This window comes from Corythoichthys intestinalis, chromosome 10 (genome assembly GCF_030265065.1).
Source record: "Corythoichthys intestinalis isolate RoL2023-P3 chromosome 10, ASM3026506v1, whole genome shotgun sequence".
Lineage (NCBI taxonomy): Eukaryota > Metazoa > Chordata > Actinopteri > Syngnathiformes > Syngnathidae > Corythoichthys > Corythoichthys intestinalis.
In genome coordinates this window covers 47,131,894-47,562,500 of record NC_080404.1, presented here as the reverse complement: position 1 = coordinate 47,562,500, position 430,607 = coordinate 47,131,894, and the positions used below count along the sequence as shown (strand labels likewise).

At 38.9% G+C, this 430,607-nt stretch overlaps 4 protein-coding genes and 1 long non-coding RNA gene across 11 annotated transcripts in view; 1 reads left to right on the top strand and 4 right to left on the bottom strand.

Moving 5' to 3' along the window:
- The window catches only part of abcc2 (ATP-binding cassette, sub-family C (CFTR/MRP), member 2), a 36,902-nt gene extending 29,417 nt beyond the window's left edge, over positions 1 to 7,485 (bottom strand). The window contains exons 1-6 of the mRNA XM_057848179.1: positions 7,042 to 7,485; positions 5,787 to 5,960; positions 1,202 to 1,348; positions 978 to 1,115; positions 741 to 863; positions 609 to 664 (exon numbers count right to left, since the gene is read on the bottom strand). Coding sequence (XP_057704162.1) covers positions 609 to 664; positions 741 to 863; positions 978 to 1,115; positions 1,202 to 1,348; positions 5,787 to 5,960; positions 7,042 to 7,086 — 683 coding nt within the window. The 5' untranslated portion in view covers positions 7,087 to 7,485. The remainder of the gene's footprint in view (positions 1 to 608; positions 665 to 740; positions 864 to 977; positions 1,116 to 1,201; positions 1,349 to 5,786; positions 5,961 to 7,041) is intronic.
- Positions 7,486 to 11,719: 4,234 nt separating this feature from the next.
- Positions 11,720 to 27,330, bottom strand: cutc (cutC copper transporter homolog (E. coli)). Of its 2 annotated transcripts, none has more exons than XM_057848236.1 (9): positions 27,131 to 27,330; positions 26,821 to 26,909; positions 22,383 to 22,442; positions 22,103 to 22,312; positions 20,049 to 20,084; positions 19,793 to 19,926; positions 16,548 to 16,575; positions 16,349 to 16,454; positions 11,720 to 12,291 (listed from the first exon to the last, which is right to left on the bottom strand). In XM_057848236.1, the coding sequence occupies exons 2-9, from the start codon at positions 26,888 to 26,890 to the stop codon at positions 12,180 to 12,182; spliced, it is 756 nt and encodes a 251-aa protein (XP_057704219.1). In that variant the 5' UTR covers positions 26,891 to 26,909; positions 27,131 to 27,330; the 3' UTR covers positions 11,720 to 12,179. The 2 variants fall into 2 exon arrangements, with proteins under 2 accessions (XP_057704219.1, XP_057704218.1); XM_057848235.1 differs by having other exon boundaries at positions 11,721 to 12,291; positions 27,007 to 27,155.
- Positions 27,331 to 27,367: 37 nt separating this feature from the next.
- LOC130922945 (cytochrome c oxidase assembly protein COX15 homolog) lies at positions 27,368 to 37,832 on the top strand. Its single transcript, XM_057848233.1, has 9 exons — positions 27,368 to 27,555; positions 27,777 to 27,958; positions 28,026 to 28,148; positions 30,400 to 30,586; positions 30,742 to 30,909; positions 30,979 to 31,060; positions 32,253 to 32,407; positions 32,476 to 32,589; positions 36,004 to 37,832. The coding sequence occupies exons 1-9, from the start codon at positions 27,481 to 27,483 to the stop codon at positions 36,133 to 36,135; spliced, it is 1,218 nt and encodes a 405-aa protein (XP_057704216.1). The 5' UTR covers positions 27,368 to 27,480; the 3' UTR covers positions 36,136 to 37,832.
- A 4,362-nt stretch (positions 37,833 to 42,194) lies between these two features.
- On the bottom strand, positions 42,195 to 354,101 carry LOC130922947 (Kv channel-interacting protein 2). 6 transcript variants are annotated; one of them, XM_057848242.1, is made up of 9 exons: positions 353,846 to 354,101; positions 158,671 to 158,809; positions 50,730 to 50,854; positions 50,564 to 50,633; positions 50,395 to 50,465; positions 49,495 to 49,602; positions 43,740 to 43,844; positions 43,579 to 43,641; positions 42,197 to 43,465 (listed from the first exon to the last, which is right to left on the bottom strand). In XM_057848242.1, the coding sequence occupies exons 3-9, from the start codon at positions 50,799 to 50,801 to the stop codon at positions 43,418 to 43,420; spliced, it is 537 nt and encodes a 178-aa protein (XP_057704225.1). In that variant the 5' UTR covers positions 50,802 to 50,854; positions 158,671 to 158,809; positions 353,846 to 354,101; the 3' UTR covers positions 42,197 to 43,417. The 6 variants fall into 6 exon arrangements, with proteins under 6 accessions (XP_057704221.1, XP_057704222.1, XP_057704225.1 ...); XM_057848237.1 differs by lacking the exon at positions 158,671 to 158,809 and adding an exon at positions 60,586 to 60,688 and having other exon boundaries at positions 50,730 to 50,850; XM_057848238.1 differs by lacking the exons at positions 158,671 to 158,809; positions 353,846 to 354,101 and adding an exon at positions 78,207 to 81,558 and having other exon boundaries at positions 42,195 to 43,465.
- On the bottom strand, positions 335,854 to 337,580 carry LOC130922948 (uncharacterized). The gene is made up of 2 exons (XR_009064618.1): positions 336,399 to 337,580; positions 335,854 to 336,005 (listed from the first exon to the last, which is right to left on the bottom strand). It is a non-coding gene; the product is annotated as an uncharacterized LOC130922948 (long non-coding RNA).
- Positions 354,102 to 430,607: the final 76,506 nt, after the last annotated feature.

The window sequence follows — 430,607 nt, the reverse complement described above, 5'->3', positions numbered from 1 at the left end:
TAATTAATTACCCCCCAAAATCTAAAGATAACCGTCCAAAAACATGTACTGTACATTATATTAAAAAGATACTGTGAGGTACGTTGTGTTAAATGCGTTCTATTGAATGACTATTCGGGCTTTAAAAAAAAAAAAAAAAACTATTCGGGCTTCACTCGCAAGTGAGTCTTAACTCGAGCCCGCCGTCTGCACTCATAAAAACATATCGGGACTCGCAAGAGGAGTTGGCGCCGGGGTAGCAGCAGCAGCTACAGCAGCATGAAAACAAGGAAGTGGGACCTGACGCCGTCAGGAACTGCAGGACGACGGAGACACTGCTGGGGGACGAGGTACTGTTTACAGGATCAAAAAAAAACTGACTGGAGAAAGAATGGCGGACGAGACTCCGGCGCCGTAAAGTCGAAATCACAGGAGTGGGGTTTGTCATAACCCGGGGACTAGCTGTATATACTTTGTACTATACAAGTATGCAAACCATGCATTTTGGGGAATGGTTTGAGGTACATGTTGCACCATACTAAATAAGTAAACTGAATGTGAGTAATAAATTCAGCATTTACATGTTTGTGTTTTGCTTCTTCCCATATTTTACTGTTACAATTGATTACCTGTTAAACCAGTTGAATGTGATTCTGTTCAAAAATGGAGCACCTGCCTCTGGATTCTGTTGAGGAAAGTTAAAGGTTAAGTGAAAGGCGGAAAAAAAGGTGGGAATTGCAAATACCTTAGCTATAACGTACCTTTTTCACAACCTCTTTGACTTCTGGAGAGATGTCCGCCAAAGCAGAGAGGATGAGTGCGATTACTTCCAGACCAAAGGAGATGCAGAAAAGGCAGAATCGAGGGAGGTCAGCAATCTCTCCCTATCGATCAATATGGAGTTTAATAACAGGGTGTGACCAACAATGAAAGCCAGGGCTGATTGATATAATGTTGAATTCTACCAGTTGGTTTTACTGCTTGCTCTCACTTCTTACCTGCCTAAGCGCCTCTCGTATGATTGTCTGCAGGTGAAATACATCACACAGAACTGCAAAGAACCAGAAGAGGAAGAGTGTGGCGGAATCTATTGATCTTCTCCGTCTTAAGCCTTCTTGACACAGCAACATTATCACCTAACACACAAAAAAGAGAGGGTGATACAATATAAGATCATGTCGTCCCTCCACAACAAAACCTAGAGTAACATTTCCATACATACCCATGATGCAACATAAATAATGGGGTTGGTATAGTGCACAGTGGGGTTCTTTGCAGGTTTAGGTGTGTCTTGGCTCTGACCATAATCTTCTCCTAAAGTGATGGACAGGCCTGCTATGGCAGTCAGGAACAGCAGGGATGCAACAAGCTGGGTGCAGAAATCAAATAAAAATCTTAATTCCATGAACAATAATCATATTGCCATGAAAAGTCATTTTTTAGCCTAAGCACATATGTTAGATAGGATTATCCAATTATTTATAACAATAATTATTTAATATAATTTCTAAAGTAGTGGTTCACCAAGTTGTTACCTATGGATCCGCCTAGTTGTAACTTACTTTTATATGTGTTATTATTCACACATTTTTAAAAGAAATTATCCATCCATCCATCTTCAATTATTTAGCCTCACACTCTCCCTCCTGCTACTTTTCTTGGTCAGCAGTGGCCTGGAGTTAGCTACAGTGCCTTGCAAAAGTATTCGGCCCCCTTGAATCTTGGAACCTTTCGCCACATTTCAGGCTTCAAACATAAAGATATGAAATTTAATTTTTTTGTCAAGAATCAACAACAAGTGGGACACAATCGTGAAGTGGAACAACATTTATTGGATAATTTAAACTTTTTTAACAAATAAAAAACTGAAAAGTGGGGCATGCAATATTATTCGGCCCCTTTACTTTCAGTGCAGCAAACTCACTCCAGAAGTTCAGTGAGGATCTCTGAATCATCCAATGTTGTCCTAAATGACCGATGATGATAAATAGAATCCGCCTGTGTGTAATCAAGTCTCCGTATAAATGCACCTGTTCTGTGATAGTCTCAGGGTTCTGTTTAAAGTGCAGAGAGCATTATGAAAACCAAGGAACACACCAGGCAGGTCCGAGATACTGTTGTGGAGAAGTTTAAAGCCGGATTTGGATACAAAAATATTTCCCAAGCTTTAAACATCTCAAGGAGCACTGTGCAAGCCATCATATTGAAATGGAAGGAGCATCAGACCACACCAAATCTACCAAGACCCGGCCGTCCTTCCAAACTTTCTTCTCCAACAAGGAGAAAACTGATCAGAGATGCAGCCAAGAGGCCCATGATCACTCTGGATGAACTGCAGAGATCTACAGCTGAGGTCGGAGAGTCTGTCCATAGGACAACAATCAGTCGTACACTGCACAAATCTGGCCTTTATGGAAGAGTGGCAAGAAGAAAGCCATTTCTCAAAGATATCCATAAAAAGTCTCATTTAAAGTTTGCCACAAGCCACCTGGGAGACACACCAAACATGTGGAAGAAGGTGCTCTGGTCAGATGAAACCAAAATTGAACTTTTTGGCCACAATGCAAAACGATATGTTTGGCGTAAAAGCAACACAGCTCATCACCCTGAACACACCATCCCCACTGTCAAACATGGTGGTGGCAGCATCATGGTTTGGGCCTGCTTTTCTTCAGCAGGGACAGGGAAGATGGTTAAAATTGACGGGAAGATGGATGCAGCCAAATACAAGAACATACTGGAAGAAAACCTGTTGGTATCTGCACAAGACCTGAGACTGGGACGGAGATTTATCTTCCAATAGGACAATGATCCAAAACATAAAGCCAAATCTACAATGGAATGGTTCAAAAATAAACATATCCAGGTGTTAGAATGGCCAAGTCAAAGTCCAGACCTGAATCCAATCGAGAATCTGTGGAAAGAGCTGAAGACTGCTGTTCACAAACACTCTCCATCTAACCTCACTGAGCTCGAGCTGTTTTGCAAGGAAGAATGGGCACTTGCAGCTGTAATTGGAGCAAAAGGTGGCGCTACAAAGTATTAACGCAAGGGGGCCGAATAATATTGCACGCCCCACTTTTCAGTTTTTTATTTGTTAAAAAAGTTTAAATTATCCAATAAATTTTGTTCCACTTCACGATTGTGTCCCACTTGTTGCTGATTCTTGACAAAAAATTAAAATTTTATATCTTTATGTTTGAAGCCTGAAATGTGGCGAAAGGTTGCAAGGTTCAAGGGGGCCGAATACTTTTGCAAGGCACTGTATTTAAAGTTAGCGATGATTGAAAGGGGTGCTGCTTTGATCTTGCCAGAGAAGCTTGGTCGCTCTACCCCTCAAAGGTGCACATCTGTCCATCATTGTTTAGCTTATTAAATGGTGTTGGTGTTATACTTATATAGCGCTTTTAGTGATAGTGTGCTGTGGCAACTCATTGTGTGACAGGCTGTTCTCAGCAGCGTGAGTGGACTCACTCAATGAAGCATTTTATAAAGACAAGCATTTTTCTACGTTATTCTTGTTTTAAAATAATTCCCATTATGAAGGCGGCACAAAGGGACAGTAACATGTTTAAAGAAAAATGTTCCTGTTTATAAACAACTTTTTTTTCGGACAACACTTTCGTATCGGACAGGGACTCGGTGGCAGATTTTCATAATCAGGTGCAAAAATATGCGACATCCCTTACTATATGAACACACACACACACACACACACATATATATATATATATATATATATACATACATACATACACACACTAGTATATATGTATATGGTGGAAAACAGACAAGGCTGAAAAAGCAGTTTCTGCTCTTATGCCACTCTTTAAAATAAACTGCTGTATTTTAAGCCAAAAGAACTGTTGTGTTAAATAGAACAGTATGTCTATATACTGCCATAGTAGTTGTATGCCACATTAAGCCCCCAAACTATTTTTATATATAAAATCCCCAAATAGTCCAGCTGTGGCCATTCACAGCTGTGTCTTGACACTCGGTGAGACATGCTACAAAGAGTTTTTGGATCGAAACAAGCTATGTAAGCAATAATATCTTGTTAAAATCATGGTGTCTTTAATTATGCTCTCATACTCTCAGCTCGAGTTAGGGTTGAGGGGTTTAAAAAAAGTTCTGTCACCCCCCAAAAAATACCATCCTGTTCAAAATATTTCTTCCCCCAGCAAATTGAAATTTTAAGCTTTGCAATGATCTACCACACATGCATATAGAACTGTTTTGAAATTTGGCCAAATTGGGGGTCTCAGAGCAGAACCTCAAGTCACCTGTTTTCCGCCATAGATATCTTTGTTAACATCAACCATTTTTAACAATGTTGTACTATATGTTACTGCTTTTCAGATTATTGAGAAAATGAGGTGCAAGTTTTTACTTAAAATACAGCATGTGTGTTATGAGTCATTTCAAAATTGTTGTACAATTACATCCCACAAATCAAATGTTAAATATTCCAAATCCAAGAAAAAATGAACATGAAGTTCCTCTGGGAATTTTTATGGTCAATTTGTACTGAGACCAAAAACATTTGTCATATTTAACTTACTGTAGATACCTTTGATTTAATTTCAAACCACCCCAAGTAACCCTGATAGCAAACACGGCGCTCCGCATACGCATAACACGCACTGCGCGTAGGGCACCAACTGCCCAAAGGGGCACCAAAAAAAGAATCAAGTTTGTAAAAAATCCTAAAAAATAGTAATTGTAATAATAACAACAATATATAGTATTTAAAATAAAACTTTGTAAAGCCTGATAAATGCAAGTAATACAAATATAAGTAACATAGGCTCATTATTAACACAAAAAAAGAATCTCCTGTGCGGCCCTCTCGTCAGTCTACCTTTGGTGCCCTCCCCCCCCAAATTCCCTAGTGGTTTGCTCCATTATGCGTCAGTCGCAAATATGGCAGAAGTATATTCTTGAAAGGAAATGTTACCGAAAAGACAACAAGAGTCAGGGGCAGAAGAAAGGAAGAGGAAAAAGCAGCGAGATGATGCCCGCCAAGAGCGTTTAAGTGGTCTGGCTGTCATCAGCATCAATGGGGAAATTGCACAGAAACTGTCATATGATGACCTGATAGCTGATTTTGCAGCGCGGAAATGCAGACGTGTGCCTCTGTAGGGCCACTAACAACTGATTCTTGCACTTTAATGTTTGTATTTAAAGTTCATTATTTATGTTCATTTACAGATGTTTATTTGTAAATAGTTGTGGAATTTATTTTTTTTATTTTAAATTATTTAGTTTTATTTATTTGAGTATTTGGTGCCATTGGTAGTTTTTTAAAAAAAATTTATAAAGACTTAATTATTATTATTTATCTATTATTTTTGTTTTTTGTTTCATTTTGTTTTTGTTTGGTTTGACAGTTTGTGAAACATTTGTGAATGTGAATGTTTGTGAAATGTTACTGTTGACAACTAAGTTATTTCGTAAAATAAAGCAGTACTGACAAATGTTCAGATATTGTTCATTTCTATCATTGGGGGGGTGGATGGGGGGGTTGCCACAAAGCATTTATGCCTAGAGCACCAAAATAGCTAGCGCCGGCCCTGCCTGATAGCATATGATCTAAATGAGACATGTGTTTCTTTACTGATTTACATATTAAAATGTGTTAATCATGTTATGAAAATTTAACCACTTATCTGTAAACAGAGCTAATTAAGATTTTGATCGTTTATTCTCTATTATGAATAAATATGTATCTCAAAATCTGAAAAGTGAAGGTTTATTTTTCAATCATTTTTAAGCTAAAGTATACAATTAAGCCCTTGCACTACCTGTTTGCAAAGATAGAGTTTGGAGATGTATCTTGAGTCCTTCGTCCTCCTGCAGAAAGCCAGCAGGTGCCATGGGGCACAGAGCCATAGGAAGCCCAATGGGATCCACACCAGCACCGTCTGCTCCACACATACTGGCAGGTCCGGATCCTCTCTTTCCAAATATGAAGAGTTCTGTAGCATAATATGAAGAAAAATACTACTACGGATACAGCTACTATCTCAACTGAAGACTTGCATTTTAATTCAACAAAGGTTGACAATATTATTTTTGTTTATTGTGAAATTTGAATAATACATTGTGTTACTAAAATTGTTCTTCAGATTTGCCTCAAGTCAGTGAATATGCTGAGTCATTTGTTATATAAAAGAATTTACTGTCTTGTCACATGTTTACTGGGGTATAACTCAAATGACGAAGGTGTACATAAAAAACGTCATTTATTGATCAATTCTGTTTTATGTGCATATAATTTCATTTTAATTTGATTAGGAAATGTCTGATTTTAGGTATGTTGGACACAATGTGACGCTTCACAAATAAAACCTGTAAAATAAATGTAAATGAGACTCGTTTAAATACAGTAAAGGTTTCAGAAGTATGTGTACCAGTGATTATTGAAATGAATTGAAACCACCAAAATTGAACATAATCTGTAACTTAAGTTATTTTGATAACAGGAAAAACAATGCATAACATAAATTGTGAGCTAAATCCTCCAGTGTCATAAAGCCATGTTTTAACAACTATTTGAGACGTGAACAACTGCATAAAAAATTAAACTATTCACCCTAAAAAAAAATAGGGTTTGCGAGTACAAATGCATTGATTTTAGGATTGATTATTAATTCAGATATTGTGCATGTAACTGGTAGGTCATTAAAAGTTTGGATATTTGTCTAACTTAGATTTGTTGAAATTTACATTTAACAAATGAAAAACAAACTTAAAAATCTTAATTTACCATCTTTACATTTTCTTAACTATCACAAAAAGCTTAAAACATCATCGTGAAATTTTTCAAATTCTTTACACGACCACTGAGCTGATCACAAATGACATCATGTGTAATAATTACGATTGGCAACTATCATAAATAATATCACAATTTATAAAGTGTTATAATCTTATTTTCCCAGATGGTAACACTTTAAAGGGGTTCAACTTTGAAGGTTCCTTCATGACAGTTACCAAACTGCAAGTTTCGTAAATACAAGGATGTGCTTGCAGTCACATTTAACCAGTCACACTCACCCAGAAGACAGATCCACAGTACTCTTCCAGGACGGCGGCACACATGGTCCTTGCTTACAAATGCCCTGGAGTGACACCTAACCTCCTCAGGCTCTGCTCAAGAGCTCCTCACACACTCCCCTGTCTGCCCACGGGATGACAATGGCAGGATATGACGCCTGGAGGACTTTGAGCCATAAGTCTTTTAAAACTGAAGGCAAAACTTGAGCACATAAAAGTGATGAGAACAGATTCACAAAAAGAATAATGCAGTCAGACGATTATCCTCTAGGTTGTCTTCAAGTATAAACACATGCAACCCTCATGTTAAAGCAAATGACAAATCTGCAGTCACTGAAAATCCAGTTTGCGCTAGTCTTTCCAGCGGCACAATTCCTCTCACAGATGTGTCTAAAGTTCAACTGTTCGTGGAGACAACTGCATCAAGAGAGAGGAAGCCAGAAAAAAAGAGGGAGAGCACGAGAGAGTGAAAAAAACGAAATGGACTTGCCCCTGCGTGCAAGAGCGCAAAGTTTTCTGACCAAAATGGAATGCGTTTCAGGGGAAGGGTGGGGAATGAGTTCATTAACAGACCCCTTTTCCTGTTGCGTCGCAAGCTCTCTGCATAATAAAAACATTTAAGGACCGGTCTTCATATCAGATTAAACACCAAAAGCCGTGCAATCAAACCTGCCAAATCTTTAAAGGATGCAAAAAGATAATAAATATGAAAAGAAACACGAAAAAAACGAGTATTGGAGTGTTTTTTTTGTTTTTGTTTTTTTGACGAGTTGGCTAAACAGTTTTTTCCCTTCAACAATGATGACGATTGAACTCAAGAAAAAAAAATGGCCAAAACACAAAAAAAGCTGTGGTAGTACACACATTATTTTCTTTTGTAACCATGTTATTCCATTTGCTTGTAATGGAAAACATGTGTTCCTGTTTTTGTGTCAGTTTAGGAGAGGAATATAAGCAGATAGAATAGTGGCAAAAGAAGTGAAGTTGTAAAATGAAAATTTTCCTTGTAAAATGACAAATTATAACTTGTAGAGCAATTTATCACTTTTTTTCCATGTTCATTTCACAATGCAAAATTTGTAAATACTAGCTGGGGGTTTTTTGTTTTACAAGTTAAAATTTGTCATTTTACAGGGAAATTTTTCATTTTACAACTAGGTTAGAAGTAACTTTTTGACTCCAAAAACTCAACAATGTGACAAATCTTGTAATTGGTAATTTTTTAACTTAAACCGTAGCAAAGAAAAAACACCTGTTGAACAAAAAAAAACAACAACTTGCAAACGGACACTTACAAACATTTTACAGTGCAAAATTTGGGAATACTAGCTGGGGGTTTTTTTGTTTTACAAGTTAAAATTTGTCATTTTACAGGGAAATTCTTCATTTTACAACTAGGTTACAAGTAACTTTTTGACTCTAGAAACTCTACAATGTGACAAATCTTGTAATTGGTAATTTTTTAACCGTAGCAAAGAAAAAAAACACCTGTTAAACAACAACAAAAACATCTTGCAAATGGACACTTACAAACATTTTACAGTGCAAAATTTTGGACTACAAGTTGTTTCTTTTATTTTACAAGTTAAATTTTGTGATTAAAGGGAAATTTTTCATTTTAAAACTTAACTTCTTTTGGCACTATTCTATCGCCATAGGAATATGTCACATAAATCTTTACCATAATGTACACGTGAATGTTATGATTCATATGAACACTGCAATAGAGTTAGGGTACAGCAATGAACCTGCCTGGGATGGACCCGAGGTTAATGATTATAAATTAGATAACACCACATGGCACCACAACACGGCTGACTCATGATGCGCAAGCAGCTTCAATGGACACGTGAAGTCAGTGCATATACCAAAGTCCACAATGATAATAGAATAACATAAATAATAGCTGCTTAAAGTTCATTGAGAGCTACAAATGATGGCAATTAGGTTATGTTTGGTGTTGGCTGTTGTAGATTACATAATTTATGGTGTAACGATAAAAGATACGCCTCCAAACAATGAAAGAAATCATTTTTCATCCAGTGGGAGGTGGAGGCAGCTGGCAAAGAAAGTGGAACGCAACATAATATTGTACAATGAATGATAAATACAACAATTAATTTATTCCCTATGTTAAATAACTCTGGGGAAAATGGAAAACTGTAGTTTGTCAATAGGTGCAAACATTAAAAGAATTCAAAGTAAGTAGGTACTTAATCTATTGAGATGGTAATATACTAAATAGTTTTTCCATGTGGTTTGGACTCATAGTAATAATTACTTGAAATGTCACAAAGTCCCAGCTAATACATTTTTTTAATCGGTGCAAAAAAGATCGTTGGTTCCATTTATTTGTGTGTGTGTGTAACTGTTAAACAAGCTCTATAAGTAGACCAAATCACACTGTAGGTGTAGATGAGGGAGAAGGTAGGATTAATAGTAATTTATTTGTTGTTGTTTATCATGGATTAAACTAATATTTTCAAGCAAGGGAAAATTTTTCCATTAAATCCTGAAAGCAATTTCATGCCTCAGTGGATTCAACTGTAACGCTTTGAGTTGTATTTCTTCTGCTATGGTCTCAATTCACATGAATCAACCAGTAACTTCACTGTGAAAAACAGGTCCATAAAGGCTCACAAATGCCTTTCATTGGACCATAATGCTCTGAATGATCCTAAAAGTTGATTGGTTTATGCTTCAAGGATCTGTCGTGTTTTTCTGCTACCTTAAGAGGAGACATGCAGCTTGTGCCCCTTCAGTGTAACATCTCTTCTTGTATGCATGTGGGTGGTCTGCTTCTCAGTGTTGTGCAATGGAAAGTTAAAGTAAATAAATAAAAGTACAACACACACACACACACACACACAAATGAAAATTAAATAGGGATGCATATGTACAGTGGGGAGATGGGTACAAGGGGTTTTCCCATTGGCAGTGTATCAAATACTTGTTGTCCCCACTGCATATACATACATATTTATATTATACTATAATTCTCTGAAGCTATACACACAGATGTGCCATCAAAAGCCAGACATTCAGTACCCTCCATAATTATTGGCACCCCTGAAAAAGATGTTTTTTAGCTTCTAATAATTTTTTTAAATTCAAATAATATGGGACCTTAATGGAAAAAAAAGAGAAAAATCCAACCTTCAATACAAGTCCATTCATTCAGTGGGGAAAAAAATCCCACATAAAGAAAAAATTATTTGACATCAAATAATGTGTGTCACAATTATTAGCACCCCTGGTGTTAATACTTTGTACAACCCCCTTTTGCCAACAAAACAAGGTCTGGGGACTGAAATGGCCATGGGAGGAGCTTGATTTTGTGTCTGGTGAACCATCTCTGTGTAGATTTGGCCATATGTTTAGGGTCATTGTCTTGCTGAAAGACCCAGTGACGACCCATCTTCAGCTTTCGGGCAGAGGGTAACAGATTTTGATTTAAAATGTCCTGGTATTTCAAAGCATTCATGATGCCATGTACCCTAACAAGATTCCCAGGGCCTTTGGAAGCGAAACAGCCCCACAGCATCACTGACCCACCCCCATACTTCACAGTGGGTATGAGGTGCTTTTCAGCATGCGCATCTTTCGTGGCACGCCAGACCCACCTAGAGTGTTTGTTGCCAAAAAGCTAAATCTTGGTCTTATCTGACCAAAGCACACGGTCCCAGTTGAAGCCTGTGACCGTGTGCTTTGTTTCCCTCGCTGACCAAACCACACGGTCCCAGTTGAAGGGTCGTCACTGGGTCTTTCAGCAAGACAATGACCCTAAACATATGGCCAAATCTACACAGAAATGGTTCACCGGACACAAAATCAAGCTCCTCCCATGGCAATCTCAGTCCCCAGACCTTGTTTTGTTGGCAAAAGGGGGTTGTACAAAGTATTAACACCAGGGGTGCTAATAATTGTGACACACATTATTTGATGTCAAATAATTTTTTCTTTATGTGGGATTTTTCCCCACTGAATGAATACACTTGTATTGAAGGTTGGATTTATCTCTTTTTTCCATTAAGGTCCCATAATATTTGAATTAAAAAAATCTTTTTCAGGGGTGCCAATAATTATGGAGCGCACTGTAACTTACAGGAATGATGTCAGCCATTTGTGTTCAACTGTTTTTAATACTGTATTGTAGTGTTTATACTTTCTTACAAAAATGTCATTTTTCTCATGGCTCAGTGGTAGCGTAGTTGTCCCCCAATCCAGAGGTCGTGGGTTCGATTCTCCGCCCTGATGAACTCGCCTAAGTATCCTTGAGCAAGATACTGAACCCCACACTCCTGGTGCTGCATCACCAGTAGGTGGATGGCGATGTAGTGTAAAGCGCTTGAGACCTTGAAAGGTGGAAAAGCGCTGGTTCAAAGCTGGTTTTACCGCGGATTGGAACATATTCTCGGCTCTCCCGTTCACCAGCTGTATTGTTGTAGAGACGACTTTCGGCGCGCAAGAGTGACGTAACTCGTTAAGAACACGTCACGCGAATAAACGAATCTGATTGGACGGTTGATTTTGTACTTGTTCGAGAGGCCGTTAATGGGCTGGGTCCCAGACTATTTCTCACAGTATTTGAAAAATACAGGGAGAATAGTCTGGCGGTGCCAGGCAAGAAAAGCGCTATACAAGTATAACACCATTTACCATCAATAAAGTAATACATGCACAACACATGGCTGAAACATATAAACTTTTAATTGAAATCTTCAATTATTTCAAGTACTATGAATTTTGTTATAATCAGAACTAAAATTAGTAAGATCACAGTTTTGGCTGATTTCCCAACAAATACAAAGTTCTGTAAACAAGTTTTGTTTTTTGTTTTTTTCTTGCACAAAACACAACAAACGCCTCCCCATTCTGCTATACACATCTCTCAATTGCTTTACACTTTTCTGTGACAATCCCAGCCAGAATATCTCAACAAATGGGGTCCACTATCCATGTTAGGCCAGTGTATGACTCATTTTGAGATTAACTATACAGGCTTTTTTTTTCATGAACATCTGAATGAACATAGACAAATATTTCTTATCATTTGACCAATATCTTGAATTGTAAAATGAATAAATAACTCTGGCGCTGTTGATTTAGTAATTACTTATGAATTATTCAGTGTCATTTCACAAGGTATTTCGGGCTATTGCGTTAAAAGTGCGTACTTTGTTCACATCTGCGACCTTCAGGCTGTACTCTGGTGCCGTGAGAGAAGCTCCCATTGCCACGCTTCTGTTCCTGCAAGGCAATGGAAACAACATTTTACACTAAATCTGACAACAGTACAAAATAATATGTGGAAAAAAAGTCTCTATGTTCAAATTTTAAGAAACTAAGGCAGCAGAGGAAGAATAACCAGTCAGAGACAGACAGCATTACAGATTGTTGTGCCCTTCCAGACACACATGCGCAGCCACGAACTACTCTATTAGATAAGGCTCCGGAAGCTTTGCTCAACTGTTTGAATACCCACCTTTGGAAATTAAAATCCTTTATTTACTAACAGCTGACCCTATGTCTATTGCAAACAGAAGCACCACAAAGTGACCTCATGCAGACTTAACCAATTAATCACCATTTCTGCTAGACTGCTATGGTTTTCACCTCTGTTTGACTTTCAGTTAATGAATGTTGTGCATTCCCCCTGAATATATTGCTATTTACTAGGGGTGTAACGGGACACAAAAATCTCGGTTCGGTACGTACCTCGGTTTTGAGGTCACAGTTCGGTTCATTTTCGGTACAGTAAGAAAACAAAATGCAAAATATAAATGCTAGTTCATTACACACTTTTGGGCTTTCAACAATAGGAACAGTAGCCTATACAAAGCTAGAATTCTGCTCAAAAAGTAGCGGGTATTTAAAGTAGGGGTGTCAAAAGATTAACATTTTTAATCGAGTTAATTACAGCTCAAAAATTAATCGTAAGTAATCGCAATTAATCGCAATTCAAACCATCTATAAAATATGCCATATTTTTCTGTCAATTATTGTTGGAATGGAAAGATAAGACCGAGATGGATATATACAGTGCCTTGCAAAAGTATTCGGCCCCCTTGATTCTTGCAACCTTTCGCCACATTTCAGGCTTCAAACATAAAGATATGAAATTTAATTTTTTTGTCAAGAATCAACAACAAGTGGGACACAATCGTGAAGTGGAACAACATTTATTGGATAATTTAAACTTTTTTAACAAATAAAAAACTGAAAAATGGGGTGTGCAATATTATTCGGCCCCTTTACTTTCAGTGCAGCAAACTCACTCCAGAAGTTCAGTGAGGATCTCTGAATGATCCAATGTTGTCCTAAATGACCGATGATGATAAATAGAATCCACCTGTATGTTATCAAGTCTCCGTATAAATGCACCTGCTCTGTGATAGTCTCAGGGTTCTGTTTAAAGTGCAGAGAGCATTATGAAAACCAAGGAACACACCAGGCAGGTCCGAGATACTGTTGTGGAGAAGTTTAAAGCCGGATTTGGATACAAAAAGATTTCCCAAGCTTTAAACATCTCAAGGAGCACTGTGCAAGCCATCATATTGAAATGGAAGGAGCATCAGACCACTGCAAATCTACCAAGACCCGGCCGTCCTTCCAAACTTTCTTCTCAAACAAGGAGAAAACTGATCAGAGATGCAGCCAAGAGGCCCATGATCACTCTGGATGAACTACAGAGATCTACAGCTGAGGTGGGAGTCTGTCCATAGGACAACAATCAGTTGTACACTGCACAAATCTGGCCTTTATGGAAGAGTGGCAAGAAGAAAGCCATTTCTCAAAGATATCCATAAAAAGTCTTGTTTAAAGTTTGCCACAAGCCACCTGGGAGACACGCCAAACATGTGGAAGAAGGTGCTCTGGTCAGATGAAACCAAAATTGAACTTTTTGGCCACAATGCAAAACGATATGTTTGGCGTAAAAGCAACACAGCTCATCACCCTGAACACACCATCCCCACTGTCAAACATGGTGGTGGCAGCATCATGGTTTGGGCCTGCTTTTCTTCAGCAGGGACAGGGAAGATGGTTAAAATTGACGGGAAGATGGATGCAGCCAAATACAGGGACATTCTGGAAGAAAACCTGTTGGTATCTGCACAAGACCTGAGACTGGGACGGAGATTTATCTTCCAATAGGACAATGATCCAAAACATAAAGCCAAATCTACAATGGAATGGTTCAAAAATAAACGTATCCAGGTGTTAGAATGGCCAAGTCAAAGTCCAAACCTGAATCCAATCGAGAATCTGTGGAAAGAGCTGAAGACTGCTGTTCACAAACACTCTCCATCCCCATCCAACCTCACTGAGCTCGAGCTGTTTTGCAAGGAAGAATGGGCAAGAATGTCAGTCTCTCGATGTGCAAAACTGATAGAAACATACCCCAAGCGACTTGCAGCTGTAATTGGAGCAAAAGGTGGCGCTACAAAGTATTAACGCAAGGGGGACGAATAATATTGCACGCCCCACTTTTCAGTTTTTTATTTGTTAAAAAAGTTTAAATTATCCAATAAATGTTGTTCCACTTCACGATTGTGTCCCACTCTTTGTTGATTCTTGACAAAAAATTAAAATTTTATATCTTTATGTTTGAAGCCTGAAATGTGGCGAAAGGTTGCAAGGTTCAAGGGGGCCGAATACTTTTGCAAGGCACTGTACATTCAACATACGGTACATAAGTACTGTATTTCTTTATTATAACAATAAATCAACAAGATGGCATTACCATTATTAACATTCTGTTAAAGCGATCCATGGATAGAAAGACTTGTAGGCCTTAAAAGATAAATAAAAATAATAAACAAAATATATAAATAAATAAAATATATAAATATTTATAAAAATTTATAGAAAATAAATAAAAGATAATAACTAGTACAAGTTATAGAAATGTTTCTTCATGTTTTCGTTTTAATAAAATTTGTAAAATTTTCAATCAAAAAATAAACTAGTAGCCCGCCATTGTTGATGTCAATAATTATTTACACAATGCTCATGGATGCTGAAGCCTATAAAATCAGTCGCACCCAAGCGCCAGCAGAGGGCGGCAAAACTCTGAAAAACACAACAAGTACACCTTTCACTTTGCTGTCCTTTTAATATGTTTGAGCGGGGCATTTGTGCGTGAATTGCGTCAAATATTTTAACAGGATTAATTTAAAAAATTAATTACCGCTCGTTAACGTGTTAATTTTGACAGTCCTAATTTAAAGATAATAATCCAACAACAATTTGCCTTTCAGACCCCGCGTATTGGTCAGCTTTCTTTCTGAAAGAAAGAAGAAAAAAGAAATCCTGTGCTAAAGAGAAAAGCAATCCCAATGATGAAGATTTTAACATGAATTTTACAAATGAAATGCCTCAATGATTTTTTTTTTCTCTTATGAACGGTTTTCAAAAGCTTTATTGGTGGATTTTCTGAAGTTAAAGCGCCACACAGAAATTCATAAATTTAATTGTGTAAGCAGGATCTGTGTAATATTCATATTGTTTAATTATAGGTCTTTTAGCTCATTTCAATTTATTTTATTTAAATGGGATATTATTTATTTTATTATGTGTTTGTACTTTACAAATGGTATTTCAAATGCTATGTAGTATTCATTTATATTGTATAACTTTAGTTCCTATGTGAATATTAGTTCCTACTTGTTTTGTTGTGGTAGGATGGCTTTGTATTGAACATGGGGTCGTGTTGGTTATTATTATAGCAGAGAAGACAACTGTAAATCAACAAAGACAAGTCAAATGTCCCCCGATCTACCACTCAAGAGATCTGATGGACTCAAAAAGTGGGTTACGATTGCATATTAGTTTGAAAATCGACCGGATCCACCATGTTTTTACAAGTGTGACTTACGGTCTGCTAGCTTGTAGTATTGACGCAGGAGGGCCGCGTCTCGCGTCAAATAATATCGCCTTGAGCCGCTTCTTGTACGCGTCTAACACGCGGCCGCACTGCGACTGGTGTGCATTGGCTGATTGACTTTAACAGCCGCGTTTCACTGCGTTCTCGCGGCGGCCACGTTGTCGCACCGTTGACGTTTCTGGGTTATACTGTCCTATCGTGTTGGTCCTCATTATAGTAGAGAAGACGGAGTAAATATTATCTACACAAAGAAACTGTTACCCGATCGACTCACAGCCAAGAAAAGTAAGGGTTACATTACGTCAGAAACTCGTTCGGTACGCGTCCGTTCCGAACTGAGCACCAAGTACTGAAACGGTTCAATACGAAATCATGTACCGTTACACCCTTACTATTTACTAAAGATACAAATAAACAAACCTAAATTTCATGGCAGAATCTCTACTGGAACGAGCAGAGCAGTGAAACTCTTGAGCACCAGATCCCTCGAGGATTCTTTGCAGATTTCGTTCTGTGATGCCACCACCTGCATAAATGAGATTAAATTGCAACCCTGACTAAAAATATATATTTAAAAGTCATACAAACTACCTTAAAAAAGAAAAAAAAAAACGCTAACCTGGCATGATGATAATTCTACCCTTAGCCTGGAAGGGAAGAAAATCACAAGTTAGCATGCAGGTACAGTATGATACCGTTGAGGACATACAATTGCTCAGTAGAAGATCAATGCGAGGTGCACTTAAAATGAAATACAAGCAGACTTCATTAGCAGATTAAAATTTTAAGTTGCGGAGGATGGTCTGTGCTGCGAAATGGGCATTTGGAGACCAGTTTCCACCTAGGACACTGTTGTCTGTGTGCTCAATGCGTAGGTTGAGGTTTTATGAAAAGACGATGTGCATCTTTGATGGTTATTGTTGGCAATTCATATCCTGTTCTTTTTGAGAACAGGAAAATGAAACTTGTTGCATTTGGACAACATGGAGGTTTTTGTGCCAAAGCTTGACACTTGCCCAGTGCTGTCTGCAAGCACAGACCCTCGCTGTGCTGGTACTTGGTGCCCATAAATTAATCAAAAAAAAAAAAAAGTATGCTGTGTGTTGCGCAGCACGATAAGAAACTCATGTTGCATACAGTGGGGCAAATAAGTATTTAATCAACCACTAATTGTGCAAGGCCTGTAATTGGCAACATGGGTAAACCTCAACTATGAGAGACAGAATGTGGGAAAAAACCCAGAAATCACATTGTTTGATTTTTAAAGAATTTATTTGCAAATCATGGTGGAAAATAAGTATTTGGTCAATACCAAAAGTTCATCTCAATACTTTGTTATGTTCCCTTTGTTGGCAATAAAGGAGGCCAAACGTTTTCTGTAACTCTTCACAAGCTTTTCACACACTGTTGCTGGAATTTTGGCCCATTCCTCCATGCAGATCTCCTCTAGAGCAGTGATGTCTTGGGGCTGTCGTTGGGCAACACGGACTTTCAACTCGCTCCACAGATTTTCTATGGGGTTGAGATCTGGAGATGCCCTTGCTGATGGAAGGCGATTTTATCTCAAAATTTCTTGATACATGGCCCCATTCATTCTTTCCTTTACACAGATCAGTCGTCCTGGTCCCTTTGCAGAAAAACAGCCCCAAAGCATGATGTTTCCACCCCCATGCTTCACAGTGGGTATGGTGTTCTTCGGATGCAATTCAGTATTCTTTCTTCTCCAAACACGAGAACCTGTGTTTCTACCAAAAAGTTCTATTTTGCTTTCATCTGACCATAACACATTCTCCCAGTCCTCTTCTGGATCATTCAAATGCTCTCTAGCAACGTGTAATGGCTTCAGCAGGGGGACACGTCTGGCAGTGCAGGATTTGAGTCCCTGGCGGCGCATTGTGTTACTGATAGTAGCCTTTGTTACTGTGGTCCCAGCTCTCTGCAAGTCATTCACTAGGTCCTCCCGTGTGGTTGTGGGATTTTTGCTCACCGTTCTTGTTATCATTTTGACACCACGGGGTGAGCTCTTGCATGGAGTCCCAGAACGAGGGAGATTATCAGTGGTCTTTTATGTCTTCCGTTTTCTAATAATTGCTCCCACAGTTGATTTCTTTCCACCAAGTGTTTTACCTATTGCAGATTAAGTCTTCACAGCCTGGTGCAGGTCTTCAATTTTGTTTCTGGTGTCCTTCGACAGCTCTTTGGGCTTGGCCGTAGTGGAGTTTGGAGTGTGACTGACTGAGCTTGTGGACAGATGTCTTTTATACCGATAATGAGTTAAAACAGGTGCCATTAATACAGGTAACGAGTGGAGCCTCGTTAGAAAAAGTTAGCCCTCTTTGACAGCCAGAAATCTTGCTTGTTTGTAGGTGACCAAATACTTATTTTCCACTCTAATTTGGAAATAAATTCTTTAAAAATCAAACAATGTGATTTTCTGCTTTTTTTTTTCCACATTCTGTCTCTCATGGTTGAGGCTTACCCATATTGACAATTACAGGCCTCTCTAATCTTTTCAAGTAGAAGAACTTGCACAATTGGTGGTTGACTAAATACTTATTTGCCCCACTGTATATTGCTACAGAGATCATGAGCACAGTCCACGAAAATAGGGCCCTTGATGTTAAACTTTTTCTCTATATCAATTGTCAAAATTTAGGGAAAAACGACAAGGTACATGAGCTTTCTGGCATTACCACTGTATATGCTCTATAGCAGTGTTTTTCAACCTTTTCGGAGTCACGGCACGTTTTTACATTGGAAAAAATCTTGTGGCACACAACAAACAAAAAATGTTCCAAAATGACTTTCCGTACAGTCTATTATTTAATCATAATATAATTTCTCAATATTTATACTTTACTCAGTATATTTGATGGAATGTGAAACATAATGGAGTAGGTTTCGTGTCATCCCTGGTAAAATAAATCCGAATGAAACCTAGCTTTCATTGTATTGCCTTGCCTTTGAGCTCTCCGTCTTTGCTTTTTCTTCTTATTTTTTTTTTTTAAACACAACTCATAATAGACCTTCATCTGGGTCAGAATCTTGTCCATGGCTCAGTTTGGATTTCAAAGTTGCCCTTTTCAAAAATCATCCATCACTGCCACCACAACTTCTGTGTGCATCACAAGGAAGGTTGTTGGTCGTGTGCAGGCAAGCGTGGTAATTGCTCCACTTCCATTCAAGAACTGCTTGGAATTATAGCCATTAGCCACCTTGCTGTCCGCGACAATGTGGACCCCAGCAAATCTACTTACTTCATTCGATTAGACTCGTCAAGTGTCGATATGCACGAAAGTATCCTTTCCATTTTAACCATATGTGACAGCCGTCAATCCTCCCCATGCGTTTTATTCCAACACATTGTCCAGGACAGATAGGTGACTGATGGCTAGAAATCCAGGCAGTTTTTGAACGTGACACGAGCAATAACTCGCTCGCCTGCACACGACCAGGTAAAAAAAAAAACGATATTGGATAAATTCTCGTGGCACACCTGACGATGTCTCATGTCACACTAGTGTGCCGCGGCTACATAACTGAGAGACTTGAGCCTGTAACTACCCAATGTAATTGCAAGCTAGTTAATTCATAAGACATTTCCAATTTTCTGTATCGCGACTTTAATAATGGGATTATTACTGCAAAAGTTATCCTTTGATTGACTGTTGACCAATCCTGGTTGTTTCCCTCGCTCTCAAGGTATGCTGGGATAGACATCAACTCACCTATGCCTCTAATGAGTGGATCGATGGCTAATCACAGTTTAACAATTCAACGGGTTGATTCTACTCCTATTATTTTCCTTACAAAGGTCAAGTATGGTAGTATTTCAGGTTCAACTGCACTCCAATTTGTTCTTACTTGCTCTACCAGGCGCTTAATTAGTGGTAGTCCCTCCAATGCAGAGCTATCACAGCCGCTGGTCAGCACACGCTGAAAACCCAATGACACAAGTGTCTCCAGGGCAACAGCTACATCACAGACCATGTCAAAAGCTGGAGGATATAAAACAGTGAAGCAATATTTGATTTTCATGAGCACTATAGTCTTTATGGCTGTAATTTTAAAATGTGGTCTAAATATTGGCTTTTGAGAAATACACAATTGAGTGCAGTACCTCGGTGGAAGGTGACGGGTAAAGGACGAGCAGCAGCTGAAGAGAAATGGAGAAACTTTCATTATTAAAAAGTCCTGTTTTAATAAATGATTTATTTATATATATTTTTTAAACTACAGGTCTAGTATTACTTCTATTTAGCTCAGGGATGTAAAAACTATTGTGTATGATAGATACAAGTCAAAAACATCCATTAAGCTATACAATTCTTAAACAAAGAGACTTTTTATCACAGAAATGCACAAGCATTCCCTTCTGGATTCAGGATGTTATCCCCATAAATTTGTGAGTTTCTCAAGATGCTGTGCCTGCCTGGTAGGTTAACTTAAGCCTCTAAATTGTCCAGAATATGAATAAGGATGATTGTAGGTAGATCCCAGAGGTTGCGCTAGACTTTTTCGTTGTCTGTCATTTTGACTGACAGGGTCATAAAAATCCGGTCATAATCTATTTTTACCTGTCACTTAAATTTTTAAAATGTTAATAATGACATATTCAATAGTATTTAGTTTTCATTCATCTTTAATTAATGTTCTGTCCAAACAAGCTTAACAGAGAATCCACACCGCGCCATCACACATCAAGCAGCTGTGCGTTATTAGCGCCTAGCTTGCCTTGAACACGGCTTTTTAGGAAGGGTCGGACTTGACAAGTCATAAAAAAAAATAAAAATAAGGGTTTGAGGATAAGCCTGAGAATGATCGGTTTTCTCTCTGCTCCATATAAGCAATATTTCAACATTGCTTACACGGCCGAGAGCCAGGGCAAACTGCTCGTATGTGTGTGTGACATGAACGAACAGTGCGTGCATGCTATCGATCCAGATACTTTGAATATAAACCTGTACAGGGATAATTTATGCCTGTTATTTGTGTCCTCTTTTTAATAAGCAAAATATGATATCCCTGGAATGACGGATGACAGCCAGCATGTGTGATTGTATGGTCATTTGTTTTGATGCTTCTGCGCATGCGGGTCGTCTTGCTCAGCGCATGTCGGACTGCGAATTAGTGCGCAGATATGACAAAAAATCGGATTCGTGCTTTAAGACCTGTAGTATGAACGTAGCCATAGGCTTGTTGCTGTTAAAAAGAGGACACAAATAACAGGCATATATAATCCCCGTTTAGGCTTATATTCAAAGTATATGGATCGATAGCATGCACGCACTGTTCGTGCATGTCACACACACATACGAGCAGTTTGCCCCGACTCTCAGCCGTGTAAGCAATGTTGAAATATTGCTTATATGGAGCAGAGAGAAAACCGATCATTCTCAGGCTTATCCTCAAACCTATTTTTATTTTTTTATGACTGTTGTCAAGTCCGACCTTCCTAAAAAGCCGTGTTCAAGACAAGCTAGGCGCTAATAACGCACTGCTGCAGCGCTACCGTAGCTACCGTACCGTCTCTCGCTTTTTGATGACGTAATTGCTGCATTAAATCCGATTTGCGGGACTGGACAGTACAGACCGCCGCGACAGTCTGGAAAAATGTGGCCCAAAACGGATTTAGACCACATGCGAAAGTGACCCAGATCGGATTTGAAATGGTCCCGTTCTATGCGACTTGTCACGTTCAGACCGTCAAGTTAATGCCTCACTCGAGTCGGAAAAACACGAAAAAATCGGATTCGTGCATTAAGACCTGTAGTATGAACGTAGCCTTAGTTCGGACGCTCAGTTGCCTTGACATTTTTCTGAGTAAGGCCAACGATGTCATGCATCAAGAGAGACAATAGCTAATTAATATGCTCACTCGCCACCCAGTGGTCTGGGGTGTGAATTGCAACCTGTCAAAATGACGGATGGACTTCAGTTTTTTCCGTCACCGTTTTAAAAAACCGGTCAACGACGGAAAATATTCGGTTAACGCGACCCCTGGTAGGTCCTATGATTTACTGATGATCACTCTGTTGTGATAGTCCTCATTTGCTGTCATAGCAAGCCTGAGGACAGGTGCTATAAAAAATGGATGTGTGAATGCTTGTAATACAATGTATAATAAATGTCTAACAAATTATATCAATTATAAATTATACAGGCACACAATACCCAGAAATTCCATACAGAGCTCCTTATCCACCTGTCCATCTTCTGTCAAGAATCCCAGCACAAATCCATCAGCCCCGTGGTCCTTCATCACCTCCACATCTTTCATCATGACTTCCACTTCCCGGTCTGAGTAAAGGAAGTCACCACCACGAGGACGAATCATCACATAGACTGGGATTTTTACACATCTTTTTACAATCTGCAGCAGGCCTGCAAATAGATGAATTATATATTTGCCACTCAACTTAGAATCATACATTTCTCAATAGAATCGGCTCACCAAGACTGGGAGTGAGGCCTCCCTCCATAAGACTACAACACAGCTCAAGTCGACCAGCACCTGTCAGAAGACAAATTTTAAGCTGTATCAATAAAGAGGTTAGAACAGCAAGCAATCACTGTGGGGAAAATTCACTGTCTACGTGAATGCATTAAGAGTTCAGTTCACAAGCTTTATAATGAAGTAGTTTAGTTCATAATTGTACAAAGAAAAAAGTTTCTCATAGTTATTTTTTTCGGCCTAATGTGTTGCTGTCAACTATGCTACTTTGCAATTCTTTGTAAATGCATAATTTTCTATCTTGTCTGCCCCCCCCCTCAAATTTAAAATTTAAAAAACTATCAGAACTACAATCATACTGGTGAAGTATGAGTAAGTCCAAAAGTGTGCTTGCCCAAGGCAAGCACAATTCTTGATTCTAGGGATACCTTATTAATTGCCAAAACATTTGGCGAGTGGTTGTTAATAAAAGTTTGTTCAAATACACATTGGTTAAATTGGTAGTTGATAAATAATACGTTAATGGATAATGAAAAGGGGATGAAAAATACAGTATATCCAACAATTTAAGCAACATTTGGTAACTTTTCAGCTTTGGTCGATTTTAGCGACGCCAGTGGGCATAAGTGGTAGCGTTTTGCCTTATGGAAGACTGCGTTTCCCATGAGGACCAGCGCTGCATTTCCCAAGAGGACCAGCACACACCCGCATGGTGTCGTAAAATTATGATGGTCGCCTGCAGATAGATTAAACAGCGTTTTTGTTTCCGGCAGCTGTGTGAAGGATGAAAAGTAATAAGGTAATAAATCCAGTTGTGGCTAAAGAATAGCATATGACGATTAGCATAGCAGCCGTGTGGTTAACTCCCCCACCCCACTCGAACTCGTCAGCGTTGACGAGTTCGGTTAGGGGGAGGAGGGCGTTACACCAGCGAGCAAAAGCCGGGCCAATGTTTATTCTTGAGTATCCTTTTATCTTGGTAGCCTCTCTTTGTTTTTTTTTTTCGTTCTAGGACAAAACTTTTGGTCTCTGTTGCTCTGCCATCTCTGCAGAATTCACGCGAAAGCGTTGGCATCGATTTCTGTCTTTATAATGAATGGGGAAAGGGGGGAAGTGACGTATGCCGTAAAGAAGTCAGCACATTTGTATTTTTTGTGTGTGCGGCAGGGTTCCTGCCACCCTCCTCGAAGTTAATTAGTTCCGGTGAAAGTGATACAGACCCATCAAGAAATAAAAGAGGTGTCATTCAACTAGTTGACAGGTGACAATTCGATAAGATAATTATTAATGGTTTTTAAATATCTGCTTTTACCAATGAAAGCTCATAAAAAAGTATTGATTGCTATAATAGGATGTTCCATGATTGATTGCAGTAAGAGACATTTGTGATTTGTTATTGATAACTATAGACATGTTTAGCTCTTGATAGAACTGCCTTGTCATTCTGTCAATCTGGGGCATTTCAGAAACCATATTGAAGCATTTTATTACTTGCCAAATGCTATTGCTTCATGAAATGTAATTGATGAGATAATTATTAAGATGTTTAATATATAATTGCTCTAATCAATAGCTGCTCGCAATGAAGAAATGCTTATTTCTGCTCGCAATGAAGAAATGCTTTTGCTCATTGTTGATTACCAAGAAGGAATGTTTTTCTTAAAGAACCCTTGAAGACTTTTGCCTTCTCCAGGGCAGAGACAACAACAGAGAAAGTTTTGCTTTGCTGGAATGTGCTGACACACATGTATTAATCCCACCTACTTGCATACACATACAGTATATAGCCCAAAAATTCATAGAGGTGTTGCCCGCTTGGCTCTCCATCCTTTTAAGGTTGACACTCTCTCTTGTTGCTAGGGCCATCCCAAATAAAAGAGAGGTAGAACAATTGCGGAAGCTGTACAGTTTCCCCTCCTTCTCCTTGCAAGCTTTTCAACTCAATTGAGTGCCTTCTCTCCTTATTTTGGGTAATACCATAAATGTCTACCTCAGGATTCATATTAGAACTTGACAAATCTATGAAAATATTGTATAAAGGTTGAAAAGTTACATAGTGTTGCTTTAACATTGTTAATTATAATGTTTACATTTGTAATGTTGTGAATGGTGTATAACATCTCCAGTAATAGTAATAAGAGTGCCACAAATAATTCTTATTCTGAAATATCCTTGAGAGCTGCTTAAAAAAAATCCACCAAATGCTGTTTTGTGTACCAGCAAGACCAGTCCCAAAACACAGCAAATCCATCGCTAGATTTAAAAAAAAAAAAATAATTTTTTTTTTGTACTGGTCTTGCAGGTACTGAAACCATCATATGCTGGATTTCTGAAAAAGAAACAAATCCGTTGCTGCATTTGTGTTTTTTGGTGCTGGTCTTGCTGGTACAGAAACCAGCATGTGCTGGACTTCACAACAATTTAGTCACTTTTATTGTGAAGATAAAAAGGATGGTAACTGGTAAGTAGCGTAAAAAATGTCTTGTTCACATCTTTCGTAAACTAATACAGAGTTCAAGTTGTCAAAATGATCAATTAAACACACTGCCGTTCCCTTAAGTACAATGAAGCTCTATGTAGTTATGAAGAGTTATTCATAACACACAGGGGCGGACTGGGACTAAAAAGCAGCCCTGGACTTTGACTCAGCCCAGCCCATAAGAATCGCTATACGAAGGGAAACACAGACCCCATAGGGGGGTCCGGGAACATGCCCCTCCCGGGAGAATTTTTTTTTTTTTTTTTTTTTTACATTTTATTGTAAAATGCACCAATTTCGTGCACTTTGAGAGAAAAATGAAGAAAATGTGTCTAGACTGTGACTGTCTGACTACGGGCGCTCAAAGTACTGCAAGGCTGAACTGGAGTTGGATTCATTTTCTGTACTAGCTCTATGATCAACCTGAATAAACAAATGAAAGAATTTATTTTTCAAAGCAAGTTTTATGTATCCAATTGATTATAATATATCTCTATAGATCTCTGTCTATAAAATGACTTCATTGTTTATGCCATAATTCAGTGGTCTCCAAACTATTCCACATAGGGCTGCGGCGGGCGCAGGATTTCATTCCAACAAAACAAGACAAAACCTCTGCACCAATCTGGTGTCTTACAAGTGTAATCAGTTGATTGCAGTCAGGTGCTGCTTGTTTTAGCAGAAACTTCATTGGTTAAACTGTCGGTACTCGATCGGTTAAAACAAAAACCAGGCCCCACAGCGGCCCTTGAGGACCGGTTTGGAGACCCCTGCCATAATTAATCTTGCCATACAAATAATAAATTTCAATGAAAATACAATACACATTTCAAGACAAATCCTGTATACATAAACTTCATTGGAAAGTATTAACCAGAAAACAAAACGATATATAAATGATTAATAATGTATATAACATCAATTTAACTACCTAAACTTTAAAGTAAAACCATTCATTTTATTAATATTTTGTTATATTTCTTCTGAATTAATATTGCTATGCTGCGTGTGCATACATTGTTTTACGGCTAAAATATTTTTTCTTAGGAGAGGGATAGTAGGACTAGCATACTGTAACTTGACACGATTGCAAACGGGTACATCGACTAGCTGGCACTAAACCTTTAATTGTCATTTATTTGATTTAAAATGTAGCTACCTGATGGATAACAATTGCCAGTTTACAGAGCAAGTAACCCTCTTCATCCCAATTTACTTGCCCTGCGCTTGTCTGGGGAACTTCCAACAGTTTATCGTTGCCCCCTCCCTCTTCTTTTCTCTCTCCCAGCACCGTCTGCACGTCAGAGCGGCTGCAGCTCCCTCTCACCATCGCCGGGAGCTGAGCTGTTGTTACCCGACGTGGCCGTTGCAGCCAGACTGCTGCTTGCGAAAATATTTGTCGATTTATGACATTTTAATGCTTCACTCTCCAGTTTCTTTAATTTTTTCTCTCTAACCTTCTCCGCGCCACCCTGCTCTTTTCAGTTTTTTGCCACCACCATTCATATTGTGCATTAACACTCGTCGCTATTTTGCTTCCACAAGGAAGGAACCAATGAAGGCTTATGGGGGGCCTATGGGGAAAGGCTACTCTGTGCTTTCGTCGTTCCTAGTCTATCAGATTGGCGGTGAAAAACCAGGCGCATTGCTGCCACCTGTCGGATTGGATGCGAACTGTCGATAATCAGAGGATAGGGGGGATAAAAACAGTGATGCATAATGAATGGCGGCCGCCGGCCGTCCAGGGCACCGGCCGTTCTGTGATCCTCCAGAACCCACAGATTACCAGTCCGCCCCTGATAACACAGCTAAAAAAAAAAATTAAAAAAAAACTAAAAAAAAAACACCTTCGCTCTAGTTCCACTTGCCCCGATACCCAGGAGTTGGGTTGGACTCCATGTCTATAAATGAAGGGAATACGAAATCTTTAGCGTTACTTTAGATAAATTTACTACCAACCTCCTTGCTCCGCGTTGACGGCAGACTCTACGGAGTCCACACACACCTCCATGAGAAAGGATTCTGCCATAATGTTGTTGTTGTAGTTTCTGGATATGAAAACAAACAGACAGGGACACACACAACAAGAGGCCCTCGTTAATTTCTTATCTGTAATACAGAATTTCATGTGTTGCGTACAGCTACCTGTAAAGCGGACACAATAACATTGAAGTTAATAATGGTGTGTGCGTGTGTGTATGTAGCTAAATTAAGCTAACAACCATTACTGAGGGCTAGCCTATTATTGTGTGTTAACTTTATTACATACGGTAGCGTCGGTAGGGCGAATCGTCAGTCAATGGTTCAAGTCTGCCGAAGCCCGAAAGAGTGAAACCGCCTTTGCGGTGTACGCTAAAATTTAAAACGGTTTATAACCGCAACCTAGAGTGAGGGCTGGGGAAAAAAAAAACAAGTAGCTTTGTTTATTATTAATTATAAAAAATGTGTTGGAGAAATATCTGCGCTTTTTCTGCGATTAATTTTAACAATTTAAAAAGTCATCTCACAGGAAGTGACGTCAGGGGTTCAGAGTTGACAACCATGGTTGAATAAATGCTTTCATAACAACATTGATAGCGGTGCGCTTGGTCTGTCTTTGTAGATATTAGGAGGGAAATCATGTTTATTATTTCGGTAAGGACAGCGTTGTTAAATGGATGCAGACGAGCCGGAGGAGGAACTCAGTACAGTAATGTAAGTTGAGACCGATAGCTGCTGCTAGCCTATCAGGGAGTTGTGGAAAAAGGTCGAACTTACGACTTAATGGGGAGTAGGTAACAGTAGTATTTTCATGCTATCGATGCTTTAAAATATTTTTTGTGTGAGGTGGAAGGTCTATTTTATGCACGAAATCCATAGATAGCCGTAATTTAAATCATGCCTGTGTGTGTTTTATTCATGGACATGGTGCACAGTTACGACAGTGTCTGGCGAGAAGGGGTCGTAGTACCATCGCTGCCGAAGCAGGCACTTCATCCATCCCATCAGCAGCCGCAGCCAGTGTCCCCAATGCAGCGACAAACAGGATAGTAGGTCGCTGGTTACTTGGATGCAGTGGGCTTGTTGTTGGTGCTGTTGTTCTTGGTGGCGTCACAAGGTAAAAAAAAATGAAATAATAATGTTATTGTTATTGATTTGATTCATGTATTTGCTGAATTAATCAGACTAACAGAATCAGGCCTCTCCATGGTTGACTGGCATCTGGTGCGAGAGATGAAGCCCCCTCAATCGCAGGCAGAGTGGGAGGCTGAGTTTTCAAAGTACCAGCAGTTTCCAGAATTCAAAATGTAAGATTGGATTTTTCTGTTCTTTTTAAACACACTTGTAAATGTAAACCGAAATCACACTATGCTGTTTCAAGTGAGAGTCTAATTTAGCCATTCCACAACAATCCATGTTTAATATATTTACCGTAATTTTTGGACTATAAACCACCACCCACCAAATTTACCACGAAAACGGCATTTGTTCATAGATAAGCCAAACCAGACTAAAAACCGCAACTGTCCTCTCTGTATTACGGGATATTTACACCAAAAGATATTAACCGGTAACACTTGGACAGCAGCGTCATAAGACTGTCATAAGACCGTTATAATTATGACATGACAGTGCCATGCGCATTAATGGATGCTTATGACAGATGTCATATAGTGTTATCTGGCAAATTATCTCACTTTTGAATAAATGTAAAAGATTTTAGCTGGACCTTAATGGAGTTAGTGTCATCTGGCAAATTTTGTAACTTAATGACACGGTCATGTCATAATTATGATGGTCTTATGACAGTCTTAAGACACCGCTGTCAAATACAGTATTACCTATTAACCCAAATAAACAAAAAAGCTATGGTCTATGAACTGTAGGATTCAGAATTAGGAAAAAAAGTGGCAGCTTATAGTAAAAAAATTAGGGACTTTAACTGAATTTCCTCTCTCTCTAGGATAAGCGGTACAGAAAAGTCACGAATGAATGAATGAATGACATATACTACCTGCATGTACAGCACTGTGCTAACGGAGCTGTTATTAGCATTATCTTAGTCAAACCTGAAAACAGTGAATTTTGATCAAATTGATGGTAATTTTTCAGATTATTTTCATAATTTTACACAGAAAACAGTCTATTGTCATTTTACCCGTCTATGAACATTATTGCCATAACTAGACCTGTTCATACAATGCACATTTTGGTCAGCAGAAGGCAGCCAAAATGTGCTGACTTTTTACATTGATTCCATTTGCTAAAGTAGTACCACCAATCAGCTTCAAGATGTCCATATGGCTTCACCAGCCAACCGTATGCGTGTTATGTATGTAAAACAATAGAAATTAGCTAGGCATACAATACACACAGACTACACAATTACCCTAATTTAATATACAGCAGTTTTAAAAGCCACGCCCCTCACAATTACTATTACCGGTAGATATTTAGTAGTCTTTTAATACGTATTTAAGCTACCTGCTTTTTACTTGATTTTATTAGGGCTTTCAAAGGTGTGGGGCTGTGTTTCTTTGCTTAGGGAAACAAAACACGAGGTGGGGCTTTTCCCCCCGTGTTGTTGATTTATTCTTTTTAATGAAGCTGACCTGTCTCTAAATTATCATTCTGATTGTCGTATATTTGTGTAATAGATTATTACCTGCAGGATATTGTCAAATCTGTTAGCTTGTCTGTATTTTCAGCTAGGGCTGCAGCTATTGATTATTGTAGCAGTCGATTAATCTATCAACTATTTAGTTCGAATAATCGAGTAGTCGGATTAGGAGCATATAATGCGTTGCAGAATAAATTTAAGGAGATGTCAAACAAAAGCTTCCTAAGATTGCACTTTCAAAAGAGCTTTAAATGCGAATACAAAATAAATTCCAGAGTATTTCTTCGAACTATGCACCTATGCATTTAAAAAGCAATTAAAATACCTGAAGCTCTTAGCACAACAAGAGAACAATTGGCTAACTTGCATAGCAAAAATCCGCTAGCTGATATTCTATAAAATGCTGACTTTATTTATTTATTTTTACAATGCTCTTAACAAATCATTCAAACACGTAATGCCACAAAAACGGCTAAATATAGCTATAAACTACACTACGAATGCATATTTTTTTTTTTTTTTTTTTTAAACTTATGTTGGTCTTAACAGGGAGCAGCTGGATTTTGCCATGTTAAATGAGTTATGTCATATTCACTGTTACCACTAGAGGGCAGTGTATCCACCCTAATCATTAAAACTAAATGCAAACATTTTCAAAAGAAATGATTACAACACCTTTCTAATTAAACGAATGCCGTACTCGAGGAGCAAAATTGATTTGAAGCTTTTTTTCTACTCGAATTACTCAATTGATTAATCATTGCAGCACTATTTAAAGATGTAAGTTATTTATGAGAGTCGCTGAATGGGAATATTGTTTTATGCAATTGATAGATTTATAGGTAGATTTTCTTCAAATATTTTGCAGAATGTTGGACTTTTGGAACGTTTGACTTGGGAAGTTCAACTTTAAACATGACATCTTTTTGTCCTCTCAGAATGAACCACAGCATGACTCTGCCTGAGTTTAAGTTCATCTTCTACATGGAGTGGGGTCATCGTATGTGGGGCAGGCTGGTGGGACTGGCTTACATTCTCCCTACCGTGTACTTCTGGAAGAAAGGCTACTTCACGCGCTCCATGAAGGGAAAAGTGTTGGGGCTTTGCGGATTTGTGTTCTTTCAGGTGACTTGCGCGTTATGCAATCAATTACGTTAGCTCAGTCACTGCCATTGACAGCAATAGAAGTCCTATCAATTGTGACTCCAATGTAGCTGTCTGTAAATGGCAGTCAATGAGATAAAGATGTTCACCCCAGATAATTGTTTGTGTACTATTAGGGCCTATTGGGTTGGTACATGGTCAAAAGTGGTCTGGAGGAGAAGCCAGAGTCGCATGACATTCCTCGCGTCAGCCAGTATCGACTAAGTGCTCACCTTGGTTCTGCCTTGCTCCTTTACTGTGCAAGCCTGTGGACTGGCCTTACATTACTGCTGCCCACTTACAAGGTTCAGCCTTATTTATACACGTCTATTGTATTGTTTCATTTACTAATAATTAACTCTGTTCTTCGCAAGTTGGTGGAAACTAAACGCCTCATGCAGCTTCGGAGGTTCGCCAAGGGAACAGGTGGACTCGTCTTCCTCACAGCTCTTTCAGGTCAGTTTAGGAGAAGCCTGTTAGTGTGTTGGCCTCCTACCACCTCAAATTTAGCTCATTTAAAAAAGAGAACAAACATCGCCCAGGACCGCACAGCACACAAGTACTTACCTATATAATTAGAAAAAGGCACACATTGTGAATATGTAACGGAAACGCATTTCTATCTGGTTGTCATCATGTTTTAGCCAAGAAATGTTTTTAGCTTGTTACCTCGTCATCGTCATGAAAAAATATTCGACTAAATATTTTAGTTATCGTTAGAGGTGTGCGAAATTTCCGATTCTTAGAGTATTTGCGATTCGGCCGTGGAAGATTCGAGAACGATTCACAAACATCCAAATTCTGATTATTGAATTATACCAGGTAAAGCGGAACTAAAACACAGTCAGCGCGGTCTTCGGGACGCAATGAGGAACGGACTGAGAGTAAATATCGTGTTCAACTCATGCCGCTCGATAAAAAAACAATAATACCTGACTGCGACCGACAGCCGCTACAAACTCACGGCCGCAATAATGCTACGGTAGATATCACATATATGTAGAACTAGATGCGAAATGACGAACAACGGCGGCTTTAGAACATGTATAGAGAACTAGATGCAAAATGACAGACTTGCCGGCGTTAGTAAACAGCCGCCATCTTAAAGCAGTAGACTTCTCTGGAAGGCTCTGTTTTAGCGAACCTAATTAACTTTTTCATCTAAAATGTTCCTAAATCGGCAAAATCTTGACTTGAATCTATCTTTAAATGATGAAACAGTTTTAAAACTGTCACTTCGAAAGTTAACAGAAGGGAAATTATGGAATAACGGGAGCAATTTAAACAACTTAACGGTTGATTCACAACATTATTTTTAATTTATTAATTAATTAACATTAATTGAATGTTGTTTAAAGCTGCTGATACAAAATGGGGACTTGTTTTATTTACTGTTTTTAACTGTTAACTTGATACTGAAATAGTAGTTTGGTTTATCCTGAGAGGATTTTTGAACAATTTTGGAACTCATGTACGAAACATTAAAAGCAGGTGGAGGGGGGAGTGCATCAATAATCGAATCGTAGCCTCTGAATCGTAATCAAAATCTAATCGAATCATTAGGTGCCCAAAGATTCCCACCTTTAGTTATCGTCACTGTCGACGAAAATAACAATACTTGAATAAAATACAAATATTTTGTTTGCAGGTGCTTTTGTGGCCGGTTTGGATGCTGGTCTAGTTTATAACTCCTTCCCTAAGATGGGAGAACGCTGGATCCCTGATGACCTGCTGGCCTTTTCTCCCACCCTCAAGAACTTCTTTGAGAATCCAACGACGGTGCAGTTTGACCACAGGATCTTAGTAAGTCACACTACTCGGGAATTATTAACAAAACTGCCTGCCTGATATTTATTTCTTTTTTATTTTAGGCAGTCTCCTCTTTGACAGCCATCACTGGGCTGTATCTGTTCTCCAGAAGGATGGTACTACCAAGAAGAGCTAAGATAGCCATCAGCCTACTCACCGCAATGGCATACGGACAGGTAGGCTCGCGCTGCACATGTCAAGTCACTTATCAAAGTTAGCACTTAAACTTTCTAGTCAACCTATTTCACTTGCAAATGCAAGTTATTGCCGAAAAAATTTTAAGTATACAGAACTTCTGGGAAGCAAGCAGAACTTAAAATTGTATGTAAATTACACTTAAGTATATATTTTGTGTGATTATATGCAGACGTGTTACATTTACTAGAGTAACTTTTTGAGACAAATATACTTCTAACAGTAATTTTACCACGTCATACTTTTTACTTGAGTAAATTTGTGAAGAAGAAGCGGTACTCTTACTCCGCCACATTGGGCTGCAACTAGGGCTGCAGCTATCGAATATTTTATAAGTCGATTAATCGACGGACTAGTTAGTTCTAATAATCGAGTAATCGGATAAGGAACTTGAAAAATTACCTGAGCTGAGCCTCAAACGATATATATTTTTTTAAATTGAGGATTTTTGTACAACAAAAGAACAATTGGCTAATTTACATAGAAAAAGTCTGCTAGCTTAAATGCTACGAAATGCTAAAGTTTTTTTTACAATGCTCTTAACAAATGGTCCAGACACATATTCCTACAAAAAACGGCTAAATATACCTATAAACCAAATTATGAATGCATTAAAAAAACATTAGCTCAAACAAAAACTAAGCTTACGTTGGTCTTAACAGGGAGGGGTTGGATTCAGCCATGTGAAAAGAGGCAGACCAGAAGGCAGTGTATCCTCCCTAATCAATAAACCTAAATGCAAACACTTTCAAAATAAACCATTACAACGCCACTATAATTAAACGAATACTCGAAGCAACAAAATTTAATTCAAATATTTTTTTAATCGATTAATTGCTGAAGCACTAGCTGCAACTAATGATTATTTTCATAATCAATTAATCGGACGATTAATTACTCGTCATTTCTTTCAATTACCTTCACAATTTACCTTAAAGTTGTTTTGACATCTTGTAAATGGCAAAGAAGGCAAATTGCATCACTATTTACTTCAACTGTATCGATTATCAAATTCGTTGGCAACTAATTTATTAATCGATTAGTTGTTGCAGCCTTATTGAGAAGGTAGTTTAGACAGTAATATGTCTGAAAATTGGCAAAAATGTGAATTGTTTTCCAAAGTAAAAGCAGATTTTTGTTCATATTCTACTTCGACTTAAAATATAACAAAGAAATCTGATATTTAAAACTGAGAAGTTATATATGTATGTATGTATAATGATTTCAAGGATTTAGAAAAGTTTAAGGTGAAGAATGACCTAAACGTGTAATCGGTTATCAAAATAGTTGTCGATTAATCGATTAATTGTTGCACATCTACTTTTTACCTCTCTTGACTTCATTTTTGCCAGCACAGTGGCTCATCCAGTCTCAAAAAACAGACGCAGCAACAATAATCACATGACTCCATTATTCCAAGTAGACGTAACAATACATTTACATCACCACCACACACAAGCTTGCAGTCGAATCTTATGATCACGTCTAACATCACAACAAGTGGCTTCTTTAAAGCACCGTAAAAAGTATTTCAGATCAAGTGCTGACGTCAAAATAAAAGTGCAGATTTCAAACGCTCTCCTAGTTTTTATTTGGCACCAATGGACCACGGAAAAGCATAGAAACGATTTAGTTTCATGGTGGAAAATGTGTTTAACCACTAGAGGACAGTCATGCTCTTGGGACGGGTGATTTTCATTTCTATTTTTTTCAGTCTCATCCAATAGGTTATAGTATAATAATAACAGTTCATATAGATTAGCTTGTGCTTAGAAAAAACTTGCTATTGTTTTAAAAATAAATAAGACGTTATAAGGAATTTCTCAGTACTTGTAGTTTTTTCATCGAATACTTTGTACTTGTACTTGAGTAATATTTTGAAGTAACGCTACTCTTACAATTTTTGGCTACTCTCCCTCTGATTATACACACATATATATATATATATATATATATATATATTTATGTAAACGGTTGCCAGCGCACTCTTGAGGGTATCACTAGTAGGGCTGCAGCTATCGAATATTTTAGTAATCGAGTAATCGACTGAAAATTCTATCGAGTAATCGGATAAAACATTTTTTTTTTTTTTTTAAGGTAAAGAGCAATTATAAATATACATGAGAAAAAAAGACATTTAATCCAATATTGAACCATTTTCAGTCAATGTCTTACTTTCCGATGTACATTGTTTAAAACAGCTAACAATTGCATCTCAGATGTGACTAGAAAAAAAAAAATCACTGCTTTCACTCAAAAAACTTAAAATCTTATTAAAAAAAAAAAAAAATCTTACCTAAAAATGTAATTACGCTTGATAACAAACATCACTTGAAAGCTATGTGTTTTTCCCTTGTGTTTCAATTGAATTTCCATTTGTGTCAAGGTATTTTTAAGTTCTAGTTAGTTAGTTTTAAGTTAGTCTAAACTCCAAGTCCTGATAGGATTTTGAGTTTTTGCAGTGTTCAAAATAAATGTATAATACCTGCTGTATTGGAGCACATTAGGGGACCAGTGCTACTTGGTGTTTTATTCAGCAATGACTACTGAGCTAAAACTGACAGTTAGCTTTATTATGTTTTAATTTTACACTCTCATCACTCTTCAGCGCTTTTTTTACTGATTAAATAAAGCCTGTATGTAAGACACATTAGCAACGCATCGACAGTCATCATAATCAATAGAAACCTAGCCCTCCGAAGGGCTAACGTTACTTGAGCGAGTGACAGTAACGTTATATTTGTTAGCGCTGAGAAGTCTACTGCTTAAAGATGGCGGCTCTTTACTAACGCTGACCAGACGCGGCCGAGTCTGTCATTTTGCATCTAGTTCTAAATGCATGCGATATCTATGAGACGCATCGGACATCACCTGCTACCACACTAGCATCATGCGGGCGTAGTTTTTAGCAACGTAGGCGTAGTTTATAGCGGCTGTAGGCTACAGTAAGTTTTTTTTAATTTTTTTTTATTGCTTCTTCCTCTACGCATGTGACATCAGCGCGTTGTCCCGCATTAAAAGTAGTCCGGGCAAAACGTGATGCTTAGAACTGGCAAAATTAAACGATTCCTCGAGGTGAATAAAATTACTCAGATCAGTTTTTAAACTCGAGTTATCCGAGTTGCTCGAGTATTGGTTTCAGCTTTAATCACGAGTAAGGCAAGGTAATTTTAAATTATCACAATTTAACATCTTAAGTTCAGTTTTGTCAGGAATGTAAGTTCTATCTCAAAGCTTGTTAATTTATGTTAGCACAACTCATTAACTGTTAACTTGATGAGTTATAAAAACTCAAAAATATTTTAGAGGAAAATACTTTTTTTTTTTTTTTTTTTTTTTTTTTTTTAAACACAGTATAAGAACTGAAATGTTTTATCCTTTTTTTCATTCTTAAGGTTGCCCTGGGAATCAGCACTCTCTTATTGTATGTGCCCACACCACTGGCAGCAACTCACCAATCTGGATCTGTGGCGCTGCTCTCATTGGCCATTTGGGTTCTGGCCGAGCTTCGTAAGATGCCCAAATAGTGATGGGTACGTCATCCTGGATAAGACACTTATATAACCTGAGAAAGTCATCGGTTTATTTGAAAATAAAGCCATCAAGTAAACAGTCACCTGGAACGTCGATGCACACAATCTTCACTATTTCTTCCAACAGTGGACTTTGCTAAAATATATAAAAAAAAACATTTCTGTTTATGAACCCGACACCGACATGCAATTAAATGTAGAGTAGTAGTTGGGAACTATTGTATAAAATGTATATTTAAATCATGAACCACTTTGTGCTGACAATATGGTGAAAAAGTTATGGATATTTGTATCTTTCTTCTTGTGTGCTTTCAATAAATTGTACAGTCTAAAATAACGAGTCCAGGTTGCATAGTAACTGAATTTTATTTTCTGTACAAAATATACATATTTAGAATAACTATTTAGAGGCTCGCTAACGAAAGTGGGTACAACAGGTTAGTAGATTTCATTATTCTAGACAACATACAGTACATGCGGAAGATGGGCAAGTTTGACTTGTGAGCGGTGATTAATGGTAAAGGACCAATCAGTCAAACCACTGATGGTGGGGGAAAAAAGTGCTAAAATGAATGTTAACATTTTTGAAGTGCAAAAACGGAACTCACCATCCCTCACAGAAAAGTTATTATTGCTGTCTCTGTTGTCTTCCATGCACTTGGATGTATTGTACTTTGGATTTGTGAATAAGCAGGTTGTAAAATAATGTAAAAGTTACCAGGTAGAATATTTTTCCTCTTACGAGGTCTCTTATTGGCCTTCAGGTTACATGAGGTCTTTATTCCTACACGGATGTCATGGATTTTTTCCCTTGGTGTTCCAAATAATAATAGCAAGATGGAGAGGGGTTGTTTTTGGTGTTAAAAATAAAAATAAGTTGAGGTGTTTCTCTTGTGCACTAGACAGACATGTTTTTTTTTTCTCCCCCAAATTTACAATGTGGCCTAATTTGGGGGGAGTTTTCAAAGTGTGGGGCAGTGAATTTCATCTAATTTGCCTCAAGCCAAAGCAGGATTGCGATATACAGTGGAACCTCCATTGAAAAAGTCACTTTATTCACCCTGTGAATGAAATTTAGTACTGTGTTTGTTGCAATATGAAACTACCATCATAACTGGAGGCAAAATTTTTACTCACATTTTAACATTCTTAACTGTCATCCACATCTGAACCGGAACAAAAAGTACTCCCTGTCTGTAGATGCCTTACAGATATACAGAGAGGAAAATGGAGGCAGTGATACCGTTACAGGTAGTCCCCGGGTTACGATGGAGCCGACATATGCGATTTTGACTTTACGACGCCTGAGTCTCGTCGGTTTTCTTTTTAATGTTTACTTTTGTTTTGTGATGCATGCTTTTATTTTGGCGCAAGAAGCACGCGCATGTACAGACCACCCGTGCACGCACACACGCGCAATGAGCAGCCGAGTGACAGAGGTGACAGCCTGCGCGCACATTTTTTGCTTGTTAAGCATCCAGAGGCAACTGCTGTATATAACCCGTTTTGTACTGTTTATTGTGCGCTTTCATTTGTGGTCGAATTCTTGGGGCGAGTTTATGGGATTGTTTTTGGAATGAGCGGACGCTAACTGATACATGCTAATAGTTTTTATTGCTGTATCAGCAGCTACTTGTGAACGCAAATTTCAATTGCTGTTATTCAGGATGAGACTGATTTAATTACATTTTATTTTAGTTTCATTCTGCAAGTTTCAATGTCATGAGCAGCTTGAATAAAGTCAGCAAACCACACAGACGTCTGATATCATCATTCCGGAGCTTAGCTGACTGTCTAGCTAGGACTTAGCTCCAGCCTCTTGGCGAGGGCAGTACAATGACGTATAATACACTGCTGGCCAAAAGTATTGGCATCCCTGCAATTCTGTCAGATAATGCTCAATTTCTCCCAGAAAATGATTGCAATTAGAAATGCTTTGGTAGTAATATCTTCATTTATTTTGCTTGCAATGAAAAAATACAGGAAAAAAAAAAAAAAAAAGCATTATTATTTTACACAAAATTCCAAAAATGCGCCGGACAAAAGTAGTGGCACCCTCAGCCCAACACTTGGTAGCACAACCTATAGACGAAATAACTTCGAACAAACGCTTCTGGTATCAATCAATGAGTTTCTTACAATGATCTGCTGGAATTTTAGACCATTCTTCTTTAGCCAACCGCTCCAGGTATCTGAAATTTGAAGGGTGCCTTCCCCAAAATGACATTTTCAGATCTCTACACAGCCGTTCTAAGGGGGGGTCTCTAGTGCTTTCTCTCAATCCATTTTAACGATCTCTGAGGGAAACCCAGCTTTTTCACACTGGGCCCTACATTATGCTGCAAAATTTGTTGGTAGTCTTCAGACTTCATAATGCTATGCACACAGTCAAGCAGTCCAGTGCCAGAGGCAGAAAAGCAACCCCAAAACATCAGGGAACCCCTGCTATGTTTGCCTGTGGGGACCGTGTTTTATTCTTTGAAGGTCTCATTTTTTTCACTATAAACTCTTATGTTGATGCCTTTTCCCAAAAAGCTCTACTTTGGCCTCATCTGACCAGAGAACATTCTTCCAAAACATTTTTGGATTCCTCAGATAAGTTTTGGCAAACTCCAGCCTGGCTTTTTTATGTCTCTGGGTCAGAAATGGGGTCTTCCTGGGTATCCTACCATAGAGTCCCTTTTTCATTCAGACGCCGACGTATAGTGCTGGTTGAAACTGTTGTACCCTTGGACTGCAGGACAGCTTGAATTTGTTTGGATGTTAGTCGAGGTTCTTTATCCACCATCTGCATGGCCTGGCACGGCCAGACTGTTCTCCCTGTGTTTTTCAAACACTGAGAGTGTAGTCTGGGACCCAGCCCATTAACGGCCTCTCGAGCCAGTACAAAATCAATCGACAAATCAGATTCGTTTATTTGCGTGACGTGTTCTTAACGAGCAACGTCACTCTTCCGCGTCGGGAGTCGTCTCCACAACAACACAAATGGCGAACAGGAGAGCCGAGAATATATTCCAAGTTTTAAATGACCAAAAACACATCGACACAAGTCATTGACAACAGTCTGTCTCATGCTAGCCATGTTGAATAAACTCCGCTCTCCTCGTATGTTTACTTCCGCGCGCAAGTCCCCCGTCCCGCCCGTCGCTGATTGGTCCACTCCGCTATCTGTTTGCTGTGGCTTGCTCCGCCCTGGAAATTTTATCCGCTTAATGGTGGCCAGACTCAATAGCTGGAACAGCGGTGAGTCTGGAGTACCAGGCTACCATCTGCACATCTTTCGTTGAAATCTCTCGTAATTTTTCTTTTCCGTCCACATCTAGGGAGGTTAGCCACAGTGCCATGGGCTTTACACTTATTGATGACACTGTGCACTGTAGACACAGGAACATTTAGGTCTTTGGAGATGGACTTCTAGCCTTGACATTGCCCATGCTTCCTCACAATTTTGCTTCTCAAGTTCTCAGACAGTTCTTTGGTCTTCTTTCTTTTCTCCATGCTCAATGTGGTACACAAGGATACAGGACAGATGTTGAGTCAACTTTAATCCATTTTAACTGGCTGCAAGTGTGATTTAGTTATTGCCACCACCTGTTATGTGCAGTGTTGGGAATAACGCCGTTATAAATATAACGCCGGTACATAAAAGCGTTATTTTTTTCTAAACGGGGTAATCTAACTAATTATTGTTTCCGCCGTTACAACGCCGTTACCATTACTGACGGTCAAAAGCGGTGCGTTACTTACTTTGAATAAATTGAAGAAACTACCTACCAACCGTAGCGAGTCTACTCTGCTCTGTTTATTTGTCATTCAAGACTTTGGGTGCGTTCAGGTTCATGGCGATGAAAATAGTAAACACACATAGCCTACCTTTGCGAGAACGATGCAGTTGCCGTTTGATACGGTCATAATGTGCAGGTCCTGCACCCATCCGCAGCAAAACTGTTTGTAGCTATTTGTAATTTCGGAATCGCTGATGAGTTTAATAACATACACCAAGCAATAAATACAGCAGAATGTCCATTTCGCGTAATTGTGGAAGCCCGCCAACATCTTTACTCCATTTGTCATCGGCTTGCTCGTAAGGGTCAACATTGTTCACATCCTTAAGTTTGATCACATATCTGTTCTTCGCCTTAGTAACAAGTTTGTCTCTTTATCGAACTGGCAAGTTTAATGTCCCGCGAGCCAGACCTGCTTCCAATATGGCTGCGTCGTTGTCAAATCTCACGTGATCCCCCATTCTGTGACGTAAATGCTCGAGCCCAATAGCGCACGTACTTCTGAGCCGGTGTTTTCACACACAAACCGGAACAGCGCGTGCGGCAAACACACACACGCAAAACAGATGCAGAGGGATATGATGGCAGAGCATTCAGAGGAAAATTTGTCCTTTACGAGGTGGCGATATAAACGCTATTTCAAGTTGGTCGAAATTAAAGGAAAGAACGTGCATGTAAAGTGTAATTTATGTCCCGGGGCAAAGCTTTTGTCGACATCTGTGGTAAGCAATTCAAATCTGTTTATTTTTGTTGCACTTCAAATGTAAGATAAATCTGTTGCTGGTGAGGTGCAATAAATATTACAAGGTTCTATAACACAACTACCTGTCTGTCTGTAACTGACTCGAATACTGTTCAGAAAATTTCAAATTGACATACAACAACTTCTTTTTAAAGTAACAGAAATAGTTACTTTCCCTGGTAACCAGTGTTGGGAGTAACGCCGTTACATAACGGCGTTATTATTTCAGTAACGGGGTAATCTAACTAATTTTTCCGCCGTTACAACGCCGTTGCCGTTACTGACGGTCAAAAGCGGTGCGTTACTTACTCTGAATAAATTGAAGAAACTACCAGCCGTGTCGAGTCGACTGTCTGCTCTGTTGATTTGTCATCCAAGACTTGGGGTGCGTTCAGGTTCGAGAATAGCGCACGTACTTCTGACTCCAAGCTGTCTGTCCCTGCTCATTCAATTAGACAATGCTTTCCAAAGTTTGGTAACGTTTCTGTGTTTGCTACACCTGATGCTAGCCTCGTTCCCATCTCCCACTGTCAGCCAGCGATAATTCTGCTTCCATCTTGAGGACACCTGGCGCTTTGAAGGTGACGTGAATTGCCGGGAAACGAGCCTACCTAAATGCATCCCCTCGAGAGATGCGATGGAAGTGATTGTGATTGGCTGAGGTTTAGAGTCATGTGTCGTGGTAAGCCAATTAGAGCCGGTGATATCACAAGCAAACTGGAACAGCGCGTGCGGCAAACACACATACGCAAAACAGATGCACAGGGTCGGGATGACAGAGCATTCAGAAGAAAAATTGTCCTTTAAGAGGTGGAGATATAGACACTATTTCAAGTTTGTCGAAATTAAAGGAAAGAACCTGCATGTAATGTGTAATTTATGTCCCGGGGCAAAGCTTTAGTCGACATCTGTGGTAAGCAATTCAAATCTGCTGAAGCACCTAAGTTAACTACCTGTCTGTTCTTCTCTATTCCACTGACTCGAATACTGCTCAGAAAATTTCAAATTCTTTGACATACAACAAGTTCTTTTTAAAGTAACGGATATAGTTACTTTCCCTGGTAACTAGTTACTTTTACTATAGAGTAATTCAGTTACTAACTCAGTTACTTTTTGGAAGAAGTAGTGAGTAATATAACTAATTACTTTTTTAAAGTAACGTGCCCAACACTGCAGGTAACTAGTTACTTTTACTAAAGAGTAATTCAGTTACTAACTCAGTTACTTTTTGGAAGAAGTAGTGAGTAGGTATAACTAATTACTTTTTTAAAGTAACGTGCCCAACACTGGCCACAGGTAAGTAACAGGTGCTGTTAATTACACAAATTAGATAAGCATCACATGATTTTTCAAAGGGTGCCAATACTTTGGTCTGGCCCATTTTTGCAGTTTTGTGTAGGATGATGATGTAATTTTTTTTCATTTTCTTCTGTGCTTTTTCATTGCAAGAAAAATAAATGAAGATACTACAACCAAAGCATTTGTAATTGCAATCATTTTCTGGGAGAAATTGAGCATTATCTGACAGAATTGCCGGGGTTCCAATACTTTTGTTTTTGGATAGGTTTTTTTGGGGGGAAGGTGTTTTGAGGTATTTAAAGGGTTAATTCCAGTTTACACGGAAATCCACGTTACATCGCCAGTGCAGGAACGGAACTTGTTCGTAAACCGGGGACTACCTGTATTTAGTAGTGGCATTTGAAATACACATTATTGCAATGTACTGTATGTAAGTACTGGTATATAAACTAAATGTTAAATAAAAATCAAAACACTATTAGCTGAAATGCCCTATGGTTTTGTTGACTTTTGAGCCATTGCTATTCACCCTATTATAATTCACTTGAATTTCAAACTGCCTTTTACGGCATTTGACCTTGTAGGTTCCACTGTATATTCTCCTCTGATGTCCCCCAGTCTGCCTCACACACTGAAAACCTGCCAATTTATTATTATTTTTAAAAAGACCCTGCTATAATCACGTGACTCATCTGATCACAAGTTCACAAACACAGCCTGCAGTCTATTACACTCCCCACAAATGTCTCATTAAAGGCTAAAACCACTGGGGCGGGTAAGCAGACACCTAGAGTTGAGAGAGAAAAGGTCTGGAAGGCCAGTACTCATTCGAGCAGAATTCCACTCTTGAAGAAGGGTGTTGTTCCCAGTCGAATCCTCTTGATAGGCAAGATGGAGAGGACACTGTCAGTCATGTTGCACATGCACTTTGCAGGGGTGAGGCACCTGTGGATGACCAGGGAACAGCGGACGGACAAGCAGACTTTGGGAATAATGTCATCGCCAGATATAAGTGACATCATCATGCGATTTTAAAATCAGTTCTGTTAGAGGTCGGGCCTTTCAATCTTTGAGAAGGTCTTTGTGCGTCAGATTTGGTTATTTCACAGTGGCTCTACATGCAAAAAGTCAGGATCAGCATCGAAGTGATGAGGTTTTGGGAGGAAAGCGCCTTGGATCGCCACTATTCCACCAAGACGAGAAGTGGGAATAGAGAAGGTTGACGGGGAGACGGGCATTGAGTTTTTAGTTGTGTCTGTGAGCTGCTGCTTGCCTTCTCTTCCTTGTGTTCCTCCACACTGCTCGATGGGGAAAGGACTTCCACGATTGCTTCACTGTGGACTGTTGCTTCCCATTCAGAGGAGCTCCACACACATACACACACAGGCACGCCATCTCTTAACCCTGATTCATTTCCCCTCAACCCTGGGACCAGCACCCTTCCTGGTCCTTAGATGACATTGTCAAAGAGCTGCATGGACTGCATGATATTCTCATCCTGAGGAAAAAAAAAATTTTTAGGATGAAGATGCGAATCTACTGATTTATTCATCTACATATCTCATTACATCAGTGATTTTCAACAAGTCTATTTCACTATCTGTGCTTTACCTTTTTACATGACTCGATGAATTCCTCTATAGTAACCACTCCATCTTTATTTCTATCCATTTTCTGAAAGAAAAAAAAAAAAACAGCAGCCACTAGAGTTTTAATCACCTCATAACTACTGGTGTACATTCGCAATATTTCTCATTTGTTTGTTTGTTGACCTGGAAAAAGCTCTCTACATGGTCTCTGGGAGCATCGTCCTGCATAGTGGGATACGTGTACTTCCCCATCATGTCGTAGATGGACCTCATGATGTCCAGCATCTCCTGCAAAGAGTACAGTATCATGAATGAGCCCAGATTTAAAACTAAATTAGAGTGCTTAAGAAGCTATGTAACTTAACTATAACTATTAACTATTAACTATATTCTCCCACAGGTATAATGCACTACTTGACTCTCTATATTATTCATTCTTTGCCTAACAAATTAAAATAAAAAATACGGACAAAAAAAAAAATAATAATAAAGCTTTGGTGCACATCAAAGCATTCATCAACAGATGGCAGTAAATTCCCACATGTTTTTAAATAACTTTTACACACGCTATAAAATGTTTATTACCATACAATGCATATATATATAATATATATATATATATATATATATATATATATTACTGGTGTCAACAATAATCGATGTGGCGATGCATCCCGATGCGGGCCATGGACGATGCGATTCGATGCGGGCAACAAGCCGAATCGATTCAGCACATATTAAAATATATAAGTCCGTTCAAAAATCTTCCAGTGATGCAATGGATTTGGTTTCCACATTTGTATTATTATTCTCATGTTTACCTGTAGAGGGAGCTATTGTACAAGCAATGCAGGGGGGACGAGGAACTCAAATCTGTTTCCTCACGGGAGTAACGTCACAGACATGCGCAATTGCGCAGTGGCACTCAAGAAAGCAGAGATAAGACATACTAACAATGGCTGAAGCGGTGAAAGAGGAAGCGCGAAAGATTACTGACGCACCAAAGACATTGAAAGCAGGCATATGGAGACATTTTGGCTTCTATGAGGTTGGTGGGAAACTTGACCAAACTTATGCGGTGTGTAAAAAATGAAAGACTGCTAGTGTGTGTAGAAAAAAAAAAAAGAAAGCCCTGGTCTCATTCAAAGCACTAATTAAATGCTGTGATGTTTTTTTTATTATTTTTATATATATTACTATTTTCATTTAACTACAACCAGGAATGACACAAGAGCCTATAAAAAGGTGTTTAATGTCTGACCGCTTGTGTTGCCTCATGATTCACGAAAAATATGCTTTGCTTTAGCATTTTAATGCATCCCAGGCTTTAATGCATCGTGATGCATTGCCGAATCGAACCGAATCGAATCGTGGCCCTCTTAATCGAATCGAATCGAATCGAATCGTGGCCCTCCGAATCGTAATCGAATCGAATCGTGAGGTCAGTGCCGATGCACACCTCTAATATATATATATATATATATATATATATATATATATATATATATATACTATTTTATTTTATTATTTTATTTTTTATCTCAAATGAATACCAGTCTGTGTCTGCTGTAAAATCTTATGCAAACTAATAAAAAATGGTCTCTTCTGAAGTAAATAAATGGCATGTTTCATCAGTTTAGTACATCTGTAATGATTGTTGGAAATACTTCAAGTAGTTCATGCTCTCAATTTTATTTTAAATATATATACACTGAAATTTTCGGACTAAGAGGCGCACCTGACTATAAGCCGCCCCCACCAAATTTGACACGAAAACGACATTTGTCCATTGATAAGATGCGCCAGAATATAAACCGTACCTGTCCTCACTGTTTTATGGCATATTTACACCAAAAGATATTACCGGTAACACTTTATTTGACAGTGGCGTCTTAAGACTGTCATAAGGCCGTCATAATTATGACATGACACTGTCATGAGCATTAATAAATGTTTATGACAGATGTCATTAAGTGTCCGGACTAGACATAAATACAGTTAGAGACAAAATTCTTTTTATTATCATTCTTATGACGCTGCTGTCAAATAATGTGTTACCTGTTAAATGAAATAAATCAGGAAATAATCTGCACTGGACTATAATCCACAGGATTCAAAACGAGGGGAAAAAGTAGCGGCTTATTGTCTGAAAATTACGGTAAATTGATTGCACTGGACTTACAGACAGCACAGAGGCTCTAATCATGGTTGCAGTGCTGCACAAGAACAGGCCCTAAGTAAAAGGGTCGTAGAGGCCAAGATCTATCAGAGCAGATCAGACCCGAGGTGCAGGCTATGCAAAGACGCTCCAGAGATAGCACATCGTAGGGTGTAAGATGCTAGCTGGATCAGCGCACATGGAGAGGCACAACTAAGTTGCTGGTATGGTATACAGGAACATTTGTTCCAAGTAGGGATGTGCCAGTTACCGGTTTTAACATTTGCCGTGGTATGAAAACGTCAAGGTTTGAAAACCACTATCATTTTCCATCATACCGTTGAACGGTATTGGCTAATTTTTCTGTCCCAAAAATGCAGCGAGAAATGGCTTGGAGCAGCAGCGCTCACCCCTCCCCCGGTTTTTGCTCTGTCGGTGACAGTGTGTCGCTGTAGAAACTACACCTGAGCTTTTTCAAAACCCCCTCAAAAAAGTCAAGTCTTGTATAGGAGTATTTCAGCTACCGAAAAGAAACAGATGGCTGCGGCTAAGAGGAGAAAGGACAGCTGACGTGCAGGCAACACCTCCAACATGATTCCTCATTTATGTGACCATCATCCGTCACTTTACACAAAATTTAAGGTAGGTAAAAACTTTAGGTTCCTGACTGACAAACAGGCTAACCGACCAGACACCATGGTGGTTGACAAAGACTAGAAGCCATTGGAAGTGATGGGTGTGGCAATACCAGCTGATGCCAACATAAAGAAGAAACTCGAGAAGGTGGAGAAGTACCAAGGGCTGAAAGACCAGTTGAAGTGTGTGTGGAAGTTGAAGGCTAATGTGCTTCACGTGCAGGGCTGTTAATAACGGCGTTAGAATTAGGGCTGCAGCTATCGAATATTTTAGTAATCGAGTAATCGACTGAAAATTCTATCGATTAATCGAGTAATCGGATAAAACAAATATATTTTTAGGTGAAGAGCAATTATAAATATACGTGAGAAAACAAGACATTTCATCTAATTTTGAACCATTTTCAGTCAATCAATGTCTTTATTTTCGATGTATATTGTTGAAAACAGCCAACAATTGCATCTCAGATGTAACTAGAAAAAAAAAAAAAAAAAAGACTAATTCACTGCTTTCACTCAAAAAACTTTAGATCTTATTACAAAAAAATATATATATATCTTACCTAAAAATGCCGTTACGCTTGATAACACACATCACTTAAAAGTTTGGATTTTTTCCCACGTCTTTCAATTGAATTTCTCTTTGTGTCAAGCCATTTTTAAGTTCTAGTTAAGTTTTAAGTTAGTCTAAACTGCAAGTCCTGATAGGATTTTGAGTTTTTGCAGTGTTCAAAATAAATGTATGATACAGGCTGTATTGGAGCACATTAGCACCAGTGCTACTTGGTGTTTTATCCAGCAATGACTACTGAGCTAAAATTGATAGTTAGCATGATTAAGTTTTTATTTTACACCCTCATCACTCCACAATGCTATGTTATGTTAAAGCCTGTATGTAAGACACGTTAGCCAAGCATCGACAGTGGTCATAATTAATAGAAACCTAGCCCTCCGCAGGGCTAACGTTACTTCAGAACAGTAACTTATTTATTAGCGCTTAGCGCTCTTTATTAGCGCTTAGCGCTGTACTGCTTTAAGATGGCGGCTGTTTACTAAAGCTGCCCAGACGCGGCCGAGTCTGCCATATAGCATCTAGTTCAACATACATGTGATCTCTATGAGACGCATGAGACGCTACCTGTACCAACGTAGCATCGTGCGGCCTAGTATTTAGCAACGTCGGCGTCGTTTGTGGCGGCTGTCGGCTGCAGTAAGTTTTTTTTTTCCCCCTTCTTCCTCTCCGCACGTGACAGCGCGTTGTCCCGCATTAAAAGTAGTCCGAGCAAAACGTGATGCTTAGAGCTGTCAAAATAAACGATTACTCGAGGTGAATAAAATTACTCGGATCATTTTTGAAACTCGAGTTACTCGAGTTGCTCGAGTACTCGTTTCAGCTCTAGTTAGAATATAACAGCGTTACAAACGGCGTTATTTTTTTCAGTAGTGATTTAATCTAATTAATTACTTTTCTCATCTTGACAACGTTGTTACCGTTACTGAAGTGGAAAGGCGTGCGTTACTATGCGTTACTATGTTGGTTGAATGATGCGAGAAAAGTCTGAGAGAGACAGTCTCACGGAGACGAGAGAGCAGAACAGGAGTGGGGAGGAGGCAAGGGAGTTGGGACGCCGTTGCAAACGCGATGCTAGGTGGCTCCAATAATACCTGACTGTAGCCGATAGCCTACAAACTACGCCCACATGATGCTACGGTAGATATCACATAATATAGAACTAGATGAAAATAACAGACACGGCAGCATTAGCAACATGTATAAAGAGCTAAATGCGTTAGTAAACAGCCGCCATCTTAAAGCAGTAGACCTTTCAGAAAGGCTCTGTTGTAGAGAAACTTCCGAGCGAACCTAAGTGTTTTTATCTAAAATGCTCCTAAATCAGCAAAATCATGACTTAAATCTATCTTTAAATGATGAAACAGTTTTAAAACTTACACATGTCGAAAGTAGACAGAAGGGAACTAATGCAATAACGGGAGCAATTTTAACAACTTTAACGGTTGATTCAAAACATTAAATGACTTCCACACATAGCAAAGGTTAGTATCTAGTTATCGCAATATCCGCAATACTCTGTGTCTAGTTTAGGGTAAAGAATTGGGCTTGGGCCAATTGTCCCAAAAACGCTTTAAACTTCACATTGTGTGACCTGTTCTTTTTTTTTTTTTTTTTTTTTTTTTTTTTTTTTGAGAAGTAACTAATTACTCTTATATTCAGATAACTGAGTTACTAACGGAATTATTTTTTGGGAGAAGTAATTTGTAACTGTAATTAATTAATTTTTTAAAGTAAGATTAACAACACTGTTCACGTGGCAGTGGGAGTACTCGGGGGCAGTAACCTCCAAACTGGGAGAAATCCTAGGGGCAACATCTGAAGCCTCAGTCTTAGGAACAGCTAAAATACTGTGCAGAACCCTTAATCTCCCAGGTCTCTGGTAGAGGACCCGAGCTTGAGGATGACACAGATACCACCCCACGAGGGGTAAGAGGCATAGGTTTTTTTAATATACTGTGTATGTTTTTCCTCTCCCCATATTATATGTCTATTATGATGATAAACATATAATGACATAATCAGTCATGTAGCACTCATGATAAAATAACTACATCATAGTTACAGTACATTAGTAATTAAGTACCTATATAAAAAATCACTATCAGCATCGCAGAATTATGAAAAATGGGCCAACATGAATTTAAGAGAACAAAATAAAACGTGTATATTTTCACTCTTATAAATCAATGAAAATAATGGACAAATGGATGGATATGGATGGATAAATCAATGATGTATCATGCAAGTAGTTCTGCAAACAATATTATACGTTGGCTGAACAAAAAAATTAATGACATGATTAAACAACCTAGGAACTATGAAAATGCAATAAAGGGGCCAACAGAGATAGCAAACATTTCTGCCAAATCTGTTTTTTTAAGCTTGTTAATAAAAAATATATATGAATGAATAATGAATACAAATTCCACAATAAATCATTTGACAATCAGCTCTGCCAAATGGAAATATTAGTAAAGTATTGTAGCAGACTACTTTGCATAACATAAAACTCATGTTAATGACAATCAGTGGAATTAAATAATTTTAAAAAGAGGGGAGGGTCAAACTGACATCCTTGGTGATGCAGCCATCCTTGTTCAGGTCGTACAGGTTAAATGCCCAGTTTAAGCGGTCGTTAATGGTCCCTCTCAAGATGATGGACAGGCCATACACAAAGTCCTGACACAGGAGGAAATATCTTAGTGTGGATAATACACCAATAACAACATGCTTAGAGTGCAGTGATCCCTCGTTTTTTGTGGTTAATGGGGACTAGAACCCGCCGCGATAAGTGAAAAACCGCAAAATAGCGCCTCCATTTTTTTTTTTTTTTTTGTATTCAATGTATTCATTAAGATTTAGCATTGGAAAGATATATATGTATATAAGATATGTTTTATTCACTTTTTTTCCCCAAAATATAATTACATTTTTTTTAATGTAAATATATTTTTTAATAAATGTTTTTTAAGCACTTCAAATGTAATAATTATGATAAGTTATAAGCATGTTACTGTCCCACCCAATTTTTTTTTTAAACAGAAATAAAGCAGAAAAATGTTTGGCTTTATTCAATGCTTAATTGAGTGAGTCCACTCAAATCCAAAGCTGCTCAGTTACACACAATGAGTTGTCACAGCAACTGTTTAACAAGTTAAACAATGATTGACGCATGCAGCGCTTTGAAGCTCAGTTCTCTGGCAAATTCAAACATCAAAGTTTGTCAATCATTGTTAAGTTTAACACGCAACTGTAGTACACTCACTGCCTGACCAACAACGAGCAGGGAGAGGAAGGGATGGAGGGAGAGGGAGACTACGCGATCGGCTCAGGACAGCTCATCTTTTTTTTTTTTTTCAAATTGAAAAAGAAATCCGCTATGGACTGAGAGCACGAAGTTTGAAGCCTGAAGTAGCGAGGGATCACTGTATATGCTAAAGGGCTCCTGATAGAAAAGAATACGGAGATCACCTCAAAACTAACGGAGCCGTTCTTGTCAGTGTCGAAGGCTTCAAAGAGGAAGTGTGCATACGTACTTGAATCTGCAAAAACACAGCACACAAGTTCTTCAAGTGCAACACCCTCCAACATCAAGAATGTTGGTGGATCACTAGATCATTTACAGTGTGCCTCGCCTCACCTCCCTGAGGAAAAAACTGGGAGTAGATGTTCTTAAAGTTCTCCTCATTCACTACACCGCTTGGACATTCCTAGCAAACAAAAAGAGCCGATGAATCAAGATAGAAAAATGAATAATTGCATCAATCCTATTTATTATTGGACTTTTTTTCTCTTTGCACTCTTACATTCTTGAAGCCCCTGTAGAGAACCTGAAGTTCCTTCTTGGAGAACTTTGTCTGCTCCTGCAGCTTGTCCATGCTTTCCGGTCGATGGCACACGGTGGAGAGCTCAAAGTCATCTTCTACACTGTCTGCATGAGGGACACACATACACACTCGCCTTAGCATCATCGCACGCGTGAGCGCATCTCATGTTGAGGTGAAGTCTTGTTACAGTACGATGACCACCTAAGGTTCCAGATTAATTAAACACTTTGAAACAGAGCTCAAACCAAGTTTTAGAGCAAGTTGAGGGGGAGGAAATAATGGTCCAATAATGATGGGAGTAGACTGTGATAAACACATTTGAAGGCAGATATCCATATAGCAAGGGCGTAGGTTTGCATAGGGACAGTGGGACATAACACTACCAACTTTTCAGGATGCTCAAATTGTCCCCACCAACTTTCACGCAACCTTATTTGTAGCCATTTACCATTATATAATGACTTCAATTATATACAGTAGGTAATTAAGATTGTCTTCCCACGTTGTAAGGATACAATTAACTCTACCATTATTAAGTGAATTACAGTACTTTCAATATGTTCAGACTTACATTGACCCCTTTTCACTTGCTGAATGTATTAGTCCACCTCTCCCCCCAAACTTAAGTTTGATTGGCTGATGACATGACCCCCTCCCTCCCTCCACACACAGATTTTCACAGCCAGACACTTATTCTGGAAGTTTTCAAAATGTTTCTTTAGTAGCTTTTGAAAACAAAGCTTTAAATCAAACCGTGTACCACCTAGACCAGGGGTCATGAATTAAAAATCCTCTGGGTCCGAAATTACAAAATTACAACAATCTCGGGTCCGGAAATATTTTTAATGCTTCTTTTTTCCCCAAAAATACAAACGTATCTTTACGGGGCCATGCTGATAATTACAACATTCAAAAATGTAAATATAAAAAATAAATTTATAGTAAGTAATGAAAAATAATAATTAATTAATTTGTAATAAATAATAAAGCGATCATATTGAACCCTTAATTCCGCTATTTTTTGAGAACGGGTGTCAGAGTTCATAGAGAAACTTTGCAAAAAAGCTGCGTGCTTCGTCTCATAGTGCCTTTTCAAATTGCTGCTTTTTACAAGCACTACCGTTGTTCGGCCATTCCTTACTACACGGCGAAACGTCTACACAACGCTCAGCGCTTGCGCAAGCATGCGAACGCATGCGCACATCAGTCAGAAGCGGCGAGTACTCACTATTTTTGTTTTTATTTAGTTTTTTAGAACCTTTTTCATTGCCTCAAAAATACTTTTTGCATGTATTACCCTCTCAAACTTTTAACCATTGTAGTTTTTTGTGCTAGCTTTGAAGCAGTTGACCACATTAGCTATTTAAACCGTCCTTATTAGGTATAACAGCATTTAAGTATTTTTTAAAGGTATTTTTAGGATGTTCTGCCTGTATGCATCCAAACAAAACAAGTTTAGCGCACATGGTAGTACTTTGGGTGTCAAATTCGACTAATGTAGGACGTTTTGCCGATGTAGCAGATTTTGGCAGAACACCGTCTCTGAACACATGAGGCATAGCGGTCTTGTGCTGCCGCCAGGTAACATGAACAAAAATGTGTTGGTCTACTCCTCCTTAAACACTCCGTTTTCTGCATCAATCTTGCGTAGTTTCGAGCATGCCATTTGCCGTGCCTTTTCGCATCTTCCTCCAACTTCATTCGGCTCAGTTTTTGGCTGTCACTCCGCGGAGTCTGGAAAACGAGTGTGAGACATGCTGTTCTAAAAATAACTTTTAAATGCTTCACTCCCATTGGCTGGCTCACACGCGTCACCGCTAAGGTTTCTGTTTGTTGCCCACCTCCACTCTGCAAACCCGCAGAAAAAGATGACTTTTGTTGTTGCAACGTGTATTAGTCCGGACAACTTGAGATCCGGTCCAGACGGCTTGGGGGTCCGGAACCGGACCGAGGTCCGCGGTTCCGTGACCTCTGACCTAAACCAATACATATGCACTGCAAAACCTCACCTCCTTAAAACTGGGGGGGGGGGGGGGACTTTGTTTTCAGTGTAAATCTACTAGAAATAAGTGAAATTATCTGCCAGTGCTTCAAGAAAATTTTACTCACTTAGATTTCTTGAAATAACAAAAATACCTCACTGAAAATAAGCCTAACACCTATTTTAAGCAAAACGTTTGTATATTTAATATTTAATAGAACATATACTGTAGTAATATTTACTTAAAATAAGTGGAAGAATCTGACACATTAATCTGTTAACTAGCCTTTAAAACTCAAAACAAGATGGAGAAAATTATTCGACTAAATTTAAGAAAAAATATAAGATAAAGACATTATAAATTTGCAGTTTGAAAGTTAGTATAAGTCAATACATATTTATTTTGCATCAAACATTTAGCCTATCAATTAATTAGGTTCATATTAATGAGTAACATTGTGAGCAACTGCTTAGATTTTTGTTAGATTTTTTTATTTTATTTTATGGCATTAGTTATCTCTATAAACTGTTATAATGGTAGAGTACAATAACCCATTACATAACCACATTCAGCCAAAGACACACCAAAAAAAAAAAAAAAAAAAAAAAATCATTGAATGTCCACAAGAAAAAAAAAATTCATCAATGAAGCATTATTCGTCCAAAGAGCATGAGTGCCCTCTGGTGGAGAACATAGTTCCTAGTTTGAATAGTGAATACTGTAGTTCCTTCATAATTAATATTATGAAATTAAAAGCATCATATCTCCATGTTTTCCGTGGTCAATCAGTGCCAAATAAAAACTGGGAGAGAGTTTAAAATCCATGCTTTCAAGTCATGTTGAGGGCAGAACTCTATGTCAAATACTTAATTTTTTAATGGTTAAAGACAACACATGATTGAACAGGCCGTGTGAACATGGAACAGCAAGCTTGCATCTGATTGGTATAATGGAGTCGTGTGATTATTGTTGCGACATCTCATTGGTGAAACTGGTTGAGCTACTCTTGGCATCGCTGGCAAAAGAAGTAAATCTAATACGTAGAATAAAGCGCAAAAATGTAACGACTTTTGTTTAGCCCAAAGCAGAGAAGTAAGAGTAGCTTTTTTTTCTTCACAAATCTACTCAAGTAAAAAGTATAGCTTTGTAAAACTACTTAGAAGTACATTTTTCTCAAAAAGTTGCTCAAGTAAATGTAACATCAAATACATGTATGTAAATGTACATGTAACGTGTTACGACCCACCTCTGGTATAGTGTCACTACTATTATCCAAAAAAAACCATAGAAGTTGGTCATGTTACCACAGTTTTGGAGGGAAATTAACTTCACTCATCTTTCAAAGAAGGGAAACAAATGGCTTGAGAGTAAGCCCATTTAATTTCTCTTCCGAAGTAAAAAAAAAAAAATAAATACAATTTTTTGAGCTTTAAAACAGTTTACATGCGTTTTAATGCTTTAGTAAGCTAAACTATTGGTCTATACCAGTGGTTCTTGACCTGGGTTCGGTCGAACCCCAGGGGTTCAGTGAGTAAGTCTAAGGGGTTCGGTGAAGGTAAAGAAACGCAGAGCCCTGTTTTCGTACGCTGATTATATCTAGGCAAAGTGGCTTTTTAGACCAGGTTTCGGACTGGTTTGCTCCCGATTTACAGGCTGGATCCATTTCGTTTAACTGTTAGGCCTCTATCTAATGGGAGAAGTGAAGAGAATGCCACCGGCCGCTAGGGGGCATCGCCGTTCCATAGTAATGTTATTCATCTCAACAGTGGGAGAGTTGTTAGTTGTATGAGACGTTTATGCTATTGCTATGTGCTATTTGTGCTCCACACATATTTCTGTAAGTCTACTCTCTGTTAATGTCAATCATGTGCCTCTTGTTGTATTTTGGCTTATAAATGTACAGAGAAAGATATGTTATCTATTGTGTTGGTACTTGTTCTGTTTTCTTCTATTCAGTTAAGTTAGTATGCTGTGGCTAATTAGCTATTTTCTTGTTCTTCAGGGTTCCTTCATCTTTGTCAATAAATGAGAATTATAACGACATTGAGGGGTATTTCTTCAAGACGGAACTGGTTTGCTCAGTGGAAGGTTGACTCGCACTTGGTATAAGGGAATACAACAGACCAATGGGCAGCGTGGTCTCAAATTTTGACCTGTTTTCAAATGAGAATGAGAAGAATTTTGAACGGGAATTATCCACATTATTAGCTTGCTAGCTTAGATATATCAGTTTTGAATTTGAAAAAAAAAAAAAAAAAAAAAAACTTTATTATCTAATTCCAAAGGGTTTGGCGAATCCACATCTGAAACTTGTGGAGTTCGGTACCTTTAGCAAGGTTAAGAACCACTGGTCTATACAGTGAATATGATGCTATCTCTCAACAGCGTAAAAATGCATTTTTACCAAAATGATGGGTGTGGAGTAAATTGTGGCTCAGGGACAATGGTAACCGCACCAAGAGCCAGTTGTAGCACAAGACCAATCTTTTCCCGAACGCTGTTGATTTACGATCCAATGAGATTGTTCCTAAGGATTTACCACATTCTAAACTAATTGTACGTACAGTATTTCAGTTGCAGGCTTAACCTTCGTCTTGCTTTAAAGGCACATTAAGTAAAAACCGGCACGACGGCATGAAAAAGATAATAAGCACATAAACAGCATTTTTCTCAACTAGTGTCCTCTACTTTCATGTGCCATTCCCCAAAGGGCTGCCAGGTGACAGACATGAACGCCACCCTCAGAAAGACACTCACACTCTCATTGTTATTATCCCAATTCATGAGAAAGCTTGCCCACACACGATCAATAGTTACAAGCCCATTTGGACTCTTTTGCAGAACAAAACAGCAGCATCTGAAGCACATGTTGAATTTAAGTGTTGAGATCTCCGCCTTGCAAAGTTACCCATTCTGTTTCAAGATGTATCTTTGTTACATGGAGACAGTATTGTGCGTGTCCATATTTCATTTCTAGGAAATCTACCAGGGCTATTTGACTGCCACGTACTATACAGTTCTTTCCTAGCATTTCTCTCTAAGAGTGATTTCTATTTTGTTTTCAACTCCAGTTTGACTAATACACTAATTTTCTTCTACATAAGCCTCCCTCCTCTTATGTTGAGTCAATGAACTGCCCCCAGACATTTTTGTGGGTATATAGTCATCTTTTAAACAGAACTAATTATACATGCATTTCAGAGCATACTATTCAGAAATTGAGAACTGAAGTAACATTAAATATTAAAATACAAAATAAATGAGGCATCAAAACAAGATGTTTCCCTTCGATCCCTGCATTGACTACAAACTGAGAAGAAACAAGAGCTCGGGAGAAGCATGTATAAAGAGGGATGCACATAAAATTCTTGGATTTATTCTGAAATGAACACCAGGATTTGTTGCTTAGTATTGTTTCCTGGTGGTCATTATTTTTTATTTGATTTGAATAATTTTATTGTCATCATCATCGGTATCATTTACAATCATTGACAATTACAAAATGTGATATGATTTGCCCGAAGGAACCGAAGAAGAAGACCAAGGCGGACGGGAAGAAGCATATGCTTATCAGTCCCCATCCGCCATACAACTGAAAACGCAAATTCAGACATGGTACATACATCAGATGGCCACAAAACTGTACAATAAACAATCTGGGTTTAGTAACTCAGCGTCCAGTCAGGCAGCTTGATTAATTTCAGGGCGTACAAAGTTATGGCTTTGTCATGTCCCTGACATTTTTGCATCTGTTTGCTGTGGGAACATTTTGTTGTGGCTATGTGTGTGGCAAGATTATGTGTTATCACAGCTGGTGTGAGTAGGGTTAGAAAGATCACTTTTTTATCAGACATGACGTCTCCATGCTTATTATTGGTTTTATACAGTATCTTTTCCATATACTCAGTAAACTAGACATTTGAATCAGGAGCTCGGTAGATACAGCAGATAATTATGTTTTTACGTGTCATGTTATATTCGTGCAAATTAAAGTCAGAGCCTTTGTTATCTTTACTAGATAATCCTTAATGAGTTCAAGATTCTTGTAGAGACTCCTGCCGTTGATAAGTTTCAGTTTACTGTCCACATCCACAAATTGTTATACTGGTCCGCTGTGTAGTATTTACAGTTATCCAGAAGTTGTGGTCCAGAAGTATGGTTTCAGATGTCATCATTAATTTTCGTCAGCTGGTCAAGACTCGTAATTGCTTTAATCTTCATATCTTGCATCTTGACAAGGATCCTGCAATCCGAGACCCAGGTGTTGGCTATTTTCCCAGCTTTCTTGAGTTGACGTGCTTTTCTTGCAATTTCGGCATTTCGGCGAGTCAAGTTGTCATTCAAAAAAATCTTCGACCCTTTCAGGTGGCGGCGCTGGTTAAGCAGGGCAGTCTTGGTCTTGTGGTCTGCCAGCTTCATGAGCACCGTCGCCGGTCCTGATGGGAGCAGAAAGCAGCGACGGACGTCCAGCGGTTCCATGTTTATTCCATACTCTTTCAGCTTAGCAATTGCCAGTTGCGCCATTGTGTCACCTGGGCTAGGCGTCAGTTGTAATCCAGAAATGATGAGCTCATTTGCGCGTCGGCACTGGTCGAGATCGTCAGCCAAAACTTCGAGCCTCTTGATGCGAACATCTCTCTCCTCAACCGCCTGCTTGACTTTCTCGTTTTCAGCGCGAATTAACTGGAGCTCTCTGACGATTTCTTGATTCCGGTTTTGAATCAAGCCAGTCAAGGAGACCTCCAACTTCTGTATGGAGGATTTTATTTCATCGAAGTCTCCAGGTTTCAAATTCTTTGGAGCCATAGTGGGAGTCTAGGTTGCTGGCCCTGAGCGCTTATCGGTTAAGATAAGAGAGTGCTTCAGGAGCTCAGAGAGTGCGTCTGTACAAGGTGAAGTTCAGCCACGGAATTTTCCTTTGGTCCAGGAAAAGTCCGAACAGTGGGCCACATTTGCCCTGTCTATAGTCTTTCTTCCTCAAAGACTTTATGAAATATAAATTGACGTACTGTATGTCCTACTTTTATTTCAATGTAAAAGTGTGTCAACAGTGCAAGAGTACACAGCTGCATTTATAATGTCCCAGAAGCTACAAACAAAATGTATAAATAAAAAGTGTATAAACCAGTGTTGGTTTTGTCAACGATGACGATAACGAAACTATTTCGTCAATGAACAATTTTTTGACGATGATGTGAGTAGTTGAAAACGTGTCTTGGGAGACTAAAACCACAGACTTCACTATCAGTTGAAGAGACAGCTCCAACAGATATTGTGCCATGGCTTCCCGTAGGGGGGCGGGCCAGGCTGAGCTTCGCATCGCTTTCACTGCGATAAACACACGCTGCGTTCTAACACCGGATTTAAGTGGAAACAGGACGAAAGTTTTAGTGCATATAAGCAGGCAGGCGTGATTTGGTCGTGGATTCAAGGTAATTATATAAAATAGCACCATGCATGCACTTTGAAACGTTGTGGAAAAAAATGAAATGAATGGAAAAAATTAGCTTAACTTTAGCTTGAAATATTTACTTAAAATGAACAATAAATGCCCGTTTTTTTTTTTCTTCCTTTTAACCAAGAATCAAGACGGTTTTAAGTTTATTTCTATAGAAAGTCCGGGATTTACGTATTTATTTAAAACAATTTTCAACTTAAAAGCTCTTTGTTTTGTGATGGCCGCCATGTTGGATTTTGTATCCATACACAATAGCGTAACTTTATATTCAAATAATCAGGTAATTTTCGGCCAACTGCCCGTTTTTGTTGTTGTTGTTTTTTGGGGTGGGGGGGCAAAAACTAGTAATTTAGACATTTCTGGCTCCATACAAAAAGATCGTCTTTTACATGTTTTATGTTTACGTGGTTTATGTATGTTTACTTGTCTTGGGAGACTAAAACCACAGACTTCACCATCAGCTGACAAGACAGCTCCTACAGACAATGCACCACGGCTTTCAGTAGGGGGCCAGGCCAGGCAGAACTTCTTGGAAGCGTTTACTCCGATAAACTGAAACACGCTGCGTTCTAACACTGGATTTAAGTGGAAACAGGACAAAAGTTTTAGTGCATACAAGCAAGGCAGGAGTGATTTGGTCGAGGATTCAAGGTAATTATTATATAAAATAGCACCATGCATGCACTTTGAAACGTTGTGGAAAAAAATGAAATGAATGGAAAAAAGATCTTAACTTTAGCTTGAAATATTTACGTAAAATGAACCATAACTGCCCGTTTTTTTTTTCTTCCCCTTTAAACCAAGAATCAAGACGGTTTTACGTTTATTTCTATAGAAAGTCCGGGATTTACGTATTTATTTAAAAGAATTTTCAACTTAAAAAGCTCTTTGTTTTGTGATGGCCGCCATGTTGGATTTTGTATCTATACACAATAGCGTAACTTTACAATCAAATAGTCCGGTAATTTTCGGCCAACTGCCCGTTTTTTTTTTTTTTGGTTTTTTTGGGGGGGGGTGCAAAAAACTAGTAATTTAGACATTTCTGGGTCCATACAAAAAAAGATCGGCTTTTATGTGTTTTATTTTATGTAACATTTCAATCTAAAAATGACGAGGGCCAGATAGCCGACAAGACGTGCGGAGGAAATAGTGACATCAGAATTCAACCTAAACAAGCTTTGATTGTATATAGAAAAATGCCAATTTTGCTTTTGTTGAGTAAAATTAAAATATTTCTGCATGCTTTCCTCAAGTATTAAGTTTCTGATATGAAAATTGAATGATTTATTAGCTGTTGAAAACTTGTGTCAAAATTGCACTAAATTGAAAAAAATTCAGTCGCCATTTCGGGCAAAAACTTATATGATATGTGAAATATTGCTATTCATCCAGAAAATATAAATGATTCTCTCTACATTTGGTTATATTTGTGCATCTAGCATAATATCTGTGAAATTTTTAGCCATTTTATTTTGTTATACCTATATAAAAAATAATTAATCTGGATTTTATGAGGAAACGACTGAACTTTCTGATGCCGCAGCTCATGGAGACTCATATATGCCTAAGGGAGGTGCCTGTTTTGGTTTTAGGTTGCTAGCGGCTTTGATTTTGAAAATATCCGAATTTTAAGTTTTTGAAAATGGGCCTCCATGGAGCGGCCCTGCACACCGTTTCCGGTCAACTGATAGTGAAGTCTATGCTAAAACATAACGAGACGGTTTAAGCGTGTGCCCATTCCAGGCTCCTTTTGCGAAATACGTCAGGTGCTGCTTGGTAAGTTTATTTTTCTTATATTGGCTAGATATGTCATTTTGCGTTAGCCTTTAAAGGTCTGTGCTGAATGATCATCACACACTAAATGTAACTTGTAGCATTAGCATAGCATTCGCGTTGTCGTTTGTTTTCCTGCTGAGTGTGTATTGTCATCACGAAGATGGGGATGTCCTTGTAGACTCTACAATTATGTCTTTGCGTCTGTAAATGTTCATTTGAAATAGTTGGAAACCTTTTTATTTATTCATTTAATTATTCGTGGACTAAAATCTTTGAAGTTTATAGATGAAAACATTGAGTAATTGTCAACTAAAACTACCGTAAATGAAATTTGGATAAGTTTCCGTGGATTAAAACTAGACGAAGACAAACACACATTTTCCATATGAGTAAAATATGACTAATAAGTATTTTCGTCCAAAAGACTAAGACGAAGACAAAAACTAAAAGGGCTACCCAAAAAAACACTGGTATAAACTGTATTCTCTGCGCTACATCTCAAGCAACGGTTTTGTTTGAGCTACTGCAGCCAGAACGTGCCAGCCAATGTGGTGTTAATCCTCCAAAGAGGCAGGACACACGAGATAAAGTAAAAGACGTGTACAGAGTGAAGGAGGACTTGCTTTGACTGATTGAGGGGGCGGCCGAGGGCGTGCAGCACGGCAGCAGCTTGAGGAAACGCTGCTTTATGCTTTTTTTGCTTTGGCTGTTGGAAGGATTTCCTGTAATCACCAACCATAGCACAAATGTTAGAAACACTGGTTATATACAGCACATGCACAAAAACACACATACTTCGGAGTATACATCATGCTAGAGACAAGTCAAAACACACCGACATGCTCCATGATTGCCTGCTGACCCGACCAAGCAATGAGAATCCATGGTAAACCTTAGAAAGCAATCTCACACTGGTTAATATGAATATTATTTATCTCCAGAGTGACATTTAATTTGCCATTCTCGCCAACTCCAAGTCAACACGATTATTTTAGTTCATCCCTGTACAAATTCAAAGAGGAAACAGGCTGTATATGTCAATGGTGATAATTGATCATAAAACATTTATGCTTGCATATTAGCTTCCGCAGTCACAGGCATGCTGCCACAGTGGTCTAAAAAATAGACCCTAAATCAGGGGTGGTGTCCAAGTCCGAGGGCCTCTATCCAGCTTGTTTTCCATGTCTCCCTCCTCCGACACACCTGAATCAAATAATCAGGATCGTTATCAGGCGCCTGCAGAGCTTGCTGATGAGCTGATCATTTGATTCAGGTGTGTGAAATGGAGACATGGAAAACAAGCAGGATAGGGGCTTTCGAGGACCGGACTATGGCACCCCTGCCCTAAATAATCTCTGCAAGGGGTGTCTCATCAGACCTACTGTATGATTGCACTCAGAGGGACACAGTTATAACAGCGCAACCACAGCAATGTCACCTCATCCAATTTTTTTTTTCATAATTGCCGTTACATGATGAGGAATACGATTTTTAACTGTGTTAACCGTGGTATGAAAACGTCAAGGTTTCAAAACCGCAAAAAAATTCCATCATACCATCCCTAAGTTATTAGCTATTTTTTTATGTCCCAAAATTACATGGAGAAATCCCTCGCTTGTAGCTGCAAGGCTCAAAGCTCAACCCCACCGGTTGTTGCTCAGTGTCAGTGAGTCAGCTGTGCTACACTATGGCTGGAGAAGGGGAAGCTCCTGAACTTTTTCCCCCTATCGAAGAAAATGAAATCGCTTGTATGGGAATACTTCGGTTACAGAAAAGTTACAGACGGGGGTGGCTTAGAGGAGGAGAGCCAACAGACATGTAACACATGTTTGCGGAGGGTGGCTGTTGAGGAGGCAATACCTATACAACCAATATGATTTTGCATATATACAAGATTAAAGGTTAGTAAACACTGTCATGAACGTTTCCCACCAGCTATAGTTAACTCCAGTGTGTTTAGTGTGTCTAGCGGTGGCAAAACGTGGGGTTTTTTCTCTCTCTGGCAACTGTCTGTGTTGATAAAGACAGAGTGTATAATGCAAACATGATATGAGTCATACACACGTGCTTTTTATGGAAAATACCGTATTGGCCCGAATATAAGACGGCCCTGATTATAAGACGGCCCCCTCTTTTTCAACACTCAAGTTTGAAAAAAGACTTTTTGAACACCAAATACATTTTTATATAGAAAATAATTACAGTACATTTGAAACAAATGATTATAACAATATATTTGAGAGAAAAAGCATGTTATTTTTGCCTCATTCAAATCTTTTTTTTTTTTTTTTTTCATTCAAATCTTAATATCTGAACATTTAAATATGTAAACTAAAGTGCAATCACATTCATAAATGAATGGCTTCTGGTTTTTGAAATGCAAATAAACCAATCTATTGTGATAAAATAACAAAATTGCAATAATTGCATTAACCACCAAAGTGAAGTCTAACTGTAAGTGTAGTCTTGAAACAAATCTGAATAAGGAAAAAACATTGCAATAAAATAATGCAAACTGGTTAAACTTGAGAGTAGCTGAGATCTGTCATGACAGAACATCGCGTCAATGATATCTGGCGCCATCTAGCGTCGTGAATGGGTATAACGTCTAGACCGCGAATATAAGACGACCCCCACTTTTTCAATCTTATTTCAATGCAAAAAACACCGTCTTATATTTGGGCCAATACGGTAATTCTTTTTTTTTTTTTGTTCTGATGGAGGGTTCTGACGTTTAGAGCTGTAATTGCAATACCGTGATACTGTGAAATTTTGGCTAAAGGTTATCATACAGTCAGAAATTGATTCCAGCACATGCCTAGTTAAGTCATACAGTATATTGTCAAAACAAAAAAGAGACCTCTTCTTGTACACGTTTCACGAAAATTTAAAAATTAGCGAGGTAACAATTCCTCATTACTAACACTTCCACCCAAGTGAATGCTTTTCTTACAGACCTTAGTTATTGTTAGCTGCCTCCAAATAAACAATGAATGTGAAGCACCCCCTATATCACAGGTGTCAAACCGATTCCAGAAAGTGTGTGCAGGTTTGCTTTCCAACCAATGAAGAGGACCCCTTTTCACCAATCAGATCTTTTACATGTGTAATCAGTTAAACTTTTTCAGGTGCTGCTTGTTTCAGTAGGAAGTTCATTGGTTCAACTCTCTGCACGGTATCGGTTGAAACAAAATCCAGCACCCACCTCGCCCTTTCTGGAATTGGTTTGACACCTGTGCCCTATGTGCTTTTTTTGTTTTAAACCACTGAATGAAACACAAATGAGGCCATTTCTACCCATGAACATTTGATGTCGAATGTTGAGTGGCCCCTATGCAAGGGATTTTTAGTGCATGCCATAAACTTCTTTCTCAACATCAATATGATTTAGAAATACTCAATTAAACATCTGCAAATTTGCCGATCACATATGTGCAATAAGATGAAAAATTTACTTGCGCTCTCTAAACCTCTGACACACAGTCCATTTGTATAAGTAAAGGCTTCTCTTCAAATACAGACTGATGACGAAGAGTGTGACAATATCTCGATACAGCGATATATCGCGATATTTTGCAACCCGATCGGTTATCGATATGCTTCCGCCAAGTATCGATACTTTTATTTGACATATTGGCCATTGGATGCTGTAAACTGCTCAGTGTTTGTGGAGCAATTCCTTGGCGGTCCACTAGGGGTGCTCAAGAGTGGCAGTGAAGGTAAAGTGCGCACAAATTGTCTAGAGAAGAAGAGGGGAAGCTCCAAGTGGGTTGAAAAAAATAGAAAAAGCTTTGTGGGAACGGTGGAGGAAAAAGTGACAAAAATATTGCTACAAATCACACATGTGGACAAACTTTAGATTTTACACCAACAAGAAAGGAAGTAAGGTGAACAAGGACTTTGCTGTAAGCAAGAATTGTCTAACAAAAATAAAGTTCACTCCCAGCTGGTGACGAAGTGGACACGGATTTCTTCACTGCTTCACTTGAGGTAAGAAAGTTTTGCAATGTAATTGATTTTTTATTTTACATGTATTATTTTGATGACATTTGGTGTTGAGTGATATAAAATAAACCAGGACCCTAAACTGGATGAAAATGAATATCGAACAAGCCTACATGAACTTACTGATTTATTTGATATTATTTGAGAACCACTTTCCATCTGGTTTACTACAAATACTGTTATTACTGCCATTTTGATGCAATAAGCTATAAAAATGGTTTGACTAGCTTCCAAGATATACAAGGTGATGTGCACGATAATTAATGTAGCCTACATATTAAAAATAGGTAATTATTGCATTTTTAATTTCTATACATTCAATTCAAATTTTTTAATTCACTCAATACTTCCAACGCAAAAAAAATCAGGATTTCAACTCAAAAGCTATTAAGTAACTAATATTTTTTGTTTTATTTTGTTGTTGTTAAGGTGAGGAAAATTGTGACTGAGTCTGACATCTCAAATGCTGAAGCAGATGGTGGAAGTGCTCAAACCAATGCTTTTGGCAACAAAGGTCATATACGAAGAAAAGACCCACCAATTTTATCATTGCCCCACTCCAAGCTCAACTGTTGACCGACACCTACAGCACTGTTAATTTTTTTTTTTTTTTTTTTTAAAGATTTAAAACTTTAAAGAAATTGAGGGTGCCATTCATCATGATCTCTCCAAGCGATATCAGTGGTTGTAGTTTGTTTCCTACATACTGTATGTGCAGGTACACAATTTGCAGTAGATTCATATTTTACAGCAATGTTGCACAGAAAAGGTGTCACTGTTTAATAAATGACTTAACACTAGAAGTCCCAGCGAATTCTGGATCATGAGGATTTGCCATTGGGAAAGGCCAAATTGACCTCCGCTGGGCACTTTCATACAAGGCGAAAGTCCAGCAAGACCCAACGCTGCCACCAGAGGGCAGTGTATCCTCCATCATTAAACATAATACAATACTTTTGGACTTATTGGAAAGTTATTTTTTGGGGTTAATTCCGACTTGCGCGGAAATTCGGGTTATGTCGCCAGCGTAGGAACGGAACTCGATCGTAATCTGGGGACTACCTGTAGTGGAAATAACAGTCACAGAAGAAAACGCCAATGCCTAAAGAGTATACAAACTGTAGCAAGTTTTAACATTTCCAGTATGATTAGAATTTATGAGAATAAACTGGTAATCTGCAAACTTCCTATTAAGCATATGGCTGGAAAACAACTTGCAGCATAATAGTCAAAACATATGTTTATGCAAATTTAAGTACTCAGATACCTGTTCTACCCTTGGAATGTGCATCCCTCAGTGCCATATGCACACTACTACCTGCAGGGCTACAACCGCAACCAAAGCATGCAATGTGCATTCCTCCATCAGGATCTTGGGTGATTCCTGACAGCTTGCCCCTATACCAAGGGCACTGAGGCCATATGGCTGGCAACACCTAGTAAATTAAGTTTTCATGCTACTACTAGGGTACATGAATTTGAGCTATAATTGGCAATAAAGCAACTGAGATAAAATCTGTGACAGCAAAAATCAAGAAAGACTTTGAGGAAACAAGGAGGATGCTGATGAAGTCCAGGGGGATCCATTAATACGTCAAAGAACTGAGGGGGCGGACTTGAGTTTTTCCACAAGACTATTAATTCTATACCTAACTGTATCCCTAGGCTACAGCGAAGACAACCAACATGTTTGATTACACATTGAATTCCAGCTAGATCAGTGTTTTTCAACCTTTTCTGAGTCACGGCACATTTTTACAATGGAAAAAAATCTCACGGCACACCACAAACCAAAACTGTTCCAAAATTACATTCCGTACAGTAAAAAATTCTCTCAATATTTAAACTTACTCAGTGTGAAACTTGAGCCTATTTAGATGAACACAAAGCCAAGATCCTGGCAGGAATTGAAGAAAGACACTCACAAAGCTCTTCTTCAACAGCTCTCAATCTCTCTGTTTTTATAATTTATAGCAGTTAGGCTTGAAAAGCTCTGAATAGTCTTTAACCCTTGAGAGTCGAAGGACGCGCCGGCGCGTCCTCAGCGCACGTCGTCTTTGAAGCGCCCTCACGTTTTAATTACGTCACCCACATGCCGTTGGTTGGTCTCGTTTTAAAGTGCGGAAGTTGCGGTTTACTCTCGTTATTACATGAAGTCAATCGACCAACTAAAACGTGAGATATTGTCATTTAAGTTTTATAGTTTTATTGTCCTCTCAAAAAACATTAAAACGCTGCATGGATCATTTGTTTATGTCTATATTTCCATCATTTCTTGTCCTTTTTCAAAACGGAAGCTCCGTGAAAAAAACACAAATCAAACGAACCCTTTCGAAGTCACAGTGGAAGCACAAAATGCATTTTTTAAAATAAATATAACTGCCGTGCGAGGTTCCACCGAACGAGAGGGAGGAGTGTTCTGAAGCAGCGAGGTGGCGAGCGACGGCCGTTTGGATCGAGCAGCGACTTTGTGTGACTTTGAGAATGAACGGAAAACTAAATTTAGCGCAAGCAATTGTGCTTTTTGATCAACTTGAGGAAGAAGATGGTCCAAATTCGTCATCATCGTCTTCTTCTTTTTTTTTTTTTTTATGCTGAAAAAGTTTCTTTTGATATTGCAAGACAAAGTTAATTTTGATGCAATATAAGTGTGTGTTTGTGTATATAATAATAAAATGTGCATATCAGATCAAAGTCGTACGTGCACTGTGTGTATCCAAGGCAGGAATTTATAATTGTGGTGATCTTCTTTCTATATGAAGATTAGGGAGGTAGCACATATTCAGCTATGGTATTCTTTCTATTGTCATACATATAGATTTCCATTATTATTTATTGCTGTATATATTTTTATTTTATACTTTATTATTTTCATAAATACTGACTTTTTTTCATGTACATTTATAGTGACAATGAAAGTAAAGGGAAATGAAAATGGAAGGTTGGAAAGAGGACTGACACTCCACGGAAGTGTGGGCTGTGTGATGTCGCCCTGTGTCGAATTCCAGGACGAAACTGCTTTTCGGAGTGGCATGCCTGAAAAAAATTTAACTTGTTTATTGTAAATATTTTTGAAAATACTTTTTTTTCTCCAATTTTATATATATATATTTTTCCCCACAATCAGTCTTCTCAATTTGTGTATATAAATGTGTGTTCAAGAAGCTTGATTGTGTGTACATAGTTTTCATCAGGTGATGGGCCGCAATACCTAAACTCATAAAGAGATGGCCTCTAAACACTTTTTGTGTTAGATGGTATATATTTTTTCACTGTTCGGTCTGCTGTATATAACCTGTTTTGACTAGAGCATGTATAAAGGCAAAAAACGCCAATGGCTATACCTGTTGTTTATGTTGAATTGTCAAATATAAGACTATTTATTCTAAATTTTTTTGGTTGAATGTTCATCCTAACATGTTGAATAAATATTACAAAGTTTCAAAATGGTTCGTTACGCATGTTTGGTTGTCAACTGGACATCAATATTAAAAATTTTGACAAAACGATTTTGGAATTTTTGGTCTTTTTGAGCCCAAAATGATGATTTATAATTGGTCAGTGAAGGAAACAACAGTTTGGACATGAAGTTCAAGGTGTCACAAAAAAAGGGACCAAACCAGGCGGTCGTAAACAATTCTTTCTTTGAAATATAAAGGCAACTTCAAAGTCATGCAAAATCAGACAAAATAGGCCCAGACCTTAAAGGGTTAACTTAATCAGGGCCGAGCATCTTGCTGACAATGGCTTTGCAGGCAGGTTGTATTAAGGTCTCTCTTACAATGTGGGACTTTTTGGATGCAACAAGTTCAGCAACAAGGTAACTTGCTTTAAGGGCTTTTTCTCATTTACCATATTTTTCGGATTATAAATCGCAGTTTTTTTTCATAGTTTGGCTGGGGGTGCGACTTATACGCTGGAGCGACTTATGTGTGAATTTATTAACACATTATTATATCATTTCACATGATATTTTGGTGTTTTGGAGTGACACTGATGGTTTGGTAAACTTGTTAGCATGTTCGTTATGCTATAGTTATCTGAGTAACTCTTAATAGCTATGTTACGTTAACATACCGGCCACGTTCGCATTTTGTTGTTCATGCATCAAGTAACATTATCATACTGTACACTTATTCAGCATGTTGTTCTCTATCGTATTTTTATTTTAAATTGCCTTTCAAGAAGACATATCTGTTGTATGTGTGGATTTTATCAAGTAAATGTCCCCCAAAAATGCGACTTATACTCCGGTGCGACTAATATATGTTTTTTTCCTCTTCGTTGGGCATTTTATGGCTGGTGCGACTTATACTTAGGTGCGACTTATAGTCCGAAAAATACGGTACCTTTGTAGTTTTTTTTTTTTTTTTTTTTTTTTTTTTAAAGTTGCCTGTTTCTCTGTGTTTTCACGAAGGCGAACAAAATAGTCCATCGACTTGTTTTGAAGCGACGGGTGTTTCGTTTGGAGGTGACGTTTAAGCTTGCTTGGCACCATGGCGCTGTTGGATAGCTGCTCGTGTCGCGTTCAAGCACCGCTCGGATTTCTAGCCAGCAGCTGCCTTACTGTCCTCGACAATTTGTTGGGATAAAACATATAGGGAGGACTGACGGTCGTCACATTTGGATCAAATGGAATGGACACTTTCGTGTGTATCGATACTTGACGAGGATCATCATCAAACATCAAATGATGTACAGTAGACGTGCTGGGGTCCACAGTTGCGGACAGCAAGGTGGCTGATGTCTAGAAATCTGAGCAGTTCTTGAATGCAACACGAGCAAAACTTCGCTCATCTGCATACGACCGAAACTACTACTACACTACTGCAACTCCGCCCGATGACGTAAAAAAAATGCGATATTGGATAATTTCTTGCGGCACACCCGATGATCTCTCATGGCACAAGTGTTGTTTTCGTCAACGAGGACGGCAATTAAAATATTTTGTCATCGAACAATTTTTTTCATGATGATGACGTCACGATGACGCGCTGAAAACATGTCTTGGGAGACTTAAACATAACGAGATGGATGCCAGTTTTGGTCTGACGACACCAGAACAAGATGAAAATTTGCCAGAGTTTCCTTCATAAATTCACGATGTGTGATATTTTCTTGCTGTATGTGTAGTTAGCACGCATTTAGCAGTGTTTGGTCGTGCCACTCATGTGACATGCTGCGCCTCCCCCCCCGACTGCCCCGCCTTACACTCACGCTTACTCACCAGCCAGGGAGTAAGCCTGTGCCCATTACAGGATCCTTTTGTGAAACATATGTTTCAGGTGCTGCTTGGTAAGTTTAGCTTTCTTATCTTGGCTAGATATGCCATGTCGCTTTAGCCTTTATAGGTCTGTGCTGAGTGATCATCACACCCTAAACTAACTTGTAGCGTGAGCATAGTGTTTGTGTTAGCATTAGCCTTTAGCACGGCGACTCGGGGTCTTCTTAAACTCTTGGAAAACATTATACATACAGTTCGTGGCGTCCAGGTGAGTGAATTAATTTGCTGTGTTCCTATTGAATGTGTATTATCATCATGAAAATGGTGATATCCTTGTAGACTCAACAGTTATGTGCTCGTCTCTCATGTTCATTCGAAATTGTTGGAAACCTTTTATTTATTTATTTCTTCATAGACTAAAACGTTTGAAGTTTATAGACGAAAACATTTTGAGAATTGTCGACTTAAACTAGACGAAGACGAACACATTTTGAAATGACTAAAATATGACTAAGTATTTTCGTCCAAAAGACTAAGACCAAGACAAAAAATTAAAATGGCTGCCAAAAACAACACTGCGCGGCACACTAGGTTGAAAAACACTGAGCTAGATCATTCCATGGTCTGAAGAAAAATAAACAATAAAAGTACAGTATGTGTGCTATGTATGTATTGGCATGGGCAATGCAGTGTATTCTTGGTCAGCACATCTGCCTCACAGTTGTACTGTAAGATCGGTTGGATCGGTGTAGATTTTAATCAAACCATGACTGTGCCCGTCAAAACATACTTTCGAGCCCCCTTTGATTAAAATGGCCTATAAGGAACTAAGTGTACTTTTGAACCAGTAGAACGTGCTAATATTGACCTTTGTTTTATGAGTTCGTATGTAGAGCAGATTTAATAAGTTAAATTGAAATGGAATGAAAATATAGGATATGTAAATAATATATTGCAATTTAAATAGATGTCTGTTCTCAACTAATTATGTTTTTGTATATAACGGTACTAAATTCTCGTGAGAACATGCTCCATCTGTTCAACAAAAACAAAAACAAACTCTCACTGAGCCATCTAGATTCAAAATGATGAATTCCACAGAGCATGATGGGTGCCTACATTACACCCAGTAGCAGCACACTGCATTCATTATAGTTTTCCATACAATTATGTTTCACATGCCATTGAGTCGGATCATATGAATCATTACGCCTTTCTATTTGCACACAACTTGAGGAGTGAAGCAAATATTGTTTGAAATTGGCAATTTGCCTTTAGGCACACTTGTTAGGACAATCAAATGTAATTAAAGCATGATCACTTGCTGAAAAACTGTCCTCCTCGTGTCTTTGGTTTTCCCACCTCCAGGAATCATGGAATACGCTGCATGTTGTAATGTATTCTGGCACATATCAGTGTTTCTAGGAAAGAGAGGTCTCTCTGTGGGATTAACCTGATTTTAATAATCACGCATACACATGATTCCTTTAGGACGTGTATATATATCTCTCAGTGTGTGTGTACATATTTAAGAAAGCAAGTCGATTTTGTCATTTCACTTGTACAGATGTTTAAGCCATTTAGGCAAGTCAGCCTCAGTGATAAATAATACTGGAAGTTCTTAATATGTTCCATTCATGTGTTTTTACGGGTACAACTCGATACATAGATAAGCTTTCAGGTTCTGTCACGGTAGTTATTTTCACCAAGCCTGCTATTTTGAATGGAATTTAAACAAATAGTGGCGTATTTGAGGGAACAGAAGGCATTTACATTACAGGTGCTTTTTTTTCCCCCTATAGACAAGTTTCCGAGGTACTTCCGCATTTCTGCTCGCGACTTCCGTTTTACAGTTTCTCTAACCAAAACAACAGTGGGGCTGGAATAACATTACTCATCAAAATCCCTTAAAAAAGACGATATAGAAATACCGCATCCATCTGCCATCATCACGACAGGGGAGGACAACATGTTCATGAAGGCAGATGTGGAACCAAGCTCGTGCCACCACAAAGACCGGGTGTTTTCTGTAGTCATACAGTGTATCACAAAAGTGAGTACACCCCTCGGATTTCTGCAGATATTTAAGTATATCTTTTCATGGTACAACACTGACAAAATGACACTTTGACACAATGAAAAGTAGTCTGTGAGCAGCTTATATAATAGAGTGAATTTATTTTCCCCTCAAAATAATTTAAAATATAGCCATTAATATCTAAACCCCTGGCAACAAAAGTGAGTACACCAAATTGAAACTACGTACATCCCTAAATGTCCAAATTGAGTACTGCTTGTCATTTTCCTCCCAAAATGTCATGTGACTCATTACAGGAGTGCTGTCAGCATTGCTGCAGAGATTGAAGAGGTGGGGGGTCAGCCTGTTCGTGCTCAGACCATAAGCCGCATTCTACATCAAATTGGTGTGCACGGCTGTCACCCCAGGAGGAAGGTTCGAAGGAAGACGGTACACAAGAAAGTCCGCCCGTCTCATCAGACCATAGGACATGGTTCCAGTAATCCATGTGCTTTGTTGACATGTCTTCAGCAAACTGTTTGCGGGCTTTCTTGTGACCCGGGTAATGCCAATGCTCAACTCACGGCTTTAGCTCAACTTATGCCGCTGGATAAAAAACACAAGAATACCTGACTGCTGCTGACAGCCGCTACAAACTACGTCAACATCGTTTTACTGTAGATAATAGATATCATATGTATATAGAACTAGATGCAAGATGACAGACTCGACGGCGTTAGCAACATTGAAGTATTGAAAACTAGTTGCGTTAGTAAACAGCCGCCATCTTAAAGCAGGAGACTTCCCTAGTAGGCTGTTGTGAACCTTCCAAGCAAACTTAATTAACTTTTTATCTAAAATACTCCTAAATCGCCAAAATCATGACTTGAATCTATCTTCAAAACAGTTTTAAAACTTTCACATGTCGAAAGTAGACAGAGGAGAAATTATGGAATAACGGGAGCAATTTTAACAACTTTAACAGTTGATTCGCAAAATTAAATGAATTGAATGTAGTTTAAAGCTGCTGATACAGAATGGGGACTTGAGTATTTTATTTACTGTTTTAAAATGTTAACTTGATACTGAAATAGTCGTTTATTTAAACCTGAGAGGCTTTTTATACAATTTTTGTAACTAATGCACGAAACATTAAAAGCATCTAATAGCTTGGGGGGTTTGTGGGATTTTCCACTGAGGTTGTTTGTGTGTTTTGATTTTTTAAGACAGTTTACAATATTATTTGCACGTTTTACTGACTGACTATGTCATTTCTGTTTGTTATATATAATGTTTTGTGTTTGTCACTGAATAAACAGGTCAATTTCTTGTTACCAACCGTTGTGTGTTATTCAAACTCACCTAATTCAGCTGGCTAGTTGTTATCAAGAGTACTAAAACCTTTTTCAACATGAGTCTGACAACTAAGTAAGGAGGCTAAATAACTTTAAACTTTAACACATGCTCAGATAGGCCGGTATCGGTATCGGCCAGTATCGGTATCGGATCGGAAGTGCAAAACAATATCGGTATCGAATCGGAAGTGCAAAAACCTGGATCGGGACATCCCTAGTATGTTCATTAAATAGTTTGGAAGAACATTGGCTGCTGTGACTATCTTTGACCACCTGAGGAAGTAGCTGCAATAAATCAGCTATTACATTCATTCATGTTTGCAATAATAGACATCAGTTCTGCTTTGTACATTAAATGACATCTTGCGTTTTTTTTTTTTTTTCTTCTTTTTTAAATGTGTGAAGTAAATCGAAAGCTTTGGACATTGTCTGTAACACAAAAAAAAAGTTGGCCTAACTACATTTCCTTGAATGAAAATGTTGTTTAAATTCAGCAGCAGCATGACACTACTTCTGCCCTATGATAATTGTGCATTTAGGCTAATAGTCTAGAAACGCTCACAGTCCATCACAACTTCACTCCATGAAATAAAACCATCAGTTCTATTTATATCTCCTGGGCAAACACATTTCTTCAATATTCATTTTGAAGGAGCCTCTTGATTCATAAAGCCCAGAGATCTGAGGAGTTTCTCAAGGCAAAGAGAATGGTTGGAGCATGTTGATACAGCACACTGCCGAAGATTAAGACTGGATGAGCGGGACCAAACATTGTCTGTATCGTTTCTGAAACCAGCCTCAAACTTGGTAATGTAAGCAGCATAATTAAGTGTTACTGCATTCTCGATAAAACCAAATATATTCATATATTTTCTATTTTACTTATATTCACGGAAGGGGTGCACGATATCCATTTTTTGAAACCGATACCGATATCGATAACTTCCTGCTCCTCAAATCCGATACCAATATCGATAACCCATATTAAATATATAATTTTTTAAATGTATAACCTGAGTTTTTGAACACCTGGAGGTTTAAAAAAATAGTGGTGGATTCAACATAGATTTGCCTTTGATCTCATCAGATTTTTCATAATGACATGAACAAAACAGTGCGTTTCACTTCTGCACTGCCCAACAGCCAGCTAAGAATGGATGCACTTCCATAAACCACAAGGCTTAGTCTTTTCTTGCTTTTATGGGAAGACACTCGTCTTAATATTGTGAAAGTACAACAGAAAAATACACATATTCAATACTCAATATACAACAAACTGCACAATACACTTATATACACAACTATTATATGTACAGCATAGCAGACTAGCTTGTGCTACTAAAGCATTGGCTGGCTTCTATAACAACTTATGAAGTTCTGCACATATGACCCTTCACCACAGAAGTAAACATATATTGCACATCCATATGTAATAGTAAACATAAAATACTTACATATATTTCCGAGGTGGAAACGTAACAGAAAGCATTTACGACTGTCAATGCAATATGTAAGTGATTGAACCAAACTACTGTAACAAAAAATAGATGCAGTGAATTATTTTAACCAGCAGGTGGGAGCAATGCCCTGCAAATGGTCAACTGATTTCCCATACTAGTGTGTAAACTGTAAAGCCAGAACAGTACATATTATCGGTCCAATTATAAATGTTATTGGATTTATCGGGATGACGTCATAATTCCTATTATCGCACCAGTAATTCACGGTCATGTGAAGCCTGTCCTATATGACAAGTTGAACAAGAATGGTTGCCAGTAAGTCACAGAGCAGATTTGGAGAGGTACAACCATTCACATTATTGAAGCAGAGCCAAACCAACTATCAATTACTATAGGTTGCTATTAATTAAAGGCCCCCTACACACAAACGCTAGGTTGATACCACAGGTTTTAATGCATAAATCCGAATTTTCCGACTCGAGTGAGGCATTAACTTGACGGTTTGAATGTGACAAGTCGCATAGAAGTGGACCATTTCAAATCCAATCTACAGTGTATCACAAAAGTGAGTACACACCTCGCATTTCTGCAGATATTTAAATATATCTTTTCATGGGACTACACTGACAAAATGACACTTTGACACACTGAAAAGTAGTCTGTGTGCAGCTTATAGAGTTAATTTATTTCCCCCTCAAAATAATTCAAAATATAGCCATTAATATCTAAACCCCTGGCAACAAAAATGAGTCCACCCCTTAGAAACTACGTACATCCCTGAATGTCCAAATTGAGTACTGCTTGTCACTTTCCCTCCAAAATGTCATGTGACTCGTTACAGAAGTGCTGTCAGTATTGCTGCAGAGATTGAAGAGGTGGGGGGGGGGGGGGGGGGCAGCCTGTTAGTGCTCAGACTATACAACGCACTCTACATCAAATTGGTGTGCATGGCTGTCACCCCAGGAGGAAGCCTCTTCTGAAGACGAAGACTTTTGTGATACACAGTAGGTCACTTTCGTATGATGTTTTAAATCCAATTTTGGCCACTTTTTTCAAAATTCTCAACTCTCCTAAATCGGAATTCGTGCATCAATTACGTCAGCCAAAAGTGAGAGAGCCAGGGAAGATGGCAGCGATGAAGCTGTGCATTACCGTTAGCACCTAGCTTGAACTCGGCTTTCAGGCAGGAGCTCAGCAGGTTTGATCGCAGTCATTAAAAAAATAAATTTAAAAACAAAAGGATACGCCTGCAAATGCTCGGTTTTCTTTCTGTGCGCCAAATGAGCAATATTTCAATATCATCTGATAACGGAGGGGCGGCACGGTGGCTGAGTGGTTAGCACGTCTGCCTCACAGTTCTAAGATCAAGGGTTCAATCCCGGGCTTCGGCCTTCCTGTGTGGAGTTTGCATGTTCTCCCCGTGCCTGCGTGGGTTTCCTCCGGGAACTCCGGTTTCCTCCCACATCCCAAAAACATGCATGGTAGGCTGATTGAACACTCTAAATTGTCCGTAGGTATGAGTGGGTGCGTGAATGGTTGTATGTCTCCTTGTGCCCTGCAATTGGCTGGCAACCAGTTCAGGGTGTCCCCTGCCTACTGCCCCGAGTTAGCTGGGATAGGCTCCAGCACCTCCGCGACCCTCGTGAGGAAAAGCGGCATGGAAAATGAATGAATGAATGATAACGGAGGAACCCGTGAGTGAGAAGTTGACACCCAGCAACCACGTGGCGCTGAGGCTGGCAAAATCCTCAACTTTCGTTGCCTGACAACAGTAACGCCGAAGAGACAATAACCCTAAAAAACACCCAAACACACCCATCTTGCGGACCACAGCCTGCCTCAACAGAGCCTTTAAAAGACGTTGTTTAATGTTTAACTAAATGTTTAACTAATCCAGTACTTCTGAAATTCCCCAAGGGGGTGCAGAGCGATGACAGGGGTGGCGCACGAGACCTCGGGGAACATACTTTTTTGCTGTACTAGAATAAAGTGTACTTGCACATCCACCCAGTGGGTGGCAGTTGCGCTCTCATTTTCAGAGTGTGCGCAGTATTTTTGAAACAAACAAGAGCACATACAGCTAAGAGATATGAAGAGTTGAACGTTGTTTTCAGGCTGGGGTCACGCAGCAATCCACTGTCCTCTCTGGTTCTCACGTGTCCGCCTGAGAAGCGGCTTGGGAGTGTCACGACGACTGCCCGCACATCTGGTTCTTCCCCGGCTGCCGAGAATGCGCCATTTTTGGGCCGTTTGGCTTTGACTTTTTATACAATGGGAGACAAGGAAGAACCACTCCGTTTACAGTCTCTAAAAATGTTTGTAGCAGACAGCGGGAAGCCAAATCAATTTAAATGTCACTTGAAGACATCAGACCCCAATCTCATTGACAAGTCGCTTGATCGTTTTTCAATAAAAACGTGCCGAATATTGCCAACAATCGTCCCGCTTTGTCAAGGTTACATCAGTCAACCAGTGAGCACTCTTTAGCATGCTCAGTGCAAAATAACCCCACACCATTGCAAAGGAGCTGATACTGCCTGCAGCAAAAATAAAAACTGTCCCTCTGGCCAATGACACTGTTGTTTTTGTTCTATTCATTTTAGTTTTTTCGGTCAAATTGTTTGCCATATTGTCCCTAATTAGTGAATAAGTTAATGTTGCTAATCAATTTGAATGTATTATTTCTTGATTGTATTAAATTTTATTTTTCAGTATCAAATGGTAAAAAAAAGGTACCTCGAGTTTTTTTTTTTTTTTTTACAGTTTAGATGTGACTTTTTTTTTTTTTTTAATTCTGGCAAATTGATGCGTGTTAAGTCTTTTCTGTTACAAACAAATCAATGTTAATAAAGTTGTATTTTATTGTAAATTTAGCTATGTTACTTTTTTTTTTAAAGAAAAAAAGGACACAATATTAGGCAGAGGTGACTTGTAATAATAATTTTAAAGACAAATTATACTATTTACAGTGGTGGCAGAGGGTTGGGGGGTGCGAAAGATTTACGTCTTCTGGGGGGGGGGTGTAACAGAAAATAATTGAGAAGCACTGAATTAATCATTGTCATTTTTTTCGGGAATCTTTTGTTGACCTGTGATATGGTGACCCAGCCTTCCTCTTCGTCTGGGTCCGTTTGCTGTTTTTGCCTTGCTGTCGACTTGGCATAAATTGCCAACTTGTGTTTCAAAGCCTTCTTCCAGCTTTTAAAATGGAGTCAGTACGAGGCGTTAAAATTAAGGTGAATGTGCAAAGTTTGGCCTTTTGGGCGGGTTGTTGGAGTTGCGCCGGCACGGGTCGTTGGAGTTGCGCAGGCATGGGTCATTCGAAGTGCGCTAGGGCGGTTCCGGTGGTTTGGCTGATATGATTCAGGCAATCTGGTTGAAAGGCCAAATTCCAACACTATGCATAGGTTAAGGTACCATGAGAGTAAAGGAACGAGCTCTACAGAAATTGGATGGATAGGTGAAGGGATGATTTTTTTTCCCCCTAGCCTCCCTATAAATTTGGCTAAATGTCCTTCCACATCTTTTAGTACTTCTGTCCTTCGAAACTCTTAACTTCCCTTTTATGGGATACTAAAAGTATTTAAGCACATAGATAAATCAATAAGGAGCTGCCATATAACCTTTACTTCCCCTTTATTCTTAATCATTTTTCACTTTGGGGGATTTTATGTTTCCAACTTGGTGAGAACAGTATGGAGAACGGACTTATTCTGTTCCCCAGGCCACAAAGCATGGTAGCTCTCTCCATATACTAAACGGGGTATACGTTAAAAAATGTTAAATCAATATCATATCCAGTTGCACCACGGCCTGTTTGTGTGCGCTTTGTATACTTCCAAAGCAATGACGCAGCGAGTGGACCGTTATGTTTGAGAGGTTTTGGGCAAACGCCAACAAAATCTATCCACTAATAGCAAAACAGTATATAAAGCTATTTGGTAGATACTTTACTCCACTATTTAATTATTTTAATTGTGAGCGATATGTTTATTATTGGGCTTTATAGTGGCAACTGAGAGGTGGTTTGAGTTGAGTATCAAATGCAAAACAGCATCCAATGAAGTGCCCTAGAGGTATGAAAAGTGCATTTTTACTTGTTTTCTGTCAAACTTGGTTAAAAGCATTATTTGTCACTATTGTAGCTCGTGGGCGTGCACCCGTCCCTCCCTCGCTTACCATTCATCTTACCTGCCGTGGTAAGGTCGATAAGCCCCAAAAAGTGCATCAGTTTGAGAGAGCTGCAAACGACCAGAAGGATTCCCACCGTCTGTAGCCCCTCCACCTCCCACTTGTCTCGGAAGAACAGATGCATCATCCTCCTTCCGCCTCTGTTTCTGACAGGCAAAAATCTTGCACGTCCACCACCCTCCCTTCCTCAGTGCCGTCTTCAACTCTTGGCTTCAGTCCCCCTCGATATGCCGGTATTCCACCATCCTGAGCCCGTTGCTTCCTCTTCACAGAAGCTGGATTGTTATTCCCCGCGTTGCCTCATCGGGAATGGTAAGCGAGACGGAGCAGGGGCTGTCTGCTTGCCGTTCCGCCCCCGCCGTCGCTACTTCAGAAGCTGTCAAAGGTTGCTTAAGTTCCAGGTGAAGTTTGGACAATTCATTGTGTGTGTCCTGGCAGGATGATGGTGGCAGTTATTTGTTCTTCCCAGATGCTGGTTCTCAAACTGTCTCCACTCTTTTGTCTGTCTTCCACTCCCTTCCTTGCCTGGCTCTCCTCCTGCCGCGTCCCTCCCCACGCTTAATTGGGCCAGTGATGGCATTGAGTGAGGAAAGGATGGAGGTGGGCGACGCTTTGAGGAGGGGTAGTACACACTACTTTGGGAGGGGGAATCGAAAAGGACGGGAATAATGAATTGAGAAGAGACGGAAAGGGCAGGGGCTCGAGGAGAAAATAACAGCAACAAGGAGGACAGGGGGCCAAATCGGAAAAACAAATGATAAATCTAAGCGAGTCTGGGGAGGTAGGGCGGACAAAATTAGGAGGAGCAGCGGAGAGGCTTCAGTCGGCAAAGTCAGCTAGAGCAGACAAAGTCACAGATGTGGCTGTTGCCTGTCCCCGAGTGTAAAATCAACACACATGCGAAGGCAAACACACAGCCTCGGGACGCAATATGGCTAAGGTTATGTTTATTTTGAATTATGTACAGTGGGAACGCTACTGTGGCATCTGTCACACTGACACATTCTAATAGCAGTGCTTTAAAAGCTAATTTAGAAACTAGCATAAGAGATGATGGATTACTGACTTGTTTACGGTGTATCACAAAAGTGAGTACACCCCTCGCATTTCTGTAGATGTTTGAGTATACCTTTTGATGGGACAACACTGACAAAATGACACTTTTAAAAAGTAGTTTGTGTGCAGCCAGCTTATAGACCCTACTCACATGACGTCACAACCACGCATCCGCGCCATATTGTCCGTCTACTCGTCATGTTGACGCATTACCGCTACGTAAATTCCTCCTATTATTGCGTGTTTTTCTGCTCGTTAACATTATTAATCAAAATGGTGAAGGCGGTTGGTTGCAATAACAGAGAAGATAGACGGAGAGACTTGAAGTTCTACCGTATTCCGAAAGACCCGGAGAGGAGAGCGAGATGGACTGCTGCAATTCGACGAGAAAACTGGGCTTCAAACGATTACCACAGATTATGTAGTAGTCATTTTATATCTGGTAAGATGCATTTAATATTAAATTTAGAGGGTTTTGGGCTGACAACCACAATTAAGATCATTGCGAGGCTAATCGCCGACAACATAGTTTCAAATTCAAGATGCTTATTTCTTCCACCATCATTACATTTTGAATAATATTTAGCTGGTACCAAGTGAAAGAAGCTGGCCTCGTCTACGGAGCATCAGTTAAACAGGTGTGTTTAACCTTTTGCAAAGGGGGACAGCAAGGCCGGCCCAGCCTATATGCATACTATGCAGCTGCTTAGGGCCCTTGACCACTAGGGGGCCCCAATCTGGCAAGCTCATTTTATACGTTGTTAATAGAGCATGGTGAATAATGTGGCGTGCATTGACATTTATACATGCAAACATCCATTTTCTTGTTTTTGCCTGACTGGGTTAGCAATCATCAGTATCAACCACATGGTAGGAAAACAGATTAGCTACAAGGATATCATAAATCACTTTGCAGCTCAGAAAGCAAGGAGGGCAAAATTTTGAATGTATAATCTTATTTATTCAATGGCCATGGTTTGAAATATTGCAGTATTATATCGTATTTTTTTTTTTTTTTTGTATTTGTTTTTATTGTTAACTTTTTCTGGTTACATTTGTTGCACTTTGTACTTGAAGGAAGCTGTGCAGACTGTAAAAATGTTTAATTTATATTCTATTTTGTAGACTACTGATTGCTTTATTTATGTGAGTTTTGATACTTCATTACAAGCTTAAAAAAGTTCTTTATTTAAGTTTCCTCTTTACATTTTTTGCACTTCACACTTGAAAGAAGCCTTTAGTTGTTAGTCATGGCTTCTGTTTGTGCAATTCATTTGTTTCAATATATATACAGTATCTTACTGTATATATTTTATTTGCTGTTTGCTGTTGTGATATTTGACTTTCACCTTATACAACAGTTGTGTACTATTGTACTGGTTGGGACTGTACAGTACATTGTGATACCGTGAAATTGTTTAATTTATATTCTACTTTGTTTGCTACAGTTTGCTTTATTTGACTTTTGTGAGTTTTGATACTTGATTACAAGCTTAAAAAATAAAAGTTCTTCCTTAACTTCCTTCTTTTCCTCTTTTAGCAAAAGGTTTGGTGCCATCTACTGTAAGTACTGACAATCATTTGGGGTGAGAAGTTTGAAGTATGCAGTGCAACAAAATCTGATTAATATACAAAATATGGACTCGTGGATTGGATTGCATGTATGGGTTTCACAGTACACTGTGACAAAATGGTGGGCCAAAAATATGGGCCCCATGGCATTATTTTGCTTAGGACCCCCAAATGGCCTGGGCCAGATTTGGTGTGGTAAAAATGCGGGGGGCTACCTTGGCTGATTCTCGTCTTTGTGGCGTTCTCTTTCGACACTCGGGCTCTTGCGAAATACTGCTGCTGTGAAATTAAACTAGCTTCAAGTTGCTATAATTTCTCGCTGCGTATCTTCCCTGTAATGTAGTCTTACATGTCAGCGTGTCTTGTTCGGTAATATCATTATCGCGTCACATCGATCTCTTTGAAAACAGCGACTGTCTCTTTGCAAATGAGGCAGACACAGTTGTTGCGTGTTTTATTGAAGAAATAGTCCAATATCCACCTATCCTTAAAGCGTCGGCTATCGCAGTCAACTTATTTTTTTATTGATTGTCGCCATTTTAGAAAATTGGAAGGGTCACACGGGGTAATGTTGCTTCGAGTGCTGCTCTTAAAGTTTTTCAAACTTTCGTGAGAATAGGCTGATTTTATGTGGGCAAGATAGTTGTAAATATCAGGGTAGCAGATGTCAGGCAGAGAGGGCGAAGACAGCAGGTCGAAAAATATCGATTTAGGCATCAAATATGGATCTGGCGACTGGATCGACCGAAGCTTTTCCACATAACGCCTTTTATGCAACGCATCCAATGAGTTTACAGCGTCAGATAACACCGGGCCTTCCATGAATTGCTCTATAAATTGCACGACTAATTGAAACCATTGAGAATAGGGCTAAAAAATGATGGACAATATGGCGGCCGGATACAGCGACACGTCATTTTGTGACGTAGGTGAGTAGGGTCTATAGACCCCAATCACCAACATCACACAATCACGTGATCGCTGTATTGTGCCGCCATATTGTCCGTCATTGTCCTTGATCGTAGTTTCTAAAGGTGGATTCACTTGCAAATTATGGAAATCCCGGTGCTTTCAGACGCTGTAAACTCATTGGATGAGTTGCATAAATACCGTTATTTGGAAAAGCTTCGGTCGATCCAGTCGCCAGATCCATATTTGATGCCCAAACCGATGTTTCCTCCCGTCCGGTCCCGTCCCGTGCGTCAGAGCTCGTCCTGAGACCACAAAATTTTCAATCATACTCCAGTTTATGTCATGATGAGGTCTCGAGTCGGGTACCCAAAATCCGCACCGGCCCGAATATAAACAGACATTTGGTCAGCTGAGCGTCACCGTTGTCACGACAGTAAAATGAAACTTGATCGACAATGGGCCGGTGTGTGCCGAAAAATAGCTGCCCCGCGTGAAATGTCCCCACTGACGGGAGCGCTTGTTTATAACGCTTTATTGACGTGAAAACATCAAAGGTTTTCATGGGCGCATTACAGTAATGGATTTACGACTGTAAGATCGGTTTAAAATAATTACACAAAATATTAGTACTGTATTTTAGTAACAAATCGTGGACTGGGCCACATAACCATCTTTGAACAGAATTGTATTAGTCTACAGGATTTCACGACCATATCCCAATGACAATCACACAGGTATGACATTTATTAGTTCAAGCAGAGTAAAATAATACATGTTCACGGTACAAGAAAGTCGTTTCCGTGTGGGCGCTCCCGTCAGGGGGGACATTTCACGCAGGGCGGCTATTTTTCGGCACAACACCTGTTGTTGCGCTCACCTTCTTGCTGTGCGACCGTGGCGACGAGCTTCGTAGTCTCGGTCTGATGATGTCTGCGATCGTGTTGGCATCATATTGATGTTTTCGCCGCTGTCTGACGGCTGCCGACACAAACGCATCATGGACCGAGATAAACAAACCGTGCTGCTTTCGAGATTTGCCCTTTTAACGATGGGCACACAGCAACTACTAAAATGACCGTTTATCTTCTCTGTTACTGCAACCAGCCGCAACACATGCCTTCACCATTTTGATTAATCAATGTTAATGATTGTCAGGAAGGTTTTTGGGTTCGTTTACTAGGCGGTGATTCCTTAGACAAGCAGAAAAACACACAGTAATAGGAGGAATGTACGTAGCGGTAATATGTAGACACGATGAGCTGACGGACAATATGGCGGCACCAGTCAGGGGGGCGGAGTTGTGACGTCACGTGATTGGGGTTTATATAAGAGAGTTAATTTATTTTCCCCTCAAAATAACTCAAAATATAGCCATTAATAGCCAAAACCCTGGCAACAAAAGTGAGTACACCCCTTGAAAAAACGTTCATCCCTAAATGTCCAAATTGAGTACTGCTTGTCATTTTCCCTCCAAAATGTCATGTGACCCGTTACAGCAGTGCTGTCAGCATTGCTGCAGAGATTGAAGAGGTGGGGGGTCAGCCTGTTCGTGCTCAGACCATACGCTGCACCCTACATCAAATTGGTGTGCATGGCTGTCACCCCAGGAGGAAGCCTCTTCTGAAGACGGTACACAAGAAAGCCTGCCCGTCTCATCAGACCATAGGACATGGTTCCAGTAATCCACGTGCTTTGTTGACATGTCTTCAGCAAACTGTTTGCGGGCTTTCTTGTTATATGATATATATGGCGGAAAACACAGACAAGACTGAAAAAGCATTTTCTGTTCTTGCACACCTCTTTAAAAGAAACTGCAGTATTTTAAGCCAAAAGAACTGTTGTGTTTGATAGAACAACGTGTCTATATGCTGCCATAGCAGATTCATGGCGCATTAAGCCCCTGAACTATTTTTAATTTGTCCGTTTTACCCTGAAAACCCCCGTTTACAGACGTCACGCAACCGCTTTTGTTTCAACCTTGCCATAGAAAAGTAATTATATTTATTATTCCAAATGTCTGTCATTTTTAGATTAGAATCATTAATTGATGTCTAATATTTAGTTAAAAAAAAAACGACTTTAAAAAAATTATTCACTCGCATATTTTAAAACTTTTAAACAAATTACGTCACAATGAAAAATTTGCCGTCTGTAAAAAAGTCAAGGATATCTACCTCATAACTATCACTTGTATTTTTTTTTGTTACTGTCGCATTTCCCCCGATATGTTAGATGATAATCGATCCAAACAAAGAAAAATTGAAAAATAACTTTTAAAAGGGTAACTATATGATAAAGAAAATCTCAACCACTCCTTGTTGTCTGTTATTTCTGCATCGCAACCCTTGTTATATCACCATGTTTCACCCATAAAATAAAAAAAATTAAAAATCTGGCTGTGGCCATTCACAGCTGTGTCTTGACACTCAGTGATACAGGCTACATGGAGTTTTTGGATCGAAACAAGGTAGGTACGCGATAATATCTCGTTAAAATCGTGGCGTCTTTAATTCTGCTCTCGCATGCTCCAGTTAGGGTTTTGCTGTTATAAAAAAATGTATATATTTCTTAAATGCCTTCCTGTTCAAAATTTTTCTTCCCCCACAAAATTGAGATTTTAAGCTTTCCAATGATGTTTCACACACGCATATCGGACAATTTTGAAATTTGGCCAAATTGGGGGTCTCAGGGCGGAACTTCAAGTCACCTGAGTGTTTTCCGCCATATAAATATACTGTACATGTATTCATAATTTTGGCAATTATTGGCAGCCCTCCTCATACCAAGTCAGGTGCTGACATCTCAAACAGTTAGTTTAACACAGGGGTGTCCAAACTTTTTGCAAAGGGGGCCAGATTTGGTGTGGTAAAAATGTGAGGGGCCGACCTTGGCTGACGTCCTTTACGTAGAACAATATATTTAAGCAAATTTTAGCAACCCATTCTGTGTGTCACATTTACTTTATTATTTTTTTTTTTTTATTCAAAATTTCAACAATCTCGCAACTAGCCTTTGTAGCGTTCTCTTTCGACTCTCGGGCTCTTGTAAAATACTGTTGCTGTGAAATTGAACTAGCTTCAAGTTGCTTCAATTTCTCGCTGCGTAAATTCCCTGTTATCTGGTCGTACATGTCAGCGTGTCTCATTTGGTTTAAAAACAGCGACTGTCTCTTTGCAAATGAGGCAGACACAGTTGTTGCGTATTTTAGTGAAGAAATAGTCCAATTTCTACCTATCCTTGAAGCGTCGGCTGTCGCAGTCAACTTTTTTGTTGATTGTCGCTATTTTAGAAAATTGGAGGTAAAGGGTCACACGGCGTAATGTTGCATAGAATGCTGCTGCCTTTTAGTGGGTAAATGAGGAGCAGCATTTAGTGTGTAAGCTACTTCATATGCTGGTAGCTGTACTGCTGACCAAATTATTAAGTGTGTGCGGGCCAGACGTTATTGATTTTTGATAAGAGGCTGGGGGCCGGATGAAATTTGACCACGGGCCGCATTTGGCCCCCGGGCCGGACTTTGGACACGTCTGGTCTAACACGTTCAAAGGAAACTCATTGTTTTGACTTGAATGTTTGACCTTGTTTTTTCAGTCACTGCACAGGATTCATAACCACAGTAAGGGTGAAACTGGAGATTGGCCAGAAAATTGGCCTTTGGCTCAACATCACACAGCAAAGCATCCGATGTGAATGTAATTTGGAAATACTTAAACTTCACCACCTGAGGCAAGCCTTTGCTCCTAACTTGGAAGAACAAGTACTGGCCTTTGCAGCTCACGAAGCAGACAAAGCGAATGCTAGGGGCATCAGCCAATCAGAAGGTGGCAACTTGTAAACGCAAGTAGATCGTTTTAAAGGTACATTTTTCTCCGTTACAGGTAGTCCCTGGTTTACGGACGAGTTCCGCTCCTATGCTGGCGACGCAAACTTAATTTCCGCGTAAGTTGGAATGAACCCTTTAAGTACTACAAAATAACTATCCAAAAAGTCCAAAAATATTGTATTTTGTTTAATGATGTTGGGTACACTGTTGGGTCTGGCTGGACTGTTGCCTTATGACTGAGAAGCAGACTCTCGTCTGACATAGATAACCATACCTGTCAAGTTGTACGGTTTCAGCGTAATTTGTACAAGTGAGCACTGATTTTTAAATGTGTGCCCAGTACGTTCAAAATCTGTACGTTTTTTTGTGCATTACATTTTTCGTCTCCGTTCTGATTTTGTCACCATTTTGGCAACGAGACAATGCATCGAATAATAAATAGTCTATCGCCGTTTGCGTGCGAGAATCGCGCGTTGAGCATAGCGTCTGCTTCTTCCGATCACATGACTGCACTTGCACTTCCGCCACCATTTCGTGACTCGCAGTCGACAAAACGTGATAAAAATATGTATTAACCAGCTCGTAAGAAAAAAAAAGGTTGTCCACGGATGCCATCTACCAGAATGGGAGACAAACTGTTGAATACTGAAGGGAAAAAGTATCGTTCTCGCACACACCATATAACTGTTTGCATTAGTATAACACATTAATTTAACTATAGTTTAGGCAGACTTCACTCAGTGGCCTTGAACACAGTAAAGCGAATCACCTGATCGGCGCTCATGAGGGGGAAAAGGAAAAATGGTACCGTTTCTCGTAGGCATCGTCTAACTGTTTGCATTACTCGAACACACGTCATATAATCAATCAGGGAATAGTATTATTTCTCATATTCACTGTAGGACTGCACTACTCTAACACACCTAATGTAAAATAAGGGTTTAAAGAAACAGAATAGATACACAACGCCATCTTATCACAGAAGCCCAACGTGGGCGCCACGAGCAAGATTGATGCACCAACTCTGGCAATCAGTCCTCCCAACAAACGAACAAGGACAAAGACCAGCGCGCTTTGTCCTAAAACAAGTAGAGCCAGCCCGGATAAACAAAGTTGATAGCAGGCGCTTGTGATGTCAAGACCAGTGTCGTTCGCTGGGGCAACCACATCCCATCCACGCACGAACCTAAACAGCCCGAAACCGGCCAGAGAGGGATGATCCCAAAGCAACGCCTGGACACACCTTCGGCCGGCCCACAGACTTAAAAAACACTGGACACTGAGATAAGGCAGATTTGCTGCTCGGAAACATTTTGCTATGTAGCCTTGCTTTGGATTCAGCATTGTTCCCTCCGTCGTCTGTTTTTGCCTTGTTTTTGACCATTGTTGACGAATAAATTGTCAACCTGTTTTCGGTGAGTCTTCTTTAAACTTTTGAAACATGGAGTCAGTACAAAGGGTTAAAATAAGAAGAGAACGCGCGAAGTTCCGCCTTCCCGGTTGGCGCACGCAAGGCAGCATCGACTGAGCAGCACTTGTTTTGGCTGTCGCTGTTTCCGTGCGGCTTGACTGGGGAGGCGAATTTCAACAATACGCAGGATGGATAAAAGAGTCCTCGAAAGGACCACAGTATTCATTTTGTGTGCCGTATGGATTGAACATTAAAGTTTCGGCATCAGGATTCTACGATTTCAGAAAGCACTTCGAGACAACAAGTCATAAAGATGCATTCTGGAGAATGAAAAGCTACAAGCCTATCAATAAACAATTTTTACCACAAAACAAAACCACGCACTCATCGGATGCTGTGACGAAAGCGGAGATTTTATTCTGCCCATTTGTTGCCGAAGACAATTTGCCTGCAACCATTGCTGATCACTTCTCAGAATTAGCAAAAGAAATGTTCCCTGACTCAAGGATTGCATCGCTAAGTTAATTTTTTTATTTTATTATTTATTTTTTAAATTTTTGTTTCATATTGCACGCTATATAAAACGTTGTAAGATTAGTCACCATTTTGTAAGGGCATGCATCACTATTTGTAAGACTGCCAACGGCCTCGGGTTGACAGGTATGGATAACGGACAGCTCCGCTTGGTTTGGCCCAGATGAGGCTGTAAGTTGTTTCAGCTAATATATGTTTGTGCATTTGTAATTAAGTTTACAGCTACAGTTTGTGGAGTTACGCGCGAGCGATTTGCTACGAGAATTGTAAACACATTAGCATTCGTAGCATTTAAGCTAGCGGAGTTTTGTTAGGCAAAATAGGCTAATTTAATCTACTGAATTTACATATTGATCAGACTAGAAGGACATTTGAACACCAATTGTTTTATGTCAAGTGTTTTATTGTTAAAATGCATGTCATTTTGAACCTATCCCTTTACAAATCGTCAAAAGTGAAGGAAGTAACAAACGTCAAAAAGCACAATTGCCTTGCTTGATGTCTGTAAAGCTGAAAAACTTCACGTTTCTTGCGGACAGAACATGTCATATTAATAAAGTACAGCAAAAAATATATATACTGTGAGGTACAATAAGGTACCGTTTATGCAACTACCAAAAAAAAAAAAAACCTCCAGACAAAATGGTGGACGAGACTTCGGCGTTGTGAAGTCCAAATCGCGTAAGTCGAGTACGTCGTAAACCGGACTACGTCAGGAAAAAGTTGTTTTACTTATTTTTTAAAATGTTTATTCATTAAACAAGATTCTTTCCGCTTAGATGAAGATAAAGTTTTAACATTCCCTCTAAATGTGCTATGAAATTCTACAATAAGTGACTTTAAAATGATAGTAGACCAGTATTTTTTGTTGCTCCAAGATCTACTTTTCAAGGAGACAACCTCCTGCAATCGACCTTAACCTTTGTTGCATAATCACATATGTTGCTCACACAACATAATTAACTATGTACAGGGTGACACATAAAACACAGTCATCACCTAAACTTGAATAACGTTTGAAATAAATAATTAATTGTTTTTATTTTGTGGATTTACCAAGAAGAATTCGACCTTCGAGATGCTGTGGACTACTGAGGAAATGACATTTATAGTTAAGGCATATTTTCAGCTGAAGTATATCCGCGCAGCTCAATTACAGTTCAAAGAACGGTTCGGATGTCGTGAATTTCCTGACCACTCAATAATCTACAGATGTGTCAACAAGTTCAGATCTCATGGGATTGTGCATAACCACAATGGTAAAGACACTAACAGACGATCACACTCTGGATGACCGCGGGAGGGTCATTCAGAACGCTGGATCCAAACCTGCCTGCAGCGCCGGGGAGCTTATTTGGAGCACATTTTTTGAGGGCCAGTGGACCAGAGTTTTTGTAGTACAGACTTGAAACTTTGGAGGTGTCTGCTACACAGGCATGACCTAATGTAGCTGAAGTTTTTTGTAAATCTATATACAATTTTGGAAGTTATTTTTTGGTGATGACCATTTTTTTACGTCACCATGTACATTTAAAGCAACACTCCGTAACTTTTCAACCTTTGTAAAATATTTTCATAACATTTGTCACGACACGTCGACTGACAACTAGTTGAATTACACCTTTTATATCTTGAGAGGGTCTGTATCGCTGTCACCGGCACTAATCAATTTAGATGACAGTGCAAAAAAACTACAAATGTGCTGACTGCTTCACGGTATACGTCACTTCCCACTTACTCCATTCATTATAAAGACAGAAGAAGATGCAAACGCACAGACATCATCACCATTGACGTGTCACTTCGTCATTCGTTGCGCGACACCTTATCAGAGGGGGTCGAGTTTCGTTTAGTAATAGCCGAAGATGGCACACACTCATGTCGGATTTAAGCTTGGATTTACTTACGATTGGATTTAACTACGAAAGTTGTACCGCATTCAAACAGGAAGGATCGTCTCAGGAGTGATTTGTTCGAGGAATTAAGGTAAATATTATATTTTTCGTACCATGCATGTGTGATTTAAGCGTTTATCGCAGGACTTTTCTTCTTTGTTTACACACGGAGGCCGCTAATTTTCGTAACTGACTAGCCTCATGGTTTACTTTTAACTACTGTAGGAACCGAGACTGTTTTACGTCCATATCTATAAAGAATTCAGGGATTTAAGCATTCATCCACAAGAATTTCCGCCACAAAAGCTCTGTTTACTCCAGGCGGCCGCTAGCCTCATTCGCTAACAAAGTAGCATTGTACTTCGTCAATATACGTAAAATAAATGCTAACTGCATGGTTTCTTTGCTTTTAACCAAGAATCAAGACTGTTTTATGTCAATATCTATGAAGAATTCAGGATTTAAGCATTTATTCACAATAATTTTCGCCACAAAAGCTCTGTTTACGCCAGGCAGCCGCTAGCCTGATTCGCCAACATAGTAACATTGTACTTCATCAATATATGTAAAATAAACGCTAACTGCACGGTTTCTTTGCTTTTAACCAAGAATCGAGACTGTTTTACGTCCATATCGAGGAAGAATTTGGGGATTTAAGCATTTATTCACAAGAATTTTCGGCACAAAAGCTCCTGTTACACCAGGCGGCCGCTAGCCTCATTTGTTAACAGTATACAGTATAGTGTATAATGATAATTATATCATTGTACTATATAAAACTTATTAAATAATCTATTTACATATTATTTATAATTGATTTTGCATATTTTCCTCAAGTACTAAGTTTCCGATGTTAAATTGAGTTATTTATTAGCTGTTGAAAACTTGCAGTAAAAAAAAAAAAAATTTGCTATTTTGGTCAAAAACATATGTTAAATATTGCTATCCATCCTGAAAATGTGGGTGAGTATCTCTGCATTTGATGATTTTTTTGCATCTAGTGTAAAATCTGAGACTTTTATAGTCATTTTAAGTTGTGTTATACTTATATAAAAAATAATTAATCGGGATTTTATAAGGGAACGACTTTGAATTTTTTGATGCCGCTGCTCATGGAGACTCATATATGGCTAAGGTAGGTGCCTATTTTAGTTTAAGGTCAGTAGCAGCTTTGATTTTGTAAATATTTGAATTTGAAGTTTTTGAAAATAGGCCCCCTACGAATCGGTCCCGTTTCATGGTCATGTCAATAGGTTATGAAGTCTATGGCAAATGCTTTCAGCAAAATTCTGCAAAGATGGCAGAGCAACAAAAGATACATCACGTTTTGTATGAGGTGGAAAAAAAAAGAAAGAGAGGTTACAAGGATAAAAAGATACTCAAGAATAAACATTGGCCTGGCTTTCACTCAATGGCGTGACCCCGCCCCCAACCAAACCTGGGGGGTTGGCCACACTAAGCCACACGGTTGCTAACCGTCATATGCTATTAATTAGCCACAACTGGATTCATTACCTTAAGACTATTCATCCGTCACACAATCACTGGAAACATAAATGTCACTTAATCCATCTGCATGCGACCGAGAGATTATGATTTTATGACACTGTGCGGGTGTGCGCTGGTCCTCGTGGGGAACACAGACTTCCTTATGGAGAAACACTACCGCTTTTATCCACCAGCTTCGCTAAAATCGAACAAAGCTGAAAAGTTATCTAGTGCTGCTTTAAATAAAATTACAAACTTTTTTTGTTTTGTTTTTGATGCCACGACGTACCCACACTAACGTATGGATTGCGATCGACGTAATGAGCACCCCTGTAGTAGACCATATTTTGTAAACATATCCATCCTTAAAAGTGACAGGAACGTCAATTAGATCCTAATTAGTCTTCCTTTCTCAGCTGCCTTGGCCCCGCCCACTAAAAATCTTTACACAAGAGAATGTCACATCCAGAATGAGCTGCAGATATTTTAAGGTTGCTAGCATGCTATCCATAAGTTTTCTTTTCTTGTTGCCATGTGACAGTTCTGACATCCTGTTAATATGTACTAGCTAGTAATCTAGCAAACACAGCACTAGAAAGTTAGACATGATCATCTATTCTGGTTGTGATGTCACGACCAGAATTGCTGGAAAAAGTGGGTGTTCCCTGATGCATTGTTTTGGGTGGAAAACTATAACCCTTAAATACCTGCAACATAAAGCAATTATCAGAGAATCCCAAAATTTGAAAAATAAGGTCCTAATGAAACCTTTTTTTTCAAATTTGTAAAAAGAAAAGTCAAGATGAATATATGTAATAAGCGCTCTGTTATCTATAACCCTTGCTAAATCCTGTTTTTATTTCTCATGGAACCTGCAAACGCATGTGTTGACTTGCATCCATCATTTTTTTTTTCCCAAAAAGAAATGTCAAAACTCTGAATTCGTCTCAAAATCATGAAATTTTAGGTGCATCAAATGTGATACATTTGGCAATAAAGGGATAAAATGGTTTATAAATGTATAAATAAATAAAATGAATGCATAATATATAAAATAAATAAATAAATTAGGGCTGTCAAAATTATCGCGTTAACGGGCGGTAATTAATTTTTTAAATTAATCACGTTAAAATATTTGACACAATTAACGCACATGGCCCGCTCAGATTTAAATGACAGTAAAGTGAAATGCCCGCATGTTAATTGTGTTTTATAGAGTTTTGCTGCCCTCTGCTGGTGCTTGGGTGCGACTGATTTTATAGGCTTCAGCACCCATGAGCATTGTGTAGGTAATTATTGACATCACCAATGGCGGGCTACTAGTTTATTTTTTGATTGAAATTTTTACAAATTTTATTAAAACAAAAACATAAAGAGGGTTTTTAATATAAAATTTCTATAACTTGTACTAACATTTATCTTTTAAGAACTACAAGTCTTTCTATCCATGGATCGCTTGAACAGAATGTTGATAATGTTAATGCCATCTTGTTGATTTATTGTTATAATAAACAAATACAGTCTTTATGTACCGTATGTTGAATGTTTATATCCATCTTGTGTCTTATCTTTCCATTCCAACAATAATTTACAGAAAAATATGGCATATTTTATAGATGGTTTGAATTGCGATTAATTGCGATTAATTCATTTTTAAGCTGTAATTAACTCAATTAAACATTTTAATCGTTTGACAAGCCTAAAATAAATATGAATATAAAATTGGTAACAAGCAATGTGGTGACTGCCAACGAGTTGTCAGCACAGAATTTTAGGAGTCACTTGTTAGCGTTTTTGATTAGTTTAGGGATCACAAGTGGCAATAGAATGTTTATTATTGAATGCCAACCCTGAGTGAGTAAGTCTTGCCTTATTATTTGCCTTGTCTTCGACACGTATGGCAGATAATTGCGTCTTAATGACTTGTCAAAAGTTAATGGATGGATGTTCACTCACAAAGTTCCGTGCAACTGTTTTCATTTTAGCCTGACTTGTACTGCAGCTTGGGCAGCTCGGGCCTTTATTTGTAAGCATTGTTTCCTCCCACAGTTCGAAAACAAATATGTAAGGATAAGCGAAGATTCTAAATTGCCAATTGGGGTGAATGTGAGTGCGACTGGTTGTCTGTTTCCATGCAACCTGTGGTTGACAGGTAATCAGTTCAGCACTTACCCTGGCTCTTGCTCAGTGAGCTGGAATAGACTGCATATTTCTTGTGACCCTGAACAGAATAAGCTTTGGGTGAAGTGTGAGATTCATGTTTCTCAACAAGAAATGAGCATTAAAAAATGATGGCAAATGAATTCTCAGGGTGGCTTCATTTTTGTTTTGATAAGGCAATAGACCAGGCAGTTGTTGCCTCAAATACATTAAAAAAATGTCATTTTGTCATGGAAACCATGCTTATGACAGCAGTTTGCTGATTCAAAGTGTCAAAAAAGAAGGCAAGAATAATGGCGGAAATGAAGACATTGGTAAAGAGGCAAGGGCATGGGTTTGCATAGGGACGGTAGGGACATACCACTACCAACATTTCTGGATGCTCAAACTGTCTCCACCAACTTTTAAGCAACCTTAATTGCATTATAAAATGGCTTCAGTTATATAGGGCATTCAGGTTGTCTTCCCATGTGTTAAAAGGATAGAACTGACCCGACCGTTTTAAAGTGAATTAAAGTACTGTACTTTCATTATGTTCAGACTTACATTGACTCCTTATCACTTGCTGAATGTGCCAGTCCATTATTTTCCTCACAAACACCCGCTTGATTGGCTGATGACTTGCCCCCCCCCCCCCCCCCCCCACATACACACATATGCATTCACAGTCCAACAGAAATACAACATGCCGCCTTCTCCGCCCCCTTTGAAGACAAGGGATATTAGAAGTCTTTTTTTCTGCCAGCAGCAGCCACTGTAAGTCATGTGAAAAGACGTCAATGTTGTGGAGGTGGGGAACACACCACAAATTTTGCTACTGAAAGTCTGACCTGCATCAGAGTTAGGATAACATTAATCTTTGTGAATTTCTTGAACTCGAGGAGGAAGCTGCGTTGAGAGAAATATCCTCTTGTAAGTTCTCTACTGAACAGTCCCTGACAAAAGTTCGGTTCCTTCCTTCGGCCAAATCATATCACATTTGTAATTGTCGATGATTTTCAATGACACCAATGATGATGACAATAAATATTTCATTCATTCATTCAATAAGTATTTGGTCAATACCAAGAGTTCATCTCAATACTTTGTTATATACCCTTTGTTGGCAATAACGGAGGCCAAACGTTTTCTGTAATTCTTCACATTTTCACACACGGTTGCTGGTATTTTGGCCCATTCCTCCATGCAGATCTCCTCTGAGCAGTGATGTTTTGGGGCTGTCGTTGGGCAACACGGACTTTCAATCCCTTCACAGATTTTCTATGGGGTTGAGATCTGGAGACTGGCTAGGCCACTCCAGGACCTTGAAATGCTTCTTACGAAGCCACTCCTTTGTTGCCCTGGCTGTGTGTTTGGGATCATTGTCATGCTGAAAGACCCAGCCACGTCTCATCTTCAATGCTCTTGCTGATGGAAGGAGATTTTCACTCAAAATCTCTCGATACATGGCCCCATTCATTCTTTCCTTTACACAGATCAGTCCTCCTGGTGCCTTTGCAGAAAATCAGCCCCAAAGCATGATGTTTCCACCCACATGCTTCACATTGGGTATGGTGTTCTTCGGATGCAATTCAGTATTCTTTCTCCTCCAAACACGAGAAACTGTGTTTCTACCAAAAAGTTCTATTTTAGTTTCATCTGACCATAACAAATTTTCCCAGTCCTCTTCTGGATCATCCAAATGCTCTCTAGCGAACCGCAGATGGGCCTGGACGTGTACTTTCTTCAGCAGGGGGACACGTCTGGCAGTGCAGGATTTAAGTCCCTGGCGGCGCATTGTTACTGCCTTTGTTTCTGTGGTCCCAGCTCTCTGTAGGTCATTCACTAGGTCCCCTCGTGTGGTTCTGGGATTTTTGCTTACCGTTCTTGTTATCATTTTGACGCCACGGGGTGAGATCTTGCATGGAGCCCCAGATCGAGGGAGATTATCAGTGGTCTTGTACGTCTTCCATTTTCTAATAATTGCTCCCAAAGTTGATTTCTTTACACCTATTGCGGATTCAGTCTTCCAAACCTGGTGCAGGTCTACAATTTTGTCTCTGGTGTCCTTCGTCCTTGGCCATAGTGGAGTTTGGAGTGTGACTGACTGAGATTGTGGACAGGGGTCTTTTATACCGATAATGAGTTAAAACAGGTGCCATTAATACAGGTAAGGAGTAGAGCCTCGTCAGATCTCGTTAGGCCTCGTTAGAAGAAGTTAGATCTCTTTGACAGCCAGAAATCTTGCTTGTTTGTAGGTGACCAAAAACTTATTTTCCACTCTAATTTGGAAATAGATTCTTTGAAAATCAAACAATGTGATTTTGAGTTTTTTTTCCCACATTCTGTCTCTCATGGTTGAGGTTTACCCATGTGTTCAATTACAGGCCTCTCTAATCTTTTCAAGTAGGAGAACTTGCACAATTGGTGGTTGGCTAAATACTTATTTGCTCCACTGTATATTCTGGAAGTTTTCAAAATGCTTCTTTAGTTGTTTTTGAACACAAAGGTTTGAATCGATCAGTGAATCAGTGATCACCTGAACCAATACACATGAAAGTTAGGATAAGTCAATACAGATTTATTTTACATTGCATTTTGCATTGTCCCTACCAATGTTGAGACCAAACCTACACCCTTGTAAAGAGGCGCCGGAGGATTTAAAAAAAAAAAAATGTGTAAAGCAGGGTTTGACGTGCAAGTGGTTAGATTTACACGTGTCTGGGTTGAAATGCCACCTGAAGCTGCTGAGCCACCCACTGAAAAAGCAACCCTGTGAGAATTATCAAACTGCAAGTCATAACTTGCAAGCAGACTGCATTGGTACCCGAACTAATTCAGAGGTATGATTTTTCCACTGAAGACATAAAATAGAGCCACGTATGGCGATCCACAGTTGTCTGTCACTGTCTTTTTAAAACTGTACAATAAGCCTATTAGGATTTGTAATATGCAACATGATTAAACAGGGATTTGATTGTGTGAACTGTCATGAGTAAAGGGCAGTTGATTGATGAAACTGCATCACTCTACATATATTTTGCATACACAAAGGATCGTATTTAATTAAAAAGGCTGCATATCTTTCTGGAATTCAATGACATATTTAGGTCAGACACCTTTTGTAGTCGTGAAGTTCAGTCATCAATGAAAGAGGAGAGACATTAAGGCTTTTGTGTTCCTGCCACTATCTCTCACATGACGCCAGATCATTTTTGTCATCTTCGGAGACAGAAACGGAAGATCAATATACTGTATTGCAAAAACAAGCTTCTTTAAAATAATTTTTTCTTCATTAAATTTGCCTGGATGGACAAATTTGAGCATCCAAGAATATTGTATGTTACTAACAGTGTTGTTTATAACGGCGTTAGAGTATAATAGCGTTTCTAACAGCATTATTTTTTTCAATGGCGTACAGCACGCAGGCTATTTTTAGACCGTGACGTCGCATCGTAAAGCGGAAGTAAAGCCGAAGTGGGACATTATAGACCTGCCCTCGCATAGACGCAACGTAAATTTGTGCTACTTTTCTCCGGTAATCTTTCAAAAATGAACATGCTGATCACGCATAGCTTTTTTGGAACTTGTAGAAACAACTCTAGACATTACGAGACGTGAAGGATGTTTTCTTCATACGTTTCCAGAAACCAAAAACTCGGGAGGAAAAACTGTGCAGACCAAATCGACTTGCGCGGACTTTAACACCAGCTCGGTGAATCCATTCACATTTCATATGCAGTAAACATTATGTTGGGTTAGCATGGTCTTTCAGAGGACAAAGAGGTAAGCCATTTTTATATTTTTAACTTATTTTTTTTGCGTAACGTTGTGCCGTACTGCTTCTGTCTGAAGTGTAAATAAATTATAGGATTAAGATGTGTTATCAATGAAAAAATTAAAAGCGTTCGTTGGCTGTCATTGAGTAGCATTTGCAATCGCTACACAAAGCTAACTAAATTACCCCCAAGAACGGTAAGAGACGTCGGACAACCAGAGGATATATAAGAAAGACAGGGCTGATGGTAAAGGATAGCTTGTTGTAACAGAAGAATGTCATTGTCAGTCGTGTCGATAAAAAAGCTAAAGCTATGCTTAGGTCGGCTCGTTTTTTTTTATGTTCTTCCACATCTTTGCCAGTCAATTTGGCACCAGGCACATCATTTTCGGAGAGAATTGGTAGGTTTAGCTCTGTAAACATCTCCTTTGTACACGATTTTTATTCATTTCCTATTAGGGACAAACGGTGGCTTGTCCCTACTTAGCAACAGTAGATAATGTCATTAATATTAATGAGCGGAAGTGACGTGTTGCTTGCGGTACGCCATTGTGAGTAATTACTTTTTTTTTTTTTTTTCATCTTTGCAACGTCGTTACCGTTACTGAGGAAGATGCGCGTTATGCGTTACGACAATTCGACTGAATGACGTGCAAGTTGTCCGATTTTGTCGCACATCTGCCTGCCAGAGCCTGCCCTTTAGAGTGCAGAGTGGGTAGAAGTTAACGGGGGGTGACAACGTGCAAAATCGATGATGATGGGCTAGGTGGCTCGGAGTGTTAGCATAACATTCACATTCTCGTTAGCTTTAGCATTTAGTGTGGTTAGCGTCATCTTAAAAAGTGCGTACGACAGAAGAAAAAAAAGTCTTATATAGGATTATTATGTGAATTAGAATCAAATTTTGAGACGATTCGACTATATACAACAATTTAGCGAAGCGCAGAAAACGAGAAATTAGTCTTTTAATCTGCCAGTTAGCCACGCCTACCATTATAGGGCTCTAGCGTCCCCAACAGTATGACATCAGCGGAGTCACTATTTCATCTGATTTAATATGCAGCCCATTGAAGGGGAATTATTTAGAATAAGGAAAACGTGACGAAGAGAGACGCACATTGTCATTGTTTCAGTTTCTCTACTCCAATATTTTTACAGGATATTCTTTTTATCCAAGTATTTTTCCCCAATAGCTAAATAAATGGCATGGTCATGACAAATAACAGTCTTGTGCTAAATGGAATATGAAACAATAAAAATGAATTTATTCAAGACGACATGGCAAAATTACCCCATAATGGTCAAAACTGTCAACTTCACCTTTACTTTCGCACCTCCCGAACGATATTTTATGCCACCTAAATCGGGCTTATGTAATTTCCCTTCCCCGGCTTCGGAGAATGTAAACAAACCAAGAGGCGTGACAGCTAGCCGACGTGCTAACCCGAACCGCGTGATGTTTCAAAGTCTTCGAGGCGGAAAATCACACATAACTAGCCCAGATCATTTCACATGACGACTGGGTTTTCAATTGTCTTTGCCGATCGGCAAACCGCCCGGCGGAGAACAATTTACAGCTCGTTCCCTTGCTACTATGGACAAGAGAGCTCGCCGGGAAGCAGCTGGACAATGACCGCCGAACAAACCGGCTGACGTCGGAGGAGCGTGTAGCTGTCAAATGGTCAACACGAATATGGCAAAATAATGCTTTACTACACGGCGAAGTTGTAAACAGCGAGAGACTCATTGGAGGACGGCGGCTGCAGTTGATGTGCAGCTAACATGTGGAGCTAATGTGTATGAGGAGAGCTTTTTACATGTTCATCCATGATCAAACATAAGTAGTCCTTTATTTGAAGAAAGTTTGTAGTGTTTACTTTGTAATCACTGTATTCGCAGCTATTTTTAACTCAAAGTTGCAATTTCTGATCGGTCGGAAAATTTGACAGAACACCGGGCACGTGAAGAGGGGAATAAGCTGAGTATAGTGCTCTCCCCGCGAGGGGATGCGCGACCTCGATCTTTAAGACAAGTAATTCTTAAAAGAATGTTAGTATGAGTTATAATTAGAGATGTCGATGTCGATGCTGATCACGTCATTTTCAAAGTATCGGAATCGGCAAAAAAATATCGGCCATGCCTTTTTTTAATATATATACAGTATATTTTAATTAAATCGTTTTCTAATTGTATTTAACGTTACAGACATAAAATGTTACACTCATCCAGAGTCTTTAATTTAGGCTTAGGGTAGGGTTATCAAAAATATCGCGATAACGGCGGCAATTATATTATTAAAAAATGTAAAAAAATGTAACTTTTAATAAAATGTGTCATTTAAAAATATTTAACACAATTAATATATGCGCTGCACGACAATCTCACTCATTGTCGTGCTCAATCTGTAATGACGCCGTTTTACCTATATAGAGAGATAAAAGGCAACGCAAAATGAGTATAGTGAATTTTGGCAGCCTTTGGAGCCATTCTTCAATTGGCTAAAACCTTGCATACCCTCTCCCTATGATTAGAAATATCATGGGAAGCAATGTGGGGAAGCAAGGTGGCAATTGATCTTTGTCTTGACACCTTGAGCTATTTTCCAAAGCAGAGAAGATATATCCATTGGTAGCACGACGCACAGTCATGTTTTTACTTCCCATCATGGTTCCACTTCCCATCATGCATTGGGGCATGGCCACAGTATCATTTACTGAGAGCTCAACAAATACACTAGATGGCAATATTTAGTCACAATATACAGTCACAAGCCTTTCTATCCGTGGATCCCTCTCACAGAAAGAATGTTAATAATGTAAATGCCATCTTGAGGATTTATTGTCATAATAAACAAATACAGTACTTATGTACTGTATGTTGAATGTATATATTCGTCCGAGTTTTATTCATTTTTTTCTTAATGCATTGCCAAAATGTATATGATCGGGAAAAATTATCGGGAATGATTGGAATTGAATCGGGAGCAAAAAAACATGATCGGAACAACCCTAGTTATAATAATTTGATATTATTATTAATGTTTTGGTTTTGACAAAGTTTGTAAAATTATTTTAAGTGATAGATCATCATTCTTGTTACGTCGCAGTGCGTGACGCCACTTGGCCCGTTGCCGAACTTTCAGCGTTTCACTCTTAGCTACCCCAACATGTCGTCGGTTCTGCCCTTCCAATTTGAACCAGATCGGAAAAATGAAGAGCAGGACAGCACTGTCGGTCGTTCACATGAGGAGCATCAAAGGCTAAATGAGAGCAGGAAATACAGTACCTGATAAGACGAGTTGGGAAAAACTGGTGATGTACTGTGATGTGCAAGTGCGTCTCAATGACAATGGAGCTAGAGAGTGTATGCTGTTGAGAACACCGGTTTATGTTCCTCAAGGTAAGCTATTGCGTTTTCAAACTTATCCCAGTGTAATTATGTAGATTTTTAGCATCCAGAGCCGTCCTGTGCTAACTGTCCTCATTAAATTTGTCATCTGACGGGAACAAATCCTGGAATCGAGTGTAATCCATGTCTTGTACATTGTAATGCGTGGTAGGTAGGATATGTGAATAAAAGTACCAAAAGGGGAGAAGCTTCCATTTATGCACATTTATTCACAAAAAATAATATTTCCACCTTGACCACTCGTCAATCGGGAGCTCAGCGGTACGCACACACGCGTTCCCAGACGAACTCCAACATAAAAGTAATGTCCATGTCAGAGTCACTGTGGTCACTGTAGCGTGCCGTAGTGCTTTAATTATTTGGTATGATTTGGGGAAAACTCCCAAGAAGAATAGTCAACATAAAAGATAACAACAGTAATCCAAATCCGTGTTTTTTTCACTCACTCGAAGATCCAGGAATTAGACCAATCCCATGATAACGTTTTAGCCGCCATGCTTGTTTGTAGGGGACCAAATACTTATTTTCCACTCTAATTTGGTAATAAATTCTTTAAAAATCAAACAATTGATTTTCTGTTGTTGTTTTTTTCCACATTCTATCTCTCATGGTTGAGGTTTACCCATGTTGACAATTACAGACCTATCTAATCTTTTCAAGTAGGAGAACTTGCACAATTGGTGGTTGACTAAATACTTCTTTGCCCCACTGTATGTTTGAAAATCTCATAGTACATCACGAGTAAATCTAATTTGTAAATAGTTGTTTTAATTAACCTTGAAAAAATTAAGTATGAAATAGTAACATTCATTTTGTGTTGTTGATACAGTTGTTGTATGGATGAATAAAGGAATTTTGAAGTTATTGTGGTCAAACTCGCTTTAAAAACAAATCTATCATTTAGCAAAGAAATTGAATTGGATGCTGGAGGGTAGCGTACAAAAGCACCTCCACGGTTGTTTCATTACAATTGAACTTCACTTGGACCTCGCAGCACTTTGTGAAAGTATGTGAAGTTCTTACTGCAGGATCTTACTTTAGACTGACCTGTTTTAAAATGTACTGCAACACATCTGCAAGCCACCCCAAGAGACATTCTGATCTGTTGTCATCTCAAACACACATACACGCACGCGCGCATACACTGCTACAATGTTGGGTTAATACGTCGGGTTTGATTAGTCTCTTTGAGGGATAATTTGGCCTGAAGCCAGACACAGCACATAATTGAAACACCTCCATATTTAGACATCTACCTGAGCAATTATTCCCCTTTAAAACTGATTAAAACGTCCTACAGAGAAAAGCGTGTGTGTGTGTGTGTGTCCACGTGTGAGCACACTGAGGAGGTCATTGACAAATGATGCTCAAAATTGGCTGGTGTTTCTAATTAGTTAAGGACCATTTGCTAAGATCATTAGCTTTTGTGGATATTTTAATACAGTAGCGTGATCTGGGACGAAAATATTTCGCCTACTAAGCTCTCATGACATTGGGTGATTGTTTTTGTTTTTTAGGAAATAATTATAGAGAAATCAGTAGAGTCCAGATAGATGTGATGGTTTAAGTAGTAGTATAAAAACTCGGGATGTTCTAATTAGGGCTGCAGCTATCGAATATTTTAGTAATCGAGTAATGGACTGAAAATTCTATCGATTAATCGAGTAATCGGATAAAACATTTTTTTTAGGTAAAGAGCAATTATAAATATACATGAGAAGAATGAAAAGACATTTAATCCAACATCTTTCAGTCAATCAGTGTCTTTATTTTTGATGTACATTGTTTAAAACAGCCAACAATTGCATCTCAGATGTCACTAGAAAAAAAATTCACTGCTTTCACTCAAAAAACTTCTAGATCTTATGAAAAACAAAACATATTTCTTACCTAAAAATGTAATTACGCTTGATAACACACATCACTTGAAAGCTACAGTGCCAATGGGTTTTCCCATTGGCAGTGTATCAAATACTTGTTCTCCCCACTGTATGTGTTTTTCTCACGTGTTTCAATTGAATTTCCATTTGTGTCAAGCTATTTTTAAGTTCTAGTTAAGTTTTAAGTTAGTCTACACTGTAAATCCTGATAGGATTTTGAGTTTTTACAGTGTTCAAAATAAGTGTATGATACCTGCTGTATTGGAGCACATTAGGGACCAGTGCTACTTGTTGTTTTATTCAGCAATGACTACTCAGCTAAAACTGACAGTTAGCTTTATTATTAGGGCTGTCAAAATTAAATTAAAATTTTTAATTGAGTTAATTACAGCTTAAAAATTAATCGTAATTAATCGCAATTCAAACCATCTATAAAATATGCCCTATTTTTCTGTAAATTATTGTTGGAATGGAAAGATAAGACACAAGATGGATACATACATTCAACATACGGTACATAAGTACTGTATTTGTTTATTATAACAATAAATCAACAAGATGGCATTAACATTATTACCATTCTGTTAAAGCGATCCATGGATAGAAAGACTTGTAGTTCTTAAAAGATAAATGTTAGTACAAGTTTTAGAAATTTTATATTAAAACCCCTCTCAATGTTTTCGTTTTAATAAAATTTGTAAAAATTTCAATCCAAAAATAAACTAGTAGCCCACCATTCTTGATGTCAATAATTACACAATGCTCATGGGTGCTTAAGCCCATAAAATCAGTCGCACCCAAGCGCCAGCAGAGGGCAGCAAAACTAAAAAAAAAAAAAAACACAAGTAACAAGTTGGCATTGCACTGTGTTGTCATTTTATTCTGTTTGAGGGGGGCATGTGCGTTAATTGCGTCAAATATTTTAACTTGATTAATTTAAAAAATTAATTACCGCCCGTTAACGCGATAATTTTGACAGTCCTATTTATTATGTTTTAATTTTACACCCTCATCACTCTACAGCGCTGTGTTTTTACAGATTAAATAAAGCCTGTATGTAAGACACGTCAGCCACGCATCGACAGTGGTCATAATCAACAGAAACCTAGCCCTCCGAAGGGCTAACGTTATGTCAGCGAGTGACAGTAACGTTATATTTATCAGCGCTGAGAAGTCTACTGCTTAAAGATGGCGGCTGTTTACTAACGCTGCCCAGACGCGGCCGAGCTTGTCATTTCGCATCTAGTTCTAAATGTATGCTATATCTATGAGACGCCTTGGACATTACCTGCTACCACACTAGCATCATGCGGGCGTAGTTTTTAGCAACGGCGGCGTAGTTTGTAGCGGCTGTCGGCTGCAGTAAGTTTATTTTTATTCTTTTATTGCTTCTTCCTCTACGCACGTGACGTCAGCGCGTTGTCCCGCGTTAAAAGTAGACCGGGCAAAACGTGATGCTAAGAGCTGGCAAAATTAAACAACTCCTCGAGGTGAATAAAATTACTTGGATCAGTTTTTAAACTCGAGTTACTCGAGTTGCTCGAGTATTCGTTTAAGCTCTAGTCCTAATCGCATATTTTTGCACCCGAGTTCGAGTCACGATCCGACACCAAAAAAAATAATTTTTGTTTTGTTTTTGCTTTTTTTAACAAAATTTTTAAACATGTTACTGTCCCACAGTGCCACCTTCATAATTTGAATTATTTTTAAACGAGAACAACATAGAAAAATACTTGTTTTGATTAAATGCTTCATTGAAGGACTCCACTCAAATCCGCTCTCGCTGCTGAGACCAGCCTCTCATTTAAACAATGACTAGCCGCAGCACACTACTGCTAGTGTGTAACAAGCTAAATGACGATTGACATATCTGCGCCTTTGATTGCAAAGCTACCAAGCTTCTCTGGCAAGATCAAAGCGACAAACCTCTCAGTCATCTACCTAGCAAACTCTAGTGCACTGCTGACCAAGAAAAGCAGCAGAAGGGAGAGTGAGAGGCTGTACGCACATGAAGCAGAAATAAATAAATTAGTGCTGTCAAATGATTAAAAATTTTAATCTAGTTCATCATATGTCAACTGTGAGATTAATCATGATTAATCACATTTCCCTCGGGATGAATAAAGTTGCTCTTCAGGAAAAAAAATCTAGGAAAATACTATAACTTAAAATTTGTTTTCAGATAAAATGTATGATGTCTGAATAAATTAGTACTTAAATAACATTTTAAAACTATTTGGTTAACAACTCAGCTCGTATAAAATAAAATAAATTGTCAGTATTATACAGAAAAGAGCTTAACAGATTAAAATGCCTTAGACTAACAATGTGGCTCAAGTACCATTTGGCATATTTCCCAAAATTAACTGCCAATTTAAAGAGCAGACAAGCACAATACAGTAACAATAGCTATTGTTTCAAAAAATGTGTAAACAACTTGTCTGTTAATTTAAACATTTCACACAAATAAATGCAGCATTTGCTGTTCTACACTAAATGGCCTGAAAGCTGTGTTAGATTTGAAAAAAATAATAATTTGCCAATTTTCACACACTTAACTGAAAAACATTACACTGTGTGTGTAAAGGTGTTTAGAAACACTGCTTAAGTTAGTCAGTCATAACCTTTTTTTTTGTCCAGTGGTCTCCTGTCAGTGCAACAAACGTAACTCTGGGTACTTGCTCCACCTTCGTTGCCTTTTCATTTTCAAAAAGTTCATGAATTTTTGTGGCAATAGTTGCCCGTGAAGGTGTTCTGTATGTTGGGTCGCCCGATGCTATCTGGATGAGATTTTCAAGGCTCTTGTCTTCGACTAAGTTAATGGGTCTACAGTGGACATGTCCATGATTACAGGGTAAATACGTAGCGATAAATTGAAGCAACTTGAAGCTAGTTTAATTTCACAGCAGCAGTATTTCGCAAGAGCCCGAGATTCAAAAGAGTATGCAACAAAGGCTAGTTGCGAGATTGTTGAAATTATTAATTAAAAAAAATAATAAAGCAAATGTGACACACAGAATGGCTTGCTAAAATTTGCTTAAAGGGGATGTTTCGGCAAAGGGGGTGTGAGACATCAATAGAACCGTTATGCGCCAAGATAACAAATATTGATAAAGTTAACAAAAAACTCAATCACATTAATGAGCAATTATCGAAAATAGATCGAAAATGACGAACACTACCGAAAGTGTTCCGGAAACAGCCGAATGGGGCGGCGACGTCACGACAAGTGATTGAAAGTCGAGGCGGAGCTAGGTGCCATTGTTTTTTAACGACGAGAGAGTAGCGTTGGGGTTTGTTTGACCAAAACATCACAACAATGGTTCAAAACTGCTGTGCTATGTGGTGTACAAATAGTTGTTTATCGGAATATAGTATCCATGAGTTCCTGAACGCGAAAAAAAAAGCTGGACTACACAGAAAATGGGTAAAGTTCGTCCGTGCAAAGAGGGCTAATTTTCTAGACACAGCCTCCGGCACGCTTTTCTGTGGTGCGCATTTTCCAACTGAAAGCTTCTCGAACTATGGACAAGAGAAATCGGGTTTTGCTAAAAGATTGCTGCTCAAAGGAGATGCGGTGCCGACCATAGATGCACAGCCACCTAAATGTCCCAAGATATCAAGAGAGAGACGATGACTGCTAAAGGAGGCTAAAGCTACGCAAAGGAGGGAGCAGCCAAGCTTGAAATGGCCAGAGTGAGTACTCTTTTATAATTAATAAAAAAAAATGTCACGCCTTTGGATACAGGACTCGACACATGTATAAATGATCGTTCGTAAAATATATAGAACAAATCCTCTGATCCCGTTCATATTTGTGTCTGTTGGCAGAGCGAAAAGCTATGATAGCGCAATAAATTATAATTATTCTATGCATTCCTTTATTTTGCAGTCACGGTGTATCAGCTTCACAAAAAGAAATGCTAAACAAATCATTGGTGTTTCCCACACGATCTGCTGCCGATGTTTCATCAGTGTCATTGCTCCCCTCAATGACCGTTTCATTACGCTGCATTGGCGTTCGTTTGGGCTCAAATTGGTCACCTATAACACCGATTAAAGCTTTGCAACTCTCCTCGTCACCATTAGATGAACATTCGTTACGTCCTTCTACGTCGGATTCGTCGCTGAAACTAGAAACGAAATTGTCTGCCATCATCGCCGCCATTCAGTATTAAAGCACTGAGCCTTTTTCTTGTTGAAGAAACAGCCCTCACTGCCAACTCTGAATTCTCTTTTATTGACAACGAGCGGTGTTTCTTCATGAGGGAACCTGGAATATGTGCAGGACGAACACAATGCATCAGCATAAACAGCTCAAAACACCCCTAATTCTCCCCACACTAGAAGGAATTATATTGATGCAGACAGGCGCTGCCCCCCTAGTGGCCGGTGGCACTCTCTTCACTTGACGTGACGTCACGCACACAATCTGCCAGATCTCGGGCGCCGGTCGTTTTAGCTTGACAATCGAGCCAAATTTCTCTCATTTTCTTGTGTGTAATTACACGAAGTGGCATGATATGAATACAAAAGGCATGCGTTTATGGATAAATGATGGAATATCAAAATTTTCCCAGGGCGCTACATCCCCTTTAAATATATTGTTCTACGTAAAGGACGTCAGCCAAGGTCGGCCCCCCACATTTTTAGCACACCAAATCTAGCCCCCTTTGCAAAAAGTTTGGACACCCCTGGTCTACAATCTCTGGCTACCCATCTAGCGATAGCAGTAGTCAACCTACTTGTTGTCCTTTTGTTGACAAGTCCGAGTCCGCACTCTGCCAGTGCAGCTTGATGACTGCGGCATGTTTTTGCGGTGTTAGTGTCATTGCTAACACTAGCGAAGATATGCTTTGCCCCAGGCCATTTGGTGGCCCTAAGCAAAATAATGCCAAGGGGCCCATATTTTTGGCCCACCATTTCGTCACAGTGTACTGTGAAACCCATACATGCAATCCAACCCATACGTCCACATTTTGTATATTAATCATATTTTGTTGCACTGCATACTTCAAACTTCTCACCCCAAATGACATGTAATGACAAGAAACTTGATGTTTGCATGGATAAACGGCAATATGCGCCACATTATTCGCGATGCTCTATTAACAACGTATAAAATGAGGTTGCCAGATTGGGGGCCCCCTAGTGGTCAGGGGCCCTAAACAGCTGCACAGTCTGTGTATAGGCTGGGCCGGCCTTGCTTTGCCCGAAGGTGGTACTTTAGGCTGGTTGTGCTTCGATGGAAGGACAGTTCATCACAGCAATATGTGCACACAACTTTTGTTTTATCCAGATTTCCATTAGGCAGCTTTTTAAAACAATTTGCCATGAAGAAGAGCTGGGTCATCATCCTCACTCATCGTGGCTGGCTGCATTTTGTCCTGCATTGCCGCGCGGAGAATGTAAACATCAGCGTGTGGGACTACGGGAGGCAGTTGTGGCCAAACTTAGTGTGAGCGGTAAATTGCGTCATTTTTTTAAAAGCGTTAATACGTATTTCCAGATTAATCATGGTCGTTAACGCGTTATTGTTGACAGGCCTAAAATAAATATATTTTGAATGAATGAATTTATTGTCATTGTCTTCATCATCATCATCATCATCAAATCATTGACAGTTTCAGAGTGTGGAATTTTACCCGAAGGAAAGCCGAAGACAGACAAAGGAAAGGCGGGAAAAGCAGATGCTTATCGATACCCGTCCCCCATCAGCCAGGGACGCACAGACAGCATATTTGTGTTACAGTCCAGTCATAATCTTCACATTTCGTTCAAAAGTCATTGATTGCCATGGATTTTCACATATTGTCAATTCGAGTGGGTTCATTGTATCAGTTGATGTCCAAGTAAGTGTAGGAAGGGAAGGCCGGGGGTGCATAATGGCCTCCATTTTCCCCATTTAATGTAAAAACCTGATCCTTTCCACCCGATTCTGATCCTCTGAAAAATGGTGCGATCAGCCTGATTTCCCATTACGTGATCGGATCGGGACATCCTTCATGAACAACGTACGCGGAAATTCGGGATACATTGCCAGCGTAGGAACAGAACTCATTCGTAACCCGGGAACTACCTGTATTCTGCATCCTTCTAAGATTCTAAATGATCTTTCTCTCTATTTAGTCTGACCCTAATTCTCCTTCATACCAAAAGATTTGGGAAAAATAGTCCGATAAATAAAGTTGAGGAGATTTTATGGTTTATTTACCCATTCAAATTATATACAATTTATCTTACAAGGGTCGTGGAGGTGCTGGAGCCCATCCCAGTTGACAAGGGGAGGAGGCAGGGAATACCCTGTACTGGTGGGATGCTCTGAACTGGTTGCAGGATTGCAAAACACACAGAAAACGTCACAACCTTTCACACCTAGGGTCAATTTTGAGTGTTCATCTCACTTTTATAATCCATATTTCAGGCTTACAACTCACACAGGCACAGGGAGAACATAAAACTCCACAAAGGAATTCTGGAACGCCCTTTTGAACTCTTGAGCTCATAACTGTGAGGCAGATGTGCTACTCAGTAATGCACTGTGCCACCTTTCCTGTTTTTACCTAGAATAAATATTTGCAATTAAGTTACAGTATTTCACGAAATATCAATGTAAATTGATCATAAAGCCTAGCTTAAAACGACAAATTTAATAATATGCATCGTGCTTGTTAATCGTGCTCCGTTTTTAACTTACTTTGCCATATTGTTTAGGTTTATATCATCTGCTTTTATTTCCTTTTGTCTTCTGAAAGCTGCTTTTAAATAAAATACACGATGATGATGATGCCCCATGCGTGTTTTCATTCCCTTCTGACCCATATGGGAGCAATGTAATCACACTCCTGGAGAGGGCAGTGTAATGTAAGCCATTTAATGAGCTACACTGTCCTCACCCCATGCAATTTTCTCTCTACGTGATCACCTTGATTTATATTCAAGTCAGGAGATGAGAGCAACAGTGGGGTGTGTGGGATGAGAGGGTAATGAAAGATATCAAGCCATTAATGGTTTCCAAGATAGACACTTACACACAATACACACTCAATAACATTATTTTCAATAGAACAGAGAAAACAAAACAGTATTTAAGCCTTTATACTTTGACCAATAATACTTAGACGCCAAGTTTTAATTAAATTTAAATTCTAGAATAGTTGGTCACCGCACAGCCAGAGACATAATACATTTCAATCATTTAAAAAAGTACCAACTTCCCCACCTGTTTCAAGGAGATAAACATCGGGTCTATATTACAGGCCATTTATTGAAATTACATAGCGTTCACAAGCCACTAACTTACTTTTAGCTTTTGAAACATTTAAATTCTGAAACAAAAAGCACAAAAACCAAGGTGAAGGTTTGAGTCAACCAACTACAATTTGCTGCAAATGTATTAGGAAGCAAGAAAAAAAAAAAAAAAAACATTCAATAAGGTTCAGCTACGGGCGACGATTATAGCGACGGAAAAATCGATGGCCTAAAGACAACAACCTTTAACTTTCCATTGTTGCTGCTGTAAAACACTGTGAAGAATAGCCACAGCCAGAACATGAATGTTTTATGCAGGTAAATCCCGCAGCAAGGCTTGTCAGCACTGTACTGAGTGAGCGGAAAATTGAGCGTCATAGACAGAAAATGAGGAGGAAAAAAAAAAGAATTCTTGAGGGGATAAGTACCGTATTGGCTCGAATATAAGACGGCCCTGATTATAAGACGACCCCTCAAGAATCAAGTTTGAAAAATGACTTTTTGAACACCAAATTTTAATTACAGTACATCTGAAACAAATGATTATAACAATATATTTGAGAGAAAAAGCATGTTATTTTGCTTCATTCAAATCTTAATATCTGAACATTTAAACTAGGGCTGTCAAAATTATTGCGTTAACGGTAATTATTTTTTAAAATTAATCACGTTAAAATATTTGACGCAATTAACGCGCATACATACCATAATTTCCCGAATATAAGGCGCACCCGTGTATAATGCGCACCCCAAATTTACTTGTAAAATCTGGGGGAAATTATTGTACCCGTTTATAACGCGCACCCTAATTTTAGCACCAATAAATAGAAGAATACAAGAAAACAGAGCTCGTGTACAGATACAGAGATGTCATTTTACTGACTGGTGAAACACAGCACAAGCATAGCACATTGGTAGTTCAAAACATTACCGTAAACTGACAATATTTACGCTAATAATATGATTTGACAACTTCTCCAACTTACCAGAATCTAGGAGAAAACAAAACAGATGTGACTTTTCTTTTAAAGGCTGCTGTACAACTTGCTCGTTTCCTCATGATGAATAAATGTTTCTTCCATGGATTGATACGGTAAAATGAAAGTGAGAACGTAAGTCGGAAATCCGTGAGAGGTCATCGCTGTCAACACGACAGTAACAAAAGGAACTATTGTTATTTGGGTTTGAGTTTCCCGAGGGACCGATATTGTTGACGGACACAGGAAGTGTGTGTCCTTACATTTGTTATGGTCCGAATTGTGGAGTTGCAATAAACGTCGACTCAAATGAGTTCAAGAAACTAAATTCTGTGCTTTATGAAGAGTGAAAAAAGCAGAATTTAACACAGACGAAATCATTCGGCCGATTAGAGTGAAGTATTACCGAAACAAAATGGTGACGTCACGTACCGTAATGGTCGGCAACGGGTCGCCGCACACGTTTCTTCAACACAACGTGGCCGTGTCAATGAAAAAAAATCGGTTTATATATATATATATATACATATATATATATATGTAATACATATATATTTCTGTCTCCATCCATGTACCAGTTTATAATGCGCACCATGAGTTTACAAGTTGATTTTGGGGGGAAAAAGTGCGCGTTATATTCGGGAAATTACGGTACATGCTACATGGAGTTTTTGGATCGAAACAAGGTAAGTACGCGATATCTCGTTAAAATCATGGCGTCCTTAATTCTGCTCTCACGTGTTCTCATCTCCAGTTAGGGTTTTGCTGTTAATTTTTTTTTAAATGCCCTCCTGTTAATGTTTTCTTCCCTCAGAAAATTGAGATTTTAAGCTTTCCAATGATGTATCACACATTCATATCAGACAATTTTGAAATTTGGCCAAATTGGGGGTCTCGGAGTGGAACTTCAAGTCACCTGAGTGTTTTCCGCCATATACATATAGTAGTATACTAAAATATTAATGCTACATATTTTAAATATGTACTTTTATTTATTTATATATTTATTTTAAGAATTGTTTTGAATCATCTTGGAAAGGGTAAGTCACAGTCTTCTGAATTTGAATTATTTTGCACTAGTTAATGCTTTCAGCATTTGACCTCATTATCTTATTAGTGATTTATTATTGTTATTTAGGTGTTTATTTGTACTTTAAATAAAGTGTTCCAAAATGTTTTTGTGAATTAATAAGCGTCACCAAAAATTTAATTGCTAGATTGGTACGGGGAAAAAAAAAGGGAAAAAAATTATGAGAATAGTCGACTAATCGTTCAAAAAGTCTGCTGAAAAATACTCATTTTGGACAGCCCAACTGAGAACAGCCTCTCACTTGCACAATGAGTTGCGACAGCACACTTACGCAAGTTTAACGATGATTGACACATTTGTGCCTTTGATAGTAGAGCTACCAAGCTTCTCTGGCAAGATAAAAACTACAAACCTGTTAATCATCATTAATTTTAGGTACCACACGCAAGCTGGACAGTTTGGCCGCCCTGCTTTACAACAGGGAGGATGAGAGGCTGTGGAGCTGTATGAACATGAAGCAGAAAAACATAAATACATTTTTTAAATTGAAAACACGATCCTTTTCACCCGATTCTGATCCTCAGAAAAAATAGGGTTAAATGTCGGTTTCCGATCACTTAATCGGATCAGGACACGCCGACAACAATAATAGCATAACCAAACCTTATAGAATCCCATTTTGGTCAATTAATTCATTAGAATAAAACTTCTTCAATATTTAATTGATAAATCATACCTGGCTTTCGGTCGAATACATTCAATCTACTTACAAATCTGAGGGTTTCTTTGATTCACTATAGGAAAGTACCCTATACGTTATTGGTAATAATAACTGCCACTTAAATTGTAATTTCTGATGACGAAGCAGCTACTACCTTAGTGAATTTTGCATGAAGGTCAGCTTTGTGCACTGTAAGCGGATGGTTTCAAGACGACCACTCAATCTATTAAATCTTCCGGAAGACGGCTACTTTTGACTGCATTGTCCTTTTAGCGTCTAACAAAATGCTCTCAGAAAGTGCCTTAGCTGTAGTACAGATCTTTTACAATTGTTTGGATGTACATTCATTAATGTATTCACAATATCATCATTTTCATGCAGACATATGACAGAGACAAGCGGAAAAGCCTCATTCTTTTATGTCCTTGCAATACAAATAGCTTCCCCAGTGAAACCAGCACCAACATTAAAAATTTTCATCATTGAGCCCATTGGCTTATAATTTTTTCTTTGATATCTTAGTTTCAATCCACAATCATTAATTACTTAAAGCAACACTTGGTCACTTTTCAGTTTTGGTCGATTTTAGTGACGCTGGTGGAAAAAAGCGGGAGTGTTTTGCTTTAAGGAAGACTGCATTTCCCATTAGTACCAGCACTGCGTTTCCCATGAAGACCAGAGCACACCCGCACGGTGTTGTAAAATCATCAATCAATTAAGCCTGTCGCAATATGCAATAATTCCATTTATTGCGCGATATATAAAAATGAAGGCAAGGCAAGGCAAGGCAAATTTATTTATATAGCACAATTCAACACAAGGCAATTCAAAGTGCTTTACATCACATGAAAACCATAAAAATCACATTTAAATCAACACAACGTAAAAACCAAGACAAAAGATCGCATTTAATCACAGAATAAAAATAAATAAATAAAAATAAAACAAAAATAGAAATAAAGCAAAAACTACTACTAATAATAATCATTGAAATCAGCAATGGAGATAAGCACAAGAGGAATAGAAGGCAGGTAGATTGGAATATATAGACAGTTATGGATATGCAGTGCTAAACAAAAGCGTTTTTAGCCCTGATTTAAATGAGCTAACGGTTTGAGCATACTTCAGACCTTCGGGTAACTTGTTCCAGAGGTGAGGAGCATAATAACTAAATGCTGCCTCACCCTGCTTGGTTCTTGTTCTTGGAACATGCAGAAGACCCGTTCCAGACGACCTTAAGGGTCTAGATGTCTCATAGGAATCTAACAAGTCAAGCATGTATTTTGGTCCAAGGCCATTAAGTGTTTTGTAGACGAGCAGTAGTATTTTATAGTCTATCCTTTGACTCACTGGAAGCCAGTGTAGCGATTTCAAAACCGGTGTAATGTGGTCCAGCTTCCTTGTATTTGTGAGGACTCTGGCTGCAGCATTCTGTACTAGCTGCAGCTTCCTGACTGATTTTTTATCAAGACCTGTAAATATACCGTTGCAGTAGTCCAATCTGCTGAAAACGAATGCATGCATAAGTTTTTCCATGTCTTGATGAGTCAGAAGCCCCTTAATTCTGGTTATATTTTTTAGGTGGTAATAAGCGGATTTAGTGACGGACTTTAGATGGCTATCAAATTTTAGGTCTGAGTCAATAATTACGCCAAGGTTTCTGACTTGATTTGTAGCTGTAAGTGACATTGTGCTAAGTTGGCTGCTTATCTTTGACCTTTCCTTTTTTGGCCCAAAAATGATCACCTCTGTTTTCTCCACATTTAACTGGAGAAAATTCTGGCACATCCATTCATTGATTTGATGAATGCATTTACTCAGGGAGACTAAGGGACTATAATCATGTGGGGACACAGAAATGTACAGTTGTGTGTCATCTGCATAGGCGTGATAGGAGATGTCATACTGTTCCATTATCTGAGCTAACGGAAGCATATAGATGTTAAATAAGAGTGGTCCAAGAATTGACCCTTGAGGGACTCCACACGTGAATTTGGTTCGTTCTGACTGATAATTTCCGATTGACACAAAGAAATCCCTATCATGTAAATAGGATGTGAACCACTGAAGAATAGTGTCAGTAAGCCCTACCCACTGTTCCAATCTGCTGAGTAGTATGTTGTGATCAACCGTGTCAAATGCGGCGCTGAGATCCAATAGTAGCAGAACAGATGATTTGCCTGCATCGGTATTCCGACGAATATCATTTAGGACTTTGATAAGCACGGTCTCGGTGCTGTGTTGTGGCCGAAATCCAGACTGAAATGAGTCAAAAAGATTGTTTTGGATCATAAAAGTCTGGATCTGTTCAAACACAACCCTTTCGATAATTTTCCCCAGGAATGTCAGATTTGATATTGGCCTGTAATTACTAATGGTTGAGGCATCCAGATTAGGTTTTTTTTAGGAGAGGTTTTATTACTGCAGTTTTTAAAGTCTGAGGAAACTCTCCTGTTTGGAGGGAAGTATTTATAAAAAAAAATAAAAAAAATAAAAATGAAGGCGGTAACTTTTCCGCTGCGATTTATCGCCTCGCGTGCACGTGTGTGTGCGCGTGCGGCAGACGTGCTGTTAAAAGTTCGTTACCAACTGCGCAAAATGCATCTTCGTTCCAGGTCCGCCAAAAACTAGCGCCGGAGCCAATTGTTCCCATTATATCCTATTGTTCAACGTATACCGGCCGCGTCAGTGCTCCGGAGTGACTGTGGACCATCTATGGCGCGCCGGTGTTGTTGACGTGTGGGCGCTCCCGTCAGGAGTGACATTTCACGCGGGGCGGCTATTTTTCGGCACAACGCTGGATATTTACAACGAAGTCCGCCAAAACATTGTTACCGACTTGGCTGCTACGAATAACCTCACTTTGACAACGAACAGCTGAATGAAATTAAGAGCGCTGTGCTTCAAACTCGTCCTGTATATGAAAGCCCTCATATGCTGGTGTTGTGTAGTAATGAGCAGACGTGACTTCAGCGGCGCTTGCTAACTTTTTTAATGCGCGGTTGCGCGCACACACTAGATATCATGAAATGGCAAACTAGATGTGCTACTTCCCATGCCATTGGCTACGTGAGCCCAGAGTGATTATGGGACATGTAGTCCATATACTACATCGATGAATTCTAAACTGTCATTTGTCACATGAGGTTAAGAAGGCCAAATCAATCCATACCTGTGACTATAGATAATGTTGCAAATATTGTTAATTCAGTACGTGACACAAATGGATTCGGACCATAAATAGGATGTCTTGCTCATGTAGTAAACCTAGCTACTAAGAAAGCTGTAGCAATCAACGGTGTGCCCTGCCTCACTTTACAAACAGTAAAGATTGTTCTCAGCACTTTTATACAATTTTTTTTCATATCAGTAAGAAGTAAGCACATAAATATTATGCACTAAAATGCATGTTTACATGATGGCAATTTAATTTTTGCTCGTTAGCAAAAAAAAAAAAAAAAATACAATTGTTATATTTTTTTTTACAGAGCATTAAATGTATTGAATCGGATCGGAAATCGTGTCCCTCGTATCAAAATTTGTACCGAACCATGACTTAACTGTATCATTGCATCCCTATGGAACACCATTGCAGAAGCTATGACGGGAAAAGTTTTCATTTTTCTAAATGCTGAAGTTGTTGAGTGCAATTTTTTTTTTTTTTAAACACATTTTATTTATTCTGTGTTTCTGTGCGGTATCAATATTGTTGTTTTTTACTTAAGAGGTATGGTCTATTGTTTTTAGTTGTGATTTCTTAAAAGTATATTTGAATTTAAGAGTAAATATCGCGTTTAAATGGGTGTACTTCATCTATTAATATATACTGTATTCGCACTGTGTTATTGTAAATTGGTTTAAAAAATTGGGGGGGGGGGTGCAATAATATCAAATATCGCAATAATTGATGAGAATAATTATCGCACACTAAAATTTGTTATCGCGACAGGCCTACAATCAATCAATGAAAAATCTATCTCCCAGTCGCCTGCAAATGGATTAAACAACATTTCTGTTTCCAGTGGCTGTGTGAAAGATGAAAAGTAATAAGTAGGGTTGTTCCGATCATGTTTTTTTGCTCCCGATCCGATCGTTTTAGTTAGAGTATCTGCCGATCCCGATATTTCCCGATCCGATTGCTTTTTTTTTGCTCCCGATTCAATTCCAATCATTCCCGATAATTTTTCCCGATCATATACATTTTGGCAATGCATTAAGAAAAAAATTAATAAAACTCGGACGAATATATACATTCAACATACAGTACATAAGTACTGTATTCGTTTATTATGACAATAAATCCTCAAGATGGCATTTACATTATTAACATTCTTTCTGTGAGAGGGATCCACGGATAGAAGGACTTGTGACTTTGTATATTGTGACTAAATATTGCCATCTAGTGTATTTGTTGAGCTTTCAGTAAATGATACTGTAACCATGCCCTAATGCATGACGGGAAGTGGAACCATGACTGTGCGTAGTGCTTCCAATAGATATATCTTCTCTGCGTTGGGAAATAACATAAGGTGTTACGAAAAAGATCAGTTGCTACCTAGCTTCCCCACATTGCTTCCCATGATATTTCTAATCATAGGGTGAGGGATTGTAAGGCTTTAGCCAATTAAAAAAAGGCTCCAAAGGCTGCCAAAATTCATTCTACTCATTTTACGCTGCCTTTTATCTCCCTATATAGGTAACACGGCGCCATTACAGATTGAGCGCGACAATGCGTGAGTGGGTCGTGCAACGCATGCATTAATTGCGTTAGATATTTTAACGTGATACATTTTTAAAAAAATTACTTACCCCCGTTATTGGGATAAATTTAATAACCCTACCTTAAACCTAAACTAAAGACTCTGGATGAGTGTAACATATTATGTCTGTAACGTTAAATACAATTAGAAAACGATTCAATTAAAAAATATATATATATGTAATAAAAAAAAGGCATGGCCGATATTTTTTTGCCGATTCCGATACTTTGAAAATGACGTAATCTCTAATCTTTACAGAATTCGTACGAAAGCTAGTTTTTAGTCGACATATTATCAAAAATGTTATGATTTTTTTTTTTTTAAGTTTCAAAAGTTAAGTAGTGGTGCTTTAACCCTTCTATTGTATTTGTACAACAGGCCACAAATTGCAATTTGGATTCAAACAATGTGCCAGAGTAAACTGAATACACTACTGTCCTTTCTAACAAGTGGTACACACTGACATTAGCATGCAAACTACAATAATATACATACTGTCAGGCATTGCTTTTCCATAAATTACATTCTACAACTAGAAAGTTAAATATAGCACCATGTATATATATCTTTTGACATCCTTATACGATATGAGAGGAGTTGAAGATTTATTCTTTACCAATTATGTTACACTAAAAAAGAAAGTCAGGTCCAATACATCTATTTGACAGGTTTCTACTGCTCTTTTAGCAGATACAGGCAGCAGATGATAAATGTTTCAGAAGCTATTGTGTTGAATGTCCTCTGTCAGAGCCTCCTGTGAATTACACCAACTTCTGACTGGCAAGCTGTCAGACGGCCCAAGCCTGAACAAGGACACCCAACACAACCTCATTCACACATGTGTACTAGTTTTATTGACAAGGTTATCCGCAAGATCCCTGGATAAAGTTTATCAGTCAGATTTTACTTATGGTTGTCCCATCAAACCGCTACTTCCCCCCCTGCACATCCACTCTTTTTTGTAAGTTTGCTTTTGAAGGGCAATTACAAGCTAAGTCAATAGACGCGTGAGTATTTGTGTATTTGCCCTGCGAAGCAATTTACCTGCACTCATACAGTGTATCACAAAAGTGAGTGCACTCCTCGCATTTCTGCTGATATTTAAGTATATCTTTTCATGGGACGACACTGACAAAATGACACTTTGACACAATGAAAAGTACTGTATTCTTTGTGCAGCTTATACAGTATAAAAGAGTTACCGGTAATTCATTTCCCCCTCAAAATAACTCAAAATATAGCCATTCATATCTAAACCCCTGGCAACAAAAGTGATTACACCGCATAGAAACTACTAGAGGCGTGCAAAATTTCCGATTCTTAGATTATTCGCGATTCGGCCGTGGAAGATTTGAGAACGATTCACAAATATCCAAATTCCGATTATTGAATTATACCAGGTAAAGCGGAAGTAAAACACAGTCAGCGCGGTCTTTGGGACGCAATGAGGAACGGACCGAGAGTAAATATCATGTTCAACTCATGCCACTAGATAAAAAAACAATCATACCTGACTGCGGCTGACAGCCGCTACAAACAACACCCAGTTGCTATAGTTGCTACAAACATACGGCTACAGTAGATATCATATATATGTAGAACTAGATGCAAAATGGCAGACGACATGAGTGTTAGAACATGTATTATTGAACAGAGATGTGTAATGACAGACTTTCCGTCGTAAGTAAACAGGCGCCATCTTAAAGCAGTAGACCTCTCTAGAAGGCTCTGTTGTAGCGAACCTAATTCACTTTTTATCTAAAATACTCCTAAATCGGCAGAATTTTGTCTTGAATCTATCTTTAAATGGTGAAATAGTTTTAAAACTCTGACATAAGTAGACGAAAGGGAAATTATGGAATAACGGGAGCATTTTTAACAACTGTAACAGGTGATTCACAACATTAAATTTGAGTTTTTTTTATTTACTGTTATTTTATTTGTTTACTGTTATATGTTAACTTGATACTGAAATAGTAGTTTGGTTTAGCCTGAGAGGATTTTTGAACAATTTTGGAACTAATGTACAAAACATTAAAAAAAAAAAAAAAAAAAAAAGTGGTGCATCAACAATCGTTTTATAATCGAATCGGAGCCTCTGAATCGTAATCGTAATCGAATCGTTAGGTGCCCAAAGATTCCCAGCTCTAGGAACTACGTACATCCCTAACAAACAATGAAAAGTAGTCTGTGTGCAGCTTATATAATAAAGTTGATTTATCTTCCCCTCAAAATAACTCAAAATATAGCCATGAATATATAAACCCCCGGCAACAAAAGTGAGTACACCGCATAGAAACTACGTACATCCATAAATGTCGAAATTGAGTACTGCTTGTCATTTTCCCTTCAAAATGTCATGTGACTCGTTACAGGAGTGCTGTCAGCATTGCTGCAGAGATTGAAGAGGTGGGGGGTCAGCCTGTTAGTGCTCAGACCATACACCGCACTCTACATCAAATTGGTGTGCATGGCTGTCACCCCAGGAGGAAGCCTATTCTGAAGACGGTACACAAGAAAGCCCACAAACAATTTGCTGAAGACATGTCAACAAAGCACATGGATTACTGGAACCATGTCCTATGGCCTGATGAGACGGGCAGGCTGTTGACCACATTAGTCACGTAGCAGATTTAAACCACCTCTATTTGATATTACTACGTTTAAGTATTTTCTTAAGGCATCTATAGTATGTTCTGTCTGTATGCATCTAAATAAAACAAGCTGAAAGCGCACAGTGGTACTTCGGTTGTCAAATTCGCCACCATTTTGGCAGAACACCGTTCTTTACTACTCTCGTCTCGTCTCATCCCGTCTTTCCTGTTCATTTAGCTTTTGCTGCTTGTTTTGTGAAATATCGACAGTGCTGTCATGCTCATTAATGTTCCTGTCGGGTTCAAATTGAAATGGTTGAAAAGATTGTATATTTATTTATTATTATTATTATTATTATTTTTTTTTTTAATTTTAGATATTATTTTATATTTTATTTATTAGATATTTATGTCGCTCGAGTCATACTTTGGAAGCCCGGAAGCGTAACCATGTGACGTCACCGCCCTGCAACATCAACAATAATGGCGACCTTCTAGTTAATTACATTAACATACAAATTTTACAAATTGTATAAAAACACACAACACATCAAGAGGGGTTTCAATTTCAAATTATTTTAACTCAAACGTTTATCTTTTAAGAACTGCAAGCGTTTCAATCCACAATCGCTTTAAAAAAAAATCTTTAAAGTGCAGAAATAAATTTTCCAAAATATTGACCTTACTATTGAATAAACCAAGTACAAAAATCTCGCTTTAAGCATGTTGTCTTACAAGTTACATTTGCAGCTCATAAAATCGAACATTCTAGCCATTAGCATTTTCATTTCCACACAGTACACAGGACTGTACATTAACATCTGGACTAGAGAGCACCTTATACACAATAATATTGCTTACCTTCTGCTCACAATCGATCTTTTGCTTTCACCTTGCAGCCTTGGGGCAAAACGAGTTTAGGACTAGGCAATATGGAAATGCCAATTTGGCTTACAGTGGTATGAACAATTATCTGAACCTTTTGGAATTTCTCACATTTCTGCATAAAATCACTATCAAATATGATCTGATCTTTGTCAAAATCACACAGATGAAAAAACAGTGCCTGCTTTACCTAAAACCAACCAAATAATTATAGACTTTCATATTTTAATGAGGATAGTATGCAGACAATGACAGATGAGGGAAAAATAAGTGAACCATCACATTTAATATTTTGTGCAACCCCCCTTTGGCAGCAATAACTTTAACCAGACGCTTCCTGTAGCTGCAGATCAGTCTGGCACATCGATCAGGACTAATCTTGGCCCATTCTTCTCTACAAAACTGCTGTAGTTCAGTCAGATTCCTGGAATGTCTGGCATGAATCGTTGTCTTTAGGGTCATGCCACAGCATCTCAATGGGTTCTGGACTTTGACTTGGCCACTCCAGAATGTGTATTTTGTTCTTCTGAAACCTCTTCTGAAACTTCCGAAGTTGATTTACTTTTGTGTCTTGTTGCAGCATCCATCCTCTTTTTAGCTTCAACTGTCTGACAGAGGGCCTCAGGTTTTCCTGCAAAACATCCTGATAAACCTTTGAATTCATTCATCCATTAATGATTGCAAGTTGCCCAGGCCCTGAGGCAGCAAAACAGCCCCACTCTCTGAGAATTCTGTAGTAAACTCCTGGCGTCTTTGGTGGACGGCCACTCCTTGGGAGAGAAGCTACAGTGCCAAACTCTCTCCATTTGTAGACAACTTCTCTGACTGTCAACTGATGAACATCCAGACTTTTAGAGATGGTTTTGTATCCTTTCCCAGCTTTATACAAATCAACAATCATTGATAGCAGATCTTCAGACAGCTCTTCTGACGGAGCCATGATGCACATCAGACAATGCTTCTCATCAAGACAATTCTTACCAGGTGTGTGTTTTATAGTGGGCAGGGCAGCTTTAAACCTCTCATCAGTGATTGGACACTACAGGTGTTCCCAAAAATCGATTATTACATGCATCGTAATTCGACAGATGACGATTCGATTACGGTTCATAAAGGTTCAAAAACGATGATTTTCCCTCATAACTTTATGGCAGCCGCTCGTAGCAGAACGAAATTCAAGACAAAGACTGGAAAATAAATTTGTGTATAAGACAGGCAGGCACAGAAGCACGACCCAGTGGTCGCGCTTTTGTGCGCAAGTTATTTTTCAGAGCAAGAGGGGAAGAGAGATAGTTTGTTGCTCCTTGTCTTTCAGATGTCCAGCAGTAGTTTTTAGGCATTTCAATTGAAAAATGTCCTGAGTGTGTTGCTAAGACCCGTGTGCATCTATAAGAGGTGAGTACATGAACCCTCTTGTACTGTTTAGCCTTTACTGTTGTTGTTTTTGAGATGTTAACAGTTAGCGCCGAGCGCTAAGCTAATTGGCTAATTTGCTAACGTGTATTTCATATGCAGAACGTGTAAAACCATGATTAAGCACAGCGGTAACACTACAAACATGCAAAATAGTACAGAAATCTGTGAAAACAAAGTATATTGGTTAAAGGAAGTCTTATTTCTAAAGACACTTTGTTTCCAGAAAATGTGGAATTCATTCCACCTGTGTAAATTTTATTGTATTGGTGAGAGAAATAAGTACTCCCTTTAAAAAAGTTAATGTTTTTGCACTTTTTTGTAAAAAAAAATAAATGAATTGATTTAAAAAAGCAGCTTAAGAGCAGCTTTTTGTTTTACGGGCATGTTTCCATCGTTCGTGTTGAATCATTAGGATATTTTAATAAATATTGGATAAAAATTTGTTTGGCTACTGTATTAACTAGTAATGTACGATGCATCGATAATCGTGATAATCGCGATACCCGCGATCATCGTCAATACCGTGATCATCGTTCAATAATCGAATCGTAGCACCCTGAATCGTAATCGAATCAAGTCGTGGGGTGTCTAAGATGGCACACCCCTACCTGACTTACTGTAAAATGTTTGGTAAAAATTAGTTTTAATTGCTCTTTAAGTCTCCTTAGGCATAGGGTTCACTCACTCATTTATTTTCAGCCATCCGTCACTGTTTGCATGCTGTCCTCATTCAAATATGAAAACTTATAAATGTTTGGGTGGTTTCAGTTAAAGCAAACACTGTATTTTATTTACCCTAATTTTCGGACTATAAGCCGCTACTTTTTTCCCTCATTTTGAATCCTGCGGCTTATAGTCCAGTGGGGCTTATTTGATAATTTATTTGGGTTAATAGGTAACACTTTGTTTTACAGTGGCATCATAAGACTGTCATAAGAACGTCACAATTATGACATGACTCGACACTATCATGGGCATTACTGAAATATTATGACAGATGTCAAAATGTGTCATGTTGCATATTATGTCACTAACTCTATTTATGTCCAGCTCAGATCTTTTACGTCCATTCAAAAGTGAGATAATTTGCGGGATGACACTAACCGACATCTATTATAAGCATTCAATAATGCCTATGACAGTTTCATGTAATAATTATGACAGTATTATGGTACCACTATCCAAGGAAATGTTACCAAATACCATAACTAGCAATTAATGAAACAACTGGAAGAGTAACTGAAGAAATAATTAGGACAGAACATGAATTTTGATTGTTTTTACATCTGTAGCGCCGCAATGCATGCTAGGAGGAATGTTGGATGACAACAGTGTTGACAGCAGGTAGCAGCAGAGGTTGACTGTCTCCCCAAGGGAGCAGTGATGGCCAAATGAAGATTTTTAAAACAATAAGGCTTTGCACCAAATTGGTTCAAAGCTTAATGGTAGTTCATTTGGTTTCATGACAGTCCTATGATGCCATTGTCAAATGAAGTGTTACCAGTTACTATCTTTTGGTGTAAATATCCCATAACATAATATATCCCATACAATATAAATATTATATAAATATCCCATACAACTGTGGCTTATATGCCAGTGCGGCTTATCTATGAACAAATGCTGTTTTCATGTCATATTTGGTGGCTGGCGGCTTATAGTCAGGTGCGCCTTATAGTCCAGAAATTACGGTATATGAATTTGACAAAGATTAGATCACATTTGATGGTGATTTTATGCAGAAATGTGTGAAATTCCAAAAGGTTTAGATACTTTTTATACCACTCTAGTGTGTAGCCACATATGGCCAAAGGAGCCAGAACGATTATAAGGGGCATTAGACTCATAGGGCATTAAGCCCCAACATCTGATAAACTAAGTTCGAGGTCACTTTCTATTTTTTGGCCAGGAATCTCATGGTATGAAGGGCTAAACACTCAGCAGCAAAAAAAATAGAGCATTTTATTGTAGTTCATCAATGTCAACTTTATTTCCCATGGAGCCTGATGCCCTTTTTTACTTATACTGTGCAGTGCTGTCGTCTAAGGCAAGGCAAGGCAAATTTATTTGTATAGCACAATTCAATTCAAGGTAATTCTCAAAGTGATTAACATCAAATAAAACTCTGTGAATCTAAAGTCGAACTATAACTGAATCATGTAAAAGTAACCTCACTTAAACTGCCATTTTAATATTAAAATTGCTACCTTTCGAAAAGTCTGCTAAGTCGACAAATGTGGGTGTCTATGCTGACTGAAATCAAGTCAGCTCATGTCAGGAATAATATAAAGGATGGCTATAGAACAACATATAACCCCTTCACTATATTCCAAAAAATGCCACACAGAATTAAATAACATTTCTAATTGAGGTAGCTAAGGCGTATTCATGTGCTGAATGCATAACACGACTATTCGCAACAGAAAATAGAATTTAATTAAAATGTGTTTTCACAAGAGCACAGCATTTTGAATGTAGTCTGTGAGGGTGAGCTCACAATTAAACTCAGTCTAATCAAGTCATCTCTTCCATTCAAGAAAAAAAACCATTAGTTTGAGTATTCACTGCGGACTTAATGCATATGAAGCCATTTTTCTTGATGAATGGTCAAAATATGCAGCAAAGAATGCTCATTGTGTTATAGGGTGTGAGTGCTGTTACGAAAAATGGAACAAGGACAGTTGGCACACCTTGACAATTGTCCTCATTTAGCATCTGGTAGAATGAAAAACTAACTCTACTTATTCTAACTTTACTCTTGAATCCAAAAATGTTGCACCTGCTGATAAGATGATTATGAAGATGTTTATTATATATTTGCTTTGATTAATTGCCGCTTGCAATAAAGAGATGCTTTGCTTATTATTGCTCGGAATGAAGAAATGTTCTGTCTTGTTTTGACACACATGTATTAAATACACCTACATACACACACATAGCCAAACAAGTCCACTGGATGTTAACCAGGGGTGAAAGTGGCCAGCATTTCTTGCCGGAACTCCCCGACGTGAAGGTCGCCACAGAGCCAGAAATTTTATTTATTTATTTATTTATTTATTTTTCAACCCTCTTAAACTACTCAAATGCAAAGAAAACTGTTTTAGCACATTTATTTCTATAACACATACAAAAACTGATTTTCATTCAAAATTGTATTTTTTCAATGATTTGCAAAATAAAAGTTAACAAAAACAGCAATAACCCCAACCTCCATCTCCTAATTTTTATTTTCCCCTCATTTCCTCACATACTAAATGCCAAATCTCAATTTTAACTACTTAACATAGGATGTACATTAAAGTTGAAGTTAATGCAAACGTTTACTTTTATTTATTTATTTTTTAATAATTAAGATATAAGTACCATACATTCAGAAAAATAAGTACAAATGACAGAGTTAAATATCTGTAAGGAAATTAGCAGCCGCCATATGTAAACAAAGAGCTTTTTCTGTTAAAAATTCTTCTGAATAAACGCTTGAATTGAATTCTTCATAGATATGAACGTAAAAGAGTCTTGATTCTTGGTTAAAAGCAGAAAAAACAAAACAAAAAAAAAACCTAAATATGTCGAAGAATGATGCTAGTCCGTAGCAGTTAATTTTTCCCCATTGATTTTTTTCACGTTTCAAAATGCTCGCATGGTACAAAAAATATAATAATTGCTTTGAATCCTCTAACAAATCCCTCCCAAGACAATCCTTCCTGTTTGCATGCGGTACAGCTTTCGTACTTTTTCAACCTAAATCTGGCGTCGGATCGCTGAATGTGTTGACTATCTGCAACCGACTGCGAATAACTAAAGCGAACTGTAGGACTCCCCCTACTTGAAGGCGCTGCGCAGTGGCTGACAAATGTACGGTGGCCGAGAGGTGTCAGGCGAAATGCAAAGTCCAAACACTTGGCAAATAGAAAAAAGCACGAACCCAAATTGCAAACGCTTTGCAAAAGAAAAAAGCACGAATGCAAACGGCCACAACACGATCCCCAATTCCTAAAGTGCGATTGCAAATTGGCAAAAGCACGAATCCCACCTGTCACAACACGACAGCAAATAGCTCGTAGCACAACAGCATACGGCTGACAACACAGCAGCAAAATCACGCAACACAACGGCAAGAGGATGACCCGGAAGTTTAAAAAAAAAAAAAAAAAAAAAAAGAACGAGACTTTATACACTTTATATGTGCTTTGTGACCATTATATAAAAATGATGTCAATCGTTTGTGCTGCAACGGTTTTGTTGATACAGTATTATGCTTTTATAGAGATATTATATTATATCGAGTGGTGATGTCACTCGTAGCTTTTCCTCAGTTTAGCTCCCGCGGCTAATGGAGCGTACCAACTCTCTCAATTACAGGGGGGTTTCCTAAAAACTAGCTAGCACAAACGAATGGCACCACTTCAGAACCATTTTGCTGTAAATGAGGGGCTTAGAGGGATGTCAGCACTAGAAATTAATATCTCAAGCCCCCAATTTACTGCAAAATGGACCCCAATTTGTGTTATGATCATGCTAGTTATTATGACACCCTCTGTTATTGAGAGAGTTGGTACGCTCCATTAGCCGCGGGAGCTAAGCTGAGGAAAAGCTACAAGTGACGCACAAACGATTAACATCATTTTTATATAAATTTGCGGGGTGGGGGCAACTTCATGGAGGTCCGTATAGATGGTCACAAAGCACATTTAAAGTGTATAAAGTGTCGTCCTATTTTTTTAAATTTTTTTTTTAAACTTCCGGGTCATCCTCTTGCCGTTGTGTTGCGTGATTTTGCTGCTGTGCTTTGAGCCGTTTGCAGTTGTGCTACAAGCTATTTGCTGTTGTGTTGTGGCAGTTGGGATTCGTGCTTTTGCCAATTTGCAATCGCGGTTTAGAAAATGGGGATCGTGTTGTGACAGTTTGCATCCGTGCTGCGAGCCATTTGCTGTCGTGTTGTGGCAATTGGGGTTCGTGCTTTTGCCAATTTGTAATCGCGCTTTAGGAATTGGGGATCGTGTTGTGGCAGTTTGCATTCGTGCTTTTTTCTTTTGCAAAGCGTTTGCAATTTGGGTTCGTGCTTTTTTCTATTTGCAAAGTGTTTGGACTTTGCATTTCGCCTGACACCTCTCGGCCACCGTACAGATGTGACCCGTCAATACAATTATGAAGTCTATTGATCTGCATTTTCCATTTATTTGACTATGTTAGAGGTATTAATATATTTTTTTATCGGCTTGCTAGGATGGCACCATCGACTCGTGCTAGCTTAGCTGCTCCAGAGCCCTGAAATTACCGTGTTGGCCCGGATATAAGACTGTGTTTTTTGCAATGAAATAAGACTGAAAAAGTGGGGGTCGTCTTATATTCACGGTCTAGACATTATACCCATTTACGACGCTAGATGGCGGCAGATATCATTGAAGTGATGTTCTGTCATGACAGCTCTCAGCTACTCTCAAGTTTAACCAGTTTGCATTATTTTATTGCAATGTTTTTCCTTCTTCAGATTTGTTTCAAGACAACAGTTACAGTTAGACTTCACTTTGATGGTTAATGCAGTTATTGCAATTTTGTTGTTTTATCACAATAGATTGGTTTATTTACATTTCAAAAACTAGAAGCCATTCATTTACGAATGTGATTGCACTTTAGTTTACATGTTTAAATTAGGGCTGTCAAACGGTTAAAATTTTTAATCGAGTTAATTAGAGCTTAAAAATTAATTAATCGTAATTAATCGCAATTCAAACCATCTATAAAATATGCCCTATTTTTCTGTAAATTACTGTTGGAATGGAAAGATAAGACACAAGATGGATATATACATTCAACATACGGTACATAAGTGCAGTATTTGTTTATTATAACAATAAATCAACAAGATGGCATTAACATTATTAACATTCTGTTAAAGCAAACCATGGATAGAAAGACTTGTAGTTCTTAAAAGATAAATGTTAGTACAAGTTATAGAAATGTTATACTAAAAACCCTCTTAATGTTTTCGTTTTAATAAAAATTTGTAAAATTTTCAATCAAAAAATAAACTAGTAGCCCGCCATTGTTGATGTCAATAATTACTTACACAATGCTCATGGGTGCTGAAGCCCATAAAATCAGTCGCACTCAAGCGCCAGCAGAGGGCGACAAAACTCTGAAAAACACAAGTAAAAAGTGTACATTGCACTGTGCTGTCATTTTAATCTGTTTGAGCGGGGAATGTGCGTTAATTGCTTCAAATATTTTAACGTGATTAATTAGAAAAAAACTAGAAGCCATTCATTTACAAATGTGATTGCACTTTAGTTTACATATTTAAATGTTCAGATATTAAGATTTGAATGAGGCAAAATAACATGCTTTTTCTCCCAAATATATTGTTATAATCATTTGTTTCAGATGTAATTATTTTCTGTATAAAACTTAATTTGGTGTTCAAAAAGTCTTTTTTCAAACTTGAGTCTTGAAAAAGAGGGAGTCGTCTTATAATCAGGGCCGTCTTTATATTCGGGCCAATACGGTAATAAATATCTAACATACTGCACAGAATTTGTTGAAATCAACTCCACTGACTAATTAAACCCCTGCTAGCCTTTCTTTTTTTTTTAGAACAAGTGTGGAATCTGCATTGTGTAGTCTTAGTGTCGCATTGTAGAGCTTCCCTCCACTCTCCTTGCAAGTTGTTCAGTAAAATTGAGTGCCTTCTCTCCTTAATTTCCGTTAAATTTATAAATGTCCTATTTGAACCTGACACCTGCATTGGGCAGCATGCTAGCATGACTGGTCCAGAGTGAGATACCGGTACCCAACTGGTGTCAACTATAGTAAACAAAAAAATTGTAGGATGAACTAAAAACTTTGGTGATCTCCAATGTCATGAATGTTCTTCTGGATGAATGGAAATCTGCCGACAATTTTAAAGAAAGTCAATAACAACTTAGGGGCAGTTTACATGGCGACTCTGCGACACAAAGACGCAATGACTGAGTTGCGGACTCGCCTCGCATGCATATGGTGTCGGCAAAGACGGAAGGCGAATACGAAAAATTCTGAATCCTACCTCCAAAGTGGAAGAATCCGATTGCGGGGGGTTGAGGGGAGCTTCCTCGGCATGCATATCAAAGGCTCCTGCAGCGCGAGACCGCGTCGTTAACGTCAGCACTCGTACACGTCACATTGGGCGTGCGCAGCGGTGCTACTAAACATTAAAAACGGCAAATATGGCGGAATGTCGGCTTTAATTTACTGTTTTAATAATATTTTTAAATTAAATATGTTGAACGTTTCAAATTTTGTGCCTTTTTGAACAAAAAAAAAATGACAATACTTCGAGAGGGCGGGCATATTTTTTTTCCGGGCTGAGGGAGCTTGGTGGGGTCAAAGTGCATCATTCTCTCGCCCAGTAAATCTGCACTGCCCCCTAGGGCCTGGCATGAATACTACATCGTTTTCATGCGGAATCGCGACATTGTTCAAATCGAGACGCAAATGCAAATGCAAATTTGACAATTGTCGTATTCTCGGAGAGTCACCATGTAAACGGCTCATTAGAAAGTATTTCAATGGGAAATGTGTTTGACTTCCTGTAACAAATGGGTTTCCCAATGCATCTGCCCATTCGCTACATTGTAGCTCTTTTTGTTAGCTCACTTGAGCTATTCTTTCTCCGGCATTGGTCCCACTAAAAGAGAATGGGCTGACAAGAGCGCCTTCAAACAGCACTCAGGCCCACTCTGTTCATAGTGGTATCGATTAAAGGGTAAGAGCACGCACCCCGGTGCCAGAGGGAGGCCTCGCATGAGGCTCACGTTACAGGGGAGATAGGTGGGGATGGAGAAAAAGGATGGCGCACGTCCTGCGGTTTCACCGGTAACCCAAACCTTCAGATGAGAACAGCAGGGGCCACAGAAACAAGATGGGGGACATGAGACTTCAAAGCCCATGTGCACATCAACCTCAAAACTGGCACATAATATAGAAAAGGTCAAAAGATTATACCTTCTCCACCGACAGGCTCAAACATCCCGAACTGCTCCAAAACTTTGATGAAGAGACCCATGACCACCAGCACAGCGATCACCTCCAAGCCATCCAGTGTTAACATCTTGGTGGAGCGCCGACGCTCATCGCACAATGCTCCACAGACGCACCGGGCCAACTTTGGCCAGAAACGTAACACCTGCCCGAAAACACCCGCAAGAAGACGGTCCTCTTCAAGCTTAACTTTTCCACCTTTAGCTCCTTTCGAACAACTTACGATTCTTGTTTTAGCATGGACACCGTGTCCAAATGACAAGTAGACACACCAAATCGAAGCAAGCGACAAGTTCCTCTTAGTCCTGCCGGCTGATGGTGGGATGTAGGAATGAGCTGCTCTGATAGTTCTTTGGCAGCTCTCATCAGGAAGCAAGTGATGTGCGGGGGGGTCGAGGGGTTGAGCGAGAGGCGGTGGATAAGGACAAGAGGAGAGGATGAGGAGGAGATGAATAGAAAATGAGTAGATAGCTAAACACAAACATACCTGTTGTAGTTTGGGATGAAGAGTTGAGATTTACTCTCCATTTATGCTTTGATTAACAATAAGTAGCTAGAAATTGAAAGAAAGTGAATAAGAATAACCCCAAAAGTAATAGGAAGTGACCTGAAATCATAAGGATGTGACAAAAAATGTCACATGTTCACATCAAGATAAGAAATGTATTTGTTGTACTCATAGTCAAATGTAGTTAATAGGGGTGTAACGGTACACAAAAATCTCGGTTCGGTACGTACCTCGGTTTTGAGGTCACGGTTCGGTTCATTTTTAGTACAGTAAAAAAACAAAATGCAAAATATAAATGTGCTAGTTGTTTATTACACACTTTTGTGCTTTCAACAATAGGAACATTAGCCTATACAAAGCTAGAATTCTGCTCAAAAAGTTAAAGATAATCCGACAACAATTTGCCTTTCAGACCCCGCGTATTGGTCAGCTTTCTTTCTGAAAGAAAGAAGAAAAAAGTCCTGTGCTAGAGAGAAAAGCAATCCCAATGACAGATTTTAACATGTATTTTACAAATGAAATGCCTCAATTAAACTTTTTTTTTTTTTTTATTAACGGTTTTCAAAAAGCTTTATTAGTGGATTTTCTCAAAGCGCCACACAGATATTAATAAATTTAATTGTGGAAGCAGGATGTGTGTATTATTCTTATTATTAATTACAGGTGTTTTAGCTCATTTGAATTTGTTTCATTTAAATAGGCTATTATTTATTTTATTATGTGTTTATATTTTACAAATATGATGTAGTATTCATTTATATTGTATATTATAACTTTAGTACCTATGTGAATATTAGTTCCTACTTGTTTTGTTGTGGTAGGATTGCTTTGTATTGAACACGGGGCCGTGTTGGTTATTATTATAGCAGAGAAGACAGCAGTAAATCAACAAAGACAAGTCAACTGTGCCCCGATCTACCACTCAAGAGATCTGATGGACTCAAAAAGTGGGTTACGATTGCATATTAGTTTGAAAATCGACCGGATCCACCGTATTTTTTACACGAGTGACTTCCGTTCTGCCCCATTCTAGCTACCGGTAGTAGTATTGACGCAGGAGGGTCGCGTCTCGCGTCAAATAATAAACCCTGCCGTTCTTTTCGCGTGCGTCGCGTTGAGCCGCTTCTGCGACGCATCGAACACACGGCCGCACTGCAACTGGTGTGCATTGGCTGATTGACTCTAACGCCCGCGTTTCACTGCGTTCTCGCGGCGGCCACGTTGTCGCGTCGTTAAAGTTTCTGGACTGTCCTACCGTGTTGGTCCTCATTATAGAAGACACAGTAAATATAATCTACACAAAGAAACTGTAACCCGATCGACTCACAGCCTCGAAAAGTAAGGGTTATATTACGTCAGAAACTCGTTCGGTACGCGTCCGTTCTGAGCCGACTACCACGTACCGAAACGGTTCAATACTATTACATGTACTGTTACACCTTTAGTAGTTACCAAACTTAATTACTGCGCACAGGAAAAATCTATTACAGTACGTATTATCTTATGTGTGATGAATAATTTCTCGTAATATGAAGCGAAAAAAGCTTTGAAAAACTTTTCATAAAATGACATTTTCGTTTACAGAAGCTTTCGCATCTCCATGTACCACTGTATGTAGAAAAGAGCCTGAGATGGGACAAATACTTTTCTGCCATTTAACACTGGAAGTCCCGGGGGGTGGGAGGGTTTGGCTGTAAAGAAAGACCAGAAGGGCATCAGATACCAAACTGACGACTTGACTTTGTCAAACAATAAACCACTCAAACAAGGAATCAAGCAGACAACCCCCCTGCACACTCCTGTTAAGTCGCTGCCTAGGTGAGAAAGGGGGGTTTCACTCTGGATAGCTGCAATTAGCATCTTGACTATTTGCAAATCCAGCGCTCTCTTGGCTTTGTCAAACACATACGAACACGGAGATGGTCAGTCGCCGTGTTCTATAATATGATTGACATGGCAGCACTGAATGCATATGTGTTGTATAAGGCATGCACCGGAAGGCAGAAGAGACTGATGGACTTCTTGGTGGGTCTTGCAAAGGAATTAGATCACTCTCATGTGAGCGCAAAGAAGGCACAGAAAGAAAAATTTCTTTGGCAACAACCTCCAACACCCATCCCTGGGAAAAGGGCGAAGTGTCATATGTCACCACATAAAATATATATTTTTTTGTTTTGTTTTTTATTACACCATCCCTTGTATATGGTTTCTTTTGTTGTCTTATGCCACAATTCTCCAATTGTGAATTCTTCTGAAGACGGTACACAAGAAAGCCCTCCCGTCTCATCAGACCATTGGACATGATTCCAGTAATTCATGTGCTTTGTTGACATGTCTCCAGCAAACTGTTTGCGGGCTTCCTTGTATACCGTCTTCAGAAGAGGCTTCCTCCTGGGGTGACAGCCATGCACACCAATTTGATGTAGAGTGCGGCGTATGGTCTGAGCACTAACAGGCTGACCCCTCCACCTCTTCAATCTCTGCAGCAATGCTGACAGCACTCCTTTAACAAGCCACATGACATTTTAGAGGGAAAATGACAAGCAGTACTCAATTTGGACATTTAGGGATGGACGTAGTTTCTATGCGGTGTACTCACTTTTTTGCCAGGGGTTTAGATATAAATGGCTATATTTTGAGTTATTTTGAGGGGAAAATAAATTGACTCCATTAAAAAAGCTGCACACAGACTACTTTTCATTGTGTCAAAGTGTCATTTTGTCAGTGTTGTCCCATGAAAAGATATACTTAAATATCTGCAGAAATGCAAGGGGTGTACTCACTTTTGTGATACTCTGTATATCTAAAATAATATCTTAAACCGGATGGGTATATCTGTGTATCACGTCATTGCCGTTTAGTGATACCAGAGGCATTGCTGGAAAAATATGAGAATAAAATCATATTCTGATTCCCACCTCCAAGTGGTAAACATCTTTGACCGCAAGTATACTATGAAGACAACAAAAATAGAATGCAAGACTCCCTCTTTCTTTTTCTGAAAAGTTGTGTTTTAAAAGTGACTTGCTATCCTTGACCCTGATAGCATCTTGTGGGTTTTTGCACACTTAATGAAACACTTGTTGAAAAAGGTGGGAAACAAAATGAATAGAGGTTGAATTTTTTCAGCAACGGCAGCTGGAATAAGGTGAAAACTCCAGCGGGATTGAAGAGATGCCGGTAGCTAATAAGAACGCCCCACCACCACCTGTTACTTTTATGCCCCATTTGTGTCGTTCTTCTCATTATTCTGTCCTTCAACAAGCTTGCTCCTCCTGACCCTCCACAACCCACTCCTAAATGTCAACTCTTCAAAATTGAGTAGGCAAAGATTTTTCTTCTTCCAAGTCCAGCTCAGGTTCCGTATTGTTTCTCCCTCCAAGTCTATTGTGAGTGACCGGTTCAATATGTCGCTGTTTACATCAGCGGCGCGTGCAACCGGAGCTCAGCTTCTATACAGCCAGGATGCATTAGAGCCATGAGAGTGAAGAAAAATAGCTCGCGTATTCTAGGGTTTGTTGTCTTCAATCCACGTGCAAGAGAAGCAACGTCACTTAGGATTAGCTTTCCTGTCACCTTGTGTGTGGGTGTAAGTGTGTGGGTGACATTTGGGTCCACCCGCATTGTCCTCAGTGAAGATGTGGCTGACAGACTTATCTGTAATGAGGCTTGCTTGCAATAGTCTATTCGAAATGGAAGAAAACTGTCAAAAAAGTCGGTAGAAGGCAGCATTGACACAAGTACATTTATTGTTACTTTTTATGATGATGTGAAAATGTTTAATGTACATTTAGGGTACTGGCAACAGTTATGATAAATTTAAATGAACTTGAGGGGAAATTTGTCAATATTCAATCAGAAAATTCCATCGAACAATTTTAACTGTTCCCAGGTGGCTTAACACACATACTGCCAACCCCATATTGGAGGCATTTTAGATCATTTTCATTTTTAAAGATGAGCGGTTCTAGGATTTTTTTTAAAAACGGACCAAGAAGGGGCCACATATTACCCTAAGGGACCAAGTGTCGCTCCATCTTTGTTCAGTGTTTGTTTTGGGCACCAAGTCACCGCATATTATCCTGCATGTGGCGGTAAAAAAAAAAGACTGTCAAGCTAAGATGAACCAGTGCAGTTTACCTCTGTGAACTCTCTGCCGAAGGAGACACAGGATATTCTTTTTATCCAAGTGTTTTTCCCCAATACCTAAATAAATGGCATGGTCATGACAAATAACAGTCTTATGCTAAATGAAATATGAAATAATAAAAATGCATTTATTCAGGATGACATGGCAAAATTACTCCATAATTGTCTAAACTGTCGCCTTCACCTTTACTGTTGCACCTCCCGAACGATATTTTATGCCACCTAAGTCGGGCTTATGTCATTTCCCTTCCCCGGCTTCCGAGAATGTAAACAAGCCAAGAAGCATGACAGCTAGCCGATATGCTAACCCGAACCGAGTGATGTTTCAAAGTCTTCGAAGCGTAAAATCACACATAACTAGCCCGGATCATTTCACATGACGACTGGGTTGTCAATTGTCTTCGCCAATCGGCAACCCGCCCGGCGGCGAACAAGTTAGAGCTCGTCTTCCCCCTGCTGAGGGCAGAGGGCTCGTTTGCGGGGAAGCAGCTGGACAATGACCGCTGGACAAACCGGCCAACGTCGGAGGAGCGCGTAGCTGCCAAATGGTTTACACGAATATGGCAAAATAACGCTTTACTACACGCCGAAGTCGGAAACAGCGAGAGACTCATAGGAGGGCGGCTGCGGTTGTTTTGCAGCTAACATGACAATATGTGTATGAGGAGAGCTTTTTACATGCCCATCCATGATCAAACGTAAGTAGCCCTTTATTTAAAGAAAGTTTGTAGTGTTTACTTTGTAATCGCTGTATTCGTGGCTATTTTTAACACAAAGTTGCAATTTCTGATCGGTTGGAAAATTTGACAGAACACCGGGCACATGAAGAGGGCAATAAGCCAAGTATAGTGCTCTCCCGGTGGGGGGGATGTACGACAAGCCGCCGGTTGTCGGCCGAGGGGACAAGGAGCATGTCAGCCACAAAATGCAAGCCACCTACATATTAAAATGAGCCCAGTATTTGACATAATACAAAACGTGACGTTTACTCACTTCCTCGTAAGTCCCATGATCCCACAGTAGTAGGGCTTATTTTGGCCAATATCCACCGGTGAATGGGAACCTTTTGAAAGGTTCACAAAGCCTCTCCCTCATACAGCAAGATTTTTCTGCAGCCGTTTGGCTGGCGTCATGCGAAAAATAAACAAATTAATCCGCATAATCAGCTGAATACCTAGTCCTTCTCATATAACAGTATGGCTGTATAGTGAAGAGGACTCCTTCCTTAGTACACGCCACAGCGTCCTCTTCCTCAATGCAAGACCGAAGCCGGAAGTCTGTCATTTTCGTAGCGCGGAATTTAAAAAATGTAATAAATATATCAATCGCTTCTTCGCACATCCAAGTAGTCCATTTCATTCAGGAGCATAAAATACTGCGTGTATTATGAAGTAAACATGCTTTTTCGTGTCACAGGCACTTTAAAGAGCAATTGAAACCGATGTTTACCTAACATTTTAAATCAGGTGTGTGCCCAATCACTGATGAGTGGTTTAAAGCTGCCCTGCCCACTATAAAGCACACACCTGGTAAAAAAACGTCTTGATGAGAAGCATTGTCTGGTGAGCATCATAGCTTGGTCAAAGAAGTTGTATGAAGACCTGCGATCAATGATTTTGGATATGTATCAAGCTGGGAAAGGACACAAAACCATCTCTAAAAGTCTGGATGTTCATCAACCAACAGTCAGAGAAGTTGTCTACAAATGGAGAGAGTTTGGCACTGTTGCTTCTTTCCCAAGGAGTGGCCTTCCACCAAAGATGGCGCCAAAGATTCAGCACAGAATACTCAGAGAGGTAAAAAAGAACCCTATAGTGTCTGCTAAAGACTTACAGAAATCACTGGCACAGTAAAACTAAAACTAAAGCCAAGAATTGTGTTCATGGAAGGACTCCACGGAGGAAGCCACTGCTGTCTGAAAAAAAAAAAAACATTGTGGCTCGTTTAATGTTCGCAAAAAGGCACTTGGACACGCCACAGAAGTTTTGGCAAAATATTTTGTGGACTGATGAAACCAAAGTTGACTTGTTTGGGAGTAACACACAACGTCATGTGTGGAGGAAAAATGGAATAGCTCATCAACATCACCACCTCATCCCCACCATGAAGTATGGTGGAGGGAGCATCATGATTTGGGGCTGCCTCAGGGCCTGGACAACTTGCAATCATTAATGGAAGAATGAATTCAAAAGTTTTGCAGGAAACCTGAGGCCGTCTGTCAGACAGTTGAAGCTAAAAAAAAAAAAAAAAAAAGGATGGATGGATGGATGGATGCTGCAACAAGACAATGATCCAAAACACAGAAGTAAATCAACTTCAGAATGGTTTCAGAAGAACAAAATACATGTTCTGGAGTGGCCAAGTCAAAGTCCAGACTTGAACCCCATTGAGATGCTGTGGCATGACCTAAAGACAGCGATTCATGCCAGACATCCCAGGAATCTGACTGAACTACAGCAGTTTTGAAGCCAGGAGACGCCAAAGACGCCAGGAATTCAGCGCAGAATCCTCAGAGAGTAGGGCTGTTTTGCTACCTCTGGGCCTGGGCAACTTGCAATCATTAATGGAAGAATGAATTCAAAGGTTTATCAGGATGTTTTGCAGGAAAACCTGAGGCCGTCTGTCAGACAGTTGAAGCTAAAAAGAGGATGGATGCTGCAACAAGACCATGATCCAAAACACAAAAGTAAATCCGCTTCAGAAGTTTCAGAAGAGATTTCAGAAGAACAAAATACACATTCTGGAGTGGCCAAGTCAAAGTCCAGACTTGAACCCCATTGAGATGCTGTGGCATGAAGTAAAGACATCGATTAATGCAAGACATCCCAGGAATCTGACTGAACTACAGCAGTTTTGTAGAGAAGAATGGGCCAAGATTAGTCCTGATCGATGTGCCAGACTGATCTACAGCTACAGGAAGCGTCTGGTTGAAGATATTGCTGCCAAAGGGGGTACCACAAAGCATTAAATGTGATGGTTTACTTACTTATTTTCCCCCATTGTCATTGTTTGCATACTATCCTCATTAAAATATGAAAACCAATAAATGTTTGGGTGGTTTTCGTTAAAGCAGACACTTTTATTTCATCTGTGTGATTTTGACAAAGATCAGATTACATTTGATGGTGATTTCATGCAGAAATGTGAGAAATTCCAAAAGGTTCAGACACCTTTTCATACCACTGTATTTGTTCTAGCAAAGCATCTTCTATAGAGATACACAACAATACACAATTCAAGCTTGTGCACTGATTATCGGATTTTTGTTGTTGTTGTATGAGCTAATGAAATGACATAATTAGTGGGATGTATTTGCGCCAAAACGAGAAGAACAACACTGAAGGCTTAGTCACCAAGCCTAATGTCTTCTGATACTAGTGAGTCATCTGGGGCTCGCATGAACGTACAGAATTTCTTTCAAATCAATGAGCCAGATGTCTGTCTAAACACGTACTATGCCACCTCCTCCTCTTCAGAGTTGCTGTTGTCACGCTGAGAGCCCAGCCACACGGACGATCAATACAAATGTATAATGGAACACTTTAGAGAAGATACGGGGAAAAAAATACAGTCACTTATAAAAAGATATATCAAATAGATTGAGCAATACTACAGATATCTGGTGGGTAAAATCAGAAAATAGTTTTTCACCGTCTCGTTGGGAGAAAACAATCCATACAGCATTATCAATATGTCACACTTGGTATTGGATACCTGTGTAATAAATCTGTCTTCATTAAAACATAAAAAAAAAAACCAAAAAAGTCATTTTTGAACCATTATTAATTGAGAAATAAATTTGTAGTTTTACCTATGTAGTGGTGTCCAACATACAGTTAGGCCCGATAATATTTGGACAGTTACACAAGTTTTGTTATTTTAGCTGTTCACAAAAACACATTATGAAATACAATAATATAATCAATATGGGTTTAAAGTCCACAATCTCAGCTGCAATTTAAGACTTTCCAAATCGGAATAGGGGTTTAGGAATTATAGCCCTTTACACTCTTTATACCCCTTTTTCAAGGGACCAAAAGTAATTGGACAATTGACTCTGAGGGCTATAATTGACTCAGAAGGCTTCTCCCTCGGTAACCTGTCATCAGTTAAGTATTGAAAAGGTCTGGAGTTGATTCCAGGTGTGTCGTTTTGCATTTGGAAGCTGTTGTTGTGACCACACATTATGCGTTCAAAGGAGCTCACAATGGAGGTGAAGCAGAAGATCCTGAGACTGAAAAAACACACGAAATCCATAAGAGAGATAGCTGAAACGCTTGGAGTAGCCAATCAACAGTTTGGTACATTCTAAGAAAAAAGGAATTCACTGGTGAGGTTGACAATTCCAAAAGGCCTGGACGTCCACTGAAGACAACAGTGATGGATGATCGCCGAATACTCTCCATGGTAAAGAAAAATCCATTTACAACATCTACAGAATTGAAGAATACTCTCCAGGAAGAGGGTGTATCTGTCTCTAAGTCTACAATAAAGAGAAGACTGAATGAAAGTAAATACAGAGGCTTCCCAACAAGATGCAAGCCATTCATCAGTCCCAAGAATAGACAGGCCAGACTTGACTTTGCCAAAAAACATCTCAACAAGCCAGCCCACTTCTGGCAAAGTGTTCTATGGACAGATGAAACAAAGATAAACCTGTACCTGAATGATACGAAGAAGGTTTGGAGAAAAAAGGGAACGGCACATGAGCCAAAGCACACCACATCATCTGTGAAACACGGGGGAGGTAATGTAATGGCATGGGCATGCATGGCTTCCAAGGGCACTGGGTCACTTGTGTTTGTTATCAGTGTTGTTAATTTTACTTTATAAAAGTAATTAATTACAGTTACAAATTACTTCTCCCAAAAAGTAATTGCGTTAGTAACTCAGTTACCTGAATTTAAGAGTAATTAGTTACTTGGCAAAGTAACTAGTGATAATTTTCATGTTTTTTTGTTTTTTCTAAAAAAAAAAAAAAAGTCACACAATGTGAAGTTTAAAGGGTTTTTGGGACAATTGGCCCTAGCCCAATTCTTTACCCTCCACTTAAATAGACACAAGGGTATTGCGATAACTAGATAGTAACCTTTGCTATGTGTGGAAGTCATTTCAAGTTGTGAATCAACCGTTAAAGTTGTTAAAATTGCTCCCGCTATTGCATTAGTTCCCTCCTGTCTACTTTAAACATGTGTAAGTTTTAAAACTGTTTCATCATTTAAAGATAGATTTAAGTCAAGATTTTGCCGATTTAGGACCACTTTAGATTAAAAAAACAATAATAATAAAAGTAGGTTCGCTAGGAAGGATCTCTAAAACAGAGCCTTTCTGAGAGGTCTACTGCTTTGAGATGGCGGCTGTTTACTAACGCAAGTAGTCCTTAAAACATGTTGCCAATGCAGCCGTGTCTATCATTTGCATCTAGTTCTATCATATGTGATATCTACCATATCATGTGGGCATAGTTTGTAGGCTAGAGTCAGGTATTATTGGAGCCACCTAGCATCGCGTTTGCAACGGTGTCTTCCCCACTCCTGCTCTGCTTTCTCTGTCTCTCTTGACTTTTTTTATTCAATCAACTTAGTAACGCATGCCTTTCCCGCCTCAGTAACGGTAACGGCGTTGCCAAGCTGAGAAAAGTAATTAATTAGATTACTCACTACTGAAAAAAATAACGCCGTTAGTAACGCCGTTATATTGCAACGCCGTTATTAACGACACTGTTGTTGATGACATTACAACAGAAAAAAGTCGACGGATGAATTCTCAAGTATACAGGGATATACTTTCTGCTCAGATTCAGCCAAATGCTGCAGTGTTAATTGGACGGCGCTTCACAGCGCAGATGGACAATGACCCAAAGCAGACAGCAAAAGCAACCCAGGAGTTTATTAGAGCAAAGAAATGGAAAATTCTGCAATGGCTAAGTCAATCTCCAGACCTCGACCCAATTGAGCATGCATTTCACCTGCTCAAGACTAGGCTTAAGGCGGAAAGACCCACAAACAACAACAACTCAAGGCTGCTGCTGTAAAGGTCTAGCAAAGCATCAAGGAGGAGGAAACCCAGCGTTTGGTGATGTGTACGGGTTCCAGACTTCAACCAGTGATTGCCTCCAAAGGATTTGCAACAAAATATTGACTACAAAATTTTTTGTTTAGACTATCCGTTATTGTCCAATTACTTTTGAGTCCCTGAAATGTGATCTTTTTCGAAGAAAATGTATATAATTCCTTAATTTTCAGTCAAATGTTGTTGTTTGACCACTTAAATTAAACATTACAGTCTGCACTTCAATTCCGGTCTAGATATTTTATTTCAAGTCCAATGTGTTTGAATGTAGAGCCCAACTTATGAAAATTATGTGTCTGTCTAAATATTATCAGGCCTAACTGTATATACTGTGCACATATTTTTTGAGGCAAATCCAAGTGCAAGTAGCATTTGATTATTGAGCTCAACCTTTAATTTTAGAGCTTTTAAACATTGTGCCATTTCGGGTGCACATTTGGCCGATTTAGTTGACTGAGTTACAGTTACATGAATAATGAAATTATGAAGAATACTAGACTCATGTACTCTATGTGGTTTCAGAGAAAAAATGGTGCAGTGCTCCTGTTTGTTCTTATGAAACACAAACTTAAATTTACAGGGTTTTTGGAGGTCGATATCTTGGAAATGAGAGAGTTAAAGGCAGAGATTTGATATCAAGGGTAAATGTGGCACAGGCTTTTAAATTACTGGCCTCTTAAACGTGTATTTTATCTGGGCGGAAATAAAAATGTCTGTTTTCAAGGCCCCCTTGTGAGGAAAGTAGCACTTACACATAATTTGTAGTCAATTGTGCTAGATTCTTGCTATCTGATGGCAGGTTGATGATGATTAAGATGAGAAATTGGCAGGTCCCCAATGTGGCCAATTACCTAGGGTCATAAAAGTTTTTCTACAGTACTTAATTGTACATATAACTCTTCTTTATTTGGTCAAAATTTCCATCTCCTTCATTGGTGATGAAATTGATAAATTGGTTAATATATGCGATTTTTAAAATCTCCATCATTATGGCTTGGATCCAGCCAGTTGGTTTTGACTTTATCATCACACAAACAACAATCTTTTCTGTACCATGAACTAAATACTATAACAGTCATGTCCAAAGTCTGGCCCGGGGGCCAAATGCGGCACGTGGTCAAATTTCATCCGGCCCCCAGCCTCAGTCATAAAAATCATTAACGTCTGGCCTGCACACAGACTTAAAAAATTGGTCAGCAGGACTGCTACCAGCATGTGAAGTAGCTTACACACTAAATGCTGCTCCTCATTTACCAACTAAACTGCAGCAACACTCTGAGCAACATTACCCTGTGTGACCCTTTACTCCCAATTTTCTAAAATGGCGACAATCAACAAAAAAAGAAAGTTGACTGCTGTGGCCGACGCTTCATGGATAGGTGGAAATTGGACTATTTCTTCTCTAAAATACACAATAACTGTGTCTGCCTCATTTGCAAAGAGACAGTCGCTGTTTTTAAAGGGTTCAATGTGAGGCGATATTACCAAACAAGACATGCTGACATTTACGAAAAGATTACAGGGAAGATACGTAGCGAGAAATTGAAGCAGCTTGAAGCTAGTTTAATTTTACAGCAGCTGTATTTCGTAAGAGCCCGAGAGTCGAAAGAGAACATTACAAAGGCTAGTTGCGAGATTGTTGAAATTATTAATTTAAAAAAATTAGGGCTGCAGCTATCGATTGTTTTAGTAGTTTATTAATCGATGAACTAATTAGTTCGAATAATCGAGTAATCGGATAAGGAACATGAAAAATTAAAATACCTGAGCTGAGCCTTGAACTTACATAGCAAAAGTCTGCTAGCTTAAATGCTATAAAACGCTGACGCTTTTTTTTTTTTTTTTTTTTTTTTACAATGCTCTTAACAAATGGTTCAGACACATATTCCCACAAAAACAACAACAAAAAAACAGCTAAATATACCAATAAACTAAATTATGAATGCATTTAAAAAACTAACTCAAACAAAAACTTGGCTTATGTTGGTCTTAACAGGGAGCAACTGGATTCAGCCATGTGAAATGAGGCAGGCTAGAGGGCACTGTATCACTTTAATTAAACGAATACTTGAAGCAGCAAAATTTAATTCGGATCTTTTTTCTTTAATCGAATACTCGAGTTAGTCGATTAATCGTTTCAGAACTAAAAGAAATATAAAGCAAATGTGACACACAGAATGGCTTGCTAAAATTTGCTTAAATATATTGTTCTACGTAAAGGACGTCAGCCAAGGTCAGCCACCCACATTTTTACCACACCAAATCTGGCCCCCTTTGCAAAAAGTTTGGACACCCCTGTACTATAAGGTCCACCTGACTATAAGCCGTCACCCACTAAATTTGACACGAAAACGGCATTTGTTCATACATAAGCCGAACTGGACAATAAACCACAGCTGTCCTCACTGTATTATGGGATATTTTCACCAAAATACCGGTTAACCGGTAACACTTTATTTGACAGCGGTATCATAAGACCAAATGAACCACCATGAAGTTTTGAACCAATTGCCAGCAAAACATCATTACTTCAAGAAGCTTCATTTTGCCTCTGCTGCCAACTGCTGTCAACACTGTTGTCGTCCAACATGCCTCCTAGCATGCATTGCTACAAATGTAAATAACAATCAAAATTCATTTTCTGTACTAATTATTTCTTCAGTTACTTTTCCAGTTGTTTCATTAATTGCTAGTTATGGAATTTGGTAACACTTTACTTGACAGTGGCGCCATAAGACTGTCATAAGACCAACATACTTATGACATGACACTGCTCCCTTTGGGAAGACAGTCAATCTCTGCTGCCACCTGCTCTCAACACTGTCGTCGTCCAACATGCCTCCTAGCATGCATTGCAGCATTACAGTCAATAACTGATGTCATTTTGTGTCATTCGGTAAGTTATATCACTTTTGAATGGATGTAAAAGATCCGAGCAGGACATAAATGGAGTTAGTGACATCATTCGCTGGATGACACTTAATGACATCTTTAATAAGCATTCACTAACCCCATGGTAGTGTCATGTCATAATTATGACAGTCTAATGGCCGTCTTATGACGCCACTGTCAAATAAAGTGTTCCCTATTAACCATATGCAGAGATTAACGGGGGCCCGGGGGGCTCCCCCAGTGGCCAAAAGTGTCATTGTCATTAAAATTAAGACTTTGCCGGTAAAAGGATGTCTATGAAATTTGTAAAGCAATAAAACAAACAACAAAAATGAATGAAATGAACAGATTTCACAATGGGTCAAAATTATTTTTCGAACGGATCATGTGACTAGCACCTTAGACGGTCATTTGCTTTGCTTAGCCAAAACCACGTGAGAACAGAAGGCGCAAGATGGATATACGTAATTTTTTCAAACCCAACCATTCAAAAGCGACAACAACTACTGAGCAAGAACCAAGGATTGAAGATGTGGACCATGAAACGCCGGAGAGCACCGCCAAAATAGTGAGCGGAGTTTCAATTTGACCCACTAAAGATGTTAATTGTACAACAGAGCCACCGCCGGGCGTAGCATATTCTTCTTGTCCACTAGGTAAGAAAGAAAACCGCGTGCGCTCACACACGCACACAGCTGGGATGCCTGTATTTACGAGCATGGGCTAAGCTACTAACCGAGCATTTATCGTGTATGTTAATTTTATTGCTGACACATAGACTTCATAATGAATTGACATGACACATTTTCCATTCACTGCATCACGCCTTCCCGAAGGGGGCCGTCACACACTCTGCTTCATTTATTAGCAGTCGGTCACATGCAGCGATCTAACACCGGATTTAAGTTGAAAAAGTACAAAAGCTGTACTGCATACAAACAGGAAGGATTGTCTCAGGAATGATTTGTTCGAGGATTCAAGGCCATTAGCCGCTACAGCATTGGCATTATACTTCACAATATTTACATAAAATAACTGCTAACTGCCCGTTTTTTTTTTGTTTGTTTTTTTGCTTTTCACTAAAATAGAGACTTTTACGTCTATATCTATAAAGAATTCAGGGATTTAAGCATTTATTCACAAGAATTTAATGGAAAAAGCTCTTTGTTTATATATGGCGGCCACTATTTTGCTTACAGACTAGCATCATAGTTCGCAATATTTACATAAAATAAATGCTAACTGCCCGTTTTTTTGCTTCTAACCAAGAATTGAGACTGTTTTACGTTCATATCTATAAAGACTTCAGGGATTTAAGCATTTATTCACAAGAATTTTCAACGGAAAAAGCTCTTTGTGATATGGCGGCTGCTAATTTGCTTACTGACTAGCAGCATAGTTTGCAATATTTACGTAAAATAAATGCTAACTGCACAATTTTTTTTGCTTTTAACCAAGAATCGAGACTGTTTTAAGGCCATATCTATAAAGAATTCAGAGATTTAAGCATTTATTCACAAGAATTTAACGGAAAAAGCTCTATGTCTGTGATATGGCGGCTGCTAATTTGCTTACTAGCAGCATAGTTCGCAATATTTACGTATAGTAAATGCTAACTGCACGTTTTATTTTTTTTTTTGCTTTTAACCAAGAATCGAGACTGTTTAACCTCCATATCTATAAAGAATTCAGGGATTTAAGCATTTATTCCCAAGAATTTAACTGTAAAAGCTCTTTGTTTACATACGGCGGCCGCTAATTTGCCTACCGACTAGCATCATTGTTCGCAATATTTGCGTAAAATAAATGCTAACTGCACGTTTTTTTATTTTGACCAAGAATCAAAACTGTTTTACCGCCATATCTATAAAGAATTCAGGGATTTAAGCATTTTTTCACAAGAATTTAACGGTAAAAGCTCTTTGTTTACATATAGCGGCCGCTAATTTGCCTACCGACTAGCATCATTGTTCGCAATATTTGCGTAAAATAAATGCTAACTGCACGTTTTTTTATTTTGACCAAGAATCGAGAGTGTTTTACATCCATATCTATAAAGAATTCAGGGATTTAAGCATTTATTCACAAGAATTTTTAACGGAAAAAGCTCTTCCTCTGTGATATGGCGGCTGCTAATTAGCTTACTGACTAGCAGTATAGTTCGCAATACTTATGTGAAATAAATGCTAACTGCACGGTTTATTTGCTTTTAATCAACAATCGAGACTGTTTTAAGTCCATATCCATAAAGAATTCAGAGATTTAAGCATTTATTCACAAGAATTTTCAACGTAAAAAGCTCTGTGTTTCCACTCGGTCACCTTTGATGGAGATAGGCCCCCGATGAATCGGCCCCGCGCCCTGTGTCCCGTCCACACATTATGAAGGCTATGACTGACACTACGTTTTGGGGTCATCAACATGTTTTGACCCCCCACCCCCACCCCTGCCACAAACTCCACCTATGCTATTAACCCAAATAAATAAACAAACAAGCCGCACTAGACTATAAGCCGCAAATTTTGAAGATGAGGGGAAAGAAGTAGCAGTTTATATTCCGAAATTACAGTATTATGAGCATCCTTACAATGAAATATCTACCCAACTGTTTCAAAGAGAGTGCACATCATTAAGCGTAATAACAGAGTCCAACAACCTTATACACTCCATGTGGAAGGAAACATACTGACTGTGGATAAGACAGAAACCCCCAGACAAATAAGACAGCTGGAGACAGTGTCGTACGTATGATTTGAAATAAACAATGTATTATTCATACCCTGAACCAGACAGGGAAAATATTTTTTTTTCACTCTGGAGTGTGAGCCAGCCAGCAGGTGCTGCATTAGAGGGAGAGAAAAAAGAGAATGGTAAATGAAGCCGAAGAGAAGAAAGACAGGGCCAGCGTAATGTAGAAAGGAAAGAGAATTACAAAATAACACAGGAGGGAGGGCTGCACACTGGGGAGAGAGAATACAGTGCAGAAAGCAAGATCTCTTTCTGTTCTGGTCGCTGGCTATTCCTCAATTTATGTGTAAGATCAACCAGGATCCACTAGAGGTCAGCATATATGCGCAGGTGGTTCAAAGTGTCACAACTTTTATTGCTGTGATGTGAATACACAAAGTTTCATCATGTGACATTGAAAAGTTCTTGATAAGTCCACTAAAGGGATGAAGGTTTGCATCAGATTTTTGACTTGATGCCAACTGTGTGGCACCATCCTCTCTTGGGCACGTTCTTATCAGTGAGAATAATGGAAAGTAGGTCCTGGCACACCGCCTAGTGTCCTCACACTTAAGACACCAGGGAATTACTACACAGCGAAACTTTACTTACCACAGCCACAACTAACTGTGTAGCACCAAAATCTGGCCCTTGTACACTTCAATTGTCAGTCAGCTGAAACGATTACTTGAATAATTTGGGTCACCTGATTTTAAAAACTGATGGAGGAATTTTCTCCACCTGGAGGAATAGTTTAATATTGCCAGCTCTAAGCATGACGTTTTGCCCGAACTACTTTTAATGCTGCGTACAGAAAGAAGACAGAGGCGGCGGATATATTTGATTTTAACCTACGTGAATATAGAGGTAACGACGAAGACATCGACGAACGCGAAGAGAAAGGCACCAAGAAAAAGCAGAAAATGTCAAAAGTGTGGGAGCATTTCAAGTTGGACACCAAGTCAACTGTTTCATGTATTCAACACTGTTTCATGTATTGACTGTAAGACAGCGCTTGCATACCACTACAGCACGTCTGCAGCTCCACCATATGCACGCGGTTTACTCCGAGAGCGGAGGACCGATACACCAGACAAGGTAAAATTTAGTTAAAGTGCGTATGACACCAAAAAGCATGATTATTTAATATTTCACGTGGCGTTTCATGCTCCTGAATAGGCATGTGCCGGTATGAGATTTTGACGGTACGATAGCCGTGAGCAAAAATACCACAGTACTGCAATTATAGCTCCAAAATGTGTTATTTTGAGATGTATGGGTTAAAAAAATAACTTTTTTTCCATTGAACAGGATTTTTTTTTTCAGAACATAGTTGCAAATTGGAACATGAATATATTGTTAAAATAAATAAATTATCAATTTGAAAAATATATACAGTATATATTATAAATAAAATTAAAATATAACTTATAGACTATACCCACTGCCACAGCTCAAGTTGCTCAAGATTAGAGCAAGAACAAAATAATTTTCATAATAAAATTTTTAAAAATTTATACTCCATGACTTTTTTTGGGGGGTGGAAAAGCTGAAGTGAAGTTTCACCATTTTCAGCCACTGTGTCAACTCTCGTCTACATGATGTCATGCCTTTGTGTTAAAAAGAACATAAAGAATTCATAAGTTAATAAGTTAGTTAAAAATGTAAAAGTTAGTTAAAATGTAAATATTGTTGTGGAAAGGTTTGATCTTAAAAAAAAAAAAAAAAAAAAAAACATGGGGAGTGAGACCTCTCCTTGATCCAGCGAACGTGGATTTCTGCTTAGGGCAGATCATCTTTCGCAATTAACGATCTTTGACGCTATCCCTTTTCCCCTTCATTCAAGCGAATGAAGCTTGTTTTCTCACCCTGCGGCTGTAACACTCGACGAAGTTGCTCTCCTAGCTAAGTCTAGGCTAACATTCGTCTTTGTAAGCTTTTAGTTTGTATATCGAATCTGAAAGGAAAATGTGTGTGTTGTTTTTGGCTAACTTTTTTTATGGTGCTAATCTGTTGAAGCTACTCACACATGGAAAAACACAATTGTACAACGTTTTAAATGTATTCATTTTGTATATTCCACTTACCACGATTTGAGAGCTCAATAAATTGAAGAAAAGAACGCATTATGTTTGGAGTATTTGTTTTTAGGTTCGCTGGCTGTCTAGCAGATAAGTGTCACTTTCACACACAGCAACAAACGGGAGGGGGTGGGCGCTGCCGCGCCACGCCACTTCTGGCTGCATTTTTGACATATGAAAAATAGCGAATACCGTACTACGGTCTGATGGAAAATTTTAGTGGTTTTGAAACCGCGACGTTTTAACACCAAAGTAAACCGAGAAACTGGTAACCGGCACATGCCTACTTCTGAATAAAATGGACCGCTTAGATGTGTATGGAAGCAATCGTTTTATGTATTCAATTTTTGAATCCCACGCCATGAAAATGAGTGACTTCCGGCTTCAGTCTCGGGTTTAGGACGAATGCGAATATGACGTCACCCGGGTCAGCATCTCACAATACAGCATTGCTTTATAGCAGGGGTCAGCAACCCTGGTCCTCGAGTGCCACTATCCAGCTTGTTTTCCATGTCTCCCTCCTTTAACACACCTGAGTCAAATAATCATGATCGTTATCAGGCTCCTGCAGAGCTTGCTGATGAGCTGATCATTTGATTCAGGTGTGTCAAAGGAGGGAGAAATGGAAAACAAGCTGGATAGTGGCACTCGAGGACCAGGGTTCCTGACCCCTGCTTTATAGCATGCAGATGGACTGCGGATTCAGCTGATTTTACGGATTAATTCGTTTGTTTTTCGCATCACGCCAGCCAAACGGCTGCAGAAAATTGTTGCTGCACCAGGGAGAGGCGTATGAGCCTTTTTAGGTTTCAAAAGGTTCCCGTTCATCGCAGATAATGGTCAAAACAAGCCCTACTATTGTGGGACCATTGGACTTAGAAGGAAGTGAGTAAACATCGTATTTTGTAATATGTCAAATACTGGGATCATGGCACACGTTTTAATACGGAGGTGGCTTGCATTTTGTGGCTGATTGTCCACTGAAAATGCCACTCGGCCGGCGGATTGTCTCACACTCACCCACCCGCCCCGCCAGGAGAGCGCTATACTCGGCTTATTGTCCTCTTCGTGTGCCTGGGGTTCTGTCAAATTCTCAACCCCGTCAGAAATTTCAACTTTGCGTTAAAAACGCCCGCTACAAACTTTCTTTAAATAAAGGACTATTTGCTTACGTTTGATCATGGACAGACATGTAGAAAAGTTCTCCTCAGACTATGGCTGTCAAAATTATCGCGTTAGCGGGCGGTAATTAATTTATTTAATTAATCACGTTAAAATATTTGACGTAATTAACGAACATGCCCGCTCAGACAGATTTAAATCACATTACAGTGAAATGCCCACTTGTTAATTGTGTTTTATGGAGTTTTGCCGCCCTCTGCTGGCGCTTGGGTGTGACTGATTTTATAGGCTTCAGCACCCATGAGCATTGTGTAAGTAATTGTTGACATCAACAATGGCGGGCTACTAGTTTGTTGTTTGATTGAAAATTTTACAAATTTTATTAAAACAAAAACATTAAGAGGGGTTTTAATATAACATTTCTATAACTTGTACTAACATTTATCTTTCTATCCATGGATCGCTTTAACAGAATGTTAATAATGTTAATGCCATCTCGTTGATTTGTTATAATAAACAAATACAGTCCTTATGTACCGTATGTTGAATGTATATATCCATCTTGTGTCTTATCTTTTCATCCCCACAATAATTTACAGAAAAATATGGCATATTTTATAGATGGTTTGAATTGTGATTAATTGCGATTAATTACTATTAATTTTTAAGCTGTGATTAACTCGATAATTTTAATCGTTAGACAGCCCTACCTCAGACACATCCTGCCATGTTCGCTGCACAACAACTGCACGCCGCTCTCTGTTTATGTTTTCGCCGTGTAGTAAAGCATTATTTTACGCCATCGTGTTGACTATGTGGCAGCTACACGCTCCTAGGACGTCGGCCGGTTTGTCCGGCGGTACTCTCCAGCTGCTTTGCCGGCGAACTCTCCTGTCCATAGCAGCGAAACGAGCTGTAACTTGCTCGCCGCCGGGCGGGTTGCCGATCGGCCAACACCATCGACAACCTCGCGCTGTGTGACATGATCCCGGGTAGTTATAAGTGATTTTTCACTTCGAAAGCCAAGCATAGACTGTGAAACATCACACGGTTCGGGTTAGCATGTCAACTAGCTGTCAGCTAGCCTCTTGGTTTGTTTACATTCTCCGAAGCCGGGGTAAGGAAATGACAAAAGCCCGATTATTTTTCGGCCTATTCTGTTTCGGCCAAGAGTTTTGCTTTCAGATCAGGCTTACTCACTAGATTTAGTGTGTGCTAATGTGAAGATGAAAAATAAATTTAAAGCACAAACGTTGTTTACAGTTTTCATCAGAGATGAACACTCAATAAGGCGTGTATCTGCGTTAGTGATGACAATACAGTGCTGTCCTCAGATGCGACTGACTTGATTTATGGGTTTTGCAAAACAGTTCTTTGACGTGTGAGTGCAGAATTGAGATTTGAGCATTGTATGATGGCAGTGAATTAGTTAAGCTAGATGGTTGTTGTTCCACGTTGCAGCAATATTGAAAAATCACTCAACCTAACCAGACATATTCTTGATGTCATTTTTATAATGCTAACCAAAAACTATAGTATTTGCTGTATGAACTAGAAATGGGGTGGACAAAGAGAACCTGTCATCATGGGCACAAATGATCACATACACGCACAGACACCCCCACCCGCCACACACAAATACACACATTGGTTTAATTGACAGGGACATGGTTTTTCAACGTATCTCTTCTATTGTGCTGGCAAATGTATTGATCCAGCAAACACGTGACACACGCTTTCTTGTGCGTCACACAGGATAGTGTTTGTTCCGTGTGTGCTTCACTACACACATACACACACAGGGACACATAACATGCCGTTTGTCTGATTTAGTGGACTTGTGAACATGACAGACCTCATTACAGTGGAGGTGCAGGCCATGTGGCTTCCCATTATTATTCAAGAATGTGCACACGAACTCTAATGTTGTTTATTTGTGGGCAGTTTTATCGTGTTAGAATGCAACATTATCAATCACTGCCTACTTAAAATGAGTAGCATCAAACAATGTCGCAGTGCTCTAGAAGAAATCTATTTTATATGTGTACATTTAATGTTCAAGATCATAAGAAACAGCTACATAAGAAGCCACAGATATCATATTCTTTCTTTGAAAAAAAAACTCAGTATATTTATTACTGAGGTTGTAGTATTAGCAATAGCATTTTGATACAGTATGCAGATTATTTTCCGTTGGGCAAGAAGCACAACGAAATTGAAATAAAACAGCAGCTCTCACTGACATTAAAACTAGTACTGCAGCTATCGATTATTTAAGTAATCGATTAATCTATCAATTAGTTCAAATCCTTGAGTAATCAGATTAGGAACATTTAATGCGTTCCAGAATCAATTTTGGGAAATGGGGTTGAGATTGCACTTTCAAAAGAGCATTAAATGCGAATACCAAATGAAATTCCTGAGTTTTTTTCAAATTATGCAAAATTGCACTTTCATTTCACAACATCAATAAATACATTTAACATTAAATTAAAATACCTGAGCTTAAAACAAAAATAATAAATGGGGATCGAAGTACAAAAAAAGAACATTTGACTAACTTGCATAGCAAAAGTCTGCTAGCTTAAATGCTATAAAATGCTAAATGCTATTTTTTCACAATGCTCTTAGCAAATCAGCCCAACACATATTCCTACAGAAAACTGATAAAACTACCTTTAAGCTAAATTATGAATGCATAAACAATCATATCAGCTCAAACAATAACTTACAACCCAATAGACCCTACCCACCGACGTCACAAAATCACGTGCTCGCTGTATGGTTCCGCCCACTTGTCCGTCATTTTGTGTCTGTATTATCAATGGTCTCAATTGATCGAGCAATTTATAATGCATTTCATGGAAGACCCGGTGCTTTCGGATGCCGTAAACTCACTTGATGCGTTGCATAAAAGGCGTTATGTGGAAAAGCTTCAGTTTATCCATTCGCCAGATCCATATTTGATGCCTAAATCGATGTTTTTCGACCCGCTGTCTCCGCCGTATTTGCCTGACATCTGCTAGCTACCCTGAACTGTACAACTATCTTGTCCACACAAAATCAGCCTATTCTCACGAAAGTTTGAAAAACTTTAAGAGCTTGGAGGCTTATAAATACTTCGTTGCTGGTTGGGTGAAACAGGTCCTCGTCCACGAAAATTCGGCAGGAATCTATCTTGTGCTTGGAAAGGTGAGTTACGAAATTTTCAATTCAAAATCTTTTGTTATTTCTAACATCCACTGTCAAGTCTAATGTATTTCATGTCGTTTGTCAATGGAGTTAGGGCTTTTAATGTTTATATGGTTTAGCGATAGCATTCTCACTACATACATACGTGTATGTTGTCGGCGATTAGCCTAGCAATGATCTTAATTGTGGTTGTCAGCCCAAAACCCTCTAAATATATATTAAATGCATCTTACCAGATATAAAATGACTACTACATAATCTGTGGTAATCGTTTGGAGCCCAGTTTTCTCGTCGAATTGCAGCAGCCCATCTCGCTCTCTTCTCTCCGGGTCTCTCGGAATCCGGTAGAACTTCAAGTCTCTCCGTCTATCTTCTCTGTTATTGCAACCGACCGCCACACACGCCTTCATCATTTTGATTATTAATGTTAACGAGCAGAAAAACACGTCGTAAATAGGAGGAATGTACGTAGCCGTAACAGGGAAACATGATGTGTTGACGGACAATTGGGCGGCACCAGTCAGGAGGAAGGAGTTGTGACGTCACGTGGGTAGGGTCTATATTGGTCTGAATAGGGAGCAGCTGGATCCAGCCATGTTAGATGAGTTATGTCATATTCATTGTTGCCACTAAAGGGCAGAGTATCCCTCTAATTCAATAACACTAAATGCAAACACCATAAAAACAAACCATAACAACGCCACTCTAATTAAACGAATCCTCAAAGCAGCTACATTTGATTCAAAGTTTTTTTCTAATCGAATTACTCAAGTTAATTATTTGTTGCAGCACTAATTAAAACAGAACTATACATGTCAATAAATAAATACAGTAAGTAAGCAAATACAGTAGGTAAAAGTCTGACTAAATAGGCAATAGGGCGAGAATTGTTTGTTAAGTGAAGGAACAGAGGACAACAAAAGGATGCGATGCAGTAACAAGAGATTTCAAAATTTCGTAACAGCTCAAAACGCACTAGTCGGTAATAATAAAAAGTATATTAATGGTTATTTTTATTATACTCTTTTATATTATCTGTTTATGTGCCATGATTAGAGCTGGATTCCAAAGTTCTAAGCCACCTACAAAGAACTATAGTAGTACTTATTATGAAAATGTACCTCTGCTAGCATAAAGGCCACTGTGTGAGCAAACACTCCTCCCACATACAGTATATAACATATTTGCTTGTGGTTCTATTTTTTCATTTATCTATCTGCCAAATAAATTTCTATAGTGCAAGTGTTGAAAGTTGCAACTTTATAATGAAGTTGTCCAAAAATTACTTTTTAACCAATAACCAATATTCTCATGTTGTCCAACTCCAAAATCTGATACAGATATCAAATAGATACTGATATATGACTTCCATGGGCATATTATTGCTAGTTGTATGTGATGCCATACTGGATGTGTTAATAATGATAAATATAACAATTTAAAGGTTTTCCAAATAATATAAACATTGTGTGAAAAATAAGCGAACAACTTCAAATGAAGTAATAGAAAAAGTTCCAAAATAATGTACCATATGAATCAAATACATTTAAATGAGCCAAAATGTTCGTAGCTCAATAAATGGAATAACACCAGGGGTGAAAGTGGGCCAGAACGGTCAGGAACGCAATTCCGGTATAAGATTCAGGGCCGGAATGCTGTTCTGGTTTAAGATTCAGAGCTGGACTTGTACTTATTTTTCTGAATGTATGTTGCTTATATCTTTATTATTAAGAATAAAAGTAAACGTTTACATTAATTTTAATATATATCCTATGTTCTTAAGTAGTTAAAATTGAGATTTGGCATTTAGTATGTGAGGAAATGAGGGAAAATAATAATTAGGAGATGGAGGTTGGGTTTATTGCTGTTTTTGTGAACTTTTATTTTGCAAATCATTGAAAAAATACAATTTTGAATGAAAATCAGTTTTTGTATGTGTTCTAGAAATAACTGTGCTAAAATAGTTTTCTTTACATTTCAGTACTTTAAGAGGTTTGACCCCCCCCCCCCCCCCCCCCCCCCCCCCCCAAAAAAAAGGAAGAAAATGATAAATAAAATTTCTGGCTCCGTGGCGACCTTCACATCGAGGAGTTCCAGCAAAAAATTCTAGCCACTTTCACCCCTGAATAACACAAATAAATCATGTTTATACTCTCGTTACTAGAGATGTCCCGATCGACCAGGATGCTGATCGATCGGGTCCGATCACGTCATTTTCAAAGTATCGGAATCGGCAAAAAAATATCGGACATGCCTTTTTTAAATATATATATATTTTAAATAAATCGTTTTCTAATTGTATTTAACGTTATAGACATAATATATTACACTCATTCAGAGTCTTTAGTTTAGGCTTAAGGTAGGGTTATCAATTTTATTCCGTTAACGGCGCTAATTAATTTTTTAAAAAATTTATCACGTTAAAATATTTAACGCAATTAATGCATGCGCTGCACGGCCCACTCACACATTGTCGCGTTTAATCTGTAATGGCGCCGTTTTACCTATTAATAGCGCTAAAAGTCAGCGTAAAATGAGAAGAGTGAATTTTGGCAGCCTTTAGAGCCTTTTTTTAATTGGCTAAAGCCTTACAATCCCTCTCCCTACGATTAGAACCCTCGTGGGAAGCAGTGTGAAGAAGAAAGGTAATTGATCTTTTTCTTAACTCCCTATGTTATTTCCCAACGCAGAGAAGATATATCAATTGGTACCACTACGCACAGTCATGGGTGCACTTCCCATCATGCATTTGGGCAGAACAGATGGCTACAGTATCATTTACTGAAAGCTCAACAAATACACTAGATGGCAATATTTAGTCACAATATACAAAGTCACATTTATCCTTTAAGAATTACAAGTCTTTCTATCCGTGGATCCCTCTCACAGAAGAATGTTAAAAATATATATGCCAAATTGAGGATTTATTGTCATAATAAACAAATACAGTACTTATGTACTGTATGTTGAATGTAAATATTCGTCCGAATTTTATTCATTTTTTTCTTAATGCATTGCCAAAATGTATATGATCGGGAAAAATTATCAGGAATGATTGGATTTGAATCGGGAGCAAAAAAAAAAAAAAAAGCAATCGGATCGGGAAATATCGGGATCAGCAGATACTCAAACTAAAACGATCAAAGCAAAGCAAAAAAACATCAATCAATCAAATCAATCAAATTTATTTATATAGCCCTTTACAAAACCCGAAAGGCCCCCAAAGTGCTTTACAACAAAACATGGCTCAAGATAAATAAAAGGCAGGAAAATATTATACAATGACATTTTACAAAATAAAATAAAACAAAGAGCGCATCGCAATAAAATTCCAGCAAGTAAAACAATAAAACCGATAAAATCGAAAAGAAACGTTAAAAAAGCCCTTAAGCTAATAAAACCAGGCTATCCTAATCTTTGTAAAAAGGCGAGTCTAAAAAGGTGTGTTTTTAGCCGAGACTTAAAAAGACCTACATCCGTGGTGGTGCGGATTTCGGGGGGAAGGCTGTTCCACAGCCTGGGGGCAGCAACCGCAAAGGATCGGTCTCCCCACTGTTTAAGTTTTGACCTTGGAACATCTAAAAGAAGCTGGCCGGTCGAGCGAAGAGTCCTGCCAGAGTTACGAAAAGTTAAAATTTCCGATAGATAAGATGGAGCCTGGCCATTAATAGAATTAAAAACAAACAGTAAAAGTTTGAAATCAATTCTAAAATGGACTGGAAGCCAGTGGAGTGATGATAGCACGGGGGTAACATGCTCACGTCTAGGTGTACCTGTTAAAAATCGAACATGATCGGAACAACCCTACTTGTGACCTCAAAGAGCAACTAGAATTTTAACAAACCATTACAAATACAGGCAGACAATCATAGGACATGCCAATGCAATGACAATTCCTATTGCTTTTGCACAGATTTTTAATTATGTGTTTTATTACTTTTCTTAGTGACTATTTCTTTCTGGGGACAAAGTAGTTACTGTATACGCAATGAATTCATAGTTCATTATTTTTTCTTTCCCTCACTCAACAAATCCAAAGCATCTTAGTTTGGAGACATCTAGAGGTCACACGGAGCACAAATGCTTTGGTAACCTGTGACTAGCCCACGCACAAAGTCGGCAGGCTTGTAATTTAACAAACTTTACAACTAAAAAATGTTTTAAAACCTTGTTTTGCAAAACCAAGTAAGAACTCTTGTCTGCAACATTATATATCCCAATAATAACATCTGTACCGTAGCTTTAGCCCAGGCTGATTCTACAGCAAAGAGCTGCTTTGAAATGCTGCAGTGATGAGTGGTTGTTTAGCAGCATTTAGCAGTCAATGACACACCGAGGTGATGTCGCCTCAAATATATGTCCATTCAAAATGTATTCCCACTACATACACATACAGTTTTCTCGCAAGACTCCACAATAGCATTATACCGTAATGTTTTTGACTACCAGTCTACTTCCGTCATAATTCCGCATTATTAAAACAGGTTTTTTGATCTGCTATTCACTTTTACTAGCCATTATTACCTGTATTTGATTGGCGACCACAAAGTGTGGTTTAAGGGAACTTCGGATTAAAGACTTGTAGGCTCTAATAAGACACAATTGTTCTCTTTTATTGATCTGTTGACCACATTAGTTACGTAGCATATTTAAACCACCCTTATTTGATATTACTACGTTTAAGTATTTTCTTAAGGAATTTTTAGTATGTTCTGTCTGTATACATCTAAACAAAACAAGCTGAAAGCGCTCGGGAGTACTTTGGGTGTATAATTCACCTCTTGTATGACATTTCACCTTGGGACATTTTGGCAGAACACCGGTTTTGTCATACTCTCGTCTCGTGTCATCCCGTCTTTTCTGTTTATTTTGCTTTTGCTGCTCATTTTGTGAAATAGCGACAGTGCTGTCATGCTCATTAATGTTCCTCTCTGGTTTAAATTGAAAGGGTTGAACAGTTGTTTTTGTCGCTAGAGTCATACTCTGGAAGCCCGGCAGCGTAACCCAGTGATGTCACCGCCCTGCGAGGTCAACAACAATCTACTAGTTAAACCAATTGTATAAAAACGAAAACATCAAGAAGGGTTTTAATATCAAATTATTTTAAATCATAATAACGTTTATCTTTTAAGAGATACAAGTCCGTTGATCCTGAAGTCAGTATACATCTCGCCTCATGCAATCTTTTGACATGCTTGCAAGCATGACCAGTTGTTTTTCACTGAAAATGCTGATAGTTAGTTTTGCCTCATATAATCATTGGCTTTTACTGCCAACAATAACCATGGACTTTTAAATGCCAACCAGCAAGGCTCATGATCTATTTTGTAAGATGAGTTAATCACCAAACAGACACACCTCCTTTAAAGTACAATATAAGCAACACCGAGCTCTCTGTGCATTCCTCTACACAGCTTTGTTCTGTCATTGGATGCACCCAGAAATTTCTTAAATTAAAACTGTGCAGTATTGACCTCTTGCTTCTAGTCTTTTACTTTGCAATCCAGTCTAGCCGTCTCACCTGAATTGAAAACCAACACGCGGAGGACCTGAAAGACTGCTTCCAACAATCCCTTTAAACATGTGGCCGTGACGTAAACCCTAACAACTTCTCTAACCCTATCATCCAATCAAAGTACCACTCACGTCCTGAACCATGGAGAGTAATCTGTACCGTAACCACACTAGTTATGTGACTACAGAGCCATAAACTAAACTAACGGCAACGTACCAACAAAAGTGTTGGTCCTGGCTAGAATAGCATGTACAGCACATATTCAATGGGTTTCAGTAACAACAACTAAATGGTACCACATGCAGGGAGAACACTTTTTTTTTTTTTTTTTAATAGAATTTTTCTTAGTGATTTTGAAGTTCCTATTAATTTAAAAAACTCAAATGAGAAACTGTTTCAATTCCTGGAACTGATGTATGGTCGGAAAGAAAAATCTACTGTTGATAAAAGTGCTTCTAAGTAGTGCGTGAAGCTCTCAAAGGGAGGCAGGAGCAGAGGCCATGACGTGTTACACAGTGTGGAGTGGGTATCCACAGCTATAAATAGCCCTGAGAGGAATCAGATTTGGAAAACCGGAGGGGGGAACTGATGAGATCGCACAGAGGAGCCATATGTTTGTGTGTGGGTGTGTGTGCATACACTCACTGACAAGATGCTGGGATGCATAGAAATAGAGATGGAGCAAGAGTGACACCCTGCAGACAGATGAGCAGACAGAATTAGTGGGTAGACAGCTGAGCAGCAAGTCTGGAACAGGGGCACCGAGACCAAAGTTGTGACGTGACTGATGTGGAGGTCGACGACCAAAACATGGAAGTAGAGCACATATATACAAAAATAAATAAATAAAACACGCTGGATGTTGATGATGAACACTTCAAGGACATTGGCTTTGTTGATAGCACAAATGGATGATAATTGTTTTCTCAGTCTTACATATTGTTTTGAATGTACTATATTACAATAGGTACAGTAATCTGTGGTGAAATGAGCTTGAAAAAATGTTTGGGTGTTTTGGGATTATAGTATTTAGTATTTTACCATTTAAATGACTTAATCGCGCTCTATTTTGTCTAAATCGATATTTTGTCGGAGTGTCTTTTTTGCTGCAGCTATACAGATGATACTTAAAATGTTGTTAGGGGCACGTACAGTGGGGCAAATAAGTATTTAGTCAAGCACCAATTGTGCAAGTTCTCCTACTTGAAAAGATTAGAGAGGCCTGTAATTGTCAACATGGGCAAACCTCAACCATGAGAGACAGAATGTGGAAAAAAAAACTGAAAATCAAATTGTTTGAGTTTTAAAGAATTTATTTCCAAATTAGAGTGGAAAATAAGTATTTGGTCACCTACAAACAAGCAAGATTTCTGGCTCTCAAAGAGGTCTAACTTCTTCTAACGAGGTCTAACTCGTTACCTGTATTAATGGCACCTGTTTTAACTCATTATGGGTATAAAAGACACCTGTCCACAACCTCAGTCAGTCACACTCCAAACTCCACTATGGCCAAGACCAAAGAGCTGTCGAAGGACACCAGGGACAAAATTGTAGACCTGCACCAGGCTAGGAAGACTGAATCTGCAATAGGTAAAATGCTTGGTGTAAAGAAATCAACTGTGGGAGCAATTATTAGAAAATGGAAGACATACAAGACCACTGATAAACTCCCTCGATCTGGGGCGCCATGCAAGATCTCACCCCGTAGCGTCAAAATGATAACAAGAACAGTGAGCAAAAATCCCAGAACCACACGGGGAGACCTAGTGAATGACCTACAGAGAGCTGGGACCACAGTAACAAAGGCTACTGTCAGTAACACAATGCGCCGGTAGGAACTCAAATCCTGCACTGCCAGACGTGTCCCCCTGCTGAAGAAAGTACACGTCCAGGCCCGTCTGCGGTTCACTAGAAAGCATTTAGATGATCCATAAGAGCACTGGGAGAATGTGTTATGGTCAGATGAAACTAAAATAGAACTTTTTTGGAAGAAACACAGGTTCTCGTGTTTGGAGGAGAAAGAATACTGAATTGCATCCGAAGAACACCATACCCACTGTGAAGCATGGGGGTGGAAACATCATGCTTTGGGGCTGTTTTTCTGCAAAGGGACCAGGACGACTGATCTGTGTAAAGGAAAGAATGAATGGGGCCATGTATCGAGAGATTTTGAGTGAAAATCTTCCATCAGTAAGGGCATTGAGGATGAGACGTGGCTGAGTCTTTCAGCATGACAGTGATCCCAAACACACAGCCAGGGCAACAAAGGAGTGGCTTCGTAAGAAGCATTTCAAGGTCCTGGGTGGCCTAGCCAGTCTCCAGATCTCAACCCCATAGAAAATCTGTGAGGGAGTTGAAAGTCCGTGTTGCCCATCGACAGCCCCAAAACATCACTGCTCTAGAGGAGATCTGCATGGAGGAATGGGCCAAAATACCAGCAACAGTGTGTGAAAAGCTTCTGAAGAGTTACAGAAAACATTTGACCTCCGCTATTGTCAACAGAGGATACATAACAAAGTATTGAGATGAACTTTTGGTATTGACCAAATACTTATTTTTCACCATGATTTGCAAATAAATTCTTTAAAAATCAAACAATGTGACTTTGTTTTTTGTTTTTTTCCACATTCTGTCTCTCATGGTTGAGGTTTACCCATGTTGACAATTACAGACCTCTCTAATATTTTCAAGTGGAATAACTTGCACAATTAGTGGCTGACTAAATGCTTATTTGCCCCACTGTAAGTGAATAAATAAATACTTAAAAAAAAAATAAAACAAATTGAGGCAAAAGCCCCGAGTTGAGAAAAAAGAATGATGAAAAATTGGTAAATAGTTACATCTCATGTTGGATTAAATTATTCATGTTCCAAGTCATTGGTTTGTGAAAAACAAACTATTTGTTCGCTTTGATCCAATGTTTGTTGTTCAATTGCTCTAACAACAGATAACCTCTTGAATCCACTTCTTTGAAGTTGAAATAAAAATTTGCAACACTTAAGCATTCAGCCTTTTGAAAAACTCTTGTCAAACTTTAAAGATGGGGAAAAATGTTCCAAAGGTGAACAGGCCTGTAATGTTTTTTAAAAAATGTAACAAGGATAACCTTAAATGTCTTCTGGTCTGCACTTAATGAAAAAGTTAGCGGATGTCCCATTTAGCCTGCTTTGTACAATGAACTGTGTTCCACTTCCACACAAAACACACAATCACAAACACAAGTGCACATCAGCATGACTGACAGGTGTCAAATTGAAGCCAAGCATAGAGAAGACAGGCCATTGCAACTTGAGAAAATGACAAGCTTACTGTAATGGAGAAAAGAGTGACTGTGAGCAACCTTGTCAATCAACACTAGTGATGACGTCTCTATGTTGATTTCAGTATCTGTTTGGCTATTTTTGTTTTAGCTTGTTCATATATATGTGTACCTACGACACATGGATACGTGTTTTGCCCAAACACACACACAACAATACTTATTTAAAAAATATTTTATGAAGTACCATAAGTATTTTAATCAAGGCAACACTTACAAACTTTTCAACCTTCATTAAACCCAGCCCGCCTCCACATTTGGTCCGGCCCCCTGAACAATACCAGAGAGTATTTTGATTGATTTATTTTTTTTCCCCAATAGTGTTATTTATTTCCTGGACTTTTCTGTGAAGAACTCAGAGAGGGTTATTTGGTTATTATCTATTTAATTAATAGTGGTTTTATTATTATTGTATTATATTATATTTAGGGCTGTCAAAATTATCGCGTTAACGCCTACGTTGTAATGTATGATCCTTGGACAAGATTTGTCCGTAAGTATGGTTGTTGTAAAGAATGTACATATTGTGTTAGTAAGCGAAATTTTATATTTTTTGCATGAGACGCTTTTTGTTTATGTTTAGTGAACCTGTATAGCGTGCTAAGCTAACGTTGTTGCTAATGCAATGCTTGTGTACTTTTTTGTAGTTTTACGACAGTCTAAAGAGGACAATGGTTTGAGGCCATTTTATTAATAAATCAGATGAAAAAGGAAGAAGTCTGATTATTAAGGTGTCGTTCACTAGCTGTCTAGCTTTGGAAAAAGTAGATGCTTCGGAGTGAGGACAGCATAGACAGATTTAAATGACTGTAGAGTGAAATGCCCACTACAGTCCTTATGTACCGTATGTTGAATGTATATATCCATCTTGTGTCTTATCTTTCCATTCCAACAATTTATTTTACAGAATATATATAAAATTTACAGAAAAATATGGCATATTTTATAGATGGTTTGAATTGCGATTAATTACGATTGATTAATTTTAAAGTTGTAATTAACTCCATTAAAAATTTTAATCGTTTGACAGCCCTAATTATATTATATTTAAAGATGTCCCAATTGATCGGCATGATAGCCATCCACAAGCTTCTGGCAAGCTTCTGGTTGAATCTTTGACCACTCCTCTTGACAGAATTGGTGCAGTTCAGTTAAATTTGATGGCTTTCTGACATGTACTTGTTTCTTCAGCATTGTTCACAAGTTCTCAATGGGGTTTAAGTCAGGACTTTGGGGACCTTAATTCTAGCCTGATTTAGCCATTCCATTACCACTTTTGATGTGTGTTTGGGGTCATTGTCCTGTTGGAACACCCAACTGCGCCCAATACCCAATCTTCGGGCTGATGACGTTAGGTTATCTTGAAGAATTTGAAGGTAATCCTCCTTCTTCATTATCCCATTTACTCTCTGTAAAGCACCAGTTCCATTGGCAGCGAAACAGCCCCACAGCATAATACTATCACCACCATGCTTGACGGTAGGCATGGTGTACTTGGGGTTAAAGGCCTCACCTTTTCTCCTCCAAACATATTGCTGGGCATTGTGGCCAAACAGCTCAATTTTTGTTTCGTCTGACCACAGAACTTTCCTCCAGAAGGTCTTATTTTTGTCCATGTGATCAGCAGCAAACTTCAGTCGAGCCTTAAGGTGCCGCTTTTGGAGCAAGGGCTTCCTTTTGCACGGCAGCCTCTCAGTCCATGGAGATGCAAAACACGCTTGACTGTGGACACTGACACCTGTGTTCCAGCAGCTTCTAATTCTTGGCAGATCTGCTTCTTGGTGATTCTCGGTTGAATCTTCACCCTCCTGACCAATTTTCTCTCAGCAGCAGGCGATAGCTTGCGTTTTCTTCCTGATCGTGGCAGTGACAAAACAGTGCCATGCACTTTACACTTACAAACAATTGTTTGCACTGTTGCTCTTGGGACCTGCAGCTGCTTTGAAATGGCTCCAAGTGACTTTCCTGACTTGTTCAAGTCAATGATTGTTCAAGTCAATAATCACTCACAAGAAATTGCTAATTCGTGTTGCTGTATGTATATTTTTGACACAGCAGATTTGATCACTTTTTCTGTTAACCCATAATAGAGTCATAAAAGAACCAAACTTCATGAATGTTTTTTGTGACAAAGAAGTATCTGTTCCAATCATTCTATCGGAGAAAAATCAGAGTTGTAGAAATAACTGGAAACTCAAGAGAGCCATGACATTATGTTCTTCACAAGTGTATGTAAACTTTTGACCACAACTGTATATATTTTTTAATTAAATCGTTTTCTATTTGTATTTAACGTTACAGACAAAATGTCTTACACACATCCAGAGTCTTTAGTTTTGGCTTTAAGTAGGGCTATCAAATTTATTGCGTTAACGGCGGTAATCAATTTTTTTTTTAAATTAATCACGTTAACGCAATTAACGCATGCGCTGCACGACCTACTTACGCATTGTCGCCTTCAACCTATAATGGCGCCTTTTTACCTATTTATAGAGCTAAAAGGCAGCGTAAAATGAGTAGAGTAATTTTGGCAGTCTTTGAAGCCTTTTTTTAATTGGCTAAAGCCTTACAATCCCTCTCTCAACAATTAGAAATATCGTGGGAAGCAATGTGGGGAAGCAAGGTAATATATGATCTTTTTCTTAACACCCTATGTTATTCCCCAACGCAGAGAAGATTCAATTGGTGCCACTACGCACAGTCATGGTTGCACTTCCCATCATGCATTTGGGCAGAACAGTTAAATGGCTACAGTATCACTTACTGAAGCTCAACAAATACACTAGATGGCAATATTTAGTCACAATATACAAAGTCACATTTATTCTTTAAGAATTACAAGTCTTTCCATCCGTGGATTCCTCTCACAGAAAGAATGTTGATAACGTAAATGCCATCTTGAGGATTTATTGTCATAATAAACAAATACAGTACTTATGTACTGTATGTTGAATGTATATATTCGTCCGAGTTTTATTCATTTTTTTCTTAATGCATTGCCAAAATGTATATGATCAGGAAAAATTATCGGGAATGATTGGAATTGAATCGGGAGCAAAAAAAAACGCAATCGGATCGGGAAATATCGGGATCGGCAGATACTCAAACTAAAACGATCGAGATCGGATCGAGAGCAAAAAAACATGATCGGAACAACCCTAATTATATTATATTATTTACTTTTGTTCCGTGAAGAATCCAGAAAGGGTTATTTGATTGTGGCTTTCTGAAAAACAATACATTTTTACATTTAGGCACTCCTGCAATCGTCACACTTTTTGTGTTACAAACTGACCCCGGCCCCTCATCAGAGAAGGGAAAAGTAATGTGGCCCTCACAGGAAAAGGTTTGGGGACCCCCTGCCCTAGGGTGTCTGTAACCCTAACTACTAAGTATCTTCGAGGAGGGTGGGAGGAACCCTGCCACACAAAAAAACTACAAATGTGTTGTCTGCTTTACGGCATAAATTACTTCCCCTATGGCTGTCAACCCAGGAGGAAGCCTCTTCCAAAGACGGTACACAAGAAAGCCTGCAAACAGTTTGCTGAAGACATGTCAACAAAGCACATGGATTACTGGAACCATGTCCTATGGTCTGATGAGACAGGCGGGCTTTCTTGTGTATCGTTTCAGAAGAGGCTTCCTCCTGGGGTGACAGCCATGCACGCCAATTTGATGTACAGTGTGGTGTATGGCCTGAGCACTAACAGGCTGGCCCCCCCACCTCTTCAATCTCTGCAGCAATGCTGACAGCACTCCTGTAACGAGTCACATAACATTTTAGAGGGAAAATGACAAGCAGTACTCAATTTGGACATTTAGGGATGTACGTAGTTTCTAATGGGTGTACTCACTTTTGTTGCCAGGGGTTTAGATATTAATGGCTTTATTTTGAATAATTTTGAGGGGAAAATAAATTCACTCTATTATATAAGCTGCACACAGACTACTTTTCATTGTGTCAAAGTATCAGTTTGTCAGTGTTGTCCCATGAAAAAATATACTTAAATATCTGCAGAAATGCGAGGGGTGTACTCACTTTTGTGATACACTGTACAGTCAAAACAAATCTTGAAGAACTAAGCATTTCCTTTTTTATCTGTAGACTGGGAATGCTCATTCTGAAAAGAGTGTTGACTACAAATTTTCACTTTGAGTGCAATGGACTAAGAGTATAAATTATACAACTTGATGCTAAGAACCATTATTAAAAGAAAATATGCACACAATTTGCAGGCATGTGCCACAATAATACACAGACTACATATCAAAACTATACAATTTGTCAATTTTTAATGTTGCTTAAGATTGCAAGGCACTGCATTAACCTGGCTGGTGAGTGTCAGATTACTTATAAAAAAATTCTAATGTCATCATCTGAATTTTAAAGAGGTCTATTATAATTATTGCTATGCCAAAGTAAAGTTTGTCATGTGCCATCTCCATTTATCTTTTCCTTGTTCCTGCGTATACTTCATCATCATTTCCAGGTTACAACAGGACTTTTTCAAGGTCGTCACAATGCCAATTGTTTCCTTCTCACACTTGGATGGCTAAGCAGAGTTGACAAGCTGCCTCCCGGTTGGAGAGAAAAGGACTTTTAGTGGCTCGCTGTATCAAGCTCCCTGGTGCATTGACATGATGTGCATCCTCACCCCCTTTGTTGGTCATTCACTTCTGTCAATAACATACTGTGTGTGTGTGATAGAACATATCTTAAATGTTCAATCATAAAGGATACACTACTGCTGTAATCATATAATAATATGCTATTACGAAACCAACACAACTAAGTTCATTGTTACTCCCAGTTTAAGATTACTATAACGCTGAAACACAACTCAAGTTATTTAAACCAGTGTTTTTCAACCGGTGTCAGGTGTACCCTGAGAAATTATCCAATATTGCTTTTTTTTTTTTTTTTTTTTTTAAAACGTCGTCGGACAGAGTTGCAGTAGGAAGGAAGACGTAGGTAGACGGTTTTTGTTGTGTGCAGATGAGCGAGATATTGCTTGTGTCGCGTTCATCAACTGCTCAGACTTCAACCCATCAGGCACCTTGCTGTCCGTGACAATGTGGACCCCAGCACGAATATTGTTCATCATTTGATTAGACTCGTCAAGTGTCAATATACATGGAAGTGTCCTTTCCATTTTATCCACGTGACGACCGTCAATCCTCCCCCTGTGTTTAATTCATTGTCAAGGACAGCAAGGTGGATGATACCTACAGTAGAAATCAGAGCAGTTCTTGAACGCGACACGAGCAGCTATCCAGCATCGCCATGGCGCCAAGCAAGCTTAAACATCATCTCCAAATGAAACACTCATCGCTTCAAAACAAGTCGATGGACTATTTTGTTCGCCTTCGTTAAAAAAAAACAACAACTGAGAAACAGGCAGCTTTTTTGGAGAAAAACAACAAGGGTAAATGGGGAAGTCCTCAAATCAAGTTACCTTGTTGCTGAACTTGTTGCTAAATCCCAAAAAAGTCCCACACTGTGGTAGAGACAATATTATTACTGCCTGCAAAGCCATTGTCAGCGAGATGCCGACAAGAGTATGATTGCACTACTAATTTATTTTGGGCTATTATTAACAACAACAAAAATCACAAACAGACCACAAGATTTGTGGAAAAACGGAAAGAATAACACCTCATATGTCATATTCAACCAGATCATAGAAATTTCAGGACTACCGTTGATTCAAAAAAAACAAAAGGCTCAAGCACGATATAAAGGTATCTGAAGCATAAGAGGGAAATTAACAGGATTACAAAAGATTGGAAAACATATTGCCTAGTGGGGAACCAGCATACAGTGGAACCTCTACATACGAAGTTAATTTGTTCCAGGACCTTGATTGTAAGTCCAAATGGTTGTATGTCGAGCAGGATTTTCCCATAAGAATACATTATAATTCCATTAATTCGTTCCACAGCCCGAAAACCAACATTAAATCCTTAATAAATACTGCTGGTACTTTTACAAATGGCAATTACACATAGCAAAACAAATATATTATTAATAAAAAAATCAGAATATTAGTATAATAATTGTAACGAGGCCTGCAAGCAGGACTGAATGGGCCCTCGCAGTTTGACACAACTCGGACGGCACGCAGGTCAGGGTTGTGGCAGATTGTCCCCCTCTCGTAGTCTCATGAGAACCTAACTTGCTCGAAACTCGCCTCAATTCAAGGGGGCGCCACTGAGCCATTTTGTTAGGGTATTTCGTAATGCCGCAAGATTATCGAAATTCACGTATGTACGTGCAAAATTTGGTCAGTTTTCGTATGAACCATAAATCGATAAAAAATTCACATTCGATCCAAAATACCCGATTTCCTGTTAGATTTGGAATATGGGTGCAAGAGACTTTTTGGAGCAGTTTTGCATAAGGTATCGACTTACCAAATTTCATTGCTCTACGTTGAAAAAAACCTAATAGGAGAGGCCTTTTTTAAAACTCCTTTCTGTCGCCACTAGTTGGCGCTGTAGGGTTGATGCAAATGTCTCCAACAGGACCCTTTAGGGTATGACTCTCAACAAGCACGGACGTTTGGCGCAGATATGTTGTATATCTGCCAAGTTATGACTGTTCAAAAATTTTTACAAGACAAAATCCTGACTGTCATTTTCACTTTCCTGTTGGACCCTTCTGCTTCAACCAAACCTCAATATTTTTCATCAGGCACCTGAACACATTTCTTAAGGCTCCCCTAATGAAGGTTTGAGGTCAATAGATTTTTTTCCCTTGGAGGAGGAGCCTGTCTCGTAAAAAAAGGCACTTCCTGTTCCCACTAGGGGGCGCTAGGCCTAACGGGTAGTATTTCAATGCAGTCGTGTTCAGGCCTCATACACATGCCAGATATGAAAACGATTGAACCTTGTATCAAGGAGTTATTAGTCATTTACTGAATTTGTCATTTTGCCCAAAAAAATGGCCGACTTTGGCACCCCGCCCAGGTCAGACCCATGGATGAAAACGCACCATTTTGAAATCTTCAGATCTCATATGTCTCCTGAACAGTCTCACCAATTTTGAAGACGATCCAACGAATTCCCTCGGTGAAAAGGTCTCAATGTGCACCCTGTAAATCGATAAAAATTTCACATTCGATCCAAAATAACCGATTTCCTGTTGGGTTTGGAATATGGGTGGGTGCCAATGCCTTTTTGGGGCAGTTTTGGACAAGGTATAGACTCCCCAAATTTCATCGCTCTAAGCTGGCAAACCCTAATGTTATAGGCCAATTTTAAAATTTCAAGGGGCGCCACTGAGCCATTTTGTTGCATTTTTTTTTTTTGCAACGTTGTAAAATTATCGAAATTTAAATTTTGCCGCACGTATGACCAAATTTTGCTGAGTTTTAAGCATGCTCAAGCCTCCAAATTGGCAGTTTTCATTTGCCGAGAAAAAATAAATAAATAAACAAATAATAATTATCCTTTGCAGAACAATAGGGCTTTCGCACGCTTAGTGCTCGGGCCCTAATAACATTAATAATAATAACAATTCCTGTAATAATGTAACAAATCGGACAATTCCTGAAATAATGTAACGAATCGGGTTGTAATGTGGCGGACGTTTTTTTCTGTACCTGAACACACCGCACGGCTGACGTGACAGAGAGAGGGAGCGGTTGAGACTTACTTTCAATTTCAATGTTTTCCTGAGAACACAGTCAACTGCGGCGGAGAGTTGGCGTTTTGTGTTCGATAAGTTCTGAAACAAATGATAAAAACCTGACGAAGCTGGTAATTTCTTTGGCGAGGTTACCACAATAATAATTGACACCTTAACTTATAAAGACTGGCGAACGATGGTCTGGGTAGGACCATGGAGATGTATTGTTGAGCCAGTTCACAGATGCGCACCCCACGCTCATATTTTTCTCTAATTTGCATCATCATTTCAATGGTAAGCATCACCTTTTTCCTTGTTTCACCACCTGTACCAACCCTTTTTGAAACCTGTGTTGATTTCTCTCACAAGAAAATCCGCCGTGCGTTCGTCTGCAGTGCCGTTATGTCACATTTCAAGCATGTCGTCGGATGTAGAAACAAATGGCGAGTCAAATTTTACGTCGGATGTCGAAAAGATCCTGTGTCTAAGCGATTGTATGTCGAGGTACCACTGTATAGAAAAATAAGGATCTGATTTTGCTCCAAATTTGGATGATTAAATGTTTGCATATGCTAAAATCACTCTTAACGTAAAAAAAAAAGGGTGAATCATTACATAATCAAGGTAAATAATCACATGTGAACCTTGTGGATAGGAAGCCGTAGGCTTTTTGGTTGCTAAAGTTAGCTGCAATTTATCCACTGGTGCCTGCTCGCTATAGTTAGGAGGAAATTTATCTAGCAGCCATGGCGACTTGTCAATGCAGGACAGGAAATACACTCCCTTAGTTAGCCTTTAACGATGCCAACGGTGGATCCCTGATTAGAAAATGAATTATTTATACAAATACCTCTCAAACATTCACCCTGAAAACCAAAGAATTGAGAACGGCTCATGAAAAGGTACAAGTGAAATGGTCACTAAACCACAATAATAGGACAAGAGGTCTGTAGCTGCCCCCTTCGTGGAGTGTGTAGGTTGGTCTTTGTGTCATCAAACTTAATGGGCAGATCAATAAGTTATCAAAGAGTCATCATGCTGCCAGTTTGATAACGACTAGTAAAGGGAAGAGACTATTCACAGAACTCCAATGATTGAACTCTTTTGCGTTATCTACTAATGCCATGTCTACATGCAGCAGGGTATCTCACAAAGAAGAATTTTTCCTATGGTTTGGCCTAACATCTGCATGCAGATTGCACATTTTGCCCATTAAAACAAGGATTTTTAAAAACCCTGACCAAAATGAAGATTTGCAAATTCTGCGTTTGATGCGTCATCATGTGTACATTAATAACTGGAGGTTTGCGTTTTTTTTTTTTAACAGCCGAAACGTGTGACAAAAATATGTTCAAACAGTGACTGCGCTTACCCTCACGGAGGATTTGGAATCTTACAACATCACATAGACATCGCAAATGTATTAAAGACATATATAATGCAGATATAAGGGTTGGACAAAATAATGGAAACACCAAACATTTTGGCACCATTATCATTGAAGATAATTGTTAAAGAATGGCATAAGAAACATTCTAATGAAGTTGAGCGTCTCGTACGGCTGGCACAATCCCCAGACCTTAACACTATTGAGCATTTATGGTCAGTTTTAGAGATTCAATTAAGATGTCGATTTCCACCGCCATCATCTCTAAAAGAGCTATAGCGTACTCTAACTGAAGAATGGCTTAAAATTTCCTTGGAAACAATTACGTGTTGTATGAATCAATACCTCGGAGAATTGAGGCTGTAAAGGAGAACCTACACCATATCAAACTAGTTTTTTTCCAGAAGTATAATAAAAAAATTTAAAAAAAAACTTTGATGTAAATATGTATATTTTAATAAATGGTTTTTAAGCACTTAAAATGTAATAACTATGATAAGTTTTAAACATGTTACTGTCCCGCCAAATTATTTTTAAACAACTATAAAAATGCTTGTCTTTATTAAATGCGTCATTGAGTGAGTCCACTCAAATCCGCTCAAGCCGCTCACTTACACACAATGAGTTGCCACAACTATTTAACAAGTTAAACGATGATTGACGCATGCAGCGCTTTGAAGCTTCAACTTCCAAGATCTGCATCAATGTCGAACTTCAATCATCGATAACTTTAATAAGCACTTCCAGTGCACTGCCTGACCAACAAAGAGCAGCAGGATGGAGAATGAGGCTACGTGATCAACTCGGGACGGCTCATCTGTATTTATTTATTTATTTTTTTAATTGGGAAAAAAAAAAATCCGCAATGGAGTGAGTGCGTGAAGTTTGAAGCGCGAAGTAGCGAGGGATCACTGCATTTGGTTTATGAACAGTATATGGAGAAAATGTATTTCTTCTTAAATATTAATTCAAACTAAGTATTCAATTATTCTAGAGATGTCCCGATCCATTATTTGGATCGGATCGGACGCCTATATGGGCAAAAAAATGCGCATCGGTATCGGATCGGCCAACACGGAAAAATTCCGATCCAGACTTCCGATCCAGTTTTTTTTTTTTTTTTTAAAGTCCGGTTTGGGTTTTCCAGCACACCGATTTATATAATCCATTCCAGTTTTGCTTCGGTTTCCCTAAAATCCGATCCGCATTTTACGGCACACCTTCAACACACCACATTTACACTACCATCTCCCAATTTACCAAGAGACCATCTGTAAGAATGTCAGCTGTGTGGGATCATTTCACCTTAAAGGACAACAAAGACGAAGAGGCAGAGTGCAACATATGCCACAAAGTCAAGCGTGGTGGTAAAGCTGTAAGAAGTTTTAATACAACCAACCTAATCAAGCATTTAGCGAAATACCACCACAAAAAAATAAAAGAAGTACGTTAAGAAAACCGAAGACAAAAAGAAAGGTCCTACGCAACTAACACTGGCAGAAACTTTTGCTATGCGTGACAAACTGGCACTCGACAGTCCCAAAGCCCAGGGAATAACAAGAGTCATTGCCGAAGAATTCATTCTGGATGACGAGCCATTATCTCTCGTGAGTAAAGACGCACCATCCAACACTTAGAACCACGGTACAACATGCCCAGCCGTCATTACATCCTTGAGCGATTCGGCCGTGGAAGATTCGAGAACGATTCACAAACATCCAAATTCCAATTATTGAAATATGTCAAGTAAAGCGGAACTAATACACAGCGCGGTCTTTGGGATGCAATGCGGTCCGTTTCTCATTGCGTCCCGAAGACCGCGCTGTGTATTAGTTCCGTAAACATCATGCTTGTCATAGACCCGGGTAATGCCAATGCTCAACTCACGGCTCACCTGACTGCTGCTGACAGCCGCTACAAACTACATCAACATCGTTTTACTGTAGATAATAGATATCATTTGTATATAGAACTAGATGCAAAATGACAGACTCCACGGCGTTAGCAACACTGACGTATTGAAAACTAGTTGCGTTAGTAAACAGCCGCCATCTTAAAGCAGGAGACTTCCCTAGTAGGCGGTTGTGAACCTTCCAAGCGAACCTAATTAACTTTTTATCTAAAATACTTCTAAATCGGCAAAGTCATGACTTGAATCTGTCTTCAAAACAATTTTAAAACTTTCACATGTCGAAAGTAGACAGAAGGGAAATGATGGAATAACGGGAGCAATTTAACAACTTTAACAGTCTATTCGCAAAATTAAATGAATTGAATGTAGTTTAAAGCTAAGCTAGCTTGGGGGGTTTGTGGGATTTTCCACTGAGGTTGTTTGTGTGTTTTGCTTTTTAAAGACATTTTACAATATTATTTGCACGTTTTACTGACTGACTATGCCATTTCTGTTTGTTATTAATAATGTTTTGTGTTTGTCACTGAATAAACCGGTCAGTTTCTTGTTACCAACCATTGTGTTATTCAAACTCACCTAATTCAGCTGGCTAGTTGTTGTCAAGAGTACTAAAACCTTTTTCAACATGAGTCTGACAACTAAGTAAGGAGGCTAAATAACTTTAAACTTTAACACTTGCTCAGATAGGCCAGTATCGGTATCGGCCAGTATCTGTATCGGATCAGAAGTGCAAAACAATATTGGTATCGGATCGGAAGTGCAAAAACCTGGATCGGGACATTCCTAAATTATTCAATTAATTTCCATAATGATCAGTTGCAAAAATATTTGATTGTGACAGCCCAGTCAACTAACGTCTTCATTTATTAGTCAGCACAAACCAATTCCAGCTACTGATCATTCATTCATTAATTCTCCCTGCCACTTATTTTCATGAAACTACCAATCTGGCTGGTCAGTAAACCTATTATGCTGTTTTTGGGACACGGAAAGAGCCTGGAGCACCCGGAGAACATGCAAAATCCACACAGGAAGACAAGATCCCTGGATTGAACCTTTGATCTCAGAACTCTCAGGTGTCAGCCGCTATCGCTGTTGCTGGTCATGAAACTACGTTTATGAACTCCGAAACGAAACTTTACTATTTCTCCAGTCAGGCTGATTTTTGAATGTTTAAAAAAAATGATTTTACAGAAAACAGTAAGTACTACTGCTAAAACCAGTATCGGTACTTGATAAGACCAAGAGTTGTGCTTCGAGGGTGTTTTGTGCACTAAAAGCAGACATCTGTAATACAGACAGCATTACTGCTTTTTTCCCCATCTAATGGCCTAACATTATAGCTCAGTCATCACAATGTCAACAACCTCTTAAAAATTTGTGCGTGTGTGTGTTTTGCTGACGGCGGCCAGGATGACAGAGAGAATGAATGCGGTTGTCGTCGTCGTCGCAGTGATTGTTTTGTTGCTGCGTCAGTAGTTGGAAGACTGCAGTGGAATAGCTCACTCGGTGCGTTACTATGAGCTCCTCATCCTTTTATCACGGAGTTGAATCCTAATTGGATAGAAGACTTCTTTCTGCTCTTGGAGACTCAAAATCGTATTACAGGTCTCTCTCTCACCGACTCACAGTACTCGGCCGTGGAGAAGAAAAAAGATCCGTTTCTCCTTTCAATTATACTTCAAACTCAAATTCACCTTTTTGTTCTCATATGTATTTTCAAAGTGAATGTTCTTCTACCCATGGTGCTGAAACCAAGTTATAGTAATATGCTTTTTGCTCTTATTTGACCTTCAAGACATCTATCTCATTCAAAATACCTAGCCATTAAATTTTAATACAGCTTATCCTTTTCAGGGTCAGGTAAAGCTGGAGCCGTCCCGCTGGTCCCAGCTGACTTTGCAAAAGGTAGACTGGTTGCCAAGTCAATCACAGAGCAGAGAGATATGCAAGCTACTCACTAAACTGAACTACCGCTGCTTGCACTGAAGCGAAAAGACTAAGCTACCAAAATTACAGTGACACCTTATCTGAAATTTTCAGTATTTTTAGCCATTTCGAGTTGCTATAGTTATTTTGAGATGTGATTTTTTTCCCCCCAACAATTTTAAAACTGTCTTCTGAGATCTGTAGTGCAACTATATGGGTATAGAAACCGCCACGTTGAATGCAAACTAGCATTCCGTTAATACCCACGTCAGTTGACAATAATGAAGGGAGTCGGCAATACTCTCTCACTCGCTTTTTTTGAACATGCGACAATCCAATAAACATAAAAATGTTATTACAGTGGGGCAAATAAGTATTTAGTCAAATACCATTTGTGCAAGTTGTCCTACTTGAAACGATTACAGAAGCCTGTAATTGTCAACATGGGTAAACCTCAACCATGAGAGACAGAATGTCGAAGAAGAAAAAAAAACAGACAATCACATTGTTTGATTTTTAAAGAATGTATTTCCAAATTAGAGTGGAAATAAGTATTTGGTCACCTACAAACAAGCGATATTTCTAGCTGTCAAAGAGGTGTAACTTCTTCTAACGAGGTCTAACGAGGCTCCACTCGTTACCTGTATTAATGGCACCTGTTTTAACTTATTATCGGTATAAAAGACACCCGTCCACAATCTCAGTCAGTCACACTCCAAACTCCACGATGGCCAAGACCAAAGAGCTGTCGAAGGACACCAGAGACAAAATTGTAGACCTGCACCAGGCTGGGAAAACCGAATCTGCAATGGGTAAAACGCTTGCCTGGCACTTCTTAACGAGTAACGTCACTCTTGTGCGCCGAAAGTCGTGTCTACAACAACACAGATGGCGCACGGGAGAGTCGAGAATATGTTCCAATCCGCGGTAAAACCAGTTTTAAATTACGAAAAACACATCGAAACAAGTCATTGACAACAGTCAACATGGCTCACGCGAGCCAGGTTGAATAAACTTCTCCATTCTCCGCTCACGCTAATTACTTGTTGCTTTAACAACGTCACGTCTGCCCGTCGCTGATTGGTCCACTCCGTTGTCTGTTTGCTGTGGCTTGCTCCGCCCTCGGAATTTGATCCGCCGGACGGTCGCCAGACTCAATCGCTGGAACAGCGGTGAGTCTGGTATACCAGGCTAGTAAAACGCTTGGTGTGAAGAAATCAACTGTGGGAGCAATTATAAGAAAATGGAAGGCATACAAGACCACTGATAATCTCCCTCGATCTGGGGCTCCATGCAAGATCTCACCCCGTGGCGTCAAAATGATAACAAGAACGGTGAGCAAAAATCCTAGAACCACACAGGGGGACCTAGTGAATGACCTACAGAGAGCTGGGACCAAAGTAACAAAGGCTACTATCAGTAACACAATGCGCCGCCAGGGACTCAAATCCTGGAATGCCAGACGTGTCCCGCTGATGAAGAAAGTACATGTCCAGGCCCGTCTTCGGTTCGCTAGAGAGCTTTTGGATGATCCAGAAGAGGACTGGGGGAATGTGTTGCGGTCAGATGAAACCAAAATAGAACTTTTTGGTAGAAACACAGGTTCTCGTGTTTGGAGGAGAAAGAATACTGAATTGCATCCGAAGAACACCATACCCACTGTGAAGCATGGGGGTGGAAACATCATGCTTTGGGGCTGTTTTTCTGCAAAGGGACCTGGACAACTGATCTGTGTACAGGAAAGAATGAATGGGGCCATGTATCGAGAGATTTTGAGTAAAAATCTCCTTCCATCAGCAAGGGCATTGAAGATGAGACGTGGCTGGGTCTTTCAGCATGACAATGATCCCAAACACACAGCCAGGACAACAAAGGAGTGGCTTTGTAAGAAGCATTTCAAGGTCCTGGAGTGGCCTAGCCAGTCTCCAGATCTCAACCCCATAGAAAATCTGTGGAGGGAGTTGAAAGTCCGTGTTGCCCAACGACAGCCCCAAAACATCATTGCTCTAGAGGAGATCTGCATGGAGGAATGGGCCAAAATACCAGCAACAGTGTGTGAAAAGCTTGTGAAGAGTTATAGAAAACGTTTGGCCTCCGTTATTGCCAACAAAGGGTACATAGCAAAGTATTGAGATGAAGTTTTGGTATTGACCAAATAGTTATTTTCCACCATGATTTGCAAATAAATTCTTTAACAATCAAACAATGTGATTTTCTGTTTTTTCCCCCACATTATGTCTCTCATGGTTGAGGTTTACCCATGTTGACAATTACATGCCTCTCGAATATTTTCAAGTGGGAGAACTTGCACAATTACTGGTTGACTAAATACTTATTTGCCCCACCGTGTGTATGCCAAGAGTTCAATAATCCTTCCAGTTGGCCAAGCGGATTTTTATTTCATGCATTTTTTTGACCGTCTTGTGACGGGACAAAGCAATCACATCTCAACACATGCTTTCCCAACATGCTTACAGTGCCTTGCAAAAGTATTCGGCCCCCTTGAACCTTGCAACCTTTCGCCACATTTCAGGCTTCAAACATAAAGATATAAAATTTTAATTTTTAGTCAAGAATCAACAACAAGTGGGACACAATCGTGAAGTGGAGCAAAATTAATTGGATAATTTAAACTTTTTTAACAAATAAAAAACTGAAAAGTGGGGCGTGCAATATTATTCGGCCCCCTTGCGTTAATACTTTGTAGCGCCACCTTTTGCTCCAATTACAGCTGCAAGTCGCTTGGGGTATGTTTCTATCAGTTTTGCACATCGAGAGACTGACATTCTTGCCCATTCTTTCTTGCAAAACAGCTCGAGCTCAGTGAGGTTGGATGGAGAGTGTTTGTGAACAGCAGTCTTCAGCTCTTTCCACAGATTCTCGATTGGATTCAGGTCTGGACTTTGACTTGGCCATTCTAACACCTGGATACGTTTATTTTTTAACCATTCCATTGTAGATTTGGCTTTATGTTTTGGATCATTGTCCTGTTGGAAGATAAATCTCCGTCCCAGTCTCAGGTCTTGTGCAGATACCAACAGGTTTTCTTCCAGAATGTTCCTGTATTTGGCTGCATCCATCTTCCCGTCAATTTTAACCATCTTCCCTGTCCCTGCTGAAGAAAAGCAGGCCCAAACCATGATGCTGCCACCACCATGTTTGACAGTGGGGATGGTGTGTTCAGGGTGATGAGCTGTGTTGCTTTTACGCCAAACATATCGTTTTGCATTGTGGCCCAAAAGTTCAATTTTGGTTTCATCTGACCAGAGCACCTTCTTCCACATGTTTGGTGTGTCTCCCAGGTGGCTTGTGGCAAACTTTAAACGAGCCTTTTTATGGATATCTTTGTGAAATGGCTTTCTTCTTGCCACTCTTCCATAAAGGCCAGATTTGTGCAGTGTACGACTGATTGTTGTCCTATGGACAGACTCTCCCACCTCAGCTGTAGATCTCTGCAGTTCATCCAGAGTGATCATGGGCCTCTTGGCTGCATCTCTGATCAGTTTTCTCCTTGTTTGAGAAGAAAGTTTGGAAGGATGGCCGGGTCTTGGTAGATTTGCAGTGGTCTGATGCTCCTTCCATTTCAATATGATGGCTTGCACAGTGCTCCTTGAGATGTTTAAAGCTTGGGAAATCTTTTTGTATCCAAATCCGGCTTTAAACCTCTCCACAACAGTATCTCGGACCTGCCTGGTGTGTTCCTTGGTTTTCATAATGCTCTCTGCACTTTAAGCAGAACCCTGAGACTATCACAGAGCAGGTGCATTTATACGGAGACTTGATTACACACAGGTGGATTCTATTTATCATCATCGGTCATTTAGGACAACATTGGATCATTCAGAGATCCTCACTGAACTTCTGGAGTGAGTTTGCTGCACTGAAAGTAAAGGGGCCGAATAATATTGCACGCCCCACTTTTCAGTTTTTTATTTGTTAAAAAAGTTTAAATTATCCAATAAATGTTCCACTTCACGATTATGTCCCACTTGTTGTTGATTCTTGACAAAAAAATTAAATTTCATATCTTTATGTTTGAAGCCTGAAATGTGGCGAAAGGTTGCATGATTCAAGGGGGCCGAATACTTTTGCAAGGCACTGTATCCCTTTTTCCACACTTTTATTTCCTCCTCACATCCTTCTCTCTTTTCTCCTCCATTCACAGCACTCCATCCCCAAATACAAGCTGCTACTAATAGCAGGTTATTTTTAGTCACTTTTGAGGTGTGTGTGTTGGGGGAGGGGGGCTTTTATGTGGGTGTGTATACAAGATGATGGATGGAGGGTGAGGTTTTCACACCTTTCTGGTGCAGGGGGGACGGATGAGGAAAGGTTGGGTGGCAGGTGAGAAGAAGGACATGCACACAAGGAGAGGTTGTGGTAAGGGCGGGAAATAATGTGCCCTCAAATTCCCCTTTGGTGCGATTAACTGAAAAAGCAAAAGCAGCAGTAGATCAACAGGGAGCAACAGGCAGCCTTTGATTGAATCCCTTTTTAAGGTTAAAACAAAGTCTACAGTATTTAGACGGTGGCAGCGTTTTCTTATATTTTCTGCTCACATTCAGACACATGCGGTTTACCACTGATCAGATTTTTGTTCACAATGCAGATGAAAACGCAAAACAAAAGACTTCTGTAATTTTCGGACTATAAGCCGCTACTTTTTGTCTTCATTTTGAATCCTGCGGCTCATAGTCCAGTGCAGCTTATTTGTTGATTTATTTGCGATAATTAGGTAACACTTTATTTGAAAGTGGCGTCATAAGACTGTCATAAGACAGTTTTGATTATGACATGATACTGTCATGAGCATTAATGAATGGTTATGACAGATGTCATTAAGTGTCATCTGGCAAATGTCCAGCTCGGATCTTCTGCATCCGTTCAAAAGTGAGATAATTTGCCGGATGACACGAAATGACATCTGTTATAAGCCTTCATTAACGCCAATGACAACGTCATGTCATAATTAAGACTGTCTTATGGCAGTCTTATGACGCTGCGGTTAAATAAAGTGTTACCGGTTAATATCTTTTGGTGTAAATATCCCATAATACAGTGAGAACAGTTGCGGCCTAGAGTCCGGTGCGGCTTATGTATGACAAATGCCGTTCTCGTGTCAAATTTGGTGAGTGGCTACGGTAAATATTATAGCATATTGCAAAGAAATATAGAGCATATATAGGAAGTCCCTGGGTTACGAACGAGTTCCGTTCCTACACTGGCGACGTAAACCGAATTTCCGCTTAAGTCAGAATCAAACCTTTATAACAATAACTATGCAAAAAGTCCAAAAGTATTGTATTTTGTTTAATGATGGAAGACACACTGCCCTCTGGTGGCAGTGTTGGGTGTGGCTGGACTGTCGCCTTGGCTTCTAAGACTGAGTAGGAGACTCGTCTGACATGGATATAGGACAGCTGCCCTCTTGGTTAGCCCACGTAAGGCTGTAAGTTTTTTCAGCTAAAATATGTTTGTGTATTTATCTATTTATTAGGGACAATGCACATTAATGAGCATCTAAGAGATGTAAATATGCCAGATTGTAGCAAAAATAATGTTAATTTACATCCGCAATCCCAGGCAGGTAAGCATTTGTAATTAAGTTTAGAACTACAGTTCTACAGTGTGAGCGATTTGCTATAAAAATTGTAAATATGTTAGCATTCATAGCATTTAAGCTAGTGGACTTTTGCATGGCAAATTAGGCTAATTTAATCTACTAAATTTACCATTTTGATCAGACGAGATGGACATTTGAACACCAATTTTGTTGTGTCAGGTCCTTTATTGTTAAAATGTGTGTCATTTTGGAACAAAAGTGTACATATCTGTCCTACAACTTTACAAATTGTCAAAAATGAAGTAAAAAGCTTCAAAAACCACAAATGCCTTTTTTGCTGTCAAGCTGAACAACTTCACGTTTTAGTGAGGACAGAGCATGTTAAGTTAATAAAGTTAAAAATAACATACTGTGTGGTACAATAACGTACTGTTTACGCAGCCTAAAAAAAAAACCACTGGAGACAATGGCGAACAAGACTCCGGCGCCGTCAAGTCGAAATCTTGTAAGTCGAGTCAGTCATAACCCAGGGACTACCTGTATCCACATATTTTGAGAATGAGGACGGATTTCATGTCAAAACATCCTTTTGGACGAAAAAAATAAAATGTGGGCCTCCTCTTGAATCAGTTATCATATCAAGTTAGACACATTATGTACTGTTTTGCTATTTTTTTCTATCTTTTCCGACTTCTCTAGCGGTTGTCCCCCCCCAAAACGTAACAAGTAATTTGATTTTCCACTAACATTCAGGCAGCATGAGCAGAAGCTGTTTCTCAAACTGTTTCTCTTGGTCACCAGTGCAGCTGGCGTTTGGTACTTAAGTTAACGATGATTTACAGGTTTGTTGCTTTGATCTGGCATGGTGACTTGGACTCGGTTGCAAAAATATGCAATCAGGACATCCCTAGTATTCATATTAATACTGTTTCATCCAGGCTAAGGGGGTTTATCTGTGAATGATGAAGATTGATGTATATAAAAGGGATTCAGGAAGCTATTGCCGCACAAATGCTGCTTTTATGAAGAAAAACAAAAGTTTATATTAAAAATACAAAACAAAACAATCGCACATCCTGCGACGGGAGTATTGTGCATGCGCACATAGTGATGGCGAAGTTCAAACGATATATTGTGCAGGCCTCGTTGATGAAAAATTGATTAATTTTAGGGCTGTCAAACGATTAAAATTTTTAATCAGGTTAATCACAGCTTAAAAATTAATTAATCACAATTAATCGTAATTAATCGCAATTCATCTCTAAAATATGCCATATTTTTTTCTGTAAATTATTGTTGGAATGGAAAGATAAGACCGATATATATATTCAACATACTGTACATAAGTACTGTATTTGTTTATTATAACAATAAATCCACAAGACAGCATTGACATTAACATTCTTTCAGTGAAAGGGATCCACGGATAGAAAGAAATTCTTAAAAGATAAATGTGAGTACAAGTTATAGTAATTTTGATAGTTTGTATATTGTGACTAAATATTGCCATCTAGTGTATTTGTTGAGCTAAACTTAATGTTTGAATAGAGTATTATTTTGCATAGCTATTTTGATTGGGAATGCCAGATCTCTTTGCATTGAGCGCTTTTCTTTTTGTGAACATAATTTTATTTTTGAGAGATAGGAATATTATTTTTGTTGTGCTTTCACTAAATGATACTGTAGCGACTTAAATATTCTTAACTGCCCAAATGCATGATGGAAATTTGAGCAACATTGAGTCACAGTGGTTGTTGCAAATGGTATATCTTCTCTCCGTAGAGTACAATACATGGTGTCAAGAAAAAGATCATCTCCAGTTATTCTTCCCCATGTCGCTTGCCACAATAGTTATAACAGTTGCCGAAGAGATGCCACCGCTTATTCCATTAAATAGCGCAGCTCCAATAAATGCCTGCGTTACCAATAGCCCTTCTTGGTAATTGGCGGTGCTGTGGACCGGCGATTCATGTTGGCTCGTCGTCGTCGGTTGGCTCGGCTCGTCCGATTTCCTCCTGAGGAAGTCGGCAGCGTACATATAAACACCGAGAGGCGTTGGATGGCATTTTGTGGATACTTTTATTAACAAAACAAAAGCATGTGGGGGATGCAGCACTTGAGCCTGCGCTAACTGCACACTTTCTCTACTCTCTCGCTCCCTCTCTCGCTCGACCACTTTCTTCCTCACTGCTGAATCTGACAATGCCGGTCACATTGAAAATAACAGCGGCCCCCTTGGCGGGTTCCGGTAACACTTGCGTCCACTCCATTTGCTTGTCTCTGCCCTTAGCTCTCAATATACTTCAAACGGCGCCATTGTAGTCTGTTTGCGGCAATGCTTGAGTGGGTCGTTCCGCGCATGCGTTAATTGCGTTAAATTTTTAACGTGATTAATTTTAAAAAATTCATTACCGCCCGTTAACGCGTTAATTTTGACAGCCCTAATTAATTTTAATTATTTATTCATAAATTAATTCTTTAATGATGCTGCCTGTACACTGCATGTAGACAGTAGGCAGATTGCATTTTCTGTTAAATATGAGTGTACACCTTTAAAACAGAAGACGAGAGCAACAGAACAGAGCTGGTGTCCAATAGATACTGAAGGAAAAGAGTCGATTTATCCTTGTTACAGGTTGTTTTATTCTTATAACGACAAGTAGATGATGACACAGAATTCGGGAATAAAAAACACACTTACACTTTAAGACAGACAAACAAAAAAGACAAGACATTACTGGTACCAGGAGACAAAGCAAAGTCTCCGTGCATAGCCTTTTTCCTCCCTTCTCACTGGGGAGGGTCTCTTGCTTGGAATGTACAAACCCCCCACCCTGATCAAATTACATACACTGGTAAGAAGACAAAAGAGGCCTGTGTGAATATGTTAGAAAAGTGGCATTTTTCACGTGTGATAATTTTGAATAAATGGAAACATATTTCTACAATACCCAGTACAGTATCTCTGTGGTAGCTGACAGCGACTTAAAATTGTAAAGTTTTTGTGTCCGTTGGATTGTTGTACGCTCAATGACGCGAACAGTTTTGTTATCTGGTGAGAGCATTAAGGGAATGATGGATTGTATGCAATGTGGGTGTTTCCATACACCGCCGATTTCATTCAATGTCTCACGTTGATCTCGCGCAAAATATCGTTAATACCTCAAGCACTTCTCAGCGGCTCGCCACAGTAGATCACATTCGGTGGCGATGTATTGACGCATCATCGACGCATGATGCACGGCCAACGCAAGCATAGGTATAATTCAAGAGTAAGAAAAAGTGTGCAGGAGAGATAAAAATGCAGCTTATGGAGACAATAGGATGAGATCAAGATAAAAATACACAGGAGTAATATTTACAATGGAGCAAATCACTGATTATTATTTAATTGGCAGCCCATGCAAAACAAAAGCATACTGTACTACCTTAAATATAGCTCGTCACTTTAGAAGTTTACAGCACAGGGTTTGACATTGAACTCCAGCAGAGTTTATTTATAGCCCTCTTGATTTTTTTTATGGCTCGTGTGAACATGCAAGTCAGGAGGTGCTAACAAGAAACACAAGTTAGTAATGAGCGCTGCTGAAATGACTTCGAATCTTCACATGACTTGTGTCAAAATGAAAACATCCCTAAAAATTAAGTGATGTCGCATTTGACCTTGTGGCTTTTTTCTTCTTCTTTTTTTAAAAAATAAATGTTGCTTGTCTTTTTTACTGTCACTCTTTTTAGATGCATGCAGTTATATGTTAAACGTTGGCAATACAGTTTGACAATTCAGTTCCCCCAGGAATCAGTGGCAGAAAAAGTGTTGATTCCACAGAGAACAATCCTGAATTCTGTGGATTCATTGCATTTCCCCTTTCTGATGACAAAAAAAACAACAACAAATATTACCAGTTTCAAGCAAATTAATGCAAATTCATTACTGTCACTCTTTTTAGATGCATGCAGTTATATGTTAAATGTTGGCAATACAGTTTGGCAATTTAATTGCCCCAAGAATCGGTGGCAAAAAAGTGTTGATTCCACAGCGAACAATCCTGAATTCTGTGGATTCATTGCATTTCCCCTTTCTGACGAAAAAAAACAACAACAAAAAACCCCTAAAATTACCAGCTTCAAGAAAATTAATGCAATAATTATGTAAGAATTATTCTATTAAATTATTTGCAATACCTAAACACTGCAAGAAATTATCGTTATGAATTATTAATCGGTATTGTCCCTGTCAAACAGATTTCCATGACTTACAAAAAAGCAAAACAATGGTTTTGAGGCAGAAGTCATAAAAAAAAAAAATTAAAAAATGAAAACAACTGATTGAAACGATTATGACATTCAATTCTGCTCACAAAAAATTCGACTAGTTTTTTACATTAAGGTTAAAAACAAATCAGAGTTTTGTGACAAACATACTGGTACTTGAGAAACGCAAATGATCGCAGGTAACTAAGATCTCATCTTTGCCAATTGGTATATTCGCTTTCGAGCATGTGACGCCCATCGTGAGCACGTAAATGGGAAATACTGAGTGAACAGAGCGGGTTTTTACACTATGTGCACAGAATTTGGTGGACATGTGGTTTCGTTACGTCTCGAAGGCACAGCTGGGGTTAATCTTAAACTTGTTGTGATGTGCAGTATCGATTCTGACGTCACAGCTTTGCGAAGTTGAGAAGAACAAGTGATCCAACAAAATACATTAAAATGAAAGAAAATTAGGAAACAAGATTTGCCTTTAATTTTGTTTAAAACCAGTCAACCCCCCCGACCCCCCCAATCTCTCAAATCATTTTATGCTGCACAGTTTTGGAAAGCTCATCAAAAGCGCAATCAGGACAGCTGAAAAGCTCACTTTTCAATTTTTGGATCAATTACAGTGGTATTAAAAAGGATCTGAACCTTTTGGAATTTCTTACATTTCTGCATAAAACCACCATCAAATGTGATCTGATCTTTGTCAAAATCACACAGATGAAAAAAACTGACATTTGATGGCAATTTTATGCAGAAATATGGGAAATTCAAAAAGGTTCGAAAACTTTTTCATACCAATGTTCATTCATTCATTCATTTTCCATGCCGCTTTTCCTCACGAGGGTCGCAGAGGTGCTGGAGCCTATCCCAGGTAACTACGGGCAGAGGGCAGGGTACACCCTGAACTGGTTGCCTGCCAGTTGCAGGGCACAATGAGACATACAACCATTCAAGCAAACCTACGGACAATTTAGAGTGTTCAATCAGCCTACCATGCGAGTTTTTGGATGTGGGAGGAGAACATGCAAACTCCACACAATAAGGCCGGAGCCCGGGATTGAACCCTTGATCTCAGAACTGTGATGTGAATGTGCTAACCACTCATCCACTGTGCCGCTTCATAACAATGTAAGTGTCTAGTTTCAGTCAAATGTAAAGTTGCACCGATACCGATACCAGTATCGGCAGGGGGCGCCGATCCGGCCCGAATTGGTGGTATCGGTATTGACGAGTACCAACATTTAGGGCGCCGATATCATCTACTGGCATCACTTGAACGCAAATGTACTGACCTCCCCACATGAGCTAACTTCCCAAATCCCGATGCATGACATCTATATGTCTTTGTCTCGAAAATACCAAACAAAATATACACCTTCGTCTTCAATATTAAGGATGTTCACTACAACGCATTTCAGCGATGTTACACTCCTCATCTAACATGGCATTTACAAATGATTAGCATGCGTGAGCTAGCGCCTGCTGTTGTAGCGACGATGGGATCAGAACGGTTAAGACCGTGGGAGACAAGGCAAACTCATGTTTCATGATGAACAATGAGTGGCAAATTAAGAGCGCCTTACTTCAAACTCTTCCTGTTTAAGAAAGTCGATTGCCATATGCTGTTGTTGTGCAGTAATGAGCAGAAGTGACTTCTGTGGCCAGAAAACACTCAAGCGCGCACACTAGATGTCATCAAATAGCAAACTAGATGTCCTTTGTTAGAACCCATGCCAACTCTCGCGCGCACACACTAGATATCATCAAATAGCAACCTAGATGTGCTACATTAGATCCCATGCCATTAGCTGCGTGAGCACAAAGCGACGCGTATTCCATATACTACATTGATGAATTAGAAACTGCCATGACTGAATGGAAGTTAAGCAGGCCAAATCAATCCATACCAGTGACTATAGATAATGATGCAAATACTGTTAATTCAGTACATGTTACAGATGGACTCGGACCACAAATAGGATGTTTTGCTTATATGGTATATATAGCTGCTAAGAGAGCTGCAGCAATCAACAGTGTGCCCACTTTACAAACAGTAAAGATTGTTCTCAGCACTTTTATACAAAATTTCTTCAGATCAGTAAGAAGAAAGCACATAAATATTATGCACTAAAATGCTTGTTTATATGATGGCACTGTTATTTTTGCTTGTGAGCAAAAAAAAAAAAAATAATAATAATAATAACAGCTATATTTTCTGTTTCAGAGCATTAAATGTATTGAATTTAGGGCTGTCAAACGATTAAAATTTTTAATCGAGTTAATTACAGCTTAAAAATTAATTAATCGTAATTAATTGCAATTCAAACCATCTATAAAATATGCCATATTTTTCTGTAAATTATATATATATTCTGTAAAATAAATTGTTGGAATGGAAAGATAAAACACAAGATGGATATATACATTCAACATACGGTACATAAGGACTGTAGTGGGCATTTCACTCTACTGTCATTTAAATCTATCTATGCTGTCCTCACTCTGAAGCGTCTACTTTTTCCAAAGCTAGACAGCTAGTGAACGACGCCTTAATAATTAGACTTTTTTTTTTTCATCTGATTTATTAATAAAATGGCCTCAAACCATTGTCCTCTTTAGACCGTCGTAAAACTACAAAATAAAAGTACACAAGCATTGCATTAGCAACAACGTTAGCTTAGCACGCTATACAGGTTCACTAAACATAAACAAAAAGTGTCTCATACAAAAAATATAACATTTCGCTTACTAACATAATATGTACATTCTTTACAACAACCATACTTACGGACAAATCTTGTCCAAGGATCATATAAGCACAACATTATCAGCCCGAGACGTCGTGCAGCCATAATGAACTGGCAAGAAAACAATAAACCATGTCGCAAAGCGACCACAAGAGTTCGCTGTTGGACAGCACAAAAAGCCTTGCTGTAAAACTTACCAAAAGGCAGAAGACTTTCTGAGCGGGACATGTGCGTTAATTGCGTCAAATATTTTACCGTGATTAGTTAAAAAAATTAATTACCGCGCGTTAACGCGAGAATTTTGACAGAAAATCGTACCGAACCGTGACTTAAATGTATCGTTGCCTTCCCTTATACGTACACACACACATATATGTATGTAAAATACATATATATATATATATATATATATATATATATATATATATATATATATATGTATTTGTTTTTTGTTTTTTGTTTTTGCAAAAAGTGTGGTATCGGTATCACACTGCACAGCCAGGTATCTGTATCGGGCCCAAAAAATGGTATCGGTGCAACACTAGTCAAATGACACATACAATGAATACAATATAATTTCATTTCACGTTATTTCACTTTTTGTTCTATATTACTTTTCCAAAGCTTGAGCAACCTTTGGCATTGCAGCGACAAGATAACTTTTTATCTTGTCATACAAATGATGTCAAATGGCAAAACACAGCTTAGCATTAAAATGAAAATCGCAAATGATGTGGAACGGCATCATCTTGAGGCTTTTGACTTGCTTTCTACTTGTTGCGTATTCGGCAAAATATGACACAAAAACCCAACATTTTCCAGCAAAGCGTTACCTTGACAGGCACGAGAAATAACACCAGTGGCAGACTAAGCCACCTTAAATTTAATAAACATTTCCTTTTTGCTGTCAGAGCACCATTAACACACATTGCGAGATGACTTCTCGCCCTTGCACACTGAAAACACACTGTCGGCGCTAGTCTGTATCCGCCGATGTTTTATTAATCAACATTAAAATTCGTGCTCAACATGCACTTGTCAACGCGAGCGGGAAGTGACAGACAGGTGTGTGATAATATCTGTCAGGTAGAGAAAGAAAGAGGGATGGAAGCCGTTGATGCTCAATGCACATGTATAAACAGCACAGAGTGCTTAAAAAACTGAACAAGAGAAATGGATCCAGTTGAACTCAATGCCAACCAGTAATTGAACCACATTTCCAAGATTTTGCATTAAACTCCAGGGTGCTAAGGACTGAGGTAGGGCTGCAGCTATCGATTATTTTAGTATTCTATTAATCAATGAACAAGGTAGTTCGAATAATCGAGTAATCAGATAAGGAACATAAAAAAAATAAAATACCTCACCTGAGCCTCGAACACTAAAAAATAATATAAAAAAAAATAAATGGGGATCTAAGTACAATAAAAGAACAACTGGCTAACTTACATAGCAAAAGTCCGCTAGCTTAAATGCTATAACATGCTAACGTTTTTTTTTTTTTTTTTTTAAACACAATACTCTTAACAAACGGTTCAAACTCACATTCCCACAAAATAAATATCGCGTTAACGGGTGGTAATTAATTTTTTAAAATTAATCACATTAAAATATTTGACGCAATTAACGTACATGCCCCGCTCAAACAGATTAAAATGACAGCACAGTGTCATGTCCACTTATTACTTGTGTTGTTTGGTGTTTTGTCGCCCTCTGCTGGTGCTTGGGTGCGACTGATTTTATGGGTTTCAGCACCATGAGCCTTGTGTAATTATTGACATCAGCAATGGCGAGCTACTAGTTTATTTTTTGATTGAAAATTTTACAAATTATATTCAAACGAAAACATTGAGGGGTTTTCATATAAAATTTCTATAACTTGTACTAACATTTATCTTTTAAGAACTACAAGTCTTTCTATCCATGGATCGCTTTCAAAGAATGTTAATGTTAATGCCATATTGTTGATTTATTGCTATAATAAACAAATACAGTACTTATATACAGTATGTTGAATGTATGTATCCGTCTTGTGTCTTATCTTTCCATTCCAACAATAATTTACAGAAAAATATGGCATATTTTATAGATGGTTTGAATTGCGATTAATTACGATCAATTAATTTTTAAGCTGTGATTAACTCAATTAAAAATTGTAATCGTTTGACAGCCCTACGATAAATTAAATCAGAAATGCGTTAAAAAAACATTAGCGCAAACAAAAACTTCGCTTATGTTGGTCTTAACAGGGAGCAGCTGGATTCAGCAATGTGAAATGAGTTATGTCATATTCACTGTTGCAACTAGAGGGCCGTGTATCCACCCAAATTAATAAAACTAAATGCATACACTTTCAAAACAAAACATTACAACACCCTTCAATTAACTGAATACTAGAAGCAGCATAATTTAATTTGAATCTTTTTTCTAATCAAATTACTTGAGTTAATCGATTAATCGTTGCAGCAATAGACTGACATGTTTTAATTAATTCAGATATAAACATTTTTGTGGTGCACCGTTTAAAAACATGATAGAGTGTATTTAATCTAGTTGGTACTCCACACTTAAAAGGGTTATTCAATTGAGTATAAATTGTAGATAACACTGGAGAGAAAATTAGAAGCTTGTTTCATTATGGAAAACGCCACACCGCCTAACACACAATAAGCTCTAGGACGGATGAGTTTCTTAGCATTCATACACCATTCTGTAAAAAGCGAAAATTGAATGAACAGAAAAAAGATGCGGGGAAAAAGTGAAAGGTGCAGTTTATAGCTCTCTGGAAGCTATTGAATGCCAGATTAAATTACATGTTCTTTGCTTCCCCATCCCACAAAGTAATTACTTTGCGGTAATGAGCCGCATGCGATGGTGATCATTACGCGGCTGCCCACCACCTACATTCATCACCGAACATGAAATATTGATTTAAAGCTATTTATTAGCTGCTCAAACAATGTGCGTGAAAAGTCACTGGGGAGTTAACTCGGTGTTGCAGAATATCGTGGAATAACATCCGGTGTACTGTGGAATCATTGTTTTGTAATAAACACTGAATTGTGTTATTTACTCCGTCAGTTCTCAAAAGAGCTTAATTTTCCACTTATTTACTTGGAACTGATGGAAGAGTTGCATGACAAAATTCCTATTGATCCATGCAATTGTGACCTTTTCCAATAAATGTCTAGGGAGAAAAAATGCTGCCTTACAGTAAAAGCATGTCAAAGGAGGACATAGTGTATAATGAAATGGAAATGAGGCAAATGATTCAGGGAAGCTTCAGGCTGGGAAGATCATTAACCAATGAAAAGTTTCCAGACTATTAAAGGTAATGAAGCATAATGTATTTCCATTCTGTATTATACTTTAAAAATTCTTCCTGGTCCCCAGACGTTTGCAGAAGATGTACAGGTAGTCCCTGGGTTATGAAGGACTCGGCTTGCGCGATTTAAACTTTACGACGCCGGAATCTCTTCCATTATTTTTTTCAGGTCGCACAAACAGTACCTAATTGTACCGCACAGTTATATCCTCTGGTGGTCGAAAAGTGTCATTGCATGTAATTGACATTTCATTTTATGATTTTAAAATTAAGAGTTTTCCGGTAAAATATTGTCTATAAAAGTTGTAAAGCAATAAAACAACAAAAATGAAATGAACACAAAAAGATATTTTCAAAATGGGTCAAATTTTTTTTCGAACAGATCATGTGACTACCACCTTAGACTGTCATTTGCTTTGCTTAGCCAACCCCCAAACCCCCCCCCCCCCCCCCCCCCCCCCCCCCCCCCGAGGACCAAAGAGGCGAGATGGATATACGTAATTTTTTCAAACCTCACCTTTCAAAAACGACAACAACTACTGAGCAAGAATCATGGATTGAAAATTTGGACCATGAAATGACAGCGAGCACTGCCAAAATGGTGAGGGGAGTTTCAATTTTCCCACTAAAGATGCTAATTGTACAACAGAGCCACCACCAGTGTCTTGCCAATGGAGTTACCACCGTCAAATATTGGATCCCCTAGCCGCGGGAGGACACACACACACACATTACTTATGAGTTATGTTGACTTAAGCAATTAATTGAAGCCAGAGAAGAACCAGCTATATATTTGGACTTCGGCGTTTATTAAACTGGAGAAACTCCATACAGTACTTCAATTACAGTAATAACAGTTATAGGTCATCCTACGAGTAAAACAGTAAATTATTGTCTTTTTTTAAGTGCAGTACGTATGTTATGTTATACGACAGAATTTTTTTTTTTTAATGGATGGGCCATGTTTTAAAACCTCATAGATAACTACATAACCAAAACATGGAAATCAAGCAAATTAGTGCAGCGCAGTGGCTCCGCCCATGGGACACAATTTTTGACGGGGGTAACTACATTTGCATGACACTGGCGGGCGTACTATATTGAATGGCGAAAAGTATAGCTGTCCTTAGCAGCCTGATTTACAATTCCCCTCAAGAATGATGGGAAACAAAAAAAAAAAAACGCTCATTTTTAAGTCATGATTATTAATATTCTTGTAAGTTAATTTTATTGCTGCCACTGCGTTTCGAGGTCATCAATATGTTGTGCCCCCCTGCCCCAAAAGTCAAACTCCTCCTATGCTCACAGTATCTTACTTTTTACTTTACTTTATTAACATAACTTGTTCTGTCCTCACTAAACATAAAGTTGTTCAGCCTGACAGACCGCAAACAATGCAACTGTGGTTTTTGAAGCTTTTTACTTCACTTATGTTAAAAAAAGACACACATTTTAACAATAAAACACTCGATACAAAACGATTGGTGTTTAAACGCCCATCAAATCTGATCAATATGTAAATTCAGTAGATTAAATTAGCCTAATTTGCTTACCAAAAATCCGCTAGTTTAAATGCTACGAATGCTAACATATTTACAATTCTCATAGCAAAACGCTCACACGTAACTCCACAAAATGTAGCTCTAAACGGAATTACAAATGCATACACAAACATATATTAGCTAACGCAACTTACAGCCTTATGTGGTCCAAATCAGAGCGCAGCTATCCTTTATCTTATAGACGTCTGAGTGCTCCTGTATGGAAGCATTATTGAACGACAGTCCAGGCAGACCCAACGCTACCACCAGAGGGCAATGTATACTCCACCACAAAACAAAACATAATACTTTTGGACTTTTCGATAGCTCTTTTGAATTTTTAAAGGATTTATTCCATCTTACATGGAAATTTGGGTTACGTCGCCATTGTAGGAACGGAACTCGTTTGTAACCCTGGGACTACCTGTATATCTATTCTTTTGTGTTAAATGTAAATTTAAAAACATAGATTAATAGAATAGTTGAAAAGAAAATCAACTGTTAATCGATTATGAAAGAAATAAGTGGTAATTGCAGCTCTACACTCGCGGCAAAAGTTTTGAGACACTTCACTATTAAGTAGGATGAGAAAGTGTGTAAAACTTTTCACCACGAGTGTATAGTTTTGATAAGATTTTATTGAATCAGTGGTGTTTTCGTCAACGGTGACAATGACCAACAAATTTTTCATGACGAGCTAAAAACGTGTTTTGGGAGACTAAAACATAACAAGATAAATGCCAGTTTTCATCTGACGAGAAGAAAACGAGATGAAAATTCACCAGTTTCCGTCACAAGTTCACAATGTGTGACATTGTCAAATTGTATGTGTAGTTAGCACGCATCCTAGTAGTGTTTGGTCGTGTCACTCATGTGACGTGCTGCCCCCCCCATCCTGCCCTACACACGTTTACTAACCGGTGTCCTTAGTCTCCAGACTTTACTTTTGTGAAACACGTCAGGTGCTGCTTGGTAAGTTTTGTTTTCTTATATTGGCGAGATATTCCATTTTGCTTGAGGCTTTAAAAGTCTGTGCCGATTGATCATGACACTAAATCTAACTTGTAGCGTTAGCATAGCGTTCGCATTTGTATTAAGCGTCGTGTCGCCTTAAACTCTTGGGAAACTTTTTACATATATTTTGTGGCGTCCAGGTGAGTTTAATTAATTGAAAATAATGTGCTGTTTTCCTGCTGAGTATGTATTATCATCACAAAGATATCCTTGTAGACTCTACAATTCTGTGCTCTTCTGTCAATGTTCATTCGAAATTGTTGGAAACATTTATTAATTTATCCATGGCCCAAAACCTTTAAATTTCACAGATGAAATCATTTTGAGTATTGTCGACTAAAACTAGACGAAGACGAACTAATTTTAAAATGACTATAATATGACTAAGACTAATAAGTATTTTGTCCAAAAGACTAAGACTTAGACAAAGTTTAAAAAGGCTGCCAAAAACAACACTGTATTGAATGTATGTTTAACTATTCCATTTCAGGTCCTCCTTCAGAAAACATCAATCTAACATAAATATGAACTCATGGTCATTCACTGCTCACCGTCACCACTGATACCATCCCAACTTGTACAGTAGAAGAGCCAAAGCAGTGACACATAGAAGAGGTAGGACAGCTGGTGGAAGCTTTGGGAGATAGAAGCAACAGACTTAAGCTTGACTGCTCATGTCAGATAAGAAAGCAGCTAAAAGGACAAATCAGCATGACTCGGACACATCTTATATAACATCTAAGTCAGTCTTCCAGAGGGATACGATGGGTACATAATGCCCTAGGCGTCACGTATAAAAGCAAGCTGCATGAGCTTCAGTTAATGCATTATAATTGCACCAAAACAAAAAATATATAGTTTGTCTCTCTATTTGGTAGACAAGTTAGAACTGACCTACAACTGCTCAGCTCCCTCTACTCGAAATCTACAGGGAACAATATGCCCCCAGTTAAAATTAAAAATAACAAAATGGCAAAAAAAAAAAAAAGAAAAGGGGCACTGAGGATCGATGTGAATATTAAAATACAATATACCTATCAAAGGTACAGCTCGATCGATATGGGTTTTTCCGGACGACCGATACCGATTATTTGTAGTTAGAAGGGCCGATAACCAATTTTTGTGTGTCAAAATGTCAAAATTGGCGTAAACAAATTGAATAATGCAAACAATGAACTTCAATGAAATGCTGAAAGCATGTTTTTTGAATCACACAAATAGAAAATGATAGCTCCAGAAGTGCCTGAATTTCCTAGACTCAGAAAATATCTCTTCTAAAGTTCAATATAAGGTGAAATAAATAGCTCTTTGAAAATTTTTCACAGAAAAGAAAACCCTGAGCGCCTCGTCTAAGTATCCTTCGGAATGATACTTATAAACCCCACGATTAGGATATAGTATGAAGTAGGGGTGTGACAAAATATCGAAATGGTGATATATCGTGATACTTTGTATCCCAAAAGGTTATCGATATGCTCCTGCCAAGAATCGAGATATCGTTTTAATAAGGTGTCAATGTTTAATAAAAGCAACCAACAAGTTGCTACCAAAATCTTCCACCATGATGATGTCTCCGGTAACTGTAAGGCTGCCATTGACGGTCCTTGACGCCCAATCCATTTAGACTGGGAACGTTCGTTCATTCGAAATCAGAGCATTCGCAGTCATTCTGTCTTATTTTCGGAGCATTTACAGGTCACTTGCTGTTCATTTACAGGCCATTTTTTGTTGAGTTTGAGTCACTGCTTAATCATTTCATAATCATTCATAATTTCATAATCATCACTTCCTGTTCTGTAACACAAAATAAACAGGACGTGACCCATAATATACCCAAAAATCAACAGTAAGTAACTCAAAATCAACAGGTAAATGACCTTAAATGGCCCAAAATTACCTCATTGCCTGGCATTGGCTACCAATGACGGCCATAGACGTTCAATCCGTTTGAATTGGGAGGGATGGCAGCGAATAAACGAATGTTCATTCGCTGCCACCCCTCCCAGTTCAAATGGATTGGACGTCTACTAGTGATAAACTCATTGCAATTCGCAGCAGAAGCTTGTTTTTCTGTTTATTAGTTGTTTGTAGAATATCCTAGAATGATTTCCTGACCAATGTATCGATAATCGTTGTATCGCCACATCGTCAGATCATTGTTATCGTGAGCTTTGTATCGCAAATCGTATCGTATCGTGAGGTAACAAGAGGTTCCCACTCCTAGTATGAAGCGCTTTGAGGGGCTTAAAAAGGTGGAAAGGCGCATTACAAGTAGAGCTGGGAATCTTTGGGCACCTAACAATTCGATTAAAATTACGATTCAGAGGCTCCGATTCGATTATAAAACGATTATTGATGCACCCCCCTCCTTTTTTTTTCTTTTTTTTTTTTTTTATGTTTTGTACATTAGTTCCAAAATTGTTCAAAAATACTCTCAGGCTAAACCACACTACTATTTCAGTATCAAGTTAACATATAGCAGTAAACAAATATTAAAAAAATAACATTAAATAAAAAACTCCAGTCCCCATTCTGTATCAGCAGCTTTAAACTACATTCAATTAATTTAATGTTGTGAATCAACCGTTAAATTTGTTAAAATTGCTCCCGCTATTCCATAATTTCCCTTTTGTCTACTTTCGACATGTGAAAGTTTTAAAACTATTTTAAAGATAGATACAAGTCAATATTTTACAGATTTAGGAGTATTTTAGATAAAAAGTTAATTTGGTTTGCTTGGAAGGTTCGCTACAACAGCCTTGCAGGGAAGTGTACTGCTTTAAGATGGCGGCCGTTTATAACGCCCGCATCTAGCTTTTTGTAGATGTGCTGCTAACACTACCAAATCTATATTGCATCTAGTCCTATATAAATGATATCCACCATAACATGTTTATATGGATGTACTTTGTAGCAGCTTTTCGGCAGCAGTCAGGTATGTTGTTGTGTTTTTTTATCTCGCTGCATGAGTTGAGCTAGAGCCGTGAGTTAAGCATTGGCATTACCCGAGGGGCCGGGTAATGGGAAGCATGATGTTTAGCTACTCTCGCTCTGTTCCTCCCGAAGACCGCGCGGCGCGCTGAGTTTTGTGTACTTCCGCTTTACTTGGCATATTTCAACAATCGGAATTTGGATGTTTGTGAATCGTTCTCGAATCTTCCATGGCCGAATCGCGAATAATCTAAGAATCGGAAATTTTGCACACCTCTAATTACAAGTGTAACTCCTTGACCATTACCATTTAACCAATCACAGGACGGGGTGAATATTAGCACTGCAACGGTTTGCGGTTCAAAGCCGAACCGTACGGTTCGCCCTGTACGGTACAATACGCCTTAATGAACCACGCCTTTTCGGTTTTGCAATTCATTTATTCCGAACGCTTGTGGAATGAATTGGTCGAGCTGTGTGTGACGTGAAACACAGTTGTGGAGAAATTCTTGCCCCGCAAGTAAGCCGAGTAACGCCCTCTCTCGCTTATGAGCGAAGTGAAAGTGAAACAAGAAAGAAAATAAAAAGCTATGGCGAGCGGAGGAGTGGAGAGACCGAATTTTGAGGAAGCACCGGCTTCTTTCAAATCTGCGGTGTGGCAACATTTCGGTTTCCCTGTGGACTACAATGCGGAGATTGAGAAAATATTGAAAAATAAAAAACTTACAACAATTTGCAAGCATTGCTCAGCGCTTGTTCCCTATGCTAATGGCAACACTTATAACATGACTCCGGCCCCCCTAAGCCGGCATCACCCACAGATATCACTTTCTCAGAGCAGGACAACCCCCGAAGATGACACCAGTGAAAACACACGGCGGGCTTCGTTAATTTATTTGCAACGCTTGACCCGCGTTACATTGTTCCCTCGCGGACATATTTCTCCAACAACGTAATCCCCGACATTTATTGAATGGCACGCAAAGCATTCGGAGATTATTTCGCTAAAGCACATAGTTTCGCCCTGACCCCTGATAGTTTGACGTCCCATGCTACAGAGTGCTACTACCTAACTGTGATGGTCCACTATAACGTTTCAGCAACGAGACAACGCGCGTTAGAGAAAAGTCAGAGACACGGAGAGGGAAGAGTGTTTGTTGTGACGCTGTAGCAAACGCGATGCTAGGCTAGGCGGCTCCAATATTTCCTGACTGTAGCTGACAGCCTACAATCTACGCCTAGATATCTCACGCATATAGAACTACATGCGAAATGACAGACTCGGTAGCGTTAGTAAACAGCTGCCATTTTAGAGCAGTAAACTTCTCAGAAAGGTCTCTTGTAGTGAACTTTCCTCGCGAACCTAAGTAACTTTTTATCTAAAATACTCCTAAATCGGCAAAATCTTGACTTGAGTCTATCTTTAAAGGATGAAACAGTTTTAAAATTTTCACATGTCGAAAGGAGACAGAAGGGAACTAATGCTAAAACGGGAGCAATTTTATCAACTTTAACGGTTGATTCACAACATTAAATGACCTCCAAACATAGCAAAGGTTACTATGTTTTTTTTGTTTTTGTTTTTTTTTTAAAAGGAAAAAAAAAAAAAACATGAACGGTAACACCAGTTACTTTGCCATGTAACTTTTACTACTGTGTGTGTATTTCAGTAATCAGTCACTACACTAGCCAAAGAGCTAAGAGGCCTTTTAACAGTCGAAAATGTTTACATTTTAAGTGTTCATTTCATTTTCTTAAAAGCAAAGTAAAGACAGTTTTAAAAAAAAGAAAGAAAAAAAATAATAAATAAATTTAAAAAAATTTTAAAAAGCAAAACGCAAACCGAAACCGAACCGAAACCGTGATCCCAAAACCGAGGTTCAAACCGAACCATGGGCTAACCGAACCGTTGCACCCCTAGTGAATACTAGTACAGGAGACAGCAGGCAGGAGAGAAAGGCGCAGCAGCATCTGAGCTGAAATAACCCAGTTTTAAATTCATTTTTTCATATTGGCCGGTCGGTCCCCCCTTTTTAAAAAGGGGGACCGGAGGGTGTGTTCCAATTATAGAGGGATCACACTCCTCAGCCTCCCCGGTAAAGTCTATTCAGAGGTGCTGGAGAGGAGGGTCTGTCGGGAAGTCGAATCTCGGATTCAGGAGGAGCAGTGTGGTTTTCGTCCCGGCCGTGGAACAGTGGACCAGCTCTACACCCTCGGCACGGTCCTCGAGGGTGCATGGGAGTTCGCCCAACCAGTCCACATGTGTTTTGTGGATTTAGAGAAGGCGTTCGACCGTGTGCCTAGGAGAGTCCTGTGGAGGGTGCTCCGGGAGTACGCGGTACCGAGCCCCTTGGTAAGGGCTGTTCGGTCCCTGTACGACCGGTGTCAGAGTGTGGTCCGCATTGCCGGCAGTAAGTCGAATTCGTTCCCAGTGAGGATTGGACTCCGCCAAGGCTGCCCTTTGTCACCGATTCTGTTCATAATTTTTATGGACAGAATTTCTAGGCGCAGCCGAAGCGTTGAGGGTGTCCAGTTTGGTGGCCTCAGCATTGCATCTCTGCTTTTTGCAGATGATGTGGTGCTGTTGGCTTCATCAAGCCGTGACCTCCAACTCTCACTGGGGCGGTTCGCGGCCGAGTGTGAAGCGGTTGGGATGAAGATCAGCACCTCCAAATTCGAGACCATGGTCCTTAGCCGGAAAAGGGTGGAGTGCCCTCTCCGGGTCGGGGATGAGATCCTGCCCCAAGTGGAGGAGTTCAAGTATCTTGGGGTCTTGTTCACGAGTGAGGGTAGAAGATTGACAGGCGGATCGGTGCAGCGTCTGCAGTGATGCGGACTCTGCACCAGTCCGTTGTGGTGAAGAAGGAGCTGAGCCAAAAGGCGAAGCTCTCGATTTACCGGTCGATCTACGTTCCTACCCTCACCTATGGTCACGAGCTGTGGGTCGTGACCGAAAGAACAAGATCCCGGATACAAGCGGCCGAAATGAGTTTCCTCCGCAGGGTGTCCGGGCTCTCCCTTAGAGATAGGGTGAGAAGCTCGGTCATCCGGGAGGGGCTTGGTGTCGAGCCGCTACTCCTCCGTGTTGAGAGGAGCCAGTTGAGGTGGCTCGGGCATCTGGTTCGGATGCCTCCTAGACGCCTCCCTGGAGAGGTGTTCCGGGCATGTCCCACCGGCAGGAGGCCCCGGGGTCGACCCAGGACACGCTGGAGAGACTATGTCGCTCGGCTGGCCTGGGAACGCCTTGGAATCCCGCCGGAGGAGCTGGCTGAAGTGGCTGGGGAGAGGGAAGTCTGGGCTTCCCTGCTAAAGCTGCTGTCCCCGCGACCCGACCCCAGACTAAGCGGAAGATAATGGATGGATGGATGGATGGATGGATGGACGGTCGGATTAAAAAAAAAAAAAAAAAAAGAAAAAAAAAAAAGGCCGATACCGATATCGCTCAAATATCCAAATATCGCCACCGATTATCGGTCTATCTCTAATCAAAGGTCATTGTTATCCATCCACAATAACGGAGCGGTACGAATTTTCAGTCCACAATTAATGAATGTAATTAATCAGCACAAAAACTTAAAAAAATAAATAAATAAAACTAGGCTCCAACGATCTAAGTGTATACATCCCTAAAACGTACATACCAAATTTTATTGTGTTCCATCCATGAATAACGAGAATAAGAGTAGCAATTTTATTTCGTTTATCAATGCAAATAATCAGACCTAGTTGAAAAAAAAAAATCCAGATTGAAGGATCATCTGCCCATGAATAACAAAGGAATAGCAATTTTAGTTAGTGTCCTCCCCAAGTACAACAAAAAACACAGGAACAACAAAGGAAGTGAGATTTGGAGACCTCCCTTTGCATAATAAAAAATAAATATTTACAGTAGTGGTCAAATTCATGGCAATAAGAATAAAACTACAAATGACAAACATGCGTAACATAAGCAAACACATACACAGGCTTCTGTTTAAAGTTCATGTTTTGAAGCGTACCAAGAGAAGGTAATCATAGTTGTAATAGATGCACATTAATTAATTATAGACACAAGGCTTCAGAAGTTGCACTGATAACATCAGAGAGAAAGGGACTTTAGTTTAAGAGCGACATATTTAACATTAGTAGTTTGCATGAGTTTATGATGCTCATTCGCAGCAAATTAAAATCGGCGTGAGCGGAATGGCACCTCCCTTAGCACTTTGGCATGGCCCAAAAAAGGCCACTATAGCGCGACTGGGAAGTGTGAATGGCCTTGATGAAATCCCTAAGCAGCACGACCATTATACAGTGCAGCCTTCATTGGCTGCCACGGTGCGGGCTCGCTTTTTCGCTCAACAGACATGCGGGAGCTGGTCGTCATGGTAACATCTGGCCTTGGTAAACTTATGGATTTGCGTGCATGTTGTTTTAAAATAAATACTTCATGGATGGCAGGCAGTTAAAAGAGGAGTTTTTGCTTCGGGATTGTTTGCTTGAAGAAATAATGTTGATTTATGCTGCCAATGTCAAGGCTGACATTTAAGTTAGGAGCACAGAAATGTGGCGCATTAAAAATTAACCATCAGGGCCTGTCATCCTTTTTTTTGTGTATAAGAATTTGGCGACTTTAAGCTTATTTTAAATGAGAACATTAGAAATTGTTTTTATTTTATTTTATGTGGGGATTAGATAATCAGCATTAACCACGCCTTTTAGTAGGAAAATGGAGGTGATGCAGCTAGGACCGTGAATTCAACTCAGATGTGTGTCAATGACAGTTCCATGATGATTTTTCTCAATTTGGTGTCCATCAGGCAAAATACTTATGACATGTTGAATATGAATAAAACAAGTGAAAATGGCTTCATGGGCTGAATTTGCGAACAAATTTGGGGTGTTTTTGAGTACAACTATTACCAACTAACCTTGATGTGGTTCATACTGTAGTCACAAAAAGAGACATTCATATACTAGGGTTGTTCCGATCATGTTTTTTTGCTCCCGATCCGATCCCGATCGTTTTAGTTTGAGTATTTGCCGATCCCGATATTTCCCGATCCGATTGCTTTTTTTTTTTTTTTTTTGCTCCCGATTCAATTCCAATCATTCCCGATAATTTTTCCCGATCATATACATTTTGGCAATGCATTAAGAAAAAAATGAATAAAACTCGGACGAATATATACATTCAACCTACAGTACATAAGTACTGTATTTGTTTAGTATGACAATAAATCCTCAAGATGGAATTTACATTATTAACATTCTTTCTGTGAGAGGGATCCACGGACAGAAAGACTTGTGACTTTGTATATTGTGACTAAATATTGCCATCTAGTGTATTTGTTGAGCTTTCAGTAAATGATACTGTAGCCATTTAACTGTTCTGCCCAAATGCATGGTGGGAAGTGCAACCATGACTGTGCAAAGTGGCACCAACTGATATATCTTCTCTGCGTTGGGAAATAACATAGGGTGTTAAAAAAAGATCAATTACTACCTTTTTTCCCCACATTGCCTCCCACGATATTTCTAATTGTTGAGAGAGGGGTTGTAAAGCTTTAGCCAATTAAAAAAAAGGCTCTAAAGGCTGCCAAAATTCACTCTACTCATTTTACGCTGCCTTTTAGCTCTATATATAGGTAAAACGTCACCATTGTAGATTGAACGCGACATTGCGTGAGTGGGTCGTGCAGCGCATGTGTTGATTGCGTAAAATACTTTAACGTGATTAATTTTACAAAAATTAATTACCGCCGTTAACGCGATAAATTTGATAACCCTACTTTAGCCAAAAACTAAAGACTCTGGATGAGTGTAAGACATTTTTCCTGTAACGTTAATACAATTAGAAAACGATTTAATTAAAAAATATATATATTTAAAAAAGGCATGTCCGATATCTTTTTGCCGATTCCGATATTTTGAAAATGACGTGATCGGACCCGATCGATTGGGACGCCGATCAATCGGGACATCTTTATTATATACAGTGGTACCTGGCCTTACGAAATTAATTAGTTCTCAAAGTAGTTTCGTAAAGTGAAAATTCCGTATGTGGAGACGGGTTTTCCATGTAATCCGTTCCAAGCCCCCCAAAATTCAGACATCTTTTATAAAGCATAAAAATTCATCAAAACATGTAACAGATACATATTGCATTTAGATTACAGTGATCCCTCGCTACTTCGCGCTTCAAACTTCGCACCCTCAGTCCATCGCGGATTTTTTATTTATTTATTTCTTCAAATAAATAAATAAATAAATATATCTTTTTTTTTTTTTTTTTTTTTTTTTTTTTTTTTTTTTTAAATAAAAATAAATAAATAAATACAGATGAGCTGCCCCGAGCCGATCATGTAGTCTCACTCTCACAATCCCTCCTTCTTTGTTCGTCAGGCAGTGCACCGGAGTTGCTTATTAAAGTTACCGATGTTTGACAGATGTTTAATGTTTGATCTTGCCACAGATGCCTGCAACCCGAAGCTTCAAAGCACTACATGCGTCAGTCGTCATTTAACTTGTGAAACAGTTGCTGTGGCAACTCATTGTGTGTAAGTGAGCAGCTTGAAATGAATAGACTCACTTAATAAAGCATTTAATAAAGATAAGCGTTTTTATAATTTATTCTTGTTTAAAAATAATTCAGTGGGACAGTAACACGTTTAAAACCTATAATTATTAGGGCTGTCAAACGGTTAAAATTTTTAATCGAGTTAATCACAGCTTAAAAATTAATTAATCGTAATTAATCGCAATTCAAACCATCTGTAAAATATGCCATATTTCTCTGTAAATTATTGTCGGAATAGAACGATAAGACACAAGATGGATATATACATTCAACATACTGTACATACAGTAAGTACTGTATTTGTAAATTATAACAATAAATCAACAAGATGGCATTAACATTAACATTCTGTTAAAGCGATCCATGGATAGAAAGACTTGTATTTCTTAAAAGATAAATGTTAGTACAAGTTATAGAAATTTTATATTAAAACCTCTCTTAATGTTTTCGTTTTAATAAAATCTGTAAAATTTTCAATCAAAAAATAAACTAGTAGCTCGCCATTGTTGATGTCAATACGTCATCGATGACGTTGACAACGTCGACTAGCCGGGACAGCTCTATTACAGTACAGTACTTTATTGTTTACAGTACTTCCTCTTCTTGTTTTTCCGGGTGTGTTGTGGAGGATAAAACGTATATATATTTTTTTGTTTCTTTTGGCAATGTCATTGTATTTTGGATTATTTTGCCACTTTTTGCTCTTAAAAAAAAAAAAAAAAAAATGTAATTTGAGTTCGTGAAATAGTAACAAAGAAACATGCAACACAACCTCACAATACACGTCGGTGTATAAATACCATGTAGACACCACACTTCACTTGAGCTACAAGCAATAGGTTTAGGTTGGCTTCCATACAGCAGGACTCATTAAAACGTTCATTTAGCTTTTCCTTATAAACACACATATACAGCATATGAACAGGTTGCAAAATACTTACAGAGATATGGCACAGACAGGCTGTGTACTGTAAAAGTGAATGAGCATATGGCGGAAAAAACAGACAAGACTGAAAAAGCAGTTTCTGCTATTGGACTCCTCTTTAAAATAAACTGCTGTATTTTAGGCCAAAACAACTGTTGTGTTTGATAGAACAATATGTCTATATGCTGCCATAGCAGATTAATGGCACACTAAGCTTCCGAACTATTTTTAATTTGTCCGTTTTACCCTGAATACCCCCGTTTACAGACGTCGCGCAACCGCTTTTGTTTCAACCTAGCCATAAAAAGAAGGTAAGTAATTATATTTATTATTCAAAATGTCTTTCATTTTTAGCTTTGAATCATTAAATGATGTCTCAGATTTAGTTTTTAAAAAAAGAACCACTTCGAAAAATTATTCATTTGCATATTTTAAACTTTTAAACAAATTACATCACAATGAAAAATTTGGCGTCTGTAAAAAAGTCACAGATATCTACCTCACAACAATCGCTTAATTGTTTTTTTTTTTTTTTTTTTTTTTTGTTACTGTCGCATTTCCCCAATATGTTAGATGATGAATAAATCAATCCAAATAAAAAAAAAAGAAAAATATTGTTTAAAAGGGTAACTATATGAAAAAGAAAATCTCAACCACTCCTTGTTGTCTGCGATTTCTGCATCGCGACCCTTGTTATATCACTATGTTTCACCCATAAAATAAAATAAAAATCCAGCTGTGGCCATTCACAGGTGTGTCTAGACACTCGGTGATACATGCTACATCGAGTTTTTGGATCGAAACATGGTATGTACGTGATAATGTCTCGTTAAAATCATGGCGTCTTTAATTCTGCTCTTGCGTGCTCTCGTCTCCAGTTAGGGTTTTGCTGTTTAAAAATGTTTTTTTTTTTTTTTTTAAAAATGACCTACTCTCCAAATTTTTTCCCCCAGAAAATTGAGATTTTAAGCTTTCCAATGATGTATCACAAGTGCATATCGGACAATTTTGAAATTTGTCCAAATTGGGGGTCTCAGAGCGGAACTTCAAGTCACCTGAGTTTTTTTTTGGCATATGTTCCAAACTGCGTCACACAGAAGATGTAGTGAATTATTATGAACACAGGTGGCAGTAAAATATTGTAAAATGTTAACCGGCTCTAAACATGGCAACTCTAGCCAGCACATTAGTTTTTTTTGTTTTTTTTTTTAATTAATTATTTAATTATACATAGCATAAATTAAAAACCCCAAACTTTTCACCCAATTCCGATCCTCTAAAAATTTCTGATCATGTGATCAGATCAGGACATACCCAATTTACATACAGTACATATTTTTTATGGGTTTGATGAATTATAAATGTGTCTTTAGCACTTCACTGGAGCAGAATAATGCAGTTACACTCCAACAAAATAGGTTCGAGGTCATTAACAACCACTGCATTATAACACGCACTATCTATTTTGGGGAAATATATTAAGGATTTTAAATATTCCTTATAGGTCAAAAAGAAGCAGCAGTCGATTTCAAATTAAAAGACTTCTCTAAAGAGAGATGGTGGTTTTCTCCCTCCATCTCTAGAGATTGCAACATTCAACACAAAGAGGAGCAAACAACATCAGCCCGCTTGCCTTGATTTGACTTTTGCATTTTTTCCTTGACAACTGACACTGAAGAAAGATTTGGAAGTCACTCACAGCAGGGGGTGCAGAGGATCGAATTTTGTTTTTCCAATCCAAAAACAGCCGTTTCGGTCCAAATTTGTCATACATGACAATAAGTAATAAGTCTTTAAATAATACATTGTGTTAAATTGATTATTATTGGATGGTCCTGTGTAATTGCAGTGCTTTATGAATGTATTTTATTTTTTTACCTCGCCCGTTAAAGTTAGTAGCTGGATCCAAACACCTGATTGCGCCAGGTACAGTAGGCTGCTAAAGTTAGGCTCCATTATGGTTATGTCACGCTGGTTTCACAATCAACAGCTATTTGACACATTTAATGTAACATCCCACTTCTTTGTAGATGCTCTTCTGAAATATTTTCCTTGCACCTCTGTACATCCCGGGCCATCTTTTACAGCCACCTTATCCACATCAGCACTAAGTCCAAGCCCGCCAAGTCCAGTACCTTTCCACACACAAACTGCTAGTGGAAAAAGAAGTACAGTGTGAGTGTTTAAATATTTGTAGTGAAAATAGGTATCGTCACATGGGGAGGGGGACACCAGAAAATATATTGCCTAGGGTACCTAATTGGTCAGGAACGACCCTGGAATCAGAAGCACTTCTGATGGGGTCTGTCTATCTCCATATTTACTGCGCTCTTCACAAGCTCACTCAAGACATACTGATCAAAACAAATATTTTTAGTTAATACCTAGGCCTGTCGCAATAACAATTTTTAGTAGGCAATATATTGCCTCATAAATTATTACCGATATGAGATGTTACTGCCAGTTTTTTTTCCAACCACAAATACAGCACCAATACATCCTAATAAATTACCTATTCTAATGCAATAAATTGTTATCCTTAAATCAAACACAAACTATCGTATTGGCCCAAATATAAGACGGCCCTGATAAAAGACGACCCCCTCTTTTTCAAGACTCATGTTTGAAAAAAAGACTTTTTGAACACCAAATTAATTTTTTATACAGAAAATAATTACAGTACATCTGAAACAAATGATGATAACAATATATTTGAGAGAAAAAGCATGTTATTTTGCCTCATTCAAATCTTAATATCTGAACATTTAAATATGTAAACTAAAGTGCAATCACATTCGGCTTCTGGTTTTTGAAATATAAATAAACCAATCTATTGTGATAAAACAACAAAATTGCAATAACTGCATTAACCATCAAAGTGAAGTCTAAATGTAAATAGTCTTGAAACAAATCTGAATACAGAAAACATTGCAATAAAATAATGCAAACTGGTTAAACTAAAAAGAGTAGCTGAGATCTGTCATGACAGAACATCGCTTCAATGATATCTGGCGCCATCTAGTGTCGTGAATGGGTATAATGTCTAGACCGCGAATATAAGACGACCCCCACTTTTTCAGTCTTATTTCAATGCAAAAAACACTGTCTTATATTCGGGCCAATACGGCACATTAAAAATTATGAGTATAAAAAAAAACCACAACGCATAAAAAAGTATTTTAAAACTAGTTCAGTGCAGGATATGAAATAGGTGAGAGAGCCAAAGTCAATTTTGTTGTCTGCCAATTAAGAGCCCATTAAAAGTGTTGGTTTGATCCAAAATCACTGTCGTCTTGTCTGCCAAAGTGCACATATTAACAAATTTGAAGCCAAATTAATAACTATTATCATTGCCGATCAGATTTTTCAGAACGGGTGTCATTTTAAATATACTCTCAGTGTAAAATCTGAAGGATGTGCCTTCAGAAATCTGAACAGCCCGTGCTTTTATTTTGAAATGTTCACCGGAAGTATGCTTGCTAAGCAACTAACTGTACGCTTTACACTTAGTAAAAAAAACAAAAAACAAAAAGAGCACTTCGCTATTCATCATGCATGTGGCGTCAGTAATTGTTTCTTTTGTTTGTTTGTTTGTTTGGTTTTTTTTGTTCGCATCGTAATCCAGGGATTTTTCATGTTTGAAGTGTCACCTTTTAACCACAATTCTGCGTTGTGAAGAAGACTGCCAATATTTTATAGCAGGCTAAATTACCAGTGTTTTTGATAACGGCGTTAGAATATAACGGCGTTACTAACGGCGTTATTTTTTTCAGTAATGAGTAATCTAATTAATTACTTTTCTAATCTTGGCAAACGCCGTTGCCATTACTGAGGAAGGCGTGCGTTACTATGCGTTGCTATATTGGTTGAATGACGCGATAAAAGTCTAAGGGAGACGGACTCACCGAGACGACAGAGCAGAGCAGGAGAGGGGAGGAGGCAAAAAAGTTGTGACGCCGAGCAAACGCGATGCTAGGTGGCTCCAATAATACCTGACTGTAGCTGATAGCCTACAAACTACGCCCACATGATATGGTAGACATGGTAGATATCACATATATACAGAACTAGATGTAAAATGAGAGACACGGGGGCGTTAGCAACATGTACAGTATAGGAACTAGATGCGGTAGTAAACAGCCGCCATCTTAAAGCAGTAGACTTCTTAGGAAGGCTCTGTTGTAGAGAACCTTCCTAGCGAACCTAAGTAACTTTTTATCTATAATACTCCTAAATCGGCAAAATCTTGACTTGAATCTATCTTCAAATGATGAAACAGTTTTAAAACTTACACATGTCAAAAATAGATGGAAGGGAACTAATGCAACAATGGGACCAATTTTAACAACTTTTAACAGTTGATTCAGGATAAAGGGTAAATTAGGGTAAAGAATTGGGCTAGGGACAATTGTCCCAAAAACCTTGTACACTTCACTTAGTGTGACCTAAGTTTTTTTTTTTTTTTTTTTTTTGAGGAAAAAAAAAAAAAAAACATGAAAATTATCACCAGTTATTTTGCCAAGTAACTAATTACTCTTACATTCAGGTAACTGAGTTACTCACGCAATTACTTTTTAGGAGTAAGTAATTTGTAACTGTAATTAATTACTTTTTTAAAGTAAGATTAACAACACTGGTTATTACATTGTTTTTTTTCCCATTAGCTTCAATGTGACAATGCTAACGTTTTACACTGTTTAATATTGAAGTGTTTTCTTATTTTGTATGTCTGAACTTTAATTCTACGGCGTGTCGATGGCCAATAAACATCTGTGAAAGCTACTGGAGTCTCGTATACAATCAACACGCACGTGTGCCGAGTGCACGCAGCACAAGGATCAAAAGTACGCACAAATGTATGCACGCATGCACGCGGCGATAAATCGCAGCCAGGAAAATTACCGACCTCATTTTTATTTACCGTGCGATAATTTGACTTATTGTACATCGCGACAGGCTTATTAATAGCTAAGCTCAATACGGACTTCATGCCTAATGCATATTGTAGCTGTTAATACGTTAGACACCACTCGTATGTTCAATGAACGACATAATCAAGGAATAAAAAGCAGTTTCCCAGTTAGAAAGCTTGTGTTTAAATAATGGGTAACTTGAAATGTTTGTTTTCATTCAGCAAAATGCAGCTATTGTTGATACGCAATTTTGAGACAGGGAAAAATGTACAAAAAAATGTATCAACACACACAGAAAAAAAACACACAAGGACTGTAAAATAAATTTGCCTTTCCCGTCCAACGTCTATTACAGTACATACACAGGTAAATGTATGGCTTGCCACATATGCACAAATCTACTGTATACAGACGTCAAAAGTTACTACAAGTAGATAAGGAGATGTGTGGCAGGCAAGTCCAATTAGTATTCACAGCGGCTTCTACTGACAAGGTCGTGCAAACATTGGTTTTCTTTTCCACCTTGCACGATCACTTGCAGGAGTTCAACTCTTGAGTTGAGTCTCCCAAGAGGCCAAGTGAGCTTCTGCTTGACGTCGCTGGGAAGAAGCAGGCGGTGGTCTCTTGTGAATGCGGACAGCGTGTGAATGAAATGGTCTACAAAATGAAGAAACTTTACACAACTAATCCCGCAGCTCAGATTATCATTACGAGTAAAGTGCATAAATACGGCTAAGCCATTCTTAATAACATTAGGTGTAATTATGTCTGCTCGCTTTCCCACTGAGTTGTGTGGATTGATGCATGCGTCTACACTGTAGTTGATTTGACTGCAAACGAAAGGCATCTTAAGGGGTCGGGGAAAAATTTTAGAATTTGAGGTATAAGTAGAAAAGAGGTGCACCTGTATTTGACTTTTTTTCCCTAATCAAATGAAATCACAGTAATTAAAATGACGTGAGTTTAAATTCATAATTGATTTTCTACTACTATAGAACGTAGTTTTTAATATGAATAACAATACACAAATAAAATAGTTTCAGATCGAATTACAAATAGAAAGCCTCACAACTGAAATACAACATACCGTATTTTTTGGACTATAAGTCGCACCTGAGTATAAGTCGCACCAGCCATAAAATGCCCATTGAAGAGGAAAAAAAAACATATATACAGTGCCCTCCATAACTATTGGCACCCCTGAAAAAGATGTGTTTTTTAGCTTCTAATATTTTTTTTTTATTCAAATAATATGGGACCTTAATGGAAAATAAGAGAAAAATCCAACCTTCAATACAAGTGCATTCATTTAGTGGGGAAAAAATCCCACATAAAGAAAAAATTATTTGACATCAAATAATGTGTGTCACAATTATTAGCACCCCTGGTGTTAATACTTTGTACAACCCCCTTTTGCCAACAAAACAAGGTCTGGGGACTGAGATGGCCATGGGAAGAGCTTGATTTTGTGTCTGGTGAACCATTTCTATGTAGATTTGGCCACATGTTTAGGGTCATTGTCTTGCTGAAAGACCCAGTGACGACCCATCTTCAGCTTTCGGGCAGAGGGCAACAGATTTTGATTTAAAATGTCCTGGTATTTCAAAGCATTCATGATGCCATGCACCCTAACAAGGTTTCCAGGGCCTTTGGAAGCGAAACAGCCCCACAGCATCACTGACCCACCCCCATACTTCACAGTGGGTATGAGGTGCTTTTCAGCATGCGCATCTTTCGTGGCACGCCAGGCCCACTTAGAGTGTTTGTTACCAAAAAGCTCAATCTTGGTCTCACACAAAAATACACACAGTCCCAGGCTTCAACTGGGGCCGTGTGCTTTGGTCAGATGAGACCAAGATTTCAATATCTCTCTTTTTTTCCATTAACGTCCCATATTATTTGAATTTTAAAAAATCATTAGAAGCTAAGAAACACATCTTTTTCAGGGGTGCCAATAATTATGGAGGGCACTGTAAGTCCCACCGGAGTATAAGCATTTTGGGGGGGGAAATTTACTTGCTAAAATCCAACAAATAGAGCAAATATGTCATCTTGAAAGGCAATTTAAAACAAAAATACAATAGAGAACATCATGCTGATTAAGTGTACAGAATGATAATGATACATGATGCATGAACAACGAAATACGAACGTGGCCGGTATGTTAACGTAACATAGCTATTCAGTGTTATTCAGATAACTATAGCATAAAGAACATGCTAACAAGTTTACCAAGCCATCAGTGTCACTGCAAAACACCAAAATAACATGTGAAATGATATGATAATATGTTAATAACTTCACACATAAGTCGCACCCCAACCAAACTATGAATAAAACCAATTTATACTCCGAAAAATACGGTATAATGACGAAATTCAACTCGACTATTACACTGAACGTGGACCTAAATAAAGTCATCAGTTTTAGGAAAAATACAAAGAGATAGGAGTTTATACAAATTATGCAACTAAAGTTTAATGCAGTTAAATGAGACAGACAAGCTATATATAAGTGTAGATTAAGTTACAAAACGGACTGTAAAATAAAAATAATATATAATCAAATTAGATTCATTTATTCAAAAAAGCAATGAAACCAAGTAAACTCGTTAGAATTCAAAGTAAACAGTACTATATGCTCTCTCTCACACACACACAAACACTGTGGTTGTTTGGGTATCTAAAAGTAGAAGCTCTAAACTGCTCCTGTGTACCAATAGTGCCTCATAATGCACACAAACAGAGTCAGGACACTAAAAAGACTCCGACAGTTCCACGCAGCCACGAAGCTGTCCGGGTGTGAATATGCACGGGCTGCCTTACCTTGAGTAAGCGTTCCCATGAGGAAGCGGTAAAGGTATCGAGCCACCTTGGTGAGCTGCCTCTTGCAGCGTTTCCTACACTGGCTCATCTTGATGCAGCTTTTCTGGAGCTGATGTTAGCTGCACTCGGGCTGACTCGTGAGCCTAGGAGAGCAGGAGCCCAAGGTAGCAGGGGAGTAACTCACTCTGTGTGTGGATGTGTATGTGTGTAGGTAAGAGTAGTGTGTATGTTTCTATGAAAGTCTCACTGCCTGCGCCTTTCTTCTCTCCGTCCTCCTCTCTCTCTCCCCATCCTTCCCTCCACCTGTAGGGTGCTGGCTGTCAATCACGAGCAGGGTCCGTCTCTCCTCCCCCTCCCCTGCCAGCAGCCGAGTTCTCTTATTGGTTGAGAAGGGCGGAAAATTGCGGCCCTACACACATTGCCGAGCTTCTGCACGCATGTGTGTGCGTACTACGAGCAGCAAGCTGGCTTGAGTGGCAGCTGGTGGTTTTTCCTTTACTTCTTGATGTTTTTTTATTCCTCCCTCTCCACTCACTGCTCATAAAAACGTCAGCAGCCGGCTAGAGCTCTTGTGCGTCTATGTATGTGTGTGTTCAAGCCAGCTGGAGGTTGTGAGAAGTGTCACAGGAAACCAAACAGAGCCATTCATTAGCGTCACTTTCTCGCCTTATGTCTCTGTCTGTCTCATCAGCAAAGCCGGGAAAATGAGGAGGAGGACATGAAAAGGGGAGGTGAAGGCACACATTAGATCTGGAGAGGAGTAGGAATTGATCATCAAGAGGACAATGCCAGGCAAATGAAAGGCTTTCGATGAGCAGTTGTCACCGGAGGATGAGTTACAGTGAGCTGTTCAGCCATAAGGGATTGGGCAGGAAAGGTAAGTATTTAAAGCTCCCATTCGCATCCTGATCATCCTGTCACTTTTTTCCCTCATTCAATTGGAAACCTGCAGAGTCAATCAACTTGGTCCCCCCAGACATAGATGACGCACATTTTTTTCAGCTACAAACTGCATTAGCCCTCAGAAACTGTCACTTCACCTTTATACTCCACAGTTCGCAGCGCTGTATTAAAAAGTGATACTGTTCCCACGGCAACCTCCCGACTCAATGGAGTGTGCGTTTGTGTGAGAGACACAAATGATGACACGCCTTACACTGCAATTCAGAGAAGAAATCACTCAAAAGTAGAGGCGTGCGAAATTTCCGATTCTTAGATTACCGTAATTTCCCGAATATAACGCACACTTTTTCCCCCCCCAAATTCAACTTGTAAAATCATGGTGCGCATGACAAACGGGTACATGGATGGAGACAGAAATATATATACGGCGGAAAACACAGATAAGACTGAAAAAGCAGTTTCTGCTCTTGCACACCTCTTTAAAAGAAACTGCTGTATTTGAAGCCAAAACAACTGTTGTGTTTGATAGTACAACATGTCTATATGCTGCCATAGCAGATTCATGGCGTATGAAGCCCCCGAACTGTTTTTCATTTGTCCGTTTTACCCTGAAAACCCCCGTTTACAGACGTCGCGCAACCGCTATTGTTTCAACCCAGCCGTAAAACAAAGGTAATTAATTATATTTATTATTCAAAATGTGTGTTGTTTATGTCTTATAATCATTAATTAATGTCTCATATTTCGTTAAAAAAAAAAAAAAAACGACTTTAAAAAATAATCACTTGCATATTTTAAACTTCTAAACAAATTATGTCACACTGAAAAAAATTTGCGTCTGTAAAAAAGTCACGGATATGTACTTCATAACTATCGCTTAATTATATTTTTTTTTGTTACTGTCGCATTTTGTCCGATATTTTAGATCATAAATAAGCGACCCAAACAAAAACAAAAAAAATTGGAAAAAAAAAGTTTAAAAGGGTAAATATATGAAAAAGAAACTCTCCACCACTCCTTGATGTCTGCGATTTCTGCATCGCGACCCCTGTTAAATTACCATGTTTCACCCATAAAATCCCCCATAAATCCAGCTGTGGCCATTCACAGCTGTGTCTTGACACTCAGTGATACATGCTACATGAAGTTTTTGGATCAAAACAAAGTAAGCACTCGATAATATCTCGTTAAAGTCATGGCGTCTGTAATTCTGCTCTCACGTGCTCTCGTCTCCAGATGTTTTGCTGTTTAAAAAACATTTAAAAAAAAAAAAAGCCCTCCTGTTTAAAATGTTTATTCCCCTAGAAAATTGAGATTTTAAGCTTTCCAATGATGTATCACACATGCATATCGGACAATTTTGAAAGTTGGCTAAATTGGGGGCCTCAGAGCAGAACTTCAAGTCACCTGAGTGTTTTTCGCCATATATTACATATATATATATATATAAACTGGGGCTGTCAAAATTATCGCGTTAACGGGCGTTAATTAATTTTTAAAACTAATCACGTTAAAATATTTGACGCAATTAACGCAGATGTCCCGCTCAGACAGATTTAAATGACAGTACAGTGAAACGCTCACTTGTGTTTTATGGAGTTTTGCCGCCCTCTGCTGGCGCTTGGGTGCGACTGATTTTATAGGCTTCAGCACCCATTACATTGTGTAAGTAATTATTGACATCAACAATGGCGGGCTACTAGTTTATTTTTTGACTGAAAATTTTACAAATTTTATTAAAACGAAAACATTAAGAGGGGTTTTAATACAAAATTTCTATAACTTGTACTAACATTTTTCTTTTAAGAACTACAAGTCCCTCTATCCATGGATCGCTTTAACAGAATGTTAATAATGTTAATGCCATCTTGTTGATTTATTGTTATAAAAAACAAATACAGTCCTTATGTACCGTGTGTTGAATGTATATATCCATCTTGTGTCTTATCTTTCCAATCCAACAATAATTAACAGAAAAATATGACATATTTTAAAGATGGTTTGAACTGTGATTAATTGTGATTAATTACGATTAATTAATCTTTAAGCTGTAATTAACTCGATTAAAAATTTTAATCGTTTGACAGCCCTAATATAAACCGATTTTTTTTTTTTTTTTATTGACACGGCCACGTTGTGTTGAAGAAACGTATGCGGCGAACCGTTGTCGACCATTACGGTACTTGACGTCACCATTTTGTTTCGGTAATACTTGACTCTAATCGGCCGAAGATTTCGTCTGTGTTAAATTCTGCTTTTTTCACTCTTCATATAGCGCAGAATTTAGTTTCCTGAACTCATTTGAGTCAACGTTTATTGCAGCTCCGCAACTCGGACCATAACAAACGTAAGCACACAGACTTCCTGTGTCCATCGACTATATCTGTCCCTCAGGAAATTCAAACACAAATAACAATAGGTCCTATTGCTACTGTCGTGTTGAAAGCAATGAGCTCTCACGGATTTCCGACTCACGTTCTCACTTTAATTTTACCGTATCAATCCATGGAAGAAACATTTATTCATCATGATGAAACGAGCAAGTTATACAGCAACCTTTAAAAGAAAAGTCACATCTGTTTTGTTTTCACCCTGATTCTGTTAAGTTGGAGAAGTTGTCAAATCATATAATTACCGTAAATATTGTCAGTTTATAGTAATATTTTGAACTACATTATGCTATGCTTGTGCTGTGTTTCACCAGTCAGTAAAATGACATTTCTGTATCTGTACACGAGCTCTGTTTTCTTGTATTCTTCTATTCATTGCTGCTAAAATTAGGGTGCACGTTATAAACGGGTACCATAATTTCCCCTAGATTTTACAAGTAAATTTGGGGTGCGCATTATACACGGGTGCACCTTATATTTGGGAAATTACGGTATTCGCGATTTGGCTGTGGAAGATTCGAGAACGAGTCACAAACATCCAAATTCCGATTATTGAATTATACCTGGTAACGCGGAACTAAAACACAGTCGGCGCGGTCTTCGGGGTGCAATGAGGAACGGACCGAGAGTAAATATCATGTTCAACTCATGCCGCTAGATAAAAAAAAAACAAAAAAAAACATCATACCTGACTGCGGCAGACAGCCGCTACAAACAACGCCCAGTTGCTAGTTGCTACAAACATAAGGCCACATACGGCTACAGTAGATATATATGTGGAACTAGATGCAAAATGACAGACGACGGCGGTTTTAGAACATGTATTAGAGAAGTAGATGCGAAATGACAGACTCGGCCGGTGTTAGTAAACAGCCGCCATCTTAAAGCAGTAGACCTCTCTGGAAGGCTCTGCTATAGCGAACCTAATTAACTTTTTATCCAAAATACTCCTAAATCGGCAAAATATTGACTTGAATCTATCTTTAAATGATGAAACAGTTTTAAAACTTTGACATGTCAAAAGTAGACTGAAGTGAAATTATGGAATAACGGGAGCAATTTTAACAACTTTTAACGGTTGATTCACAACATTAAATTGAATGAAGTTTAAAGCTGCTGATATAGAATGGGGACTTGAGTATTTTATTTGCTATTTTGAACTGTTAACTTGATACTGAACTAGTAGTTTGGTTTAGTCTGAGAGGATTTTTGAACAATTTTTCCTTTGCTGGGCTGTGGGAGGAGGGATTGGCTGCGCTGCGCGTGCTTGGTGGGGCTCGCGTGCGACTGGATGTGATAGGGCGCGCTCCGGTGGGGGGGTCCCGGTGCCGGGATAGGCGATGGGGTGGCGTAGGGTCGGTTGCCAACGGGCTTACACTCACAAGGGATTCACAAGATTACTGGGTTCTAGATCACAGAGCTAATTTGTGTACACTCTACCCCTTTTAATCACTTAGTTTATACTTCCACACCCCCGTCCCCCTCTCTCCCCGGTCAACAGGCCCCCCACAAGGTGTCAACTGGAAATACATCTAGCTGACGATAGCACCAACATATTAGTAGTTAATGTAGACGTTCAATGTATTTCTTGTTGTTGTTTGTGTTTCTTTTCTTTCTTCTCGTGTTTCTTTTCTTCTGTCCCCCCCATAACCCCTTACTGTTCGCTGCTTTGTCATAATAAACGAGGTATGTTGAATGATCACAATGGGAGTATGTCATACTCTCAATGTGAAACATTAAAACTGTTCAGACCAATCGGCACTAGGGATGGGAATCGAAATCCGATTCCAATTCGGAACCGGTTCCGAGTGTTTCGAGGCCTCGACATCACAATGAAAAAGCCTTAACGATCCCTTTAACGAGTCCTGAGGACGCATATTGCGTCGTGACTGTCTTGTTGTCCAAATGCATCAAACTAGCATGGCGCCAAGAACCACTCGCTCCAAAGTTTGACTACACTTCACCAGGAAAGAGTGTAAAAAAGGAAAGGTTACGACGGGTAAGCACGAGCATTGCAGCCATAAACATAACAATGACAGCACGTAGGTTCAAACGCTTGAAAGTGTGTCTTCACAGTACAAAGTCCCGGCTATACAGTTAGCTAAACTCCCAAATGACGATGCAGAAGACGTTGGTATAATTTGCTGACTTTATTCAACCATCACTTGAAGAGTGAAACTAAGAATAGAAATGAAACAAATCAATTTCGTCCCCAATAACAAACAGGTTTGCATCAAAGTAAATCAGCGATGATTAGCTGCTAATAACAGTATGGTTAGCATTCGTTCGCTAGCATTAGCACATCGTTCAAACCACTACACAACTGGACTTAAGTGTCCGATCGCGAGTGGAAACACAACAACAACAACACAAAAGATGATACATACAGGCGTTGCCTCTGTAGATATTAACATTAACAAAGAACGTAGGCTCGTAGAAGTGTTTCCCTCTCTCACTCACTTGGATGCGCCATTTCTTCTTTGGGTGTATGCGCGCTCCAGTGGTCCTCAAACTGCGGCCCGCGGCCCAAATATGGCCCGCCTCCACATTTGGTCCGGCCATTTTGAATTTTTTTTTTTTTTTTCTCAATCGTGTTATTTATTTTCTGGCCTTTTCCTTGAAGAATTCAGAGAGGGTTATTTGGTTATTATCTATTTGATTAATAGTGTTTTTATTATTAATTATTATTATTATTATTATAAAGAATCCAGAAAGGGTTATTTGATTGTGGCTTTCTGAAAAACAATAATTTTTTACATTTATGCACTTCTGCAATCGTCACACTTTTTCTGTAACAAACTGACCCCGGCCCCTCATCAGAGAAGGGAAAAGTTATGTGGCCCTCACAGGAAAAAGTTTGGGGACCCCTGCTTTAACACATATTGCCAAAGGCAGAACAAAAACCTGCCTATATATATATACCAATATTTTTTATTTCTATTAGATAAATGTTTCAGTAAAATGTTACACATTCTTGTGTATTTGCCACTTATTGCCACAGTTAACATTGAGGCTTTGGGCCTCTTTTGATCTCGTTGTGAGTTTGTAAGGTTGTGACTTCTGATTAAACAAACTCGATGCCAATCAAAACGTTTGTTCTTCTTTTTTCCCAAATTAGAATCGATAAGAGAATTGATAAAGAATTGAATCGTTAAGCAATATCGATAATGGAATCGGAATCGTAAAAATCCTATCAATTCCCATCCCTAATCGGCACTTAGACTTCCATTCTCCGTGTCAAACAGCTGAACAGTGGCCTATACTACGAAGCCGGTTTTCTGGCTTAGCAGGGTAACTTCGAGAGTAACTTTATCACGTGCGACGTAAGTTCGCGGCTATGCGAGACTACGAAAGGTGGAAATGTTGGAACCGAGAAGTGTTGCCATGGCAACACACGCCACACGCCAAACCTGGTCGTGTCAGAGTTAGATCTTGCTTAACATCAGGATTCCAATTAACCACGCTCTATTTAAACAGCACTCCTCCGCGGACGTGTCCTCCTGACAATGACAGCGTACTTGGACGACCCATACGACATTGGCGCGCGGATTGTGAGGGGCTCTCTCCGGAGGGCACGGGTATTTCGGGACCGCCAGAATCCGCTAGCGTACCCGGAAGATGTTCTCCATGAAAGATATAGATTTTCAGCTGAGGGAATTCTTTACCTGTGCCAACTGATCTAGGCAGACGTCACTAATGTAACCCGCCGAGTCAGGCCCTCACAACCGCGCAGATTGTGTGTGCCTGTCCGTGCGCTCTTTCGCCAGGGACATTATGCCGTGCGATTCGGAGTGGGGTATGGAAACGCTTCAAATTGATGCATTTATAATAATCATAGAAATACGTAGACTATTTAAACATTGAGAAAACTTGCGTTTTTTTCTGCCAACTGAAGGAGATTAAATTAAATGTCAAATCCACTGATAGGACAGACGCACATATATAAAAGTTATAAATGTTTAATGAATATGCATCTTACAGTCTTGTTTAACTGTGAAAAATCGTTACAAAAGACGGGCTTTTATTTACGCAACAACGCATGGCATCCCCGCATTTCCTTCTTCTCCTGAGTCCTCACAAATATAACATTTTTTTTTTTTTTTTTTTTTTTTGTCGGGCTCGGGCCTGCAAATCAAGTTTATTGATCGGACTCGGGTCGGGTCGGGCTGGATTTTTTAGGCCCAAACTAAAAAAAAGAACATACGTATTCGTACAGTCAAGGGGACTAAACATACAATCATCCTGTTTCGTGTGGTGATGCGTGACAATTATTTCTTACTGTTAATGTACCAAATCTTATTTTATTGTCCTGACAGCAGGCTTTATTTCTTTTCATGGACATAAGTAAACTGGCATATTGACGCATTCACAAATCACACAATCTGTAAATTCGCTGTCAACAGACCCGTTGCGCTCTACTCGCCAAAGCGGTGTTGGATTTCGCGGTGAGGGTGGATTTTAATTCCTCATAATTCCGCATGATCATCGCGCATTCCTCCTCCGTGAAGTAAGGTGCCCGTGCCATCGTCACAAGTAGTGTTTGACTCTGGTCACCGCCCCCTTTTATGTGAACGCGCAGTAACTCTGACTGGGTTGACACAGGTTCGACTAATCAACCTCATAATCAGCGTCGTAGTACCGATTGACCACAAACTAGACAACCAGGTTTTGTCAACTCCGGTTACCCGATGGTAAACTGGATTACTTCTGGGGAGGTTGAATTCAGTTCGTAGTATAGGCCACAGGACAGGTTTAAAAAATAAAATTAAATTAAAAAACAATGCAAAAAGGGTGACCTTTGTTTTTTCTGAATGAGAAAGTTCAATCCAATTATTTACTATAAACATATTTGATGTGAAAGACGTTATAGACTGGATCACGTAATTACGTGTAGAACATGAAAAGTAACGTCAGTTACTTTGCCGAGTAACTCTTACGTTGAGGTAATGGAGTTACTGACTCAATTACTTTTTGGGAATTTGTAACTGGAGTTAATTATTTTTTTAAAGTAAAATTAACAACACTGTTTAACAGTAATACTATGATTTTAAGGTTTTTTGCACAAATACGAGATTTTTGTAAACAAAAGGCAGCAACAAGTTTTCAATATGAGTAAAACTAGATACGAATACTAACTTAAATAACAATGAAAGCAAATTGAAAACGGACATTGGACTTTAAAACCAGAAAACGGAGAGCTAAAAGCAGACAGGAGCAATAGAAGTAATTGACCACAATCTTATTCTAATTACATATAAAATAGTTTACTACATTATTACAAGTTTGTATGGATGATGAAAAGAAACACAAACACATTTTTAATCCTATTGTTTTGTTTTTCCCCAGAAACGAAAGCTGAATTACTTCCAAACAGAATGCATAGCAACCTGTTTGCCGCACACCAAATAACTATAAATCCGAAGAATCCCTCGCCCTGTGGGATATAATTAATTACCACCCAACACCTCCGTTTTGTGTTTAGTGCTGTTAGCCGGGAATTAAATTAAATGTCAAACGGGCTACCGTGAAGGGAGTAAAAATAGTCTCTGTCTAATTGTCTGTTGGGAGCCATAAAAGCAGTGGAAATGGGCTAAGGATCGTCCTACTGTTGACATTATGGTATGGTTGAGACATGTGGGCAGTAACTGAAGTGGACTCAGCAGTCATTAGGACTGAGACCTCGGAGACCTAAGACATCAAGTCAACGTGAACACATCACATCTTATACTCTGTGTGTCAACAGAAGAGATAAATGAGTTTCACATTTCCTGCTCCCTGCCTGCCTTTCTGTGCTTGAATTTGGAACAGTATATACTAGGGGTGTGACAAAATATCAAAATGGTGATATATTGTGATACTTTGTATCCCAAAAGTTTATCTATATATTCCTGCCAAGAATCGAGATATCGTTTTAAAAAGATGTCAATATTACGGAGCCCCCCGGGTGCCAGGATAGAAAAAATAAAAAATCATAGCTAATCTGTACACACACAAAATGCCCACAGATTACTAAACTATACCCACAGATTAGTAAAATTTACCCACAGATTAGTAAACTGCACCCACAGTTTAGCAATCTGTACCCACAGATTACTAAACTGTACCCACAATTTACTAATCTGTACCCACAGTTTACTAATCTGTACCCAGAGATTACTAAACTGTACCCAGAGATGACTGAACTGTGCCCACAGTTTACTAATCTGTACCCACAGTTTAGCAATGACCCGGAAACAGTAGTCACCAATGTTTAGCGGGGACTCCGAGTCCAAACGCCGAGGGACCGACCGAGCAACCATCTGCACCATTTGCCCTCGGCGAACAAAGGGGTTTTAAAAGGTAACTATTGCACGTTTTCTTTGGTAGGCGTCTTTCTGGTGTCATCAATCAATATGGCATGTTGTGTTTGCACATTTTCTGTGCTGCTGTCGTGTCCGTGCGTGCTTAATTCAAGTAGTGTTCATTTGTCAGTTAGCTATTTTTAGTAGCCGCATTAGCGGCTACTAACACACAACATGCCATATTGATTGATGACACCTGAAAATGTAGACGGCTACCAAAGAAAATGTGCAATAGTTACCTTTTAAAACCCCATTTTAGTAATCTGTGGGTACAGTTTAGTAAACCGTGGGTACAGTTTAGTAATCTGTGGGAACAGATTAGTAAACTGGGGGTACAGATTGCTAAACTGTGGGTACAGTTTAGTAATCTGTGGGTACAGATTAGTAAACTGTGGGTACAGATTAGCTATGATTTAATTTTTTTTTTTTTACCCTGGCACCCGGGAGGCTCCGAACAATATCTAAAAAAATAAATAAATAAAAATGAACCAACAAGTTGCTACCTAAATCTTCCACCATATTAGTGTCTCATTTAAAGCAGTAATGTGAAGTAAGGTTGGCCAACCATGTTTTTGAATAATATCAATGGCTAAACAGTTATAAGCATATTTTTGTTATCTTTTTTAACGCAACCCTTCCAGATTCTTTGTTTAACCCATAGCAACGCCCTTGACAACAAAAATGCTTTTCTTCGGCAATCTTAGGAAATCTTCGGAAATTACGTCACACCGGGAAGTGCGAGGGAAGTCCGCCATAGAACAGTATTGTTTGTTGCATTGCTTCTCGGTAAGATGCCACGGCGGTGTGTGGCGATGTTTTGTTCTCACTCAAACGAAAAGTTGTATGAGTGGCCAAAGGATAGCAGGGCACATAAATGGACATCTTTCGTTTGCACGAAGCGAATGAATTTCACGGCATCATCGAGTAGTGTTCTCTGCTGCAATCACTTCGAAGATGCCTGCTTCCTTAACCGGTCTGCTTATGATCAAGGATTTGGCAAAAAGTAATTGTGATTTTTGGATAGATGACTGATGACTTTGTCAAAGCAGAGCTGCCAACTGTTGTGGAATGAACAGCATAAACTAGCGACGTTAGCCGAAAGTTAACTCGTGGCAATCCCCGATCATAGTTGTTGTTGCGTTCGCTAGGTTAAGCGTGTTTAAATTGTGCGTCATCTATGATCTTGTCCGAAAGGGTTAATCCACTGTCAATCCGGAAAGGGGTTTGGATGTGCATATAAGCGGGTCGGCGTCGCGGTAATTCACGGTCACGTTGCAGTAAGAGACACACACCGCCGGTGAGTTGGTGCACATTTATTTGTATTTTTATTATGTATTTCCACCTTCATGCTTCATCAAGCATTGCATTGCATTTGTACGGTTCGGCATTTCTTTCACGGTGATCGCTTGATAGCCTTCTAATTTGTGTTTTACGTACGAGAGCCGCTGACAGGTGACGAAAACATGCGTGATGCTTTTAATGTCTGGTAGCGAATCAGCGAGCGCGCAGGTCATGCAGTGAATCGTGGGAAATGTAGTCTCGGGACAACAGTGAAGTGGTGCTTTGTAATCTGTTTGCTTGTGTGAAAAAACTACATTTCCTCACGCCATTAGACGCCACTTCCTCCCGAGAGCCCCGAGCCATGTTGTACTGTTAGCTCCATGTGTTAATAAATAAAGAAAGTTGTCAGCACGTCGTGTGTTTGATACATTTGTAAACAAAAAGCTCATAACAAGACACTATGCACGATCCGTTTAAGAGACGCTAGAGTAGTAGGAGGCGAGGAGGAGATCAGCGAGAAGCAAAACTTCGCGGTCGAATGTGGCGGCAGTCCGCTATTATTTTGTTTTCTTATTCTTGCCACAATAAAGTGGAGAAAGCCATCAACGACTCATCTCCTTCTTTCCCCCCAACGTTTTTATATTATTATTTTATATGCACGAGAGCTGCCGGATCTGCCAAAATGAACATCAAGTCTGATTATTATTTTTTTTAACAATGTCATCAGATAGACAAAAACATAAAATTATGTGCAAATGCCTGCATCTTCAAATCATGAAAATAATAACAGCCTATATGTTACCAATGTTGTAATCTCGATGGGTCTTGTATCCATTCCATGTCAGGTAGTCTAGGCACATTGTTTGCATCCTGATTAGCGTCTGGCTAATACATGTTAGGTCCAACATAAAATTCCAACCTCCTCTTCCTCCTCCAACTCTTCAAAAACTTGGATCTCCTCCCTTGCGCTCGATCTATCGCTTATATCGCTGTTTGAATCATTGTTTGAAGGGCTTTGTATGGCGGCCGTATGTATGGAGCTGCCATCGCTGTTCCCGGTGTGACGTATCACTTCCGGGTTCGTCCCCTTTCAGGCTCGAACTTCGGAAACGCGATTATTTTGTCAGATATACAACATATAAATTATTTTTTCATGCTTTATTTGTTGGACAATGTTTAATTACTTTAAGTGTGACCCTATTTGGCATGTTATGAAATTACTTCACATTACTGCTTTAACTCTAAGGCTACATTGACGGTGCTCGACGCCCAATCCATTTAGACTGGGAACGTTCGTTCATTCGAAACCAGAGCATTCACAGTAATTCTGTCCGATTTTCAGGGCATTTACAGGTCACTTGCTGTTCATTTTAGGGCATTTACAGGTCATTTTCTATTGAGTTTGAGTCACTGCCTATTCATTTGGGTGATTCCCAGGTCATTTCCTGTTCTGTAACTCAAAACAAATAGGAAGAGACCCATAAAATACTCAAAAATTCACAGGAAGTAAGTGAAAATGAAGAGGTAAATGACCTTAAATGGCCCAAAATTACCTCATTGCCTGGCATTGGCTGCAACTACCGGTCATAGACGTTCAATGTTTAGTAAAAAAAAATAGTAAAAAAAAAAAAAAAAAGCTCCTATTCTGAAAATGAGATGTGATAATGCCGGTGCGTAGTGCTGGGGTCGATTTATTCTAGTGGGGTACAGTTGTTAATCGTATGATGGCTTTTGTATTTAAATATACAGGATATAAAACATTTGTGTTTAAGGATTTTAGTTCCATAGATTCACTTTTGTGACATGATCTGCCATACACGGAGTTTAGGAAGGGTGAGGGGGCCAGGCCCCCCCCCGGTGGCTGAAAAGTGTCATTGCATGTAACTGACTTTCCTATATATTATTTTAAGTATCCCCAAGTCCTGGGGATACCCAGGACTTGAATTATATCTATTCATCTTTGTTGCTTCATTTCTAATTGTGTATCATATTGCCTCTGTAAAGCCCTTTGAGACTTCTTTTGTGATTGAGGGCTATACAAATAAAATTGAATTGAATTGAATTGAAAGTTTTCCGGTAGTATATTGTCTATAAAAGTTTTAAAGCGATTAAACAAAAAAACAAAAAATGAATGAAATGAATTATTGAATGAATGAATGAATTATGAATTATTTTTCATTGAAACTTTGGACCATGAAGCGCCAGAGAGCACCGCCAAAATGGTAACACTAACTGTACAACAGAGCCGCCACCAGTGTCTTGCCAATGTAGTTACCCCCGTTGAAAGTTGTATCCCCCTGGCCACGGGAGCGCGCACACACACACACACATTAGTTATGAGTTATGTCGACTTAATTGACGCCAGAAAAGAACCACAGTTATATATTTTGGACATCAATGTTTAATAAACTGGAGAAACTCCATACAGGTCTTGAATTACAGTAATAACAGTTAGAGGTCATCCTACGAGTACAACAGTAAAACATTGCCTTTTTTTACATTCAGTACTTATGTTAAGATATATGACAGAAAAAAAAGTTGTTTTTTGTCTTGATGGTTGCACCATGTTTTAAAACCTAGTAGATAACTACATCAACGAAACACGGAAATCAAGCAAATCAGTGCAGCGCAGTGGCTCCGCCCAGGGTTAACAATTTTTGACAGGGGTAACTCCATTGGCACGACACCGGTGGGCATACCATATTCAATGGATGATGATCTTGGCAAAACGTATAGCTGTCCTAAGCAGCCTGTTAGAATTCCCCTCAAGAATGATGGTAAACAAAAAAATTAGGGCTGTCAAATTTAGCGCGTTAACGGGCGGTAATTCATTTTTTAAATTAATCACGTTAAAATATTTAACACATTTAAAACATGCGCGGAACGACCCACTCGTGCTTTGCCACAAACAGACTACAATGGTGCCGTTTTATGTATATTGAGAGCTAAGAGGCAGAGACAAGCGAGTTGAGTGGACATAGGCATTCATTGGGGCCGCGCTATTTATTGGCATAAGCTTTGACATCTCTTCCAAAACATTTATAACTATTGTGGCAAGCGATGTGGGGAAGAATGACAGGAAATGATCTTAATCTTAACACCCTGTATTGTACACAACGCAGAGAAGATATACCATTTGCATCCACCACTGACAGTCATGGTTGACCAACTTCCCATCATGCATTTGGGTGGAACAGTTAAGTCGCTACAGTATAATTTACTGAAAGCACAACAAAAATAATATTCCTATCGCTCAAAAAAAATAATGTTCACAAAACGAAAAGCGCTCAATGCAAAGAGAACTGGCATTCCCAATCAAAATAGCTAAGCAAAATAATAATCAGACTTTGGTCAAACTCTATAAAAACATTTCGTTCAGCTCAACAAACACACTAGATGGCAATATTTAGTCACAATATACAAACTATCAGAGGTCTCTTACGTTGTGAAGTCAACACTCAAATGAACGTAAGGTACAATGAACCCGGAAACTACGGCGTCAGTCGAGGGGCAAAACGCACAAGAAAAACTTGGCTAGATCTTTAATTAATTTAAAACTCGCCCTTGACACCTTGTGGTGTATTTCAATCACTCCCTTCCACAATGGCAAGCTATTAGTTTATTTTTTTATTGAAAATTTTACAAATTTTATTAAAACGAAAACATACAGAGGGGTTTTAGTATAAAATTACTATAACTTGTACTTACATTTATCTTTTAAGAATTACAAGTCTTTCTATCCATGGATCCCTCTCACAGAAAGAATGTTAATCTTGTGGATTTATTTTTATAATAAACAAATACAGTACTTATGTACAGTATGTTGAATGTACATATCTGTCTTATCTTTCCATTCCAACAATAATTTACAGAAAAATATGGCATATTTTAGAGATGGTTTGAATTGCGATTAATTACGATTAATTTTTAAGCTGTGATTAACTCGATTAAAGATTTTAATCGTTTGACAGCCCTAAAAAACCCCCGCTAATTTTCAACTTATTATATACAGTGTATACAGTATATATATATATATATATATATTAAATAAATATTTCTAATATTAAGTTAATTTTATTGCTGACACAGCGTTTCAGGGTCATCAACACGTTGTGCCCCCACCCCCCCTGCCCTAAAAGTCAAACTCCGCCTATGGATCCTGCTGTGAAAAAGCACACACATTTTGACCTTAACAGCGTTCTATGTAAAAACTTAAGGCTGTTAAATGCCAGATGTTCCCGTACAGCTCAGATGTGACTCTTTTAGCTGTGTGTCTCTTTTTAGAAAGAGGCTAATGAGGGCCTGGCATGTTTGGTGGGCAGCTGTGACACTAAAAGACACACAAAGTGTGGGGCATATACACACAGACACAAATACAAATATGTTTTTTTTTTAATCTAAGCAGCAGCTGCTGAGACCCACTCAGCAGTCTATTTAGCGGGAGCCTGCAACTGAGGAGAGGAGGTGGAAAGCAACAGTGAGTGTGAGTGAGGATGGAGTGAAAAGTAAAGACGCAGGTGGGAACACTTTTCTCGTCCAGGGATGTGCAATGTGATCATACTCGCACTATACAAGCCTCCTTAATGCAATTTGAATCGGACAGTCTTAAAGTGGCACTTAAGTTTTATTTTTCTAACATCTTTTATAAACTTGGATTGCATTTCACCAGGTGTGCACAACAATTTGCGTTGAAAGTGGCCAAGAAGTCATTTTACAAGCTACTTTCTCTTTGGGGTTCTTCTGCAGACGATCCGTTTCTCATTAAAGGGTATGTAACGGCAAAGGGGGTGTGAGACATCAATAGAACCGTTATGTGCCAAGATAACAAATATTGATAAAGTTAACAAAAAAATCAATCACATTAATGAGCAATTATCGAAAATAGATCGAAAATGACGAACATTTCCGATAGTGTTCCGGAAACAGCCGAATGGGGCGGCGACGTCACACCAAGTGATTGACAGTTGAGGCGGAGCCAGGTGCCATTGTTTTTTATCGACGAGAGAGTAGTGTTCGGGTTTGTTTGACCAAAACATCACTAAAATGGTTCAAAACTGCTGTGCTATGTGGTGTACAAATAGCTATTTATCGGAATATAGTATCCATGAGTTCCCGAACGCGAAAAAAAAAAGCTGGACTACGCAGACAATGGGTAAAGTTCGTCCGTGCAAAGAGGGCTAATTTTCTAGACCCAGCCTCCGGCACGGTTTTCTGTTATTTTCCACCTGAAAGCTTCTCGAACTATGGACAAGTGAAATCGGGTTTTGCTGCAAGATTGCTGCTCAAAGCAGATGCGGTGCCCACCATACACCAGCCACCTAAATGTCCCGAGATATCAAGAAAGAGGACGATGACTGGCAAAGGAGGCTAAGGCTAAGCAAAGGAGGGGAGCAGCCAAGCTCGAAATGGCCAGAGTACTCTTTTATAATAAAAAAATATCACGCATTGGATACAGGACTGGACACATGTATAAATTATCGCTCGTAAAATATATAGAACAAATCCTCTGATCCCATTCATATTTGTGTCTGTTGGCAGAGCGAAAAACTATGATAGCGCAATAAATGATAATTATTCTATACATAACTTTATTTTGCGGTCACGGTGTATCAGCTTCACAAAAAGAAATGCAAAAAATATCATTCGTTGTTTCCCACACGATCTGCTGCCGATGTTTCATGTTTCTGAAAGGTGGCAACCCTACTTTGGAAACAGTTCCCAAATTACTGCAGCATTTCTTTAAGTAAAAGACAAAGTAAAGTTGACGTAGTGAACTGACCAGAGATTGTTGCACCAGTCCAGCGACCTTCCTCTGCTCTTGCAGGCTCAAACTCGTTGTGTTCGTTCACGTTTTGTCTTCAAATGTTTTATCAGGTTCGAGGTATTGAAACTGGCCGATTTAACTCCACATCTCGAAACTTTCAGGCCGCAAATCTTGCATGCAGCCATTGATTTGAATCGACGGGATTTCTATTTTGAAATATTTCCCGACAGCCGCCATTTTTCTCCTGGTTTATTTTTCCTTCATATGAAAAAGCGGCCTTGTGATTGGTCAGAAGTGGCTATTGTCCCGTTCTCATTGGTCTGGAGCAGGCCAATAGCGATAGCTGCTTGGTGTTCACGTGTCATCACACAACACAGAGACAGAGTGTAGTGAGCGCCAGTAGAAAAAAAAAGGCTGCGGTCAAATGTTATAATAATGGACTGGTAAATGGTATCGGCGCCGTCTTTGTTGGTACTCGCCGATACCGATACCACCATTTCGGGCCGGATCGGCGCCCCCTGCCGATACTAGTATCGGTATCGGTGCATCTTTAATAATAATACTTTTTTTTTTTCTAGAGCGCTTTTCAAACCACACAGAGACGCTTCACAAGAGACATGGAATCACAGTACAGTCTATAATTATTAGGCCTACAATTATAGAAAATACAATTTTCAGTCACCTCACACTTCCACTTCAGCGGATTCTGTGCGCAGAGAGGTGTATTTCAGTCAGGTGGCAAGATTTCACTGCATTTTGTGCTTCCAAAATGCTTTAGATAGTCCTTTAATATTTGTACTTGATTACACACTATGCCAACACACTCACATTGTGCATCAAGGCTGGAGGTCATTGTTGTCTTTCGGGGGTGACAACAACCAAAAAAGTCTATCCAGGACTAGGCAAGGAGGGCAACATTTGCCAGGGAAGAAAAGTGACAAAATGGCTGCAGCTATCGATTATTTTAGTCGATTAATCGATGAACTAGTTAGTTTGAAAAATCGAGTAATCAGGTTAGGAACATAAAAAATTTAAATACCTGAGCTTGGCTTCAAAGTGTAGAAAAAATAAATAAATAAATGAGGATCTAAGTACAACAAAAGAACAATTAGCTAGCTTAAATGCTATAAAATGCTAAGTTTTTTTTTTTTTTTTTTTTTTTACAACGCTCTTAACAAATGGTTTAAACACATATTCCCACAAAAAAATGGCTAAATGTACCTATAAACTAAATGATGAATGCATTAAAAAGCAGCTGGATTAAAAACTTAGCTTTTGTTGGTCTTAACAGGGAGCAGCTGGATTCAGCCATGTAAAATGAGTTATATCATATTAACTGTTGCCACTAGGGGGAAGTGTATTTAGCCAAATCAGTAAAACTAAATGCAAACACGCTCAAAACAAACCATTCAACGCCACTTAACTCATTTGCTCCCAAAAACGTATAAATACGTTCTATTTTTAACTGTTTCAGTGTCCCAAACAATACCTCTTTTACGTTTTTTTTTTTTCACAAGAGACATCTCTGGGTTGTGATTCAACTTCGCTCCAAAGCACAACGGCGAAAATCCATTTTAAAGCAATAAAACTGGCCACTGGAGGGAAGTAGCGCATTTGGTAAGACCCGCATCCCCGATTCAAAGGAACGAACAGCCGGGCCGCACGGCTGAGCGCCAGCAGAAGACGACCGAATGGACGTTCAGGATGCCAGGCGGCGGACAACCGAGCAGAACAACAGGGAGGACGCCGGGTATGCCAGGCGCTGGACGACCGAGCAGAACGACCGGGACCACCAGTGCAGCGTATGATGCCACTGAGTCCATGCTGCTCGCCGAGCAAAGAAAGACGGTGATGAGGGAAAAGTTTACCAGGGCTGTCGCTGCCACAACAGCGTCATCTCTCCGTTAGTTATGTGTAAATAAATTGTTACTTTGCTATCAAAAGCTGTATTTGTCTTGTTGTTTATGTTATTTTGTAAAAGGAAAACATTGGCAGTGTATCAAATACTTGTTCTCCCCACTGTGTATATATATATATATATATATATATATATATATATATATATATATATATACCGTACTGTGCAAAAGTTTTAGGCAGGACACCTGCCTAAAACTTTTGCACAGTACTGTATATTTTTATCATATTATGTATATACAGGATATACTGTATGTATATATTTTCCCCAAGTGGAAGCTTCCATGATCCTAATAAATTTAATAATTAAAAATATATATATACAGTGCTGTGCAAAAGTTTTATGCAGGTATCCTGCCTAAAACTTTTGCACAGTACTGTATAAATATATATATATATATATATATATATATATATATATATATATTTTTTTTTTCCCCCCCTCACTATTTTGCACTGTTGGTCTACTGTACATAACCTGTTTTGACCATAGTATGTTAAAGACCAAAAACGCCTATGACCATACCTGCTGTTTGTGTTGAATTGTCAAATATAAAACTATTCAGTCTTATTTTTTCTGTTGAATGTTTATCCAAACAAGTTGAATAAATATTATTAAGCTTCAAAACGGTTCGTCCAGCATGTTTGGTTGTCAATGGGACATGAGAATGTTAATTGTGAAGAAAACAATAGTTTGCACATGATGGTTATGGTGCCCTGTAAAAAGGGACCCAACCAGGGCATTGTAAACTATTTTTTCTTAGAAATATAAAGGCAACATCAAAGGCATGCAAATTCGGACAAAATAGGCTCAGGTGTGTTAAAGAGTTAAAACAGTTAAGCCTTTTCGTACACTACTATTAAATAGTATGTTTTAGTGTATTAATAGCTATAAAATTTCACTATTTACATATGCAGGGAGGAAGTGTTTTCACTCCTTTTGCCAAATTGAAAGATGTTTGAAACAACCACTGGTAGCACGTCCACCTCACAAGAACAGAGGTTTAATCCAAGGGCTATGGGCTTCCATTGTGGAGTTTGCATGTTCTCCCAGTGCCATTTTCCCCAGGTACTCCAGTTTCTTCCCAGGTCAGGTGAATATTCTAAAATTGTTCCAGAGTGTGAATGTGAGTATGAAAGTTTGTTTGCCTATATTTGTGATTCACTGCCAAATGGGTCGAAGGGGTATTCTGCCTCCAACCCACAGTTGGCTGGGATAGGCCCCAGCACCTCCATGATGATAAGCCTTACAGAAAATGAGTGAAAGGATTAAAACATCTCAATGAGCATTGTCCATTTCTTTTATGTTGCTCCTATGTGGCGTTAGTTCTGTCATAACTGTAAATGTAAGTTATTATTTTTTTAAAGGGTGGACATGACTCTTGGCCAGTGTTGTTGCTGATGTTGAGCCTACAAAGCAATTCAATTGTTAACTGTGGCCACTTGTAAATGCAATTGTAAGCAAAGGATATGTAGGTGGTTACAGTCACAGTCTTGATGACTCTACAAGAGAAACCACTATGATGTGGCATGCGACAAATATAAATTTGACATCCCTGTTCTACAGGGCTATAAGAATTGTGCCACCTACTCCGTCTAAATTCCTGCCGTTTTCAAGTTGGTTTCTTTAATGTTATCTTTAGTTTCGCAGGCAACATAATTTAATCTGATGAAAAAAACGTTTTTCTACAAATGAAATCCACACAAATGCACCACCCAGCCGTTTGTAATATGAGGCTATTACATGTCTGTATGATCTGATAAGAGGGTAGATTTGGATAGGGACGGTAGGGACATAACACTAGCAACTTTTCAGGATGCTCAAATTTTCCCCACCAACTTTAAAGCAAACTTATTTGAATTGTACCTATAGGTCGTTCATATGTTGTAAGGATATAATTGACCCTACCATTATGAAGCGAATTATTTTCATGATGTTCAGACTTAGATTTACCTCTTTTCACTTGCTGAATGTGCTGGTCCATTTTTCCCCCTCAAATGCACGTGTGACTGGCTTTTGTATTCATTTATTTTCTGCATTATTTTATTTCAAAATATTTTTATTTGCAGCTTAAAGACATTTTTCAGAGAATCATACATTAATCATAATCAAAATTAAAACGTTTTCATTTTTTGTGGAGTTTGGCTGTGCTTGTGGACAAAAAAGTAGTGTTACACCTGAAGGAAGGCTCCATTTTTATTTATTTTGTTATACCCTGACTAAGACGTATTTTCAGTTCTATTTAATTTGTTTATTTTGACAAATGTTGAGTGGCATCACAACAATTTTTTATTTTTTGCATTCCTGGATGGTTACGAGATTATTAACAAGAGTTTATATAAATATAATTTATGTTCAAATATTGCAATTTAAATTTGCTAATAAAATCTAGACATTTATTCTGAAAGTTTTCAAAATGTTTATTCAGCAGTTTTTCGTAACAAAGGTTCGAATCAAATGTTGTATCACCTGAACCAATACATATGTAAGTTAGTACGAGTCAATACAGATTTATTTTGCATTGATCATTTAGCCTATACATGAATTAAGTTCATATTTGTGAGAAATGTAGTCTTGACCCCCGTTCACCCAATCTGTTTGGTCCTATTAATATCCCGCCCGCAGCAAAAAGTGTACATTGCAGGTTATACTGTCCCTACCAATTTTGAGACCAACTCTACGCCCTTGGTATTACTATAATCAATGGGCCAAAAGTTTGGACACACCTCATTCAATGCAATACAAATTAAGTTCCCAAACCTATTGATTAAGCAATAAATTCCACTAATTAAACCTGAAAAGGCATACCTGAGAAGTCAAAAGCCATTTTAGGTGACTTCCTCTTGAAACTCATCAAGAGAATGGCAACAGTGTGCAAAAAAGTCATCAGAGCAAAGGGTGGCTACTTTGAAGATACGAGAGTGTTATAACTGTTTTTAGTTTTTCACCATTTTTTGCTGAGTACATGAGTCCACACGTGTTCATTCATAGTTTTACTACATTCAGTGAGATTTTACAATGCAAATAGTCATGAAAATATAGAAAACGCATGAATGAGAAGGTTTGTCCAAACCTTTTGCCTGTACTGTATGTAGAAACATAATGTATGTTACTAAACAATAAAAATGCCCAAATGTCCAACTGATGTTGTGGACATAAGTGGATTCTTGTATACAATTCTATACAGTCACCCGCAGTTATACATGACAATAGCGGCATCTGTTGACACAGACCAAAATAGCGTCAAGGCATCCATCTCGACGTGAGGGCAAATACTGTGCGGTCTATGAATTCAGATCACTGAAGACATTTTAAACAATGAAGAGCATTGACGAGGACAAAAAAAGTTGTCGCGGAACATACTCTATACTTATTTGCACTACAGTATTAAAGTGATTTGTCTCAGTGATAAGAAATACAAGTATTTATTGTTGTCTTGATATAAACTATGACGGTGGTACAGTTCAGGTTGTGTTTTTTTTTTCAGTCTTCACCTCGGTTTTTGAGTCTGGGCTTGCTATACTTTTCTGACATGATTTTTGGATGAAGAATAAAAATCTTAAAATTCCTAAAATTGTCCCTCTGTTGTTTGTGAACAAAAAAAAAAAAAAAAAACATTCAAATGAAGTGTAGTCCATCGCAGATTTTTTTTCCCCAATTAAGAAATAAATAAATACGGATGAGTTGTCCCGATCCAATCACGTAGTCTCACTCGCCCTCCTGCTGCTTTTCTTGGTCAGGAAGTGCACTGGAGTTGCTTATTAAGTTAACGATGATTTACAGACATTAAGGTTTGATCTTGCCAGAGATGCTTGGAAGTCGAAATTTCAAAGCGCAGCATGCGTCAATCATCGTTTAGCTTGTTAAACACTTACTGTGGCAACTCATTTTGTGTAAATTGGCAGCTTGAGTGGATGTGAGTGGACCCATTCTAGCATTTAATAAAGAAAAGCATTTTTCTACGTTACTCTTGGTTAAAAATAATTTGGTGGGAGAGTAACATGTTTAAAACTTTAAAACCATGTATTAATTTATGTATGCATATATAGATATGTAACCAGTGTGTCAGCCCCACCCCGCTCTCAGGTAGGGACACTAACCACTGCACCATTAAAGCTCAAGCCAACGGCACAGCCGTCAGCGTCCCCACATGAAGGAATCTGCAGTGAGGTTTCCACGCTTACACTCACCCCCCGAAACCTTCGCTGCTGATCCGGGTAACGGCACCAATGCAACCGATGTGTCAGCGCCGCCCCGCGTTCCGCTCCCACCTCTGACCAGGCCGGGACGCGACCCGCACGCCACGACGCTTCCACTCGGCAGGTAGGGACGCTAACCACTGCATGTACCCGTTACATACGTGTATATATACTGGTAGTTTTTTTTTTTTTTTTTTTTTAATACCTTGGGGAAAAAGTGGCAAAACATGTCTTGTATGTATCTCTTTCCAATGCTAAATCTGAATAAGTACACTGAACACAAAATCAATGTATACAATTTGAACTTTGTCGTTATTTACACACAAATCTGATGTTCTTGGCAGCCATTTTAGCAGTAATTCTAGTTTTTATTGTTTTTTATTTAAAACAACTTTTTCCTTTTAACCACATTTCAGGAATTTCTAAACGTAACAGTCTCATTTAATTAAAGAAAGAAAACTCAAATTTCGTTTTATTTTTGTTTGTTTGTTTGTTTTTTGAAAACTACATATCAGATTTGGATTCAGCACCCCCAAATAACATCAATGCTACATTTCCCTCGCCCCAAAAGTGGCAAAAAAAAAAAAAATAAATAAAAAAAATAATAATAATTTTAGGAACCAAACTTCAAACTTCGACATTTCAGTTGCATTTGCATTAAGTAGTCCTAAGAAACTCTTTCTTTCTGTTTACATTAATCCATGCATTGTTATTATTGCTATTTAAATGTTAATACGAAATGAATTTTTGGAGAGTCTTTATTCATGCCACTCCATAGCTACCCATGCATTATAGCCCCGTGTCAAGTCTTACTATTGGTCATGATGGTGTGTTTATTTTTTAATTTCTAGATGTTAAAAGTTTTGTAACCAGTGATCTCTAACTGTGCATAAAAAACAGTGGCATCAACGCAAAGCAACCAGCAGAGGGAGGCAAAATAACATAAATGCAGTTTGTCTACAACACTACAATCACATCTTTAGCTGTCCTCCACATACCGAAGTGTTAATTGAAGATAATTTAAACGTCAATCACGAAATCAATCACAATTAAGCGTTTTATTATTCATTACATCTTTCCTGTCATTTCAGGGAGCCTTAAAATATTAATCTTAGAGAGTAATGCATGCGTTAGAAAGCAAAAACATGTTGAAAAAGTATTTCACTAATGGACCAAATGGGATCCATGCGCCTGAATATATTAAGAGAAAATGCATACTAATAGGATGTTACAATATTGATGGAGAATTTGGATCAGATCAGCTCGATGAGAACTCTAAATTGGATTGATTGTTTATTGCAGAGTATGAGAAGACAATTTTATTGTAAAAGAAAATGACACCAAGAAAAAAATATCTCAATTGTTTCAAATTCTTGGATTTTATATTATATGGGTGTGTCAGAGAATATTTAAGCAGCAGCACTGGATCAGAATTGTTGAATCAAAATGGAAGGTGACAGATTTGAGTTTAGAGGGATCATTGAGGATAGTAAATAAGGCTTCAAGCTCCATATTTTGCCTGTAATGTTATCAAAGTTAGTCAAGCTTAGTTCACCCAACCTAGAGTTGCAAAGGGACTTGACGTTACACCCACCTCGAGTGGTACTAGTTGCAAAACCATCACCTGCCTGCACACCAATTCATGTCTAGCAACTATGAATTCGATCAAAGCGTTGCTTGTTTGATGAAGCCGTTTTGAATGCCAGAAGGTCGGTTTTTAGGCTGCTGCAAGCAAGACAATGCATTTGGCTATGAATCATTCTAACTGCAGAAAACAACAAAAGCTCTTAATTTATTTATTTTTTTAAATTTTTTTTATAAAAGCCATTAATAGGACAATATCGTGCTTTCCTGTAAAATGTACATACTGTAAATTGACAATGTATTTGTACTTTTGTTACTACCTGCCACAACACACAAACTCTCTAACCTGTTCTTCCTCATTTAGAGGTAGACAGCAGGTGTTTTACGACTGAAAGATCAGAGTGCCTAAGAGACGGAGCCCCTCTGAGCCAGGCAGCTTGTGTAGGAGGAAGAGAAGGAGGTGGAGGAGGAAAATGAGAACTTCTATTTTCAGAGTGTGTCTACTTTACAGTAGCAGCCACAGTTAACCTGTATCTAATGCTTGTCTCCTCTCATCAACACAAATGAGAAATGATTGTGGGGAAATGTCTGTGTGGGTAAGGGTAAAGAATGGCTAATGATGTAAATGTTAAAAGACAAACATTGTGGGTGGCCTGCATGTTTCACTCTTTGTTTCTCAACACGATCATCCTTTAGAAGACATCTTGAGTGCTTTCTTTGTTGCCTGTGTGCTGATGAAAAGAACTTTTTGTGGGGGTGAGAAGGGGGGAAAAAAATCGCAAATTTTTGCAAAGCCTAAATTAAAAGTGGTTGCTGAATATTTCATCTGCAATTTAAAAAGGGAAAAAAAACATTAGGGCTGTCAAACAATAAAAATTTTCATCGAGTTACTCACAGCTTAAAAATTAATTAATCGTAATTAATCGCAATTCAAACCATCTATAAAATATGCCATATTTTTCTGTAAATTATTGTTGGAATGGAAAGATAAGACACAAGACGGATATATACATTCAACATACTGTACATAAATAAGTACTGTATTTGTTTATTATGACGATAAATCAACAAGATGGCATTAACATTAACATTCTGTTAAAGCGATCCATGGATAGAAAGACTTGTAGTTCTTAAAAGATAAATGTTAGTACATGGTATAGAAATTTTATATTAAAACCCATCTTAATGTTTTCGTTTTAATAAAATCTGTAAAATTTTCAATCAAAAAATAAACTAGTAGCTCGCCATTGTTGATGTCAATAATTACACAATGCTCATGGTGCTTAAACCCATAAAATCAGTCGCACCCAAGCGGCAGCAGAGAGCGACAAAACACCAAAAAACACAAGCAACAAGTGGACTTGACACTGTGCTGTCATTTTAATCTGTTTGAGCGGGGCATGTGCGTTAATTGCGTCAAATATTTTAAAGTGATTAATTACAAAAATTAATTACCGCCCGTTAACGCGATAATTTTGACAGCCCTAATATATATATATATATATATATATATATATATATATATATATATATATATGTATATATCAGTTTCTGCTCTTGCACCCATTTTAAAAATAAACTGCTGTATTTTAAGCTAAAAGAACTGTTGTGTTTGATGGAACAATATGTCTATATGCCAACATAGGAGTTTCATGGCGCATTATGCCACTGAACTATTTTTAATTTTTCCGTTTTACAGAAGAAGAGGACAGAAGAGGACAGGGAGAATGTGTTATGGTCCGATGAAATCAAAATAGAACTTTTTGGTAGAAACACAGGTTCTCTTGTTTGGAGGGGAAAGAATACTGAATTGCACCATACCCACTGTGAAGCATGGGGGTGGATACATCATGCTTTTGGGCTGTTTTTCTGCAGAGGGACCAGGACGACTGATCTGTGTAAAGGAAAGAATGAATGGGGCCATATATCGAGAGATTTTGAGTGAAAATCTCCTTCCATCAGCGAGGGCATTGAAGATGAGACGTGGCTGGGTCTTTCAGCATGACAATGATCCCAAACACACAGCCAGGGCAACAAAGGAGTGGCTTCGTAAGAAGCATTTCAAGGTCCTGGAGTGGCCTAGCCAGTCTCCAGATCTCAACCCCATAGAAAATCTGTGGAGGGAGTTGACAGTCCGTGTTGCCCAACGACAGCCCCCAAACATCACTGCTCTAGAGGAGATCTGCATGGAGGAATGGGTCAAAATACCAGCAACAGTGTGTGAAACGCTTGTGAAGAGTTACAGAAAACGTTTGGGCTCCGTTATTGCCAACAAATGTGTACATAACAAAGTATTGAAATGAACTTTTGGTATTGACCAAATACTAATTTTCCACCATGATTTAGAAATAAATTCTTTAAAAAATCAAACAATGTGATTTTCTGTTCTGTTTTTTCTCCACATTCTGTCTCTCATGGTTGAGGTTTACCCATGTTGACAATTACAGGCCTCTCTAATATTTTCAAGTGGGAGAACTTGCACAATTAGTGGTTGACTAAATACATATTGGCCCCACTGTAAATGTGCTAATTATCAGTTGTAAAGAGTTCATTTTGCCTATACTTATATATTCGTCAAACCCTTTCTTTTATCCCAGGCAATAGTAGGTAGTTTTATTTACCTGACATGTTTCGGCGAGCACTTCCGCCTTCGTCGGAGGGTCACTGATAATGGTGTGACGCGTCTTTATCAGCTTATGGATGAAGGCGTGACTCACCTGCCAGAATGACAGGCGAGTCACGCCCTCTGCAGCCCATTCACTCTTCCAAGATGCTGTTCCAGGTCGTAGAGAGCATGTATGTCCCCTCGTCCCTGTTGATGGTCCTTGGGCCCCGCTTGCGGATCTCAATGGCCTCCCTGATCCAGCGCTGATGTTTGTTTTCTTCGGTGCGGATGACTTTGGCCTTTTCCCAGTCCATGATGTGGTTTTCCCTTTTGCAGTGATCGGTGATGGCTGATTTGTGATGTTCTTGTTGTGATTGTTCTTTTATTGCCCTTGTTTGTCTCATTGTTGTCTCCTTTTCACATTCCTTCTTGTGTTCTGTTTTTCTTGTAATGAAGCTCCTCCCTGTCTCCCTGATGTATGATTTATTGCATGATTTGCATGGAATTTCTATTATTATTTCTATAAATATTGAGTTGCATTTGTTTTCTGGATGGACCATCAACAAGGACGATGGGGCATACATGCTCTCTACGACCTGGAACAACATCTTGGAAGAGTGAATGGGCAGCAGAGGGCGTGACTCACCTGTCATTCTGGCAGGTGAGTCACGCCTTCATCCATCAGCTGATAAAGACGTGTCACACCAACGTCAGTGACCCTCCGACGAAGGCGGAAGTGCCCGCCGAAACATGTCAGGTAAATAAAACTACCTACTATTGCCTGTGATAAAAGAAAGGGTTTGACGAAATGTGCTAATTATCATGATAATTATAGATATCAACTGATCATACATTTTTTCATCCCAACTTTAATTTCCATAGTGCTTCTTGTTCAGATTCACAGGCAGCTGACGCCTATTCTGACCAATTCCTGGCTAAAGGTAGACTACATGCTGTTTTGGTTGCCATGTAGGGGCAGTTTACACGGGGACTCTCCGAGAAGACGAAAAATTTCACATTAGCATCTATATGGTTCCATGTTTCCGTTTCCATTCGAACGATGTCGCAATTCCGCGTGAAAACGATGTAGTATTAATGCCGGGCCCTAGTGGGCAGTGTAGTTTTACAAGGGGGCAGCCAATGATGCACTTCCTTGACAACAACCTCCACAGACCGGAAACACGCGTTTTTGGTTTGGATGGATGAGGAAGTACAACTTTTACCACGTTGGATTATAAAGCTGCCTCAAAAGGTACAACAACGCAAACATTTGACACACTACACAAAGGACAAGCCGAAGTTCCGCCATGTTTGTTGTTGTGAATGTTTAGTAGCTGAGACTGCGCATGCCCAACGTGACGTACAGGTGCGGGTGCGAGTGCCTACGTCATCGAAGCGAAGGCGGTTTTCATTCATTTGAACGCGCTGCGACCCTCGAAATCGGATTCTTCCACTTTGGAAGCAGGATTCAGAATTTTTCGTCTTCGCCGACACCATATGCACGCGAGGCGAGTCCGCAACTCAGTCATTGCGTCTTTGTGTCGCAGAGTCGCCATGTAAACTGCCCCTTAGTCATTGGGCACTTACAGACAACTACTCCCACTCACATTTACAGCGTCAAATAGATACTCCATTATGAGCAAGCCCAATATGAAAATATGCATTTAATCAACATTGCTATTACTCTTGGGTATATTTCATTTAATAGCTTGTTTGAAAATACTGCTATCGTAAACCCTAAAAATTTCAGCCCGATCATGCAATTACCTGGTAGTGTTTTGCTGGAAGAAAAGTGGTCACTATTTGTTAAAGATAACAAAAGGTATGCACACTAATGGTAATCATGTTCAATAAGTAGCCTAAGTTTTTTTTTTTTTTGCAGGTATTAGACAACATATAGACGACAAGCCTCATCTGATGCCTTGATGGTTTCTCGTGAGTCATTAACCAAAAGGCTCGGTATGGTGCGTCTGATGAAGACAGCTGCTGGGTTAAATGGACCATCTGTATCTAAATGATATAATCATTCCTAATAGAACAGGGAGGCATCGGTCCCATAGCTGTCAGCTGGCCCAGAACAACAGGTCACCTTCATTGCAATTAACTGCCATCCACCTGATTGTCATTCTGCACTATTTGCCTGTGCCTTGTCAGTCTGTGTTCTTTTACAATGTTTGCCTTAACTCCTCTGAAATCCAACACATTGTGTTCCTGGATAAAAACCGACCAGATATGTGTTTCAATCAAGAGAATCAAGAATCAAGAGACACTAGTATTTAGAGGTGGGAGTCTTGGGGCACCTAACGATTCGATTACAATTCAGAGGCTACAATTCGATTATAAATCGATTATTGATGACAACCCCCCACTTATAATGTTTCGTACAAAGGTTTCAAAATTGTTAAAAAATCGTCTCAGGCTAAACCAAACTACAATTTCAGTATCAAGGTAACAGTTAAAAACAGTAAATAAAATACTCGTCCCCATTCTGTATCAGCAACTTTAAACTAAATTCAATTAATTTAATGATGTGAATGAACCGTTGAAATTGTTAAAATTGCTCCCATTATTCCATAATTTCCCTTCTGTCTACTTTCGACATGTTTTAAATCGGTTTCATCATTTAAAGATAGATTCAAGTCATGATTTTGCCAATTTAGGAGTATTTTAGATAAAAAGTTAAATTAGATTCGCTACAAATGAGCCTTCCAGAGAAGTCTACTGCTTTAAGATGGCGCCTGTTTACTAACGCTGTCCGTCGTGTCATTTTGCATCTAGTTTTATATATATATATATATATATATATTAGGGCTGTCAAACGATAGCTGAACATTATTACCATCAGAACAAAAATGTGTATGACTCGTATCATGTTTACATTACACACACACTCTCTTTCTCAACACAGACAGTTGCAAGAGAGAAAAAAAGCACCATGTTTTACCACTGCTAGACACACTAAACACGCCGGAGTTAACTCTTGTCGCTGGTGGGAAACGTTCACGTCGTACCGAACCGAGATTTTTGTGTACCGTTACTAACCTTTAATTTTGTATAAATGAGAAATCATATTGGAGGTATCGCCTCCTCGGCAGCCACCCTCCGCAAACATGTGTTACATTTCGGTTGGCCCTCCTTTCGTAAGCCGCGGCCGTCTGTAACTTTTCCATAGCCGAGGTATTCCCATACCACCGCTTTCGTTTTCTTCGATGGGGGAAAAAGTTCAGTAGTTTCACCTCCTCCAGCCATCGTGTAGCACAGCTGACACACCGACATTGAGCAACAACCGGTGATATAGACCCCAATCACATGACGTGACAACTCCGCCCCCCTGACTTGATCCGCCATATTGTCCGTCAGCTCGTCGTGTTTACACATTACCGCTAGGTACATTCCTCTTATTACGGCGTGTTTTTCTGCTCGTTAACATTAATAATCAAAATGCTGAAGGCATGTGTGGCGGTTGGTTGCAGTAACAGCGAAGATAGACGGAGAGACTTGAAGTTCTACCGTATTCCAAGAGACCCGAAGAGGAGAGCGAGATGGACTGCTGCAATTCGACGAGAATACTGGGCACCAAACGATCACCACAGACTATGTAGTAGTCATTTTATATCTGGTAAGATGCATTTAATATATATTTCGAGGGTTTTGGGCTGACAACCACAATGAAGATCATTGCGAGGCTAATCGCCGACAACATACAGTTTCAAATTCAAGATGTTTATTTCTTCCACCATCATTATTTTTTCAATAATATTTAGCTGGTACCAAGTGAAAGAAGCTGGCCTCGTCTACAGATCATCAGTTAAACAGGGGTGTCCAAATTTTTTGCAAAGGGGGCCAGATTTGGTGTGGTAAAAATGTGTGGGGCTACCTTGGCTAATTTACGTAGAACAATATATTTAAACAAATTTTAGCAAGCCCTTCTGTGTGTCACATTTGCTTTATTATTTTTTTAATTCATAATTTCAACAGTCTCGTCTTTGTGGCGTTCTCTTTCGACACTCGGGCTCTTGCGAAATACTGCTGCGGTGACATTAAACTCGCTTCAAGTTGCTATAATTTCTCGCTGCATATCTTCCCTGTAATGTTGTCGTACATGTCAGCGCGTCTTGTTATTATCGCGTCACATCGAACTCTTTGAAAACAGTGACTGTCTCTTTGCAAATGAGGCAGATACAGTTGTTGCGTGTTTTATTGAAGAAATAGTCCAATATCCACCTATCCTTGAAGCGACGGCCATCGCAGTCAACTTTTTAAAATTTTTTTTATTGATTGTCGCCATTTTAGAAAATTGGAAGTAAAGGGTCACACGGGGTAATGTTGCTTAGAGTGCTGCTCTTAAAGTTTTTCAAACTTTCGTGAGAATAGGCTGATTTTGTGTGGACAAGATAGTTGTAGATATCAGGGTAGCAGATGTCAGGCAGAGAGGGCGGAGACAGCGGGACGAAAAATATCGATTTAGGCATCAAATATGGATCTGGCGAATGGATAGACTGACGCTTTTCCACATAACGCCTTTTATGCAACGCATCCAATGAGTTTACAGCGTCTGAAAGCACCGGGGCTTCCATGAATTGAACTATAAATTGCACGACAAATTGAAACCATTGAGAATACGGATAAACAACGACGGACAATATGGCGGCCGGATACAGCGACACGTCATTCTGTGACGTTGGTGAGTAGGGTCTATAGGCAGACGCGTATTTTAGTGAAGAAATAGTCCAATTTCCGCCTATCCTTGAAGCGCCAGCCGTCGCAGTCAACTTTCATTTTTTGTTGATTGTCGTTATTTTAGAAAATTGGACGCAAAGGGTCACACGGGGTAATGTTGCTTAGAGTGCCTTTTAGTGGGTAAATAAGGAGCAGAATTTAGTGTGTAAGCTACTTCATATGCTGGTAGCAGTACTGCTGACCAATTTATTAAGTCTGTGTGCAGGCCTGACGTTATTGATTTTATGACAGAGGCTGGAGGCCGGATGAAATTTGACCACGGGCCACATTTGGCCCCCGGGCCGAACTTTGGACATGTCTGATATGGAGTATTAGTTCCGCCAACTATGATGCAGTATCCTCACTGGAAAAAAACTGGTGAAACAAAAGTGGCACCAATTCATTTCAATATAAAAAGTCATTCTCTTCATAATATCCCACAAGATATCTTCTGTAAAGCAGGAACTACCTGACAAACAATATCAGTATAACCATACACCACAGAGTAATATAACACTCTCAGAAAAAGTCTAATTCATACCCTCACTCCGAATGTTTCTAATTTATAATGTCCATGATGGTACTTGCTACTCTGCTTTCTTACAATAAATAACAACAACTTAAATGTTTATACAGTTTGCCTGGTCTTTTAGATTATTTTACCTTTTCATCCATTTTGTATCATTTTTCTTCTCAGAACTACGATATAAACCTTGTGCTCTTGCCTCCTGCAGTGTGTCTCTCCTTTATACTGCATGGGTGACAGAGAGAGAAAGTGAAAGCAGCCTGGGGTCCAGGAGACGAGCAGTGAAGGAAAAGAACCTCTCAAAGCTCACACAACTTTCTTTTATCTATAATATATCGTGCGGCTCATTTAAATGCGGTCTTACTGGCCCATGCTCCCTTTTTGCCAAGTCTCATGGAAGCACTCGTCTGCACAAACATTCTGAAGGTCCTTTTCCGGGGACAGAAACAGGCTTTTGGCATTTCCCCGCACATGTTCATTTTTCATTCCCATTCCGAGACCTTATCTCTGCCAAGCAATTTCACCACCACCCAGTTATACACCCACAACTCAATCTATTTGCCCACATTCATTTCAATGCTCAACTGTTGACACACATTTCCTTAATGGAATGGTCTAAAACAAGATAGAGGTACGGAACGTTAAAAACAAGTAGAGAGGTATTGCAGTTTGAGTAAAAAATAAATAAATTAGGGCTGTCAAACGTTTAAAATTTTTAATCGAGTTAATCACAGCTTAAAAATTAATCCTAATTAATCGCAATTCAAACCATCCATAAAATATGCCATATTTTTCTGTAAATTATTGTTGGAATGGAAAGATAAGACACAAGACGGATAAATACATTCAACATACTGTACATAAGTACTGTATTTGTTTATAACAATAAATCAACAAGTTGGCATTAACATTATTAACATTCGGTTAAAGCAATCCATGGATAGAAAGACTTGTAGTTCTTAAAAGATAAATGTTAGTACAAGTTATAGAAATTTTATATTAAAACCCCTCTTAATGTTTTCATTTTAATAAAATTTGTAAAATTTTCAATCAAAAAATAAACTAGTAGCTCGCCATTGTTGATGTCAATAATTACACAATGCTCATGGTGCTTAAACCCATAAAATCAGTCGCACCCAAGCGCCAGCAGAGGGCGATAAAACACCAAAAACACAAGTGGACATGACACTGTGCTGTCATTTTAATCTGTTTGAGCGGGGCATGTGCGTTAAATGGGTCAAATAGGGCTGTCAAATGATTAAAATTTTTTAATGAAGTTAATTACAACTTAAAAATTAATCGTAATTAATCGCAATTCAAACCATCTATGAAATATGCCATATTTTTCTGTAAATTCTTGTTGGAATGGAAAGATAAGACACAAGACGGATATATACATTCAACATACGGTACATAAGTACTGTATTTGTTTATTATAACAATAAATCAACAAGATAGCATTAACATTATTAACATTCTCTTAAAGCGATCCATGGATAGAAAGACTTGTAGTTCTTATACGATAAATGTTAGTACAAGTTATGGAAATTTTATATTAAAACCCCTATTAATGTTTTCATTTTATTAAAATTTGTAAAATTTCAATCAAAAAATAAACTAGCAGCTCGCCATTGTTGATGTCAATAATTACACCATGCTCACACATGGTACTACTACTAACCCATAAAATCAGTAAAAAAAAAAAAAAAAAAAAAGATATGAACTAACGTTTTTCTCCTGCTGAAAGAAGAGAGTCTAATCTTTCTTTCTTCTTCCATGTTTATATAGCAATAGAACAGAATTTTCTGTGGGCCTTGCAAAATCAGTCAAAATCCAGGAAAACAGCCCAGAGCGAAGGGGGTTGCTCCGGTGAAAATGGCTGGGAGTGAACGAGTTAATTACAAACGCATATACAAACATCTTAGCTGAAACAACTTACAGCCTCATGTGGGTCGGACCAGAGCACAGCTATCCTTTATCCATAGACATCTAAATCTGCTTCTCAGTCATACAAGGCGGCAGTCCAGTCAAACCCAACGCTGCCACTAGAGGGCAGTGTATCCTCCATCATTAAACAAAATACAATACTTCTGGACTTTTTGGATCGTTATTTTGTAGGGGTATTTACACAGAAATTCGGGTTACATCGCCATCATAGGAACAAAACTTTTTCATAACCCGGGGACGAACTGTATGCACTTGTGCACAACATCATTGGCTATTGAGCACCAGTCTTCTGGGAATTGTCCAACTAGCCAGAGTGCTTGATTTCTGGTCAATACGACATCTAATGCACACAAAACGTGTCTTCTGTATTGTATGAGTATTTGGTAAATAATTATTTGAGGACTGTCAATGCCATTGTGCTGCTTTTGATTGCCAACATCGCTGGCATTAGGGAACAAAGTGCTTACCTCCGCAAAGACGTGGTGGCTTTTTCCATGGTCTTACGTCATCACTAGATCATTTTGTGTTGTTCATTTGAAAAGTAGCTCACGATGCAAAAATGTTTGGGCACCCCTGATCTACACAGACAAGTGGCCTATCATCAACATAGTTCACTTGTATTTCATTCTCTTCCCATCATTTTTATGGGCAAAGTTAATTAAGTCTGAACAAATTAGAGGTCAAACAGCTTGGAACAAGTTCTATACTGCACTTTGAATAATGTCAGCATGAATAAGATGCAGTATGTCAAGATCAGAAATTAAGATTTATTTAGATTTTAGTGCCAGCATAATTACTAGTGCGAACCTTTGCAACTTTCAAAGATCATATAAACAAACATACGTTAAACGATTGGTTAAGTGGAGGACGATATTTATATGCAGAATTAGAACTCGGCACAATTGTCCAAAATACATTTTGAGCATCATCTTCAATCTCATGAAAGTGGGAGCATTAAACATAACTCTAAAAAATGGTGCAATTAACGTTTAGAGCAAAATTAATTGCGACTTAGACGATCCTCTGAAAGGATCTTTTACAGCAAGCTTAAATGTCAACATTAGTAACAACCGACAGAAAAATAACTACTTGGGCTCATAATCATAATGCTGCAGAGATTATGAAGAGGTGACTTCTGTGGTTCAACACAAAAAAAGGTTTTTCTCTAGACAAGATTGAACATAACATTGCTCGCAGAAATCTAATTTCGATATCTAGGTTCACAATTAACTAGTTTTGCATCCTCCAAGATACAGTACCGCTTTACATATATATATATAATATATCTATATTATATATGTATAATATATAATGTATATATACGGCTGACTAATTTCCTCCCGATTAGTCAGCCGACTATTTTTACGATTAGTCGACTAATCAAATTTATTTATTTATTTACTTATTTTTTACTACTTTAATAATTAAATTTTTGTTGAAGCTTATTCACAAAAAACATTTTGGAACGCCTAAATTCTTTATTAACGTATAAATAAATAACATATATATCAATAATAAATCACAAACAATGAGGTCAAATGCTGCTGGCATTAACTAGTGCAAAAAAAAATGAAAACGGAAACACTAAGACTTCACCTCTTTAACAGGAGTCAAAACTCTTTTTGTGGTATGTCACTGTCTATATTGTTCTAAATGTTAAAATGAATTGCAATGTCCCGGACAACCATTTTCAGAATACTTTGTGTGAGTTCAGATGCTTTTTCTGGTGTGCATTCCGCATTTTTGGGGGAGGGGAAAATAGATAAAGTAGAGGGCACACTGAAATATTACAACAATTATTTTGAATGAGAGGCACATACTCACAGTAACAAAAATTAAACATATAGTATTAATTTATTTAAATATAGTATACTACTATATGTATAAACACAATGATACTTTATAATATAAAGTAACTAACATTAGTGCAGTCATAGATTACAGTAAGCAGGCCAGTGCTGTTTCCATATATTTTTTTATTATATTATGTGTATATACAGGATATATGTATATATTTTCCCCAAGTGGGAGCTTCCATGATCCTAATAAATGTAATAATAATTAAAATATATATATAATTATATAATATATATATTAATTATTTTATTAAATAAATTTGCATGTTGATACGATGCACATAAAGGTAACTTCCATTTTTTAAAAATCGTTAGAAAGTTGTATGGACTTACAATCCACTAGCTTGTTGTTTAGAAAATTATACTTTGGTGACGGCGCTTCAAGTGTTCGTTTATAGCCGACGTGCTACTGTGGTATGAGAGCTCAGCTTAGCAAAAAGTACACACAGTTGCACCCTCCATATTTTCCTTGAAATAATTCCGGCTTTGGCTTTATGCCACTTTCACATGTCACCACTTCTGCCCTGTTTGGTAATTGGTGGTGTTTTCAACTCCTCGCCATAGTGAAGAGTGAACCGGCGATTCACTTGGTGCGTTGTCGTCGGTTCGTCCGATTTCCTCCTCAGGAAGGCGGCGGCATGCGTAAAAACACCGAGAGGCGTCCGATGGCTCTTTTTGAATACTTTTATTGACCAAAACAAAAACGTGGGGAATGCAGCCACTGAACTCCGCGGTATCCGCGCACTTTCCCAACTCACCGATCTCGCTCCCTCTCTCTCGCTCGTCACTTTCTTCGTCTTTGCTCAATCTGACAATGCCCGTCACATTGAAATAACAGCGGCCCCCTTGAGGACCCAGTAACAACCGCTTGCATTGCGAGCGCCTGCCATTCTAAACTTTATCCGCATGTAATTTTTTTTTTAACCCGTCATTACCCGTCGACGGTATGTTTTGCCCGTCGACGCATTTACGTCATCGATGACGTTGACAACATCGACTAGTCGGGACAGCTCTAATATATATTATTTTTTCTTATGGCCTAAAAGTATTTTCCTACAAATATGTAATTATGACTGAATAATTATGACACCTGCATTCATGTAGTTTGGGAATTGACAGTCATTGCAATTTATCACAAATTCAGTTCACTGCATGACAGCAACAAGCGTAGTAACAATAAACGTATAACAAAACGTGGAAAACAATGGAGAAAGTGTTCCTCCATGCAAATAAGAAATAAACAAGGAAAACATCCGGTTGATTATCATTAGATCAATAAATACAATGAGGTCGGTTGAAATCATGATAAGCTAATCAAACACCTACAGTAGGGCTGCAACTAACGACTATTTCTATAATCAATTAATCTGATAAATGTCACTTTTTTCAATTACCTTCACAATTTAACTTTAAGTTGTTTTAGGCATAGTGTAATTACCAATGAATACAAAATGAATAACTATTTCCTTCAAGAATAATATTTTATTACAGCTTCCTGACTTAACTGTAGTCTACAACTGTACTGTTAAGTACATAAAACTTGTTTTAGTTTTAATAAAGGTTAAAACAAAAAGAATTTCTCAATACACAAATAAGAATAAAGTCCTATTCATTCAAATAAAAATAAGAAAATAGAATTTTTTTTTTTTTTTTTATATGGGTGAAGCTTTGATATAAATTGTATCAATTTCTCATTTATTTCCTTTAAACGAACTAAACAACAAAATCCAACAAGGAGGAGGCAGACTGAAATGAATCAGTTTTCTTTATCAAACAGTTGTTCATAAATACAATCCAAATCCAATTTCAAAGCACACTCTCTTGTATGACAATTTACAGTTTGAATGGGAGTCTGTGTTGAAAGCAGACTCGAAGCTGTCAAAAGAATCAGTTTATGTGGTTGGTTTCTTTATAAAAAGAAATGAGAAAACTTACCACTACTTATTATTTAATAGAGCTGAAACAAATACTCGAGCAACTCGAGTAACTCGAGTTTAAAAAGTGATCCGAGTAATTTTATTCACCTCGAGGAATCATTTAATTTTGCCAGCTCTAAGCATCACGCTTTGCCCAGACTACTTTTAATGCGGGACAACGCACTGACGTCTCGTGCGTAGAGGAAGAAGCAATAAACAAACAAAAAAAACCTTACTGCAGCCGACAGTCGCTACAAACTACGCCGACGTTGCAAAAACTACGCCTGCATTTAGGACTAGATGCGAAATGACAGACTCGGCCGCGTCTGGGCAGCGTTAGCAAACAGCTGCCATCTTTAAGCAGTAGACTTCTCAGCGCTAATAAATATAACGTTACTGTCACTCGCTCACGTAACGTTAGCCCTTCGGAGGGCTAGGTTTCTATTGATTATGACCACTGTCGATGCGAGGCTAACGTGTCTTACATACAGGCTTTATTTAATCTGTAAAAACACAGCGCTGTAGAGTGATGAGGGTGTAAAATTAAAACATAATAAAGCTAACTGTCAGTTTTAGCTCAGTAGTCATTGCTGAATAAAACACCAAGTAGCACTGGTCCCTATTGTGCTCCAATACAGCAGGTATCATACATTTATTTTGAACACCGCAAAAACTCAAATCCTATCAGTACTTACAGTTTAGACTAACTTAAAACTTAACTAGAACTTAAAAATCAGGCATGAAAATGGGTCAGGGGTTAAAAAGGTGAGAAAGGTGTGGAGGAAATATGTTCCGGCGTTCTGCCAAAATGTCCGCCGTCGGCAAAACGTCCTACATGTGGCGAATTTGACCATTTTAATTTTTCACATAAGGCTTAATATTCGAGTTAACGGGGGTTTAATTAGTTGAAGGAGTTGATTTCAACCACCATTGACTCGCGCTAGCTTAGCCACTCCGGAGCCCTGAAACTAACAAATAACTGTCAAACTGCACAGAATTTGTTCAAATCAACTCCAACGACTAATTAAACCCCCGGCTAACTCAAAGATTAAGCCTAATGTAAAAAATTCTGAACTTCCCCTTTAAAATAAAGACCATTGAATATGGCCATTAAAATGTTGTCTATAAAAGTTTTAGAGCAATAAAACAAACAACAAAAATGAATAAAATGAACAGGAATCCTTCAAAGTATTTTTTAATGGGTCCAAATTATTTTTCGAACAGATCATGTGACTATAGAACCTTAGAGACAGCCGTTTGCATTGCTTAGCCAAAACTACAGCTGAGGAGGCAAGATGGATATTTAGAATTTCTTTAAACCTAAGCTTTCAAAACCTTCAACAACAACTGAGCTTGAACCGAGGATTGAGCACAAGCAATATCAAAAAGTCCTGGCTGTCGTGTTACCTGTTGTGCTGTTATTCCAAGTGGTGCTTGAATTGGATGCTTATAGCGGTCGACAGTCTTTTTGAGCCAGCGCAAAGTTCACAGCGCACGAAGATATTTTTGTTATCTTTACTGGACAAAAATGTGAAGTAATGGCTGTGTTTCCAGTGTGCAAATGCAGCCGTTTGTAGTATATCTCCTGCCTATTTCATTGCATCCTGGCGAGGTAGCATGGCTATGTTGTTTTGGCCAAACTCCCAGCGCTCACGCATCATGGTAATACACTCAGCGGCTGTGATTAACCTCAATGAAGTTGCTGTCCTAGCTAATCCTTGCCTATCATTCGTCTTTGTAAGTTTTTAGTAACTTTGTGTATTGAATTTGAAAGGAAAATGTGTGTTTTGTTTTTGGCGAACTTTTTCATGCAGCTCAACTGTTGAAGCTACTCACATGTGGAAAAATACGAGTGTACAACGTTTTAAATGTATTCATTTGGTATATTTCAGTTACCACGATTTGAGAGATCAATAAATTGAAGAATTTACGGCTTGCGTTTGGAGTGCTTGTTTTTGGGTTTGCTGGAATAGCGTCACTGACACACGCAGCATCAAACAGGAGAAGGGGTAAGCGCTGCCACGCCAAGCCACTTCAGGCTGCATTTTCGACACATGAAAAATAACGAATACGTACTACTGTATGACGGGAAATTTTAGTGGTTTTGTAACCGCGATGTTTTCATAGCATGGTAATCTGTGAAGGTAACTGGCACATGCCTACACCCGATGCCCCCCCCCCCCCAAAAAAAATCTCCTCGGATCTACACGATTCACGTAGGTCATCCTTTTTTACTTCAAAACGGCGAATTTCGCCGAAAGGTGAGAGATTTTCATTCCTGAAAAATAGCTTGACACAAATGGAAATTCAATTGAAAAACGTGGGAAAAACATGTAGCTTTCAAGTGAGGTGTGTTATGAAGCGTAATTACATTTTTAGGTAAGAAATATGTTTTTTCTAGAAGATCTAGAAGTTTTTTGAGTGAAAGCAGTGATTTTTTTTCCTAATCACATCTGAGATGCAATTGTTGGCTGTTTTCAACAATGTAAATCGAAAATAAATACATTAATTGACTGAAAATGGTTCAATATTGGATTAAATGTCTTTCATTCTCATGTATATTTATAATTGCGCTTTACCTGGGAAAAAAAAAGTTTTATCCGATTACTCGATTACTAAAATATTCGATAGCTGCAGCCCTACTATTTAACAATAACTCAAGTGCTAATATGCTTCTCAAAGCACAATACAAACAGACACTTAAGACACTGATTAGCATTATCGCTAACTAGCTTAGCTCTCCGTGCTAAGTAGTAACGTCTCTTCAACAAAATATACAAACAATACAACTAGCTTCATTTACTCACCTCTGACGGAGGCAGACTAGATCAAACAACACAAAAGACAAAAAAAAAACTCGGCACTTTGCAATATAATTGATTCACCAACTCAACCTCAACCTAGCAGTGAACTCTCTCTCTCTTGCTGTAATCACTGGCGCGCCCGCAGCCTCACATTACACACAAACAATGACCCAAACGCTCATAACTGCTGGCAAAAATCAATTATCAAATTTGTTGGCAACTAATTTATTGATCGATTTTAATCGATGAATTTTTGCAGCCTTAAAGAGCATAAGACAGGAGAAAAAAAGTCTTAAATAGGATTATTATGTAAATTAGAATCATATTTTGAGACGATTCGACTACATACAACAATTTAGCAAAGCGCAGATGACGAGAAATTAGTCTTTTAATCTGCCGGTTAGCCACGCCTACCATTATAGGGCTCTAGCGTCCCCAAAAGGTGGATGACGTCAGTGGGAGACTGGGCTCATCGGTTTTACTATTCAGCCCATTGAGGGGTAATTATTCAGAACGAGGAAAACGCGACGAAGAGAGCCGCAAAATGTCATTGTTTCAGTCTCTGTACTCCAATATTTTTACAGGATATTCTTTGTATCCAAGTATTTTCCCCAATGACTAAATAAATGGCTTGAGAAGGACTAGTCAGCCCGTCGAGGGGGAACTATTCACAACGAGGGAAACGCGACGAAGAGAGCTGCAAAATGTCATTGTTTCTGTCTCTTTACTTCAATATTTTTACAGGATATTCTTTTTATCCAAGTATTTTCCCAAATTGCTAAATAAATGGCATGGTCATGACAAATAACAGTCTTGTGCTAAATGGAGTATGAAATAATAAAAATGCACTTATTCAGGACGACATGGCAAAATTACTCCATTATGGTCAAAACTGTCGACTTCACCTTTACTGTGGCACCTCCCAAACGATATTTTATGACACCTAAATCGGACATATGTCGTTTCCCTTCCCCGGCTTCGGAGAATCTAAACAAACCAAGAGGCGTGACAGCTAGCCGACATGCTAACCCGAACCGAGTGATGTTTCAAAGTCTTCGAAGTGGAAAATTACACATAACTAGCCCGGATTATTTGACATGACGACTGGGTTGTCGATTGTCTTCGCGGATCGGCAAACCGCCTGGCGGAGAGCAATTTACAGTTCGTTCCCCGGAGGAGGGCGGCTGCAGTTGTTGTGCAGCTAACGTGCAGCTAATGTGCATGAGGAGAGCTTTTTATCAATGATCAAACGTAAGTAGTCCTTTGTAGTGTTTACTTTGTAATCGCTGTATTCGTATTTGACATAATACAAAACAAGATGTTAACTCATTTCCTCATAAATCCAATGGTCCCACAGTAGTAGGGCTTGTTTTGGCCAATATCCACGGTGAATGGGAACCTTTTGAAACTCCAAAAAGGCGCACACGCCTCTCCCTCATAAAGCAAGATTTTTCTGCAGCCGTTTGGCTGGCGTGATGCGAAAAATAAACGTATTAATCCGCAAAATCAGCTGAATCCTTAGTCCTCATACACAACAGTACGGCTGTTTATTGACGAGGACGCCTTCACCCGTACACATCACAGCGCCCTCCTCCTCAATGCAAGACCGAAGCCAGAAGTCGCTTATTTTTAAGGCGTGGGATTCAAAAATCTAAATAAATATAGTGATCGCTTCCACACACATCCAAGCGGTCCATATCATTCAGGAGCATTAAAATACCGCGTGTATTATGAAATAAACATGCTTTTTCGTGTCACATGCAGCCTTAACTTACACCGAGCAGGCTGGAACGGATGTGCCTGTGCTGAGAGTCATGTGTTGGCATACCTCTCATAAATGCAATATGAAGTACTATATTGTAGACTGAAATTACTTCTAAACAGACATACACCCAAGGCAAAAGATTGGAATCCTAGACAAACCCATACACACACATATTACTGTGAGCAAACACATATGAGCCAAGAAGTGAAAATGAGTGGGCGAACATGGCGAAATAACAGCGCAGAGACGCTCTGGGAACGAGCAGAGAGGTCTAGTACATAGGGAATAAGTGTCACGGCGCTGACAGCAATAATGGCTGTAAAATAACCTACTCGTCTCGCAAAGGGTTCCAAATTACACACACTCGCAAACACACACACGAACGCACCAGATCAATTTGTGGACCTTCTCCACAAACCTAAATGAAATGAATCACCTTACAATAAGTACAGGGCCAAGATGTAGAAGATGCATGAGGGTTTTTGTAGTTTGTTTTTAATGTAGGTGTTGTAAAGAAGTCAAAGAAAGATAGAACACGCAAGCAGTGGCCATGAAATGCAAAGCTTGATGGAGTTGCTGGAAATCTGAGTAGGTGTGAAAGAAGTACTCAAAGGCATATTCGGAATTTAAAGGAAGAGAGTCGAGGGTAAAATGATTATACGCATAGAAAAAAATGTGAGATGCATGGTCAAGCTCCGACCTTGTGTGGCTGACTTGCAAATTTAATTGCCACAAATCCTTTATGTGCTATGGGCTTACAACCAATGAAAAAAAAAATTAGGGCTGTCAAACGATTAAAATGTTTAATCTAGTTAATTACAGCTTAAAAATTAATTAATCGTAATTAATCGCAATTCAAACCATCCTTAAAATATGCCATATTTTTCTGTAAATTATTGTTGGAATGGAAAGATAAGACACAAGACGGGTATATACATTCAACATACGGTACATAAGTACTGTATTTGTTTATTATAACAATAAATCAACAAGAAGGCATTAACATTATTAATATTCGTTCTGTAGAAGGGATCCACGGATAGAAAGACTTGTAGTTCTTAAAAGATAAATGTTAGTACAAGTTATAGAAATTTTATATTAAAACCCCTCTTAATGTTTTCGTTTTATTAAAATTTGTAAAATTTTCTAACAAAAAATAAACTAGTAGCTCGCCATTGTTGATGTCAATAATTACACCATGCTCACTCATGGTTGCCTGGCACAGCCAGATTATTCTCCCTGTATTAACACTGTGAGAAATAGTCTGGGACCCAGCCCATTAACGGAATATGCGTTAATTGCGTCAAATATTTTAATGTGATTAATTAAAAAAATTAATTACCACCAGTTAACGCGATCATTTTGACAGCCCTAAAAAAAATCCATTACCATACCTGTCAAGTTGTACGGTTTCTGCGTAATCTGTACAAGTGAGCACTGATTTTTAAATGTGTAAGCCGTACGTTCAAAATCTGTACGTTTTTCGTGGATTACGTTTTTTTTCTCCGTTCAGATTTTGTCACCGTTTCGGCAATGAGACAATGTGCATTACTATGCGTTACTACATTTGTTGAATGACGCGAGAAAAGTCAGAAATACGGAGAGAGTGTTTGTTGTGGCGCTGTAACAAACGCGATGCTAGGCTAGGTGGCGCCAATATTTCCTGACTGTAGCCGACAGCCTACAATCTACGCCTAGATATCATACATATAGAACTACAAACGAAATGACAGACTCGGCGGCGTTGGTAAACAGCCGCCATTTTAAAGCAGTAGACTTCTCAGAAAGGCTCTGTTGTAGTGAACCTTCCTAGCGAACCTAAGTAACTTTTTATCTAAAATAGTCCTAAATCGGCAAAATTTTGACTTGATCCTATCTTTAAATGATGAAACTTTTAAAACTTTCACATGTCGAAAGTAGACAGAAGGGAACTAAATGCAAAAAAAGGAGCTATTTTAACAACTTTAACAGTTGATTCACAACATTAAATGACTTCCAAACATAGCAATGGTTACTGTGTTTTTTGTAAAAATGAGAAAAGAAAAAAAACATGCAAGGTAACACCAGTTACTTTGCCAAGTACCGTATTGGCCCGAATATAAGACGGCCCTGATTATAAGACGACCCCCTCTTTTTCAAGACTCAAGTTTGAAAAACGACTTTTTGAACACCAAATTAATTTTTCATACAGAAAATAATTACAGTACATGCGAAACAAATGATTATAACAATATATTTGAGAGAAAAAACATGTTATTTTTGCCTCATTCAAATCTTAATATCTAAACATTTAAATATGTAAACTAAAGTGCAATCACATCCGTAAATGAATGGCTTCTGGTTTTTGAAATGTAAATAAACCAATCTATTGTGATAACACAACAAAATTGCAATAACTGTATTAACCATCAAAGTGAAGTCTAACTGTAACTATAGTCTTGAAACAAATCTGAATAAGGAAAAACATTGCAATAAAATAATGCAAACTGGTTAAACTTGATAGTAGCTGAGAGCTGTCATGACAGAACATCACTTCAATTATATCTGGCGCCATCTAGCGTCGTGAATAGGGAGAGTAGCTGAGATCTGTCATGACAGAACATCGCTTCAATGATATCTGGCGCCATCTAGCGTTGTGAATGGGTGTAACGTCTAGACCGTATATATAAGACGACCCCCTCTTTTTCAGTCTTATTTCAATGCAAAAAAACACCGTGTTATATTCAGGCCAATACGGTAACTAATTACTTTTTACATTCAGGTAACTGAGTTACTAAATTAGTTTTTGGGAGAAGTAATTTGTAACTGTAATTAATTACTTTTTAAAAGTAAGATTAACAACACTGGTCATAAAAGCGTGGCGAAGGCATGGTTTTTTTTTTTGTGTTCAATAAATGCTTTTACGCACTCCCTTTGTTATTGTAGTCTGCTTGCTGTCCGAAGTGAGCCGGGTTTTTTAAATCTGTGGTCAAGCCGGCTGCGCTTTCTTTTCAGTTGCGTTTCCTTTTCAGGTTTTCTCAACTCATGTGGGAGTTGGATTGCTTTATAAGGAAAATCATGACTCGAACGTCAAGCGGAAGTATAGTCCTGGGGTTTAGCGCTTGTCTGTTGCACTGGAAAAACGGGTTCGAATCCCGTTGGAGACTTTTTCATTTAGTTTGTTTAGGTGCTCGATATGTGAAATATCAACAGTGCTGTCCTGCGCATCTGCTCGGGTTCAAATTGGAAGGGCAGAACCGACGACATGTTTATGTAGCTGACAAGTGACAATGTGGAAGTACAGAGGCGCTGCCCAGTGACGTCACCGCCCAAAGTGCATTGCATCTTCAACAATAATGGCGACCTAATTTTTCCAGTTTTTTTTTTTTTAAATCGAGAACATTAAGATGGGTTTGAATATCAAATTATTGTAACTCATACTAACTAGGGCAGTCAAATGTACTGCGTTAACGGGCGATAATTAATTTTTCTAATTAATCACGTTAAAATATTTAAAGCATGCGCGGAATGACCCACTCATGTATCGCCACAAACACACTACAATGGTGCCGTTTATTGTACATTGAGAGCTAAGAGGCAGAGAAAAGCGAGTGGACACAGACATTCATTGGGGCCGCGCCATTTATTGGCTTAAACTTTGGCAACTCTTTCAAAACAATCATAAATATTGTGGCAAACGACGTGGCGAAAAATGACAAGCGACAATCTTTTTCTGAACGCGCTTAAATGAACACAAGGCAGAATATATACCATTTGCAGCCACCACTGACAGTCATGGTTGCCCAACTTCCCTTCATGCATTTGGGTGGAACAGTTAAGTCGCTACAGTATCATTTACTGAAAGCAAAACAAAAATAATATTCCTATCTCTCTCTTAAAAAAAAAAAATGTTCATAAAAAGCTGGCATTCCTAATCAAAATAGCTATGCAAAATACACATAAAACCTACACAGACTTTGGTTAAACTCTATTCAAACATTTAGTTTAGCTCAACAAATACACTAGATGGCAATATTTAGTCAGAATATACAAAGTATCAGAGGTCTCGTACGTTGTGAAGTCAACACTCAAATGAACGTAAGGTACAATGAACCCGGAAACTACGGCGTCAGTCAAGGGGCAAAAGAAAAACTTGGCTAGACCTCTAATTAATTTCAAACTCGCCCTTGAAACCTTGTGGTGTATTTCAATCACTACCTTACGTAGTTAAAGACACTGTGGAAGAACGGCAGTTTAGTTATTTTTTTGGTGAAAATGTTACTAATTTTATTGAAACAAAAACATACAGTGGGGTTTTAATATAAAATTACTATAACTAGTACTCACATTTATCTTTTAAGAACTACAATATCTGTGGATCACTTTAACATGAAGAATGTTAATAATGTTAATGCCATTTTGTGGATTTATTGTTATAATAAACAAATACAGTACTTATGTACAGTATGTTGAATGTATATATCCGTCTTATCTTTCCATTACAACATTTACAGAAAAATATGGCATATTTTAGAGATGGTTTGAATTGCGATTAATTAATTTTTAAGCTGTGATTAACTCGATTAAAAATTTTAATCGTTTGACAGCCCTAATACTAACATTTATCTTTTATGAACTACAAGTCTTTCTGTCTGCGGTTCCCTTTAAGTGACTGAAGTTAGCTACAATCCTACCAAGCTCATTATCACATACAACAGGAAACAAAGCAATTTCAAGTCGAAAAGCCAGTGTACTGCCCACTACTGCTGTTTCGTACACTTTGATGATGATCAGCTCCTGGTGGAAAAGTTCCCAGCAATCAGTCTGGCACACATGCACGCACCCACACACACACAGCTGCAGACCGGAGGAGGAAACAGATGAACAACGTGGAAATGTGTCATTTGGCAAAACACACCAGCTCATTCATCCTGATTAACACCCATGTGCATTATCCACACAAATAAAGATAGCAGTCATAGCTGAAAAATTAGCGGGGAATCAATTGTTTTTTAAATGCCTTTTTAAAGATAATAGCCAAAAAGGACTGCTGAAAACTAGTGTTGCACCGATACCATTTTTTGGCCCCGATACCGATACCTGGCTGTGCAGTATCGGCCGATACCGATACCATACAGATACCACCCCGATTTATATATATATAATTCCCCCCACCCACCCACCCACCCAAAGAGCTACATAATTGGATGTGAAATCATTGCTATCAAGGCTTTGTCAGGCTGTTGCTTACCTTTGCAAAATAGGAAAAAGACTAGTACAAAGTATAATACTAGCCCAACAGTAAGAAAGTAAAAATAAGTTCATAATAATAAACTCTGAATGAACTGAGTAAACTTTTTTTAAAACTCTCAAAGGCCAAACAGTGCTACTTTCATGAAATTATTGTCACATTCTGCTGCTGGTTAGATTGTGTTTTGTTGCTGGGCTGTTAGTGGGGGCGTTCCTGACGTTGCACCTGAATCCAATGCGGGCTCATCAACGCAGCATTTAAGCACGGGTGAGCTCAGAGAAGGCTGCCGAGATATTTCCTTTGCTGATCGCCATTTGACATCTCGCACTATAGTCTCGCTACATTTGCTTGTTACGCCCCTGCATTGGGTTTTTTTCTGTTAGTGCGCTGCACTCGTTTGTAACCTCTACCCTGTGCAGGTATTTGAGTGTTTTTATTCTGGCTTTTTGGCTCGCTGCCAATCGTCTTAGTTTTAGTATTGAGCTCCGTCGACCTGCTGTCACGGACTCCTTTTGTTATTTCTACTATCCCGCAATCGCGTGTTATTTTTTGTTTGCAATCATTAAACCCTTGTACTTATCCCCCGCTTGTTGTCCGCTTCGAAGTCCAACCTTGTTTCCGCATTTGCAGACGCTCACAATTATAAGTAATAATAATTGACCAAAGCATCCCGTCTCTCTATTAGCCTCGTTTTTTCGGGAGGGGGTGGGTCCCTTATTTCTATTTCTGAAAGGTGGCAACCCTACTTTGGAAACAGTTCCCAAATTACTGCAGCATTTCTTTCAGTAAAAGACAATAAAAGTAAAGTAGACGTAGTGAACTGACCAGAGATTGTTGCACCTGTCCAGCGCCCTTCCTCTGGATAGCAGTCCTGCTCTTGCAGGCTCAAACTCGTGTTCGTTCACGTTTCGTCTTCACATGTTTTATCAGGTTCGAGGTATTGAAACTGGACGATTTAACTCCACATCTCGAAACTTTCAGGCCGCAAATCTTGCACGCAGCCATTGATTTTAATTGACGGGATTTCTATTTTGAAATATTTCCGGACTGCCGCCATGTCGGCCATGTCATTGGTCAGAAGTGGCTATTGGCCCGTTCTCATTGGTCTGGAGCAGGCCAATAGCGATAGCTGTTTGGTGTTCACGTGTCATCACACAACACAGAGACAAAGTGTAGTGAGCGCCAGGAGAAAAAAAAAAAGGCTGCGTCAAATGTTATAATAATGGACCGGTGAATGGTATCGGCGCCGTCTTTGTTGGTACTCGTCGATACCGATACCACCATTTTGGGCCGGATCGGCGCCCCCTGCCGATACTAGTATCGGTATCGGTGCATCTTTACTGAAAACTAAGGAGCACTTGCTTAAACTGAATTTGCTTTTCATTTCAATTTCCCAGTTTTTTTTTTCGTCTGCAGATTTGAGTCAGTTTGCATAAGATGCTATGGCAAATGAGGAGAACTTGGAGGAGAACAGTATGTTTATTAATTAGTTTTACCATACCCAAAGCATTTCACATAGGCTCACATTCTAACATCAACATGCCGATTCCATGCGAGGCACTGCCAACCCACTGGGAGCAATTAAGGTTCGGTTTTCACTGTGACTTTGACAAGGCTGGTCATAGCCAGTAGGGCTGCAACTCACGATTTATTTCATAATTGATTAATCGGATGATTATTTAAACGATTAATGGGATAAAAGTCACTTTTTCAATTACCTTCACAATTTACCTTGAAGTTGTTTTAGGCATGTTGTAAGTAACAATGAAGACAAAATGAATGACTTTTTCCTTCAAAAATAATATTTAATTACAGCTGTCGACTTAACTGTAGTCTCCAACTGCATCAATTATCAAATTTGTTGGCAACTAATTTGTTAATCCGCATGTGCCGATTACCGGTTTCAAGGTATACCGTGGTATGAAAATGTCAAGGTTTCAAAACCGCAAAGATGTTCCAGTAATTGCGTCTTTGTGTCGCAGAGTTGCCATGAAAAACTGCCCCTAATAAGGGATGTTGGAAGCCCAAACCCAAAATGCTGGAGGCTAACGCTTGTGAGAATCAGATATCTTAAATTATAGCTTCGCAAACACAGACTAGTAAACAGATTGTTGTTTGGATTTCTCTTGGACGTGTTTCGGAAGGTTAATTGTTAGAGTGACCCTCAAACACCTTAAGATATTAAAAGCCAAACTGAACACTCACTGTGGAGAAAACCAGATGCCACTATCATCTAAGAGTGAGGCAGGAAGCCATGAATCAGGTTTAAATTTGGACATATACGGACAACTCAGAACACAACAGGGATTATGGGGAAGGATTGGAAAATTAAATGTCTATTAAGTAGGGCTGTCAAGCGATTAAAATTTTTAATCGAGTTAATCACAGCTTAAAAATTGATTAATCGTAATTATTGCAATTCAAACCATCTATAAAATATGCCATATTTTTCTGTAAATTATTGTTAGAAATGGAAGATAAGACGCAAGACTGATATATACATTCAACCAATGTTCCCTCTAAGCTGCGCGCGTGCGCAATCGCGCACTGCTGGCACCTACTCTGCGCACAAGAAATTCTATGCTGCGCACAAAAAAAAAAAATCAAGAGAAACGTATTAATTGCGTTGTAACTCGGTGAGTGACAGGTGTCCAGCAAATGATACGATAAGGTTCACTTCCGCTACGCAGCCAATCATAGCATTGACATTGCTTGTGTATTGCCCAGCCTACACGCGCGGTGTAGGTTAGCAAGCTATCAACAGTGCGTGAGTGCGGCGGAGTTGAGAGACGCAAATGCCAACCCCTTATCATGGCGAAACAAATGGGCAGCGACACATCCACTCACCAAGCCAAAGTAAAAAAGAAATGCGGTTCATATAAGATGGCGTGGCTGTCGGAGCATGTGCAAATAGATGAACAAGCGGTGAAACTGTGATATTTGCCACGAAGCCAAAGTACCAAGTGAGTTTTCAGAGTGAAAAATGCAGATTGAATGGAAGTCGGACTACCTCAAGTGTCATATTCAGCAGAAAAGTCATTTAAAAGTTGTTGAAAATTACAAAGACTCAAGATGGGACAGGCGATTGGTACATTATTGCGGGAGAATGCAAAAAGACCGACAGAAGAGAAACGAGCTGTCCCACAAAACAAAATCTGACCCAGAGGAAGTTGAAGTTCTCATTGACGATATTTTACTTGCCCTTGAAATGAATGCGTCAATGGTGTCAGTTCAACGAATCCGCAATCACATGGCAAAGTATGTAAGTATACCAGAAAGCTGGCGAAGTAAAAACTATGCCTTTGAATTTGTAAACTCAATAAATGAGATAGTGGAGAACGAGATAATGTGCAATGTTAAAAATGCACCCTGGCATACACCGATAGTAGATGAGAGCACTGACATATCAGTACACCAAATGCTAGTCCTATATATTAAGATGTGAAAAAATAAGGTATAATTTAAGTCAGATTGGTGTGTATTCTAGTGACATTTATAAAGATATTTTAATTATGGATATTAATCATTAAATGCTCTTAATACTAGATAATTTACGGGCAGTAGAAATGCTAATAGGCGTGAAAAGGCGTGATACTGGTGTGGGGCCGCCATGTACCGTATTTTACAGACTATAAATCGCCGTTTTTTTCATAGTTTGGCAGAGGGTGCATCTTATACTCTGGAGCGACTTATACTGTATGTGAACTTATTCACACATTATTATATCATTGTTGCTAGTTAGCGTGTTCTTTATGCTATAGTTATCTGAATAACTCTAAATAGCTATGTTACATTAACATACCAGGCATGTTTTCAGTTCGTTGTTTATGATTCATGTAATGTTAGCATACCGTACACTTATTCAGCCTGTTGTTCTCTATTGTATTTTTATTCTAAATTTCCTTTCACAATAACATGTCTGTTCTTGGTGGTGGATTCTATCCAAATGAATTTCCCCCAAAAATGCGACTTATACGCCGGTGCGACATATATGTTTTTACCTTTTAATTGCGCATTTTTTGGCTGGTGCGACTTATATTCCAAAAAATACGGTACACATCTGATGTTGCTCACCGTGGGCCGCAGTGTGCTCAGGGAGCAGGTGTGTTTGCTCAGACACATAAAAAATTAGAGGGAACATTGCATTCAACATACTGTACATAAGTGCTGTATTTCTTTATTATAACAATAAATCAACAAGATGGCATTAACATTATTAACATTCTGTTAAAGTGATCCATGGATAGAAAGACTTGTAGTTCTTAAAAGATAAATGTTAGTACAAGTTATAGAAATTTTATATTAAAACCCTCTTAATGTTTTCGTTTTAATTTGTAAAATGTTCAACCAAAAAATAAACTTGTAGCTCGCCATTGTTGATGTCAATAATTTCACAACGCTCATGGTGATGAAACCCATAAAACCAGTCGCACCCAAGCGCCAGCAGACGGTGACAAAACACCAAAAAACACAAGTAACAAATGGAATTGACACTGTGCTGTCATTTTAATCTGTTTGAGCGGGGCATGTGCATTAAATGCGTCAAATATTTTAACGTGATTAATTTAAAAAATTTATTACCGCCCGTTAACGCGACAATTTTGACAACCCTACTATTAAGCAGAATATACCTGCCCCAACAATTGGTCATTGTGGATGTAGTTTTTCATATTTTCTTTCACAATGCATGACATGTGGTTAGTGAACATGTAATTACTCAGTCCGCATCATAGCTGTGTTTGGGTCGTGTCACTCATGTGACATGTGCTGTGCCTCTACCTCATTTTCCTCAATGCCATTTATGATGTCTTTCAAGCCAGGCTGCGCTCCAGACATGCTTGTTCTGAAACATGCGGTAAGATTTGTTTTAAAACGGGCTAAAAATGCTTTTGTTTAGCACTGCATATCCATAACGGTCCATATACTTCAATCTATTTGCTTTCTATTCCTCTTGTGCTTATCTCCATTTCTGATTTCAATTATTAGTAGTAGTATTTTTTTTCTATCATCATTTTTTTACTCTATTCGTGATTAAATGCAATTTTTATGCATAATTTTATTTCCTATTTCGATTTGTCTTTTTTTTTTACGTTCGATTGATTTTAATGAGATTTTTATGATCTTCATGTGATGTAAAGCACTTTGAATCACCTTGTGTTGAATTGTGCTATATAAATAAATTTGCCTTGCCTTGCCTTTTCTGATCTAGGCAAGAGAGAGTATACAACAGAATATAAATGTATTAATTGTATTGTATATAAAATAGGGCTGCAGCTATCAAATATTTTAGTAGTCGATTAATCGATGGACTAGTTAGTTCAAATAATCGAGTCATCGGATAAGGAAGATGAAAAATTAAAATACCTGAGCTGAGCCTCAAACGGTATATATATATATATATATATATATTTTTTTTTTAATGAGTATCTACGTACAACAAAAGAACAATTGGCTAACTTACATAGAAAAAGTCAGCTAGCTAAATGCTATAAAATGCTAAAGGTTCAGACACATATTCCCACAAAAAGACGGCTTAATATACCTATAAACTAAATTGTGAATGCATTGAAAAACATTAGCTCAAACAAAAACTTAGCTTACGTTGGTCTTAACGGGGAGCAGTTGGATTCAGCCATGTGAAAAGAGGCAGACCAGAGGGCAGTGTATCCACACTAATCAATAAAACTAAATGCAAACACTTTCAAAATAAACCATTGCAAAGCCACTTTATTTAAACGAATACTCGAAGCAACAAAATTTAATTAGAATATTTTTTCCTATTCCATATTCAAGTTAATCGATTAATCGTTGCAGCACTACTATAAAATGTATTCATTTATTTAATGTTGGGCTAAAATCTTTGAATTTTTTCAGACGAAAACATTGTGTATTAGTCGACTAAAACTAGACGAAGACTAAAGACAGATTTTGAAATGACTAAAATATGACTACGAATAATAAGTATTTTTGACCAAAAGACTCAGACAAAAATTTAAAAGGCTGCAAAAAAACCACACTGTTGCAACAACCAAGCGGTAGGACCACACAGCACGACAACGTCCCTCACTGTCAATGCAGACATTGCAAACATTCTTTTTAATCAAACAGACTGTCTGCTGGGCTGCAGGTTCCTCAGGTGCGGAGACAAATTGAAAGTTATGTTGTCCGCAACACACACAAAGGCATTGTCGGCAGGATGAACGCCAATATGTGTTGGCGCTGCAGTTCTAATAAGACCAGAGTGAAAATGTTTTGGGGAAACTGTCAGTGTTGCAGCATCTTAATTAGGTGAGTGTGTAAAGAAAATATTGCTGTATCAAGATACTTGTTTCTTTTGTGTGATATATTTCTCTACACAGCAGACAGACAGATCTTCAGACCGAAAGATAGGATATTAGATGGAAGCTGGCCTAGCATTAGAGCTAGACGCTCACTGTTTTAGCAGTCGCTGAGACTCCTCACTCGGCTGCTCCGACACCAACCCGCACTAAACTTTGGCTTTCACATGTGAACATTTTATCTGAAAAGCGGTTAAAAGAAGCTGTGGAAAGAAGGAGCGATCAGGGCAAGGAGAAGGAGGGGGAACTCTGGCAAAATAAGGGCGTGTTAGTCCATGCCACGGGCACGGGTAAGCAAGCATTGAGCGCAGCGGTGGTTGAGGACCGAGCATGCAAGCGGAGCCGTCAGCTTCAGTAGTGTGTCCAAATTGTTTTGAATTTGCGCAAGTAACAGTTGCCACGTTTACATGGAGCCAAATATTCCAATTACAATCGGAATATTTGTTCAAACCGAATAAATGTGCTCCATATAAACACCTCATTCGGAATGAACAGGCCCAAACCGAATGGAATTTCATTCCGATTCACAGGGGTGGAATATTCCTTTTCCCAAACCGATTAGAAGCAAAATTATATCATGTAAACAGGGAAGTGGAATGGTGTCTGGTTGCGCTCTTTCTGCACATGCTCCGTACTGACGTGGTGACGTCACTTTGTGACGTAAGTAACGTCACTTGCAACATGGCTTCCAAACACAGCGCACCTAATTGGAGTCCGGCGGAAAGATTGTATTTAATTCAAACTTTAAAAGAATTGAATATAATTGCTCGCTTAGACGGCCGTAAAACGAGGAACAGTGAACTATTTAAAAAAGTTCACGAGAGGTTACACGAAGCCGGAATAGACCGGAGTGTTGACCAGATTAGAAACCGGTGGAAAACCGGCTACTACAAGGCAAAAGAGCAAAACAGCAGAAGCGGATACGACCCCACAAACACAACAAGTGGGTTAAAGTTAAAACAGCAGCACTCCGACGATCGATCTCCATGTTTTGCAACGTGACGCTTTGTTTTGATTAATCTGCGCATGTCAGACGGCAGTTGTCAAACGTCCTTTCGGAATAAAGGCAGTCACATGTAAACGCTGGATCGGAATAGATGAAGTAACATGTAAACAGCTGATCTGAAATTTCCATTCAGAATGATTTGAATCGGTATGAATAAAAGTCAGCATGTAAACGTGGCTAGTGATTAGTGCTGCAACGATTAATCGATTAACTCGAGTATTCGATTAGAAAAAAGGATTCGAATTCAATTTTGCTGCTTCGAGTATTCGTCTAATTAAAGTGGCGTTGTAATTTTTGAAAGTGTTTGCATTTAGTTGTATTGATTTGGGTGGATACACAGCCCTCTAGTATTCCTCATTTCACATGGCTGAATCCAGCTGCTCCATGTTAAGACCAACATAAGCCAAGTTTTTGTTTGAGCTAATGTTTTTTTTTAATGCATTCGTCATTTAGCTTATAGGTATATTTAGCCATTTTTTGTGGGAATACGTGTCTGAAACATTTGTTAAAAGCGTTGTTAAAAAAAAAAAAAAAAAGACGTTAGCGTTTTATAGCATTTAAGCTAGCAGACTTTTGCTGTGTAAGTTAGCCAGTTCTTTTGTTGTACATAGATCCTTATTTATTTTTTATTTATTTTTGTATACCGTTTGAGGCTCAGCTCAGGTATTTTAATTTTTCATGTTCCTTATCCAATTACTCGATTATTTGAACTAACTAGTTAATCGATTAATCGACTACTAAAATAATTGATAGCTGCAGCCCTATGTTTCCACCCTTAGGACCTGACAAAAAAAAAAATTCTGAAAGCGCCGAAATGTGAGTCCCGGCCCGGCTCTCTCTTGATTTTAATGCTCATACACTGAGGATGTGGGGCGGCTGGGACCGTTTGGGGGAGGACGTGACAGTTGCCGCCCTCCTCACCTTACCTCACCTCTTTTAACGCACCATATACGTTATACTCCGGGGGCGGGGAGGCTTCGGCGAGAGGCGGTAGGATGTGCGGTTGGGAAGAACTTCCATGTGGCGGTCCCACTGCCTTCAGCCTGGTTGTCCTATTTTAATGCACACACTGCACTACCCTCCCCACACAACCATCACAGTGCTGGGTAATGGCTGCCAGTCAGGGAGCTGGCAGCCACAGCAATAGGGCGGTACAAGGGTCTTACACTTTTTTGCTATGGCGTGGCCTCCTCTTCGCCTGGCTGCCGGTTGCAGGGTTGGGTGGGGGTTGGGGCTCCGGTCCCGCGGCGGCTTCTCGGCGGTCTCCTGCTTCCGCCTTTCCCTCTCTTTTTTGCCCGGGTATCCTCCTTGGGCCGCGCCGCAAGTCGCTGGCTGGGTTGCGGTGGAGCGTCGCCTTTTCGTGTAGGGCCCCAGTCCTGCCCCGGCAGACCCAGAGGGCCGTGGGGGTCCCGCAATGTGCAGTGTTGGTTGGGGGGTTGCAGCAGTGGCTGGTGGGCTGGGTGGGCGGTTGATTGGACATCCCCTCATCCCTTCCCTGAAGGCCAGATAATGTGGGCGCGGATGGTCCGGGAGACCACCCTGTGTCCCCGTGGGATGGCTGCGGCCCCCTTGCTGGAGCTGCGGGAAGAGGGATGGGCTGCGCTGGCTCACCCCCTTGATTGCTGGGGATGGACGGTGGCCCTGGGGCGGCCCCCGCGCAGCATTTTCACGTGTCTGCAGGACTGTCACACGTCTGATGGGATTCACACATGACTGGGTGCAATTAGACACACTCAAGTAGAGAGAATGTCAGTGCCAGGATTAGCGATCAGGCACCATAGAATAGGATCTCAACATATCCACACGTACATGTGATTTACATATTACTGGGTTCTACACCTCACATTGCTAATTTGTGTATGCTCCACCCCGCCTAATAAAACCCCTTTTTGACTCACCCACCTTCCTCTTTCCCATAGGCCCCCAACATGGTGTCCAGGGGAAATGCAATTAGCTAAGGACAGCAACGCTATATTCATAGGTAGTGTAAGAGTTCAATGTATATCTTGTTTTTTTTCTCCTTTCTCTTCTAGTTTCCTTTCTTTTCCCCCCATAACCCTTTTCCTGCTCGTTGCTTTCTCCTATATAGCATATAGTATATCATACTCCCATGTAAAACTGTTCAGACTGTAAGGACACTCAGATTCCCAATCTCTGTGTCAAAGCAGCTGAACAGGACAGATTCCAAAAATAAAATAAGTAAAAATGATAAGAGAAATATACTGTGAATTACTAATTGTGTTATTCGATTTGTTTGCATCGTAGCTTTATGGTGCGTTCACATCAAGTCTGGAAAATAAAGGTTGTAAACCATCAGTTTGAGGGACCATTTCGATCAGGGATGCTTCAGGAAATGAGAATTCACAGTTGAACAATAATAAAAAATTAGCTCCGCTGGTGAACAACGACAGGATAAAACACCATTCTTTTCCTGAAACGTCGCCAACGATGAAAATCCCAAATAATCCATCTCTATCAGATTAAACAGATTAGCCGAAGCCTGTGGGAAATTGAAAGATTGCAGATGTGCTTTGTACTCAACAAAAATGGTGTAACTTTATCCATGTAACTGTAGGACCTCAATATGTTGCAAGAAGGTAAAAAATGTGCCCATAAATCTCAATTAATTGCCAAGAGTATAAAAATGGCATAGTGGTCATTGGGGGTGTGCCATTTTAGGCACCCCACGATTCGATTCGATTACGATTCAGAGTGCTACGATTGGATTTTTGAACAATTATCAAGGTATTGACGATTATCACGGTTATCACGATTATCGATGCATCGTACATTACTGATTAATTAAGTAGCCAAACAAATTTATGTCCATTATTTATTTAAAATATCCTTATGATTCAACAGGAACGATGGAAACGTGCCCATACAACAAAAAGCTGCCCTTAAGATGCTTTTTTATTCATTTATTTTTTTTTACAAGAATATAACAAAAAACTAACCATTTTAAAGGGAGTACTTATTTCTCTCAACAATCCAAGAAAATTTACACTAGTGGAATTAATTCCACATTTTCTGGACACAAAGAAAGTGTCTTTAGAAATAAGACTTCTTTTAACCAATGTACTTTGCTTTCACAGTGTTACCTCCCTTGTGTAACTCTTGGAATGACAGGTGGAAATCACAACTGCTCTTGATCACTTTTAACTTGTGGCGTTTATTGCCGAGCACATAAAAAAGTCCGGCAGCCTCCAACATAGCCACACACACACACTCATTACAGCACGCGCACTTTCTTTCCTCCCTGTCCGCCCACGCGCATACACACTGTCGGCTCCCAGGCAGCACTTGTAACAACAGATTTCTGTACATGTTTGTAGTGTTACCGCTGTACTTAATCATGGTTTTACATGTTCTGCATATGAAATACATGTTAGCGAATTAGATTAGCGCTCGGCGTTAACTATTAACATCTCAAAAACAACAACAATAAAGGCTAAACAGCACAAGAGCGTTTGTGTACTCACTTCTTATAGACGCACACAGGTATTAGCAACACACTTTTTAAACTGAAATGCCTTAAAACTACTGCTGGACATCTGAAAGACAACGCGCAACGAACTATCACTCTTCCCCTCTTGCTCTAAAAAATAACTTGTGCACAAAAGCGTGACCGCCGGGTCTTTCTGCCTGTCTCATACACAAATTTATTTTCCAGTCTTTTAAAAAGGAGTACATCTCTCTCCCAATAACCGGAAGCATCCATCATAATGTTGTGCGTACGTCCGTTAACGGTGTCCGGGCGGCAGACGTGTCTTGAATTTCGTTCCACTATGAGTGGCTTTCATAAAGTTATGAGGGAAAATCATCGTTTTTGAACCTTTATGAATCATCACTGAATCGTCACGTGTTGAATCGCGATGCATGTAATAATCGATTTTTTTGGAACTCCTCTAGTGGTCATTGTCTGCATTACTCACCGACGCAGAGATAAGGGGTGACATTCCACTGTCTTTTAAATTCAAACTCAACACTCTGAGACATTGTTTTGAATCCATGTATACTTAAATCACAACACACTCTCTGCTTTTCAATAGTATTCAAACTTTGAAGGCAGAGAAACAGAACCATCAACTTATGGGATGCAAATGTCAAGGATACAGCATACAGTGCCATTTTACTGCCTGCACTAGTGAAAACAGACCACAATGCCATCGTGTTTAAGACTAAGTACAAATCAATGGTGAGGAAAGTTGCCCCCCAACCTCTTTGGTTGGTTCTGGGAAACATTTGGGAAGAAAGCTAGATCACAGGTTTAGGCCTGCAGCTATCGAATATTTTAGTAATCGAGTAATCGACTGAAAATTCTATCGATTAATCGACTAATCGAAAAATAAATAAATAAATAAATAAGGAAAGAGCCATTATAAATATTCTATATTCTAGGGCTGTCAAAATTATCGCGTTAACGGGTGGTAATTAATTTTTTAAATTAATCACGTTACAATATTTGACGCAGTTAACGCACATCCCCCGCTCAAACAGATTAAAATGACAACACCGTGCAATGCCAACTTGTTACTTGTGTTTTTTGGAGTTTTGTCGCCCTCTGCTGGTGCTTGAGTGCGACTGATTTTATCGGCTTAAGCGCCCATGAGCATTGTGTAATTATTGATATCAACAATGGCAGGCTACTAGTTTATTTTTTGATTGAAAATTTTACAAATTTTATTAAAACGAAAAAATTAGGAGGGTTTTAATACATTTATAAATTTAATAAAAATAAATGTAATAAAACTTGTACTAACATTTATCTTTTAAGAACTACAAGTCTTTCTATCCATGGATCGCTTTAACAGAATGTTAATAATGTTAATGCCATCTTGTCGATTTATTGTTATAATAAACAAACACAGTACTTATGTACCGTATGTTGAATGTATATATATCCATCTTGTGTCTTAACTTTCCATTCCAACAATAATTTACAGAATATGGCATATTTTATAGATGGTTTGAATTGCTATTAATTACGATGAATTGATTTTTAAGCTGTAATTAACTCAATTAAAAATTTTAATCGTTTGACAGCCCTAAAATATACATGAGGGAAAAAAAGACATTTAATCCAATATTGAACCATTTTCAGTCAATCAATGTCTTTATTTTCTATGTACATTGTTGAAAACAGCCAACAATTGCATCTCAGATGTGACTAGAATTTTTTTTTACTGCTTTCACTCAAAAACTTCTAGATCTTATTTAAAAAAAAAAAAAAAAAAACATTTCTTACCTAAAAATGTAATTACGCTTGATAACACACATCACTTGAAAGCTATGTGTTTTTCCCACGTGTTTCAATTGGATTTCCATTTGTGTCAAGCTATTTTAACCCTTTAACACCTAAGCCTATTTTGGCCGAATTTGCATGGTTTTGATGTTGCCTTTATATTTCAAAGAAAAAAATGTTCACAATGGCCAGGTTGGGTCTCTTTTTTCAGGACACCATAACTTCCATGTCCAATCTGTTGTTTTCTTCACTGACCAGTAATAATCAATATTTTGGACCCAAAAAGACAAAAAAATCCCAAAATCTTTTTTCAAAATTTGTCATGTTGATGTCCCATTGACAACCAAACATGCTCGACCAACCGTTTTGAAGCTTGATAATATTTATTCAACTTGTTAGCATAAACATTCAATAGAAAAAGATAAAACTGAATAGTTTTATGTTTGACAATTCAACACAAACAGCAGGTATGGTCATAGGCGTTTTTGGCCTTTACACATACTATAGTCAAAACAGGTTATATACAGTGCAAAATAGTGAGATTTTTTTTTTTATTAATATAAATATATATACATCATCTAACACAAAAAGGGTTTAGAGGATATCGCTTTGTGAGGTTAGGTATTCTACCCATCACCTTATCAAAGTATATAAATGCAATCAAGCTTCTCGAACACACAAATCTATATACAATCTGAAAAGATTGATATTAAAGGAAAAATCAAATATAACCTTGAAAAAAAGTATTTTAAAAAATAATGACAAGTAGTTCAGTTCAATTTTTTCAGGCAAGCGACTCAATAAAGTATTATTATTTTTTTTTTTTTTTTTTGCGACTCAATAAAGTTTCCTCTTGAACAGGACACAGGGCTACGTCACACACGTCGCATAGCCCACTCTTCCGCCGCTTGCGCGCTGTCACTTCTACTCGCCGAAACGCCGACTCATCCGAGGTAAACAACGATAAAAACGTCTCATCCTCTTCCTTGAGTAAATGAAATAATGCATTAGCTTGCGCTAAATTTAGTTTTCGATACATTCTGCACGTTTAAAAGTCGCTCGTTCAATCCAACCAGCCGGTGCTCGCTTCGCATGCCTCACTTTCCTTAGGTGGTGCCTCGCTCGGCAATTTATTAAAAATGTTCACATTAGATTCATCCTTCTTGACCTCACAACAGCTCTAGGGAGATGTAAGCTTTCTTACTGCTTTCGGTTTTGAAAAAGGACAAGAAATGATGGAAAAATGGCGATAAATACATGGTCCATGCAGCGTTTTAATGCTTATTCATGAGTGCAATAAAACTATAAAACTCAAATGACATTATCTCCCATTTTACTTGATTGATTGACTTCAAAGAAAAACTGGTGTGGACATCAACTTCCGCACTTTCAAATGAGAGCAACCAGCCGCACGTGGGTGACGTAGTTACAGTGTGACGAGGCTTCAAAGATGATTTGCGCAAACACGTCGCCACCGACACGTTCGGTGTTAAAGGGTTAAAGTTCTAGTTAAGTTTTAAGTTAGTCTAAACCGTAAGTTATGATAGGATTTTGAGTTTTTGCAGTGTTCAAAATAAATGTATGATACCTGCTGTATTGGATCACATTAGGGACCAGTGCTACTTAGTGTTTTATTCAGCAATGACTACTGAGCTAAAACTGACAGTTAGCTTTATTATGTTTTAATTTTACACCCTCATCACTCTACTGCGCTGTGTTTTTACAGATTAAATAAAGCCTGTATATAAGACGTTAGCCAGGCATCGACAGTGGTCATAAATAATAGATACCTAACCCTACGAAGGGCTAACGTTCCATGAGCGAGTGACAGTAACGCTATATTTATTAGCGCCGAGAAGTCTACTGCTTAAAGATGGCGGCTGTTTACTACCGCTGCCCAGACGTGGTCGACTATGTCATTTCGCATCTAGTTCTAAATGCATGCGATATCTATGAGACGCATCGGACACTACCTGCTACCACACTAGCATCATGCGGGCATAGTTTTTAGCAACGTCGGCGTAGTTTGTAGCGGCTGTCGGCTGCAGTAAGTTTTTTTTTTTAATTGCTTCTTCCTCTACGCACGTGACGTTAGCGCGTTGTCCCGCATTAAAAGTAGTCCGGGCAAAACGTAATGCTTACAGCTGGCAAAATTAAACGATTCCTCGAGGTGAATAAAATTACTCGGATCAGTTTTTAAACTCGAGTTACTCGAGTTGCTCGAGTAATCGTTTCCGCTCTACACAGGTTAAGAACCGATATGGAAGAAAGCTAGAGGAACACCAGTTATCCTCTTATTGCGCAGGTTCTTCCAGATAAGCTAAAACAAGAATTTTAAAAACTTTGTTGTGTGTCATAGCCTTCTACAATCGGTGATCATTTTCCAGTTATTACAATGATTGGCTTGTACATATGCACTCTCACAAAAACATGTTGGCACTTACGGTCAAAGTGGCTGCCAGATTCCTATAAAGATTGAAGTAGAGTCCTGATAGTTGGCCCACGGACACATAGGGGACAAACCTTGCATCAACTAAAAAACACTCACAAGCCTCGTGGTTCCTTAAGGTGCTTGATTAAGTGGACGGGCCAGCAGATACTGGCAGTTGTCAGCAGTAATAGCCACAAAAAAGAGCAAAAAACCCAAATACTTACTTTGATTCAATGTTATTATGTAGCAAAATGCTGCAGCCATGAAATGGATATGTTCTGTTGCTCACGCATGCAAACTGGAATAGTTATGAGTGTGTGCTAAGTGGGCCATATCACTGTCCCCCTCAATTTTACGACAGGAAAGGCTGAATAGAGAGAACTAACACCAACCCCAATCCGAACCTCGTGGCAGCTGGCAGCGGGTGATAAGACAAATGAGTGGCTATTGGGAATAGGATGAGGAAAAGAGGAAGGTATTTTACCTAATAAATATCACAGTATGTAAAATGATACTCTTGTTGTGTGGGCATGTGTGTGTGTGATGCTTCTATACGGACACATTTTTGGAACACACTTTAAAATTGTTGAAGACATGCATAGGTATGGTAATAAATTGGTTCAAGCCTACATTGATGCATCCCTGTGTCAACACAGTCATGGAAAGAAGAGTTGCCAACATTAGTTCCCAACAGTACACAATGAAAACTAATCAATTAAGGGAATTTACCTAAGCAAGTCAACCTTAGAAATGCTAGATTGGCAGTCAATGGACTGTATTCATGCTGACATGTAGAATACTTACCCATCTGTTGCTACTTTGTACATAAGAGTATCTATACCTTCCAACTACAGTATATGGATCCATTCATTTTTTTACAGCAATGTCCTCATGAGGGGACTGGAGCCTTGCCTTGCTGATCGAGGTGTGGTATACCCCAGTACAGGCATTAGACGATCGGAAAAGCAATTTAAAAATCATTATTTACACCTACAGAATTAGTCTTTTAAAAACCTACCATAAATCAGTGGGAATGTGGGTGTGAGTCCAATGCTGCAATGCAAAACACTTTCAATGCCTGCCATTTTCAAAATAGACAACTTTGAGAGTGGCAGCGGTTTTATTTTGGCATAGTTTTCAGGTCAACAGTATATTCTTTTGTGATATGTCCCAATCGCATATTTTTGCACCCGAGTCTGAGTCACATGATTTTGAGAATCTGTCGATACAGAGTCCCAATCCGATGCTGGGGGAAAAAATTGTTTAAAAAAAACACACGAATAACGTCGAAAAATACTTGTCTTGATTAAATGTTTCATTGCATGAGTCCACTCAAGTCCGCTCACCCTGCTGAGAACTTACGCACACACGATGAGTTGCCACAGCACACTTGTGCTAGGGTTTAACAAGCTAAACGATGATTGACACATTCAGCGCCTTTCAAGGTAGCACTCCCAAGCTTCTCTGGCAAGATCAAAGTTTCAACGCCTGTCAATCATTAGAGCTGGGAATCTTACGATTACGATTCAGAGGCTCCGATTCGATTATAAAACGATTATTGATGCACCCTCCTCCTTTTTTTTTTTTTTTAATGTTTTGTACATTAGTTCCAAAAATGTTCAAAAATCCTCTCAGGCTAAACCAAACTACTATTTCAGTATCAAGTTAACATATAACAGTAAACTAATATACAAAAATAACAATAAATAAACTCCAGTCCCCATTCTGTATCAGCAGCTTTAAACTACATTCAATTAATTTAATGTTGTGAATCAACTGTTACAGTTGTTAAAATTGCTCCCGTTATTCCATGATTTCCCTTCTGTCTACTTTTGTCAAAGTTTTAAAACTATTTCATCATTTAAAGATAGATTCAAGACAAGATTCTGCCGATTTAGGTGTATTTTAGATAAAAAGTTAATTAAGTTCGCTACAACAGAGCCTTCTAGAGAAGTCACTGCTTTAGTACTGCTTTAAGATGGCGGCTGTTTACTAACGCCGGAAAGTCTGCCATTTCGCATCTCTGTTCAATAATACATGTTGCAACACCGACATCGTCTGTCATTTTGCATCTAGTTCTACATATATATGATATCTACTGTAGCCGTATGTTTGTAGCAACTAGCAACTGGGCGTTGTTTGTAGCGGCTGTCAGCCGTAGTCAGGTATGATTGTTTTTTATCTAGCGGCATGAGTTGAACATGATATTTACTCTCGGTCCATTCTTCATTGCGCCCCAAAGACCACGCTGACTGTGTTTAACTTCCGCTTTACCTGGTATAATTCAATAATCGGAATTTGGATGTTTGTGAATCGTTCTCGATTCTTCCACGGCCGAATCGCGAATAATCTAAGAATCGGAAATTTCACACGCCTCTATCAATCATCGTTAGCTTTAACCAGCAGACGCCAGGAGGGAGAGTAATAGGCTGTATGTGCATGAAGCAGAAAAACAAATATATTTTTTAATTAAAAACCCAAACCTTTTCACACGATTCTGATCTTCTGAAAAATGGCACGATCGGCACGATTTCTGATCACATGATCGGATCATCTCCGATTGCGTAAAAATGACATTGTGTTAAAAAACATTTTTAAAAAGAAGACGAATACAATTGAGTAGAATAGTGACATTAGCCACGTTTACATGCTGACTTTTTCATACCGATTCAAATCATTCCGAATGGAAATTTCAGATCAGCTGTTTACATGTCACTTCATCTATTCCGATCCATCGTTTACATGTGTCTGCCTTTATTCCGAAAGGACGTTTGACAACTGCCGTCTGACATGCGCAGATTAATCAAAACAAAGCGTCACGTTGCAAAACATGGAGATCGATCGCCAGAGTGCTGCTGTTTTAACTTTAACCCACTTGTTGTGTTTGTGGGGTCGTATCCGCTTCTGCTGTTTTGCTCTTTTGCCTTGTCGTAGCCGGTTGTCAGCGTTTTCCACCGATTTCTAATCTGGTCAACGCTCCGGTCTATTCCGGCTTCGTGTCACCTCTCGTGAACTTTTTAAAAATAGTTCACTGTTCCTTGTTTTACGCCCATCTAAGCAAGCAATTATATTAAATTCTTTTAAAGTTTGAATTAAATACAATCTTTCCGCCGGACTCCAATTAGGTGCGCTGTGCTTGGAAGCCATGCTGCAAGTGACGTTACTTACGTCACCAAGTGACGTCACCACGTCAGTACGGAGCATGTGCAGAAAGAACGCAACCAGACACCATTCCGCTTCCCTGTTTACATGATATAATTTTACTTCTAATCGGTTTGGGAAAAGGAATATTCCACCCCTGTGAATCGGAATGAAATTCCATTCGGTTTGGGCCTGTTCATTCCGAATGAGGTGTTTATATGGAACACATTTATTCGGTTTGAACAAATATTCCGATTGTAATTGGAATATTTGGCTCCATGTAAACGTGGCAATTGATACTAATATTTTGGTTCAATGACAACTCAAAACTCTGAACAACACTTTCCTTCTATAAATTGCCCAAAAAACAATGGAAAAGTGCATTTAATGGAAAAATAATTTAAAACATTTTGGTGAGGATTCCTTTTCAAAGGCATAAGGTGAAAAATCTTTACAAAATAGCCCCGAAAACTTACTTCTTACCTAGTAAAGGTTGTTTTTTTTTCCCCAAGTGCCCTCTTTTGGGAGTTTTTGGTTCCATTTATAGCAGATTTGACATTCACACCGATAAACTGGGGATCCCCAACCACCGCGCCGGGGACCGATACAGGTCTGTGGCACATTTGCTACCGGCCTATAGAGAAATAATACATAATTTGTCAACAACCGCAATCTGGACTGTGACTTTTGACACAACAATATGACTGTTTTGACAAATTCGAGGCGGCACACCTCAGCAATGGCGGACGGGGTAATTCCGGTTATTTTGCTCAGATTAGACTTGTCCTTGATAATGACGAAGGCGCATCAGATTTGTTCCCAGATATAAGAAGCCCAAATGTTAGCGAAGACGACTGAAAAGACGACTTTGCACAGGTTTTTTACGGGGAAAAGGCCAACGGCTGAGACAGAAGAGGAGCTTACAACCAAGTCCTTTCATCATTATATGTGGCTAAAAGCTAGCAATCGAGGCATCAAAAGCGAATGCACTGAGAGCATCTTACCTCGTGGCTAACCGTATTGCTAAAGCCAAGAAACTTTTCACGATTGGAGAAGAACTCATTCTGTTTGCAATCAAGAATATTTGCTGTCAAGTTTTAAGAGAGTCAAGTTTTTAGCCCCATTGTGTTTACTTACTGTAATTTTCTGCTACACATTTCTGCTACCTTGGATTAAGTGGCAGATGATGGATGGATGGATGGATGGATGAATGGATGGATGGATGGATGGATGGACGGACGGACGGACGGACGGACGGACGGACGGACGGACGGACGGACGGACGGACGGACGGAATGACGGACGGACGGACGGACGGACGGACGGATTGATTGCCGGTCCGTGAAAAAAAGGCCAACTTCACACCGGTCCGTGGTGCAAAAAAGGTAGGGGACCACTGCTATAAACGAAAAAGGCCAGGGTATCACCTTCATTTTAATTTGCAACAACATCTGTAAATATCTTAAAAACATGTCAAGATGCTGGTAAAAGTTGCAAATATATTTTAATGATTCTAACTGTCTTTATATTGAATTTGCAAACACCTTAAAAATGCTAATTTGGATACTGGTTGTTAAATAAGAACAGCTTCCACAAGCTGCACTTTACATCCGTTTCAGTTATTCATCTAAGTGTATTAAAAAAATCACATCATAATAATTGGTTGTGTCAAGCCTAACATCATATACCTGTATACACTACCAATGCAAATTCGGTTTCTCATTCAGTCACCCTAACCCTGAGTGTTGATGTATATGAAATGTAGATAAAACTGTCTTGCAAGTGATAAATTTAATCCTTGGTGGGTGCACTTCTAAACCTTAACAGTTCCAACCTGACTCATGCTGAAATGTCGGTCATTACAGTACAGTTTAATTAAGGGGGGAGGAAGTGATGCATAAAGTTCATCTAAAGTTGAGCCTAAAGCACCACTGGTGTAGTCTGTTTCCCGTTACTTTGCTCCTTCCAGTATGTGTGTATCACTGTCATCCAAGAGCTGCATTGAAGGTCTCCATAAGTGTGTAGGGGATGCAACTCAACTTCCTTTAGGGTCGATTATGCTGACAATGGATTTCCCGACTTTTTTATTTTTAGACACACCGAGCCATAGAGATATGTGTCTACTGTAGCAGCATAGCATCACCTTGAAATGTGAACAGAGTTAGAGTTAAGGCTGCAACAACTAATCGAACAAACCGATTAAAATGGATTAATAAATTAGGTTTTAGATCCAGTGTGCCTCCGTCAGAGGTGAGTAAATGAAGCCAATTGCATTGTTTGTATTCTTTGATGATGAGACGTTATTACTTAGCATGGAGCGCTAAGCTAGTTAGCGATTATGCTAATCAGTGTCTTAGGTGTCTGTTTGTGTTGTGTTTTGGGGAAGCCTATTAGCTTTTGAGTTATTGTTTGATCGTTAAGTTGTCTCATTTCTTTTTATAAAGAAAACACACACACATAAACCCATTTATATGACAGCTTAGAGTCTACTTTCAACACAAGCTCCCATTCAAACTGTAAATTGTCATACAGGAGAGAGTGCTTTGAAATTAGATTTCGATTGTATTTATGAACAACTGTTTGATAAAGAAAATTGATTCATTCCAGTCTGCCTCCTCCTTATTCGATTTTGTTGTTTAGTTTGTTGAAAGAAAATAAATGAGTCATTGACATAATTTATACCAGTGCTTTGCAGGGGCGTTACCGGAGGTGGGGGGGCAGTGCCCACCCACGGACACGCTCTGCCCACCCAAAGAAATCTGGATGTAGTACTAACGGCAGTCTGGGCACCGCGTATGGTATCCCGTTCATATAGTACTGATGTGTTCTAAGTTTTAACCTTTGCGTTATTACCTCTTTCACCTTAAAAAAAAAAAAAATGAAATGTTGGTTTTGTTCCTAGGGGGCGCTACACACATTTATGCATATTTTTGATAAAATTTTTTTTTTTTTTTTTTAAACATTTTATCCAAGTTTTCACCAGTGTTCACCTGGCTGTTGAGTTTAGTGAGTTTTGAAGCATTCTGAGGGGGTCAAAGTAGGGCTCAAAGCGTCGGCGGGACATGGAATGACTGCTAGAGGGCGCTACATAGTGTATTTGGAATTTGTCTTTACACGGTATCAAAAATTGCACCTGTCTTGACCTTCCTGTCGATTTTGGTGCATTTTGAAGCATTGTAAGGGGGTTAAATAGAGCTCAAAAGAGCTGCGGAACAAAGAAAGACTGAATAATAATAAAACCGAGGAACCACAATAGGTTACCTAAAAAAAATATTGTCACCTGAATGTCCATACTGTTCAGTTATGGATGTGTTTCAAGTCAAATAAAATCAAATCAACTTTTATTTGTTCAGACCAAATCACAACAACAGTTATCTCAAGGAGAAAACAAAACATGTTTTAAGGTGCAGTAGCCCTACGCTGGATTTCGACCTACTTCAGTATTGTAGCTTTTTTTTTTTTTTTGCCCCCCTCTTTTTGCCCCCCTCCAGGTAAGACTAATGCCCACCCACAACTGGCATCCTGGTAACACCACTGGTGCTTTGCCTACAGGATAAAAAATGTCAATCAGCATCACTTTTTTTTATTTGAATGAACAGGACTTTTTTCTTATTTGTGGACTGAGAAATTTATTTTGTTTTATACTTAGAACCTTTATTAAAAACCTGACCAAGTTTAATGTATTAAAAAAAGTACAGTTGTAGACTACTGTTAAGTCAGGAAGCTGTAATGAAATACTAAGTTTTGAAGGAAAGTCATCCATTTTGTCTACATTGTTACTTACATGTCTGAAAGAAGTTAAATTGTGAAGGTAATTGAAAAATTGACATTTATATCCGATTAATCATTTAATTTATCATCTGATTAATCGATTATAAAAATAATTGTTAGTTGCAGCCCTAGTTAGAGTTCGTAATAAGGAATATGAACCATAATTATACATTTGTCGAAGAGCATAACTCAAAAGGTAAAACATTTATCAGAAGCCGTCGTGAAATAGGTGGAAAGAAGTAAAGTTCACTCACACCACAGTTAAATTTCTTCTAAGAAGGAAAGTATTTAGTGATGGGACAGTTTGGAGTTTGGAATTAGCATTGATTCATAAACCTGTCGCGATATGCAATAAGTCAAATTCTCGCACGTTAAATAAAAATGAGGGCGGTAATTTTCCGGCTCAATTTATCGCCGCGTGCGTCCGTACAAACATTTGTGCGTTCGTAAGCTGCATGCACTCGGCACACATGCATGTTGATTGCATATGAGACTCCAGTAGCTTTCACAGATGTTTATTGGCCAATAAACACGCCGTTGAATTAAAGTTCAGACATACAAAATAAGGAAACACTTCTATCTTAAACATTGTAAAACATTAGCATTGCTACATTGACGCTAATGGAAAAACGACAATGTACAAACCACTTTAGCCTGCTATAAAACATTGGCAGTCTTCTCCACGATGCAAAATTGCGGTTAAAAGGTGACACTTCAAACATGAAAACTTCGCTGGATTAAAGAATTTGCAAGCGATGCGAACAAAAGGAAAAAAAATCTATTACTGACACTAGTGTTGCACCGATACCATTTTTTGGGCCCGATACAGATACCTGGCTGTGCAGTATCGGCCGATACCGATACCATTCCGATACCACTCTGTTTGCAAAAAAAAAAAAAAGTGTAAATATATATATATATATATATATATATATATATACACATACGTATAAGGGATGCAACGATACAGTTAAGTCACGGTTCGGTCCGATTTTCGATACAATTCAATACATTTAATGCTCTGAAACAGAAAAAACAACTGTTATTATTATTATTATTAGAGCTGGGAATCTTCGGGCACCTAACGATTCAATTACGATTACGATTCAGAGGCTCCGATTCGATTATAAAACGATTATTGATGCACCCCCCTCCTTTTTTTTTTTTTTTTTTTTAATATTTTGTACATTAGTTCCAAAATTGTTCAAAAATACTCTCAGGCTAAACCAAACTACTATTTCAGTATCAAGTTAACATATAGCAGTAAACAAATATACAAAAATAACAGTAAATAAAAAAACTCCGGTCCCCATTCTGTATCAGCAGCTTTAAACTACATTCAATTAATTCAATGTTGTGAATCAACCGTTAAAGTTGTTAAAATTGCTCCCGTTATTCCATAATTTCCCTTTTGTCTACTTTCGACATGTGAAAGTTTTAAAACTATTTTAAAGATAGATTCAAGTCAATATTTTACCGATTTAGGAGTATTTTAGATAAAAAGTTAATTAGGTTTGCTTGGAAGGTTTGTTACAACAGCCTTGCTGGGAAGTGTACTGCTTTAAGATGGCGGCCGTTTACTAACGCCCGCATCTATCTTTTTGTAGATGTGCTGTTAACGCTACCGAATCTATTATGCATCTAGTCCTATATAAATGATATCTACCGTAACATTATGTGGATGTACTTTGTAGCAGCTTTTCGGCAGCAGTCAGGTATGTTGTTGTTTTTTTATCTCGTGGCATGAGCTGAGCTAGAGCCGTGAGTTGAGCATTGGCATTACCCGAGGGGCCGGGTAATGAGAAGCATGATGTTTAGCTACTCTCACTCCGTCCCTAATTGCGTCCCGAAGACCGCGCAGCGCGCTGAGTGTGTTGTACTTCCGCTTTACTTGGAATATTTCAATAATCGGAATTTTGATGTTTGTGAATCGTTCTCGAATCTTCCACGGCCGAATCGCAAATAATCTAAGAATCGGAAATTTTGCACACCTCTAATTATTATTATTATTTTATTTGCTAACAAGCAAAAATAACAGTGCCATCATATAAACAAGCATTTTAGTGCATAATATTTATGTGCTTACTTATTACTGATCTGAAGAAATTTTGTATATAAGTGCTGAGAACAATCTTTACTGTTTGTAAAGTGGGGCACACTGCTGATTGCCGCAGCTCTCTTAGCAGCTATATTTACCATATAAGCATACATCCTATTTGTGGTTCGAGTCCATCTGTAACATGTGCTGAATTAACAGTATTTGAAGCATTATCTATAGTCACTGGTATGGATTGATTTGGCCTGCTTAACTTCCATTCAGTCATGGCGGTTTCTAATTCATCAATGTAGTATATGGACAACGCGTCGCTCGGGGCTCACGCTGCTAATGGCATGGGATCTATCGTAGCACATCTAGGTTGCTATTTGTTGATATCTAGTGTGTGCGCGCGAGAGTTGGCATAGGATCTAACATAGGACATCTAGGTTGCTATCTAATGATATCTAGTGTGCGCGCTGCACCGCTTGAGTGTTTTCTGGCCACAGAAGTCACTTCTGCTCATTACTGCACAACACCAGCATATGAAAATCGACTTTCATAAACAGGACGAGTTTGAAGAATTTACCACTCATTGTTCATCATGAAACCATGAGTTTGCTTAGTCTCTCACGGTCTTAACCTTTCTGATCCCATCGGCGCTACATCAGCAGGCGTTAGCTTACGCATGCTAATCGTTTGTGAATGACATGTTAGAAAAGCAGCGTAACATCGTGGATATGCGTTGTAGTGAACATCCTTAATATTGAAGACGAAAGTTTTATTGTCGTTTGGTAATTTCGAGACAAACAGATGTCATGCATCGGGATTTGGGAAGTTAGTTCACGTGCGGAGGACAGGTAGGTCATTTGCCCTTAAGTGATGCCAGTAGATGGTATCGGCGCCCTAAATGTTGGTACTCGTCGATACCGATACCACCAATTCAGGCTGGATCGGCGCCACCTGCCGATACTGGTATCGGGATCGGTGCAACTTTAACTGATACCACATGCATGACGAAAGTGAAGTGAACTTTGTTTCTTTTTACTAAGTGTAAAGGTAAAGGTTAGTGGCTTAGCAAATGTACGTCGGTGGACATTTCGAAATAAACGTCATGTTCAGATTTCTGGCGACAATCGCATATACCATATTGGCCCGAATATAAGACGGCCCTGATTGTAAGACGACCCCCTCTTTTTCAAGACTCAAGTTTGAAAAAAGACTTTTTGAATACCAAATTAATTTTTTATGCAGAAAATAATTACAGTACATGTGAAACAAAAGATTATAACAATATATTTGAGAGAAAAAGCATGTTATTTTGCCTCATTCAAACCTTAATATCTGAACATTTAAATATGTAAATTAAAGTGCAATCACATTCGTAAATGAATGGCTTCTGGGTTTTGAAATGTAAATAAACCAATTTATTGTGATAAAACGACAAAATTGCAATAACTGCATTAACCATCAAAGTGAAGTGTAACTGTAAATTGTAGTCTTGAAACAAATCTGAAAAAGGAAAAACCTTGCAATAAAATAATGCAAACTGGTTAAACAAAAAAAGAGTAGCTGAGATCTGTCATGACAGAACATCACTTCAATGATATCTGGCGCCATCTAGCGTCGTGAATGGGGAGAGTAGCTGAGATCTGTCATGAGAGAACATCGCTTCAATGATATCTGGCGCAATCTAGCGTCGTGAATGGGTATAATGTCTAGACCGCGAATACAAGACGACCCCCTCTTTTTCAGTGTTATTTCAATCCAAAAAACACCGTCTTATATTCGGGCCAATACGGTACTTCAGATTCTACACTAAGAATTAATTTAAAATGACACCCATTATGAAACATCTGACTGGCAATGATAATATGATATAATAAATGATAATAATTTGGCTTGAAATTTGTTGCATGCAGACTTTGCAGGACAAGATGACAGTCATTTTGGATAAAATTAACACTTTTAATGGGCTCTAATTGGTAGACAACAAAAATGACATTGGGTTTCTCACCTATTTCAGATTTTGCACCGAACTACTATAGCTTTAAAATGACTCATTATGCATTGTGTGTTTTTTTAATGTTTATAAATTTTAATATAGTTTGTGTTTTATTTAAGAATAACAATTTATTGCATTTTAATCTGTGATTTATTAGGATGTATTGTCCTATATTCGTGTTGAATAGGTTGGACAAAAAACAGGCAATAATATCGCATATCGGCAATAATTATTAGACAATAAATCGCCAACTAAAATTTGTTATCGCGACAGGCCTATTGATTCATTTCAAATTGATCTCGATTCTAGATGCTTACAAAGCTCAACCAAACAAGTGTGGTAGCACTTTATCCTGAATAGCACTACAACCTGTGACTTCATCTTGAACGCAACAATGAAAAGAGCGACAGCCTCAGCGAGTGGAGTGGAAAGTGACACCCCCTACACAACACATGTCCTCCTCTGATATAAAACAGTTGTTTAGGCTGAGGGCTGATAGAGGAGGAGAAGAGAGGATTATTGTCAAAGCTTCTCTGTTGCCGCTGCCACAACGCAGACTGCACTATCAGCAGAGAAAAAAGCGATACGGCGAGAGCTAGGCGGATTCTGAGGGGAGACGGTTGGGATGTTGACATCAGCGAGCGCCAGACATTCTTAAAATGTTGAACTTACAGTCGTTGTCACGCTGAAATTGCACTTTTTTATTGTTCTCGCTCTTCCCAAGCTCTTCTCTCTCAAAAAAAAAAAAAGTTATCGGTATTTAGAAATTAACCTCGAAATGTGGTTCAACAAAGACAGAAATACCACACAAACTGGTAGCGTAAAACATGCTGCAAAGTGGCCTTTTAAAATGTCACTTTCTTTTTTAGAGTATCCACTGGCCCGGTGGGGCCAGTAAAACTAATGCGTTGATTTAAGAAAAGAAATCTTATTTTACATGAATTCCCAGTGGTTCTGTGTTTTGATGACGTTGGGCTATCCCGATTAAAGAAACCCTTACAGTCTATGCAGCCAGCCGTTGCTCTCCATGGGGCGTAAACACACCTCGTTCGCTCGCTTGCTCCCGCATTACTGCTGCTGATTGATTGTCCATATCTCAGTACCCACATAACCTTGTACCACAAGACGAAATGTTTCTGAAACCCCCAGCACCTGGCCAAGCACTGGGGAAAGAAGACCATAAAGAAAGAGAAAGTCACTGGAGTTGAGGAAAGGCGAAATCCCAATATGAAAAGAAAAGGGAGAGAAAGTTTCAGCCCAAGTGGCGAGACCGCTGGAATTGGCTCGGCTACGAGACAAAAAAATTAGGTTTACTGTGAGGTTTGCAGATCAATGCCCATATAGGCAGACAAGTAACTTAGAGAAAAGTTAACAATTATGAAACTGAAGGAATTCGCCCCCCCGGCCCAGCCGCACGGAAACAGTGACAGCCGAACGGAAATGGTGCTCCGCTGCTTACTGCTTCCGCGAGCCAACCAGGAGGGCCGATATTCTGCACGTTCACCGCTTGTGTTAACCCTTTGTACTGACTCCATGTTCCAAAAGTTTGAAGAAGACAGGTTGACAATTTATTCGTTGAAATTGGTCAAAAAACAAGGCAAAAACAGACGACGGAGAAACAATGCTGGATCCAAAACAAGGCTACATAGAAAAGTTTCCGAGCAGCGAATCGTTTATCTCAGTGTCCAGTGTTTTTGAAGGCTGCGGTGGAGTGGGCCGGGCTGAAGGTGTGGCTGGGTGTTGTTTCGGGATCATACCTCTGTTGCCAGTTTTGGGCGGTTAGGTTCGTGCGTGGATGGGACGTGGTTGCTACACTGCCGCATGCCGACGCTGGTCTTGACGTCCCAAGCGCCCGCTATTAACTTTGTTATCCTGGCTGGGCGAGACGCTACTTGTTGTAGGACAGAGCGCCCTGCTCTTTGTCCTTGGAGTGGCCGAGAGAACTGATTGCAACAGTTGGTGCGGCAATCTTGCTCCTGAGGCACACGTTGGGCTTCTGTGATAAGATGGCATTGTGTATGTACTCTGCTTCTTTTCATTAAACTATTGTTTACGATTTAGTTTGTATTAGGTGTGTTAGAGTTGTACAGTCCTACAGTAAATATGAGAAATGATACTATTCCCTGATTAATTATATTACGTGTGTTAGAGTAATGCAAACAGTTATATGGTGTGTGCGAGAAACTATTCCCTTCAAAACCTATGGTATAAACATGTGGTAATTCATCCGCGTGACTACGGAGAAAATCATATCGTCATAATGACTGTCTAGCTTGAAAATCGTGAGACATAATTGCCTTAGTCATCTCTTTGACTTCTAAATTGTTGCCACGACAACCGAGCCAGGGAAAACTTCCAGAGGGCGGTAAAGGGCAGGCTCTCCCGCGGGTCCGCCTCTCCCTTGAGCTCCCAAGAAAAAATGTTTTTTTCATGTTTGTTTGTGTAGTCGATTTGAGTTTATTCATGGATACTTGAGTGATTATGGATGTGATTATGGAATTGGAATAGGATTATTTGCACCAGATTCATGTTTTTCCAGTTTTGCTGCACTTTTCATTCCTTTAAAAAAAAAAATCTTATTAATGTTATTGAAGCAAATTGTTCTTTTCGTGATAATTGGGATCAATAACTAACGCCTTAGCCATTGATCCAGAGAGGCAGTGGCTAATTTCCCTTATTGTCTACCCGTGGTGGCGTCCCATGTATTAGAACATCGTTACATTCAGAGATGACCTGTTAAGACACGGTATGGTCCATTTTAGGCATAAAAGGCAAATCTTGGGGAGCAACACAGCTTTTAACGTGTTATATGATGTTTGTCAAAACACTGCAGAGTATAAGTACAGAGGTATGAAAAAGTATCTGAACCTTTTAGAATTTCTCACATCTCTGCATAAAATCACCATCAAATGTGATCTGATCTTTGTCAGAGTCACACAGATGAAAAAATTAACTAAAACCACCATAACATTTATAGGTTTTCATATTTTAAAGATGATAGTATGCAATCAATGACGGAAGGGGGAAAACATAAGTAAGGGAAACATCACATTTAATATTTTGTGGCCCCTCCTTTGGCAGCAATAAGTTCAACTAGACGCTTCCTATAGCTGCAGATCAGTCTGGCATAACGATTAGGACTAATCTTGGCCTATTCCTGTCTACAAAACTGCTTTAGTTCAGTCAGATTCCTGGGATGTCTGGCATGAATCACTGTCTTTAGGTCATGCCACAGCATCTCAACGGGGTTCATGTCTGGACTTTTACTTGGCCACTCAAGAACATGTATTTTGTTCTTCTGAAACCATTCTGAAGTTGATTTTGGATCATTGTCTTGTTGCAGCATCCATCCTCTTTATACCTTCAACTGTCTGACAGAAGACCTCAGGTTTTCCTGCAAAACATCCTGATAAACTTTTAATTAATTCTTCCATTATTGATTGCAAGTTATCCAGGCCCTGAACAGCCCAAAATCATGATGCTCCCTCCACCATGCTTCACGGTGGGGATGAGGTGTTGATGTTGGTGAGCTGTTCCATTTTTCCTCCACAAATGATGTTGTGTGTTACTCCCAAACAATCCAACTTTGGTTTCATCAGTTCACAAAATATTTTGCCAAAACTTCTGTGGAGTGTCCAAGTGCCTTTTTGTGAACATTAAATGTATTATTTTTTTTTTTTTTAGACAGCACTGGCTTCCTTCGTGGAGTCCTCCCGTGAACACCATTTTTGGCCATAGTTTTTCATATAGTTGACATGTGCACAGAGATATTAGACTGGTCCAGTGATTTCTGTAAGTCTTTTGCAGCCACATTAGGGTTCTTTTTTACCTCTCTGACGATTCTGCGCTGAACTCTCGGCGTCATCTTTGGTGGACGGCCACTCCTTGGGAGAGAAGTAACAGTGCCAAACTCTCTCCATTTTTTAGACAACTTCTCTGACTGTCATTTGATGAACATTCAGACTTTAAGAGATGGTTTTGTTTCCTTTCCCAGCTTTATACAAATGAACAGTCCTTGATCGCAGGTCTTCAGACAACTCTTTTGACCGAGCCATGATACACATCAGACATTGACATTTCTTACCAGGTGTGTGCTTTATAGTGGGCAGGGCAGCTTTAAACCACTCATCAGCATTGGGCAAACACCTAACTTAAAATGTTTGGTAAAATCAATTGCTCCTTAGGGAGAGGGTTCACTTCTTTTTCCCCCTTCTGTCATTGTTTGCATGCTATCCTCATTAAAATATGAAAACCGATAAATGTTTGGGTGGTTTTAGTCAAATCAGACACTGCTTTTTCATCTGTGTGATTTTGACAAAGATCAGATCACATTTGATGGTGATTTTATGCAGAAATGTGAGAAATTCCAAAAGGTTCAGACTACTGCAACCATCTTTCAGTTTAAGTCATTCCTGGTTATCAAGTGTTGTGTTGGGATTAAATATTGCAATCCACGTATGGGTCCACAAAGGAGCATCACGAACAGGATCTTCTTGACGTCAAAAAAGACAGGCAAGTGTGAAGAAAATTTATTGCTCCTGTTGCCATATATATGATGGAGTAAGAGTAGATTACTGCAAAATTTATGCAGGACAATGTAATGTTGACCGACTGTAAATTCTGGTGATAGTTACAATTGGCTTGAGAAATCCAAAAGGGGGGGATACTGGTTACAAAAAAAAAAAAAAAAAAAAAAAAAAAAAAGGAGCTGTCAACTATGGACGAACATATGCAGTGAATTTTAATACGCAAATTCAAGAGTCACAGATCGGTGTAAATCTTTACAATTGCTTTTTGAATACCTTTTCAAAACATTTAATTTTAGCTTGTAGTTACTGTTACAGTAAATAAAGAAAAAAATGATGGGAGAGGGAAGTGAAAGGGGTGGTGGCAGAGATTATACTCAGCTTTCATAACCAGTTTTAGTTTCGTGAAAGAAACATTGCCACTGTGTTGTATTTTCCCTCATTTGTTTGTTTTTAATTGTGCGAGAGAAACAAATTCACTCAAGGATGTAATCAAGAATAAAATTTTGATCAACACCATCGTCACGAAGCCATCAATCCATTAATCAATTTTTCACATTGGCAGTTTAGACTCGAGTGGTCGCTACTCCATCAAACATTTCCATTTACATTCAAACTGAGTGGAAAAAATTAACTCAGGTCAGGCATTGCTCGTGACAGATTTAGTTTTTTTCCTCTTAGCAATCACACTTCCAAAGTACTAAGGGTGTAACGGTACATGTATTTGTATTGAACCATTTCGGTACGTGGTGCTTGGTTCGGAACGGAGGCGTATTGAACGAGTTTCTGACGTAATGTAACCCTTACTTTTCGAGGCTGTGAGTCGATCGGGTTACAGTTTCTTTGTGTAGATTATATTTACTCCGTCTTCTCTACTATAATGAGGACCAACACGGTAGGACAGTATAACCCAGAAACGTCAACGGCGCGACAACGTGGCCGCCGCGAGAACACAGTGAAACGCGGTCGTTAAAGTCAATCAGCCAACGCACACCAGTCGCAGTGCGGCCGGGTGTTAGACGCGTCCCAGAAGCTGCTCAACACAACGCACGCGAAAAGAACGGCAGAGCTTATTATTTGACGCGAGACGCGACCCTCCTGCCTTAATACTACTACCGGTAGCTAGGATCGGGCAGACCGGAAGTCACTTGTGTAAAAATACTGTGGATCCGGTCGATTTTCAAACTAATATGCAATCGTAACCCACTTTTTGAGTCCATCAGATCTCTTGAGTGGTAGATCAGGGAACAGTTGACTTGTCTTTGTTTATTTACTGCTGTCTTCTCTGCTATAATAATAACCAACACGGCCCCGTGTTCAATACAAAACCCTCCTATCACAACAAAACAAGTAGGGACTAATATTCACATAGGAACTAAAGTTATACAACTTAAAATATACAATATAAATGAATGCTACATCACATTTGTAAAATATAAACACATACTAAAATAAATAATAGCCCATTTAAATAAAATGAAATGAGCTAAAACACCTGTAATTAAATAATAAGAATAATACAAAGATCCTGCTTACACAATTAAATCTATTAATTTCAGTTTGGGGCTTTAACTTGAGAAAATCCACCAATAAAGCTTTTGAAAATCGTTCATAAGGGAAAAAAATGATTCATTGAGGCATTTCATTTGTAAAATACATGTTAAAAGGACTTTTTTCTTCTTTCAGAAAGAAAGCTGACCAATACGCGGGGTCTGAAAGGCAAGTTGTTGTTGGATTATCTTTAAATACCCGCTACTTTTTGAGCAGAATTCTAGCTTTGTATAGGCTAATATTCCTATTTTTGAAAGCACAAAGGTGTGTAATAAACAACTAGCACATTTATATTTTACATTTTGTTTTCTTACTGTACCGAAAATGAACCGAACCGTGACCTCAAAACCGAGGTACGTACCCAACCGAGATTTTTGTGTACCGTTACACCCCTACAAAGTACTTTTTAATAGTAAGAAAAACAATGATTTAATAATACGGGAATTGGCTCAAACCACTTCCAGTGGATCCTCATATGTTTAAAACTGATAAATTTATTTTGTTAAATCTTGAAATAAAGTACCGTAATTTCCCGAATATAAGGCGCACGCGTGTATAATGCGCACCCCAAATTCACATGTAAAATCTAGGGGAAATCATTGTACCCGTTTATAACGCGCACCCTAATTTTAGCACCAATAAATGGAAGAATATAAGAAAACAGAGCTCGTGTACAGATACAGAAATGTCATTTTACTGAATGGTGAACACAGCAGAAGCATAGCATATTGGTAGTTCAAAACATGACCATAAACTGACAATATTTATGGTAATAATATGATTTGACAACTTCTAGGAGAAAACAAGAGATGTGACTTTTCTTTCAAAGGCTGCTGTATAACTTGCTCCTTTCATCATGATGAATAAATGTTTCTTCCATGGATTGATACAGTAAAATGAAAGTGAGAATGTAAGTCGGAAACCCGAGAGAGCTCATCGCTGTCGACACGACAGTAACAATAGGAACTACTGTTATTTGGGTTTGAGTTTCCCGAGGGACAGATATAGTTGACGTACACAGGAAGTCTGTGTTGTTACGTTTGTTATGGTCTGAGTTGCGGGGCTGCAATAAACGTTGACTCAAATGAGTTCAACAAACTAAATTCTGTGCTTTATGAAGACTTGAAGAGTGAAAAAAGCAGAATTTAACACGGATGAAATCATTCAGCCGATCAGAGTGAAGTATTACCGAAACAAAATGGTGACGTCACGTACCGTAATGGGCGGCAACGGATCGCCGCATATGTTTCTTCAACACAACATGGCCGTGTCAATTAAAAAAAATAAAAAATAAAATTGTTTTTTTATATAAATAAAATATATATATATCTGTCTCCATCCATGTACCCGTTTATAATACGCACCAGGATTTTACAAGTTGATTTTGGGGAAAAAAAAGTGTGCGTATATTCGGGAAATTACGGTAATCTTTTCAGGTGAAATAATGAAGATATGTGCTCATTAACAGCAAGTTAATTTTTCTTTTACAAGAAGACAATTTAAGTGCCCCCACCAGTTTAAAAACAGTATTCTAATTTAATATTGAACTCGTGGAATAAGAATTAAAAACATTCTTTCCTTAATTTACATCCATTTTAGCAATTCAGATCAGAATACAGTGTTTTTTTTTCTAGTTGGGGCAGATATGTACTCTTAAAGAAAAAAAAAATGGTGTTTGTTCTCGTCATTGTCATCCAGTTGAAAAATCTGTTCTCATAGGTATCAAACTTACGGACAAAAGCTTGCTCCAATTTTTCCTTGACTTAAAAAATATAATCATCAAATGCATATGAAAGTATATACAATTATGAAAATATATCTGAATTGCTATTACAGTACATGCTGTGATGCACACTTCCTTTTCTTCCTGCAGTGAAATGACATTTCAGAGGCAACTGCCTTATATTGACAAGTCAGTATGACGCAATCAATTTAATGCTTATTTAAAGCAGAGAAAAAGTAGTCATATATATATACACTTCAGATTAAATTTCTTCGTGCATAATCAATAACCAGGAGCAGAGCTTCCCATCTACCCCCCACCTCCGAGCCATTAAAAGAAACACAAATGACCGATCATTGCATGTTAAGACTGGAGCGTGCGGTCTTCAATGTTCCATTCTATCTTTAGAGCTACCGTCAAACTAAAAGCAAAGCAAGGAGGGGAGCCGGGGAGAAACAGACATGGAGGAACCAATTTATCTCATCTAGAGCAACGAAGCAGACGTTGGGAAAAAGATTTGCGCGCACATTCTTGTACTTGCCTGTCTGTTCTCTCTCTGCTGCCGCAAAAAAAAAGATGCCACACACACAAATTTACACATTCGAGCTATCCGTCTCCAGCTCTTCTTAGTAATTGTTTATCTTAAAAGGAAAGAGTAGGTGTTGAATATGCACGCACATACAGTCATTTCCAACCAAGTTGGAACACAGAATCTAATTGAATAGTAAAATCTCTATATTCTTCATCATTCAGTACAAGTAACAATATCACATGTTCAAATAAAGTTACAACGCACCGACTATCAGGGTTTTAATAATCAATCAAGACCTGTGAAGACGTCATTTTCAGAAATACAAGAGGACAATGCTGATGAGCCTGTTCTTACATATAATTTATTCATGTTTTGCACTCATCACTGTAAACGAATACGCATTTATGGTCAATTTGCTAAATGTACTTCATCAACAATGGGTAACATTAAGGTGTTTTACAAAACACTTCTCACTCAATGTTCTGAGCTTTTTTCCATGCCATCGCTCGATGTGCTGTGGACAGAAAAAGTTTAGACTTTGCCTGTTATTATGCCAGGTTTTGTAATATAAACTAGGCCTGCAGCTATCGATTATTTTAGTAGTCGATTAATCGATGACCTGTTTAGTTCAAATAATCGAGTAATCGGATAAGGAACATAAAAAATTAAAATACCTGACCTGAGCCTCAAACGGTATAAAAAAAATAAAATAAAATAAATGAAGATATATGTGCAACAAAAGAACAATTGGCTAACAAAAGTCGCTAATTTAAATGCTATAAAATGCCAACGTTTTTTTACAAGGCTCTTATCAAATAGTTCAAATACATATTCCCACAAAAAACGGCTAAATATACCTTTAAACTAAATGACGAATGCATTAAAAAAACATTAGCTCAAATAAAAACTTATGTTGGTCTTAACAGGAAGCAGCTGGATTCAGCCATGTTACTAGAGGGCAGTGTATCCACTCAAATCAATAAAACTAAATGCAAAAAACAAACCATTACAACGCCACTTTAATTAAACGAATACTCGAGGCAGCAAATTTAATTCGAATCCTTTTTTCTAATCGAATACTCGAGTTAATCGATTAATCATTTCAGCACTAATATAAACTAATGACAAAGGTACATACATTTCAAAAACAATTTATGTGACTAATAACAACTCAAGTGTACAGCTAAATTTATTTGATTTTTTTCAGTCCATGCAAGAAGTTAAAATAAACTAGTGCTGCAACGATTAATCAATTAACTCGAGTAATTCGATTAGAAAAAAGATTCGAAATACATTTTGCTGCTTTGGGTATTCGTTTAAGTAAAGTGGCGTTGTAATGATTTGTTTTGAAAGTGTTTGCATTTAGTTTTACTGATTTGGGTTGATACACTGCCCTCTAGTGGCAGCCGTTAATATGATGCAACTCATTTTACATGGCTGAATCCAGCTGCTCCCTGTTAAGACCGAAATAAGATGAGTTTTTGTTTGAGCTCATGTTTTTCTAATGCAGTGTTTTTCAACCTTTTTTGACTCACGGCACGTTTTTACATTGGAAAAAAATCTCGCGGAACACAAGCCAAGAATGTTCCAAAATTATTTTCTGTACAGTATATTCAATTATAAAATGTTTTCTCAGTATGTATACTTACTCAGTGTGAACTTGACTGTGTTTAGATGAACACAACGTCGATATCCTTATTCTTCAACAGCTCTTAGTCTTTGTTTTTATTTATTTATTTATCGCGGTTAGGCCTGAAAAAGCTCAGAATTATCAGACAGGGGGACTTGAGCAACGTCTTTAACCACATCAGGGCTGAGCATCTCAGGCAGGTAGTATTAATGTCTCTGTCACGGTGTGGGACTTTTTGGATTTAGCAACAAGGTAACTGGCTTTGAGGGCTTTCTCATTTTCCTTCGTAGTTTTTATATTACAAAAAAAAAGTTGCCTGTTTCTCTGTGTTTTCACGAAGGCAAACAAAATACTCCATTGACTTGTTTTGAAACGACGGGTGTTTTGTTTGGAGATGACGTTTAAACTTGCTTGGCACCACGGCGCTGTGCTGCTCGTGTCGCGTTCAAGAACTGCTCGGATTTTTAGCCATTAGCCACCTTGCTGTTCTCAACAATGTGTTGGAATATAACACAGGGGGAGGATTGACTGTCGTCACATATGGATAAAAGAGAAAGGACACTTTCGAGTATATCGACACATGACGAGTCTAACCAAATGATGTGCAGTAGACGTGTTGGGGTGCACATTGTCGCGGACAGCAAGGTCGTTGATGGCTAGAAATCTGAGCAGTTTTTGAATGCGACACGAGAAAACTTCGCTCATCTACACACGACCGAGAACTTTCTACCTACTCCTTCCTTCCTTCCTTCTGCAACTCCGCCCGACGACGTAAAAAAAATATTGTAATAGCCCCGAATGGGGAAATAGAAAGGAGAGGAGTCGGTGATGACTTTCCCACTTTATTGTGGCAACAATGGAAAATAATAAACAAAATAACAGCGGCATCCGCAACATGCAACCGCTAACCTGCTCTCACGCCGTTCTCCCTCCCTCCTTGCTTGCCTCCTGCTACGTCACCACTCGGCAGTCTGATGGCCCCTTCAAGGGCCCGCACAGTTATGGACTTTACAATATATATATAAATGCGACATTAGATAATTTCTCGCGGCACACCTAACGATCTCTCACGGCACACCGGTTGAAAAACACTGTTCTAATGCATTCGTAATTTAGTTTTTAGGTATATTTAGCTGTTTTTTGTGGGAATATGTGTTTGAACCATTTGTTAAGAGCATTAGGGAAAAAAATAGCATTTTATAGCATTTGAGCTGGCTGACATTTGCTATTGTAAGTCTTTTGTTGTACTTACGTCCTCTTTTTTTATTTTTTTTTATACCGTTTGAGGCTCATATCAGGTATTTTAATTTGTTTTGTTCCTTATCCAATTACTCGATTATTCGAACTAATTCATGGATTAATCGACTACTAAAATAATTGATAGCTGCAGCCCTAGCAATGTACCGGTAAGTAACAAATGGATGTGACACCTATGAAAAAAAAAGCTGAACGCATGAGTCATCTTTTTATTCATAATTTTTTTTTTCATCAAAACATGGGCTGCATGATGTGCTTGGTACTTTCAAAATTGCTTTTAACCGCGAGAAGAAGTAGACCGGTAAATCAGTAGACCAGGCAGAATTAAATCGTCACTTTGTAAATCTGACCATTTTGTTGCATAGGGTGACATCAGACATCCAGACATCAGCAGTCTGTCTGAGGAACAAATGATTAAAAAGAGGTGGTGGTGGGGGGGTTCTCTGTTCCTGGGAGCATTACAGAGCATGCATGTGTCTGGCTGACCAAGAACAGGTGCAGCAGTCTTGTTTTCAAAGCTATGGGCCATAACATTAGGTACACTCAGAGTCTAACGAGACCTATATCTAACCTTCACCCACATCCGTGTCCTGTTACTGGCAATGGTAGATCATAATCAGAAAATAACATTTCAATTTAAACAAAACACTTCCAGTGCCTGTGACACGAAAAAGCATGTTTATTTCATAATACACGCGGTATTTTATGCTCCTGAATGACATGGACCACTTGGATGTGTGTGGAAGCGATCGCTATATTTATTTCGTTTTTTGAATCCCGCGCCATGAAAATGAGTGACTTCCGGCAACAGTCTCGAGTTGAGAAGGAGGGCGCTGTAACGTGTACGGTAGATGGAGTCCTCTTCACTATACAGCCGTACTGTTGTATGAGAAGAACTAAGGATTCAGCTGATTTTACGGATTAATACGCATCACGCCAGCCAAACGGCTGCAGAAATATCTTGCTGTATGAGGGAGAGGCGTGTGCGCCTTTTTGGAGTTTCAAAAGGTTCCCATTGACCATGGATATTGGCCAAAACAAGCCCTACTACTGTGGGACCATGGGACTTACGAGGAAGTGAGTAAACATCTTGTTTTGTATACAGCGATTACAAAGTAAACACTACAAACTTTCTTTAAATAAAGGACTACTTACGTTTGTTACCGTAACTTCCGGATTGCAAGCCGCTACTTTTTCCCCCTCATTTTGAATCCTGCGGCGTATGCAATTATACGGCCAATTTATCAATTTTTCTAGGGAAATGACTTAAGCCCGATTTAGGTGTCATAAAATATCGTTCGAGAGGTGCGACAGTAAAGTCGACAGTTTTGACCATTATGGAGTAATTTTGCCATGTCGTCCTGAATAAGTGCATTTTTATTATTTCATATTCTATTTAGCACAAGACTGTTATTTGTCACGACCATGCCATTTATTTAGCAATTGGGGAAAATACTTGGAGAAAAAGAATATCCTGTAAAAATATTGACGTAGAGAGACAGAAACAATGACATTTTGCAGCTCTCTTTGTCGCGTTTTCCTCGTTGTGAATAATTTCCCCTCAACGGGCTGACTGGTCCTTCTCAAGCCATTTATTTTGCTATTGGGGAAAAATACTTGTATAAAAAGAATATCCTGTAAAAATATTGGGAGTAGAGACACTGAAACAATGACATTTTGCGGCTCTCTTCCTCGTGGTTTCCTCGTTCTGAATAATTCCCCCTTAATGGGCTGAATAGTAAAACCGATGAGCCCATTCTCCTGCTGACGTCATCCACCTGTTGGGGACGCTAGAGCCCTATAATGGTAGGCGTGGCTAACCGGCAGATTAAAGACTAATTTCTCGTCATCTGCGCATTGCTAAATTGTTGTATAATAATAATAATACATTTTATTTATAACGCACTTTACATTTGAAAAACAAATCTCAAATATATAGTCGAATCGTCTCAAAATATGATTATAATTCACATAATAATGCTATTTAAGACTTTTTTTTCTCCTGTCGTATGCTCTTTAAACACAAGAAGTGTAAGGTGCTTCACTTCCTTTCCATATTTTTGATGACAGACGACCCGTCTGTGAATCCGTAAAGAATTCAGATATTTAGGAGTACAGTATTTATTAGAGGAAAATCACTCACTACACATCCATTACAATAGGGCTCACCATAGAAATCCCCCCAAAACGAGATGACAGTATTGTTTGTATTGTTAGATCAGTATTGCAGAGCAAATGTAAATGAAACAGGTTTATGATTAGATGACTATTATTTTCACAATATGAAATGTTGTTTGCTTGAGAAATGTAAGATGTGGCATAGGATGTGAAAATGGCCTGAAATGCTTGAGTTGACAACCCTGTAACAATCTCTACTGGATGGAAACTACAGGTAAAAGAAAATATTGTGCACCTTGCCTTCAGAGGATTTTTTTTATTTCCGCAGAAGGTGTTGAAATCCTTGGTTAAAAAAGAAAAAAAAAAAACTCACCAAAATTTGCACATACGTGCGGCAAAATTTATATTTCGATAATTTTGCAACGTAGCAAAAAAATGCAACAAAATGGCTCAGTGGTGCCCCCTTGAAATTTTAAAATTGGCCTATAGCATTAGGGTTTGTCAGAGTAGAGCAGACATGTCCAAAGTCCGGCCCGGGGGCCAAATGCGGCCCACGGTCAAACTTCATCCGGCCCCCAGCCTCTGTCATAAAATCAACTACATCTGGCCCGCACACAGACTTAATACCGTATTGGCCCGAATATAAGACGGTATTTTTTGCATTGAAATAAGACTGAAAAAGTGGGGGTCATCTTATATTCGCGGTCTAGACATTATACCCATTTAAAACACTAGATGGCGCCAGATATCATTGAAGTGATGTTCTGTCATAAAAGAGCTCAGCTACTCTCAAGTTTAACCAGTTTGCATTATTTTATTGCAATGTTTTTCCTTATTCAGATTTGATTCAAGACTACAGTTAGTTAGACTTCACTTTGATGGTTAATTTATTGCAATTTTGTTGTATTATCACATTAAATTGGTTTATTTACATTTCAAAAACCAGAAGCCATTCATTTCCAAATGTGATTGCACTTTAGTTTACATATTTAAATGTTCAGATATTAAGATTTGAATGAGGCAAAATAACATGCTTTTTCTCTCAAATATATTGTTATAATCATTTGTTTCAGATGTACTGTAATTATTTTCTGTATAAAAATTAATTTGGTGTTCAAAAAATCTTTTTTCAAACTTGAGTCTTGAAAAAGAGGGGATCGTCTTATAATCAGGGCCGTCTTATATTCTGGCCAATACGGTAAATTGGTCAGCAGTGCTGCTACCAGCATATGAAGTTGCTTAGACACTAAATGCTGCTCCTCATTTACCCACTAAAAAGCAGCAGCACTCTAAGCAAAATTACACAGTGTGACCTTTTACTCCCATATTTCTAAAATGGCGACAATCAACAACAACAACAAAAAAGTTGACTGCGACAGCCGACGCTTCAAGGATAGGTGGAAATTGGACTATTTCTTTACTAAAATACGCAACAACTTGGTCTGCCTCATTTGCAAAGAGACAGTAGCTGTTTTTAAAAAGTTCGATGTGAGGCGATAATACCAAACAAGACATGCTGACATGTACGACAAGATTATAGGGAAGATATGCAACGAGAAATTGAAGCAACTTGAATCTAGTTTAATTTCACAGCAGCGGTATTTTGCAAGAGCCCGAGAGTCAAAAGAGAACGCCACAAAGGCTAGTTGATAGATTGTTGAAATTATTAATTAAAAAAAAATAATAAAGCAAATGTGACACACAGAATGGCTTGCTAAAATTTACTTAAATATATTGTTCTACGTAAAGGACGTCAGCCAAGGTCGCCCCCCCCCCACATTTTTACCACACCGAATCTGGCCCCCTTTGCAAAAAGTTTGGACACCCCTGGAGTAGAGTGATGAAATTTGGAGAGTCTATACCTTGTCCAAAACTGTTCCAAAAAAGCATTGGCACCTAAGCCTGTCGCAATATGTAATAATTCCATTTATCGCACGATAAATAAAAATGAAGGCGGTAATTTTACTACTACCAATATGCTATGCTTATGCTGTGTTTCACCAGTCAGTAAAATGACATTTCTGTATCTGTACACGAGCTCTGTTTTCTTGTATTCTTCTATTTATTGGTGCTAAAATTAGGGTGCGCATTATAAACGGGTGCAATAATTTCCCCAAGATTTTACAAGTAAATTTGGGGTGCGCATTATACACGGGTGCGCCTTAAATTCGGGAAATTACGGTGTTCGCATTTCGTTGTTCATGCACTGTACACTGTACACTTATTCAGCATGTTGTTCACTATTGTATTTTTATAATAAATTGCCTTTCAAGATGACATATCTGTTCTATGTGTTGGTTTTCATCAAGTAAATTTCCCCAAAAAATGTGACTTATACTCCGGTGCGACTTATGTTTTTTTCCTCTTCGTTGGGCATTTTATGGCTGGTGCAACTTATACTCAGGTGCGACTTGCAGTCCGAAAAATGCGGTACTTAATTGTGCAACAAATTGCCATATAGGAATTCCAAATTCCAATGGTCTGAGTTTGAACATTTTCGTGCTGCATATTTATAGTTGAGAAAAGTTTGCATCTATGCTGGATGACCTTATACAGTATTTCTGTGTAAAAGGGTAAAACAAAACCTCTTGAGAAAGGTCAAAACCTCATATAACTACATCATCGTTTGGGGATAAACAACGTGCACACAACAACACATAATTTCCTGTTAGAGCGCCCTGTGCCTGGCTTCCACAATTTGTGGGTACCCAAGCATTGAGAGCTGAAGGTGAAACCATTATGTTTGCATCCACTTACATTAAATATCCTTTCTCCAACTCAGGTCAGGTGAGGTTGGAGGTGAAAATGATACTACTTCAGGTGAAGCTGAGATGGTGGAGGGGGGTCTGTGGAAAATCTTCAATGCACAATTACTATCCACCTAATGTCAACACCTATTCAAACTAGATAAATGACCTTTAAACAACTTTGTAAAGAGGTAAAACGATGTACTGGAACATGAGAAGTGAGCAATTATTGAGATGGTGACTTACTGTCCATAAAACAGTAATGTTTCTTTCCTATAAAACAAAGCCTCGCTCACTCATCAGCATGCAGGAGGGAAACAAGAAGCTCATATTTCAATGAAGAAATGTTATACATGCCTCATTAATAATCATTAACTTCTTAATGACTGTTAATGCGCGAGTGCATGCTCAGGTAATTCACCTTCAGATATTACAAATAGGTTAAAAAAATCCCTTCATCCTTAATACATTACATTTTTATACTTTGTTGACGTAATAATCACATTATTTTTTTGATGAGCATTCATCTACAATTCAATAAAATTCTATTTTAAAAAACATGGAAAAAGCATTTCTTTTAGAGCTGTCCCAACTAGTTGACGTATTCGATGTCATCGATGACGTAAATATGTCGACGAGCACAACATCCCGTCGACGGTTAATGAAGGGTTAAAAAAATATATGCGTGGAAAGTTGAGAATGGCGGACGCTCGGTATGCAAGCGTGGAAAGCGGCACAAAGCCAAAAAAGGGCACCAGAGTGGCCAAGACATTGACTTATTTGAATGAAACAAATGAGGGTACACTGTTGTGTCCTAACCCTTCAATGCCAAGCTTGCATACCAGGCTGCACGCGGGCTGTGAATGAACACCTAAAGCGCCGTCACCCAGTTGTAATTTCGGAAGACGACAGGGGACAACAAGTTGACAGATCGTAAGTCTATCTAACTAACTAACGACATGTTTTATTAAAGTTGCTAAGCCTCTCGCGATATGCAATGAGTCCATTTATTGCACGGTAAATAAAAATGAGGGCAGTAATTTTCACGACTGCGTTTTATTAACGCGCGCGTGAGTGCGTGCAGACATTTGTGCGTGCGTGTTGATGGCATATGAGACTCCAGTTCCTTTCAAAGATGTTTAATGGTCATCAACACGCCGTAGAATTAAAGTTCAGACATACAAAATAAGGAAACACATCTATATTAAACACTGTAAATGTTAGCATTGCTACATTGAGGCTAATGGGGAAAAAAGACAACCTACTTTAGCCTGCTATAAAACATTGGCAGTCTTTTCCAAAACGCAAATTTGCGGTTAAAATGTGACACTTCAAACATGAAAAATCGCTGGTTCACGGCATTTGCAAACGAAATAAAGGAAAAAAAGTAAACCTATTACCGACACTACATGCAATGACGAAAAGTGCTTTTTTTGCAGAGTGCGAGTGGTTTTGCGAACGTACTTCCGTTGAACATTTCAAAATAAAAGCACGTCATGCTGGTCATATAAATAATGATTTCTGGAGTTAATCTCACATACTTCAGACTTCAGATTCTACACTAACAATAGCTTTAAAATGACACCCTTTATGAAGAATTTGATTGGCAATGAATAATTATTATAATTATTAAAATTAGGGCTGTCAAACGATTAAAATTTTTCATCGAGTTAATCACAGCTTAAAAATTAATGAATCGTAATTAATCGCAATTCAAACCATCTATAAAATATGCCATATTTTTCTGTGAATTATTGTTGGAATGGAAAGATAAGACACAAGACTGATATATACATTCAACATACTGTACATAAGTACTGTATTTGTTTATTATAACAATAAATCAACAAGATGGCATTAACATTAACATTGTTAAGGCGATCCATGGATAGAAAGACTTTTAGTTCTTAAAAGATAAATGTTAGTCCAAGTTATAGAAATTTTATATTAAAACGCCTCTTAATGTTTTCGTTTTAATAAAATTTGTAACATTTTCAATCAAAAAATAAACTAGTAGCTCGCCATTGTTGATCTCAATAATTACACAATTCTCATGGTGCTTAAACCCATAAAATCAGTCGCACCATAGCGCCAGCAGAGGGAGACAAAAAAAAAACACAAGTAACAAATGGCCATGACTCTGTGCTGTCATTTTAATCTGTTTGAGCGGGGCTTGTGCGTTAATTGCGTCAAGTATTTTAACGTGATTAATTTAAAAGCATTTGACCTCATTGTTTAGTTGTGATTTATTTTTGTTATTTACAGGTTTATTTCCTTTTTTTATTTACGTTATGTTTCAAAATGTTTTTGTTAATTACTTAGCATCAACAAAAATGTCATCGCTAAATTAGTAAAAAAAAAATCTATATATGATAAACTATATATATTAATATATGAAATTAGTCGACTAATTGTAAAAAGAGTCGGCTGACTAATCGGGACAAACAGTCGTTTCGGACAGCCCTAATTTGTTTTCAAAATCAGAATTAAGGTTGTGAATTTTTGGGATGAGGACGATTCAATGTGTATGTACTATATAGATACATGGGTTGCGTTTAACGACCATATTATGAGAAGCCATAACGGTTTGTTTATAATTCAGTTTGGAAGCGGTATTTGACACCATACTGAAGGAAACCGATACAGTTTGACATGACATGGCATATAGCGATTAGACATATTTTAAGAAATAAGATACATACTCGGAGTTAAACTTAATGTTGTCCATATTTATGGTATAAAAATGCAGCATTTAGCTTTGTTCCTTGACTCGAGGTAGGGAAAAAAGTCAAGATTGGTTGTTGAACCAGGGTAGGCTACTTAGAAAAAGTTTAGTAGCTTTAGTAGTTTAGTTCGGCTTTTGTTTTGAAGTTGCTCCTAGATTGCTGTTATGCTGATACTCTATTGCTTGCACGGGGTCCGCCAATGCCATGAAGTATTAGTTGTGTCCCAAGTCAGGGTCTGCACCCTTCTCAGCCGCGTCCTCCTCCATTCTAAGGTCATTTGCTGACACAGTACACGTTATAAAAGATGTTGGGTATTATTGATTACTAGTATGAGGAGCAATCCCAGTGAATGCCCAACAAGTTTCAAATCTTAATGAGCAAAACAAGTTGAAAATGCAGATGTTCTGGGAGTGGAGTGGATTGGATTAGATTAGGTGACTTCCAGGAAAATGCTGTCTAATCCTGAACATCCTCATGACACATCTCCAGAATAAACATAAATAGCATAATTAGCCTGCCAACTTGGCATAAGAATATTTCTCTTGCTTAGGAAGCTTGGATGTTCTTTTCAACACCAATCATCCTTGTCTGCAAAGCATTAAAGCACATGAGTTTAAAAGGAACTTGAATAAAAAGGATTCAGAAGACATAAAGATCACTTCAACAGAAATTTTCATTTTTGGGGCAATGACTTAGGACCATTCATAGTAAGATGTGGTGCATACAAGAGAGTGCTTTGAAATTGGATTTGGATTGGATTTATGAACTGCTTGATAAAGAAAACTGATTAATGACAGTCTGCCTCCTCCTTTTTTAATTCTGTTGTCTGGCTTGTTTAAAGACAATAAATGTCATTGACACAATTTATATCAGCGCTTCGCCCACAAAAAAAAAAAAAAACTCAATCAGCAGCACTTTTTTATTTGAATGAAAGGACTTTTGTCTTATTTTTGTAATGAGAAAGTTTTTTTTGTTTTATGTTCAGAACCTTAATAAAAAACTTCAGTTCAAAGTTTCATGTACTTAAAACAGTGCACTTGTAGATTAAAGTGTATCAGGAAGCTGTGAGAAAATATTTTCAAAGGAAATAGTTACTTACAACATGCCTAAAACAACTTTTAAGTTAAATTGTGAAGGCCATTGAAAAGGTGACATTTATCCGATCAATCGTTTCATTTTTCTTCCGATTAATCGATTGTAAAAATAATTGTTAGTTGCAGCCCTACTCTGTTGGAGCACAAATACCGTATTGAAGGGAATATAAGACGGTGTTTTTTTGCATTGAAATAAGACTGAAAAAGGGGGGGGGGGGGGGCGTCTTATACTCGCGGTGTAGACATTATACCATTTCACGACGCTAGATGGCGCCAGATATCATTGGAGCGATGTTCTGTCATGACCAGTGTTGGGCACGTTACTTTAAAAAAGTCATTAGTTACATTACTCATTACTTCTTCCAAAAAGTAACTGAGTTAGTAACTGAATTACTCTATAGTAAAAGTAACTAGTTACCAGGGAAAGTAACTATTTCCGTTACTTTAAAAAGAACTTGTTGTATGTCAAAGAATTTTGAAATTTTCTGAGCAGTATTCGAGTCAGTAGAATAGAGAAGAACAGACAGGTAGTTAACTTGTTAGGTGCTGCAGCATATTTGAATTGCTTACCACAGATGTCGACAAAAGGTTTGACCCGGGGCATAAATTACACATTACATGCAGGTTCTTTCCTTTAATTTCGACAAACTTGAAATAGTGTCTATATCTCCACCTCTTAAAGGACAATTTTTCTTCTGAACGCTCTGCCATCCCGACCCTGTGCATCTGTTTTGCGTGTGTGTGTTTGCCGCACGCGCGGTTCCGGTTTGCTTGTGAAATCACCGGCTCTGATTGGCTTACCACGACACATGACTCTAACCATCAGCCAATCAAAATGACTTCCATCGCATCTCTCGAGGGGTTGCATTCAGGTAGGCTCGTTTCCCGACAATTCACATCACCTTCAAAGCGTCTGCCGTCCTCAAGATGGAAGCAGAATTACCGCTGGCTGACAGTGAGAGATGGGAACGAGGCTAGCATCAGGTGTAGCAAACACAGAAACGTTACCAAACTTTGGAAAGCATTGTCTAATTGAATGAGCAGGGACAAACAGCTTGGAGTCAGAAGTACGTGCGCTATTCTCAAACCTGAATGCACCCCAAGTCTTGGATGACAAATCAACAGAGCAGAGAGTCGACTCGACACGGCTGGTAGCTTCTTCAATTTATTCAGAGTAAGTAACGCACCGCTTTTGACCGTCACTAACGGTAACGGCGTTGTAACGGCGGAAAAAGTAATTAGTTAGATTACCCCGTTACTGAAAAAATAACGCCGTTACGTAACGGCGTTATTTATAACGGCGTTACTTACTCCCAACACTGGTCATGACTAGGGCTGCAGCTATCGGATATTTTAGTAATCGAGTAATCGACTGAAAATTCTATCGAGTAATCGGATAAAACAAATTTTTTTTAGGTAAAGAGCAATTATAAATATACATGAGAAAACAAGACATTTCATTTAATATTGAACCATTTTCAGTCAATCAATGCCTTTATTTTCGATGTGCATTGTTGAAAACAGCCAACAATTGCATCTCAGGTGTGACTAGAATGAAAAAAAAGACATTCGCTGCTTTCATTCAAATTTTTTTTTAGATCTTATAAAAAATATATTCTTACCAAAAAATGCCATTACGCTTAATAACACACATCACTAAAAAGTGTTTTTCCCCTGTGTTTCAATTAAATTTCCATTTGTGTCAAGCTAATTTTAAGTTCTAGTTAAGTTTTAAGTTAGTCTAAACTGTAAGTCCTGATTGGATTTTGAGTTTTTGCAGTGTTTAAAATAGATGTATTGTAACATATCAAGTTATGATATGGCGGGGATATTCGCATGCGTTCCTGAACGCACCGCGTGACGTGCGAGGTTGAGGGAGATGCGGGAGAGCGGGCGGTGTGCCTTCCTGTTGTTGTGGTTCTAGCGGGTGCATGTGTGTCGGCTTTGGCGGACAGTTGTCTGTTGGTTGTTCCACAAGTTCCCAAAAAATAATAATAATTGCAACCTAACGAAGCAGGTGACTCTTTGTCAACGTTACAGTATGATACCTGCTGCATTGGAGCACATTAGGGACCAGGATACTTGGCGTTTTATCCAGCAATGTCTATTGAGCTAAAATTGACAGTTAGCATTATCAAGTTTTTATTTTACACCCTCATCACTCTACAGCGCTACGTTTTCACAAATTAAATTAAGCCTGTATGTAAGACACGTTAGCAACGCATCGACAGAGGTCATAATGTATAGAAACCTAGACCTACGCAGGGCTAATGTTACTGCTTTAAGATGGCGGCTGTTTATTATCGCCGCTGACTCTCTCATTTCGTATCTAGTTCAACATACATGTGATATCTACGAGACGCATTAGACGCTACCTGCTGCTACCACAGCAGCATCATGCGGGCTAGTTTTTAGCAACGTCGACGTAGTTTGTAGCAGCTGTTGGCTGCAGTAAGGTTTTTTTTTTAAAATTTATTGCTTCTTCCTCTACGCACGTGACATCAGCGCGTTGTCCCGCATTAAAAGTAGAAATTGTCAAATTGTCAAAAATTGTAGCGTAAGTCAGCGTCACATTGCCCCCTCCCTTGTTTTTGTACAGCCTGTTGAAAAGAAAACCATGTTCGCTATGAGCTATTTAGATATTATAACTACAACTATGTTCTTGCAACTGGTCAGTGCGAAAGAGGCTATTGTAATAAAGCTGGAGCACTTCATTTAAGCATAGGTCCCTCAGTGCATAACATGTGAGCATAGCTTTTGAATTGTATAAGGCAATAACGTCAGCGATGGCTTTGGCTCTGTTTGCGCTTAGATATAGAGACTAATAAACAGGAGACATATTTGTTTTTCTTTCTCTGCCTAATTTGCATTAATAACATGCATTTGCATGATTAAAGCGTTTCCAGAGTCATACTATACAGCTATGTATGGAACAATGCCGACACGCTGTCCTTGTCTTATCCACCATCCACATTAAAATGAAAATTTTCCCATCCATCTCAAGAAAGTTTTCCTTTTCCTCGCTGTCACTAATCTATGAGTGTACCTGAAACTGGACTGTTGGGGATTGCTGAATATGTGGATTTTTGTTGCTAATGCCATGGGAAGCAAAAATTCAAGCATCACTTGAATATGTTCTAGTCGCTTCAGTCTTAAAAACCAAAAACCTCAAAGGTTGGCTCTGAAATGCAGTCGACTGCCTCTCTTTTAAACTATGTCTTTTTGTAGACTACTGATATTTGGCTGACCTTAGAGTCTTTATGGGGAGAGATAGAATAGACCAGGCTTTCTCCAAATGTTCGCCGACAAGCTTGTGTGGGCTTAATGGAGGAGCGGTGATAGAAAAGATTGCAAGCTAAGTCAATAGAAGCAATTCTGGCCAGGTGTGGGTAGGGCAAAAGAGGCTGGATAATGTCATCTTGAAACATTGTATTATAAGTAGAGGTGGGAATCTTTGGGCACCTAACGATTCGATGACGATTACGATTCAGAGGCTACGATTCGATTATAAATCGATTATTGATAACGATTATTCCACATTTTCTAATCAATAAACATCGTCTATTGAGCAAAAGTGTTTGCCTGTTGCTGACTCACCGCGAACCTAGAAATTTCGGAAAACACAGTTAAAAACAATAAATAATATACTCAGATCCCCATTCTGTATCAGCAGCTTTAAACTACATTCAATTAATTTAATGTTGTGAATCAACCGTTAAAGTTTTAAAATTGCTCCTGTTATTCCATAATTTCCCTTTTGTCTACTTTCGACATGTGAAAGTTTTAAAACTATTTTAAAGATAGATTCAAGTCAATATTTTACCAATTTAGGAGTATTTTAGATAAAAAGTTAATGAGGTTCGCTTGGAAGGTTCAATACAACAGCCTACAAGGGAAGTCTACTGCTTTAAGATGGCGGCCGTTTACTAACGCCCGCATCTAGCTTTTTGTACATGTGCTGCTAACGCCACCGAGTCCATATTGCATCTAGTCCTATATAAATATGATATCTACCGTTCCATTATATGGACGTACTTTGTAGTAGCTGTCGGCAGCAGTCAGGTATGTTGTTGTGTTTTTTATCTCGCGGCATGAGTTGAGCTAAAGCCGTGAGTTGAGCATTGGCATTACCCGAGGGGCCGGGTAATGACAAGCATGATGTTTAGCTACTCTCGCTCCGTTTCTCATTGCGTCCCGAAGACCGCGCGGTGTGCAGAGTGTGTTTTACTTCAGCTTTACTTGGCATATTTCAATAATCGGAATTTGGATGTTTGTGAATCGTTCTCGAATCTTCCACAGCCGAATCGCGAATAATCTAAGAATCGGAAATTTCGCACACCTCTAATTATAAGTGAGAGCCGAGATTCACATTTTTCATCTATGTTTGATCTACTGGCCTGCATCAAACATCTTTGGGGGGTGGTGGGCATGGGAGGTGGTGGCGCGTCCCCTCGTCTCACCCCGGAAGGCCGGATGAGGGCGCGGATGGCCTGGGGGACTAACCTGGATCCCAGGGGGATGACGGCGGCCCCCTTGCTGGGCTGCGGGAGAGGAGATGGGCTGCGCTGGCTCACCCCCCCCACCCCCATTGGCTGGGAAAGAGCCGCGGCCCTGGGAAGGCTTCCGCCGGCATTTCCACTCGTCGGCAGGACTATTACGTCTGATGGGATTCACGCATGACTAGGTGTAATTGGACACACTCAAGTAGCAAAACTCAGTGTCAGGATTAGCGATCAGATAGCATAGAATAGGATGCCAGCATACTCAGACTCACAAGGGATTCACACAAATACTGGGTTGTACTCCTCACATGGCTGATTTGTGTACAATCCACCTCTCCCAATCACTTATCCTTCTGACTCCTCCCCCTTTCTTTTTTCCTTGGTCATCAGGTCCCCCACATGGTGTCAACTGGAAATACAACTGGCTAATGATAGCACCAATAAATTCATAGTTAGTGTATATGTTAAATGTACTTCATGTTGTTGTTTGTACCTCTTCTGTACCCACTCTAACTCCTCCCTGTTCACTGCTTTCTACAAATTAACGAGGCATTTTGAATGATCACAATGGGAGTATGTCATACTCCCATGCGATATATTAAAACTGTTTAGACCAATCGGACACTCAAATTTCCATTCTCCGTGTCAAGCAGCTGAACAGGAAAGGTTTGAAAGAAAAGAAGAAACATTTTTGGTGATTATAACATACAGTACACAGTAGATATGGGCATTTGGGCACCGTAATACGACTCCAACAGCACAATATCAGCATACCACTACCAGCTGAACTAAACACCCAGAACAAGAGGCATTTCTAATATTGACTTTGATGTTGCTCTAAAAGCCGCCCCTGAATTGGATGTCATTCATTCTGTTGCGCGCATGTACTAATGTGGTGGCCAATGAGTCTTTACAGTACATTCTATGATAGAAAAAGAAGCTCGTTCAGTGTTCTGGACACACTGTGCTCTTGCCAGATTGAGGGTTACAATTAATCAATCTTTTTGCGAAAATTGTAGACACGAAAAGATGTTGAAATGGCTAACTGCTGAGTTTCGTTTCCCAAGGCTTTGTTGGTCTAAGGGGGTGAAATGCTTGACCAACAGTGATTTGTCCTTAAAGCCACCCCAAATTCTATAATGTGATGATGAACGTTCCTTACTGTTAAATTTTTACAATCCATCTTCATATTAAATGAAAGTGATTTAATTGGGTTATATCAACAAGGATGATAGATTTTTGTGCTTGTTTGACAGACCTTTATGTTTCTGTCCATCTCAATATTTTCTTTTCTACGTGAAGCAGATAAGCTAATTAAAGAGAAAACCGACAGTTCAGTGCAATGTGTTGGAAGCTCACTATCACTATATTGTGCAAGTTTATCTATTGTCTATACTGCTCATTTTGTTCAGTCATGGGAAGATGAAAAGGCAGGCTCCATCCGGGCTAATCACCAATCAATCACAGAGCACATACAGCATATACGCATGACTATTCACACTCACATTTACACTGTTAATAATTTGGAACTGACTACACCATCAGTTACACTGCATACCATATTCTTCACTGCCTATCAGAAAAATGTTAACACAAAATCTCTGTCTCGATGCTCTATAATCCATATGGAAAATAAAATTGACTATTTTGTTTTTATATCATCATATCATCAGCGAAGTATACACTACGGATGTCCTAATGCAGTTTTTTTTTTTTTTTAACTTGCGATCTGATTTTTTTCCAACATATGTTTTGCAGATACCGATCCAATAACTATCATTATAGACCAGTAACATAATGCTGAAATAATGTAACCAGTAAACAACAAATCATATTTTTTGTATTAAAGTGTGACCTGAAGAAATTCTCCGTTTCAAAATATTACACGACACTCCGTTACTATCATTAGTTTCTAAAGAGCAGTTGTCTCACTCAGGGTACATATTTGCCTCGTGATTTGATTTACAGCAGTCAAAAAGCATGATGGTACTGAAAACATGAGACGACTGGATCGGATCCAATCTTGTTTATTTTTCAAAAGCTCACGGAAAAAACATTTACACATATTCTTTTGCCTATGTTTTAGAGTGTCTTATGGTGCAGGCATTTATTGTGTTGCATCGTTTGTTTGAGGTGGTATTTCTACAAGTTAGTTAAGGGCTGACATCTTGCAGATGTCAGGCGGGGAGTGTACTGTCCCTCGATCTTAAACTGCATCTTAAATAGCATTATTATGTGAATTAGAATCATTATCATATTTTGAGACGATTCGACTATGTATAACAATTTGGCAAAGCGCAGATGACGAGAAACGAGTCTTTTAATCAGCGGTTTGGACCTGCCTGTCATGTTCAAGCCGAGGAAAGCGCATTCTCGGCGGGCACGCAAATATGACCGAGCAGGCTGGATCGGCTAGCCAAAACGGCTGACGTCGGAGCGGGGTGCTGCTCGTGGCCAAGCCGAGGAAAGCGCATTCTCGGCGGGCACGCCTTCATCGGCCGGCAACCACGGGGTGGGCCTAGCCGCCGGTCGTCAGCTGTGTGGCCTTCTCGGTGGACAGGGAGTATTTTCAGTTCACCCACAAAATGCAAGCCACCTCCTTATTAAAACATGTGCCATGATCCCAGTATTTGACATAATATAAAACATGTAGCTTACTCACCTCACAATGGTCCCACAGTTGTTGGACTTGTTTTGGCAGATATCCATGGTGACGGGAACTTTTTGAAACTCAAAAAGGCTCACACACTCCTCCCTGGTGCAGCAACAAAAGCCTGCAGCACACTGGGCTGGTGTGATGCGAAAAATAAACAAAATAATCTGCAAAATCAGCTGAATCCGCAGTCGTTCTGCATAATGTAGTATTGGCTGTATACTGAAGATGTTTATCCCGATGACGTCACATTTGCATTCTTCGTAAAGCCAGGAAGTCACTCATTTTCATGGCACAGGATTCAAAAAATTGAATAAATATATCGATCGCTTTCACACACATCCAAGCGGTCCATTTCATTCAGGAGCATAAAACACCGCGTGATATATGAAATAAACATGCTTTTTGCCGTCATAGGCACTTTGAGTTGACTACTTTTTAAGTTTTATTTCTTTCTAAACTGATATATTGTTCATCCGTCCACAAGATGTCCCTATTGTAAATCCGGACTCTACGGCTTTTCTTTGGTTTTGCTATGTGCGCTTGGCTTCCCCTAGTGGTGAATTACTGGAAGCAGCAGGCAAAAAAAACTTTTTACTTTAGTTGGAAATTAACCTTTGAGGTGTACAGACGCTACACACCTCCTCAGCACTACACATCGTCTGGAAGCCTTGATGAAACAAAATCTGTAAGTTTGCAAGTTTAAACAGGTCTGATATCATTTCGGTGTGTTTATTCTGTTACGATGTTGTGATTTATGTAAAGTGAACCAAAACGTGTTTGTGCTAAGCTAAATTAGCCACTTCCTATGATGTGCTCATAAAGGAGCAAGTCTTCACGTAGCTTCTTCTTTGTGGTGTTCAGAAGGGGTGCAACGGTTTGCGGTTCAAAACCGAACCGTACGGTTTGCCCTGTACGGTTCAATACGCCTTTATGAACCGCGCCTTTTCGGTTTTGAAATTAATTTATTCCGAACGCTTGTGGAATTAATTGGTCGAGCTCTGTGTGACTGTGTCTGACGTGAAGCACTGCTGTGGAGAAATTCCCGCTCCGCAAGTAAATGTCCGATCGCTGTCAAGCACCTGTGTAATAGAAGCCGAGTAACGCCCTCTCTCGCTTACGAGCGAAGTGAAAGTGAAACAAGAAAGAAAACAAAGAGCTATGGCGAGCGGAGGAGTGGAGAGACCGAATTTTGAGGAAGCACGGGCTTCTTTCAAATCTGCGGTGTGGCAACATTTCGGTTTCCCCGTGGACTACAATGCGGTGGGAGAGAAAATAGGAGGGAGAGAAAATATTGGGGAAAAAAAACAACAATTTGCAAGCATTGCTCAGCGCTTGTTCCCCATGCTAATGGCAACACTTTTATAACATGACTCCGGCACCTCAGCCGGCATCACCCACAGATATCACTTTCTCAGAGCAAGACAACCCCGAAGATGACACCAGTGAAAACACACGGCGGGCTTCGTTAATTTATTTGCAACGCTTGACCCTCGTTAAATTGTTCCCTTGCGGACATATTTCTCCAACAACGTAATCCCCGACATTTTTTAAATGGCACGCAAAGTCATCGAAGATGATTTCGCTAAAGCACATAGTTTCGCCCTGACCACTGATAGTTGGACATCCCGTGCTTCAGAGTGCTACTACCTAACCGTGACAGTCCACTATAACGTTTCGGCAACGAGACAATGTGCGTTTGAGAAAAGTCAGAGACACTGAGAGGGAAGGTTTGTTGTGACGCTGTAGCAAACGCGATGCTAGGCTAGGTGGCTCCAATATTTACTGACTGTAGCCGACAGCCTACAATCTACACCTAGATATCTCATGCATATAGAACTACATGCAAAATGACAGACTCGGTAGCGTTAGTAAACAGCCGCCATTTTAGAGCAGTAAACTTCTCAGAAAGGCTCTTTTGTAGTGAACCTTCCTAGCGAACCTAAGAAACTTTTTATCTAAAATACTCCTAAATCGGCAAAATCTTGACTTGAGTCTATCTTTAAAGGATGAAACAGTTTTAAAATGTTCACATGTCGAAAGTAGACATAAGGGAACTAATGCAAATACGGGAGCAATTTTATGAACTTTAACGGTTGATTCACAACATTAAATGGCATCCAAACATAGCAAAGGTTACGATGTTTTTGTTTTTTTGTTTTTTTTAGGGCTGTCAAACGATTAAAATTTTTAATCGAGTTAATTACAGCTTAAAAATTAATTAATCGTAATTAATCGCAATTAATCGCAATTCAAACCATCTATAAAATATGCCATATTTTTCTGTAAATTATATATATATTCTGTAAAATAATTTGTTGGAATGGACAGATAAGACACAAGATGGATATATACATTCAACATACGGTACATAAGGACTGTAGTGTGCATTTCACTCTACTGTCATTTAAATCTGTCTATGCTGTCCTCACTCCGAAGCGTCTACTTTTTCCAAAGCTAGACAGCTAGTGAGCGACGCCTTAATAATCAGACTTCTTCCTTTTTCATCTGATTTATTAATAAAATGGCCTCAAACCACTGTCCTCTTTAGACCGTAGTGAAACTACAAAAAAAAGTACACAAGCATTGCATTAGCAACAACGGTAGCTTAGCACGCTATACAGGTTCACTAAACATAAACAAAAAAGCGTCTCATACAAAAAATATAACATTTCGCTTACTAACATAATATGTACATTATTTACAACAACCATACTTATGGACAAATCTTGTCCAAGGATCATATAAGCACAACATTACAACGTAGGCGTCAGCCACAGACGTCGTGCAGCCATATTGAACTGGCAAGAAAGCAATAAACCATGTCGCAAAGCGACCACAAGAGTTCGCCGTTAGACATCACAAAAAACCTTGCTGTAAAACTTACCAAAAGGCAGAATACTGTCTGAACGGGACATGTGCCTTAATTGCGTCAAATATTTTAACGTGATTAATTTAAAAAATAATTACCGCGCGTTAACGCGATAATTTTGACAGCCCTAGTTTTTTTTTTTTAATGAAAAAAAAAAAAACATGAAAGGTAACACCAGTTACTTTGCCAAGTAACTTTTTTACTACTGTGTGTGTATTTCAGTAGTCAGTCACTACACTAGCCAAAGAGCTAAGAGGCATTTTAACTGTCGAAAATGTTTACATTTTACATTTTCAAGTGTTTATTTAATTTTCTTAAAAGCAAAACAAAGGCAGTTTTTTTTTGTTTGTTTGTTTTTTTTAAATGCAAAACTCAAACCGAAACCGAACCGAAACCGTGATCCCAAAACCGAGGGTCAAACCGAACCATGAGCTAACTGAACCGTTGCACCCCTAGTGTTCAACAGCTATTTTTTCCGGTCAGCGGTCAGGGCATCAAAATAAAAAAAATTTGAACGGTTCCGGGAGAACAATTGGGGTGTTAGTCCCGGATCCCATCGATGCTCGATGCCCAACCCTAATCATTATACACCTATGCTACCCAACAATATTGCGGTGCTAACGTAATCCAGTTATATTGACCCGTGGAAACCATGTGTGTGTGCTGGAAACCGAGGGAAAAGAGAAGGGAAGATTGGAAGTAAACGTGATAAAGGCTAGGGTGGGGCGTACTTCTACATATGTGAATCCAACATAAATTTATTACATACACCTCCTCCAATCAACTAATCACTTGGAGACATCAAACATATGTTTATTCCTTTATGCCTGAATTAACATCAATGTGTTCATTCAAATCTGTGAGTATGTATGAATGTGTGTTGTTATATAGATATCTTGTCAGAAGCAGATGACTGATTATAAATGTGACAGCCTTTGTGTGTCTGTGACATGAGTGCATGCGTGCTTCTTTTGGAGTATGACAGGGCCAAACCCCGGGGTTCCTCTAATCACATCCCGCTCTCCCTTCTCCTTCGCTTCTGTGTTGTCAGTCACATTGACGCCGTTACTGAGGAACCCTGTGCGCTCAATTTCCTCAACAGGCAGCACAGCTTCAGCTCATGAATTCCTTTGTGTACTACGACTTTCTAAAGTAGCCTGAAGAATATAATATGCTATTCTAATCTTACGTGCGAGACTGCATCGCCAAAGACACACATTATCCTGACACTTAAAAACAGCACATCAATTGCCCTTCAGGCATCCTCCACACCACACACCTCCAGGGTTCACCTTCTCTCCACCCTCTTAAATGTGACACAGGCAGCTGATGATAAAGGACTCTCTCTCTGCCTTGTACCCACACTGAGTGGGTTTGAGTGGCATCCTCCATAGCTTCCACGCAGTAATAGTTTGGCTGTTTACCCATTTTTCCTCCTACACATAATAATGAGTGACTTTCAGTCTGAAAAAACGACTCCAATAGGTTATTGGACATAATATCATCACCTAATGCATATCTAATGTTTTGAGTGGCAGGGTGAGTTAGGCGCCCCTGTTGACATCTTAGTCACACTCAAAGATAGCACGCGGTAGCTAAACAAATGATGAAATGTATAACTAGACTCAAAAGTACACTACTGCTAAGCCTGTCGCGATATGCAATAATTCCATTTATCGCACGGTAAATGAAAATGAAGGCGGTAATTTTCCCGCTGCGATTTATTTAAAAGTTTGGCTTCCTTGTTACTTGGGGTGTGACAAAATATCGAAATGGTGATATATCGTGATCTTTGTATCCCAAAAGGTTATCGATATGCTCCTGCCAAGTATCGAGATATCGTTTTAAAAAGGTGTGTTTAGCAAAAAAAAAAAAAAGGGACCAAAAAGTTGCTACCAAAATCTTCCACCATAATAGCCACGTAATAGCCCGTATATACCACACGGTATATACATTATAAAAAAATTAATTTAAAAAAAAAAAAAGAAAAAGAGGATCTATGTACAACAAAAGAACTATCAGCTAACTTGTGTAGCAAAAGTCTGATAGCTTAAATGCTATTAAATGCTAACACTTTTTTACAATGCTCTTAACAAATGGCTCAGACACCTATTCACTCAAAAAAAAAATCCACTGGCTCTACTTAAAAAAATTGTTGTAACAATTTGCATTTAATTTTTTGAGTAAATTCAACTAAGCAATGATTGAGTACTTCCCTTATAAATTTTCTAACTGGACTAACTCAATTATTCTAGTTGAACCATCATTATTTATTGTCCTCCACAAGCTTTATTGTGTAGAACCAACTCAATTTTTATAGCATTAATAAGAAATAAAACTACTTCATTTAGGTTGCTATAACTCCTTCATTTTCATTTCTCAACTCAAAAGTTGATGCAAAATGGTACTTTAATTTATTGAGTAAGAGCAACTCATTCATTTTCTATGCCGCTTTTTCCTCACGAGGTTCACGGAGGTGCTGGAGACTATCTCAGCTAACTATGGGCAGTAGGCAGGGGACACCCTGAACTGGTTGCCAGCCAATCGCAGGGCACGAGGAGACATACAACCATTCAGGTACACTCATACCTACGGACAATTTAGAGTGCTCAATCAGCCTACCATGCATGTTTTTGGGATGAAACCGACGCGGGCACGGGAAGAACATGCAAACTCCACACAGGAAGGCCGAAGCCTGGGATTGAACCCTTGATCTCAGAACTGTGAGGGGGACGTGCTAACCACTCAGCCACCGTGCCGCCTAAGAGTACCTTGTTTTTCAAAATAAATTGGACATGGCAACTCCAGTTCTATTTGGAAAAAAATACATATTTCAAAACTCAAAAGAATGGACAAAATGAAAGTGCAGAGCAAAACCAATATAAACATCCTAAACATTGTCAACAGTTCACTTCAGGTGCAGGTACGAAAAGTGTACTTCCAGTACTTTGATTCACAGATATGGCACAACAACACACAGTGCAAAACAAGTGTACAACAAAATGTTTGCAAATGTACAAACAATATAGGGTGATTGAAAAGTAACTCCTGTTTTAAGATAATTTATTTAAATGTTGTAAACATTTTTGTAATTTTTTCGAGTATGCTGCTTGATGTATGGTAATGAAATCTGTTTTCATTTTCTTTCTGACTGCAAATATTGTAAGGCAGAAAATGGCCAATTCTTTTCCCGTGGTAATATGCACATGTGATGGGAATTTAGGAAGTTGCACGAACTTAATAATGGAATAGAAATTAAATTTCACTCACTTAATCTTTCCCTTTGTTACGTGAAAGCAGAAAAGCTTATTCAAAAACAATATACTTTTAAGTTAATACGTCTTTCTTAATATTTAACTTTGATTAACTCCATAAAAGAAGTTACCAACTTAATAAAACAATGAATAGTAAAAAAAAAAGCCATTTTTATGTTGAAAAAGCTCATGTTTTCAAGTCATACCAACTAGCCTCATGAATCATTTTTTAGAGTGTTCCCACAAAAATGGCTAAATATACATTGAAACTAAATTACAAATGTATTCAAAAAAAATCATCAGCGCAAACAAAAGCTTAGCTTATGTTGGTCTTAACAGGGAGCAAATGGATTCAGCCATGTGAAATGAGGTAGACTAGAGGGCCGTGTATCCACCCAAATCAATGAAAAATAAGAGCAAATACTTTCAAAACAAACCATTACAACGCCACTTTAATTAAACGAATACTTTTTTTCTAATCGAATACTCGAGTTTATTGATTAATCGTTGCAGCCCTAATTCGACACCAGAGCATTTGCAGTCATTCTGTCCGATTTTTCGGAGCATTTATGGGTCACTTGGTGTTCATTTACATGCCATTTACTGTTGAGTTTGAGTTACTACCTAATCATTTGTGTGATTCCCAGGTCACTTCCTGTTCAGTAACTCAAAATAAACAGGAAGGGACCCATAAAATACCCCCAAATCAACAGGAAGTAACTGAAAATCAACAGGTAATTGACCTTAAATGGCCCAAAATTATCTCATTGCCTGGCATCGGCTACCAATGACGGCCATAGACGTTCAATCCGTTTGAAGTGGGAGGGATTCGTTCATTCACTGCCACCCTCCAAGTTCAAAAGGATTGGACGTCTACTAGTGATAAACTCATTCCAATTCACAGCAGAAGCTTGGTTTTCTGTTTATTAGTAGTTTGCAGAATATCCTAGAATGATTTCCTGACCAATGTGGCGATAATCGTATCGCCATATCGTCAGATCATCGTTAGCGTGAGCTTTGTATCGCAAATCGTATCGTATCGTGAGGTAGCAAGCGGTTCCCACTCCTACTTGTTACCAACAGTGCAATATGCTGTGACGAGGATTCACTCTATTTTATTGACTTGCTGGGTATGTACGTTTTATACATTTGAGTTTGCGTAACCATCATTCAATGGGGAGAGGTAGGGTCGAGTGCACTGTCGGCGTACAGCAATGTAATGAGCGAGCAGAGTGAGGAAGACAAAAATGGACGGAAAATGCCGATTTCCAAACCAAACAACACAGCCCCGGTGAGGGAATATTTTGATTTCAAACCAAAAGAAAATGGTGAGTAACCAAAAAGGGTGAAGCAGTATGCAAAATGTGTTTGGAGGTTGTTTCAACAAAGAGGGCCAACACAACAAATCTACATGCTCATTTGAAACCATATCAACCTCTTTAGTTTTCACTGCTTGGTAAGAAAACTGCATCGCAACCAGCGGAGCCTTCCTTGTCACGGCAATCGACAATTACAGAGGTACAGTAATCGCTTGATTTGAGAAATACAAAAGACGTCGCGCAAAATGGCGTTCCCTCACGGAAAGTGTAGTCCGCTACATTGCTGAAGAAATGAGGCTGTTTTACCTGTTTAATGTTGTTTGACACTTTCTAGGTTCATAATCTTGCATGGTCTTAATGCACGAATCCGATTTTTTCGTGTTTTTCCGACTCAAGTGAAGCATTGACTTGAAGGTCTGAACGTGACAAGTCGCATAGAAGTGGACCATTTCAAATCCGATCTGGGTCACTTTCATATGTGGTCTGAATCTGATCTGGGCCACATTTTACTAGAATGTGGCTGGCGGTCTGAACTTTCAAGTCTCCCGAATCGGAATTCATGCAGCAATGACGTCAGCAAAGCGAAAGTGGCAGGCAAGACGGGAGCGATGCAGCTGTGCATTAGCTTCTGGCTTAAACTCTGCTTTTATGCATAAGCGGGCTTGACCACAGTCATAAAAAAATTAATGAAGAAAAGGATAAGCCTGAAAATTTTCGATTTTCATTCTATGCGCCGAATGAGCAATATTTCAGTATTGCTTACATGGCCGAGACGGGGCAAATTGACACACCCACTTCATGTCACGCACACAAGTCAAGGCTCATGTGCGTGGGTGTATGCGTTCTGTCAGTCCATATAAACTTTGAATAAAAGACTAAATGGGGATTATTGATTTCTGTTATTTGTGTCCTCTTTTTGGAAATCAAAATCTGATCACCCTGGAATGACATACAGCTAGCATGTGTAATTTGTTTTGATGCTTCTGTGCATGCGGGTCACTTTGCTGACTCTCGGACTGCGAATTAGTGCACATGTGTGATACTTGAACGGGCTCCCTGGACAAAGGCAGTCTGAACGGACACGACAAAAAAACAGACATGACGCAAAATTGGATTTGTGCATTAAAAGACCGGCAGGATGAACTTAGCCTTAGTGAGGCAAAATTTTTGTTATTGCTACTTAATGTATTTTTCTCTTGTTGTTGAAGTGCAATTATTTGTGTTACTACAACTTTATACCTCTGTGCCTAAATGCTTAAGTTATTGAAGTGCAATTTTATTTTTTCTTGAAAAAGACATTTTATTTCTTCTGTGTTTCTGTGTGGTAATGATATTGCGTAAACGTTTATTGCGTTTAAATGGGTGTACTTAATATTACTTAGTATTATTAATACACACTGTATTCTTACTGTTATTGTAAATCAGTTTTTAAAAATGGGGGGGGGGGGCAATAATATCGCATATCGCAATAATTTATGAGAGAATTTATCGCCCACTAAAATTTGTTATCGCGACAGGCCTAACTACTGCTATCATGTATTTTACGTGTCCAGTAGGGGTGTGACAAAATATCGAAATGGTGATATATCGTGATACTTTGTATCCCAAAAGGTTATCAATATGCTCCTGCCAAGAATCGAGATATCGTTTTAAAAAGGTGTCAATGTCTAAAATAATAAAAATGAACGAACAAGTTGCTACCAAAATCTTCCATCATAATAGTGTCTCAGTTAACTCCAAGGCTGCATTGACGGCTGCATCACAGCATTTAATAATGCTCATGACAGTGTCACGTCATAATTATTTGTCTAATGAGAGTCTTATGGTGCCATTGTCAAATAAAGTGTTACCAAATACCATGACCAGCAATTAATAAAACAATTGGAACAATAACTGATGAAATGATCAGCACAGTACATGAATTTTGATTGTTATTTACATTTGTAGCACTGCAGTGCATGCTAGGAGGCATGTTGGACAACAACAGCATTGACAGCAGGTGGTAGCAGAGGTTGACTATCTCCCCCAAGAGAGCAGTGATGGCCAAATGAAGCTTCTTGCTTCATTCAATCTTCTCTGACTGGATATCTGCCCTGTGCTCCGTCGCAGGTCGCTGGTTGGGCGCCGGTGTATCGGCTGGGTGTTGCCTGCATCGGCGGGGGACCCTTCCCTGCCCTGGGCTTAGTGGGCCGCTGGGGGTCAAGTGGCGTGCTGTGCCGGTTGGGGGGCTGCGGCTGTGGCTCATGGACCGGGTGGGCGGGCTAGTGGGGGTAGGCGTGGGGTTGGTGGTGCGTCCCCTCTTGCCATCCCTGAAGGCCGGTTGATGGGTGCGCAGGTGGCCCGGGGGACCACCCTGGATCCGGGGGTGGGGGGGTGATGGCTCCTTTGCTGGGCTGCGGGAGGAGGGATGGGCTGCGCTTGACCCCTGGCCCTCGCCCGCCCTCCCTCCCTCCCTCCCCGGGCTGGCTGGATGGGGGCCCTGGCCCTGGGTTGGCGCCCGCGTGGCGTCTCCGCTCGTCTGCGTGGCTGTCGCGCGCCTGATGGGGCTCGTGTGCAGCTGGATGTGATAGGGCGCGCTCGGGTGGCTCGAGATTGGCGATGGGGCGGCGTACGGTTGGTCGCCAACGGGCTTACACTCACAAAGGATTCACACGATTACTGGGTTCTAGTTCATAGAGCTGATTTGTGTACACTCTACCCCTTTCAATCATTTAGCTTATAGACTCCCCCACCCCCGTCCCCCTCTTTCCCTGGTCAACAGACCCCCCCACATGGTGTCAACCGCAAATACATCTAGCTGACGATAGCACCAACATATTAGTAATTGGTCAAGATGTTCAATATTTCTTGTTGTAGTTTGTGTTTTTCTTTCTTCTGTTGTGTTTCTTCTGTTCCCCCATAACCCCTTCCTGTTCGCTGCTTTGTCATAATAAACGAGGTATGTTGAGTGATCACAATGGGAGTATGTCAGACTCTCAATGTGAAGCATTAAAACTGTTCAGACTATCCGGGCACTTAGACTTCCATTTTCCGTGTCAAACAGCTGAACAGGACAGGTTTTTAAATAAATAAATAAAATTAAAAAAAAAAAAAAAAAAAAAAAAAAAAAAAAAAAAAAAGGAAGCTTCTTGAAGCAATGAAGCTTTGCAGCCAATTGGTTGTAAGATTCATGGTGGTTCATTTGGTCTTATGACAGTTGTATAATGCCACTGTCAAATAAACTTTTACCGTTTAATATCTTATGGTGTAAATATCCCATGATACAGTGAGGACAGCGGCGGCTTATCGTCCAGTAGGGCCTATCTAAACAAACGACAAATGCAGTTTTCGTGTCAAATTTGGTGCAAAAATTATAATAATTAAAAACCCCACTAAATCGTAGATTAAGCCTAATATCAAAAATTCTGAACTTCCCCTTTAAGTCATGCACACAGGTGACAACTTGATTATTAGCCATGTTTTCAAAATATGACCAAGTAACTTGGTAATAATGCAACACTTAAAAAGGATAAACGTGAATTCTTGCTGAGATTTGTCAATTGAGCTTTGCTTTACAAGGACAAACCAATTAATAGTTTGACAGTGAACCATCAGGCAAGGCTGAGAGGGTTTTATTTTTACGATAAATTTTATTTTACAGTAGGTAACTTTGCTAGGACAGTTTAGGAAGCAGAAAACCAGTCTCTGGAACAAATGACTCCACTTTACATTAATGCCCACGGGATAAAAATGCTTGGGAAAGCATATTTAAGTGGAGATCATAGAACATTGTGAAGCTATTTGAACTTGAACCATTTTGAACTTGAAGCATCTGCTTCAACTGTATCATTATTCTGCAACCTTTAACTTTCCTCACGTCTCTTCCTCTTCTGCAGCCAACTCTAAATGAACAAAGAGGTGAAAAGGGAGTAGGACAAAGGAAGACATGAGCCGGGGCTCATTTCAATAAACGATCGGCTGGCCCAGTCTGTAGTTTTGGTCAAAAATGAAAACTCGTTAGCATTGATCTTGGCTTGGAGCTCCATTGAGCTGCACTCCCTTTGTGGTCTGACAGACGTGTAGAGGTGAAAGAGAGGGGACAGATTTTGGCAGATAACTTTTGGGATGGGACAGATAATGACAAAGCTGAGCAGTCAAAACAGAATACAGGGAATACTGGAAATAAAGATGAAGACAGAAAGTTAAACATTGACAGTACTATACAGGCTTTCCCCTACATATTAAAAATCGTGGCTCTTCGCCACACCAAAATAAAAGCTGCCACACCTTGTAAATGAATTTTTTGTTTTGTTTTTGTAAAATTCATTCTAATTATTAATTCGTATTAGTCAACATGACGTCTCAATGATGCTCATTTTTACACACTATTTGCCATAAGTCGTCTGAAATAGCACGACAAATTCAAATTGTTCTTTACACGCTTTATTTTGAAAAGCGCATCAGTTTTCTTACTGAAAGTTTACGCCTCGAGTACGTCGGCACGGAGATTGAAGTGAGAGAAAAATTCACAGAAAGGCATTTGAAGTTAAGGAATTTACTTCTGGCTTATACTGTAAAAACAACCTTAATATTGACATTGACGTAAATTCTTTATGGCGTGTCTTTGACCTGAATCGTCGCCACCTAGCATAGCATTTGCTCGGCGCTGACATCACTCGTAATTTCAGATGAGGGTTTCGAAGTACAGTATTTTGGAAAGACAAAAGTTCCTGAATACGAGGGAACAAAATGACCATTATTGTTGTCGTGATCTAGACCGTCACGTTCCTAAATATTTAATTAGCGTCTGAAGCTAATTAAATATTTCAGAACTAGGGCTGTCAAACAATTAAAAATTTTAATCGAATTAATTACAGTTTAAAAATTAATTAATCGTTATTAATCGCAATTAAAAGCATCTATAAAAGATGCTATATTTTCTGTAAATTATTGTTGGAATGGAAAGATAGGACAAGATGAATATATACATTCAACATACTGTACATAAGTACTGTATTTGTTTATTCTAACAATCAATCAACAAGATGGCATTAACAGGAACATTGTGTTAAAGTGATCCATGGATAGAAAGACTGGTAGTTCTTAAAAGATAAATGTTAGTACAAGTTATAGAAATTTTATATTTAAACCCCTCTTAATGTTTTCGTTTTAATAAAATTTGGAAAATTTTCAATCAAAAAATAAACTACCGGTAGTAGCTCGCCATTGTTGATGTCAATAATTACACAATGCTCATTGTGCTTAACCCAATAATATCAGTCGCACCAAAGTGCCAGCATAGGGCGACAAAAAACACAAGTAACAAGTGAGCATGATACTGTGCTGTCATTTTAATCTGTTTGAGCGGGGCATGTGCGTTAATTGCGTCAAATATTTTAACGTGATTAATTTAAAAAATTAATTAGCCCCCCCCCCCCCCCCCCCCCGTTAACGGGACAATTTTGACAGCCCTATTCAGAACGTGAGGCACACACTCCCCAGTTCCGAAGGTATTAGCGCTCACGTTCTGAGTAGTAGAAATAACTAAATGGTTATGGCAAGTGGTGTATTTTAATGTTTATATTAAGATTTCAAATGAGGCACGATCACTGCTGGAGACGCAGATCAGGAAAGCGCACAGTTCAGCGTAGGAGAACTCTCAACTAATAAGCAACCAGAGAATTTAGCTGGGACCCAAAATGGACAGAAATGGCAAAGTTCAAGTCATAGCTGTACCACACAAATCAAAGTGAGTGTTAAGAATCCTGCACCTATTATTTTTTTAAAATAACCATAAATTAATAATTGTATTATTTTACCTTAAATTCTGGTGATGAAAAAGGTTCATTGTCTATAAACTATAGACATTACACTAACCGACCACTTTATTAGGTACACCTGTCCAACTGCTCGTTAACACTTAATTTCTAATCAGCCAATCACATGGCGGCAACTCAGTGCATTTAGGCATGTAGACATGGTTTAAGACAATCTCCTGCAGTTCAAACCGAGCATCAGAATGGGGAAGAAAGGTGATTTGAGTGACTTTGAACGTGGCATGGTTGTTGGTGCCAGAAGGGCTGGTCTGAGTATTTCAGAAACTGCTGATCTACTGGGATTTTCACGCACAACCATCTCTAGGGTTTACAGAGAATGGTCCGAAAAAGAAAAAATATCCAGTGAGCGGCAGTTCTGTGGGCGGAAATGCCTTGTTGATGCCAGAGGTCAGATGAGAATGGCCAGACTGGTTCGAGCTGATAGAAAGGCAACAGTGACTCAAATAACCACCCATTACAGCCAAGGTAGGCAGAAAAGCATCACTGAACGCACAGTACGTTGAACTTTGAGGCAGATGGGCTACAGCAGCATAAGACCACGCCGGGTGCCACTCCTTTCAGCTAAGAACAGGAAACTGAGGCTAGAATTTGCACAAGCTCATCGAAATTGGACAATATAAGATTGGAAAAACGTTGCCTCGTCTAATGAGTCGATTTCTGCTGCGACATTCTGATGGTAGGGTCAGAATTTGGCGTCAACAACATGAAAGCATGGATCCATCCTGCCTTGTATCAACGGTTCAGGCTGGTGGTGGTGTAATGGTGTGGGGAATATTTTCTTGGCACTCTTTGGGCCCCTTGGTACCAATTGAGCATCGTTGGAACGCCTCAGCCTACCTGAGTATTGTTGCTGACCATGTCCATCCCTTTATGACTACAATGTAACCAACTTCTGATGGCTACTTTCAGCAGGATAATGCGCCATGTCATAAAGCTGGAATCATCTCAGACTGGTTTCTTGAACATGACAATGAGTTCGCTGTACTCAAATGGCCTCCACAGTCACCAGATCTCAATCCAATAGAGCACCTTTGGGATGTGGTGGAACGGGAGATTCGCATCTTGGATGTGCACCCGACAAATCTGCACCAACTGTGTGATGCCATCATGTTGATATGGACCAAACTCTCTGAGGAATGCTTCCAGCACCTTGTTGAATCTATGCCACGAAGAATTGAGGCACTTCTGAAGGCAAAAGGGGGTCCAACCCGTTACTAGCATGGTGTACCTAATAAAGTGGCCGGTGAGTGTATAACCTGGCATATTCCTTATACAAAAAAATTACAAGACAGATGGCGCAATTACATTGAAAGAAGTATATTTCATCTCATTGAAACAAATCATTATATGAATTTGCACTAACAATCAGAAAAGTAACTCTGATTTCTGATTTCAGATTTCTCTGCAATGAATAGAGTAAGACATTTGGTCAACTGTAAAATGTAAGTTAGAAATGCTTGAGTGCCTTCATTTCCTAGATCAAATTTTTTTCTTGTTCCTGTGTAGGTGAAGACAGACTTGAGAATCAGGGGGACCATCTTGCAGCACGCCTCACTAAAAATTGACCATTTATTGCTGATTTCCCTCTTTATTTTTTTTTTTAGTCCAGGAAAATCAAATGTTCGCAGGCAGGATGCAAACTTTGCAAAGGTTAAGGTTCTTAGAAAAGTATAAATGTTGTTGAAAAAAAACTTATTCGTCATGATATGAAACAAATTCGCCGCAGCACATGATGGGGTCGTCCGACTCTGACGCGGCCCACCACCACCGCAGCTTAAAAAAATCCGAGGGGAAAGACTGCTATAACATGTAAATTATGGTGTTTTGTCGTAAACCCCTGAATACAATATGTTTAAATTAAACCACACACATTTCAGTCTAAATCCCACTCCAGAAAATCCATGTTATCAAACACTTCTTGACAGCGTCAATCAAACCGGAGCATTAGACTGATTTTTTAAAACATTTTTTTTTAACATCAGCATTATATAATCGTGAGGAAGGAGACAGGGTGAGGGGGAGGAATGTGAAGAAGAGCAAATTAGAGTGCATAGCAAGCGGGGGCTCTCGTTGGTTTTATTTAGAAATATAGCCAGGACATTTGTGTCGCGCCAAAGAAAATGCAGATGGGCAATTATAGCGACATTATATTTTCCACATGCAAACATCCTCACGGAGAGGTGTTAATATTTTAGATGCTGGGGATTGATTAGAAGGTATTATGGCGATGCGACACAAAGACCATTGTAAAACAAAACAGTATCTATTTGTAATAATGTAAACGTAAATCAACAGAGTAAGACCATAGCTGAGAAAGCTTTTTGTCATCAGTTCGACTCACCATGTTTGGTAGGAGAAAAAAAATAGATATATATATACTAGGGCTGTCAAAATTATCGCGTTAATGCGCGGTAATTATTTCCTTTAATTAATCACGTTACAATATTTGACGCAATTAACGCACATGTCCAACTCAGACAGTATTCTGCCTTTTGGTAAGTTTTAAAGCAGGGTTTTTTGTGCTGTCTAACAGCGAACTCTTGTGGTCGCTTTGAGACATGGTTTATTGCTTTCTTGCCAGTTCAATATGGCTGCACGACGTCTCGGGCTGACGCCTACGTGGTAATGTTGTGCTAATATGATCCTTGGACAAGATTTGTCTGTAAGTATGGTTGTTGTAAAGAATGTACATATTATGTTAGTAAGCGAAATGTTATATTTTTTGTATGAGACGCTTTTTGTTTATGTTTAGTGAACCTGTATAGCGTGCTAAGCTAACGTTGTTGCTAATGCAATGCTTGTGTACTTTTTTTTTTGGGAGTTTTACTAAGGTCTAAAGAGAACAATGGTTTGAGGCCATTTTATTAATAAATCAGATGAAAAAGGGAGAAGTCTGATTATTAAGGCGTCGTTCACTAGCTTTGGAAAAAGTAGACGCTTCGGAGTGAGGACAGCATAGACAGATTTAAATGACAGTAGAGTGAAATGCCCACTACAGTCCTTATGTCCTGTATGTTGAATATATATATCCATCTTGTGTCTTATCTTTCCATTCCAACAATTTATTTTACAGAATATATATATAATTTACGGAAAAATATGGCATATTTTATAGATGGTTTGAATTGCGATTAATTACGATTAATTAATTTTTAAGCTGTAATTAACTCGATTAAAAATTTTAATCGTTTGACAGCCCTAATATATACGTATATAAGTAGTCACCCCACTCACCCCGAAATCAAGTGTAGTGGTCAAATAATTCTGTTTTGGTGCTTTTTTGTTTGCAAACTGAAGACTTTGATTTCATACAGGAAGACTAGATTTGAACCCACATCCTCGAAATTGTGAGGCGGATGTTTGTGGAACATCAAAAAGGATTTTTATTTTTCAAAACATATAAGAAAATTGGAACATAAGTATAATGTTAAGTTAAAATAAAAATAATAATAAAAATACTGTTTTCTGAGTGAATCTCGGATCCATACGGGCTCCAGTAGGTCTCCTGCAATATTTGCGGTGACTGAGTTGTAATTCAATGGAAGATTCATCTGAAAAATCCCTCTTTTGCCACAAAACAGTGAAGTTTGGTGGTGGCAAAATCATTGTCTGGGGTTACATCCAGAATGGGAGTGTGCGAGAGATCTGCAGGGTGGAAGGCAACATAAATAGTCTGAAATATCAACAAATCTTAGCTGCCTCTTACATTCCTAACCATAAAAAGGGACAAATTCTGCAGCAGGATGATGCTCCATCGCATACTTCAATCTTTACCTCAAAGTTCCTCAAGGCAAAGAAGATCAAGATCCTCCAGGACTGGCTAGCCCAGTCACCAGAAATGAACAGCATGAAAGAGGAAGCATGGAAGACGAAACCCAAGAATGTTGATGAACTCTGGGAGGCATGCAAGACTGCTTTCTTTGATGTTCCTGATGACTTCATCAATAAATTGTATGAATCCTTGCCGAACCGCATGGATGCAGTCCTTCAAGCCCATGGAAGTCACACAAAATATTCAATTTGGATCTCACAGCACCACTACTTAATTCGCTTATGCTATGTGTAAGATAAGCTTGTTTTTATATGCCAAATATATTATGCCAGTTTGCTCTCCCACAGCTTTTATACGCGCACTCCCAAGCTATTATGAAGAATACAGTTTTAGCCCATAATCATGTGCTTACCGGCGATTGCTCACACTCTGCTGATAAATAGATACACACACATATGTTGATTCATCACACAACGTCTCAGTACTTTTCCACCAAGCCACAGTACTTTGAGTGCAAATGTGTGTTCAAAACAAAGATATCTTACCCGCTCAAGAGTGTGACTGTTAATTCAATCAAGAGTGTAACTGTTCAATCAATGACTAGAATACTGCCACGTTGGACAACAGTGTTGTAACTGTATTCCGCCCAGCAACAAGCCCTCAATAAAAGTTAGCAGCACGGGAGAGTTCAGAGAGAGACTCTAATGAGACAGCATTGATCGCGGAACTCTGTCTCATGGCTCTCCCAACCTGCAGGTTGAAAAATGTCAACTCTCTGACTCTGTCTCACCGTGCCCTGCCTTTTGTCAGCTTGCCTTGGGTAAATAACTAAGTTAAAGAACGAGTTTTAGACCCAACATTATGTCACATATTTTTGTATCTGAAGTACATTTTTATGTTCAATTTTCACACTACTTTCTGTAGGCGACAAAACTTTTGTCTTGCCAAAATTTGACCTTTATGTCTTCATTAAATGATAAATCTTTTTTCAGTGAAACAAATATATTTTTGTACATTCAACATCATTTGGGAGGGTCTTAGCTTTCATATGAGCCATTTCTGAAACCAACTGAATAATTAAAAGTCAGGTTATTAGCAATTGTTTCTACAAAATGGATAAGCGACAAGACTTTTGTCAGGGACAGTAGATTGTTTAATCAGTGGCATTAATATATGTGCTTCTAATAAAACATTTTAGTGAAAGAGGACAATTGTGGCTTCTTAGAGCATGCAGGTCTTTAAGTCAGAGGTTCCCTTTAAGCATTTATTCACAAGAATTTTCAACGTAAAAAGCTCTATGTGGTAATAAGTCGGCGCCACAGTGGCTTAAAGACTAGCAGCACATTTGACACAGTATTTACGTAAAATAAATGCTAACTGCCCGTTTTTTTGTTTTTTCGCTTTTAACCAATAATCAAGACTGTTTTATGTCCATATCTATAAAGAATTCAGGGATTTAAGCATTTATTCACAAGAATGTTCAACGTAAAAAGCTCTTCGTCTGCGTTTCCACTCGGTCAGCTTTGACGGAGATATTAATCGGCCCCACGCTCCGTCAATATATTATATAGTCTATGCCACGGTATACCTTGAAACCGGTAATCGGCACATGTCTAGTGCGGACACAGCAAATTATTAAGCTTGAGCACGATAAACCGATACGACCGGATATCCGGTTTTACAGGTGAGAGATACAGCTGTATCGATAGCAAAGTTACCATTCGACAGTAATTAGTCATTAAATATTCAATGAACCGATAGTAGAGATAGAATTCGGCTATCGCGAGCACAAGAATCAGCTTCTAATGCCTAGTTCAATGCATTGCTTAATATGATAATAATTTAGCTTTTACCTCACATGCTGCGCTTGTCATTCACCACACAGCGCACTTAGATTGTGACCGCCATCGTGGTTGCCTCAACTTCCCATTCATTTCGGCAGAACCGCTAGTAGTCGCCGTCATTACCCGATCGTCACTGGCGTTTCATAACAACGCGAGAGCTAACAAAACCACTGTAACGCACGCTCCGTAGCGTTTTCTTAACCGCCCAAAACGAAACTACTAGCGGCAACGAAGCAACATGCTAAAACAATGGACAGTTTGCGCACCATGCCAGCGACGTGCAGGGATTGATTTTCAACGCACCCAGGAAAAAATAAGTCGCACTTCGAAGTGACGAAGGCAGCCAGATCTGTTCGCATGGGACAGAGCTAGTGTGAAAGAATAGGAAAGCGGAAAAAATAATTGATGTTTGTGAAAAGCTGCAACTTTTTTGTGAATAGTTGCTTATAGTATTATTCATTTTTTCTTCTGATGTGCAATGTTTGGTATGTTTATACCCCCTGGCATATTTGTGTTCTTTTGTTTTTTGGTTTGTATTATTGATTATTTTCTGTCTACTTCTTTGTTTGTATTGCTGTTTATTCTGTCGTGTTGTTGTTAATAAAAAATAAATAAATAAATACAATAAAAAATTTTTTTTAAAAAGACAGCTAGTGTGAAGCGGTACAGCGATCGTGAGTTTTTAACCCTAAAAATTAACCCACTACAATGGTGGAAAGGGCGGCATATTGTTTCCACGATACGCAGTGTACTTAAACATGAACATGTGGATCAATTGATCTTCCTCAAGAAAAATCTGCCCTTCAAAAAAGATATAGACAGTGATGACGAATAAAAAAATGTGGAAGCACAGGCATAAGTGAATGACTTTGCTGTGTATAAGGTTAATGTAATGATTATAGACAGGGGTGCACATAATTTTTTTGCCCAGGTTCTCAGAGGAGGACCTGGAGATGTGACTTGGTCCTCATTGAGCTTGAGAGCCGACCCGCCTGATGCGATAAAATTATGACAAGCTTTACTTAGAGCCAATTACCTTTAATTAATTATATTAACAATTAATGCTCGATTAACATCAACTGGCACAACAAAATTGCCATTACTTCGAAGTGAAATGTAAAGAAATAAACATAAAAGCACCAATTCAAAATAAAGGGCATTATGTGGCTCCCACATTAACTCCAAGCCTTTGTAAAAGTGGGATGCCCTCCTCCTCATAAGAGCTCATTGAACGTACATGTTTAGCTTTGTGAAATGCGAGCAAAAACACGTTTGTCAGTGCATAGCGCTGTGCAGGGCGAGTGGGGTGCTGTCTGACATCAATAGTTTGCTTAAGTGCCACATGCTCTGTTTTTTTCGTGCTTTTCAAAGTTTGGATGGCTGAAATTCTTTGACCCTACTACATAAAATGCGCTGCTTTTATTAGCGACATTGGAATTCTCACGGCAAATTTTGTACCACATTTCCGTGCAAGCATCATTTGCTTCTAGCCATGGTACCTACCTCCTGCAGCCACTTTTCAGCAAATGTCCTTTTTTTCGGTAGCTCCGGTGACGTCTCTCTCGTCTGTCTGTCTTTTGACGGGGGTGGGGGAACACGGAAATAATTACAGGTGTAGGCTCACTATCCTATTCCCCTCACTATCCACTCGCTCTCGCTATATGATTGACCGAAGAGTCGAAATGCTCTCCCGTGATTGGCCGAAGAGTCGAAATGCTCTCCCGTGAAATGCCTGTTTAAAAATGTTCCCGTTGTTACTTGTTGCGTTCGTTTAAAAGTGCTCATTTAAAAAGGAAAATCGATGGATGATACTACACACAGAGCGTATTATTAACAAATGCTAAAGTTGTATATTCATATAGCGAGAATAAGGAACGTCACTGACAAGCGCAGGCCCCCGCGAGTGGATAGTGAGGGGAATAGGATAGTGCGCCTACATCTGTATGTAGTATTGTACTCAGTGGGGCCTGCCTCTTTGACATTTTGAGAAGTGATTTTCTCGTGTCCGCCGCAAATGCAGTGGTCAGCCATCGGTACGCAAAAGCATATGGAATCCGTTGAGGGCCCGCGCGTCACTGGCATTATATTTTATTATCAATCCCATCCAACAAAATGACGGTCATACAGTAAGCTTTATTTTTTTTTTTTTTTGTCATAGAAAAAATAAAACATAACATTGGTATGAAATGTTGTTGTTTAATGTAATCTTTAATATTTTTTTATATGTTTAAAATACTGTATGAACACACACAACAAATGTTTACTATCGTATCGTTTTCACTCTGTATCGAACCGTATCGTTCTTAAACTGTATCGAATCGCTCGGCCTTAAAAATGTATCGTTTTTTTAATCGAATCGTAACCTGTGTATCTAGATACGTATCGAGTCGGCTTCATGCCAGAGATTCCCAACCCTACAAATTATGTCATCGACCCCCGAAAGGTTATAGGAACTTCAGATGGTTCCTATATTGAGAAAGCCCCTGCAGTAGCAACCACTCCTAAATTGGTGATTTACACCCTTGTGTTCATCCTATGTCTATACAGCTTATCCTGTTCCGGGTCGTAGCTAGATTTGAGGAGAATGCAGACTTAATCTAGGAATGGTCATGTTACATTTCACACACTGGTATAATGCCGGTCGACCATTAATGCTCACACTCAGTCAGACCATCACTGAGTAGGAATTATGCTGTCTGCGCGAGTCAGGCAAATTTAGAAGGAAAAAAACTGGGACCAGAGCCTAAGTGGCAATTTTATCCAATCAAATAGTTCTCAGGTCTCATTTGGGCAGATCCCATCAGCAGTCAGAGGTGGGTTGAGAGAGTGTGCAGTCACAATGCTTATGATCGTAACAGAGATGTCTGCTCGTTTGCCATACTCCAATTTTATATTTGTCATCCTCATCCTTCCTCAATGGATGCAAAAGCTCAAGATTGACGAGCTAAAGAGAAGCGCAACAAGTACAGGATGCCTGGAGACAACCGCAGGGGTTCACAAGATTCCTGGTGGCAGCTCCAATCCGCTACTAGGAGTCCCACTGCACCAAATTTCACATGTTAACAGCTGTAGTATGCCCTGGAAACAATTTCATTCGGAAACTGTTAAAAGTATCATTTTACCCAAGGGGAACTGCATGAGTCAGTAAATAGGCTGTGCGTGACATCCATCATCGCCCAGTAAAAGGGACAGGAAGAACTTTTAAACTGTGTGCATGTAGGTAATTGTATGCGCACGTGTGTGCGTGCATGTCTGCGCGTATGTATGCATGAGCTCATTCTTTTGTAGAGGTGATATGATCCCGCATTGTGCTTTGTGAGGTGGAAGAGCAGATTACTGCTGCACACTTCTATAATTACCTCTCATCTCTCAGCCGCTGCTCTCAAACACAACAGGGAATGCTAGGCGGGCTACCACAAACACGCACACAGCGGAACGCTCGACAAGCACAACGTGAGCAAGCTGAGGGGGATTATTTCTAGAGGGTTATATTTCACTTGAATGTTGATTTGAAAACACCCACACTGCCTTTAAGTAACACAGGTTAGCGGAGAGAGCATACACACACACTTTTCGCCACACACGAGTTGCTTGCAAGCAAGAATGACTCACCTGAAGCTACCCTTCCCACACAAAAACCCACTTAATAATCCATCCTCACAACTATACTTGTGCTTTACAGCTTTTTTTTGTGTGTAGGGGCTTTGACAGAAAAACACCTGTCACAGTATGAACACACTGGCTATTATTTTACATCATGTGATACAATATAAATAACTTAAATTTATTCACATAAAACTGTAGCCTTCATATGTAGACTACAATTATCAGCATCTGACTTAAAGGGGAACTGAAGAGCTTTTCAGATTTCGCTCTTAAGTGTTTTACTCAGTTGAATTGTATTAAATGCGTCATCCGCTCTCTCAAAAAGTCACATAAAAAAAAAATAAAAATAATTGACCGTGTAGTTTTTGAGTTATGGCCATAGCAACACCATAGCAACGAGGGACGCGCTGTCCTGCCGACCCCTACCTCGTGACGTAACTTCCAGGAAGCCTCGCCACCATTCTGAACACGGAAATATAGCACCACGCTATCCTCGCCATATATTGCAAACATTTTCTGGGTTTTACTCGCGGGATTCGTCATGCCATCTCGATGTGTAGCGATATGAATTGCTCACAGGAAGACTCGAGACTCTAGGAGTGGTCCAAAAAAAACCTTCTCCTGCAAAGGTTTGGACCGTTTTTGTTAGCATGCATACAGGTCCCCAATCGGCTCATTGTTTTCATCATTTCAGCCACGACAGCTTTGAAAACCTACAACAATGCAACCTTGGTTTTCCAAAGACGTAAGTAGAACATTAATGGCTTTTTTTTTATAAACGAGGGGGACTCCTACTGCCAGTTTGTTGAAGTGCGACATTTTTTTATTTATTTTTTTTTGCTGTTGGCCTGTCATAAGTAGATAGGTTGGCTGACATGTCGTCTACTCATGTGATTTTATTACTATATCAATAGGTGTTATGTAAATTCAAATGTCCCCAGCACCAAATAGGTCCTTGGCTCGTTTTTTATATTTTAACATCAAGGTCTGCCTATTTGAAGAGGGAACAATAGCATCAAATAGATGCTGCTATGACTGGGGCATTATTATTTGATCACCAAGAAATTATTATTAAATTAAAATTGGGATTCATCCAATATTTTCATGCTGCTGTGATTTTTTTTTTTTTCCTCCAGGAAGCCAAACATAAAAAATTAAGTGGCGGAAACCCTCAACACGATGAAAAAAGCGTTGCAAGTCAGTTGCCACCCAGTTTCCCAAAATCAAGAGAGAGTGGGTCGAGTCATATGATGACCGAAGTGATGCGGTGTCCAGCGATGACGACTGAAGCGATACTATGAGGCCTGCCAGATGCTGAATTTCTTCCGTCTGCGACATCAGATGATGATGATTTAGGAGAAATAAATGTAGCAAATTTTGATGATATGAAATCATAAACTAGTCATATATACAGTACACATTTTTTAAAAGAAAAATCAAGTTACCTTCATATTTTAATGATAATGCATTATCTTTGTATAGAGAACACTTCATGCTACAGAAAAGAGTAAATACATATTTCCCACTGCCATTATCATTTTTCAATGTTGCGCTAGTCCGTTGCTATCCTAACTTTGTGTTGCTTACTAAAATTATGCTCTTTGATGTGTGCCGTTGTGTGCTTGGTATAACGTGTCACAATCTGACAACGAAAGCTAATGCTGATTCAACATAAACCTGGTATCATTTATTATTGCGGCCTATTGAATATTTTTTCAGAATGTAATATAATTACAATATATTATATACCAATAGAATACATTAAACAGTCAACAAAATGTGTCAATGTTGTTAACAATTTATGGTTTTATTTTTTTAATGAAATTCATGCCCCTGTCAGTGCTTCAGCCTCCGCAAGTTTGGCTCTCACGTCTGGGATCTCCTGATGACACAGGCATACTCTTGGAAGGGTAATTACTTGACGGTTTACAGCAACACCTGGAAAATAAAATGGTTTTGTCATTTATTTTGAAATATCAATACCATATCATTCATTTAGCCACATTTGGGCTAGCTTTATCATATTTAGATCGGTAGGAGCTGTCCCATTACCTAAAATCCAGTTTTAGCTATGTGTAGAGCATTCATTTAGCCACATTTGGGCTAGCTTTATCATATTTAGATCGGTAGGAGCTGTCCCATTACCTAATATCCGGTTTTAGCTATGTGTAGAGCATTCATTTAGCCACATTTGGGCTAGCTTTATCATATTTAGATCGGTAGGAGCTGTCCCATTACCTAATATCCAGTTTTAGCTATGTGTAGAGCATGGAAAAATATACAACCATGTAATCGCATTCTAATAAAAAAAAATCACGATGCTGGATTTACCACTCTCCCGTTCGTGAAGTGTCGAGCTGTCAATTGGCGTCATGACGCCATCTGCTGTGTCAAGTAAATCGCCGTCATCTGACGCCTCAGGTTCAAACATGTAGGGATTAATTGTAGTTCATCTTTCCTGGGAGCCTTTGCCATCGGTAGCGTCACGAAAGAGCGATCCTGAATGGTTACCTTTGGTGGAAATATCACTGACATCATTGTTGCTGCTATGTTAGCTGTAAGTAGTCTTCTGTTGCCTACGTCACACTTCCGGGTTTGCGAAGGGACCATTAACGGAGTGCAAAAAAACTAAAAAAACGCAAATTATCCTTACAATTACGTGTTGATAATGTCATGGTTGTTTTGACGAACTTGTCCCAAGTTTATATTCATAAAATTACACCAAAATCCGGAAAGGTCTTCAGTTCCCCTTTAAAGAGTCAATCTCAGTTCAAAATAACTCATTTGTTACACTTAAAAATTGCTATTTAATGGTTCTTGAAGGTTGCTGTTGACATAAATCTGGTGCAGTTTTAACGCTGACGTGACTGAAGTCTTGGAGTGAAGTCTGGTCAACATTTTTATCAATATGCGCAGCTCAATAATCACCTTCTTTATCTTTAGTTTTCGCAGGCAAGTCATGATTTTCTAGTACTTTGTCAAGAACAACCCAAAGGGTGAGGGTTCTGTATCTTATCTATTTCACATAAATCAGGCCTAGACACTATACCGTTACACAAAAAAAAAAAAAAAAAACTTAAACCCACCTAAGCGTCATTAATATTGTGATTGTCCTATGTGATAAAGACAATAAGGGTGTGTAAATGCAATCAGGACTCCAGAATAACATTTTTTACAAGAAGCACAGTGGCCCCTAACATCAAATTTTAAGGGCACAAGCAGAAGATTCAGGGGCGCACACTGTAAATCAGCATGCAATGTTTTCCGCTAATTTTCACAGTTTAACCATTCGCGGAAGTGGCCGAAAATGTCATCGGTTGTAATTGACTTTCCTATATATGAATTAAAATTAAGACTTGGCCGGTAAAATGTTGTCTGTAAAAGCTGTAAGGTAATAAAACAACAAAAATGAGTGAAATGAACTAGGGCTGTCAAAATTATCGCGTTAATGGGCGGTAATTAATTTTTTTAATTAATCACGTTAAAATATTTGACGCAATTAACGCACATGCCCCGCTCAAACAGATTAAAATGACAGAACAGTGTAATGTCCACTTGTTACTTGTGTTTTTTGGAGATTTTTCGCCCTCTGCTGGCGCTTGGGTGCGACTGATATAATGCGTTTCAGCACCATGAGCATTGTGTAATTATTGACATCAACAATGGCGGGCTACTAGTTTATTTTTTGATTGAAAATTTTACAAATTTTATTAAAACGAAAACATTAAGAGGGTTTTAATATCAAATTTCTATAACTTGTACTAACATTTATCTTTTAAGAGCTACAAGTCTTTCTATCCATGGATCGCTTTAACAATGTTAATAATGTTAATGCCATCTTGTTGATTTATTGTTATAATAAACAAATACAGTACTTATGTACCGTATGTTGAATGTATATATCCGTCATGTGTCTTATCTTTCCATTCCAACAATAATTTACAGAAAAATATGGCATATTTTAAAGATGGTTTGAATTGAGATTAATTACGATTAATTAATTTTTAAGCTGTAAATAACTCGATCAAAATTTTAATCGTTTGACATCCCTAAAATGAACACACACAAAAAAAAAATTCTATAGTGTGTCAAAATTATTTTTCAAACAGATCATGTTACTAGCACCTAAGAGAGTCATTTGCTTTGCTTAGCCAAAATAAAACACCTGAGGACAGAAGAGGCAAGATGGATAGACGTAATTTTTTCAAAGCTTTCAAAAGCGACAACAATGACTGAGCGAGAACCAAGGATTGAAGATGTGGACCATGAAAAGCTGGAGAGTACCGCCAAAATGGTGAGCGGAGTTTCGGTTTGCCCCACTAAAGACGTTAATTGTACAACAGAGCCACCACCGGGCGTACCAAATTCAATGGACAATGATCTTGGCCAAAAGCATAGCTGTCCTAAGCAGCCTGATTTAGAATTCCCCTACAAAAATGATGGGAAACAAAAAAAAAAAAAAAAAAAAAAGCTAATTTTTCAACACATTATTATGAATATATAAATATTCCTGGCTGGAATATTCAGTCAAAAAGGATGCGGCGTAAACAGAAAAACGCGAGTGCTCACACACGTAAGCACACCCCCAGACACACCGCTGGGATGCCTGTATGTACGAGCATAGGCTAAGCCACTATCCAAGCATATATCTTATAAGTTATATATATTGCTAACACTGCGTTTCGGGGTCATCAACATGTTTTTCCCCTCCATGCCACAAAAGTCAAACTCCACCTATGAATTTAACCGATAAATACTTTCTTAATAAATGTGTAAATCTAAAAACTGAATCGATATTTTATTCTCTATTAGTTTTGACATCAACCAGTATACTCCTTTGAAATTAAATTAACATGCAATTTTTTTTTAGGGAGATCTACCAGTAATATGGATGCAGAGTGTCACAATTGATGACAAAAAAAATAAGTACATGAAAAAGAAGTTAAATAAAGCAGAATCTAAAGATTGTCATGGGTTTAAGTCAGGGGTCAGGAACCTTTTTGACCGAGAGCGCCAAAACACCCAACATATGTTAAAACGTAATTCAACGAGAGCCATATCGTCTATGTGTGTGTCTTTGTGTGTAACAGTGGCCGAGACAGGCAGTGCCTCTCCGGGCGCCCAATCACGAGTCTCACTCTCTTGGAAGTGGCGAAATTTGACAGTCCAAAAAGTCACGAAAGTGAAATCGATTTCGCATCTGTGTGACTTGAGGTACTACGCAGTTCCCTTTCATTGTTTAATTTTCCCCTATGCATTGTTTTATATACTCAAATTCGCTCAGCATCGAGACGGGAGGGGCCGACCCCACCCGGCGACCGCTTCACAATCGTCCACAGTCACATTTTTCTTCTATTGTATTTTCCCTTGGCAAACCAGCTCGTCACATTACTACCAACAAGTGGATTTAACCGTGAAGGAGTTTGTCAACAACAGCAACAACTAAAACGCAATGTTACTGGTTGCGCATGTGTGAGTAAATGAAAAAAATACTCGCACTGTTAAGCCTATCGCAATATGCAATAATTCCATTTATCGCACGGTAAATGAAAATGAAGGCGGCAAGTTTTCCGCTGCGATTTATCGTCTCGTGTGCACGTGCTGTTAAAAGTTCGGATTCCTTGTTACCAACTACGCAAAATGCATCTTCATTACGGGTCCGGCAAAAAATAGCGCTGGAGCCAATCCGTTCCCATTATATCCTATTGTTCAATGAATACCGGCCGCGTCAGTGCTCCGGATTGCCCAAACCATCCGGCGTGCCGGATCCTGCCGGATGGTTTAGGCCATTTTTTCTTTTTGCCAGAGACGCATTAGTCAAAATAGGCGGAGCCGGGCATGGAGTCAACAGCCCAGTTGCTTATTCACGGTTTAACCAGCGAACATGGACGAAGAAGGCTTCATCATGGAGGTGGAAAGTCACAAAGTGCTTTATGATGCAGCAGATCATCATGATCAGGACAACATTAAAAAGGAGGCTGTATGATGTCCTATTATGTGCGTTTTTCTGGCAATGATATAAAACACACAACGTGCTGACTTTTTTTTTTTTTTTTTTTATTAACAAGCGGTACTAACAACACTTCCTCAGCCTGCGGCTCTCGGCAGCCTGTGCCGCGTCACATAAACAAAACAACATCACCGTTGCCAGCGCTTCAGGGTGCCTCGGAAAACATCCAATCAGAATATTACACATGGAACGCCAACCAGAAGCTTTGAGGGGAAAAGTTTTCATTTGTCTAAGAGTGTGACAATTTCGATATATCGCGATATTTTGCAACCTGATCGGTTATCGATATGCTCCCGCCAAGTATCCCGCCAAGTAATTGCTGTATTGTGATATCGTGAGATAATTGTTATCGTGAGCCTTGTATCGCGAATCGTATCGTATCGTGAGGTTCCCACTCCTAGTCTAAATGCTTAAGTTATTAAGTGCAGTTTTTGTTTTTTTTTCTTGAAAAAGACATTTTATTTCTTCTGTGTTTCTGTGCGGTATTAATATTGTTGTCTTTTACTGAAGAGGCATGGTCTATTGTTTTTAGTTGTGATTTCTTAAAAAGTATTTTTGAATTTAAGAGTAAACATTTATCACGTTTAAATGGGTGTACTTGATCTATTAATATATACTGTATTCTCACTGTTATTGTAAATTGGTTTTAAAAAAAAATGGGGGGGCACAATGATATCGCATATCGCAATAATTTATGACATAAATTATCGCACACTAAAATTTGTTATCGCAACAGGTCTACGCTCTGTGTCTAATTTTAGTCGCGAAAATGTGACCACTTGGTCGCAGTCTGGAGCCCTGGCAATCATCTAACAGCCATAGGAGGTGCGCGTGTGCACTGAAAATAATAAAAGAGGACGAGATTCAAGTGCTTCCAGTCTTAAAATTGTAAATGGAACTCCGCAAAATATAAAACCGCTAATATCAGCCTGAAGTGCCCATCATACAACACCAATTCAAATGAAGATGGGATGTTGTGTTAAACATGAATAAAATCAGTATATTCAATTAAATATAGGCTGAATATGATTTGCAAATCACTAATGATTATTTTGTTTTTTTTCCCCTCACACAACTTCCCAACTTCATTTGAATTGGGTTGTGACACACCGTCCAAACATCTGGGTAGCAATGGTAATGTGAGATTCTGTATGTAGCATCAGAACATTTTTGTAAATGCACCAACCATAAGCCTTGGCAAGCATTAAAATGAAAGCATAAAATGCTCAAAGATCTCAACAAAGTGGCCTATTCAAACTTGTTTCAGCCTTTTTAAAAGACATTTAGGAGCTCTTGATATGGCATGTAAACGAATAAAAGGGGTAAGTGCCAGAAAGTGTGTGCGAGTGTAAAGCTTCACGCCCCTGTCCTGCAATTGCCAATTTTCCTCTGTTAAGGCTCTGATTAACACCTCCAAAGGTGGAATAGGCCTGTTCACTCTTGGTCAGTGTCATTTAAGGGGCTTTAAATGACATTTTCCCTGTGGAGCAAGGGAGAGCACAGCTGCCTAGTATGGCATGCATCCCTCTGCAACGCCAGAGGTGCATTCAGGCATGATGTGGGAATGCTACAGAGACAGCTGGCACGCAACTGTGCACATATTAGACAGTAGGGCTTTGAGCTATGACCTCAAGAGGCTGTACCGATGAAAACATCCCTAGAGAGGGATCCCTTTTCACTCGTGGAGCACAGGTAAGCTCAAATAGTAGACAATTAAACGAGTCATGAAAAGGCAAAAACGGGATTCCTCATCCAACAAGGATTTATACTTTTGCTTCAGTTTTACAAACAGTAGCATGTATGCAAGTTTAGCATCCCACTAACAACAACTTATCTTGTCAGAGTCTTATACAACTATGATGTCAAGTAGGGGTGTGACAAAATATCGAAATGACGATATATCGTGATACTTTGTATCTCAAAAGGTTATCGATATGCTCCAGGCAAGAATCGAGATTTCGTTTTTACAAATCAAGTCAGAAACCTTGGCGTAATTATTGACTCAGACCTAAAATTTGATAGCCATCTAAAGTCCGTCACTAAATCCGCTTATTACCACCTAAAAAATATAACCAGAATTAAGGGGCTTCTGACTCAACAAGACATGGAAAAACTTATGCATGCATTCGTTTTCAGCAGATTGGACTACTGCAACGGTATATTTACAGGTCTTGATAAAAAATCAGTCAGGAAGCTGCAGCTAGTACAGAATGCTGCAGCCAGAGTCCTCACAAATACAAGGAAGCTGGACCACATTACACCGGTTTTGAAATCGCTACACTGGCTTCCAGTGAGTCAAAGGATAGACTATAAAATACTACTGCTCGTCTACAAAACACTTAATGGCCTTGGACCAAAATACATGCTTGACTTGTTAGATTCCTATGAGACATCTAGACCCTTAAGGTCGTCTGGAACGGGTCTTCTGCATGTTCCAAGAACAAGAACCAAGCAGGGTGAGGCAGCATTTAGTTATTATGCTCCTCACCTCTGGAACAAGTTACCCGAAGGTCTGAAGTATGCTCAAACCGTTAGCTCATTTAAATCAGGGCTAAAAACGCTTTTGTTTAGCACTGCATATCCATAACTGTCTATATATTTCAATCTACCTGCCTTCTATTCCTCTTGTGCTTATCTCCATTGGTGATTTCAATGATTATTATTAGTAGTAGTTTTTGCTTTATTTCTATTTTTGTTTTATTTTTATTTATTTATTTTTATTCTGTGATTAAATGCGATCTTTTGTCTTGGTTTTTACGTTGTGTTGATTTAAATGTGATTTTTATGGTTTTCATGTGATGTAAAGCACTTTGAATTGCCTTGTGTTGAATTGTGCTATATAAATAAATTTGCCTTGCCTTGCCTTGCCTTGCCTTGCCTTGCCTTTAAAAAGGTGTCAATGTCTAAAAATAAATAAATAAATAAAAAGGAACAAACAAGTTGCTACCAAAATGTTCCACCATAATAGTGCCTCATTTAACCCTAAGGCTGCATTGATGGTGCTCGATGCAAATCCATTTAGACTGGGAACGTTCGTTCTTCGAAACCAGAGCATTCACAGTCATTCTTTCTAGGGGTGCACGATATCCATTTTTTGAAACCGATATCGATAACTTCCTGCTCCTCAAAGCCGATACCGATAATAAATATATATATTAGGGCTGTCAAACAAATAAAATTTTTAATCGAGTTAATTACAGCTTAAAAATTAATTAATCGCAATTAATCGCAACTCAAGCCATCTATAAAATATGCCATATTTTTCTGTAAATTATTGTTGGAATGCAAAGATAAGACACAAGATGGATATACAGTGCCTTGCAAAAGTATTCGGCCCCCTTGAATCTTGCAACCTTTTGCCACATTTCAGGCTTCAAACATAAAGATATGAAATTTAATTTTTTTGTCAAGAATCAACAACAAGTGGGACACAATTGTGAAGTGGAACAACATTTATTGGATAATTTAAACTTTTTTAACAAATAAAAAACTGAAAAGTGGGGTGTGCAATATTATTCGGCCCCTTTACTTTCAGTGCAGCAAACTCACTCCAGAAGTTCAGTGAGGATCTCTGAATGATCCAATGTTGTCCTAAGTGACCGATGATGATAAATAGAATCCACCTGTGTGTAATCAAGTCTCCGTCTAAATGCACCTGCTCTGTGATAGTCTCAGGGTTCTGTTTAAAGTGCAGAGAGCATTATGAAAACCAAGGAACACACCAGGCAGGTCCGAGATACTGTTGTGGAGAAGTTTAAAGCCGGATTTGGATACAAAAAGATTTCCCAAGCTTTAAACATCTCAAGGAGCACTGTGCAAGCCATCATATTGAAATGGAAGGAGCATCAGACCACTGCAAATCTACCAAGACCCGGCCGTCCTTCCAAACTTTCTTCTCAAACAAGGATAAAACTGATCAGAGATGCAGCCAAGAGGCCCATGATCACTCTGGATGAACTGCAGAGATCTACAGCTGAGGTGGGAGAGTCTGTCCATAGGACAACAATCAGTCGTACACTGCACAAATCTGGCCTTTATGGAAGAGTGGCAAGAAGAAAGCCATTTCTCAAAGATATCCATAAAAAGTCTCGTTTAAAGTTTGCCACAAGCCACCTGGGAGACACACCAAACATGTGGAAGAAGGTGCTCTGGTCAGATGAAACCAAAATTGAACTTTTTGGCCACAATGCAAAACGATATGTTTGGCGTAAAAGCAACACAGCTCATCACCCTGAACACACCATCGCCACTGTCAAACATGGTGGTGGCAGCATCATGGTTTGGGCCTGCTTTTCTTCAGCAGGGACAGGGAAGATGGTTAAAATTGACGGGAAGATGGATGCAGCCAAATACAGGAACATTCTGGAAGAAAACCTGTTGGTATCTGCACAAGACCTGGGACTGGGACGGAGATTTATCTTCCAACAGGACAATGATCCAAAACATAAAGCCAAATCTACAATGGAATGGTTCAAAAATAAACGTATCCAGGTGTTAGAATGGCCAAGTAAAAGTCCAGACCTGAATCCAATCGAGAATCTGTGGAAAGAGCTGAGGACTGCTGTTCACAAACACTCTCCATCCAACCTCACTGGGCTCGAGCTGTTTTGCAAGGAAGAATGGGCAAGAATGTCAGTCTCTCGATGTGCAAAACTGATAGAAACATACCCCAAGCGACTTGCAGCTGTAATTGGAGCAAAAGGTGGCGCTACAAAGTATTAACGCAAGGGGGCCGAATAATATTGCACGCCCCACTTTTCAGTTTATTTGTTAAAAAAGTTTAAATTATCCAATTAATTTTGTTCCACTTCACGATTGTGTCCCACTTGTTGTTGATTCTTGACAAAAAATTAAAATTTTAAATCTTTATGTTTGAAGCCTGAAATGTGGCGAAAGGTTGCAAGGTTCAAGGGGGCCGAATACTTTTGCAAGGCCCTGTATACATTCAACTAGTGATGCACGATAATACATTTTTCAACCGATATCGAAAACCGATAATTTCCTGCCCCTTCCACGCGATAACCGATAATGTCACGCCGATAATTCTATTCAAATATGTATGTAAAATTTTAAAGTATACAAAGATCAAATATTACTGTGCAAAAATGGAATTTAGTGCTATTTTTTTCCACATCAAATGTGAACAAGTAGTAAATTCCAACATCTAAACAATGGCAATGACATTGTGTAATGGTAAGCTTTTGGCAACAATTACTTCAAGAGTAAACACCCAAGTTGCACAAAAATGCCTTTAAAAGTAAGCCCTTCCCAACATATATCACATTACTACACTGCAAAAGCACCTCCTTAAAACTAGCGGAATTGGACAAAACTGTTGATTGCGCACATTTGAAGGGTAAATCAAGTAGGATTGCATCAAGGATTGCATTATCGGTTGAATTTCGTTTTATCTGGATTATCTGTGTGACGTCATAATTGCCATTATCGGCCAATAATTATCGGTAACCGATATTATCGTGCATCTCTACATTCAACATACGGTACATAGGGACTGTATTTGTTTATTACAACAATAAATCAACAAGATGGCATTAACATTATTAACATTATGTTTAAGCGATCCATGGATAGAAAGACTTGTAGTTCTTAAAGGATAAATGTTAGTACAAGTTATAGAAACTTTATATTAAAACCCCTCTTTTTGTTTTAACAAAATTTGTAAAAATTTCAATCATAAACTAGTAGCCCGCCATTGTTGATGTCAATAATTACTTACACAATGTTCGTGGGTGCTGAAGCCTATAAAATCAGTCGCACCCAAGCGCCAGCAGAGGGCGGCAAAACTCCATAAAACACAATTAACATGTGGGCATTTTACTGTACTGTCATTTAAATCTGTCTGAGCGGGGCATGTGCGTTAATTGCGTCAAATATTTTAACGTGATCAATTAAAAAAAATAATTACCGCCCGTTAACGCGATAATTTTGACAACCCTAATATATATATATATATATATATATATATATATATATATATATATATATACATATATACAGTGGGGAGAACAAGTATTTGATACACTGCCAATGGGTTTTCCCATTGACTGTGTATCAAATACTTGTCCTCCCCACTGTATTTAATGTATATTCACCCGAGTTGTTGAACACCTGGAGGTTTAAAAAATTAATAATGGTGGATTCAACATAGATTTGCCTTTGACCTCACCAGAATTTCCATAATGACATGAACATTATTACAATGAACAAAACAAAGACAAGAACAGTCTTGACATCAAATAAAGTGCCTATATTTATTTTTTCAAATAAATATAATTTGAGTCAATCACAATCAATTAGTCTATATAATTGAAGATGCGTTTCCTGAACAATGAGCACTGAACTGAAACATAAACCCAACAGGTATTGTGCTTTGTCATCAGATAAAAATATTTGGTGCTACAGGAGACTGTTGTGGACTTGGTCCATGAAACAACTTTCTTAACCTGGGAGACAGGTTAGGACAGCAAGCCTATCAATAACCAAAAGGCCTCTCAATAACTTACTAACTTATAACTAACACTGTAAAATGCAAACATTATATAGTAAGGGTTATCACTTATCCTCATAACAAAAATATGGTAGAAGAAAAAGGATTAATGGCTTGCCTTATAATAATCAATGTAAACGGCAGTGAGTGAACTCATATTCAATTAAGTATGAGGTTTCTTCTCTGCATAGAATAAAATCCTACCAAGCATGCTGACAGGACTAACATTAGACGACAACTATTATATGTATGTATAGCATACCACACTAGCTTGAGATACTTGCCTTAACCATTGGCTGGCTTCTATAACATAACAACTTATGAAGTTCTGTACATATGACCCTTCACCACCGAAGTAAACATATATTGCACATCCATATGTTATAGTAAACATAAATACTTACAGACATATATTTCCGAGGCGGAAACAAATGACAGAAAGCATTCACGATTGTCAATGCTACGGCTAGACACAGCACTGTGTAAAGTGAATAAGTTTGTGGGCCAAATTATAGATGCAGCGAATTATTCTGATCGGCAGGTGGCAGCAATGTCCCGCAAATGGTCAACTGATTTCCCAGCCAGCCAGCACAGTACATATTATCGGTCCTATTAATAATGTTATTGGATTTATTTGGGATGACATCGTAATTCCTATTATCGGGCCGATAATTATCGGACCAATAATTATCGTGCACCAGTAATTCTTTCCAATTTTCAGGGCATTTACAGGTCACTTGCTGTTCATTTTAGGGCATTTACAGGACATTTCCTGTTTAGTTGGAGTCACTGCCTATTCATTTGGGTGATTCCATGGTCACTTTCTGCTCTGTAACTCAAAATAAACAGGAAGTGACCCATGAAATACCCCAAAATCAACAGGAAGTACCATACTGGCCCGAATATGAGACGGCCCTGATTATAAGATGACCCCCTCTTTTTCCAAGACTCAAGTTTGAAAAAAAGACTTTTTGAACACCAAATTAATTTTTATACAGAAAATAATTACAGTACATCTGAAACAAATGATTATAACAATATATTTGAGAGAAAAAGCATGTTATTTTGCCTCATTCAAATCTTAATATCTGAACATTTAAATATGTAAACCAAAGTGCAATTACATTCGTAAATGAATGGTTTCTGGTTTTTGAAATGTAAATAAACCAGTCCATTGTGATAAAACGACAAAATTGCAATAACTGCATTAACCATCAAAGTGAAGTCTAACTGTAGTCTTGAAACAAACCTGAATAAGGAAAAACATTGCAATAAAATAATGCAAACTGGTTAAACTTGAGAGTAGCTGAGATCTGTCATGACAGAACATCGCTTCAATGATATCTGGCGCCATCTAGGGTCGTGAATGGGTATAACGTCTACCCCCCACTTTTTCAGTCTTATTTCAATGCAAAAAACACCGTCTTATATTCGGGCCAATACGGTAACTGAAAATCAACAAGTAAATGACCTTAAATGGCCCAAAATTACCTCATTGCCTGGCATTGGCTGCCAGTGATAGCCATAGACGTCCAATCCGTTTGAAGTGGGAGGGATGGCAGCGAATGAACGAATGTTCATTCGCTGCCACCCTCCCAGTTCAAATGGATTGGACGTCTACTAGTGATAAACTCGTTCCAATTCACAGCAGAAGCTTGTTTTTCCTGTTTTTTAGTTGATTGTAGAATATCCTAGAATAATTTCCTGACCAATGTATCGATAATCATTGTATCGCCATATCGTCAGATCATCGTTATCGTTAGCTTTGTATCGCAAATCATATCGTGAGGTACCAAGAGTTTCCCACTCCTCGTCTCAAGCATTTACGCTTAGAGTGACAAAAGAAAAAAAGCTGTCAATGATGGCAGTGATGCCAAAACATCATTCCATTTAATAATCCAGTGATTATTCTACTGTACAAGTGTGCTGTGAGGGTTCACCAGGTGTACCATGGGAAATTATCGAATTTCACATAATTGGTTCAAATAGTTTTATTGATTCACTATAAACAAAGTGTCTTAGTTCATCCATCTTTGCCGGTGCTGTATAATGAATGGGAGAATACTGAAAGGCCCTTACAGAAGATTACAAAAGGTACAATTAAGATGTGTGTATATATAATGCATGAGCATTATTTTTATGTATGAAGTTCTCCCATTCATACTATTACTTTATATCCATTTTGTTAGGTAGTATGTCATGAGATTTTCAAATGTAACAATGGTTCAATAAACATTGGAAAATGCAATACTAATCCAGAGTTAGAGTGCTCTAACATCCTCTCACACTACTAAAAGCTACCGGGGTGACAAAACTGCACAATATCTAAATACGAGGGGGAAAAATGGCTTCCATCTCCCTAGCTAAAGCATTTCAATCTAATTTCAGAGGGAATAATGATTTTTACTTCACAGAAACAACGCTCCCAGCGATTAATGCATGTCAAGCCAAAGCATAAAAAACAATTCCAAGTATCTCGTCTCAGTGCAAACTAAAGCACCACGTCCGCCACTCCTCATCATTGCACAACTCAGCCTGGTCAGCAACAATCATGATAACATTTTTCACAGCAGTCACCACCACACACATGCAAAAATGTCATAAAAGATTCAATATGCTGTCTTGATCCCTCCAATCCAATTTTGTTAGCAAGTTACCACAGGGAGGGCGGGGTTAAAACTAGAGAAGGGTTTGATTAGGCGATTTAATTGTTGAGATTATTGTTTTTCATGTTAACAAATCATACAAATCACTTGTTTCACGGAACTTTAAGTTGGCCATAGGATGTTATCCAATTTCTCTCCAGTAAATATTTACTACAAAAATATATATTTGTTCAAATACAGTGCCCTCCATAATTATTGGCACCCCTGAAAAAGATGTGTTTTTTAGCTTCTAATATATATATATATATATATATATATATATACACACATATATACACACACATATATGTATATATACATATATATATATACATATATATATATATATACATATATACATATATATACTAGGGCTGTCAAAATTATCGCGTTAACGCGCGGTAATTAATTTTTTAAATTAATCACGTTAAAATATTTGACGCAATTAACGCACATGTCCCGCTCAGACAGTATTCTGCCTTTTGGGAAGTTTTACAGCAAGGCTTTTTGTGCTGCAGTACAACAGCGAACTCTTGTGGTCGCTTTGCGACATGGTTTCTTTTTTTCTTGCCAGTTCATATGGCTGCACGGCGTCTCGGGCTGAAGCCTACATTGTAATGTTGTGCTTATATGATCCTTGGACAAGATCTGTCCGTAAGTATGGTTGTTTTAAAGAATGTACATGTTATGTTAGTAAGCGAAATGTTCTATTTTTTGTATGAGACGCTTTTTGTTTATGTTTAGTGAACCTGAATAGCGTGCTAAGCTAATGTTGTTGCTAATGCAATGCTTGTGTACTTTTTTTTTTGTAGTTTTATGACGGTCTAAAGAGGACAATGGTTTGAGGCTATTTTATTAATAAATCAGATGAAAAAGGAAGAAGTCTGATTATTAAGGCATCGTTCACTAGCTGTCTAGCTTTGGAAAAAGTAGACGCTTCGGAGTGAGGACAGCATAGACAGATTTAAATGACAGTAGAGTGAAATGCCCACTACAGTCCTTATGTCCGTATGTTGAATGTACAGTGGGGAGAACAAGTATTTGATACACTGCCAATGAATTTTCCCATTGGCAGCGTATCAAATACTTGTTCTCCCCACTGTATATATCCATCTTGTGTCTTATCTTTCCATTCCAACAATTTATTTTACAGAATATAAATAATTTACAGAAAAATATGGCATATTTTATAGATGGTTTGAATTGCGATTAATTGCGATTAATTTCGATTAATTAATTTTTAAGCTGTAATTAACTCGATTAAAAATTGTAATCGTTTGACAGCTCTAATATATACATATATACATATATATACATATATACACACACATATATATATATACACACACACATATATATATATATATATATATATACACATATTTTTTATTTATTTTTTTTTTTTTTTAATTCAAATAATATGGGACCTTAATGGAAAAAATAAAGAAAAATCCAACCTTCAATACAAGTGCATTCAGTCAGTGGAGAAATAATCCCACATACTAAGGGTGTAACGGTACATGTATTTGTATTGAACAGCTTCGGTTCTGGGTACTCAGTTCAGAACGGAGGCGTACCGAACGAGTTTCTGACGTAATGTAACCCTTACTTTTCAAGGCTGTGAGTCGATCGGGTTACAGTTTCTTTGTGTTAATTATATTTACTCTGTCTTCTCTACTATAATGAAGACCAACACGGTAGGACAGTAAGAAACGTCAACAGCGCAACAACGTGGCCGCCGCGAGAATGCAGTGAAAGGCGGGCATAAAGTCAATCAGCCAATGCACACCAGTCGCAGTGCGGCCGCATGTGTAGACGCATCCCAGAAGAGGCTCAACGCGACGCACGAGAAAAGAACGGCAGAGCTCGGGCAGACCGGAACTCACTCGTGTAAAAATATGGTGGATCCGGTCGGTTTTCAAACTAATATGCAATTGTAACCCACTTTTGTGCCCATCAGATCTCTTGAGTGGTAGATCGGGGCACAGTTGACTTGTCTTTGTTGATTTACTGCTGTCTTCTCTGCTATAATTATAACCAACACGGCCCAGTGTTCAATAAAAAAAACTCCTACAACAACAAAACAAGTAGGAACTAATATTCACATAGGAATTATAGTTATACAAAATAAAATATACAATATAAATCAATACTACATCACATTTGTAAAATTTAAACTAGGGCTGTCAAAATTAACACGTTAACGCGTGGTAATTAATTTTTTTCATTAATCTTGTTAAAATATTTGACGCAATTAACGCACATGTCCCGCTCAGACAGTATTCTGCCTTTTGGTAAGTTTTACAGCAAGGCTTTTCGTACTAACAGCGAATTCTTATGGTCGCTTTGCGACATGGTTTTTTGTTTTCTTGCCAGTTCAATATGGCTGCACGACGTCTCTGTTGTGCTTATATGATCCTTGGATAAGATTTGTCCGTAAGTATGGTTGTTGTAAAGAATGTACATATTATGTTAATAAGCGAAATGTTATATTTTTTGTATGAGACGCTTTTTGTTTATGTTTAGTTAACCTGTATAGCGTGCTAAGCTAACGTTGTTGCTAATGCAATGCTTGTGCACTTTTTTTTTTTGTAGTTTTACGACGGTCTAAAGAGGACAATGGTTTGAGGCCATTTTATTAATAAATCAGATGAAAAAGGAAGAAGTCTGATTATTATGGTGTCGTTCACTAGCTGTCTAGCTTTGGAAAAAGTAGACGCTTCGGAGTGAGGACAGCATAGACAGATTTAAATGACAGTAGAGTGAAATGCCCACTACAGTCCTTATGTACCGTTTGTTGAATGTATATATCCACCTTGTGTCTTATCTTTCCATTCCAACAATTTATTTTACAGAATATATATATCATTCACAGAAAAATATGGCATATTTTATAGATGGTTTGAATTGCGATTAATTGCGATTAATTACGATTAATTAATTTTTAAGCTGTAATTAACTCGATTAAAAATTTTAATCGTTTGACAGCCCTAATTTAAACACATAATAAAATAATAGCCCATTTAAATAAAAGGAGCTAAAAACACCTGTAATTAAAAAGAATAATATACAGATCCTGCTTACACAAGTAAATTTATTAATTTCTGTGTGGCGCTTTAACTTGAGAAAATCCACCAATAAAGCTTTTGAAAACCGTTGAGGCATTTCATTTGTAAAATACATGTTAAAATCTTTGTCAATGGGATTGCTCTTCTCTTTAACACAGGACTTCTTTTTTCATCTTTCTTTCAGAAAGAAAGCTGACCAATACGCGGGGTCTAAAAGGCAAATTGTTGTTGGATTATCTTTAAATACCCACTATTTTTTGAGCAGAATTCTGCCTTTGTATAGGCTAATGTTCCTATTGTTGAAGGCACAAAGGTGTGTAATAAACAACTAGCACATTTATTTTTTCCATTTTGTTTTCTTACTGTACCGAAAATGAACCGAACCGTGACCTCAAAACCGAGGTACGTACCGAACTGAGATTTTTGTGTACCGTTACACCCCTACCACATACAGAAAAAAAATATTTGACATCAAATAATGTGTGTCACAATTATTAGCACCCCTGGTGTTAATACTTTGTACAACCCCCTTTTGCCAACAAAACAAGGACTGGGGACTGAGATGGCCATGGGAGGAGCTTGATTTTTTGTCTGGTGAACCATTTCTGTGTAGATTTGGCCATATGTTTAGGGTCATTGTCTTGCTGAAAGACCCAGTGATGACCCATCTTCAGCTTTCGGGCAGAGGGCAACAGATTTTGATTTAAAATGTCCTGGTATTTCAAAGCATTCATGATGCCATGCACCCTAACAAGGTCCCCAGGGCCTTTGGAAGCGAAACAGCCCCACACCATCACTGACCCACCCCCATACTTCACAGTGGGTGTGAGGTGCTTTTCAGCATGCGCATTTTTCGTGGCACGCCAGACCCACTTAGAGGGTTTGTTGCCAAAAAGCTCAATCTTGGTCTCATCTGACCAAAGCACACGGTCCCAGTTGAAGCCTGGGACTGTGTGTATTTTTGTGTGAGCATTGTAGCTTGTTTTTTTTTTTGTTTTGTTTTTTTTGCCCCCCCCCCCCCCCCCCCCCCCCCCCCCCCCCAGGTAAGACTAATGCCCACCCACACCTGGCATCCTGGTAACACCACTGCCTTCAACATAAAGTGTATTTAGTTTCATTAAGATCCATCAAGTAGTTTCCGAGATATGGGGTCAGCCATTTTGGAACACCCTGTATTATCACAAATGTTATGAAAACATTTTATAAAAGTTGAAAAGTTACCCAGTGTTGCTTTAAGAGTATGCACTAAACCTGTGAAATACAGCCTACATATTTTAGGAACTTGTGAGGCGACCAGAGAAAGCGCACCAAGCACTAAGGACAACCTAAAAGCTTCAAACAGCTTAGATTTTGAACCTACGAATTTTTACTATGAAATCGACTGTATTTGCTGGCCATCGCATGTCGTTGACTGGACTTCACTCAGAACTTGTGCACCACAGGTATGTGTATTAAGCCCCCTGCAGCGGCAGGACCGACTGACAACATATTGAATCTTAAATAGCACACACAACCCCAGCAGTGGCCCAAGGATTGATAGTACTCACCCGTCAGGGGGTCGTAGGAGCCGTCTAGGTCCCGGGAGTCAGTCAAGCTTTCACGGTTTTTGCTCTTCATTTTATTTTATTATTCTCAAGTCTTCTCCGAGCCGGCGAAATGAGGAATCTGATTTGCGTGACACGGAAGCTGTTCTCTCTTTCTATTAAACAAATATCGAGCACCTGTTAACGAGCCGGATTTGCCGTGCCATGGAGCTCCGAAACGCGAGTAGTAAATTCCCCCGTCGACTCTTCTCTCTGAGCGTCCTGCTGTCGAGTGAACTGTTCGCGCGTCTGCGCCCGCGCTCACGAGCGTGACGCACGCGCACAGATCTGGACACACGCGAGCAAGCAGGTGTTCGAGTGGAGTCGGTGTCTGATTTTTTTTTCTAAAAGAAAATAGGTTAACTTTTATGTTAAAAATAATGACGCTGAAATTTGAGAAGTGGTAATCAACTCTTGTCCTAACTCTACACTACTGTATCACTTCAGCACCACTCCAGAGAGCTAATTTCGTCAAGGTGTTTACATTTTTACCAACTAACTGGGCTTGTTATTGTTTGTTTTTATGTTTTGCTCAGGAAAAGCAAATTGCCAATCATGTTCAATAGTATCAAATTAGGGGTGGGCGATATAGCCCCAAAATGATATTTGTGATAATCATTGTTGTCACAGATTACTTGAAAAAGTAATTTAATTACTGATTACGCCTCAAAAAAGTAATCTAGTGAAGCGGGATGCTTTGCTATGAGTCTTTATTGCTCGCTCTGCTGCCCTCTGTGGACTCTCGTACACTCTGTCTTGAACCGGGACGCGCGCGGCTCTTTATAATGTCTAGTCACGTGACTGTGATGCAGCCGGTAACGCGCTCGGCCAATCAGACACACAATTAAGGTGGGTGAATTATGTCAACAAAGGGTCACCACACAGGTCCCCCCAGAATTCACCCACACATGACGCCAGGCGCAACCCGAAACAAAAGTACGGAACGGAAGGGTTGCGCGGTCGGGGCGTCTGTGGAAGATGACCGAACGGACGGTCAGGCGGCCGTCCAGGGTGCCAGATGCGGGACGCCCATGAAGAACAGTCCAGAGGACGCCCGGAATGCCAGGCGGCGGGCGACCGAAAGCGACGTTCAGGCGGCCGTCCAGGACGCCAGATGCGGGACGTCCGAGCAGAACGATCAGGAGGACGCCCATGACGAGGAGCGCGCCGTGCAGCACCGCGCAGGCGAGGCCGGAGAAGCGGACGCCGAGAGAGGCGGCACGCGTTGCTCAGCAGCGGTCGAGGAAGAGGTCGAGACCTGCGACGAGCAGCACCACCCGGTCGAGGCTGCAGACGAGGGCGACGGGCGCGGCGGTCGGAATCGACCGGTCGAGGCCGGAGACGAGGGCGACCGGCGTGGCGGTCGGAATCGATCGGTCGTGGCCGGAGACGAGGGCGACCGGCGTGGCGGTCGGAGTCGCCCGGCCGTGGACAAGGGCGACAGGCGACACGAACCAAGTCGACCGGTCGCAGCAGGAGCAGTGGAAACGCCGAAACCAGAGACGAAGCGACGCCATCGCTGTCCACAAGCAGAGGACGAGGAGAGACGTCGGCGTTCGCAGGCGCTGGCCGAGGTGCAACCACGGAGACTTCCGGAGGCGCTGGCACAGCAGCGAGGTCAGCGGCAGAGGCCAGCGGCGCTGGCAGAGGACTGACCTCGGAGACTCCCGGAGGCGCAGGAGCGAGGACAGTGGCGGTGGCGTCCAGCGGCGCCGGAAGAGTGGCGACCTCAGAGACTTCCAGAGGAGCAGGTGCTGGAGCGACGTCAGCAGCGGCCAGAGACGCAGGCACAGGAATGACGTCGTGAGGAAGGCCAAGAGCAGGCGCAGTGTCGACGAGAAGACCAGGGCCGGACGAGACGCCGTCGAGTAGACCAGGGCCGGACGGGACGCCGTCGAGAAAACCAGAGGCGGACGGGACGCCGTCGAGAAAACCAGAGGCGGACGGGGCGTCGTCGAGTAGGCCCGAGGCGGACGGGGCGTCGTCGAGTAGGCCCGAGGCGGACGGGGCGTCGTCGAGTAGGCCGCAAGCAGGCGCACCGTCGTCGAGTAGGCCGCAGGCGGGCGAAATGGCGCCGCTGCCGGGAAAGCCAGGGACGGGCGCAGCGGCATCGACGGAGAGCGGCGACGGAGCCGAGGCGAGCGAGAGCGGGGCCGGAGGCGAGACAGCAACGTTGGCGTCGGCAAGTGCCAGAGCGGAAGCGCGCGGCAGTGGCGTGGGTACCGGGACAGAAACACGGCTGCGAGGAACCGGGGCGGAAGTGCCGCCATCTTTGGCGGGAACCTCGGGCAGCAGGGCTCTCGAGGCGGGCACCCTGGGCGCCTCTGAAGTCGATTTGTACGACGGTTCAAAAAGTCTGAGGAGGTGCGCCTTGAGCCCCGTGTACTTGCCCACCTTCGGCGGATAGACCACGAAGCGCTGTGCTCTAACCGCCGTTGAGTATCCGAGCGCGGCCACCACGTGGTAGAAGCGCATGGTGTCGTCGGAAACACCACGGAGGACGAACTGCTCCTCCGCGTTAGCCAACCACTCGGCCGCAGAAGACTCGTCGAACTTCGGTAGCTCGAGAAAGCTAGCATCCGCCATGTCAATAAAGTGTTCAAAAACGCCTCTGAGACTTCAGCAAGGCTGTCGGGGTCACCAGTGAAGCGGGATGCTTTGCTATGAGTCTTTATTGCTCGCTCTGCTGCCCTCTGTGGACTCTCGTACACTCTGTCTTGAACCGGAACGCGCGTGGCTCTTTATAATGTCTAGTCACGTGACTGTGACGCAGCCGGTAACGCGCTCGGCCAATCAGACACACAATTAAGGTGGGTGAATTATGTCAACAAAGGGTCACCACACTAGTTACTTTACTGACTACTTCATTATCAAAGTAACTAAGTTACTTTAAAAGTAATCTATCAGTTACTTTTTACCAGGGGTGAAAGTGGTTAGAATTTCTTGCCGGAACTCCCCGACGTGAAGGTCGCCACGGAGCCAGAAATTTTATTTATTTATTTATTTATTTTGGGGGGGGGGTCTGTCAAAACTACTGAAATGCAAAAAAAAAAAAAAAAAAACTGATTTGGTCAGTTATTTCTATAACATACAAAAACTGATTTTCATTCATCAAATTGTATTTTTTCAATGATTTGCAAAATAAAAGTTAACAAAAACAGCTATAACCCCAACCTCCACCTCCGAATTTTTTATTTTCCCTCATTTCTTCACATACTACATGCCGAATCTCAATTTTAACTACTTAAGAACATAGGATGTATATTAAAATTGAAGATAATGTAAACAATTACTTTTTGTTGTGTTTTTTAATAATAAAGATATAAGTAACAAATTCAGAAAAATAAGCATAAATTACTTATATTACGCAGAGTGAACTAGAATATATTTTAAAGATTGCGCGAACATTGACTTTTTTTAATCATAAGGAAATGAATAAGTAGCCTAACATAAATGAACAAATATAAGTCTAAAGTGCACATTGACAGCTAAAATGTTCTGAACTTCCCCATCAGAGCAAATAAAACTAAATATGATAAAAAGGCCACCTTAGCTCTTTCCTTGCTCTTAAACATTTGACCCATTTTCTGTTGCATTGCCCCCCCCCCTTTTTTTTTTTTTTTTGCTGTTTCAGAAAACATGCACATTTGAACCAATCATAGCTAACTACTTCTGTTGATCACATGTCAGTATGTCAGCCAATTGAACGGATAAATGAGTCCAGGCGTTTTGCTTTGCTGCTGCATTCACACATTGATGTGACTCGTCATCGTCAGACTCAGATAACTGCAGCAGCTAGGGAAACCTCCATGCCGTCCGTGGAATAAAATAAATAATAAATATTGGTGGAAACGGATTACCCTACACAAGCACTTTATTATGCTTGTTGTTAACACTTGTGTATGTAAATCTGATGTTGGTAGATTGTTTACTTCTTGAAGATGAAATGCATGTGTGGCAGCTTTGTATTTTTTTGTTTTTACATAGCGTTTTGACAGTTCCCTTCATATTTTCGGAATCAAAGCACCGTAGCTGTTCCAGCCCTGAATCTTATACTGAACTGCGTTCCACCTCTGAATCTTATACCGGAACTGCGTTCCTGACCGTTCCCGCCCACTTTCACCCCTGCTTTTTACCCGTTTTTCTCCCTTTGCCGCCTCAACATAAGAATGACAACATCAAAATGTCATCACATGTAATTGACTTTCCGATGATTGAATTTAAAAGGGAATATCAGAATTTCACGCTAGCTTAGCCACTCGGGAGCCCTGAAACTAAGAAATATCTGACAAACTGCTTGGAATTTGTTGAAATCAACTACACCGACCAATTAAACCCCGCTAACTCTAAGATTAAGCCTAATGTCAAAACTTCTGAATTTCGGGTTATGGTTAACAGCATATCAGTGCCAATGTAAAACAATGCTAACTGACGGCACAATAATCAACAACACACAAGTGGATTGTACAGCACAATAAACACAAAGGTGGTGGCCGGCGCGGATGCGCGTGCAGCCGTGCACATTAACAACCCGGAAGTACTCCTCTCAACACACACGCGGTCAATTTGGCCACAAAACGTGGCGGCAACTAAGCACTTTACCCTCGGACTTACAACACATCCCACAGATGCTAAACGAACACATCACCTCACGGCATGAATGTGCAACACGCATATGATGTAAACAAAGCTTGCCAACTTGGAGCGATGACTGCCCGTCGTTGCTACGGCAAAGCTACAAAACGGCCACACATGTAGGGGGTCCAACCTTTTGCTGATACCCTCCAGTACGAAGGAAAAATACTCACCTTCATTCATGGATATCCACAGATCAACATTCCCTCACAACGTCTCAATACTCGGCGCGAATGTCCACCCGCCTCAGTCCCACAACACGTGACGCGAGACCAAAACAGGAAATAGCTAAGAGGTTGTCATGGAAACTCGTACCGGGAACCTTTTATTTTAGCATTTTCTATTCAAAATGCTCTTCGTACATGACTACAATATTCTTCATTCTACATACGTTATGAGGCAATGAAAAAATAGTAACGCAGAGACACAAAGGAAACTAATCAGATTACTGGTGTAGAAAAATGAACGCTTTAGATTACTTGTTACTGAAAAAACATAATCAGATTACAGTAACGCATTACTAACTAACGCGTTACTGACAACACTGGTCATAATGATATTCAAGATGACATAGAAACCAATACACTGCTGGCCAAAAAGTATTGGCACCCCTGCAAATCTGTCAGATAATGCTCCATTTCTCCCAGAAAATGACTGCAATTACAAATGCTTTGGTAGTAATATCTACATTTACCGTATCGGCCCGAATATAAGACTGTGTTTTTTGCATTGAAATAACACTGAAAAAGAGGGGGTCATCTTATATTCGCGGTCTAGACATTATACCCATTCACGATGCTAGATGGCGCCAGATATCATTGAAGCGATGTTCTGTCATGACAGATCTCAGCTACTCTCCCCATTCATGACGCTAGATGGCGCCAGATGTCATTTAAGCGATGTTCTGTCATGACAGATCTCAGCTACTCTTTTTAGTTTAACCAGTTTGCATTATTTTATTGCAATGTTTTCCCTTATTCAGATTTGTTTCAAGACTACAGTTACAGTTAGACTTCACTTTGATGGTAAATGCAGTTATTGCAAGTTTGTTATTTTATCACAATAGATTGGTTTATTTACATTTCAAAAACCAGAAGCCATTCATTTACGCGTGTGATTGCACTTTAGTTTACATATTTAAATGTTCAGATATTAAGATTTGAATGAGGCAAAATAACATGCTTTTTCTCTCAAATATATTGTTATAATCATTTGTTTCAGATGTACTGTAATTATTTTCTGTATAAAAATTAATTTGGTGTTCAAACAGTCATTTTTTTCAAACTTGAGTCTTGAAAAAGAGGGGGTCGTCTTATAATCAGGGCCGTCTTATATTCGGGCCAATACGGTATTTGGAGCTGTAGCTAATCATTATTGAACAACAAATTTTCTCAATACAAATGTTGAGGCGTAAGTGACACAGAAGATGTTTGTGGAGGTGTTTGATTGCTTGAAAATGGTGGTGTGGCTTTGTCTTTGCTCAGTTTTGGGCGACTCTTGTTGAAGGGTTTCATTGACAGCAAAGATAACTGAGATGGAACGTGTGTATTTGCAGCTGCAGCTAATCAATATTGAACAACAAATATTGTTCATACATATGTTGAAGTGTAGGCCACACAGCAGACGTTTGCCAATGTTAGAAAACGGCAGTGTTGTTGTGCCAAACTGGAAACAAGGTTCTGAGCGCACCAATCACAGTCCTTCAACGTCCTTCGTGTAGGAAGGATTTTTTTAGAGGTGCACGTCAGGCTACGGCGTACGTAGGGTCGTAAATCGGGTGTGCGTTAACGGCGTAGTTTCCGCCGTCACCACAACACAGTAGCATAAATCAGGTTTTACTTTTTGCAACTCTCTACAACGTATTCAACAGGATGTGTGGGTAGTGTGCGCCGGGTAAGTCACAGAAATACGCGAGCACGGTTTATTGCCTGTAAATCGGCACACCGAGAGATAAAAGACAGCTTATTCTGAATGACAAATCGTGTTTGGTTGTGAATGTGCACGACTAAGTAGCTTTCAGCAAGCTGCTCCCCTGGGTTTTAACGGTTGCCAGGGTGTGGTAATCGAACAGATTGAATGAAAAAATGGCCCTAACACGCTGATATGCCATGGACGCCCCAGGAGGATCTTTCATTAGGGACGAAGGCCAAATGTTAGCCAAAAATTCAAGAACATACAGTACATATACACTGATTTTACTGGCGTCCCTTGCTATTGAAAGAAGACCAATATGGATGGACTTAGCCAAATATGGAATACTTTTTATTTACTTAAATTTACAGTGGGGCAAATAAGTATTTAGTCAACCACCAATTGTGCAAGTTCTCCTACTTGAAACGATTAAAGAGGCATGTAATGTCAACATGGGTAAACCTCAACCATGAGAGACAGAATGTGGAAGGGAAAAAAAACAGAAAATCAAATTGTTTGATTTTTAAAGAATTTATTTCCAAATTAGAGTGGAAAATAAGTATTTGGTCACCTACAAACAAGCAAGATTTCTGGCTGTCAAAGAGGTTAAACTTCTTCTAACGAGGTCTAACGAGGCTCCACTCGTTACCTGTATTAATGGCACCTATTTTAACTCATTATCAGCATAAAACACACCTGTCCACAATCTCAGTCAGTCACACTCCAAACTCCACTATGGCCAAGACAGAAGAGCTGTCGAAGGACACCAGAGATAAAATTCTAGACCTGCACCAGGCTGGGAAGACTGAATCTGCAATAGGTAAAACACTTGGTGTAAAGAAATCAACTGTGGGAGCAATTATTAGAAAATCAAAGACATACAAGACCACTGATAATCTCCCTCGATCTGGGGCTCCATGCAAGATCTCACCGCTTGGCGTCAAAATGATAAAAAGAAAACCACACGGGGGGACCGAGTGAATGACCTACAGAGAGCTGGGACCACAGTTACAAAAGCTACTATCAGTAACACAATGTGCCACCAGAGACTTACATCTTGCAATGCCAGACGTGTCCCCCTGCTGAAGCCAGTACACGTCCAGGCCCGTCTGCAGTTCGCTGGAGAGCATTTGGATGATCCAGAAGAGGACTGGGAGAATGTGTTATGGTCAGATGAACCCAAAATAAAACTTTTGGGTAGAAACACAGGTTCTCATCTTTGGAGGAGAAAGAATACTGAATTGCATCTGAAGAACACCATACCCACTGTGAAGCATAGGGGTGGAAACATCATACTTTGGGGCTGTTTTTCTGCAAAGGGACCAGGACGACTGATCTGTGTAAAGGAAAGAATGAATGGGGCCATGTATCGAGAGATTGTGAGTGGAAAATCTCCTTCCATCAGCAAGCGCATTGAAGATGAGATGTGGCTGGGTCTTTCAGTATGACAATGATCCCAAACACACAGCCAGGACAACAAAGGAGTGGCTTTGTAAGAAGCATTTCAAGGTCCTGGAGTGGCCTAGCCAGTCTCCAGATCTCAACCCCATAGAAAATCTGTGGAGGGAGTTGAAGTCTGTGTTGCCCAACAACAGCCCTAAAACATCACTGCTCTAGAGATCTGCATAGAGGAATGGGCCAAAATACCAGCAACAGTGTGTGAAAAGCTTGTGAAGAGTTACAGACAACGTTTGGCCTCCGTTATTGCCAACAAAGGGTACATAACAACATATTGAGATGAACTTTTGGTAAAAATCAAACAATGTGATTTTCTTTTTCTTTTTTTTTCCACATTCTGTCTGTCATGGTTGAGGTTTACCCATGTTGACAATTACAGGCCTCTCTAATATTTTCAAGTGGGAGAACTTGCACAATTAGCAGTTGACTTAATACTTATTTGCCCCACTGTATGTTATATATTTGCTATATTTTTTCCCTAAAATCTGCGCCCTCTATTGACATTCTATTGCCACTGCCCCAATTATAATTTATGACTGCAAAAAGTGGAGACAACAAGCAGTCATTTTCAAACCAATACAGTAGCACGTGGAAGCACAGAATAAAATGGTTAATTAAAGCTCTGAATGTTCTCATTTGGATTTTGTCTACTTTCGATAAACAAGAGAACCACAATAACCAAAACGCTTCCATTTTGTTGTCCACCAATACCAACAAAATATTTCAAAGTTATGGTCGATTAGACACTGATTGGATTCCTGTCTGCGCTGAATAAAATGAGACGACTAGAGCCAGATTCAAAATTAAGGCGACGGAGAGCGTGAGAACAAAAAAAGGACAGCCGTTGGATCGATTTGCATTGAGTTGGAACAGATTTCACGATGCTTGCGGCAAAAAAAGGAGAATAAGTGAGTCTGTTGATAAGAAGGCTGTCTGAGACTGCAGGGTACCCAGTGATGGATTTATTATGAACATTGACTGTGGGTGCATTTGGTGCTCACACAGCAACCCCCGGACACTCCCCCAAGTATTTAGCCAAATTACAGATTTGACTTTTCTATCTGCTTCAATCAATATTTTTAAAATGTTTAAATATTAAGTGTATCAACAGGAAGACTGTAGAACAAATTTCCACAGAAAAAAAATATTTAGATGCACCCTTTGGCTCTTTGTGCACTGTCAAGGTGAGTGATTTGCCCTTGAGACTAAACGATGAATATTAAGAGCACAAATGGCTCCCAAGAGCCCTAAAGCAAAAGGTGCATGTTTGCGCATTCAAAGTAGGTCTTCAATAACCTTCACCTTGATCCAAGAAGTACAATACAATGAACCTCAAAAGCCAAGCACCTTGCATTTTGAGGGGTACAACTGTAGCATCAAAATAATCAGTTAAAAAAACTTGATTAACTTATAGGAAGAGGTGGCTAGTAACACGTTACATTTACTTGAGTAACTTTTTGGGAAAAATGTACTTCTTAGAGTAGTTTTACCACACCGTATGTTTTACTTTTACTTGAGTAGATTTGTGAAGAAACACTACTCTTAAGCCGAATTTATGCTTCTGTGTTGCAGTAATGGAGAAGCGATGGCGTAGACCCTACGTCGTCAACGGGCGTTCAAATTTCTGCATCAAGGGAACATGCTGCTCTGTAATTTACCTTAAAGCCACTAGAGGGGTGTTGCGGCATGTTTGTGTGGTTTTGGGGGACTTTTGTCGAATTCCTTGAGTTTTCTTCCGGTTAGACAACAATAGCAACGGAGATAGAACGCTTGAATGTGGATCTTCAGCTCAACATTGAACAACAAATGGCGTACTGCAAGTAACACGTCACTTACGCTCATTAATATTCATGACATTAGCTACTGTTGCTAAGTAGGGACAAGCGACTGTTTATCCCTAATAGGAAATGAATGGAAATCGTGTACGAAGGAGATGTTTACAGAGCTAAACCTACCAAGTCTCTCCGAAAATGATGTGCCTGGTGCCAAATTCACTGGCAAAGATGTGGAAGAACATAAAAATGTTCAGTTAAAGAGATGGCTTGAGTGTCGAAGGCTGAAAAAGACGAAAAAAACAAGCCGACCTAAGCATAGCCTTAGCTTTTTTATTGACGCGACTGACAATGACATTCTCCTGTTTCAACAAGCTATCCTTTACCATCAGCCCTGTCTTTCTTATATATCCTCTGGTTGTCCTACGTCTCTGACCGTTCTTGGGGGTAATTTACTTAGCTTTGTGTAGCGATCGCAAATGCTACTCAGTGACAGCCAATGAACTTAATTTTTTCATTGATAACAAATCTTAATTCTATAATTTATTTACACTTCCCCCTTACTAAAGTTGTTTTTTATAGATATATATATATATATGTATATAACAGAAAGGGTCACAGTGGCAGTCAGATACCATTGTAATTCTTTTCAGATCATTCATTGTCAGACAGAAGCAGTACGGCACAACGTTATGCTAAAAAATAAGTTAAAAATATAAAAATGGCTTACCTCTTTGTCCTCTGAAAGACCATGCCAACCCAACAAAATGTTTACTTCATATTAAATGTGAATGGATTCACCGAGCTGGTGTTAAAGTCCGCGCAAGTTGATTCGGTCTTCAGATTTTTTCCTCATTTCCTCAAAATGTTCTTTTTTATATTATTTTTCACTAAAAGGTTTGGATTTTCTTTCCTTTTTCCCTTTTATTGATTTCACATGCGGATGCTGCTGTTAGGAATGTGGAGGGGAAAGGTGCCCCTGACTTTGTTGGCACTTTGTTCGGCTGTCGCTGTTTCCGTGTGGCTTGTCTGGGGAGGCGAATTTCAACAGCTGGTGACACTGACGTGATATTTTTTCCATTTTTTGGTTTCCGGAAACGTATGAAGAAAACATCCTTCATGTGTCGTAATGTCTAGAGTCGTTTCTACAAGTTCCAAAAAAGCAATGTGTGATCAGCATGTTTGTTTTTGAAAGATTACCGCCGAAAAGTAGCACAAATTACGTTGTTTCTATGCGAGGGCGGGTCTATAATGTCCCACTTCGGCTTTACTTCCGCTTTACGATGCGACGTCACGGTCTAAAAATAGCATGCGTGCGGTACGTCATTGATCATACAAATGTTGAGGCACAGGTGACGCAAAACACTGTTGTGGAGGTGGTCTGTCCGACTGTTGATGCCGCACAGAGACTGGCAGTCACATTACAAATTCTAGCATCAGGTTGAAGCCAACCAGCTGTGGCGGCTACAGTAGCTACAAACTGGCGTCGGGGATGTGTCCAGCGTTTTGTCCAATTTCTTTGCCGTGTCCTACAACCAGTGTTATCACATATTACTTGAAAAAGTAGTTTAATTACTGATTACTGATTACGCCTCAAAAAAGTAATCTTGTTACTTTAACGATTACTTCATTATCAAAGTAACTAAGTTACTTTAAAAGTAATCTGTCAGTTACTTTTTACCCATTTTTCTCTCCCTTTGCCACCTCAACATAAGAATGACAACAGAAAAATGTCATCACATGTAACTGACTTTCCGATGATTGAATTTAAAGGGGAATACCAGAATTTCGCGCTAGCTTAGCCACTCCGGAGCCCTGAAACTAACAAATATCTGACAAACTGCTTGGAATTTGTTGAAATCAACTCCGCCGACCAATTAAACCCCGCTACCTCTAAGGTTAAGCCTAATGTCAAAACTTCTGAATTTTGGGTTATGGCTAACAGCATATAAGTGCCAATGTAAACCAATGCAAACTGACTGCACAAAATTGCAAAGGTGGTGGCGGGCACGGATGCACGTCCACATCCTGGAAGTACTGCTCTCAACACACAGGCGGTCAATTTGGCCACAAAACGTGGCGGCAACTAAGCACTTTACACTCAATCGGACTTACAACACATCCCACAGATGCTAAACAAACACATCACCTCACGGCATAAATGTGCAACACGCATATGATGTAAACAAAGCTTGCCAACTTGGAGCGATGACTGCCCGTCGTTGCTACAGCAAAGCTACGAAACGGCCGCGCATGTAGGAAGTCCAAGAATGAATGACAAATACTCACCTTCATTCATGGATATCCACAGATCAACATTCCCTCGCAACGTGTCAACACTTGGCTCCAATGTCCACCCGCCTGGCCCACGCCTTCAGTCCCACAACACATGTGACACGAGACCAAAACAGGAAATAGCTAAGAGGTTGTCATGGAAAAATGTACCGGGAACCTTTTATTTTAGCATTTTCTATTCAAAATGCTCTTCGTACATGACTACAATAATCTTCATTTTACATACGTTATGAGGTTATGAAAAAATAGTAACGCAGAGACACTAAGAAAAATGAACGCGTTAGATTACTCGTTACTGAAAAAAGTAATCAGATTACAGTAACACGCTACTAACTAACACGTTACTGACAACACTGCTTACAACCAGCCAGTGGGAACCCATAGCAGATTTCTGGCAGCTATAGAATATCCCAAACTGCACTGGAAGCCTTGATGGTAAACATGCTATCATAAAAGCACCAAGAAACTCTCAATCAGTGATGATGTACTATATCAAGTGTGTAAACTGTCTGTTGTTGAAAATTAAACACCGAAACAACTCTTTTGGCACCAAACCTGTGCTTTATTCTTTCATATACGTGAAGTGTATAATGTAAATAAGTCACAGAATCACAGCAAACATATGTAAAAAAATAAATGATAAAGTGCACCTACCAAAAATACGACATAAAGTGATGAAAAGCTAGGGTCTCGCCCACCCGTCTCATCAGACCATAGGACATGGTTCCAGTCATCCATGTGCTTTGTTGACATGTCTTTCCTGTGTACCGTCTTCAGAAGAGGCTTCCTCCTGGGGTGACAGCCATGCACACCAATTTGATGAAGAGTGCGCGTATGGTCTGAGCACTAAGAGGCTGACCCCCTACCGCTTCAATCTCTGCAGCAATGCTGACAGCACTCCTGTAATGAGTCACATGGCATTTTAGAGGGAAAATGACAAGCAGTACTCAATTTGGACATCTCGGGATGTACGTAGTTTCTATGGGGTGTACTCACTTTTGTTGCTCGGGGTTTAGATATTAATGGCTATATTTGGAGTTATTTTGAGGGGAAAATAAATTAACTCTATTAAATAAATTGCACACAGACTACTTTTCATTGTGTCAAAGTGTCATTTTGTCAGTGTTGTCCCATGAAAAGATAGACTTCAATATCTGCAGAAATGCGAGGGGTGTACTCACTTTTGTGATACACTGTAGTCTGGCGTGCCATATAATAGAAAAAACCACAGTGCATACATATTTTCATAATTAGATTCAACCAATTATAAGCTTGTGTGATGACCAGGGGAGAAAAAAATCATTAACATCAAGTCATATGGCAAAATGTTGGGCTTTCAATCGTGCTGAATCATTGTGGTCAGGAAAAAGGTTCTTCCTCTTTTAGTGAAAGAAACAGTGGTTACACAGAATATCAGGTGCAGCATCAGCAGAAACGGAAGATTACCTTCCAAATAGCTGTCATTGGTGGTACTCTGGTGCTCCACCGAACCTCCCGAAATAGAGCAAAAAAAAAAAAAAAAAGTCATTGTTAAGCAGCGTTAAAAAGTGCTTCAAATATGTGAATGACACTTGGTTTCATGATTCACCGGAGACACTATCCTCTTGCACTGAGCTGTCACTTTGGCCTCGTAGCCGCCAGCATTCGAGAGACTGATGATGTCTACCGAGACTGGCTGATTGACAGCACACAAGCACACTCACCAAACACAAACACACGAACATAAAATGAGGGATCACTTACTTTTCAATAACTGTAAGCCTGTAGCTTTGCACATTCTCTTGTATAGTTTCCATCTGCTGGACCCTTTATTTTTAGGGACACCTGTACAATCTTATGAGAAGTTACAAAAAGATAATTAAAAAAAAAAAAAAAATGATGAAAACATCCTGATAAATGTAAAAGTCAAAATTAGAGATGTCTCGATCCATCGGGATGCCGATCACGTCATTTTCAAAGTATCGGAATTGGCAAAAAAATATCGGACATGCCTTTTTTTAATATGTATATATATTTTTAATTAAATCGTTTTCTAATTGTATTTAACGTTACAGACATAATATGTTACACTCATCCAGAGTCTTTAGTTTAGGCTTCAGGTAGGGTTATCAAATTTATCCCGGCGGTAATTAATTTTTTTACAAATTTATCAAGCGAAAATATTTAACGCAATATTTAACGCAATTAACGCATGCGCTGGACGACCCACTCATGCATTGTCGCGTTCAATCTGTAATGGCGCTGTTTTACCTATATATAGAGCTAAAAGGCCGTGTAAAATGAGTAGAGTGAATTTTGGCAGCCTTTGGAGCATTTTTTAATTGGCTAAAGCCTTACAATCCCTCTCTCTACGATTAGAAATATCGTGGGAAGCAATGTGGGGAAGAAAGGTAGTAATTGATCTTTTTCTTAACACCCTATGTTATTTCCCAACGCAGAGAAGATATATCAATTGGTACCACTAAGCACAGTCATGGGTGCACTTCCCATCATGCATTTGGGCACAACAGTTAAATGGCTACAGTATCATTTACTGAAAGCTCAACAAATACACTAGATGGCAATATTTAGTCACAATATACAAAGTCACATTTACCTTTTAAGAATTACATTCTATCCGTGGATCCCTCTCACAGAAAGAATGTTAATAATGTAAATGCCATCTTGAGGATTTATTGTCATAATAAACAAATACAGTACTTATGTACTGTATGTTCAATGTATATATTCGTCCGAGTTTTATTCATTTTTTTCTTAATGCAATGCCAAAATGTATATGATCGGGAAAAATGATCAGGAATGATTGGAATTGAATCGGGAGCAAAAAAACATGATCGGAACAACCCTAGTCAAAATTTCTCAAAACACTGAATGAAATTTTGCAGGCTGAGATAAAAGAGCTAAAGGAAAGCCTATTGCTCATGCAGCATGAGGTAGTCGAGCTCAAGACAGAAAATGCTATTCTTAAAGCTAGCATGGAGTCGACGGCTGCTTCAGTCGACGCCATCAAACGGGAGAAAACTAAAATCATGAAAGGGACCATTTTGAACACAGTTTTTTGTCTTCAAAAGGGAACTCGGCAAGGCTGCCCACTTTCACCCTTACTATTCACTATTTATTAAACCGTTGGCAGTTGCAATAAGACAAAATGCTAAGATTAAACAGATCCCCTCGCAAATATCAGAAAATAAAATTGATACTCAGACGATATAATATATCTAGACTAGGACTGTCAAATGATTAAAATTTTTAATCGAGTTAATCACAGCTTAAAAATTAAGTAAAGGTAATTAATCGCAATTCAAACCATCTATAAAATATGCCATATTTTTCTGTAAATTATTGTTGGAATGGAAAGACACAAGACGGATATATACATTCAACATACTGTACATAAGTAATGCATTTGTTTATTATAACAATAAATCAACAAGATGGCATTAACATTAACATTCTGTTAAAGCGATCCATGGATAGAAAGACTTATAGTTCTTAAAAGATAAATGTTAGTACAAGTTATAGAAATTTTATATTAAAACTAGGGCTGTCAAACGATTAACATTTTTAATCAAGTTAATTACAGCTTAAAAATTAATTAATCGTAATTAATCGCAATTCAAACCATCTATAAAATATGCCATATTTTTCTGTAAATTATTTTTGGAATGGAAAGACAAGACAAGATGGATATATACATTCAACATACAGTACATAAGGACTGTATTTGTTTATTATAACAATAAATCAACAAGATGGCATTAACATTATTAACATTCTGTTAAAGCGATCCATGGATAGAAAGACTTGTAGTTCTTAAAAGAAAAATTTTAGTACAATTTATAGAAATTTTATATTAAAACCCCTCTTAATGTTTTCGTTTTAATGAAATTTGTAAAATTTTCAATCAAAAAATAAACTAGTAGCCCGCCATTGTTGTCAATAATTACTTACACAATGCTCATGGGTGGCTGACGCCTAAAAAAAAATCAGTCACACCCAAGCGCCAGCAGAGGGCGGCAAAACTCCATGAAACACAATTAACAAGTGGTGTTTCACTGTACCATCATTTAAATCTGTCTGAGCGGGTAATCTGCGTTAATTGCGTCAAATATTTTAACGTGATTAATTTAAAAAATTAATTAACGCCCGTTAACGCGATAATTTTGACAGCCCTAATTAAAACCCCTCTTAATGTTTTCGTTTTAGTAAAATTTGTAAAATTTTCAATCAAAAAAACTAGTAGCCCGCCATTGTTGATGTCAATAATTACACAACGCTCATGGGTGCTGAAGCCCATAAAATCAGTCGCACCCAAGCACCAGCAGAGGGTGACAAAACTCCAAAAAACACAAGTAACAAGTGTACATTGCACTGTGCTGTCATTTTAATCTGTTTGAGCGGGGCATGTGCGTTAATTGCGTCAAATATTTTAACGTGATTAATTTTAAAAATTATTAACCGCCCGTTAACGCGATAATTTTGACAGCCCTAATCTTCTCTTCAAGAGGTTTTTGAACTTATTAAGAAATTTTCATGCATATCAGATTATGCTATTAATTGATCAACAACTATAATGCCAGGTGTGTGAAAGCCAATCTAGCTAATTCACATAAATAATTTAAAAAATAATAATGAGAGAGAGAGAGAGAGAGAGAGAGAGAGAGAGAGAGAGAGAGAGAGAGAGAGATTAGGCATGTGCCTGTATGATATTCTGACAGTATGATAACCTTAAACCAAAATTGCATGGTTTTACGGTATCACGGTATTACGGTATCACGGTATTGCAATTACAGCTGTAAAATGTGTACTTTGAGATATCTGGTTTAAAAAAAAAAAATACAGGACTTTTGTTTTTAAAAACATATTAGGAAATTGGAACATAAGTATAATGTTAAGTTGAAATCAATTAAAAAATATATATATATTCCAAATAAATGCAGTCCTTTAGGTGAATCTAAACCCACAGCCACAGCTCAACATTATTACCATCAGAACAAAAATGATTATTTTCCATAAAAAGCACGTGTGTATGGCTCGTATCAAGTTTATATGATACACGCACTCTCTTTCTCAACACGTACAGTTGCTAGAGAGGGAAAAAAAACATCACATTTTACCACAGCTGGACACACAAAACACGCTGGCGTTAACTCTTGTAGCTGGTAGAAAACGTTCATGACAGTGTTTACTAACCTTTAATTTTGTATAAATGCGAAATCATTTTGGAGGTATAGCCAGCGGTGAAAGTGGGCCAGAACGGTCAGGAACGCAGTTCCGGTATAAGATTCAGGGCCGGAACGCTGTTCCTGTATACGGTGCTTTGATTCCGAAAATATGACGGCAACTGTCAAAATGCTATTTAAAAAAAAAAAAAAAAAAAAAAAAAAAAAAACTGCCACACATGTATTTCATTTCCAAGAAGAAAACAATCTACCAACATCAGATTTACATGCACAAGTGTTAACAACAAGCATAAAAACGTGCTTGTGTAGCATAATCCGTTTCCACCGATATTTATTATTTATTCCACGGACGGCATGGAGGTTTCCCCATGCTGCAGTTATCTGAGTCCGACAATGACGAGTCAAGTCAACGTGTGATTGCCCGCAGCAAAGCAAAACGCCTGGACTCATTTATCCGTTCAATTGGCTGACATACTGACTTGGGATCACCAGAGATAGTTAGCTCTGATTGGTTCAAATGTGCATGTTTTCTAAAAAAGCAAAAAAGTTATAAGTAAATTTGGTGGGATAAAAGATAAAACAAAAATGCAAACCAATAAAACCAAAGCATCAATCAATGTAAAAAAGTATTCAATACAATTACTGGCAATAAAATACTTGAATTATGAACTTGTCATCGACTTACAGTGGGGCAAATAAGTATTTAGTCAATCACTAATTGTGCAAATTCTCCCACTTGAAAATATTACAGAGGCCTGTAATTGTCAATATGGGTAAACCTCAACCATGAGAGACAGAATGTGGGAAAAAAAAAAAAAACAGAAAATCACATTGTTTGATTTTTAAAGAATTTATTTGCAAATCATGGTGGAAAATAAGTATTTGGTCAATACCAAAAGCTCATCTCAATACTTTGTTATGTACCCTTTGTTGGCAATAACGGAGGCCAAACGTTTTCTGCAACTCTTCACAAGCTTTTCACACACTGTTGCTGGTATTTTGGCCCATTCCTCCATGCAGATCTCCTCTAGAGCAGTGATGTTTTGGGGCTGTCATTGGGCAACACGGACTTTCAACTCCCTCCTCACCCCGTGGTGTCAAAATGATAACAACTACTGTAATTTCCCGAATATAAGGCGCACCCGTGTATAATGCGCACCCCAAATTTACTTGTAAAATCTAGGGAAAATTATTGTACCCGTTTATAACGCGCACCCTAATTTTAGCACCAATAAATAGAAGAATACAAGAAAACAGAGCTCGTGTACAGATACAGAGATGTCATTTTACTGACTGGTGAAACACAGCACAAGCATAGCACATTGGTAGTTCAAAACATTACCGTGAACTGACAATATTTACGGTAATAATATGATTCGACAACTTCTCCAACTTACCAGAATCTAGGAGAAAACAAAACAGATGTGACTTTTCTTTTAAAGGCTGCTGTATAACTTGCTCGTTTCCTCATGTTGAATAAACGTTTCTTCCATGGATTGATACGGTAAAATGAAAGTGAGAACGTAAGTCGGAAATCCGTGAGAGCTCATCGCTGTCAACACGACAGTAACAAAAGGAACTATTGTTATTTGGGTTTGAGTTTCCCGAGGGACCGATATAGTTGACGGACACAGGAAGCGTGTGTCCTTACATTTGTTATGGTCCGAATTGCGGAGCTGCAATAAACGTCGACTCAAATGTGTTCAAGAAACTAAATTCTGTGCTTTACGAAGAGTGAAAAAAGCAGAATTTAACACAGACGAAATCATTCTGCCGATTAGAGTGAAGTATTACCGAAACAAAATGGTGACGTCACGTACCGTAATGGTCGGCAACGGGTCGCCGCATACGTTTCTTCAACACAACGTGGCCGTGTCAATGAAAAAAAATCGGTTTATATATATATATATGTAATACATATATATTTCTGTCTCCATCCATGTACCCGTTTATAATGCGCACCATGGGTTTACAAGTTGATTTTGGGGGAAAAAAGTGCGCGTTATATTCGGGAAATTACGGTACTCCTATCAGTAACACAATGTCCAGGCGATAACACATTCTCCCAGTCCTCTTCTGCATCATCCAATGCTCTCTAGCGAACCGCAGACGGGCCTGGACGTTTCTTCAGCAGGGGGACACGTCTGGCAGTGCGGTGCATTGTGTTACTGATAGTAGCCTTTGTTACTGTGGTTCCAGCTCTCTGTAGGTCATTCACTAGGTCCCCCCGTATGGTTCTGGGATTTTTGCTCACCGTTCTTGTTATCATTTTGACGCCACAGGGTGAGGAGGGAGTTGAAAGTCCGTGTTGCCCAACAACACCCCCAAAACATCACTGCTCTAGAGGAGATCTGCATGGAGGAATTGGCCAAAATTCCAGCAACAGTGTGTGAAAAGCTTGTGAAGAGTTACAGAAAACGATTGGCCTCCGTTATTGCCACCAAAGGGAACATAACAAAGTATTGAGATGAGCTTTTGGTGTTGACCAAATACTTATTTTCCACCATGATTTGCAAATAAATTCTTCAAAAATCAAACAATGTGATTTTCTGTTTTTTTTTTCCCCACATTCTGTCTCTCATGGTTGAGGTTTACCCATGTTGACAATTACAGGCCTCGCTAATATTTTCAAGTGGAAGAACTTGCACAATTAGTGGTTGACTAAATACTTATTTGCCCCACTGTATCTACCAATTTGTCCTGGTCTGCATTCACTATCTTCATATAATTACATCATCGCTTCCCATTTTACAGCAGTGCCATTCTATTAGTTTAGTTAATTATTAATAGTCATAACTCCTGCACGTTTGGCTCTCAGAACAAAATTCCAAACAGGTCATACAAACCTAATCAAATATGGTTCTCTGGAGGCCTAAGTGCCATCAGTCCAGAGAGGGCCCAGTCACAGGCATGATAGATGGCTATGGTGCGCTTAGCTGTGGGGAAAAAGAAAAAGTCCGTTAGAGAGATAGATGAAGTGCAAAGGCTTATGGGAACATGCTGGATATGATGGAAAGCGTTAACAGGAGAAGTGCCAATATGCCAAGAGGACAGATGGATGGAGTCTGGCTGGCCGTAAACCTCACCAGCCTTTCGCCCCTAAATGTGTTGTCCCATTAACATTGCCAAAGGCTACTTTTACAAAAAAAAAAAAAAAGTTGGGTTACTGATTCTATTGTATTGTAGGGCATTTGGATGCATTACCAGGATGCAGTCACTTCCTCTCCAAGGCTCTTAAAAGCATCCAGCTGAACGGTACCACTATATGCGAATGCTGTGAAACATAGAGTCCGTCCAATAATTATGAATGGCTGTATAAAGAGTGTATATTTGGGTCAGTTAAACATGAGTAACCATCACCATCAATTGCTCAGGTGCAAGGTTTTCAAGCTGTATTAGAGCTATATTACCAAAATTGGAAACTTGCATCAAAAATTTATAAATGAACTGTGTGACTGTCCTCATTGTAATACAGCGGTATGAAAAAGTTGTAACTTTTCGGAATTTCTCACGTTTCTGCATTAAATCACCATCAAATGTGTTCAGACCTTTGTCAAAATCACACAGATGTAAAAATTAGGGCTGTCAAAATTATCGCGTTAACGGGCAGTATTTAATTTTTTAAATTAATCATGCTAAAATATTTGACGCATTTAACGCACATGCCCCGCTCGAACAGATTAAAATGTCAGCACAGTGTCATGTCCACTTGTTACTTGTGTTTTTTGGTGTTTTGTCGCCCTCTGCTGGCGCTTGGGTGCAACTGACTTTATGGGTTTCAGCACCATGAGCATTGTGTATTTATTGTCATTAACAATGCCGAGCTACTAGTTTATTTTTTGATAGAAAATTTTAAAAATTTTATTCAAACGGAAACATTCAGAAGGTTTTTTTTAAATAAAATTTCTATAACTTGTACTAACATTTATCTTTTAAGAACTACAAGTCTTTCTATCCATGGATCGCTTTAACAAAATGTTAATAATGTTAATGCCATCTTGTTGATTTATCGTTATAATAAACAAATACAGTACTTATGTACAGTATGTTGAATGTATATATCCATCTTGTGTCTTTTTTCCATTCCAACAATAATTTACAGAAAAATATGGCATATTTCATAGATGGTTTGAATTGCGATTAATTACGATTAATTGATTTTTAAGCTGTGATTAACTCGATTAAACATTTTAATCGTTTGACAGCCCTAATTTTAATATGTATCATGTGTTCTTAAGTAGTTAAAATTTAGATTTGGCATTTAGTATGTGAGGAAATGAGGGAAAATAAAAATTAGGAGATGGAGGTTGGGTTATTGCTGTTTTTGTTAACTTTTATTTTGCAAATCAGTGAAAAAATACAATTTTGAATGAAAATCAGTTTTTGTATGTGTTATAGAAATAACTGTGCCAAAATAGTTTTCTTTGCATTTCAGTAGTTTTAGGAGGTTTGCCCCCCTAAAAATAAATAAATAAACACATTTTCTGGCTCTGTGGCAACCTTCACGTCGGGGAGTTTCTGCAAGAAATTCTAGCCACTTTCACCCCTGCCTGTATTATAATCAACCCTTTGTTGTCTATTGTCCAGAGAAGTCAGGGCAATTTTTCTCTCTGTATGTTACAAGGATGACACATTATATTAGTTGAGTTTCAGTACAGTGAGCACAAAGCATGTTAAGGTCAGATGAATTCCCATCAATGCGTCACATAAACATTGTTCAAATGCATTGTGTCATTTCAGTCCCTGGTTTAGTCCTGCGTGGATGGGCTTACTGTGTGAGTGTGAATGTCAGTAATTGTTCACAAGCATCCTCAGGGTTTCGAAAAAATAATGCAGAGGCGCCTAATGAAAGATAATGTCTAGCTAATGATCTGTCAAAATGAAGTGTTTGCTTATACGTAGAGAGAGAGAGCGAGAGAGAGAATCATCTTGTCTCCTAACCTATAATGAACATTGGATAAAATTACCGAGCAATGCATAGAACACACACAAAGAAGGCATTTGCAGTCTGGGTAAACAAAGGGACAGAAATTAGAATATACCCATGTCTCAGTTGCCTTCAGATGAGGGAAATACAACGGAATAAAACAAAAGCTCCCAAAAATGGTCTTCTTGACAACAGCTCGAGAAAGAGGATTAGCAGTGCTGTTGTTTTTGTCGTGACGATTCCCTTCCAACACGTTGGACCTGAGTCACCGCAGAATAACGAAATATATTCCAAATAATGACTGTTTATTGCTCTGAGATTGATTCAAATTCTATTTAAGTCCCCACACTGACAAACTCTTGAAAGTCACTTGGCAAATACGTGGGAGATAGCATGTTAAGATAATACCAGCATGTAAGAAATGAAAGGAATGTAACCCAGAAAACATTGTTAAAATATTAAAAGTATTAATTACCAACCTTGCAATTTTCTATAAATAGTTTATGTTGTTGTTGTATTGTTTTTGGTGGGGAAAATTAAGAGAGACAGTGGAAATGTAGATGTTGTGCATTTGTGAGTGAAAGGTGAACATGTCGTTTAAGAATAGTTGTGTTACATATTACTGTAATATTCTTAATGGCATTCCAGAGTATCTTGCCAGAACTGACTTGGGCTGGTTTTCTATTTTCATGACGTTAATTTCCAAAGAAGGAGCAGACCCGACAGGGTAAGGGGTTATCAAAGCTAATGTAGAATGTTTTATGAGTGTTTTATGATAATAAAGTATGTTTATTTGGGTTTATGTAGAATTCAGTCAAGAGGTTTTTGGATATTTGCTCAATTGTCATAAATTGAAAGTCTTAACATTATGTTATTGTAGTTTAATCATAAGCGGATTTTAAAGGGGGGGCAGGAGATCCAGGCCCCCCTGGTGGCCTAAAAGTGTCATTGTATGTAATTCACTTGCCTGTACTAGTATATACAAAAGTTGTAAAGCAATTAAACTGCAACAAAAATGAATGAAATGAACAAAAAATATATTTTTAAAATGGGTCAAATTATTTTTTGAGTACCTTAGACGGTCATTTGCTTTGCATATAATTAAAAAAAAAAATAGAAAAAAAATATATTAAAAATATATTATAAATATATAATATTAGTATTATAAAATATTGAAAATATTTCTTTTGATTGAAGCAACTTTTTTGGGGATTGAATGATCGAGACACAAATGTCCTAATCATAATATGGCCCAAAAACAAAAACGATTGCTTCAATCAAAGAAAATTCAATGAAAATTTCAATGAAAAATTAACTCAAAATTAATTAAAAATGAATTCAAAAACTTTTTTTTTGACTGAATTTTTTTTTTTTGATTGAAGTGATTTTGTTTATGAAAATCTATATTTTTTTGACGCAACATATTTTTTGATTGAATAATAAAGACAAAAATGTCCTAGCCAAAAACGTGGCCCAAACACAAATCAACATTACTTCAATCAAAAAAACAAAAAAAAAAAAAAAAAAAAAAAAATCAAAGAAAAATAGCTTTCACATGTTTTTTGTTGTTGTTGTTGTTTCAGATTAATTTTTGCATTCAAACTACTTTTTTTTTTTTTTTTATTGAAGCGACATTTTTTTGATTGAAAATATAGATTTTGATTGAAGCAACTTTTTTTTGATTGTATAATAAAGACACAAATCTACCTCCATATAGCTCCGCCCAGGGGATACAATTTTTGACTGGGGTAACTACATTGGCACGACACCGGTGGGCGTACCATATTCAATGGATGACGATCTTGGCGAAAAGTATTGCCCAAACAGACTGATTTAGAAATCCCCTCAAGAATGATGGGAAACAAAAAAACGCTCATTGTTAACGTATTATTATAAATATTCTTGTAAGTTAATTTTATTGCTGACACTGCATTTCGGGGTCATCAACATGTGCCCCCTCTGCCCCAAAAGTCAAACTCCACCTATGAGTTTAATAGGACTATATGGGATTTTTCGAGTAATTTAAAATCCTTTTCTACTCTATGCATGCTCCATCAATGCTCTGATGAATACGTAGAGTCCTGACATTTTAACTGAGACTGCCCCTAAAAGCCCTTTTTTCCCTTCGACAAATAGACTTAAGGATGAAAACTCGTTCACACGCGTCTTTGCAGCGGCAGCCAGCGCTATTTCACCGAGCCTCTGCCCAGCCCTTTTCTTGTGTTAGAAATCAGCACATATTTTTGCCAGTAAAATTGCAGTATATTGTTTCGGGTCAAGAATGATCCGTTTTCAAGTTTGGGTATGTCAAAAGTACCATTGATTTTTGCATGCATTGCAAATGAAAATTTGATAACAGGTCAATTCTGACCCCAACACAATACGAGGGCTAGTTTTCGCTTGGCAAAAACACTTTTCTAACCTATTCAAGACCTGCAACAAACTGTTATGTTTATGTTGCTGATTTGATGGGCCAAATGCTCATTGCTTTATGTTCATGCTCTTAAAAGTATGCGTGCCATGCACAAGCTGCAGTTACACTTTAGGCCAAGTTGGCAGTTGCCAAGGGTGGACTGGCATAAGGGGATACTGGAGATTTCCCCGGTGGACCGGTGGCGGGAGAAATAAGTAGGGTCGTAAAACTGCGGTCAAACCAGCAGACGTAGAACCACTCAATCTACATGTGCGTTGTCACGTCAGTTTACTCATATGTGATTTCCCCTCAGCAACGGGTTGTTATAATGGATGGTAGGTAACAGTTCTCATTTATGTGGTACTGTAAATCCACAATTTTGAATAAATTCTGGCCAAGGTTGGTGAATATTAGGAGTAGACCTCTCTGACTACTCCCATACTTAAAACTATGCATTTTCACTGTCCGAATAATTAGAAAAATGAATTAAAAGTCCTACATGTGTACAGTATTTTGAAATAGTTACAGTTCTCATTTTTTGTGGTACTGTAAAACAAAAGTTCTGGCCTAGGCTGGTGAATTTTAGTCATGGACCTCTCTGACTACTCACACACACAAAACTATGCATTTTTACGATACCAAAATTTAGAAAATTTAAAAAGTTCTACATGCGTACTTTGATCAGGTTACAGTTCTCATTTTTGTGGTACTGTAAATCCACAGTTCTGAATAAGTTCTGGCCTAGGTGGGTGAATATTTGTAGTGGACCTCTCTGAATATTCACACACTCAAAACCAGTATTGTTTTTTGGCAGCCCTTTTAATTTTCATCTTCGTTTTAGTATTTTGGACGATAATAATTGTGAGAGAATTTTATTCATGCTTAAAACACAACTATTATACATTATATTCTGTATGCTTTGTTATGCTTGCATGAGAACATTGTAGCATAAAGCATCATTGTTATATTATTCTGTTTGAGTGTGCCTCCCCGTAGCCTTGACTATTGTAGACTGTATCACAATATGCCTAAATATGGACTGTTATGTTCCTGTGTTTTCCAATATGCCCTGAATGAATACAATGGGTGTCTCTGGACCCTGTTATCAGATCTGACTCACTCTCTACCAGCCGGGACTAATGCTCAAGGTCTCGGCTCAAAGATGTTTTTGTATGGAAAAATACCCAGGTTTGTGAGATGATGAATTTCTTTTCTTAGTAAGTTTCGTTTCACGGTGGGCTTCGGCACCGCCCTTTCAACAGTATAAATGTCCAGCCTCTATTGTACTTCTGGGTGATCACAGCTCCTGGCATCATTTTGTACCCGAGAGCTTTTGTTCATAAAGCCTTCGAAGCAAACCAATCCCTGGTTAGGGTCTGATTCGTTTCTCATCGAGCTATCGAGTTGACACTTGTCTTGGAGTTCAAACTTGAGCTTCTCTGACAATACTTATTAGTCTTTGTCATGTTTTATTCATCTCGAGGTGTTTGACTTGGTCTAGTTTTTGTTGACGAAAACACAAGACTAATTTCTTCTAGTTTTAGTCAATGTTGAGTAAAATGTTTTCGTCTGTAAAAAAAAAAAAAAAAAACAACAACTCCAAAAACTTAGTAATAATGCACACTCAGCAGGAAAGCAGTACATTATTTTCAGTTAATTCTACCCACCTGGGCAAATGCAATGCTAATGCTACGAGTTACATTTAGTGTGTGATGATCACCTGTAAGGCTAAAGCAACATTACATATTCTCTCTGGCCAAGAAAACAAATCTTACCGTTTGTGCAAGCCTGCATGGAGCCTGGAGACGAAACACTGGTGAGTCGGGAGTGAGGGCGGAGCATGTCACGAGTGACTCAACCAGACACTGCTAGATACTGTTAGGTTTTGTGTTGGTTCCCTCCTAGTGTGTCCCTGTGATTGCCCATTGATTTCACCTGTTGTACCTGCTCCTAGTGTATCATCCAATCTAAATCCTCCTGTGCTCACCTGTTCCTCGTTGTCTCGTTACCCCTTGTCTGGTTGTGTGTATATAAGCTCCCATTTTCTTTTCGCTCCTTGTTGCGTCATCGTCAATGTCTATGTTAATGTCAAATTCAAGTCCTGTCCAATCCCTCGTGTACCGGTCCCTCCGATTAAGTAAGTTTTGGTTTGAATATTGCCTTTTTGATCTCCAGTAATTTTGGTTATACTTTGTGCTTTTGGTTAGTCATTATTAAAACGTTTTTTGAGTTCACCGCCACCTGCCTTGCTGCTCTTTGTTTCCCAGCATTTGGGTCCACAACACCTGGCTGCCCGGTCTCCGTGACAGATACAGGCTAACTACACATAAAATGACATTGTGAACATGTGACCAGGGGTAAAAGTGGCAAGAATTTCTTGGCGGAACTCCCCGACGTGAAGGTCGCCACAGAGCCAGAAATTTTGTTTATTTATTTATTTGGGGGGATTTTGAACCTCCTAAAACTACTGAAATGCAAAGAACCCTGCTTTGGCAAACTTATTTCTATAACACATACAAAAACTGATTTTCATTCAAAATTGTATTTTTTCAATGATTTGCAAAACAAAAGTGAACAAATACAGCAATAACGCCAACCTCCATCTCCTAATTTTTATTTTCCCTCATTTCCTCACATAATAAATGCCAAATCCAAATTTTAACTAATTAAGAACATAGGATGTATATTAAAATTGAAGTTAATGTAAACATTTACTTTTGCTTTCTTTCGTTTTTTAATAATAAAGATATAAGTAACATACATTCAGAAAAATAAGTGCAAATGACTTATATTATGCAGAGCGAAATGGAATATATTTTGCAGATCGCGCAAACATTGACTTTTTTAAATCATACGGAAATGAATAAGTAGCAGGGCCGGCCCAGCCTATACGCAGACTATGCAGCTGCTTATGGCCCCTGACCACTAGGGGCCCCCCAATCTGGCAATTGTTTAATTTATATTCTATTTTGTTTACTACAGTTTGCTTTATTTGACTTTTGTGAGTTTTGTTACAAGCTTAAAAAAATAAAAGTTCTTCCTTAAAGTCCTTCTTTCCTCTTTTAGAAAAATGTTTGGCACTATCTACAGTAAGTACTGACAATCATTTGGGGTGAGAAATTTGAAGTATGCAGTGCAACAAAATCTGATTAATATACAAAATATGGACGTATGGGTTGGATTGCATGTATGGGTTTCACAGTACATTGTGACGAAATGGTGGGCCAAAAATAAGGGCCCCTTTGCATTATTTTGCTTAGGGCCCCCAAATGGCATGGGTCGGCCCTGTAAGTAGCCTAACAAATGAACAAAGACTGGTAATAGTCCAAAGTGCACATTTACAGCTAAGATGTTCTGAACCTCCCCATCGGAGCAAATAAAACTAAATACAATAAATAAGCCTCCTTAACTCTTTCCTTGATTTTAAAGATTTGATCCATTTTCTGTTGCATTGCCCCCCCCCCCTTTTTTTTTTTGCTGTTCCAGAAAAAATGCACATTTGAACCAATCAGATCTCTGCTGATCCGATGTCAGTATGTCAGCCAGTTGAACGGATAAATGAGTCCAGGCGTTTTGCTTTCCTGTGTGCATTCGCACATTGACGTGACTCATCATCGTCAGACTCAGATAACTGCAGCAGCTGGGGAAACCTCCCTGCCGTCCGTGGAATAAAATAAATAATAAATATCGGTGGAAACGGATTACGCTACACAAGCACTTTATTTTCCTTGTTGTTAACACTTCCGTATGTAAATCTGATGTTGGTAGACTGTTTTCTTCTTGGAGATTAAATGCATGTGTGGCAGCTTAGCATTTTTTTCCCCTACATAGCGTTTTGACGGTTGCCGTCATATTTTTGGAATCAAAGCACCGTGTACCGGAACAGCTTTCCAGCCTTGAATCTTATACTGGAACTGCGTTCGGCCCTGAATCTTATACCGGAACTGCGTTTCTGACCGTTCTGGCCCACTTTCACCCCTGCATGTGACGGAAACTATTGCACATTTTCGTCTCATTCTCATCTCGTCAGACGAAAACTGGTATTCGTATCATGATGTTTTAGTCTGCGAAAACATGTTTTTTGCTCGTTATCGTCTCATCATCGTCATGAAAAAAGTGTTCATTGACCAAATATTTTCGTTGTCGTTACCGTTGAAGAAAACAACTCTGCTCAAAACTTTGCATTTTTACTGGACCAAATTTTGGAATATTTAAATTGAAAGTCCTACATGTTTACTTTGATTGGGTAAAAGTTGTAACTCATGCTACAGTTTATTGTATCAATGACCTGTTTGCATTAAAATCACTTCATGCTTTTAAAATCACTATTGTACTTATTTTACTGTAGGCTAATCAAGGGCTCGGGATATTGTTTACTATATGATTGTTGTTGTCCAAAAGAAACGTTTTTTTTCCCATCATTTTACAGGTACGTGTACTTGTGTTGCTGGCTGAATGGCTTCCAACAACGTCAATGAAGTGGGCCGGTCTTTCAATGACTCCCAGGCCACTCCCCTGCCCTTGGCAGTCAGGAGTAAAAAAGTGACAAACTGTATAGTCCTTTTAAGCTTAAACATTCTTGTGAATGTGTTATGCATAAGTTATTAATATGAGTAGTCGCTGTTCGCAAAAATTGTTTTTAATTCATGTAGTATAACCACTCTAAACTGAGTCGAGCTATTGTTTATTTTCTGAAACCTTTTCTATTTGCATTGTCTTCATTATTCTTTGTCAGCCACTCACGCAGCTTTTGAACAACGGCTCATTGATTGAAGGGCTGGTGTGCTTTGCAATCAATGCGGCGTGCTCTGCCATCCATAAAAGGCCTCATCTCGGAATCCCGTCCAACTTGAGACTGTCATTTACTGTGCAGTCGATAGGCTTATAAAGTGGTAGAAAACCATCATTTTAATTTATGTCAACACGGGGGAATTAGCAATATCTATTGTATAAATGAGTCGACTTTAGCCGAGGGTCTTTGCTGGCTTGTAGTGCACCTCAATGTGTGTACATACATTTTAATGACTAAATACTGTCGTTAAAACTCTAAATATTAGATAATATCACAATTTAACAGTTTGACCTTGATGAAACTGACTCCCTTAAAGACGAAGAGGACCATTTGGCTATTTTTAGCCCACATAAAATTCGTTTTAGTCCATCTGTATTCCAGACAACACTCCCCTTCCTGGTAGGAGTGGAGGAAACACAATGTCTGTGGTTGCTTGCTTCCTACAACGATTGTCATTCACCGATGCTCTTAAGGTGAATCGACTCAATAAAAGTTCAGTGAACCTTTAAACATGATTAAGACGAGAATACCTGCTTCAAATTTAGTGGCATTCAAGTGAATTCCCTCAGAGATTGTTTGAATAAAACCTTCGGCATCAGATCATACTGTATGCCCTACTCAAAACAACACCCTCCAATCATAGACTTAATTACCTATTGACGTGACACTTCATCATTCTTTGCGTCACGCCTTATCAGAGGGGGCCAAGCTTCATCTAGTATAGTCAGGCGAAGACAGCACACGCTCATGTCTAAGCTGGATTCTTTAAGAACTACGAAAGCTGTACCACATGCAAACAGGAAGGATAGACCTATCTCTAATTTACCATTTCTCTCCAAAGTCCTTGAAAGAGTGGTAATTAAACAGCTCTGTCAGCACCTACAGGACAATAGTTTATTTGAACATTTCCAGTCTGGCTTTCGAGCTCATCATAGCACTGAAACTGCATTAATCAAAGTAACTAATGACTTGTTACTAGCCGCTGACGTTGGATTAGTCTCGATCCTGGTTCTGTTGGAGCCTTTGACACAATCGACCATAATATCTTATTGCAGAGACTAGAATGTGACATAGGCCTTAAAGGAGCAGCCCTCTGCTGGCTTAAATCATATTTATCTAATAGGTACCAGTTTGTCAATGTAAACCAGCAATCATCACCGTACTCGAGAGTATGTTATGGTGTGCCGCAAGGATCGGTCCTCGGGCCCATCTTGTTTACGCTGTATATGCTTTCTCTAGGTAATATCATCAGAAAACATAGCATTAACTTTCATTGTTACGCTGACGACACACAACTGTATTTATCAATTAAACCTGAGCAGATCAGGCAAGTGGACAAACTAAGCACCTGTGTCCGAGAGCACTAACTATCTTCTACTTAACCCTGAAAAGACAGAAGTCCTTATAATAGGCCCGAAACGTGTGAGACACTCTTTAGCTGCCCAGATAGTCACTCTGGACAATGTAAGTGTAGCCTCCAGCACAACAGTTAAAAACCTAGGAGTTTTATTCGACCCTGACTTATCGTTTAAAGCTCACATTAAACAAACCTGCAGAACGGCCTTCTTTCACCTGCGCAACATAGCCAAAATTAGAAATATTTTATCTAAAAGCGATGCAGTAAAACTAATTCACGCGTTCGTTACATCGAGATTGGATTACTGTAACTCCCTACTTGCAGCTTGTCCTAAAAGTTCTCTAAAAGGTCTTCAGCTTGTCCAAAACGCAGCAGCAAGACTTTTAACAGGAACCAATAGAAGAGAGCACATCACCCCTGTGCTCCAGGCCCTTCACTGGCTTCCAATCGAGTTTAGAATTAAATTTAAAATCCTACTTCTTACATTTAAGACCATTAATGGGTTGGGGCCATCTTATTTCACCGATGGGCTGGTTCCATACCGCCCCAACAGAACACTCCGCTCTCAGAATGCAGGTCTACTGGTAGTTCCCAGGGTTTCTAAGAGTACTGTCGGAGCTAGAGCCTTTAGCCACCAAGCCCCTGTTTTATGGAATCAGCTTCCAGCTAATATTAAAGAAGCCCAGACAGTCTGCACATTTAAGATTAGATTAAAAACGTTTCTATTCAACAAAGCTCATGGTCAGGCTAGTTGAAGTCGGAGTAGACTCAAAGTTTAGTCTAAGCTGCACTAGAAGCTATAAAGCTGGGGGAAGTACAGCCACTGAGTTCTATCTCCTTTTTCTCACTCTACCGACCACTTACTTTATTTCTGTTTTCCAATGTTAATATCTAGTTGTTTAGTCTCTTCATCACTAGTCACCCGGCGTCCCCTTTCCCCCCTTGCCTTGGGGAGGGGCTTTTTTTCAGCTGCAGCCTCCTGACTGTCCGGACCCCTGGCTGGATGGATGTCCTCGTTGCTACCCCCATCTCATCTGGCTAGATGGACCTCTTCTTGTTCCTTTACTCTACTGCATCTTTACGTGCTGTAACTTCGCCTGCTAATTCCCATTAGCAGTCCTGGGGCTTCCTGTCTATCTGTCCTGGGAGTGGATCTCTCCTGACTGTGGTACTCCCCAAGGTTTCTCATTTTCTCCCAAAGACTCTGGAGTTTTTGGAGTTTTTCCTTGCCAACATGGAGGGTCTAAGGATGGGGGATACCCAGGACTTGAATTTATTTATTCATCTTTGTTGCTTCATTTGCTGTTTCTGATTGTGTATCATATTGCCTCTGCAAAGCCCGTTGAGACAACGATGTTGTGATCCAGGGCTATACAAATAAAATTGAATTGAATTGTCTCAGGAGTAATTTGTTCAAGGATTCAGGGTAAATATTATATTTTTCATACCATGCATGCATTTTGAAACGTTGTGAAAAAATCAATGGGGGAATGGGAAACGCTACCCATCATTGGCGTCATTCTTCGACATATATATGTAAAATAGATGCCTAACTGCCCGTTTTTTTGCTCTTTTAACAGAGAATCGAGACAGTTTTACGTCCATATCTACAAAGAATTCCGTGATTGAAGCATTTATTCGCAGGAATTTTCTTCTTTGTTAACACATGGAGGCGGCTAATTTTAGTAACTGACTAGCCTCATAGTTGGCAATATTTACGCGAAACAAATGCTACCTGCATGTTTTTATTGCTTTTAACGAAAAATCGAGATGTTTTACGTCCATATGTATAAAGAATTCAGGGATTTAAGCATTTATTCACAAGAATTTTCGCCAGAAAAAGCTCTGTTCACATCAGGCGGCCGCTAGCCTCATTCGCTAACAGAGTAGCATTGTACTTCGACATATATACGTAAAATAAACCTAACTGCACAGTTTCTTTGCTTTTAACCAAGGATCGAGACTGTTTTAAGTCTGTATCTATGAGGAATTGGGGGATTTAAGCATTTATTCACAAGAATTTTCACCAGAAAAGCTCTGTTTACTTCAGGCGGCCGCTAGCCTCATTCACTAACAGTATATAGCGAATAATGATAATAAAGGGCTATTCTATTCTATAATAAGTTGTAATTGTACAGTATATAGAATTTATTAATAATATATTTACACATTATTTATAATTGATTCTGCATGTTTTTCTCAAGTATTAAGTTTCTGATGTTAAATTGAATGATTTATTACCTGTTGAAAACTTGCAGTTAGTAAAACAAAATTAAGTTGCTATTTTGGTCAAAAACTTATATGATATGTTAAAAAATTGCTGTTGATCCTGAAAATATAGGTGATTATCTCTGCATTTGGTGATTTTTGTGCATCTAGTGTAAAGTCTGAGACTTATAGCCATTTTAAGTCGTGTTATACTTATATATAAATAATTAATCAGGATTTTATTGGGAACGACTTTGAATTGATGCCGCTGCTCATGGAGATTCATATATGGCTAAGGTAGGCACCTGTTTTGGTTTTAGGTCGGTAGCAGCTTTGGTTTTGAAAATATTTAAATTTGCAGTTTTTGAAAATAGGCCCCCAATGAATCGGCCCCGTTTCCCGTGTCATGTCAATAGGTTACGAAGTCTATGCTCCAATATACAGAGGGGCAAATAAGTATTTAGTCAACCACTAATTGTGCAAGTTCTCCCATTTGAAAATATTAGAGAGGCCTGTAATTGTCAACATGGGTAAACCTCAAGCAGAGACAGAATGTGGGGACAAAAAACAGAAAATCACATTGTTTGATTTTTAAAGAATTTATTTGCAAATCATGGTGGAAAATAAGTATTTGGTCTAAACCAAAAGTTCATCACAATACTTTGTTATGTACCCTTTGTTGGCAATAACGGAGGCCAAACATTTTCTGTAACTCCTCACAATCTTTTCACACACTGTTGCTGGTATTTTGGTCCTTTCCTCCATGCAGATCTCCTCGAGAGCAGTGATGTTTTGGGGCTGTCGTTGAGCAACACAGACTTTCAACTCCCTCCTCAACCCGTGGCGTAAAAATGATAACAAGAACGGGGAGTAAAAATCCCAGAAACACACGGGGGGACCTATTGAATGACCTACAGAGAGCTGGGACCACACAAAGGCTACTATCAGTAACAATGAGCCACCAGGGACTCAAATCCTGCACTGCCAGACGTGTCCCCCTGCTGAAGAAAGTACACGTCCAGGCCTGTCTGCGGTTCGCTAGAGAACAATTGGATGATCCAGAAGAGGACTGGGAGAATGTGTTATGGTCAGATGAAACCAAAATAGAACTTTTTGGTAGAAACATAGGTTCTCTTGTTTGGAGGAAAAAGAATACTGAATTGCACCATACCCACTGTGAAGCATGGGGGTGGAAACATCATGCTTTGGGGCTGTTTTTCTGCAAAGGGACCAGCACGACTGATCTGTGTAAAGGAAAGAATGAATGGGGCCATGTATCGAGAGATTTTGAGTGAAAATCTCCTTCCATCAGCAAAGGCATTGAAGATGAGACGTGGCTGGGTCTTTCAGCATGACAATGATCCCAAACACACAGCCAGGGCAACAAAGGAGTGGCTTCGTAAGAAGCATTTCAAGGTCCTGGAGTGGCCTAGCCAGTCTCCAGGTCTCAACCCCATAGAAAATCTGTGGAGGGAGTTGAAAGTCCGTGTTGCCCAACGGCAGCCCCAAAACATCACTGCTCTAGAGGAGATCTGCATGGAGGAATAGGCCAAAATACCAGCAACAGTGTGTGAAAAGCTTGTAAAGAGTTACAGAAAACGTTTGCCCTCCGTTATTGCCAACAAAGGGTACATAACAAAGTATTGAGATGAACTTTTGGTATAGACAAAATACTTATTTTCCACCATGATTTGCAAATAAATTCTTTAAAAATCAAACAATGTGATTTTCTGGGGTTTTCCCCACATTCTGTCTTTCATGGTTGAGGTTTACCCATGTTGACAAATACAGGCCTCTCTAATATTTTCAAGTGGGAGAACTTGCACAATTAGTGGTTGACTAAATACTTATTTGCCCCACTGTACATGTTCATTTAGGAACTGTCAAAACATGAAATTTTGTTGCACTGTTTGTAATGACAAAAAAATCTAATATGATCTGAAGGCAAGTCAAGGCAAATGTATCCGTCTCACACAATTTCAAAATCACCAAGGCACAATTAAAAAATAATAAATACAAACACAATTGTGTTAAGAGGTTCAAATGGAAGTAATATCGGTCTTTAGTTGGTAAATAAATCCACTTATAGAGATAATCATACTTCAAGTACTTCTTCCATTTTGTGCTTGGAATTCCAATACTTTCGTCCATATGGCGTTACATTGCTATTCACCCTGAGAGAGGGGGGGTGGTGGTGAGTGGGACCTGTCACTGATGGGGTAAGCAAGAAATAGAGCAAAGCAAGAGACTGATGGAAATATAAAGGCAGTAGTGATGTGATTGGGGACTAAGCAGGGCTTTACTCATGACAGGTAATCGCTCACTCACAATAAGCTTGGACAGCACACAAAAGGTGTCACTGGAGATCCCACACGAACACGCCACAGGCGATAAAAAAGAGGCACCAGAGACAGACATTTTGCTTCGTAGAATTAGTCTTTTAAGAGTTAATCTTTTAAATATTTTCTCATCATCATTCTCACAACTTGTCACCACAAAATAAACAGTAGTCACAAAGTGTATTTTAGTATGCACTGTGTCTGCACAAGGACAAATATGAGTACAGTAGTTAACCAAACTGACCCAGATGTTATTTATTTTATTTTTTTAATTTGGGAGGAAATGGCATTCCATTTTATTCCTTAAGGTTTGATACTGTAAACGCAAAGCTTCATTAGTGTCTTGGTGGATTACAATTTGATGTTCCTTTTTATAGAAACTATTGATGAACTAGTTTCACCTACTTGTACAGGTGTCCAGCCTCTGAATTGTATAGAAACTCACACACTGAAAAAAACTGCTGGTCATGCGAGTTCATGCGGCAATTTTCTTGAAAGTGCATGATTTATTGTGAGATGCATTGAATTTGACGTGCATGAATCCAATAAATTCATCAAAACTAGTGAAGCATTCTTAGAGAGCAGACATCCACCAAAGCAGCCAAATTCAATTTTGCCCTGTGACCTTTGACCTCATTACCCGGAAATTAAATCACGTCTTCTGTTTCATATTCCAAACATATACTACTTGTTAGACATACAGAAACGAATGCTGTGATTCCTTGTTTTTTCGCGGTTAATGGTGACACCCCAGCGAAAAAACGAAAATCCGCGACGTAGAGGCCAAATTTATTTACATTAAGAAAAACAAATAATTTTTTTTTTGGGGGGGGGGGGTTGTTCAATGTACTTATTCAGATTTAGCAACATTGGAAAGAGATGCATATAAGATATGTTTTTGCTTTTTTTAATAATTAAAAAACAAACAAACAAACAACAACAACAAAAAAACCTTATATGTACAGTATATTTTAATCAATGGTTCTTATGCACTGAAAATGTAATACGTATGATATAAATGGCATAAATATATACATATATATATAAAGAAATTTGTTTCTACATGTATACATGCATATAAACATTTTTAAATAAAGTACTGTATTTTTTTATTTTTTATTAAAAAAAATCTGCAATGGATTGAGGGTGCGAAGTTTGAAGCGTGAAGTATTGCGGGATCACTGTACATACCCGATAATTAATAAAATAATTAGGGCTGTCAAAATTATGGCGTTAATGGGCGGTAATTAATTTTTTAAATTAATCACGTTAAAATATTTGACGCAATTAACGCACATGCCCCGCTCAGACAGATTTAAATGACAGTACAGTGAAATGCCCACATGTTAATTGTGTTTTATGGAGTTTTGCCGCTCTCTGCTGGCGCTTGGGTGCGACTGATTTTATAGGCTTCAGCACCCATGAGCATTGTGTAAGTAATTATTGACATCAACAACGGCGGGCTACTAGTTTATTTTTTGATTGAAATATTTACAAATTTTATTAAAACGAAAACATTAAGAGGGGTTTTAATATAAAATTTCTATAACTTGTACTAACATTTATCTTTTAAGAACTACAAGTCTTTCTATCCATGGATCGCTTTAACAGAATGTTAATACTGTTAATGCCATGTTGTTGATTTATTGTTATAATAAACAAATACAGTTACAGCTGTAATTAACTCGATTAAAAATTTTAATCGTTTGACAGCCCTACATACACCTATATAATGTATAGATGGTGACGATGATGATGGCGGTGGTAGTGATGACAGTAGTGATGGTAATGCTGATGACGATATTGAGAAGGGACTGTATTTCCATGGAAATTTTAAGGAGTAAACTCGGCTTCTTCCCACCCCTTTTCGAGCAACATACATGTATGTATTTAGGGCCTGAGCACCAACTGGCGCAAGACCCCTATTATATAGCAAAGGATTATTAGGGCCCGAGCACCAACTGGCGCGAGAACCCTATTGTAATGCAACTGATTATTATTTGTTATTTTTTTGTTATAATAATGATTACTGTTGTCATTGTTTTTTCCATCTCTTGTCGGTGTGTGTCTTTATTACTACTCGAAATCAAACAATCAAAATCAATCAACTTCCACTTCAGTCGGTTTCATCTACTGGCGGAGGTAACAAACTGTACGCAGTCATAATCGATGCTTTTGCACTCAGTTGTGACTTCTGTAGGCATTTTGAAGAAGAAAGTGTTCAGAAGATTCTTATCTACTAAGGGTGTAACGGTACATGTACTTGTATTGAACCGTTTCGATACGTGGTGCTTGGTTCGGAACGGCTGCGTACCGAACGAGTTTCTGACGTAATGTAACCCTTACTTTTCGAGGCTGTGAGTCGATCGGGTTACAATTTCTTTGTGTGGATTATATTTACTCCGTGTTTTCTACTATATTGAGGACCAACACGGTAGGACAGTATAACCCAGAAACGTCAACGGCGCGGCAACGTGGCCACCGCGAGAACGCAGTGAAACGCGGGCGTGAAAGTCAATGAGCCATTGCACACCAGTCGCAGTGCAGCCGCGTGTTACGTCCCAGAAGCGGCTCAACACGACGCACGCGAAAAGAACGGCAGAGTTTATTATCTGACGCGAGACACGGCCGTCCTGCGTCAATACTACTACCGGTAGCTAGGATCGGGCAGACCGGAAGTCACTCGTGTAAAAATACGGTGGATCCGGTCGATTTTCAAACTAATATGCAATCGTAACCCACTTTTTGAGTCCATCAGATCTCTTGAGTGGTAGATCGGGGCACAGTTGACTTGTCTTTGTTGATTTACTGCAGTCTTCTCTGCTATAATAATAACCAACACGACCCCGTGTTCAATACAAAACCCTCCTACCACAACAAAACAAGTAGGAACTAATATTCAAATAGGAACTAAAGTTATACAACATAAAATATCCAATATAAATGAATACTACATCACATTTGTAAAATATAAACACATAATAAAACAAATAATAGCCCATTTAAATAAAATAAATTGGAAATGAGCTAAAACACCTGTAATTAAATAATAACAATAATACACAGATCCTGCTTACACAATTAAATGTATTAATTTCTGTGTGGCGCTTTAACTTCAGAAAATCCACCAATAAAGCTTTTAAAAACCGTTCAGAAGAAAAAAAAATTCATTGAGGCATTTCATTTGTAAAATACATGTTAAAATCTTTGTCAATGGGATTGCTTTTCTCTTTAGCACAGGATTTCTTTTGTCTTTCTTTCAGAAAGAAAGCTGACCAATACGCGGGGTCTGAAAGGCAAATTGTTGTTGGATTATCTTTAAATACCCACTATTTTTTGAGCAGAATTCCAGCTTTGTATAGGCTAATTTTCCTATTGTTGAAAGCACAAAGGCGTGTAATAAACAACTAGCACATTTATATTTTGCATTTTGTTTTCTTACTGTACCGGAAATGAACCGAACCGTGACCTCAAAACCGAGGTACGTACAGAACCGAGATTTTTGTGTACCATTACACCCCTATTATCTACCACCTCATCAGAGAAATGAGTGATAATGAGAAAGAAGGATTCCAATTCTGTGATCCAGGACAAAATGTATCACTACGACAGCCAGACTAATATCGCTGTTTGCATGTTTGTTCGAAGTCAAACCGGGTACCAGAACGTTCTCTACAAGAGACATTCAAAGCCCACCACATCCATACTCAACGATATTACATTGAGCCAATGAAAAAAAAAAAATCATACTTATTAGGGTTGTTCCGATGATGTTTCCCCCCCCCCCATTCGATCCCGATCGTTTTAGTTTGAGTATCTGCCGATTCCGATATTTCCCGATCCGATGGCTTTTTTTTTGCTCCCGATTCAGTTCCAATCATTCCCGATAATTTTTCCCGATCATACACATTTTGACAATGCATTAAGAAAAAAATGAATAAAACTCGGACGAATATATACATTCAACATACAGTACATAAGTACTGTATTTGTTTATTATGACAATAAATCCTCAAGATGGCATTTACATTATTAACATTCTTTCTGTGAGAGGGATCCACGGATGGAAAGACTTGTAATTCTTAAAGGATGAATGTGACTTTGTATATTGTGACTAAATATTGTCATCTAGTGTATTTGTTGAGCTTTCAGTAAATGATACTGTAGCCATTTAACTGTTCTGCCCAAATGCATGATGGGAAGTGCAACCATGACTGTGCGTAGTGGCACCATTTAATAGATCTTCTCTGCGTTGGGAAATAAAATAGGGTGTTAAGAAAAAGATCAACTACTACCTTTCTTCCCCACATTGCTCCCCACAATATTTCTAATTATTGAGAGAGGGATTTCAAGGTGTAAGCCAATTAAAACAAGGCTCCAAAGACAGCCAAAATTCACTCTACTCATATTACGCTGCCTTTCAGAACTATATATAAGTACAACTGCACCATTATAGATTGAACGCGACAATGCGTGAGTGGGTCGTGCAGCGCATGCGTTAATTGCGTTAAATATATTAACGTGAGTGATTAAAAAAAAACAACAACTAATTGCCGCAGTAAACGCGATAAATTTGATAGCCATACTTTATGCCAAAAGTAGACTATGGATGAGTGTAAGACGTTTTGTCTGTAACGTTAAATACAATTAGAAAACGATTTAATTAAAAAAAATATATATTTATATTTAGTTTCTTGAACTCATTTGAGTCAACGTTTATTGCAGCTCCGCAACTCTGACCGTAACAAATGTAACACAACACAGACTTTCTGTGTCCATCAACTATATCTGTCCCTCGGGAAACTCAAACCCAAATAACAATAGCTCCTCTTGTTAGTCTACAGCGATGCGCGCTTTCGGTTTTTCGACTTCGAGCCTCACTTTTATTTTACCGTATCTATCCATGGAAGAAACATTTATTCATCATGATGAAACGAGCAAGTTATACAGCAGCCTTTAAAAGAAAAGCCACATCTTTTTTGTTTTCTCCTGGATTCTGGTAAGTTGGAGAAGTTGTCAAATCATATTATAACCGTACATATTGTCATGTTTTGAATTACCAATGTGCTATGCTTGTGCTGTGTTTCACCAGTCAGTAAAATGACATTTCTGTATCTGTACACGAGCTCTGTTTTCTTGTATTCTTCTATTTATTGGTGCCAAAATTAGGGTGTGCGTTATAAACGGGTACAATAATTTCCCCTAGATTTTACAAGTAAATCTGGGATGCGCGTTATACACGGGTGCGCCTTATATTCGGGAAATGTCAGACTTCCTCAACAACCCTACAGATGTTAGCGATGTATAGGGCTCCATTCAATGCTATGTGAGCTACAAAAGAACGATTTAAGTCTAACCAAGTGTAGGTGTGACGGATTAAAAAAGATGGGATATCCATTATCCTTATATTAAAAAAAGGCATGTCCGATATTTTTTTGCCGATTCCGATACTTTGAAAATGACGTGATCGGACCCGATCGATCGGGACATCTTTAATACTCAAGGATCTTATATTTTCCGTTTAGTTGATTGCCATTTTATAGTTTGTGGTGGCCATATTTATCAAACACTTTTTTGACTCAGGGTTTGGACCTTAAAACGATTGCAAAGTATTAAATGCAAATACAGACCAATTGAATGAGGTCTAAGGGCAGGCTCCTTTTCTCTGACGGTTACATTGCCTGTGGTAGCCTTTAAGGGAGAAGAAGACTGAAAGAGAGAATAGGAAGGAGACATTTGGGCGGCTCCAACGAAGCATGAAAAGAAGCTTCAGGTGAGTAACCTACTAACGGAATTTTCAGGCAATAGACTACCACTTTTCCTCTCCCTGTGGCTTTAATTATTACAAAGCGGCTTATTTATTGATTTGGGGGGGGGGGCAAATGAGCTTCATGAGTTCTTGTCTAAAAGAAAAAAATAACTTTAACTAACTCTAATTCGCCTCATTTCACTCTGTGGCCCACCACATTATGATGGTATTGCCACTTGGGATGAGATCAAAGTCTCTAGTATTGTTCCATTATAGCAGCAGTCTTTAGTCGGAGTACTGTATATTCTCCAACGCAGCCTTAAGGCTGGTTTATGCTTCTGTGGCGGACCTACGCCATCAATTTACGACTCTCCGCTGTAGCCTGACGTGCACTTCCACAAAATCCGCACTACGTGTCACGTCAACGCGTGATGACAAGACTCAAATGGACTGTGATTGGTCCGCTCCGACTGTTGCTCCGGCTGCCATTCACAAACATTCTTGGGCTGCACTCCAAAATGGACCAAGCCGACGAGAGGCTCATCGAAGAAGAGGTTCCCATGTACGACTACCTGTACAATGTTTTGTCAAGGCATTATAAAGATTGCCAAAAAGCAAGCAATTTGTGGAAAAAGATTGTCAAAAATACGGGGCTGGAGGTCAGTGAATGCATAAAAAAATGGAAGAACCTCCAAAACACAAAGCGGTGACCCGGCCGACCAAAATCTGCCAGCTTTTTTTCACTTTATTTATTTATTTTTAATTTTCCCTTCAGGCATGACAAATCCAAACAAACATACAGCATTTATATGTGTTTACAATTAATTCAACCCGAAAAGAAAGGGGCAGCCGGGAGAAGCCGAAGCTTATTGACTCCCGCCCCAAGTATACTGTATAGGACACAGATATTATGTCATATTTTTGGTTGGTTGGTGCACTTTATCAATTATTTTGTACATATGTTTTTTGTGAGTCTATGTCGTATTTACATTTAAACTTCAAGTATATGAAGAACAAAGCACAGGTTTGGTGTCAAAAGAGTTGTTTTGATGTTTTAAATCTTCAACAACAGATAGTTTACACCAGGGGTCCCCAAACTTTTTCCTGTGAGAGCCACATAACTTTTCCCTTCTCTGATAAGGGGCCTGGGTCAGTTTGTAACAGAAAAAGTGTGACGATTGCAGGAGTGCCTAGATGTAAAAATTTATTGTTTTTCAGAAATCCACAATCAAATAACCCTATCTGGATTCTGCACGGAACATTAGTAAATTAAATTAAAATAATAATATAATATAATATAGTAATAAAATAATAATAACACTATTAATTAAATAGATAATAACCAAATAACCCTCTCTGAGTTCTTCACAGAAAAAGGCCAGGAAATAAATAACGCTATTGAGAGAAAAAAAAAAAAAAAAATTAAAAATGCTCTCTGGTATTGTTCAGGGGGCCGGACCAAATGTGGAGGTGGGCCGTATCCGGCCCGCGGTCCGTAGTTTGGGGACCCCTGGTTTACACCATAAGCGGATTGTCAAGGGGGGCCAGGGGGGCGAGGCCCCCCTTGAAAAATATGTAACATATGAAACATACCATAATTTCCAGAATATAACGCGCACTTTTTTTCCCCAAAATCAACTTGTAAAATCATGGTGCGCATTATAAATGAGTACAGAGATAGAGACAAAAATCTAAATATATTATATATTTATTAAGACCGATTTTTTCTTTATTGACACGGCCATGCTGTGTTGAAGAAACGTATGTGGCGATCCGTTGCCGACCATTACGGTACGTGACGTCACCATTTTGTTTCCGTCATGGCGAGCTAGGGAAGGAGGCGGAGGCGGAGTATCAAACAACGGCGCTAATCCGCGTTGCTTTATTGACATTTAGGCTGCAACAAAATACGGTAGCAATGTCTGTCTCACATGGAACCCGCGGAATATAACTATCTTTCCGGCTGTTCCCTCAACAAAATACCTCCCCCGGGGAACTATACAACGTGCCAACTTGAGTTCCGCCGGTGAATTCTGTTACAACTCGTTACACGGTAATACTTCACTCTGATTGGTCGAATGATTTCGTCTGTGTTAAATTCTGCTTTTTTCACTCATCATAAAGCTCAGAATTTAGTTTCTTGAATTCATTTGAGTCAACGTTTATTGCAGCTCCGCAACTCTGACCGTAACAAATGTAACACAACACAGACTTTCTGTGTCCATCAACTATAGCTGTCCCCCGGGAAACTCAAACCCAAATAACAATAGTTCCTCTTGTTAGTCTACAGCAGACATGTCCAAAGTCCGGCCCGGGGGCCAAATGCGGCCCCTGGTCAAATTTCATCCGGCCCCCAGCCTCTGTCATTAAATCAATAACGTCTGGCCCGCACACAGACTTTAATAAATTGGTCAGCAGTACTGCTACTAGCATATGAAGTAGCTTACACACAAATGCTCCTCCTCATTTATCCACTAAAAGGCAGCAGCGCTCTAAGCAACATTACCCCACGTGACTCTTTACTCCCAATTTTCTAAAATGGCGACAATCAACACAAAAAAGAAAGTTAACTGCGATGGCCGACGCTTCAAGGATAGGTGGAAATTGGACTATTTCTTCACTAAAATACGCAACAACTATGTCTGCCTCATTTGCAAAGAGACAGTCGCTGTTTTTAAAGAGTTCAATGTGAGGCGATATTACCAAACAAGACAGGCTGACATGTACGACAAGATTAAAGGGAAAACACGTAGCGAGAAATTAAAGCAACTTGAAGCTAGTTTAATTTCACAGCAGCAGTATTCCGCAAGAGCCCGAGAATTGAAACAAAACACCACAAAGGCTAGTTGCGAGTTTGTTTAAATTTTATAATTAAAAACAATAAATAAATAAAGCAAACGTGAAACACAGAATGGCTCGCTCAAATTTGCTTAAATATATTGTTCTAAGTAAAGGACGTCAGCCAAGGTCGGCCCCCCACATTTTGACCACACCAAATCTGGCCCCCATTGCGAAAAGTTTGGACACCCCTGGTCTACAGCGATGCGCGCTTTCGGCTTTTCGACTTTGAGCCTCACTTTTATTTTACCGTATCTATCCATGGAAGAAACATTTATTCATTATGATGAAACGAGCAAGTTATACAGCAGCCTTTAAAAGAAAAGCCACATCTGTTTTGTTTTCTCCTGGATTCTGGTAAGTTGGAGAAGTTGTCGAATCATATTATAACCGTACATATTGTCAGTTTACGGTAATGTTTTGAATTACCAATGTGCTATGCTTGTGCTGTGTTTCACCAGTCAGTAAAATGACATTTCTGTATCTGTACACGAGCTCTGTTTTCTTGTATTCTTCTATTTATTGGTGCCAAAATTAGGGTGTGCGTTATAAACGGGTACAATAATTTTCCCTCGATTTTACAAGTAAATTTGGGGTGCGCGTTATACACGGGTGCGCCTTATATTCGGGAAATGTCAGACTTCCTCAACAACCCTGCAGATGTTAGCGATGAATAGGGCTCAGAAGAACGATTTAAGTCTAACCAAGTGTAGGTGTGACGGATTAAAAAAGATGGGATATTCATTGTTTGCGAAGGCTCCTTCCAATACTTGATGGACACTTTTAAGGAGGATAAAGAGCCGAAGTGTGTTATGATGAAACTGTTATGCTAGTTGTCAAATCCCTTAGTCCAGTTACTCAAGCATTATGGAAATTTTTAAGAGGACTGTCGCAGGAAAACTACCTGGCCCGAATATAAGATGTCCCTGATTATAAGACGACCCCCTTTTTCAAGACTCAAGTTCGAAAAAAAGACTTTTTGAACACCAAATTAATTTTTAATCAGAAATTACAGTACATCTGAAAAAAAAAAAAAAAAATTACAACAATATATTTGAGAGTAAAAGCATGTTAGTTTGCGCCATTAAAATCTTAATCTCAACCTTTAAATATGTAAACTAAAGTGCAATCACATTCGTAAATGAATGGCTTCTGGTTTTTGAAATGTAAATAAACCAATCTGTTGTGATAAAACGACAAAATTGCAATAACTGCAATAACCATCAAAGTGAGGTCTAACTGTAACTGTAGTCTTGAAACAAATCTGAATAAGGAAAAACATTGCAATAAAATAATGCAAAACGGTTAACCTTGAGAGTCGCTGAGATCTGTCATGACAGAAAATTACTCCTCAAATTCAGCATTCGCTTCAATGATATCTGGCGCCATCTAGCGTCGTGAATGGGTGTAATGTCTAGACCGCGAATATAAGACGACCCCCCCTTTTTTCAGTCTTATTTCAATGCAAAAAACACCGTCTTATATTCGGGCCAATACGTTTTTTTGAATGATTTTATGGTTTCATACTGCCTCAGAGAGCACGACTGGACTTGTGGTACTACTGATTGGCTCCACTGACATGCCACTGCATATACTGTAAATGAGGAAGACGTAGCTCGGTGTAATGATCTTAAATTGGTCAATCAAGAGATTTTTGATCTATCAGATCATTCTGTGTAACTTCTCTGTTAATATCCCAACTATCCCATATTAAGACATGGACGCCTGCAGCTTATATTCGGTGGCCGTTTGTCGTATACCATAATTTCCCGAATATAACGCGCACTTTTTCCCCCCAAAATCAACTTGTAAAATCATGGTGCGCATTATAAACGGGTACATGGATGGAGACAGAAATATATATATATATATATATATATATATATATATATATATATATATATATATAAACCGATGTCTTTTTTTTTTTTTTTATTGACCCGGCCACGTTGTGTTGAAGAAACGTATGCGGCGATCCGTTGCCGACCATTACGGTACGTGACGTCACCATTTTGTTTCAGTAATACTTCACTCTGATCGGGCGAATGATTTCGTCTGTGTTAAATTCTGCTTTTTTCACTCTTCATAAAGCACAGAATTTAGTTTCTTGAACTAATTTGAGTCAACGTTTATTGCAGCTCCGCAACTCGGACTATAACAAACGTAACAACACAGACTTCGTGTGTGTGTCCGTCAACTATATCTGTCCCTCGGAAAACAAATCCAAATAACAATAGTTCCCATTGTTACTGTCGTGTCGACAGCGGTGAGCTCTCTCGGATTTCCGACTTACGTTCTCACTTTCATTTTACCGTATGAATCCATGGAAGAAACATTTATTCATCATGATGAAACGAGCAAGTTATACAGCAGCCTTTAAAAGAAAAGTCACATCTGTTTTGTTTCCTCCTAGATTCTGGTAAGTTTGAGAAGTTGTCAAATCATATTATTACCGTAAATATTGTCAGTTTATGATAATGTTTTGAACTACCAATATGCTATGCTTGTGCTGTGTTTCACCAGTCAGTAAAATGACATTTCTGTATCTGTACACGAGCTCTGTTTTCTTGTATTCTTCCATTTATTGGTGCTAAAATTAGGGTGCGCGTTATAAACGGGTACAATAATTTTTCCTAGATTTTACAAGTAAATTTGGGGTGCGCGTTATACACGGGTGTGCCTTATATTCGGGAAATTACGGTATATATTTTTTCTTTGAATTTTCGTGAAATTTGGGCGGTGCGGCTGATGCTTTCGACATTTCGGAAATTACGGTAACTCCACACGAGATACTGCGTGAGCAATTAACTGGCTCATGAGGTGTTTAATCAATTCAAATGTTGAATTTACTGATTGACTGAATGAACTGAACAAAAATATTTTACTTGGTGCTTCTTTTGAATATCATCATATAGTGCCTAATGAGCTGTCCAGTGATTGTTTTTATGTTGTATGACCTGCCCAGTGATCCACAACTCCCAAATCAGCCCAACGCTCCCATTGGACAACCGCTGTGAGTAGACGCTCTATCACACTTTAGTCTTCGACATTCCTCCACCACCTCGCTGTCCTCCCTGGGGTAGCCAATAGAGCATAGGCATCCCCCTACTCTTGATAAATGAGCCACAGGAGAAGTGGAAGAGACAATCACACGTCAAAGTAAAGGAGAGGTCGTGAAAGGTTTTTTTTAACTGTTTAAAGGCAATACTCTTATTGAAAAAACAAAGACAACAAAAACAGTCCTAAAATGGCACTTTAATTTTACATCTGTTCTATTTTGCCCTTGGATATTTTCCTTTGTTTCTTTTTTTTTCTTCCGTATTTCAAATGCACTTAAATGAATTTTTCTAGAATTAGCAAAATTGATCATGTATGTATTTATTATTTGATTCATTCATCCACCAAAATCCTTCTGGACATTTAAAATGAGGATAATTAAGATTAATTCATTACAGTAATAAGATATTTTAATAATGAGTCCCACTTGTACAATTAAACTAACAACGTATTTTACACCACAGATCCCCAACCACCGGGCCAGGGACCGGTACCGGTCAGTGGCGCATTTGCTACCGGGCTGCAGAGAAATAATAAATAATTTGTCAACGACCGCAATCTGGCCTGTGCCTCTTGACTAGGAGTGGGAACCTCTTGGTACCTCATGATACGATACGATTTGCGATACAAAGCTCACGATAACGATGATCTGACGATACAACGATTATCGATACATTGGTCAGGAAATTATTCTAGGATATGCTACAAACAACTAATAAAAAGAAAAACAAGCATCTGCAGTGAATTGGAATGAGTTTATCACTAGTAGATGTTCAATCCGTTTGAAGTGGGAGGGATGGCAGCGAATGGCTGTCAGTGGCAGCCAATGCCAGGCAATGAGGTAATTTTGGGCCATTTAAGGTCATTTACCTGTTGATTTTCAGTTATTTCCTTTTGATTTTGGGGTATTTTCTGGGTCACTTCCTGTTTAGTTTGAGATACAGAACAGGAAGTGAAACTCAACAAACTCAACAGAAAATGACCTGTAAATGCCCTAAAATGAACAGCAAGTGACCTGTAAATGCCCTGAAAATCGGACAGAATGACTGTGAATGCTCTGGTTTTGAATGAACGAACGTTCCTAGTAAAGATGTCCCGATCGATCGGCATCCCGATCGATCAGGTCCGATCACGTCATTTTAAAAGTATCGGAATCGGCAAAAAAATATCGGACATGCCTTTTTTTAATATATATTTATTTTTTAAATAAATGGTTTTCTAATTGTATTTAACGTTACAGACAAAATGTCTTACACTCATCCAGAGTCTTTAGTTTTGGCTTAAAGTAGGGCTATCAAATTTATCGCGTTAACGGCGGTAATTAATTTTTTTCAAATTAATCACGTTAAAATATATAACGCAATTAATGCATGCGCTGCACAACCCACACACGCATTGTCGCGTTCAATCTATAATGTCGCCATTTTACCTATACATATATAGAGCTAAAAGGCAGCGTAAAATGAGTAGAGTGAATTTTGGCAGTCTTTGGAGCTTTTTTTTTAAATGGCTAAAGCCTTACAATCCCTCTCTCAACAGTTAGAAGTATCGTGGGAAGCAATGTGGGGAAGAAAGGTAGTAGTTGATCCTTTTCTAAACATCCTATGTTATTTCCCAATGCAGAGAAGATATATCAATTGGTGCCACTACGCACAGTCATGGTTGCACTTCCCATCATGCATTTGGGCAGAACAGTTAAATGGCTACAGTCTCATTTACTGAAAGCTCAACAAATACACTAGATGGCAATATTTAGTCACAATATACAAAGTCACATTTATCCTTTAAGAATTACAAGTCTTTCTATCTGTGGATCTCTCTCATAGAAAGAATGTTAATAATGTAAATGCCATCTTGAGAATTTATTGTCATAATAAACAAATACAGTACTTATGTACTGTATGTTGAATGTATATATTCGTCCGAGTTTTATTCATTTTTTTTCTTAATGCATTGCCAAAATGTATATGATCGGGAAAAATTATCGGGAATGATTAGAATTGAATCGGGAGCAAAAAAAAAAGCAAACGGATTGGGAAATATCGGGATTGGCAGATACTCAAACTAAAACGATCGGGATCGGATCGGGAGCAAAAAAACATGATCGGAACAACCCTAGTTCCTAGTCTAAATGGATTGGGAGTCGAGCACCATCAATGCAGCCTTAGTGTTAACTAGTGTTTTTTCCTTTTTATTTTTTTAGACACTGACACCTTTTTAAAACAATATCTCGATTCTTGGCAGGAGCATACCGATAACTTTTTGGGATACAACGTATCATGATTTATCACCATTTCGATATTTTGTCACACCCCTACTCTTGACGCATCAATATGCCTGTCAACTCTATTGACAAATCCGGGTAGAAATTTGTGTAAGTCTAGTGGTTGGCCGCCATTACTGAGGTGTTTGCACACCTATAACAGCCCAGCGTCAGTCAATGTAAACAGTAATGTTAGCTGCTGTTGTCTGTGTGTGTTGTGGGCAGCTCACCTCAGCAATGACGGATGGGGTAATTCTGGTCGTTTTGCTCGGATTAGTCTTGTCCTCGATAATGACGTAGGCGCATCAGATTTGTTCCCAGAAATAAGAAGTCCAAACATTATCGAAGATGACTGAAAAAAAAGACGTTTTCGGACAGCTTTTTTACGGGCAAAAGGCCACCTGCCGAGACAGAAGAGGAGGTTACAACTAAGTCCATTCTGCATAGTATGTGGATAACAGCTAGCAATCGAGGCATCAAAAGCGAATGCACTGAGAGCGTCATACCTCGTGGCTAACTAGATTGCTACAGCCAAGAAACCTTTCACGACTGGAGAACAACTCATTCTGTCAGCAATAGAGGATTTTTGCCGTCTAGTTTTAGGACAGGCCGCTGGTACACAAGAAAGCCCGCCCGTTTCATCAGACCATAGGACATGGTTCCAGTAATCCATGTGCTTTGTTGACGTCTTCAGCAAACTGTTTGCAGGCTTTCTTGTGTAACGTCTTCAGAAGAGGCTTCCTCCTAGGGGTGACAGCCATGCACACCAATTTGATGTAGAGTGTGGCGTATGGTCTGAGCACTAACAGTCTGACCCCCCACCTCTTCAATCTCTGCAGCAATGCTGACAGCACTCCTGTAACGAGTCAAATGACATTTTGGAGGGAAAATGACAAGCAGTACTCAATTTGGACATTTAGGGATGTACGTAGTTTCTTAGGGGTGTTCTCACTTTTGTTGCCAGGGGTTTAGATATTAATGGCTATATTTTGAGTTATTTTGAGGGGAAAATAAATTGAATTAAATTAAATTATATAAGCTGCACACAGACTACTTTTCATTGTGTCAAAGTGTCATTTTGTCAGTGTTGTCCCATGAAAAGATATACTTAAATATCTGCAGAAATATGAGGGGTGTACTTACTTTTGTGATACACTGTATGTATAATTGCTACATCATGACATTGGTGAGAATCTGAAAATATCAAAATATGCCCCAAAAATGCAAGTAAAATTCATTTGCTGAGTGGAGGAAATATGATTCAAAACACAATTCAGCGATTTATCTGATGCAAAACAAAGCACTCACAGCCTTCCAGTTATTATCCAGGGGATGCCAGCTGAGCTGTCAGTCAAGCAATCACATGACCAGTGTGCCACCCGTTGATGGCCTGAGGCAAATACAAGCTGAAATGCGATGGCAGAGACATGCTATCGAGCCATTTACACATGACATTTACTGACTAAAAATGCCTGCTGGCCTTTGGGTACCGTACATACCTTGTACAATTCTTCACTATGACTCTTATTTCATAGCAAAACTAAAAGATGGTGGGGGTGGGTCATTTGTCACCAGCTGACAGCAGGTGTAATATATTTCTATTCTTCTCCTATACCTGCGTGAGAGCATATTTCCACCACCCCACCCACGAAGCCATGTCATGTCCTTAGCCACATGTCTGTATCGATTTTTCCCCACACAAATCCCTCATAGATGTGGAGTTTGTTTTGAGAGAGATTGTTTGTTTCTAATCCTTAAAGTGCGTATGACACTAAAAAGCATGTTTAATTTATATTTCACGCGGTGTTTTATGCCCCTCAATTAAATGGACCGCTAGGATGTGTGTGGAAGCGATCGTTTTATATTATTCAATTTTTGAATTCCACGCCATGAAAATGAGTGACTCCTGGCTTCAGTCTCGGGTTTAGGACGAATGCAAATTTGACGTTACTCGGGTCAGCATCTCACAATACAGCATTGCTTTATAGCGTGCAGAAGGACCGCGGATTCAGTTGATTTTGTGGATTAATTTGTTTATTTTTCGCATCACGCCTGCCAAACGGCTGCAGAAAATTGTTGCTGCACCAGAGAGAGGCGTGTCAGCCTTTTTTGGTTTCAAAAGGTTCCTGTTCATCGCGGATATTGGTCAAAACAAGTCCTACTACTGTGGGACCATTGGACTTCCGAGAAAGTGAGTGAACATCGTATTTTGTATTATGTCAAATACTGGGATCATGGCACACGTTGTAATATGGAGGTGGCTTGCATTTTGTGGTTGATGGTCCACCGAAAATGCCATTGTAAATGTGAAAAAAAAAAAAAAAAAAAAAAAAAAAAAGACTTTCACACCATTTCAAACACTGTGTGGCGCTAAATGTGAGAAAATGTCATCATTTTCAGCATCACCGGCCACTTTATTAGGTACACCTGTCCAACTGCTCGTTAACACTTAATTTCTAATCAGCCAATCACATGGCAGCAACCCAGTGCATTTAGGCATGTAGACATGGTTTAAGACAATCTCCTGCAGTTCAAACCGAGCATCAGTATGGGGAAGAAAGGTGATTTGAGTGACTTTGAACGTGGCATGGTTGTTGGTGCCAGAAGGGCTGGTCTGAGTATTTCAGAAACAGCTGATCTACTGGGATTTTCACCCACAACCATCTCTAGGGTTTACAGAGAATTGTCCGAAAAAGAAAAAATATCCAGTGAGCGGCAGTTCTGTGGGCGGAAGTGCCTTGTTGATGCCAGAAGTCAGAGGAGAATGGCCAGACTAGTTCGAGCTGATAGAAAGGCAACAGTGACTCAAATAACCACCCGTTACAACCAAGGCTGCGACATTCGGATGGTAGGGTCAGAATTTGGCGTCAACAACATGAAAGCATGGATCCATCCTGCCTTGTATCAACGGTTCAGGCTGGTGGTGGTGGTGTAATGGTGTGGGGAATATTTTCTTGGCATTTTTTGGGCCCCTTGGTACCAATTGAGCATCGTTGGAACGCCGCAGCCTACCTGAGTATTGTTGCTGACCATGTCCATCCCTTTATGACCACAATGTACCCAACTTCTGATGGCTTCTTTCAGTAGGATAATGCGCCATATCATAAAGCTGGAATCATCTCAGACTGGTTTCTTGAACATGACAATGAGTTCACTGTACTCAAATGGCCTCCACAGTCACCAGATCTCAATCCAATAGAGCATCTTTGGGATGTGGTGGACCGGGAGATTCGCATCATGGATGTGCAGCTGACAAATCTGCACCAACTGTGTGATGCCATCACGTCAATATGGAACAAACTCTCTGAGGAATGCTTCCAGCACCTTGTTGAATCTATGTCAAGAAGAATTGAGGCAGTTCTGAAGGCAAAAGGGTGTCCAACCCGTTACGAGCATGGTGTACCTAATAAAGTGACCGGTGAGTGTATATACTATCCAAAACCCCCAAAATATTGATTCATGACTGTTGTTCATCTGATATTACTGCTCAAAATTTTAAAAGAAGGTAGTAAACATGACACAAAATGATTGAGATCAGAGTGTTCCATGATGAAGTGCAGAAATTACAGCTGAACAGCACTTTGGACTACATGGGCTCCAGGCACAGGAGAATGTGGGACCTTTGGCGTCCATCTTAAGGAGGGTTGGCTATTTTCGGCTCGCTATAATGTCTTGATTTGTACCTGTCAACCCGACCAGGAAAATGACTATGTCAGTGAACAATGAGCACTTTTACAGTCAGCATTGCTGCATGTGTGCCTGCTTTATGCCAGGCTACTTGCAGATGATGACATTCAGCAGGTAATGGAGCACAAGTATTTGAATCAAATTCAGATAACTGACATTTAATTAAAAAGAAGACAGTTTGGCAATTGTGGTTATCATCAGGGGTGAAAGTGGCTGGAATTTCTTGCCGGAATTCCCTGAAGCTAGCTGCCACAGCTTGCTGACTTCCACCTGAGACTAGAAGTCTCTGTGTGGCATTAACAGTCGGACAGACCACCCCCGAAACAATCTTCTGCGTCGCCTGCACCTCAACATGTATGATAAACATTTGCTGGTCAATGTTGATTAGATGAAGATCCACATTCAAGCGTTCCATCTCCATAGGCATTGTTTAATTTTTTTCTCCGTTGGCATTGTTGTGTAACCAGAACAAAACTAGAAGACAAGTCCCACAAAACCCAAACACAACGTCACACCCCTCTAGTGGCTTGCCGGTGAATTACAGAGCAATGCGTTCCCTTGCAGCAGAACTATCGACTGGTCATTGACGCCGTAGTCGCTTCGCTGTCACTGCAACACAGAAGAATAACTCAGTCTTATGACGAAAATAAAAGGGCTGCCAAAAACAACACTGCTTCATCATCTCATTCTTAAAGGGATCCTCTATTTTTAAGACAAGTAATTCTTAAAAAATGAATGTTAGTATGAGTTATAATAGTTTGATATTAAAACCCCTCTTAATGTTTTTGTTTTAATAAAGTTTGTAAAAATTATTTTAAGTGATAGGTCGCCATTCTTGTTATGTCGCAGTGCGTGACGTCACCGGTCCCGTTGCCGAAATTCCAACGTGTCACTTGTTAGCTTTCCCAACATGTCGTCAGTTCTACCCTTCCTATTTGAACCAGATCTGAAAAGTGAAGAGCAGGACAGCACTGTCGGTCGTTCACAAGACGAGCTTCAGGGAAAAATGCGTCCAGCAAATACCAGATAAGACAAAAGTTGGACAAAACTGGTGATGGGAGAGAGTGCTGTTGGGAACTCCGGTTGGGAGTGAGAGTGTATGCTGTTGGGAACTCTCCGGTTTTATTAGCAGATATTCAAGGTAAGCATATTGCGTTTTCAAACTTATCCCAATATACTGTAATTATGTAGATTGTTAGCATCCAGAGATGTCATGTGCTTTACATACAGTACAGGCCAAAGAGCACACCTTGTGTAATCCATGTCTTGTACATTGTAAGGCGTGGTTGCTAGGATACATGGATAAAAGTACCAAAAAGGGGAGAAGCTTCCACTTATGCACATTTCACAAAAAATAATATTTCCACCTTGACCACTCTTCACTCCGGAGCTCAGCAGTACGCAAACACGCGTTCCCTGACGAACTCCAACATTGTTGTAAGGTCCACGTCAGAGTAACTGTCATCACTGTAGCGTGCCATAGTGCTTTAATTATTTAGTATGATTTGGGAAAACTCCCACGAAGAATAGTCAACAAAAAAGATAGCAATATTATTCCAAATCCGCGTTTTTTACTCACTCGAAGATCCAGGAATTAGACCAATCCCAAGGCAATGTCGCAGCCGCGATCAGTCCATCGATTCCACAAAATACTTATCCGAAAAGCCACTGTTGGACCGATGAATCAAAAAAATGGACAGATCCGAAACCAATTTTGCAGACGGGTGGGGCCGTCGGATCCAGAAAATAGACGGATCCCTTACTTGACTGAGGATCCAGGAAAGATGTTCAGGCGCCAGTTGTAACGCATGGTGGGTAGGATACGTGCATACAGGGACCAAAAAGGGGGAGAAGCTTCCACTTATGCACATTTATTCACTAAAAATAATGATTCCACCTTGACCACTCACTTCACTCCCCTTGTTTCCATTTGACTGTAGATTGCATCCAAAATCAGCACAGCGTGGCACTTTACTTCGCGAGTTTAGGCAGCAATAAGCAATTTGGACACATTTGGAAAGATCCCAATCACATCATGACTGCGAGCCCGCAAACCATGGCGCCAACTAACGGTCAAAATATGGACTAAATATTATAAAATATTGCCATTGATTTAACATTTTATGTGTTCCTAAAAACATATTTTAGTACAAGAGAACAATTGTGGTTTATTAGAGCCTCCCTTCTCTCACCCGCCAAACCGCTTCCACCCTGGTCTGTAATCTAATAACATCCCGGCTCGATTATTGCAACTCACTGCTCTTCGGTCTCCCTAACAAGTCCCTCCAGAAACTGCAGCTCCTCCAGAACTCAGCAGCACGCCTCATCACTCGAACCCCTGCAACACACCACATCACCCCCATCCTCCGTCAACTTCCCTGGCTTCCCGTCAAACAAAGAATCAACTACAAGATCCTCATCATCACCTTCAAAATACTCCATGCCCTGGCCCCTCCCTACCTTTGCGATCTTCTCCGTCTAAACAATCCAACCCGTTCACTTCGCTCTACCACTATTCTTCCCCTCTCCGTCCCCCGTGTCTGCCTCTCCACCTTTGGTTCCAGAGCTTTTAGTCATTGCGCCCCCAAGCTCTGGAACTCCCTACCCCCTGATCTTCGCAGCATATCTACCCTATCACTTTTCAAATCTAGACTGAAAACACACCTGTTCACTCTTTCCTACCCACCATAACCCCTCGCTCTGTTATATTTTTACTTTTTATTGTGCTTTTAATTTTTTATCTTTTTAATACCTTTTTATCGTACTGTGATTCCATGTCTCTTGTGAAGCGTCTTTGTGTGTTTTGAAAGGCGCTCTAGAAATAAAATGTATTATTATTAGGGCTGTCAAAATTATCGCGTTAACGGGCGGTAATTAATTTTTTTAATTAATCACGTTAAAATATTTGACGCAATTAACGCACAAATGCCCCGCTCAAACAGATTAAAATGACTGCACAGTGAAATGTGTACTTGTTGTGTTTTTCGGAGTTTTGGCGCCCTCTGCTGGCGCTTGGGTGCGACTGATTTTATAGGCTTCAGCACCCATGAGCATTGTGTAAGTAATTATTGACATCAACAATGGTGGGCTACTAGTTTATTTTTTGATTGAAAATTTTACAAATTTTATTAAAACGAAAACATGAAGAGGGGTTTTAATATAAAATTTCTATAACTTGTACTAACATTTATCTTTCAAGAACTACAAGTCTTTCTATCCATGGATCGCTTTAACAGAATGTTAATAATGGTAATGCCATCTTGTTGATTTATTGTTATAATAAAATACAGTACTTATGTACCGTATGTTGAATGTATATATCCATCTTGTGTCTTATCTTTCCATTCCAACAATAATTTACAGAAAAATATGGCATATTTTAAAGATGGTTTGAATTGCGATTAATTGCGATTAATTAATTTTTAAGCTGTAATTAACTCGATTAAAAATTTTAATCGTTTGACACCCCTAATTATTATTATTATTATTATTATTATTAATATTATTACATGTATTTAAGTTAGAGGATCACTTTAAATGTTCTCTGAACTCTGGAGTTAATGACACTACGAACTGAATTCCAGTTTAATGTGGCAGAACTGCTACACCAGCAACATTTGCGCAGGTGCACTCCTTAAAAGCAACTTTGCAGCCACACTAAACATGAATATTTCAGGTTTGGTCACACAAGTCATGTAAAGTGAATGAACTTTGAAGCACAAAAAATTGTAAGTATTATTATTAATTCATTCATATTTCATGTTATTTTTCTGTCTAACATTTTATTGTGAACTGTCAATTCTTGTTTGTGAAGCTTTTGGGATCTTTTTAATGTTTTAAGGCTATAGAAATAAACTTGACTTGAGGTTGGATGTTTTGGACTCGCTTAAAAACAACGATTCAAAAGCTAGCACTATTTGTTGAATAGGAAAAGCAAGGAACAGAAAATTATGCAAAGCTGTATTTTAAGTAATCCTCCAACTGCTCTGACTTCAATATTTCTTTTTGTATTTTTTTCCTGAGGCACAAATCAGGGCTCAGCATTTCATGTAACGTCCTTTAGCACACTCATTGATCCTTTTATCAACAAAGGCTTAAGCGTTTTTTTCTCCAGTGACCCATGTGCTTCAAAATCCTCTATACATACAGCACTGAATATGAATGAAGTAGCATATTGCCTCTGAATGAGCATCAAGAAGACATCTGTCAAATTTAGCTCTTGCAAAATGACAGAAGCAATTACGCTTTGGCTGACGGGAAGAATTCAAAGTATCTTCCATCGCTGCGGTATCTCCTCAACCAGATACGACGAGTACAAAAGAGTAAATGGAAAGAGAGGGAGAGGGTGAAAGATGCCAAGAGGCACCTACACCGATATCAGAGGTAGATGGCTAATTAATCTCACAGCAAGAGGGAGGATGTCAAAAAAGCAGAGCGTGGACCCGAGACGACACCGAGCCAGATCGAGATACTGGATGTTATAATGAGGCAGAGATATAAAACAACTGCATGACAAACAAAAGCTGGGATCAATATATGTCACGTTTGATGATGGGTCCTCTGAAACCTTTGAAAAACATCATATAAAGTGGCCTAACTCACTGGTCTGTTGACTAGCTGGCAACTCTCAGTTAATTCAAACATGTTTCATTTCTTTCAAGAACTTTTGAAGAATTTCTCCAAGTCTCTGACACAGAGGTGTCCAAACTTTTTGCAAAGGGGGCCAGATTTGGTGTGGTACAAATGTGGGGGGCCAACCTTGGCTGACGTCCTTTACGTAGAACAATATATTGAAGCAAATTTTAGCAAGCCATTCTGTGTGTCACATTTGCTTTATTATTTTGTTTAATTTATGATTTCAACAATATCGCAACTAGCCTTTGTGGCGTTCTCTTTCGACTGTCGGGCTCTTGTGAACTGCTGCTGTAAAATTAAACTAGCTTCAAGTTGCTTCAATTTCTCGTTACGTATCTTCCCTGTAATCTTGTCGTACATGTCAGCGTGTCTTGTTTGGTAATATCACCTCACATTGAACTCTTTAAAAACAGCGAGTGTCTCTTTGCAAATGAGGCAGACACAGTTGTTGCGTATTTTAGTGAAGAAATAGAACAATTTCCACCTATCCTTGAAACGTCGGCCATCGCAGTCAACTTTCTTTTTTATGTTGATTGTCGCCAATTTAGAAAATATGGAGTAAAGGGTCACACGTGGTAATGTTGCTTAAAGTGCTGCTGCCTTTTAGTGGGTAAATGAGGAGCAGCATTTAGTGTGTAAGCTACTTCATGTACTGGTAGCAGTACTGTTGACCAATTTATTAAGTCTGTGTGCGGGCCAGACGTTATTAATTTTATGATAGAGGCTGGGGGCCGGATGAAATTTGACAACAGGCCACATTTGGCCCCCGGGCCGGACTTTGGACATGTCTGCTCTAACAGGTCTCAGAGATGCCGTGTAGTCTAATTCTGAATGAATTAATATTTTATCTAGAGCTGAAACAATTACTCGAATAATTCGAGTAACACGATTTTAAAAATTGACGTTTCGCCCGGACTACTTTTAATGCGGCACAACGCGCTGAAGTCACGTGTGTATTGAAAAAAGGCGACGGATATATTTGATTCCAACCATGCTTGAATACAGAGATAACGACGAAGAAGCCGACAAACGTGAAGAGAAAGGCACCAAGAAAAAGAAGAAAATGTCAAAAGTGTGGGAGCATTTCAAGCTGGAGACCAAGGCGAACACTGTTTCATGTATTTACTGCAAAACAGTGCTTGCATAACGAGCAGCTTCACTGAAAGCACACCTTTTACTCCGAGAGCAGAGGAGCGATACTCGGGACAAGGTAAAATTAAATGAACGTAGCACTAATAAATAGGGTTGTTCCGATCATGTTTTTTTGCTCCCGATCCGATCCCGAACGTTTTAAGTTGAGTATCTGCCGAACCCGATATTTCCCGATCCGATTGCTTTTTTTTTTTTTGCTCCCGATTCAATTCCAATCATTCCTGAGAATTTTTCCCGATCTTATACATTTTGTCAATGCATTAAGAAAAAAATGAATAAAACTCGGACAAATATATACATTCAACATACAGTACATAAGTACTGTATTTGTTTATTATGACAATAAATCCTCAAGATGGCATTTACATTATTAACATTCTTTCTGTGAGAGGGATCCACGGATAGAAAGACTTGTAATTCTTAAAGGATAAATGTGACTTTGTAAATGCTGACTAAATAATGCCATCTAGTGTATTTGTTAAGCTTTCAGTAAATGATACTGTAGCCATTTAACTGTTCTGCCCAAATGCATGATGGGAAGTGCAACCTTGATTGTGCGTAGTGGCACCAATTCTCTGCATTGGGAAATAACGTGGGGTGTTAAGATAAAGATCAACTACTATTTTTCTTCCCCACATTGCTTCCCACGATATTTCTATGTTGCGAGAGGGAAATTAAGGCTTTAGCCAACTAAAAAAAAAAGGCTCCAAAGACTGCCAAAATTCACTCTACTCATTTTACGCTGCCTTTTAGCTCTATATATAGGTAAAACGGCGCCATTATAGATTGAAGGCGACAATGCGTGAGTGGGTCGTGCAGGGCATGCGTTAATTGCATTAACTATTTTAACGTGATTAATTTTAAAAAATTAATTACTGCTATTAACGCGATAAATTTGATAGCCCTACTTTAAGCCAAAACTAAAGACTCTGGATAAGTGTAAGACATTTTGTCTGTAACGTTAAATACAATTAGAAAACGATTTAATTAAAAAATATACATATATTTAAAAAAAGGCATGTCCGATATTTTTTTTGCCGATTCCGATACTTTGAAAATGACGTGATCGGACCCGATCGATCGGGACATCTTTACTAATAAATAAGATTAATAAGATAAATAAGATTAACGTTACTGTACCTTGCTAACGTAACATTAGCCCTGCGGAGGGCTAAGTTTCTATTAATTATGACTACTGTCGATGCATGACTAACGTGTATCATACAAGTTTTATTTAATCTGTAAAAACACAGCGATGTGCAGTGATGAGGGTGTAAAATACAAACAATAAATCTTAAGGTCAATTTTAGCTCAGTAGTCATTGATGGATAAAACACCAAGTAGCACTGGTGCTAAATGTGCTCGAATACAGCAGGTATCATACATTTATTTTGAACACTGCAAAAACTCAAAATCCTATAAGGACTTACAATTAGACTAACTTAAAACTTAACTAGAACTTAAAAATAGCTTGACAAAAATGGAAATTCAATTGAAAAACGTGGGAAAAACACCTAATTGTTAAGTGATGTGTGTTATCAAGCGTAGACATTTTTAAGTAAGAAATAAATCGTTTTAAAATAAAGTTTTAGAGTGAAAGAAGTGGATTTTTTGTGTTTTTTTCTAGTCACATCCATAGGCGGAGTTTGACTTTTGGGGCAGGGGGGGCACAAAATGTTGATGACCCCGACACGCAGTGTCAGCAATAAAATTACCTTACAAGAAAATTTATAATAATAAGTTGACAATGAGCGTTTTTTTGTTTCCCATCATTCTTGAAGGGAATTCTAAATCAGGCTGCTTAGGCAATACTTTTCGCCAAGATCGTCATCCATTGAATATGGTACGCCCACCGGAGTTGTGCCAATGTAGTTACCCCAGTCAAAAATTGTATCCCCTGGGCAGAGTCTAATGGAGGTAGATTTGTGTCTTTATTATTCAATCAAAAAAAAGTTGCTTCAATAAAAAGAAGTTGCTTCAATAAAAATATATGTTTTCAACCAAAAAAAAGCCCCTTCAATCAAAAAAAAAAAAATGTCAATGCAAAAATAAATTTGAAACTCAGAAAAATTCATGTGAAAGCTATTTTTCTTTTATGTATATATATATATTCTTTTTGAAGCAACTTTTTTGATTGAAGTAATGTTGATTTGTGTCTTGGACACATTTTGGCTAGGACGTTTTTGTCTTTTTTAGCCATTCAAAAAATTAGTCGCTTCAAAAGATATATATTTTTTAAAAGAAAAATCTATCAAAAACAGTATATATTCAATTACAGAAAACGCTTTTGAATGCGAAAAAATATTTGAGATTGAAAAATTTGCATTCGAACACTTAATTTTTCATTGAAAAAGTTTTCTTTGATTGAAGCAATCGCTTTTGTGTTTGGGCCATATTATAGGTAGGACATTTGTGTCTAAGTCATTCAATTCCCAAAAAAAAAAAGTTGCTTCTATCAAAAAATTATACATATATTTTCAATCAAAGAAAAAAATCCTTTAAAAAATGAAATTGCCTTCCCCTAATTTTTTTTTTAATTATATGCAAAGCAAATGACTGTCTAAAGTGCTCGTCACATGATCTGTTTAAAAAATAATTTTGACCCATTATAAAAATATATTTTTCATTTCATTCATTTTTGTTGCAGTATTATTGCTTTACAACTTATATACATATATATGAAAGTCAATTTCATGCAATGACACTTTTTGGCCCCTTAAAATCCGCTTATGGTCACATCTGAGATGCAATTGTTGTCGGGTTTCAAAAACGTACATCTAAAATAAAGATATTGTCTAAAAATGGTTCAATATTAGGTGAAATGTCTTGTTTTCTCATGTATATTCATCATTGCCTTTACCTAAAAAAAAAAAAAATGTTTTATCCGATTACTCGGTTAATCGGTTGAATTTCCAGTAGAATACTCGATTACTAAAATATTCGATAACCGCATCCCTAATTTTATCAGTCGACATTAGAGAAGTTAAATAATCAAGAACATACAATTAGTGAGAAGAAGTAACATTCTGTAGGCAAGCGGGTGAACTGGAGGCTCTTCAGCTGATTTTCAGATGAGATGTGGGACGGTTCATTAAAACAGGGTTTTCACTCAAAATGAAAGAAGCTATTAAAACTAATCGTTGGGTTACACTCTTAAAAAGTTCATTTCACAGAAGCTGGTCATAGCTACCACACTGCGGTTTTGTGAACCATTGCTATATGGTGCAGAGGACCTAAAAATAGACAGGAATGTTAAAATGTCGGATGTACCTGCATCACTTTACATCTTTTTCACACACAAACACACATCCACACAAAAACACACTCAAGCCCCTTTCTGACTTATATCCCAGTAAATTCCCGTGTAAAGTGACATGAAGAGAAGTCCTGGGAATAACCCAGGTTTTAACTTTCACAGACTTGTCCCGTGTTGGCGACTCGAGGCTCTCTGTGCGGGGAGTAGTGTTTTAGTCAACGGTGACGATTACAAAAATATTTCGTCCAGGAACATTTTTTTTCCTAAAGTTAACATCAAAATGACGTGCTGAAAGCGTGTCTTGAAAAACTAAAACATAACGAGATGGATGCCAGTTGTCATCTGACAACAAGAGAACGAGATGAAAATTCCCTATAGTTTCCATCATAAATTGTGTTATACTTTCGTATTGTATGTGTAGTTAGCACGTATTTAGCAGTGTTTGGTCGTGTCACACATGTGATGTGCTGCGGAACCCCCCCCGACTCGCCCGCCCTAAACACACGCCGGTCAGTGAGTAAGCCTGTGCCCATTCCAGGCTCCTTTTGTGAAACGTGTCAGGTACTGCTTGGTTAGTTTTGCGTTCTTATCTTGGCTGGATATGCCATGTTGCTTTAGCCTTAAAAGGTCTGTGCTGAGTGATCATCATACACTTGACTAACTTGTTAAGTTAGCATAACGTTTGCGTTAGCATAGCTTTCGCGTTAACATTAGCATTTAGCGCGGTGACTGTGTCTTCTTAAAATCTTGGAAAACATATTACATGTATTCATCATGAAAATGGTGATGTCCTTGACTAATAAATATTTTTGTCAAAAAGACTAATACAAAAATTAAAATGGCTGCCAAAAACAACACTGGCGGGGAGGGCGGCTGGCAGGATTTAGAACACGGACACGAGTGTGTTTATTTTGTTGTCTTATCAGCTCTCTGCCTACCGCTTAGGTTAGTATTATTGATTCCCATCAATCTACTGTCACGGATCCATTTTGTTATTCTCCCTTTTCCGCGATCGTGTGTATTTTTGTTTGTATTTAATAAAGCCATGAACGTATCCCTCGGTTCTTGTCTGCTTTGAGGTACAACCTTGTTTTCGCAGTTGCGGACCATGATATCGGCAACAAAATAAAGCACACATTTCCAAAGATGGACGATGGACTGTCTCTTACTTGGCTGTACAATCTAGTAGCAATTTAATTTCGTTATGTTTCCAGTTTGCCATGTTGATCATTGCGGTGTTTACTTCTTTTCATCTTACTGCGAAGAAAAAGGAAATAATGATCGACTCGCCATGATGTTTATGTCATCAGCCTTCGTGCCGTGACCCGGGAATTAAACACCTGTTTCCACACATGCTGCATCCTGGGTAAGTCTTGGACATTATATCAAGTCGCAGCCCAGTAAATGTCTGCATAATCTCTGTGTCAGTCGACCCGGGGACTTGCTTTCACACATCAGGGCTACCCATTTAAATCCCGGGATTTTAATGGTGTTCAGGTATGTACGAAAGGGGTTTCAGTATACCAGTACATATTCACACTTCTGATTCAGACTTTATGACCATTTGGGTTTATGAATGGAAAAAAATCCCATGGGCTCACAACTTGTGGGAGGGGCCAAGGAAGTCGGGTGCATTGAATGTTGGGTGGCAGCCAAAGGACAGAAGCTGCGGCCGCAAGGTGGTCTGTGCCTGTCGTGGCGGCAATCCCAGAACCCGCTGGCGGACAACATCAGTGAGGGATGCCGTCAAGCTGAAGAAGGACGTCTATCGCACTTTTTTGGCCTGCGGCCAGCTGATGGTAACCGGCTGGCCAAGAGGCACGCGGCTCGGGTGGTCACTGAGGCGTAAACCCGGCCATGGGAGGAGTTCAGTGAGGCCATGGAGAACAACTTCCGGACAGCTTTAAAGAAATTTTGGTCCACCGTCGTCTCAGGAGAGGAAAACAGTGCACCACCAACACGGTGTATAGTGTGGGGATATAGTGGGATGTTGTGAAATGGTGGGCCGAACACTTTGAATACCTCCTCAATTCCACCGACACGCCTTCCTATGTGGAAGCAGAGCCTGAGGACTCCGAGGCGGTCCTCCTATCTCTGGGGTTGAAGTCAACGAGGTGGTTAAAAAGCTCCTCTGTGTCAGAGCCCCAGGGGTGGATGAGATCCACGGGAGTTTCTAAAGGCTCTGGATGTTGTGGGGTTGACTTGGTTGACACGCCTCTGCAACGTCGCGTGGACATCAGGGACAGTGCCTCTGGATTGGCAGAACGGGGTCGTGGTCCCTCTTTTTAAAAAGGGGGACTGAAGGGTGTGTTCCAACTATAGAGGGATCACACTCCTCAGCCTTCCAGGGAAGGTCTACTCATGGGTACTGGAGAGGAGGGTCTGTCGGGAAGTCAAATCTCGGATTCAAGAGGAGCAGTGTGGTTTTCATCCGGGCCGCGGAAGAGTGGATCAGCTCTATACCCTGAGCAGGGTTGTTGTGGGGTCCAACCAGTCTACATGTGTTTTGTGGACTTAGCGAAGGCGTTTGACCGTGTCCCCCGGGGAGAACTGTGAGACTGGACAAAGAGATAACAAATGGTTCGCTGGTCAGAAACATTGCAATGTAGCCGTTGTTTTGACAACCCTGGATCCAGAATTGTCCCGCTGTCGTCTGTTTTTGCCTTGTTTTTTGACCATTGTCGACGAATAAATTGTCAACCTGTTTTCGGTGAGCCTTCTTCAAACTTTTGGAACATGGAGTCAGTACAAAGGGTTAACACAGGAAGGGAAGGCGCAGAATGTTGGCCCCCACCGGTTGGCTTGCGGGAGCGGTGCCAGCGGAGCGGCACTTCGCTCGGCTGGTGCTGTTTCCGCGACTTGGCAATTCCTTCAGCTTCATGAGTATCAATAAATGGATTGGAATAACATATTGCAACTAAATGAAATTTTGCGGGTACAGCATTTGAAATTGAAAAATTTTCATTTTACAACTTTTGATGATGAAAATAAAACCTCAGACGCACGTGGAACATTTCAGCTATTTTTAAACCATGACTTTTTATACAGTATCTAAAAAATAGAATAAATATAATAAAAGTAGCATGCCATGCAATATTTTATTGAAACTGCATTTTTTTACTGTGCCAATATTCAGAAAATTTGAATTAAAAGTCCAACATGTGTACTTTCATCAGGTTACAGTTCTCTCATGGTTTACTCATGTTATAGTTTATTGTATCAATGACCTTTTTGCATTAAAATCACTACACTATTGTAATTATTTTACTGTAGGCTAATTAAGTGCTTGGGTTGTTTACCGCATACTTTTTGTCCAAAACATCAAGGTACAGGTACAGACTTGTGTTGCTGACTGGATGGCTTCCAACACCGTCCATGACTTCCGGGCAACTCCACCGCCCCCAGTCCGCCCAGTCAAGTTGATATCATGACTGAAAAACCACATGACACCACAAAAAAAAATGTCATTCTTAAAATACGATGAAGTCAAACGGAGTACCATTTAAGAATTTAATAGCCATCTAAAAAGAAAAAAATGACACTGAATTTTCTTCACCCTCATTTAAAAACGCCTCCACTTTCAATATTTCTGCTCCAATTGTTCGAGAGGCTTTTAATATCACGCATATTACTTTTAGATTTCGTGTTTAAATTGGTCAATTATGAACCCATTTTGGCTTCAGACAGGTTTGAGACTACGGTCCCTGCTCATGACTATTTCATGTATTTTGGACTCATGTTTAATGCAAGACAGAGCATACGTTTGGATCTTGAGCGACCTTTAAGTAAAAGGGTTGATAAGAGCTGGTGGGATGGTTTTCTGCATTTTTGTGCTGAAGCAAAGACAGCAATGGAGGATTCCAGCATTCCCCAAAATACAAAGTACCAACAAGGGACATTAAATCATTAAATACAGTGGACATCAAAGGTCTGTTGACGTGCTGTGCTCCTAAGTCACTATACGTGTCTGTGTGTATGTGAGAGAGCGCAGCGTTAAATAATGGAACAGTTCTGCCCTCTTTTGTGTTTCAAGTAAGATTAAGCAAAGTTACAGGGCAGAAAGTGCGGTCAACATACACACACAAGCACACCCCCACGTTTTACAAAACACTAATATAAAAAGTACAATTAAGCGATAGTTATGAGGTAGATATCAGTGACTTGTTGACAGACGTTTTTTTCCATTGTGATGTAATTTGTTTAAAATTTCAAAATATGTGAGGGAATAATTTTTCAAAGTCTTTTGTTTTTAAAAATAAATAAATAAGCGGCATGGAAAATGAATGAATGAATAAATATCAGACATCAATTAATGATTCTAAGCTAAAAATGACAGACATTACGGATAGGGTTGCCACCCGTCCCTTGAAATAAGGAACAATCCGTTTTTGGGAATTAAATGTTGCATTCCGTATTGAACCAATACGGAATATATTAGGGCTGTCCCAAACGACTAATTTTCTCCCGATTAGTCAGCCGACTATTTTTACGATTAGTCGACTAATCTAATAATTAAAAAAATATATTTTTTGTTTTTGTTTACTAATTTAGCAATGAAATTTTTGTTGACGCTTATCAATTCACAAAAAACATATTGGAACACTTAAATTATTTACTAAAGTACAAATAAACACGTAAATAACAATAATAAATCACAAATAAACAATGACTTCAAATGCTGATAGAATTAACTAGTGTAGCATCCCGATTGAAAAGATGGGTCTCTTAAACTGATGGTTTACAACTTTTATTCCATCCTTGATGTAATCACACTGTAAGAGCTACGGTGCACACAAATAAAACAACACAATTAGAAATTAATGAAAACTTATAGGCCCATTGTCAATGAAACATTATTATTTAGTAAAACGACAGCACCCTCTGGTGTACAAAAAAATGAAAAAAAATTTTTTTTTACAAACGGTGACGGCGCTTGAGGTGTTTATTCACGGTCGACGTGCAGCCAAGCTTGGCAGTGAAGAGACAGGACACAAGAGTGTACCCTCCTTTATTTCTTTGAAAAAAGTCAATGTTTTGGACACTCTGGTGCGCTTTTTTGGCTTTGTGCCACTTTCCCCGCTTGCATACAGAGCATCCGACATTCTGAACTTTCCGCGCATATTTTTTTTTTTTAACCCTTCAATAACCGTCGACGGGATGTTGTGCTCGTTGACGGATTTATGTCATCGATGACGTCGACTATGTCGACTAGTCGGGACAGCTCTAGAATATATATGAATAGTAGGGGTGCACGATATCCATTTTTTGAAACCGATACCGATATCGATAACTTCCTGCTCCTCAAAGCTGATACCGATATGATAACCGATAATATATGGCGGAAAACACAGACAAGACTGAAAAAGCAGTTTCTGCTCTTGCACTCCTCTTGCAGAAAAACTGTTGTATTTTAAGCCAAAACAACTGTTGTGTTTGATGGAACAATATGTCTATATGCTGCTATATATCACTACTTCAGATTATAAATACTTCCCTCCAAACAGGAGAGTTTCCTCAGACTTTAAAAACTGCAGTAATAAAACCTCTCCTAAAAAAACCTAATCTGGATGCCTCAACCATGAGTAATTACAGGCCAATATCAAATCTGACATTCCTGGGGAAAATTATCGAAAGGGTTGTGTTTGAACAGATCCAGACTTTTATGATGCAAAACAATCTTTTTAACTCATTTCAGTCTGGATTTCGGCCACAACACAGCACCGAGACCGTGCTTATCAAAGTCCTAAATGATATTCGTCGGAATACCGATGCAGGCAAATCATCTGTTCTGCTACTGTTGGATCTCAGCGCCGCATTTGACACGGTTGATCACAACATACTACTCAGCAGATTAGAACAGTGGGTAGGGCTTACTGACACTATTCTTCAGTGGTTCACATCCTATTTACATGATAGGGATTTCTTTGTGTCAATCGGAAACTATCAGTCAGAACGAACCAAATTCACGTGTGGAGTCCCTCAAGGGTCAATTCTTGGACCACTCTTATTTAACATCTATATGCTTCCATTAGCTCAGATAATGGAACAGTATGACATCTCATATCACGCCTATGCAGATGACACACAACTGTACATTTCTGTGTCCCCACATGATTATAGTCCCTTAGTCTCCCTGAGTAAATGCATTCATCAAATCAATGAATGGATGTGCCAGAATTTTCTCCAGTTAAATGTGGAGAAGACAGAGGTGATCATTTTTGGGCCAAAAAAGGAAAGGTCAAAGATAAGCAGCCAACTTAGCACAATGTCACTTACAGCTACATATCAAGTCAGAAACCTTGGCGTAATTATTGACTCAGACCTAAAATTTGATAGCCATTTAAAGTCCGTCACTAAATCCGCTTATTACCACCTAAAAAATATAACCAGAATGAAGGGGCTTCTGACTCAACAAGACATGGAAAAACTTATGCATGCATTCATTTTCAGCAGATTGGACTACTGCAACGGTATATTTACAGGTCTTGATAAAAAATCAGTCAGGAAGCTGCAGCTAGTACAGAATGCTGCAGCCAGAGTCCTCACAAATACAAGGAAGCTGGACCACTTACACCGTTTTGAAATCGCTACACTGGCTTCCAGTGAGTCAAAGGATAGACTATAAAATACTACTGCTCGTCTACAAAACACTTAATGGCCTTGGACCAAAATACATGCTTGACTTGTTAGATTCCTATGAGACATCTAGACCCCTAAGGTCGTCTGGAACCGGTCTTCTGCATGTTCCAAGAACAAGAACCAAGCAGGGTGAGGCAGCATTTAGTTATTAAGCTCCTCACCTCTGGAACAAGTTACCCGAACGTCTGAAGTATGCTCAAACTGTTAGCTCCTTTAAATCAGGGCTAAAAACGCTTTTGTTTAGCACTGCATATCCATAACTGTGTATATATTTCAATCTATCTGCTCTCTATTCCTCTTGTGCTTATCTCCATTGCTGATTTCAATGATTATTAGTAGTAGTAGTTTTTGTTTTATTTTTGTTTTATTTTTATTTATTTATTTTTATTCTGTGATTAAATGCGATCTTTTGTCTTGGTTTTTACGTTGTGTTGATTTAAATGTGATTTTTATGGTCTTCATGTGATGTAAAGCACTTTGAATTGCTTTGTGTTGAATTGTGCTATATAAATAAATTTGCCTTGCCTTGCCTTGCCTATAGCAGATTCATGGCTCATTAAGCCTCCGAACTATTTTTAATTTGCCCGTTTTACCCTGGAAACCCCCGTTTACAGACGTCGCGCAACCGTTTTTGTTTCAACCTAGCCATAAAAAGAAGGTAATAATATTTATTATTCAAAATGTCTGTCATTTTTAGCTTTGAATCATTAATTGATGTCTAATATTTAGTTTAAAAAAAGAAAACAACTTTAAAAAATTATTCACTCGCATATTTTAAACTTTTAAACAAATTAAGTCACAAAGAAAAATTTGGCGTCTGTACAAAAGTCACGGATAGCTACCTCATAACTATCGCTTAATTGTATTTTTCTTTTTTTACTGTCGCATTTTCCCCAATATATTAGATGATAAATAATCGATCCAAACAAAGAAAATTTGAAAAATAACATTTAAAAGGGTAACTATATGAAAAAGAAAATCTCAACCACTCCTTGTTGTCTGCGATTTCTGCATCGCGACCCTTGTTATATCACCATGTTTCACCCATAAAATCCCCCAAAAATCTGGCTGTGGCCATTCACAGCTGTGTCTTGACACTCAGTGATACATGCTACATGGAGTTTTTGGATCGAAACAAGGTAAATTCGCGATAATATGTCGTTAAAATCGTGGCGTCTAATTCTGCTCTCGCGTGCTCTCGCCTCCAGTTAGGGTTTCGCTGTTTAATGCGCCATGAATTTGCTATGGCAGAATATAGACATATTGTTCTATCAAACACAACAGTTCCTTTGGCTTAAAATACAGCAGTTCATTTTAAAGAGGGGTGCAAGAGCAGAAACTGCTTTTTCAGACTTGTCTGTGTTTTCCGCCATATATATATATATACAACGTAGTGTACTGTTACAGTAGCATTAGTAACAAAGTTAGCGCTTCAGACAAGTTCTCAAACAAACAAACAAACAAACAAACGTCTCATACAAAAAACAAAACATTTCTTGCAACAACAGACCATGTACATTCCTCCAAACAACTACACTTACGGACAAATCTCACCCAGGGATTGTAAACATAACGTTACAACGAAGGCGCCAGCCTCAAAAGTCGTCCAGGCATATTAAATTAGCAAGAAAACACAAAACGATGTCCCAAAACGACCAAGAGAGGGCGGTGCTGGACAGCACAAAAACCCTGCTGTGAATTTACCAAAAGGCAGAATAGTATATACTGTAAAATAAAAAGCATATGTACATAAAATATTAACAATTTAAATATACATAGAAAGTACACCTTGATGCCTGTTGTCGTGATTTAGTGACAGATAAAAGCAGCCCCCAATTTTTTTTTTTCCCCTCATAGATGCCAAATTTGCATCACACATAAAATTACATGTATTTTATTTTTTGGATTGATTATTTGATTTTCATTATTGAGTTGTTATTATTATTATTTATTCCTTAATTGCGTGTTTTAATTAACTTTATCAAATTAGTTCATTTTTTATTTTATTTATTTATTTATTATTATATATTTTTCTTTTTGTGTCAAGGTGTCAAATGGCTTGGATCCCACCAATTTCAATAACCTCCACCCCAGCTCCAATTTACTTTTTATCGCCAAAATGATTGAAAAATCCATCGCATCTCAACTCTATGACCACCTAATCACCAATATCATCTACAAGTGGGTTCAATCCTGTTTCCACCACCTTCATAGCACTGAAACACCACTACCTAAAATCACTGACGACGTCCTCGTAGCTTCCGACACTGGTTTACTTTCAATCCTTGTTCTCCTTGACCTTACAGCTGCCTTTGACACCATTTCTCACACTATCTTTCTTGATTAACTCTCCTTCATTGGTACCACCCACACACCCCATACTTGGTCCACCTTCTAACTGTCTGACTGCCAGTGATGTCACAGATTACTTAAAAAACTAATGATTACTGATTACACCTCAAAAAAGTAATCTAGTTAATTTACAGATTACTGTATTATGAAAGTAATTAAGTTGTTTTAACAGTAATTTATGAGTTACTTTTCACCATTTTTTCACCTTTTGCTGGCTCAACATAACAATGACAACAGAAAAATGTCATCATATGCAATTGAATTTTTCACATAAGGCTTAATCTTCGAGTTACAGAGGCGTCACGGCCCATTAGGCAAACCAGGGAATTACCTAGGGCCCCCAGCCAGCAGGGGCCCCAAGAGGGCCAACAGATTAAGCACACACAGTTTTGCTGCACTGTCGCAGCGACAAGTGAAGGGAGTGTTTCAATACCATGGAATCATTTAGCAGATTAACTAATGATTCTGTTATCAATCCTTATCAGCCCTAACCATGTCACATAGATTGTACCTATTTGAAAAAGTCCAATCAGCTATTAATACCACATGATTGTTTAAAGAGTGACTCACCAAGTATTCTCTGGAAAGTCCTTGCCGAGTTGTTATAAGTCGATTTTCACAGGCCACCTCATTGTTCATGTGACTACTTAAAGAAATGGTGATTTTTCCAAAAAGTCTATTAATGGGTCTATCGTATTCCTCGTCGAATACTCTATAAGAAAAATATAACATATATGCATGGAAAATAATCCTAAACGATTTTATTAGCAATTTTAATACTCTTTTTAGCAAGGTTCCCTGGGTATGCGTACGTTCCCATAGCAACCAGTCCTGTTATTGTCCTACGTCGCAAGAGCTGCGTATTCTGGGAGCGAGAATAGGCGTAAGGTGCGCATTTCGAGCAGAGGACGGCCACCTGTTAAAATGTGTGCCTCCATGAATGATTGTAAGTACATCCATATGAGTCAGTGTAAAGTGCTTAGTTTTCGTCACTTTTATGGCCAAGATGACTGCACGTGCACGCAGCGCACACTCGCACCCCCCCACCTTTGTGTTCATTATACTGCGCGAGTATGTATGTGTGTCACGTGACTCAGAAGGGCCCCATGTTGCTTGTTGCCTGGGGCGCCCGGGGACCCTTGCTATGCCTCTGTCGAGTTAGCGGGGGCTATTAGGGGTAATTAGTCGATTGAGTCAATTTCAACCACCATTGACTCGCGCTAGCTTTGCCACTACGGAGCCCTGAAACTAACAAATAACTGACAAACTGCACGGAATTTGTTTAACTCCAACAACTAATTAAACCACCACCAACTCCAAGACTAAGCCTAATGTAAAAAATTCTGAACTTCCCCTTTAAAATAAAAAACAAGCCATTAAAATGTTGTCTATAAAAGTTGTAAAGCGATAAAACACACAACAAAAATGAATGAAATGAACAAGAATCCTACAAAGTATTTCATTATGGGTTAAAATCATTTTTCGAACAGATCATGTGACTTGCACCTTAGAGACTGTCCTTTGCTTTGCTTAGCCAAAACTACACCTGAGGAGGCAAGATGGATATGATGTATGATGGATGGATTTGTCTGTTTTACCCTGGAAACCTCCGCTTACAGACTTCACGCAACCGCTTTTGTTTCAACCCAGCCATAAAAAGAAGGTAAGTAATTATTTTTAAAAAAGTCTATTTTTAGCTTAGACTCATCAATTGATGTCTAATATTTTGTTTAAAAAAATAATTATTCACTCGCATATTTTAAACTTTTAAACAAATTGCGTCACGATGAAAAAAAATGATGTTTGTCGCTTAATTTTATTTATTTTTTGTTACTGTCGCATTTTCCACGATATATTAGATGATAAATAATCGATTCAAATAAAAAAAAAAAAATTGGAAAAAAAAAAACGTTTATAATGGTAAATATATGAAAAAGAACATCTCGACCACTCCCTGATGTCTGCGATTTCTGCATCGCGACCATTACTATGTGATACATGCTAACGGGCGGGACCGGGTACAGCAGGAGACTAGCCGACTACAGCAGCTAGCCAGGTTCATGGACAGCCAGCGAAGCTGGGGCAGGAGGCTGCTACCGTGGCAGCAGTCAGCCAGGTGGACCACCAACAGCCGCAGCAACAGGCCAGTACCCTTATGGGAAATTTGGGTTCAGGCTGCACAATTTGTAAGGCGGTGGGAACTTTGGGGCCAAAGAACACGGGGGGATGAGATTCGCAAAAGAATTGGTTTGTGTTATTTATTGTAAACTCAGATTTATTTATTTTTTTATGTTTTACAAGTTAGACTGTACGTTACTGTAAGTCCCACCTGTGAGTATGTGGGCAATTACCCGTACTGTGCAGAGTATAGCCTAAATAATTGTGAATTGTTGTCATAACATTTATAACATGGATATTATCTGAAATTGAGGCTTGTAAGTCCTACAGCATGGCAATTGGGCATTTGAGTGTTGTTTTCTGCATCATTTTCTGCGTGTGTTCCGAGACCTGTGCCCGTCTCCTTATCCCTGCGCTGTCATATGTACTTTACGTTCTGGCACCTTATGATTTACAAATTAAGCACTAGACACAAGCACTTTATTATGCTTGTTGCTAACACTTGTGTATGTAAATCTGACGTTGGTAAATTGTTTCTGCTTGGAGATGAGATGCATGTGTGACAGCCTGGTAGTTTTTTTGTTTTTTTTTAACATAGGCGTTTTGGCAGTTGCCGTAATATTCTCAGGATCAAAGCACCGCTCTGCCCCATTCTGGCCCCGAATCTTTTACCGGAACAACGTTCCGACCGGTTCGGCCTACTTTCACCCCTGGACATAAGGGCGTTTAAATCCTGGGATTTAACCGGAGTTCAGCGTATGTCTGAAAGAGGCTATTGTATCACTTGCACATTAAAAAATCAGTTTCTGGTTTCTTTGAACAACTTGCAAATGAATTGCGGTACATCCATGCAACTTATTCTGTATAATGTTTCCTATATTATCTTTTGCTTATGTCACATTGCTTAAGACGTATTATCACAGGTCTCTATTGAATAGTTTCACGCCACCGGCATTAGTTCATTGCATAAGTCTTTACAAGCAAAATGGCTGAACATGTTGTCATTATATGTCATGCATCATAGACTTCGTAATGATATTGGCGGGACACTGCGCCACGCCTTCAAGTAGAGGGCCGTCCCACACTCCGCTTCAGTCGATCGAAGTCGGTCGCAGTTATTCTCAAACACATGCAGCGATCCAACACCGGATTTAGGTTGAAAAAGTACAAAAGCTGTACCGCATAGAAACAGGAAGGATTCTCTCAGGAGTGATTTTTTTCTAGGATTCAAGGTAATTATTTTATTTTTCGTACCATGCATGCATTTTGAAACACTGCGAAAAACTCAATGGGAGAAATTAACCACTACGGCGTTGGCGTCATTATTCGCAATATTTTCGTAAAATAAATGCTAACTGCCCATTTTTTTTGCTTTCAACCAAGAACCGAGACTGTTTTACGTTCATATCTATAAAGAATTCAGGGATTTAAGCATTTATTCGCAAGAATTTTCAACGGAAAAAGCTCTTTGTGGTGATAAGGTGGTGCCACAGTGGCTTAAATGCTAGCAGCACATTCGACATATTTACGTAAAATAAATGCCAAATGCCCGTTATTTTTTGCTCTTATAACAAAGAATCGAGACTGTTTTACGTCCATATCTATAAAGAATTCAGGGATTTACGCATTTATTCACAAGAATTTTCAACGTAAAAAGCTAATTGTGGTGATAAGGCACAATGGCTTAGACTAGCAGCACATTGGACATATTTACGTAAAATAAATGCTAACCGCACGTTTTTTTGTTGTTGTTGTTGTTTTTTTTTGCTTTAAACCAAGAATCAAGACTGTTTTGCGTCCATATCTATAAAGAATTCAGGAATTTACGCATTTATTCACAAGAATTTTCAACGCAAAAAGCTCTGAGGTGATAAGGTGGTGCCACAGTGGCTTAAAGACTAGCAGCACATTCAAAATATTTACGGAAAACAAATGCTAACTGCCCGCTTTTTTTTTTGCTTTTATCCAAGAATCGAGACTGTTTTACGTCCATATCTATAAAGAATTCAGGGATTTACGCATTTCTTCACAAGAATTTGCAACGTAAAAAGCTCTTTGTGGTGATAAGGTGGTGCCACAGTGGCTTAAAGACTAGCAGCATATTCGACATATTTACATAAAACAAATGCTAACTGCCCTTTTTTTTTTTTTTTTTTTTTGCTTTTAACGAAGAATCGAGACTGTTTTACATCCATATCTATAAAGAATTCAGGGATTTAAGCATTTGTTACAAGAATTTTCAACGGAAAAAGCTCTTTGTGGTGATAAAGTGGTGTCACAGTGGCTTAAAGACTAGCAGCACATTTGACATATTAACGTAAAACAAATGCTAACTTTTTTTGCTTTAAAGGCAAGACAAGGCAAGGCAAATTTATTTATATAGCACAATTCAACACAAGGCAATTCAAAGTGCTTTACATCACATGAAGATCATAAAAATCACATTTAAATCAACACAACGTAGAAACGAAGACAAAAGATCGCATTTAATCACAGAATAAAAATAAATAAATAAAATAAAAATAAAACAAAAACTACTACTACTAATAATAATTGAAATCAGCAATGGAGATAGAAACAAGAGGAATAGAAAGCAGGTAGATTGAAATATATAGACAGTTATAGATATGCAGTGCTAAACAAAAGCGTTTTTAGCCCTGATTTAAAAGAGCTAACAGTTTGAGCATACTTCAGACGTTCGGGTAACTTGTTCCAGAGGTGAGGAGCATAATAACTAAATGCTGCCTCACCCTGCTTGGTTCTTGTTATTGGAACATGCAGAAGACCGGTTCCAGACAACCTTAGGGGTCTAGATGTCTCATAGGACTCTAACAAGTCAAGCATGTATTTTGGTCCAAGGCCATTAAGTGTTTTGTAGACGAGCAGTAGTATTTTATAGTCTATCCTTTGACTTACTGGAAGCCAGTGTAGCGATTTCAAAACTGGTGTAATGTGGTCCAGCTTCCTTGTATTTGTGAGGACTCTGGCTGCAGCATTCTGTACCAGCTGCAACTTCCTGACTGATTTTTTATCAAGACCTGTAAATATACCGTTGCAATAGTCCAATCTGCTGAAAATGAATGCATGCATAAGTTTTTCCATGTCTTGTTGAGTCAGAAGCCCCTTAATTCTGGTTATATTTTTTAGGTGGTAATAAGCGGATTTAGTGACGGACTTTAAATGGCTATCAAATTTTAGGTCTGAGTCAATAATTACGCCAAGGTTTCTGACTTGATTTGTAGCTGTAAGTGACATTGTGCTAAGTTCGCTGCTTATCTTTGACCTTTCCTTTTTTGGCCCAAAAATGATCACCTCTGTCTTCTGCACATTTAACTGGAGAAAATTCTGGCACATCCATTCATTGATTTGATGAATGCATTTGCTCAGGGTGACTAAGGGACTATAATCATGTGGGGACACAGAAATGTACAGTTGTGTGTCATCTGCATAGGCGTGATAGGAGATGTCATACTGTTCCATTATCTGAGCTAACGGAAGCATATAGATGTTAAATAAGAGTGGTCCAAGAATTGACCCTTGAGGGACTCCACACGTGAATTTGGTTCATTCTGACTGATGGTTTCCGATTGACACAAAGAAATCCCTATCATGTAAATAGGATGTGAACCACTGAAGAATAGTGTCAGTAAGCCCTACCCATTGTTCCAATCTGCTGAGTAGTATGTTGTG

Bases quoted from the DNA above. Each gene is read 5' to 3' on its own strand.
- cutc (XM_057848235.1), bottom strand. From the start codon at position 27,029: ATGTTATTGTGTCCGCTTTACAG. The intron at 22,313-22,382 runs GTGAGCCGATTC...ATCTATTTGCAG, and splicing joins AGGCCTCACTCCCAGTCTTG to GCCTGCTGCAGATTGTAAAA. The intron at 16,455-16,547 runs GTTAGCGTTTTT...TCATTTATGCAG, and splicing joins TAGAATTATCATCATGCCAG to GTGGTGGCATCACAGAACGA.
- LOC130922945 (XM_057848233.1), top strand. From the start codon at position 27,481: ATGTTTATTATTTCGGTAAGGACAGCGTTGTTAAATGGATGCAGACGA. The intron at 32,408-32,475 runs GTAAGTCACACT...TTTTTATTTTAG, and splicing joins AGTTTGACCACAGGATCTTA to GCAGTCTCCTCTTTGACAGC. The intron at 32,590-36,003 runs GTAGGCTCGCGC...TTCATTCTTAAG, and splicing joins CCGCAATGGCATACGGACAG to GTTGCCCTGGGAATCAGCAC.
- LOC130922947 (XM_057848237.1), bottom strand. From the start codon at position 353,915: ATGAAGAGCAAAAACCGTGAAAGCTTGACTGACTCCCGGGACCTAGAC. The intron at 43,642-43,739 runs GTCAACAAACAA...TTTTTCTTTCAG, and splicing joins ATGTAGAGAGCTTTTTCCAG to AAAATGGATAGAAATAAAGA. The intron at 43,466-43,578 runs GTAAAGCACAGA...TTTTTTCCTCAG, and splicing joins TCATCGAGTCATGTAAAAAG to GATGAGAATATCATGCAGTC.